At 37.1% G+C, this 559,824-nt stretch overlaps 2 protein-coding genes and 1 long non-coding RNA gene across 11 annotated transcripts; 2 read left to right on the top strand and 1 right to left on the bottom strand.

Annotated features, from left to right (window-relative positions):
- Positions 1-113,380: 113,380 nt before the first annotated feature.
- On the bottom strand, positions 113,381-122,691 carry LOC131572817 (uncharacterized). Its single transcript, XR_009276053.1, has 3 exons — positions 122,595-122,691; positions 116,090-116,374; positions 113,381-113,796 (listed from the first exon to the last, which is right to left on the bottom strand). It is a non-coding gene; the product is annotated as an uncharacterized LOC131572817 (long non-coding RNA).
- Positions 122,692-127,811: 5,120 nt separating this feature from the next.
- Positions 127,812-142,279, top strand: LOC131572875 (zinc finger protein 800-like). 9 transcript variants are annotated; one of them, XM_058826289.1, is made up of 6 exons: positions 128,061-128,206; positions 128,532-128,642; positions 130,849-130,944; positions 134,267-134,410; positions 136,755-138,510; positions 139,908-142,279. In XM_058826289.1, coding segments are annotated over exons 2-6 (2,058 nt in total). In that variant the 5' UTR covers positions 128,061-128,206; positions 128,532-128,581; the 3' UTR covers positions 139,909-142,279. The 9 variants fall into 9 exon arrangements, with proteins under 9 accessions (XP_058682267.1, XP_058682269.1, XP_058682272.1 ...); XM_058826284.1 differs by lacking the exons at positions 128,061-128,206; positions 139,908-142,279 and adding an exon at positions 127,812-127,942 and having other exon boundaries at positions 136,755-138,651; XM_058826286.1 differs by lacking the exons at positions 128,061-128,206; positions 139,908-142,279 and adding an exon at positions 127,849-127,942 and having other exon boundaries at positions 128,535-128,642; positions 136,755-138,651.
- Positions 142,280-180,081: 37,802 nt separating this feature from the next.
- LOC131572874 (metabotropic glutamate receptor 8) lies at positions 180,082-485,124 on the top strand. Its single transcript, XM_058826282.1, has 10 exons — positions 180,082-180,659; positions 236,623-236,839; positions 315,051-315,186; positions 315,660-315,814; positions 316,798-316,935; positions 364,933-365,133; positions 420,897-421,033; positions 443,656-444,591; positions 479,829-480,075; positions 485,021-485,124. The coding sequence occupies exons 1-10, from the start codon at positions 180,150-180,152 to the stop codon at positions 485,068-485,070; spliced, it is 2,727 nt and encodes a 908-aa protein (XP_058682265.1). The 5' UTR covers positions 180,082-180,149; the 3' UTR covers positions 485,071-485,124.
- The last annotated feature ends 74,700 nt before the right edge of the window (positions 485,125-559,824 follow it).

Raw genomic sequence — 559,824 nt, 5'->3', positions numbered from 1 at the left:
TACACCCTTGTCGTTGAGGGGCCCAGAATACGTCACTGGCATCACTTTTACTGAACTTGAAGTAATTCCTGTTAGGTAAATTCTCTGGAATCACAATTCCTGCAGGTTCTTTCTCTGCTCGAGCACTCTAGTAAAAAGCCTGTGCGCAAATTTTTCTTGCCTTCCCCCAGAAGCAGATCAAGTTCTTGCAGAGCCCACTTCCCACCTGTTGTGAACACAGCATCCATTGCCTTGCTATAGCATCGCCATCTCCACGTTCAGACATTAAATTTGTCTCAGTTATAGCTAATATAGGGATAATCTATTAAAAGGAGGGATGTCCTAGAAGAGTGGTTCAGGTAAGCTTTGGTCAGGTTGTTTAGACTTTGTAACTTTCCATGTGGATGTGGACCAGCAATGTTTCAAGGAGTAATTAACTGCGCTTGGCACTGTGAGTGCCGCTTCATTAAGTGCTGTGTGTGCTGTGCTCCCTACTAAAACAGCAGGAGGCAGCTGGTCCAAATACCATGCTTCCCAAACTGGAAGTTGCTGAAAAGTTGTCTTTACATCTCAAAACAGCAAAAAGACCAAATAATTAAAAATCAACTCCAAAAATGTGGGCAAGAATAAAGTTATACTTTTGGAAAACACATTAAAAGTGGCTTTCAGACCCTGGCTGTGCAAAGTGCCACCACGGACTTAGCAGTGGGTTAGGACCATTCAAACATTAGTGTTTTGTGGGGTTTTCCCTTTTGGATTGCACAGGAGAGGCAGATTGTGCTGGCTGGATTTTGCCACTGGCCCAGCTTTTGTGCTAACCTCCACCAGAAGGCCCTTGTCCTTGTTTATTGGCTTCCTTCCTCCTCTTCACCTGACTGGGCTGAGTCACTGCAAGATAAGAAAGAACAGCTCTGGCATAACTCTAGTGTTTTTGAAGGTCTGGATTCCCCTTCTGTATCTCTTCACTTACTGGAGGAGAGAAGGGGAATCTGAAGAGAGAAATGGGACTTTCCTAGGAAAATTAGGTTAGTCACGTCCTGCACTCTTTGTGAGGAATCCAGTAAGGAGAGACTCACAGGCTGCTAATGGACTTGGTAACACCTGACTTTCCAGGCTGCTTTCTCAACATCTGGGCTTCTGGCCAGGTTGTACCCTAAGTTTTGGCAGAATGCCCTGGAATTACAGCCTGGCAGCTCTCTGTGCCCTGGGCTGTGAATCTCTGTCTTCCATCACACTCTGTCCCAGGCCTTTTGCTGGGGTCTCTGTCACTCATCCCCCTACCCTGCCTGCTCCAAACCTAATGATCTGCTCTCCCTGCTCTGGGGAAAAGCTAACATCTGCTCCATCTGACCAGGACTGTACTTGCCACACTTTTGCTATCTCAAGGCGGCTGTGCCCAGGTTAAATACAAGCCTTGTCTCTCTCCCAGCTCATAACGCAGCTCCCTATGGCTGGAATAGTTTCTTCCAGCTCCTGTTTGGCTCCTGTTGCTCTGGCCTCATGACATTTTTTTTTTTTTTTTAAGAAGCCTGCCTATGGACATATACGGAATCAGAGCAATGGCAACAATTTAATGTGAAAGAAGAGCTGGTGAAGTGAAAGCTGTGCTGAATCCTCAACCAATCTGTAACAATCCCTTGCTGTGCACTTGACCTTGCCAAGTGTCACAAGGATTATGAAGCTGATCTGGATCTTGAGGTGGTCACACAGCATCCCACCCCAGGATAGCCATCTTCTCTGCTAAGCCTCCATAAGTTGCTGCTCTGCCAGGCACATGTGGATATGCTAAAGCAGCAGCATGGCATATTGGCCCATGCTTCTGCCAGCTGGGACACAAATGTGCACCACAGCACTCTGGTTACAGAATTCCATGCTGGGTTCGGCACTTGGCCTACTTGCAAAGATGAAAGGTGCTCACAAGATGGTCTTCTGCACTTCCTTGTCTTGTAACCAGCACAACATCCTTCTGACCCATGGAGAAGTGATACAGGGAGATATTCTCCAGTGAACCCAGATAAACAGCTGCTAGTTGTGACTGAAGGATTAATTCCCTTCCTTATCATCATCCACCAAAAAAGAAAAAGAATAAAAGAGGTCACATCAAACCCTAAATACAGAGATGCTTAGAAAAGAGCAACAAGTAAAGGACTGAATGATTAACAGATTCCCAGACTCCTGGGAACCTTCATGCAGTCATGCACATGCACAGGGTGTGGCTCAGGGCAGAAAGCTTTGTTCCCTCCCTCTCCAGCATCAGGACACAGATGACAGGACTGTGTGTGAATAGAACTCTAGTCCAGATTTCAATTTCCTCTTTATTTCCTCCCTCTGCATTCCGTCTTTCTCTCCTTACTTTGTTATCACCCATTTGTTGTTATGTGTATCCTCCTGAATTTTTTCTCTGCCTGTTATTTTTTTTTCTGCACGTTATTTTCTTCTACACTGAAGGTGACACCTGTGTCTCTTCCCTGCCTGCTTCTCTTCCCTGTGCCGTGGTTCTGAATTTTGTCCAAGACGCAGCCATACAGTATCGTTCCTACCGCTGAGACCTCCAAGGCCTGTAGAAAAGAGCCGAGTTTTCAGCTGTTATTATTAAAAACACCTTGTTCCACGACCAGCAGAACTAATGAAGCCAGGTTTCCCGTGGTTCCGCCTCTGACTCACTCGTTGCGGTAACCCCGTGTCCCGTTTCTGTTCCATGTCCGATGTGACATCTCTTGCGGGCGGCGAGAGGCGGCGCTGCCGCAGGAGCGGAGCTCCCCGTGCTGCCCGCACAGCGCGGCCGCCGGGCCCGCGGGATGCCGCCGAGCACAGCCCGCCGCAGCCGCGCTCCTCCTTCATCTCTCTCTGCTGGAAAACTAATTTGAGTCTCTAGTCTCGCTGGTGCTCGCAAATCCCTAGGAACTTAATTATCTTTGAGGTTTCTACCTCTTTTATTCATTTGTTTGCAACTAGCCAATGTGTTCTGACATTTTTATGAGGGGCTGATGGGCGGATAAACAGTCAGATGATTGATTATCGGTCTTTAGGAAGGAAGGTTGTTGCCCCGTGGTCATGGAGATAACCTGTGAGCAACCCAAACAGCTAAAAAAGAACATCGAATCCTTTATAAAGCTTTGAAAATTGCACTTTCTGTGTGCAGACAGTTTTGATTGTCTGCGTGCCCACATGTCGGATCAACCTCCTTACATCCTGCTTGGGGATGTCCCATATCTCAACTCTCTTCTGAAGGGTGGGGAGGAGGAAGAAATGGAAAAAAAATATTCTTAATTAAGCAGCAATTCATCATCTGTACTGGGCAACCACTGAGATTCAGCCTGCCCTACCACTCCTGCTACCACCATCCTTTATAACAAATTTTTATCAGTAATGGGAAAGCAAAAAGCACAAGTAGGATACTACCTGAATGGGTTTAGTCTCATGGCAAAGATATAAACAAACCATCTATAAGGATTTTTCACTCTCTATTTGATGTCTCATAGGGCACTGCATCATCTTCTGCTAGTGACTGAAATGACCCAAATATACATATTTATATTTTTACAGTCCATACATCACCCTGGGATCTACTTTTTCTGTATAAAAAGTGCCAGATAAATCTAAAGTGTTATTATTAAATTTGTGAAATGTCACTGCGCACATCCTGATTTTCATGCCCTTTGCACCAAGCTCACATGGCAGATCAATTTGTAAACATCTGGGGTTGTTTTTTGCTTGATGGATTTCTCAGTGTCCATTTTCCAACAATCCAGAAAAAAAAAAAAAAGTTTAGGGGGGAAATAACCCAAGATTTACTGTACAATTCCCTTCATTTTTTTCCATTGATGCTGGAAAAGATTTGATCCACACAGAGAAAGTGGGTTTTGGCATTTCCTAACCAACCCTCACTTGATACATTTGTTTACCCCTGTGCAAAATACTACCCAGTCAGAATTTTCCATATGTTTAGTTTTGCGTATACTTTTTACAGATATAAATTGCTGCACAAAGGTATGAGATAAAAAAACTCAGCAGTCTCTGGGTAAAATTTCCATGTGGAATTCACAGAAAACCTTATATGGATGTGTGCAATACTTAGACACATATGCATAACTATTACAAGTAGCAGCCCTTGCAGTCAAGACTTGATGTCCTGGCATTGCCCTGGTTTTGTCTGGTTATGTGTGAGCCTGGTTAAAAGAGCCTTGGTTAATGAAGAGGTTCATACAGGCAATGCTTGTTTTTTTTAAGGCTATCTTAGATTTTTTGAGGAATTTAATTAAAAATTGTAAGAACAAAAATTTACAAAAATTTTCATCAGAAAGTTTAGTGGCATTTTAAAATGTAGATAAAATAAAAATTAATATAAAATATTGACAACAAATATCTAGCCCTGCCCTTTTTTTCCCTTCTTTTTTTTTTTTTTTTTGTTGTTTAAATAAGCTCCTCACAAACACGTATACACAAACACACCAGTATAAACCAGCATGTCCAACTTTGATTAAGGAAGCTGCCTAGCAAAAACACTGAAGCCATTGCTCTGCCATTCATTTTAACCACAGCCAATATGCTTACAGTTGGTGGTATTGGTAAATTCTTCAACTGGTTGAAGAATTGACCTTTGGGATCAGCTAACTGCCATGCATGCTTCTATAAATATATCTGTATTATAGAAAAAAAATAATATCATTATCTACTAATACTTTAACTCGTTTATTATGGAGATGTAGGCTATGGGAAGACAATTACAAATAAGAATTCATTATTACAGTGTTCTGTTCAAAAGTGGAAAATCAGAATTACCTCTTCTGTGCTGGAAGTAATGCATCTTTTTACATAACTTCAGACACTGCATGATTACTATTTTCCAAATATATATTGCAGAAATTTTATGCTTATACTATTAAAGCATGTCTGAACTATAATAATTTAGAATGCAGCTTAAATAGTAGGAGTTTAAGATGGTACAACAGCATTAAATAAGCTGTTGTTTTTTGTCATTTTAAAATATTTGGGCCTTTCAGAATTCATCAATGACAATTCTGTTAAGAAGGAAAATTCAAATATTGACTACTACCACAGAGGCTGTATTTTACCTTTTTATTCAAAGGGAAGATTTCCAAGATAATATGTGTATTTTAAATGACTAGCTAAGCTTCCATCATGCAATGGCAACTAATCAATAAATCATGTGCCATTGTTGTAGCTCAGCATGTCAAATAGCTGCATTTCAGTGTCCACACTTGAAGGTGTTGAGCAATTTTTTTGTTCTTGTACATTTCTAGCTCATTAGCCCTGATTCTAAGAGTGGTTATTTTCATGTCAATGAAATTGGTAGAAGAATCACGTCTTACCTGCTTCTGCCAAAGGAAGGAGATGGAATGGGGTAATGAATGGGAAACTTCTGTCCCTTAACACTGCTTGCCACCCCATGTGGGTTTGCTAAAGCAGCTTTTCCTCGTGAGCAACATGGAAAATAAACACATGGCATCCTGTTAGACATGCTGGACATTTTGATGCTCATGGGAGATGGTAAAAGGATGAATGTATTTGAGAGCAGCTTTTGGCATACATAAATCATGAGGTTTGTACTGAGACCTGGGACATCCAACTCGATGGATTTTGGTTAGATAACAGCACGAAGATGGACTAATAAACTTTCAGTTACCCTGCACATGTCTATTATATTTGCCTACCAGAACTCCAGTGCAATCTTCATCTGCCATATGAAAACTGCCCTGCATGAGTAGGTGAAATAGGTGGCCAGTATGCATCCAAATCTCTAGTTTAAGAATGGTGGAAAACAGCTGAAAAAGCATTAACCTTTGGTATGATCCCCCATTGCCATTAATCACATTTGGAGTGCCTTTGACACTCTGTCAGAGTATCTAAAAATGTTCTTGATGAAAACGGTTGGTTCACTTGGACTCTGGCCAGAATAAAGTGGTGTTTGTCCTCAGAGAGATGCAATGAAGAACTAGCCAAAGTGCAGTTGCTGTCTTTTGTCTGCAGTAAACAGCTCTAGCTCATCAGGATATTGCAAAATCTCAGTGTACTCTTTGCATCAGTCTTAAAAATGCCTGGTTTTTTTCATGTTTTAATTTATTAGAAGATTAAGTTATTTTCTTGTGGACAATAACTCAGGATGTAATAAACCTAAAATATAAAATATGTAAAATATCACAGGCACATCACATAGCTGGAACTCATGCAATCTGAAGTGAATTGTGAGGGTTTGTATAGGTTTCTGCAAGTACAGAACACAGATGCTCAGTTTTCCAATGGCTCTGTTTTATGTGTGTGTATGTATATACATGTATATACATCAAGTCTGTGCTTGTACTCCTTCCCTGCATGCAGTATAAGAAAGCCTGGGGTTTCATTTCCAAAATGATTAATAGTTGAGGCTGCAGTTATATTTCATTTTAGTAATTCTTGCATAAACTATGCCCCTCTGAGAAAGCAGATCGCAAAGCCTGGTATAAGAGAGCTGAACAAAATTCACTCACATCAGATCAACTAAGGAATTGTCCTGCACAGTGGCACAGGCAAATCAGGATGTTGGTCACCTTTTTGATAGTTCTGAATGCTTCTTTCCTTCAAGAAAGCTCCTCATCCAGAGTGTTTCTTCCTCCCAAGACTTGTCATACAAAGAACTGCCACTGGATGCAGAAGGCCCTCTGCAACTTGTGTTTTTCTCCTGGGACCACATCTACTGTGTGACCTCACATGTGGAAATTCACAGACCCAGGCAGCTGGAAAGGACCTCTGAAGTATTTATAACATAGCCTTGACTCAGAGCAGTGTCACATGCACCTATAGGTAAAGTTTCATTTGTTTGTCCAGAGGGAGACCATGGAGTTGATCAGAGGGCTGCAGCACCTTTCTTGTGAGGAAAGGCTGAGAGAGTTGGGGTTGTTCAGCCTGGAGAAGGTATGGCTCCAGGGTGACCTTATTGCAGACTTTCAGTACCTGAAGGAGGCCTGTAAGAAAGATAAGGAGAAACATTTTAACTGGGCTTGTTACAATAGGATAAGAGGCGAGAGTTTTAAACTAAAAGAGGGTCAGTTTAGAGTAGATTTAAGAGACTTTTTTACAGTGAGTGTGGTGAAATAGTGGTATAGGTACCCAGAAGGTTATAAAAAATATAAGTTAAATTAACTAGCAAAATAAGCATCCAGGAGGATAAACTTCACTATCATTAGAGAAAAGAGCCAAACACAGAGATCTAATTAGACAAAAAGGTGCACTCCTTTTGCATGCTGGAATTTAGACAAGTCCTGCATGGCTGTCCAGTGCCCAAACTAAAATACCATCAATGCAACCCTAACCCAATAACGCAACTCCTGGGGCAGCCATCTCTCACCTGACAGCCTGGAGCCTGAGTGGGGGCATTGAGTCTGGAGACTGTTCATCTAGAGGCATACTAAAGCAGCAACTGGAGCTTGTAGCTGGGAACTCCTGTCTCCCAAATATCCACTCTAACTTCATTTCTGCTGCTTTTGGCACCTCTCTCAAGCAGTTCTCTTAGCGTGGTGATACATGGAGGTAAGGAAATGAATGTTGAAAGTAGCAAATGATGATTAATGAACACCTAGTCCCTTTGTTTTACTGTCCTTCCCCTTGTAATATGTCCTTGATAATTAATTCCTTCAAGAGGGGTTTCACATTATAACTAAGATGGTTTAAGGTTCTCTTCAATGATTGATAGTTCCCATCCCCTCCCCAGTTCTGGCCATATAATTCCCCAGCCTCTTGGTCTAGTTTGGTACATATCTGACCCCATAAAATGAACTTCTTTTGTGAGCCAACAATCAGAAAATAACAAGAAAAAGAGATCTATATTTTCTGCTTCCAGAATACCTGATGATATTGCTCCCTGAGCTGGTTTACCTCCTTGCCAGGATGGTGCTAACAGTGGCACATTGGAATGGGATTGGAATGGGATGAGAGAATGGAACATGCAGGCAGCAGATCACTAGATCAACCACTGGGTAAGCCTCAACAACCTTTTTGGTGTTAGAGGGGAAAAGAGTCATGGGAAGCAATCACTAGGTTCTTCATTTGTGTTTGCTCTTCTGAAATCTGTGGTTTTAACAATACTTGACTTTTAGCTTTTACATCCCACTGAAGTTGCAGCTGTCTATACTTGAAGTAGGTGGGAGGCTTAAGAATGTGATTGTTACAAAGAGGCAATGCAGTTTCCCTCTTTGATCATCTGTTTTTCTATTTTTCTGTAAGATTCCACTCCCTGGCCCAACCTCAGAGCAGAAGTCAATAAGGCAGTAGGAACATTCACATATTAAGCTTTCTGCACACCAGTTAGCATGGGGCATGAGAGTGGCGGAGGAGTGTGAACTCCTGCTGCCACCAGCCTCTCCTGCCTCCAGCGCTCACAGAAGAACAGAGGCAGCAGGAGGGGCAGCACAAGCCAGAAACCAAGCAACATGAGGAATGGCTGGACAATTGCAACTGACAAGCAAGAGACTTGTAAGAGGCAAAATTTAAAGCCTCATTTTAGTTTTCCTTGTTAGGATGCTGTTAGGCCTCCTACAACAATGACAAGTCTGATATAATCTAAGCAATATTATATAGCTGAGAGCTGAATGAGGCTCTATCAGACATTAGAATCTCTCTCTTATGTTTTGCTTCTGATACTCAGGAAATTTTGTTCTGCACTTGGAACAGAAGAGAAATCATAATTTGAATAAAACAAAGACAAACAACCAAACATTTGGCAAATACATTATTTTAATTGTAAATGTGGTAACTATTTGGAAATGTTGATGTTTTTTGGCAAGCACAGTGCACACATGTATGTTATTAGTCACCCAACACATTAGATTTGTGATAAATATACTTCTTAAAATAGATTTGCTCAGTATTTAGAATTTTTGTCTTCTTTATTCAATGAATCTCCAAAACTGTAGCAGATGGATAGTGGAAAAACATTTTTAACCTCAGAATGGAATAGCTTGATGAATTGCAACAGACAGATGACTTCTGTGTGTTAATAGCATCTTATTCAAAATGGTTACTGCCACGGATCACAGTGCTGTATTACAGACTTATGATAAGTATGCAGTAAAATGCATTTAAATCTAGTTTGGCAAAGAAGGACAGAAAAAAAAACTTCGTTTACTATGTCTGTTCCTCCATCCTTTAGCAGTTTTTGTAGTTTGACAAACATTCTTATTTTTGCTATGTTTTCCTAAGAAAATAGGGCTTATGAACTGATGGTTTGGATTTTTATCTCTTCCCCTACAACAAATTTGGAACCACGTCCTAGTTTGAGTTTTAAAAATATTGATATCCTGGAAATTTTATTTAAAAATATATATAGAGGTAGAAGTAGCCAAATTTGTGTCATAAAGGAAAAATGCGATGTCAGTGAGGTTAGTAACTATGAAGGGATTGAAACAAAAGAGATAGGTATGCTTCAGGTATGGGAAAGGGTTCATATGGTTGCTGTCATGGTTTTAGGCAGTGAAAAAGAGCTTAGGATTAGCTGCAGAGATGACTGATTCTGATAGTTTTGTGTCAAAATACTGTTGCGTGCATCACACAAAGTGAAGGAGAAGTTTTCCTTCATTTTTAGCTGCTTTGAGTATTCACAACAGCAACAGCCTACAACCAAAATCTTCCTTCTCTCTGAATGTTTGAGATATGTGACCCACTGAGAACTTCTGCAGGCTTGGTCCTGTGGGGTGGCTGGAAGAGTAGTCTTGCTCTCAGGTCTTGCTCTCACGACCACGCTTGCAGCCCCAGTGCATATTGATAGCCCAATCAGGAATATTTTCATAGGTTTAAAAAGAAGCTCATGTATAATTGTTGGCAGGGTCAGTTCCCACGAGCTCGGTATTTCTACCACCTAATGGAGCAGCTCTCTTAACCCAGGTGAGCTTGTCACAGGTGCCTTACAGAAAGTTTAATTCTCACTGACAGCTAGTGTTAGAAACTAAGTGTTCATATTGCTTCTTTGTTTTCCTGTGGTGCTTTGCCTGATTCTGAATACCTTTAAAGTGGTGTATGCCTGCAATTTCATGTGAAAGCAATATTCATTGTCTTTTCAAAACGTGTGCTGGAGGAGTCCAAGAGAAAAAAATAAACAAAAGGTCTTTTTAGGTGTGAAAATCATCACATCAATCTGTGTTAACAGCTGATTTCAGCAGCCTCCTCTGTCACACTCGCGTGGATAGGAAAAGTTCTTTCTTTCCTCAAGAAAATTGCCTCCCTTACTCTGAGGCAGGGTGAGGAAAGAGGAAATTAGTGTTTCTTCTGGTTTGGTAATTTTGTTCGACTCAAAGACTCTTAGCAGCCAATTAAAGCAGTTGTGCTCCTGTTGGCTGCTTTCTTTGTGTATTAGGCAGAGGGAAATGGCAGCCTGCTGCAAAGAAAGGGCCGTTTTCACCAGAAATCATGGAAATTCCCTTATCCTTAAGCAAGCAAGGAAACAACAACAACAGGAGATAGCACGGTGTGTTGGCAATGGAACAGCCACAGAACAACTGATGTGAAAGCCTTCAGCTGAAATCAGCATGTGGCCCATGCAGCTGGCCAGCCTACCTGCCTGTAGCTGCAGTAAAGTATTTACACCTTGCACAAAGTAAGAGGAGTGCTAAAAAAATCAGGAGAGAATCATTAGACTGTGTTTATTAACAACACAGTGCTTTATCTTCAAAGTGTTGTGCACAATTAATCAATATATTCAGCAAGCGAAGTAAATGGATAGCATTCATTATCACCCAGTCACTATCTTACAAACAGATTTAAAGTGATGAGAAGAAGATGTGCTTGAAACCTTGTGAAGGAACATTTTTAACCTACCGTTTGAACTGGTGCAAACCCTTTTTAAAACTACTTCGTACCACCTTGTCCTTCCAATCCCAGTTTCATCAGGCAAGCATTGCCCACAGGGCTGAGAGGACATTTCAGGTGTCCTCTCTTATCACTTTGGTATCTGCCTGTTAGGCTAGAATGAAATCTCTTCACTCCATAGAAAGATGTGATTAGTCTCAGGATTGTAATCAATTTCTGTGATTTTAGCAGCAGTAGTCCTGAACCAATATTTTATGTGAGCATCCTCATCCAGTGTGTGCACCTTTCCTCTGGATACAGGAAAGCTGGACTGGAGTTGTGCTTGGTTCGAATGTTGCCTAAAACATGTTGCCTTCTCCAGGTTCTGAGAGAGTGGGTATTCAGTAGCATTTGTACTGGCCTCTAAGTCCTGGACTGAATTCAAGCTACTGGCAGCAGCAAAACAAAACTGCAACCAGTCCTCCGGGGCAGGCAGATTCCAGTTAATATCTGACTAACTACAGAAGTTACATATAAAGTCAGACATTCTTACATGCTTTCACACAGTAATATGTAGTGTGTAGAGCATAAGTCTTGTGAAGAGCAGCTGAGGGAGCTGAGGTTGTTTAACTTGGAGAAAAGAAGGCTCAAGGGAGACATTATTGTGCTCTGCAAATACCTGAAAGGAGGTTGTGCTGAAGAGGGGATCGGTCTCTTCTCCTAAGTAACAAGTGATAGGATGAGGGGAAATGGCCTCAAGTTACACTAGGCGAGATTTAAGTTGGATATTAGAGAAAAATTCTTCACAAAAAGGGTTGTCATGCACTGGAATAAGCTGTCCAGGGAAGTGGTTGGATCACCTTTAAGGTCTTTTTAAGAAGTATAGATGTGGAGCTTAGTGACATGGTTTAGTGGTAGACTTGGAAATGCTGGCTTAAGGGTTGGACTTGATCTTAGTGTATTTTCCAACCTAAATGATTCTCTGATTCTATAGACTAGAAGATGAAACCAAGCCCAGAAAGAGAATTCAGGTCATGGAGAGCTCTTCTAACATAAAACAATACAGCAGTCATGTTAATTTTCTGAGTATTGTCATTTAGTGAATAACAAACCTTTTCAAAGTTATCTTGTCATTCATAGGACAAACTCACTTCAATGTGGATGCACAAGTACCAGTTCCAAGAAACATTGTCAATCTCCTCATTAGTTGTCCCCCCAACCCCCGCCCTTTCTCTCTGCCTCCTGCCATCACTCTTTTTTTCTGAAAAGAAAGCATTGCACAATGACAGCAAGAGGAAAAATCTGTGAAACTCCAGGTCAACAAGAAGGCCTCATTTCTATTAGATTTGTTTGGAACCTTTAGTTTTTTGGGTTTTTTTTTTGAAGAGTAGCTTCTAATGCTGCTTGCTTCTGTAGAGTCTTTGTAATTTTAGACCTTTTGAAATTACTCAGAGCAAACCTTCAGAAGATTTTTAGTGCTTTTAAAAGAAAATATACTCATTGTAAACATCACTAGCTTCAGTAAAAATGGAGCTTGTGCAGTAGTTCCAAGGTATTTCCCTCTATTTCTATTCTGTTTAATGCTTGAGAGATTTCTTGTTCAGATAGGTTTTTATTTGTTTCAGATATGATAGCCTGATAGATAGAAAAACTCTGTGATTAATTTATGTTGTTATTAAACTATCAGGGCTTCAGGTATTCCAGTATAAATATTGTGAATCAAAATGCAAAGAACTGAGGAAATTAAAAAATAAAAATAAAAAAATGTCTTGGATGGTGCACATTTTAGTCCAATTTGTACTGAATAGCAATCTGCCCAAGCAGAGAGCTCAACAGGCTAAATTTCAGGTCCAAGCTGTGGCACAGATTCCCGTTCTGCCTTAGATCACCATTAGCAACTGCATTTTTTAAACAGTTGCTCATGTGCAACGTTTCTGTCTTTGTGTGCCATAATGAGAAAGCAGCAGTCAGTCCACGACTGCTCCGGAGGCCTTGGTGCTTCAACTGCTCGGCTGCCATAGGCCACACCAGGCACCCAGCCTGCTGGAAATGAGATCAAGTCTCTCTTTTTGGCACCCATTCATGATGACAGGAGTCCTATGTGTACAGTGTGGCTGAGTCAACACGATTGTGGTCACTGTTGTATTTTACATTTCTTTCCAAATGTAGTTAACTATCCCAAAGCCTATCATATTCTAATGCCAAAACATTACTTTCAAAGTTAAAAACGTGGATGGGCTACAATAAATTTCTTTTAATTTTAGAGCTGTGATTTTCACCAAAAAAAATCCACCGTAGGTTTAGAAATTAATGGTAACCTACAGTATTTCATGTACCCAGAGTCCCTGTACCCATCTCTTCACAGACCAGGAGAAAAAGTTTAAATAGTTCAATTTGCAGCTATTGATTCTAAAGATCATGAGAGGATAATCACAGCATTTCTGTTATTAAATTGTGATACAGCCCAAACAGATATTAAGGGGCTAACTGCTATGTCTAAAACATGCAAAACTGTCAAACTACCAGTATTCAGCCTCACTTGGTAGCTTGGACACTACTAAAGGTCTTGGCAAAGCAGAATAGATGCAGGGCACTCTATGTCTTTACTCTTGCATAGTGTCATGGCTGCAGGGCTAGCTCAGGTGGCTCCAAGGAGTGAGATCTACTGCAGCCTGCTCAGAAACACCCTGTCAGGAAAGAGGTACAGGCTGCCCAGCTGGGGACTGGAGGAGAATGGCTGTTAATATGAGACAGCCCTTTAGGCAAAGTGCTTCAGACCCAACACAGATTAAAAAAAAACAAGGTGTAAAGGACACATAGTGAGAACTTCGTAGCAGGACTGTTGCCAGACTGCTTTGGCTCTTGCTTGTGGAATCATCTTAGATGTGTTGCTGAAATGTAAAGGTGTTGAACTGAAATGCCACTTCATCTGTATGGGCACATGCTCTCCTGTAGTGCACAGCAATTCTCCTGGATGCTCCTTCTTTCCTGCTGGTGGCAAACTGCCTTTTCACGATGGGGAAGCCAAGATGCTCTGCAAGCAACATGAGCAGTACTATTAAAAATTACAGAAATTATAATTAGCCTTTGTCCTGCCAGGATTCAGTCAAGGCTGTCACAGCAAGGAGGGATGGAAATGCTCTTGGCTCGCTTGTCTTTACTCATTGTTTTGCTCTGCTCTACATGTGCTTAACATGCGTTGCTGGACTTCCCATGACCACAGTGCATTTTCACTGTCTTGCATTCCCACCATTGTTCATTATCATAATTTCTTCTTCCTTAGAAGTCTGGAAGATCCAATACTCCCACCTGACTTCAAATTGGGCTGTGATGGGCAGAAGCTGTATGCAAATAGCAATATCATAGCTGATTGCAAGACAAAAACCTGTGGCTGTAGCTAATGAAGTTAATGGGGCTGAGTTTTCCCATCAGGTGCTGGACTTTACAGCAAAATCAAAATTTGCAGGTGTGACATGGTGCATATTTATGATGAAAGCACTTCCAGTAAATATCCAAGGAGACAAGAGACTGATCCTGAATTTGCATTTAAATTAAACAATAATCAAATGGGGGAAATGGCCTTTTGGTGAAGTGAGAAGGAAGGGACAGAAAAAAATGGGTAAAACGCTTTTGTGCAGCAGTGGGAAAACCAGAGACTGCAGCATAAAAAGATAATATCTGGCTTACAGTATCTACTGGTACAAAGCCACTGTTTTTTCCAAGTTGATATGAGCCAATTGCTGAATAACTTTACTCTAATCCAGACATTTGCATTCTGTGGCTTCAGTGTTTTTGACCTAGCACTTAGGATACCAGAAAATGGGCTTGTGAGTGAACAAGGCTCTCAAACAGGCAGTTAAACAGCACATGATTGCAGCTCCAATTGTTTTGTAGTGTGACTTGCAGTTGCTTTTTCACTTAATATTCCTTCAGGCAAACAGGCTTTTTAATTCCTGTGCATTTCACAGGAAGGTTTGCAGATCTGCCTTTAATGTTTTGCTTCATCTGATTGTTGTTGAGAAATACCAGGGACTTGAACTTGAATTGTCTGCCTGGAGACATTTTTGTTTGCTTAACAGATGAATAACCCATACAGTGAAATTTGGAACAAAACTTTCTGCAACTCCACATGGTACTTCCTATGTCTCTTTAAAGTTAATTTTGTAGTGTAGTTATATGTGCATTATGCAGTAAATTATTTATCCTTCCACAGTGTTCTTCATTAGTGTGGAATTCTTAGAGTAAGACTCTTTTAGGGTTAAATTTTAGATTTGGTTTTTAAAAAGCCACATCAGTCATGATTTAATTGCACAATTTCAGCAGAGCTGACATTTAAAGTATGTGATAATTCTACCACTTCAGACAACCACTATTTCAAGGACTATCTCCTAGAAACTAAATTAAGGATCATCTAGATTGAAGTAAGAAGTGCTGAAGCATTGTTTGTGAAAAAAAAGAATAAAATTATTCTACAGGGAAAATAATTGTGATTTATTTATGCAGATGTTTGAGATAACTGGCACTGAAAATATACAGAGTCCACCAGAAAGTTTTCACTTACCAGAATTTCAAGTCCTCTTTGTTCTGGTGACATAAATGTATTTGTTAGAAGACAACCACACTTGGTTTTGATGCTTAAAAGTGCATATTGGGAAAAATAGACCATGGATTAATATTTATAAATGTCACTCTCAAAAGATAGTCAGCTTAAAAATCAGTCTGTCAATCCCACCCATGTACTTGTGGTTAATACACTCTTTGTATTAAAAGTAACTTTTCCCAGTAAAATGATGGAAGCAGATGTGTTGTGTGGTCTCTGCATGGAAAATATCCTGCAAGGGGATTGTGTGGAACAACTGGGAAAAGAAAGTGGAGCAGGCAGCAACTATTCCCTGCTTTTCCAAATATTAGCATTGATAACAACAAAGTGAAATAAAATAACATAATTGAAAACAGCACATCTCTTGTCTTGGTTTTCAGCCAAGTCATATGTCAGTTAGTGCCAATCTCTGCTTCCCAAAGGCATTGCATTCACTCTGCCTCTGAAAAAAAGCACTTCCCATGTCTGTTTGCTGCCTGATTAGCTAGGAGAAGAAGATGAACCAGTTAGGTGCTAGCGCAAGGTCTTGCCATAAATCTGTTTCTCTTTTATAGGAAACAGTTAAGAACATGTGCTTATTTTGATTGTACAAACAACCTTCTTTTTATATTCCTTTTTCTTAGATGGCTTCATAGAATCATGATGCATTTTACACATCCTGACATTGTCCTTGCTTGTGGAGCTTGAAATGTAAAAAGAAAGTAAGTCAAAGCAAATAAACACAAGGTAAAGTAGAGTACAAGAAGCACAAGAAAGGGAAGAAAAGAGAATTGGTTTTTTGTCAGGGTGAAATTCAGACTGGTTTTGAAGACAACCCACAGAATGAAGACAGGACAATTATTCAATTGCAGGGACCCATATAGGCTGGAAATATAATAAAGCAAAATTATTAGGAAGAGCAGAGAAATCGGGAAAAATGGAATATGAAAACAACTGTAGGCAGTTTCAAACTGTCGTGGTTTTGGTAATTAACAAAAAGGGGAAAAAAAGAATTATTTATTTCTTGCTGTGAGATATGGATTAAAATAAGAGCAAACCAGGCATAAAACTTAAAAGGAATAAAGAAAGTTTATTGACAAACTACAAGAATAAGAACACCAGAATAAACTTTTAGAAAAACCTTTTCATTTCTCACTGCCCATCATTCTTTTGTTCACATGACAACAGAGACAAAAACTTTAGAATTTTGATGGTTTAAACAATCTCAATTCTTTCTACAGTCTTTTCATCAGTTTCTGTAAAGAAACAGAAGTTCCTTTCTGTTAATTTATGGAGTTTCTCACAAGAAAACTATTTTTGTTATAGTTTTCTGTTTCCTTGATATCAGCTGCCCAGAGCTGCTGTTATCAAAGCCCACTCCTCCCATTCCACATCACTCTGAAATGTGTTATGGGTCATGATGTTTAGGGATAGTATTTTTAAGGATAAGTTAGTCAAAGGCAAAAAGTATTCTTCATCTGTTTTTGTGAGCTTCACTAGAAAACAGTTTTCTCATTGCCTCTCAAGGCTTCAAATCTCCCAGCACTTCACTATACCACAATTACTCTACTTTTTACTCAAATTTACACTTTGAACACTCTATTCCTCCCCATACTCCATCATGAATTAAAGGAGTTCTTTCCAGGACTTCATTGTCCATTCCCATAGTTTTAACAGAAAGATATTTCAGCTTAATTAAAGCATCTTCTTAATTCTCTACCTTTCTTGAAGTCTCTTTTCTTTCTTGCCACTAGTAGTTTATAAAGTCTCTTTTCATGTTGATCACTCTCCTTTTCTCTCTCTGGATAAAAAGATTAATCCGCAAGTCTCATCTGGATAAGAAAGAGTTAAAATCTTGCCCAAGCTTTTGTAGATGGTTCGGTGATCTCTGCTGAACAGGAGCTGGAGCTGTCTGCGATGAAAAGTTCTTCATAGCTGCTCTGGAGAGCATAGTTACCGTCTCTGCTTGCAGCAGGCTTAGAGCTCTTCTCTTTCTTTACTTGGCAGTTTCTGGTAAATATCATCACGGCAAAACCTGCAGCCAAGCCAGGAACCGGCCTGGCCCAGCTTGGCTCGGAGCAAGCTCCCACAGGCCCCATCTCCCGGCTGGGAGGCGGGAGACACGGCAGGCCCGGCCCGGCCCCTGCCCGGCCACGTGGCAGGGCAGAGCCCGAGAGGCCGAAGCTCTGCTACTTTTTACAGCCAGAAAACAAAGAGAACTACAGACTTCTGGTTGTACACTTTAAGGTGGGGTTCACAAGTTGATTCTACTTTTCAATGGCTAAAACTGCTGTCAATTCTCAGCAATGACCGATAATTGGTCAGGAGAGAAGACTCCCGGCAGCCCCCAGCAACTTTAACCTTGTTAAAGGTAAAGTAACCCCATGACACAAACGTATTTAATTTTAAGGATCATTTCATACAACAGAACTTAGTATTTAGGCTGTGGAGGAAAGATGTGAACACTGACCTGATGGAGTTAAGGAGTTGGTCATGGCACAAGTAACCTTCAAAACTTAACCACTGGACACAAATAGCAGAATGAAGCAAGTACTGAAACTATGTGGGCCATCTGGGGAAGTTCTGGCTGACTGCACTGTGTGGCCAGACTGCAGTGCCTGCCAATTTGGCCTCAGCCACTGTGGCTTTGGACATACTGCATTTTTCCCTTGTGCCTCAGTTTCTCAGCTGCTTCCTTAACCCAGTGTCACTGTGGAAAACATTACAGTAAAGGAGTACAAATACCATAGAATTATCATAGAATCACCAAGACTGCAAGAGACCTTAAGAGCATCCAGACCAACTATCAACCCAGCACCACCACTCTAACCCCTAAACCACTAAACCATCACCCAGCACCACACACAGGTCAGGTGCCTCTTAAACACTTGCAGGGATGGTGGCTCCACCACCTCACTAGGCACCCTAACAGTGAAAATATTTTTCTGTTATCCGTTCTGAATCTCCCCAGTCTCAGCTTAAAGCCATTTGAGTCCTGTCACTGCAGGCCTGGTGGAAGAGACGGGTCCCCACCTCACCACAGCCTCCTTTCAGAGAGTAGTAGAAAGCGATGAGCTCCTCCCTGCACCTCCTTGGGACTAAACAAACCCAGCTCCCTCAGCTGCTCCTCTTCAGACATGTTTCTAGACCTTTCATGAGCTTTGTTGCCCTTTGCTGGACACACTCCAGCACCTCAATGTGTGCTGTAAAGTGAGGGGCCCAGAACTGGGCACAGCACTTGAGGTGAGGCCTCACCAGTGCCAAGTAAAGGGAGATGATCACTTCTTTAGTCCTGTTGGCTACGCTACTCTTGATAAGGGCCAGGATGTCACTGACCTTCTTGGCTACCTGGGCACATGCTGACTCATATGGAGCTGGCAGTCAACCAGCACCCCCAAGTTCCTTTCTACTGAATAGCTCTCAAGTCCCTCCCCTGCAGCCGGTAGCCCTGCATGCAGTTGCTGAACCTCAAGTGCAGTATCCAGCACTTCACCTTACTGAACCTCATGTCCTTAGCTCATTGATTGAGTCTGTCCAGGTCTCTCTGTAGAGTCTTCCTACCCTTGAGCAGATCAACACGTCCACCCCCTTCCAGTAATCTTCAAATTTACTGAGGCTGCACTCAATATCCCCGTCCAGACCATCAGTGGAGATGTTAAACGGGACTGGCCCCAAATATCCACGTGAACAGATACATTCATGCCTGAGACCCTGAGACTCATGTAATCAGACACTGCACGAGAGCAGTATTCTGATGTATTCTGACGTGTAATCCCATATTCTGTGATGCTGGATTTGCACAGCAGAGCTGCTGGCAGGTAGGTTTATTGGCAGCCTCAAGGTTGCAGCCTAGCTTTGCTGCACCTCTCTCTAATAGTCTGTTTAATTTGATGGGAGTTTCTTACCACTAATTACAACCAGCTTAAAAAACACAATTATATTTTCATAAACATTGAGGAAAGCAAAGGCTCTGAGCACCTGTATTATATGTTCAGTAAGAGGTGGAAGCTATGGGAAGCACTGTCACATAGGGGTCCTCATAGGTCTGGTTGGGATCACTTCAACAACTCTGTCTCATTTTTGGACATTTAGTTTTATGTGTTTCAGCAAATAAACACTGTAGATTTTCATTGTGGAGCAATGTGGAGCAGGATGGAAAAAGTTTCTTTAAAGAGAGAAGCTGTACACTAGCTTGGTTTTATTGTAGCCTTTCGCATAGACTCACATGCCATTCTCATAAGCAAACTCAAGAAATATAGTAAGTTCAGCTGAACTACAAGATGAATACAAAATGGCTGAAAAATTCTGCTTAGAGCAATTTAAAATTTTATAGAGTGCTGGGAAATGCAGAACATTTATCACCCTGGAAAGGCTGTTATGCAGCCACAGCTTTATTAATCAATAACCTTATGTTAGAAGTAAGGGAATGATTAGAGAAGATGCAGTTCCATTATTTATGGGGAACTAAGCAACTAATGGACAAAATAGGGGGAAGACTGAAATATTCAGTGCTTTGCTTTGTCTCCACAGTTAAAAAAAAAATCTAGCTGTGACCACAAATTATTAACTATAAAAAAAAGTTAGGGACAGTGAAGAGAGAAAGTAAGTATTAAAATGTATTTATAAGGTTAAAGATATCAAACCAAATTATTAATACTTTCAGGCCCCTAAATTTGTAAGAAAGAGCTAACACACATTTATCTACACTCACATAATGTCCAATCAATCAGACTTCCTTTCTTGGCAGGCAAACCAGCTTACAGGATAAGAAGAAGGAGTGGAATCAGTATATCTTGATTTTAGAGTAAGTTTTGATAGAGAATTGCATGACTGACAATCCAGGGAAACAAGATTCATATGGATTTACACAGGTTATAAAGCTGCATTCAGAGAATTTGCCAGTGGTTTCTTCACAAAACAGGAGGCAAGAATGGCTCTATTCCTCTGCTGGTTTCAACAGCAGTGAATGGTAGAGTAGAGAGAAAACCTGTATAGATGCAAATATTTCACATAAGCTGTGAAAGACAAGATGAAAATTCAGGATGACTTTGGTAAGCATTAGAAGTGGTTTGAAATGGTAAAACAAAGTGCAGGAATGAGTAGGGCAAACTAGTATGCTTAGGGAGCAAAAATGAGTTCACAAACACATGGCAGAAAGAAGCAACAGAATTGAAAAAGGGGAAATTGCAAAAAGATATTGATGCTATTGTGTTTTATTCTCAGACGTCAGGAAGCCTTGTGTGAGGGAACAGGTTCAGCTTGCATCCTACATTTTAAATAAAAATAACTAAAGAAAGTTCAGAGAGGAGCTAAAAAATGCTTAGTTTAGAAAAAATTGTTAAGGCTGTAGCTCTGAAAGAACTTCTTTCTGGAGCTGACAAAAGATTTAAGTGCTAAGATGTAATTGTATGCTAAGAGTAATGATATATTGATACCAGGAGCTCATTACACAAACAAAAGAGCAATGAGAATTTTTAGATTTTTGCTGAGCACAAGACAAGCACTAGTTCACTTCATTTGTGTCAGAAAGACTCAGTTATATAGCAAGGACTGGCTTTTTTTATTTGCAGTCTTATTTTTTTTTACAGAAGTTACAGAATATTCTGTGTTGGAAGGGACCCCAAAGGATCTTTAAGTCAAATTCATAGTGAATAGCCTGTATGGGGATTGAATCTACAGCCCTGACCTTATTAGCATCATGCTCTCAACAGACCAGAACTGGCTGTGGAGAGGTTGTAGAATTGGTGTTGTTAAGGAATTAGAGAGTCATCTGTCAAGAATGTTCAAATTACTGTTAGTTCTGCATCAGTGTAAGGGACAGACTGGAGACAGGCATGCCTGAAGTGTGATGAACACCTCAATCATCTGGATGTGTCTCTTCACAGAAAGTAGGGGGGCAGTATTATGCAGTGCACAGATTCCAATTTAGCTCTTCCAGAGTGAAGTGGGGAGACATTTTTAGGCATTTGACTCTAGCTTATCATCAAGATCTTTGTGTTGTTATTGCTCTCTTATCCGGTTTACCATATTCCCCATTTCACATTTGTGAGGATCATTTGGCCCAGCCCCATCAGACTTTGTGCAGAGCTGCTATGGGCATGGTGCTGGCTGCCTTTTTCTCTAAAGCAGCTGCAGGAGGGCTTGCTTTTATTCCACTCTGCCTTTATCTGCAATATCTTGCTCTCAGATGTATCACCAGGGAAACTATTCCAGGTCAAAAGTAAGAGGTTTTTATTCTTGGTGTTATTTAGGAATTTTTGCTATTTACTTGTCTTTTGCATGTTCCAACAATCTTCATTTTTGGGCAGCACAGAGAAGGATCCTTGTATGTGTAAATTTCTGGCATAAGCGCACTGCCAAGAGTGTAGCACAAATTCCTACTCTTTAATTGTCAGCTTAAGTAAAGCTAAAGCCTTTACAAGAGCTTTTCTTACCGAAGACTTCATCTGACTCTATAGGAAGATATCAGTACATTTTGAGTATCAGTAGGATGTCATAATGTTCTGTCCTTGCTGGTGCCCAGGGCAGCCTTGGGTTAGCACAGTGTTTTGAGTGTGTGAGAAAGGAAGCAGTGTAACGAAATGCGGTGAAGGATCCTCTGGTTGATCCTCTGAGAGCTGCAGTGCTCCCGGGGAGTCCCGGCTTCCACCTCTAATGCTGACATTCCTCCAGGCTCAGGAGACCTGCAGGATGCCTGAGCAAACCAGTTTTGCACGATATTTCTGGGTATTTTAACTCAGAGTGGGGTCCAGAATGATCCCAGCCCACCTCCAACACCCCGGTAGCCTCCCGCAGCCGGGAGGGCTCATTCACGCCTGGTCACCAGAGGGCAAATGTGGCACCTCTTCAGTCCTCTCCGGTGTGGAGGACCCCTGCCAGGTGACTTCTGACCAAAATCAACTTCTCTTTGCTCTCTGAAGCTGGTTTATTTCAGATGGTGATTACATTTCAGTGGGAGAGCACTTAAGCTAATTGCTCGGCATTGTTAGTTCTGTGCCAACATTCCTCTGAAGCTTTAGTTCAAAGGCCTGTGTTGCAATCAAAATACTTTGCTGTTTGACACAGATATACCCGGAGTTCATCAGCTGAAAGAGAATGACTGCATTGTGTAGACAGTGTGAACTGATATTGTCAAGGGAGAAGGTAACCAAGAGTGAAATCTGAGGGTGAGATTTCCTGTCTAGGTTCCTGAGGATGAGTTACTGAGAAGCCCTTTTCCCTCAGCTGGTGCTGTACCAAAACGACATCCATAATCTGCCTTCTCATCAGCAAAATTTACTTTATTGCTCAATTTCACATCTTGATAAAAGCAATGGAGATACTTATATGCAGTTCACTTATTCAGCTTGATAAGCCATTCAGAAGCAGTGAGGCTGTTTCATTTGATAGAATTCCCACTGTACTATAAAAAGCAAAATATCTGCAAAACCAGGTCATTTTGCTATTTACAACACATGCTGTGGCTTTTTGCTGTGAAATATTTTGACACCTATCAACGAAGGTTAGCACAGACAATTTCTTGGGAAAATGTGTGAGGAGTATGAAATTCACAGACCACATACAGAAGGGAATATGGGTGGAATAGTGACTTTCTGGAGAGCCCATAGTCCTTGAATCTTTTTAGAGAAAACAATGAGAAAATAGTTAAAAGTGCATGTTTTTCTGATTTCCCCTCCTCTAGTAAAACATAATTTACTTATTGTGGTGGACTTTTTTTTCTAGGTTTCTTGTGGACCATGCCTTGTACGTGTATTTGGTCAGTTCTGTACATGTGCATTTAAACACAGATGTTTGAGCATACAGCACATCTTTGGTTAGTGACTTCCTCTTCCACCCAGGTAAAATCTGAAGTGCTTTCCAAACTTTAAAATGGACTGGGGAGCCTTTTTGCTGGCATGTGTAAGTGCTTTGCCCATTTTTACACGGAAGCTGTTTAGAATGCAGCTATGCTGTACAGTAGTTTGGAACACTAGAGCCAAATGAAATTATGGTGGGAGTTTTCAGCAGACAGGCTGTAATTATTCAGTTTGGAATTTGACCAGAGTGAAATAGAAGCTTGCCTACCAATAAACATACTTGAAGTACCATGTTTTTGAAGTTTTTAAACAAAGAAGCTCCCTTGAATGAAGTGCAAGATGGGAGTCAGAAAATCTGTGCTGCTGTGGCACACGCTTAGGACCTATACTGGGAATTATTTAAGCTCAACAGTAGAGTGGGGCCTTACCACCACTTGTTCTCTTCATTTTTACCCTGTATTACCTTGGAAAAGATGATGAGGTTGGCAGGAGTATCTTTTAGCTTTTTTTGTTTGGTGCTTACTGGATTCTCACCGGTGACTCCAGAATGGCCTTGCTTCTACTAATTCATTACTGTGGCAAGGACAATTGTGTGAGTGTTTGTCTGGAGTGACTCCGCCCTGTGGAACTGTCTATAATTTCAGTAATTATTTCATTTTCAAAGTAGGATTGACATTACTTTTTTATTTCAACAGAGTATTTTCCCATGGCAGTTTAGTCTATGGTGCCTGTGAGCTGCTCTGTGTAGACAAGCTCCTGGCTTAGGATTTTCCCATTGTCCCACAGATCTGCTTGTAAACCTCTAGGAAGAATAAACTTTGTAAGGCAGCTAACTGTGGAGCACCAATCCAAAGAAATGTTTCAACTTTGAAAAACACATCTGAAAGTGAGGTTTTTTTTTTCCTGTTGAAGTTTTGCCCATAATTTTTGCACCAGTAAGCTTCACATGATTTTTAAAGCATTCAAATTTTGTTTTTCATTAATTTGTCCATTAGTTTTGGCTTATGCAAGAGAGGGAGAGAACTTTAGCAATGCACAGGATGAACCAACGTACATGCATATACTTGTAGTGAGGCAGGGCACAAGTGACAAAAGATTGATTTGGTCTGAGCTGACCTTAATTATTGGCCTGCTGCAAGGCATATTCTAGGGCTAACTTTGCCATAAGTGTCATGGCATGTGAAAATGGCAATATGGGACAGATGAAGTGACATCATGATATGCAGCTATGGATAACTAATGGGAAGATATGAAAGAGTGAAGAATGTAGAGAGGCAAACCCTGTAGCCACTCAGGCTCAGCTTCTGGATATGCTTCAAAAAACCTCTGGAACTCAGTAAAGGTGAAACACTTGAAACTATACTCAGCATAATTAAAGTTTTGTGACAAAAATCAAATGCTTTTCTAAATTATTGGTATTTATTGCAAATCTTACCATGTTAGAAGGCTTGGATATTCAATGGTACTGTGTTCAGTTGTGAATCTCTCAGAAGACAGGCTCAGGAGGTCTCAGGACACAGGCAACAGATCTCTATCCATGGGTTGTGCTGCAGTCAGGCTTAGCACGGGAGCTCCCTCTGATGCTACCTTCACTGTGGTGGGAGTCTTTTGAATTATCTAAAGAAAAGCATAAATGCTAGCCATGGAGTTTATGTAAATGAGTCAAAACCAATTCTGACAAGATGGAGCAGAGTTATAACTTTTGTGAAGTAGAACAAGCTTGTGATGCTGGAGCCACACAGCTAAAAACACACTTGAATTCTTGTAGTCACCCTGAGAACATACCATACATACTTTCACACAAACAAAAAAACTATACATATAACCTTTTCCCCTCAAATTTCTTCCTTTCTTTGCTACTATTTCACAAACTAGCTCTGTTCTCAATAAGGGCAAAATATGTTATGAATTTATCACTCAGCTCAGCACACGGTCATTCTTGTGTTGCTTTCAACTCAGTACTTCTGCTTTTTTTATTTTAATGGGATATTGTGTAAGGTTGGATTCTGGTCTTTGTTACTGTGGTAGATCTCCAAAGGCTTGCCACTGGCTGCAACTTGCCTTCACAGATAATCAGGCAGCATTGTGCTTCTAAGTTTTAAATTTGACCACCCAGATTCAGATGTCTGATTCTATCACTTAGAGAAACTACATAGTTCACATTTGCTGTCCAAGTGATAATAACAGTAGCTCCCCAAAGTACTGGCTGAGGGAAGACTGGGCTTCACACAGCTGAGCACTGATTTACATTGCCACATATCCCACTATCCTCTGGGACTGCATAACAGAGGCTAGCCATCCTGTCTGGTTTTAAAGCTTTTCAAGATCTGTGTTGCTGGTATTAATTCTGTTTATATTTACAGCACAACTGAGTCTTCTCTTTGGTTAAAGCAGTAAGAAAGCAATAGTCTAATCTTTTAAAAGGAACACACAGTACAAAGAGCTCAGCTGCTGCTTGAAACATTCCAATCATTAGAAGTGCTGCTAATTTAGGTAGGCAATAAATACATTAATTGAGAATATTTATTAAGGCTTGTTTGTGCAGATGGACAAAGACAATAAGAGAATGGTATTTCCTTACTACATAAGGAGCTGGTGTTTATCACATGCTAGTTTGGCAGGTATTTACAATGTTTCCTTTCAGCATCTACATTTAGAGCTCTAAGATCCAAATGTAAGGGCCTAGACCTGACTTAAGCATTTAACTAAGCTGGGTTAAATGCTAAATCAGAGCTGTCTTTGTTCAATTAAGCAATCAAAGTGAGAGTGGGGAATAGAGGTGGAGAGAGGGGGAGGGAAAGAGAAAGGAGAGGAGAGAAAAGGAGAAAGGAAAAAGGAAAGGAAAGGAGTTGTAGGAGAGAGAGAGAAACACTTCCGAGAAAAAGCTTTTGAAACCCTGCAATCCAAGTTGACTTCTAGAGAAGAGATGCCTAATTCTCTACTGCTCAGGGTGATTTAGTTAAGTGCCTAAAGTCATGTGGAACATATTTACATCACCTGTTAGAGTAGCCCTCTCTGTCTACTTACTACACATGTAAAACGGTCTCCTAACTTATTTGTTTAAAATCTGATAATTAAAGTAAGTTGCATGAATAGTCCTCTCCAGACCAGAACTGGTAAGAGGGAAATTGTTTTGAGAGTTATCCTTATCTCTAGGTTCTTTGGCCAGGGAGAAGAAAAATGTAGTAGATTTTGGACCTGGTCCCAATCCTGTTCTTTCATTAAATGGACCTTCATATCACTTAGGAGAGGTATTTATGAGAAAAACACTCTTAAACCACATGTGTGTGAGTCAAGTTTATCTTCTTAGAGATGCTTTCCCACTGACCCAGTACAGCCAGAGGAACGTGCAGAGAGATAGGAAACACATTTTCTTCTACTTCAGTTACCAACATGGGATGCCTTCAGGGACAAGAAGTTTAAGGAAGTTTTGTGTGTCTGATCATCTTGCCATTAATTTATTTCCAAAATAATGTATCTCATTGCAAAATATTACTTGGAACAATAAAAGCTGAATCAGGCCACAGGACCCTCAGCACTATGTTATTCCTAATATATCAAATGCTCTTTTATAGGGGTTGGATGGCAAGGGAACTTTCAGTGCTGGGGGGTTTAAAATCCAACCATGTTTAGATAATTTTGTGATTTCATTATGGCCTTTTGTAGATACATTGAGTGTGACTGTAATGGTTCTATCTATAATAGTTCTATCCTTGCATCACAATATTATTTTTGGGCAAGTCATCCATATTCTGCCTGTCATTTTTCTTTTTCCCTACAGGAAAATCTGGTGTCGTCCAGTATTCCCATTCTTCATTAACCACCCTCATAATAGCTCTATCAAGCAGCTGTACAACATGGTATATCTCCCACTCTGACCTCTGTTTTGGAAGGCTGCAGGCACTCAGAACATGTACACAATATATACACACTGTCCTGCCATTAAATACAATTTTATTCTTTCTTTCTCACATGGGTTTTCTAAATAAAAGCTCACTTTCACTTAACCTGGAGAAAGGTCATGAAGAGATTATTTATAACATGATTTACAAATGTTTATTAAGTTTTACTTTTAGTACTCAGGGAAAGGGTGCTAATTTACTGGACTCTAGTTGATGGTCTACAGATTTGATCTGCAGTGTGCTTCCATCTGAGTAGAGAAGATGGAGATGAGCTCTTTTTTTTTCTTAATGCCAAATTGAAAGTTTTGAGTCCTCTGCCCTTTTTTCTCAGATTTGGAAAAAACCTACCCTATAATGCACAGGTTTCATTCAAGTTATTAATAATATTTTTCCTAAGGATAAAGTAAGCTACAAACCCCTAAACCTTAAAAAGTCTTGGCAAATGATTTTGCTCTCTTCCTCATTACTCATGTGATGGGCTGAAAATTAAGTTGAAGAAAATAGAAATGAAAGGATTATGCAGAAATTGAGTGCAGTGAGTGTTCAAAAGGAAAATGGATTAGGCTCAGATTTTGTTTTGACAGTATTTTCAGTAAAATTTTGGTTTAATGTGGATTGCAAGAACTTTGACTTTCTGTTCCTTGTGCTGTCTTAACACAGTGTCAAAGAAAGCAATCACATACACAGTTTCCTCATGAACAAAGGCTGGTATAAAATGCAGAAGTCATAATTTGTTCAAATGAAAGTTAATTCAGAAATGATTTCTGGCATTTTTACTTCTCTCTTGTCTAGTGGTTAGTAACATGTCAGAAATGGAAGAGGAATCATTGTGCAAGTATGTGCTGAAAAGAGACAAGAACCAGTGCAGTTCAAGGCAAACTACATTCAATGCCATGCAGGCCGATGCGTCTTTAGCCTCCCTTATTGTTCCTGACATTTTTCACAATCATATTAAAACCTGTTAGCATCAAGAGTGTACACTTACCTGCAGCCAAATTTCTCTAAATCACTTTACAAATCTGTTATTAATAGATATATATATATATTTTTTTTTTTCCAGTAGTAATTTTCTGGATATCATTTCAATGCATCCTTTGTCCCAGTTAATAAAAGCCTTGTAAGGGTATGTTGATCTCTATGCATTAATGCTTAGTGAAAGAAACAGGTCTGGTTGTTCTAAAAATTAAGTCTTTTTTTATCTCTGAGGAACAAAAGCAGAAAATGTGAGTGTTTTGACATACCAAACTACACAGACTGACCTAAAAGGAAGTTCAGATTCATTCCCCCATAAGGCTTTTTGGACTGATTTCCAGCTGGCAAATATGGGGAGGGCTTTTTTTAATGTGGACAGCTGTCAAGAGAAAACAAGACTATTCCTTTACTTGCATTATATATATAATATACATGCATTAAATAATGAACATATGAATGAGCTGGAACAGAGTAGATGCCCTAGCATGTATGCAAAACCACATCAGAGATAAAAATGAGGTATCAACAGCAAGCAACTGTCAGGTATGCACCAATTTCACAAAAAAAAAGTTAAGGGAAGGTGTCATACACTGATCCATAGAATAAGAGAATCATAAAATAGAAGGGACCTTTAAGACCATTTAGTTCCAATCCCCCTGCCATAGGACACCTTCCACTAGACCAGGTTGCCCAAAGCTTCATCCAGCCTGGCCTTGAACCTGGTGTTAAACCACACCATCTTTTACACTGTGACTTCTTTTTGAATAATATGAATAATGTTCTTTCTCTTTGACTTTCCTTGCACTAAAGGGATTTGTTGTTACAGTACAGAGGAATCAAAAGTATATCTACTAGACAAGTAGTTGAAGGAATGGATCAGATCTGAACAACCTAAAGATCCTATGTTTTTTTTCCCACTCGGGATCTCATAAAATTTCATACCCTTATCAAGACTCTGCTTATATATTCCTAGGAATAGTGATCTGAAACTGGAATTATGCTTGAACTGAAACACCAACGAGAGAATTGTCATTAAAATTACTTGTCACCATTGGTATTATCTCTTAGGTGAACACTACAGTGCCAATCCACCCCCCAGAGAAGGAGTGCTGCTTATTACAGAAAGACAGGAGGTTAACTGTGCTTTATGACTCTTTCTGTTGAGTGTGTAATGTTTGATGTACTGGTTACTTCTCGTTTGTGTCATACACACAGTACATGCAGCCATCATGCTCTAGGCAGCACTCTGTACAAACACTGAATGGTCATAACCAAGTCATGCCCAGCCTTCTCTTCAATGTCAGTGTGGAGTTTTCCCAGATGGCATATTCTTTGACAAAGAACTCCCCATGCTGATCACCAGCACCAGTGGGAGGAAAACTTTGTAAGAAAGGCTGTGTAAGAAACTTTGTAAGAAAGACCAAGCCAACAGAACTCACAGGCTGGTAATCTGGAGAGGCATGTGGATACCTTGAACCAGCTGGAAATGTGCTGCCTTTCACTGGTTAGTATGGCTACCTGCTCACCTCATCAGTCTCTTTGATTCTCACCTTCCCCAGACCATTCTTCTTTCCCTGCTGCTCAGTCATCCTGTGCTGTACTTCCTTTCCCATTTTCAGCTGCGGGATGATATGTGTATTTTCCATTTATTTCCTGAATCCAAATTTTGTCTGTTTTTGACTGCTCTGCCCAACCTTTCCCTGGACTGTATAATTTCAGATGTTCTTTTTATGTCTCTGATTTGTCATCATGCTTTTTCTAGTTTATGTGCTCTAAGTTTTATCACTTCCTTGCTCAAACTGAAAAAAACAAACCATAGAGATACAAAGAAATTAACAATTATAGCTTCCTATTTTTTATTTCTGTTTGTGTTTCTGTAATCTTTATTTATCTCTTCTATTTTTTAGCCCAAAGGTAGAGCTACATTGAAGATACATAAAATATTTTGGCATTAAATGATTCACAAAAATTATTTATTGCTTTGTAAAGTTTTCTGACATTCACAGCATCTTAAACTAAATTTCTCAGTCCTTTCCATCTTATATTACTTCTGCTTACTTCCCTAGTAAACAAATCACATTTCCAGTTGATGAAGGTCCTAAGTGAATAACATTTTGTCAAGAACAAGGGACAGTTAAAGAAGTACAAAATTACAGTAGATGAGACTATCAGAAGAGGTAATAATTCAGGGAAATAAGGAAAAATAGAAAAAGATGCATAAACAAGGTGGCTGCATACTGTGCAAGAACAAGCTCATCTTAATGTAAAAGTCATTAAAGTCTCAGTTTCTAGAGGTAAGATTTTTGCTTGGTTTTTCCAGCCCCCTAAAATTCCTTCCCAAATCCCCATCCCAAAATGCTGAGTATTTTAGAAAATTTACTTTTCTAATAGACTAAAAAATAAAAGAGCATGCTATATCAGTGATTTTTTTTACTGAGTTATACCTTACACTTGGTGAAGGCTGTTATAGGAAAAAAGGCAAATTGAAGTCTTTTATTCATCCCAGGAAGAATTAATGGTTTAAACTAAAAAGGAAGATTATTTCCTACAAATATTTATGTCATGAAATGTTCAACTTTAATAATGACAGCTTTTCACAAAAGCCAGAGCTTTTAAGACTACATGTTCCTACCATGTATTTGAAGCTGCAATTGTAGTAGGTAAATAAAAAAAAGAACTCTGTAAAATATGGCACAACCTTTGCTTTGCAGTCCTGTGTCATGCTGCTGAGACCTGTGACTTCCACAGCTGCCTCTTCTCACCTCAGCTGTGAGCCTGAGCCTCTTTTTAACTCAAGCAAAACCATGCCAAGAAAGGCAATGAATTTTGAACTTGATGACTTTGCAAGATTTTCCAGTTTGTGTGTTTACAGTAAACTTCCCCCTCTGTAATATGCTGGTAATTTCTATAGGAAATAAGAGAAAAACCACATAACCCCCCCTATGCTTATAAGGGTACAGAGAACCAAGTCTACTTTTATGTCAAGAAGCACCATCTCAAACTGTACAATTTTCTTTTAGTAAACTTAGATGATTAGGAAGGATTTGGCAAGAAATGAAATTAGATTTTCAAACTGATTTCATAAACAGGAAATAAAAGTGCAAATATGTTAAGTGAGGTTATTTTTGCCTGCTTTCAATAATCCACAGAAAAGCAATGTGTTATCAGTGATTTGATTTACTGATCTACTTCGCAAGACGTTATAGGAAGCAGTCTGTAGATGCTGAATCATATTCTTTCAGATGAAATGTTGCTTTTTTTTTTGCTGTGTGCATAAAAATCAAAGTATTGTAATCATGTGTACACACAAAGTCTGAGTCAACTCTAATCTATAGCATAATGCAAGATCTGGGCTTTGGCTGTTGGTAGAAAAGTCTGCAGTGAAGATGTTATAAGCAAAAGGCAGCAAAAGCTTTGGCAGTGTCTAATATAATGGCTGTTCTTATTCTTCTAAATGATTCTATGGATTCCTATCCTGGGATGGAAACTGCTGCCCCTTACCTTACACCTACCTAAGATCTGATAATTTCAACCTTCATGTCCAGCTACTCCTTAGCTTTAGTGATATGATTTCCATAAGATTACTTCTGAGGGAGAAGAACTCATTATTTTACTGAAGTGAACTACAGAGAATCTGAGTAGCTTCTTCATGGGCCCACAGGGAATTTATTTCAGGGCAGGTGTTTGAAGCTAGGCTAGTGCTTTAAATACTAGGTCACTGCTGGACTCCTGCTTCCCACATATCCACAGCTGTGTGGGTTGAAGAAATCACTGTATTTTTCCCCTGGAGCAGTTTATGACAGTAATATTCAGACTTACAAGGAAGCAAAATAAAAATACACCAAAGCCATAGCATAAGGGGCAAAATTAATAATTAAAAAAAGATAATATCTCTTAAATTTGTGTCTATTACAGTAATGTAAGGTACTGCTTAGAGCAAGGATTAGTACTGTATGTGACATGAATGAAAGATAGTATTGGAAATGCAATTTGCAAGTAGATTGTGTATCCCTCATCATGCCAGTACTCTTCCACCTTTCCAATAGTCCTTTCTAGGAACCATCTACACAAACCAGTGCACTCTCTCAGCAGTCTGTTCAGGGAAAATTTCATAGGCTGGCCTTGCTTTCTGTCAAACACCTCAACAGGTCCAATATAAGTACCTTGCAATCTATTTTTAATTTCAAAAGAACAATAAATAAATAAAACTTTCTTTCACACCACTCAACGCTTCAGTAAAGTCTTTATCTTTCTTGGCAAAGCCAGAAATTATCAGACTCCACTTTTTCTGATGAAGAAATCTAGAATTCAGAAGCTTGAACTTGATTATCTGGGCTGTGTCCTGACCCTTGTCTGTATTTTCTTTAAGAAGGACCCTGTGTTCCCCTAGATCTATGTAAAGTTGGTGGACTCTGTCACCTGGGTCATCATACACAGTCTTCTATGTCCCATTTGGAAAGCCCCATAGGATATTTGTATAATCCATCACCACAAAAAGAGTACCAGTGCACTACAACAAATTTGAAAAAAAAAACAACAAAAAAATAAAAGTAAATTGTACAATTGCTGCAACAAGGGATCAGACACAGAGGTTTTCTAAACCAGAAAGGTAAGCTGTGTGTTTCTATTACTTGACTGTTGCCTCTGCTATATTTTTTTGGTGGTTTTTTTGTTTTTTTTTTTTGGGGGGGGGTGGTATTTGGGGTTTTTTTTGGTTTTTTTCCTGTAAATAGAAGGATGCTACTAACATATAACTAATTCTGATTTATGACCTAGCAGGGAAAGTCAGCTCTGATACTTTATAGCTCCAAAGCAGAATATTTTTTGCATGTGGTTCTGTTATGTTGATTATCTGCAGTGTAAGAAACATAAATCAGTATCTAGTAAAGCTTAAAACATTTCAAATTTAACAATTAAATATTATTTCCCTCTTCAAGAAACCAAAATATGTCAGAAACTTCTCTGCATCTGATCTGCAAGGCATTCAAGTTTAACATCAATAAACATTAAGGAATGCCCCTCGTTTAGGCACTCTGATTTATATAGCTTTGTGTGCATGCATGCATATGTGTTTGTGTACCTACATATTTAAAAAAGAAATAGTCTCATTTTGCTTTACTGGTGTCTATAATGCCATGACAATTGCTAGGGAAAAAGGAAAAGGTTGATAACAGTATGAAACAAAATGTAAATGCTATAAGCTTTGAAAATACGTAACTTCTGGTAAGGTCGTTTTAGATTAGAAGAGACAGTCTACCTTCCCAAACTCTCCTGAGGCTCCATGTAAAACAAATAATTTCCATGGATCAACCAGACAATTAACACTTCCACAATGTCATGTTTCCAACATGGTGTGTGAAGTCTGAATGCATTTACAGCACAGTCATGAAGATGGGACAGCATTGTCTGCTGGTGTGGTAGGAGCAGACAGCTACCAGTTCATGTCCTAGGCTACTGAAGCAAGCTCGCAGAGCAGGGCAGATATTACAGAGACACATCTTGCAATATCTTATGGGACATCACTCATTGTTTTGCTTGCCCCAGAGAGCAAAGAGCTTGACATAACACGTAAATGAGAGGTTACATATGATTTAAGCATATACCTAGGCGAGAATGTGAGATAAAAAAATCAAATTGGCAATTGATTTCATGTTTCAAAATATATTTAGCTTTTTTAAGGAGAAAGAAGGTTTCCTGGAAGACAAGCAAATGTGTTATTTTTGTAATAGATTCTGTATTCTTTACCCAGAAAGAATTCAGAGCCTTGCAGAGCTGGCCATAGGTCAGCAATGGCTCTTAATGGACAAGAAGTCTGAAATAATGTGCTTATGAGGAGGGTGGCTGCCACTTCCATCTATTTACCTCTTTGCTAGCCTGGAAAATAACATTTTTCTTTTTCAGGCTTTATTGGCTTTTGCAAATGTTCTAGTAAACACTGAATGACAACTTCAAGCTGTTTACCAAGAATAGCCAAATGGTTGGCATAATGGTGGCTGTCACAACAGTGGGAAATACTGTATTACCGTATTAAGTTATCATTTCTGTTAATAAACTCATGTCCTCTTAGCAGAAAACAGCAGTACAACAAGAGAAATCAGAAGAAAAATATAGAAAATAATACATGTTATTACCTAAAAAGCCTAACACCAAACTGAAAACCATGCAGTTAATCAGGTGATTGAATGTGAATAAAGGTAGAAAACATAAAAGCAAACAAAGAAAAACCCTGAACCAATTAGATCAACATTAGCATTTTGTAGAAACATTTCTGATGACTTGAAGAAATCTTGTCTCTATGGAGTGAGTTGCTACAGACTAGGAATGAAAAAAATGCTGTGTTGGTACTATGGAAATACTCCCATATTACCTGTGCACTCACTATTCTGGAAAAATAAAGAAATTATATTATTTGTAGGATATTCTCCAAAGAAAGAATGCTCCTTTCCAATGTGTGTGTGAGCCATTACCAAAGTTTTGTAAGAGAAATCATAGGTATTGATAGAAAGTTAAACACTTATCACAGGCATGAACTTAATGAAACACATGGAAACATTCCAGTTTTGTGGAGAACTAAGTATGAAACCTGTTAGGACTACCTAGTTTTGCTGCTGAGGCCAGCTAACAAGCCATGTACAACAGCCATGCCAATGTAACTATAAGACACAGAATTTTAGGCATAGTTCTTAATCAGTCTGGAGAGCCAGGATATGAAATTGAGGGGAGAGAGAATAGAGTGCAGCACACTATAGCCTCAGATATTCAAGAAAGAGCAGGAGATTTTGGAAGCCTGCTAATATTAGAAGATAAATGGCATAAATGATAAGGAAGCGGAAATCCTGTAGTGATAGGGCATATTTTTTCCACTACAAAGCTGAGATATGCTCTAATACATTACCACATTTCAGATTCTAACGAATGCTACTGGTTTCTGTGGTTTCAAGTTTCTTGATTCCACTTCCCCATTTCTAATTAATTTTGAACATATTCCGGATTTCCTGAAAAGTAGTATGTGCCTACCACACTAGAGATTGTTAAGAGATAGGAAGAAGAGAGGAAGGCATGCTTACATTAAGCAGTGCTAACAACATTTGAGGCATTGAGGAGAAAACTAGCACTCATTTTCTGGAGAGTGGTGAAGGGGAAGGTCTCAGCATTATTCAGTGCAGGAAGAAACAAGTCTGGTAAAATTCCTTGATAAAGGGAATCATTACAGATTTGGGAACGCTTGGCTCCCCAGGCCTGAGCCACATCCCTGCCTCATGTTGGGGCAATGATGTTGTTGTTGGCCATCAGTGTCTGACAGGGAACTGCAGGGAACTCCTTACCCAGTCCCTGATCTGGACAGCTGGAGAAGCATTATTCAAAAAGACATGAGTGTGTTCCAGCTGGTCATCTAGACACAGTTTGAAATGCCAGGCAACAGTTACAGCAGAATGAGCTCTCTGTCTGGCAATATCAGGAGTGCTCTACTGATATCCCAAAAACATTTCAATCATCCTTCTTGGAAGAGAGATTTTCAGCATTAAAAAATTACATTAAAACACAATTTGACTAGCAAATGTCATCATTCAGCTCAACAGATGCAAACTTCATAAACTGACTATGCCACCAGAAAAAATGTCCTTGTACCCCAAGCCACAGTTTTTGCAGATGGAGATCAAGAGAGACTGCATATATGTGTGTAGGCCTCACCTACGCATTCACAGGCATGTCAATATTATACTGAAACCTCATGTGTAAGAGCAACAAAGAGGGGAAATCCATCTGAGAAACAGCAGCAGATGTATGGCAGAATTTATTTCACCTATCTTTAGACATCCAGGGTGTAGGCGTTTCCATCTGAGCTAACCAGCCTGTGCTCCTTTTATAGGCAGTGTGGAGAAATAGGAACTTTCAGGGTCTGATTTGTCTGCTTTATTTTAGATCACATCTACATTACAATGAGATGACATGAGATGCATCCTAGAAATGCCATTTTTTTTCTATAGACTATGAAAGGACTTTGAGGTGTCTAATTTAAACGTAAATTTGAATGCTGGCTAAACTAAGAACTAAAAATCTCTTTTTTGTTGTTGTTGTTCTTCTGCAGGGATTTTTAATGCTAGCCTTGTTTCCCATTCAGTTATCACATGGTGCCATAAAACAGTGTTTATAAGCAAGTGATGAGGCCTATAAGGCCAGAACTGTTTTAAACCATGTTGCTACAGAACTCTTCTGTTCCTGACACTGAGCAATGATGTTAATCCCACACTGGGACTTAGAAATTGAAGATTGAGTAGATAAGCCAATCAAACAAGGCAGAGGTTTATTTTTAGCTCAATATGAACAGATCCGGTCAATCTGCACCACAGTTACCTGTGATATGGAGTGGCTATCCACTGACCAGCAGATCCCAGGGGCCTAATATCTGGTGTGGTTATTGGGTTTGCATGGCCAGGCTTTGGCAGCAGAGGGTCTACAGCAGTGGTTTCTGTGAGAAGCTGCCAGAAGCTTCCTTCATGTCTGGCAGAGCCAATTCTCTGCAGCTCCAAAGTTGGACGTGCTGCTGGCCAAGGCTGGGCCAACTACAAGTGGTGGCAATGCCTCTTTGGTAACATATTTAAGAATAATTAAAAAAAATGTTATTGCACAGTTATAATTGCAGCCAGTGAAGAGTGGAGTGAGAACATGTGAGATGAACAACTATGCACACACCAAGGTCAGTGGAGAAGGAGGGGGAGGAGGTGCTCCAGGCACCAGAGCTGAGATTCCTCCGCAGGCCATGGCGAGGCCATGGTGAGGACCACGGCTAAGCAGCTGTTCCCTGCAGCCCATGGAGGGCCATGGGGATGCAGAGATTCACCTACAGCCCAGGGAGGAGCCCCAAGCCACCAAGGAGCAGGTGGGTGCCTAGAGGAGGCTAAGGCCCTGTGGGAGACCCATGGAGAGAGAAGCCCATGCTGGAGCAGCATGTCCTTAAAGGACTGCACCCCGTGGAAGGGTGACCCGTGCTGCAGCGGTCTGAGGGTGCTGCTGCCTGTGGGATGGACTCACATTGCAGCAGTTTGTAGGGAGCTGCTTCTCATGAGATGGAGCCATGTCAGAGAAGCTCATGGAGAACTGTCTCCTGTGGATGGGACCCTATGGTGCAGAACGGGAGCGACTGGTTTCCCTGAGCAGCAGGAGAAACAAAGTGTGATGAACTGACCATAACCCCCATTCCCATCTCCCTGTGTCTTTGGGGTAGGCAGTAGAGCTGGGAAAAGGGGGAATGGGTGGGGGAAGTGTTTTTCAGGTCTCATTTTACATCTTATCCTGCTCTGATTTTGTTAGTAATACATTCAATTAACATCTCAATCTCAATCCATGAACCCTTTGTTATACTTTCTCTCCCCTGTACAGCTGCAGAGGGGAGTGAGAAAAGCTTTAGTGGGTGTATGGCATCCAGCCAGTGCCAACTCACTACACCTGCTTTGGAATGGGTATATATCTGGCTATATACATTGGTTCCTAATGACCATATTTCAAATAGTGATAGCTATAAGTGTAAAACAACTGAAAAAAATTGAAAAAAAATTGTTTCCCCCAAAATTCTGATTTTTAAGACAGAACAATGTGATTCTTCCTACATCCATGTATTATGAGAGATTACTATGACTATAAGAAATTTCCTGTAAATTTCAATGTGTCCTTAGAACAGTTTTGCTGTAGGAGGATTAAAGTGTCCATTTAATGACCTTCTGCTTTCCTGTGTGTATTGTTTGTCCTCCCTCAGGAAGAATTTTGATACACTTTCTTGTTCAGACAGGCAAGGTACACCTGCCCACTGAATGCCCTTCCTGCCTTGTTCATCCAGCCCCATCCAGCAGCTGATCTGAGACACCTGCAGCAGTACAAAGTTGGTATGCTGCAGTATGAGCCTCATGGTTATTCACTTACAACCTCTATTGTGAGACAGATACAGGAGCTCATTTCCTTTAGCTTCTTACTTTAGCTGATTTACTGATCTGATTTCTAAATTAAATATATGACAGGGTTCATGCTGTAGCAATCTAATTGCAGAACTAGAGAAACACCAGAAAATTCTCATTATTCAATACTTTGTTTCACATTCTCACACATTAAAGTCTGCTTTTCCATTAATGCTTTTTCTGCCTTTCATTATCAGTAATTCAATGCCCAAGACAATTATTTATAGAATTATGGAAAGTTTTGTGTTTGAAGCAGCCTTTAAAGATCATCTGGTTTCAACCCCTGCGAGAGAAAGACCAGGGTCTGAGTCTAAAGCAGAAAAAGAACAAATTTTGGACTGAGGATATATATTACCTGTTGGTGGCAAGTAATTTTAAGAGGAATATTTTTTTCTGTTTTCTCTCAGTTTTGTCCCTTCTTTCTTGTAGTAAGAGTTAGGCACATTTTTTAACATGACTTCCCTGTAAAACAGACTTCTGAAAAGATTAATCTTAAAAGCATAATTTACCCTGTTCTCCCTCCAGCCTTACCCTGGATCTGCTGTAATAATACTATGTAAGTCCAGCCTGATCTTCCGGGTCCATGATTAGCAAGGCCAAAGTCCTTCTAGTAAACGCACCCAGCCATCATTTTACCTATAAACTGAACACATATTAGAACAGAATGCATAGAAATCAGTAATGGACAGCTCCATTATGCATAATCCATAATGCAGGTTCCTACAACATTGTTTTACAAAATAATTTTACTGTCTACTACATCTGAAATAGTTTTTGTTTTAACAGCATAATTTAAAACTTGCTCGAGATGCATCAAGTGAATAATAGGCTGGCAGCCAAAATATGCCAAAGGTATTAAAATTTACATTTAACAGAGATTTGCAGGAAGCTCTGGACTATAAAATCTTTCAGATTAAAATGAGATTCTGGGCTGAAAAGTGTGTATGAAGAAATGAAATACAGCACCTGTTTGATGTTTACTCTAGAGATTTAGAATTTTCACTGTAGCGTTGTTCTTATTTCTGCTGCAAAGCTTTCTCAGGTACAGAGGAATGATTTAATTTTATTTGCATTCCTTTAGCCTATTATTAATTCAGTGTTAAATGTAGGGATTGTTTTGTCATTTAAATTTTTGGTGGTGTGTGTGAGTACTATTTACAAGTATTATATACTTATTAGCACTTTGGTTAGGTGCTAATAATCAAGGGTCAGGATTAATTGTTCCAGTTCTGTCTGGGAGACATCAGATTTAAACAGACAGTATAGGCATGGGAAATCGGAAACACAAAAAAATGAAACAATTTTCCTAATGTCTGGCAAGTGGTGGCAAAGGGGCCAGAACAGGAATAACAATCAGAACATCTAACTCTATCTCCATGACTCATTCAGTGAAAAATATTATCTTCTGAGGATATTTAACAAGAAATAGTCCCTGACAGAAACAGTTACAATCTAAGCACAGTAGGAAAAAAACTTGTAGCCTGGAAGGAAACACTAAGGCTGCAGTGTTACGCATTGGCCAGCAATTTGCTCAGGGTGGTCTTCCCTCCTGTATCCTATAATTTTTTATTCTTTTCCTTTTTCCATCCTCTTTCCACATCCTGTCTAGCTGGTGGCACAGTCTCTCCCACTCCCTTGGGACCTTCTCACCTTCCAGGGGAGGAACACAGTCTGCCAGGAGGGCAGAGCTCTGTTTTCCATGGGCACCCTCCAGGCAGGAGGGCAAATGAACTGGGGAGCAGAGACGGTGCAAGATGTGGTAAAATACATCTTCAGCAGAAGAGCCTAGAAAGACTGGCAGCTGGAAGCTGTTAGAGCAGCTCTGTCTTCCCTGTCAAACAGCACCCAAATGATGACATTAATTAATTTTTACTTCTCCAGTATTACTATTATTAATGAAGATTGCTATTGCCGCTACTCAGGAGAGCAATGAGAACGCCCAGAAGTCCTTTCCAACATCTATCATCAGTCTTGCAGAAATCCCCTTCTTGCTAAGAATTGTCACTGCTAGTGATGTTGTGAGCAAGAAAAATACCAGACTTTACTTTCCAGTCCCAGGTGAGCTTTGGAGAGATGCAAGATCATTAAATCACATTGTGAATGGAGCCTGTTTGATTCCAAAGTCATTCATATATGCTGTCATTAAACCATGAAGTATGATTGGTATAATTTTTCAAAGTTTAGTATTTCTATAGATATATGCATCTATATTATGAAGGATTCTCTTCAGAGGGAAACTCATGCTCCAAAGAATGGACATTTACTAGTTTGGATAATTATCAGTGTTGCTGTTGTGCTCAGATTTAACTTGCTGCTTAAGAAAACAAGAGTAAAAACTGTCCTGCTTAGAAGGCAACTGAGAAACTTTATTGAAGTGACAAACTGTGACAGCTAAGGAAGTAGGCTTTTATGCACAGGGAAACAAACGTTAAAGTCAAAACCACACAAGGCTTATTAAAATCGTGTCGAGTGTTGGCAGTGAATAAGTGCAGATGGCTTTCTGAAAGCAGCTTCCTGATGGTTTAAAGAATAGGAAATGAAAACAAAACAAAAAACAATTAACAAATTGCCCTCATTGTTGAGGTAGAGGTGGGGGAAGGTGGTCAAAAGGAGTTACTGAGTGTCAGGGCAAATTTGCTAGTTGGCAATGATGTTGCTTAAAAATTAAGTAGGTGAATGCACATTTACAAGTTCTCAGCAGTCGCTGCCAAGAATGAAAATCTCACATCTGGCTAATAAAATGGATTTGTTCTTGATTGCTCAGTTTTCGGTGGTGTTAGTTAAAAATGCAAAATTCTAGAAGAAAGAAAAAGAAGGTCTTGTCCCTAAGGACTCTATTCCGTAGCACAGAAAAACATGACTCTTCCTATGTCAGTGCCAAATCCCTTGGTATTTCCCTGTACATTTCATTGCATCCATAGGAGGATTAGAGTACCTGTTTAGAGGCCTTCAGTTTTCTTGTGTTTTGGTTCTTGTCCCTATCCTCCAGGGAGATTTTTGATACACTCTATTGTCCCAGCCAATGAGGAACATATTGTTCATGTACCTGCTGAAGGTCCTTGCTGCCCTGCCCACCTGGCACCTTCTATCAGCTGATCTGTGATACGTGGAACAGTAGAAAACTGACATGCTCTGGTTACCATGTGGCTTCCAGATAAAGTTGTGGGGTAGGACAGGTCTGGGGGGATAAGGAGCACAGGGTTGAGAAGGTAGGGTAAAGGGTGGAAAAGGAAGAAAAAAAGGGCTGAGATTCTGAGAAGGTTCAGAAAAGTATGAGAAATCAAGATTGTAACATTGGGGTGAAGTTCCTGGCTTAAAACTGAAGGATGTGTGGTAAAGAAATATAGATAGATTACATTGTCTGGCTAGGAGTTTTGATAATTTCTCTTCCAATTTATGATTCCTAGTGATATAATATTTAAAAGCTTATCAGGAGATAAGCTGATAAGCAGGTCATCTGATTCTTCTTTCAGTTACATGAAATTGCCTCCCTCCACCCCCCCAACCCTGGCATATTCTTTATTTTTTTGTGCCCAAACAGTTCACTCTGACAGCCTATTTATCACTCCTGAGACTCTGAAGTCAGGGTATTGCAAGTCCCAGAGTTGTCAATAAACTCACTTATGTATCTATGAACTACTTTTTGTTTCCTCTCACAGGCTCAGGCATTCACTATTGACTTAGTACCGTTTTGACAGTACTTTTTAGTGAGGTTAGAAGTTGAACAGTTTTACTGCTGTTGGGCTGCAGCCAATGATGCTTCCATCTCTGTTGGGAGATAAAAAGCCCAGAAAGTATAATAAATGTGTTTTTTACTTCATTTTTCGATGTCAATCACAGCTGTTACATTTACAGAATAGCACAAGGCCACACAGCCTTCTGGGCCCCATGTGACTCACAAAGAGCTCCAGTATGACTCCCAGGCTGGGGATGCATTTCATAACCAAAGGCTGTACTTGTGTGATCTCGGTTTCAGGCAGGAAGAGAGTTGAGGAACTGCTGAAACTGAGATAGAAGGTTGCCCTGGGACTCACTTCAGTGTCCAACTTAGGTAAATCTTGGAGTGGAAAAGCGGGAACTGTTACTGCTCCATGTATGTGATACATTTTATGCGACTGCTGGTATGTACTTTGATTAAGTTCAAGATGAAACTTTAGTAACATTTTTACTGTGTAGCTCACAAGTTCAGGGAAATTTGAAGTTGCAGCCTGGATGGGTTTAGCAGTTGTGATACAAATGTGCTTTACAGGGAGTCCAGGGCAGCAGCGCAGAGTTTATCTTGATTTTAGGCTGGATTCATCCTTTTTGGCTTAGAGCTTAGTGACTGAACAAGATTTCTTTGTGTCTCACCTACTTTCTGGAGAAAGGTAGGGACAACAAAGGAGGTTGTGGAGTCCATTTATGTACTGAATTACCATCTGAAATATTGCTTAATAAGATGACTATAGATACAGGCCCTATGCCTGAGCAGATATGAAACATGATAGCATTAAGGGGACACTTTTACCTTTAATCATTTGACATCTTTAGTTATGAAGAATGCTGCGATAAAACCCAGTGAAATTGAAGACTTTAGCGTGTCAATGAAACGTTGAGCATACCATGGCCTCTCTCAATACAACACAAATAATAGATGGATTTTTTGTAGTGTGTTGACCATCAAAGATGGAATTATTGAGCATACCAGCCTCAGGGTGATCTTTCACAGTCCCACTTCTAAGCTAGAAACTGTTGATGTGACAGTCAGCCACTTCAGTAAAGCTGGACAAGCCATCAAGACTGGAAGGTTCAGTGTGCATGTAGAAAGAGGAAAGAAATAAGACCCTCACAGACTATTAGGTCTTCATTCTTTTCTCCACATTATAGTACTCTTATACCCAGTTGGTTCATTCACATCAAATCAAATTCTGTACACAATCTGGAAGGTCAGTGATTTGATGTTCTTGAAAAACAAGGGATATCCTGTTAGCAGCTGCAGGTGGGTGGGGAAAAGGACAGCCTGAGAATCTCCAAAAAGTCCTGATGAACGGAGGATATCCTTCTGGTTGCTAAAGAAACTGAAGGAGAAAACTGTTTCAGAGTGCCCAACTGTGTCAAGACACCTTTGCACAAAAGACTGCACTGAGTAAAGGAAAATTGTGAATGAACCTCAGCGTGCTTGCTGTCAAACTCAAGGTAGTGACAAGTCTGGACAGTACCCAGAGAATGCCAGAAAGGGTCAAAGAGCAGGAGGAATGGCAAACAAATGAGACCACACAACAGCAGCCTAAAGCAGAGAGGTAAGTGAGCATATGCTGGCATATGAACTCCTCTGGTGTCAATTTTTTTTAAGGTCTAGTCCCCATTCCGAGATTTCTGAAGCTGCTTTTTAGGGAGGAGTGGGACTGTGACAGCTGCCCACCTGCATTCGGGTGCTGGTGAGAGGCTAGGTCACACTACTGGAAGGATACTTTGGAACTCACCAGCTACAGGCTAACAAGTAGGCCAGGTAAATATTAAGGAGACTGTAGCTCTGTGAGCCTTATACAGCACAGCAGCAGTGAATAATGTGATATAGTTGTATCTACATGACTATGTATACTTGTTTTCCACATTAGACCTTCTAGTCTCATTGATTCTTGATTACCCACTGTTCCCACACTGGTACTTATTACATTTTCCTTTTCCTTGTGATAAAGCTCTGTGGTTTAACACTTAGGACCAAGTGTTTGAGAGATGTCAGATATTGCTCAGGAATCCCTAGACCACAATGCTGTTTTCTAGATTTGTGTGTGAGAATTGAAGCTAGTTTTGACTAAGTTTTGAGAAGCCTTTACTCTCAGTAAGTAATCCTCTCCCCTGCTTAGCTATTTCTTGCAGAAGAATTACATAAGCATGCCTTGAGAATCAAGTGTAATGTCTCTTTTGTTGTGCTTCTTGAGATAACAGAATTAAGCAAGAATATCATAAACTTCTTACTTAATATTCTATTACACTTCATAAAAACCACACCATCTTGGGCATGACAAGAACAACAACTTTTGAATTTTATTAAGTTGTTTGGCAGCTAAGGAGCCAACAAGTCTCCCTAGATTTTAGATGCAGTGTTTGAAGAGAAACTAGATTAAGATGCTTTATGATTTGCCAGAAGGGGCAGAATGGGTGCCATGTAGCAATGATGAAAATGGGTAGCTTAATCATTAGCTACTACAATTCACATCTGGTTTAGGTACATAACCTAAAGTCAATGGCAGTTTAAGTTAATTCACTGGCTGTGAACTGCAGCAGTTAAAACATCTGATTCATGATCCCTGGTGGATTATGCTGTGACAGCTACTGCTCCAGCTATGGGGGAAGGTCACCTCTCTAGCCTGGTGAAGCTAAACGTGACAAAGAAAATGAATCAAAGCTGTAAGGCATTTTCTTCTGATTTGGGGAGAGCTTTTTGTAAGGCTCTCTATTATACAATAAGCCTTGTGCATACCTTGCAGCAATTTGCTCGGCTCCATTATGTATCAGCCACTCAGCATTCAGTGTATCTTTTGTATCCTGCTGATCAAATTTGAGTGTTATAAAAGTTTAATCCAACTCCACAGAGGTGTATATGGCTTGTGCTCCTAGTGGTTGAAAGTGTCTGCGGCTTTCATTCATGCCTTTCTACCTTGTTGTGTTCCATTATTGCTCAAAACATGTGACTTACTTCTGAACACACTGTTTATTCAAAGAAAATTGGCAAAGCTAGTTGAAGTATACTTGCTGTGGTTTTTGGTCTTGGTATGCATTGTTGTATTTTCCACCACTGATATCTGCACTAAATAACATACATTCAAATAGCTAAGACAACAAGCTCTAAGGTGAGTGTATCTCTTAATATCAGACATGCATCTGTGCTGACTGGATCGCCAGACTACAGGTGTTTTCCTCCCAAACACAGCTTCCCCTTCTCTTCCTTCTTTGCAGCATTCTAATTCAGTCTTACCAGTTTTAATGACTGACTTGCTTTTGCAGAATTTTTTATTTTTACATTTACATTTTTACAATTTTTACAGAATTTCCATTTCTAGATAAGTCTTGCAAATGTCACTGGTATCTGTGACCTGAATGTCTGCTTTCTAGTACACATTAGATATCTCCATTATGTCCACATTTCTCAAATACTGATAGTGTATATTCTCTGGCCCCTCTGAAAATAATAATAATAAAAAAAGAGTGTCTACTGGCATTTGTTAATTTTTATTGCATAATTTGCTCTGAGACTTTTTTGCTGAAACTAAAATATCTTTGCCTATTTAGGTCTTCCAGTGTTTTTGTAATGCACAAGAACCTGCCAGGTTGCTTTTATTCATTGCTTCAGGTTAGAGTTCCTGGGAGAGCAGTACAGTTCATCTAACTTATTCCTTGGAGTAATTCATCCAGGTTCTTTTAAAGTCAGTTTTAAGAAAAACACTTCCAATGTATGATTCATTTCATCCTAATATAGATATCCAAAATAGGTCAAGTGTATGCATTCTAGAAATGCCTGAAGTTAGAAAAGCTGAATCTCTTCCCAAGTGTCCCAAGAACTGCAGTCAACTGCAATTCTGCCACAGAGACTTCTATTTATTTCCCTGGTGTTGCTGATCATAACACTTGGTGTCATTGCTATCTGTTGCAAATTGCTCAAAGCTGTCTCCACATTAATACACTGGAATGCTATGCATCCATTTGGATTTCCATGAATTTTAACAGGCCCTATTGCTGGTTAAAGTGATATTCTTCCTTTGTAAAATGATTCCTAGTCACGCTCCCAAGCATCTATAACTACCCAATGCTATGCAATATTGAGCAATGTACCCATTCACTTCTGTTATTCCTGGCTTTGGCAACAATAGTACAGAGCAGGCAGGTCATGTTTGCTTTAGCTAAAAGCACATGAGAACAATGCTTAAGTACATGTAAATATGCAGTGTAACCAAGTGCAGTTTAACCAAGTTTAGCATTAATTCCTCCTTTTCCCACTCCATTATTTCTATATATTTTTCCTCACAATGGAATGACAGGTATGAGACAACAGTGTGGTTGGTGAATTGTTTTTAACTATTTTAAAGCAAATTATCTTCAGGAGATAGGCCAGCCTTCATATGGAACTTGCTACAAGAATGCTGCAGTATATTGCCAGGATTTATTTTCTGTTTTCTTTATGTATCTAGTGTATGAATGACTTGTTCCCTATATAGTTTAAATATGTTCATAATTAGTTTATCTCAGTGGGACTTTCTGTATTATAATATGCATTCTTCTTCTCCTTGGGACTCTGTCTCCCTGGTGTAAGCTGTTTTAAATCAGTGTAGCCATGGCCTGTGATGGTCCAAACAGGGAACTCCCATTGGAAACTGCATCAGAAAACTGACACTTTCCCCTTTCCTGGACTATTCTGGTGAATGTATAGCCACATTCAGACAGTCTGTGGAGGATATTTATACTCTATGAAAAAGCACTGACTCACCTTGCTTACACTGCAATGATTCTTAGGCTGTAACCCAACTTACTACCAACTGAATGCTACACTCTTTCACAGGAGCACAAGAAATGTTCCATGTTTTCCCAGAGAAATGGGAATTTCCCCATTGAATGGCTCAAGAACTTTGGACTGAACTTAAAATTTAAAATTCTGCTCACAGTTTGCAATATCCAAGTAATGGCACATATAATTTTAATTAGCCTTTGCTGTTAATTTGCCTTTCCATTTTGAAATCTGTGATGCTATGGAAGTCTTTGTAACCTGCTGGAATATTCACTGATGTCCCATTACCTATTCATTATTTAGCTTTTCGTTTGTTCTGTGCTTCTGCCTTGTCTTTGCATTTCTGATAGAGCATTCAGGCATTATTTTTTTTCCTCCACTGATAGTGTGCTCTCTCATCAAACCTCTCCCAAAAGTATTTTTCCTACATTTAATCATGCAGCAGCTGCCAGCCTCTCTTTCCCTTTTTGTGTATTTGTAATACGGACAGCAATAACAAAACAATGCTTGCTATTCATGATGCAGTGGTGTGTGGCATTGAGCAAGAGCTGCTTCATGTTTTGTAGGTATATGGTCACAGCTTGATAACTCTGGGCAAATTTAGATTCCTTGTGTAACTCTGACATGGGAAGATGGGGATTTCTTACTTCTCCTTTGTAAAAGAAAAATCTTCTTTACAGTACCTTCAGGTTCTTTCCTTTATTAAGGTAATATATATATATATATATATTCTTTCTTTTTATGTTTATATATTAAAAAAAATGAAGGAGAAAATAAAGGCTAGATTTCTCCATTTAAAATGACATCTTGGTTTGCAGTGGCATGACAGTTCTGAAGTGAAATGTGTGATCACCAACACTTGCTGCACTGGTTTATTTTGCAAAGCCATGCTGATGTGTGTCAGCTAGAACACCTTCAGAGAAAACTAACTGTCGTGGTTTTAAACCAGTAACTAAAAAAAATTACTTATTTCTTGCTGTGAGATATGGATTAGAACAAGAGCAAAACAGGCTTAAAACTTAAAAGGAATAAAGAAAGTTTATTAACAAACTATAATAATAAGAACACCAGAATAAACTTCCAGAAAACCCTTTTTATCTCCTACTATTCACCATTCCCTTGTTCACATGACAACACAGACAAAAAACTTTGGAATTTTGGTGTTTAAAAACAGTCCCAATTCTTGCTAGAGTATTTTCATCAATCTTTGTAGAGAAACAGAAGTCTCTTTCTGCTAATCTATAGAGTTTCTCACAAGAAAACTATTTTTGTTATAGTTTTCTATTTCCCTGATGTCAGCTGCTCAGAAATGCTGGTATCAGAGCTCACTCCTCCCATCTCACATCACTCTGAGGTGTGTATGAACCATAAGTTTAGGGATGTCATTTTAAGGATGAGTTATTCAAAGGCAAGTCTTCTTCATTTGTCTCTGGGCTCTACTAGAAAACAGTTTTCTCATTGCCTCTCAAGGCTTCAAATCTTCCAGCACTTCACTGTATCACAATTATTCTACTTTTCACTCAAAATTTACAATTTGAACACCCTATTCCTCCCCATACTCTGTCATGAATTAAAGGAGTCTTTTTAAACTACTATTGTCCATCTCCATAGCTTTAACACAAAGATATTTCAGCTGTAAAGCATCTCCTTATTCTCTCTTTCCTTACTGTCTCTGACAGTCCATAAAGTCTCTTTATATGCTGATCACTCTCTTTTCTTCTCTCTGGATAAAAGGATTAATCTGCAAGTCTCATCTGGGTAATGAAAAGTTTAAAATCTTGCCCAGGCTTTGTAGATGGTTCTGTGACTTCTGCCGGTGCAGGAGCTGGAGCTGTCTGCGATAGAAAATTCCCCATGGCTGCTCTGGAGAGTGTAGTCGCTGTTTCGGCGCGCTGCAGGTCCAGAGTTTTTTCTCCCTCTTTACTCGGCAGTCCCCGGTGAACTCCGTCACTGCAGCCGAGTCAGGGACCGGCCTGGCCCGGCCAGAGCCCGGGGCAAGCCCCGCAGGCCCCATCTCCCGGCCGGGAGCCGCTGGGCCCAGCCCGGCCCCCGCCCGGCCGCATGGGCTGGGCAGGGAACGGGAGGCCAGCCGGAGCTCTGTTACCTTTCACAGCCAGGAAACAAAGAGCACAAGAGAGCTCTGGCTTTACATCTTAAGGAGGTGTTTACAAGTTGACTTCACTTTTTAATGGTTAAAACTGCTGTCAATTCTCAGTAATGACCGATAATTGGTCAGGAGAAAAGACTCCCATCAGTCCCAAGTAACTTCAACTTCCTTAGCTCCCAAAACCACCTTAAAGGTAAAGTTACCCCATGACACTAACCATAAAAGTCTCCTTGAGATCTGTATCTAATGGACTCAGCACTGCAATGGGAACCCAAAGGTCAAAACTGATGAATAGGTCTTAGGACAGCTCTGCCTCACAGGAGTATTTGGAACATTTGGTTATGAATGTAGTCATCTCTATCCAAAATCTTATAACAGATAGATATGATGGTCACTGCATTAATTGCTTTGATCTACCAGTCTGCCTCTACTTTGGTAATGCAGATAAATCTTGGGCTGTTTAGAAATACAATAAAATAAATATGATCAACATGGCCTCAACTTCACTTGTACTATGTTAGTATTTGTACTTAGAAACAAACAGCTTAAAAAAAAATCCATTAGAAACAGTCTCCTCCAGCTGTGGTCTGAGAATATTGATTTTGAAACTAGAAAGTTTTAAATCAGATGGTTGCGTGTGGACTTCCCACAAAAATATTCTAACTTTTAGGACTGATGTGATCAATTTCACTCGAAATGCTCTTGGTTATTACAGCTAGCAGCACAAATCCTAGCAAAGCTAATCAATAAGCACTAACATGCAGATTGATACCATCCTCTGTCAGGCAGTTAGGAATTTAATGTATTTGCAGAACAGGACTCTGGGAGTGAAAAATAAAAGAAAAAGTACTAGTTTATTGATTGTGCTCCTGTGACCCATTTCCTATACTGTTTTACTCCATTTGTCACAATGCAGCTGGGATAACCATACATATGCCTGCGCGCCATTCCATAGCAAACTAACAGCTCTGCACCTAATAAATTTGACTTTATAAAATATTAACACCAGAAGCTTGTAACTGAATCAGATATAGTACCAATATTTAGAGAGATACAAAAGGATACTTTGTCAACAAGGACTAGCCACAAGCCAGATTGCAATGTTCTGCCTTTAATTGTTGCAATGGCAAATGTGTTCCATTACAGAATTTTTGGAATGGAAAAAGAATTTGTTTTCTTTACTGTTTTCATGGTTCAAGGAGATAAAAACATTTTTACTGAAAATGAAAACAAATGGACCTTTAGACAGGCTATTTTTATTACCACAGGAAGCTCTCTGAAAAAATGAAAGTTTCACCTTAGCTTCCATCTTCATCCACGTGAAATAAATTCCCGTGGTATAGGAAAAATACAAATAGAAAGTAGTCTTTTTCTGACAGTAGATGCCTTTAATGCACTTTATGTCCTTAATGACTCTTAATCAACTCAGGCAAAGGAGATTAATTCTGGCCCTTTACAAAAGTACAGACAATGCTACCCTCCCTATAACACCGAAACACAAGAAATGTGTTTTCAAAGCAAGGGTACAAGAATTAAACTAAATTGGAGAAGAATGTGAATACTGATGTCTTAAGTTTCTGAGAAACCAACAGAATTATTGAGGAATTTAAGAATGCCTGTCATCTATAGCAAACACGTAAACTAGGTCAATCAAATGAACTCTCCTAAGAGCCCAGAAAGAAATGACCTCTCAGGAGAAAGCTATCTGCTTGTATTGTTCAAGGAAGAAGAACATTCTAAATCACATATGCTCCTTCTAAACTGCTATTTTAATTGTGCAAGTGTGGTTTTGCACTAGAAGATATGATAACTGGTTAAAGAGTTATGCTTATTAATGCTCTCTCTCCAAGATACAGTAGATTGCGCATATTAAAGACTGTAAATAGGTATGGCATTTGGATTTCAACCTGTAATTCCTAATCTCTATTATTTTCTGTATGACGGGCAAATGCAGTACAGATTCTGCAATGCAGATTCATAACCCATGAACCACAGTTTGCCTACTGTAGGTATTGTTAATATAAGATTTAGAATTCTTGGAGTTTTGAAGACAATGTAAGAAGTGTTTGGGATTCACAGAAGAAAGATCAGACAGGAAAAGCTGAAGAAATGTACTGTCTCCTTTCACTAAGATTAACTGTTACAATACTGTGAATATGTTGCACGCACATCTCTGATAGAAGTCAGTGGTTGCAGGCAGTCACGTGAGGTTTTTCTGAGGCCATAAAGAACTACATCTGAAATTAAGTCAATACCTTCTCCACCTTCCATAATACGGGAGATAAGGTGCCTAACATTTCTTGTTTGCACCAGAAAGCTTGTTAACTGGCCACAACTGGAACAAATAAAGCTGATTGTGCCCCAAAATGTAGCAGGTGACAGGTCAAATAGACACAGCCAGGTCAGATATTCATGACTTGTGGGGCACCTGGGACAGAGTCAACTGGCAAAAATTAGGCATACAATGCTGCATGTGTATATCCTCCCCTGCCTCCAGTGAAGGTCTCCTTTTAGACCCGTCATGCTGCCAGTATGACAGGATAGAATAGAGCAGAATAGAATAGAATCATTTCAGTTGGAAGGGCCTGCAATGACCATCTGGTTCACTGACGCATCTTGGTTGCCTTAGGGAATCTCAGATGGCATGATGTGAGGGAATCTGCTTAAGTAACAGATTCCTGAGCCTAGTATCCAAACAGCACAAGGCACTCCTGAAGTTAATTAGTTTAGTATGTTAAGCCAGTAAGGTGCCTACAGTTCCAAGCCCAAAATGGTGCTTTGGTTGTTCAGTGTCAATTATGTCTGGGAGTAAAGATGTGATATTTGGAACTTTCACATGCAACAGCTTTACTTTGAAGACAGAAGGATGGATTGAAGAACTTGATGTTCTGTTACATGCTTGTAACTAATGTCTGAATGAAAGCTATCTTTTCTCAGACAGTTGGGCCTACTTGCAATTTTTGTACTAACTGAATTGAAAACAAATGGCAACACTTCATAAAATAATGGGATGGAGAAGAAAAAAAAGGATGAGTAAAGATTCTGCAGGAAAATTGGAGTACAAAGAATGATCATGACTGGCCTTTGTTCAGAAGAAGAACTTCATTAGTTTGTAATAGAAAACTGGAAACTAATTTTAAGGCTTTATTTGGGCTAACTTCTTTCCTATCTTGAAGTATTAGCAGTTATATACAAACATGGGGATTTCTCAGATCAGAGTAGAGTATTGGCAGAAAGCACAAACATGGAGGGTCCTGTGAATAAGGAGGAAATAAGTGATAAATACTGGAATTGTGAAACTAGACTTTAAAGTCTATATCACCATTACCCCATTAAACCCTAGACTATGTGAGTTCTTAGAACACTTTTACTTTTCATGTTGATATATTTGTCTGCAAAACTATTCCTGGCATTACAGAATTCTAGAGTAATTTAGGTTGGAAAAGACTTTTAAAATCACTGAGTTGACCTGTAGAGCTAACACTGCCAAGTCCACCATGAGACTGTGCTCCTAAATACCACATCTACATGGCTTTTAATTATAGCCAGGGATGGTGACTCAACCACTTCACTGGGCAGCCTGTTCCTATGCTCAGTAACTATCTGGTACTGAGATACAGCAATTTTTTGTAATATTCAATCTAAGCTTCTCCTGGTTCAACTTGAGGCCATTTCTTTTTTTCTATTGCTTGTTACTTGGGAAAAGAGATTGACCCCAATCTGGCTTCAACCTCTTTTTGGGTAGTTGTGGAGAGTGAATAAACTCATTTTCACCAGCTGGCTAAACAACCCCAGATCCCTCAGCTTCTTATAGGTCTTGTGCTCCTGACTGTTCTCCAGCTTTGCTGCTCTTTTTTGGATGCATTATAGTCTAAATGGCAATGTATCTGAGTGATATCAAGTATAGGATGTTCTCTAGTGGAAACAAGATATGGATAGATTTTATCTGGTATCTACACTCCTGCTCTTCTCAAGATGAATTAATTTTACACAATTTGGTTTCTTTGCCAGCAGATGTTTTTATCTAGCCACTTATCTGATCTTAAAAACTGTGATGTCCATCACTGTACAAACATGACTCACAGTATGAATTTTTAATTTTGACTTGATGTAGCTATTTAATTTTTTCTTATGCATGCTTCTATGTTTTGAAGTCTGGCTACCACAGAAGAGCTCCACATGACAGAAGTGCTGAATCAACAGACATTACTCCCCCATCCCAATCCTGTTAGAAACTGGCAGTTTCTAGTAATAATTATTTGGAAGCATAGTAATACTTTCCATTTACCCATTTAAATTCTCACTTTCCTAGATAAAAGATTTCCAATCATACTGCATACAATTTTTACAGCTTGCTGTTTTTTATTCAATTTACATTATTTCTTCTTTGTTTGCTGTTATTATACTAGAAAAAGCAAATGCATTCTATTTACTTTAAAAGAAGGTAGGAAGTACAAAATGAGAGCCACATCAGCAAGTACAAAATAAGATTGTGCTGGCAAGACTGGCTTGTGTTTTTGACCTGTCTGTAGGCCAGTCTGCTGAGGACACAGGGAAAACATGACCCTTAAAATCTATCTGCATAAAACACAGGTGACTAATTTTCTAAGCAGGAAGCAGATACCGGATCTGTTGAAATCAGTGGGAGGCTGGGTCCTGAAATATCCTTGTGCATCTGGTGCTTAAGGATATATTTAGACAGCATAAGTTCTACCTATATCCAAATATCTTGTCAGCAGAGGAATGTTTCAAACTCACATAATGTTACAAGAGCTAGACAAGGTACCTATTGATATGGAACGTTAGACACAAGAACTTAGAATTTAGTCTCATAAACTGTGGAGACCCTGCTATTTCCAGGGCAGAGATACCTACAGGGTACTCATTTTCAGGAACTCAATTACCTATCTTTTCATAAAGCAGCAGTCTTTGGATACAGATGATCAGCTGAAGGAGATCTATATTACAACTCTATTGGAGGAAGGCGTGTTTTAGCGTAAAGCTGAGCTGAATCTGCAATCCCAGTAAGAAGGCTCCAGGAATTAAAAACCTGCAGAGACATTTCAGATGCTAGTGCTGGGAGATCTGGTAAGGGAAGCCATGAAATCTCCAAAACTCAAATAACACAAAATGTCTCAATGCAAGTTGAGTCAAGTAAGATAAAGATTGAGAAATAAGATTAAATCAGTAGTTCTAAGGCTGTTCCACATACCCCTGGGGGCCCCCCATCCTCAAAAGCTAAAGCATACATGTGGAACCACTACAGCTTGAGCACAGAAACTAATGCTAAGTATTTTCCAGGTTTTAGCCAACTACCCAAACCCTCATGTATTTGTTCTCTTGCTCACAGTTTATCCTGAGGTAAGGTTTGTAATGACATGGAGTCAAAAGCAGTACTATAGTACATGGGGTTCTCCCTAAATCAGATGTTTAATTAGCTGGTTATGGGCAAAAAAGATATTTATAGGCAAAATTGTATAAATGTGTAAAAAAATGGAGAATTTTCCCACTTTCTGTGAGAGATGAACATTCTGTTTTCAGCTTTGTATGCATGGTCTGTGGGAAATAAATGATGTGTCAGTACTCAAATGTGCCAAGAGAAGGCTGATATATTGTGTACTTCACTCTCAATTATCCATGGACTCTTTATCCATGTTGACAATTAACCACGTCATGGATGTAAGAGAATGGAGCTGGCTCTCTGCACAGCTGGTTGGTTTTGGTTTGGATTACTCAGGTGCAGTTGGAGCATTTAATCAGTTTTCATGTGGTAAAGACCCAATACCAATAGTGTGCATAAACCTGATCTGCTACATGCAGACTTGGTGTGGGTGTCTCTCTTTTTCCTATTGTCTTCTGTGAAGTGCCAATACTCATCTGGATGGCTTTGGTCAAATTTGAATTCTTAGCTTCTGTACCGAGCTGATACTACTGGACACAAGGGTAGTTTTGCAAAACCTAACAGCCTCAGATTTTGAGAAGGTTTGTCAGAGTGAACTCAGAAGCATGACAGGGCTAGTGCAAATCTGATGTTGTGCTGTGTCTGAGTTAAGAAGCCTCCCTGAGTTAGTAGCACTGGAGAGTGGAGTTCACATGTACCAAGTGAATAGTCTGAGTAGGTCTGGTCCTGGGTAGAGGCACCAGAGTACCTCTGTCTAATGCTTCCCAGGTTGCATGATCTGGGGTGACCCCAGACCCTGCTTCTGTGACAGAAAGCTTTTACAAGCTTAATTGGTAACAGAGCGACCAAACAAAGTCCTTATTTAATGGAAAACATTAGAGCCACAGAATACATTAACATGAGTCATTTCAGCTTGTCTTGAGAGAGTCTGCTTGGCTCCTCTTATTTTTCATTGCTCTCTGTTTGTTGTTTGTATAAGCCAAATAAGTTTAATTTTGCTATATCAGCAAAACTGTCAATTCTGTCCATATTCTAGTAACCCAGTCAGCTAAAATAAGCTTCTCACTTCTCAGCCCTCTGTCCTCTCTTCAGCTGGGGAATATGGGACAGATTTCTTTCTGGGGTCATAGACTGCCCACAGGCACTGTGTGTGAGGCATATACTTAGCAGTGTAGATGCTCCTATATCACATGTGATGAGCACATTCTTTCTCTCTCTTTCCCTAGCAGGTGGCTGTTTCAGGCTGTCCATTTTCATGCCTACACAGTAGTGCTTTCTCCCTCATTTGAAATCAAAGAGTCAGTGACAGAAGGGCTGAGTCTTGAAGTTTGTGTATATTAGAATGGACCCTTTCAGTCCTTCCTCTGTGCTGTAACAGGCTGGTGCCACAGTGTGCTATGAGCAGAGCTGCTGAGGTGAATGCATGGAATATATTATTTGGAGGGAAGAATGAGACAACTGCAAGTTTCTGTAGACCCAGAGCAATTGCATAGATCTTTTTAGTTTGGTTTTCAGTCAGCTTAATCTGAGGAAAATTCCATAGAAAAAGGTGCTAAATGCAAGCTCAGGAAATGATCCCATACTCCTTTCCTATTTTGTAGAGAGACTGGAAGCTCCAGTCCTCCATTTTATAACACAAGGTGAAGTTCCCATGAATATTTCTCTTTCAGAGACTGACTAGAGTCCTACCAGCACTTGGATAACTACAAAGAGGGTAACTTGTTCTGGAGGCTAGCTCTTCCTCACTAATTCCTTCCTCTGTCCCCTCCCTCAGCAAGGGTTAGCACGTCCACAGGAAAAATTGATCAGGTCTAGTATGCCTGGACCTGGACTCTTCAGGGAATTTTTATGGCAGCAACCAACTTCTCTGCAATCAGTCAAATGCCTTCTATCCATAGCTGGAATATATTACTTTTGATTGCAGAGTCATTTAGCCAATTTATGTGACTGAAATTATCGATGACTGACAAAGGAAAAAAAGGATGAGTATGACCACATAGGAAACTTCACAACCATAATGATTCTACAGAGAATGTGGGCCAAGACATGACAACATTTGTACTTACACTATTCAGCTCAAATTTCCAAAAACTTCTCTTGACACAGATTTCCTACATAGAAGGAAAACTGACAAATGCATAAAGGCTTAGGACTCAGGCTCCCAGGCAAAATACTGTGTTTCAATAGCTTACTGTGCTGAAGTGAGCTGTGGTAGCTGTGAATGCAGCTTCACACAACACTTTGGCAATGTAGGCTGACCAGTGTCAGTATGCCGGCTGAGCAGAAGTTAGGCCACAGAAACTTGATCAGGAGTAACTTGGTGCGATTATTACTAAGTTTTCAGTTGGCATTATGACTCAGATTCCTTCTATTTTTTAAAGTGAAAATGTGGAATTATCTTGGTACACAACATCTGACATGAGGAAGAGAAGGCAGAAAGGACAGATTGTCTTCTCTGAACTGAGCTGGTCTAAAGTTCAAGTCTGAGGAACTATTTGTGTGGCAGATGCTTTCAGGACTGACTGTTTTTCATCAAAAACTGTTGGAGATTTGGAGAGTTATAAATAGCACTTACTTCATTAGCCCAGACCTCAAAGACTTCAAGCACAGGTGCAGGGATTTCTAAAGGGATGAGAGAGGAAAGATGACTCTCAGTGGAACTGCTGTGTCCTTGACAGTGAAAAATCACAGGTCTTTCCTTTTTTTGCTGCTGAATAGAATATAACACATAAACTCACATAGGCCACAGAGGGAGAATTAAAATAGATCAAATGTTTATTCTAGTATTACATCCTTGGATTACATTTAATTTTTAAATTATTTGAATAGAAGCTACTGTTAAATTGATAACATCTTGTAAAAATGTGTGACCACTGGCTCCCATAAACAGTGAGAAAAATGTATTATTGGAAAGTATGGTAACTGATCAGAATGTTAATAATCGCCATGCCTTGTGCATTAGACCACAAGACAGTTAAAAAAATTATCTCTTTCATGAACATCTGTTACCAGTCAAGCAAATGTTAACAGCAGTAAGCAGGCCTTCTTTCATCCTGTGCAGAGGTTCATCATTATACATCTCCAAGTTCAAAATGAAGGTCAGAATGGAAAGGTGAGAAACACAAGAGTTCTACAGCACTCAAAAAAACCCCCAAGGTTATAGCCCTGAGCTCTCCTCCTGAGTATCATTCTGATCCACAGCTTGCAGAGATGTCATCTTTGTAGTACAAACAGGAACAGACAGCATAGCAACAAAAACATAACTGTGTCTGAGCAATGGTTTTAATGAAGAAAAGGGCAATAAGGAGACTTCAGTTATTGGCAACAGAAGAGGAAAATAGAACAGTCAAAGAACTTAGCTTTGAGAATATGAACTTTCTTTTTTCTGTCTGCACTGAAACTTTTAAACATCTATTGAAGCCTATCAGTATGTCACAAGTTATTAAAAAGTAGTCAGCCATTGAAATCTATAATAAATGAAATGTTTTCACCACATTACATGTGGATTTGTGTCAATGCTTCAATGGGGATTCAGAAGAGTACCAGGTCTCAAAGAGACATGAGCAGTTGTTGGTTGCTGGAAAGATATTTATTGTATAAAAGCATCAGGCTCAAAAGCGAACAGTTCAGATAGTTAAAGACCTTGCTGAAAGCTTTTGGTATGAGGTCCTGATGTCCTGGGCAGCAGCTTCTCGGTGTGGAGTTCTGTTGTCCTGGGTGGCAGAAGCAGATGCAGCAGTTCTTGGTGCTGCTGTTCTTCTTCGTGTGTGTGTGGGTGTGGTTTATGGATGCTAGCTTTAGAGCAAGCTGTAGGCCCATGGCCTGCCAGACCTGCCTGAGAAGCTAGCCTGGGAAATTCATGGGAGGATTCAAAACAATCCTCAAAGACACAAAACAGCCTGCAGGTGCTGTTTTCTGATTCCTGTGTTTTCCTTGCAGGAGAAGGTCAGGGGGTAGTAAACCCCACTGACCAATGATGGTAATGTAGTACTTTACTAACCAATAAGAGTTTCCTTTCTGTACTCTTGAGGAACTAGTCTATATAACATAGCTGTAGCAATAAACTAGAGATTCTCTTCTGTTCTGACTCCTTTGAGAGTCTGTGTCGTTCTTTCCGCCGTTCCCAATTAGAACGACAGTGGTTGTGTGATTGTCTCCCAATACACGGGATTAAATTCATAAATCATCCCACCAGCTAAAAACATGATTCTAAAACAAAACTTTCTACACTAATCCAAACTTAATTCTAACATGCAAAAGCAGCTTTCTCTTTTTCTAAATCTTACGTATAGGGTATTATCTGTTTACGTGAATAATTTTATCTGTTCTAAGAATGCTAGCTATATTTTTATTATGTCTAGAACTAAGGTGAATATGTGAAGAGTATTATTACTGAACTTCAGACTGAATAACAGGACTTTTTCACTAACTAACACAGACTCTTAAGGCATTTAAACTATATTTTTACCTATTTAAAACTAAAATTTACATACTAACTATATCTATGGCTTAATATATTTTAATTCTTTTCTCTCTCTGAGGTACTCAGGATTTTATTTTGGATTCCAACAGATTTGAAGACTGGGACCTATGCAAAAATAGGTCAAGATTCTTATAGTACTAAGTAGGCTGAGATTTTTACAGCACTAAGATGCAATTTAGTACTGTAATTATTTCACATTTGCACAGCTGTATCCAGATGCCCTAAAATTTGTAACACAAGGGCTGTGCTATTTTTATGTTTATATAGTTTTTCCCTCTGTTTGTGGTCAGAAAGCTAAGCAAAAGGAATCTCTTTAACACATAGATCTGAAATTAAGGTTATTTCTTAGAATTCTTCACATTAAGACTCAGACTTTTATTATCAATAAAACCCTCTTCCCTATATAGCCGTTTTCTTAATATCTAGAAATATCAGATAAAACACCTGTCTAAAGATATCAGAAAAGCTCATAATTCTGGAAGTGATGCTGGTAGACTGGATATGTGAATTACAATAAATCTTGAAGGTGTTGTGTGAAACAACTAACTGGACTTGGCAGAAGGGAAATATTGCAGTGATGAATGACAAAGCAGGTAAGTATTTCAGTTGCATCATTTAGTTTATAGTGATAGCACAATAAACGTAGTTTAAAATATTTTGGTGTGGTTTTTTTTTTCTTTTTTTTCTTTTTACCTGCATTGTTGTTTTGTACTCCTTCGGGATTTCCATCATAAGGATCAGAATATTTCAACACTTTGAAAGTTCACTAACTTATAAGAATTGGAAAGCTCCAGGATCAGTTCTGTAAATTCCAATAGAATCCAACTAAAACTAAGTTGCGTTTTGTCAGGAAAAAAATAGGGAAGGGGAAAGGAATTTGAGAGGTTACATTCACTCAGGCACTTTTGGATAGCTACAAAATGTAATGAAATTCAAATGCTATGTAAAACCAAGCATGACATATTTTACCCAACGCTAATCTTCTGAAAGTTAGGTCATCAACACACATACATGCACAAAAATATACTGCCCAATGCAAGTCCCTCTTGTAGCTCTATTTATAGCTCTGTTTCTAAGATCTGCAGCAACTTGGTAGAATTTCTCTCACACTATGAGCTTGTCATTCTGCAACACAGTTGATCAGTACTGTACATAGTACTCAAAGTTACGAAATTTATTTGGTGACCTTAAAATTTTTCTATTTATTCTTCTGGAAGTACTTCCTGTTATGTCTTAGGTTCTTAGCCCTCTCTGTGCTAACAAGTCAGAGCCCTCAGCTGATTAGCTAGGCATCTCAGTGCATTTCCTCCCAACCACAAAATTCTTCCCATTTATAGCAGAAATATTTTGTTATTGCTCTGTAACTGCAGCATTTTGAAACATCAACTGCTATTCAATTACTGTTTTAAGAAAGTCTTCAGCGTTGTCTGATATTGCATGAAAACAGAATCCTTCTCTGTATGGGAGAGACTTCCCAATTTTGCATCACTAATCAAGTTCTTAGAAAAAATCTCCTATGTTTTTCTTTCCTTGAATTTCTATAAGAAATGATACCTTTCATTTTGCATTCTGAACTACTGTCATTAATGAAAACTGATGATACTTCATGTAGTTTTCATAATTTTCTAAGAAACTGAGAAGGTCATGGCTAAATGGTTTTGTTTGTTTGTTTTTTTCCTTGTAATTTGCCAAGACTCTGTATCATTCTCTCTTTACACTTAATGTCCTGTGTTTGAAGACATTCATTTTACTCTAATACTCTTCTCTCTGTCACCACAGTTCTGCACTCCTTGCGGACCCATCTTCCTTCTGATCTTTTCCATAGTACTCACTATCTTACACAATCCTGCTTCCTGATCTTGCCACGCTTTTGCTTTCCTTCATATGGACTTGAAAACATCAGTAATTCAGTAACTACCATGAAATTACTGAATGCATTCTTCAACCAAGAGACCCACCTAATGGGACACTTGTGTCACTTGTTCCAGCATGAAAGATAATTAATTTGTTCTTCTGGCTGTATTAGAAATCTCTATAACCTTACAGTTTCATCTCATTTGTATTCTTACTAAATGCATCCTGACAAGCAACACATTTTCTGCTGGATCTGCTCAAATCACAAATCTAAAATATCTTAGCCAGGACTCTTGAGTAATGAAAACCTTCATCTTCACTATGATTTTAAGAGGCTTCAGTTCTTTATTCTCTCTCTTCTGTCTTAGAGTCACGTTTCCTTCTCCTCCTGAATATCGTGAAAATCATTTATATTTTCCCTGGCCTCTCAGTTTGGGTCCTTTTCCTTTTAGTGAAAATAGTTTTTCTTTTTTCATTGCCATTTTGCCTATTCTATTCATTTTCTAATGGAGCAAGTCTCTGTCTCAAATGTTCTTGCCTCATATCCCTCTGTCCCCATGGTCTCATGTTATGTCCTTCACTTATTTCTGTACTTCAGATTTTACCAAATGCAGTTTGAAAATCTGAGAGTTGTTTGTGCTCCTGGGATTCTTCCTGCAGTCAAACCCACGTATGTGTTGATCACTGCCTACATTGTAGCACTCAGGTCTTCTCTTAGGAGTCCTGAATGTTGATATTTCATGAGTTCACAGACTCTGTGAAGGTTCCTCTAATGGACAAAATAGATGCTCCAAAAAACCTCCACATCCAGTAACCTGATGGTCTCAGCAAAACTTAAATTTTTTGTGGCGAAATGCTTAGCCACTATTACTGTATTTTCCTACAAGTTCACGGCTTCAAAAAACATAAAGAAACATCTTCTGGCTTAGCCTTCATGCTTCCATCTTCATGCCTGTATAAGCTTTTGTCTGGGTCAATGCTGTCAGCTCACTGAAGCTCAGCAGTTAGCTATTTCTCAGCTGTGATCAGTCAAAAGCAGGAAGATCTCAACACCATTAGCTGCAATGCTTAATTCTTACTCACGAAAGAAAGCTGTGATTTGAGAAGCTGGATATATTAAAAAAAATACAACAACAAAACCAAAACAAACCATCAGAAAAGAGACAGAAAAGAGAGCTTTAAGCATATTACCTGAGAGGTACAAAAGCCAGCAATTCAATAAAAAGCAAAATAGTCTAAAATAAATACTAACTAATACTAAAATACTAACTAAATCATAACATTTATAAAACTGTGAATAACAGTGAATAATCTTTCATAAATCAATGAGACCATTAGAGTGTGTTTTTTTGGCACAAGGCTTTTTGTATATTTTTCTTTTGTTTTAGGCTAGTAAATTTAAAGTTCAAGCTCCCATACAATTTTTTTTTGGTGGTAGATCAGTGATTTTTAGGTGGAAGCTGAAGCTTTGGTTGGATTATGATGACTGCTGTTTGCCTTAAGTACCCAAACATGCAAATACATTTTCGTAAAGGCAAAAGTACTTTACATACCAATGTCACTAACCTATTGCTGAATTCCAGAGATTTTATTACTGTATTGTTTTTAAGCTATGATATATATCAAAACAGCTCTGGGTGTTCTCCTACAGAACAACGACATGGATCGTTTTCATTATTTTAATTCCTTTTATGCCCCTAACTCCCTAATCCTCTCTTTTGTAGTGTCTTCACAGTGTGCATCTCCTGTGGCAAGAGAGGAAACAAAGGAATCTCCATATACTTACTTCAGAATCGATTTTTTTCAGAGCTGAACTCTTTGCTTTTCTAAGGACTCTCTCATCCACCCATCTCCTATTTTCCTCTCATATCATTATCATTATAAAGATCTCAGATCATTTATTATCTACAGTTACCTTAAATATTGTGTGTGGTATGTGCTTTCTTATTTTGGTTTTAATCCAAACTGAAAAGCAAGAGGACAGACAAATTCCCTCTTCTATACAGAACCCTCCTGAAATGTTCTGGCATGTTTTCAAATTTTTGTCTTTAGCTAAACCCAAAATGACTATAAATGATATTGCTAGTTTGTCTTTTCATTTTTATCAACTTGTTGACTTTTTGTTTATAGGAATAGAAGCATTCCTTCCTCCTTCCTCCCAAGAGTATTGTTTTTTACAGCTCAAGACAAATACAAATTTAGGATTATGAAATCCCTCAGAGGAGTAATATGAGTGCAACAAATGTCATGAAAGAAGATGAATAACAAAACCAAATTAACAGATTCAACCATTTCAAAAGACACTTTCAACTTGATCTCAGGGAATGGATGGTAAAACATTGTTCTGTCAGGAAAACTACCAGAAGTCATAATAGGCCTAGGGAAGAATTTTTAACTGGGTGTAATTTGAGGGTTCATTACTTAAATGAAATGACACCACTGTATGTAACTGGAAGAATCAGTCCATTAGAGTCTCTTTCAAATAGCAGCTTAACAGAACTGGAAATATTACGTGGAGAGAGGACAGGAGGTATCAAAGCCATGACATCTGATTTATTTCGTTTATTGCTCCTTTTGTTTTGTTTTGCTTTGGGTTTTTGTTTGTTTGCTTGTTTTAATTTTGTTTTGTTTTGTTTGGGTTTTTTTGCATGTGGTAGTCTCAGCAAAACCAGTTAGAGGATTCATGTTATATTGCTGTTTTCAGAGCCCTGTAAATTGTGTGTCCAGCAAGAATTAAGAGGAATTGAATGGCAGAATGACCAGCATTTGCAACCAAGACATGCTACAAAAAGATGCTGCAGATTTTTACTTCCTTTACATGTGAAGAGATGACCTGTTGTCCAACCATGGATGCTGCAAAGGGATGCAATCATTCCTTTGGCTCTAAGCTCAAACGTTCATGCTGGGTTTACTGCATTCCTGTTAGATGCCCTCAGGCACATGGTGTAATTTTTGGGGTTGTCCTGTGCAGGACGAGGAGTTTGATAATCCCTGGGAATCTGTTCCAACTAAGGATATTCTATGATTCTATGCTGAATCTAGGCATATGGCTAGGAAATGGATTTTAGAGTATAACATTCCTTTGGGTATTCTGTGGCTCCAAAGAAGCCCAAGGAATAGGTACTGTTGCAATGCAAAATCATGGGAGAGTTGTAAATTTGCCTTCTTTATTCAGCAGAATGTCCATGAAGCCATGCTCAGCATGTGCAACTGCCTTTAACTGGGATATAACTCCCTGTAATGAGTAAATGCTATAAAAATCCAGTCTTATGTCATTGATACCAGAAGGTACGATTCAACTAGACTGATTATAGCTTAGAAAGCAAAGTCCAGACTCAGTCTGCACAAAGTCAGAGGGGTTACTCTCATCAGAATGAACAGGTATTCAATGAAAGTACTGGATAAAAAAGCTGGTCATATGCTCTCTGTGATGGAGCCTCCAATGCAGACTATGCATATTTCTTTCAGGTACTTTCACACACAAACTGTTGATGCTCAGTTTTTTTTCCACATAACTACTTGGAAATGTCCCATGCTGTTTGATAAAACCCAGATGGTAACCAGATGGCTACATGTGACTCTTTGGAAATGCTGCTACAGACAGGGACTAAGAAACTGAAGCAAGTCTTACCTCCTTCTCTTTTCCATGCCTTCCATTAATAGGGAGAGAAGATACAATACTATATCCCCTCTGGTAAATAATGTCAGACTTTGTGAGTGTTTGCATATCATTTTCCCATTTTAGGAAAAGGAAAATAAAAAAAAAGCTGACCCAGAGTCAAGTTGGACAAGAGTTACAGTGATGACTAGTTTACTTACTTGATCTATCCTATTTTTCCAAACTTGAGACAGTTTTAAAGTTGAAATTATTGTGAAAATCCATAAATACTACATTATCTTCAAGAATACAGCAAAATCTGCTCTACTTCCTAAGCGCTCTCCCTTAGACGAATTTAGCAGCTACCCCTCTGCTTCCCAAAGAGAGATGCACAATCTCACATCACTAACAGATGACATACAGCCTGTATTCTTCTCTAGTCACCTAATGTTGGTCAGTGATTTGCTGTACAGTTTCTGGTTTTCCCTAATTTTACCCTTTCTGTTTTACCCTAGTGCAATCATCCCTTCTATGGGATAAAACACAACATCTCTGCATAATGACACCTAACAAGCACTTTTCAATGTACAGGAGTTTATGGTACCAAATATTCTTGGCATCAAGCACTATATAATATATGAGTAATAAATTAAGTAATTTTCATCTCTATAGGCAAAGCACATGCTATGTTGGTTTGTAGCTAAGCACATTAGATATTTATTGGGACAAAAAAATTAGATAATGCATGTGCATTGATAGAAAAATGTACATGCATAACTCATAATACAGAGAAGTAAAGGGATAGAAGGGATACATCTGTGGTGGGGAACACATTAAAATGCAAGAAAATATAACCACTTAAAATAAGAACAAAGATGTTATTTTAAAATATCATAGTTGTCATTTTCATGGGAGAAGCCACTCATCACAATTGCATTTATTGCAGCTGGAAGATTGGTGGGAATTCAGCAGGATCTAGTTTATGCTAATATTTTTCTCATTTGGTATTTTTAGCTGTTAATGAACTTCTCTCAGAAGGTTCATTATTCCACCATTATTCTATTTTTAATAACACAAATTTTAATGTTTTTTTCCCCCTCATCTTGAATATTTACTCTCTGGGTGTTCATTGCCTTCCATTCTGTGCTTCAAACTGTTCAGTCTTATTGAACAGGACTCAATAAAATGAATAGGGAAGAGCCAATGATGCTCTGGAAGGCCGCCACTGAAGCACTTGTTTCACGTTTTTGTGCTGCCATCTTGAGTACCACTATTAAAACTACACTTGTTATGCACCCAAGAACAAGACCTCTGCTTTCTTCCTTTAACACATCATCTGGGTTTCAAATATGGACAAATTTAATGAACTTTTATGAATATAAAATGAATATAAAGTGCAATTTATATTCAGGGATGTAAATGAGTAAGGGTAACCAGGCCATCTGTGATGACTGTTCAACACTATCAAAAAATCACATAGAACGAACAGTAACTGGTAGCAGACATCAAGAGGTTTATTTGTCATGATTGTTTTCACTAAAACCCAGGAAAGATAACATTTAAGCATTATTTGTTTTCTTTTTCTACATGAAGATATTTTTGTAGGTCTCTGAACTCCAGGAACGTGATAAGAGAATATTGGTTGGTAAGTACTGAACATTTATTCCCCCTTATTTTCATATTCTCACATTTTACATAACTGTATGTTATGTACATGTTCGACCTTTTTCTATTCCTTTCTTCAAGAATTAAGGATTAACCCCACAATATCCAGCTTCCATTGTCCAAATTGGTTCAGGATTTTGAGACTAACATGACCTGATTCTCAGGAAGAGCCACTTGCTCTGCCCTCATGCTACCCTCAGGACAGCCAGACTGCTGGCTGAGGAGGCTGAGATGGTGGCTTAGTTAATTGCTGCTTATCATTTGAATCTTGCTGCTCATAAGGGCTCATTGAAATGGTTGATCCTATGTTTACAAGGACTCTTTCAGTACAGCATGATAATGGCAGTTCATTGACAGATGTATATAAGCATAAAGGCTTACAGTTCTCATTTCTCAAAGCCCTAGCTGATGGTGGATCACCTGACACACATGAATCAAGATCTTCAGAGATTTCCAGCTATAAAAAGGGAATGAAGCCTATATTCAATATGGTTATAGTAATTTAATAAGCTTTTTGTCCTTCAAGAAGCAGTATTCGTAAACAGATAATCCCTTTCAGGAAAAAAACAAAACCCAAACTCAGCTTTATTAAGGGAAAGGCTTGTGTACAAGGAAAAGCCATATTTTAGGACTGCAAGATTAAAAGATTTCACCTGTCAAGTTCCCCATTTTTTTCCCAGTCAAATATAATGACAGCTTTTAGAGAATAATTGTGATTTTTCTGGTCATTCTGACTTTGTAATAAAGAATAGATGAATAGATATATTTTCTTAATCAATCCTTCTTTGCCTAAGTGACACACAGAGCTCAAATTATATTTCTGTCTGCCTATTTTACTTGTGATTGTACTTAATGCAGGCACAAAATTATGATTAGACTTTACACATATAATCAGACAATACTTGACTGAGTGGGCAGATATTATTATATCCTTAAAACCAAAAAGAAAAGAAGAATAGAAAAATAATTTGACTACAGGTACATTAGGGAACACTGAAAAAGCTTCCCAAAAGAAGATAACAGGCACTGTCCTAAAAACATATGGCGTCAGGTACACAGTGGTGGGTGAGATTTAAGCAAATTTCACTGTACCTCAGAATCTTTGGCACACTTTCAAATGCTCTTGTCATTAATCCTTGAATTTCAAAACCATGTTTTTTTTTTTTTATTTGTCTGTGTCGTGGCTTTAAACCAGTAACTAACAAAAAATTGCTTGCTGTGAGATATGAATTAGAACAAGAGCAAAACAGGCATAAAACTTAAAAGGAATAAAGAAAGTTTATTGACAAACTACAATTATAAGAACACCAGAATAAACTTCCAGAAAAACCTTTTCATCCCTTATCTACTCACTATTCCCTTGTTCACATGACAACAGAGACAAAACTTTGGAACTTTGGTGGTTAAACAGTCACAATTCTTGCTACAGTCTTTTCACCAGTCTTTGTAGAGAAACAGAAGTTTCTTTCTGTTAAGTAATGGAGTTTCTCACCAGAAAACTATTTTTGTTATAGTTTTCCTTTTCCCTGATATCAGTTGCCCAGAGCTGCTGTTATCAGAGCTCACTCCTCCCATTCCACATCACTCTGAGGTGTGTATGGGCCATGAGTCTAGGGATGGCATTTTAAGGATGAGTTATTCAAAAGCAAAAGTCTTCTTCATCTGTCTCTGTGACCTTCACCAGAAAACAGTTTTTCTCATTGCCCCCCCAAGGCTTCAAATTTTCGCTTTACTGTTTCCGGCACTTCACTATATCACAATCACTCTACTTTTTACTCAAATTTTACATCTTGAACACTCTATTCCTCCCCATAATTCCTCCTCATGAATTAAAGGAGTTCTTTTCAGGACTTCATTGTCCATCTCCATAGTTTTAACAGAAAAATATTTCACCTTAATTAAAGCATCTCCTTAATTCTCTACCTTTCCTGAAGCTTCTTTTCTTTCTTGTCACTGGTACTTTATAAAGTCTCTTTTCATGTTGATCACTCTCCTTTTCTCTCTCTGGATAAAAAGATTAATCTGCAAGTCTCGTCTGGGTAATGAAAGAGTTAAAATCTTGCCCAGGCTTTTGTAGATGGTTCTGTGTCCTTGGCCGGTGCAGGAGCTGGAGCTGTCTGCGATGGGAAGTTCCTCATGGCTGCTCTGGAGAGTGTAGTCGCCGCCCCAGCCCGCTGCAGGTCCAGAGCCCCTCTCCTTCTTCACTTGGCAGTTTCTAGTGAATTTAGTTACAGCAAAACCTGCAGCCGAGCCAGCAATCGGTCTGGCCCGGCCCGGCCTGAGCCCGGGGAAAACTTTCCGCAGGCCCCATCTCCCAGCCGGGAGACGCAGCAGGCCCGGCTCAGCCCCCGCCCGGCCGCATGGCCTGGGCAGGGAACGGGAGGCCTGGAGCTCCACCACCCTTCACAGCCAGGAAAACAAAGAGAACACAAGTGCCCTGACTTTACATCTTAAGGTAGGGTTCACAAGTTGATCTCCCTTTTCAATGGTTAAAATTGCTGTCAATTCCCAGTAATGGCCAATAATTGGTCAGGAGAAGAGACTCCTTTCAGTCCCCAGCAACTTCAACTTCCTTAAAGATAAAGTAACGCTATGACAGTCTGCTTTTTTTTTTTTTCTGTTGAAAGTTTACCTGAAAGTAAACCAATTCTCTCAAATGCCTGTATTTGAGAGTCCAAAGAAGAATAAGATAAAGATGCTTAGAAACTGAATGTGAAGGAAGTGGTATAGTTAAATCTATGGAAGAAAAATCAAATTGATCAAATGAAGACTATCAAAATAGTCTTCCACTGTGTAAAACAGCTTTTAGTAGGGAAGATGATAACAAAAATAAGAAAATAATTTTTATTCTATTGACACAATGATCTAATTAATATAATAAAACACAGGAGCCCAAGAATGTTGTGAAATCTCCAGCATCTGGATGAAAGAGTCCCCCCTAAACCTTTCTCTTATCTAATTCTGTGATGTCTAGTTGAGGACATGCTGAACCCTCAGTAGTTTTCAGGCCATGTGATTTACTATTCAGCAATTTAAATTTGGACAAAATGAAAAGTTTATATAAATGCATTGCACTTGCATGGCAGGTTTTGGCAGGGGGAACTACAGGTGTGAGAAGCTGCTAGAAGCTTCCCGTGTGTCCAGCAGAAACAATGCCAATGGGCTCCAAGCCAGACCTTCTGCTGGACAAGGCTGAGGCCCTCAGCTCCTCAGGGATAACACAGCTAAGAGAGGGAAAAACCCACCTGCTCAACTACAGCTGGAGAGGGGGGTGAGAATATGTGAAAGAAACAGCCCTGCAGACACCACGGTCAGTGAAGGAAGATGAGGAGGGAGGAGGTGCTCCAGGTACCCGGGATTCCCAGGAGGTGCTCCAGGAGCTGGGATTCCCCTGCAGCCCATGGTGCAGGCCACAGTGAGGCATCTGTGACCCTGCAGCCCATGGAGGATCACAGGGGAGCAGGGATCCACCTGCAGCCCCTGGAGGACCCCACAGCAGAGCAGGTGGATGCCCAAAGGAGGCTGTGACAGGCTCCTGTCAAGATCTCTGGACCAATGGAGAGAGAAGCCCACAGTGGAGCAGGCTGCCAGCAGGATTTGTGATCTCTTGGGGCTCACGCCGGAGCAGTCTGCTGCTGAAGGACTGCACCTTGCAGAAGGGGCCCACACTGGAGCAGACCAGGAAGAAGAGCAGCCCATGGTAAGGACTCACAGTGGAGAAGATCATGGATTCTGTCTCACCCTGGAGCAGGAAAAGAAGGTGAAGCATCCTCCCCTAGAGGAGGAAGGCACAGCAAAGACAGCGTGAGATGAGCTGACCACAGCTCATGATCTTATCCCCCTGTGCTGCTGCAGGGGAGGAGATAGACAACTCAGTAAAGTTAAACCTGGGAAGAAGGGAGGGGGTGGAGAGAGTGTTTTGGTTTTATTTCTAATTATCCTATTCTGATTTGATTGGTAATAGATTAATTTCTTCCAAGTCTGTTTTGCTCATGATAATAATTGATGAGTGATCCCTTCCTGCTCTAACCTCGACCCATAAAACTTTTGCTATGTTTTCTCTCTCAGTCTAGCTCAGGAGGCAAGCGAGAGAGCAGCTTTGACGGACACCTGGCAACCAGCAAGGGCAACCCTTAGCAATAAGGAACCTTAGAATGAAGGGAGGAGGTGCAATTCAAAAAGAAGCTTAGAGGTGTACATTTAAGTGATCTATATATCTGTTTTCAGTATGTGCTGCAGATTCAAACCAGAATATTTGGGACGAATCAGTGAAACGTCAGGAGAAGTGTGTAATTTACACTGAAAATGGTAGCAATTTTGCCTCTGCTAAGAGCTGGTGAGAAACAGAATCCAGCTAACCCCCAAGAAAACTGCCAGGCTATGTAAGATCAAGTCAAGGTCTAGACTTCTACTTACATATATTGACTCTTAAGTGACTCAACAAAGCTGCTGCATAGATTCTTTCATAGTATCTTTCCCTTGTGGAAAGAGAGAGGCTAGGAAGCTTTGGAAAGGAGAGTCACATTAACACATGCTGTCTGAAATGCTCTGAATTACTTGGTTCAGTACTATACGTTTCCAAGAGTAAAAAAGCAGTATCACAAGTTACCAAGCAGAAAGGAAAATGGAGCTAACAAAACCCAAACACTAAGAAGAATCCAAATCCTTGAAATAGAGGGAGCAAGGGAATAATTCTCTACAGGGCACCAGTGGGTAGGCCTCCATAGGAAAAAAATATAGACAAATGTTAAAGCCACAATCCTCTGCAGGACATCATGGAAAGGTCAGTAATGAAAATGTAGGTTATCATGCCTTGAGACCGCATTACCCGCTCTTTATTTAGATGCTCTTAACTTCCATTTTTCATGTGGAAAATTTATATAGATAGTGGGGAAATGAGAAAGAAGAATAATTTTTAAAAGGACCTGTCTAATTAGACTATGTACAACCCAAATATTATGTTTTATATGAAACTAGTTTAATTACAAGTATTTACAAATGTGAGAAATAACTCGGTGGTGTTTTTGATCAAAGAACAATGTTTGTGGAACGTGTCACAGGAGAGGAGCTGTTAAACACGAACGAAGGGAAAATCTCATCTCACGTTTTAGGCATTAGATTCCTGGAAATCCCCGTAACACTATTCCCGTGTCGAAAGGGGTGTAGGGCTCTCCATCCTGCTGTGCTGTGCCACAGAGGCGCTTGATGGTGCTGTTGTACAGCAAGAAGCAGCAGCCCCCGGGAGGCTGCTCCAGCTCACGCTTTGCAGCCAGCGCATCGGCTACAGGTCCCAGGACTTCCACCTCATGGCTAGCGCTGCCGTCTAATTAATTCATTGACCATATGCTACAGACCCAGCTGGAACAAGGAACACTTTGGGCTTAGTTTGATGTCTTTTAAACAAATCCACTACCATGAGTGCAATCCCAGTCTGCCGGACAAGGCTTCAAATTAGGGCATCTCAGGTATCATAGGGCACTGGTAACTGATGCTCAAAAATGTGCAGTTCCTGGGAGCAGCAGGCCCTGTAAAATCTCACTGGAAATTGCTTCATCTCTGTGTCTAGTCTGCCAAATGACAAGATCCATAATTTTTATAAGTCATTGCCTAAGATTCTAAGATTTTTTAAAAATTAGGATTTAAAAAAAATCCCAAGATTTTTTCACATCAGGTGATAAAATAACGTGAGCAAAGATTCAAAGCAGAACACACAGGTACCCAACCAGCCAGCTCTGGTGTTTGGAATGTCTATTAGATGTTCTTGTGCCATTCTTAGATGGCCTTAGTTGACAAAAGTTCCTCTAAAGACCTCTTTCTATCTTTGAGGCTACTTTTGGAGTAAATTATGTTCCATGATATGTTATGATTAAAGCAAACCCAAGAAATACTGTGGGCTGTTTAGTCAGAAAGTCTGTGATTTACTAAGCTGGATCCTTTGTTTGAGGGCATATTTAAATTACTTTAAATATTTTTCCATACCAAAAGCTTCAATTGTGAGGTAGAGCTAGCACCAGATTTGTTTGCAGGTCAGACTTTTAACCTCTTTCTGCCCTAGCCAAACACAGAGTTTATACGCCCCATCAATTTTAATCAGCAATTTCTACAGTTGTGTGTGTTTGTTGTCTAGTAGATCTGTATTGTAAAACACAACTCTTGTGAGTGGTATGGTTTACACTTTCAATCTTAAACTGTAGCCAGTTAAATTTTCACACATTGTCAAAAGAAGCCACCACAATGGAAATAAATTCCCAGCAGCAACACCCTATATAGACACGATTGCCTTTGCTGCTTTAAGCACAAATAAACTTCCATAGTAGGAACTTTAATTTACTGGAGTCCAATATCTAATTCTAGCGGCAGCCACTAGGAGATATTTCAAGGCATTAAGAATCCCTTAGTCTGTGTGAATTACTGCAGAGAAAGAAAGTAAAGTTGCAGTCCAAAGTCTTTTAGAGACTTTCTCTCAGAGAATGCTTTATTGTCCAGAGGGCACTCAGGGAATTGAACAATCAAACTAAAAACCACAGAGCACCCAAGGGGGGCAGAAAGGGAACACACCCCTCCCAGCCCTGCTTCCCCTTTCCTTTATAGTCCATCCCACAACTATTAGGACAGACCTCTGAGTCTTAGTAACCCTCTACTATGCTACTATCCACTATGTTGCCCAGAGAGGACGTTTCTTTCCAATTGTAAAGATTTTTTAGTCATAAACTTTTTCAGCTTTTCTATAATTCTGTTATCTGATTTTGATAAAAATATTTTCTTCATTTAAATCTAATGACCATAAAATGCTCATTCTCCCCAGTTTGCTTTCTTTCTGTTCACATCACTAAACCTTTCTTTCAGGCTTGACTTGATCCCACCTGACCCTCTTCCTACCTTTCCTTTAAACCCCTTCCTGACCAGGGCTTTGTAGTGAAGACAGAAAAAAGTAATGGATAATAAAACCCCTCTGATCAGTTACATAAATGCGGAGTTTTATAAAGAAATTGTTCTGTGTCCTACAAAGTTTGTACAGAAATATTTGAAGCATCAATGACGGTGATTTAGCAGATTGCTGGTGAACAAAACAACCACAGCAAACTTTTTCTTTAATTTGGCATAGCTGTGCACAGAGCCTTTACTTATTGTATACTTGGAAAGAAAAGGAGGTTTTTTTATTAAAATATATAGTAAAGATGCAAAAAATTTAAAGCATTCTCTATTTATTGGCATAGAATTTATTTTCATTACTAGCTAAGTAAATATATCCAAACATAAGTATATAAATAAATACAGGGGTAGGACTTCTGTCCTTAAGTTAAAAAAATTTTCAGTTCTATTGCAATAAAATGGGCAGAAATTCTTCTGAAGATAAACTACAAATGTGTGAATATTAATTAATAATTACAATAAGGGTAGTTTAATATCATAGTAATGAAATGCACAAACCACAGCTATCAAGACTATGTAATAAGAGAAGGGTTCCATTGGCATGTTTTCTCATGCCATTGCCCCTGGTTTAGCCTTGACTTGGGCTCCTAGAGGATTTCTCTATCTCTCCTGTGCTTTCTATTATATTGGATTTTTCCCTTGCCCCCATCTGTGGATGAAAAGCAGTCTCAGAAAGAAGGCTGCTTAGCCCCAGGTTAGAGCTGCAGCTCTCATCTGCAGAAACAGAAATCCCTCAAAAGACACTGCCAGGAAATTGCAGCCGTTATCAGCGCTGACGTTTCCTTCCCCAGATGTACGAGTTGCTGGTGGCTGTTTCCTCCAGCTGCTGACTGGAGGCTGCCCTTGCTGGACAGGGCTCAGGAGGAGTATATAATAAAGAATCATATAAAACACATCATATAACACAGAAGTCTGTGATTCTGTGATTTGCATTTCATCTGACTTTGCTGTTGGGTTTAAATTTGGTCAAGAAACAGCTATGTACACTACCTGAAATGTTTTAATGACTGAAAAAGTTACTTTTGATGTGTTGGCAGCTGTGGTGAGCTAATCAACCAGATGACGTTGTGATACCTTTGCAAGCAACCATTTCCTCAATAAGTTGGTTGCCTGCTTTTGGGTAGTGGGATTCTTGAGTGTCAGCTGCAGTTTCCCTTGTTCCCAGTCTCTGCTAATTTTTAAACAACATTGTGTCAATCAGTTCCTTGGTTTCCTCACTTTTCTTGTGTTCTTTACCTGGGGTGGACACAGCTCCTTACAGCCCCTGTGCAGGGACAGTGAAGCTGCATCCCTCAAGACCCCAGTGGTTCTGTGGTGCCAAACAGAGGCAGCAGCAGCTGGCTTTGCTCACACTGGTCTCTTGGACCAAGAAAAGAGCAAGAAAGACACAAAGAAAGTAAAGAGCAAAACTCTCATGACTTCAGCTCTTCCAGAGGTGCAGGAAGATGGTTGCCCTTTTGTGTAAAGAAGTTTGTGAAAAGGAGGCCAGGACCACGTCACAAGGGCTGTCCACATGCCCTGGCGGTATCAGCCTCAGTGTGAGCTGTAGGCTGTTGCTACCCCATAAATGCTCTATCAGGCAGTTGAATGAATGAGAAGTAAACAGCAGTAGTGACAAGGAAAGCCAAGTTTTCCTTCTTTGTAGACCCCTAGTTAAACAATTTTCAGACAACCCTCTCACAGCAGCTTTACCTTTGTTAAAATATATTGCTTTCTTGGGGGGCAAGGCTGCACCTCCCTTTCCAAAGTCTGTTGAGTTAGTGTTTTAGGTTGGCTTTTGAAAAACAAAAAGTTAGATTTCAAAAAGTGTTTAGGGCTTTGTCGCCCTGAAAACTCAGCTTCTGAGCTTGCTGACATGGTTTTCTAAAAACTTTCCCAGGACAGTAACTGTAAACATAGATATGTGTACATTCTTTCTGTTACACGTCTTGTGATGGACATCTCTCATGGCCAGTGCTGTGAGAAAGTGTTATCCTGACCATCCAATCCCTGGCTGTGGTAAGAAGCCTATAAATCCTGGGGGGAAAAATAAACTCTTTCTCTCACCACACCTCGACCTGCGTCCGTGTGATCTGTTCATCATCAGCGGCAACAGGGCTTCTTTCATTTAATTACCAAAAAAACCCCAAAAACCAAAAAAACACCCACAACCAAAAAACAAAAATCCAGACAAACAAAGACCAACCACAAAACCCCAACACAAGAAACAGCTAATGTTCTCACAAGGAGGGTTTAATCACAGATTTCAGGAGAAAGCAGATGCAGGTCAAGTACAAGTTTTTCTGAAAGTCCTGTATGAATATTTTGGTACTTGCTGCATGTGTCTGCCCTGCACCATTAAGGGGATCTTCACACAGGGCTGCTGTCTCTATAAGAATAATGGAATATAAGTGAAATAATGGGAGCACCTGAAACTATATTGATGCAGTGACAAAGCATGGAGTATCATTTCCATGTGCCTGAAATCTGTCAGCCGGAACTGCAGCTGGGGAAAGATCTGCTGTCCAATCTTATACAATGAAATCCAATTTAATTTTGGAAATTGCTCCATTTTAGCAAGCTTGGCAAAAGGATTTTTGTTATATGCTTGCAACAGCTGTGTGTTTTTTCCCAAATTACCCTGGCCTATAGAAAATAGTACTGAATGTGTGTGAAGGGTTAGTCATATGTATCCAGTGTAGATGCACCAGACCTTCGAGTCTGTATTTGATGTGTGCCTATGGAGATTGAATCAGCACCATAAACACAGACTCTGACTGGAATGGCTCATTCCTGACTCATGTGTCAGGAAGGAATTCTGCATATACTTTGCAACAGACGTGGCTGAGATTTCTTTAAATTTACATAGGGAAACCCAATGGACTCTCCAAATCCTCTGAGTAGGCACCAGCCAGTGTCTTCCTAGTGTTACAGATACTCTTTGCTGCTCTCTGTTTCATCCTGCCTAAATAAATGGCTTTTTCTGTGAGGTTTTTATAGGCTGGCATGCCCTCAACACAGTGAGATGGCAGCTGAACCCTTCCTTGGCCCCACCTTGCCTTTTTGGTAGTTCCCGTGGTCCACAAGAACTTCCTGGGTTAGCAATGATGTAAGGGAAGTAATTCAGGAAATACCCAGACTTCTCACTTCCTTTCATTTTATGTAGAAAACCAGATGTGCCAAGAAGCCAAGTGATGATGGCTGCAGTACAGCAAATAAGATACTGAATCCAGAAAAAAAAAAAAAAAAAAGAAAAAGAAAAGAATGGTTTTCTACTGTTTTAGTTGCTGTAACTGCCTGGCTGTATAGTCAGAAAGGATCTTGGGCTGCCCCACTGGAGCCTCTGGAAAAGTGGGTGGCTAGCTGAAAGCAGCCTCAAATATCACCATACATTGCTGTAGGGGTTTTGAAGTAAGGAGTTAGTACAAAGTAGCAAATATAATGAAATTCATACCAACACTTGAATTCTGCCAACTTTCCTATGTAAAGAGGTCCCAAGATTATTACACATAAAGTTCAAAGAATAGGTAATAAAAAGTAAAGCACCAGAATAAGCAGAATACTGTTTGACTGATTCCCACATCTAGTTAAATCATTAATAGATAAAACTGTGCTGTCTGTAATCTCAGCTACTGAAAGACAAAACCAAATTGGAAAATAAGAAAAACAAAGAATTTTTTTTCTTTTAAAATACTGCCTTATTGTCTGTTCAGTCAATGAGAAGGACATACAAATTTACCACACATCTTGTAAAATGGAAAGGTGAAATTAAGGTAGATACTGGCCCAAATTGGGGAACCAAAATCAAATGCTGTTGTGTGACCAAAGTGCTGGCAAGTGTCCTTTCTGTTTCTCGCTTCCAGAAATAGGAAGTTTTTTCTGAGGAGTGGCTACATAAATTCTCTCAGGTGCTTCGTTCAGTACCAGTATTGTTGTTTTCATAGGTGACATGAAGATCAGAAGTGTGTTACTTCTTTCTAAAGGAAACTTCTCATTTAATTTTTCCATCAACATTAAACTGGTGCTTTAAATTTTTGTGCTGACCTATAAGATCCTGGGTAAGAACCAGCTGTTAAAAGCATGTAGATGTGCCTGAAATTAGATATGCTGTGGGAACTTTGCAAATGTGATCACTTCCTTTGGGCAGAAGAGTCAAAAGCCATCTCTACCTTTGTTAGAGAGGAGTTGAGTCAAGAAATAAGGCTATAATATGTAATGCATTTATGATGTTTCCAAAAACACCCAAAAACTATTGAAAAACACAAGTTCAAAGCTGAAGAAATTATCCTCCAATTCTCAGCAATTATATATGTTTAAGAAATACTTGAAATATTTAAGTGATCAGCACTGCAAAGTAGGTACAATGATCCCATCTGAGGCACTGAGGCAGAAGGACTCAAATTGACTTTATTGGTGCCACCTGTGAATTAAGAGCTGTTCACAGATTAGTTACTACACTACCAGGCCTCATTGTGCTGAGCTGTTTGTACTATCAGGCTGTGGATTTTTTGCAATTTTGCTTCCAAATTTGACATCTTCATGGGAGGATTAAGTAATGGGCAGATAGTGGGGTGGAGAATAATAGGATTAGGATAAGGAAAAGACAATCCTTTTCTCCACTCTGTTATAATGCAAGAGTGCAGCTGTAATCTCTCACCTTATTTTAGTTCTGGTATATTTCCTCATATTCCTTTTTCTACTTAACTGGTGCAGTGGTTTTTTGATTCTGCCAAAGCACTATCCATTCTCTGCTCATCCTCATTTTACCTTTTTAGTTTGCCTTGTGTATTACAGGATATATTTCCAGAAGAACCCCATATGGCATCTTCCAGCTCCCAGGTTGAGAACACATTTGTCTCAGGCCATTTTAACAGAGCAGTCAAGAAAGACAAGGAAGTACCAGAGAGTCCATCAGAGGGCTATAAAGATGATCAGGTGTCTCGGGGTTGGGCTTGGTTAGCATTTTGCATGTAAATCACCCTCTATCTGTACACTTTTTGAGGTAATACTGATGGTCTTACTGTTTTTCTTATCATTTATATTTTCTTACTTTTCTTATCTCATTGCTGTTTCCAGTAAGCTGCTCTTATTCAACCTGTCACCTTTTTCTTTTGTGTTTCCTATTGAAGGTGGGAGGGGAGCAGCCTAAAGTTTTCTTTTCAATGGGAGTACTAAATTGGGGAATTCCATTCCTAAATCATGACATTAGGGGACTGGAGCACCTCTCTTATGAGGAAAGACCTAGGGAGTTGGGCCTGTTTAACCCGGAGAAGAGATGACTGAGAGGGAACCTTATCAATGTATACAAATATCTTCAGGGCAGGTGTCAGGAGGATGGAGCCAGGCTCTTTTCAGTGGTGCTCAGTGACAGTAGGAGGGACATGAGGCACAAACTGAAACACAGGAAATTCCATTGGAATATGAGGAAAAGTTTATTTACTTTGAGAGCAACGAGTACTGGAAGAAGCTGCCCAGAGAGACTGTGAAATCTCTTTCTTTGGAGTTATTCAAAACCCACCTGGATGTGATCCTGTACAAACTGCTCTAGGTGAACCTGCTTCAGCAGGGGGCTTGGACTATGTGTTCTCCACAGGTCCTTCCCAAGCACAAGCATTCTGTAATTCTGTTGTCTTTGGATACTCCTTCCTACAGCTCTGAGTTAGAAGCTTCTCTCTGAAATCTTCTGAATAATATGGTAAACATGCAAATAGTGAAATCAAAACAAGATTTGGAAGTGGATGTGAGTGTTCAGTGATAAAAATATTGTGTCTGTTAATAAGATTACCAACAATTACTAATTTCCTACACATCAAAATGTTTGTGAAACTGAAAGATGCTACCAACTCTTATTTCTGTGCTGTAGGTTTGTCTGAAAAAAATACCTTCTTATGGCTTAATTTCTGCTAGAAGAAGTCTGATTGTTAATACTGAAGGAAAACTATATAATGCTATTACAAACCTTTCACTGACAGGGATTTCATTAACGGGTGACTTATGAAAACCCAGTCTAAGGAAATAACAACACTCAGAAGCCTTGAAATCTAACGTTCTCACACTAACAACAGCAAAGGAAATTAAAAAATAAAGTGCATCTGTAGGACAGATATCAAGTGTCTCAAGCTCAGACTGAATTTAATGCTTAGAGCCTTTGGATCTTGGAAGAATGTGAAACAACTGAAAACTGTTTGGTCTGAACCATTTTTTTCCTGTATGACATTTTAATTCCACAGATTTTTGACAAAGTTCTTCTGGATTTGCATGCATGTGATGTTAGAACATGGTCTATCACTATCCTTTCTTCAGTATTCTGTTATTCAGTTTGAAAATATGGCAGTTTAAACTGGATTGAACAGATTACAAGTGTCTGTAACTCATATGAATGGGAGTGAATTAGGTAGAAACTTGAACCTGCTGACATCTGCAAAGTCCTGGCTGACTTCAGTCTGCTCTAAACACACACAATAGAAACAATTTCGACATGCAAGAAAAGAGTACCTCTGTAGAAGTTGCATTGGTTTGCTAGTAAAAGCTAGCCAAGACTGGATTTCAGCATGGACACACTTGATGCAATGTGAGGATTTTAGAGCTTGTCCAAGGTATCCAACCTCTACAGGTGATCTAACTGGGAGCTGTGTTTTGCTTCCAGATAATGCAGCCTCCTCTGGGAATACTTACAGCCTCATTCAGTTAACGGGACCTAATCACGGGAGTGATTAGGCATTTTCAGGACTAGGCAAAAACCCCATAGCATGTGCTTGAAGATCTTCATGCTTAAAATAGATATTTTTGTAGAAAATTGGACATCTAAAAGTGTTTTTGGATCTAGTCATGGGTACTTGATTCTACAAACCTAGTATAATAATCCATGTCTTATGGTAAAGATATATCTGGGACAAATATTAATTGAAGTTATTTTTTGAGGACAAAGCAGCTTATTTAAAGTACTTTTCTGTATACTACTCTGAACAAAGTCCCAAACCCCTAATTTTGACTGATTTTGACTTCTGGCATTTATTTCCTTTGAAGAGGTGGAATGACATGCAAATGTTTACATCTGTCAGATTTTTAAAAGCTCAAACTATGTCTCTAATTGCATATATATTATTTTGCAGTCTAACTGTGTGCTTTTTAAAAAAATGGGAACCCTTGAAAGACATAACTAATTTTACCTTAACTTTTTCTCTTTTCTTTTTCCTAATATTACAAATAATGGCTTTCATAATTATGAATTAAAAAAAGGTTTGTATGTTAGCAAACTAATAATATTTGCAAATCTACATCTTTTATATAGATTTGTCAAGGCCTTTTGTCTTAGTGGGAGTTATTTTTGTCTCCACAGGAACACTGTCTTGCTACACAGTGTTTATTTCTAACGCTTCACAAACATTCCATAATATATGAGAAGTAAAGAAATACAACAGCTATATTAAAAGGGTACTGTTCAAAAATCTAAATCCCATTGGAAGTGGCAAACAAAAGCATCCAGCCAGCTCTATCCTACAGCAGATGAGTATAATATTAGTTGCAGGTGCTCAGCTTTTCAGTGTCTCTCTCACTCTCTCTGATGTGTCCTTTAAGAGGCAATGGCACATATTGCTGCACGTGTTCAGTTGCTCTACCTTTGTGCTGCAGCTCTTTACTCTGTAAAATGTTCTTCTCAGTACACAAAAGCAGCTGCTGAAGAAACTGCTTCAGACCGAGGGTGAGAGAACTGATGGCAGGATCACTAAGCAAACTCCAGTAGAGACTGAGAGAACGAGAGGGTGCAGAGACACCGAAGGAGCTTCTGTGAAAAACAAAAATACCAGCATTATTGCCTGTCATCAAACCCAGGTGAGACTGGAAAGCCACTAGAACCTTTTTGGCTGTAGATCTATGAACATGAATTGTGCTTGACTTGAAATGATTCACCTTAGATTAAGAAAAAGAATATTTTGCAGAAATGATACCAAAAGCTTTTTCTATTTTATTTGCTTCATCAGTGATGATTTTTTACCCTAGGAAAAAAATAGTCATGGGGAGACTTAGCTGTATCTTTTGAAAGTTTTATTGCTCAATGTTTAATTAATTAATTAAAATTCCAATTGACAGAGACTTCAGGAATGTATATAGTGGCTAAATTATCCAAGCACTACATCAGTGCCTCCTGAAATTGGTGGCAGAAAGCCAAATGGACAAAAATGGATGCTTGGCTACTTAATTTACTTATGTTAAAATATATTTTATTGTAATCATTTGTAGTGAGAGATTTACCCTGGAAGAGCCCCAAAAGCTTCATGTGAAACATGCACAGCTATTTCTGTTAGTGCTTTATTTCAGGCAAGGGTTTTTTGCATTGCTCTAGCCACGCAGCGATCTGTAAAGGGAACCTACTCTGATACAGTTTGAAAAGTGCATTTTGTACTTGGCTCTCCCTTTGATCGAATTAATCTGGTCTTTTTTGTAGTTCTAAATGAGGCCTATGGGCTGACAATGTAGCTGTTTAAAGGGGATTTTAGGGGATAATAGCCAATGCAAATAGTGCCATGAGAATGGCAACTTGCTTTTGCACTTTCAATCACATAATAACAGCAAAGAAAGCTTTTAAAATGAATTGAAATTTTGTGGCTTGCCATCTGGGATTATTTGGGGAAACAGTTCTGAATACTATGGTTGTGTAAAAGAATGGTACTATGGGACACTCTTAAGCTGACATGTTTCAGATGGCACCCTTATGCTAACTGCTGCAAAGTTGGCTAGCATTTTTTTTTTTTATTATTTTCTTTCTTCTGGATTATCTGCAAAAAATTCTCTTTGGTGGTATTTGGGGCTGAAAAACTTTTCTATTGTTAAAGAATTCAATTCAAACCCCTTGCAGCTGCTGATCCCTTTATTGTTCCAAACGTTATGTATACGCGTCTCAGATGAATGTAGCCAAGCCTTTTAGGGCCTTAATAGGTGTCTGTATAAAGGTCATTTATTCTGCAGTACTTGTTTTAACAAAAGTTTATACACAAACAACAACTACAGCTAAAACATTCACATTACTCAATGCTCTTTGCAGTGTAAAATGCAGAGAGAAAGAGCCTAAGTGGCAAAAGTATGTCCAAACATCAAAATTCTTTCCATGTTTAACTCTGAAGCAGCATATATATTAGACTCCTTCATCAAAAACTGAAAGAAAAATCGTTTCAAATCTATTCTGAGCAAGCATTGATAATTCCAGACTTTTCAGGACAAGTATCTATATCTATATCTGTGTATGTATATATGACTTTTCCTTTCCAATTAGTTTTGGAACTGAGCTTTAGGCTAGCCAGCACCTTGACATTTGAGTTGGCACAGTTGCCTTCTTTTCTCTTCCTATTCCTTTTTTCTTAGCTCCAACTGGCTGCCCTTATAAATGGTCCTTGAGGAATTAGGGTGCATATCAGATGTTTCAGATGTGAAGAACTGAGTACACTGGCACACAAGATTTTTCTTTTTATAGAAATATTAAAATACCATCTGTAAGTTTTAGGAATGTAGGTCATGTCCATGGAGAGTTTCAATTTGAGGTTATGACAGATGTTGGATACTAAATTAAATATTTGGCTCCAAGTTTGTAAATCAGCTTGGTTCCATCGACTTCCCTGGAGTTAGTTCTGCTGACACACATGTAATGAGATCAGATTCTGACTATCTAACTACTCAGTTGAGCTCAGCAGAATATAAATCCATCAGTGATATGAGGGATGAGGCTTGTCAGAAAAATAATGTGCAAGCTATGGTGGGGACACATAAAGAGCAGGACCAGAGAAGCCCAACTGCTTGATCTCTGATAGAAGAAAATAGAGAAAATTAAAAATAGAGAAATCTGTACTTCCTTATTTGCTGTTTAGTGTTTTTCATTACTCTTGGGAATAATATATTATGCTCTAATCCCTAAATGTGGGATTTTTAAATGTATAACCATGAACTTATTGGTGTTGCTGCTAGGGGCTTTAGTATACCACTCCACAAGTCTCTGTCAACATTTATACATGGATTGCAGTCACCCTGTACTAAAAACTTAAAAATCAATTGTTACAGCAGAGGTTTGTGAAAAATTGACATGTATTCCACTGCACTGATCATTTGATTTTCTGCTGTGGGCTCTGCCAGGTAGGTGAGGACTGCTCTGTCAAGGACTGCAGTGAGACTGCCCTACGTCTGGAGTCTCAGATTCCAAGGTAGCACAGCTCAGTTGATCTAAAATGCTACCTCTGCTGCAGAAACAGGCTGCCTGCGGCTGCCTCACACGCAGCTCGAGAGAGCGTCACTTCCACTTCACAGCCACATATGAAAGTAGGTGGAAAGTTCGGTGTTGGGAAAGTTATTGTACTGTGTGCCTCAGAGCCAGCACTGTTAATCTCATGGATAACTACATACTGCTCTAGCTGAAGCTTCCAGGTGGTCTTCAAACCAGCCACACGTATAATGCATTGTAATAATCCCATTTGGCAACAGCACAGACACAGCTAACTGTGGCTAGGTCCTCAGCCAAGCAAAATGACTGCAGTTTTGCCAGAGAAGACAAGGTGCCAATGCACTTGACTAGTGTGATGACTGGTCAAAATCCCCTGTCAGAAAATGCAAATCCTTCTTGCTTTGGCAGGTAAATTCTATTGCTATAAATATTCTAAATATTTCATAATAACAGCTAAGTGTGGGAGAGATACAGAGTAGCCATGGTGTGGCATTGCAGAATCCACTACAATAGCAGGAGGGATAAGGAATGCCATTTTTAGAAGTGGAGGGAAAAATGTCCTCCTCACAGTGAATACAGCCTTAATTAGGCTAATAAAATATAAGGAACTGGTAAACAAACCCAAGCAGAATGTGCTGTCAGTCACAGAGGAAAGTTTCCTATACGAGAAACAGAATTTTCTGCTAAGTTCATTCGATCCTGAAAGCAGGATGGAGGACTGAGGAGCAGTAGGCAGTGTCCATTACAGAAGCAGGATCAGCTGCTTGGCTATCAGTGCTCTGTTGCACTGAGAAGTAGCAGGCCCTGGCCAGCAGAGCTGCTGCTGTGTGCAGAAACTCTGGGAAGGCAGCACCTGGCACCAGCTTCTTGAGGCCATTCTGAATGAGGTTCTTTCAAGAACAGGAGGAAATCCAAACTGTGCTTCAGTGTTAGTTAGACATGATCATGCCATTTGGTAAACATTACTCTATTTTAAGTCAGGCAATGGCTCCATCAACACTGTTAACTATATTCATTGCTCTGGATAGCTTAATATAAGAGCATCCACAAAATAATTTGATTTTTCTAAAAAAGGTGAAATGTTTATAGAATTCTATTATGCCCATATAATATAAAATTTAATAAAATGAGGAATCAGTCAAATATCTAAATGGCTTTTGTAATACATCTGCAGTCAAGCCTCTGGTTAATATTCTTTTACCTTGCACTTCAAATTGCAGACCTGATCTCATGACTCTCAGATAATCATTCTTCAGTGTTGGGTTTTTTTCCTGCTTTTTAAGAAATTCAATTGCTTCAATTTCTACCATATTCATGACTGCAAAGTATGTGCAAAAGAGGTGTTTGCATCAAATTAGTGTTTAATATTGCATGATGCAGCAGGTGTAAACATGCAAACATGCACTCAAAATGCGTGTAGGTGTAGCAACACCTACAGTCCTTCAGCTTGCTTCATCACTAAATCAGATGTAAGAGACTTTATAGCAACAACAAACCAATATTGACATTTAATACTATATTCTGAGATAATGATTCTGACTTAAAGGCTGGAGTGACTATTAACAAAAATATGTCATGGATCATGAAGAAAGATGGTCATTTGATCAAAGGTTTAAAATAAGTAAGGTTAGTAACATTACCAAGTCTCAGAAACATGAGTTTACTGATTGGTGACAAGCAACTTTTTAATTTGCTGGACAATCTACAAGAAGAAAGTTGCGTTCTTGTATATCAACTCACACCATATTCTTAATCTTTGACAAGATATCTTAATCTATTCTTCCTGATGCAGCAAAGCTAGTAATTATAATATAAAAATAGCTAAATACCCAGGATATATATAATTACTTTGTCACTCACAACTCAATTATTTTAGTTCAGCATGAACTGTGCATTTTGCCTTTAATACAGTACTTTCATCATTCCTTTACTAAAAACCCACAACCTCAAAAGCCTGTGTCAGTAAATGTGGTGAAAGCTTTTACACAAAAGACTTACACCAATTTATCTGTTGTGTATTGTAGGAGTTGGCAGGCTGTGAAAGAACTGCAGAAGTGCTGGGACTTAATATTTTCACTGGTTTAATCTCCAGATTCTCTGATTAGATTTGTGGATAAATTATGGTTGTAGCTGTTTCACAAACATGTAGGAATACATGGTCCCTGCAGTGATGAGTATAGAATTCTGCTAATGCTGTCAGTGTGTGTGAGGGTGTTTTTTCAGCACAGAGTCCACTAGTACTTTTCATGGGAGATATTACCAGTTAGGTGGAGTTTCTCCAGTCTTTTCTCAGTTTCATTTGAAATGTTTATTCTGCTGTGAATAGAGCTTTTTTGTTTTAATGGGCAAGGTAAGAGAAATAGGTTTAAAGTTACTGACTCCTGTGATCTGGTGCATGTCCCCTTGTGACTCAGAGCATCATGTTGGATCCATATTAACCAGAATATATTTCCAGTGAAGAAATAATAATAAAAAAATAAAATAAAAAAATTTATTTGGTTATGCCATTTCTCTCTCACCCTTCTGTCTTACAAAACTCAGTATTTTCTTTGTCTGGTATCATTCACAGATCCTGTACTCCAGAACTCTGAAACAGACTGAACCACGACAAAGAAAATCTTACTTGAAGTCTTAATCACCTTGAATTCAGGTGAATCTTAGCCATTTTTTCTTCCTTATCTCAGATACAAATGACTAGCACTGACAATTACCTCAGAATAAATCATGTCATAGCTGTGAGTGGAAGAGCCCTGTGAGATAATCAGGCTTAGATCTTACACTGAACACAGTTCAGTTTGGCTAATCATGGTCTGCCAATCTAACTTGCTTTCTGCAGATTTGAATATCTAGGCTGATCCTATCCCTTATTTTCTTTCCTGTAAGTACTGGCATCACAGTAGTGCATAAAGCACATCTAGGAGTTAGTAATGTGTTGAGGAGATGTAGTAATGTTCTTTGATCAAGACACCATTTCTCTGAGCAAAGAAGGGCACACAGGTCGAAGGGAGAGTGCTGAAGCCCATACATGACACAAACTGGGAACTGGAACATTTTTTGAACTCTCATTTATGTTGGAAGAGGAAATGTTCTTTAATGTGCTGAAGGCTGAATTAATTATTTAACTGTTGAAAAGGAGCCTACCAATCACCAGACGAGTAAAGACGAGACTATTGCGACCTTGAATGACTACAGGATTTGCTGCCAATTCAATTTAGTGTTCAATTTGTTGCTGATGTTGCTTCTTTCCAAAAATGCTGGAGCCATAGAGTAGAAAACATAGGGTGCATACTGAAACATTGCTTTTTAGGTCAGCAAGGGTTTAGATGGCTGTTTCTAATGTGTCACTTTGCTTTGCTAAATACACTCTGGAACAGGGTCATGAAAGTTGGCTTTGTCATTAGGTGATGAACTTGGAAAGCTTCAGTTCTCAAATCACACATCTTTGTTCTGGAGTGTAATTATCATAGCCGATTACAGTAGTAAGTAAGTGTTTATTATTTGTGAGGGCAACCAGTAGGGCAGTAGAGAAGCTTGTCGTTATGCTAAAAAGCAAGCAGATCCTGTTGCCTCTTAGTTTGTTTTTCTGTAAAGCTTGCCTCCTCTTCTAGCAATTCCTCATAAAACAGCTCAGCCCACTGCTAGGGTAGGAGGAATGCCGCAGTACAACTTCACTCTTCCCTCATCTCACTTTTTTATAGGAAGGGAGCAGTGGAAAAGATACATTGCTAGTTTGTTCTTAGACAGCTTTCATTTAAGCTGCTGTTGTCCTGAAGACTGGTATTTCATTTCCAGGTTCCATCTTACCCTCAGAGTGATCCAGATGGAAAAGCTTTTGCGTTTAAATTACACTAAGCCTTTCAGTGCTTTGCAGGACGCATTGCTTACTCTAGTTGACATGCGGATCTCAGGAAACAGTCTCTAGACATGCGATAAATGCTGGTGTGTATTTATTTGTTGGAACCATTGTTAGACATCAGCTGCACATGGATGTCAGCAGATATGGGTATCTACTTCCAGAAAGACTGGGCATCAAATCTTTGCATTTTGTCTTGCATTTGGTTTTTCATATCCGAGTGACCCGCATGTGGACATGTAGGTGTATTAATTTAGATTGAACTCTTGGATCTTCTGAAAACGTAGGACTGTAAAGATGCTGTCACAGTTTAGCACACTTGTTACCAACAGGTGTCAGTGTTGTAGTGTGTTTTATTACCCAGGGTCTGCTCCTGCTCTGCTTTGCCAGAGAAGCTTTGCTTCAGATGCTTCAGTAACACCACGCAAACTGATGCACATATGGCTTTGGCACATCCTGTCCTCAAGAACTGCTACAAAAAAAAGTACTTTCTTTCCTGGTCATGCATGGTAATGAAGGCTGTTGGGAGAATGTTTCATATTGAAGATTGCTAAATTAAACAAAGCTCATCTAGTGATAGACTAATAGTTAATGACTGTGTTTGGGAAGTGAAAGGAAGGATATTAAGCACTGTAAGTCTAGCTGATGGCAAAGAAACTTGCAGTACTGACAGCTGCTGCCTTCTTAAATAAATGTTAAAGTTGTCTATAGTATCTTGGTTTGATCCATCAAAGGAAGATGTTTAAGTATGTTGCTTTAAAATGGTTATGGAAAAAACCATTTCCTTATTTTCTGTACAGCAACGAGTAAATACATATATTTTTCTTTTGTTGATAGTGACAACAAGAATCTAGTCATAGAGACTTTTAAGTGAAATTAAGGCTATATATGACAGGACTAACATTTGCTAGATCATTCTCTAACCTCAAAGTCAAAATATTTTAACAGTGGTGTCTAAACTAAACATCTGCAATCACAGTTAAGCCCATAAACAACAGATTTATAAAGAGCCTTCATCTCCTCCTCACAAAAAATTTCTTTACTGAGTTTTCACAAAACTCGTAGAGCCTATGATTTGCAGCAGAAACTTGGTTTGTCTAAAAGACATGAGCTGATAAATGCCTGTATTAGCTAAGTAGAACACCTCAGCATCTATTTCTGTCCAGAGGCCTTCAAAACTCACACACTGGGTGTCTGTATGTCACCCTGTCTGGCAGGGATGTTGTGAGCATATCTAGCCCACAGTGGCAGCACTGAAAGCAAAAGATAAGGACATCTCCATTTCACATATTTTGTATATGCAAGAGCAAAGAGATTTCTGTTTTATCTTTTTTCATTTTCAGGGACAAAAGAATTTTCTCCTTACTTCAGCATCATATTGAGACACCTTTCCTCATTTTTAATCCCATCTTCTGTGACCTATCAAGCATTTAACAATCTTCTGTCAGGATGAGTCAGGGTACTATGCATTTTTCAAGTTTTATTACTTGCTGAGGGTACTGTTCTGAAAAAAAATGTGGGGACTGGATTCTTTAAGATATTAAAGACTGACTTTGGAAAATCCTAGGTGGGGGAAAAAATTGGAAATTTCACTGGGTATTGTGCATAAAGGCTTTTTTTTTTTTGTGCTATAATTTTGTGAACCTGGGAAGTGTGAAAGCTATATTTAAAAAAGTGTCTGACTCAGAAAAAGAAAAAAGGTTTATGTGTAACAGATTATAATCTGAGAAATGATTCATTTGTCACCAAGTCTTCCTCTTTTATGCAGTTGTGTGATGCAGTACTGTCAGTCTCAGTTGTTCAAATATTAGAAGCTGAGCTCCCAAAGCCTTGTCTTAAAATTGTGATTTAAAAGATAATGGATTTGTCGTGGTTTTAAGCCCAGTTGGATATGAAACTCCATGCAGCTGCTCACTCACTCCCCCTTTTCCTCCCACTCTGGTGGAATGGGGAGGAGAATCAAAGTAAAACCTGTATGTTGCGATAAAAACAATTTAATAATTGAAAATAAAGTCAAATACAGTAATAAATATAAATAATAATGATAATAAAAAGGAAAAAAAAAACCGTAAGTGATGCACAGTGCAATTGCTCACAACCCACTGACAGATCCCAGATCCCCTTCCCAAACCCAGAGTAGTTGCCCTTGAGGGTAACAGGGTAACTCCCGTGGTTTATATTTTGGGCATAATGGTCTAGGATGTCGAATATCACTTTAGTCAGAGTCACCTTCCTGCAGTGCCACCTATGCTTCCACCCAGGTTGGTTTTTTTATTTGTATATCTCCTCACCGGCAGAGCATGAGACTAGGGGAAAAAAAAGTGCTTGATTTAGAATAAACATGAATTAGCAAAACCCCAAAACGTCACTGTGTTATCAGCACCATTCCCACTATAAATCCAAAACATAGCACTGTAACAGCTTGTGAAAAGAAATTAACTCTACCCTAGCTGAAGCCAGGACAGGGTTATATATTTGCTAACTTATTAAAGCTGTTCTTTGTCCCTTTGAAAAACTTGATTAAAACAGCAATCAGATTTTTGCACTTTACAGTGCAAAGCAGAAAAGATACCTTATTTCCCTCCAGAAGTAGATAAATGCACAGCAGTAAGATGGTGGACATCTAGTTAAAATTGCCTTTTTCAGGAGAACTGTTGCATTTGGGAACTAAGTAATCACTACTGCCCAAGAGTTACCTGCTGCAATGTGCTGACTAGGTGCTGTATACAATAGTTATAAAGAAGTAAAAAACACCTGATACTTAAATGTAGCAAAATATGTAAGTGCTACATGTGCACAGTGTTCTATTGCATTGGCTCCTTGGAAAGGAAAGGTAGACAGCCTGTTGCATGTTTGTTAAAGTAAATGAATAAATATCTCTGATTCAGTGCTAAAGGACATGTGAAAAAGCTGAACATGAGAAAAGTTTATAACAAAGGATTTTTACTGCATTGTTAAGTGTAGATGTTTGTGAAGAAAGATGTGAAATAAGCAGGTATATATTGCCACTGCTGATGGAGAGCATATTTGCATTGTATGCATTCAACAGAAATTAACTCAAGAGAGCCTAACACTGTTGCTAAGTTTAGCAAGAAATTAGTCACAGAAATGTTGGCTTCCTGACATACCTGCAAGTGTCTTACTGAGCTTATATAATGGCAGCTGTTGCTGCTTTATGTTGTTGATAGAAATAAAGCCAGGGTTGAACTGAAGCCCAGTATCAGAGTTGCTCTGGCTTAGATGAAAATCATAAAGCTTATGCAGTGGGTGGACACTAGCCAGCAACCGAGAACCCACTTACCTGCTCGTTCACTCCCCTTTTCCCCTAGTATCAGGAAAAATTAGACAGTGAAAATACTCATGGATTGAGAGCAAAACAATATAATAGTTGAAGCAAAAGCTGAATATTCAAAAAAGGGGAAAAACAGGCATTAATCCATTACTTTTCAGTACTTTTCTGCTTGGAAAGCAAAATCTCAGCATGTGTAATGCCATAAATACAAACATCACCCCTTAGTCTTTCTTTCCTTGAGATTTTATTGCTGAAAAGAATTTCATGTGCTATGGAATATCGCTTTGGCCAGCTCAGGTTGGCTGTCCTGGCTTAGACCCCTCTCAGTTTCTCACCTACCTGTAGCCTACTCACTGTTCAGGAGAGGTTCAGCTAAAAGTGTGACAGTACTGTGTCATCACTTTAGTCAGAGATCCAAAATGAACCAGCATATAGGCTGCTATGAAGACAGATAACTCTATCATAGCCAGACCAAATATAGATTATCAAGACAGAAAATGTGGGGCATGAAGGATTAATTAGAAATTTGTGCCCTCCTTTCTCCCCCTGCCTGCCCCTCCCTCCCTTACTGTCTGCTGCTTAAAAAAAGTAGTGGTCTGGAGAAAAAGAAGCATGGTCCTCATCAATACCTATCACACTTCTCTGACAGAAAGTGACAGAGGGTTGTATACAGGTTTGTTGTAGCAAGACATCCTGTTTGGTGTAATCTAAATTCTTTCTGCTATATCGTATGTCACACCTCTTCTGAAGAAGAATAGTAATTCCACAGGACATGCTGAAGCAAATTAAGCAGGAGTTTAGGTTCAACTTTAATAAAAAAAATGGCAACAGTGCTTGCAATGTGTCATACTTTATATGGTGTATGAAAGAAAATCAAATACCATCTATAACCCCAGTCTTACTCGTGTCACTAGAAGTTACAGACACGAAATTGCAAATGCTCAGCAAAAGTAAAATGCATCAATTACTTTATTATATTAGTATAAAAGATGATTGGCATGGTATTAATTATTATTACAGATGATTCACATTAATATAAAAGATGATAAAGCATAAGTTTTACAATTTAGCAGTGGGTTTTATTTATTTTAAGGACCCAAATACTAGCTAAATCTTTGCACAATCTATTGGGGCATAATGCACCTCATGTCTGAAGTGACACAGTTGAGTGTAAATATAAGAAAATCATTTATCAAATCAAAGATAAGAACAGCATTTAACATAGGACTATTTTTTAGATGACTCTGCTGTGAAATGGAATATGATGTCATTGCCAATGTAATAGGAGGGACTGAATTTCCCTTCTTAGAGCTTGCTGTGCCACCTAGGGCTTCCCTGATGGCACAGTACTCAGCATAGCCTTGCCCTGTTCCTGGAGTCTACCACTGGACCTTCCAGGTATATGTTCCTCTGAGGTTTCAAAATGCATTGTCCAAACAGAAACAGAGCTGATCCCCCAAAATTTACACTCTAGAAAACATTTTCCTCTTTTTCTCAAATTAGCAATTAAATTAACTAGTTAAAATTCATGTGAAAACACAAGATCACAAGGCAAATTGCTGATTAGTAGTCCCTTGTCTGTTCCTGGCCCCTGATATCATTAAAGTTTCAAACTTGCAGTGAAGTCTTTGAAGTGCTGCTTCTTAAAGCAGGGATCACTTCACTCACAATAACCCTCAAGTGTGTAAACAGTGTCTCCTGAAACCAGAGCTCTCTGAATATGAGTAGCCAGGAGCTTTGTGCTTTCACAGACATCTCCTGCAAGGTGCTACCCATGAGAGTTAGACTGGTTCTGTGGGTATTTGCCTTTGGGATCAGTGCAATACCTTCCTAACTCCTGCTCTGCCATGTCCACAGGCTGGCCTTGAATGATGTCAAGTAGAGAGCCTGATCTATCCGCTTCCTCTAGTTTGTTAAAAAAGCTGCCAGGTGACAACATTGTTTCTGGTCAGCAAACTGTCAATGTGGACTAGTTTCATTATTCTTTCTTGTTTTAGCTACCTTTAAAAGGTTGTAATCAGCTACTTTGACCAGGTAAAAATGAAATGAAACATTGAGGTGAAGATGATAGATTGAAGGCAAAATTAGCTGGTTGCAGAGATATACAAGGGAAAAGGCAAGAAATTAACTTAAAATGTCAAGAGCAATACCCTAAAAGAAGGATTTTGAAGTCTTTCAGGATAACAGTTTAAAAAACCCAGAATCATTGCTAGTGAGGGGCAGAAAGCAGTTGCATAGATAATACCTCTAACTCCAGCACTGGGCACAGAAACCATGGCTTAACCCCAGATCAGTTGCAGAGTCTACCTCCCTTCCAGCCCCCAAAGTCTCCAGCAACAACAACAACTTTTTTCTTCTCTTACCTGCTGGTGTTGAATCTAAATGTTATTAATGGCAAGGCTCCTAAACCTGCAGTGTCAGTAGTGGTTCTCCAAAGGCAATGCCACACATGCAGCTCCCAGAGCAAGCACAGCTCACCTGCTAATTGAGAGAATGCAAAAGGGCATTGGATGTGTGTTACATGAGCAAGAGTGATGTGAAACATGAAGTTGAGGTGCTAGAGAATGAGCTATATTCTGAACAGTCTATACTGAAGTTTGTACTGGCACAAATTCAAGCAAGTAGTTAATGCAAATGGAGAAATAACTGTTCATTCTCCAGTAAGTTACTCCACTTCACAATTCACTGACCATGAGCTCTTAGTCTATTACATGGGCAAGAAAAATGGTTTATTTAAACTTAAATGCAATCTTTATAGATTAAACTGTCACTTGAATAGGTCACAGCCTTAAGAGACTTTCATCAGATGAGATATATTTTAAAGATTCATTTTCTTGCTGAAAGAAGGTAACAGTAGTACTGTTTTTAAAACCGAGTTATAACTGAGATGTTTTCTTTCCTATATATCTTTGTTAATATAATTTTCTTGACAAGTCTTTTTATCTTGACTATTTTTAGAGTGCATAATCCTCTGTAAGTCATGCAATAACTTTTTTTTAATGGCTAATGATTGTGACATGACCAACTTGATACTGTGGTCTATTAAAGTCCATAACCTGATGAAACATATGCTTTGAAACAGAGAGCTGCTAATTAAAAATGCAGAATACAAAAAATAAATTAACCTGAGAACAAAAAAAAAAACTTCTTCACTTATAAAGAAATAAAGTATTTTTTTTTCTACAATAATCAAATATTTTTCAAAAGGAGGAAAACCAGGAGGCAGACATAACAATTTTCCAGATAAAAAGTAGTCAAGCTCACAAGATGTCACCATAGCTTTTCTTGAGACTTTAATTTCTTTTCTTGATGGAACTGGAATACAGGATTCTCCCTTTAATTTTGTTGGGCATATATTTTAGCTTAAAGAATCTGAAGGGAAATCAGTCTTGTACTACATAAAAGATAAATTGTAAAATAGGTGAAGAGGAAAGGAAGGAAGCATTCTCCATATTCGATAAGAAATAGCCATAAATGCTAGCAAGGGAAATTTGGATTTAACATGGAGAAATTTTAACAGTCAGAACAAATAAACTCTCAGAAAGTTGGCCAAAGGCACTTGTGGTGGTAGGAATTTTTAAGCATGGGCTAGATAAAAGGTTCAAAGCAGTTGGACAAAATTTTAATGATGAGATTAAATAACTGTAAGAAATTATTTGGATACAGTTGATTCTGCTGAAAGAACTAGGTTGAGTAGGTGGCCAATTTGAGTCTAAAATTATTGTTGAAAACACTTTCAGACAGGGCTGTTCTGTCTACTGCTGTGTCCTTCCAGGGCAAGACTTAATCAGAGGCTCCTTCTCTCCAGGCTTAGGACTGCCCCTGGAAATCCCTGTCTTCCTAAATGAAAGCAAAATGGGGATATTTCTGTGCTATGTCTTTGACCCAAGAGCTCAGCAAAATATAAACCAGAATATGGGACAGAGTTAAAAAGAAATATGTTTAATCTATAATGCATTATAAGTTAAACCTATCAGAGTGAAATATGTTTAACCTACACTTCCTTATTTCTTTGAGAATTTGCATCGTAGGAAAGAACACAGTCTTTGTCTCACACCTTTCATTCTGCACAACAAACATGCATGTTTGATTATTGAGAAATAGAGTCACCCATAATGTGGAAAATTTCAGCATCAAAATTTTGCTTTACTTTTTTGTTGCTATGATTTTTAGAGAAATTTGAGATCTTGGGGCCTGGTAGCTCGAGAGCTGAACATCTGGGCTTTTTTCTGAACTTTTATCTACTCATGGTGAGGAACAGAAAGTTCAGTGAACTAAAACACCTGTCTACTTCCTCAGAGGATATTTTTTGAGCAAATGAAAAGTTACAGCAGTTTAAACATTCCTTGACTTAAATGACTTCCTTTTCTCTAGGCTGAGATTTGCTGCTTGTGCATTCACTCTTCCTGGGCAGGTGGTATGATTGCATGGAGTAGAGGAAATTATACCACAGGTGTGTTAACCCAAATTTCATCTTTTCAGTGATACTGCCAACAGTTTAATTTTAGCAATGATCTTGCCACTGGTAGATGACTTACGTGAAACACATTTCCAGAATTTTTCTAGAGAATAATAATGGAAGTGAGGTATATTCTACTTTTTTGTATTACTTTTTCTTGATCTTCTAAGGCTAACTCTTCATCAGTTGGTAGCTTGGTGCTTAATTTCTTTTTCTCTTTCTAATGGCATTATTCTAGGTATTAGAATATTCTTACCACACATGGATAATTCTGGAAAAGGAAATGAGAAAACGAAAAGGACAAAGTAGAAAAAAAAAAGTTGTCCTCATAGATAAGTGATTTTTCCTTACCATATAATAATAATTTCTTATCATATAATAATAATATTAAGTCAGGTTCCTTTCTTGGGCTTCATCTACATTTATGATTTTCTTTGATGAAGACCTAAGATCTGACTTGCTTCAAGGAGGAAGGGTTTGCATTTTAAATTCAAATATTAAACTTTGAAAATAATACAACCTTAAACAAAATACACATTTTCCTGCTTTCAGAAATTTTACAAATTTTCCATTCCTAAATGTAGGGTACACCATGTACTCTTGAAGAAAATGGCACCTGAAAGCTTTAAAAAATTGTGTAGGAGGGAAAAACTATATAATTTTAATTGTCAAAGCACTTCATTTGAGTACTTCAGGATTTAACTGTGTCTACAGTGTATAAAAAGTGAGTGCAGGGAAAACAGATAATTGTTCAGATATTTTCACATTATTTATATGCCTTTTTTCAGTTAAAACTTAGCATTTCATGTCAACAAATATCTCACATCTAAACCATGAATATATGGTGAAACTAAAAGGTGGAAAAAATTTAGAAATTTTTGCTGCTATTGCCTTGAGATTATTCTCTATAGTCTTTTGTAAAGGCAGGAATGTTCACAGAAATGTTGATGGAGAACATCTGATCAATCTATATTTTGAATTTGTAAGTAAATCTTCACATCACATTCTGGATTCTACGAGTAATACTCATACTGGTAAGAGTCAGATCCAATCGCACACAGCCTACGTAAGCAATGAAATCCAGTTGAAACTTTTAAAATTGCAGATGTTGGTATGAACTGCTCGTGTGAACCTTCAGAGCAAACCTCCTTCATCTAATTATTCACTGTGTGACTCTGAGCAACAAACATAATTATACAATTAAAGAAACTGTAAGCTACCCTTCAACAACTTTTGAACAGAAACAAGATTGATTTATCCAGTTATTCACAATGTATTTGTTCAGCTGTAATAGAAGGGGTATCTGCAGAGGTTCCCTGCAGCAAATTATATCACCACTAACGGTGGCCCATTGTCTGCTAACTTTACTCATATAAAACTTCTACTAATATTTAGCATGTCCAGAGAAGGGCAACAAAGCCAGTGAAGGGTCTAGAGAGTAAGTCATGTGAGGAGCGGCTGAGGGAGCTGTTGATGTTGAGCCTGGAGAAAAGGAGGCCGAAGGGAGACCTCATTGCTGCCCTAAAGGAGGTTGTGGAAGGGGGGTGTAGGTCTCTTCTCCCAGGCAGTAAGTGACAGGACAAGAGAAAATGGCCTCAAGCTGTGCAAGGCCAGGTTCAGATAAGAGATCAGGAGAACTTTGTTCATTGAAAGGATGGTCTAGCAATGGAATAGGCTGCCCAGAGAGTTGGTGGAGTCACCATCCCTGGTAGTGACGACTGGACATGACATTTATTGCTATGGTTTAGTTGCATGGGTGTTTGGTCAAAGGTTCAATTAAATGATTGAGAATTTTTTCCAACCTAAATGATTCTATGATCTCCTTATGTCTACAGAAATGTTGAAGCCAAGGCTGGGGCCTCAGGTGTTGTGGCTGTGATGGAGATATGCAGACAAGTTTGCAATGTCTATTGCTGCACAGCTTTTTGTGCCCATGAACATGAATGCAATTCATGTTCAAGATTAACATGTGACAGATTAGCAGGTGACATTAAAAGTGACAGATTATCAGGCCTTTCTTCAGTGTGCATTTCACCGTTGCAAAGAATAGGAATGTTCTTCTCTTTGCCATGTTTCCATATATCCTTTTTTGATTCTTTAATTATGTTATATATTTAGCACAGGCATATCAGAAGTTCTTGTTCTTTTCATAGGTGATGTATGAGCAATAAGTTCAGTCTTTGAGATCCTCAAAGGCCCAGATGTCATGCTCAGCACACTTGGGCCATGTGGACCCACTTGTGTACCTGATCTGTAGGGATCTGTGTGTAGGATATTTCATTCTTGGTTCCTGACTGTTCTAGTTCTGTCAGCAGGAGTAAATCTGCTCTAACTCCAAATGATGGAGTTTGGTGTGGGCCCTATCAACTTTCTTCTGTTTTCCATCACATCAGAAATGCACTTCACACTTTCATAGTTCACTCTAACTGTATTCATTCTGGTTGATAAATGTTTAGATCATATAATTTTCTTATAATTTCAAGATAACATACATCAACTTGTTTCCTCATTACTGTGCTTTGTTATCTTGTCTGACATCATGATCTGAAGCATGGTATTTATGCTCATTGTTCCTGCCCTTTAATTCCTAGTTCTTTTCATTGTGCCACTGTTTGAATGAAAGTTGTATCACCCTGAGAAGACAAGAAGCTACTTGTGTTTGCAGCAGAAGACATTACTAATTCTGGAAACTCTAAGTTGTCTTAGGTGCAGGTGCCCAGGCCCTGGCCATAGAGGCCATGGAGTGATGTCTGTGAGGAGAGACTGTGGCTTGCTGTGATGGACACAAAGAGTTCCAGGTGCCTCCAACTGATTCACACATGACATAGCTGAGCCTCTCAGCCATGCTGGCAGTGACTCTGGGAAAATATATTTTAAAAGGGGGAAAACACTTCATGGCAATGAGGAGTGAGAGAAAAAGTTTGATGAACAGCCCTGTGTCATCATGGTCGAAGAAGGAGGATGGAAGGAAGTGCTTCAGATGCTGGAACAGAGACTGTGGAGGACCACTGTGGAGCAGATGGATATTTCCTGAAGGACTGCAACTGGAGTGCCCCCATGGGAGCAGATATTTCTGAAGGAGTGCAGCCCCTCAGAAGGACCCACAATGAAATAGGGGAAAAGTGTGAGGACTAAGGATTGGCAAAGAAGAGCTGCTCTGGATTGACCGTGACCACAGTCCTTAGTTCTCCATCTCTCTGTGCAGTTTGAAGGTTAGGATGGGTAGAAGAAACTGGAATAAAGAAATTAAGATGGACCTAGGAAAAAGGTATGAGTGGGGGAAAGTGCTGTTTGATTTTTTTTTCTATTCAAATCTAATTTAATTGGCAATAAACCAAATTGCTCCCAAGTCAAATGTGTTTGGCCTGTGACAGTACCCCCTGTCCTTATATAGGTTTCTTTTCCGCATTAGGTTTCTTTTTTCCACTTATTTTCTTCCCTTATCCTGCTGAGAAGGAGGAGGGGTAGAGTACCTGGATGAGTGTCTATTAGGCAGCCAAAGTCAACTCACAGTGCATGCAATCTCATGAAGCCAAACTACTTTCAATTACTTATATAATATAAGCATTTTTATATAAGTAACACTGAAAGTAAGATTATGACTGCCATTTTTTAAATATAAAAAAATCTACATACCTTTAGGATCTCCTGTGGATAGGATGGATCTTCCATGTTTTCACTCTCCGCTATATTTTCCCACTTGAGCTATCACACTTCTTCAAGTTTATAATGCTACTTATGAAAGAATTGCAAATTGTTACTGAATGAATCCTTCCTCCCATGGTCCTGTCAATTATTTGAAGATCTGCTTTCAAATAAAAAACAGATGGCAAGCAAGGGCATGTCTTTCCACTATAAAGTCTACATAACTATTCTTCATTGAATATTGCAACATGGGGTTTGCTACATTCTACTGAGAAGAAAATTTGCATGTTAAAAATCTCTCTATGATGTCAATGAAAGCAAGAACTGTGAAGAAAGATTTCCTTTCCTGGTGCATGAAAGAAGAAGAAAGCAGGAAAAAGAGACCACATGCGTTAACTCTGAATACTGAGTCAAGGTATTTTAAGAACAACTGCTGTAGGCCTAATTCATGAGGTAGGTGGTCCATCCAATCCCATACAGATTTTATTTTTTAATGTTTGTAATTCTTGATTTCTATTTCCGTTTCTCTCTTTAGATACCTTTTGTAATAAAGAAGAAAGGAATGGGAAAGGAAGGAGATGCACAACTGCCCTGTGAAAAACACATTTGGGAAGGGAGGAAGAGAAATCCTGAGCCTGCTGATCATATGATTTCTGCCAACTAAGCAACTAAGCAATTAGTAAGATATTCTCTTCATATAGGGAAAAGTTTGATCAACTGGCCAAACTCACCTCTCTGAAACATCATAGACTATTAAAATATGCTACAGGTCTACCACAGAAATATGTAACTTATGTAATATGTTACATATGTAATATGTAACATATTTAATATGCAGTCCTCACAAAGATTGATTTTAACAACAGTTTTACAGATCAGTTATTCCACTGGCATAAGTAGTATAATTGCAGGTATAAATAATACAAGTATTGGCCTTGAGACTTTTATTTCAAAGCCTTATTGTTCGTTTGTGTATGCAATCTTTCATTAAAAAATTAAATCCTACCTGACTGACTTCCTTTTCTTTTGCGCCAAGGCCATTTTATTGACAGAATTAAAAATGGTGCTGGATTCCCTGTCTGGTTTATTAATTAAAGGGCTAGAGGATATTTGACAAAATACTTGCTTTATAAAAAATGAATTGTTTGCATTCAGAAATATAAAATATGTTATAGTATAAGCTTACTGTCAGAAATGCAAAGTACCGCCAAATCTTTCCCTCTGGAGGTTGGAAAATGCTATGGTTTGATAAAAAAGCTCATCAGTTGAGAAGGTGGGATACAGGGTGTTACAAATAATGTAATTCTGCTTTTTCCCTCAGCCTGTGAACTCCTTTAGTGTGACACCAGTATTGGCTTTGTTCATATTGAACTGAAGCCATTTATACATAAAAGAAGAATTCTTACCTCTGGTGAACTGCTGCAGACACCTCATCCTACTGGAGCTAGTGGAACTGATCAGAATTGCGCACATGGTGTACCTAGCTCCAAGTCCAACTTTCCATGACAAAGTACTTAATTTGGTTTTTCTCCTGTGAGTGGTGTTTAAGCTTCTAAACAGTAAAACCAATGAATAATAATAGTAATAAAAAAAAAAAGCCTATCCTTTGGAAGAAAGGTTTTACTCAAAATAAATACATTGTCTGAGGGGAATCTTCAATGAACTCCCAACCCATTTTTCCTGGTAACACCAAATCATCCTTGTCACTTAGGTTTGGGAAACAGGCTGGATGGACTCTGGAGAGATATCACAGTCCTTAGATTTGTAACGACTATCATCAATAGCAGTGAGGTAAAAGTGTTGACAACTTGTGTCAAAATAGTTGAGTGATGCTGCAGCTATGCCTTTGTGCTGCTGTATAAATAGTAAGGATGTCAAGAGATGTGCTTACTGCTTTATATGCTAGAGATGTTGTCTATGCACATTTGAAAAGTACTTATAACAAACAGTGGCATTTAATAGTCCCTGATACTTCACTAGGTGGCCCTTTTTCTGTTTAAATTCAGGAACGTAGTATACCTCTCCATATTGCTAAAGTACACAGGATTCAGAGTATCTTAGCTGTGGTATGTGTAGTTACAGATGTGCTCTCTAAAGCTATCAGATCCTCTTGTATTTTTTCATAAAAGAAGTTCCATAGTGCAAGAGCAAATGGTCCTTAATGGTCGAAATGTCTCACATGTTTAAAAAAAATTAGGGAATTTCTCTTCATATTTAGGATAAGGGATAGCAATTTGGATATTGTGCAGGATGAATTTCTGTAAATCTGTTGCAATAATGGCTTTTCAAAGGATGCTGACATTTTTCAAAAATTAAAGATAATACAGTCTAAGGAGACCTAAAGCTTTATGAAAATTTCTTACCTGGATGTAGGAGCTAAACTAGACTAGGAATCCAGCTGTGAAATCTATATTGTCCACAATACACCACAACAAACATCTTTAGGAGCTGCATGCTTTTCAGAAACACAGCACCAAATCAGAAAATAATCTTAAAAATTTGTGTGATCTTGCAAAAAAAATAAATTATCATTTTATACATATGACTGGCTCAAATTCAGCTGGGAAGTTAAATATGGGAAGCAAACAAACTCTGCCAGGATTCAGTGTAAGAACACATTACATAATTTTGAAGAGCTATAATATCATGTATCTTTCAAAATGTTACTGTTCCATTTGCACAGAATAAAAGAGCAGAGCTTTACAAGATTTATGTATGCTCATTTTATGCAAACAGCTTTTTGAGAATAGCATTTCTATGTTAGACTGATGTTAAAAATTAGACAGGACTATCTACAGACAGACCTGAGCTGTAGTTACTTAGTAACTACATTAATTAATTAGTAATTACATTAATTACTAACTACATTAGTTAATTAGTAACTCAAAATACTGTACTGTTGAGCACAGTAATCTTGGGTTTTTCTCAGGTAAAATCAGTAAAGAGCTTTTCAGTAAAGAACTACTAAGAAAAGCCTTTAAAGATACTAAAGGTATTTCCCTTGATGAGAGCAGCACGCATGTGTGCTGGTTTTGTCTGGGATAAAGCTAATTTTCTTCTAGTAAGTAGTATGAGACTGTGGTTTGGATTTATGCTGGAAACAGTATTGATAACACAGGTTTTTGTTTTTTTCTGTTTTTAACATAAACAGGCTTTATGTTTTTGTTACTGCTGAGCAGAGCTTACACAGTCAAGGCCTTTTCTACTGCACACCCAACCCCACCAGCAAGGAGGCTGGGGATGAAGGAGCTGGGAAGGGGCACAGCCAGGCTAGGTGACCCCAACTGACCCAAGATACTTTCCAGACCATATGGAGTCATGCTCAGCATATAGAGCTGGGGGGAGAACAGAGAAGGAGAGGATGTTTGGAGTGATGTTATTTGTCTTCCCAAGTAACCACTAGGTGTTATGGAGCCATGCTTTCCTGGGAATGGCCCAACACCTGCCTGCCCATGGGACACAGTGAATGAATTCCTTGTATTGCTTTGTGTGCAGCTTTTGCTTCACCTATTAAACTCTCTTTATGCCAACACATGATCTTCCTCACTTTCACCCTTCTGAATCAATCCCCCATCCCACTTGGGGAGTGAGTGAGGGGCTGTGTGGGGCTGAGCTGCCAGCTGGGATTAAACCACAACACCACAGAATACATCAAGACATGGTTCCTGGCAATGCCAAATGTAAGAGTTTATGCTCCATAAATTTCAAATTATGCTTAACTTCTCAATCCTGATTCATGGACTGTTATGGAAGGTGTCCTTTTGGCTTCCACCACAGAATGAGTCTGGCTTCTGCAGTGGATATATACAAAAATGTGGCCAGCTGGCCTGGAGTCATGTTGTGTCTCATATTGTCTGAGCCCTGCACATTGCAGTGGTAGGGGAAAAGAGGCTGCTTGTAGTCAGAAACAATCAGTGGATTGTCTTTGAATTTCAGGCCCTTTCTTGCAGAATGGAAAACATTCTATGATTCTCATTACAATTAGAAACTATTGAAGGAACTCAGTACCTCACACAGTGTATTATGAGAAATTGCAAGAGAATTTTTATAAATGAAAGTAGAAAACCAGTATTTAATGTAGAAATATATTGCCAATATGCAGAATATTTATTGGGTACCTCCTATGGCTACTCTGGTCTCTTTCTGCCTGTCTTTAGGTTTCCCTGGATTCCAGGTTCTTCCCTCTATTGAAGCCACTGGTAGGAGCCATCCAGGCCAATGTATCCTCTCCCCTGAGCATCTTGCTGACACTTTGTTTTCCAAACTGTCCTTGTACAAATCAGGATACCAGATGTGTCTATGGTAATATTCCTCTGACTAAGGAAATCCTAGGGTCTAAACAAATCCCTCAAACTGTGGCTATATATTAAAATCCCAGGTTGCAGCAAAAAATAACAATTTTTATTAGATCAATAAATAAAAATTAGTACAAACTGATTGGAAATACTCAGGTATTTTTTCAAGATCAAAGGATGACACTTCACCCTACACTTTAGATACTCATTTTTATCTTTAGGATGTCACAACTACTTTTTCTGCTTCTTGCTGTGTTTCTTACTACTGTAATGTCTTTTACATTTGAAATAGTCCTAACATGACCTGTTTAAGATCTAGACTGAACTTTTAAAAATTACACATGATTCAAATGGTACATAAATGTTGTGCTAATTCTTGATATTAGGTAAATTTAATTAGATATTCATTAAATTTATTTGAAAACCTCAAGAGACTAAAAACAGCCACAAAGGGGCAGCAGACATTGCATTCAAATGATAGGATGCTTGTATGCTTTCCTCACCAGTTCTCTTTCTGTTCAGTTTGTAACAAAAAAACTCCAACAATCTGGGAAAACTGTGAGTCTAGGCTTTTCTTTGGGAAACACAATCTCCTCTTCACTGTCTTCCTGAAAATATCATAACAAGTTGCATACTTGCAGGCAAAAACCTTTATTTTTCAGTGCTTTTTTTCAGCCATTTTTTTCAAGGAGGTATGGTGCCTAATGTTCAAGTTCAGGCCTATTATATTACCCCCCTATCTTTTGATTTTCAGAGATAAGGTTAAAAGAAGTAACAAGAAGTTACTGATCCTCATTGGAAGAGAACTTGCTAGCTTTTGTTTTTTCTGCACTAAAGGCATCAAACAGGAGCTCTGAAAACTCCTGGAACAAGCAATTTCTTCTATAGTAGATTATTTTTACTACTGGTAAGATGGAATGTCAGTTCTAATATAAGCCTTCTACAATGTAAGAGAAACAAACAAAAAAAAAATCACATTTCTGAAGAACACTGCCTATTTGCTGATTTTCAGGACAGAAAATTGCAGTTATTTTGGTAAACATCTGGCACACAGGTACACATAAAATTTAATTTTTTTATGTGCTTTCTGTAATTTTCATTTTGATTTCTTTGTTCTACTGTAGAAACTACTATTTTCATTAGTGACCATGCAGCTAAGAGGTTATTTAAAAGAATTTCAGAGAATTGCAACTCCATTTAAAAACAGTAGCCTGTGTACACTTGTATATGAAAGCATCAGTAGTCCACTTATTATATGTAGTACTATAATTACCCAGTAGTATTATAAGATAGGATCTTATAATAAACTTCAAGTAGTATAGCAGCTTGCATATCCTCTTCTGAAACATGACTATTTGAAATAGCAGACATGCAAAATTTTTTTAAAATTTTTTTTTGCATGTGATTTATTGCAAAGTTTGTGTTGCAATTACAGACCTCTGAATAAAAGCACCCTGGAATTTTAGTCTTTCATTTTCAGCAATTTAATTTTTCCAAAGTGTGACTATATAAATAAAATTCTCACATTTATTCCCTCAGATATGCATATTTCTCCAACGTTAAAAGGAAATACATTCAGTTTGTTTTTAATGATCTGAATATTGTGAAAACCCTGTGGTTTTCTTATTTACAGAAAATTGTTCAGTTGTTTTTTTCTCCTGGGTAACTCAGAAATGTGTTAAATGTAATTCTTCAAACTTCTAATGAACAAAATTACTGAGCTGAAATATGAGGTTTACTAAATTTAAACTGATATGGCAAACCCCTTCAAACTCTGTGCTTCCAGTGTCTGCATCTAACACATTCTACACACTCAGTATGTAGTTATCTACTAATATCTTCAGATTTTGATTCTGCAGGCACTGATATCCACATATTGATGCATGACAGAGTCGTAACTGTGCACAGAGAGGCGAATAGTAAGCTTATTACTGTGCCTGAGCAGCTTGGCTGGTAGAACTCTTGTAGGAGGTACTGCTCTTCTCTTAGCAACAAAATTACACCATAGGTGTTTCCCCAGTCCAACAGCTTGAACTGTCCTCATTTTCATGCTCCCCATATAGACTCTGTCCAAGCTGGAAGAAAGGAAAGACTTATTAAGAATGACTTTCATCCTGTTTAAATTCTGAGCATGTTGGCAAATATACTGATAAAAGGAAGCAAAGATTCCTTTTCCAATATAAAAACAAGCCAGCTGTGCTGAAGGTACAACTTGTTTCTGACTTTTCCACTCTATTTTTAATACAAAAATCACACTACTCTCTAAATGTGATATTGTACCACAAATTAAAAGACAGGTGAAAAATCAAGTGATGCATTTCCCTGGACCTGCAGAAGGCTTGTTTTAAGGTTTATCTTGCTGAAAGAGTCAGTTCATATAAATTTAACTTCCTCCAGGCAGCTTACCCATTCTGAGTAAGGAGCAATGACCTACACCAGTCTTGCTAAAGTAAGAGTCACCACATTTTGTGATGATACAACTAAAAAGAGACATTTGATTAGCAGCTCAAAATCTTAGCAGATGGATTCAAGTAGCCCCTGCTGGTACAACCCCAGTATGTGCATTCATATGGACTTACTGTGCACCTACTCCTTTGCAGTATATCCATGAAACGATTTCCCATCCTCTGTGGGTTTCTCACTTGTGCTGTGACTAGGGTTTTTTGGTTCTCATGCTAAACCAGACTAGTACATTGAATAGCTGTTCTTCCTGCCAAATTGTATTTCAGTTACATCAAACAGTGATGAACAGTCCAGTTTTCTACACAGCTTTATGAAACTTTGGGTCAGTGCAACGAAGATGGTAAATAAATGTCTAAGGCTGGTGAAGGTGACTCTGAAAGGCCTCATTGCTGCAAGGAAAAGGTGCATGGGGTCACCACACTCTAAAGCATTAAGAACATCAAAAAACTGCCAGTTAAATCCCATCAAGGTTATGGCACTAACAGACACACACATGATGGCTTGATGTATAAAAATTGAGAAAATCACATTTGTGGCAGCTGCTCACAATAAAGCTGTGCATCTGAAAGCATGAAATAAACTGTCTGTGTAGTCAGAGGCATACAATTAAAATGTGACAAAATTACCTCTGATTTATCCAAAGGTAAATTTGTCACTCCTAGAGAAGGGCTGTGTTGCTTCTAGAGGCTGAATCTTGTTTGTGACTTTTAAAATTTGGACAGCTGAAAATACTAGTTAACTTACTCACACGTTCCTGGCTTCTGCTGGATCTGTGGATGCTGTATTCACTGTAGGAATACTAAACTATTGTTAAGGTAGCCTAGCCCAGGTACTTTCAGTTATCAGGGCATTCAAGCAGTGATTCTGTGAAAGCTATCCAATTTAACACATATCCAGCAATTTCAACGATTGTTGTTAATATATGAATAAGCATCAAACAGAAGAAAAAACTCCTTGCAGCTAAAAGTACATGAGGGAGAAGACACCCTCAGAAATGGAGGGATAAAGGAAATATTGCAGAAAACTATGCAGAAAGTACATGTGACTCCATATATTATGACTTGTGAGGGAACATTAATACTCACTTAAAAGATTTCCAATGAAGAAATTCAGTCCAAAGCCCTCAGTTTTTATGCATCAATATTCAGAATTACTAGAACCGGAGGAGAGGTTTGCAGAGGCAGAAAAAAGTGGTAATACAAGATCTCACATGCCTATAAAGTTTTTTAGGTAAGAACAGGAGCATGTTTTCTGCAAATGCATATTGGTCATAAGTAGGGCATGCAAGTGGGTTCACTAGTTTGAGGATCTCTGCTGAATCAGAAATGGTAAAAACAGCACTACTGTAGATGATGTGCATTTCTTCCTGAATTACTTGCCATCCTTTCAATTAATATATACATGTTGTTTACCAAATGGCTTGGATGAAAATATTTTATTGTATCTTGTGAATAACCTATTCAAATGTTTGTTGTTAATTGCTTCACGTTTGTAAAAAACCCAGTTTCTTCATTACTGTGCCACAAGATAATTGTAACTGTTAGCTTTTATGCTAGAATCTTCTAGTTTACTTTTATGCTAGAGTCAATCGCTGAAGAAACTTTTTTGCCTATAACAAGTTCTTACCAGGAACAGCAGTTACTCAAACCTGCCATGAACAAAACTCCCTTTCCATAGATGCTAAGAAACAGTTAATAACAAGGGGCACTAAAAGCAAATCACAAAATCCAAATGTCTGGAATTTAGATGAAGACTTATGAATACTGCTTTACTAAATGCCATTCCGCATTTATGACTTCAGGGCAAAATATATGAGCACCAGACAATGTGGACATATTAATTAATGCTAATTACATCTCTGCACTACAGATGGGTTCTATTCTCTTGACATGAGTATGTAATATGTTTGGCATAAATGTCATTTAAAATATTTATGCATAAAAATAATCTGTAGTTTGCAAATACACAGTCAGATGTCTTTTAATTGTGAAGATATTATGTGCTACAGCCCATACACATTGACCTGCAGCGTGAACAGTGTAGATCTTCACCATCATATGAGCTCTGTTACAATGACCTGCTAAAATTTCTAATGTCCCCTGCCTCTCTGTTACCACTGTCCGCCCCGCAGCAGCCACGGAGACAGGGGAGACAGTTTTAGCTTATCAAAGAAGAACCTAAAAACGAGGCTCTTTCCCTTTGCTGAGATGGCAGTTACAGCTTTATTTCTTGGGATCCTACAGAGTGAGGTAGCAGGAGGGAAAGAGGAAGAGGTATCGATAAGCATCCCTTTTTGAAGACAGGGGGAAAGGGGTGGGGGAATTCACACAACCAATAAGGGGAACTGGGGAGAAAAAGATAACGGAAAGAAACTTACAATTCTACATTTTCGGGGGTACATTCTTTGGGTCATACCATTTTTCCTAACTGCATTACAACAATGGCTCCTGTGAATCCTTAGGGTTTTTGCTGTTCCTGCTATGTGACTACCAGTACAGCATGGATGCACATGCAATATAGGCAAGGGTTGCCTCCTCTGTGTCACATACATAACTGAGAATGGAAGGGAGGAAAGATTTTCTTCTTCAAAATCCACCCTGAAATCCATCCCTGGTACACAAGCTAAGAGTAAATCAGCACTACTTCTATTTATCCCAGTGAATATTCCTATACTGTAGGTACAGCTCTTTGTGCCAGCTGGTTATACTCACTAGTGTGGATAGAAGGTAGGATTTCTGCCTCCGTTCCTCTCTATCCCTCTGGAGTTCTGACCAGTACCATTACTAACCTGCAACAAGTACACTGTTCATTCAGAATCAAAGAAACATAGACTCATAGGATCATACTGTGGTTTGGCTTGGAAGGGTCTAACACCCATGAAGTAACTGGCAGAAGCCAGGGACATATTCAGTTAGGCCAAGTCATTCAGAACTCTGTCCAACCTGACCTTGTATGTTTCTCGGAAAGGGACCTCTACCACCTCTCTCAGCAACCTATTATAGTGCTTCGTCATATAAAATGTCTGAATAGCCCTCTTTTAGTCTAAAACAATTTCTTCCTGCCCAATTGCTAGAGGCCATACTTAGAAGTCTGTCCCTATTTTAAGCCACCTTTTAGTACTAAAAGGCTGCAATAAGATCTTCCCAGAATCTTCTCTTCAGGCAGAATACCCCCATTCCCTCAGCCTTCTTACACTAAAATTCTGCTTCTTACCCTAAAAACTCACATCAAGAGAGTCTCAAAATGACTAGTGAAAATTAGTAAATACCTTTGACCTTAATGTCTCTGTGTGTTTAATAGTTGGCAGTTAATAATAGGAGAGTAGTAATCTATAATCTCATTTGTGAAAATACAGGAGGTGTTCAGCCTATGCCTGATGTCCTTCCTGATGTCCTTCATTACAGCAGAGCTGTTCCCATCTCTCTGTTCAGTTTCATGGTCTCCTCTGGACTCCCTCCAACAAGTCCACATCTTCCTGTGCTGGGGACCCCAGAGCTGGATGCAGCACTGCAGGTGGGGTGTCCCCAGAGCAGAAGGACAGAATCACTTCCCTTGCTCTGCTGCCCACACTGCTTTGGATGCAGCTCAGGTCAGACTTGGCTTTCTGTGCTGCAAGTGCACATTGTTGGTCGTGTCCACTCTCTCATTCACCAGCACCTCCAGGTTCTTCTCAGCAGGGTTGTTCTCAATCCCTCCACCCCCAGCTTGTATTGATACTGGGGCTTTCCTTGACCCACAGGCAAAACCTTCCACGTGCCCTTGTTCAATCTCGTAAGGTTCACATGGACTCATTTCTGGAGCTTGTTGAGATGTCTCTGGATAGCATCCCATCCTTTGGCAGTGTCAACTGCATCATTCAGCTAAATGTCATCTATTCAGTGGATCTGTCTGTTCATTGGCTCAGGGGCAGCAGATTTTTGCAGCAGATACAATCATTTGTATGCAGATACAGTTAAAATGAATTTAAATAAAGGCCAAGCAAAACAAAGGACATTTTTACAGTTTACTCTTATATTTTCCAAGATTTGGGATTAGGTGGCTATTTCCCATGTGACTGAGGGAACTGATCTTCATATTTCTTCCAAGTCCTGCATAAAAGCATATTCTATTTGTCCAAGCTAGTTCATACCAAAGGGAAACACCTTGATTGTGAGGCAGAGGCAAACAGTCTTTGTTCCTCACACCTTCCTCCTCAGTTCCTTGTTAGGTCACTTCAACGTTCTTTCATAGTACTGGAATTTGTATAACATTTTCCACTGGTAAAACACCACTTTCCAGCTCAGTGAAAGAAGAAAAGGAGGCAAACTCTGATGGGATTAAGGAAGTTTCTGCCTCTGTAATGATGGGGTAAAGGCAGTACTTCCTATTGCTCCAATATTATTGCCTGAAGTTTTCCAGCTTGTAACATTCAGGTTTTATTTGTCTATCACATTGAAAGTATTAACTGCTGGGGCTCAGATTCTCAAATTTTGTTGCATAAGACTGACTAGTAAAACTCCCATATTATCAGAGGAAGAAACCTTTTGTTACAGGTGTTTCTTCAAGTCCTTGATGTGGTGAGAAACAAAGTCAGGATAATTATTGCTGTAACCTACTTCAGGCCCATTCTGCAATGACTAATGGGATCCTTAGAAAGCTGTTATTATGTCTTGCCTTTCAGCCATCCTAGAGTTCTACCAGTGTTGTTACTCAACCACTGTTGGCATTCACTTTAAGGAATCCAGAAGTTTGGTTATTCTTGCAGTAAATGGTAGAGAATAAGCAATCAGCAGTGGGAAACAGTACAGGAAAGAGAAAGAAGGAAAAACTGGACTGGTCTGATTGGACAATCTTAGGAAGTTACTTTTACCATCTGTCTCTGTCACATAATTAAATATTATCCAAGCTTCTCTTATCCTACATGATCATCAATTTTGCATTTGTTTTCTGGATATTGGACCTGAAGCACAGCAATTTCATTTGAGAGAGTGCCCATAGCAATCCCTGAAGTTAACAAATGCACTTAAATATTAATGAAGTCAGTATTCTGCTTTTTACACTAAAAACTCACATCAAGAGAGTCTCAAAATGACTAATGAAAATTAATAAATACCTTTGACCTTAATGTCTCTGTGTGTTTAATAGTTGGTAAAAGAAGGAGAGTAGTAATCTCTAACCTCATTTGTGAAAATAAATGTTTGGGAAGTGTTCAACTCCTATACTGATGTTAATATGAAAGGAAGAAAATTATTAATTCAGAGCAGGAGTTGAATTGTGTACAACAAATAGGGCATAAACTACACTGCACAAGGAGCTAAAAACAGCTTATTGGAGAACTGGTTGTTAAAAGAGCTCCATGCATTACAGGCACTGGGTGCACACAAGCTTTGCAACTTCACTTTTCTGCTTATGTAGTTTTTATGTTTAATATCTGCAGCAGTAGTACGTAGTACTTCTAGCAGAATCTAGAAGATCAGGGCTTTAGAAGATGATATTTAGAATCTAATTTTTTTAAGAGAACAATAATTTTAGGTTATAGAAATGATGGAAGATAATTTCATTACCTGTTTTACTGTATGGAAAATGCTATTTTATACTGTAAAACCAATTTCTGAAATCCCTTTTATTGTCTATACATACTTAGAGTTTTGTGATCTGCGCAGAAAACCAAAGGTATTCCTTTCTCTTAAAAATAATTTTCTGAAAATTTTCTTAGTTTCAACTACAGACACTTGTAAGTAGAATTATGATAGTAAATGAGAAAAAGTTAAACAGTCACAAAGCAAAGCAGCATTTTTGTTTCTATTTATTTCTCTTACTCTTTTAATATTGTTATTTAATAATCCCCATTTACATAGCTCCAATAACAAATACAGACTTCAGGGGAAGGTTCGATGCCTTTTTGTATCCTCTCTATTCTACAGCAGAATCAGGCAACACCAGGACTGATACTTATATTACTAGTGTCTCAAAATCACATAAAATCAAACAATAACAAATGTAGTCAAAAACTTTCAGGACTAACAAGGAGAAAACACAATAAAAATCTTTATTATCTTTTAGAGTCAACATGAAGCAGTGTGTTGGAGTATATGTATACAGTTACAATTTTCCTGAGCATATATGAAATGAATCAGAGGCCTGCTTGGGACAGCTCTTTAAGAATATTGTATTTCAGTGATTACAGGGTTGTCTAGTGCAGCCAAGGAAGGAAGTGGCGCCATAAAACCTTACAGAACATCTACAAGAATTCTAAATGAATTTTTAAATTTTTTTAATTAAAAAAATTAAAAAAGGGTTTTTTTTTAAAAAGGGGTGAAAACATTAGGTTAAATAAACCCAGCTCAGAGAATCAAAGAGAAAACAGTCAAAGACCTTGATCATAGCTGTGTGCAACAAAGGAACAAATTACAAAAAACTTTAAACCTCTTCTGGCACAACAATATCTGCACCAATCACCAAAAGGCAGAAACAGCATATATAATCAAGGAACATTAAGCATGTCAAAGGATTATGTACATTGAGAGGGATGACTACAAAAGAAGTCCTTCTGATTATTGAGTTTGGTGATAGTGTTCTTCAAGGTGGAATGATAAAAGGTTTCAAGTTTGATGGCTCATTTCTGATACTGATGCAGTTAACCCAGATTACTCTTGGTCCACTCAATCCCTCACAGCTATTTTCCCCTCATTTTCTGCATGTGGTTTTGTTTTAAGGAGAAGGATGAAGTGACACAGATCTCTGAACAATCCTATTGTAGTTTAACGAACTAGTAGAGTATGTGTTTCCCTACCTTTGTTTCTAGGAGATAAGTTTGTCCCAAACCATTTGAAGGCTTTGTCCAATTATGAAGAAAAAGATATGTGACTTTAGAAACACTTTGGAATATAACAGGTACAGAGCTGTTACTCACCCAATAGTTCTGCACAAAAATATAGCCTTGTTGGTTTAAATGACAGTTTGTAAAAATGACTCACTCAGGCCTTTACTCTGCCGACAGGTCTGCGTGAATGGATACTTGTTCTCTTGAATAATAGTCACGATTAATATATATGTGTGTATATATATATATATAGGTAGGGGTTTTTTTTTGTCTCTCAGAGCTAGATTTTCATAAAGCAGGGATTTGAAAAACTCATCTCCTTCAAGGGCCTTACACCCAAAAGAAATAGCGGATATTGAAGATTCTAAAAGGTTATCTCAGGTTTTCTTCTGTGAAAGCAGGCAGGAGATGCATTTCCTCCTTAGATGATATATGGGGCTTGCTTCTGCTGCTGGACTTCTGTATTCTTATATCTGCTGATACAAGTAATAGGAAGAAGACTCTCATGGAGCATCCTGTGTGCACTGCTCTAGTGGCCCATAATCCACAAAAATTTCTACCTGTTCCAGTGTGCAGATGTGGGCATACAGAACACCATGAATACTAGCTTGCTGTGTTCTCAAGACCCATTAAGTATTTTGTTTGCAAGCAAGCGTTTAGTTAAGTTTGGACACAGGTTTTAGAACTTTCTGGAAGAAGAAATCTGGTGCCTGTTCAGGACCTCCTTGCCTGCCCAGGCTCTGCCTGTACAGGCTGGCTCAGCCCCAGGCAGAGAAGAACGTACCCCTGTGGAAGTAGCACACCAAAAGAGAGCAGGGTCTGCTGTGCTACAGCCACAGGTGGCAGCTGCCAGTGTCAGGGATAAAGAAACACATATAAATCTTTGTCATCTTGGTTCCTTGCCTCATCCTCAACTCTAACCTTAGAGTACAAATGCAGTCAACATATTGCAGTAAATTTAAAGCAAAAGGTATTTCTCCCCCAGGCATGATTAAGAAAAATATCTGGGCCACTTGACTGGAGTTTTTTTACCACAAGAATAAATATTTTCTGAGAGAATGCATTGAATCAAAGGATGGTATTGATCTTAGTATAACATGCTCAATTGTTACATATCAGGCTTTTAAAAATAAATAAGCAAAAAGAAATTTGAAATTGTCCTTATAAAAATGAGAACAAATTACCACAGACTGTTTGAAAAATGATCTAGGGGAATGTGACAAAACATGGGGAATAACACTAAACAGTGAGTGTCAAGCCAATGGAGAGGAATTTGACTGTGAGAAACAGTTGCTGAGCATGTAAATAAAATTATAGATGATTAGAGATGGAGCGAGAAAGAAAATAAATATACACAAAGACAGCATGAATAGCTGCATGCCAGCATGCAGTCAAAATAATATGAATTGATCACACACATTTCAGACAAGCCATTCCTCAAATGTCAGAAAAAAATAGCACTCTAATGAACATAAAACACATATAGCCCACTTACTGCACTCAAACTGTAAAGATATGGGTCTAACCAAGGTCTAAAAACCCAAAGATGATAGATTCTACACTTCCTTAGGCAATCTACATCAGTATCTGGGATCTTCCTGTTAAAAAATCCTCTCTGTGGTCTAGCTCAAATCTTCTTTGCAACAGCTTTCTACATTTCATGCTTTATTTTTATGACCTAGTAAGCAATTTTTCTTCCTTCTTTGATTCTACCTAATACATATTGAAAGTCTTCAGTATACATTAAAGAGCTACAGTGCTTTTCATGTTTCTTATAAGTCATATTCCTTGAGCTATTTTTATACTTATAGATTTTTTTTTTTTTCTGGATAATTTTGCTTGAAACACAATGCCAAAACCTGGCCAGTTTTCCAGCTAGTGATTTACCAGAGTTGAACTGAAGAGAAATATTCTGTCAAATCCATGTCTTTACTTCACCATTTGATACTTTCCATTTTCTCTCTGACATTTCTGACACTTTCTCTGCTTGGCATATACTATATCTGCAAGAACCTGTTCTTCTGTGTAGAATGTCACAAGCATTTCATAAGAACCTGTGGCCTTTTGTGCTTGTCTGAAAGGCAGTGCAACCCAGAACCACATTCAAAGCTGAAGCCAGAATGCAAAACTGCCAAGAAAAGCATAACATTGATCCTACCTGTTATGTCTTCTCAGTCAAAGAGCTTCCTGCACTAAAGGCCATAATATTTTAGAGCTACAAATGGACATTTCTGCATCCATTTATCCATCAATCCATCACTTTTGGAACTCATTTGATCTTTTAATTTCCAAAGTATTTTATGACAATGAGACCCACAATTTACCTGTAAAGTATTAAGATTCTGTAATGTTTACATTTACATTACATTGCTCCCTGATAATTTCCTTAAGGGCTTGATAGTTTTTGTGAGCTTAAAAAAATTAATAAACACTCCTTATTCATCTTATTCAAACCATTTACAATTTTATAGCTCTGTATCACCTCCCTATCTTCTCCAAGCATGGGAAGTCTTTTTCTTGCCCCTTTACAGAAGCTGCTGCTCTTCTCAGTGACTGTCCCTCTTTTGTAGGATTTTAAAAACATTCTCTAACACCTCTTTTCAAAACACCTTATTAGGTATGAAGTGTTCAAAAGGAGGACCAGGATGAGTTGACAGTGATAAATGGGATTTTCTGTTTTGTTCTCCCTATACCTAGTAATTTCTAACATTCTCTTCATTGTTTTTTCCCCACCTCCAGTGGTTTCAGATCTCTATCTGAAAGACAATAGATGCCACACTTTGAGACAGCTGTTATATATTTATAATTATGGTATTTTTACCTCATGTGCATGTTATTATACTTGTCACAATTTTATTTGGTTGTTTTTACTGAACAGACGTCCAGTATTTTAAGATCTCTGTGGATTTCTTTGCAGTCAGTTTTATATTTGTCTAGCATGCATAATATATCACCTGAAAATTTTGTTCTTTCACTATTCTCTCCTTTTCCATATGGTTATGACTATTTTACACATATAGTATTCTACCTCAGATTCTTTGGGGGATCTTCTCTCATAGTTTCTTCTCATTTTAAAATCTGATTATTTAACCTTATTATTATTATTTTTACATCTTATGTATAACATTGTAAGTTATTTTGGCACCTTGGATAAGGATATCTATGAAAAAAATATTAAACAGATGACAGGTATTCTATTTCCTTCTCTAGAAGATCTAGATCTCTAACAGATGGTAAAGCATGACTCCCAAACAGAAGTTCTGCTGGTTGTCTGTCAGTACATTGCATTTATCTATGTATTTACTTGTATAATATTTATTTAAATAGAAAGAAAACTGATTTATGAATCAGCAGTATCTAGAATTTCTCTTGGAGCCTGTTATAAGCTTGGTGTAACATTTTTTAATTGTCCAGACCATTAGTCCTAAGAGGCTGATTTAAACCACAGGTTATATATTTCAATACTACTGCTCAGTAATCTCATGTTTGAATTTCTTTACAACTCTGGGTTGATAACCATCCTATCCTTGTTACTTAGGATGGTTAATTTAAGTGGTTTGTTTTAAACAATTTTTTGTTAATATTTGAATTGAGACAGTTCCTCAAATTAATCACTTCTAAAGAGTGGTGTTGAGAATTGATGTGACCTTCTCTTCAGTGAAAACGGATGCAAATAATTAGTTTAGCTTTTTCTGATATTATTTATGTTTGAGTTGAGTGCTGCTTGTGATCACAGGTCTGTTGCACTAATGGTCTGGTCAGCTGCTTCTTTCCAATGTGGTTAAGTTGTCTATGAACATTTATCTAGGGCTTCATAATAGTATTTTTGGACTTTTCTGTGATTATGCCTTTAGCATTATAGAGATTCTTCATCTTGTTTTTTCCCCCCTCTTTTGGACATGCCTACATTTTTTTAAAAGTTATTCTGTATTCTAGCATCTTTCTTTGTGGTTGAATCACAGCAATGTTATTTTGGTTTTAAATGCTTTTAATACTCTTGATGTCACCCTAGTAGAGGGTATTTATTGACATTTGGTGTATTGCATGATATTTTTGTAGTCTCCAATCCAATGTAAACTTTTTTAAACTTATTCTTTCAATTTTTTTTCCTCTAAAAATTAGAATGTTACTGTTGGAGAAGTCTTGTCTCATTTTCCCTATAGCCTTTACAATCTCAAGATGGGCTATTCACTCCTGAATGCTGGAAATCTTAACAGCATGATAGCACAGAATTGAAAACTGTCATTATTATAATTTTTGACCTCACTAATTTCTCATCAGTTTGTGGTAATTGTTATCATTCTGGTAATATGATAGACTGTGGCACTAATCCTGTACTTCTCTTTGGGAATGTAATTCACAGAGGTTCATGCACACACATACTCTGTAGCATCCTTATCTAATTCCTCAGCATTATTTTTTAATTACTAATGCTGCCCTCCGCCTACACAGTGTCTATTCTTGAGTGAGAGCAGAATTTCATATTTCCAAAGTTGAAATACACCTAGTGTCAAGAGGATAGAGCCAGGTTTTTCTCAACGGTGCTAAGCTATAAAACAGGCAAAAGGCAAAAACTGATGCACAGTAAGTTCCACCAGAACATGAGGAACAACTTACCTACTGTGTGGGTGTTTGACAACTGGAACAGGTTGCCCACAGAGGTTGTGGAGTCTCCCTCATTGGATATATTCAAGAACTGTCTGGACAGAATTCTGTGCCATTCTGGAATGAGCTGCTTGACCAGGGAGGTCGGACCAGATGAACCACTGTATTCCATTCCAACATGACCCATTCTGTTATTCTGTGGTTGCTTTTGTGGACTGCTCTTTCAATTAATCAAAATAATTTTCAGTTCTCATGCTGGCTTTCTGCAAGCTTGCAGATCCTTCAACTTGAAATAATCTATAAATTAAACAAACATACCCAGTTATGAATAAACATATTTAATGGTATTCAACCAGGACAGAGTCTTAAAACAATAAAATAGCAAACTATTGATAAATTCTCTTTGCACATGGTTTTCTAATCACATTAGCTTGCCTGTGAATGAAAATGCCACATAAGGAAATATAAAAAGACTTCCTGAAATCCTGCTAGATTCCACTTCTCTGTTTCTTGAGGCCTATTACTCATTAAGAAGGAAATTAGGTGACCTGTTAAGACTACTTCTTGGCAGGTATAAGTACCTTTTACATATCCCCATTATCGTCTAAATGCTTAATAATAGTGTCTTTCACTACTGGCTTCATTATCTGGGGGGAACCAAAGGTAAACTGTCAGGTTTGTTAAATTCTCCTCTTACCTTTTCCTCTCCTTAAAAATATAAATAGTGAGTTCACCCTATCCAAATGCTTATATCTTATAAAACAGAGTGTGCTAACACCAATAATGAATTAACAGAATCCAACTATTAGTTTGCTGTGCAATGGCCCAGGGCTACCACAATCCTCTATGGGCTGTAGCTAATTCCTTTGCACATAATGCACTGAGCTCACTAGCTCTCCAGGATGAAGTCTGTGCTACATAGTCTATGCAACAGTAAAAACTGTTAGACAAAAAAGTTTACCAGACTAGTGATAAGACCAAATTCACATGGCTTTCAGAACCATTCTATACTGCTTAATACTATGTGATTACTGACTCTGCAGTAGTTTAAGGAGATATGTTATAAGCATAGAAAATGACATAATTAATTCACCTGAGAGGCAGCTGGCATGGTGCTTGGACAATATTTGAGTAGCCAATTAAATATCACATACTAAGTTAGCTTGAAGGAAATAACAGAAAAGCTTGCCAAGCTGATGAATGAAAAATGATAATCTGCTCACCAACTTTTTCTCTAACACATTAAAAAATACAATTAGTAGAAGTTGTGGGATAAGAAGTTTTAACAAGAGCCATGATTGACAAAATATCTTGTGCCAAAATATCCTCTGCCAATCTCAGTTCAGTTCAGTTTCATTAGCAAAAAAATCATTCACTCAAGTACTGTCAAAATGTGGAAGAGAAACCCAGTAGGTCAGCATCAGAGCAGATCAGTCCTGCTCATTACAGGGATTGATTCTCTGTTTGAGGTTTGATTCCTTGGAACTATTTGTCATTGCCATCCATATTCAACTTGAATGGAGGTTGCTGAAATATATTGACACGGATATAACTGCTCTCTTTTATTGCTGAATAGTATTTATGGGAATATACTGAATACTATTTATGTAATCACTTATTAATTTTCTGATTCCTGATCTTTTATTGCATATCTTTCTTACACATTTGTGGATTTTGAACACTGAAATAGGAGCAGCCTTGTGTCACAATCTTGTCTGTCACATTTGCTGCACATTTTCTTTTATCCAGAATCGTGTTGTGCTTTATATCTCCCAATTTGTACCTCTAGTTAATTGTGTTGTGCATTGGACTTCCCATTTGTACCTTTAGGTTATTGTCACTGACTTTATTTTGATGAATGTGTCCTTTATTTTGGACTTACACTCCAAATTAGGCATGCCATGTTCTGCCATTGAAGAAATAAATCTAATTTGCAGTGCAAAAGTAAACTGCATTTAGCTCTAATATAGTGGAAATCAACAGGTTGTCCATCTCTTTTTGCTTTTCTACAGGTTTTGCCTCCCTTCCTAAGGAAGCAAAATTTACTCTGTTGCACATTCTGTCAGTGTAAATCTTGCAATAAGCTTTGGAACCTTCCTGAAAATTTCAACTGATTTTGACAGTGCTCAAGGTCTCAGTGTTACAACATTCCCACAAGCTGAGTAGAGCCAGGCAGAGTGTAGAAACCCAATCAGTCTCCCACTGAGGGCAGAGCTGCACCACAATTCATTTATATGGATATTCTCTGTCTTAGACAATGTAGACTAGCTCATTAGCTGCCTATCACCAGTTTTCTTTAGGCCATGAACCTTTCATTTTTCTTTCATTTCATTCTGTGATTCATTATCTGTAGTCCTTCTTTATATGAAAGAGTAATTTTCTATTGATTGGGTCAATTGTACATTGCATTTCTACAAATACTTGTTCTTGGTACATTTGACAGTATTATTTCTGGAATTCAGCTTCTTTTGTTTGTTTGTTTTTGTTTTTTGTTTTCATGGCATGTCCTCAGACAACTTGAAATATCTGCATATGTTCCTCAATGTTGAGTAGTATCTTGCAAATTTGCTTCTGGAATCATAATATCTCAAAATCTGAAAGGTTCCCATTGTCCTGCAATATACGACTTGATTTACATATAGACACATATATAAAAGAGCTTACAAAAGTAGTGGCATCCTTTTGAATAGAAATGTTGTTATTTCTGGATTTTCTATGCACTTTTGCCCTGTTTACACTCAGGACTCGGATGTTTATGTTTACGCTTCCTTGCTTTTACTACAAAACCAAAGAAAATGGTCAGCAAACAGGAGATAACCTCATTGCAATTCACAGAACCCCAGGAAACCTGGCTTAATGAATTCTACTGCTTGTTCTTTCCTTCTTCCTCCCCTTTTTTGATATACTTCCTCCTGTCAGTCTTGTCTGCATTAATTTTAAGCTACTACACCTTACTGCATCCTTTCATTCTGAATCTTTCCTGTGACTTCTTTCTCCCCTCTTCTCATGAATCTGTCATTCTCCCTTTCCTTGTCTAGGCCTCCCTCCAGACATATTTCTCTCACTCACCTCTCTCACTCTACAGCTTTCCATCCCTCCCCATGCTATATCCACACAACTGTGTGCAGACATACACCACATATGTACACACAGAGAAACAGAAGTGCATGTACACATTTCTGCAGGACTTTCCCCACACCAGCACATTTTGAGATAAGTTTAGGAACATGGTCCTTTTTATTTTCCTCTGAAAGACTTAAACATTCTTATGTCTTCTCTTTACACCTCTCTCTTCTCTCTTCAACAGTCTAGATTCTTTGCTTCCACCTACATAAGAACAGACAGCAGGCAACACTTTATTTTAAACTTCACTAGATTCATAATTAGGAATAGGTTTTAAATACATTATTTGGTAGAGAACATGATCATCTTGTGAATCAGCATGCTAGACCAGGTCTGCATTTGGCCCCAAGTTGCTTATCCAGATGCATTATCCTCCATTTCCTAGTGCACATCACAAAGCCTTAGAATATATATGCCTCAATTAAACGATTTCTGAAAGCATGAAGCTCATTTTGTGGCATATCTGTATGTGTTTTGTATTAATCAGATTAATCAGGGATGAGAACATGAATTAAATTAACTTTATGTTCACTCTACAGGAAGAGTGTACAGGAAAAAATCACTGGACTGGAAGAAAACTGAATGCGGTAAGAAGATGCAAATTCATTATATAATCCTGTAAGCAAATATTTCATTTTTCCTAATATATTTTACTAGATTATTTCTTTTGTTAAGTAAAATATCTGTCCTGTGAGAAGCATATTTGGTTTTGTTTTTTTACCCAGCCAGGCACATAAGCAAAAAGGTGAGAATATTTACACAGAATGATGCCTTTCTTAAGGAAAGGTATGCAAGACAAATTATTTTAAAGTGGCAAGTCATGCAGTACTCGTTAGTGATCTATGAGGAGGAAAGAAGAATACTTGAACTTCTTGGCTAGTTGAAGCTGAGTTCCCAACAGCACGTGTCCAAATCCCACTTAACATACCCAAACTATATTAATTCAATTAGACCTTCTCTTCCCTTGTAGGACAGGGTTACAAACTGCACTGATATGATGATGCAGAATGTCTTCTTGGGACATTACAATGGTCACTTCTTGTCACCTCAGTTGTTTCCAGCTGCACAGACTTTTCTCAAAAAGAGGATTTGCTCCGTATGCTCTCTAACTCTCCTGCCAGAACCTACTGTCAGAAGGTGCAGCACTGAAATGGGTAGGCTGGATTCCAGCCCCCAAGCAGCCTTGCTGATGACTGAACCACCAGCTCATACTTTCCACAGAACTGCTGTAATCACAAGCTAAATACTTTTAGGCCAGAAAATTTTTCCTTCCTCTGTGTGAAGATGTGTCACTGTGCAACCAGGAATCAAAGCTGAAGGGTGTAAAGGGAAAACAACAGAATAGGTTGAATCCATGATCAAATGATGACAAGGACCTCCAGGGGAGAGATGCAATGCAAATTGTTCCCCTTGCTAAACTTTATAGTCATGCACCAGAAAGCCCAGAAGGGAATTATACCTCATGAGAAGTCTAATTAATTATGAGTTTTAATAACTTTATAAACAAATGAATTATGGGTAAGACAATGAACATAGCAGGTTTTTTTTATCCCAAAAGGGTAATGAAGCTTTATGTTAATTGGGGAATAGAGCATGAAGATGCAGCTCTTTGTTAGATTGGAATACACATTGACTAAGATTCAGAATTATTCTAGCCCAGGGATTTTCTGTAAGATACTGTCAAGGCTAAGGTATGAGAATAGTGTAAACATTGCAATTATGCAAATGTGGATTTGATGCAAATATAACTGAATTTAATTTCAAGATTTCACCACAAATATGCGGCATGTAGGTATGTACAGTTTAAATTCTGTAAACAAGTTGCATTGGATTATAAAATCATATCATGATAACCAGCTCACATAATTTCATTTGTAGTACATAGAAAACTTTTAATGTACTTTTTTGATGTGACTGATACAGGAAAAAAACAACATAGAATTGTCTGAGTGATCTCACCTTTACCTGAAAGTTAATGTATCTGTGCTCTAAAGACTAGTTTATTCATTTCCCATTAATGCATCTTAGGATAGAAATAAACAATACTGGGAATTGCAACCAGAATTCAATATGGTTTTTTCCCTTCCTCAAGTTAAGCTCGCTCTCAATAGAATCAGGCTGTCTTTTTTAATTTGTCTACAGTCCCCCAGCTCTTGAATTCCTTGTGTGAATTGAATTTAACTGTGCCTTGTGCTTAAAAGGGGTCTCTAACTCGTAGTTAAGGATTTTGAAATCAAGGTATTCTACTTCCTTGGCAAGTGTTCTATCCATTTGGCCATCAGGATCAGAGACACTAACAAAGGAGTCTTAATGTGCCCAAATCATAGAATATGCTGAGTTGGAAGGGACCTATCAGGTCAATTGAGCCTAAATCCTGTCTCTTCATAGAACATCCCAAGAATCACACCATCTCCCTGAGAGTGTTGGCAACACACTTCAGCTCTGTCAGTCCTGGTGTTGTGACCACTTCCCTAGGGAGCCTGTTCCAGTGTCTGACCACCCTCTTGGTGAAAATCTTTCCTGATATCCAACCTAAATCTTCTCCAACTCAGCTTCATGCCATTCTCTCAAGTCCTGTTCAGTGCTTACAAGAGTGAAGAGATCAATGTCTGTTGCTCCACTTCCCCTCTTGAGGTTGTTGAACACCACAGTGAGGACTCCCCTCAGTCTCCTCCAGGCTGAACAGATCAAGAGATCTCAGCAGCTCCTTATCTGGCTTCCCTCTCAGAACCTTCACCATCCTCGTGGCCCCTCTTTGGATCCTCTCTGATAACTCAGCACCTTTTTTAAAATGTGGTGCCCAAAACTGCACACAGCACTCGAGGTGAGGCTGCTCCAGTGCAGAGCAGAGTGGGACAATCCCTTCCCTTGCCCAGCTGGCAATGCTGTGCCTGATGCTCTGCAGGACACAGCTGGCCCTACTGGCTGCCAGAGCACTGTTGACTCATCCAGCTTGCATCAACCAGGACCCCCAGGGCCTTTTCTTTGGTGGTGCTCTCCAGCCTCCTGGAGGAGGTGAATGCACACAACTAGAATTGCCCTGTCTCAGGTGCAGATTCTAGCACTTGTGCTTGTTAAACTTCATACAGTTGGTGATTGTCTATCTCTCGTTTGTTGAGGTCTCTCTGCAGTTTCTCTGCCCTTGAAGGAGTCTGAATTTCTCTCAGGATTCTATGTCTAAAATTTGTTTAATATGGAGTTTCTGAATATACAGTTTTCATGAGATGCTTTCAGCAAGGACATTATATGAATCTACATCTAAGACTAAGAGCGATATATTAAGGAATGCTGGACTATCTGTATTTGCAGTGAAATGCTTTATGACTATGATTTGTGATACTTCTTGATTAGCACATATTATACGTGAGATCCCTCAGGGTCAATGCAACTTTACCTTCACCTCTGCAAAAATGAACTCTGTTCAATGCAGCATCGCAGCATTAATTCACTCCAGCTCACAATTATTTTCTCTTGGGAAAAATGACTGTGAAGCCAGGTGCTTCATCCAAAATGCATCCCAACTACAGAAAAAAAATGTTAGTGGTCATAGCATGTGAGGAAACATTTAGTAATCAAATCTTACAGCTTTTAGATGTACAAACAGATGGCAAGGCATCTCAGCAGGTGTTACTACCAGCCCTTTGGCAAGACAAAACCTCTCAGTGGATACTAAACCTACTATCAGAACTGTTTGAGATAACGCTTCAATATCCTCTACCAAAAATGTAACTCCCTTGCTAGAATACTTCATATATTTTGGAAGCACAATCCAGTAACTAAGAGAAATTGTCCTGAATTTTGCATATTTCAAAGCCATACTCACAAGCAAGAAACAAAAAATAATTTGATCATCAAGTTGCAACAGAAGCCTTAGTTCAAAGCTTCTCACCAGCTCCTCATAATCTAGATGACAATGAATAAATAAGGATTCTGCTTCAAACTCTGCGATTTATATTGAAAACATTAGCCAGATAATGAAAGCTAAACTCAAATCCCCACCCCAATAATATATTTTTTGCCTAGAATTTACATGAAATGGATCAAAAGTATTTTCATCCTTACCTTTGTTATATGCAAATGCATCCTGTACATTTTACACTGTATCTGGTTTCACTGTGAATTTCCATGTTCCCTGGATACAAGCTAATTGTGGATTGTATGAAGAATTATATATTGTTCTAAAAATCTTTTTAATTTTCACTGAATCATATCTACATAAGACAAAAAGAAAGTTATAATAAATTTCAATTATTGTTCATATTTTACAGAGGAATATTCTATTTTTTGAAGTCAGGCAACATCATATACTTGTTCTTTTTTTACACAATGAAACTCAAATTGGATCCAAGTTCCAGTTTAACCTCTTGGATGAACAACTGCAGCAGTGTGTTGTGAAGTGAGTTTTATCAGAGTCTTTGCTACCCTGATCCAAATTTCTCTTATTCAATGGCCAGTTTCTGGCTGAAAGGACTCCACTCTGCAAGCACCCTCCTGAAGGCACTTCCTGCTAGGTCAGGTGGAACTGCCTGATCTGTGCTGGCAGCATTTATCAGTCCCAGAAACGCTTTGCACATGACTGGCTGACAGGCCAAAATTTGGGTGTGGTTGTTTGCCCATGTTACTAATTAGTTACATTGCAAACTACATGAGGAGTTAAACAGTAATATACAGATTAGGGTCTTCCACTCACACATTACAAGATCAGCTAAATTACCAGGATTTACACATGCATGCAACAATGCCCATTTAAGGACTTCCTTAAGTTTGGAACGCAAAAGTGATGAAAATGCATTTAAAATAGAATAAGATTTCAGTTGCTGTTTGGCCGTCTTCCAAAAATACGCATTTCCACCTCCCAAAAAATACAGCACTAGAGAAGTTAACCTTAGTTGGAATTTCTAAAATTGGAGAGGGGGAAGGCAGAAAGGCACATTTTGTATAGCCCATGTCATGGTCTTTTATGATGAAATGAGTGGCTGAAACCAGGGGGTATCTGACATACTAGAGGACAGGGTTGCTCTGTAAGGACACCTTGAACAAGCTGGAGAATGTCCTGGCAGGACAGAGCCTTGCACCCAGGGCAAAAGCCCCCTAACAGTGGTATAGGTTGAGGATTGACTAATGAGATAGTGGCTTTGCAAAAAAACCAAACCTGTGGGTCCCAATTAAAAAGTGAAACGAGGGTCAACACTGCAACTCTGGGGAAATTAAGACTAACACCTATACTGTGCCACATCAACATCACAGGGGGTGAAGGCAGATGATTATTATTTGCTTTCCATTTGGGAGGCCATGTCTGCAACACTGTGTCCAGTATGGGTTCCTAGGTATGCAGGGAATACTTAGAAGACAGAAAATATCCAGAAGAAGATAACCCACATGGTTCCAGGGGCATGTGACAGAGGGGGAGACTAAGGAACTCAGAAGAGAACATTGAGATGACATAATCCCAATGCTTCACTGAATGGGGGGTTATTAAGAAGGAGGAGCTTCTCACTTTTTTGGAGATGAATAGGAAAAGGACAAGAAAGAATGGCCATTGACATTGTCTGGATGCCAGTTGCCCTCCAGAGCTGCTCTATCCCTTCCCTGCTCAATTGGACAGAGGAGGGAAAATATAATGAAATCTTATGAGTTGAGATAAGGATGGGGAGAGATCTGTCATTGTCATGGGCAAGACAGACCCAGCTTGGAGAAATCAACACAATTCAAAATCTAAGTATGATAATGAGAACTAAAACGAATTTTAAAAACACATTTTCCCCACTTCTCCCTCCTTCCAGGGATTAACTTTATTCCCATACCTTTATCTCCTCCCCAGCAGTGGTGCATGGAGCCAGGTGGTTATCTTTATGGTCACTTCATCACATTATTTCTGCTGCTTCTTGCTTTTCAGGGAGAGGAATCCTTCTCACAGGCCACAGTTCTCCATGAACTGTTTCAGTGTGGGTTCTTTTTTCACAACAGAGGGGAAATCCTTCAGGAACAAATTGTTCCAGCATGTGTCCCCCATGGGATTACAACTCCTGCCAGCAAACCTGATCTAGCATGGGCTCCATGCACCTACAGGTCCTGCCAGGAACCTGCTCTAGGGTGAACTTCCCACAGGGTCATAGCCTCTTTTGGGCATCCACCTGCTCTGCTGTGGGGTCCTCCAGGGGCTGCAGGTGGATCCCTGCTCCCCTGTGATCCTCCATGGGCTGCAGGGTCACAGCTGCCTCACCATGGCCTGCACCATGGGCTGCAGGGGAATCCCAGCTCCAGTACCTGGAGCACCTCCTCCCTCCCCATCTCCCTTTACTGATTTTGATATCTGCACGGCAGTTTCTCTCACTCCTGTCTCTCTGGCCACAATTACTTCTGTGCACTAACTTCTGTCACCCTGAAAACTAAAGCCTTCTGATAATGTCTTTATAGTTTTAGTTACTTTTCCATGAAAGTTCTATAAATGTAAGTTGTTTATCACATTCCTTATACGAAACGTCTTTTGATGGATGTTTCACATGACCAGTGTGCTTGGGAAGGTGGTAACTTAATTATACAATCCCTGGTCATTGTTGAGAATCTATAAATGCTGAAGTCAAAAAATAAAGTTTCTTCCTTCCTGTTCAAACACAGAAGCATTCATGTGAATAATTTTGTGTCCTTTAGTGGCAAACTTTTTTTTCTTAAACATGTTATCACAGAGGTTTTACTACCATCATTGACTGACTCAGCCTTGACCAGTGATGAGCTCATCCTGGAGCTGGCTGGCATTAGCTCTGTGACATGAGGGAAACTTCCAGAAGCTTCTCAGACAAGCCACTCTTACAGGCAAATCACTACCAAAATCTTGTCATGCAAGCACAATATGGGCCATAAGCTGCAAAAAGAGAAACTTTCATTGGATTAGAAGGAGAAAGAAAATTCTGTTGAAAGTGGCTAAACACAGAAGCCCAAATACAATGAAAAGATTCTGAATTTCCAATGCTGGTTTATGATTTGCCAGTTGTCTTTTCCTTTCTTACTTTTTGATCACTGAGTAAAATTATATTGGTGACATGACTACCAATATTCACAGTAAATGTCCAAGGTGCAAAGTTAAATTGCTATAACCCTACTATTTCAATATTTGTAGCACAGTGCCACCAGTGAAAATATAAGATCATCTTTGAGCCTGATTCCCACATCTCCTGGGAGGTGGAGAATGTTAATTCTTTAAATTCGATACTTCTCAGGCAAGTACAACAATCAGTAGGCTGTTGTGCAGAGCTAGAGCTGACAGCTGTGTTCCTTGCACTTTGTTACCCATGAGCTTTACAATTTTACCCAAGTGATCTCTACATGGGCTGAATGCAGCTGCATGGCTGCTGGAGATTATACCTCTTTGACTGTGTGTCTAAAACACAGCAGAGCTCAGGATGTAGCTAAACTCAAGGTGAGAGAACCTCTGGACATACACAATGACCTGTGTTTGGTTGTCTGACACAAAGGTTTCAAGTGACTTCTGCTGTACTTCAGAGTTAAGATGCTATTTGGCACTCAGCTGTTTGAACTGTTCTCTGACATTTAAGGGGCTTCCAGTTTATTAACCAAAATCCAAATGCATCTGATGGAGTTTGAATTTGGTCTGATGTTGCTTTGGAAAAAGACTTATTGATTAAATCAATGTCCATATTTTAAAAGAAGACATTATTGTGTTCAGGTTAATGGCCACAGACCACAGCTCTGTCCACGTCTGATCTGAGAAAGTGTGAGACATCTTAGTCTCACACAGACTGTGACTGGAACTTTGTCTGAAACCATCAGTCCTATCTCCATGAAGTGATGCTATTACAATCCAGAACTTAACAGAATGTTTCTGTGCTGGTACAATCACTTAGCACTTTTCCTGTAATGATGTGCTTATTCCTGACATTACCTTACAGATTTTTCTTCAACGGCAGAAGTTTTCCTTAAGTGTATGAAGACTTAATCTTATCCTTTCCTTTGGCAAAAGCCAAGAATCACCTTCTCAACTACCCGAGGTGCCTACAGAAGAGCACTAAGAGAGCACAGGACTAAGCAGGACCCTGTGGAAACGTATCGAGCCACCGCTGCCCTGCCACTCACTGCACTGCACCGACGTCCTGTAGCCGGTGTTTACCATACACATCACACAGTTCTCTTTCAGAACACGAGTTTTTCCTCCAGGTGTTCAAAACATTAACCCATCCTTTTCCTTGGTAGGTCTACTAGAACAACTGGTGGTTTGGTTCATCTCTTTTTATACTACTGTAATGGCGCAGACCAGGCTGAAAGGGGGCAGAAATGCCAGCTCCAGGGACGTTGGCTGCTCCCACTTGTGTCCGGGCACCGGTGCCCTCAGGGCAGCGCTCCGCATCACGGTCAGCGCGGGCCTTTCTCCCCACCGGGACAAAGACGGAGCCGGTTCCCGCTGCACGCTCCGCCCGGCGGGTCGGTCCTCTGGCCGGCGCCGAGCCTCAGCCCGCTCGGGGCTCCTCCCGTGTGCCGCCACAGCCCCGCGGGCCAGACCGCCCGGCCGTCCCCGCCCCGTCCCGCAGCCGCTGCCCGGCACCTGTGCGGCCGGCCCGGGTAGCGGCGGCCGCGGCGCCTGCGCACTGGGCGGGCGCTCGCCGCCAGGACCGCAGTCACTTCCTGCCCCCGTGCCCATCCGGCTCCGGGGTCAGCGGCCGCCGCTCTGGCGGGACAGGGGCGAATAAAGTTTAATTCGGGGAGGCGGAAGCCGCCCGTCTTCTCCAGGTAGGGCCGGCCCGCGGCACCCGCCCGTCGCGCCCGCCCCGTCCCGGCGCCGGCGCCCGCTGTCACCTGCGGCCGCGCGCCCCTCCCGCCCGGGCTGCGCGTGGCGGGCGGCGGGCGCGCCCCGCTCCGGCCCCGGCGGCGCCGCGGCAGCGCCCGGCCCGGCGGCGGGCGCGCCGCAGCCCCGGGACTGTCGGGGACGCGGCTTGCCCCGCGGGAGCCCAGGGACACCGTCCTATCGGTGGGGCTGCGAGACGAGGCTGCGAGGTGGGGACGGAACGCGGCAGGGCCGCCCACGGAAGGGGCGCGGGGCCGTGCTCGGTGGGGAGGACGTGCGGCCGGGCCGGGCTCGGTGGGGAGGGCGGTGGCCGAGGCGCAGGTGGCGGCGGGGCGGGAGCGGGGCCGTGCTCGCCGCGGCCGTTGCAGAGGGCGTCGTGAGACCTGCCGAAAACAATGGGAACTTTCTCCTGCGCCAGCGGTGCCGCTGCCTCCGGCCTGCCCGGCCGTGCTGCCGTAGGAAGTGGGTGTGCGGGCTTGGCGCGCTCCTGAGCCGCCTGTGCTTCGGCGGTGACAGCCAATTTCCTTATTTTAGCAGAAACGAGCTGCTGGATGTAGAAGGAAAGTAGATCGTGCGCACAGAAAATGCCTCTAAGGGACAAGTGTTGTCAGACTGACCACCATCACCATGGATGCTGTGAACCAGGTATTGTGGTGTGGGATGGATGTTTTTCCGATGGATTCGGATGTTTTGCATATCTCCTTCATTAGAAGCTTGCAGAAACTGTTGTGAGGATTTCAAATGTGTATCATTTGTGTCAATTCTAGGTATAAAAAGTTTCTGAATTTTTTTTTCTTTTTTTTTTCTTTTGGAATCCTTGAGCTGTCACCTTAAAATCGTTTCAGGAAGAGACTATTTTACTTCCTGGATGTGGGATAATCCTCAGGCCAACACATGGGCATTGTATGCAGTGAGCAGAGGAAGGCAAGAAGTTGTATAAAACAACAAACCCTTTTGTTTCCAAAAAGTGCGGTGTTCTCAGTTTTTTTTGTAAAACGGTGTTTTTAGCAATCATTTGCATTTGTTGTTTATATTTTTACCTTGTCTTCTCTGGTGAGCTCTGGTGAAATTTAAGATCTTGATGGGGTTTTTCTCCTCTGAGACTAAGTCCTAGAACAACTCTACATTCCATGCCTGAGTGATGTGAAAGATGCCATCAGTGGAAATGGTAATGAATATTCTGAAGGTTTAGCCAACCTGTTTTGATGCTTTTGAAATTATTCTGCTTGTTGTTATAATTGGTATTTTTGAAGGCAATTTTGGTTTTTTTGCCTTGTTATAGAGTTTATTTGGATGTGTTCACTTACATTTTTGAAAGAAAGGTGCTATTTGGATGCTTCCACTTTTGTTTTGACAAGAAAGGGATCAGTTTGGGGAATTAACAGATGAAAATGTGAGCATAGTGACTTTGATTATGCCTCTTTTGTGATATGTAATTTTAGAGTAGATATTGTTCAGTGAGTAGAAACGTTTCTTTGTGTTGATGATGAAATGGTTTTGAGTTTTCTAATGCTTTCAAAAAAATGAAAATATTTTTCTTTCCTGACAAATTAACAATGATGTGTTAGGTCTGGTTCATCTGTGTTACTCTTCTTTATGTCAGTAGGTGTTGTACACGCGTATTAGAGGCTGTATACAAACCAAAATGTTTTATTTTGAAGTGTAGGGAGTAGGCTAGTAGAATACAATATGTCATTGTGTTAGAGATTCCCAAATGATGAGCTGATTTCTTATGGTTGTTTCATGTTTGTATATATAATAGTATGTTATGGGACCGGGATAGTTGGGTGCAGTGTTCATTCTGTTGTCCTTTTTTACAGTGCTTTGCTTTCTGATTTTCTTTTCAGCTAGAATTCATTTGTAACCTTTTATCTTTTAGCTCAATGTTCCTGTCAAAATTTGTTTATTCTTTTTGCACTTACTATCTCTAACTGGTTTCATACTATGATTCAACTGACCTTTATTAAAAATATATTTCTTAGACATCTCAGTGCTTCATTTAGAAATGAAAACCTTAAAATGGGGTTAAAATCAAACCAAGTGGTTAAGGTGGGAGCCAGTTTGTGAAGTACAAGGCTGGCTGTTTAGTCAATCAAAAGTATGAAAGAAGACTTAACTGAAGTTTTTGCAAACACATGCTTCAAGAAGTGTTCTTATTCTTGTAAATTTGTTTTCTCTATAGGCAAAGCTTAATTGCCATATCTATATACAGCAGTGGAGTGCTGTTAAGTTTTATGTGCATAAATACTGCATATTGGAATGGCTAAAAATTCTGATTAATACATGTTTTTGTTTCAATAGCTTTTGGAAAGAATATAATGTGGAATGAAACATCAGAAATAAAGTATTCCCTCAGCAGTTTATTTGAGCCCGAGTAGTTATATTTAGTATAGTTTTCATGGTTAAAAATACTATGATAGGGTTTTTTTGGTATATGCTATGTAGCTATGCTTGTGCTTTTTTTCTCATCGTTGCTACTTTAAATTTAGCTTCAGTGTTTAGGTGCATACTGGCAACATTGAAGCAATGTAGTGTGCTATGAAGTATTTGGTAATGCTGGTAATACAGTATTTGGTAATTCTCTTTCGTACATGTTTGGTTTTAACAATGGGAGCTTTGAATACACTTTTTTTAAGTGATCAAAAAGACAGCAAGCTGTCTGAAGGTATCATGGCTGGAAAATTTAGTGTTGACTTTTTTTTAACACAATATAAGTGAAAATTTTAGAGCAAGGCTACTTTTACTGTAGTCCTGTCTTTTTAGCTAGTTTACTGTATGTATGGAAAATTCCTAAATTACAGAAATCACCTGAGTGTTCTCTAATGGCTTATTATCTTTTTATGTATTTCAGTGCATCTGTTGGAACCTGGTGATCCGCCATTATTGCAGCAGCCTCTGCAAACATCAAAATCTGGTATACAACAAATCATTGAGTGTTTTCGATCAGGTAGGAAACCATGCCTGACCCATAAGAATTTCATTACCTTGTTAAAAGAGTTATATTCAGTGTATTAAAATAACCAGTACCTGACTTTATGCATATTTGCAAAATATTTGGAGATTTTTGAAATTAGGTGTTTCTTTCAATAAGGGCTTCTATAGAAAGTAATGAAGATACAAATCTTGCTGCATAGGTATCCTTCAAAAACCTTAAAAATTAAGTTTATTTTTCTGCTTTGTGTCATTTCTGGTGCTATTATCAGGGAGTTTATTGTAAAACTCCTGAGGCAAAGAAAAAGCTTTATCTTGAATATCCTAAATTGTTTTATCATATTACTTTTAAGGTGTTCCTTGATTGGTTTTGGGAGTTGCAATACATAGCAATGAACATTTGGGGAGGTATGCCAGGGTTTCCACACTTCTGATCTTTGGCAAACTAAAGATTTTATTTTCACAGCTCTTGGGTCTTTAGTGCCGCTATGTGTTTCTAGATTTTTTCATGTAGAACTTTTACATATATGAGATAAGTTATGTATATAAGCACTGCTGCTGTGCAATGAGATGCATGTCTGGTCTGAGTCTTGTAAAAGGGCACAGTGTTTAAGTTGTCCACTAGCATTTCAATAACCTAATGCAAAAACAGGTTGTGAGATTATTCATTAGTATTCATTAATATTCATTCATTTTTTAGTTTGTTTGAGATTGCTTGAGCCCTCAGATGTGTGACACAGGCTTCTTCTGCTTGAAGCAGATTAATGCTACTGGTAGTAGCACAAACTAGTTGCAGGTACTTTGTCTCTGAGTTGCTTCCAGATCATCCTCACTGGCAGGTGTTAAATTGATACCTTACTTTGCTGTCATCAGTCACCTGCATCAGGGAGATTGGGCAGAAGGCAGAGGTCTTAGAGAAAGATTCTCTGACTTTCTCTGATAGATACTGATTAGTTTTGAACAAGCAGCATTTCGTTATGGAGAGAGAGTATTTGATTCTTGTGATAAAGGAACAGAAATTTAACACAGAGTATTGTACATTACTGTCTAAGTAATTTTATCAAAAGCTTCTGTCATTCAGAGCATTAAGAATAAAAAGTGAATTTGAATCTATTTTTTTCTAAAAAACTGCTTGCAAAAGGCATAAATTTGGGTATCTCATAGAGAGATATTTATGACTGGTGTTCTCTACTGACTTTTTGTGACTTTGATGTTATTCTAGCATCAACATTTACAAATATTAACAGAATTTGGCAAGGTATCGTCTGCATTACCATCACAATTTACAGTTAGATGTAGCTACAAAATAGCGAAGACTTCAGTAAATCTTTCTTCTCCAGTAACCTGGAGGTAGCATCTACTGACACAAGATTGACTTGTTGCCGCTGTCTGCAGTTGGTGAAGAATAGGAGATGATTTGTTTCCCTCTTTCTGCTGTGTCCACAAAACCAGTGGATATTTTACATTTTTTTGCTGTATCCAGAACTTTTTGAATGTCTGTAAAGGACCACTTATTTTTCTTTACTCCCAGCTGTGAAAAATTTCACAATTGCATAAGGATGATTTGAAGCCAGAGTGACTACCGTGTCATATAGTATGAGCTCCAATAGGTCATAAATTCTTTAATCTCATCTGGTAATTCTTAAATCCAGTAATTTGTATTGGAAAAAAAACATTTCAGTCCTGAACAGGATACTGAATACTAGTATAACAGGGGAGACAACGAGTATGTCCCTTGATTGGGTAATAGTGGAGAATATTTTTATTTTTTGAGGCTGAGGTTTGTGGCTAGGGCATGCATGAACAGCGTGGAATTTTATCTACATGGAGCATCTTCAATTTTGTTCAGCTGATTTTTCTTTATATGCAGAAATTCAAATGTTGGTGACATCTGAGTAAACAACCTGCTTTTGGGGGAAACGGTAAAATTTTTATTTGTTGCTGTATCTAAATATTTTTCCAGTAGTCTGTAAAAATGCAGATCAAATGAAGGTGAGGTTAGTAACACTCAAAGAAAGAGCAGTGGATATGGCTTGGGAAGGCATAGGAGGGGACAGGAACTGTGGTGGCCTCAGGTAGTCAAGTTTGGATACCATTTTTAAGGAACTGTGGAAGAAGACACTGCTTTGCTGGAAGCTTTGTAGTACTATTATGGCACCAAAAATAAGTTTTTCTGGGAGGCCCTTTTATATTGAAGAACTATTGCCTATCATGAGATTATTAATATTTGAAAGATTTTAATTTAGAAAATAGTTCTGCAGTGTGACTCTGGTTTTGATCTTTGAAAGGAATTCTTAAGAGAAGTGTAATGAGATGACAGAACACTTGACCTTGTAGCTTGAAGAATGTCTTGCTGCTGCTGTTCCATAGGTGTTTGATATTATTTATTCATGGTCTGGTTTTGTTATATTTTTGCTTGTTTGATTAGTCTTGAGTAATTAAATTCTAAGAAAAATCAAGATAGATAAATTAGCTGAATTTTCTTAGTGCTCCTTTCTAATTTGGGGTGGGTAAGCATCATTTAATAGTTATTGCTAATTTTAGGCCTTACATTCATAATTTTCATGAGATGAGAAATGAAGGAGTAAGTTTGAAGTGTAAAAAAATAACAGGAGCTGGAATACTTCAACAATGCTAGATCTAACTACCTTTGTATACAATGTGTAATAGTCTAGAAAACTGGTATATTTTATCACGTTCTCTGTGTTTTAATGGAGATCTTTCAGATTTAAGTTGTATGTATTTTCCTTTCATCAGGCTGAAAATATGCCTACATTTCTACTGTCTGACCTAAGCGTCATCATCTTGGACTTGGGTCAGATATCTACATGTAGCAACATTTCTTGACCTGTTAGTTATTCTCTTTGTCTATTTTATGCTTGAGTTTTTTGCCATACCAGGTGCCATTTCTATGTGAAATAGCTGTATGTGTCTTGTTCTTTTAGCACTGTAGGGTAACCCTAAAGAAAAATACTACAGGCTTCTTTAAATGCTCTGGGTACTTTTTCTTTCCTTTTGGGCAATTGTATTGCAACAACCAAATACCATAGTAAGAAGTCTTTCCTAATGTTTGGTGTTAGTTTTTATTATAAATCATTGCACTTTCTCTGTAAACTGTAATGTGTGTAATCCTTGAGGGGTTTTCACCCTAGTCTTGTCTGCACAGTGAAATTTGGAGCACGTATCATAAACTTACAGTACAAGTGAAGTAGCATTAACAAAAGATAAAATGCTGTTATCATTATTCATGGTCTAAAATGTTTCCACTTTCATGGGATGATGTGAATTAAGAGATGAACAGAAAGCCTTCCTTAAGTGTAATATTTCTTTTATTACAGGAACAAAACAACTTAAACATATCTTGTTAAAGGATGTGGACACCATTTTTGAGTGTAAATTGTGCCGGAGTCTCTTCAGGGGGTTACCAAATTTAATTACTCATAAAAAGTTCTATTGTCCTCCAAGTCTTCAGATGGATGATAGTAAGTCTTATTAATTTAAATGTTTAATAAAGCTATGTGAAGTTGAAAAACCTCTTTCTTTACCATTTACACAAATATACCTGAAACAAAAATACAAAAAAGAGATGGATCTAAATTTCTGTGGTAATGTGTGTTACCATAGCACTTTCATGTATCATGGAGGAGCTATAGCAATGATTTTATATGAATTAACAGCTAAGAGCCATGCCAATATCATAATTAGATAGCTAGTTTGTACATCTAGCCTTTTAATTAAGTGTCACTCTTAACACTTTCTATTCTTCCTTCCCCTTTTTCTTTCCCATCTGTCCTTTACTGTGAAGGATACCAAAAGCATGTCAAAGACTGGGAAACTAATCTCACAGAAAACAGTGGCTCTAACAGGGTGTTTCAGTTTTAGTTCTGATGGACTTGGGCTGCTCCTGTGAGGTGACCTGGGTCAATATCCTTAATATTCTCCTGTACTGAGGAAGCCCTTACAGTGCTTGTGTCATAGATGCAGTCTTTTGGTTAAGGATCTGTGCTTGAATAATGCTGTCTCTTTTCCCCTGCTTCACTTCACTGTGTGCTGCTTTAATATCTTCTATGTCGTCATGCCTAGCTCTAGATCTTTGTTGTAGAAAATAAACTTTATTATTAAAAGCAGTAACTTAAATGATGAGGAATAAGCCAAGAATGATATTTTTATGGAAAAAGAAATTTATTGCAGTCTCTTTCCAGTGATAACTTTTTGTTGATCTGAGTAAAGCTGATCAATTTGGAAATGTGTCAGCATTAAAAAATATTTTGTAAAGCTAATTACCTTGATCCCTTAACTGGATCAATATAGTTGCAATGAGGCTTTTTCTTTCCTGATTAATGCCTTCCTGCCTTAATATTTCAAAAATTAGAAACGGAGATGCCCTTTAATGATTCTTTTCACACATGGTGTCAGCTGAAAGGAGAAGGTGAAAAGGCTGGTACTGTCACCTTCCTTAAATGAGCTTGCTTGGCCAGTTAGAGTCACAGAGCTGCTCTGTGTGAAGGGGTGACTTGTAGTTTGAAAGCAAGGTTAGAAGTGCATGTGACTTTAGATGCAATAGTTTCTGAGCAAAGTAAGGTTATCCTGAGGAGGGACTTCATGTCCAGCTCCTGGCATTCTAGCCTTCATTTAACTTTCTGATTAACTTTCATATGTTAATATGAAATAATGTACAAATAAAATAACTTGCACTGTTCACTATGAGAGGTGCAAATAAAAGGAATAATACTACACACTCGGAATAATTTTTATATAAAGCACAAGTATTTAGACAGTAAATACTTGTGCTTTATATAAAATTGAGTAGTTATTGAACTAAGTGGGAGTTTTTTCAATAGATAAAAGATAGTGAACAAGAGGCAGGAATAAAAGTTCAGCGCACTATGGTGAAAAATTCATTCACTCGTATAGTCATGAAGTAGTCTTAAAAGATGCTATAAAATAGAAAGGACTTTTTCTTCTTGATAAAAACTATATAGATAGGCTCATTTGAAACTGACTGAAAAAGCTGTTAAAAATTCAATGTTTAAAAATGGGTTTGGAGCAGCAAAACAGCCTATATTTTGTACTGACACTTTCCATGTGTTGCTGGGTGTGTGGAAGGAATAACTTTGACTGTGGGTTTTTAATTAGCTGTTACCAGGACTCACATCTTTAAAATTTTCCACAATGATTTGAGCTGTGTCATCTCAGAGCCTCACCTTTTTGCTGTAGGACCCCAGCTTCCTAGTTTGCCATTGCAGATGCTTTGAGTGTCACACTGGGAACTGGAGCACTAAACTAATTTGGTGTTTAAAAAGAGGATATTACTGAGACCTGTAAAATATTATCTACTTTTATCTTTGTGCAATGCTCAGGTTACACAGATGTTTCATTCTTTGGTAAGGATTGTTCAGAATTCACAGAGAAGAGCTTATTTCCAGAATTAGGTTCCTTTATTGAGAGTGCCTGTATCCCGCAGTAGGAAAATTGGTTTTTAATGATACTTCAGGCTTAGTTGCAAACCTGCAGAGCAAGCTCAGTCAAATGATGTTATTTTTGCAATTGATACAGTTTTTTAAAGACCAGCTTAATTCCAGTCATACAAATTTTTAGTTCAGGTGGCTTTCACATTAGCACACCAGGAGGGTTATTTCCGATGTTGGCTTTTAATAAAAAGGCAACTTATAATGATTACTCAAAGCCTTTGAATGTTCAGAGAGTACAAAAGAGGATTTGTGGAAATTTAGAAACTGAATTCACATAGTGGTTAAAAGCTACTTTGAAATTTAAATAATTGGAAATTGCTAAATCATTAAAAAATACCTTTTCCTCTTTTCACAGACCTCCCAGATACAAAAGATAAGCAGAGTCAAGCCATAAATAACCTTCTTGAAGCAATTTATCCAAGGGTAGATAAGCAGGAATATATCATTACATTGGAACCTATAGAAACTAATCAAAATGCTGTATTTCAATATGTGTCAAGGACTGATAGCCCAGATGAGAACACAGAAAGTAGCCATACCCCCGATCAAGCTCCAGTACAGATACAGGAACCCAGCACTGAGCAACCCAAGACTGTTTCAGCTCCAGCCCCAGTCCCAGCTGGGGAGGCTGTAGAATTACCTCCTGCTGATCCTGTTACAAACAAGGTGATACCTACTCCTGAAGAGCAGCCACCAGCAGTAAATCCTGACTTGGACTCTCTGGATAATTCTGATTATGGCCACCAGTTGATTTGTTGCCTCTGTAGGAAGGAATTTCATTCAAGACGGAGTGTACGCCGGCACATTCGAAAAGTACACAAAAAAAAGATGGAAGAGCTAAAGAAGTACATAGAAACAAAAAAGAAACTAAACCAGTGCTCTGCAAAAGGACGAAATAAGAATGTTCTCGTAACACTAGGTAGAAGTTGTCCCGTGTGTTATAAATCATTTGCCACAAAAGCCAATGTAAGGAGGCATTTTGATGAAGTTCATAGAGGATTAAGAAGGGATTCAATTACTCCTGATATAGCTACAAAGCCTGGGCAACCTTTGTTCTTGGATACAGTTTCTGCTAAAAAATCTTTTAAGACCAGAAAACAAAAGTCGTCTTCAAAGGCTGAATACAATTTAAGTGCATGCAAATGCCTTCTGTGCAAGAGAAAATATAGTTCACAAATAATGCTGAAAAGGCATATGCAAATTGTTCACAAGATAACTCTTTCTGGAAAGAACTCTAAAAGAGAGAAAGGACCCAACAATGCTACCAATGGCACAGAAATAAAAATCGAACCAGCAGATTCTGTAGAACCTTCACCCCCTTCCATTGCGCTTTCTCCACAGAATGAATTAAAGGGAACAAATCATTCAAATGAAAAAAAGAACACACCGTCAGCACAGAAAAATAAGGTTAAACAGGACCCTGAAAACCCTAAATCAACTTCTAAATCAACTACTAAATCAACCTGCAAATCAACCACTAAATCAACCCCTAAATCAGCCAATGCATCTGCTGCAGGTGGCCAGCAAAAAACCAGGAAGCCAAAACTTTCAGCTGGCTTTGACTTCAAGCAGCTTTACTGTAAACTCTGTAAGCGCCAGTTTACTTCTAAACAGAATTTAACAAAACACATTGAATTACACACAGATGGAAATAATATTTATGTTAAATACTACAGGTGTCCACTCTGCTCTTATGAAACGCGTCGCAAGCGTGATGTGATAAGACACATAACTGTGGTTCATAAAAAGTCGCCACGCTACCTTGGGAAAATAACGGCAAGTTTAGAAATAAGAGCAATAAAGAAGCCAATTGATCTTGTTCTAAATAAGGTGACAAAAAGAGGCTCTCAAAGGGATGAAACAAAACAGATTGGTTCAAAACAGGATGTCACCTCTAATTCTCCCAATAAAAAGTATGAAGGAGCTGATGTTGGTATTGAAGTAAAAGTAACAAAAAACTTTTCTCTGCATCGATGCAATAAATGTGGGAAGGCATTTGCCAGAAAAGCTTTTCTAGAACATCATAAGAAAACCCACAAAGCAAATGTATCTCATTCACCTGAGGAAAGTAAAACCAAAGGCAGAAGTACAAGATCTAAAGCTGTTGTCTGGTGAGGAAAAAGAAAAAGTGTTTTGTCCTTGTTTTTATTTTTTTTTTATTTTTTTAAAAAACCCCAACAATACCACTTCATTTTCTTCTGCTTCAGTTGATTTATTGCCGAAAATGTATTTTCTCGTAGACTTTATCATTTAGTGGCTTAAATGCCAAAGTAGATGTCAAATTTGGTGGTTTTTTGGGTTTATTTTAGCATTTTGGAGGAGAGTTAAAATCTAAATACTGTCATTGTAGAAAGATGGAATGTAGTTTATACTAAGTTTAAAATGTTTTAAGTCATCTGTTGTAATCAAGTGAATATGCATACACTTTTAAAATAGTAATTTTCTAAAATTAGCAATAATTTTGTTCGAGTAACTCAACTCAATTAACTTTGCTGTGACCACTTGAAGAAGTACTAAAAGTACTAAAGTAAAAGCTGATAACAGAAAAAATCTCTATGAACTTACTGGAATTAGATTTGTGAATTTAATTTTTTTGTTTTAATATGTATTGCCTACACACTGTCAACAAAAGTGCATGGAACAGTTTTTTTTTTTGATGTAATTTGGTTGCTTAGTTGCTTTGATTTAAAATCATTTTATGGGTTAGGTGCCTGCAAATACCTTTGATGTCATTAAATTTAGAATTTCATTCTTTTAATGCTTATTTATATAAGCCTGGGTTTGGAGACTTGTGGTCATTTAGTTTTTTAAATTGTTCAAATCTTATCAAAGTTTTTGCTTTAAGCATCAATATGTTGAAGTCTGGCCTAGAATTTTCTAAACTTCTGCTTATGTGGTGTTCTGGGAATTTTTTTAGACTTCGAGGGATTGTATTTGTAGTTACTCAGTTTTCCACAGCCTTCATGTTAAAGGTGGCCTATTTTTAGAGGACCTTTTAAAAAAGCAAATATTTGTGTGCAGTCACTTTGTATTCCAGAATGACCAACTGGTGGCTGAAGGTTGGGGATTGTACAAAAGCATGATGAAGAGAGACTGTAATGATACTTGTAGGAGTTTTTAACATCCTTATTCAGAATCATCTTTTTAGCATATTTGGTAAGAAGGAAACTAAGTTATATGTGCCTTGTTCTATATTTCAACTCTGAAATGCTATTTTCCGGGAGGTGATTTGACTTGAGTTCAGCTTTCACAGTGAATAACCACCTCGTTATGTTAAATTGTGATGTGGTGCTTTTGTGACTTTCTAATCAGTCCTGACCAAATTAGGCAGAACTTCAAAAATGAACTGAGTTGAACCCTGAATTACACTGAATTCTAGAGGGGGAGTGACTTCTGCATTTTGAATAAGAATTAAACATTTAACCTTATAAATTATTTATGTTGTGTAGTTTAAAACAGAATTATATGGGTAAACTCAAAGTATTAATTTATTCCCGTTTCTCTTCAGATAGGTTCAAGTGATGTTCGGAAAGTTTGAAGTTCATTTGAATGAAAAAGACTTTAGTTTGTTGTTGGAACTGCTAGTTCTTGATAATGGTACTATAAGGAGAAAATACTTTCATAAGGTTTTTTTTTTTTTTTTTCCTTCTTATATTAATAATCATTCTGACTGCTCGTAGGACAGTACCACTTCCCAAAACACTGAAGTAATTGAAGTGAAATGCACATGCTTCTAAATTAGCAGTTTTCTCTATGCAGTTGTAGTGTGACCCAGTATAGAACAAACTTCCTGAAACTGAAAAAGAGTATACCAGAGAGAAGTTAATGAACAGCAGCTTTGGAAGAAGGTGGTTTTTCCTCATTTAGGAAATCTTCAGAAAACTCATCGTGCATACTGATCCTCCTTGGTAGTGCTAATTGATGGACAGCTCAAACTTTGATGTGATATCCTACTTTGGTAAATGTTGTGTTATATACTGTTTTAAATTTATTACAAATGAATGTATAAAAGCAAACAATGTAGTGTTTATTGGCTGAATTATACTAATTTTTAGTATTTGCCATAAATTCAGTTTGTTCATATTGACTAATTTCCCAGTTCAAGGACATTCTGAATTTCACTGTGCTGAAGTTGCTTCAAAGACCTCCATTTTGTTTCCATATGTGGTTCATAAGAAAACTTTGTAAACATCTAGGAAGTTTACAAGAATATCCACATTCCTCTAGTCTTTAATTTTTAAAAAAAAAATTATACACAAGCACTTTAATGATAGTTGCAGTTTATTTTTTCAGTTTATTTTTGAAAGATCAACACACTAATGTTAATATGAAGGTAGTGAATATTTGCTGATGTATTATAGACAATCTGTGCACAACCACTTATAATGTTAGCTTATTTCATTAAATATTAATAAAAAGGGAGGATAGTTTGGGAGAAACTCAAAATATATTTTCTCTCAAAATCATAAATGACCACTATGGGTAGTACTTGACTTTGTGTAATTGGAAAATATTTTAGATAACTTTTTTTTTTAACCTTTTAATTAAGATTGTAGTAAAACTGTTGCATGCCTACCATGATGAAGTTCTTGGCAGGTTTCATTTGATCATGGGTTCTGTTTTGGGGTTTTTGTGTTGTTTGGGGTTATTTTTTTTTTGTTTGTGTTTTTTGTTTATTTTTTTACCTTTTAGAAAATAATTTGTTTAGTGATTTGTGTCAAATTGCTACAATTTGAAAAGTATTGTACATCAGAAGAAATACCATGTTTTTTATATCGGTTCACTCCCTTACTTAGGGAGGTGCCTCGTGTTCATATATACTTTTTTTGTATAAAATATATCTAAATGTTGATCACAAGATCAGGAGTAAAAATGCTTTTATGGATAGAGAACTATTTGGCCCTGTTAGTGCATTGCACTAAAAATACTGTGAATGGGAATTAAGATTGTAGCTTTGCTCAAAATGTTCTATATTGAATGTACATGCTTTTGTTTGGGTAAATGTACTGTATTTGATGGAAAATAAAGCAGACTGGAAATGATTTTTAAGTGGGTATAAACAAAAAGATGTTGTGTTTGTAAACTTGGGATATCTGTCACTCCACAATTGGAAATTACATTGTTTTGCGTTTTGTAAAGTTTTATTTGTTAATCATTGAAGCTAGTTGTTTGTAATATTCTGTTAAAATAAATGTGTTTTTTTTTTTATTAAAAATTTGGCACTTGTGGAGTGAACACTTCACACTGGTGGTCAACCCTTGCTGTGTTTTTGGCAAACACTGCCCATACTGGCCTTTTGTTCCTTGTAAAGGAATCTCTTCCTTAGCTGAGGAACTCTTGTTAGCCTTTTAGAACAAATACTGAAGAAGATAGGCTATGCTGAGGTTTTTGGTTTTTTTTCAAGAAAATAGGATTACCTAGATTTCCATTGGAAATAACATTGTTGGCTGCTGAAGGTTCCTTCTTTTCATGGTTGGATATAAAAAGGAACTGCCATAACCATTGTTTATTCTTTTATAAAAGAAGACATTAGGCTATTAATGTAAGTGCATTTTAAATCATGTTCCTGAGTACCTGTAGGTTAAGATTGGGAAATTAAAATGCAAACATAGGGATAGAGTAACTGTTTGTTTCTCTATTTATCCTTGTCTGTTCTTTATCTGCTGTCTGTTCTCGATAAGTGTGTAATCTGCATTTTGTAATATGTGAAGATGAAGTTAGTCCTATATTGAAGGTACGCTTTCTACTCACCAGCACACTGGATATGAGTTTTTAACCAAGATGCTGTCTTGCATCATTGATGGGGGTGCATTGGTTTGGCTCGTTTCACTTAGGCTAGCCAAAGACAAATGTGGCTTCTTTAGTAGACCTTCAGATTTAATGTTCAGTCTTTTTAAAAGAGTTTTTATTTGGAGTGAATGTTAGATACTTTACAGAAAACTTTTGGATGATTGAAACATTTTGTATAAAAGTGGTTTTTTTTTGTTTGTTTTTGTTTTTTTGTTTTTTTGTTTTTTTGTTTTTTTTTGAAGTGCTTCTTTAAGTCTTCTAATGCTAAGGCTTGAGGGGCTAGCTTACAGGGACATGAACTCCTATTTACCAACAAGGGAATCTCACTGATAGGGTTGCACCAGGCTTGCTAATGTCTTAATATGCTGGCGTGCGTCTCAGAATCATCTTTTCTTAAATTGTCTCTCAGCTGAGGTTGTTGGTCTTCCTGGTTATATTTATGTTTGTCTTTATTTTTAGGGTGGTTTCTGGTTTTATGTTTTACGTGTCTTTTCTGTCTGAAATGTTAGGCTTGAAGTCCTTGTAGTGATTGATTGCCTCAGTTTCGTAGGAGAATAAAGAAATCTGGCTTAGATAGTTGATGGTCATTACTACCATTTGTTTTTAATTGGATTCTCTTGGGATGCACTTAAATCTGCTGTGAGAAGGATTTGTGTAACTGGTCAGGTACTTGAAGTGCTTAGAAAATGAGGTCAGTTTTGAGTGGTGGCTGAAAGAACTGTGGGTAGGTATTTTACATAATTCCCTTTTGCTGAATAGTGAAATACAACAGTTGGTTAACCAAAGGTAGAGCAGTGTGTTGTTTGGAGTGTGATGGGTAGAAAAGAACGGGCCTTCAGTGATTTTATTAATGGAGAAGCTGTGGTGTTTGTATTAATGAGGAGCATTGCTGGCTGGGTATAAAGGTTCTCTGCTTATCATGGAAAGGGTATCAGAGAGGAAGCTTTAGTTCCCTTTTCAAGGGAGCTTGTTTCACGGTATCCATCAGTTACAGTCTTAAAGTAGTAATTTCATAGACACAAGGTGGAATGTAATTTGAAAAGCTAGTTGTTTGGGTTCATTCATCTCCTTGGGTATTAATCAAGATACTGATAATTGTAATGGAAATGTTGCATACTTGAAGTAATATCTCAAATTAGGAAACAATATCACTGATTTTGGAAGATCTAGTGGGAAATGAAGATCACCTGGGCCTTTGATAGCATATACATCAAACACACTTTTCTGCAAAACAGGTGAAGCTATGTATTGCTTCACTGCATTGCCAGAACAGTATTTTCATGGGTGTTTCAAAGTCTGGATGGGTGATGAGAATATGCTTTTTCAAATTGCTCTAATATTTCTCTTCAGAAGTAGTTTTTATGGTGGTTTTGCCTCAGTTATCGATAGGATTGAGGTTCTCTGTGTCAATAATCTACTTCACTAAATTTGTTAGCATGTGGTAATACTGGTATTTTTTGTTTTGATGCTTTCCTGCTGTTTCAGTCTAAGGCAACTCGGATGTACCTGGTCTGTGTTCTCAGCATAAGCCTTTCCAGTGCTAGCTGCTTAAGCTCTCTTGGCTGAGCTGGATTTACTCTTTCACATTACTTATGTGCTTTGAGCTTGAGAGTCAGCTCCTCCATTAGAGGCAAAACAGGCCGAGTTGATGATCTTCCGCAGCTGTTGATGTTATCTGAAAGAGCTGAGTGGGCTTGGTGGCAGAGCAGAGACCGAAAAGCACAGTCCAGGGTTTGCAGCAGATCTTATGAGTACATGTGCTTACATTTTTTCACTCTCTTGCTCAGATGTTTTCTTCTCCAGGATGTTGTGGTTTTTACAGTTCTCAGCTTGTGACTTTCTGCAGCATACAATGTGATTGTTTGAAGTTACTGTCTTGTGGCAAGGCAGATGGGGTGAGTCTTAGACTGAAATAGATGTGTAAATTGTAATCCGTTTCCTTCATAACATACATCTAAACTTCAGCTGTTCCTCTCTCTTTGAAGAAACAACTACCTAAGAATGAACAGGCCTAAAATGGATGCATCATTCTTTAAATGTGTAAAGCTGCATTTTCCATAAAAAAAATACATTCATTGACAGATAAGATCAATAATTTGTCTCAGGTATAAAAGTGTTAATAGCTTTTCAAGTTCAGTGAGACATTTCTTTGCATGGTGTCAAACTGGTAGTAGATCGGGTGGTGGCTGCGTTGACAAGGCTTAGGGTGGGGTGTCTGTGCTGTTTCAGAATACTTGTTCCCATTAGTGTAAGTGAGGAAAACAAGGTGCATGACTTTGTTGACCTTGCTTAGAACTGAACAGAATGTGACTTTGGTCTTTTTTTATTAAATCTCTACATAAATATTGCCATTTGCTTCCTCAAGGAACACTTGCATATGCAAACAAATTAGCCATTGTAAAAATGGTGTTTGACACTGAAAAGACTGAAGACTGAAGTTTTCTTAAGTGTCAATAAAATCCTGAAGCTTGGGCTGGAATCAGTTCAGTTTGTGCAAGTCATTGTTTTTGCAGTATAACAACATGAAAGCGTCTCATAAATTGTACTTAATCTGGCACTTGCTATTCTGAGTTACTGTTTAATTATAATATTTCATTATTTTAATTACAGAATTTGCTTTTCGCCTATTCAGGGTGATACTGGAGATATTCTGCTTTGAAGAGTTATTTTCAAATTTTTGTTTTTAGTATGCTGTCTTTCAGTTTGCTGTTACCTTATCTGGGTGCAGTGGTAGGATGTTTGCTTTTCTTGTTTTCTCTTTCTGTAAATGTTAAGGTAAGTAACTGATTGCAGCAGTGCAGAGTCAGGTACTCGCTTTTGTTTTGACTGAGACTTTCATAAAGAAATTTTATCTTGGTGAAATGTACTGAGAAGCATAGAGGATACCTTTGAAACTGAGTGCCTGCACAGCTGTGGACTGACCCACAGCAGCTGGAAATGACCAGCAAACTGTTAGCATTGGCTTCAAAACAAGATTGGTAACAGATTCTTCTGCATCTTTGAAGAGCAGAAAAAAACCTGGTTTTGTATCTTAGAGCTAATTTTCTCATCTTAGTAGTTGTTTGCCTACTGCAATATAACGCATGGCAATATAATCTAAAAGTAGATTATATAATATAATATATAAGTAATATATTTGTAAACATTTTTTGAGGGGTAAGGCTTAATATGTGAGTAAGGTTCTGTTAAAGAAGGAAAGGACAAAACTGTCACTTTGATAGCTATATTAGCACAGCTACAAGACAATTTTATTATTCTTTCATAAAAAGCCTCTTCCCTTGTGGAAGGTGTTTGCTGTAATTTTTGTTTCCATTACTAACCCATCTCATTACCAGTAAAAATTTTTAATATTTTCCTTTTTGGCTGTGGTTGATATGCATATCATGTTAGCTTCTTTAAACCCCTAATTTTTAAAGGAGAAATTTTTTTTTGTTTCTGCTTTGAAAGCCACTTGAAAAACACTTGGCATTTGATAGTGTTGGTCAGTGGTTTTGGTTTTTTTCTTTCTGGAGGATGAGGTGATCCAAACTCCACTGAATTGGGTGTTCAGATTTTGGTTATGGAGTCTTCTAGAGAGTGATTTTGAAAAAGACAAGAAGAGATCCAGGCAGGAACGATGTGGATCCTCTTATATTTATGCTTTTAAAAATAGTTTAGAGAAACAACTGCCAGAAGTAATATTTCTCTCCCTGCACTAAGCACCTGATAAATGGCTCCAGAACCTCAGGCCCTGTCCAGCTCTGTTTTCTCACTATTTCTGTGTGCCTGAATTAGAAGTGAAGTATTTATTTTTCTCTGGTGTAGTTTTTGTTTGTTTTTTTGTTGTTGAGGTTTTTTTTCTTTCTTTTTCATTTGCAGTTTGGTGTTCTTGGACTGTTTTCTCCTTAGTTGTTAAATTGTTTTTTGGAGAGGTCGAAGGTAATGTGTAATTAAATTCAAATCATTACCAAACAAATACTGGTTTCTCTGCTCCAAGGGGGCTTGCTGCCTTTGGAGCTACAATTTCTAACTTTGGAACAAAAATTAATGAGTCGATAAATAAAATTAGTAAGAGTAACAAGATAACTATGGCAAGACTTGAGGCTTGTGCTTTTGTTTTGAGCTGCCTTATACTAGGTGCATGTGAGGGGAGCAGGGTAATTTGTACCCCATTCACTGCCTTAATCAATTCTTTGCCTTGGTATAAAGAGTGAAAAGCTTTGGGCAAGTGTTTGATGTGTGGACAGGAAGGGCAGTAGGGCTGTAGCTATTATTAGGCTGTGACTATACACTGCCATAATTCCACATCCTCTTCCCTGGACCAGGTATACTTTGGAAGAGGAGTCAGAAGACCCTGAGCCTGGAAGAAATCTCACTTTTGGAGTGGTGGATGCAAGCAGAGCAGCAAAAAAAAAATCTTTCTGTGGGGGCAGATCATGGTGGGCAGCTCAGAATTGTGAGGAAGAAGATTTTTCAGATTTGCCCTGGCTTTTGAGGAATGGAGCCTGAATCTCAGTGGGGAGTCAGTGCCAAGGAAACCCAGCAATGCCTGGAGCACACCTTGATTCTTTTCTGGGACGGAAGGGGTGAGCTGGGCAGTTGCCCTGCGCTGCCTGAGATGCTGCTCTGACTTTCAGGGAATGGAACACAAACCAGTGATTTCACTTTCAGCTGTTTCCAAAGCAGGCCTTTCCGATGTTGCCGTTGCCCGTGTCCGCCTGCCGAGGCCCGGCGTGCGGGGCTGAGCGGGCGGTGTGCCACGAGAGAGCAGCAACGCAGCCTGGCAGCGGCACAGACATGGGCCAGGGCTGCGGCATGGTCCCCCTGCAAGCAGTACAGCCTCTGCCTGTAAGAACTCTTAAATCCTCTAAATCCTTAGAAAAAGAGGTGGCCATTCAAAAAGCGAGGGCAGGTCACTGTGGAAAGGTTGGCCTTAGGCCTTAGACACAGGAATGAGTCATTAATGTGATACCTGTAAGCAGTTCGTAGGTTGACATTTGAAATTCCTGAAAGATGTTTGTAATGATGAAGACTTGGGGTTTGCTTGATTGCGCTTGCTCTTTGTCCCCAAGGCTGTGGAATAGTTGGGGACAATGTAGTGTAGTGGGGCTAGGTGTCACCTACCAAGATGCTCTTTCAAAATTAACGCGTAAGCACAAACCCTGTGCAGCTCAACAGCACTTAAGCTCCTTTTTCTGTTATTTAGTACCTTACTGAATATCAAGAGAGGAATTGTACTTTCCTAATGTCTTTCACCTCCTCTAAGCTTCATTTAACTTACCTTTATATTTAAAAAGCAAAATGCTGAACACAAAATTACCTCCACCTTTTAAAATGCAGAATGGTGCATTTATCTTGGGAATGGTGGAAGACATATCGTAAATAGAAATTTCTGCACTGTTAGGTTATTTAGCATCTGTTAACATGCTGTTTTCAGACCTTGAACACTATTCTATTCCCAGACTTATTGTTTGGAAAGGAGAAACATGGGTCATGTCTACAGATAGATACCATCTCTTTTATAATTTAGGTATAGACCACCTAATTTCAAGTTAACTCAACTTCTGCCAAAAGAAAGAGAGAGTAATATTAATTGAAAAGCAGTGTGTTTTCCAAATGAGCATTTGTGTGGTTTTAGTGTACTGTTTTGTCTTGAGGTGGTTGTTGTTGTTACTGCTGTTTGTTTGTTTTTACTTCTTCAAAATGGAAAATACCTCTTCTTCTGACCAGTAATTGCAGGGAATACAATGCTATGTTGGTAGCTATAATGAGGTATATACTGGTCAGTATACAGTATAGTGACTGTTGTGTGTCTTGGATGATGGCTAAAATCAGTAGTGCCACATCAGAGCCCCTCTTTTTCATAGTTTCTAATTCTGCCTGTAAGGAAATGTGTATGTATACTAACTAAAACATCTGCAGTGAGCTTGGTTATTCTGGTTGTACACAGTCAAATCAGACCTCTTCAGGACATTCATAATTTAATGTGTAGGTGCCAATCTGTTGTCTGTGCTTACATGTGCAAGCATTCTGTAGCCCTTTGTGTCAGATTTATTGGATTTACACAGTGCATGGTTTAATGTTTATGTGAGATGATGAGCTTGCTGCAAATGAGCTCTCTGCAGTGGTTTTATCTGCAATTGTGAATGTCCAGAAGTCTTGAATGCCTAAACTGCATGCGAAAACTTAGCACTGCATGGTACTGTGAGAGTGCATTGAGTCAGTGAGGAGACTGCCTAGCTCACTGGTGTCATGATCACTCCAGGTCCCAGCTTCTCCTGTGCTGCTTCCTGTGGTGTTCCTGCTGTACCCCAGCTCTTCACCACCTGCAGTTATTGCAATATCTTAGCCAGCTTCCTTGACCCTGTGACCCTTTCTGAGAAAAAGGAAAGATGTGTTATTTGCTATTCCCAGGAATGCCTTTCCTCTTTTGGCCTTTTGTAGATGTCTGCTTGCAGACAGCCCCTTTCAACCAGCTCATATCTATTGCTCTTTATAAGCTTGGAGGCCTGCAAGTAGCTCAAGTTTCAGCTCCATAAAGAGTATGCTCCAGCCCCTGAAGAATTTTAGGTCAATCCATCCTCATATCCATCCCCACTTTGTCCCTGTACAGCTGTTGCAATTACAGCATACACCTGGCAACCAGATACCTCTAACAGACATCTGACAGCATAGGAAGGTGTTTGAGTTGCATCAATGCTAGATTAATGTATTGTTTTCTTACTGCAGTCTGTGTATTCTTAAGGTGAGTGAAATGCTACCAGTACCACCATGAACTTTGAGTCCTTTCTGTTCACTTGGTATTTGCAGATCTTTCTGTTTTAGATGAAAACAGCAGTTGAGTAGACTTACCTATGTTATAGATAAGTGGTACCCTGCAATTTTTAACAAAGATGACCCTATTCCATTAAATTCTCTTTTGTCTGAAAAAAGAATTGATATGAGAATTGGCTCTTCTTTTAGGGCTGTTTTGACTCTGGTGAGATCAGTTGTAATATCAGTGATGGCCAGATAGAGTCATTAGGGAGAACCTGTTCATCCAGCATACAGACTATTCTTGTCTGCAGTGGAGATTAACTAACAGGATGCTGCACCTGCCAGATTGACTGTCCTGTTTTCATTGTCAGCTCATCCACTAGATCAGTCACTATCCTTAGGGAACTCTTAGGTTTTGATGATCCCTGAGAAGCTCTGTGGTGTTAGATTTTCCTCCAGTCCCTCAGAGCATATGAGGCTGGTTTTGGATGTGGTCTGTCATGGAGCTACAGGCAGGTAAATCCATCCAGGGTGTTGTAGGAGTATACTACATGCTTGTTGGTGTGGTTCATATTTGCATCTTTCAGCCAAAATGGACTTTTAAGTAGATCGGTCGTATGATACCAGTGCTCATGACAGGACCTCTGTGAACTCTAGAAATACATGTCAAAGGACCTTGGGACCCCGTGAGACTTACTGACCTTGTAATGGTTCATACCTCCGTTTTTGACCCTTCCTGGTCCTGTAGTAACTTCTTCAAGGGAGGACTTCAGATACATGCCAGCTTTTTTGTGGACAGAAGTAAGCCAGTTAAGATGTATTGCAATTTGTCATAGGGCAAAAGGCCCAGTTGTATCAATAAGTTGAGACTTCCACCTCCATCAGATTGTGCTGGAATATGCAGATAGCTTATTAGATACTCAGACAGAACTGTGCTATTTTTATGGCTTTTAAATAATGTTCTGGTGCTAGAAATCTGTATGAGGAGATTATATGTTACAAGCCCAAAGTTACCCAAAGATAGGAGGGTCAAAGAGGATGATAATTTTGGTAGAGTTGTAGTCTTTTTTCAGAAAGATGCCAAACAGTTACTCCCTATGAGACAACGCACTTCCTGTGAAGGCCGATAGAGGGATAAGATAGATACTTGGCTAGAAATGTCAAGAATAAAGTTAGCTCCTTTTACATACACCTTTTGCGATCATGATAATAATGTAAGGGTTTTAGTTCAACTTAGATTTAAACTTTTCCTTGATTTTGTGCTTGGTATTCACTTTTGTCTTCATACATGTGTAATTTAGATTTATAAGGGTGGAAAGGACCATTATGATCAGGTAACCTGAACAGAATCCACAGACTTTTGCCTAAGCTTGTGCCTACATTAAAGTTACTGGCTGACTTCCAACAGGTTACTGAAAAAGATCTCCAGTTGTGATTTTAATATTAACTTTCTCTTGCTCATTCTGTCCTTCTCCCATCCCCCTTTTGTTATATCCTCTGTTACCTGTCTCCTGCTCCTTTTGGCAATTTCTATCATGCTTCATGCAGATGGAGCCCCTTTATTTAATTGCTTTCCTGTTATTCTAATAAAGCCTGAAGACTTCTTTTTTCCAGTAAGGAAAAAGGATTTTGTGTTAATTAGCCTCTATGCATATGGTTAGAGAAAAAATACTAATGTTTTTGTGTGGTGGGACAGTAGGAGTCTGGAATCTAATCTGTGCTGTATGTCAAGGATTTGTGAAGCTATATACCATAATTAATTTCAACTTTTATTTTTCATAGCAGGAGCTATGCTTTCATTATAACCTGAGAAATGAGAACTACTTTTTTAAAATAGTGACCCAGCTTCAGAAGAAACTGTTTTTTGATTTCTGATCCAATTATCTGTTTGGTACCTAATGTCCCTGCCTGCTGAAATAATAAAAAAATTAAATACTTTTAAATTGTCACTTTTCTTCATGGTAGCTACACATGGAGTCTGAAATCCTGCCTCTTGAACATATTTAAAGTTTTCTGAGCTGTGATGCTTGGGAAATATCTTGACCACTTCTCCCCCCATTTTATATTTCAATGACAAACACATAGAGTGTCAGGACTCCTAAAGCTGGTCCTAAATTCCCTATCTAGTCAGCAAAAATGGGTGGCTTTGACAGCATTTAGAGAAATTATCTTTTTCCTGAGTTTGAGCATTTAAGTCAGGCACCTTTCCAGATAGGCAGCGCAGCTATGCGGAATTGGGACGTAATTTTACCAAGTGAAAATAGATGTTTAATTGGAGAACAAGACTACTTTGTGTAATGCACAGGAGTGGTGATTTGACTTGATATTCTTTATATGTTAGGCAAATAAGAGGCTTATGTTTTCCTTGAAATAATTGTTCAGAGTCTCAGAAAATAACCCCAAGTTTTTGAAGTTATCTTTTCCCATAAGTGGAAACCAGTATGTGTTTCACAGGCAGGCTGGGTTTTTGAAGTATGCTAAAGTTGCTTATAAATGCTAGATCCTTATTTTGTCACTTAATTTACATAACCACCATATGGCAACAGTCCATCTACCACATACTGGCTGTAACTAATTTTAACATTATTATTCATCTTTTTTCCAGCAACAGAAGGAGTGAACTTCTGCCGTTTGGAATTGTATACATTACCTAATGTGTAGTAAAATGGTGTGTTTTTTCTTAGATAAAATGCAGTCTCATCATTGCAGAGCTGAAAACTGGAAAACAGAACACGCAGAACTGTAAAATAGGATTAATTCCTGAATTGTTTCTGAGTCTTTAGAGATAGTTTGTTTTGATTAAGGTTTAGGGTTTCTCTGCTTCCCCATTGTTAATGTGATGGAGATGATCTGTTGAGTAAAGTGGTGCAACTTGGGAATAGTTGTCTGAATAGGTGGTTGATAATGGAGAAAAATGACTGAAAGCAGGAGCTTTCATGTTGAGCTGAATATTCTGTCTACCTCTTGGAAAGAGCAGAAGAGAGCTGGCCAAGGTCTAGATTAGCTGACTGATCTATAGGATGTAGTTTCTTAGCCAAATCATTAAGCCTTGAAAGGTAGCTATTAATCATCCATGAAGGCTTTTGTGTCCTCTCTAGAGCGCTGCTCAGGGGAAGCAGACAGCCAGGCACACGCACAGGGTACCAGCGAGGAGAGGCAGCCGCTGCGGACCAGCTGCAGCCTGTGTGCTGCTCTGGGGAAGGTGGGAAACAAGAACACTGCAAGGCATGGTTATTTAACATGTGAAAGAGGCCTGCTGGTCATGAAGAAGAGATTGCTTTTAAGGATGCAGGATTACATCCTCTTTTTCTGAGAAAATTTAGGCAAGCTGAGAGTGATGGGGGTACAAGGAAGATGTAGAGTCTGTCTTTACTCTCTGGCAAGGTCAGTTGACTTTTTCAAGGAAGGTTTGTCTGACCTCTTCAGGCAGTTCATACATTTCATTATTCTTACTAACAGAAAATTCTCTTGGCTTGGGTGGAAACCTTGCTGTTAAAATCTAAGCCTGTTACTTTTTTCCTTTTCCTGGATGAATGTAGGAAACTAACTGTTCAGTCTCTGCCTGCATCAGTGTTTTATGTGCTTGAGTGCTGTTAGAATGTCATGTTCTAGCCTTAAATTGTTTGGACTCAAAAACTCACTGTTCTGTGTTTCCTCCAGGGTCAGGTTTCCTGGAAGTGTTCTTGCAACTCTCCTATGCATTCCTTCCAGTTGGCCCACTTGAATTTTTACTTATTTATTTTTGTATTGTGAGAACAAGGCAGTATCACAGCTGTGCCTTGCAGGGCAGAGAGCTTTTACAGATTTTGCATTCTGTATTCTGGCTCATGCATAATTCTGTTGGTACCTTAAGAAACCTGTTATAGCTTGATGTTGACTTCTGTTTGACTTCTCTTTTATATCACTCAGGGTCCTTTTCTACACAACTGATTTCTGATTGGCTGTCTCCTGTTCTGTATTTGTGTGGTTCCTTTGCTCTTACAGTATCTTCAACTTTATCCCTGTTGGGGTGCATTCTGGTTTTTTTTCCCCAGACATTATTTCCCTTTTTTGTCCACAGTATTTTTCCCTTTGCAATAGGTTCATTTCCTTCGAGGTTCTTGCCATCTGTAAATTTAATATGCACTCTCTGAATCATGGAGTAAATGCTGGAGTGTATTGCAGCCAGGACAGATCCCTGGTGAACCCCATGTGACGCATCCTTCTGTTCTGATGCTTACTCATGTGTGGCAATGCTCTGGGAGAAAATGCAAACCTAGATTCCCAATTTGAGAATTTTTTGGCCACATGACTGTAATTCTTACTTTCTTCTGGCTTTATGTATTACATTAATGACATTCTCTCTACTTAATTTTGGGAAATATGTGTACAGTAAGAACATCTAAAAGAATGGAGGAGTTGAAAACTGTGACTTGCTATTGCCTCTTGTTCAGGTCTGTTTGCAGAGGAACTATTCGCTGATATACTGGAAGAAAAGGAAAAAGGACTGTGATGCTGTACTACCCCCCAACCATAATGTCCTTTTTGAGGCACAGATGATCTCAACTAGCAGCAGGCCCTGCAAACTTAAATGAAGACAAGCTTTTTGATTAAAGAAAGGCAGTTGTGACTTTTTTTGGTATAAATTAATTGTTTTAAAGTTAAAATTGGAGTTGTACCAACCACAACCGTGTTTATCTTACAGCATTGGCCCATTCTAACTTTTGTTTTTCATGGGGAGATCAGAGGCATTAGAAACTACTTTTTAAGAAGCACTTCTCATTTCCAGGTGCTGAGGGTTAAGAAGGAGTTGAGCATTTATGCCATCTTCTTTTTTTTTTTTTTAATACAATTTTTCAAGAAAGACTACTTCTTTTGATGTGTGATGTCTATTTTTTACTATTTCCAATTGGAGTGGAACATTTTTCTCCAACTTTTGTCACTTGTCTTGGGTGTTCTCACGTCATCTCATGAGAGCAATAGCTGTCTCATTGCTCTGGGACTCAGCATCACAAGAATTGACTCAGTTTAGGATGATCGAGTTGCCTGGATGATGGGAAGGAAAGACCTTGTTGTAGTTCTGTTACTCTATTTTTTAATTTTGCTACCAGCAATGTCATGATTCCCAGCTTACCTTTACCCTTCATTTCACTTTTGACTGCTCTTTGCTTTTGCTCTTCATTCTCTTTTGTTTGTTCTGTTTTGCACCTGTCTTCTCTGCAGGAGGACATTTGGTGTGTGGGGAGGTGAGGAGGCCGGTTACCAGTCAAAATATCTTGTATTTTTCCACTCCTTTCCTTCTTTCACACTTCCTGATCCACTTCTGACAGCAGTGAAGTTTCCCAGTGTGAAAGCCTCCCTTCTTGCTCTCATGGTGGGGACAGCACTAAGGGCAGTTATCTTTCCATCCCTGATGGGACTCTGCATCAGGCAGTCTTTTTTTATATTATGTTGTATTCTAACTAAAGTTAGGCTGAAGTTGATTTTATTTTTTTTTTTAAAATTTCAAACAAGACAAACTTTATTTGAATAAAAACTAGAAAATTAAGTTTTTAAATTGAGCAAACTTAGAACTCTTAAGAAAGGCAAACAGGAAGTTAAAAAATCTCCACAATTTCTGAGCTTTTGGGAGAATCCTTGCTTTAGCCAATTAAGTAACTTTCTCAGTTATAGCAAACTCTATCTAGGCTCCTCATGCCTGGGAAGTTCTTTTTGTTCTTCCCTGAGCTGGCAGGCTCCTTGGTGCTCCTTGGCATGTTCTCTGTCCATGCAATGATTTCATTGCTTCATCTGTTGCCTTAAGCATCTTGTAATCACAATAAACTACTCTACAAAGATGTTCTTTCCTCTTAATTTCTGGCTGATACTGTGTTTTCAAAAGAAAGTAACAAAAGCATAGGAACAGTAAATAGAAAATAACCTGTCCCACAGCATTTGAGCAAGAGGGATTGTCTTGAGCATTGGTAAGTGCATGGGGAAAGAGTCGATGAGCAGGACATGGATGGTTACAGTTGTTTTGTTAGAAGGAAGCTCCTGATAAAATAAATGTAAAGCAGGATTCTGAGTATCATTATTCCTCTGGGATTTTGGAAGAGGAACTTCACAGTTGAATCAGAGTATAATTTTATTTAAGTGTCCCTGGTGACTATGATGTCATTATTTCTTTATGCCAGTGCCCACACTTAGCTGACCACTTTCCATACATTCAGGAAAAGACAGTCCCTGGCTTGAGAAATTGCAGTCTAAGGCTGGAGAGAGGTGCATATATACAGGTTAGCTGTATTTATTGAATTCCTAGTAAATCAGGAAGATGATTGCTTATCTGATACTAATGGAAAAAATTTGCTTATGATTGATGGTCTAAGAAGAGGGGTTTTTACCTAGATTAAGAAAGATTTCTTATACTGTAATAAAGTTTCACAATTTGATCTGTATTTACTAATAGGTCTGCTTTCCTGAAACATGAGTTATGTAAAGATTAGCAATGTACAAAAATGTATATCTTAATCTGAAGCTCTGAGGTAAAACCATTGTTTTAAAACCATATGGATTTAAGAGGAACAATTTATCAGGCAGGTGTGATATTTAAAAAAAGATAAGATTGCAGTTACACTTGCAGAAAGACTGACTGGTGGGGAGGAAAAGCAATGTGCTGGTGATCTGTATAGGAAGGAGTCTTTTTTGTGATGTCAAGTGTTCAGTGTGTTGAGAGCAAGGTGTGTGTTGATTCTCTTTCCCTTTTAGTTCTCTGTACTTCAGGTTTTGGCTTGTCTTCTGCTCCTTCAGAGACATTACTGAGTTGTGAGCTGGAATAATTTCGCCCATTGGGTCCTGTTCAGACAAGTTTCCCTATAACATGATTCATTACTGTGAAAAAATTCTGCTAATCTTTTTTTCTTTTTTAGCACTTTCATAGAAAGGTTAGGTGGTCCATGGTATGGTAGGTGGTGTGGCTGTGCTTGTTTCACACTATCTCCTGTGCGCATCATCTCTTGTCTCCAGTGAGGGCTTCACTCTTCAGACCATGGCCCTTTTCCTCCCTGTCAGACCCTTTGGTAAGTGATGCTCATTCTTGCATCATGTGACAAGCATTGGTTGTGAACAGCAGTGACTTGAGTGCTGCTTTTTTTCTTTTCCCGTGCTCATAGGCTTAAACCCAGGAGCTGTGAGAACCTCCCACACAGTACAAGCTGCAGGACATCCCTGCAGAAGATCAGAATTGAGTTGTGTTTGTAACTGAGCTGCAAGCTTGCCTTCTAGGAAAGTACATCATCTGAGAGGCTGCAAAAAATTACTGATTTACAGTAATCCCAGTTTAGTTGTTCCAATGGGTAATAAATGTTCCCTTTATTTTAATTGGAATTCCTTTGGCTAGTGAGTTTCATGTTAGTTTTGTTGTGCTTCTGTTGATCTAATAAGCTAAGAAAACATCCACGCCCTTGCTTTCAAACTGTGCTTTTAAGAAATGCAACTCTGGAACCTTCTTGTGGTTTGTTTATAACATTTCTTGGCTTTCTATAAAATACTGACATTTGGACTCAGGTTCCAATATCTGAATTACAATCTCAGCTGACAGAATGTATGGATTTTCAGAAATTCTCTCTCCCAAAACAGAATAGAAAGAGAAGACATTGACAATTTCTATAACTGTAGGCTCAAAAGTAATCTTACAGAAAACTTGAGACATTTCATTACAGTTTGACTTTTAATGGGTTTTAATTTTTAAATTTTTAATATGATGTGATGCCACCAAAGATGTGAAAAAGTATATTAAATTTAAAACAAATCATGTATATTTAAAAACACAAGAAAAGTGTCATGAAAATCAAAACATCTTCTAAAATTCTTTTCTTACTTAAACTTCACCTTCCTCTGAGAATGTTGAATTTTTTGATGAAGAATATCAGGGAAAAAAAACCCCAATTAGCTCATATCAGTTGGGCAGTGTACAATTCTTTTCTTTTCTTTCTTAAACTTCACCTTCCTCTGAGAATGTTGAATTTTCTGATGAAGAATATCAGGGAAAAAAAAAACCCAATTAGCTCATATCAGTTGGGCAGTGTACAATTGTCCTACCTGTAACAGATTCATTTTTACTTACACATCTGAAGATCGTACTATCCCTCATAATCACACAGTTACGAGCTTTTTTTCCATTGGCTATTTCCCTTAGACCAGAGCTCTTCTCTAAGTCATTGAATTACAGGATACTGCTTTTCTAGATCTGGATGTTTGACATATATTCTTTTTTTGAATGAAACTAGCACTTCAAGCACCAAAGCCTCTGTGTGGAACTGACCCATTCTTATCGCTTCTGGCATGCTGCTGGAGTTTGTACACTAGTTACAGTGATCCTTTTGTATTCAGTTCAATAATAAAGGTATTTCTTATAGTTGAGCTGTGAGTAGAAACTGTGTGCAACACCATTTGAAATACTTCTGTTTAGAAATGTATAAACCAAATTTTCAGTTGAAATCCATTTTATATTCAAGAATCTGCAAGTGGGGGATGAGCTAGATACTCTCACGGAGTTTTTTCATCTTATTTTTCTTACAACTCTTATAACTTGTTTTAAAACAGAAGGTACTTCACCATGATGTAAAATAGTTTGTCAAAGCATGTTATGTTGGTATAATTTACTTTATTGCCTAAACTTCTAATCTCTTGCAGTAATGGTATTTGTGTGACAAAGCCTGTTTTGTATAATTCTTACTGAATGACCTTAATTATGCTACCATACTCAAGGCAAATGGCATCCCTATCAGCCTTCCATCATTTTGTGAGCAATCAATACCAGTCTATCCCTTTAGGTCATCCCTTTTAACCTTCTTAATATCTAATTAGCTTTTTGCTATTTTTTTCTTTCTTCCACATTATACCAATATTTCTTAAAAATCAATGTTAATCTTCTCCCAAATTTTCTTGTGTTTTGAAGAAACTCAAGGACAAGGCTCTTCTAGCTCCTGAGAAATGCTAAGGCTGTCTGAACTACTCACACATCCTATTCTCAGATGCTGGGAGGCTGTTTGAGCTAAAGTTGTGTTACACCTGGACATACACAATGGGAAAAGGTGTTCCACGTGAAACTTTATACTTGTTTAACTGTATTTTGGAGAAACAGGTTAGACTGTAACCTCTGTAAAATCTGAGTGGTCTTGGTGAGACCTTCCACGTTTTCCTCTCATCTTTGATGGCACGTGATCAGCTAGACAGAAGGGTAAAGCAGCATGAAAGGCAGCGTGTGGTAAGTTCCTGAGCATGGCCCCAAGATGGGAAACAAGAACTGTCCTGTGTCCCAGCCCACCCTGACCCCATGCCTGTGCTGAGGGACTCTGTGTACCTTGCAGGTAACAAACTCGCTGCTTCTGTTTCTGAAAAACAAAGGATCGCATCTGTGCTTGTTTATTATATTCCAAACAGCTGAAAATGTTATAAATAATTTTACAATTTTGCAAAGAGTTTTACAGTTTAAAAATTGTAAAATTATATGTCTACCTCTTCAGTCTGGTTCAGCTTCTGAGCCACAGCCCACTGCCTCAGCCATGGTAGGAAAATAGGGAAAACATGCGATCACTAAATGTGTGCACATACTTGGAGAACCTGGCTGAAGATTGTCTTTCACAACAAAGGCATGAAGATAGTAGGGGAGAGTAATTTGCTTTACTTCCAGTTTTAATAAACCTTTTCATACTTTGCAGCCTTGAATTTGGTTTGACGTGCTGCAGCAAGGACCTTCGCTGTGTTAAGTCAGGGTATACTCACTATCACCTGCAGTTTGAGACTGGTAAGAAGATGACACTAAAAAGACAACAGGTAGCTGATGGCCCTGTTAGATTCAAGTACCAGAATGGGTATGTTAATATGTAAAAGCCAAACATGTACAGCACAAAGTCAGCACATGGCAGAAATGTGCAATAATTTTCCAGTTTTTCTTTCACTGTTTTTGTGAGCCATATATAATACAGCCTTCTTAATCTCCTCTGGCCTAAGGAAATGGACTTGTGACTTGTTAAAGCCACAAGCAAGAATGTCTGTTAAGTAAAACAAATGCATTTTAGTCATAAGTATCTGAATTGATCATAGCACAATTTATTGCACATGACAGAAAGTATGATTGACCAGATAAAGATTGCATGCTGTGCTTTGGACTTCAGAATGTGCATAAAATGTTGGTTTTACAGTGCCCAGGATTTAAATGATTAGATCTTCAAGTGACCAGTATTCCTGAAGCACATGGGATTAAATTATTATTTTAGTAAACTGATCCCCTTGAAGACAACAGAAAAAAAAAACCCTTTAGGCTAGTAGGCCAAGTTCCTATTGATTTCCAGCTGGCAAGTTGATATCATCTCCTTCTTCCTGCTTACATAATGCAGTCACTAAAAAATAATGTCTTGCTTTCTGTTTTGTGATTGAATTTGATTTCTCTGAGAGTCTGTTGTAGCAAATGTGTGCAATATCAGCATTTGTGACATAAAAAAAAAAATCCAATTTTCTATGTATGATTTTGGATATAATTTCATCTTTGACTTCACTACATCAGTAATACATATCTTTGAAAGAAATGAGAGATCCTTTTGATACTTGAGGGCAATAGTATGCAAAGCTATCATTGTCACACCCTATTTCAACTTGTTTTATTATACTCTAGTCTTCCACAGCCCGTTTTGTATCAGCTCTGGAATTGTGTGTGTCATCTGGCTTGGGAATATATTTGCTGTGACTACACTTGCCATGGGGTTTGCCAAGCTAAACAGAAATTGGCAAAAGCCTTCTCCCTCCTGTGTCCAAAACAAACAGCCTGCTGTGGTAAGCACTTAGTCATGTCAATGTTTAGATGTTTATTTTGCTTACAAATCTCATTGGGTGGGCTTTCACTCTAAAACTAGTGGATTTTCTCAGAAAGACCCATGAACAGATTGCACTGTCCTTACAGCTGTAAACTAGTATATGGTCTGACTGACCTTAAAAAGAGAGTGAAATTGGAGGCAGCCACATCTAACTTTATTCTGTTCCCACTTCCCACAGACTTCACAATGTGCAGCTTCAGAACTAGGTCTGTGCTTTGGCATGGAATATTTTCCATAACATTTTATTAATGTATCAGAATATATAGGTGGGCTTGTGTTTTCAGTTGGTTGTCACTTCTAACTAATTGGTATTTACTGCTGCTGATAGTATCTTCTCAGTGTACCAAAATCCAAAAGCATGGTAAAAGTTTGCTCTTCCTAATACGGGATTTGGTTATTATATAGTCTCATTTCAGTTGCTAAAACTTTGTCACCTGTTTCCATTTAAGATGCTACAGTGTACCTGCTGGTCTCTTGCTGCCACTCTGGAGAGAATGTCTCCTGTGTGGCTGGTGGTGATCTCCCACCTGCACCTCCCTTGGACAGGACAAACATTCCTAAACGCCTTTTACAGTTGGATAACTGGACTGAGCTCTTGGTGCCTTTCATGCAAACATCCTGCCCAATGGCTGCTTAACCTTGAAGGTTTCTAAATGTCTTTGGAGATCTTCTTCAGCTCAGTCTGCAATGCTGCCTCCCTACCAAAGCTTCAGTGCATCCCAAAAGTAGGCAGAAGAGCAAGCAAAATCCCTTGGAATGAGACTGCCTGGCTCACTGCCAAAACTGTCTCCCATAGTAATTATGTGTAAAATGTGGACTTATACCTGTAGCACTCACCCAGGAGGCAGAGACATGTACGGGATGCTCTCTTCCAACTGAGGGACTTCAGGTTCACAGCCCCTCTGCTGTAGCAAAGCACTGTAGTCATGGGGCAGCTGGAAGTCTCCTGGTGAAGCCAAGAGGGTGTGGCTCAGCAGCCTCCAAAGGATTTATCTGTGAAGAGGCAGGATGCAATGGAACGGGGAGAGTCTTCTCAGTAAAAGTGACCTATCTCAAGTTATGGAAGGAACTTGGGTATCTGGCTCTGAATTTCATTCTGGAAGTCAGCCTAAAAGTTAGGTGTTGGCACCTTTAAATCTTTCACTGGATCTAACCCAAAAAGGTAGGAAAAATATCAGAACCGTTCTTCTATACTTCTAATGATTTCATATGTATCTTTGCAGTTGTTCACCCTGTAATGTTGATGGGTAAATATCAGTGCTGACAGCTCTTGTGATTTGGGCCATAACTCTTGTGAAATATGTGACCACTTGTAAAGACCTGGAAGGTGGATGAAAACCAGGATGCACTAAGTTTCCATTAAAAACATAAAATAAAAATAATTTTTTCTTTAGTTGGTATAAAAACCTGGAGAATTTGTCTTCAGTGGAAAGCTGAAGTTCAGAAGATAAATATGACCCCAAGTGTAATAAATGACCAACATTCCTAATTTCAGCTAATACAACTTTGAGCCCTGACATGACTTTTTGATTGAATTGTAGCTGCAGAACTGAACCTGGCAGAGTTATAGAACAGTCTGCTGAACATTAGAAGCAGTAAATGGATGGTGTGGGTATCAGGCTGATCAGGCTTGAAAACAAGAAATCTCTCAGGTCATTCCAGAATAGATCAATTATTCATTCACCTGGCATTACAGATCACTTAATCATATATAAACTACTGTCTAGAAAACTTTTAAATGAGGCTTTATTGCCAACCTAAAAAGCCTGTTAACGTTTTTCAACTCTAAGAGAATATTTCAGGGTGATTTTTGCAAGGAGTCAACATCCACAGAAAAGTTTTCTGCTTTCCCTACACTATTTCACATCATTTTCATTTCATGCTTTTTTCTACTGAGTTATATATATTGTGTTACATGGCACATGCAGGCACTGTGATATCAAATACAATGCATCAGGATGTAATAGTCTTGTTAGTACCAAGTATGTCCTCAGTAGCTACCAATGACTGCATAACTTTTAAATTAAAAAAATTGTTTAACCCCTCTAGTCTTTATGCAAGCAAGTAGTACCAGCCGATTAAAACATGTTATTTTAGCAAAGCCATTTCTCAAAGCAAGGTTGTAATGGATGCAAATGTAATAACCTGGGGCTTAAGTTTTTAATAAGTTGCATGTGTTCTAAATACTCATTGAAGGCAGTGCTATTTTGAAGGGATGATTGTTAAGAAAAAAATCTTTAAGCAAACATCAAATGTATGAGGGGAAAAATCTGAATGTCTCTATTAACTGTTCATTTAATCACAAAATTAAAATTTGCTCCACTGAGAATGAGCTTTAAAAATTACCTACATTAACCAAATTAACCTCTCTAGAGAATTTAAATTTAATTGTAAAAGCATATTTTTAACTGGAAAATACCAGATTACTTTTTTTTGTTTTAGCAAATGTGTATATGTTTTAGTCTTAAATTCCTTTCAGTCAATTAAACTCTTTTCATGGCTGATGTGACAACTTTATATTTCAGTTCAAAAGCAGAAACATTTCAGAATCCCAGTGATGTGTGCTTGAGTCAAATGTTCTTCAACAAGGCTGCAGTTATGAGTGTTAAGCATTAAAATCCTTTTTATCCAATACGTAGTTCATGGGATACAGCTATATTGCACTGAGAAACCTGGACCCAAATGGACCCTCTTCTGGAAATCTGCTAAAGAATATCGATGTGTTGTACACCAGCACAAGCTTGCTTCAATTTCAGATTCATCTCTGGAAGGTGTTGTGCAAGATTTTCATGGCCCCTGTGGGCTTGCAGGAAGAAAATCTCATGTGCTGAATCAGCGTAGAACCCTGCTTCCAATTAAGTTTTGTGCTGCTATTTCCTTTCCCCAGAGTATGTGAGGCTGCAGAGCTCCTCTGTTTCAGCTGTGTGAGTACCAATATATCTGTGCTGACAGTGATCCAGATGGGACAGAGGCTGGGTTTAGGTGGAAGCGGTCAGATAAGATGCCCAGTCTGACACTGACACTTAGGGCTGTGTAGTCAGAGCACACACACAGCCCAGCTGTGCAATGGCAGCCTTGGTACCACTGAGACCGTGCTCCCTGCACTGAGAGGACAGGTGTGCCCCATGCCTGGTCCTGGGTGGTGTGAGACTGTGCTTTCCTCTTTGTTCCCAAGCTCCTGGAGGAGAGGCAGCCCTTTGGCATGAAGAGGCAGAGAAACCAAGGCTCAGAGCAGGAGCATCTGAGCTGTCTGTTCTGAGGTTATGGAGGGGGACATTGAGGGCAGTGAGGTCTAGACTAAAGCTAATTTCCTGAGACTCCCTCTGTAGTGAATGGAGAGAGACTGTGACATCTATCAGTCATTTACCACCTTTTTTAAGTTATCTGTTTCAGGATGAAGTGGTTGCTCTGGAGAGGACTATTTCTCATCCTGGTTTGAAAAAAAAGCTTAGGGTTGCTGTTATATGCCTAATCCAGTGGGGCATGTGAATTGTGGCTCCTGGACTTCCTGGAGGATCACTGTCAAACTCCAAAACTTGTCACAGATCATGGTGCACTATTCAGTTTAGTGATAAATACATTTAGCATCTCGTCACCTGTGACCTGCAAACGCTAGCCTGAAAACCACTGGTGTAACCAACACATGCTAGTTAGATGTTGTAAAACCAGTTATTTTTAAATATGGACAAGCTCATTCAATGTGTGCTAAAGCTAATGAAGTTTATTTTTGCTAATTGCTTCATGAGTCTAAAATTTCAAACAAGAGTCTGTGCTAAGGTTTTAAAAGCTCAGAAGCAATAAAGATACATTAACATGCTTAACATATTTTAATCCAGTCTTTCTGCATTTCAAAATGAGCATGAAGCATTGCATGTTTTGCAGTGCTATATCTGAAGTATAACTTAAGATTTTAGTGGTTACAGTTTACACTTATACTGGAATACAGTGCAACTGCAGGAAAGAAAAGTAATTTTAAGTCTTTTACTCATAAATCCATTGAAATAATATGATTAATAGTGTTTCTGTTGATCAACAAACTAGTGTTTCTATAAACCACTATGTACTGTTTTTATGACTTTCCCCCTGATATTAGGAAATAGAAGTGGCAGAAGTAGTTTGCAGCCATTTTTTCTATGGGCTTTCATCCAAAACTTAGCAATAGTGCTTATGTGGATCTATCCTCACAAAAAATTATTGATATTTTAAAACATTTTTTTTTCTCTGATTTAGAATGAGTACAAGATTTTAAATTTTTCTGTGAAGCAAAAATAATGAAAAGAGATGTTAGGGACACCTCAATACATAATCATTATAGGATAAAATATCCCTCCTGGCCTGAAACGGATTTAAATCTTTATTATTTTCTCAATGTTTATGCAGCATTTCTGCAACTGAAGAGAACTGGGGCATTCTCTACAGCCTCCTTGAGGTGCTTGAGCAAAAGAAGGAATATTGCCCCCAGTCAGCACATCTGTTTGGGCTCTTTCTTGAACACACTCTGCCCTAGTGGGTGTTTTCTGACCTGAAGCAGGAAACTGCACAAGAGAGGGTGAGAAGATGAGTAGAGCAAGTCATTTAGCACAGCAGGAGCAGATCCTTGGTGTGGGGACTAGGGCCCTTTGTCCACACTTTCCTTGCTCCAGGGCTGTCACCTGGGGTTAGGACCAGTGTGGTGATGAGGTCTGGCTGCCCAGTGGAGCTGGGACATGGCTTGTGCTTTGGCTTCATCCCAGGGTGATCCTGTTGGTTTGGTCCAAGACAACTCTGTGGTCCAATCTGAGTGGTGTGAGCAGTGGTGAAGAAGAGGCTTGCATCAGAATAACAGGCCTAAGCAAAGATGCAAATATAGACATGTGCAATGAAACCCATCCTGGAGCATGTTTGAAATTAGGGCAGGGTCTTGATTTCAGGGCGTGCTGGTTTCAATCACTGGGTGCAAGGAGTCAGGAAAAGGATGCCTTCATGTGCTTCTGTCATGGCAAATGACATGGCTATGACATAGCATAGATACAGGATTGGAGCTTCCATCAGTTTATCTTCTTACATAACTCCAGCCCTTTTTTTGCAAATTTCCTTTTTTAAAGGTGTTTAATACAAACTAAAAAAACAAAATAACAACCAACCCAAAGCAACAAAACCAATAACAAAGCAAGGTAATAGCACTTAGGGTAAAACAAATAATGAAGAAGAAATATATTTTGTCTGATCCTCAGTTATTTATTTGATGTTTATGTCATTCATTGCTTATTTCATCTTCCTTCTAATGTTCAAGCATTTCTAATTTAGTCTGCCAAATAAGATTTAGACTATGGACTTTGCACCTAAATTGTCCTCAGTCTAAGTACACAGATACTATGTTCCCAGAGGAATGTTTTATTTCTTGAAAGCTCTTGGCTGGATTCTTGAATTAATTCTTCTACTGAGGGAAACAGCTTCAGTTTGAGTTCAGAAGGTTTTTCCTCAATTTTACCTGTTTTATTGGGCGATAGGCACACATATTTTTGTAGTAACACCTTTGTGGGCGTTGAGAGTTAATATTGAGGGGAAACACAAGGCAATATAGGAGAAACAGCTAGAGACATTAATAAATACACAAAATCTTAGTTAAGTTTTACAAGTATAGTTGTATTTACAAGTGGTAGTTGTATTTCACACTGAAACAGGTCTGTGCCATTCCCGAGCTGCCCAACAAGACCAATGAGTTAGCATTTAAGAACTAGAGATGCTTCTGCTGCAGAAGCATCATCAGTGTCTGGTACAATACTCACCTAATTATACCATTACCTGTTGGTTACCTGTCTTCAGGTCAGAGTTAAGCAATGGAGCACAGGAAAATAAATCATTAACCTTAATAGATATCCTAGGTTATTTTTTAATGCAAGAAAATGTCATTATCATGAGAATACATTACAAATGGTCATTCTTGACTGAGCATATAAACCATTCATTGTTTTGTACTTTACTGACAGTTTAAACAATGAAGGGCTTTATTAAGATGACCTGATCATTGACAAATTAATGAAATTCCCAAACTAGAAACGCAGAGCACAACAATGGATGAATATTGTGTCCACTGTACAGTTAATCTGTTTCCCAACAACATTGATAGGGAGTTTGTTGTTTCAGTCGCACAGAACCTACAGCAAATACAGTTACACACAAGTTTTCTGATCCTCCAGAGTATTAAAAAAGTTCTACCTTCACTTTATAAACACAAGATAGAATTGTGTACATTATTTACAGCTGGTAACTATTAAATGAAGTGTGAAACTTCCCTGTGAAACATGTCATGCATCATGCTAGCCTTTAATTAGTTACAAAATCTAGCTCTCTTAAAGCTTCAGTGCAGTCTTTCAGCTGGCCCTCGGGGCAATACTGAGAGAGTTTTCAAGACTGTAACCTCAATCTGGCATGGGCTATATTTATCTTAACAAGTCACATCTGCCAGCACAGGTCTATAGAGCAAAATATTTGGTGCTGATGAGTTAATGTCCACATCACATGTGGATCACCTGACAGTCATTGTAAGGCCTTGGGTGCAGTCCTGGAGTGCAACTTCAGCTTCTGTTTTTCCTTGAGAGGAATCCAGTCCATGAGCCCTTAGACTGCTCTGTTACATTAAACAAAGCACATCATAAGAAGGGAAAACTGGAAGGCTTACTTCAAAAGCTCATGATGAAGAGTTCATGTTAACATGACCTCCCCCACAAAGTACCATATGGATGTAAAAAGTCATCATGTGTGAATCTTAGCAGCAGCTTAACTACATCTTGTTCATGTAAAGGTCAGCAAATCACTGAATCCTGGCTTTTTTTCACAGGCAGTTAATTGAAATGATTGCTTGATTTTGCACCAATTAAGTTTTAGAAAAACAAATGCAGAACTGTTTCCTTCTAAATATGTAGCTTCTTAATAAATACAGTTTTTTGCTTTTAATATACTTGGCACAGAGTTGATTGAGTTCTTAAGACCATTTTGAATAGCAGCTCACTGTGGGAACGGTAGAGGAAGGGCTCATTAATGCTGGAGCATTAGCTACCACCAGAACAGGTACAGGAAACTGGTCATGAACATAGTGTGTGCTCTCAGAGCCTGAGCCTGACCTGCTGTCTGACTGCACCTTCCCATGCTCCAGTGGTGGATGTACCTCACCTCACTTTGATCATCTGCAGATATTTACATCTGAGCCAGTTGTTTAGACTCTTTTTATAGTTCATGCAGAGAAAAAGACACTTCTGAGGCACGACTTACATGGTCTATTTAGACGTCTATGCTAATATCAGGTGACTCACTGCCTGGAAAGGAGCTCTTTCTTTCCATTTCTATATTCTTCTTTTACACAGGGAGCTTAGAGGAATGCTTTAAATACAGGAGTTTACATCTTAGATGTTTGAGAATCTCTCTGAAGACCTGTGTATTTTGCTCAAGAAGTCACTTCTGAGAACCCAAAAATATATTTACATGATTCTTACAGAATAGTTTCAAGAGGAACTGGCTAATAGGGCACACTTGTGCTTATTCTGATGGATCTGGGCACGTGAAGTGACACCATAATGTACCTCACATCAACCTTGTGGATTTACATATCCACTTAGAGAATAACTTCAGGCCAAATGCTGGGCTGGGTATGTATGTGCTGCCTGTATGGACACTGTATGGAAGCCGTGGTTGTAGGGGAATCCTCAGAGCCTCATCAAAAATGCTCTCCCTGCTGCATGAGGGTGGGTCTTGCAATGTTTAAACTTACACTTAAAAAAAGGATTTTTTTTTTGCTTCAAGTGAGTCTTCATTCATGATTTTAATGATTCCTAGAGCTACAATTCTGTTGCTTCTGCAACAAGCCATGAAAAGAAATGGCTGTGCAAAATAACGTCTTGAAGTCTAGACAATGGATTAATGGTTTGTTTTCTGGTTGTCTAATAGGTAGTATTAAAAGTAGAATCAATGTTTACTTTATGTCAAGCCTTGAGTTGTTTTTGTTTTTTTTTTTTTATCTAGGGAGTACACAAAGATTTTGCACACTTTGTTTAGAAAAGTCTTCTGCCAGATTCTGCTGTCCATAAAAATGATAGGAATACCAGAGTTGAAAATTAGCTATTTCCATGCATTGCTAACTGAGGAGATTTTGACAAAAGTCAGCAAGGTATCTGGAACAAGGCAGAGCCTGATCAACTCCACTTGCTTTTTGGCAAATGACATTGTATGCAAAGAAGGGTATATAAATACAATTTTTTAAAATTTTTTTTACAGCTGTGTAAAATAGCTGTATCCATCTGCTGTCATTTAAGAGGAAAGTTTATGGCTTACATTTTGAAAAGGTGATGTGGCTTGTCTTTCTGATTTATAAACCTTTTTTGTACCTCACCTCAAAGATGTCAGCATTTCAAAGGCTGGTGAACTAATCACTATATATAGCTTTTTATCAGTTTTTGTAAAGTGGCTTAGAGTGAAAGGCATTCTTAAACATTATTACATTTTTCCTTTACTGAAGGACAAAACAAAAGACTAGGGGTTTAGAGGCAGCTGAACTTAGTACCTCTATAGACACTTTATCAATATAAAACCGTATAGACATTATAATAGAGGACATTCCAGTGGAGACTGTCCTCATTATAATGGTGTAAGAATAGATAACTTCATTTGGGGGTGTTGTAATTTGTAGTAAATTAGCATCAGGTCTCTTCTCCTTAGCAAATGTTTTGCTTCACAACCCTCACTACTGACTTCAGTGTTCTAGCTGGTGTGGGAGAGTATTTTGCAGGCTCGTCATCCACTTGTGTTTTGGAAACACTGTATTTGATTCATAAATATACTATATCCTTCACTTAAATGCGGTATGTGTCCAGCATTTTTGGCTTCCAGATGTGTCTCCTTCACATTTCAATCACATTGAGAGGCAAATTCTTATACTGTGCATTAAGAAAATCTGTCAAGTCTTATGACATGTTTGGGAGAGATGTGTCACTGTCATCCTCTAGCTCTGTGCAGAAAAAGGAGACATAAGAGAATATGACACAAGACTTTGACCAGTATATAAATGAGGGCCAAGACTCTGCTCCCATGGCTTTGGCAAGCGGTCAAGGCAACTCAGACACGATGCAATGGTGTGACCCTGGGTGAGGCTGCTGAGGAGACAGCTTCGTGAGAAAGCTGTAAGAAATCTCCTTTGGGCTCCCCAGAGCTTTATTAAGCTCTGATATTCCTTCTTTGCCCTTTCCAGAGCTGTTTCAGCCATGCTTGTGCCTTGCCATGTGCCCCTCTAATGAAGATTCTGGTCTTCCAGCTTGACTTCCTGGCTTGACCTCAGACTTGCCTCAGCATTGTGACTTGTCTAGCAATCTCTGGGATGTGCTGACTTTGGTTGCTGCCACCAGACCTGCTCTGCTGTGGTAAATGGGTTTCAAAAACCCGTTTGTCAAACAGTGTTCCTGTGCTGCTCCTTCCAGCAGAACATTGGTTTCCAGCTGCTAAAATCTTCTAGCATACTGGAGTTTGTTAGACAGATTTGGAAATTAGAAACTGAAAATATTCTGATTCTGAAAACATTTTGCCTGGAAACCAGGTTGCCTTTCCTACATGATGGCTATCTTTTTAAAGTTTAAGCTTTTACATCTCCTGTTCACTGCTAAAACTTTTATTTGAAATAAGCCACAGTTAGGACCATATAAAGGTATATTCTATTTAGCAGATGGTTGCACACTTTCTTTGGCCTCCAGATTATGCTTTCTGAAATAGTTACTGATGTGAAGTGCCTTTTATCCACCTTTTCTTTTTTCTCCACTATAATAAAATTTGTAAAAAAAATAGTAGTCTTTAAGTAGTACACACAAAGCACCCAAGTTTCAAGTTCTTTTCTTTAATGATTATGGTTCTTGAAAAATTCAAACACACTTTTTCTGTAGCACCTTGTAACTCAGAACCCAGCAGTATCCACTATCACTTTAATGAAAGTCAATGACTTTGTGGTTCTGTATTCTTTAATGGCTATTAATCAGCAAGCTTTTGCTGAACAGTGATTATTCAAGAGGTTTTATTGCCTTTGTGGGTTTAATTCCCATGTTTGAATAACTCAGAAAGTCACGTTTCTCATCTAAGTAGCAACAAAAACCTCATCCAGAATTCAGAGTGTCTTCACACCATTTCAAAGTTTTAAAAAAATCAGCTCCATTTAAATGCCATTAAGAACTGTGCTGTTGATTGTGGTTATGGAAGAGGGCCATTGGAACATGAGTTACTTTGCTGAAATCCCTGCTTGGCTATCCAGAGGTTCAACATCTTCTGTGGAAGACAAAAAGAGACACAGAGATTGACTGATGCATTGGTTTTGCTTGGCATTAAAGAGATATTTACAGTAAGCACTTATTACAGACGGTAGTTAAATCTGCAGCCTCTCAGGTCGTGCCCCTGTGATCCATTTTTGCAGGCTCTGCCAGTCTTGTAACATGTCAGATGCTGCCTGTGACAGCCAGGAGTTCACAAATTAAAAAAGGTAATTTAAGATCTCCTTTATGACAGCTTGGTCTCCAGAACTGGATTTCTGGCTTTCCAAGTTACTTGTGCAGGTAGTAGTTGTCACCAGTCCTGACATTAGTTTTCTGTACAAACTGGCATTAGCTACTGTTTGGTTTCGTTCACAATGAATCCTGCTCAGAGAATTATGGATGCTGAATTATGCTGCTGTGTCATCTATCCTCATGGAATGGCCATTTTCATGTGAAGCTTCTTAATATCTTCCCCCCCATCCCCCTGCCAATTAATTTTCTCTGCTTGAATTTAGTTAAAACACAGCAAACTTCAGTTATGCATTTATTTATCATATTCCCACAAAAAAGCCATTGTGGTACTCACTGTAAATATGTGTAAAAGATATATCCTTAAGGCCCTCAAAATGGTACTACAGGAAAGATGTGGCTAGACGAAATAGGGGGACACATCAGGTTACATTCAGGTTGGTGGCCAAGTTGGAAGCACATTGGACGTTTCTGTATCCTAGTCTTTTCACCTCAGCCTTCTTCTCCAGCTGCAAGATTCACATAAGAGTGCTGGCATCACCTGTGCCCTCAGGATATCACTTGGTTTCGCTTTGCTACACTTTCTGTTAAGCTGCTGGAGTGGCAAAATATAAATGCAGTTGGAAATTGGTCTATTCAACACTGATGATAACTCATGCATGCCTAATTTTCCTGATGGGAATAAAGGAGGATATCTGCTATTGAATGGAATTTTGCTCATGGTTGAACATCAGGACATAGAGTCACTTATATGACTGTATTCCTGATTTCTGAGATAGATCATTGAAACAACATCTCCTGCATCTTCTGTCATGGAAGGTTTTGAGAAAAAACGAATGCAAACATGAGATAATATATCCTGCCTGAGACCTGGCTGTTTTCCCAGTGCCATTTTGCAATTGCAAAAGACCTTTTCCATAAGAGAAGTTATGGGCTTGAATGACTCATCGAGCATTGTCTGAATCCTGTGGTTTGCTTGAGGCAGGCCTTTAACATAAACACGAGCAGTAACACACAACAAAGATGATCATGGAAGCACTGGTTGGACATATTTGGGCACTCTTGGAATTCCTTGATGAGACAGCCCTAGGCAAAGCAAAGCAAAATGTTATTCCTTTTAAGGAAAGTAGTCCAGACTAGCATGAAATGGGAAGCTGGAAAAGATCTGGTTGATGTCAGGAGCCTGACGAACCGGCCGTCCTGCCCGCGGGGTTTGGAGCCCGGTGGCACGGCCGGGGCAGAGCCGGGCCGAGCCGAGCCGTGCGGGGCCGGCGCCGCGGGTGCAGTTGCGGGCAGCGCCCTCGAGGTGGAACCTTCTCACCGAGGCTGAGCGGGCGCTCCCGGGCGGGCGGAGCGGCCCCGCCGGGGCTGCGCTCCCGCGGCTCCGCGGGGCCGGCCCGGGCGCTCCCGCCTGGCGTGGGGCGTCCCTGTGCAGCGCTCGTGTGGTGGGCAGAGCCTTTGGGAGCGGAGCAAACTTCCCGAGCCTTGCGGCGAGCTGCTCCCGGCTGTGTCCCTTACCCTCCGGGATGGCCCTGGCTCCGCGCTGCCGAAACCTCCCCGGTGTCGGGGGAGAAACGGGAGCTCCGCCACCCGGCATCAGAGCCGCGAGCCAAAACCGGGGACGGGACAGAGAGCGTCGGGAATCTTATCCTGTGTCATCGATCCTGTGGCGGGGGACCCCGCCGCCCGCGGAAGGCGGGACGGGCACGGAGGTTCCGCACCCTGGGGGAGACCGCATTAAACAGACCCGGCCCGCGCCGGTGCCCCTCTCTTTGACCCGCTCCTCGCTCCCGCTCCCCACTGCCACAGCCTCAGCCTTTACCCACAGCGCTTCCTCCGCCCCGAAATCCCGCGGCACCGCGCCCCGGGCGGAGCGGCTGTGCCGGGGAGGGCGGAGCCGCAGCCCGCGACCAGCGGGGGATTCACATGGAACCGAGCGGAGCCGAGCGGAGCCGAGCGGAGCCGAGCCGTGCTAAGCCGAGCCGAGCCGAGCCGAGCCGAGCCGAGCCGAGCCGAGCCGAGCCGAGCCGAGCCGAGCCGAGCCGAGCCGAGGAGCGTCACCTCCTTCAGCACCAAGAACAGCTACAAGTGTGGCTACGAGCCCGCCCCCTGTGCTGAGCCGTGCCCAGCCGCGCCCCGCCGTGCTGAGCCGTTCCGTGGTGTGCCCCGCGGTTCCGTGCCGTGCCCGTCCCGCCAGAGCCGCGGTAAGCGCAGGCAGCCTCGTGCCGCTCCCGCCGGCGCCCGGGGGCCCCGAGCCGTGGGCTCCTGGCGAGGACCGCTCCGCCGGCGCGGGGGGCCGGGCCGGGGGCGGGGGCTGGGGTGTTTTCTTGCTTGGCTGTGAACAGCTCGGCCGGACCGGTGCGTGTGTCCGCCGCTGCGACTGAGCGGCAAGGCAGCGGAGGGTTGGTATAGTCACGGGGGCTGAGCCACTGACCCCAAAAAGTTACCTTGTGGATTTTTTTTTTTTTTTTTTAGGCGAGGGGAGGAGAAGTGAGGAAGGAGTCAGTGGAGCAGCTTCGGCTTGGCTCTTCGCGAGTGTTAAACAGCACGACAGAAACCGCTCTCCTGGATACCTGTCCCAGGCTAAGCTCTCGCATATTAAGCTGCTGAGGGAAGCTGTCTGAGACGAGGCTTGTACAGAAATTACCTCATGCTATTCCCGATTGTCACCGAGTACAATTCCAGGCACCTCCACAGTAATATGGATATGCAACTCTTTTCGATCAAGGTATTTGTGTATCTATGTGTGTCGTCTTTAGTTCTTATTTTAAGCTGACAGGAGAAAGCAAATAATGAGCGTTTTGCCTCAATTAAGATTTTCGGGCTGGGAATCCCGGGCAGTCCTCTCCGCCTGCTTCGTGGCGCCGGGAGCTTTTATTTTTTTGCGTTAATTATTTATCATTTTTGTTGTCGATATCCTCCCCCAATCAGAACTAACGAAAGAGATCCCGGACACGGTGCCGTCACAGCAGCGAGCAAAGAGTGAGAATCTCGGAGCTCCCGAGCAGTGAGGTCTCCCCCTGGCCGTCTTACCCGGGTGTTCTCCCAGCCCCAGGGGGAGGGAGACACAGGGGTTCCCCCGCGCTGTCCGCCACCTTGTTCACGTTTCTCTGGCCAGGAGGGAAGAGAGGGCTGCCCCGCTCCGGGGGCACGGGCCAGCCCTGCCCGCCGCCGCCAAGTTCTCCGGGGCCAGGGTCGGGCGAGGTGCCGCCCGCCCATACCTTGCCGGGTGGGCTCAGCTTCCTTGGCTCCGCCGGAGACATCGCCGCGCCCCTGGGGAGGGAAGCGGCAGGAGGATTCCCGCCGAGCTCCGGGGGCTTCTTCCCCCGAGGAAGAAGGCGAGAGGCTGCGCCGGCACGAGGCAAAGGCTTAACTGTCCTCGCCGTGGAGCAGCATCCCCAGCGCTGGCATGTGCTGGTTGCAGGAATGCGAAGTGTTGGCAGGTGAATGTATGACACGGTAGAAAAACCCAAACCAGACAAGCCAACCAACAGCAGCAGCAACGAAAACCAGAGAAATAAGAAAACCAAACACAAAAACCGTACAACACAACTCAAGTAATAAAAATCAGTCAGTGACAAAAAGTGCATTGAAACCCGGTGTTGGCATTTTGCAGTTTGCAAGCTTCTGACCTCTGGGACCAGGGATTCATTAAAAGAGACTTAGGTTTGCATCGAGGGGGGAGCAGAAGCGCATTAAAGCTGACCAGTGTATGCAAGGAGATGAAGGAATCACCGGCGGCTGGAAATAAAAGGCGACGCTTGTTTTTGCATCGCCGCTGACGGAGGTGCAGCGCTCCCGGCCGGGCAGGGTTCGGAGGGGACCGGCGGAGCCCTGGCTCCAGCCGGGAGATCCGCATGTGCCCTCCGTTCCCCGCCCACGGGCCGCCTCGGCTGCAAGGCCGCGGCGGGAGGCAGCTCAAACCCGTCCTACGGCCGCTCGTTGAAGGAGCGAGGCTGCGGGGAGAGCCGCGACGAGGCTGTGCCGGAATCCCTTCACAGCACACGCCAGCTGGGGTACGGATGAGCCTGGGAAGAGACAAAAATAATAAATCGCTCGGCTAAGTAAAGTGGAGAACAATAGGGGGCTCCCTTCAAGGGAGAAGCGCAGCGGTGATGGGCGATGGTCGCGGAGTTGCGCGGGGAGAGCCGGCTCGCCCAGCCCGGGGGCGCTCCCCGGGCCCCTCCGCTGGGCGGGGCCGGCCTGGCTGCGGTAGCCCTTCCACGGGCCGGGAAAGGTGCCGAGCACGCGATGAGCCGGGAAAGCACGGAGGAGCCGCTCGGAAAGCCGGTGCGTGGCCGGCTGTCGGCTCCCGGCGGTGCGAGCCGGGGGCAGGCGGAGAGGGGTGGAGAGGCAGAGACCGGAGTGCGGTGCGGAACGCGGTGCGGAACGCGGTGCGGGATGCTGTGCGGAGTGCTGTGCGGAGTGCTGTGTGGGATGCTGTGCGGGATGCTGTGCGGAGTGCTGTGCGGGATGCTGTGCGGAGTGCTGTGTGGGATGCTGTGCGGGATGCTGTGCGGGATGCTGTGCGGGGTGCTGTGTGGGATGCTGTTCGGAGTGCTGTGCGGGGTGCTGTGCGGGATGCTGTGCAGGGTCCGCGGAGTTGGCCGCGCTGTGCTGTGCGGAGGGCGCGGGTGCGGTTCGCGGAGCGCTGTTCCGAGTGCTGTGCGGAACGCACGGGCGCGCCATGCGCCGGGTACGGAGAGCGGGACATGGAGAGCGGGATGCGGAGCGGTGCTCGCCCGGGGGATCGCCCGCTCGCCGGGGCCGTCGCCGGAGTCGGGCGTGGACACAGCGAGGGACCTTCCTGCAGGGTGCCCCGGGACGATTTCGGCGGGCGGCCGCGTTTCTGGGGGCAGAGCCGTTCTTGCAGAGCACCGGACTGCACAGGCAGCGCTTGCTCTGAACACAGCTGTGAGGACTGGGGAGAGGGAATCTAGTGGGAAGAGGGTCAAATGAAGGCGGAATCAACAGAGAAAGCTCCCCTAGGGTGCCTGGGAAAATCTTGATCATCATTTGCTAGACCAGAGGTGAAACCTTTTCTGAAGGTGTTAATACTGATGGTGTTCATTAAGTTTTAAGTCCAACCAAGGGCAGAGGAAAATATTCAATGTAGTTTCCTTTTTAAAAATTGTAGGCTCCTCTTACTCTCACTCCAGCAGAAGGACCTGTGCTGGATTTTCACAGGGTAGCTTGTTTGGTAAGTGGATATTTGCATGGTAGGAAGTGAAGGCAGATGTCCTGGGGTATTTGAAAAGGGGCTGATCAGGCTGATGGTAGACATCAGACTGCACAGGGAAGAAATAGCTCCTGTAAACGAGATGTGAGAGTGATTCGCCTTGATGTCCTGATTATTGTGTAAAGGTTACCTCTGTGGCAGGGGCACAGCAAACCATTACAGACCAGGCGAGGTAGATAAGACTAATTACATCAGTGAAGAATTCTCTTGCAAGTTAGGAGTTGTGATGTCAAGGCCAAAGGTTTTCCAAATTCCCTTTTGTTGTCAGCAAAACCCATTAGTCTTCTATATGGGTCGGGTTACTGCGTGCAGGTGGTAAACTCTTTACCTGTTCTGTGTGGAAATTAATCTATTTGCTCGTGGAATGCTGTACAGGAGAAAGGAGCAACTTCTGTGAACATTGAAATGAACATTAGAAAGAGAATTCTTTCATAGTTCAGAGGTAAAACGTCAAAATAATCAAATTTGTGCCTTTTTTTTTTTTCCTCCTCAGAACTTAATAATGGACACTGCCATTATTTTGTTTTCATTCAGTAAAACCAGATCAGTTTTGTATTGACTGGACAATCTGATATTTTGTGAATGGGTTTTCACTCAAGAACTTCTCATATCCTAATTAACTAAATATTTGCTTTCTTTTATCTTAGTGCAGTTCCAACCATGGCTCAAACAAAATTTTAAACATTTTTTCTGAGGTATTTTTCATCCTCACTTGATAGCTTATTTTGTCCCTCAGTAAAGGGTTCATGTATGTCTGTCTAGCAGTGTCAGCTGTAAAATGTCCATCCTGACTATGCTGCAGAGACATCCTGCTGCTGTCTGTAATTGTAAAATTGTTTAAAACTGTATTTCCTGGTGAATATATTGAATCTTTTTACATGTTTTCAGTGAAAACTTCAGTGCCAGCTGAAGATGGCTCTTTCAGGAACCTCGTTAACAAAATAGAAACATTTCCTATATTTATTTAAGTATTTATCTGTCACTCAACTCATTATTTAGACCTTTTCATTAACATAAAGAGGTTCCATAATAAGCCTGTCTTTTATTGCAATGAGTCTGTGGTTGGAGTAACAACTGGTCTGGGTTTATTCTGACGAACTGGTTCTGGCAGTGTGGTACAAAAATACACAACCTTGAGTACCAAATATGTGATAAAGCTGAATGATTTTATGAAGGAAGTAATTTCAGAACCAGACACTACATGCAGAAGTTTCCATCTCCACCGTCTTGCAGTACTCCGCCTCCTTAGGTTTAAAAATAAATATATATTCTAGCAGAACAAGTGGAGGTTTGTGCTGAAATACTGACTTTAAAAATAGCAATATGTTCTGATAATGCCAGATATTTTTAATGAAATAAACCCAAGAGAAGCACGTATTACAAGGTGACTGGAAGAGATGCTTTGTGGTGCACTTACTCTCGGGCTGTGCTGGGGAAATATATGAATTTCTTCTCTGAACTCAGGTTTCTAGTGAACACCAAATACTACAGTGGGGAACCTGGTAAATCAAGAATATATTTGCATTAATTCAAACTTTTATGGTCACTTGGAAAAGGACAGCATTTTACTTAAAATGAAATCTCTGCACATGAGAAAAGTTCATTCAGGCTTTACAGCCCAGAGGCCTGTGCTTTTTCACTAAAATTCATTGATAAAAATGGAATTAATTTAGATCATATGCTTTCTGCTTAGCTACACAGACTTGAAATGTTCTGTAAAAGGTAATGTTAATCAATATATAAAAAGCAGTGTGCCATGAATAAATTAAGCAGTATAATAGAAGCTTTTATTTCTTAGGTAACATTAAAAAAAGACTAAAAGGTCTTAAATTTTTAAAAAGAACACTTTAAAATTTTATTTCTTTTTTATAGACAAGCAGTGGACACTTGCAGCTAAGAAACATACTTCTTCAGGAAACCATGCAAACTGAGGCAAAGCAGTTAATGCTTATGAAGACTATAATGTTGAAAAATGCTAATTGCCAATTCATTTGATTTTCAGTCAGTTGCAGATAAAGTATTAGACTGATGATCTTGGGCTCACTGTAGCTTCTGTATTGTTGTTAGAATTTGGGTTGCAGTAGTTGAATTCATCCTTATTTGTTTGTATGAAGACTAACGCTTCAATTTCTGGGCATTCTTTGGCTGTAAGGAATTAGCCTGTGGCTGAAAAAGAGAAAAAGCAGTGTTTTTTTCTTTCAGGAATATTTTCCCTTTTTCAGTGGTACTTTCTTGTTCTCCATATAGTTTTAAATAAGAGTAGTCTTACCTTTTATTCCCTTAGTGAATTTATCCCTGCCTGGTCTGTACATCCATGCATGGACTAATGAGTTCATTGTGGAACCATAAAGAAATTGCCTCCATACCTATTTTAGGTCTACTCTTTGCTATTTTGAAGCCATAACTGTGTTTTTTCTACAAAGGCAATCAAAAGAACAGATAATTGTTGCTAGTTAGTAGTCCAGTCTTTTCTCTACAGTGTGGACCATATGAGAAGCATCCCATAGGCCTTGATCAAATCGCACTGTAGTGTGAGTCAAGTTGTTGAGTTTGTGGATGACTCTGAGTTTGGCTCACAGGGCTGAAGCCTAGGCAGCTTTATAACCTGTGTGCCTAAAAAGAGCCAAGGGAGAACGATGGGATTATCACATAAAACAACACAGATTTTGTATCACTTGGATTGAACCCTGAGCCAAATTCAAGCAAAACGAAATGGGGCATGGAAAGTCCTGTGTGCTGTTTTCAATTGCAGTGATTTTATTCATACCCATCAAACATTTCATTTTCAACTGGTCCTAATACCAGATCACAGTGAGATTCACATTCAGTAAAAGACTTTCCATTGTGAATCTTTTACTCAGGTCTTTAAATAGCCATCATTTGAAGACTCTACTTCAACTTTTGTGAGCTTAGTGTTATCATGTAAGAAAAACACGTAACAAAAACAATGTAAAAAAAGCATTATCAAAGTGCATTTTGAGTTTTGTTACTACATGATCTATAAAAGTTTTGTGGTTTTGTCTGTAGCTGTCTTCCAGTGTGACCATATTTTTGGTAGGAGCAAGTCAGATCACTAAGGACAAAGTAGATATTTACAGATGAGCCTGATGCTTGGATTTTCTGTACAGGCACTTGTTCAATGTGATCAATTTCATAGTAAGTAAAACTTCTGTAAAGAAAAGGATAAGGTAAATTGTACCCTTGGATGTCCACTGCTCTCTGTAGACTGTAACAGATGTATTGAGAGACTGGTTCAAATGCAATTGCCCACAGTGTGCCTATCTAGTATCAGGTAAAATTACTTCCCCTTCCTTTCTTCTCCTCAGAGGTTTAAAAATTTATTCAGGCATGTATAATTTTGTTAAGAATTGAAATAAATAAATGCCTTCACTTGAGAATTAAAGTGTGGGCAATTTGGAGATATTTATAACAGTCAGTCAGGTGTTTAGATATGTAGGCTGAAATCCTCATCTCGTTAAAATCAGTGGGATCTCTCCAAATGTCAGTGCAGGCACAACATTGTTCCTATTTAATGTGGTCCAAATGCAAGCAGAAAATAGAGACCTTGTTAATGTTAAACCTCAGCTCAAGTCAAATGCTGGAATGTTGGATGTTCAGCTGGTTTCCTAACATAATATGTTGTGCTCTTTGTATTTGAGAAATCAACTACCTTTTCATGAAAATAATTTTGTGTTAGACATTATCTTGAAGGAGATTTAGATATATGTAGTTAGGCCCCCCCAAGTGAATTGTATGGGAGAAAATAATCAGTCTAACATCCAAATGAGTTGAATGTGCTTGTACTGCATTGGCTGAAGGGTGTACTTAAATTCAGGTACCCTGATTACTCCATTGTCATAAATGAGACCTCTCCAGGGGTGACAGTGTAAGTGGTTATTGCACTTCTGTAGGCTGGAGCAGAATAATAAAGTTGAACAGAATAATGAAGGAAAACAGAAAATACAATGTGTTATGGATCAGGTCTGTTTCTGGGTGTCATGCAACATGAAGGTAAATATGAATTACTGTTCAGAATCTGAACACCAAGCTAAGTTTAGTTCCCCTGATTCGGCTGTTGCTCTGCTGGCATCATCAATTTCCTGGCTTACAGCACAGTGCAGCCAGGTGTTCAAATTCACTGAAGGCCAAGATTTGCTAACTTAAAGAACATTGAAAGGAAAACCTAGGTAATGTAACCTATTCAACCGCTATTCAAAAGTAAATACACTGTGTGGCAGGTATAAAACTGCTGAAGTAAATGGTATTTCTCACAGTTTTTAAAAATTATTTTTTATTTGTTTTTCAGAAGTACCTCAGCTGTAGGGCAAAATACAAGGACATACGTTACTGACCTCCTTTTAGCATCAGGACCAGACATACTACCCTACTCCTCAGCATTGATTAGGAGCAACTGAAAAACCGCCTCAGAAAAGCTGATCAACCCGTTCCATTGGTGGACATCTTTTATAAAACACACTTCATGTACTTCTGTTGAGATCTTTTTTTCTACCTACCTACCGCATGGTTCTATATTAATTACTGGGCACTGATGGTAGCCTCCAGAAAGTGCAGCTTCAAATGGTCAGCCTCATCCTTTAGCAAGAAGAAAACCTGGGTACTGGATAGCAACAACGTCTTCAGAGAAAATGGTATACGAAGGCAAACGATTGGTTTCCTGCCATTGTTTCTTCCTGTTAACAGCCAAATTCTACTGGATACTCACTCTGATGCAAAGAACTCACGGCCAGGAATATGCCCACTCCATTCGATTGGATGGGGACATCATCTTGGGAGGACTGTTCCCCGTTCATGCAAAAGGGGATAGAGGGGTGCCTTGTGGGGAGCTCAAGAAGGAGAAGGGGATCCACAGACTAGAGGCAATGCTGTATGCAGTTGATCAGATCAATAAAGACCCTGATCTTCTTGCCAATATCACCTTAGGTGTCCGTATTCTTGATACGTGTTCCAGGGACACTTATGCATTGGAGCAGTCCTTAACATTTGTGCAAGCATTGATAGAAAAAGATGGTTCAGACGTGAAGTGTGCAAACGGTGACCCACCAATTTTCACTAAGCCAGACAAGATATCAGGTGTGATAGGTGCTGCAGCAAGTTCTGTGTCCATTATGGTCGCAAATATTTTAAGACTCTTTAAGGTAAGTAACATTTTCTATTTTTTTTTAAATTTCAAGAAAAATGAAATAACTGAAGTGATTGTGTTGTCATACTTTCAAAAAAAGAAAGGACACTTTTCACATTCAAAAATCTGAAATGGCTGGTTTGCTCTTTCAAAGTGAAGGGGGGGAAAATACCTAAAAGCAGTGTTTGCAGACCCTATTTTAAGGTGCCAACTGCTTCTCTTAAAGTTCTGAGCAATCTGTGCACATATTTACTCTTTAGGGATTTGTATGCTTATTCTTCTACTACTCAAATTTTCTGCATGTTGAGCATTTATGCTCATCAAGATTGGGTTGGGATTCATTTCCCAAATTTCCAGGAGAATGAAAAATAAGATTTTAACACAAATACATTATTTGGAGGACCAGATAATTTCCTTACATAGAAAGATATGCTAATAATAATCTAATGCTACTGATGTGCATGTCTAGCCAAATGAAATGTACTGTAATATCTTTGATTTTCATGAAATTTTACCCCCTCCATATTTTCTGCAAGGTGATATTTTTTCCAGACTTTGTTATCACTTTGCGAGAGATTATTTTTCGGCAACAGTTCTAGTGGCATATGTTTCCAAATACTTTATGAAGCTCAGACATTCTAGATAATGGAAAAGTAAACCTGCCACTTTTAAATTTACTAAGTCAGATGGGAAGATGAACACATTCTTATCAATCAATTTGTATGGAAATGATCAGGCAGCAGGTACTTAATTTTTAATCCTTTGCAATGGCAAACAGATGATGGTAAATTGAGAACTTTTTCCTATGTGCGGAACAATTGTAACTTATGTTTGAATCTGTTACTGTCCTACCACCCACTGTTCTTTTCATCCATTCGGAAATCTTGCCTTATTTCATACGATTTTACAATCACCAAAACCCACTTAAAGACCATTTCTTTGACTTTGGTGCAGAAGATTTTGGTAATGTTGAATATTGCTGTTACGTATTTTGAAAAGTGTTGCACTTGTTTTTTAATTGTTGTAACTGAGATTGATTAGTAGTAGAGAAAGTTTGGCCTTTTCTGATGGTTTCTCAGCATAGTGCAGTTCAGTCATTTGATTGGAGATTTTAGTCCTTCCCTTTGGTTCTCCCTCAAAGGAAATAATGAAGGATTTCCAGGTCAGTGGAGGAGCAAAGTGATTGCTGGGTTGTGGTCAGGTGTTCCTTTCAGTCTCAAAACTGATGCTAGCTGCAGTTACTGCAGAGGTTTGAGAGTAGTGGACTAGTTCTAGCCATATGTTTTACTTGGAAAATCAAGTACACAAAACTCAGCTAAGACTTGAAAAATGTTCTATATGGAGAGCACCTCTGGAGTTGTGCCTGGTGGAGCGGCGCACTGTCCTGGGAACCATCAGGCATATTGCAGGAGGCGTCTATTTTTCAGTTCACATCCTTTTTTGAAGCTGTGTTATCCTATTAAATAATGCATATTTCTGAAATAATGATAGATGGAATGGTCACTTTAATACCCATTTTAATGCAGGGCCACGTAGATGATGACTTACACCCAGTTTTGAGTTGAATAGGATTCTGTAGACTGATTTAAGAAACTAAGCCTGGTAAGACACGCATTAACTGTGAATTAAGAGCAGCAAGAAGGAAAGAGGCCTATGAATTGTCTAAGATAGCGGCAATTTGTCTTCTGAAACCTTGACAGCTACCTCCTGATTTACATTATGCAATAAGATTGCAAATAACATTCTACTGCAGTCTTAATCAATAGAGGGTCATGTGATATCCCCTCTGGGGAAAGATCTTATTTACCCATTTAATTGATGTAACACAGCTGCTGGTAAAAGGAGAAGACATCTCTTTTAGTTTTAAATATAGATTGTGTAGAAATATTCCTAATAATGTAAAAAAATGGCAAATTATATCCTTTAATGTCTGATGATGGACCAGCCTGTGAAATCTGTTTTCACACTTTCCTCTCAGAAGTGAATCTCTTCATGAGTAGAGGCTTCTGGATAAGGTTTTGGGTTAGAAGCACGACAAAAACCACTCACAATGGTTATAGTAAAGAGGATTAAAAAATAAAGGGTAATTTTCCAGAAACGTAGATGTATAATCCAGTTTGTGTTGTACTCAGACCAAAGACGTAGGCTGAAATTCTCAGCAGATGCATCCCCACAGCTTTGTATCTGAGGACTTGGACCTTGACCTGTGCTCATAGAGGCTCCAGGCATGGAATTGTATTTACTGTATCTTGGTCAAGGTGGGACACTCAGCTGGGGTAAATGTCTATACTTTCACTGAAGTCAGCAATCACTGTCATGCAAATGCCTTTCAATTTTATCCAGGATGAGTGTGATTCATCCATATTTCTGTTTAACAGTACTATTTAAAAAGTTGAACCTGTAATTTGAAGTTCAGTATTGCCTTAGTACCTGTTCTGAAGTTCCTAAATGCCAGGACTACATATTTTTGAGAACTTTATTATCTGGCAAAATTTTAATTTGTAATGGAATTGTGAGAAGTATATTATATCTCTCAATGTGAATACACAAAGATAGCCTAAGAAGTGCTACTATTAGCAGCCTGAAATTTTATGCTGCTATTTTTCTTTTTCTTGCATTTTTTTTCTTTATTTTATTGATTTTACAACAGAAAACATAGAGGTCAATAGTTCTATCTGAAGATCTGGTGGATACCATAAACTTCTAGTAAATGTATTTTTTTATCTAAGTGTTTCCATGAGAAGAGGGGAGGGAGGCCACCACAGAAAATTACCTCTATCTATAGCCTTTCTCCTAATTGAATGGCTTGCCTTGAATTCTTCTCTCTCCTTTCTCCTTCTGTGAATTTTGAGGTGCATTGGTGCTTAACAGGTGATTTTCTATTGGTCTTACCCGTGTAGGTCCAAAACATTGAGGTACAAATTTGGACAGACTAAATTTCATCGATTGATGGTTTTAGACTTTCCGGAGGGACTTTTCATACAGGAAACATTGGAGCATGGAATTAATTGTGTGAAAGTGGACCTGTTATTCCTTGATTATCATCAGGTTGTTGGTTTTTGCCATAATTTTAAGTGTTTTTTTTCAGGAAACATCAGGAGTGGGGTGCTTCACAAAGAAAACAGAGACAAGGGACCATAGAATGGTAGGATCTATTGAGGAGCTGGCTATCTCAGTTGAGCAGCTCTCATTATCACAATGAAAACCTTTCTACTGACTCAATCTGTCAAAATATTACTCTTACATCCTTCCTTATATTTGTTTTACAGAAATTCTGTTTTCCTATAGGGTGATTAGGCATGACTAGATGGAAACTTTTACCTGTTTTGTGTGACACTTAGGAGCATCTGGGTTGTTTCCCAGGCCCCCCAAACTTGGCCTGGAGGAAATGAGAGACTATGTAGCTTAGCTTACTTCTTGTGTTATGTTCCCTGTATTCAAAGCTTTTACTTGTTTAATGTCTGAATAACTTATGTCAATGGTTAAAATCTTCTGGGAAATGAGAGGCGTTTGTTTATGCTTGTGTCCTCACATCTAAAACCCACATACTATTTCTGAACTCCTTGGTACACTCCATCTGTCACCTTCACACATCTTCTACCTGGTGTCACACTAGGAGCAGCCTAGGGAGGATGGTTTGCATGCAAATTGAGATGGGTGGACAGTATGCTTGGTGGATTGTGATCTCAAGCTTTTTATGTATATATTTATGTACATGTATATAAGGCCAAATATTCATCAACAGCTTTGTTCCTTCCTTGCCTTACTTTGCCTTGCCTGGCCTTTCCTTGTCTCGCCTTCTGTTTTCACCAGTTTCCCAAGGCTAAATGACTTATTTCCTCTTTTTGGTCAAATTTCCTTTTTGCTGCGGAGCTGTAATCCACTTTAATAGGTGCTGTCTGAAGGGACTGGTATTCACTTCATGCACATTTGCCTTATACATTTCATACACATTTACCCCTATAAAAGTACACGTGCAGATGACATTTGCACTTTCAACTTTATGGTAGCCATCCAAAATGCAAGGGGTAGTTTCTTTCAGTATGTCTAGAAGTGAATATATTAGTTCCACTAGCATTTTGCTTATTCATTTGATTGTTTCATTGCCTCATTTTGGATTTTAGCGTATATCTTTGCCTGATAGCTTTGCACAGCTACTAGGGCTATACTTGTATGATGCTTTTTTTACTTAGTTGCAGGTCTTTTTATGTTTGGCTTCCATTTGGCACTTTTGCTGCCTTGTGTTCTAGACCTGCACAGAGCAGCAGACAGGCCTCCCAGAAATGAGGGCATTACCATAGTACAGAGGCTTATCTCACTGAACTTCATAAATGCTAGGCTTTGAATTTAAATTGTGGCAATGGAGTGCATCTCATGAAAGGAATATGATGTAAATAAAATGTGATAACATTTTACCACCTAATTTCAGAGAGCAGAAATGTATTTTTGTGAGGCAACCTGAGGCATACACAGATCCTGATCTAGACTCTATATCTACAGAAATATTTGCACTTCATGAGCATTACAGACTTCAAAGGCTCTAGGAAGATGCAGGAGTCAGTCTGTTCCATGTGTGACTGCGGGCCCTTTCCATAATGGAAACACTGTATTAAAGAAGCAAAGAAGAGGCTCAAGAATTTTACCTAACATATTAGTATTCATTAATAAAAAAAATGTGCTGCACTCATTAAAATATAACTATTTTCTGTTCACTGTGTCCTGCTGCATATGTCAATATTTTCCACTGTATACCATTTGAAATGTGTAATAAGATTTTTTTTCCTGGTGGTTAAAACGTGGAAAATTTTGTGTGAAGTGTGAAGAAAAATTATTGTATGTAGGTAGAAGATGACTAAAACATTTTGAAATAGGTCTTGAGATGAACATATTTATTTTACTTTTGTTCTAGATAATATTTGCACTTTCTGAATAATTTTTAACTATAAAGGAAACCAATACATCCCATTTAATTTTACAATGCTTTTTTTGTAGCTTAGTACATGCATATATCTGTTTAGTGCCTGAGCATCTTGTTATTGGCTGGAAAATACCTTTATTATGATTATATATTCTTTTCATATTTGAACTTTTTTTACATCTCGTTGTATTTCCATGGCAGTAGACACTTGATTATGCAGAAAACCCCTTTTAATTCAACCATGATTCTTCTGTCAGTACCAGGTTAAATGTGTGTGGTCAAGAGAGACAAATACCAGGTCAACACCAATATAAAATTATAGGTACAAGAAGTACTTTGCTAGCATCAATAATGAAACAGTTGCCAAATTTTTTTAGTTGCAGCCAGAAGAAATAATAGGTTTTCAGATTCTGTGAAAACTGCTAGCACTGATTAGTGTCAAATTTTATTTGTGCTAAGCTGCTTGAGGCAAGAGAGTACAGAACCAACTTGATGCATTCATTCATTATTTTACAGTATATTAGTTCCATAAATACTCCTCTGAAAGTTTAAGAATTTTGGTTTCTCACATTCCTCGATGGAACTATAACCTGTGGTTAGAGCAAAAGGGTAATCTGTTTTTCTTTGTTATTTTCATTTGTTTGTCATTGGTTTGCTACAAGGCTTGAGAAGCATCTTCTCATCTTTTTGTTTTTCTCTTTTGTGATTTTGATTTGCTTGTGTTGGAGCATTTCACAGGAACAATCAGAAGCTTGATTAATATTAGTTAAATGTTTGAGATGTCTCCCCTGCTTTTGTAGGCATGTTGAAACTGTCTGAAATGTTGAGGGTTTTATGTCATTCCATAAGTACAAGACATGAACACCTTTCAAAGAGAGTGTAGCTGTTAAAGACCAACAATCAGATTTTCTTTCTACTTCTCTAAGGGCAGGGAATTTATAGCTATATATATATATATATATATATATATATATATACACACACATTTCCCTCACATGAAGGAAACTGCATAGGCAGAGAAAATAATTTCATCCTTTCATGGCTGAGGCCAGGTGACACAGACAATCCACACCCATATCACACACTCCTTTCTCTCCCCAAATCATGGGGCTGCATGCAGATTACCAGGAAGGAATGATTCCTGACCCATGATGACTTCTGAAGCCTGTCAGAAAATTGGGAGACTTGGCTGGCACAGGTCATGGCCTAGTTATGGACTGTCCTGACAGCCTGACAGTGGAGACAGCTGAGCTGTTGCTGAGAGAAGTGCTCTGAAATAATGTGATTTACCAGCATAGACATTGCTGCTGATTTCTCAGGACAGAGCTCCTCTGCTCCTACGTCACGCTGAAGGGAAGCCAAGACACTGCAACGGTCATTGACGCGTTTTCAGTGCTTTACTACAGCAATGTTAGTTTTATTAGCTACAATGAGAACCAAATTAAGATGACTTTTCCCCCCTGGTGTTTAATTGTTTCAGTACAGTAGCAGTTGGGCAATGTGAATAGTCCTGCATTCTGACTGTCATCAGAAACCAGGCACTACTGTGTTACAGCCAAGTGGTAGATTTTGTGTGTTTACTTATTTCCATTCTCATTATTTTCCCTAAAGCATATTGTGCTTTTAGGATTAAACTGGTTTAGAGTGCTTAAATGTATATCCTTCTGCTTCCTAGCATTTATCAAAGTAGTCATCAGAACAAAAGTCTTACTGGAGGACACTAATTCCACAGGAATGAATTAAATAGCCAAGAGCAAAACACTCCTCTGGGCTGGAATCTATATGTACTCCCAGCAAGATATTATGTCCCCTATCCCTCTGACAGGACAATTAAGCATTTAAGTGAGGCCTTAAAATTAGGAGGCTGTTGGCCCTTGGCTGTCTGTGTCCTCAATAGAAAGAATAAAATGCTTTCAGAAGGGGACTGGATCAGGTCTGTGAGTGTGCATGCATCTTTCTTGTTTACAGAAAGGTTATGGGTTGATACATGCTTGTACTTGCATCAGATAGAACCTCTTCTCACTGGAAGGCTTTGGAATCCTTTGATGGAATTGATAGGAGGTTTTATATGAAGATTTCAAGCACCTGCATGTGTAATGCCAGTTTCCTCACTTTCCTTTGGAAGGAATTTTAGTCCTCTCCTTTTCTCTTTCTTTCTCCACACATTTATTTCCTTCCCTAGGTTAATTAGAAGTGCTACTTTTTGACCACTGTTGCCAGTATTTTTCAGTGGCTATTTCATTCTATAGTCTTCAAAGAAAACATTTTTCAGACATGCTGAATAGGCAAGACTCTGACTGAGTCTCGGTTTCTGCAGGTTGTGAGGATGAGTGTGTCAGCAGGAGGAAGCGCTGTAAATTAGAAAACTTATGTGAGGGATCTATCTGTGGGAATAACAGGAAAAAAGGGAAATGCTTGAAAAGATTGAACTTTAAAGGGACAAGGATCTCTGTCTTTTTTTACCTCCCTGTAGGATTTCTTGTGTGGCATTTCAGATAGATACTGGGCTCTAACTCTTCTCTGAAGAAAACTATTTGTGATAGCAATGCTGAGATATTCCATGGTATTGTGAGATCTCGCTTCATATTGTATTTCTTTTTCAGCTTGAGACTGTGGGACATGAACAAAAGTGATGTTTCTGAGCTGGAATAATTAATCTTTTGAGTTTTGGCTTATGTTTTTTCACTAAAGGTGCCTCCAGCATTTAGTTATGTAGCAATGGTATTTGTAGAGGCAGAATCTCTATTCCTTCTTCACTAGTGCATTTTCCACATAGCTCTTCCAGAAATTGGAAAGTAGGAAAAGTATGATAGCCCATTTTGGGTATCATTCTATGAAAAGTGCCTAACAATTTCCATAAGATTTTTACTTTGAGAGTGGCTCTGTTGCATTTAAAATGCCATTGCAATTGTCTTCCAGGCAGGGCACAATTTTGTTGAGCGACTACATTGCATTATAGGAACACTGATCCCCTGAAGTGATGGGTACTCTTCAGATAAATTTTCTTTGTTTTTTTTTTTGTTTTGTTTGCAAAGTGCTGTGGAATATTAAGGTCTTAGTGAAAACTTATGACCACAGTTTTACTTAGGCAATTCATTGTAGAAGCTATTGATCCTACAATGATTCTCTAGGCCTGATGCTTCGGAAACAAAGCCCAGGAAGTCAGCTGAAGAAAGGGCTGGTTTTTTTGCCTTTGTGGTTTCTTCTCTGGGTATCATGCTTATGCTTTGGTTTTATGAGTAGTGCTGAAACACAGAGTGTCCCAGAAGAGCTGACTTCCTTGAGAGCTAGACAAGAACATACCAGTCTAGAAGGTGTGTGGTATGAATGTAGGTGAGGTTGCAGGAGGTCTCCAGACTGATCTGCCTATTTGGATGATGTGTAAATGAACTATTAAATAAAGTGGAGCATGTTGAAATTCAGTGCTATATTAAGACAATACCTATTGGCTGATAATAGAAAGGAGAGACTATTTAGCATATATATGTGTGCTTTTGTAAAGGATGTTTGTTCTGTCGTTATATTACTGTAATCTATTGGCTGTGGACCACATAGTCCATACAACCTTTCAAGACAGTGCTGTGGGAGAAGAGAATATATCTTGGCAATCTGAGACAGGAACAAATTTATCATTAGGAGCAGCATAAAAAAACCTGGGGAATTCAGTCTGTGCTTACTGCTATGGTGTCTGGGACCAAACCAAAACCACAGAAAGAGACAAATAGGCTGTCAGGGCTGGGATCATACACTGAATGGAAAGTGCAAAGGCCTTGGAATCCCAAGACTGTGGATGTCTTGCTGCAGGGGCATGACTTGTTTTAGTATTTGAATTTCTGTGTTCTTCTGTGTTCATGAGGCGCAGACAAGTAGTGTAAGTAGTTTAATTTTTCTATATCCAGCTGGATAGGACCTACTTGTTGAATTCTGCTCAAAAGGGAAACAGAGCCTGATTTTTGTGTGACTTACATGAGGAAGAATCCCTGAGAGAACAATGAATTCCAGGGAAGCCAGTGAATCATATCACTCTTAAACTGGATTTATCCAGAGGCAAATAATGTCCTATGTCCATTAAAATATTGTGTCATCACTGTTAGTAGGCTTTGTATTTGAGTAGGGTTTGTCCAGCAGGCACATAGAAAAAGTGAACATGGGTCCTCTGTTGCTTTATGTAATTTTCAGACGTGATCATGTTGATGCAGTATTGGTAGCAGTCTCAAAATAGATAGGGATATGTTCAATTAGAAGAGATTTTTATTTTTTTTTTCCAATATGGGACAATAATGATCTTGGGGGGGAGATGGCAAGTTGATCTCCACAGACATGCCTCTCCAAATAATAATTTTATAATATGGATAAACTACAAACCTAAAACTCCAAATTCCACCCATGAAGAGGATTTAGTAGAACACAGACATATCTATCTATATCTATCTATATCTATATCTATATCTATATCTATATCTATATCTATATCTATATCTATATCATCTATATCTATATCTATATCTATATCTATATCTATATCTATATCTATATCTATATCTATATCTATATCTATATCTATATCTATATCTATATCTATATCTATATCTATATCTAATCTATATCTATATCTATATCTATATCTATATCTATATCTATATCTATATCTATATCTATCTATATCTATATCTATATCATCTATATCTATATCTATATCTATATCTATATCTATATCTATATCTATATCTATATCTATATCTATATCTATATCTATATCTATCTATATCTATATCTATATCTATATCTATATCTATATCTATATCTATATCTATATCTATATCTATATCTATATCTATATATATCTATATCTATATCTATATCTATCTATATCTATATCTATATCTATATCTATATCTATATCTATATCTATATCTATATCTATATCTATATCTATATCTATATCTATATCTATATCTATCTCTATATCTATATCTATATCTATATCTATATCTATATCTATATCTATACCTATACCTATATCTATATCTATCTCTATCTCTATCTCTATCTCTATCTCTATCTCTATCTCTATCTCTATCTATATCTATATCTATATCTATATCTATATCTATATCTATATCTATATCTATATCTATATCTATATATCTATATATCTATATCTATATCTATATATCTAGAGCTAGGATATTGTTTCTGGAATGAAAATATGAGCTGATTATTAGGAAAAAAAATATTGCCAAGAAGTACTCTCTTATATGTTGTCTAAAGTTTGAAACAGTTGTGTATGATAAGAAAAGTGCCAAATTTTCTACTTCCTTTCTGAAAATTAGGCTGGATAGAAGTATAAAAATATACATTTTTTTATACCAGCAGGAAAACGATCTAGTTAAAGTAGCCAGTGTTCCACTCCTAAATTTGATGGTTCTGCTTGCCATGTTTTGCACAACAAAGCGCAGGATTTAAAAGTTACCAGCTGCTATATTCGCTTTCCAAAGTGTGAAGAAAACATGTATTGTCCTGAGGATTAAAGGGCTGATTCTCTTTGTGCTCAGTTCAGGCAGAACTGAAGTGTTTGTAATGAAAGTAAAAGCTATTAAAAAGCATGAAACATGAGAGAAAAATAATGTGTTTATGTCTTCTTTGTTGGATAGGATTTGATGATGCCCTTAGAAAGTTTTAAGTGTAAACATTTGTCTTATTAACTAGCATTTCTTTTGTGCATGTTGCAAACACTTCCACTTTCAAATCCTAAGTGCAGTCAGAGCTGTTGTTTCAACCCACTGGGAACTCTTTTGCCAAATATCATCTGAACAACAAGAACTCATCATCTGTGAGCTAGTTCACATCTCCAGTACTAACTTAACAGCATTTTCCAAACTGAATCTGTAGGATATTAGAGACTGCAAAGACAAATAATATTTCTAGTTCTAGTGTTGGTGACTGGAATAGGACAGGAGGGTAGCTGTGCTGTATATGGAAGCATCAAAAGCTTGCAGTTGGAACAGATGCTGAGAGTGCCCTGTGACTCAAGGTATGATTTCCTGCCATTCCTGCCAAGTTTCAAAGCTTGTGAGGTTTTTTTTCTCTCCTTATTTCTATTTTTGGGCTGCATAGGAAAGAACTTGTGCTTTGGGAATGAAGATTCACCATTCTAGTTATACTTATTTTGTTGTGTCTTTGCATACACATCAAATAATTATTCTGGCCTGCAGGAAAGAATGAGAGTAAAGATGTAAAAAGCTGATGAGAATGCAGGGTATTTTTGGTATGGGTCACATAATCGCTTGGCTCAATGGCAAGCTGCAGAGCTTTGTGTGAGCGTGACAGTTTCCCCTTGCTGTGTGGTAGTGCTCGTTGAAGCCTTACGTCCTTTGTCTTGCTTCAGTACAGATTTTCTCTGTGACCTTGGGCAAGTCACACAGCAGCGAATCCTCAGCCTGGCGGCTGATGCCTGTAGAGCTGAGTGCCCAGGGGCTCTGGAGGACTGATGGCCGAGGCTCACTGCCCCTGCTTCCCTGGTTAGAGCACTTCTGTGGCTGAAGGGATTTGTGAATATAAAGGCTCCTTGATAATCAGATATAAGAGTAAGGGGTAGGGGCATATAAGTACTTCAGATAGCTAGTCCTTAACTAGGGATTCCTTGTATCCTCTTACATAGCTCTCTCCCCTGGGTTTTGCTATGAAAGGAGATTATCCAACTCACAGTATGATTTAAATATGCAAGTCATTGGTCTCAGGAGCAAGTGGTGAAGCCTGCCTGACCTGTAATCAGAGGCTGTACATCCCCCTTAGGAAACCATGACAGTCAAAGAAAGAGAGCTCCAGTCAGGAGAAGGTATCTGGATTATTGCCCAATGATATTAAAATTGTTAAAATTCATATCTGCCACCTATATTAGAGCGATTGGGAAGAAATGAATATTTATCATTCTTTTGACAAAGCATGAAATTAAGTAGTATGGGATTAAAGAAAATTAAGATAGGTGTGTGCAAATGTGTGTTCTACTAAGCTAAGAGGACTTCTTGTGGTCTTAAATGTTTGAGGTAAGAAGCAATCAAAACAGTTTTGTAGAAGACTTGCTAGCTGAACATTACGCTAGTGTGCTTCTTGGTGTCTCAGGAACCTTTTCTTGATTTTATTTTTTTTAATTTTTCATGATAATTTCATTAGAAGTTTGTTTACTTATCTCTAAATTGAGTAAAAATCCATAAGAATAGGCAACTTCTGGCAGCTCTGTAGTGAATAACTGCCTCATCTGTTTACCAGGAGCTAAGAGGAGATTCTATACCTTTTAGAAAAGGTGATTCATAATTTTAAATTTCCTCCTTTCCGTTGTTTTTAATCTACCCCAAGCATGAAAGCAATATTGTGAGAAAGGCTCGGCAAATAATTAGTTAATTTGACAGCTGAACTGAAAGTAAACATTCATTTTATTCTGAACCAAAATGATCATGTTAAATGAAACTTGGGGGCTTCTTTTTTGGGTTGGGTTTTCATTTATTTTTTTGTTTGTTTGCTTTCTTTCTGTTTTGGAGATTTTATAATGTAAAATGAAGGTGCTAGGTTTGAAATGTCAGTCTTGGGTACCATTTGTTAAGTGCTGGTGCCCCTCTTACCCCACTATTTACTCATGACTTAAACAAAGCCCTTGGGAAAATTCTTTTGGACTAAGAGAAGGAAATCAAATATAGCTTAGGAGATGGGATAGCTCAATTCCAGACCCCACAGACAGAGACAAAACTATTTTATAGTAAAATTCTGAGTTCTGGTCACAGACTGTGAGAACTCTGCAGTAACAGGGCTGCCTGGGCATGCTGTATGCAATGAACTTCCACCCTGTGACTTTTCTTTCTGCCAGAACAGGTCTTATCTCACCAGTCTGCTGTGTGCAGGACTTTCCCTGGAGGGTTCTACTCTCAGAGCTGTTTGTTCAAACAGATCTCTAATGGTGCATCTTCTTGAAAACTCTTGCCTGCTCTTCTACCTCTAGACAGCTGGATGCATGTGAATGTTGCTGTTGCCAGATGCTGTCTATTCACTGATGATAAGCTTTCACAATGGGAAAATTTTACTTCATCCATGCTAAAATTCATTAAATGTTCATTAGAGTAATGATTTGAACTTAGCTATTCCCATTCCTCACTGAGTACTGGACTATACAGTGAATTACTCTCAGGCGGGTCCAATGGAAGTTTAATTGTTTGTGAAAACATGAACAGCTTCAGCAGGAGAGACTTTCATGTCCAAAACCCCTATAACTCAATGGTTAGTTGTTCCCAGCTGAGTACTTTAACCACCAGGCTATCAAGTATAATTCAGGCAGCTACTGCAGCCTCATTTTTCCTTTTGGAACATACTTGTACATTGAGAGGATAAAGTACCAAAAAAAAATGACAGATTCATGATGACAGAGACCAGAACTAAAGGAAAACCTTTTAAGAAGTCCTGATAAATGCCATGGGGGGGACCTAAGAGTAATGCACATTTGAATATGAAACAGTCCTTTATGTGCTTTAGCCATGGATTGCCAAGATTTCTCTTAAATACTAAGCTTGAAGGTCTTGGCCAGAGCAGTAATACAAAATTCATTTCACTCCCATCTTCAGTTGCCTAGCTGAACATAGATCTCAAGGACAGACCCTTGGATTTGTATGAATGACTGAATCATCCCATGTGAGTCTGAAGTGCAGTGGGCTTTTGGAGGGGCCTGTGTATATTCGTGTACATAGATGAAGACACAGTGATTTTCAAAGACTGCAAGTTTCTAACCACCTCCTGTTGTACAGCACTGACAATCTCAGTTCTGAACTGTCTAAATGCCAAGCAGCTCCTTCAGTATTTAGGGCTGATATCTCTGCAGTGCAAAACCCTTGCCATGAACTGTCTTATTTACTTACTCTCATAAAATGCAGTTGGCTTTTATTCTTGACATATAGGCTTTGATTTGTTTTACATGTAGGACTTTATAGAAGGAGTGTAGAAATTTTTTGTTTTGAATAGAGAACATTGGAGGATACTTCCACAGTAGCTATTGACAGTGATTTGTTGTGAATATTGTAGTTACTACAGTTATTTAGGCAGACTGATTCATAACAATTAATAATGTATTTAATTTCACAGTTCCTATTTGCAGCAGTGCTCCAGATTCCTCCCTATAATACACTACAGACCATTAAAATATTAAAACACACAAAAAATTAATCATAGCAATAATGCAAAATGGAAAAATAAAACAAATAACTGGACTATGATGGAAGCTTTTTTTTTCCCCCCAAATCTAACATACTAGTCTTTCTAAACAGTGGTTGGCATTCCTTAACTGAAGGCTCAGGATGTGGAGAGATCAGGAGGAGGCAAGGGCAGCATACAGCCAATATTTCTGCAAGTCTTGATTAAATCATACATCAGTAGAATTTATTTGGGACACTTTTCAGATCCACTGACTGAAAAATAATGAAGATATGGAGTTGGATGTCTATATGAATATTCCTGATTTTATTAAAAGATTCTATTCTAAACACTAAGGGGGAAAAACTTGAAAAAAACATTATACACATACTTATTCCCACTTTGTAAGAGCTGAATTCTGCTCTACCTGCACCACGTCTTGTGCCAAGGAGAACAAAAAGTGACGGCAGAAGCCTGAGAACTGTGTGCAGGCAGTGCTCTGCAGTGCCAGCTGCCACCCCTGGGCACTGCACCGGGGCACCTGAGGACGTGGGAAATGCAATATCACTAGATCGAAGTGGCTATACATTTGGACAAGTAGAGCTGCCCTATGCCTCAAACCACCTTATGCACGTGCTAATATTAACACCAAATATTACCTGGCAGTCTATCAAATAGGGTCCTTGCTTTGGTTTACAAAAACCTGCCACGTGTGATCTTTGATGTGCTGGAGAAGCCTATCCTTAGCCAATGAGTTGAAAGTCATCCACCCTGCCAACAGTGGTAGGTTGTCCTTTGTGCCAGCAGAGCCTGTGGCTGAGCACTGCCTTTGCAGGACACACATCTCAGTACTCTGAGCCAAGGGTTCTCTTGTGTGTACAGCCTCAATTTCCATCCACTGCAATGAGAATGTCTGAAGCTGGTGTAAGGGCATTAAGTGACTCACTGAAATTCAGTGCAAAATGATATGTGAAGTTACCTCTGCCTTTGATTACTGCTGGAAAGCATTACAGAATGGTGTAAATTAAGAAGCATTTATTGTTACCTTAGGAAAAAGTGAAGGGAATACTTAGGTCTTTTCATCACACGAGCCACTGTAGCACTTCTGAGTGGATGATGATCATAGGAATAACTTAAAATTCTCTCTAACAAACCTTGATAGTAATACTGCAAAATGCAAAATGCAGCTACAGACCTGTCCTAGAAAATCTTAAGAGCATTTAATATATTCTTAAGCAAAGGATTATCAAGTAAGCACCAGCAGAAAAGTGAAGTTAGTAAAATTCTGCTGCTGATAAAACCAAAAGTAACATTACTTCTATGTATGCTTGATCATTTTACAGTGCTACATGTGGGTTTTTTTTTGGAAATGATTTAACTTGCCACAAATGATGTCTGAACTGGCCATCTATCACTGCACAGTTTGTCTGCAGTGCTTAGGAATTTAACACACAGAATGACAAGTCTAATTACATGCTTGTGAAACATATGCCATAATTTATGGATATTAAGCAAGTATAAACAAGAGATCAAATCCTAGTGTAAGCAGTCATCCAAGAAATCATCTTGACATTTATTTCATTAAAATCTTTCTTTCAGTACGACAGTCAGAATGTACCTGAGTTGCACTCACAGCACATCTGCAGATACTTGCCAATTACTGCATTTTGCAAAGCAAAGGACCAGATACATGCATGCAGCATTTATTTTTCAATTACATTTTGTGCATGTAGTTATGTAGGTGTTTATCATTCTTATTATTATCTCTTATTATTATCATCGTCATAACTATTATTACTATTTTTATTATTAATCTCCCACAGGTGATTATTATACAGGACCTAAATAGCGACAGCCCTTTTCACCTGTTTACACTGTGTGTCAACATTCACTATAATTTAAATTAGAAAACTGAGTAAAAAAGGCCCAAGCCCTAGAGATCTGGTGGCTTGTTCACTTGAAATCCTGCTAGGAGGAGAAGCAGAAAAAGAGGAGTGAGATGTGCTGGGTGAGAGGTCCCCAAAAGATTGGTGCTGTATATGTTAGGCGTACTCCCAGGTGTGAGCATGGGAGCAGGCTGGGCACTCAGACTCCCAGCTGGGTTCTTCCACACCCTCTGGCTTACTGCAGTGCTTAGAAGGCAGTGGGGTTGCTAATATTGTATAGATTGTAAAATTTATTTTTATTTACTGTTGTCAGGAAATACCTTTGTCTGCCTTATCCCTCCTGCTAAGTGGTGCTTTATTCCATGAGCACTGCCAGGGAACTAGAATAAGGCAATATTTTTAAAAGGAGGGAAAAAGAGGGCGAATCTGGCAACCAGTCCCTACCAGGGGCAAAATAACATAACTGATATAAAACAGTATCAATGTACAATGAAATATATTAAATGCCAGCTTTCCACGGAGGGGTGGGAAATAGGTCTTGCCAAAGGTAACAGCACTGACTTCTGTGATTCTCAGAATCATGTACTCTGTGAAGTACCTTTAGCATACTTTATTTAACAAGACCATCATAATTATATATATATATATATATATATATATATTCAGTGTTATTTCTTTACATTGATAGTAAGTTAGGCAGATCTTTTTAGGGGTTTGTCTGGATAAGTTTATGCTCAGGGATGGGAAAGAAGGTCCATAGGGAAAAGTCCTTCTTTGATAGCTGCTGCTGATCCTGCTCTTATGCAAATGCCTGTTTCTGTTAAGGAAATATTTTCTTGCCAGGTTGCCAGTGCTCCTCTACAGCCACTCTGGGCACTCCTTTCCTGATTATAAGCCAGAAACTAAAGGGTTGTTGCAGCCAGTTTTCCTTGAACCTTTTTACTTATCTAGTTTGTTTCTAAGGTTTTCAAGGAATATCTGTGAGACATTAGCAGAGCATGCTGGTGGGAGCTGAAATCTCTGTATTAGCTAGAAGGTCTCTGAGGGTCTTCAAGTGAGATGAGCAGTTGGGAGGAAGAAGGAGAAAACGTGTTGAAGGCAAGAAAACAAGACTGTGTCAAGGAGGAAACCTATAGAGGAAATTACAGCAAATATACCTGGTCTCTCTTGGTTGTGCTATCTTACGTTCCTGCCATCAGCTTAGCAAGATGATACCAGTTGTATCATTTGAATATATTGTTTTCCTCTTAGTTTGGAAGCTATTTCAAGGTATGCACACTGAGAAAAAACAAATAGAATTTGTGGGTCAAGATTATTCATGTTATGTATCATGCAATATAAAATTCTGTCTCTATAACTAAAACCAAAAGTGATTAAGCAAATACTGACTTGATCCAGAAGTTGTTGCTAAAATTGTCCTGTAGTGAGTCTTATCAAAATCATGGTGATTTATCATGAGATTAGGAGAACAGCTACTGCTTAGTTTGTGCTTCAATCCTAATGATTGGTAGTATGTGCAAAGTTGCAAAAGAGTAGTCTGGAAGAATATTTGAAAATTAGTCATAGAATCAAAGAATATATTCTTGAAATTCAGTGGATAGAAGGCAAAATTATCAGGGCATGGTACTGTCAGGGCACTGCGATTGCAGCAGGAAGCTGAGGACAGAAGACACATCTGTTTCAGCCTGCAACCACCATGTGAGCAATACTAACTTACTACTGCAATATTGTGGCCTGCAGGGTCCCGAGCCAGAGGACTATTTAAAAGATTAATTGGCTGGAAAGCATTCGGCACCTGAAATCTATCTCTGCTGCTTGACTTTCAGATAGATAAAGTGTCAAGATTCTTTGCACTTGAAATGTCTTTTTGGGCTGGAAACACTCCATTTCCCCAAACAGACAGAAAGTATACTTGTTTATAATGAAACATAATATTATAAAGGAGGTAATGGAATATCAAAGTACAAACTCGCATGCTTAATGTTTTCTTCACTACACCTACAGTCTTGAACAGATGCACTAGGTATCAGAAAGTTATTTGCCTTGAAATTTTCTACATTTATTGGATGTTTTCAAGAATACAGTTATTCCTGAAAAGGGTATTGACATCTCATTTGATTATTCATTTCACCTGGGAGGCTTCTGGTACATGCAGGGAAGATTGTTTGGAAAATCCCCCCACAACTTTCTTTTGCGAGGGAACGAGTACTACTAATGTGTCTGTCTTAATCCATTCCCTGTAAGATGATAATATCAGCCCTTTTCCAGTACCATGAACTTTGTTGTAACAAACAAAATTTGATTTGGGAATCCCTAGCTTTAACAGGGCCTACTCACTATTCTTTAGGTGCTCTCCTAAAAGCTGCTGGGTTTTAAAGCACTTTGCACCACTCTGGAATTGGCTGCAGAGCAATCAAGCATGGTGTAATTTGCCACCAGGCTCATTACTTTTTCAGCTCTTCAAGATCTTTCTCAGCTGCACCTGAGGTATGCCTCAGTATTACTTTTAAGAAATCCATGATGTGAGTCCTGGATTCATCTGTATGTGCCACAGTTTGGGTCTCACTGCAACCAACAGCATGACAATGATCCAGTGATTGTGCTCAGGACATCATCCTGTGTTTCAGAAGACTCAGAGGCACTGGTATATGATAGGCTTTTAAATCTCTTTTGTTCAGCTAAAACAATGTTTAGACTTCATGGTAATAAACATTGAGGCTGTTTGGTAAAGGGATTGGTCACAGACAAGCATTCCTGTATGCTGGGGGACCTGCTTTTGCTCTTGTGCAAATCTTGGCAGTTAAAAGTTTTCTGACTCCCTGTTTCAGACATGCAGTTGATTCTTCTTCCTTTTCAGTTCAAAAAAGTAAAGAAGCTAGGAATTAAATTTGAATTATAAAACCAAAACTATATACTGTAGTATCCATTCAAATTCGCTCTAGCACTGTTTACTAAGAAAGTACAAAAAACTATTCTGTTTAATTTTCTCATTAGCCAAGGAAACACTTAAGTCTTTATTACCTCTGTACCAATCTTTCCTGTCTCTCATTTTCTGTATGGATTTTAATGTTTGCTTGCTTCCTAAGACCCATTTGAATAGCTTGAGTAGTAGAACCCCACATGTGATTTCTTTTTTTAAGTTTTAAAAATGAACCAAACCAAATACTGTCTGTTTAGTTTGCTCTTAGAAATTTATACATGAATGATAAAGAGATTTCAATGTACGTGACTAATAAATTAGCACTTTGTGGTCCAGAGAGAAATGGAAAATTGCAGCATTAAATCAATTTTATGTGATAACATAACAAAACAACAGATTGTTTGGGGTACTTGAGGTAACCACCTTTCCCTGATAATATATGATTTTCAGTAGCACTGAGCAACACATTCTTCATCAAGTTTATAGTGAAAATTTCTGACAGTGGCAGGTGAGGAATTAGTTTTGAGGATGATGTCCTTCTGGTGGCTCATGCTGAGAATGATATTATTTATATTAACTGGCAAAATAGCCTGGCAGCACACAGGCAATTACCTCAATTTTATGTTTAGTGCTCTTCTCATAAATCTGTGTAATGATGACATCTCTGTTATGAGCTTACATTAACTTACTGTTTACAGTAATTCTATTGAAGCAAGTAAATGTCCACTCTGTGATGAAGGTAGTACAATTATGGTATTCCAAATAAATAATTGTTGGAGCGATATATACAAGAAGAACAGATCAGGGCTTTATGAAAGTAAACATTAATTGCACAATTAGGTAGAGCTTTGGTAGTGATTTTTCTTGTATATGTGTGAATTTTGTTCTCTGTAAGGATTTTTTTCTGAAGAAGGCAAAGTGTTAATTGCTAATTTTTTTTTTTTGGCAGCATTCTGTCCTCCAAAGTGGTGTTTAAAGTCATTAATGGAGGTGAAGCAAAATGCAGTATATGTCCCTTTGCTATTACCAAAACCCCTTTATTCCCTATAACAGCTTGATCTGAGATGATCTGTTGAGATGTAAAGGCAGAAGATGTGCTGATTATCTTGCTCTTTCATGAGGTGTTTGTTACTGACCATGGCCAAAGAAAGACCTCAAGTTAGTCCCAATATGCTACTGTAAGATGAACTGCAGATATTTTGTGGGTGATTTGTGTTTCATATGAAGATGGAATTTATGAGAGTTGGTATCCAAAGTGTTAGACCAAATAGTTACTGGAGTCACACTCCAAGTAAAATTAACTTTGTACTTTGTCAGCTAATACATGTGTTCTTTTCTTACAATATATTGAAATAGTTCCTTGGGCATCATGGCAAGATGGGAGATGGGTATCCTTGTATCCTTTCAAATATTCCTGTATTAGTTAATAGAGAGGAACTTTAGTTTCAGTTGTCTTAGGGGAAAGGTTAAGTTCCAAAAATATTTTCTTCTTCCATGAACATGAGAAATTTATCTTAATGTGCTGACCTTGGCTATGCACACTTAAAGCAGATCCATTAAGGTAAAATTAGCTTATGAATTACCCAATCTGATAGACTACCTGACCTGCTAATTACCTGCAAAAAAATCATTCAGGTATTTTTTATCCAGAGTGCTTTATTATCTGGTGGTGAGTGCTTCATTATCTGATGATAACTGCTTGGGCAGAGCTGTCAAAAGATTTTAACAGAAAAAATTAGAAAAATTCAGAAATTATTAATTGCAGGCATTTGACCTACAATTCAAATTAGCAAATTGCAAAATGAAGCAATGAAGTCAGATTTGCCACAGGCAGGGAGTGAGACAGACTATTGAGGACCCTCTGCCTAGACTTAAAAGTAGTGGTGATCATTTACTTGTGAGTATTTCTGAACAGGTTGTGTCTGTGCTCTTGAGACAAATTTTTAAGAGTAGCATTTGAGCATTACTGCAGTTCATGGGTTACTATCAAGAGGAATGGATTGGAGTCACACACTTGTAATAAGCAAACCCATTTTTTCTTTGCCAGTATCCTCAGGTACCTTTCTGGTTTCACTGCTCAGAAACAGCCCTATTAGGATGAACTTCTGGCTTGATGCTGTAAGGGCATTTGGTGTGGCTGGGAATGATCTTGCCATCACCAAGGGTTATGCTAAAGGGGTTGGTAGCTCTGAAAGTAGTGTGGGAGCTTCAGGCATTCAAAGATGTGAAAGGAGTTTGAAGGTTTTTACTTTCATCTTCTCTCAGTCTTATATTTCACATGATGGCTTTGGAAAAGGTACAGACCCAAGATGCTGCTCTCTTTTAGAGGAATGGGTATCAGTAGGGATTTTGGTTGCCACATGGACTGAAATTCTAGATATTATCATTCACTTTCTGGGTGGCAGCTAGCAGATGGGTGAATATCACAGGACCATGCTGAAGGATATGGTTTGTATTTTCTGGGCAAGGTAGCCTCAAACACAGAGAGGGGTAAGAGAAGAAAATGGTGACATTGATGTAGCACTAAAGAAGAGGGAACAAATTTAAATCCATACATCTTAGAAAACAGGATAATTTTTGTTTTACTGTCTGATAATAATAATAGAAATGATAATATTATGGCTGCAATTTCAATGGGACAAGTGTCATTGTGTCAAATGACATAACTTAGAAATTAAAGTTACTGTGTCTTTGACATGAGTAAAGTTTTTTCCTTAAAGGGTATCCTTTTGAAAATAGATTTATCTCTGCAAAAGCAGAAAAGCAGATTTAATATCCTACAGCATTCAGAGATGCTGTGGGGTTATTACAGTAACTTGTTTATCATTTCATCGAGAAATGTTATTCACTGAACTGTCTGGGCCTCTTCTTGTCAAAGGAAGTTGTCTCTGAAATAGAAGCACAATGGGACTCTGCAAGCTCTGCTTTATGCAATGTCTGGTTTTTCTCTGGTTTTATTTCTGTTATGCTTTTCTCCCTAATCAAATGAAAAAGTCTTCCTACCCTAGGAGATCCTTCCCCATAAAATATCACTTGATAGCTTTAAGCCTTCCATATTAATCAAATGGCTGGTTTGCACTTGCATTGCTGCACATGATTTGAAAAGGTACTGCATTTTCTACTGCTGATGTGCATAGTCTGCCAGTCTCACAAATGAAGTTGTTTTTAAACTTCTTTTCTTTTTTTGACAATCATATTTTCTGGGAAACACCAATACAAGGACAAAATTAAGGGAAAGGTAGGTCATAGGCAAGTGTTCTTTGACTTAAGATATTATACAAATAAGACAGGGATAATAGTATGTGTTACTAAATTCCTGTAAATCACTCACATCTATTTTGGAGCTATGTTAAATTGTATTAGCATCATTATTACCTTCACCCTTGCCAACATGTCTGTAATTGCTGCTGCACAAAAGCCCAGACTGGAGACAGACAGTACTAAGAAACAATAAGTAAAAGGTGAAATAAAGAGAGAGAATTGTCTGGAGTAGTGGTTGCCAAGCTGGAGAAAGGAATGCTATTGAACTGAGGATGGCATTGAAAGATAAGCAGGTGAAGCTTCACACATGAAAAGTAGAGCAAGAAATGTATTCCTTCCAAATAGCATAATTGCTTCCAATTTTCAAATCTGTGAGATCCTAAAAAATGATCTGAAATGGAAAAAGTAGAGAATTGGAAGGGGTGGGTATGCAGTTTGACTCTCAGAAATGACTCAGAGTTATACAAGGCTTTCCAGAAGAAGCTAAGATAACTTGAAAAAGAAATTGGAGACAAAGGGAGCTAAAAAATAAATAAGACACATATAAAATTAAATGTGACCTAAAAAGACTCTGGGGATTGAAGTCCTTTCCTTAATATTGCCTTTAGCAAGAAATGGAAAGAAAAAGAAGGCTTCACAATTAGAAGACATTTGAGATCATGTAACAACAGATACTGATAAAAAAACAGATTTGGGAATACTTGGAAAATGCAGAGACAAATCAATCATTACAGATGATGATTAATCACTGAGACTCTCTAAATGTCTGACAACTTACAAAGACCATGAGCAACGGGAATGGCTCTGGAGACTCAGGAAAAGAAAAGGTATTTCCCAGTACCAGGACAGCAAAAAAAAAAGATGAATGACAGTAGAAACAACTATCCCATAAGGACAGCAAATAGGTAAAGTGTGCTATGTGATAAAGCTATAGAAAACTACAGGGTGCTTTCATTGTGCTCTCAAGAAAGGATCGCAACATGTAGGATAGAGACAGCAGTTTGTGTCAAAATTTTGTATGATATTTCACCTATATTTTTCTTACTACATGAACAAATTAGAGAAAATTTCTAAGGTGAACAACAGAAATTATTGTGGTCTGGAGAAATCATTGTTAGGAAAGATTTAAAGAACTAAAGTAGTACAGCAGTTATACAGTGACTGAGAGAAAAAAAGGGAGCAAAAAATGACTACTTGGAAAATTTGAACACTGAAAGAATAACAGAGGTATATCACCTTATAGGAGCTTATAAGGTCATAGAACATTACCATAAGTCTTTGTCCTGGCTGAGAAACAGATAAGGAAATTCCATAAATGTCATCAGTCTGTACTTTTAGCAGGTCAGATCTGTCAACATTTAGTTTAGTTTAACCAGCAAATAATATTATAGACCTCTGGAAATCAGGATTAAGCATAAATCCTGATGGTGAATGAAACTGGATGATCTTGTAGCTTGTAAAATATATGCAAAATTCATTTGGACTATTTTGTGTCTATTTTTCAACCTTTATATTTTTGTCTTTGTCCTCTGTGCCAGTAGCTCACACCTATACAGCAAAGCATGGTGCTCTGGATGGCCAGTACCCAGTCCTGGTTATTCCCAAGACTGAATACAGCTGGTAGCTGTTGAATGGAGCCAAGACTGTGCCACAGGACTTGCTGTGGTTTCCACATACATGATTTTATGCCAGGATGAATCTATCCTTAGCCTTGCTGTGTTTATTCCAAAAGCTGCAAAGAGACTTTTAAGTAAGAGGAACTGTCATAATAGAATCCAGACTTTGAATGGTGTTAAGCACCTTTGTGTCATGTAACTGCTCTTGGGGAACAAAAAGAAGGAATTTGTGGGCGTTTCTGAGTGAAAGAAAAGAAATTATATGTGTGATTGGGTCAGAGAGATGCACATACAGATAGGGTTAATGATCCCAGCTTCTAGAAAGCTGCTGGGAAATCCATATACACTCCCAAAAGGGAGACACTTTCTATCTCATCCTTACTGAGTCTGTCAGTGAAGGCTGTTGTATTTCTGCTGTGCAGCAGATCTGCAATTTCCAACTTAAATGACTAAAAACTATTTAATGGTCTGTAAAGTTTAAGAGATCTTGTAATGACAGCTTCACAAAGGCAATTGTTGATCTTGGCACAACTACAGCCTGATACAATGAAGCTAGGTATTAGTAGGCTTTTTTACAATGTCTCATGAAATCCTGATTTTCATGCTAATTGGAATAGTCTTTTGATATGAGTAATAGATATTGGTAAATCATAACAACAACAACAATATAATTAAGTGGTAATAAATATATAAAATAATTATACATAAATCACAAATGTATTTGAAAACTAATAAAATATATAAAAATAACACATATATTTATTATAATTATACATAATAAATTAGGGGTAATTGTCTAGCAGAAGGCCAGAGATATTACGAAAATGAGCATGAAAATGAGAATAATTAGGCTTCTTTCCCTACTTTTCAAAATTTAATGGATTGTAGTTCAGAGAAATATACTGATATTCTTTGTGATGCAAAACAAAATAAATACAAGATTAAATACCTTGCAAGACACAGGGATGGAACAGAAAGCAAATCTGATGAGTGATTGCAGTGTTGGAAAAGTGCAAAAGCAGTCTGTACAACATGAGACTGAACAGCATCAAATAACTCAGGGGAGTATGATGTCTCCTTTTCTGGTCCTGTTTCAGCAGTGTGGCTGGCAGCCTCTCCAGGACTGTTGTCTTCACAAGAGACTTGCACACATGGAAGCCCCAGTTAGAAAACGGGAGGAATCATAGAAACACAAGGCTGATCAAATTTAAACTTAATTTTAAAAGAGTTTATAGGCCTAAATAGTGTGTGTCAAAAAAGTCAGTCATTGTAGGCTATGTTGAAATTGGTTGGATGCAGCAGTAATTCCAAGGCCTGTGACTTAATCCATGTGATGGGATGAGATTTTGGCCCTTTTTCTTTATCAACAGGGAAGACAAGATTCCATGAACTATATATTTGCAGAAAAATAATTCTGAACGATTTAGGGTTGTCTTAGAGTTTATAAAAAGTAATTAAATGAAATAAAGTAAATAATCATTGACCTTGACTAATTTTTTATGTCTGCAATATTTTCTGAGACCAACTGGCCTTCTGAGGAAGGAATATGTCACATCTCATGTGACATCTAACCTGGACTGAGCAAAGTGGCAGAAAATGCCCTTTAAAATCCTGTCATGACAGATGGATGGACTAGATAGATAGTAATACTTTTACTGATATATGATCTTCTTATAACAGATAATAGCTCTTTTTGTTTTTAATTTATCCAAGTCTTACAGTTCAGTATAATTCAGCTCTTGAAGTAGCAGAGGATTGCCCAGGCCATCCTGAGGACAGAATTAGGCCCTCTTGTTCTATCCTGCTTCTTTAGTTCAGTTTAGTCACCTGTCTTCAGTGTTTATAGTGCTTAATTTCAATCATATTCAGGCATGTACTTCTCAACATGGATGTAAGAATTGTCTGAAAGCACTAGATCCAGAAATGATCAATTTTAAGAAATAAAAATGCATTCAAAATTTTGGCCGTGGCCTAAAATATCAGTGTTTCAATAAAACCCAAATTTCTTTTAAAATGTTTCAGTATTTGAAAACAGCATGACATGGGCTAATTTATTTGTGATTTTTAAGCCTTTAAACTGGACCAGATATTTGTTCATTGTCAGTCTCCCAGAAGAGTTATGACTATTTCTCATGGAAGGTATGTACATGTAAATAGTAGATCAGAGAAAACAATTGTGAGTCCTGATGTGAGGGAAAGGAACCATTGGCTCTGTATTTCTTTCAGTTTAACGATCCAGCAAACAGAGATGTGGCTGAAACCTGAAATCTGGAAGACTCTTAGAGTTGATCAGCTTTGCTCTGAGGTTGTTCACCTTACTAGTAAGGCTTTTATTGGAAATAAATGTGTATTATATACTTGAGATTAAAGAAAGAAAATAGAAAGTACAGTTCTGACTATTTGCAGATGCATAATTACATGAATTGCATTAATTTCTTCTTTTTTTTTTAAAATCAAAATTCATTTGATTGAATTGTTGGACAAATGTCACAGCAGAGAGGATCTAAATTTATATGGTCTTAAGAAGTTAAATCTTAAGAAGTTAATTCTTAAGCAGCTAATGTCTAAGCTTTTTAAGTTTCCTAATCAGAGTGGCTGTAGACTCTGTATATAAGGAAAAAAAAGCTGAAGGAAAATGTGAATAGAAACCTTTTTATTGATCACAACAAATTCCAGTAAAGGAGGGAAGAAATCCTAACTCTCAATTGTTTGAGGAGTCTTACCCAGCAGTTTACATAGGTTTTGGCTCATAAGCAGTAATACTTTTAAAGGAAATATTCAGATGACATTTGAGCCTTGAATTCTAAAATCTCACTCTATCATCCCCTCAGAGTGTTCTTTCCATAAACTTTCCAAATTGAGTATTTTGTCTTGTGTTTCTATGGTGTTGCCATTGTAGACAAACCACCTGGAAGCAGCTGGATTGTCAACAGAGACTTCATCTGTCCAGCTAAATAGGGTGGCTCATTTTGAAGTGCCTGTGAGGGAACTTGGAAATGTAAAGAGAAGCGATGCCATCTATAAGCAGCTAACCTAAACCAGGGACCTCAGCTAACCTCTTCTACGCTAAGTAACGTAACAGCTCCTTGTAAGAGTGTGTGGGTGATGTAACCAGAGTCTCCACATCCACATGATGTGGAATGGACTCAGAACTGCTGCAAGAGGGGTATTGCCAGTTAAAAGGTGCCAGACTGCTCTGAAAATTGGCTCATCTTTTGAAATTTTAAAATAATCTTATGAGAACTCCTTTGGAGTCTGTATGAGTTATATTTAGAATAAAACAAAATATCTTTGGGTGTAACAGCATTTGTTTGTGATGTACAGTATTTAAGAAAATCCATTTAAACCGAGGGGCAAACCGTCTGGCCTGGTGAACCTGCTAAACCCTGTCTTTGCTACAATATGTTCAGAAAGAGAATGTTACCTGAGATAAACTCTGCCAGCCGGTACTGGAGCAGCTGTGAGGGCTCTGTCTGTGCCACCCTCATGTCCCTCAGCCATTGCCCATCTCAGCCACACCAGCACACATCCCCTTATTAAAGCCCCATCTTGCCTTTGCTGTTCCAGATGAAATTCTTGTTTCCCTGGGAGATTTTCCTGATGAAATGCTCAGGGTCCTGCTGATGTGTGCAGTTCTGTTCTGCTGAGTCTTCCCTAGCACAAGCATCTCACACAGGTTTAAAGCAGAAGGCACTCATTTTACCGTAAGGCAAAGATTTAACAGTACATTGCAAAGAAATTCCCAGAGCAAAACTTACATGATGTGCATGGGATCATAGAGATAATTTTATGAGTATTTTAAGCTTCTGTTAATATTTACTATAAGAAATACGCCCATACAGGATCAGATGACAAAAAAAAAAATTTTTTTTCAATTACTTACAAGAAAATTTCAGAAAATATTTAAAAAATAGCTGTATTTAGATTTAAAAATTAACTGTATTTGGGAACAAAGATAAAAGATAGTGTTTCCAAAAATGATCTCTGTATATATCTGCTGTGGGTAACATTTTAAAAAGAGACACTGCTTTTTTGGAAGATACATGCTTATATTTTTGCATAACCCCCATAAATTTGAAATAGTTGATCATTCACATCCTAATTTCATGACAATTAGGGGAAATAATAGCAATTTAAAAAACTGCATTGATGTTTATAAAAATGCTGGTGGTTTCACAACCTTTCCATAACATCTACTCCAATATCAATATTCCAGAAACCTCAGATATTGGATCACATCCTAAAGTGCTTGATTACTATTTTTATGCACTGCAATCAATAGGAATGTTGCTTGCACTTATGACTTTGTTGGCATAGCCAGAATAAAGCATATTTGATTGCTGAGACTGAGAGAACTAAACAATCTAAGTTGTTTATCTGTAAAATTAAAAAGTGCTTTCCAAAGTGCAATAAGCTTATAATTCTCTAATGAAATGAATAGCACTACGAGATGACAGTTTTTATTGTTTTTTGAAAAAAGATTATTCATTGTTGTAGGGAATATAATATTCATAATTTTTATCTGATTCTGTCATTCTGTGTTTGTTGATAGCCTTTGTAATTGTTCTTTCAAAAGGTAATTACATTCACAGAAATTGAGATTCAATTTAAGTATGTCACATTTTGGAACAATTGGACAAAAACAAACCACAGGCCGATACCTCACATCTCTGCTTGGTGCAGTATATGAAGTTTAATGCTTTAATGGGCTTAGATGAAATGAACAGGTTTTAGTACAAGAATGATTTAGTTAATAACACCATATTTAAATAGGTAGTAAGAACAGCTTACAAGTGGTGTGAACACAGAAGTCAGTTGTGCAACACAAAAAGCATCTTCTGATATAAATAAGTAACTGCTTATGTGAATAAGCATTAAGACTGGAGGATAAAGATCTTACCCTTCCTTTAAGGAAGGAGTTTTCCATCATGTTTCTATCTCCTTTAAGAACTCAATAAAGCCACCCAATGGATTGGAAAGACTATAACGTTTACTCTGTCTTGCTTAATTTGTCTCCTTTCTAACATAGGCAGCTTCCTAGATGATCTGATGCTAGATGATTTCTGTATTTGCTTTGTTTTGGCTAGGATTCTCATTTTTTTCTTTTATCCCCTCTTGTAAAATGTTTTTGCTCAGCTGTCATTTCTATTCTTTGCTTAAAATAGTGATAAAAATCTGCAATTCAGTGATGGAATGAAGTTAAAAAGCAATTAAATGAAAGCATTGATTCTAAGAAAATTGGTGGGCTAAACCAGGAGCCTTTTAATTCCCCATGGATAAAATGAACCTATGTTGCTAAACTCACTCTTGGATACAGATTTCCTGGGAGTTTTCTAGGTGCAGGAGTGCTGCTTAGAACAACTGGCACATAAAAGGGTGGTTGGGGGCCTCACTTTCAGCACTGAACCCTCAAGATGCACTCAGCTGCAGTGGGACCTGTTCAGGTGGGCTGTGAGAGAAGTGAGAGCTCAGATCATTCCTCTCTTTTGCTGTGTCTACAGAACTGTTGTGACTTTTAAGAAGGAACCAACCTAAGGGGTGTCTCTTATTAAAGTGTCTGTCAAATGAGCAGCCATGACATCAACAGATGCTTGGTGAAGATCACAGAACTCATATTAAAGATTGTGTGATTGATTGATTGATTGATTGATTGGTTGATTCTGCTATATGTGGTGGTGGTCAGTAGTGTGCTGTGCTATGTGTTTGTACCAGTCTTTGCTAGCACAAAGGCAGAGCATGCATGTGGGCAGTCTGTGCGACAGAAGGCAGTGTCCTTTCTGAACCCACTCATATGGCACATGGACAGAGTGTGCATATGCCCTCAGCAGAGTGAAGGAGTTATAGTTCTCTCTTCCTGGAGTACAACAAATCCCTCTTCTCATCCCAGCATCCCAGGCAGCAGCAAAGTAATTGCTCCTGGCCTGTGGGTGGGCTGTGGGAAGCCTGTCTGGTTGTTCCCTGTACAAGAACCATTGTTAGATTGGCTGTGTTGCTTGAGTTTGTACTTCACATCCATCTGTAGGGCTGTCTAGAAAAATCAGCATTCTCAGACACAGATATAACAGTGCATTACTATGTTTAAATGCTGTGTTTAAACTACTGTTGATGGAGGTGATGAGGCGCTGAAAATGAGCTTTGCTCCTGACACTGAATGAAGGTAGGTAGTACATTTCATGGGTGTATGTTCATACAAGTTGAATTTGAACTAGAGGAAACTCTTTTCTGGAGAAAAGCTGCATCTAGATTAAGGATTTGGTAAGAGCCTCTATCTTGAAACTATGAAAGACAGGACCATACTATTCTCCAATTATCTATAAAATTAGTGTCCTTTAAGATTTTTCATTGTGTGAACGGGATAGTAGATTATTGTCCCTATTTACCCTGCTTTAATTTTGATGCTCTAAAAATGCCATTTTGACCACCAGAGGGCAATGATTTCTGCTATTCCTCAACACCAGAAGTAATATTTTTCAATTGAGAGTCAGATGTTAATATAACTCCCTGACATTTTTGAGCTTTGTAGTATGTGCACTTTCACCTCCAAGTTCAAAACTGGTTGCTGTTTGTAGTGACTCAGAATTCTTCATTTGTGATAGTTAATTAGTGTATGTGAAGTAACTATGGTCTTTTCAGTTCATTTTTTTAGATATCTACAACACAGAAGTGATACTTTGCCCCTGTTCTGGCAGGTCATTTAAGATCAAATGAAAACATTGATGGGAAAAGTAGGCAAAATATAACATTAAAAATAGCCTCTCAACACTCAAGGATTGAAAGTGTGTGTGTTCCTTGGGTCTCATTTATCCCCAGGACTTAAAACTTACATTTATTTGTCCATCTGTCTGCCTGTCTATCTATCTATCTATCTATCTATCTATCTATCTATCTATCTATCTATCTATCTATCTATCTATCAATCTATCATCTATCTACCTACCTACCTATCTACATAAAAACATCTAAGTTCTTTGTCTTTAGACTGAATAGATATAATTTTTACTAAAAACTGTAGTAAAATTATTTTCATTTGTGATGTCTTATTCTGAATTAGTTTAAATAAGATTTATCCCTATTATGCTGCCCATTGAGTTGTTTTTTCTAACTGGATTTTGAGACATGATCATATTTTAAGGTTAAAATTTCAGCAGAGTAAGTTAGAAGTTAATCAGAAAAAAATATTGAAGAATGTTGTCTCTGTCTTATAAACAAATTTCGTGTCAAAATGAAGATTTAGTAGACAAGCTGCCAGAAGGTTTCTGAATTTTTTGCCAGAAAGCTCACAGAGATACCACTGAATAACTGGGGTCAGCAGACTTGCAGCTTTTTCAGGTTTTTAAATTTGGGTGAAGGCACTCTTAAAGCATGCACGACTGATGGAGTCATCTTGACCAATGTTTATTCTTCTTGGTCTGCAGCATTTCTGAGTGGTCAGATGTCCCTTTGTGGTGACCAGGCTTCCACAAATCAGACCACTTGTCTGAAGTGGAACACATAGATGGATGTCCTTTGATACAGATCCTTAGTATTTTGATGGAATTATGAACTTGAGATATATGGAATAGATATAAATAGGACCAGTTCCCCCACTGTTTCTATTTGCACCATCTACTAGGACCTCTAGACAGAGAAGTGTGTCTAGCTTTAGAAAGCTTTAGCATCTGTTTCAGAGCAGATGCTCAGCATCATGTGCTACCCAAATTAGCTGGCCAGCAGCCTCAACCTTGCTGGAGTCAGGTCCTGTCCTAATATATGAAAGAACAATCCTTTGCTGTAGGAACTCTTGCTGAGTGACCTGTGGATTTATTAATTACAAATCAAGCTGAGCTGTCACATGAACCTTCTGTTCTGGAGTTCAAAGCCATAAAAGTTTTCACTTAGGAAGTACTGACTGCAGCTAACATACTTTGTGAAGTCCTTCATGGGTACTATTCCTAAAAAACATCAGTGATACCAAAAGAGGTTTGGAAGAGTATTTGTTGTATAGAAGCATAACAGATGATAAAAAAAAGAGAAGAGATTAAGCATTTATACTGTTACTGACTTTGAGACTTACCAAACAGAGTAGTTAGTAGCTGACATGTTAGGTTTGTAGGTTTTAGCCTTTGTTACTCTTTTGTTACCTTGAGACAGGCCAGACTGTGTGCCCAGTCTCAGGGCACATTGATTTAATTTTATGCAGTGGGATTCATAAATTTTCCCCTTAGCACGAGCCTTGCACGTGCAGCAGAAAGCTAACAAAGGAGCAATGAACACTTTGCAAGTATTTTGAAGGGAAATCTCTTCCAGGAATGTGTCTTGTTTTCCTGCTTTCATGTCCATCCCATGATGCTGGGAGTACTAAACATCAGTGCCCTGCTAAGAGTCTGCTGCAAAGGAGGCCAGCAGACAGGACTGGAGACAGCAGAGATTAGGACAAATTAACTTCCAAAATATCCCAGTTTGTTTCACTCTTTCCTGGGGATGGGACCTGGTGGGATTACAAGTATGAAAAATGGGGAACCACAAGTCTGTTTTAACCTGGTAAGAACTGTCCACACATTTTTTTCATCGTTAGTGTTTGCCAAACCTCTGGCATAGTTGTCAAACCTCTGGCATGGTTGCCAAGTGTTGGAACAGACTGCCCAAGGAAGTGGTTGAGTCGCCATCCCTGGAGTTCTTGACAAGATGTGTAAATGTTGTGCTTAGGGCTTTGGTTTTAGTGCTGGACTTGGCAGTGCTGGAACTTGGCAGTTGGAACTGGTGATCTTATAGGTCTTTTCCAACATAAATAATTCTATGAGTCTATGGGGCAAAGCCATTTCAACACAGTAGAATGTGGTCCTTTGGTCAATGAGGCAATAAGGTACAAAAAATGTACCTTAATGTACAAGCTGTGTTTAAACCTAGTCACGCTGATTAAACTTGGGTTCAGCAGCTCTTAGAAATGTATGTACACCAGTGCCTAAATTAGTCATTCTGGGTGTGGGCTTACATTCTACAACAGAAAAGGAGCAGATTAAAATAAATCAGTGTAAAGAAGTAGATTCAGAATATTAACTATGCATTAGTATTCTAGATGCTTAATTTTAAAAGCTTAAAGCTTTTCTCTATAAAGAAAAACATAGAAACCCTCATGAATTCCTGGAATTTTTTCTATCATTAAAAATGATAGGAAAAAAGAACTAAAATCTGAACTAAAATCTGTTTTCAGGAATTGGTGATGCCAAGAACCTATGGGATATTGGTGTTATCCCCACTATTTTTTTGGTGTATTGGCATGAGAATTGTAACTTTTTCAGTCTTGTGAGAAAAGTGCCCAAAGCAAGGCTTTGCTGTGTCTACAAGTGAGCCTTTGTCAAGGATAAAATGACTGTTTTTATTTATTTTGAATGTAACAAATAAATGAAAGAGCAATTCTGTAAGTGATTTTTTAAATGTTTTTCCAGTATTATACAAGAACTCACAATTTCCTAATAGGATATTATGTGGCAAGTTTATACAATACATATTGAGTAGACCCTTTTAATAACTTACTTTTGATCTCATGAGTACTATGGTCTAACGTTCAAAGTGGGAAAAAGGTTTCTCAAGTGAGTTAATCCCTATTCCTTTCTGAAAGAATCAAAAGGGGATATCTCATTAGTTTATGAGTCATAACTTTCACTACATCTAATTAGATACCTGGTTTGAATGAGTCTGACATTGACTGTAATTTTAATTTGATTGACAAATGATTCACTAGTTACAAAATAATTATTAAAAACCCCACAAAGATAAAATGGGATAAAATGAGTACTACATCAATATTCGGATACTAGCAACTACTCCTTGCCTGGAATTTTGTGATCAACATTTCCTTTTTTCTTTGAAAATTATAACTAGTCGAATCAAAATTTTTAATGCAATTGTATAGTTTCACTAAAACTCTAATATGGTAAGTTTTCCAGATCTATTAAGCAGTTTCTGGGCTTGTAAACACATATAACTCCCAAATAGCCCCCGGTCCCAACTGAACAGTTTTTGGTTCCTACACAGAGATTTAAATTTTGATTTTACACCTTTTAGAAATATCTCCTATGTTAAAATACAGATTTGTTTTATTTTTGGTGGAAAAATTGGGCATGTTGTGTTTCCATCCTGATGCAGAGCAGAAAATATTTTGAAATCTTGAAATTGTTGCCAGGGTAGAGAAACCTTTTCCTACCCATCTCTGATAGCACCTAGTTCTAAACTGTTTGAATAAGAATTGTATCTGAAAATGCTTTATTCATTGTCTTTAGTATTGAAAAGTGCCTTCCTTAGGGTTTTTTTTGTTATTACCTTCAAGTGTGATCAATGATACTTCTATTTGCAAAGATCTCTGTGCATATAATTTCTTGTATTTATGCACTGACAACAGAAAAGAATGGCACAATATATACAGAAAAGCAGATAGATAGTGACCATGTAAGAATAACATATTTTGGAGTGGCATTAGGAAATATGTGTGTTGTAAAAGCTGATGTTACAAATCAAATTTCCTTGCATTATGAGAATAAATGCTGTTTTCCTAAACAAGGTCATTAGAGATAATAACAAAGTATTTCATGATAGATATGTTCTTATGGAAGACATACTTCAAATTCCAAAGAAAATTTTAGACAAGCAGAAAAATACTTAAAGGATTATGCATTCAGATTGGAAGGTTGGGTCACTGTTGGAAATATAAGGGGAACTGGTACACTTGCATTCTGGCAGGATTTGGCAAACAGGATCTGGCCTCAGGTCTAAACTATGATGTGATCAGATATTCCAGGCTGTCAGCATATATTAACATTTTCAATATTATGTGCAGAAAATTCCATGTACCAAATATATTCAGATGGATCATTAAACAGATATATGAGCACTTTAGGTAGAAAAGTTGTGAAAAAGCCGAATCTTTTGTAAAGTTGTACTCCTTTCCCCACCCTGCCTTTTACTGCAGTGTTGAAAAGCTAGTGTTGCAAAGCTCTTTATATCATAGTGAAGTAACCATTGTGAAGAGATAAGGAATCTGAAATAGAAGAAAGTGATAGAAATAGCTAGAGAGATGTCAGTTTTCTAGCCCTGAGGTGTTTAATACAAAAAGCAGGGCTCCTAATTTTAGTTATGGCAGAATGCTTGGAACATGATCAATCTATTTAAAAAAAATGACATTTTCTGAATATCTCTACAGCATGTTTATCTGTCTTTTTGCTCTGGTCTCCTTATTCTATGCTCTAGTAAATATGGACATTTCCTACTTTTTGCTTTTTCACTGTTAGGTAGCACTCAGGGACTTAAAAGGCTGTCCTCAAGAGATGTAGCCACAAGAGGATAGTGAGAGTTTAAATAGATTAGTGAGGAAGAGGGGAACTCCAGTAGTCTTGTTTGTTGTGAGTATGTGATTTAAGATTTCTGTGGCACAAGAACTTCTTAAGAGATATGCTTGTACCAGATAACACAATGAATGTGAAAAACAAGACCAAATTTCAGTGCTAGTGTAATGTCAGGATTTTTCAGATAACTGTATACTCCTCAGAAGAAGCTTTCTCTCAGGCAGCAGATCTCAGAGTTACATGCAAATTACTCCACATTTGTAATCACACATGCAAATCCTTACAGTAAGATTGGTTGATGAGGAGTAATTTGCATAACTCCAGTATGATTATGTCTCAGTAACTCTATCACACATAAATCCCTTAGTTCTGACAGTTATTTGTCACTATTACCTAATCAGAGTATAAATATTTGTAATAACTGTGATTATGTAAATCTCTGGCTTTATAATCATTGGGATACAGGCAGTAATTGGTTCCAGTTTTTATTTATATTGGTTAGAGACAGTGAGCTCATCCCACTTCTGGGCTGCACCTTGCTTGCTGTGATGAAAGCCTGGCTTTGGGCACTCTGAGAGAGCACAGGTTTTGTCAAGAGAGTCATCACATTTCAGAAACATTTTACCAAAAGCATTTTGCCAGAGGCGTTCTGCTTAGCAGGAGATTTGTCTAGGGAGGCATTCCCTGGAAGCATTTCCCTTGCAGGGACTTGCCTGTAGAACTGTTCCCCTGAGGCTTTTTCCCAAGCAGAAAGAGATATTTATGTCATAATTCAAATGTTTTAACAAATTATTTTTGTATTTTTTAATATATATTTTTATATGTATCAATATAAAACTGACTTGCTATAGTCTTTAACTGGTGGATGTAATATATGTCACGAACAGGTTTTTCCAACTACCTTTTCAACAGTGATATGCTGGCTATGAAAATGGCCACTTCAGCTTCCCACTTCCTTCATTTAGAACAAATTTACTGCTACCTTCTCACACTCCAGACGGCATATACAGAGCCAGACTTGTTCTACCCCAATTCACATACACTGAACTCATTTCTGCTGATGGGAATCACAGTCCAAGCAGGAAGATACCATACTACATACAGCTCTTTCAGGCAACAGAAAAAATATTAAATTCATGGTATCATTTTGGGCTTCTGATTTTTCTTGAAAGTGGTCTGGGTGAAATGTTCTGTTGCATTTTGCAGTTTCTAGAAACTCTTTCACCTTTTAGTGAATATGAAACATCTTTGCTGTGTTTTTACCATTTGATGCTTTGCAGAACTGTGTATACATGTGATGACAATTGTTAAAGAAAGCTTGCAAGTGAAATGTGCACCTGCTGTATTTCCTTGCTGACCGTCTTTACGGAGCCTTAATCCACTGGTTCCTACAGACTCACTCTTTACTTGCACCATTGCAGATGGAGAATTACAGAACACTTTCAGAGTAGGAAATAGGCCATTTCTTTTGTGGCTTCTGGATCACCTGAAATAGCTCAGAGGGGCAAATCTTTCCTGTATTGAAATATGTGAAATCCAGGAGAGGACTCGTGTATTTAAAATCAATGCCTACTCTTTCAAAAACTGGACTCCTAAGAGTTTTTTACTCCAGTTTTTGAAGCAGTTAACTGTAGATAATGCTTTGATTTGGGAGACAAAGTACAGCCAAAAGTAAGGTAATTCTGTTTTCAGTGTGCTGTAAGGGAGTTATGTTTTAGACAGCTGCATCTTTTCATTGCTGCACAGTATTTACTGCTTTCCCAAGATGCTCTTGCCCTATTTTCTGAAGTTTTCCTTGAAGTACTACTGATTTTCTTTGGCCTTTAATATTATGCATTATAAATATGATTTGCTTAGAAGTTTGTAATGCCTTTTTATCAGTGGTTGGTATGACTTATGCAGCTGTTCTGCAATTACATACTATGGAGCTGAGCAGAAACTTTAAGACATGAAGAGTTTCTACGGAAGTTTGGTAATTGAAAAAGCCTGTCTTAAAAGTGAAACCTCAAATACTGGAAAATGGAAATAGACTTGTCTCTGAAAATGTTATGATGATTTTGAATGTCACTGCATTTGAAGGAATATCCACAAGGAGAGTGCTAGGCTCAGCACTGATTTAAATCATGTTCTCTCCTGTAGAGAAAATTAGTTTTAAATGTCATCTGATTAATTGTTTGTTTTGCCTAATTAAAAATGGTAATTTATTTGATTTATTTGTGGCATAGTTAGTATGTTGCTTTATTAAAGAAATTACAGAAGTTTGATTTCTAATTACAAAGACTGAGGATTTATTAAAGTGTGCATTTTGAAATATTTTCCTTTTAAAAAATTGAGACCATTTTGTTAATACGGAATTCTATCATTATTGAAAAATTGATAATGGGCAAAGGGAACATTATACCTTAATGAGATTATTCTTGCTTTATAGATGGTATGCATGATGACAAGTAAATACTCTTTCTTACCTGCAGAAATATTTAACAATTAGACCCCTGACTTAGTTTCACAGTAGCTCAGCCAAAGAGCTTTTGTTGTGGTCTAGGACACACAGCACAAAGGAAGGCTCATCATGCTGAAGAGGCTAGATCTGAAGTGGCACCTGTGCTGGAATGGTAGCTGTATATGATGTCATTGGAAAACAAATCTCACAATATGTATACTGAAGGAAAAGGTAAATGCTCATGAAAAGTAATATATTTTTTCAAGAGCTTTTTAATGTAGTAGTGTTTAAGAAAAAAAAATATGATTATATGAGATGGACATTTTTTATAAATATCATCTTCAAAATGATGAGGAAAGGGCAGAAATAAAGAGTTTTTCATCCCTTTGCTGCAGTGAAATTGACCTTTTTAGCTAGTTGGTGGAATTTTATTTTTTTTTATTTTTTTTTTTTTTTGCAAATAAATAAAGAGCATGTTGCTAAAATACATTGAGTTTTTTGAATGGTGGAGACTGTCAGACACTGCTTCTGTATATGAAAAAGAGAAGGAAGATGTAGAAGTCATCTTTCACATTCCTAGTGGTCTTTAGGGCTTCTGGTGCCCCTCACTCATGGGAGAACACCATGGACCTCTGGGAACTGGATCTTAGCAGAGAGAAGTGCACACCTGCCTAATGATATTTTAACTGCCCATGTTATAAAATCAAAATCAGGATGCATGAGAGGCCAAGAAGTTCCTTGGCATTTTGCTAGTGAAGAATGCCACTGGGGCTGCTGCAGAGACCATTCTTACCAACAGGAACTGGACCTCACTTTTTGCTCTGGTCTATTCCTACACTATGTGCATATATGGATATTTTAGATAATCATGGATGTATATTTCTTGGTTCAATGCAAATTTCCCCCTTTGTGCTGTCATAGCATGCTCTTCTTGCCCAGACAGTTGGAAGCCTCTTAATTTACTAAGAAATCTTCTATGTGTGTTTGATTTTTAAGGTTCAGCAATATTTTGTAAATTTCCTTTACAATTTCATGAGTTACTACATGAAATTTTATATACTTTCTTTTCTACACAGGAAGTCTTAGAGAAAGTAACCCCAAAATCTGACTGTGCAGCTGCCATTCCTAAGGCAGCAACAAAATCTGCATAGGTTTAGGTTCTTGCATGTTTTCAGTGACTGTGTTATATTTACTTTCCTCTGTCAGGACATATCAAAGGACTAAAATTAGGTCAGATGATGCCTACTTCCATTTAACTTCTATATTTAAATGAGAAGGCAAATATTTGCTGCTTCTTTCGTACACAGAAATATATTTGAATATTATTGAAGCTGTGACTTTAATCTAACCTTTGCAGTTACTGGAGACAAATAGGTCTCCAATAGAGGTTGCTTAGTCCATTTAGAGGTGAGTTGCACAACAGAGGTTCTTGTCTCTCTTCATGAACTATAGGAAGCACTTAACTCAAATCTCAGTCCAGTCACTAGTAAGGAAGGATAACCCTGGCTCCTGCTCAAAGTAAAGTCAGAGATTAGACCACGTGCTCAGGTCTTTATCTGGTTGCATCTTGAAAATCCTCAGGAATGGAGCGATACTCTCTGGGCAGTGTGTTGCACTGTCTTATTGTGTAAAAGTTTCTGCTAATGTTAGTCTGAACATTTATTGTTTCAGCTTTTTGTCTTTCACACTGCCGCCTCATGGCTGGGAAGTCTGGCTGTATCTTCTGATGCTGAAGGACTGGTGTTTACTTCCTCTTAAGACAGCTCTGCTTCAAGCTGGATAATCCCAGCTCCCTCAACCTCTCCTCACAGGACAAGGACTTCAGCTCCCAAACATTTCAGCACCCTTTTGCTGAGCTTGGTCGGGTTTATCAATTTCTGTCTTGTACCCGGGGACCCAACACTTGGCACAGTATTCCAGTGTGCATCATCATCCACCATGATGAATGGAGAGTGACAATCCATTCTGTGTCCTGCTCCTGTTACTACGGCCCAGGATATTTCTCGTCCTCTTTGCTGCTGTCTCATGCTGCTATCTTCAGGGTTCTTTTTCACAGAGCCTTTCCCCACGTATCAGTTTCCAGCCTGCATCATTGCAAGGACCATTTCCTTCCTAAATGCAGGGATTTGCTTTTTGCCCTGTTAAACTTCATAAGGATCCTTTTGGCCAGTTCCTCAAACTGTATAGGTCCTTTTATATGACAGCCCTGTCCTGTTTCCCCCAGTTTGGTGTGAAAGTGCATTCCATTGTCTCAGAAACCTGCAGATCACTGGTGAACATGTTAAGCAGGATGAGTTCCAGAACAGATCCCTGTGGTAGTCAAATTTTAACCAGCCTCCAGGCAGGAGTATGTCCCCTTAGTCGTGACCCTTCCCAGACTGGATTTTTACCTGTCCATTTGTTCACCAGCAGATTGTAAATTTGTAACTTGGACACAAGAATACTGTGTAAGACAGAGTCAAAAGCTAAAGCCAATGTAAATTACATCTCCTGCTCTATCCTTGACTGCAGAGCCCATCACTATACTCTAGAGAGATAGCAGGGTGGTCTGGCATGATTTATTTTTAAACTCCTGTTCCCTCCATTCTCCTCCTGAGTATTGCCTTTTAATCTTTCAATGCCCTAAGTTCCCTCTTCAGTCATGCAGATTCTCTGATAAATTTGGTGATCTTCCTGAATATTCTCGAGGGCTGCTCTTGCACTTGTAGGAAGCTGTCTGACAGACCTGCCAACTTCCTGAACTCCTCTACTTTTCAGACCTGCCATAAGATCACACCTGACAATTTCCTGAGTAAGTTAAAGTCTTCTGACCTGAAGTCTGGACTCTGTACTATGCTGTTTTACCCTAGATATCAAGTACAATCTAGCAAAATCTTGCCATTATTTGTGACATTCAACATTAAATATCTGCATCTTATTTCTAGTCCTAATGTTTTTTTCTTTCTTCATTTTAGCTATTGGATCATGTAATGATTTTATTTTCATAAGGAAATAAGTTTTCTGTTCAGTGGAAGAAAGTGACGTACTAGACTCTCAAATCACCTCTTGATCTTTAGTCGTTGAATTCATTCTTATCTCAGCTGCAAGGCCCTATCATTAAGAAGCAGCTGTATTAACAGGTGACTCATACAAGCAGGTGCAAATTATCTCAGATATAGGAATCTTTCCCTCAAGCAGATAGAATGAAGTATTACAGCAGGGATAGTTTTAGAGAGCTGTTGTGGCTGTAGTTGTGGGGGAAAGCTTAGATTTCTTTTTCCTTACTGTTTGAGTTAACAGTACAAATCAAAACTCAGGGAGTCAGTAAGTTTGGACTCCGTAGAACATCTGTTGACTAATCAAAGCAGGTATTGCAGGCTCTACCTTCCAACTGTTCTTTAGATTTAATATTTGCAGTCAATAAAAAGGAGAATATATTTTTTCACATTCTGAGAGAGAGCTCAATATTTAACATGCTGCTTTTTGCATTCTAAACAGATAAAACAAATTAATCCGTTCTGACTATACATCAAGAATTTATTATTAACTGGAAAGTTTGAACATGTTATTTTTTTTTAGATTTGATTTCTACAGCAGGTATGAGTTGAAGTAAGATAAGATGTGGAAATTGATGTAGTGTGAGAGGAATCTCAAGTGCTTCCTATTTCTCTACAATATATAGGTGTGGATATAGAAGTTTTTAAGAAAAAGATGTGTGAGAAGATCACATCTCTGATAATTTGTTTTATTTTGATTTTTTAACTGCTGCTTTCAGGTGAAGTTCCACATCTGTGAAAAGCTTCCTTGACCTTCATAAACACTTAAATAATGAAATTAAATATTTGAGACTTGAGCTTCTTATTCTCTGTAGAATATAGGAAAATTGCATTGTTTTGTTTTACATCTTCAAAAATTATAGTAAGGAGAAGTTAATGCTTACATCATATTCAGCCTGATTCTTAATTTTCTTTCTTGAAGTTTATTCTGTAGAGATGAGACTTCCACAGTCTATGATGAAATGGTAGCATGAGGAAAACCCAGTAATTCCCATGCAGAAAGGCTTCTTCTGCTATTTTTATTGTGTTAGCCAGATGCATCCAAACAGAAACAGAGGTCTGAAGAGGGCATTTCTGTTTGTTTCTTTTCTTTCAGGAAAAGATGTGAAAATAACACTAGTAATAGCAATGATTTGTGGTTTGAAGTGAGCAGTCCTCTTGTGGGAGGGGAAAAATAAAAATCACTATGTGTGAAAGTGGTGGTATAATATGCTTGGTCTAGCTCCTGTGCAAAGATTCAAATAATCTCCTGTCTAGCCAGCTACCAGTAGCTGCAGAGGTTTTTTGTGCCCCTATAACTTATTCTATAAGCCTTAAAAGGGATGATACTAGCTGTGCACTTAGTGACTCATTTTCAGTGCTCTGTCCCAGAAGTGCTGTCTTCTTTCTGTCACTGCAGATGTGAGGAGCTCCGTGTGTCCCACAGAGCGTCTCTCTCCTCCGTGAGGCTCCTGGCTGCAGTCCCACAGCACTGGATGGAGGGGCAGCAGCTCAGAGGGAGGTTTCATTCTCAGGGTACTAAGAAAAATGCAAAGCCTTTGCCTGCACTCTAGGGTGAGCCGTGCGGCTCCAGCCTGCTGTGGCACTGCGGTTGTGCTGTGCCTGCAGCCAGGCTCTGCTGGGATGGGGGACCATGTGCTGTTCCCTACTCTGGTTCTCCAGTTGTTGGCTAGCAGGGCAGAGCACAGGGCACCAGGGCCTGGGTTTCTGCAGCCAGCTGCCTGTCTGACAATCAGGTTTTGTAGTTGGCTACAGAACAGAGCAGTTTCTGGAAACTCCAGGTCCTCCACACAGCTCTGAGACTTGTGTCCACCAGGCTGTGCAGAGGGTCAGATCTGAAGGTGCCCTTGGCTTTGACACTAGGGTGGTAGAGGGGATTGGAGCTAATGGCTTCCAGCAAAAGCATTGGAAGTATCTCTGCTTTTTCTCTTGCCTATTTTGCACAAAACTCTCCTCTGTGCACGCAGAAGTACATTTGAAACAATTCATTCTTTGTTAGAGTCTGATTGTTGTGACACCTGTGTATATAAAGCTAAAATTTTTCTCAAGTGAAATTCTGTTAATTATTGGCTCAGCTGTCTTAAGTGAGTGGAAAGGGTATGTGCTATAAAATATAAAAAATAGAAAAGGAAAAATGCTCAGAGATAAGAAACTGATTGTTGTACAAACATAGAGAAAATAACTTATTCCCCTGTACAAGGAGTTCTGTCAGACAAAAATTCTTATTCTAATAGGGAATGAAATTGCCATTCTTTAGAAATCTGACACAAGACTTGGAGGTTCATTTTGAAATGACATAATGCAACTGTATTCCTTAATTGTTTTCATACATCCGAAGAGTTATATTTGGACTATCAAGCTCAGATAGAAAAAGTCAGACCTCACAGAACCCTCTTACGTGCCTAAAGGGGCTCTTGGCCATCTCATCTCTGTGAAGGTGTTCTTGGATCTGTGAAACTTCTGCTGTTGGATTTTGGCCAGTGAAATTTTCTTACTCGGTGGCTGTATTTCCCCGTGGGGCCTGTCACCTTGTGAGTTACCTTATTTCCTACATATCTGGCAAATATTTTATTCAGTGTCAGACATTCCTCAAGAAGTCAAGGCCAGATCCTGGTACCTGCACCAGGTCAGATACACTGTGGAGCTCTGCAATTCTGGACTTGTGTTCCAGTTTTATGTAACCAATCCATGCAGGGCCTTGCTACCATGGGAGAGTCAGAGAGTCCTTCCTATCTCAGTGTCAGTGTTAGAGCAATCCTTTGGGAGATCTGGTTCTGGCTGTGTGCATGCTAAAGGTGACATAAGAGCCGTGTTTCACACTTTGGCTTTTGCTAAAACCCTGTGTATATTGGTTTCTAACCTAGAGGAAAGGGTCTTAATGATCTCCCATTAGCCCTACACAGAAGAAATGCATCTCAAGTGAAGATGCAAGTGCATAAATGTGGGCTTAGTGGAACTAACATTTCTTAATATGGCTGTCAACATTATACTCATCTCCAGACTTGTTTTTACAGAAGATACTTGAACCACACTGATATGTTGAAGATGACTTTGGGCTAAAAAAGAAACATGATCTTGGACACATCTCTTGCATGGTATTTCAATTGGCTACTAAATATCATATGGATCCCATTCCGAGGTAATGAACTTCTGCCATGTAGGCAACCCACATGTTGCTAGAACCCACACATTCTGTTTCAATAAACCTCAGTGCTTTGTAGCCTTTGTGATTAAAAACTAAGGTCTACAAACTGTGAAAGAGAAGACAGACTAAAAACATCAAAAACAAATGCTTCAAAGTTGCGTGGGTTGTTTTCTTTTTTTTTTTCCTCTTTGAAAGAGATGTAGATGACATTGATATTCCATGGAAAAAAAAAATGAGTTGATATCTTTCAGTTGGCAATTTTAAACCAATTCTTCCAGTGCCTGGAACTGGATAGGTGACACTGATATGCAGAAATATATTTGTGAAGCAATTTCAGTAAGTAGACAGAAATGGAATTGTATCAGGCTCAGCACAGGCTGGCATTCCCACACCACTTGTTGTCAGGAGCATCCACTCAGGCTTTTGATGTCTCCAATGTTTATTCAATGCACTTGACACTTTTAAATCTAGTTTAGTGTAATTTTGCTTTTGATGGGGTCTTTTAACATATGCAGCAACAGACTGAGGGAGGACAATTTCAAAATAAAAGATGTTCACTCATCAAAAGCTGCTGTAGTATTCAGAAGTGATACAGTGGCACTCTAGTCCCTAATACAAATAATTTGTGCACGGTATACAAGAGATTTCCAAAAACTGCACTGATGTGTAGCTGCAGACAGAACACAGTCAGGAAAGCATGGGGTTATCTTCAGAAGATCTGTACTAAAGCTGGGTTTAAATAGTGGTGTTTTGCATCAGTCATAGCAAAAATCTGCAACAGCTGATGAGTACTGAGGTTTCCAGTATTTGGACAGAACAGAACCAATTCGTTCCTTATTCTGCTAAAGAAAGACACAGTTCTGTGAAATACATTCTGGGCTGACATGGATATTTCAACTGTTTTAGGTGGGAAAAAACGGGGTTTATATGCAGCCCCGGGGCCAAGATTTACTTGGCTGCCAACTGAAGCATTGCCTGGCCATGCTGAATGGGAAAGGTGAGCTGATCCCTGCGGGTGGGAAAGAAGTCAGGAGAGCTGCTTCTCAGGGCGCTGGAAAGTGGTTATCAGCAAGCTCTGCCTCTGACTACTGACATGCTGTCAGAAATCTGAGTTGTTACTGGGATTGCTGACATGGGAAAAAATTTGAGTGGGAGAGCTTTTGAACTTATTGAAAGCTCCTCAGGCCCTCTTCTTTCATCATCCTGCTGAGCTGCTGAAGTAGGATGTTGATGGTGTGGCCAGACTTACAGGATCAAGCTAACTGAGGAGGACTTTTAAGAACCTTCAAAAAGACTTATATATCATTCTCTATTTGGATTTAAAGATATTGGAGAGCCATAGCTAGGGAGGAAATCTCCATTGCACTAGCCAGGAAGGCTAAGGCTAACACACTCAAACAAGGCTGTATGGTGGTGATAACAGTAAACTGATTTGTAGTTAAATTGCAATGAATAAAAATAGGGAAAAGGAGAATTTGCAGAAATTGTGAAATACTCATCCAATATAGGCTTTTTTTTTTGTACATCAAATACAGTTTTTGCTGACTTTGTGGACATATTCCCAATGCAGTCAGAGAGGAAAAATGTGTACTGTGGGAAAGGAAGCCCTACTCAGTAGATGAGAGTCAAGAGTGACCCGGTCCAGCCATATTTCACAGAAGATGAGTTTCCCTTTGCCCTTTCTGCTGAGTATTTCTGAACATGAGCTGCCAAAGGAGAGAAGCAGAGCTCAAACTGAGTATTCTAAATCACTCTTTAGGAGCTAACTACTGTCTACTTTTCCCTCTAAGTTCAGTCAAGTTGTGGTTGAGGAAGAGAGGGTGAGAAGAGGTAGGGAGAACAGGTGTGAAGGAAAAGTGATATCTGGGAAGAAGGTGTTCATATAGAGAAAAGAGAAAGACTATCCTGAAGGGAGCAGGAGGGAGCTAGAGGCTGTTGAAATGCCTCAAGAAAATAAGTAAGAATGAGATATAAGAAAAAAAGGAGAAAATGTCAGGTATATGCAACTATATATGGAAATAGGTTCAATAAGAAATAGCACTATTAGAAAAAAATATTTCCTCCATATTATAAGTATCTTATTTAAATGGAGAATATATTGGTGTACAGGTAAGAAACCTCTGCAAGGTTTCTGTTTCTTCAAGTGATCTTATTCCTCTTAGGCTGTGCTTTTCTTAAAGCTCATCTTGTTCAATTTGAGTCAGTAACAATGTCAACTTAGAAATAAAATTTGGGTAGCCTCCTCAGTGGGGAAGTATGAACCACTAATTACACTAAAAGAACAGAAAGAAAAAGGGCCCAATGTATGGAATGTGTGTGCATGTATGTATATGTATATTATACATACATAAAGTACTTTTATAAAAAAATATAATAATTTCTTCTGAATTCTGACGTTTATGACAATCATTACTTTTTTGGAAATTTTACTCATGGCTGCTGACAGGATCAAAATGTGGTTTAGACTTTAAAGGTATCTCTTATTGCTCTGTCCATGTGCACAGCTTCCTTGAGTTGTGATCTGTCTTTATGTGTTGAATATGATTTATAAGGCTGTACCTACCCTATCAGAGTGGCAAAATGTATGGAATACAGGTATTTGTGACAGTTGATTGTTTTGGTAATCTTAGCACTGTTTGTGCTATGCCTCTTTGGCTATGGAGCAGTCTCCAGAAAACCATGTCCACCATCATAACCCCAAAGTCTGTCTGCAGGATACCTTGGTGGAAATGGTGGGCACCAAGTCTGTCTATGTGAAACATGGAGGTTTCAATATAGCTCTTTGGTGGGGGTAGAGGACAAGGCATGTTTTTGTTTCTGCAGTGTACTTCTGACCCTCAACTACAAGTCTTCTTTTTTCTAGTCTAAGATTGGATAGTTATTCTTTTGAACAATCCTCAGATGGTGGATAATGCAATTACATTTGCTTTTCTGTGTTTCAAACCTGAGATTTTCAAAAGGGACAAGTAAGATTGTACTTTGACAGCCAGTTTGTACTTTGTCAAGACACTGACAATTAGGTACAAGGAAACAGAACACTAGGTTATTTCTTCCATCTGAATAATTTTTATCACATAATTAAAGTAATCATTATTGTTGCTTTGTTTCCCTCCACCTCATTCTCCTCCATAAATGTTTTGCTTTTTTCTTCAACTTTTCTGCTGGTAGCAACTGGACTTAGCATTTTGCTGTGGTAATACAGGAAATATTGAACTTTTTGGAAATCGCTTGACCCTAGCTAATGTTTTATAACTTTTAAGGTTAAAAGCTCAAGGTAAAACTGTTTATCAGCCAAGTCTGATTGTTTTAAGAATGAAAGAAAATTCATCTGGGCACAAACAAAACAGGGATACTTTTAATTTTCCTTTTTCTAAGTCTGTAGTATATGGGTTTAAGATGATGCTTTATAATCCCATATGAATTGTGTGTGCTGCAAAAGGAATCAATAGCTATGGTGATTCATAGGGATTTTCTTAATGCATTCTGATATGTGGTATCCAAGTCTTTAGCATGGGACAGAGAGATTACAGGAAAGCTGGGCTTTCTGAGCCATAGCTGAAGGGTAGGCAATGCACTGTAGAACATGTGGAAGCACCCACTAAAGCAATGCACATACCTGTCTGGCCAGCTGAGCCCCTGCTCACACATCATCATGTTGTCCACAAGGGTGGAGACAGCTGTCAAGAATACAAAATTTACTTTTCCTCCTCATGATATTTTTTGATTGCTTGTATCTCATGATAAGGTGGCAGCATGGGTAGCAAAAGAGTGGCACTACTGCTCAGGTGGTGGTGTAAGCTGGAGTGGCCTTGCAGTAAAAAGTGAATGCAAAGATTAGAGTTCCTTTAGCAGAGCATCCCGTCTTGCATCCTGCTGAGAGCACTGTCCCCTTCACAGAATCATTAAGGTTGGAAAAGACCACTGAGGTCACCTTTGATCACCACCCTGTCAACCAGAGCTATCACTAAGTGCCACGTTGTTGTGTCTTGAACATCCCAGGGACAGTGACTCCACCTTCCTGGGCAGTCTGTTCCAATGCTTTTCCCTTTCTTCCTGTATCTCATACTTCCTTCCATAGTGATGGTCTCCTAATCAGAAAAATTTCCATGTATGAATGTATGTCCCCCTGGGCAAGTCGCTGAAATTGCTTGCTGTGCTCTCTCTGATACAAATTATCAAATGAATGTAAAGAAAACCTGATTTTGGCTGAGGGATACTCTGACCTACTAAGAAAATTTGTTACTGCTGAATAATAATAAAAACTCAGCTTTCTTAGTTCAGACTAAAAGGAATGCACATTTTTTTGTAAATTTTTCTCAACCTCATCAAAAGAGATTAGAGTTCCAGTCACTGACGTGACAAGCTCTAATGAGGAAAGTGGAGCTAGAAAAAGTGAAATATCAGAGTTCACACTGTGCTCAGCAGAGTCTGACACAAGTCTAATATATTGATACACATAATTAAGTGTGGGTTTCACTGACAAGTAGAAAGGGAATTTTAATAGTTAAGAAGTCCCTAAAGCTGTCTGACCATCCTTGGCTTTCTGTTTGATCCGATGATTGGAGAACAGAAGGTTCTGTAAAGGAAGAGCTACCAGCAATTCCCAAGCTCAAGGTTCCCTCCATCCCCCCTCCTTGTGATTTGATCTCAGTATGAATATTTCTCATTTGATCTGCTGCTTCTTCGGTTTATCATTCAGTGCCTGGGCCTCAGTTGGGCTTAAAATATTTAGAAAGAGCCTGCCTAAAGATGGTGGATAAGTAATGTGCAACTGCTTAACCCGAGGAAAACCCCAGTATTTAAAATGGTGTGGAAATACTGATCTAGAACTCCCATACTGAGAAAATGCCATTGTTTAATATTTATCAATAGAATCCCTTGCACAGAATATTGATGACACTTTGAGCTGTCCTTAGATGGATTCTCATCCATTCTGGAGTTACACAGCATTGCACAGTGTGTGACAAGATGTACTTTGGTTGTAAAAATATTCCTAATGCATAAATATTCTTTTAATGTTTTGCCCTAAGGTGCACCCCATACTTTCTGTAGTGGTGAATATATTTTGTAGATGCTGCATCTATTGTGGGATTTGAGATTGGGATATCATATTATTATTTTCTATAGTATCCCTTGTGTATAATTAAAAGCAATGGCTTCTAATGAGTCCCTTACCTACTTCAACCCACTGGTATGAACCTAATCAAATTCAAACACTTTTTATTTGGTGCTTTATATTATACACATTCTTCCTTTGTCATATCCTGTTCTACCAGGGCAGAACAGCAGGTCATAAACTGAAATACACTTGCTGTAGCATGTCTTGTTAGACTTTGTGAAAGATACTTTCTGGCAGGTGGTGATGCAATGGAGCTTCAATAGTTTGTCACCCCATTATCTGACACTATGCAATTACACGTATTAACCATAAAAAAATACATGTACTAGGGTAATTCAATTTATTCAGACTACTGTAGATGCTAGTCCATTTGACCACCAGCAATATCCTCAGAAATAAGTGTGATGGATAATTACTGTGTTTGTAGTGGAGAGGAAAAAAAAGAGAAAATCACTAATGAAAGAGAAGATTTGCATGTTTGATTTTAACCCCCATATTTCCACTGGGCTAGCAATTGCATCTGTCTCTGCAATTTTTCACATACCAGACCAGCTTATGATGGTTTCATAAATAATTTTGTTGGCAACAAATGGAGCATTGATCCTCATTTATGTGCTTTCATGAAAATATCAGTGCTGATCATTGAAGTCATATTCTGTACAGGAATATGTCTTCAGAAGGTAACTGGCAAGAGAAGCAAACACAGTGAAGGACAAATAGAAAGAAAAAAGTAAAATAATCTATCTATTCCTGCTTAGAAGCATTTAAGTATGATATATCCCTTTTCTTTCTGTATTTGGGGCAAAAAATAGCTGTGTTTCATTTCATCACAAAACCCCATATCTTTGCATAAAACATGTACAAGTATATGTGGAACTTCCAAAACATTTCAAACACCCTATCCATTACCTCCTTATCATTAGGTGTACGAATTGCAAGCACCCTTGACAGAAACTGCTATGATATTTACTGCAAATAGAATGAATTGGAATAATTCAAATGGCTTTAAAGAAATCCTGCCTACAAAGTGAAAGCAGTTTATGACAGCTGATTATACTTTTCTTTTTTCTGTTTCCAAAGCTTTTTAAATTCTACTAAACCTTTTATAACTAGATGCATTTTAAATTGTCTTCATTTGGGTGTAAAACATGTGTTTTCTTGCTTTTGCTCAAGTTAATATCAACCTATTTTTTGTGGGGTGAGGTAGATATCAGTGGTAATTTCTGAACAACATGCATTGCTTGACACATAATAAATATTGTCATCGAGGGTCCTTAACTTCCAGGGAGAATGTATTAATCTAAATGAATATAGATTAGAATTGCCTGAGTTAATAAATATAAACAAATACATGAATTTATCTACTGGGAAAATTTATTGTTGTAGATCACTCCTACTCACAGTAAAATCCATGGAATGAGGCTGATTCAAAAAACTTCATATGTTGAAACTTTTCCATAAAATCAGCTCTGAGCGGAGTTGATTTGTAGTTGGTGGAGTTGTCAAGATGTCATCCTTGCTGCTCTGAGCATTGAATGGGCCTTCTCACATCTTCAAAGGCATTACTGAGTCTTACTGTGTTAGGTCTTCACAGGGTGATTTAATATTGGTTTATTCTGAAATGAATGAAATGAGGTATGTAATGATGGCATGGGTGGCCTCCCGAGTGTTTGTCATCGAGGGAAGGATGAGGACGTCAGAGGAGGACACTGAACATAAGGCATCTTAATAATCATGTGTAGCCAAAGTGAGTGGGATTGTGAGATTCAATGGAGGACATGTAGTTGTCTACATTATTGTTCTTCATAGTGTGCAGAACAGTTGAATTAATCTCCCAGGCTCCCTTTATAGCCAGTGGAGAGAAATGTTCCAGGGTGCATTTCACCTTCTCCTATAGTTAGTAATAATAAAAGACATTTTCAGTATTGTTTGGTATACAGCAGGATGTTATTAAGCTTTATCAAACTCTTTTGAATCTTGAAAGCCCTTCCTGAATGACTGGCATTACTGTGTTGCAGGCTGATGTTTTCCACCAAACTAAGGTGGTACTCTGGCTGATGGCAATTAAAAAATGTCACTAATAGCCTAAGTATTGTGACCTCGGCTCTCCTCCTGCAACTGTTCAATCTAGGCCCTGAGGATTCATTTCACTGCTGTGAATTTTTTGTACTCACAAAGAACTCTTTCTTGCCATACAGAAGAGGGAATAAAAATCTTGAAAAGACAGGGCCATTAATGATTAATGATAGACATTTAAAATTCAAAAATTCATCAAGTTGAAAACATGTTTCCACAGTCAAATTTTATTCTGAGTACTTTAACAGCTTTGCAAGCTGTATTAGTTGGTGGTAAAATGCCAGTTGATATTGAGTAGTCATTAACTTAAAGTTTATTGACCTCAATTTTTTTAGTTGCAATTATTACTATTTTTAATGTGCTATTGCTAATATTCCTCAAAAGAAACAAAAAAAAAAAAAAGACGGCTCAGTGATGAGAGAATGGAAAAGAGAAATAAAGTGCTAGTTGATATGTTAAAATTAGTAGTGCTAGGACTGAGTGGGTAGTGAAACTGAAGATGAGTGATTTAAGCCCATTACTCTGTGTGACAGTACAACATAGTTACTGCTGTGAGTGGAACTCGTGTCTAATTTTAAAAATTGATAGTAATTCCTTTCTCAAGTCTTTTTCCTTATGGGCTTTGCTCATTTCACTGCTATTTTGTTCCCAAATCATGCTTTCAGCTGGAAGACTGTGTAAAGGAAGATGGCATATGAAATGGCCAGCTGATGCTTTACATTGTCAAATGTAGCATGCAAATGGATTTGAAAGCTCAGTAAAAGGGTTCTAGTGAACTTTTGCCTTAAACTTGGAGAGCATGTAATTCAAAAGAAAGCATGCTAAAAATTGCCTGCTTTGGTGAAGACACTCTGCTGGAAGGGCACAACTAGGTCATGTTTCCTCTGTTATCCTCAGTGCAACTCTTCTGTGTTTTAGGGTTTGGACCCCAGCACTGGACCCCCCAGACAGATCCATAGGAATGTTCCTCTACGAATAGTCCTGGATTCAGGATGAATCCAGAAGAGTGGGTGGCTCTTGTTTTCAGTGTATGAGGAGCTGAAAGTGGTTTACCACTTGGCTGAAATAGATGGAAAATTACATTAGCTACCTTTGACACTTCTGAAGTTGTCCACACTTCCTCTGTAAGGGAGTACAATTCTGTTTTGTAGTAATGCTCGTTGCTTGTGCTGTACTGATGTCATTCCTCATTTGGAGAGCTGCTACAGTCGTGCTTGTGGATGGTCACTTCTGAAAGTACCTGCTCCATCTTCTCTAATCTTCTGGGAAGGGGAGATCTTTAGAGACCGATTTTAAGTCAGCTAGGAGATGCATACAGATAGATGCATGAAAAAACAGACTTCTGGGCTGCTGATTTTGGCTTGAATGTATCTTCAAGGATTAGGTGATCTGCTTAGTTATCAGCAATGTTGGGGATTTTTTTTGTGTGTGTATTTGGGTTTAGTTTTGGGTTTGTTTTGGTTTGTTTTTCTCCAAATTGTTTTATTTTTTTAAGCATACTGAATAGTTTTCTGATGCCAGTGACTGAACAATAGAAATGAAATGAAGCCATCACTGACTTAGGTTAAAGGACTGAGGGATCACGAGTAGTTTGAGCAGTAGCTCAGTAAGTATCAGACCATTTAAGACCAATACAAAACTAAAATTGGATTTTAAAACATCACACAAAGATTTTTTTGGTTTTCAGCATTTAATAGAAAGCTTAAGGTGTAAAATTAATAAAAATAACACTTCTGTGAATTAATCTATATAATAATTTCAAAAACTTCAAGTCTGTCACCTACTAGAAGTTGAGTTTATGGGCAAGTTATAGGTTAATGGGAGACAGTGGCCAAACCACAGGTTAGGAAAGAAAAGGAAAATCATATCAATGAATAGTCAAACACAAATGCTTTTAGCAACTGTCAGTGAATGTGACAGATGTTGTGCAAGAACCAATTCAAATGTGGTTATATAATCAATTTTTCCCCCCCAAAGACAGGGAAATACACCGTTAACACTGATATATACCACTTAAATACAATGTAAATGTTACAGGTATTGTATTTAATTTTAAAAAATTATATTGAGAAATCTAGAATAAAAAATAAAACTCCTTCTTTACAGGTTTCTTTCAAAATGCAAATTTATATCTCAAGAGACCAGTGGAACTTAAAGTAGCAATACAGTCTGTACTTAGGGAATTTTAAAAACACACATTACTGAATTGATAGAGCATAACAGTTCCCTTGCTTAGGCAGCATTATGCTCCATCTTGTAAAATGTACTTGGGGAAATGTAAAATGCTTTATTAAACCTACAGTCCATAACTAGAGTTGTTACGTTTTAATGTATATATTTTTCATTCATGGATTATTGAATCACTAAATCCAAAGAATTGACCTCATGCCAAAAAAATTTCTTTGAATCTCATTCTCAGTCTATTTACTTCCTATGTAACTGGGGTATAAACCAAATTCTCAAATTTTAAAGATATTTTTCAAAGCTACCCTATATAAAATAATACATTTAAAAGCAGGCAAGGGAGGAAGTTACTATTTACTTTTGCATAAACTGCTTTCAAAAAAAGAAGTCCATGAAGCATTTCTGGGTGGGAGTTCTGCAATTCTGGGGAGAAAACTCTTGAACATGGTGTTGCTTATAATCATGAGGAATATATACAAAAAGAAATGAGGAAAATAATTATATATTTCATTGCAAAAACCATTTTTTTTCCTCCAAACTTATGGTTGGTTTGCTGTTTAGAGAGTGTCTTTCTCCTTACTTTCACATGATGTGTTGTTCTTTCCTGCTAGTGAAAAGCTGGCAGATGTTATAAAACAGTGGTGATTTAAGCTTTCTAGTGTGCACAGTGATTTCAGAGTATTGTGTTTGTGTAGTGCTTGCCTTCTGTTTTCTTCCACTATTATTAGAAATAACTCTAGGGAAGAAGTTGAACTGCAAAGAGCTGAAAAGTAGGAAAGGAACATCTCTTTTCTGCGTTTTTCAAGGCTCCAAAAAAAAGTGGTATTCGTAGTACATAAAATATCTCTGTTGATCTGAAACATCTCATTGCTGTGGCTGAAGCAACAATTCTACAAACACACGTCTAGGATTTGTAATTCGTCTCATGCCTGAACAAAAATGAACTGGGAGAGTTAATGGATATAAGTCTGTGGTCTAGGCTTCAAGATTTTCACTGTAAAAGTAACAGACGAAAAGATTTCTTACTGGCATTGTGTTGATGTTATTGATGAAATAACTTTCAGCAAAGGAACAACGGCATAATATTTGTGAAATGGAGCACCAAGGAGCAAAATGAGTTAAGTCACAAAGATTGTCTTTATTATTTTCACATCTGTAAAAAAAAAGACTGTTTTAGAGAGTCAGAATAGAACAAGTTTAGAAAGGCAATGATCTGTACTCTAAATATGCATAATTGCATTATTACAGGCCAGAAAAAATTTGTCTGTAAAGAGGTAAAGATGTTTCAAAAACTTTCTGAAAGAAAGGGAATATACAAGGCAAGTTCTGTAAGAAAAAAATATCCTTTAGTTTTACTTGGAGTATTTTTTCTTTGTTAGTAATTGATTTCCATGAAATATAAGCTCTAACTTTTTCTGTTATCCTTCTTTCTGTTCTCTTCGGTTGTTATTATAACAACATTTCTGATTTTTATTCTGAGGCATTTCCATGTGTAGAAACTTTGTTAAAGAAGAATACAGCCAAGAAACATAAGAGTTTATTTTGTTAGTTTCTGACTGAGAAATGATTGTGCCAACCCTTGGGCAATTAACTGTTTATTCAGGCTGTATGAATATATCTGCACTGTCTGTGCAGCTTTGGTTCATTATCAGACTCCTTGAATTCCTTGCATTTGCCCCAGGTCCCTGTTCTGTTTTGTACTGATGAGGAAGCACTGAACAGGACATAACAGTTGCACTGAAACCTTCTACTCTAACATCTAATATCACAGAGAGCATTTACCAGAGCACCTGTTGCCTGGCACTGCTCAGTTATGCTCTTGACAGAATCAACTTAGGAGCTCCGTTCAGATTGCTTTCCTGAAGACTATTATATGTTTTGTGACATGAATTAAGCACCTCTTAGTAATACAGATCACAATGCAATGCAAATTTGGAGTATCTTTTATTTCAAGCTAAGGACTGTTTAATCAGTTTTCCCATTTTAAATAAGAAAACAATTCTCCTTTTAAGTTAGAATAAATGTTAATTAAATTTTCTTGCACCAAAAATATTCTTCAAAGTAAGTGAGTGTTGCTTACAATATCTCTTCTGGGCATTGATGAACCATCTCTATAAGACAAGAGTTAACAGAAAACCACTCTTGTTTTTTTTTTCCTAGGAGAATAAAATCATATTTTAAAATGTATTGCAGTTATTTAGGTTCATTTCCACCAAGAATGTTGAGGTGTCTTCTACAAAATTTACCATCCTTGTAACTTTTCTCATTCTGTATATGAATGTCATGTACAGGTAATTTTTTTAGGTGTGTGGTTTTTTTTCATCAGATAACTTTTACTATTTAATACACAGCCTTCATGTTCTTAAATCATACACAATGAACTATTAAAACTGGAAAATGAAAAACCTGTGGCAGAGAAGGCTTGAAAAATAGTTATAAAATGGGAACACACATTTTCCTGAACACAAATAAAGAAATGGAAATAATCTACATTTTACTTGTCAAATTTAAAGAATCGCAGTCTTCATAACTGACCTTTTCATTTTCTGTATAAATAGGAAGAAATTTTTCTTTTCTCCCATTTATTTTTACTCCACTTGTTTCTATTAAGGCCAGAATAAAAAAAGAAGTTGTTATGTTTACATGTCAAGAATCGTGACATCTGGACCAAAGCTGAATGCATTATTTCTTGGTGAGAGCGTTACACAATAAGGCTAGACTGACATTATACGAAATCCGAGACGCTTTCTGATCAGCTGATTTAATTAAACCGAGATATTTGGTTCCGCACAATGCCTGTGTATAATCTATTACAAGCCTTTCAAACGTACAAGTGTGTACTGTAAAATGTTATTAGATTGGCTTGCATGACTTGTCATTCTGTTTGCAGATACCTCAAATCAGCTATGCATCTACAGCTCCAGAACTGAGCGATAACACCAGGTACGACTACTTCTCTCGAGTGGTCCCTCCAGACTCCTACCAAGCACAGGCCATGGTTGACATCGTGACAGCCCTTGGGTGGAACTATGTCTCAACGCTGGCTTCCGAAGGCAACTATGGAGAGAGTGGTGTGGAGGCGTTCACCCAGATCTCCAGAGAAATCGGTGAGTGTGTGTTCATCAGGTTTGGTATTTATAGCTGCAGAGTTGCAGAACATCACTGAGATCTGATTAGGTGATCAGAACACCCGTGGGTGTGTTACCTGGACTCAAGTGGGTGATTTTGCTTCTTGCATGTCTGCCAAGGTGGCAATTCTGGCACCAATTTAAGAAGAGAGGCAAAAAATATTTATCTCTTGACCCTTTTGGAAAGGGGCAGCTCCTGGATGACTTAGGGGCAAAAAGGAACCACATGCTGGACTACAGCCAGATTTGAGGAAATGCAATTTTTGATTAATCTTAAGAATTATGGTCCAGTGAGAGCTTTTTCCGTGTTCCAGCATGGATAAACCTAGAGGTTTTAATTTTGATGAATTTTCAAAACAGCAAAACCCCTCCCCTCTGAAGTAAAAGACATAAGCTTGCCATTCTTCCATCATAATAAAATGTGCTGTACAAATACAGGCACTATGACAAGTATATTTAAGTCCCTGTGATGCTTTTAATTTTTTTTTTTTTCACACTTTCATATTTTTTTCTGGCCTGAAAAAAAATGGCTGTTTCTCAGGAACAGTAGGTTTTGGACACCAAGGAAAAAGATGGTGAGTAGCAGGTGGTTTGAAAGAGGGTGGAATTGGTCTTTCACTAAGTACAGCATTAAATGACAAGTAGCCTTCCCCTCCCCCCACAAACAATTTTCCTGACCTTTCTGGGACAGGAAGTCTGGGTTAATCTACTAGATTAGACTTTCAGGGCATGTACATATAAACTCCAGTTCTTTAGAATCAACTTGGATGAGAAAATATGATACTATCTTCCACTTTCACTAACTGCATGTGAATATAGAGAGCATCTCTTTCTTACAGGAAGGCACATGTGTGTTTCAGGTGCTTATGCTTGAACCATAAAGGTAAGTGATTACTTGCAAGAACTTGGTTGTAGAGCAAAATTACAGCCATTCTTGAAATCAGGGAACCAGTGTATGTAATATGCTCACTCGTTTAACTGATAAATGTTTTTTCCTAGCTTCTGATCATGGCTGTCAGCTTCTAGGTGTCTTCATGGGAGAGCCAAAGCTATCTACTGTACATTGCTTTGTTCTGGGGTTAGCAAAGGCATGGATAATTCTTTCACAGTTCATATTTAAAATAAATGGTTCATCTATGGCAAGTAGAGTGGCTTCTCCAGACACTCACTGAATTCATTGGCTGAAAAATCATCTTTTCTTGAAACCATCTGCAACACAGCTAGTTCTGAGTTCTGAAAGCTGGCAAATCAAATAGGGGACTTTTTATTGTTTTGCATTTCCAGGACTATGAGAGAACTTCAGATGGGTGCAAGCAAAAACTGTAATTACATTATAACCACAATGACTTGAGTTTGTGTTAGCTGTATCTTCATTGATCCTGTAATAAAGTAGACCATTGTAGTTTGATAAATAATTAACATGAATAAGATAAATAAATATTAACAGGGTTGTGTATATAAAGCAGTTAAAATTATGAGTAGGTGTCCTAAACATTACAAGATCATTGTAACACCAAGAAGCATAGTAAGTTGTGATTAGTGGTTTGCTTTTTTTTTCCCCTTGAGATTTAAGTTTTCTATTAGAAAACTTGATTTTTTGGCAACCTTTGTGCTCCCAGCAATTTACCAACTATTGTGGTTATCAGGGACTCTAATAGTTATGAAGAAAGAAAGCAGAGGGAGGCAGGACAGACAAGTAATTTTTATTTCCTAGAAAAATACTCAGGTAAACAATCAGGGAAATCATATGTAACCACAGGGAAATGATTGATAACCAGTGCAGAATTGTTAAGAACAAATAGTATCAAATCCATCTAATAATTTTCTTTGACAGGATAACAGCTTATAGCTGGAGAAAAAGCACTTGATGTGTCACATCTCTCAAATTTTGTAGTGTTATCTCAATTGTCACATACAGTATTCTCCTGAGCAAATCTGGCAATTGTGATCTAGGTGTAAATAGGCTGGATGCAGACCTATTTAGAAAACTTTTCTCAGAGAGCAATTAGCAATGATTTCTGTTTAACTGAAAGAATGTGTTGTGTGTTATTGGGCAGTTGTTTAAGCTGGATCAGGTACGAGCCAATATTTTCATGTTAAACCCAGATGGACTTGGAATGAAAATTACTGTAATATCTGGAGGTGACTTTAAGGTCACAAGGACTAAAGCTAGGACTATGAGAGTATCTAGAAGAAATCCTTAGAGTCCAAATCTGAAAACACTGTCTGGAAAAGGACAAATTTAAGACACCAACAAGGCATTTGGCTTCTGCAAGAAGGATCTATACAATGAGGAATTCAGACAGACTGGTCAGAAAATACTATTTTAAAAAATGATGCAGGGATGATAGTAAATTATAACATATATTCCTCATGTTTTAATGGAACATGCAGGTGGACATACCATCTGTAAAATAATTTGAGTCATCCTCCAAGTTGTCTGTCAGTTGTGGAACATCATTTTGATTCAGTACAGGTTTTGTCCCTCACTTCAGAAAAGGTGAAACTCCTCAAGCAGTCAAGAACAAGGACAAAATCTCAAAAATGTGGTCTGTGAGGAACTGCTGAGCAGGGGGGCTTAGTTCACCTGACGAAGAGCTGACTAAGAAGAGGTGATAGAAAATAATGTTTTCAAACAGTCTTTTGCAGAAATGTAGAGGACCACTTGTTCATCTAAATACAGTGTATGTACAGAGAAAGAATGGAATTAATCTCTAGCATGATTCTGTCTAGGTTTGAAGAAAGCCCCTTTTAATATTTAAGACATTAAATATTCTACCAGCTTGCCTGGGGACATTTTGGAGCTTCCATTGATAAGGATCTGCAAGAATGCATTAGACAAACACCTGCCCATTGGTTATGTAAGTGTACTTAGCTCTTGCTTGGGGCTGGGAGGTGGAATGGAGATTTCTTAATGTCCCTTCCAGCTTGATCCTATTATCCACTGTCTACAGACTTTTCATCTGAGCCATAGGGCCGGAAATGCTTTTAAAATGGAAACTGAATAGTATCTAACTATGAGGTCTGAGTCTATGTAGGTTTACAAAAATCATAGTTTAAGACTGCACACAACAGAAAAACTTGGCAGGTCTGTGTTAATAAACTGTGAGTTAAGAGAACTTAATTGGGACACTGTGCCTCTTGTGCAGCTGGCATACAAATGTACAGGACAGCTCAACTCCTTGCTGAGTGCTTCACGTCCTGCTTAAGATAAGTAGCCAACTACTGGAAACAAAATGAATGTGAAGATCAGCATAATGAAAAGGAAAACAATTGAGAAAATGATGTAAAAAGTATTGATATATTAATTTCTGAAAAAAAATGTAGTGTATGAGAGGACATGTAAGATAGCAGATTTAAAAATATAAATAGGAAAGCTCATTTCTCTGGTTTATTATTTTTATTGTGTTTTAAAGGGGAGTGGAAAAAGGCCTAGGGTTTTGCCTAATTTTAATAGACAGATTAATTTAATATACTTATTTAATATAATTTTTGACCCTTCATCTTTAATTTCCAGTTTGATTGGCCCTCTGTTCAAGTTCTATTTCTTGATCAGTAATAAAAGCAAAAAGGAAGAAACAGGCTTTAAATGAAATGTAGAAAACTGAAAAGGTCAAAGTGGTGCCACCCTGACATGTCACCAAATATATTACATATCAAAATCTGCTCTCATTTTAATGACAAAGATCCTGTCTGGGACAAAGCAGAACTGGAAATTAAATATTTTACATGACAACGATTGGAAGGAGATTATTCCAACTCATTCTTCCACACATTGTTTGAAGACAATGATTAAATTTATAGAATTTTCTATTCCCATTAAAAAGTTAATGATACAACTGTAATCATTTTGACATCATGATCTAATCATTTTGGTACATTGACCAAAGGAATGAATTCATACTAATTGCTTAAGAGTTTAAGCATTAAACTGAAACTTGACTCACTGATACAAATTAAAATGGGGAAAAAAGGAAGCACATTTTACCAAGTCTTCATTAAACTGTCATGCTAAATATTAGTCTTCTATTTACTTTCTGTTCATTATCTTGACCAAATAAATGTTGGAAAGTTTCTGATCCAACTTTATTTTAATGGTTCATTTCGCCTGTTGTTACAATCCAAATGAATTTACCATTAGAGAGAAAATCATGGGATGGTTTTCCTTTTTTTTTTTTTTTTTCCCAAAATACAAAACCACTTGATTCAGACAAATTTCTTTATCTATTTGAGTTCAGAATACTAGAATACTTGCTCAGTGTGATGTTTGTACTGGAAAATGTAACAAATCTACAAATAATATATGAAATGCTACATGACAAATCTTATTTGCCACTATTGGTCAACTGCTGATAGGTCCTGGCAGTGAAACACATATGAAACTCTTAGTAAAAGAGGTAGAAATGATAAAGGCAGGTAGTGAAGCTGATCATTAAGAATAGGTGAGAAACTTCACCACCGCTTGCTCCTTTTTGCTTGTAAGTTGATTTTGCATGACTTGACAGAAGTATAAAGAAGACAGCAAAGAGCATTTAATCAAAGAGCATTTTTTCATCTTTGACTTGTCAAATTAACAGCTTCATAGCAACTTTGTTCCAGAGGAGAATGATGGACTTAATATCAGCGTGTGACCTTGAATGCATGTTTTTAGGAGCAAGGTTCTGTGGTTTCACCTACTCCTTTTATATTGGTACATTGCAGTTAACAGCATTTTTCTGAGTTGGGATTACAATTCCTTTATGATCTTTCATAATATTGTATCCTTACAGTGACAGTGAAAACTATATATTAATGATAATGAATACATGTGTTGAGTGAATGCTACAGTGGCTTTGATTGTTTCAGACTTCAACACAGGTAGCTGTATTTTGTTTACATAGGGAATGGTCTCTGACATTTCTTTGACATGGTTCTTAAATCATGTTTATCTCTTGTCAGTTCTTTCAGGGTGTTTACAGTTGTGCACTGTACCTCTGCTTTTATCCAAGTTATTGGATTAGTTCTTCATAGAAGAATCACAGAATAGTTAGGGTTAGAAGTAATTCTGAGGATCATCTAATCCAACCCCCTTCCAAGGCAGGGTTGTCTAGAGCAGGTTACAGAGGAATATGTCCAGGTAGGTTTTGAATGTCTCCAGAGAGTCAGAATTACCTTTCACAATATTTGGACTTCAAATTTTCATTGGAGAAAGTGGAAGTCTATTGGGAAGTGTCAAGGAAGCTTTGAGCAGGAAAATAAAATTTAAGGACTGTAACATTTCCTTTCCACTCAGATTTTGGTTGATAATTTAGAAATAAGATGGGTTGCTGTTAAGCTTAGTTCACATTTCCTGAAGCAGTCTCTGCATATGTTTCATATAAAGCTAAAGCTATTTGCATTTTGTTAAGTAAGATAAATGGACTTCTCCCACACCCCCAAGATAGTGTTTAATAGAAGATTAAAAAATCTTGCAACATGAAGATGAAAGAAATACAATACATGAAATATAACCTATTCCCCAGAGAAATTTCTGCTTTAAAGTCTGTTTTCAGGCATAAAAAATTAATTTTCACAACTAATAATATTCTAACATACCCTCACTAAGGGTAAACAGTTTAATTCAATTTTAAGTTTTATTTTCATATTTATGCAGATAAAACTCTATTGATAGCACTGTATTTCAAGCTGCAAGCTGTAATTAATAATAACACTATATAATTGGCTACAGGAACTTCAAAGTAATGTTGAAAAATTACAAAATCAGATGGTAGGTATTAATATTGCAAAAGCTTGAAAATTACTCCAGCAGTTTTTAATATTTGTACCAATTAGTACCTGATAAAGAACAGTATAATTTCTAGGGATTTAAAATGAAGGACTATTTTAATTTCTCTCAGTGGTGCTAATCAATGTTATATTCTTTAGCTATAATTATTTTTTTTCTCTATAGTTTTAGAGAGATATCTCGGAGCAGTAAGCATACTTTCTGTGTATGCTCTCTGACCCTCCAGTAACTGTGGGAAGAGAGACTTTAATACTCTTGAGGTGTTTCTTCTTCAGTCAATTACTTAAGGAACTTTTAAGATGTCCTATAGGATGTACATTAGCTATAGTACCATAAGTACTACAGAGGTCTCTGTAGCAGGACTTTTTTCTTCCTTTTGCTTCATGTGAACACCAGATGTTTGCATTGGTTGTGAACACAAATTCAAAGAATAATAAAGATGTACAGGAAAGTTTATTTCATCAGTGCTTTTAGTGCTGTGGCTTGTTTGTAGCCATTTCAGACCTCTTAGTCATGATATCTAATTAAATTTTTAAAATGTATAAATAAAAAAAAGTGATACTAATTTTCAGCAAATAGTATTATTAGATTAAAAATTAGATTCAACAAAAATATTTTTGTTGAAATAATAGTGTGTGATGCCCATAATGAACATACTTTTTCATGAAGAGAACTGTTTTTATCAAATGAGGAACACTTTCCTCCTTGCAGACTGGAAAGCCTTACTGTCTATAATCTGAAGTCAGTAGTTTCAGGGAAACCATTTAAAATAAGATGTAAGGTGTGCTTTTTTAATACTAGATATGGAAAGACATCTTAAAAGTATTAAGGGATAGTGGTATATTTATTGAGGTTTAAATCATTAGGTAAGATCTTTCTAAAAGAAAAGGCCAAATTTAGAAATCATTGCTTAAACTGTAGTCTATACTATGCTCGAGACGTCTATGATTATGAAGGATCTTTTCTGGCCATATAAACAGTTATTAAAATTTCTGAAATAAAAAGGAAGATAAATATATAGGTTTTAATGTGTCATTTGATCACTGAGATGACAGGAATAAAATATCTCAAGTGCTGCTATTCTGTGTATTGGTATGTGTTGCCACTGAGTTAGTAGCTCCTCACAGACTTTGTGCCTTTTTTTTTTGCTAGGAGTCCAAAAGCAAACAATTCCCACATCATTAAAAAACCCCTGTGAAAACAAAGTTAGGAAATGTCTTAATCAAAATGCAGTTATTCTAGTTGTTTATGACTGAATTTCACACAGTCCCATTAACAGGATGGAGATTTTAACTCAATACCAGTAGACTTTTTTGTGTTAAGGAAAAGTATTTGTAAAGTGGACACCGGAAGGATAATCATCAAGGATGCCCAGTAAGATTTGTGATCTGAATAAAGCTATCCATACTTTGCTTTTGTATTATGAATTCTGTGGTGAATGACAGAGGAGAACTATTGGAAAAAAAATGGACAGCTTATCTTCCATGGTGGAAGAATTGTTTAAAAATTAATTTAAAAAAATCTCTTAATAATAAGTCTCAGAAGCTTTACAGATTTTGCCATAAGTGAGATTTTTCCCCTCTATCAAGAACTGAGTTCCTCTGTCCTTTATTTTTTTTACATAAACTTCTGTTATTGTCACTTCTGCAGAAAGCTTGTTTTAACACACGATTCAGCCAAGCACTTCTGTATTGCAGTGCTGTGAATGACCAGGGGTCAAACAGGCAGACTGTGGCATAACCTTGACCAGAGCCTGTGTGAGTGAACTTTGATAACATTTAATGGTTTTGCTTTGCCAGCATGAACACACTTTTGTAAGGAAAGCCTGTATTTATGGGCACCATCTGAGTAAAACTGACAGGAAGGCCCACGGTGACATGGACTTGGGCTGTATTTACATGATTCTTTTGTTAACATGCCAAAGGGTTCACTGCATTTGAATTATAGTCTTGGTTATGCTCCTATCAGGAAGAACTTTTTCTGATATCATAGAATATTCTGAGTTGGAAGAGACCCACAAGGACCATCAAATCAATTTCTTAAGTGAATGGCCTGTGCAGGGATTGGGCCTTCAAAGCCTTGGTGTTATTAGAATCATGCTCTCACCAGCTGAGCCAATCTCAGGGTCTTCTGTAGTCTAGAATCAGTCTCATTCATGTTAAGAAGGTACACCTGATAAAGAAAAATTGATGAGGCTCTTGATTTTTCTAAGATTTCTTTTGTCTCTGTATGCTTTTGATCTTGAAATGGTTTCTATTAGTTTTAAATATTTAGCATTTTTTTAGAAGGCTTTGCTTTCTGCCTGGAGAGCTGTAAGTTTTAAAAATTGTGTGAGCAATGCATCGTGATTGATATTAGCAATATACACTTAGTATCAGGTCTTTTGTGATCTGTGGCTGCCGTTAAAACAATGAAGCACTGGAACTGTCAGACAGAGCCAGACACTGCGGGTCAATATCTTGTCTCCAGTGGTGGCCTCGATACAAGGGACAGAAAGACACCAAAATCTTACTTAGTCACTGGCAGAAATACCCAAGGAGTGTTCTGTAACCCCAGGTATTTAGTGGTTGATTCTTAGATTTCCTGAAGCATGAAAATTTATATCCATTATAATTTCTTTCTGTTACCATCTTAACCTCACTTGTTAAATATTCTTTTGTTTGGCTGCTACAAATGGTATACAGGAGAATCCAGTTAACCTCCTCCATAGTGTGCCCTCTTACTTAACTCTGGGTTATAAGATATGAAGTAACTCAAGTTTAATGATTTCTATTGTCCCTTCCTGGATCCTTTATTTCATTTATATCTCTGTTAAACTGTGTAGTAGCCATGACTGAACACTCCAAGTAAAGCTTTACTGTTGATTTATGTAGTGTCATTGTAATCTCATTTTTATTCCCAGCCCCAATCTTTATGTAACCTGACAAATTGTAAGCTTTTTCTTTTGGCTCCTGGGTATCAAGCAAATTATTTCCAAAAGCAATCTGTTCTGACACTCAAAGTTATTAACAAATGGCAACAGCTGATTTAGAACCCAATGATGTGTGTGAACAATTTCAGGTATTTCTGCCAGCCTGTTCTCCACTGTATTTGTCAGTAGTCAATATTTTTCTATGTCATACTTGTTTATCTATCTTTGTGAATACTTTGCCTCTTCTCTCTGCTCTTGTTTATTTTAAATAAGTGTATACCATTTTCAAACTTTCCAATCTTTCTGTTCAATACACTCCCTCTTCTTTTGAAGTGAATTGTGTTAGACAAATCAAACCCTAGTAGGCATTTCTAGAGCACATGTTTATTAGCCTTTTCTAGTGATGAGTTTTCACTGTTTCTTTCTATTCCTTCTGCTCATTGTTTTTAATCCTCAGGAGTCCCTTTCTGTCTCCCCACTTCCCAATTTCTGTTTGTCCAAAAATCTTCCAAAAACTTTATTATGAATGTTAATATTCTTTATGTAAAGCTGATTTATCAGTTTTGGTAGTAACTAGTGCTGCATACTATCTAAGAGCGGAATGCAGAGAAATTTGAATTTACATTATAAATGTATCTTTTACAACTGTATGCCTCTCCTAAATGCATTTATTCTTCAAGGTGCTTTAAACTGTATAGGATCATATCTGCTCCTGAGCCTCTGGTACTGGTAGTTTGAGGCTGAAGGCTAGAAACTTTGCTAAGTTGAATTTTTGTTATCGTCCAGCTGCACATAAAGCCACTGACTCAGTCACATAGCCCATGGTCTTTCAAATATTAGATTAGTCCTAAATGAAACTTGGAATTTCTCTTTCTTCAGAACTCTTGACAACTGATAGTTTATGAATTGAGACAGAGGGAAATTGCATTATGATTTTTGTACAAACTGCTGTATTACAGCTGAAGCATATATTGTTCAGTTTTCATTATAATTTTATTTTTGAAAGCTATAAAATGAAACAGAAAATGAATATTTAATCTGATGGCCTTGCAATTATGCCCTCTGATATTAAAAAGAAAAAATGAACAAGTGCAACTGTGATTTTTTTTTCAGGATTTTTCTATAGTTTTGTCTGAATAGTAATATCTATCAGGAAAAAAAAAGTCATAAACACTAATGATACTCAATAATTATCTTTTCTTCCTTCCATAGGCTAAATGTTGTTAATAAATGGTGTATGTACATGATATATAGTCTACTTTCCTGGGCAGTCCTATGGATATCTGGGCAACTGTTGAAGCAGACAGTGCTGGGTGTTTTTGTTTGTTTGTTTGTTTTTTTCTCTGAAGATAAAGCAAAGCAAGAAAACTGCTATTCATCATTCAATGTTTATGTAATAGATATGTGGCTTTATGCCCATTGTTATTTACTGTACTGTGATTTATCTACCTCAATAGTAGGTAGATGATAATAGGAGATGCCCACTATCTTTCTTCCTTTGTGTTTTGGTAAATTTCAACATATTCTGGGCTTTACCAGTGGTATTTTCACTTCTCATTTTATTCCTTTATGACTTTCCCTACTTGTTCTACTGTTTGTGTTGTCACTGGCTGCTATTTTTAATATGCCATGCTAACACGAGATTCTTGAGCTTTGCTCTTCTGAATGATGCAGAGGGGTAGACTGAGTTGAATGTTACAATGCTGACAGAATTCTTGCAAGATTAAATGCAAAGAATGTCTGATTGTAAATGTCATAGAGATATTTTTGTCTTCATTTTACTTATTTTCTTTCTGTTGTTGAAGGGCAGGGGTCCATATTGTGCCCTGAGTCACAGTAAGGACGTGTTTGCTATTAAACATGCAGTAGGGTAGCTTAGCAGTAACAGCTCTCTCTTGGATGTTCAGACTGGGGTAACCCTTCAGGTACAAGTCATTCCCTCAATTCTATTACCTAATGAACTTTCCACAGAGTTCCAGAGAATTCTATTCAAAGAATAGTATTTCAAAGAATTGCTCTTATTTTTTTTCAGAAAAAACAGGTGTACTCATCTCTAATATTTGGAAGGACTCCTGCATTGTTTTTTTTTCTGTTATAAATGCATGATTTTTATGCAAATTGCAAGCTGTGATACCACCACTTTAAGCTGGGATGACAGAAATACGCATACTGTGAAAACTTACAACTTATGAAAAAAGGTAATTTTTTTTTCTCTTGCCAGAAAACAAAGTGTTTCTTAGGTCCTCTCAAGGACAGAGTTTTGTATGATGAAAACAGAGTCATTTATTCATCTACTTTCTTAAATACATAATGATTAAAGACTTTTCATCACTTTCTAGACGAAACTGAAAGAGAACTAATTATTTAAAATGCTGACATTCTAACAAAAATGCCAGTCTGTCTTTAATATTCTTTATAAAAGCAGGATATTTTGACTAGACAATTAATCAAGAGAATGGGTTACAAAACAATACCCTTGAGTAGCACAGGTGTCATGTAGATAAATCCCTGTGTTGCTGTGTCTGTACGCATCCCAAAATTTTCCTGCCGCATCCATCCGAAGCATACTCTACAGGAGCATACAGGAATGCAGATTGCCCTTCACGTGCCTTCCTAAGTCACCTTGTCCTTGGGATGCTTGCTGAAGTGCTGTGATTGGGTTGTCACAGAGAGAAGAACAAAATTTCAACCCCCTTGCAAACACAGGAGCAAGGGGGTTGTAGATTTCAAAACTGAGGACTGAGTCCATTGAAATGCATGCATCTGTGTAATTTGTAGGTGTTAGGGGAGCGATGGAGGGCTAAGAAAAACAAAAATATCTCAACACCTTGAGGATTCCTACAAACACTTATGCTGGGAATGTTTAACTATCATTAAGTGATCCATGAGAATTATATGATGTAATTAATCCCAAGGATGTTAATGCTCTCTAAGGTAAGATCAACCACACCTGTTTGCAGGAGTACCAAATTGTGATCTAATTTTTTTTATAAATGGGAACAAAAAGTCTGAACTAAAGTTGTGGCTAAGTTCTTTATTTTTTATAGTGATTCCTATTTTCCTGTTAACCTATTTCCCTTTATTTTGAGGTTGGGTGGATGGGTGGGTGTCTATGTACCTTCTGTATGGATCCCTTCGATACAGCATACAAATCCTGGAACATCTTAGGCCCCAAAACAATGAGAGGGAATGGTATTTTGTAGCCCCAGGAAATAAGCAACCTTCTTTTTATAGAAGTTTAAGCTGAAGTTTGGTATGAGTACCATGAAACCCCGCTTTCATGGTAGAATGGGAGGCTGTAGAACTCGTCAGAGCTTGCCCATGTCTTTGGTGACTTGGCAGAGTTCCCATGGATAAGGGGAATAAAGCAGAAACTGAGCCCCCTTTTTCTGCTGTGTGCAGACAGGAGCCAGATGAAGGCAGTATGTCTGCATGCCATGTGCATTGTCATTCATTCTGCTGGCATATTGGATTTGCTGTGAGGCACATTACAACATTTGCTAGGGCCAGTAAATTGAGTTATATGACTAATTATTTTACCTAATATGGTAATGCACTTAACGAAGTGCAGATAATCATGCTGCTCAATTTATAAGAATTATCAAAACTCATAATTAATTCCATTATATTGTGGTATTTTATGGATTAAATAATTTCAAAGCTTTTTTAATTTTTTTTACAGGATCATTAGCTTTGTAAGCTATAATGCCCCTTTCACAGAAGTGAAATGTTAAAGCCAATCTGAAGATGTTCTTTCTATTGTTAAAATGCATGCAAAATATGTGGTTTTTTAAAAATTGTTTTCCTCCAGTTAAGTGCAAAGAAATTGGTTTAATAATTAAAAAATAACTTAGAGTGGTATTCATGGCATAAACTTTTACAGACTTAGTTATGAACTTTTTATTGTAGTTAACATGCATTTCACTGTTAAATCCCTTAATTGTTTTGATATTTTAATTAATCAGATGTACATGAGTTGGCAGTGATGACTGGCAGAGGCTTTTAAAGCCAGGGGGCCTTGAGGATGCTTTTCCTCCTGTGTGGACCTTGATAGCATCAAAACTCTTGGTTGGCTGGGGAAAGAAGGATTTCATGTGACAGCAAATGTTCAGTTCAGATGTAGAATGACTTTTCAAAGCGATAGCAATGTTAATGTCCAGTTTTTCACAATAATATCCATGAAATTGTAAGTTTCATTAACAAGGGTCAATTTAACTGGGGTTGTCTTATCTTTCTTTGTCTTTCTGTGATAAACAATTTTGAAGGAGACAGCTTTTTGGAGGAGGACATTTGGATGTGTTCAGGAAATGCGTTAGTGATGGAGGAGCATCAGTTCCCATATGTACACTTGCCACAGGCACTGGAAGCTAGTGACAAGCCCCTCTGGGCTACCTACACATCAGGTGTCTCTCAGGAGGAATGGTGAAAGGCATTCAAGGACTACTGTGCTTGCTAGAGAATCACTTTCTCTTTCCTTCTAAATAACTCTTTTTGCTCATTTTTTATTTCTGTTGTTATACAGGCATGGAATACCTTGTGTAAGAAAAATATTATGTACAGGCTTAAATGGTAGAATACATAGTGTTCAAATGCTTTTTTCCCAATTACATAGTTTACACAGAAGAAAACAGGGCAAATGAAAAGTGAAAGAAGGGAAAGAAAGAACATAAAGAAAAAGAATGCTTAGTGTATCTCCTCTGTTATCTGTTATCAGCTTTGAGTTTATATTATGTTCAGTCTAATAAAGTGCTTAACAAAATGCAGCTATGTTTTATTAGGAAGTGATACTCTAGGCAGTGTAATATATTGCTGAACAGGGAAGTAAGCCCCTGAATTCTGTCCAGTTTGGTTTAATTTATGCACAGGAAGAGAAGGAAAAGAAAGCAAGATTCAAGAGTGGACCTGAGCAGTTTATAAAAGGGACTGTTCAATGCATTTGCTTGAGACAGAGTGGAATCATACTCAGAAACCCAGATAATCCTTTTGCACATTCTCTTGGTCTTAGGATTTTCTCAGGCTCAGGGACAGAACAGCTGTGCAGGCTCAAAGGTTGTAAGTTGAGTTTGGGTTCTCTCTGCCCCCTCAAATCATCCTTTCTTGCTCAAGCAATTTATCTCTTCTTTAGGATGGTGTTTTGGGTGATAACTGTAATTCTATTCCATTTTAAATGGGTTTATTCAAATGAAACACAAGTCTTGAGTAAATTTTTCTTGGTGCACAAAATCTGTATGCTCTACCTCACTGTCTTAAATAACAGAAATTAAATACATCCACAAATATTTTTTTTACTCCAGTTTTGAGGTATGATTTTTCCAATCCAATTAAAAATGTGCACCTTTTAGCTTGGAGAGTGTGTTTTATACTAAATCATGGTTTCAATTGGAAAAGGTTGCTGTTGAATCAGTTGTAGCTTTATGGATTATTGGGCCTATCAGATGTGACTGCTTTTTTTGAATTCTGGTTAATTAATTAAAAAAAACCCTATGAAACAATAAAAAGGTTAATGCAATACCAAACATTCACCTGTGCAACTGAGCTCGAATCTTAGTTATTTGTGCAAAAACTCCTGTGCTATCTCCAAAGGACAGAAATCCCAGTGTTACGAGACCTTCATGATTCATCATTTAGCAGACTGTGCCATGTGCAGTTGACAGCATGATGAGAGAGTTTACATAGTGCTCTTGCTTTTGATTACCCAACATTAATTCTTTGTTTCTACAATCAGTGAATTTCCCACCATCCTAATTAATTCATTTCCATACATGTGAGTAAATAGATTTGAGACAATTAAGCAATTGAAATAAGACTGACACCACTAAAATATAGCATGATGAGACACTGAGATTAGCTTCAGCCCTTCTCCAATTTGGTCCATCAACATTTTATTCTTACTGAAATCATCATTTGCTGCTGACCGGATAAAAAATAAAGCAATCCTCCAATCAGAGAAGCAGTGTGAGGGGATGGAGGGCAAGCACCTGTAATTTTTGTATTAAAGTAATCCCAATACCACTGTATCTGTAAGAATAAGATAATGGATATAATAACACTAAAATGGCACGTATTCATCTTATCTTTTGCATTTATTATAAGTTCATTATAAAACTTAATATTAGGTTTAATCTCTTGATTATTGATTGATGTTATGCATCAAGAGGAACAAAATTATTGAAATAAAACAACTTTTGGAAGGCAGAAACAAACTTGGTATTTGTCCATTTCAGACTTATGGAAAGAAAGGAAGCAAAGGTATCTTGTGGACTTGCACTATTTTAATACTTTAAACTAGTTACCAGAAAATAGTTACTTTTGATTTAATTTTAGATGCAACATCCTGCGCTGTGTTTTCCAATAACCGAGTGGTTCCTGCTTTTTAAGGTTTTGTTATTGATTGTGTTAAGTTGCAGAATTTAGGGTATGTATAAATACACATATTTGTGGTGGCAGTGGGGAGTAGAATGAGGTCCTTGTATAAAAGTAGAGACAGAGATCAAAGTCCCAAATCTGATGGCAGAATACTAGGTGAAATGAAAGCATTAAAGATGCTATATGCTACCACAGGATCTTTGTGGGGGGAAAAGCTTTAACTTCTCATAACTTGCTCATGACAGCCTTTCAGATTAAGAAAGAGGGTTAAAGAAAAGACAAGAAATGCAGCTGCTTGATGATAAAGAAGAATTAAGGATGAATAATAGATAATTAATTCTGTAGTACGACATGAGGTCAGAGCCCTGGATGGCCTTCCAGCTGTCGTTTTTTTCCTACTTAACTCTTAGATATCCAAATTAATTGTGTTGAAATTTCCTGCTTGAGGCTTCTGGTTGCAAGCATGCCATGTCCTCAACACTTAAAAAATCCTCAGAGAAGTCAAACAGTGGCTGTGATCAGGAGTTTGATTTACATGATTTGATGCTGTGATCCTCTGTGAGGTTACTCTAGCACCAATGGATGCTGGTTTTTGGAGATGTGTGAATGACCTTCCCAGGCTGACTGCAGCCAGAGCCTACGTGTCCAGGAGATTGCCTTTACCTGTAGGGTTGCACACATGCACACTCACAGAAGGCTCAAAGCCTAAAAATTAATTGAGGAAATTCAAGTGGTGCCTTTTAATCTGGAATCTCTAAGATTGAGAGTAGCAGGTGTGCAGGTTTAGGCCCACAGTCTCAGATATGCAAACAGAAAAACAATACTGGTATGTTCAGAACCTTATTTGGCAGAAAATAAAATTCAAGGATATGTACCTACAATTTATTTTATTTTTCCAACCTTATTTATTTTCTCATAGCATGCCTTAAAAATAGTTGCTGTTTAAAAAGGATTTCCACTATGAATAATGTATCACATCTGTATTCACTCCTTTGATAATTTAGCAGCCCTTAGTTTCATCAAACAGGACTTTTACAGGATTACCTTGTGGCAAAGGACTTAACCAATATGTGGAAGATCATCCAATTACAGTTTAAAGAAACTTACAACAAAGATAAGTAACTAAAGATAGAAGTCTCTGAGAGTATCAGTAAAAGAGACTGAAAAAGTGTGACAGAGGTTGTGAGAGAGCTAGAGCTTCTCTTATGTCTGTGATTAAAACAAGGGGAATTGTACCTCTTGTTTATTTTTGTAGTCATGAAAAACTGACATTTGACTCAAATGAAGTGGTTTTAGATTTATATATGTTAAAAAAAAAGGGATCAGTGATCTGCTACAGAAGGAGGGAGGTGTAGTAGGATAATGAAATCTTCCTCTGCATTTTTCTAATGACTTTTTTGAGTCAATTTAAGTGTACTGTGAAGTCCCCATTTGGGTCCAGAGACTTAAAATTTCAGTCAGACAGTGCCTAACTTGATCATCCATTAACAGGATTTCATCCCATGTGTATTCTGTGACAATAGAAGAACTATTAAAGAAAGGAAATGAGGGAGTTTTGAGCAATCCTTTATTTAATATTATGAAATGTGGACACCATTTCATTTAAGGGATGTGGTAGCAAATACCTGAATTTTCCTTGTAAAAGCAGTAAGTGAAATTTAATTATGATTAAAATAATTATCTAGAATTCACAAAACATAAGAGCTTTAATGCACCTGAATGGGTCCTAATAAAAGGACCAGAAATCTGAGGTCTCTGTCTGTGGCAAAGGCATTTTGCAGAAAAAAAACTCTAAGGTCTTATATATGTGGGTATATGTAGAAACTGATTCACCAGAATTTCCTAGACCGTGAAGTGTAGTTGGGCCATTTTATTTAATAGCCATTTGATCAATCTATACTTCCCGAATTTATTCGTTTTTTGTAGGAGACTGAGGATATAAAAGGCTTTGGGATTTTCTAGGCTTCAAACATCTCTGGTTCTAAAATTAAAGTACAAAGAGTTCCAAAGAACAGGGGCATAATGTAGTCTTGTTAACTATGGCTTAATATGTTATGGTTGAACTGGGTGAGAACTCTAATCAAAGTTTTATCTGTTGTTGGAGCATTTGAAGTGACTGTGTCCTGTGAGGATGCTACAGTGTCTACCAAAAACTGAGATTAGCCTTTCCCCAAGGGAGACCACCTAACTGAATCTCATCTCTAATCAGCCTTGTGCTTTCACAAAAGATGAATGTACTTAATAAGCTTTTGGACCTCTACCTCTCTGTCAAATTTGGCAAAACTGTGAAAAAAGCTGGTAGACATCTTGCAATTTGCTAGAAGAAAGGTGCATTGATCCACACAGAATACCATAGCCTTACTGTATAGGTTTTGTTTCTTTAGGAAACAAACAAAGAAAATACCTGGAATGTACTAAGCATGCCAGTACCACGGTCAGAGCTCAGTCTGGGGTTTTAAATGAATGGCCCATTATTTACCTCTGAAATTAGGGTTCTTACAGTAAATACTGGGTTTTTTTTACTCTTAGTAACTATATGAAATAAAAAGAGGAAAAAAATGTCTTTCCAAAATTATCCCCCTCCTTGCTCTCCTCCTCCTGCCCAACAGAAAAATAAAGGTATCAAGTCAAGGCTTTTATTTTTGATGATTTATACATTGTTTATACGACACCATCAGTGCCTACAACTTTCACGCATGACAATATTTACCTTCATATAGTATTTGTAACATTCAGAACTCAATGTAGCATACTGCAAAGATCCTAGTAGCTCTAAGTGCTGTGTGTGGTGAATGCCAAGATTTTAATCGCACCTAAGCCATAGGCTTCTTATTGCTTGTTTGGAGGAAGCCTGTAATGAGCATCTCCCCAGGACGTTACGTGATGAAGGGATTCATCAACATAGTTTACCTGCTGCTGCTCTAGGAGTGGTTAGTGTGTAGCTGTAGGCTGTAAAAAACAGACCCTGAAAAAGGAAAAATGTGTTTATTTGATAGTGTCTGTCCTACATACACAGCAATTTAATATCACCACAGTTAAATAAATTGTCAGTACCATAATGTGGTTTTTGCCTAGGTGCTGCCTAACCTTTGCAGGATATAAATAAAGAGGCCATTGTCAGACTGCAGATGGAAACAAATAGTGAAGGAATTTAACTCTCTGCACTATTTTCAGCTGGTTTAAGAGTGTTTTCTTCAACCGTGAACAGAAATTAGTTCTTAGTATGCAAGTCTGACTCTGTCCCTCAAAGATATGACATTTGTGGGCATTTTTTACAAAGAGGTAGACAGTCCAAGACCTGCCTGAGGAGCTGGCTAATTTAGACTAGGGCAGGTAAAAGGTCTCAGTGATGTGCTAAGCACAAGCTTCCACATCAGTTCATCTGCTGTAGTTAGCAATGCCCAAGATGCGTTCATCGTAGCGGGGTGCTTGAGGTGGAGTTGCAGCAGGTTCAGTGTGATCTCCTTCCTCTGGCACCACAGATTAGAAAACACTCTTATCTGAGTCATTTTTACGGCAACTTTCTCTGACTTAATTTTCTAGCACCAGAGAGTATGATGGTTGGTTTTCCTCTGGACTGATCTTGTCTTGTGCATGTATTTGTTGAGGGGCTAAACTGCTTAACCCTCTTCTCCTTCACATTTGCCCAGGATGTGCTGTCCAGTGTTCCTGTAGTAGCAGTTCATATATGTGGCCTCAGCTCCTCCAGAGCAAGAGTCTCAAGTGTTGAACTGTGGAGCACCAGTGTGTTATATTGTGTTTGCTCCTTGCTGGGACAAAACCTAGGGAGAAGGAGCTGGGTCTTCTCCCTCAAGGGTATTTATTTTCCTGCATATATCTCCCAGTTATGTTAATAGAGAGCTGTGGGTTAGCTCTGGATGTAAAAAAAACCCAGACCTGAACCTCAGCAAAAAGATGCCCTAAGAAGCAAATTTGCTACTGCTGTTGAAAAAATTTTCCCTGTAAGCTCTCAAGCTCTGTCAGTGGGTTTTGGGTATTAATTCCAGAAGCAAGATTGCTCTGTAAGCATTTTATATTCTGTTGTATTGTGTGAATTGCTGTAATGCTTGGCTGTTGTTTCTTCCGTTTCCTGGTTTTTTGAAAGTGTTAGGAGACAGGCCTTAAACTTTTGGTTGTTATTGAATGAGGGCCCAAAGTGATGTTCAGTGAATCTGTTGCCAGACAGTTTGCTGTCACTAGAAATGGGCTGGAGGACCCATCCAATTCCATCTAATATCATGTTCCTGTGCACTCGAGCATAGTGTCCTCTGAATGACAGAGAGATGTAGCAAAGCTGTTCTTTTCTAGGCAAGCAGAGATTTTCCAGCTTTATTACGATTTCTGAAGAGAATTAGTCTGTTACAGGTGACTAAAGTAATACTTATGTTGGTCATATTTTCAAGTTAGCATTTTGTGAGATTTTTCATAATAATTTAAGTGATAGTATTACTCCTTTTCCAGAGCTCTTAATCATCTGACTGCATAGAAAAAGATATGCTGAAATCTGGAAATGGATGAAATGAATGCTTGAATTAGTCCCATACCAAAATGTTTTGTTCTAGAAAGAAAAGAACGTCTTTGATTCTTTACACCATAGGAGAAGTGGAAGAGCTGGTTTGAATTTACATCCATTATATTTCTGCCCTAGTGACTTCAGCACATTGCTGTGTTAGGCCCTCATATTCAATTATGGAAATGATACTTTAGAAGAAGCTCTTTTTAATAAAATGCATGGAAGTTATCAAGGAAACAGGCTGATGATCACTATAAGGTGACAGATGGAGGGAGAATAAACAATTCAGAAGTAATGTTATGGTATTCTGTGGGTTACAGTTGGAATCTGGGTCATAAGCAGACTGTCTAGTATACATATTTGAATAGGCTTTGCAAATACTTCTTGCTGCATTAGGATCCCAAGACATGACAGCACTGAAGAAATTGGCCAGACAACATGGGTATGTCTGTCTCAGTTTTTGTAGACCAGCAAGTATATCCTGCTTTTCAGAAGCTAGTAGAAAACAGAGCTGCAGTAGAAAAGTAGGTAGTGCTTAGTTTCATTAAGAATAGTTTTGATGCTTAGCTGTCTGGGTGATTTTTTTTTTTAGACTAATTATTCTGGTAGTGTAAAGAACAAGAGACACAATGCACTCTTGTGCTGCTCCAAACTAGATCCAAGCACCTCTAATAGTCACTCTTTAGAAAGCAACGTATGATCAAAAGGGCCTTCTGAGCCTTATTGAAATGAGAGGAGAAAATTGATAGCTAAAAGCCTTTCTCAGCTTGTCATGATGGGATCCAAGCATGGCATTGAGTTAAAAGGCACATCCTGTAACTGCTTCTTGAAGGCAGCATGGCAAATGTTAATAATGATATCCCCTGACTTGATAACTGCAGAAGAGCAGGCACATGACATTCATTTGCCTTCCTGCAGAGGCACATAATATTATGTGCACAATCACCTGTTGCTTTCTTGGGGATTGCGACCTCTTGATGACAGCAAGAATGACCTAACTCAACACTTTAGAGTTTAGGATGTCTGACATAATGAAATGGGCCATACTGGAAACATTTTCCCTCAAAGCTTTTTGAAAATAATCTGTTCCCTTTGCCTGTTGAAACTCTGATGCTCTGATATTTTCAGTAAGAACAAATAGTTTTCAATCTGCCTATCAAGAAATATTCATGAAAAATAATTGGATACACCAGTTTTGAAACATGAATCTAAGAACTGCACACTAATTGTGTCAGTATTCAAGCACAAGAAGAGATAAAATTCAATGAATAAATGATTAATCATTAATTACTGCCATTTCATGGGCACTCAGAGTATGATAGGGATGTACAAACCTTTGCCCAAAAATCATCTGATAAAAAAGAATGTGTTCTGATGAATACATGAATATTAGGTGTAGGCTTCATCAGTAATGAGGTAGTAACATTTATTTTTGTGAGAAGTTTGTTATTAGCCTTTTTTCAATCTAAATCTCACAGTTATTCTCTGAAGTCAATGGTCTCTTTTGCCTCACCCAACCTAATTTGGTTTCTTCTAATGTGCCCACCTGGTCTTTCAAATTCCCTCCTGAGACATTTCTGGAATTCTGTGAGGAGTTCATGCCTTCAGAACCAGGGCAATGTAGCTGAATGTACAATCTTTTTTGTGGATGTGGGAAAAGAAATGGGTTTTTCAGAATTATGGGATACTAGTGTTGTGTGTCCAACATTACAAAATGATTCATACAGTTATCTTTTTAAAATAACATTATTGGAACATTATCTGTGTCTTTTTAGAGATTAATTATATACTTAGCTGAAAAGGTTCGTGCCATTAATGAAGCTTCTGCTCTTGAAATCTCTGCATTTGTGTAAAGCTGCCTCAAAGCCCTTCCCTGATAGCAGGTACAAGGTTACAGAGCAGAAATGTCACAAATTGCAATATTTCACTGTCTTTAATGGTACTGTCATTTGAAAAAAAATGAACAGCTACATGCACTTCAAATGTGTACCACTCTGTAGCATTAAATTTTGTTGTTAGTGATTACAACAGACAGTGCATGCAGTGATGCCATGTGTAGCAGCTGTCACATAATATCATTGGGAACAAATTTTCCTTTGACTGTAGAACATGAACTGCAGCTAAAGAAAATGTGGAGCTGAGTATCTGGAAAAATACAAACTGGGATGCATTTGGACAGTCCTTTCTGGCAGTCAGAGGAATTGTGCACCTGTTGGTACCTTTTAATTCAAACTAAAATTGCTTTCTGGATATACTAGACACAGATGATTTACAGCTTTATAATCTGTTACGGCAGTCCCTGGAACAATTCAGTAAAGAAGTAGAACTGGTTGGGTTATGGACTATGATGAAAAAAGGTACAATTTCTACATTTTTAAATCCTGGCCTTTCAGTTTAATTATGCAATTAAGATATAAAAACGAATGGAGACAATGTATTAAATCTGTGTTGAGACAGTTAAACTGAACTATAAAAATAGACTATGGAAGAAGATGTCGTGGTTAAAGAACTACAAGTCTTTATGGGAGTGCATTTTAAGAGATATTAAAGACTGCTGGACTGTATAAAACTGGGGTCATATCTGCTACTGCAGAAATCAGCCAAGGTGCCCATCTGTCAGGCCCACTGGGATGACCATAGAGCACAGTAATAACCCAAAGGCTTATCTGAGCTGCAGCTCAGTTTGTTGGTCACCGTGCCAAGCTCTCCACTACTACATTTGAGGAATAACTTTTTAATAGAGGAATCAGTTTGTAGAGCATATTAATGTTTTCTCTTCTGAATAACTGGGAGGTCCCATTCATCCATTGCTTGCATAAATCAGTTATAAGGGTAATAAGCAACTTTGTACATCTTTTTCTGAATTCAGAAAATCTTAGATCTTTTGATGATTATTGGGCTGTATCAAGGTAATAAATGTCCTTACCACAAAGCCCACCTCCCCTTTTTTTTTTTTCTTTTTTTCCTTAACTTCTGGATTACAGAACCCCTGCCTGGTGTGATGATATTTTGATTCTAGAGGCAATCCACCTGAGTTTTGAGTAGGACTGTGAGAAGGCACTTGACCATCTTGCCTTTGCATCTCTGTCTCCTCTACTGGCTTATAAAAAAATGCAGCTTCCAGCCCTTTGGTCTACTGAGAACATGAGAATATTTATGTTCCCACTGTCTACTCAGAGGAAAAAGTGGCAACCCCCTGTGTGTAGGGAATAGTGGTGGTTTGTTGTTTGTGGTTGTATAAGGCCTTTAGAAACTGCAATTAATCACAGATAAGTTGTGTCTGTTCTAGTTACTTCATGTTTTCCCAGAATGCAAAGCAAATGCCAGGGATGTATTTTAAATATGGTGAAGTTTTGATAATATTGAACAAATAATCTTCTTTTGAGGTGAGAAAATTTGTAAATGGAAACAAAGCACTCTTACAATTAGTAAAATGAAAGTGATAAAATTTAAATGCTGATGAAAGCCCTAATATTTGCAAGAAAATACCTTAAATTCTCTGAAGAACAGACCATATATGTATTCTTACAGTATGATACATAAGAACACATACATGTGTTCTTATCTGTTGATAGGGTAACTGTTCTTTTGAAGATAGTCTCTCCAAAACCAAATTGCTAGAAGATGGAGATTAAAATGTCTGCAGGTGAGAAGGTAAAATATGTACTGAAGGCTTCACTAAATACAAAATCTTTATACAGTGGTCTTTGTGGAAGCCTAAAATTACTTCTGTAATTTGTTAAATTCATTAGTCCTTTTTTTAATTTGCTTGATTTCTTAAAAAATATTTGAGAAAACAAGCCCTGTAATGTATGTTAATTTTATAATTTTATTTTTTTATTATTGTTAAGACTATTTTAAACAAGAGTGCTATTAAAGCAGGCAGATGAACAATGAACAAAGGATACAAAAATTCTGTCTGACAGAAAAATATAGCCTGAAACCTAAGGGATTTGTTATTTCGGTTTTACTTGTAGTATGTTACAGGAAGCTACAAGGTATGAATTACTGACAAACATGAAAAGTTAGTTATAAATGGTTTCAACAAGCAAAAATTTGAGGCTGTTAAAGCATCAGGTCACCCGTATAGTTCAAGTGGAAGTTTTTCCATTTGGAGTGCCTTCAGTTACTCCTGGCTGTAGATCTTGAAAGTGACCCATGAAAATTAAACACAGACAATGCTTTTAAGTTCCCTGAAGCAAAACCAACTGATAATCTATTTCAGGACTATCTTCTCTTGAAAAAGGGACCTTTAAATATTTTCTGAAATATTGCGATTTATTACGTGTTTCATGATCATATGGGTCCTCTTCTGGAAAGTTTTAATCTTTTTGAGTGGTAGAAATTTGCCTGTGTGAGAGCTAATTTTTACATTTCCAGAATGCAGATACTTCAGGAGTGGAACCTGCCATATTTTAATAATTACAACACCCAAAGCAACGATTTAGGAGCAAAAGATAACATGTACTCTTGGGATGGGAAAACAATTCCTGAATCAATGGGAATGGTGCTATAGCAAAACTTGGCCAAACTACTTGTTAAATAGGTAACCTAATATCACATATTCAAGTATAAATCAGAATTATAAAATAAGATCTACCTGTTGAAAGAGGATAGACAGTGTTATTTCTGACACTGAGAGAGATTTTTGATAAAAAAAAAAAAGTGATAAGATGAAGCTTTTTTTTAAAGGTCTAAGGTAAAACAACACTATGACCTTTTAGGCATACTACTACTGCAGTTAATACAAGTTATGTGGCAGAGAACTGGTAGCAGAAGAATAGATCTATTAAGATCTATTAAGAGCTGAGAAAGGAAAGAAGGACAAAATGCTTCTGTCTTCCTTAATATTTGGGTACTTTGTTAATCTTCAGCTTCACCTTGTTAATAGTACTAAATATTGCCAGAAACTGAAAAGAACTTTCAGCACTGAAATGAGAAATGAGTTGCTGTGGGTATTGAGAATGTCTATATCAGATAAAGGCATTTTTTACATTGCAAAAAGAGGAAAAGATGCTTTAGATAATACGAGTAGTGAACAGGTCTGTTTCCCAAGGGACATATTTTGTCTTTTCCAACAGTGTATACCATGCCCATGGTCATCCTGATGTTTAGAGAGTACTTGAGAGTAGTAGGAACAGCAGTAGACCAAGCTGACAGTAGACAAAGACCTGTCTGTGTTTATATCCTTTTTCTCTGTACTCACATCACAGGCATATTAACAGAAAGGTCTTCTGCACATCTTTCTGGAGCAGACCTGATATCTGGAAGTGCCAAAGCTTGTCTCGCCTGTAGATAAAAGTCTTTGTTGTGTGCTAGAGAAACCCACTATCTCAGCCCACTGACTGTTCATTTCATTTCTGGTAAGAGGCTGCTCTGGATGCACTGAACAGTGAAAACTGCTGTTTTCATTTGACAGACCGTATATTTATTCCTATGGGCTGTCTTGTCCTGTTATTCTCACTGCCTGTCCTTGTTCTTTTCCTTCCCTCATTGTCCTCCTTCCCTACTCTTCAGCTTTTTTCTTCTAACTTTTTTTTTTCCTCCTGATTGGCATACCAAAGTCTGTTGATACGCTACTAGCTCTTTTGTATGATGTATAAATTCTTAATGTTTTTGATTTTTTTTTTTGGCTCAGGGGTTGACAAGGCAGATAGCTTGTCCAAAGCATAGAGTAATATGGTACAATCATGTAGATGTTACCAAAATGTAAATGATAATTTGAATAATAATTCCTCTATTTCTTGTCTAAACATCAGAAAGCTGTGATCATTGAGAAAGCACAAGACATCTGTCTGGGTACTGATACTGTTAGTGTACAATGTATTCTAAATGCCAATATTAAATAAGATCTATAATAGAGAACAGTATGAAAACAGGGTGCCAGTGACAAAATTGTAGTGGTAGCCTTTTTTTTGTGTGTCATTGGTGTTCCTATCAGGAGAATGTAGGGTGTTGTAGTTTAACCCCACCTGCAGTAAAGCCCTATGCAGCTCCTTGCTTACTCCCCTGCCCTGCAACAGGTTGAGGGAGAGAATTGGAAGAATGACAGTGAAAAGTCTCATGGGTTGAGATAAAGACAGTTTAATAGGTAAAGCGAAAGCAGTGCACACAAGCAGAGCAAAACAATGAATTAATTCACCACTTCTTATGAGTGGGCAGGTGTTCAGCCATAGCCAGGAAAGCAGGGCACCATCACATGTAACAGTGACTTGGGAAGGTAAATGTCAACAGTCCAAATCCTTCCTTTTCTTCTTCTTCACCCAGCTCTAAATGCTAGGAATGACTCCATATGGTAGGGAATATGTTTTGGGTAAATTTGGGTCAGCTTCCTGCCTGTGTTTCCTCCCATGTCCTTATGCATCCTCAGGCTATTCAATGGTGAGCTGGGGTGAGAGGCAGAAAAGGTCTTGACTGTGTAAGCACTGCTCAGGAATAACAAAAGCATCCCTGTGTTACCAGTACTGTTCTCAGCACAAATCCAAAGCATAGTCTCATGCTATGGAAAAAAAAAATACCATAACCTAGACAAAACCAGCACATAGGCTAAGAAATGAAACTGCTTATATATATAGTAAAGGAAACTTTATCTCAAGCATTTTCAAGTGTAAGTCTATGTGGCATGTGCAGTAGAACAGGTAGACAGGCAGGGTGGTGTTCACCTGTCCTAATTTAAGGTTTCAAGCACTGTATTTGTGATGGTTCTTGTTGTTATGACCTGCCTCACATTCAGCTCAGAAAGATGAGGGCAGCTTCAGAAACCAATTTATTTGACTTAGTTTAAGGATTTGAAGGGGGATGAGATTAGCACCACTCTGGTAGGGGCTGGTTTCTGCCCAATGATGATAAACAGAGCCTGAATGGCTACTTTGTATTCTATTATCTAACTTTTAGACACTGAAATTTCAGTGATGCTGCTGTCATTTGTGATTACCTGATTTATATATACTTTTTAGAGAAGAGACAAAATATTCAGGCCTAAGGCTAGTGGAACATTTTGACAGTTTGTTTTTTGCTCCCTATACAGTCTCGTTCCACTCATACTGCTTCACAGCACAATGAAAATAAGGGCAATGAGGTCTACATGGAAAAATCACATGAGTGCCTCTTGGCACTAACAGATGTTCAGTAGTGATTCTGATTTTGATTTGCTTAGGATGCACTCTCCTGCTTTCTACAGCTGTCTGCCCAACCCTACTGCTGTACAGCAGGGTACCCATAATAAAGGCAATAGAAAAGGTTGTGTTTCTGGGTCTCAGTAATCTCTAGGGTACCATATCAATAAATTTCTGATTAATATGCATTGTATTTTTATTTTATTTCTGTAGTGACATGCATAGCACAAACACATGTTATCTGGCAGAGAAGAAGGATGGTCTAAAGAAGTGGGATGAAGTGATCTCCAAAGTGGGGTTTGTACACCACAAAGGGTGTGCAAACACATCTGTTGGGGAGAAAAAAGATTATTCTTTTTTTAGTATTAAAATAAAAAAAAAACAATGACAAACACCAAATGTAACAGTAGTGTTATATTTTATCTTTAACTTACCCTTTTAAAATAGTTGTTTCTGGGTATTTTTAATATACATGTACATGTACATGTACAGTAGTACATGTATATAGCTTATAAATAAATATATATTGGGATGTGCACTGAAAATTTTTTACTGGTAAAGGTGCATGATCAAAAAATCTTGGAGGTTGCTGATGTAGTAGATATGAAAATATTTAAAATTTGACAGCAAGATTTGCTAGAGGATGTTTGTCAGAGTACTTCATGGTATTTTTGATGTTTTCATGAAACTAAAGACTTCTGTTCTGCTGATCTCATCAGATGCAGAAATTGTGTCCTGTTTATTTGAGGTGAACACTATCTTGAGCAATGTATTCTCAAGGTGATAGACCTGTCACCAGTTAGTGAAAAACACAGTATGGCCTTTAATGGACTCCAGAGAGAGCAAAAGGTAGGCACATCAAAGCAGGAGTTTTAAAATATATTTAAACTGTGAATCATGAAGAAACAGACCCTGCTAAGAAGCCCTGTGATGAGGTTTTAGAAGTAACAACACAGGCAGGGTTGTATTGTATTGACAGTATTGACAGGGTTGCCTATGGGACAGATGAAATCGATTGGGAGGCTACCTATGCCTCTGTCATTTCAGACAGACTGGCTTGCATCCAGATGACACCAATGGTTTTTATCTCCTTTGTTGATTTAACCTGAGGATAAAACCCGATATTTCACCTTTTTTATCACATTATGGGTTATAATAAATTATTTGTGTTTCCAGTTTGGGAACTAGGATGGTGCTGGGATCTAATAGGCTAGAAAAGGATGATAGGAAGTGGTGTGTGTAGTTCTTATCAAGTGCCAGAAATTGTCAAGAAAGATCAGTGAAGCATCTTGGAGAAAGAATAAGAAGGGTATGTACAGTGGTGCTGTAAAGTGTGGTAAGTTGTCACTGAGCTATTTGTGAGTTTGCCTGTGTAGGAGGAGTTGTCCTGTTTAGCCAGCAGCAGAGCCTATCAGTCCCAGTTTCCTACCAGGATAACTGTCAACCATGTTGTGTAACTTTCCAATCTTCTAGTGTAGGAAGAGACTGAACTTCTTGTAACAAAAAAGAATGAACCTTCATACTGTTTTTTTCAATGTAATCATAACATTTTTAGAGCAGTTTGGGATCTTTGAATGGGATTTGCAAGACTGATTTTCAGTTCTGAGAACCTGAATTTTCAAGTGAAGCCTTTAATAGTGATAGAACTTAACATATCTGAAAATCCTCAGAGATCTGAAATTCTCAGAGTTCCTTTATGTGTCAGTCATTAGTTTTGTTTACTCCTTTAGAGTTTATTTTTTTGAAGAATAGTTATAAAAGGACTGCTTTCCTCATGTGGGACAGTGTCTGCATTTTATCAAAAATCTACTGTTTAAAGTTACGGGATGTTGATGTGACTCAGGAGCCATTTTCTTAGAATGATGGACATTACTCTTGGGTTGTGCTTGGAAACTGAAAACATCTGACAACCTTTCCTTAGGTTACTTCTGCAAATTTCCCAGCTCTGTCTTTCAAATCTGTCCAAATTTCTTAACTGTGCTTTTCAAGATTTGAATGATGAAGTTCCTCCTGGGAGAGTTGCGAGCTTTCCAGCAAGAGTCTCCATTTTTGTAATTTCATCATTTACGAGATGTCACTTTAGGTAAATGCACATTAACAAATTATGAGGGAACATAAATTTAATGCATCACTTATAATACTTCAGTATCAGCCTGGATATGTGCTTCTCTCCTAATGTGATGTAACTTGCCTCCAGAGCATGTATGTATCTTTTTTTACATTAATGTACCAACATATCTGATTGTAATTTGTTATGTAGCAGTTCCACAGAAAGCCAAATGACCTGTACAGTCCAAGCCTGAACTTTTTGTATGAAACTGGTTTTTCACACTGCTCTAATTCCTATGGTTTTAGTGTCATGATGGCTTTGTTTGCATTCTAATTTTTTTGCCTGGCACAGTTCTCCAAGTGAGAAACACTCATTCTCCTTCTGCTTCTGTACTGGGGAGCACTGATAGCATCTGTGTGAGAATCTGTAGATAGATAGCACCACAAATAATGGGGATCAAACACTGTGAAGTTAAAAAGAATCTTAGAAATGCATAAAATTCACATTGAAACAACAGCTAACAAACTTTATTGCTGTTCTGAGTTCTGTTGGAGGGTATTTAGGACATACACTTGGTTGAAGTGTTTATGGTTTCTATTTGCAATTGTGCTCAGGGATCTCACATTTTGTATTAACACATTTAACCCAGGTATGAAATGTACTGTGTAGAAGGAAGTGATGGAAGGTATGATTAATGTCGTCTGGGAAGCAAAGTGCATCATAACTTGCTTGTTGTGTTCCCTCAGTCTGTTCTGAATCTCTTCCAAATCATCCAAACCCAAGAAAGTTTTTATGACCTTTATGCATAATCAAACTGCTGGTTTTCTTCTTTTACTTAATAAGAATGCAGCCTTGCTTTTTTTTCATCTTAATTCTATGAGCTAGTTTTAGTTCCTTTTTAACTCCTAATAACTCACAAAGGTTTCATTGAAAGTTAGGTTCCTCACATATTGCTCACTGTATTGATGAACAGAGAATGTCCCTCTCAAAAGACCTCATAGTATATGGAAACAGGATGTGAATTATTATAAATTGTGGCAGGATAAATTATGATAATGAATATTGACAAATATAATCACTGTTACTGAATTTCAGCTCTTTTCATTTTAGTTAAATATAGCTAGGTAATCCTGTCTACTTAGGTTTGCATTGATAGTCAACAGATGATTTTACAGGAGTTATAGCAAAAGTATATGTTGAGAAGGTCCTCCACAGGGAAGAGGGAGAAAGTTTTCTGTTTTCTTGCCTTATGGAGAAGTAAAAAATAGAATAAAATTTGACTGAAACATTTCTTTTTAGAGGGTGCTTTTTGAAATGAACAGCAAAATTTGGATGTCTTGTTGGAGTTGAGAAATTGAAAAATTTCTGAAATGCCCTTTTTTCAGAAGGTGCAGACTGTCACTGTTTTATTTTGAACCTGCCCAGCAAAAATGCTGCCATTTTCTGTGCTCGTTATTGAAGCCTCAGGATGACCTGAATCACAAGAATCTTGCAGTGGAAATCTGTAAGGAAACTCTAGTTCAGATTGATTTTTATGCTTCATTATCAGACAAAAATTGATATATGATTTTCTGTAGAAAATTTTAAAACTTTAATACTGAAAAATAATTTCTTTTCACCAAGTTCAGAAAGGAAATCACAAGTAAATAAAGGAGAAAGAATTATCTTGTTTGTTCAAGATGCAGAGAAGTTAGAAAAGTAAAGCTTGAAATCAAAATTGCTTTGCCATAGAGATTTGTCAAGGTAATACATTTGATGATAATATCCTCGCATCAAGAAACAACTTATAAAACCCCAACCTGTTAAATCTGTTTCTTAGAGTAGGTTGATTTTGGTTATTGTATAAGAATGCATGTGTCCAAAAATACAAGGTTTTCACAGTCTAAAAGTAAAAAAAATACTCAGAATTTGTTTTACAACAGCAAAAATTTGATTTTACATTGCAGCTCCAGCTGGTCTTTATGGAAATGAGCATGCAAAAACTAATGTGTTCTGTATTTCATGGTGTTAAATAGGATTCTGTATAACTTCTGAATTTACAAGTAGGAGGGTTCCAGAGATGAAGGGACTGTCTGGCCTCAGCAGTTGCTCCCCTAATTCCCCACTTTTGCTTCAGAAACCTGTGGCTTTCTGGTGTGGCTTTCTCAGCTTCGTGCCTACTCCGTACTGTGCCTGCCATGACCTGGTGAGAGGGACAATGCCGTCGTGCAAACTCGGTGTGGGCTGAGCTCTGCTACCGCAGAGCCTGACCTCGTCTGGGTGTGTCAGCTACTGGAGCAGTCCCACTGGTTTTTGTGCAATTCAAAAAGGTGACGTTGGTGGCAAGTGACTTTGTAATCCTTCTCTATGCCTTTGAATCATGGTTTTTTGTTCCTCACTAAAGCAATCATCTTTATTTTACCAGTAAAGGATGAGGAAATGGTAATTATGCATACACATACTCTGTGGACTTTTTCATGTAAAACCACTGAAGAAGTGTTTCACAGAACTGTACTGGCAGGATCCTAAACAAGATTTAAAGAATCTGCAGGAAATAGGATTGATTATATCTGGGGGAAAAAAAAAATCCCAAACAACAGGAAGAAGATTGATGAAAATCAATAATGTTGAAAAGCAGACCCATGGGCAATAATAGACAATTAGATATAAGTTTGTTGTGAAATATGGCAGCAAAAAGTCAAAGCCATTTAGATTTAGAGGTATCTCAGCTAGAAGAGGAGGTGACAATGCCCCTTTCTGGGAGATGCTAACACTACAGTTAGAAAAATGTTACAGTTCTGGGTACTTTGGAACTAGAAAGACACTAAAATTATCACAGGGGTCATGTGGATAGCCAGGAAGATCTTTAGGAACCCAACACTATTATGCTAAAGACTGAAATTTGTTTTTTGATTAATGCAACTGGAAAATTTGGACTTTCTTTGTGGTGGTTATGGTGGCTGTTGGTGTTGTTTCCCTGCCCCCCCCAAAATAGCTTTATATATACTGGAAAAAAAGTTGATATAACAAAATCTTTATTTTTATCAAAATGGGAGTTTTTTATTTTCCTCCGTTGATTGCTTCTTTATACTTTAATTTTGTTAAAGTAGTATATATTATTACTACATTAACAGAAATTGCATTGGTATGTGGTATTTTTATTTGTTATGTTGCCATTTATTATTCTGTGCAATGATTTCTTATTATCAGAAAAAGGCCAGAATTCAGTGGCTGAAAGAAAGGTACTGGGTGATATTTAGGTATTTTTGGGCAGGTCATTTTGCCTCCTGCTGTCACTACAAAAAGACACTGGCTGCCTGTTGCTCCTGTGCCAAAGGCAGAGTCGGTACCTCAGGTGCTGCTGTGCCCACAGGAGAGGAGGCATTTGCAACCCCTAAAACAGTTCTGGATGTCCGTTTTTGTTGACTGAATTCTACGTAAAGAATTCAATAAAATACTTTCAATTTATTCCTATTCTTTTTTTTAAATTTCCTTTCTTAGAGAAGATGGTCAAAAGAACCCTCTCCAAAGAGCAGAATTTCTCTCTGTTTCTGATAGAAATATAACAAAATGTATAAAGATACAGAAAGTATGAAAGATTAAGACTGTAACATAGAATCAAAGAAGGTTGTTTAAGATGTCTAAGAGTTGAGAAGGATTTTGATGACTGTTAGGGTAGCCTTAGAGAGTGACTACCTTCCTAGAGTATCACCTGAGCTAGCTGCTCAGCCATCACATGGAAGAAATACTGGAATTAAATGACTGTTTTATGTTTCACTTGATAATTCTCTGATAAGCTTAGAGCATGCCAGCCAAAGCAGACTTCAAAGGTGGATTTACTACTGCTTTAAGATGACCATGGGAGCCATGAGTAGGTCTGGAGTAGGTATGTCCCACTGCTGAGCATACACATGCTCAAAAGGGATGAAATTTCAGAAATGGAAGGAGTTTTGACCTCTCTGTACACTTACAGGACTTGGTGTAAGAGTCCAAGCAAACTGGTTTTCTTGGCTGTTCTTGAGGTATTTGTACTTGAGATATTAAGTGCCTAAAATCTCTGTATTTCAAATTAGGAAGATGTAGGATAGTCTGGATCTTGCTCAAGGTGAGAGGTAGAATGGGGATGGACACCCCTATCAGGTGCCCTTGTTTTTCATCTGTGAGAAATCGGCAATTTTGTTCAGTGATTCTTTGACAAGGGTTTCTGGGTGACTGGAAGTGGCCACCCTACTGCTATATCTGTAATACTCCAATGTATTAGAAGGGAAGAGATCGTAACGGTGTTACCAGGAATTTAGTGATAAAGGAATTAAATGATTTTATGTGCACAGAGACAATGTGACACCTTTTTCCTTTTCCTCCAAACCCATCTATCATATACGATGTCAATTGAAGAACATAGGTTTTATGGAAAACCCTTCAAAAAAAGCAGGATAGCATCAACAAAGAAAATTATTCTGAGATATTAATGAATTACTGAGAAAAAAATTGTTTCCCTTCTCTGTATGTAAGTTATGTCCACTTGAATTCTCTATGTGAGTGAAACCTCAAATGTTTTGTCCTCTTTTCTTTAAAGGGAATTAAGGTTGATCCTGATTTATTTTTATAATTTTTTTTTGTGCCTGAAGGAGAGGTTGTAAATTAATATCAGCAGCATATAAACTTGTTTTCTTGAAAATCTTGAGGCAAATCATTATAACAGAAGTTATTTAGACTAAATAGCAGTCAAATGTGTGCTTTGGATAAAAGCAGTCATATTTACTAAATTTCTTTAACAGAAAAATATTTCTTTAGCCAAAGAATCTTTCCATGGATGAGGACTGGGGAAGAGGATTAAACTATGATGAAAATAGAAATGTCTTTACCAGTTTTGCTACATGAAATGCTATTAATGCAAGGAAGAAGTACATTGATTTAAAAAATGTAAAAAAAAATCAAGATATATGATCAGTTGTGACAAAGTGCCCAACTGACCTGTGAAACTGCATTATAACAAATGGAATGTTACTCTAATTAAAAAGTTTTCATGTATATGACAGGAACTGGAAAAGCAATTGTTTTGTTATATGTTTTGTAATGTGCAACATGAGCTGTTTATATAATCAGACTACAATTGTTGTGGTTTAATCCCAGCCAAGAATGAGCTGCACCAATGAGCTGCTCACTCCTCTCCCCACAGTGGGATGTGGAACAGAATCAGGGGGTTAAGAATGAGAAAACACATGGGTTGAGAAAATACAGTTTAATAAATAAAGCACAGTCAACATATACAAAAGAAAGAATTTATTCACCAGTTCCCATGGGCAGGCAGCTGTTCCAAATGTCCCCCTCACTTCCTGCTTCTTCCCCCAACTTTATCTGAGCTGAGCATGATGCCATATGCTCTGAAATATCCCTTAATTCAGGTGGAGTCAGCTGTGCTGGCTCTCTCCCCTCCCAACTTCTTGTGCACCCCCAGCCTCCCCACTGGTGTGGTGAGGCCAGAAAAGGCCTTGGCTCTGTGTAAGATCTGTTCAGCAATAATGAAAGCATCTCTGCATTATCAGTGTTTAAATCACAAATCCAAAACAGAGCTCCATACTAGCTACTCTGAAGCTCATTAACTCTATCCCAGCCAAACCCAGCACAGCAATATCAAAAGATGAATATGATTTTACTTACAATTTTTCACAATCTGTTGTATTACTTACCATTTATTCACAATCTGTTCATATAATTTTATGTAACTACACCAGACTTAAGATCTGCAATACATCATACAATTATTTAAGCTGCTGGTAAGATCATTCAGCATCATCAACTCCCACTGACATCTTCTCAGTTTCAGGAAGCTTCTCAGCTTCAGGAAAAACTGTAAAATGCTATATGTCACCAGTCAGAATCACTGTGATGAGCAAGGCTTGGGAGATGTTGAGAAACGTAGCTTTTTGGAAGTTTTAGCCTTACTTTTTGTCTTCTTTGGATAAAATCCAACAAAAGTGTATTTGCTTAATAAATTCTCCATTTATATGTCTTTCCAATTTTTTTGTGGTTGAACAAATGCTCTTGGATGGAGGACATGTTTGTAGAACCTGTGAAAATCCATGTCTTCATGTGCACATGTAGTAACTCTTAGCTCAAGCTCAAGGTCTTGGCTTGAACAGCATTTAAGCAATGCTTTAGGCTCCTCAAAATGAGTAGACTTGTATTTAAGAGTTAAAATAGGAATCCAGAATTGGGAAAACTTGTAAGGCAACCTGTTTTCCTAAATCTAATTCAACTGTTTTCACCTGATGAAATGATCAAAGATGTTTCCTGCAGTGCTGACATTGTTTTGATCAGGTTAAGAATCTGATATATAAAAGGTGGTTAATAATCTGGTATATAAAAGGTTTATAGTTGTAAATCTCAGACCTCCCAGTGTGATTGCTGAAGCTTAATTGTCAAATTCTACAGAAATGTTACCATTCTGTGTGTGTGTTTGTGCACATAAGCACATACACATAACACAGGCATTTGGAGACATTTTGAGTGTGTGGATATTGCAAGAATATTCTTCAAAAATACTAATCAAGGCTTGAACTTGGAATTTTCATTCCAGTATGATGAATTTAAAGACTTTTTCAAGTCAGAAAAAGTACCTAAAAGATCTGTCTTATTATTAAATTGTTCAAAATTGAGTAAGGGTCTGGCGAGACAGTTCAGTGTTCTAGTCGTTTTTATGCTTGATGTTGCCTTTTGCACCTCACAGTGAGTCTCCTTCAGACAAGCCATAATTCCTTTCTCATCTAGCTCTGCAGAAACAGGAGTGCAGACAGTGCCACAGAACTGTGATGCTACTCTGTGGATGTCTTGTCACATGAAACAGACTGCACGTGGAGCTAGGATGGAGAAAGGTGAATTATGTGGTCTGGCTTTCCTCATCTTAGTCAAGGTGCAAGGCTAATCTGTTCAGGTGGCCTGTGAAGTCTGGAAAACATCTGGTGTCTTCTGGAAGGCCTTCTGTCTCATTCTGGAGAGTTTAGCCTCCTGGACAGAAGCCTTACATTGGTGTGTAAACTCAGGCATTATGGAAGGTGTACAGTGTATAACTGAAAGGGCTCTAGCCTAGTTAATTAAGTCAGTGAATAAGCTATTGAAAACTTGTTATGAAGACCCTATGCATAATTTGGACAGAAGCAGAGATGTACTTCCAATGTATAAGTATAAAAGATTAAGACTGAGGTGGGCAGGACTTGTTGGCTGGAGAGCTGTTCATGTTTATAGGTAATGCAAAGGATAATGAAATGGTAAAAAATATAAATTTCAGAATGTTCAGAATGAGTTATACCAATGAACAATATCGATCAAACAGAAAATATATATGCAACTAAACCACATGATTCTGAGACATTTAAATGCAGGATAGTACAAGAATTGAAATATCCAATAAGGAGCTTTGGCTATCTGGGTTAAAGGCATCATTAGGTGTATATATATATATATATATATATATATATAAATGAAGTATTAGAATAGCAAAGAGATATTTCCTCTGTATGTGCTAGTGAGACTAATATTGAAATAGAGTATTCAGCTTTGAGTCCTGCAGTTAAAATAGATGATTCAGAGAAAGAAAATGTTTAAGACATTGGAAAGTGTATCTTATGATGGGAAACATAAGGAACTCACTGAAGAGAAGGTCAAGAGGTGTTTTGAACTAGTCTGTGTGTTTCTTTTCAGGAAGTGAAGATATCCTTTGTAGAACAAAAAGCATTGCATTATTTAATAGCTAAAACAGTGCTGCAGAAATTCAGGAAGGCTTTTTAAAATCAGTGTTATTATCTAAGATATGAAAAGTACAGCAGATATAAGATAATTCCACTGCTGAATACTATCAGCCATATCTGGAAATTTTTTTACTGAATACCGTAGACTGCTAGTGGTGTGGAAATTGTTATGCAAAAATATGATTTCTGCATCTGGGAATTCAAAAACTAAGCAGAAAACAAAAGAAAATAGAATTCACCTTTTCGACCTCAAGTTATGGGTTTAAATTGGAAACTTTTAGGTGATGTAGAGTATACCGTGCAAGAGATAATACCAGGTGTTAATAATAAGGTCTAGATTTTCTTTAAAATTAAAAATTGCATCTCAGAATAGGAACTGAATGAAAAAGGCCATATAAACCTTTTCATTTTACAAAACATTCAACACTGACTGCTGAAAGAGGAGAGAGATCAGACATGAAAGACTTTCTGATCAAGTAGGTTCCGTAAATAAACTGCCACCCACTCTCCAGTTACCAGAGGCCAGATGCTGTTTCCATCCAGAACTTCCTCGAGTACCCTGCCAGATAGGGGCATAACATGGGGAACCTCCATACAAAATATCAATGTGACTTGACAAGAGATTTGTAATGTAATTTATTTCTATTTCAAATATCAGGAATATTTGAATCAAGAAGTGGTGCTTTAATATGCTGCCAGGTATTAACTGTCCAGGCATGAAGTATGTGTTTGGTCACAAAGTGTAGCATCATCAGAACCTATCCTGGACATAGTTAAATGCAAGGAAAAAAACCCTCAAGAGGTGGGAAAGGATATAATTGGGCACTAGATAAGTCGATAGAATTAGTATATTTTGAACGTGCTGTAAGCTAGGTTTTCATTGCTTTAATACCTGTGCTCATGGGAGCAATTTCATGTCATTACTTCCTATATGGATACTAGGGAAGGGAGAATTGGATTCATTGTGTACAGCCCATGGAGTTCCTGTCCTAGCTCCTTGAATGGAGATCTGCAGTGACATGCAGACCATGTTTACATGTACAGGTTTGGACAGTTGTGCTCCCATTCCATCTGTGTTCTCAGACAGCTGAGTGCAAGCCAGCAGCATGTGTTACCATAGTGCTAATCCTAAAATAATAGCCAGGTAACATGGTTCTGTAAGTTTTGGACTGGAGCTGGCCTATATCCAGCCAGCTCATACCTCAAGTGAGCAAGCAACTGCATCTGCTTCTGTGGATATGCTTGCACGATCACACAGGATTTTCTGCATTCCCAGGATGTTCATATTTGCTGCTTTCTTTCCATCTGTTGTTGAATTTAGGGAGCAAAGGTAGGGCAGGAAAAAAAAGAGAAAAAAGGAGAAGTCATTCACTGATGTTGTGCTGACAGTTACTCAGCTATTCTTAAACTTTTAATTTTTGTGCATTATATTTGATGTTAAGTATGGTGCATTTTATCTCAACAGCAGCTCTTTATCATTATTTCCTTCTCTTAGTGGAGGAGGAGAGATCAATAAGCTCCTGGTTATCTTAGATTGTCAATGAGCAGCAAATTTCTAGCTTAAAATATTTCAATAGATGTTCTTGGAGATGGAACTTGAATATATGCACATAAAGGCTGCAGATTTTGTTTCTTTTTCTTTTTAAAATTGCCTGTTGGTAAGGTTTCTTCAACTGAGGCTGATAGAATTGGTGATGAATAAAGAGGCAGTTTAATCAAGGCACATAACACAGCTGCTTGCTTTTTTCTTCTCTAATGTGTGGATACAGAGTAGTTTTCCTCTAGCCAGCTCTAAACTCTGACTTCCTGTGAGAAATTATGGCTTTTGGCCTTCAGTCTGTTCTGATCATCAGCTGTCACAACTAAGCCCTATTGATGACCCTAAAGTGGCTCTCAAGATAGGAAAAGAGGGTTTTCGAAAGGCGTGGAAGAGAAAAGCGGGAAACCAAATAACTGCGCGTTATGTGAGCTGGCTTAAAATCTTCTCTCAATACCCATCCATGAAGGTAAAAAGGGTCATCCCAGGAAGCAACAAGGTAGAAGGAAAACCATCTGAGTATTAACTGCTTGACCTCCTGTTCCAGAAAGGAGAGACTGGACTAGAGCATGGGAAACTGAAAAGTCCTTGACTTTGGGTCAGCACTGCTTAGCAACAGCTAAAATATCAGCCTGTCCTCAACATTTATTGTTACATTAAAACCAAAATGCAGCACTACCTGCTACTAGGAAGAAGTTGACTCTCATGTCTGAATCCAGGGCAATACATATTTCATGTGTTTTCTGTCACAGCATGAGAAAATCTGAAAGCACTTCTCAGAGAAGACAGAAGTACTACAAGACTTAGGTTATCACACTAACTCACACTAAGGTATCCCAATTAAGGGAAGTTACTATTCCCATTATGAAAGTCATTGCCAATGAATGTTGCTGGACTTAAATGTGTTCACTGGGAGACATCCTGATTAAGCAGATCTCCTGAGTGCATATCCTAATTAAATAGTGCATCTAATAATAGATATTGCAACAGGTCACTGGCGGGGTGACAGGATATTCCTTCTGAGCAGGAATCTTGAAGGTTTATTCATTTATTATGATCCACTGAGAATAGGAAAAAAATATCATACTATATAATGAATGCTGAATATCTCAGAAAATGTTCCAATTTCTTTATTGGATTCAATGCGTTCATAGGACTTCATAATGAAAATAGAGATAAATTTCTAAATTAGTGATTGATTATGTAATGACAGTAATAGCAATTTTGGCCAAAAAGATTGACACAAATTGGTGAATCAGCAATAACAGATGTGGTTGTCAATAAGTGGGTGGAAAATATTGATTTTACTGATACTACATGTTGGGGAAATATTGAATAGGTGACACATGTCAGTTAGTAAAATATTGATTTAATATATTTATAGAATTTAAAGTAAAATTTCATGCAATGAAGTTCAGAGCAAGATATAAGGAAATCTGTGTTTTGCAGCTTTCACTGGATGTCTCTCTGTTACTGCTGACTCCTGGGTGCTGAGGGAGACAATGATCCAGATGTTACCAGGAGGCTGAGTGCCACCAGGAGCAGCATCAGCCCCAGTGGGCTGGGAGAGGTTTCTGAGAGTTCATCAGGGATTTGGCAGAATGCCCTGTCCCTTCCTATGCTCCTGAGCAAACTGAAGTAAAACCTAACATCAAAGACCTGCTGGTGGAAGAGTTGTTTAAAAACTCCCTTTTTTTATATGCTGTGATACCTGTTTGCTTTGAGTTTTCTCTGTATAAAGAGTTAATTATAATAGATGAAATTTTAATGATCCTGGCCTTTTTGAGTCTGAAAGATGTGAATTCTCTTTTTATAACCCTGTAATACAGAGAAATTCTTGATAGATCCACCCAAGGCTCTGTCGCATGAGGAAGGAACAGCAGATGTCTCTTCACATTTTTAGAGTTCACACTTAGAACAGCTGTCTAGAAAACAAGCAAGTGGAAAGAGGAGGAAATAGGGAAGATAATAGTTGTAAAAGTGTTTCAAGGATGGAGTAGTAATGGAAAAAAAATTTGAAAAAAGAAATCAAATATTGAAATATAGACATATTTTGAAGTAAAACATCTCCAGAATTGTAACAAAGTGAATGATGAACACTTCATAAAAAAAAAAAAACCAGAACCCTCCCAACACTAGTCATACTCCTGTGAGTGTTTGAAATTACTTAAAAATGAAGGACTCCCAGGACTCCTAAGTAAAGTGCATGTTTGCAAACGAAAGCAGCTACCTTTTGCTAGTGGTGCTTGCCATAGTTTGCAGAACTTGAAAGAGCAGTACAGTTTCTTTTCCCCATCTGGATAAAATTTTTTTATTTTATTTTTCTTCAAGATTCTTGTGCTTTTGATATTTTCTGCTTGTCCAGAAAACTCTAAAATTGTTTGAGTCTATCTTTTCCACAATACTGTCTTTAGGTTTTAAGTATTATACCTAGCTATCTTAAGTCTTCTTTTTGTTGTAAAAAAGCCTTTTTAATGCATTCAGGAACAAAGTTTTAGAGTGATACTTGCTTCATTCTTGTCCATTAGCTGAGCTTTACACCTTCAGCATTTTTATGAACAATTTTTTTCATACCATTGACGTTTCTTCTTTCCTAGGTGTCTGGAATACAACCTATTGTATTGTTGTTTTACTAAAGCTGTTGTGTTCTAGTTATTTCTTATAATTTACTCTTTTTCACAGTAAGATGAAGTAAGCTGCTTATGATATCTCCTTTTAGCTGACATAAAAAGGAAATGTCCTTGTTGTCCCGATAGGCCTATGCATCAATACTACACGTGGTGGGAAACAAGGTGAAGTTTGGATTGTTGAGTCAGGTTTGATCCTTTGCTGAGAAATACGTTCAACATGAACATGAATAAAATGTGCAGTTGAAGAGGTGTGGGTTAAAGTCTATTAAAATACCATTTTCTAGGAAAGTGAGTTTGTGGGTGTAGTGCGCAATTAAGCTGAGAAAATTCAAAAGATAGAGTATAAGTTTTCTTACACTTTTAGCCTGCAGAGATCAGCAGAAAATATTTGTGTGCTTTTCTTTTTTCCCCCTAAAAGAGCAGAATTTTAAGCTTAGTACAGAAGAACATACAGTAGTTCACAATGTGAAGAGGCATTCCCTGAAATACTCTTAATGTAAGTGCAAGTAGTTTGAGAATCAACAGAACATCTTTATTAGAGTATTTAAAGTAGCCAAATTAATTTGAGTCTTTGATCAACTCATCTTTAATCTGATCATTTCTGTAGTAGAAAATCAAACATTTAATTATAGAGGCTTACATTTAAGTATTAAATACCAGAGCGTTTTACTGATCTTTTCCGTGCGGCTTTGAAGAAACCTTGCTTCTTTTGTAACTGTCATCAGAGAACGTTTCTTAGCTTCTTTGTCCCCATAAAGCAGGCAGTTTGTCCATTAATCTTTTTTTAAGCACAGAGGTTAGATGTCTTTTCTTTACTTTTTAATCTTATGTACTACTTTGTAACCTGAAAATAGAGTTAGAATTTGATTATAGCAGCTTTTAAGTGACAGGGGCCAGGAGAGACTAAAAGAAGTTATTCTTTGCCAAATAATTCTCAGTAAAATATTCTAAAGTGATGAAAGAATGAAGAAAAAGGGGGGTGTGTGAAAGGGAAGGTTTCCATCACCCTTTGTGTGGGGAGATTTACCTCATCCTTAGTGTTTAACTTGTCTGTCATGGCGTTTCAGCACCCCAGGAAAGCTGGAAAAGATCCTTGTGTCTGACCAGTGTGTGAAGGGGACCCTTCACTGTGCAGTCCTGCTGGATTGGAGGGTGGCTTGACAGAGGGAAAAACACCAACAACACAAAGGAGACACCTAGGCAGGTATTTTATTTGGGTATATTTCCTGCTGTGGGTGACTTCCAGCACCTGTGAGGGACTCACACCAATGGTTTATGGAACAGCACTCTTTATTAACATAAAATTGTGACAGATTAAGGTTCAAGGATTGTTGGTGATAGTACTGAGTGCAAAAAAAAAAAAAAAAAAAAGTATTCAAAACAATACACAGCAAGCTCTAATCCCCAAAAAGTATTGGGCACACACAGTGTGGTTCTTACCCAAGGGACATCCCTAGGGGGGATAACACAGGTTCAGCCCATCAACTGATCCCAGCAGCTACTATGGAGTTTTTCCTGACCTTTCCCCCATTCTTGACTTACTTTTATACTATTTCTTTATGTTTAGGTGGAGCTTGAGTGACTAGATATGTAGATATAAGGGTGCATGTGGGGATGACTGCACATGGAGATCCTCTTTGCTGGAGTGGAGCAAGCCGTGTCATTGCTCCCAGCAACATGGATCCAGATTTCTTTGGGTTATGTCTCCTCCTGGACATGTGTGTGCTTTTAAGGTTCTTCTTGTCTTACTACATTTCAGATGCTTCTGATATCAAAATATGTAGCTAATGGTATGAACATAATCCCTGGAGAAATTGAAGCTGTGAATATAGGAGATATGTCTAAGACTCTTTGCTATATGTCAGTGGCATTTTCATTACTATTCTAATGAGATCTTGCTATTATGAATGAAAATAATATTAAGAAATTTGGCACTATGTGGCTTTTCTTTATAATTCTTTTCACCTAAGCCATGTGACTCATAACTTTTATGAGTTTTTAAATCCCAACTAGGCAAGAATAATAAAAATGAATGTCTTATCAGTTGTACTACTTGTTATACTGGATGTTTTTGCTTTCCCCTGCATTGTCCCACTCTACTTAAGAAGTATCTGTTCCAGAGGGGTTTGCTTTTTGTTAACAGGTGTTTAAAGAATGAAGTAAATTCTAGAGATAAGTTCAAATAGTAATTTAGATGGTAGTATAATCTTTTTTTAGCCCAAATTTTGAACTTCATATTTTCCATGCTTCTTGCACATTCTAGAATGTCTGGGGTAGAAAGGACTACAAGAAATTACTTAGTCTATCTTACTCACAGCAAGATTGATGAGACCTGTAACACTTCAAGGGAGATTTTTGTTTATGCTCTTAAATATTTCCAATGACAGGTGTGTCACAGCAGCCCTAAGCACCCTGTATAAGTGTTTCAGGTGCCCTGGTTCATTGGATGATTTTCCTGTTTGTAACCTGAATTGTTCTTGCTGCAATTTAATCCCATTACTTTGTGTCCTTTGTACCATGGGTGTAGAGAATATACTGTCTTTTGTGTAAGATATTTCATATAACATTGCATTTTATCTGTCATTTAGCATTGTGAATTAGCAGATAGGTGTAAGCTTTTTAAGTATGACTAATTTGATTGGAGGATTATTGATTTAAATGTCAGAAGGGAAAAACAGTAGGCAAGATAGCTGCGAAAACCAGGAGACTTACATGGACATTTAATGATAAGAAATGGCAGTGGAAATGTAAGATAGTGCTGTTTGACAGAAGTCTGCATGATAGCAAATGCTATTAAGGGTATCTTGTACTTGACCCAAGTAATTTGCTGGGAACAGGAGAGAGTCAATACAAAAATCCAGTCATGAAGAGAAAGAGAATTTGGATTTTTTTGTTTTTGTTTTTTTGTTTTTTTTTTTTTTTTGTTTGTTTGTTATTTTTTATTATTATTACAACCACTAAATATGTCTTCAATAAGTAGCCAATGTTAATAAAACAAATTAATATACCCAAATTTGGTTATTTTTGAGATGTTCAGACATAAACTGTTCTACTATAACCCACAACAAGTTGTATTTCATTGTGTATTTCCAAAGTAAATGTACTTTTACCCAAGTTGTAATGAAATTTGTCATTTCTGATCTGAGCATGGTTGAGCTTTTTGGCACTGGTGATATACAAACTCCTTTGTAGTGACTTCAAAAATCCCAGTAAGATGATTTCCCTGCACTGCTTGTTAGCTGTGCAAGGGCTGTAGAATACGTTGTAGGCAGACAGTGAACCCTGCCAATCTCTGGAACAGATTTTAAAGAAACAGCAGTTGATAGCACAGAGCAGATTAAATATGTGTTCCAAGAGTTGCCTTCCCTTGCAGTCATGGTGCTAAAACATGCTTCAACTTGGCTTGCACAGTGGAGCTTCTGTTACCTGTAAGGAATAAAATGAACTAGTTTATTTTGAAGTTTGCTGAAGGAATGGTTTCTGGCACTTTTGCTCTTAATGCGAGATTTTCAGGAGGTATTGTGGATCTCACAGTTGTGTTCAAAGATAAGAGATCTATTATGGGGTTGTATCATTAGCAAAATTTTTCTCTTTTTTTTTATTTTTATTTTTTTTTAATAAAGAATTCTACAACACTTCTGTTCTGCAGAGCTGTTACTAAACTGAAAGGTTATTCATTAAGAAACATTGGTCCATTTCTGCAAACTGTTGTAATTTTTTTAGCTCTACCATGCAGCCTCACAGTAGTTTTCCTGAGAAAGCTGAAAATAGTTTGTGGAGATATTTCTTGTGCTATTTCTGTTTTTTCTGCTGATGTGACATAGTGCTTTGATGTCCCCTGCTACACAACAACATAATGTCATCTGCAATGACTTCACAGTGCAGAGAAAATATGGAAGTTTGCAATTGTTTACCTGCTGTGCATATTTGATGGAAAGTTTGCACTGGGTTAACTCATTCTGTTTGTCATGGCTTCCATTAATCTGAGATGCACTCTGCAGCTGTGCTGGCAGCACTTCAAAAAAGGGAGATTCAGACCCCTGTAGTACAAAATGAAATACTGAATTTCTGCTAATAATATAAAATTAAAAAGTAGTGTAACCTTCATTAGCACATTTCCAGCATGCATTTTATGGAGAAAAAAATAAAATATCCTGAAGAACTTTGCAAAAATGTCACTGATTATGATACCTGTGTGGGTGCTCTCACCTTGGAAAGGTGATAAAGCCAGTATATATTAACAATGAGGGAATCTTTCTGCTATGCAGCTCTGTTTTAATACAGTGCTGACAAATGTATTCAACATATTTTCATGCTGTCCTATATTTAGCGATCCTCTGTAGTATTTGCAGCCAGGAGCTGAATGCCTTTAGATATGCCATGCAGAAAAGAAAGGAAAATATGAAAGTATGGAAGAAGACATTTGTTTTAAATAGAATTTCTTAATGGAACCAAAAGAATTCTGTGCTGGTAAGTGGAGCAAATAAAAGTGATGTGATACAGGAAGATTCTTCTCATCTCTCTTGTGCATTTGCCTTTTTAATTAAAATAAGTTAACAACTCTGTACTATTTAAAGCTTTTCTGTACATGCCACAGGGCTTTCAGTGTCCTGTCACGATGAATCATCATGTATTAAAACATTGTTATGTCAGACAGACCTCACTGTTTTGTGATAGTGTTGATTCGGCAAATGTAAGATTTGGGGTCAAGCAGTAGGGTACCATTAAAATATAAACAAACTTGTTTCAGAGGTGCAATGTCACCTTAGTGACATGAGCAGCTGGCAGAATGGCCTTGCATTCAAAGTATGAGGGGTAGTCACTCAGTCCTCCTGTCAATCCTGACTCACACCTTCATAGGCCTCATGACATTCAACTGTTGGTGAAGAGTGTGTTCTCAAAAAAAAGAACAAAACTAATTATTTCAAGAATCAATATGTTTTGTTCATGTATTAGGAATAAAAATGTGTTGAGTCTTCAAAACATGATGCTGACATTACCTCCCTCCTTTTTATGTATAACTCTGTGGCATCAACAAGAACAAATGAGTGAAACCTTGAGATGTGACTAGATGCTTCTCTAGCAGTCATACTTAATGCTACCCCACTGCAATGAATTTGATTGTAAATCAGTGGATAAACTGTGGCCTAATAATTCATAAATGTAAGAGTATGTGCATGTTGAAATATTAACTCTGTGCTCAGTTTTGGCCGCTGTAATTGATATCCCCATATATGACACATGTACAGCAGAACCTGGGTTTATGTGTCTTTGGCAGCATGCTCACAGAATGATTTAGTGTAATTACCATCATCTGTGTAATCAGTGGCAGTTTTATATAAATAAGAGAGAGATTGAGATGGACACGTAGCAGAGTGTGAAAAAAACAATTTTAAAAATGAATTATATGATTAAGGTTGAATTGCTCTGTTTGCATGTCTTCTGCATTTGCTTTCAAAAGTGCTGCAATGGACACCATAAGTACCCCTACAGAGACTTCAAACTAACCACCAAAATCAATGCTGTGATCAAAGCAGAGGCATGTCTTGTATGATAACCTATAATGAGGCCAACAAATTACAAGGCAGAGTATGCTGAAAAAAACCAAACAAACCCAGACCAAAAACAACTAGAGATGACTTTATATCTTTTTTGCATGAATAGTATCATGGCTTCCTATTTTCCCTGACTTTGACTTTGCTGGTTAAGCAAAGCAGAAACATTGCTGTTCTTTATGCAGCACAGCTGCTAAAAGGACCACACAATTTTCTGTTAAAGATCACACATGCTTCCAGAGCTCTTAAAAAATTAAATAAACTGATAAATAAACATGGCCATTCACAGTCACTCACTTTTAGAGCAGAAAGAAGCAGATGTATACAGCTGCTGTGTTTACCAAGTGTGATTAAAAATGCAGGAAAAAGCAGTCCTTCCTGGAAATTTCCTCAAAACTGTTACATCATAAAATGTCTGTTTGTTTAGCTCACACGCTTCATTAAGAACAATTTTAGCTTAAAAATGTTTGGGTGAATGTTACAGATTTGTGCCTAGCTTCTTGTTGGACTTCACCATTGTAAATTTTTGGGGTTTATAATCTCTGATTTTGGGACCGATTCAGTAGCTGGACTTCCTCCCTCTTAGAAATTACTGGTTCCTGAAAAAATGGGCCCCATGAAAATGCTGTTTCACTACTGATATTAGGAATAAAAATTATGGGAACATAAGTTTCACTGAGCAGATGCACTATCTTCTCACAGTAAGCAAATATCAGCTTCAACCCCAAATTTAGATAAGAAATTTAAATTTCTTGATAACCAGACATATTGTGTTTATCTGTCTAGTCTCAGCTCCTGTCATTACTATAAGTATTTCAGATAAAAAGAAGCATGTGCTTTCCATGTAAATAAGAGATTAATGGCAGGTTTTCAGTTTTGAAGATCTTCTTCGGTTTGTAATAGCAGTCAAAGGGCTCCTGCAATTTGACTTCTTAATATAGCTTTTCCTCTCCCTCTTGTTCTTCCATTTCCTCCCCTTACAAATAGAGTACAAGTGTCTGTGGTTTGTACCCAGCTAAGAGCTCTTCTCCAGATAACACTTGTATTGAATGCAGTTTTTCTAGAAGAGATTAGTCTCAGCATATGGCTGGAATGTACAAGTTCCTTCCCATCATATTTAGCAATCCTGTTTTTTTTGGCATTAATCTAAGTGTTGTTTTCCTGTAAGGAATGTTTCTTTCTTTCCTTCTTCCGTTTCCATCACAAATGTTTTTATATTCCTACACATTTTACTGAATTCTTGATGTACAAGATAATGTGGTTTGTGCAGAGGTTGAATACTACTTATAAAAGTTTTTCATTGATAAATGCCCAATTTTCATTGAAGCTCAGATGAATAATCAAATCCCAAATTCAAGAGCTATTCCATTGATAGCACTTGCTATTAGTTCTGTTAGGGATGATTTTGTATTTGGAATAATAAAGTCAGGAGTTTTGCTCCCAAATTAAAGCATGTTGGCAGATTTTCTGGGTGCAAGCTGCAGTTTTACTGAATTGCTTATGATATTTTGAATTCTCCTTCTGCATGAGGTCGATTCTGCAACACAATCTGTTCTCAGAGAGATGCATTAAAAGCTGCCTCTCTTTTCTCAAAATGTGAAGACATTAACAGGTATAGAAGGCTGCATACTTTATTGACAGTTCACATGGCAACCAGTTAAAGCAAAACAAAAGAAAAATCCCAAACCTGAACATAACATAAACTGAAGGAATGAAAAAGGAATTTAGTGTCTATCTTGAGGGATAGTCGATCCTCCTTTGCCACTTTATTCTGCTACTGTATAGCATGGAAATATTTCTGAATATGAAAATATTTTTTTAATTGACAGGAGTAATATTCAATATAACCTATCCTTGTAGTAACAATGGAAATACTCAGTTTTGGAAAATTAGGAAAATAATGAAGCTTAAACAAATCTTGCAAGGCTGCTTTGTATTTCTCAAAGGGATTATTAGTAGTGAAAGGAAAGAGTCTATACTGCAGTCACAGCAGAGAGCTTCTCATCATGTACAGTGGGGCAGAACAGTCAGGAGAAATGTAGAAAATCAACTAAGCTGTAATTGAACATATCTGAGATTTTAAATATATGCTGAAAACACTAACAGAAAAATAAATCCCTTGCATTCTATTCATGTGTGAGTATGGTTGGTGGCACATTAAGTAAGAATAAATTGTTTAGAAAAAATTCAAACTTTGTATTTTAGCTGCAAACATTTTCCCCTGCTGGCAGGAGCTAAAATTAGAGTGTATACATTTATATTGTTATATAAATTGCAACAACTGTGGATGCTGCCTGTCCTTGCAGCAGCTCAAAGAGACATCAGTAGGTACATAGGATGGTTAGGGGAGCTTGCATACGTTAGATGAATTCCAATCAATATTACAGAATTATTCTGTAGTTAGGAAAATTGCTGTATTGTGAATATTTATTAGCAAATATTTATCTACATTTACTGACAAGTTTTCCAACATGCACACTTCAGCCTCAGGACAATACTTAAATTTTAGTGGCTGTCCTTTGTCCAAAAATGAATGCACTTTATCAATCTGCTGGAAGAGGGTGGAATATGACTAAACACAGAATAGAGAGGCCAAGATTTTTATATATAAAGAAACTCCCAGGATCGCCTGGAAAACCTGTCAAAAAACACTGCAGGAAAGAAGAGAGGATCTCTGTGTACATGTTGGTCTTGCTAAGGTGAGCTGGACTGAAAAGGCTCCAGGGTTCAGAAGTAACTCAAGATGCACTGAAATCTTGTGAAGATACTTAAGGTGCAGCTTAAAAGGATGAGAAGCTCTGCATGTTTGCAAGATTTACCCATCTCCAGAATCAGGTATTTTTCATACTTACATAGCGAACAGTTTTGATTTTAACTCTAGGTGTTGAATACCTCCAGTGACATGGTTAGGTTGGTGGAAATCATATGAAGCAGAGCTTGATGAGACCAGCGATGGAGCTGATGGAGCTGGCTAGTGAATGCTGCAAGCTTGAATGGCTCTAATGTTTGCTAATATTTATTTAGCAGCCAAAAGGGTCAGAAATAATCAGTAACTTGTATTTTCTCTGTGAACATTTGTGTTACCTCCACACCTCAACAACCCATTTTCTGTAGAGAGCAGAGGGACAACAAGTGCATGTTTGCAGCATTTTTCAAGGTATTCACTCATAGCTTTACCAGCAGCATTTTCCAAGGTATTCACTCATAGCTTTACCCTGCTTGAGTACTATTTTCTGGTAGGACTAACTTCCTGTGTCTCATGAATAAGCTTGGTGGGGTGGGAGGGCGAGTCTGTAGCTCTGTGATTCACCTGGGAGAGAAGAGGCTTTGATCTTGGCATTTCCTCTGCTTACCTCAATACATGGAAACGTGCACACATCTGGGCCAAAATGCATAAGCCTTGTTTGACTGTGCACTGGGGAATGCAGGGGCTAAAGCAGGTTTGGCTTATTATACTGTGTTGTTATGGTGTTTGCACACAAGAATTCGCTGAGAAAAGGCATTGTGAGAACAATAAGCAAACCTCTGTAAACACTGGTTGTCTTTGCAAACTGCGGCAAGTGGGAATGTCAAATTGCTCTCGTTCCGCTTTGAGTTCAGCTCATTTCCAAAACAGTGAATTCTCATCTGAATTACCTTGATCTCCATGAGAGACAGACTGATGTCTCACGTCTCACAGTCTCATTGGACTCTCTGTGTTTGAAATCCCAGTTGTCCTCTTTTCTGAGACTTGTAGCTCATATTCTAGGAATTGGAAAATACGTTCTGAGCAAAAAGTGGTTGGGATTTTTCTGTTTGTCTGTTTTCAGTTGTTGTTGGGTGTTTTTTTGAGTGAGAGTAGGGCAGAGAGGAGGTGTGGTGTGGGTTGTTTTGGTTCGGTTTGATTTTACTGATTTTTGTTTGGGCTTGATAGGAGAAATGCCCTAAGCCTTTGAGTTTCTAAAGTTTTGTCTTTGATTTAAAACGGATGGATTATCAGTAGACATAGGTTTCAGCTTTAATTCTTTTCCTGACCAATATTCAGATGCTATTCACTCACAGTTACAGACTTCAGCATGATTAGCACACAACCCTAACACCATTCAGGATGCTCTGTGCTTGCCTGCAGTTCTGTTTAAATGGAAAAATGGCCTTTTACAAGGTCACAAACAGTTTTTCACCTTTCTTATGTAAACTTTAATATGCAGAGAAGGTCATTCTTCTCAATACCACCCTCACTCAACAGAACTAAGTCTTAAGTGAATGCTTATTTAGTCTAGTACCTGAAGCTGAGCCAATACAGGAGTACATGAAAAACCCCTGTGATTTATGTCTCTGAAGATGAAGAAAATAGACTGCAAAGCTTTTCTTTTAAAATTACACTGTATATCTGATGTTACATTGACTTATTTAAATAGTATTTCTTTTTTTAATAAAACTGTCTAATGGTGATACAAGGCATATGAGCTGAAAGTGCTTACAGAAATTAGCTATTCCTGTTGAATCACATTTTTGCATTTCCTTCAAAAATGTATAGAAAAATTTTTCTAAAGTAACTGGGCATTATTTTTTGTTATGCTACGTGAGTATAGGATCTATAAGATTATTTGATTGCTGCCCTTCTCACACACTGTAATCCTTAAATAATGTTGTATTTGTATGATGGACTGTACTTTAGACTGCTTATTAATTACTACAATTGCATTTACTCTGTTGTGGTTTGACCCCAGCCAGCAACTAAGCTCCACAGAGCTGCTCACTCAATCCCTGCCCTAGCAGGACTGGTGAAAGTGAATTGGAAAGGTAAAAGTGAGAAAAAATTTGGGTTGTGATAAGAACAGTTTAATTATTTTTCTTTTAATAATAATGGTAATAGTAATAAAAAGAAAAATAATATAGAGACAGGAATAAAACCCCAAAAAGACAAATGATGCAAAAGGAAGCAATTGCTCAGCACCAGCTGACTGATGGCCGGCCAGTCTCTGAGCAGTGGCCCTTCGGCCAGCTCCTAGATTTTCCCCCCTGGTTTTACTGCTGAGCACAGTGCCATACGGTCTGGAATATCCCTTGGGTCAGTGGGGGTCAGCTCTCCCAGTTGTGTTGCTTTCCACCTTCTTATGCAACTCTGGCCTCCTCACTGGCAGGACAGTATGAAAATGCCAAGACTCTATGTAGGAACTGCTCTGCAATAGCTAAAATAATTCTGTATTATCAATCCTGTTTTCAGCAGAAACCGAAAACGCAGCCCCAGGTAGCTACTATGAAAGAAATTAACTCCATCTGAGCCAAAACCAGCACACTCAAACATGTTTTAATTATGTTTCCCTGTAGGCCACACTACAGTATCAAACTATAGAAGCCTTTCATGGTTTTTTTTGTTTAATTAGCAGAGGCAAAATCTTTAGCACAAATGGATTACAGTTCCCAGTACTGGATGAGACTGCTTTAGAACCACAGCATGCTTTTCTTTTGTTTGACATCCCCTTCTTCTCAATGTTTTCCTAATCCTATTATTTCCTTTCTTCAGAACTACAGACTACAGTAGTTGCATCCCTGAGAGGAAAGGACAGACTGAACAAGATGACTTGCTGCTTATGCTGAGTTGTTAGGTTGTTTAAATCCTATGTTTGTAAAGCAGATGGAAATAAACAGTTTCCGAGCAAAAGCTGATTAAAGAATTTAGTCAGAATTTTTTTATTCAAAAGAAAATACTCACTTAAGCAAAATGAAAACATTGATGGGGCCCAAGTGATTAACCAAAAATCCTCACCAACCCCCTCAAAAACTAAAAGGAAACCACAAAAAAATCATAAAAACATTGCCAGATACATGACCCCCAAATGACCAGTTTCATGATGGAGACACTAAACTTTCTAATTTAACATGAGAGTAAAGGATTTTAAAATACTGATGCCATGGAATCACATAGCATTTAAGAGACTTGAACTTCAATTCTGTAAAGGCGAGGAGGCCCTGTGATGAGAATTACTCAAACAAGCCCTGAAGCAGGATGTGTTCCAAGGTAAACAATCCAGTGAGTTGGTGTGCAAAAAAATTTTCTTCCTTTTTTTCTATTGTTATGCACACGCAGAAACTGTGGATGTAAATGAGATCCTCAATGATGCTAGTTAGAGCTAAGCCCTTCTATACTCTTGACCTTTTGGCAACTTTGGGCTTAGAATCCAAATCCTACAGTGATATTTTGATTGTTTGAGTTAGACCTGATTTCTGTATAGGGATAAGAGAAGATATGGGCGTAAACTCTTATTAGCCCAGACAGTGATTTGTCTTCTAAGCTGCTGTTTCTGCAGTACTGTCTACTCTCCACTAACTCATCAATAAAGCATATTTATTGAATTTAGTGTATTTTCTTGAATTTTCTATGGCTTTCCTTTCTTGCCAGTTACTGCGAATTTATAAGTCTTTGTAATAAAGATCAGTTCTTTAATATATTGCCTTTGGCTTATTTAGTCATCCTCTGAAATGCCCCACGGGGAGCTGTAATTTAACTTCACTTTCTAGAAACAGAAATCTGAGTATCCTGTTTAAAGTGAAAGTTTAACACTGGAGGCAATCTGTGAATTTTAGGCTAACAAGCTGGATGTATGACTTCAACTGCAAAATACATATTAAAAAGTCTTAACTGAATAATATACCATAGAATCAGTGTTCATGGGAAAAACACAGAAGAGTATGGACTCCTTTGGGTAGCAAAAGAGATACAATTTTATACATAGCTTTTTGATATCTTGGCTGACTGTTAAATACAGATAAGCTGCATACTAATCCCAGTGCTTTCTTCTGGGGATGCAATCATCAGACAGCATCCACCAGGCAGTAACAAAGCAGCAGACGTGCAGTGTGCCAGCACCTGAACTAAAAAGCAGCTGTGACGGTGTCAGTGACAGAGCCATTGTTTGATGTAGCAGCCAGCAGCAGCTCAGTGCCTCCCAGGAGAGCAGGTGAAACAGATTTTGTTCCACCAGAGATGGCAGAACAGCCCTGGCCAAAGCCATGCTTCTCTTGGCATGGGCAGGAGTGGAGGAGGATGCAAGTGAATCAGGAGGCAGAGGAGAAAGACCCAGAGAAGTAGCTGTGTTTCTCATGCTGGGGGCTGTGGGAGGCAGGGGGCAGCAATCCCGTGTGCTCAGAGGGGTCCAGTTCTGCCCTCCCGCCTGGCCCCGCTAACACCCCCACACACGCTGCATTTCCCCTCGGTGCAGCAGCCGCAGTGTGGTCCAGGCTCCGGGCTGGTCTCAGTAGGCAGCAGGACCGCAGGCAGTGCGTCATCCCTGGCTGCCTCCTGCTCTCTGCTGTGAGCTTCCTCACTTGCTGGTCTCTGCCCTCTCAACAGTGCTTCTGTCACCTGGCCTGAAATGCAAATGCCTGATAGGTGTGCTAACAGAGCTGAGGAGACCGTGCCCATAAAAATTCAGATTTTGGAATTAAAAGCACCCTGTAAGGTAGTTGAATGTTTGCTGTTACTCTGGTATCTTAAATCCATACAGTATTGATCCTTGAACCTACCTCTGATGATGATAAGTATTTATTTCTGTCACAGATGAAAAGCTTCTGGGATGGTGATGTGCCTGAGGAAACATGAGAAATGAATAGCAGAGCAGTGAACTGAATCCAGGTCACAGCTCAGCTCCCTAGCCACGAGCATGGCCTTTGTTTGCTTGCAGCATCACAAGTCCTCCCAGGTCTGCAGTGAAGGACTATGGCTCTCACTGCTTATAATGCTGACTTGAGCTCTGGGAACAACTCTCAACACCATGAAAATACCCAACTGAAGAGACAGTGGGCACTGATTAGGGTGATCGGGGTGTATGATCCCATGCAAAAAGTGTCTTGGATTTCTGTTAAAACCTCTGGGCTTTATTGCTCTCTCTAAATCTACTGAAATAATATTCTCTCTTTCACAGCTAATTAAGAAGCTTCTAATTTCTAGCCTAACTATGGTCATAGCTCATTTTCTTCATGTCTTAACATTAAAATTTATGTAAATAGCTCTTTTGTTTTGCAATATTTTTTCTGTCACTTCTGAGAGAACCAGATCACCATGGTAGGACTGAATGCACGTAGTTTAATTCAGTGCAGAACTTCATCCTAAGTACTTTTTGCAACTGTTACACAGAATTTGTGTAGACAGAGATCTGAGGTACATCAAAAATATTAATTATGATATCCTGTCAGCTTTACCCTTTGATAGGTAAGTATTTTTTCATTTCATAGAGTGTGGTCAAATGCAGCATTCTTGTGTCTCACCCTTGAAAGGCCTTCCATATTTGACTTTAATGTGCTAGGTTTTTAAATATGTAACCTAGAAGCATAACAGAGTACAAGATCTGAATATCATATTGTACCTGATTTTATGTTTAGTCCTGCAATATATGACCTTCTACGGTCACTGACTGGGAGTTTGGGTAGTTTTTTTTGGCTGCCTACACCTTCAGCATCCAGAAAGATGTCTTAAAATAAGAAGAACCTGACATTAGAAAACTCTTTAAAAGCTTTGTTCACTTTTGCAGATGAACTACCATCTGTCTTGTCTTCCCATCTCCTAATTTAAAAACATCCTGATGAATATAATAAAATCCTTTCTGGCTATTATTTGATTCTAAGATGACATACAGTGAGACTGCATTATTTCCAACTTCAACCAGTCTAAAAAAGTTATATTCACAGTTGTGTTATCGAACATATCTGTATTGACAATCAAGGAACTATGTTGATTGACACCATCCAGGGTTTATTCCAGTTTTGCCTAAACAATATCAGTGCAGGACTTTTCTAGAAACTGAAAGAACTTTTCCCCTACTTAGATTGTGATTGGTAAAGTACAGCCCTCCATGACTGCAGCTGTCATGCAGTAATCATGCATTTGAAGAATTATTAGACCACTGAAAACATCTTCAACCTGTGTTATTTGGCTGTTTTGACAATGTCAGAACCCTGGAATTGTTTAGATTTCTTTTTAATGAATGTAGACCAGACTAGAATGACTGTAAAGCATAGGCTGTATTCTGCACCTAGATAGTTGATCATCATAAAATTAAACTCTGGTAGTGAGAAGGGAGTATAATACATTGAATACATAAATATCTAAAATTTTTGTGGCTATTGTTGTTGGTGTTGAGGTCTTACAAGTTTAACCTTCTGATACCAGCAGGACTTACTTTAAATTTAAGACTATTGTAGGGGAAAAAATGTTAAAACATTCCTTATGGCAGCAGATGTAGTATTATTGTAATAAGAATTTTCAATATAAACTATATTATGCATTACAGAAATGTATATTGTCAGTATAGTTTGTAAGGCATTTTGAAAGAAAAATATTTGATTTATTCTGAATTAATAGTTTAACCCTCCGGTTGTTGGTATTCAAAAAATAGTAATATAATGTAAGCACACTTGGATCCCGGTTTGGCTTCTATATGTGCCTGTAGGTAAAAAAGAATTTCAAACAATTGAAATGAAGAAGCAGTGTAATGAGGAGGCACTCCTAAATTATGCAGTGCTAATATTCTCGCTCCCAAGATTTTGCGTTGTAAGAATTTTGCCAACTGTGCTAAACCAAAATGGGATGATTGAGGGAGATATGAGTGGGGGTGAAACTTTCCTGGAAGAAACCCAAAAAAAGAGGATGGGGTGAAGAAAATAAAGTGAAACACAAAAGTTTTGGAAGTACAATTAAACTGTCCCAGAGCTGTTTTTCATGGTGTACAATGACCACTTTCACTTGTCTAAATCCTGATGCAGACTCATCTGAAATGTGTGAGAGTTTAGCAAGCATAAGAGAGACAAGATTTAGCCCCATATGGCTTTTCACTTTGATCTTCAAAGGTCAATTTGGTATTGCTGAGCCAGTATTGAATAAGTCCCCAATTAATTAGGAAGAGAAAACACTTCTGTTCAGAAAAAAGGTGCATCTGCTCAGTGTTACTTTTTTTGCAGCAGAGAAATTAATGACCGCAAACAGAACAATGTTTTCTGTTCCATTCCCTCTGTCATTACAGAACAGCAATAATGCAGGATACACCCTCACTAGCTATTCTGACAGTTTCATCTACCCTCCCTGAATAACAATAATAGATATAAGCCTTGCATGAGGTGGACTTTGTTTTCTTTGGTAAAAAGAAATTAGATTATCCTTTGCTTTTTGTATAACATCTTTCATGTAAACTACATTCCAAAAGATGTTCTAGAGCAAGAGCAGCAACAGAAAAAGAAAGCAAAAACCAAAATGGTGAATACTAGCTATAGACAAGAAAGAAAATGCAATCTAAAAAGAAATTGTATGTTAATGAGATTGGATTTCAATTTCACATGACAGAAAAGACATTCACACCTAGAAATAATAACACTAAGTGAAGAAGTAGAGAGACCTGTGTTAAATGAACTGAGGAAAAACAGAACTAATAATACCTTTCGCTGAATTTGCTGCATGAATAATTAAGCAAAACTGCTTTTAAATCCCCAAACCCAACTCACCAGTATCTTTCTGCTATTTTGCAATGCTCTGATGGTTTCTGTGGTGGGATGGAATAAGCCTGGGAAAACTGAGCGTTTGTTTTTGTTGCTTTTCTTAAAAAAAATAATCAGATGAAGAAGCTATTTTACTAATATTTTTATTTTTGATACTCTATTTCACTTCTATGTCATCAGAAATCAAGAAAACTTTAGCCTGTTTGGTCTACAAGTGAAATAGGAAATATCTTTTTTTCTACAGACTGAGGAAGAAGAGGAAGAATGATTCTTGAGAGTTGCTTAGGGGTCAGCTAGAAACACACCCTCAGAGTTTTGACTGGAATGACATGACAAAACAATTTCTTCCACCACAGATCACCCTCCCAATTGGTTTTGCATGTCATATGAATGAGAGTTGTTAGCAGATACATTTTGCTTTTAAAAAGCTGAGAATTTGCATTTTGTTTATGTCAGACTGCAGAATTTGGACTTTAATAAAGCCTCTGCAGGAATCCTCTTGCACTGCAAGTCAACTTGAAGCAATGGCCTGAACAATATAAGCTGTAGATTTAAGACCCATTCAGCAGGAGACTGATGTGCACATTACTTCAGATGTATTCAGAATCCCACAGATGCTTCCAGTGCCTGACTGTTTGCATGCTGGGAAAAGATCAAATAAGGAAGTCAGTTTCAGATTTATGATAATATCAGTATTGCAGACCTCAGAAGGAGCGGTGCAATGTGTCCTTAATATTATGCTTAAATTCTCTGGAAGAAAATACTGTGGGCATTCTGTGTAATCAAGGCCTTTGGTTTTCCTTGCTCACAAAATGTATAGGGAGGAGTAGAGGAGATCCAGGTGGACTAAAAGAGAGCATTCACAGCTGAGCTGAGCTGAGCTGGCTGCCATAGCTAATGTGATTTACTCTAACTGTAGGTATTTCAAAGAAAGGGATTCTAAGTCCTTTAGGAGGCATTTACCAAAAATATTTGACTGCAAAAAGATTTTAATTAATTATTATTATACAAATTGTTGCTGAAGAGTAATAAAAAGACCAATGTGGAGTAAATGCAGAGTTAAACTGAATTTTGAATCAGTGGAGTCCTTGGGTTTTTGTCTTTTCTTTTGTATACTGTATACTTGCCAGGAATGCATGGATAAAAAATGAGTTCCTAAGCACAAATCATTTTGTATGAATGTTATAATGATGAATCAAAGATAATTTGATTCATATGGCATTTTTCCACACACCTACTCATCTCGAGGAAGAAGGAGAAACGAATCTGCCTCTCCACCTACATAACAACACAAGGCGCCTGAACTTAGGTAAAATAAGCTCCTAGTGTTGATATAGTTGCTTGGATAGATATATTTATTGTGTTCTAAGTAAATGTGAAAGAAATGCCAAAGAAAGAATTTGCTGTCCCAGGAATGGGTTCAGAAATACAAGATGTCAATACCTCTCCTTGTGCTTTCATTTACCATTGGCAGGCTGATATTGGATTTTCAGTAAAAAAAGTAACCAAATGACTTTTGTTTGTAATTTGTCATCATACTGGGAACTCTTTTTTGCTCTTATCATTAATTGTTCTAAACCACAGTGAACGTAAAGAAGGTTTTTTGAACCTTCTTTCCTTAAAATACAGTTCTGTGACAACTGCTTTCCCTTATTATTTAGCAGATTTTTTTGATTGAAGTTCAGATGGTAAGATTTTGCCCTAATTTCAGAGAGCTATAGTTGCATACTGTATACCAGTGAGTAGAGTAGCTGCTTTTAAAGTAAGTACAAGAAATAAAAGGGTATTTCAGAAATCAAATCATGTTGCTTCATTCTGAAAGCACAGTTTTATTAAACATCATTCAAGAATCACAATTAATCAAACATACATTCTGTGTCTGTGCAGCATTTATTTAATTTTGTTTCTCTTATTGAGCAGAATCTTCTGATTTAAGTTATCAAGCAGTTTATGCTGATGGACTTGTTAAAGCAAACTTTTCTTATTCCTTCTCTCAGAGGAATCTCAGCTTTGGGGGAAGGGGAAGTAGAGGTAAGTAGAAGGTGCAGACACAGTCTCTGACCTTGGCCCACCTGGACAAGGTGGATTTTCTGGCTCTGGACAGGATTGGGATGGCTGGTCCCCTGTCACTGTGGTATGTGCCTTCTGAGGAGGCAGGGAGGAGGCCAGGGTATGGTTGTCACTCCTGACAACTCAGGCTGCCCCTGTGCTCTATCTTACTAGAAGTTCATGCTTGTTTCTTCATGAGAAGCTGACACCAGCTCATTTTGATACAGATGAAATGGTCCACAGGGCCTGCTTCCAGCCCTCTCACTGCGTCCCTGTGGTCACTGTGTGGTTACTGGATGGAAGGGAGTGATGAGAACAAATTACATACTCATTTATTGCATTTTAAATTGGACAAACTAATTTCTTTTCTCCAAGAAATGAGGAGAAACAAGAAGAGTGGATGTTTCTACTTCTAATGGCCAAGCCTTCACAGTTTATTGTGCTGCACTCTGGGTCTGGATTGTGGTTTTGCAGTATATTGAGTTAAAGGCCCTTATGTTACTGCCTGCATTCACTTTGGAGTCTCATGGAAACTGTAAAGCACTTTCTCCTTTCCTTTATTTTTATTCCTTTCCCACTCTATGAAGTGGAACCTATTTAACAGAAGTATGATACAACCCAAAGGGGAAGGAAGTTATAGATGAGGAGTTTTGTGAGATACATTCACTGAAAAATTGTTGCAAAAATGTAATGATGTTAAATGATAAGGTACTTGGACAGTAAATTGTGCTTAAGTAAATGCAATGCACCTTTGAATTAAAAACACAATCAGAATAACGATCACTTTAGAGACAGTTAAATCTGGGGACTTGTAATAAGTCTTTTATCAGTGGTTGTGGTTAGCAAAAGGTTTTGCTTATTCCAATATTTTTTCAGAAGAGTATTAATAACAAAGTAGATAATTGTATGTATTTTATATATTAACCCTTTCTGAATTTGGAGTTTCCTTTATCTTCATTTATTGCAAGCCTTGGATAAATTTGATCAATACAGTTTTAGATATTGCACATAAGAGTCCATGTGAAAATGAGGGAAGAAGATAATTTATGCTTTCAAATGTAGGTGTATTCAGGGTGTAAAGTATGAAAGCAATACACGGAGGCTTTGCCTTGCTAATTTGAAATAAAACAGTCATTTCATAACTTAAAAATGGTGTAGGAAATAGGATAAAATAAAACAAAGGAGTAAATAGGCTAGAAAACACATTTTAAATCCTAAAAATATATATAATTCAATTGATGTCTGACTATGTGAACTGTACTGAGGGCAGTCTGGACTGAGAAAGATTTCTGTGGATGTCACTTGAGCAAGGGTGGTAGTCAGGGAGCTGGTTTCACAAAGATACAGGCAAAGAAATTGTGATACTGTATTTTTTCCAGTTTACAACTGAATGGATGGTTTGATGGAAGATACTTAACATTTAATTGTATTCTCTTCAAAATAATCTATCTGTGAGCAAAGCTTCTGCCTAACCCTATAAATTACTAGTTGGGTTATGCCCTGGAGTATGAGAGTTTACTGCCCTATGAAATTGTTTTTGTTCTATCTACTGTAGCATAGTTTGTTCTCATTTTTCATATAAATATCTAATGAACATTCCAAACTATGAAAAATGAAACCCTTTCGGTGACTTCAGAGGGAGCTATGCAGTATGAAATAGGACTTCTAGAAGCAAACTTAATGAAATTGGTGAACTCGAATCAGTAACCAATTTTGTCTTGTTAAATTTATGGTTACAAACACAATTATTTCAGATGCATGGGAAAAGATTTTTTCAGCATCTAATATGAGAACTTTACTTTAAAACACTGCAGTTACTGGATAGGTACAAACTGAAATAGATGTAAGAAATCACCATATTTGAATATATAGCAAGAAGGGGCTCAGTATGTACCAGATAACTGCTAGTCTATAGTAAAAAGTCACTAAGAAAATATATCTGGGATTATTCTGTAATTACTGTTTTGAGTCATTCATAAAAAAAATAAAGTTCTCTTGATTCCAGAGCACTGAATTGCTTGTCAAATATATCTGGTCCTTGATTTCAGTTGTCCTAGAAACTAAAGAACTTGTTACTTCAAAAATACTTTCATGCAGCCTTTAGAGATGTGCGTATATGCCTGTACATCCAGATTCTTGCATATGCTGTTTTCCTTGCCCAGTTTTCTGGGGTCCATGAAAAAAAAAATCTGCAGACGCACATATGGGGATATAAAAATATATCTACAGTTTTAGATACTAGAATATTCTGGGATGCTGCATAGAAATGTATCTAAATATACTTGGCAGATCTGTTCCTAAAAGAGGGGGAAAAGTGCTGGATATATATGATGAATAAGACCACCAGCATAACAAGAAGGCAAAGCTGCAAAGTACATGCAATGTTGGGAAGACTTTGCCATGACATTAGGATCAAACTATGTTTTTTTTTGAGCTTAAGACTGTAATCACAAAAAAAGTAAAAGAAAAATTGATCTTTAGGCGCTGTAAAGTTTAGGCTTATTGATGTTGAGGGAACCCCTGGACCATCTATTATAGCTTTTACCTGTGTGCAGGGGGGCTAAGTGTACTAATGAAGAAAAATTCTAGCAAGAACTTTTGATGAGCATAAGGGCACCTTCTCTCAAAGAGCCCTTGAGCTGGAGATTATTGGAGGCTAGAACAATATGTCAGCACATATGTTTATTCTTCCACTCTTCCACTATGAGTCATAGCCAGAAAAGGACTATGAGGGAAGATGAACCTTCGGTCAGACCCATAATGGCTGTTCTCCAGTAGAGATTCCCTTGCAAATGGAAATCCAGTGAGCTCAGTTAGCAAAATTTAATTAAATGACAGCTGGCAGGGAACTTCCAGCAACAACTGTGGGAAAAAAAAAGAAAGACTATTCCAAATATGAATATGGAACTAAATTCTTCAGCAGAGATGCAAAAAAGTATCCTTTCCTGTCATATATACAATTTTATTAGAAGGAAAGAATTTTGTCCATTCTAGACTTCAATCATAATAATATGATTATAATAATAGGCCTTTTTCCTAGTCCCTTCAGTGACAAAATGCAACAAATCATTTATTCTTTGAATTTCTCATTTTTCATTATTAATTATCAACAAAGTTTGTAGAGGTGATTGCCCTGCCTATATGTGGTCTGAGAATGATGGTGAGAGTTTTCATCTCTTTGTGAAGATTCTGTGAAATCAGCCGAGGAATGAATTTGTTCTCAAATTCCACTGTAACTGCCCAGGGACATGCTGTTTTCCTGTAATGAACAGGGCTTATTTCTGACAGTGTATTGGTATCCATCTCTTAGTGGGGTGGAACTCTGCATACCCAAACTTACATTACAGTATTTTTTTTCCAGTTGCATCTTGTCTGGGAAAACTGATTTTTTGTGTCATTTAAGTCTCACTGTACTGGTTCATGCTTGGAAAGGATGACCCTGGCTTTTCAGACAGAAGTATCTGAGGACAATTGAAGAGAGAATTTGACAAATATTCTGAAAATAGTTTAAAGGGGCTCAGTAGGAAAATACCAGGAGTCTGGGGTATAATTAGAATATTTTGTTATACCCTCCATTGTTAGTCACCAGAGTTAGCACTTGAGAGAAGCTGGGCTTCTTCCTAGCTAGCTCTGAGAATAAAATCTAAGTTATCTATTAAGACATAATCTTGATAATTTCTCAGAATTTACAGCTTCAAAAGGCAACTCTATGTGCATGTCCTTGTGTTAGTTTTTGATAGGTCCTTGGCTGTTTAATTTCACTGCTTCTGTCTCAGGGACCTAGACTGATTGTAAATTCTCCAATGCCACAGGCATCATTTCACTGTGTTTTGTTAAAAAAAATAAAAATTGTCTGTTGGCTTTGATTTTAAATCAGGCTCTCGCTGTGCCCTAGTCGAGCTTGGATTCAATGCCAGTCTGAGGCATGCACTTGGACGAAAGCATAGCAACACTGGGAGAGCAGGAATTCAATTTAGGAAGTCCCATGTGGGATTGCCTCTGGACTTTTGTCATCTGCAGTATTGCCCTTCAGCTTCTAAAGGACTAACCTGAATCTAACAGCCACACAGATGGTTAAAGGTGATTTCTAGGATATTAATATATTATTTTCCAATAAAAAATTCAGCATTAAAAGAAGCCTATCAATAGTTAATTCCATTGCACATAGTCTGTGCTCTTAATGTCCTTTTTCCAGATAGGATTTTGCAACAGACTTGTTGCTGGAATCTCTTTAGGTTCATGACAGATGCATTTCCTTCCTTAAGTAGTTTTGGTCTTGACTGCAGTTCTGGTGGTGTGGTGTAATCTCATGCTTCATGTTTTTCTTCCTATGCAAGAGATGAATTGTAAGTCAAGTGAGGAGAAGTTTCACAGGAGAGGAAAAACTGAAAATCTGAGTGGAAAATGGCTACTTTGGTTACTAGGATAGCAAAGCACTTCATATGGAAAACCTGCCAGTGATTAGTTTATGCATCAAGAAGTAAAACTGTCATTGTGAAAAGGCCTAGCTCAGGCTAAATATTTTGCAGTTTTACAAAAACTCAGATGAGTTATATTTGGACACTGAGATCCTTATGCATTCACCAAAGGACCCCAAATCTGAAGCCTGAAGCTGGAGCATGTCTTGGAGATTATACACAAATGTCTGGTATGGGTTCCAGTAGACCTTTTGTGCACCTGCCACTGTGTGGAAATGCACAAGCAGAGCAAAGTCATTGTCCCTGACTTGTCTTGTAAACAGATGTTCTACAGCATGGCTTGGGTCTTTTAAACTGATATATGTATGTAATGTTGCTTTCTTCATTGGAATTAAATTTATTTTCAGACAAGATATTAGGAGTGGTATTCTGCAGTTAATATCTTCTAATTTTCCTCCCATATTACTTTTATTTTCATTTTTTGGCTACTCTGTTCTAAAATAAGTTAGTCCCTCTGCAAGAAACAAACACAAGGAAAAAGAGGGCAGAATTTATTTGTGCTCTTTGGAGTTGTCTTTTGCTTTTTACTATTTGTTGTGGTTTAACCTCAGCTGGCAGCTAAGCCCTGCTCAGCCCTTTTCTCATTCAGTCTCACAGCAGGATGGGGGAGAGAATCAGAAGGGTAAAAGTGAGAAAACTCATGGGTTGAGATAAAAACAGTTTAAAAGGTAAAGCAAAGAGCCATGCACACAAGCAAAGCAAGGCAAGGAATTAATTTACTACTTCCCATGGGCAGGCAGGTGTTTGGGCATCTCCAGGAGGGCAGGGCCCCATCATGGGTAACAGTGCCAGGGGAGACAAACACCATCGCTCCAGATGACCTCCCCTTCTTTCTCCCTCTCAGCTCTATGTGCTGAGCATGACACACCACAGTCTAAAATTCCCTTTTGGTCACTTGGGTTCAGCTGTTCCTGCTGCGTCCCTTCCCACCTCCTTGTGCACCCCCAGCCTTCTCACTGGTGGGGTTGGGGTGTGAGGCAGAAGTCTTTGGCTCTGAGTAAGCACTGCTCAGCAATAAGGAAAGTATCCCTGTGTTATCAACATTATTCTTGTCCTAAATCCAAAACCTGCACAGTACAGTCTACTACAAAGAAATTTAACTCTATTCCAGCCAAAACCTGCAAACAATTGATTTCCTTCTTTTCCATTTTTCCATCACTGAAAACTTTCTAAATGGTGGGAAAGGGATATTGTCTCTTCAAACAATGAATCCAGTGGAACTTTGTACATCTTTGGCTGATTGTAATCTTTCTAATACAGAGAAAAGTATACTCAAAATTGTAGTATTTTGGCTGCTAACAGAAATCAGAATATGAAAAAGTAGAAATTTTAATACTTAAATTTCTAGTAACTTACATTGAATTCTTCTGGGATTTGAAAATATGAATTTGAATTGAAAATTTCAATGCAAACTCTCATTGTAAGTTTATTATGAAGGGTTTGGAAGACCCTTGTTCCTTTACTTTTTCTTGAAGCAGAAATATGTATTTCACTGGGGAAACTTTAAATAAGCAGAGCAAGAAAGTTCTTTGGAAGTCTGGAGAATAAAGGATTTGTTCCTATTGCTTTTTTTCCCCACTTCAAAACTTGACAGTGATTAATCATAAAGCATTGCAAACAAAGGTGTATTATTATTTTAGCAGTAGGCATTTGCCAGAGATTTTGTTTTAGGATCAGCACTATTATTTGTGCATTACACTGAACAATGAGTGATTGCAGCGCATCTCTCCAGTCCTTACTTGTTTTCTTATCTTCTCTTTGTCTTCTATGTTGTCTCCATTTTTTTTATCCTCACTTGCTATTTTTGTCAAAAAATATAGAATGGATTTTTTGTTACTGCAAGGTGGAGTTTCTTTCTCATGAGTCCATGGGACTAATCGCATATCTTTATTCAAGATATAACCCAGAGTAAATTTAAGTACCTTCATTTTTCCCATTACATCTTTTTGACAGATTTGATGGGCATTGCATTTCAGAATTATTAATTTTGAAAACATGTATTTCTGTATTTTACTTTTATAATATGTGAGATATAAGTGCTCTGTGAATAATAGATTTTTGTCTGGTATAATTTTTGGTAGCTTTTGGGAAAAAGAAGAACATAATGAATGATGCTTAAAATGTTACATGTGATGAATTGTCTCAAATTACTGAAACCATGTGACCAGATGAGTAGTCTGGATAGAGAAAAATCCTTCAGGCCATTGATGAGATAGTTTGTTGATCAAAGGTTTGTGTGGAGGAGACTATATTCACACTGAAATAGGCTTTTATTTAATCTTATATTAACACCATAATAGTGTCCACTATTGTGCAATGCTCATAAAAGCAGTTTTGTACCTGGTGGATGTATTTTTTGTGTCATTGTAGGCATGTTTTTTCATCTCATTCTCTAAAAAATGTGGTAGATCTATCAAACCTTGTATTAGAAGGGGTAAAATGCAGACATCTTTTGTCAGTTACTGTATACCATGAATACATAATCTATGACAAAGCAACCACTTCCTTCCATTTCTTTTACAGCTAATGACAATTTACTGTAGTACAGGTATTATTTGCATGAAAATAGTTAGATCTGGAATATTCTAATATTAAATCAGATGGAAATAAACCCATAGAGTACTTGCAAGCTTTCACCTCTGGTAAAATGAAGAAGAGTTCTGCTCTGTGGCAAAGATTAAACTGTGGTCCAACCACCTTCCTGGTGTTTTATCTGTTTTCCATGTCTTAAGCCTTTCTTTCATTTGATAGCCATATTAGTAGAAGTATCTTGATTTCCCTTTTACTGTAGTGTTAATTCTGAGCTGAGTTACATCCATTCATCTGATGTCACTGAGCAGCTTGGCTGGGGTTGAGTGAGGTCCATATCGTCTAGCTGAGACTTTCCAAGTTTGGACTAGGAGAGCAAAACCTCTTCTTCCCACTGGCTACTATTTTTTTTCCAGGGGATTTTACATTAGCTGTGCACTTGCATGGAAAGAGCAGGATTTTCTCTTTCTCCCTGCATAGAAGGCAGCTTTCTTGCCATGTTTTTCTGACCTTGATGTTATGTAGAGCCTTTGTTCCTTTCACGATAGTGAAAATAAAGCCATGTTTCTAGCATATGAAAAAAAGGATAGGTAGGGTTAAATCCTGTCCTAACACAACTATTCCGAGACTACATAACATTTGATTCTGTTTGCTGGTCCTTTCCCAATAAGGCAAGTGCATCCCCACTGTTACAGAAATAGTGATCTGTGTCAGATAACTCATCAGGCCTTCTATCCAGAATCCTTAGTATATGTCTGCTGTATCATTTACAAGGTGGGATTAATTCAGAAGATTAATTTGTGTCCTCAAACAAAAATCAGATGTGAGCAATTAGATATTCAATAAAAATAAACACTGCTGTATTTCTGGAAGTTATTTTATATGTTGAGGAAACTTCCCTGTCTGGCCATCCTGGAGCCTGTCTGGCAATCACTGTCAGACCACCTGAGCTATGTTTGAAATGCCTTTGCAGCAGGCAGCTCCAGGATGCCTTGCTTCACTCTCTATGCTCACTCCACAGTCAGACAAGGATTCCTTACCTTTTATATTTTCAGTGCCCAGTCACCTGACAGTGACACAGGTCCCCATGCCCTTTGTTGTGCTGAAGGTTGGCACCAGCTCACAGCCTCTTGCCTCGAGTTCCTACCCCCCAGAGCTAGCCTGAAGCTCTCTGTGCAGCTGCTCACCGAGCCACCTGCACTGATGCATGTACATTTTGTCCAAGAACAGGCAAGTACCTTTTCAGCATTTATTATACTCCAGAATTAAAATCGTTCCAGTGCTTTTACTCTTGTCCCAATGTTTCTTTGTTGTTGTTTAATGCCTGTGTTCAGCTTACAGTCTCTCTTTGATTGCATGCATAGGTCTTCTGAACACTTTCCAGTGGCTTCCTTCAGTTATAAATTCTCAGGCCTGTTGCAGCTGCCTGAGGATGTCTCCTGGTTAGTAATTTATGTCCCAATGCTTTTTTTTCTCTAGACATTTATGAATTCAGTTAGGCCTTTATGAATTCAGTTAATTTTTATCCCAACATGCTTCAGGAAATGACCAATTAGCTGATCTGCTCAATCCTGAACTTCTCAAGAGACCGAGTTTTACCACTTGTTATTAAATGCATAGATGCAGAAGGCTCTTGGTAATAAATGCATAGAGACAGTGCACCAAACTTTCTTAAATATACAGGATCTGTGTAGCTAACTTGAATTCAGTTATATTTTTAAGATTAAGGTAGACTTCTGTAAATTTATATATATGGACAGCTGCAGAGTCACTAACTCCTTTATTTTACTGCTATGTTGCAGAAGAAGTATTGCTGATTCTTAATATCACTGTATTTTCAACTGTAGTAAAGAAAAATAAAGACCTGAAGCAATGTATAAAATTTAGGTTTATTCTCTCATTTTTTTATTACCCACAATGGTGAGAAGTCAGCAGATAAACCTCCTTAATATTTTTAGATCCTAATTGTGTTTTTACCCAAGTGTCCAACTCTCAAAGATCTTTGAAGTCAGATAAATAGGTATTAACATCAAAATAGATATATATAGATATAAGAATTTTGTAAATGTAACTTGCAGCCTAGATGCTTAACAAAATAAAGCCAGCCTTCCTAATTTTTAATGTAACTTGATAACAAAACTTAATGACATTCAAGTTATTGTGTTTGGAAGAATGAGGGAGATGTTTCATCTGTTTTTGATGAAAAAGGTGTAACCAGACTGAGTTGTTTACAAACTGAAGTTAGAACCATTAAAACTTAAATTGATTATCTAGGGTTTTTTTTCCCAAGGAAAGATGATTATAAATAATTTCAGAAACTTCTACAGCTGTGTGGGACACCCTTCACACCTTAAAATGCTTATTTTTTTTAACTATGTACACTTCAGCTCACATGGAAACCATTTGATCTAGACATTACAGGGCAGCATTCTTTGACTCACTATATATGCAACCACTCAGAAATTGTATTTCCATTGTATTGAAAACTCTGACACGAAAATAAATTAAAACAAATATTGACATTTGTTTTTTTTTTAAATTTCAGAAATATACAGAGAAAATAAAACATTTATTTCTCAAGTATTTAATTGCTTTGTCTCAGTAGTGCTGACATGTTATGTTGTATTGAGTTAAAAAACAAACAAGTAACAAACCCTCAAAACTATCCATAAAAAAAATCCAATTTTATCTTAATGTTTTAATATTGCTAAGAAATCCAACCACAAAGTAATTTCATACTTCAAAATATTTTTAAATAAGTGCAAAATATTTAATTTTTAATCAAACTGCCCTTCAAAAAGCTAAGTTAGGCCTTTAAAAATTACTCTGATCAGCTTTAAGTGAAAGAGACCAAGGCAGATGGTGACAGCTGAGCTCCTCATATATGATGTTATCTCTGTAAGATAATTGTGACCTAGAAGGAAACTTCAGCTTGTTCCTGCAAGGCTGAAGTCATTGTGGCTCCTGATGAAAATTTCCATGAAAGTAAACAAGGCCTCTTGAGCACTAGCTTGCAATGGGGCACTTGAATAATTATGTTATTATTGAGTAATGTTAGCAAAGGCTTAACTTTGGTGTAGGCTATGTAGAGAATTTATGCAGTAAACCCCATTTTATCTCTGTGCATCTCCATGTAGTTGTAAGACACTGTGAATCAATACCATTTTTACTTTCTTGGCATTAGATTTATGTACAAGATTCCCTGTCAGAAGTGATCCCTTCTTGATTTTCCTTACAATTTTTTGCTTATAATTTCATGTTGAGAAAAGCACAGAATTATCTTTTTCTAGTTTCAGAAAAAGAATTAGCTGACAGTTACTTTTTGAGGCAATTTTTTTTTAATTTCCAAGTTGAGGCTTTTTTGAATGTCACACTCAAGCTCAAACAGCACTAGTCAAACTCAGACTTATCTTCATTAAAGTTAAGTAATTCTTTATATGTAAACCATTTCGATAGTTGAAATTATGAAAAAATAAATATTGGATGAATAAAGGTAACCTAATCTAAATAACATACACCTAATTTTAAGAATAATTTCCTGATATTGAATTTTAGGGTTACAGAAATACATGAAGAAATATAAAAATTGATTTTGCTACATATCTTGAAGAAGGCAAAATGCAGAGGCTTTTTTTTTTTTTTAATACAAGAAAACTGGGATTTTTTTTTATGACCACAAAGAAGAAGAATGTCTTCACTTTGCAAAGCAGACCAAGAAGTTTCAGGAGGAGAATATTAATTACAGCTGTTACTTTTCTTCGAAGGCATGATTAAAAGTTGGGTTCCCCTGCCTGTGCTCAGAATTTCAGTTCAGAGGTAACTGAATGTAATCCCTGAACACCATTATAGCATTAAGAAGCATGCAAGGGAGAAGTAGGATAGCAGCCTACTATTAAAATCAGGCAGCCCAGGACAGCTGAACTGAAAACAGTCTTTTATACCACCAAATATTTAAAATAAACATGGTGGTGAATGGAATAAAAGCTGATAAACTAAAGAGGCCTGCAGGGAGCAAATATCCTAAAAGAAGAAAGATTCTATTTATTTAGAAATAAATCTTTTAACAAAATTCAGTCCTACTTGTGGTGGGCTTTCTTTTTCTGCCTAAACATATTTATTAGGAATGCTATAAAGTCGTGTGCCATCTTCCTGATCTTCTCAGAGCTGTTGTGGATTGTGACTTGGGACCTATGCTTAGAAGTGAACTGATGATTTTTATGCCTGAAGCTTCTCTAGAATTTCTTTGAATTGGCTATTAGCATCTCAACTACCCAGAATATCAAATCCAAATCTTTGCAACCAGTCAGGCCCATTAATATGGGGAATTGTAGAGAGATGGAGGAAAGAATTAGGTTCATATTTAAGCAAGTTTGCTTTTAGAGGAAAATATTTTAGGAAACCACATGCCAGGCTTGGAGTTCATGCTATTACTTTTATATTAATCAGAACTGATGTTGCTTTAAAAGGAAAATTCAAAAATCTTTTAGAATTTATGAAATTTCTTTTCATAACCTAGGTTCCCCAGATTTTTAAAAAAGAAAAAAAACTCAAATTATAGAGGGTTTCCTTTCCTCATTAAGGATGTACCTGGCATGCAGCCAGATAGCAGAAAAATCACAGTGTATTTATTTTTTCATATTATGCCTCTATGAGTTCTAAATCTGTAAGCAGCAAGAGCAATTCTTCCCCAGAAGGAAATATTTATTTCCAGTGTGATGGTAAAAAGACATAGCTATGAAAGCATTGCAACAGCTGGCCAGTAAATGTAAGCAGAGGCCTATTTCAATTACATAGTTTTGGTGTTTGACCGGGCATCCCATATCCTTTATGAAGCAATTATGCAGGGAATCACTGAGGATGGGAAACATTTTCTCTCACAACCTCCAAGGATTCATTCTTTTCAGGATTTTTTTTGAGTGGCCGGTGATTTTTACCCATTCATAAACTACTCCACTACAGATTTTTCTTTTAGCCTTTCACTTTCAAGACTGTGAAAGTTGGCTTTCATTTGCATAAATAGCACTGAAAATCAAAGGATAAAAATTGTGGTGTTTGTAGGTTGGGTATTTTTTCAAATCTGAAAAAATAAAAAAATCTGTAGGTCTGGATATGGTGGGAAATATTCTTTGCAGTTATTTTTCCATCAAATGCTGGTGTTAACAGAATCTGTAGCACTACATTTGGAACTGTTTTTTCTGGGAGAAAAAAAAAAGGGGAAAAACAGAAAGAGAATGTTTTACTTTTCAGAATAGAAATTCAAAATAGCCAATTTCTCCTGTTTCATGTCTCTTAGAAAATGACTCTGATTACTGAAGACAGTAGCCAGTGGTCTTGTGTAGTGGTAGAGCCAGATTATTCTCTCTTCCTTTTCTATTTTAGAATTAGCATCTGCTTCAACCACAGTGTAAAGATCTGTGTGAGCACACGTGCTTGTGAAATATGCGTGGCTGTATGACTGTGAGTACATGTAGGAATGTGAAAAAATGGTTGAAAAGGAATGGGTGAGTTGTATTTATCAGAATGTTGTGTGTTCATTCATGGTCTTGCTTAATGCTTTCTAATTTCTATTTTTTACAAAAGAATTAATAAATGTAAAAACCAACAATAAATCCTTTGCTAAAAAGCCGTTTCTAAAACATTGTAATAAACAAGAGAGACTTTGATCTCCTACCAGCTGTTAGTTTTGAGTAGTAAAGCTCATAATTGTACCTGACATGTCAGTGAAAAAGCATCACCAACCTGCTTGTGCAATAAAAAAAATCTTTGTCATAAATATTAAGGGATTTTGAGGAGATGCAGTTTTACTTAAGTGAAGGAAATAAGACACCAATATATGGGTTTGAAATGCAGAATGTTTTGTCTGTTCAAAGGTTATAGCAAAATCTCTCATCTTCCATTATATTTAAGTGTACTGGATATTAAGTGCCACATTTATCAATTCTGAGTAAATTCCTGTTTATATTACTTATTTTTAAAAACTATTTTCTTTCTATTACCTTACATGAAAAAGTACTGCCACTGCTGGCTGAAGAATTAACTGCCTTTGCAGAAGTAAGTCTGTGAATTTTTTTCTGAGGTATTTGGTGATCTTCTGAGGAAATGAAAAGCCACAAGAGTTTGGTTTATTTCTGTAGTGTTGTAGTTTGTGACTACAACAAAAGAGATGCACTGGAATGGGATTTTATTAAACCAGATTTGGACATGAATAGCAGGCATGATGCTGTGGCATTGGCTTTGGTGGAAGCACAGAGCATGCTGAATTCTCAGGTTCTTGTTAAGCTAAGCTACCCTGAAGTCCACACAGCAGCGTCAGTGAGAGTATCATTTTTTGGGGGAGTTACACAAAGGTAGCCCTGGGCAAAATGCATGGCTGCATTCACACCTCCCAGCAACAGCACTTTGGCAGTAAGGAAACATTTAATTTTGAATTATTGCTTGAGAAATTTTATCTTCAGCTTGTAATTATATCTTCCTAGGTGTCATTCCCTGTTGGCTCATACTCTAGAAAATTATTCCTAAGGGAATCTAGGGACACACAAGAGGACGGCAGGTTGGTTTTAATTTAAATAATAATTTCTAGAAGAGTCTGATTATTAACAACAGTAAAAGTCACATGCAGAACTGTCACCTTATTTTTCTTTAACAATCTGATATCTTACCATCCACATTCAAGAAATAATGAACTCTCTGCTTAAAAAGAATGTCTTGATGGATTCACTAAATTACAAAACTCTTCTGATTTTTGTCAACAGAACCAGAGTTTGGAGCATCTTGTAGTTTTTAAAATCCTCAATAATCTTCATATTGATCTAGGTTCCTGACATTTGGAACGGTCTTTCAATATAACTCAGTCTAGATTTTCTAGACTTTTAATATAACCAGTGGAAGGACTGGAAGAAGAGGAGAAATGCACTTGTGTATTTTTCCTTATGTTCTTCTGTGTCATGTCATATTGTCAGAAGTGTGCAGTCTGCTGTCAGACAGAGGCTCTGTCTGCCTGCAGCAGCACCTTGTGGGTCTCACAGGAGTTTCTTGCTGAGGCTTCTTCTGAGTCTCTGACATCTGTTCCCCTGCTTGGAATAGGATCTGCCTTCACATATTTCTGTAACGTCTTTTGGAAACTTTCCACAGACCTACATTAAAATTTTGTTGGCCTAATGACCGGTGACCTATACTCATAGTAAAAAAGGACATGTGTACTTGAAGGCAGCTGAGAAATTCCTGCCAGGTAGAACTGTGTACTCAGTCAGGTGAGGTACACCTCCTTATGCTAACAAATCATTGTTAGATTGTTAGACATAGATTGTCAAAGTGCACAGCTTGATCCCTTCCCTATTACAACAGTAAGGCTATCTACAGTCATGTGGGGAAATAGTTTAGTGGGTAAAATTGTTCTGAGTAGTACGATTGAGGGCCCAACAGAGATCACTTGAACTGAAAACTGTCTTCAACTTTCTCGACACAAAACCAGGGACCATTCTTCTATATCCTACTTAGCTGATCTGTAATACAGTGCTGAATCCTAGCTGGCGTGGGAGACAATTCAGCCTTTGTATTTGTATTGAGATTCACCATTCGGTCTTTTTTTAAGGAAATTAATTTGTTTGTACAAGTTTTCTACCAAGTCTGCTTGCTATTTTCCAAATACACTTTCAATATCCTCTGACACACAAGTTCATATTGTCGAGTATTTAATGGTTTAATCAGCATGGCATCCTGTGACTTCAAAACCCACACAGGCAAAAATCAAAGTATTATTATGTTTATCTACTAAGATTATGTGGGTAGTTCCTATTCATTTTTTTTTTCCATTTGTCTCACTGTTGAGAGACCACCAAAAAAGGGTTATTTATCCACTGTACTGACAATATCTTTAAATATGTCACTGGGTTGGTGTTTTTTTTTTTTGTTGTTGTTTTTTGTTGTTGTTTTTTTTTGTTTTTGTTTTGTTTTTTAGTTTGGTTTAGTTTGATTTGTATGTTTACTGATAACCTGTGCTCCCACAAGCTGTATTATACAGAGTAGCTGTAAGACAAGCAAGCCTAGCCTGGGAGAATTTTTTTAATATATGATTTTTATCTCAACACAGATACAAACGTGTTGTTGTAGACCAGATCTGGTTATGTCTCTGTTTTTAAAAGCACATGAATTTCCAGCTGTAACCATGGTGCAAAGTGGCTACACTGAGCCTCTTATCAGGAATAGGGCAGCTCCTGCCATGAGCCTGATTTCCAGCTCCCACCTCTGCTCTCCTTCCCTTTATCATCCCCTTGCCCCAGGCACTGGGTATGGCACTTCATAGCTGCTGGACAGAAGACAAATGGATAGTTGTCATCACTGACACAAGGTAGTTCATATTGACTGTTTTATTCCTCCATTCAAGCTCTGGGCTGACTGAGGACAACCTTGGCTTTACAAATCTGAAAGCAGGTGAAAGAAGCTTAGCAAAATTTGGTGTAAGACTTTCTCTTCCTCCACAGTAGCCAAAGAGCTACTTTCCTTTAGTGCCCTCTTAATGTCTTTGAAATGTGTGATAGATACACACTCTTAATTTCGTCTCCTGTGTCATATGTGGATTAGGGAATAGATACCATAGCAGTGGGTACAATTACTGGTGTCTGTTTGTAGTAGCTACCTGAAACGAGTGTCTGGCTTATTCCTTCTTTACTTCAAAAACTTTTTGTGCAGCCCTCTCTGAAGCCTCATTATAGGTTCTTTTAATTGATGGGGCTTAAATGTATAATTTTCTTCTCAGTAAGAGGAAAGTTAGCTCTGATTTCCTTGTACAGGTGTTAGATTTATCATCATTGTAGCCAAGGGAAATTTAGACTAATGTGAGTTTTTTAAAGTACAATCAAGGATCTCAGAAACCAGCATCAGAGAAAAGCAGTCATCACGCAAAATCACTCAGAAATGCTGACAGAGTGAAACACAATGTTTTCTTATAATTCAGAGCCATAAATTCTCTTGAGACCTTAGATGTCTGAACCATCTGCCCTATGGCACCTCTGCAGCAAATGGTAAAGCCATTGGTATCACGTAAGAGACATCTGTTCTCAAGCCCTGTTTATTCTTGATTTGGGAAAATCTCTCTTTTGTTTGCACTTCATAAGATTAATCCTAACTACTGGCCTTAAACTTGTCCTTTCAGTACCTCTGCAACCTATTTTGGAGGAATAATTATTCCTTATTTAGTTTGTTGGCTCATAGGATTCCTTTTCCTAGGCACTTATCTCTCTCTGTGTCTGGGCACTTAGCCCAGGCTGTAGATTTCAAAGGCAGCAGGGTGCCAAGAGGTTAGACACTGTAATGTTGTGAATACCTTTGTGGATCCAGCAATTCATCATTAGCTGAAAATTGATACCCTGTTATATGTTTGAGCAACAGTTGTATATGCAATATATAGGTAAGGATGTATACAAAGTGTTCTGTGAGTTGGAGATTGCCTACACATTTAATTATAAATGTAGCAACAAGGCTGAAATGCATTTTGTTTTGTTCCTGGTAGTACTTAACACATTCTTCAGTACAGAGGTGCCAAGATACACAGTACAGTCATGACTGAGCTTGCTGCTGCAATGATGGAATGATGTTTCTTCTACACTATTTTCACTGAAAATAGCCTTTTTAGATACTGCAGTTCTTCATTGCTTGATATCCATTTCACACAAATTGTAGATAGATGTATGTAGTTTATTATATATATGCATTTTGTAATATTTACATTTGATTTTTATGTGGATAGAATGATTTTTTTTTCCTTAAGGGCCATTGCATGAGTAGAACTAGTTGAAAAATGCACTTACAAAATGTATGAGGTAACAAATTATTCCTTTATGTCATTTTTAGGATCTGTTTTTGTGCTGAATGACTTTGGGGACATCTGAGAACTTGGCATTTTTTTCGAGCATTTCTTTAACAGTGAATTGCAGATTGTTAAATTTACAGGATGTCTGCTAAATATTTCTCTTACATTTCAGCCCTGGTACTTAAGAAAGAAAGTAAAGGACTTTGAAATGTCTATCACTATAGCCTAATATCAGCTTAGATAATTGGTTAAAGCTTTTCACAGTAAAGTGTCCATCTTTTCATTACAGGATTTTCAAAATTACCTGATGAATAGAAGGATTATCTTCTATAAAGGCTTATTTGTTGTTATTGGCAAATTAGTTGTTCATCATGGGGAGACAGGATATTTGTAAAAATGTGAAGAAATTTTTTTGCCATAAAAAGGTTCTATATTCCGTTTTATAGCAGATAAGAGTAAATTATTTATGTTATTTTGTTGCTCTATTTATGGATGGTAAAGACCTATATACAAACAATTTTTGTTAGAAATGGCAGGTATTCTGACTTGCAAATATTATCTCTTTCATGTAAAGCAGAGAAGAATTCAGGACAAGCCTGCACTATAGGATGAATTTCTCAGTCGAATAAAATAACGACGTAACATCCAAAGTAATTGATGCATAACTGAGAAAGGTGATATGCTTGCCTGTGACTAAAACTGGCTGATGTAATTTGAAAGTTGTTGTTTTTACACTGGCTGTTGATAACTCCATGCTTCATTTATGCCATGTCTAAACTTGATTCAAACTTAGGATTTTCCTGTTCAGAGAGCTATTGAAGTCAACAAGATTCTGCAAAGGCAGATCAAAATCTGATAATGAATTTCCAGCATTTTTAAAATATTACATAGAATAGACTAGACTAGACTAGACTAGACTAGACTAGAATAGAATATTTCAGTGGAAAGGAACCTATGATCATCATGTAGTCCAACTGCCTGACCAAATCAAAGCTGACCAAGAAGTTAAAGCAGGTCATAAAGTGCATTGTCTGAGTGCCTCTTAATCACTGACAGATTTGGGGCAGCTTTGAACCTTTCTCACCTATTTTTTGAATAGAATAAAGAAAAATACCTTCAGATATACCTTTATTTTGTTCCTTTTGCTTAAAGATTAAATACATTAAGCTTAAGAAGGCTTACCCAAGAGACCTTGGTAACACCTTTATGTAGATCTACATACCAAGCTTCACCTGGCTGGACCCCTGTTCTGGTTCAAATCCTATCACTGAAGGTGTGCATCAACCTAATTTGTGAAGTATTTTGGAAAAACAGGATTCTAACATTTTGATAGGAGGGACAAGACAGATGAGAAAGTTGGAAAGCCTCCCCATACACTACACAGCTGTCTAACTGTGACTTTACTTGACTAACTGTATTTAATGCAAAGAAACATACATGTCTCAAATAATCTTATACATCAGTAGATAAGTACCAGCATTCATTAAAAATAGAATACCTCTTTTAAAACTCATTAAAAATGAACCATCTGTTTTAAAACACATTCTTATTCCCATTGAAAACAATATTCAGTGTAGAAGTATTTATATACAGGGATGTAAAATGTAGAATTTGCTTGCATTTGTCTAGTAACCTGTCAATTTTGATCAGAGCTAAATATTTTCTCATTTTCTTAATTTTGTGGGTTTATTAGTGATTAGATTCCCCACAATAGACTCTTATGGTTGGAATAACAACTTTGAAGAACAAACATTGGTGGGCACTATATGGAGTAATGACAATCAGGCAGTAGTTCTTAGAGAAAAAAATAATTAAAATAAGGAAATCAGCAATCAGAAAGATCACCTATGGTATTGGAAACTGGTGGCAATATGGACTGAGTGATTCATGAAGCAGGCTCAAGGAATTTTTCTCTTACATGCTCAAATACAGATAACAGTGTTGTAATTGGAGAGCAGAGATTCCCCTGAACTGTCTCTGAAAGCTATTAGAAATCACTAAGTTTCTGTAGAATTCAACCCTTTTTTCTTGACAGGTAAAATATAAAGATTTCAATCAGAATCCTCTGTCAGGGAGAAATATAAATATCATCTCTGAGCTTATTTTCTTTATTTTCTTAGCTTTCATTTGCTGATTAGTAATTTAGAATACTCAATGACAGCTTCTTAAATAAGACAACTAATTTAAGAATGTGAGAATAGCAATTAAAAGTGATCTGTATGTATTCTCTGCTACATACTCTCAAATAGATAAAGCAGAGGTGTGACAGAGGTGTGTGACACCAAAAAGCTCATCATGAGCATGAGGTAACTGTACACCTGTGGATCCATGGTTCAATGCAGTACTGTGGCAAGGTTGGGCTCTCAGTTGCCGTAGGTTTGGTAGGTCTGGGGAACTTGGTCCAGTTGATCCAGAGTGTGGTGCTTGACAACAGGCCTCAGAATGTTGTTTAAAAATGTACCTAAAATATAAAGTAGCAGGTAATTGTGTTATACTCTTTAATGCAGCATGAAGTGTGTAAGCCTGTACAAAGCAAGTTTCAAAACACATAGATAATGTTACTTTTAACTGTGCTGCTGTATCTCAGATTAGCACCTTGCTTTCTCTGCTTGCCTGGTTAGCTAAGAATTATTTGAAATGTGGATATTTACTGTGTTAAAATTCTTTTTTTATCCTTTTAATTTTTCCTAGGAGGTGTTTGCATTGCTCAGTCACTCAAAATCCCTCGGGAACCAAGACCAGGAGAATTTGAAAAGATCATTAAGCGCTTGTTGGAAACTCCGAATGCTCGAGCAGTGATCATGTTTGCAAACGAAGATGATATTAGGTGCCTGTTTCCTAATTTTGTATTTTGAAGATGTTCCTCTTCACAAAGATGTTTGGTTGGCTGGTAGAAAATAAACTAACAAAAAAGCTTCAGATAAAATCCTGTGTAAAAATTCTTGGATATCTGATAATAAGAAATTGAGTTGTAATTATAGAGTGTGCTGGTCCTTTTTTCTGTGTAGTTCCAAACTTCTCCCAGCTCCTAGGAGTACAGTGCCAATAGATAATTATTTGGTGACTGAAAAGGAAGAAACCAATAATAATGCTAGAAAAATATGGCTAAAGATGAAACAAATTAATTTGTATGTTACTATTTCTTGAGTTCATTACAGCTGTTTTTAGTATACCTTAGACTGTGAAAGCTGTAGATTAATTAGTTATTGTAGGCCTATGCATCAACAAAATAAATGCTGGGTATATCAGGTTCTATGTAAATGGAATTAGTTTAATTGGTCATTTGTTGTTTGCTTGCAGGAGAGTACTGGAAGCAGCCAAAAAAGCTAATCAGTCTGGACATTTCCTCTGGATTGGCTCAGACAGCTGGGGGTCAAAAATTTCACCAGTCCAGCAGCAGGAGGAGATTGCAGAAGGAGCAGTAACCATTCTACCCAAAAGAACATCCATAGATGGTAAGGACACATGTGGCATTTCATTTTCTGTCAAAGTTCAAGTACTTTAGTTATATTAATATAATAATATAATATTTAAAATAATTCATATATATATATATATATATAATGAAAAATAATTTAAAAAACATGCAATCCTTCATTACAGGGAATTCAGGAAAAGCTTTCCAACCAAGTTACCTGAGTTGGCCTGATCCAGCAATAATTTAATATATCTATTGAGATGAGGAGATGCTGAACCTGCAATTAGGCAATCTTGTAATTGTCTAATAATGATGACACTTGGAGTTGATAGCTTCTTAACCATAGCCTGGTCATTCTTTGGGACAAATAAGGAGAGTATTGGATGAATGATTATGAATCAGCTTATTCTCTGGGGAGGAGCATGATCTGTGCCCTGCTTTCTACCCCTAAACTTATTTTAAGAAGCTACTGTATTAAGAAAGATTCTTACTTGGAGAATGATGTGGACATTGGTTTGCAGTGCCTTATTCCTATGAGGGTACTGGATATAGTAACATCTCTTAGTGTCTGGGTAAGTGTGCTAAACTGGTAATTGATTAGGAAAAATGAACATGATTAATATTACATAGAGAGCTGAGCCACAGGGAAATACTTATAAGGAGCTAATCCAGATGGGATGTGTTAATCACTATTTCATTATGGCAGCTAGATTGCAGGGGTAAGGCTGGTGATCATCGGGTTTAAGTAGAAATCTTAATTTACCAACTGGTGTCATAAGCTATATAAATAGAAGCAGAATTAAAGGTGTCCTGGATGTCTTGTTCAACAAAGAGGTACCCCATGATTTTATGTGGCTTTGAAATGTAATCTGATCCTTAGATGTTACTGTGCTCATAAAATAGTTTGTGCCTAAAGCTTTTACTTTTTCTTATATTTATAAAAAATCTGATATTGTCTTTAAATTACTATTTTTATACCATATCACATTTTAATGCTTGTTTCATTTCTCTTCAATGCAGGATTTGATAGATATTTTCGGAGCAGAACACTTGCTAACAATCGAAGAAATGTCTGGTTTGCAGAATTTTGGGAGGAGAATTTTGGATGCAAGTTAGGATCACATGGAAAAAGAAATAGCAATATCAAGAAATGCACAGGTAACTGTGAAAGTAAAACATTATCTGTAAAATTTTTATAGGAGTGCAGGAAATGAGCTACCTATTTTTCATCACTTTTCTGTCTCCCTTCGGTTCTCAGTGCATATTGCTGAGTGGTAAGAAAAGTGTGACATTTTTTCTTAAACTGGAAGAAAAAATTCATGGACAGTGTATGAGAAATTTAGTAGTTAATTTGCACAAATACAATGATGGTACAGATTTTATTAAAGACCAGTGACAGTGGTTCAATTCCATTTATGTTTTCAATGACCTCGTCTCTCACCCCATCTGTAGTTGTCAATATGATATTTTTTAGCAAGTGTGTGCATCATGGTAATTTTCATATTGTTAACCCTGAAGTACACACAGTGAAAATTAAATTTCTGTTTAAACTATTGAGGTCTAGATGATAGGTCAAGTCTTGAACTCCTTATTTAGTTTACAATCTGTGTTTGAAGATGAAGGAAAAAGCAAATCAATACGTTCTTATTACTTGTCCCCATGTATAAAAGAAGGATCCTATATCATAAAACTGAAAGCCTCTATAAAGTTTGAGCAAAAACTTGTAGTAATTGTCACTAGTTTTTGCAAACCTGTTTGCTCAGGCATCATACCCTGATGCAATTGTCATGACACCTAATACAGCAGACACATCAGCAGCTGGCTTTGATCTTCTCTATGAGATGCTGGTTTTTTTTCTGTTACTTGAAAAGTTTATTACAAGAGTTTTACTTTCTGTGGCTACAGCAGATTGCCTATGTTACTTTTTGTGTCGACATTTTTACCTATGTCAGGGCTCCTTGTGTCATTTCCTTAGTTACTGCCACCACTCCCAGCATTGCTGGTTGTGACCACCATCTCTGTGAGTAGTGCCAACAGCAGTACACAGTTTTGCTGTACTGCATACATCAATTGTCTGGGATATGCCTTGATTTTCCTGGTGGTCTCTGTCACCAAATCATATTTTCCCCATGGAACATGAACTTTTTTTTTCACTTGCTGTCCCAAGATTTCTGCCTGCTTGCTGACACTTTAATGTAGCCTTTGTTATACGGGTGCCCTTCCAAACTTTCTGCACACCAGCACCCCACAGCACCTGGGCTTGTCAGACAGAAGCACTGTGAAGTCTCCAAGAACATGCATTCATGCCCTTTCTGGACCATCAGATTTATTGTATGTGTATTGTGCCATCTATTCAAACACTTACTGCATTGGGCTTCACAAGTCACAGATACAACTCACACAGAAATATCAGAGCCATGCATTCACTCTGTCATTTCAGCAATGCCTTGTCTTCTACCATGTATTTCACAAAAAAAGGTAACATTCAGTTTCTCACTGAGCTAAATGATAGCTCATTACTCTAATCCTTTACTCCTTGGCCTTGATTCATATTGCAGTAAATCATGGCTGGATAGTTACCCAAGTCTGGAAAGGGATTATTTTGTGATTAGTATTTTAAGTGGAAAATAGATGGGTATTTTTTAAGTTCTTCAGGTGGAATGACTGGTGTATGTGTTTTACTTTGGGAAGCTCTAAATGTTACCACAGATGGTTGTATGACTTATCTCAGCCTCATCACATCTGTCAAACTGAATTACCGAGTGAAAAGTAGTGTATGAAATGCATAGTTGGTATCTTGATCCAAAATAATTTCTAATTTGAATCAGTTATCTGCATGTTTCATGAAAAGAAAAATTATGGTATGTTCTCTGAAACTTAAAATAGAAATAAAGCATATTTTCTGTGACCAGAAAGTTAAATGGTTCCAAGTGATGGAACAAAGACATGAGAGGTCTCATATGACAGTTGGACATGCATTTTAATTGGCAGGGGAAAAAAATTTAATTCTTCTGTGAAGCATCTATAGGACTCTTGACTAAAACCACTTGAAAGTGGTTTTAAGGGCCACAATAGGAGTCCCCATTTGAACAGAAGCAGACCTGACACAAACTGGCAATTCATCACGATCCCTATGCTTATCTAACTCAAATTTAAAGGATTGGGTAACAAAACTACCCAAAATATGTTCATTCTAAGTAAACTAAATCAAGAATGGTGGTGGTGGTAGTAAATTCAAAATAAACCTCCTGTGATTTAAGTAAAATTATAGGTGGAGAATGGGGGGAATGACCCCTAGCCAAATTTTGACTCAGAGAATTGCAGATGATACTGTGACACACCCCAGTTCATTTGTCAGGGCCTCTTGTGCACAAAAGAGAAAAAGCAATGAAATCCTGTCTGGTTCTTCATACCAGAGCCCACAAAACAGTTGAATGTGTACTATGATCTAATTCTGCTAAAAATTAAAGAATATCCCACCCATGACTTTGTCTTTTCCTTGGGAAGCAAAAGGCATTACCTCATGGCCAAATCTGGTCTGAAACAATGGTGGTAAGTGAAAAAATTAATGAATCCTCAAGTTTCAATAAGAATATAAGAACTGTTACATTTAGTTGTTAATTACTTAATATTGAAAGCCTTGGACCTCAGCCTTTCCCCATTGCCATTTTTGCTTGCAATGGGTTTTCTATGATATTTTATGTGTAGTTTCTCAGTTCTGATTTTCAGCTCAATCCTTAAAGGGCATGTGCAGGTGGCCAAGCACAGGAACAGGTTGTCCAGAAAGGCTGTGGAGTCTCCCTCACTAGTGATATCCAAGAGCTGTCTGGATGCAATCTTGTGCCTGTGCTCTGGGATCACCCTGCCTGAGCAGGGAGGTTGGACCAGGTGACCCACTGGGGTCCCTTCCAACCTTGCCCATTCTGTGATTCTGTCCTTCTGTATTCCCATCCCTAGTTCAGAACTTGAAGACTGAACATAAAAATACCATTTATTCTAATTTTCCTGTATTTTTAGCTGGGCACTGCAGAAAAAAGATTCTCTTTGTGTTTTGCCCACGAGTTCAATTTGTAAATCATGTCACTGTCTGTGTAACTGCTCAAGATGTGTCTGGATGTGGCGGCACTGTGGGATATGGTTTAGAGGTGATTATGGTGGTGCCAGGTTGACAGCTGGTCTAGATGATCCTGAAGGTCTCTTCCAACCTTGATGATTCTGTGATTCTGTGATGTTGTGATGTCAGTAGGCAGAAGGAACACTGAAAGAAATCCAAAAGCTCGAGATATAGCCACAATCTGAAAATCTCTCTCTGCAATGATATTAAAAGGCAAATTGATATGTATAAAGTTTTCTCAGGCTTGAGATGTATTTTATTATGCCTTCTTGTTTATCTTAGGTTCTTGAATCTTTTCCTCATATAACATTTGTAATTCCCAACAACAAACCTGATATCTGTGTTCTCTATTTAGTCAAGTTATTCACAGCTTTAAACTTTTGCTACCTGCAGTGAGGATGCTACTGATCTAATCAAATCTCAAGCATTTTTTTTCCCTATGAAGATACTAGAAAATGCTTAATAGTGAAAAACCTTTCTCTCTTTTCTTTTGTTAAAGACTGTAAAATCAACAGTCTTTTAAGCACTGGAAGTCTGAAAGGAATTTATCTTCCTTTAAGATTAAGAATTACAAGGGCATAAGCCTTTTTACTTTCTTCTGTTCTTATACATTACTGACTATCAGTCTACCGTTGTAATAACTTGAACAGTTTATTTGAATTTTAAAATCCTGTTTATTTGTGGTTGCTGTTGCTTCTTATTCCTAAAAGAATTTAGCTCTGGAGATACATAAAGTAATGTTTCTTTTGAATTTGCCTGTTTGTTTCTTTTCTGATTTTTGCCATTTTACAGAAAGCAATGATTCACCTAAACTTTGAAAAAGTAATTTTTTTGCCACTATTGATTTGAAGCTAGCTCTGTGTGTTTCTGAATGTGAGTGTACATTGATCAAATCCTCAATATTAGAATAGTTCATTGAAAAATATTAGAGATTTCTTGTTTTGACTTTTCTGGAATTAAAAAAAATCAAATTGGGCCATTAACTTAGTAAGCATGAACCAATAATTCAATGACTACCCTTAAACTATTTTACTTGGGGAAGAAGAAAGGAATTTGCAGAGAAAACTCTTTTGTCTTACTACAATAAAATGGAAAAGGAGCACTACCAAGATTAAATCATATGTAGAGGTTATAAGAAGCCTTACGTTACATATTTATTCACAGTGTAGGTTTTCTACATTCAATATAAACATCTTTAGTGACACATGATTGTTTCAGGGATCTTCAGTAGTATTTCTCTAGCATTGGGTCCTCTGTGGGGAGGAGAAGTGAGGAGATGGAAAGGTTTTCACTCATCCCTGTGCCCCAGCAGAAAACTGTAAAGAGAGACAGTATTCATTCATCCTTTGATTCCTGATGATTCTTCAAGAGGAAGGGCTTGCATGGTTATTGCAGGAGATGGCAGAGACTCTGTGACTTTTGTTCTACTTCAAATTTCATGTCCTCACATGAAATTTTTCCATACCCTCAGCCTCCCAGTTGACTCTACCAGTGGGCCAGTTTTTGGTAGTTGAAGATTTATCATTACTTAGAAATACTAACCAGACTTGTTCTTAGCTCCAGCTCTTGGTTGTTGAGCTGTTACTTGTCAGTGCCATCTTATTGTAGATTTCTAGGTCTTGTCTTTCTTAAGAAAGCTACAAAAGTATGAATACAAGTATTTGAAAATCAAACAAAGATATTGCAGAATACTCTTTTAATAATTGCATTGAATAGAGACAATATGCAACATCACTCTTTCAGAAAAAGCAAAACAGTGATAGTAAAAGAAAGCAGCATTAATAATGAAGGGTAAAGAGAGGGTAAGAATTAAATGAAATCTACTTAGGCTTGCTTCCATTGACCTCACAGACTGCTAATATTTGATTTCAAGCTAACAAAAGTTTCTGAAGTCCTCTTTTTGTATTTGTGTCTGTGTGTTTTTGTGTGCTTATATAAATATACTTATATAAATAAGTACATATGTGTTTGTGTTTGTATGCTTAAACAGAAATGGAACATGAAATGAAGTTCCTTACAATATCATTTTAATGGGAAATATCATAGCCTCAGCTTCAAATTTGACAAAAGAATCACAATTCCATTGAGATTTGTTCTGGATTTTGCCCACAGAATCCCTTAAAGGCATCCATTATGGTCTTTGAACAGCAAAATGGGCTCCTTTAATAAAACATCAATGTAATGTGGTGCTTTCATAAAACCTTAACAAAAATGTTAATTATAAATTTTCTTCATGTACATCCCCACAGAAGGAGTCTTCCCCCTGTTTTGTATAGTTAGAATTCTAACTACTCTGCAAACTTAATCAGCCTTTAACTGTCTATAATGTCTGACTGCGCTGCTAAAAATAAAGATGGAAGAGTTTTCAAAAGTAGAGAGACCTGTGTCAATTAGCCTAATTTCAATTTGCTCTACCAAAATGAGCTGTTTGTTTCACTGGAAAAAAGTCAAGGTGCAGTATAATAAAAACCATGCATACCTAGGAACTTTGCAGAGATACAATTTATTTTCTTAACTAACCTCTTCAAAATAAAAATTGACCCTAAAAATATTAATAGAAAGAAGTAAATTTACTCATGTGTATGCAGTCACATTCTGTAAAATTTATAGGACAAACTGAAAAACAGAATGTGAATCTTTTAGAGGTACAATGACTTGCTATTTTGTTTGAGTAATGGTTCCATTACCATCAAATCACTCCTAAAGTCTTTTCTTTTCTTGATGAGACCTACAGAAAATTAAGAAAACCAGCAGAGATGCAGTTGAGATACATGAATTTAGTACAATTCTCAAGAGACACCAAGTCTCAGGAGGGACTCTTTTGGAGTACACAGAAATAGATGTTGCTCTCCCTCTTTGTGATTTGTGAGTTGTAACTGGGATGCCTAGGCATAAGTGTTATAAAGGGCAATTCTTATTCTTTCTATTCTTTTGTTGTTGCTTGCCATTTTCTTGATTCCCATTTGAAAAGTGTCTTCTGCATAAACAAAAAGTAGTTTTTGACATTTTATTTATATTTCTGAAATGTCTATTGCTCTTTTGTGTGAGAACAGTAATCTCATAAAAATCACAGAAGTCGAATTTGCAGCATAAGGCAGGAGCCAAGCTGGCTGTTGGATCTTTGCTACCAATCACATCAGTTGGACACAAAAGACTTTGAGGGAATATGGAGTGACTTGCAAAATAAACTGTTGCAAAAGTTCCCACAAAACATTTTTTTCTGTCTTAGTACTTGATTTACAGGATATAAGCAATTGAAAAATAAAATTATAAAAAGGGCAAAGCAGATGGTAAAACAAAGGAAATAGTTTGTCTTCCTGTTGTGATCTCTTTACTGTTTAATTATGTTTGATATTAAAATGCATTTCAACTTATTTGATCTTAGATGACACCAATACCAGAAGTAGAACTATATGTTTTAATAATTATATTAATTTTATAATATAATTCGTAAGGGGAAACAAGTTATTTCATCATTTCATCAAGTAGCAACGGAAATACCTAGGATTGCTTTTATATCTTGAGTATTTTCAATACATTGAGTAATTATTCACCTATGAAATGTCCCTGATTTATAAGTGATTGCTCATCTTCTGTGGAAGGGAGTTCAGACTGGTCACCTGTAAACAAATGTAGATGTTTTTAAGTCTACGAAATAAAATTTTATTGCAAAAGTAGTCCCTGCAAAATCGATGGGACATACACAATGAACTTTAGTATATTTCAGTGTAGGAAAGGAGGTCAGAATTTGGCTTTCAATGGTCAAGTGTAGCCATTAAATGACCAATTATAGTTCAGTATTTCCAGAATATTATTTGTATCTGATATTTGAGTTAGGTGCTCTTGTATGAAGGGCTCTTATGAAAGGTCAGGTAGAAGCACAGGTGTCCTTAATTTGTGTTAAAATCAGGGTACAGGGGAAAAAGGGTATATTTATTATATGGAGCTTATATTGCTTTAACTGCATGACTGGGCATAATGATTTGGATTGTGCACTAACACCTGTTTAGGGCTTGAACTTGGAAGGAGCTCATGACAAAGGATTTACTTAATTCCCCAACTTCTGGCAGGCCACCTCCATATGCTTCAGTAAACTGCTTAGACTGGTATGACTTACCCTGTGAGGATGCCCATCTCTCTTTACAGATTGCAAATAGTCCTAGATGACTAAATTGGATCAGGTGTCCCACTTTTAGATTGCTCAAAGCAACCATTCCATGGTTGCACTGATCATCACTTTCTCAACAAAGCTATCTTCTTTCCCAGTTCCTGTAAGAGCCCAGTGATAATGTTAATATTTGTTTATATTAATTATGACTCCATTAATTAAATGTTTAGAAATAATATTGCATTCTTACAGGTACTTTCACACATAGAAACAGAAGGGCAGTCAATACATGACAGTCCTCTGTACACAGATTATCAGAAAATATTCAGATCTGAATATTTGATCATTTTCTTATTGATAATACCACAGATTTTAAGGATGCAATATCCTGTGGACTTATGCAAAAATATTTTAAAATTACTTTTGAAAAAAGATTGACATTTACATTTCTATTTTATACTTAGGTTTTGCTGAAAAATTAAATATTTAATTATTCTGGCTGAAATCCTTTTATGCTGTGAAGAGATGATACCAGGAGACAGAGAAATTAAGGATTTAAAATATTTGATAAATCTACATAATGCATGTGATCTGTCACTCAGACAATACAGCTGGTATTGTGATCTAGCATACCCTGTGGAAAATAAATTACTTTCAGTTCATTAACGCAGTACTGTGGAATGAGGTGTGCTTCCTTTAGTGGTACCTTTGGTTGTATCAATAGATAACTGGTGTTTAATGCTCTGGGGTTTTTCTACTCTCACTTCAGCATTTACTGAAGTTTTAGCAGCCAAAAGTGGTCTTGGTTGATTTTTTACTTTGTTAAAATGTAAAGCAGTGAAAGGGAAAGTCTGTGCACTACGTACATTCCACCTGACCCCACAGAATTAGAAGATCCAAATGCCCTCAAAGCTCTGCATTGATGAGGCAGGTGGTGTGCTGAGGTCATGCTCTTCAGGGTTCCCTTGCATCCAATCTGTTCTTTACTTTCCCATGTGCTTGAATATAATATATTTGGGGCAGAGATTGAATTTTTCAGATTTTGTTGTTGAACAGTCTTTCCTGTTCTATTATTTCAAATAAGGAAGAAAAAGAGAGATGCATTTGTACATCATCAACTTGTTTGTAGGCATCCACTGGAATTTAAGGACCCCGTAAGCATTGTTTGGCTCAGAAAATATGGGTGCTTTTTCACTTTTTGTGCTAGATTCTGACTATTGGTAGACCTTTTCCTGAGCCATACTTCAGAAAGAACAGTTCTTCAAAGACTCTCAGGTAGATCAACAATTTCTCTCTCTCATATTGAAATGAACAAATAATTTCCAGCACCAGAAGCACTTCAAGGTAACTTTTTAAATTGACTGTGGCTTTTGAAACTACAGCAAACAAGAAACAAATTCATTTTATTCCTTCTAGATTTTGAAAAGTTGATCAGGTCTCTGAAAGTGGAAGTTTTAGGAGCATTCTAAGTGCTGGTTTGAAGAATGATAGTATAATCTCTGCAATTCACAGAATCACTGTGAAGAATATATTAGAATCACAGAATCATTAAGGTTGGAAAATACCACCACCATCATTGAGTCCAGCCTTTGACCAAACACCACCATGTCCAGTCGTTTCAGTTTCAGAAATGACTTTTTGTATTGCATATAGAAATCTGAAATTTTTTAAGGTCACTTTCCATTTTATCTAAAATGTTTTTACCTGTTCCTCTGAGAAAGCTTACATGTAATTTATGATGATAATAGAGGAAACACCAGACCAGAAGGTTTGAAACACCAGACCAAAGATTTTGCAACTTAGTTTCATAGAGATAAAATACAAAGGATGTATAGCGGCCAGATCTTCAATGCTGTACATGAGTGTTGCTTTATTGATATGAAGAGTTATGAGATTTGAGAGGATATGGCCCCCCAAATGAGAGTAATAACTTCATTCTTTGTGGAAATCACAGAGCGGTCAGTAATCAAAGGCTGAGTAGGATAAGAAAAGCTTTAAAGGAATGATCAGAAGGAAAGCTACATTGCTTTTCACTTCAGAAGACAAGAGTTAGATCTTATGAGCAGGGTGAAAATAAGTGGAGCTTTGTAGTCAAGTTGAACAGAACCTTGAAATAGAGACAAGAAATTTCAACATCCTATGAAAAGGGTAGCCAACCAAAAATTTGATCTCAGCAATATTATATTCTGAAATTTTCTAGTATCAATGAAAGCAAAATTGTTTGTGAGAGTGGACTACAATGCATATTACTCTTTTGGTCTGCTGTTTGAGGGTCCGTTTTCCACAGTGTACGTATATATAAATACAGATACATTTATTTATTTTTTCCTCATTTGACATGAATGTCTCTTCTGAAAAAAAGAATTAAAACTTCTTGTAACCTCCTTCACTACAGTATTGAATCAGGTTGGCTTTTGCTTTTGGAGTCGTTAACATAAGTAAACATAATGCCTTATGTTTACTTCCAGTAATATATGTGACATTATAAAAAAGTGTGTTTTTAGAATATGAATGAAGGTTTTATGAAGGTTTTATCACCTTCCTCACCTTTTTACAGTACTCCTTAAATAATAATTTATAAAAATCCTATATTAATATTTTCCTTAGTTTATATATTTAATTGTTTTTTCAAATTTAGAAAGGTGTATCTGATCTGAGCATATATTGTTGGTTATTACAAAGGTGCTCATCTTTAGTCATATTTCAAATTGTGTCTGGAGCATTCACTCACAAAAAGACCAGCATCCTTTCTCTTCTTGGTATTCTCTGCTCTTGTTGGTCATTTACACTATCTCTGGCTGATGCTTCATTATTATACTTACTTTCCTGAAATGTGGCTATGTGAAATATCAAGCAATCATATTTTAATGATGCTCAAGTCCTTAGTAACTCTTTTGTAAGATTATATACGTTTTTCTACAGCTCAGTTTATTGATTCATTTATCAACAAGTTTATGATTATTTTTGTTTTTTTCCTCAAAGTTCTCACTTCTAAAAGAAAAAAGCTTTTTAATGCTAGTTTAAAAAAATTCTTATTTCAGTGTGAGGAATTAATTACATTATGATCATGAATTTCAGGTGTAATTATGCATTCAAATAAATCGCTGTGCAATATTTAGAAATACAGCTCCAGTCAGGCAAGGTGGGCTGTATGGGGGCCTCTTGCATCTGTGCAGGACTGCACTGAACTCAGGAGCATTTCACAGCTCAAGGATCTTATGAATGATTATAACTATGTGAAGAATGTCTTAAATATATTTTCTACCCATGGAGAAATGTTCCATAGCTAGTTCCACAAGAGAATAGCCATACTAAGTGTTTGCACTTTGTGTTCTTATTATACCTCTCTAGAGAGCCGTGAATTATTGAAAAAAGATGCGTTATTAAAACCTTTCATTGGTTTTTTGCTCTTCAGCTTTGTATGTGATTGACTTTCTGATCAAATGATGATGATATAACCCTATTCTTTGGGTTTTGACATTCATACAGACCTAAATGTTAGCATGGTTTGCAGCATGCATGTGTATGTGTCTCAGCACGCATTAATCTCCCGTATAAAATCTCCTTTCCCTTAATCCCTATGCAGGTCTACAGAGGATACTTTTGGAGCCAAATCTTTTGCCTTTCCCAATGCCCTGTCCTGTCTGTAATCTTTGTGTAGCTCATTGTAGTGGATTTGGGCCTTAGGGCTGGGCCTCTTTGTGCTGGCAAGCACTGGCAGGCCACGGGAGAGCCATTCTCAGTCCCTTCTCCCTCGTTCCTAGTCTTAGGTGAAGGAAAGTATTCTAAATGACTGGTGTTACATATTAAGAGCCTATTTTGGAAAGCAGGAAAAATGTAATTAGGGTCAAAACCTTTATTCTTAATTTATTATTCAGGAAATCCTCTTGAGAAGCAGGGCTGCAAAGAAGATCAATCTCCTATTTTAAAAAGGATTTTGGCATTTGGAATTGAAATTAAACCAGTCCATTTTGCAATTCAAAGAAAATAAAAATAAACCATATTACAATGAAAATGTTATAGTGTGTTATCTTACATAAAAAACATATGCATGTAACCAAAAGTTTCAAACTTTGGTTCCATTCTAAAATGCAACAGTCCCATTTTCAATATAGTCCTGGTTTTCTCTACCATTTCTACCATAGGAAGTATATTTACTGTAATGGAACTACATTCTATAGTGAAGTGTAACTCTGTTACAAGCCCTCTCCATAAGTGTACAGCTTAAGAGAAGGAGAAAAATGTATGATTTGGGACCTAGAAAAAAATATTTTTCATCAGAGCAGTATATAATATTTTACTGGGTACAGTACATGCATGAACAGTAAATATATATCTAGCATACAGTTGACGGAGACAATAATGATCGTATGAATGACACACTGATTGTGATGAATCACACAGATAAAAACATTGACATTGATGTCCAGTAGTTTTCAAAGTCTCTGGAAAATGGATTTATCCTTCTATAGGGCTATTTTTCAGGAGAAACTATCTAAATTGGGCATTTGACCTCTTCCTCAAAATCAAAGATATTATTGTAGAAGTAGAATGTCAGGCGGGAGCTGCGTAAACTCATTACATAACAGTTATGCATTTCCTGAAACCCAGATATATTATTTCCTAAAAGAGAATGAAACACTGTGAAGAATACAAATTTAATGCTCCTGTAGAATTTTTTATTTTAAACATTTCCAAAAATTGGAACATTTCTGCCACTTCTTTTATACTGGCCTGTTATCCCTTGGGGGGGAAAAAAAAAAAGGCAGAAAACTTTAACGAGTTACTGCACATGTATCACAGGGATGGGTTATTCAGCTTTTTTGAAAGACTGATTTTTGGCAGTATGATGACATCTGAAATGGAGCATATGTCCCTGTTTCTGATCAACAAACTTTCCTCGGACGGGTGTTAAATCAGCTCTTTTTTTAACTTCGCAGTATGCATGCCATACAACAGAAAAATTCTTGCTTATTGGGGTAAGAATGCATTCAGCTGTGTGGACACAGATACCATTCCAGCTGTGAAATTATGTGAGCTGGAAGGCTTTGGTGGAGGGGAAGCATCTAGTGACTGTGGAGGCTGAATGGTTTTCAGGGCTCAAAACAAAGCAAAGTCTTCAGTCAATCAGAGGATATTTTACTTTTTTTTAGGTGATGTACAAACTGTGAGGTTTTTTATTTCTGAAATGTGCATTGTATTCATGCTGTGAATTTTCACTGCCACTTGGAATTAATAATTTAGGTCCAGAAATGTTCCCACACTTAACAACTGGCAATTCAAATACAGACAGATTAGTAATATAGCCTGTGAGAAGTATGCTATGCAAACTTAGATCCATTGCCCATTCATACCTTCCAAAAAGGAGAGAGAGAAAAAGGAGATGAAATGTTCTGTCCCAAATCATGTGTTGCCTACCCGCTTGATTGTTCATCTCTAGCATGCTGTGGTTTGTTATTTGTACTACCCCACAAAAAGCTTTTAGACCTGTAGATGCTGCCTGCCCTATCTTCTTCCACTTCTCTTGGGTTATGTCACTTACATAAATTGACCTTAATGAGGTGATTCTGAAATGAATTTCCTTTTTAAAAAGTTACGTATTTTCAATAGAACTCGGTTGTGATGAAGCTTAAAGGACTTGAATAGAGACAGAAGCCTGAGCCTTGTGTGGTTGTGTATGATACCTCATACTTCCTAGCATTTTGCTAGTAGGCTTTTAGCTTTAGGAAGTGGATCTATCCCTGGTTTTACCTTATTTGCAGCATAAAGCTACAAATCATTGTAATTGCACAGGGAAGGCATTAATTTTCAAACTTGCCTTTTGCAGTTTGTTAGAAAAGCCCATTCAGAGAACAGAGGATGTGCAGTTCATAACTCAGGTGCTGAACTTTTCCTTGGAGATGTGAGTGTTGGGGTAAAACTCCAAAATAAACTGAAATTCTGACACCATAGCACTCAAAGATGTGTACAAGACATAAATACAGACAATTCTAACAAAGGAGGAGGAACACCAAACAACATCAGAATTTGACTCCTGAAGCAGAAATTGCTAAATTACCTCAGCTGTGAAATTTAGAGTTGTTGGGCCTTAGAACAGATGGAGAGAATTATATGCATTTCACTGTGAGAAAGGGAGAAAGAATTTTATTTTTATATTGTCTCTTATTTAATGGTTTAATTTCTTTGGTGTTTTTTGATCTTTTCTTCACCTTCTGCTTGCACCATAATGCGTTCTTCCTCCTTTTCATTTTATTTCATCTGTTGAGTTTATTGAGCTGTGTCTAATCACTCTGTAGAAGTAACTTTTGGATGAGCCCATTTGTTAGGTCCTGGAGTGTAATAATTAGGTACATTCAGGTAGGCTTGAAAAGGAACAAATAGCATGAGTTTTCACAGCAACTATTCAGTGTGACACTCCTATGTGTAAGAATTGTTTTGACTTTTCTCACAGATGCCAGTAGTCTTTTGTGGCAGCTGATCCCCAGTTGAGACATACTCTCCTTTACAGCTTGAATGCATGACTTGTTTCCATTAGCACTGTCAAGGTGTTTAAAATTGACTTGCAATTTTGTTTCACCTACATGGTGACTCAGTGGTAGAATGTATTAATAAAAGTTTAGAAATAATAATGGTGTTTACCCTTGAATTTAGAAGCCTTTGAGGATGTACCTTAATAGTGTCACAGAACTGGTGCAGGTTCACACAGGAATAGATTTATTTCTTATGCTCTGCTAAATTTCCTGTGCAATGCCGAGTGCATTAGGATCCATGGTAACCAAGCCTGCTGCAGTGCTGTATTTCTGTGCTGTTGATAATGCAAGTCCATCTAATTAGCACCAAATGTCAGGGTACTAAGAGGAGCAGGTGGCACCATTTGTATCTGAAGTAAATACAAACACAGTATTTATGTGCAAAACCAGGCAAAATAAAGCCTTTTATAAAGTCTGTTATAGATGGTTTGTGTGATTAATAAGGTCTGAGAGAGAAAAGATAATTATAAACTGTGACCCATGAATGGAACTGATAATTTCAAGTCCAGGTTGAACCAAATGCTGGACTTTTCCTATCCAATGATAAGAAATATTTTAGTCTTGAGCCTTTGAAGATATAAGATCTATTACTTTAGGAATACAGACTGTAATATTTGGCATTTTTAAAGTCCATGGTTCATTCTCAGTTCATGTTATGTTTTAAAATTTGTTAGGAATAATGACAGTTGTGAATAAGAAGAAGGTGGAGAATTTCAATAATCTTGATTTTCATGAAAGATTAGAGACTGCAAGCAAAGCCTATGAAGTGTCGTTAGGTGACTTTACACACCTAACCCTCTGTGTGACTCGTAATATACATAAAGACAGTCTAAGTGAAAGGAAACTGCTATTGATCTGTTTAGATACTTTCATAGACATAAAGAAAGACAAATGCCTCCAGAAATCTAACAAAACTCATTGTTTGGAGGTGCTTTACACTGTTGTCAAACAAGGAATACATGTTCAGGAGAGATGCAACTTATGGGCTCCAGTAAAAACTTATCTGTAATCCATAAAACTTAAGTGTAACCTATGTTTATACCACAAAGTACTGCAAAGCCAGGAACAGGAATGGGACTGAAGATGCATTTCTAACTCAGAAATACTGTTTCTCCCTTGTCAAGTATCAGTTTTTGCCTGGAACAAAAACAGTCCAGGATGCTGCGATCTCTTGTGTATTATACCTGATCCTATCATAGACAACTTGATTTCCAGGGTGGGATCCCACAATGTCAGATTCCAGCACAGAGCTAAACTGGTGCTTGGGCAACACTTTTACAGCTCCATGGAAATTTAGAAGGTAAATAACTGAAAGGTATGGGAGACTTTATGTGGCTGATTCACACTTTGCAAATTTTGCCTATGATGACTACATTGTGAGCCTAACTGCAAACACTAAACTTAATTTTTATGCTATATTAGTCTAATTAATCATCTCATACACAAATATTCACTGAAATGAAATGAAAGATAACATCTATATTAAAATTTTAAGCTTTTTCTGAAATAGCTCAGTAAATCTGGCAACTGATACATAAATAAAATTTGCAATTCCATACGTACTATGAAAATACTGTGCTTTTTCCCATATTACAATTTAATTAAAAATGTGTGCTATCTATTAACACATTATTAAATGTATTTTATTCCTTTCCATTTACAATTTAGATATTAAGTCTTCCTTTAATTTTACTTTTTTTTTCCATTAAAGGGAATTTGATGTTGAGACAGAAAAGAAAGTGAAAATGTGATGAATGCTTTAACATATTTTGTGAAAACCCCAGAAACTGAAACATAATAATTGTAAGAGGGTGAACATTTAAGGAGAGATAATTAAGTAAAATTAGTGTCTAGTGGGTTTGGAAGTACAACATATTGTACAGAGAAAAAAAATAAATAAACTTCCAGATGAAAACAACACCCAAACATATCCAGAAAAGATTAACAGACTAGGTGAAGTAATAAAGAAAAAATATAAAAGGCAATGATTCCAAAATTAATAATGTACTCCTCCTTCCTTGCAACTATAAAGGAGAGCAAAAGAGCCAAACAGCTTAAGGGAAAAAATTAACTGGGCTTAAAAAAGCAAGTAAAGCAATTTTTTTTTTAATGTTAAAAGTTCTCATCATAAAACAAATATTTCAATTCAAAGCAATTGCAGAAAGCCACCAGATCCTTAAAAATAATATCCAGAAAGATAATCTTCAGGACAAAATATCTATTGGTTATAAGGGAAAATAAATATAGCCATTTTTTTTACATCAGCATAGCACATTCCAATCATATTGTCTTACTCATCTCCTTTGCAGGGTAGCTGGCAGTAATGTATGACTTGTTCTGCTCTGGAGCAGTTGGGGGAGAGCAGTGTTGTAGGTCACAGTCTTTGTTCTCTTTTTGTTACTTTGGAAAAACCTATAAAACCTGCTGCTGGTTGAAATTTCTCATGGCATGTCCAGTTTGTTGATAAAACCCAGTACTTCAAGTGATAGCCCCCATCTCCCCCAGTACCTTGATATGTTTCTGAGTCCACAGAAACCCTCCTTTAACAGTGAAGATACTGGTGACTGACAGCACCTTGCCGCTTTGTGAGGGAGTATTTCCTGCTGCTTGCAATATGAGGCACTTCTATTTGCATAAAGTAAATGAGGTTCCTATGTCCTTCCAAAGAAAAGCTTCTGTTCCTACTGGAGTCCAACTCTGAGGCTGTCCAAAGTCATTCTCTTGCTACAGAGAAGTGTTAAAAGACAATGAACAGTAGCCTTCTTGCCTCAGAGAAACGGTGATTTCCAGCATGATTTGCCCTACAGCACCCTTGGAAACTTACAGAGAACAGATGATTGCTCTTTGGACAAGATGTGACTGTGTTCCTGCAGTCAGTCTTTATGTAAATGCCCATCCCTCCAGCCCTGAAGAAGTCAATGATATGTTGATTTTCGAAATAGTAAGTATGATAAATTGTCATGCAACTGTGTGCTAATTTCACACAGGCCAGATCAGTCACTGGAAATAACTGTGATAAATACCCTCTCCCACTCACTTTATTGTATGTGTACATCAAGGAATGTAGCTGAACAGCAAGCAGGAGGGCTGCCTGATATCAGTGCTCACACTGCTACAGCACCAGTATCATGGTACCAGCAACAGGTGGGGAAACTCCTTCTTTTCTGGGGACAATTGAACATGGTATGGGGGAGAGTGAGATAGGACAGATGGGGAATGATAAATGTCATGAGTGGGGACAGGCTGAGAAACTGGAGCTGCCAGAAATCTACAGGAGGGCTTGCAGAAGCTTCCCCGAAGAAAGGGGGAACTTGATGAAGGCCACAGAAAATTTGCTGCAGTCCAGGAGGCTGATAAAAAATGAATGGAATGGAAGTACCTACTCTGTGAGGTACAGTGAATAAGGGAAAGATTTGTTTGCAAAACCTTTTATTTTACTCTGTCTCACCATATTATCCTTAGTTGGACATGCAAAAGTCACTTGTTATAGTGTGTGTTTTAATAAATCATTGATGCCGCAAGCTATTTTAGTGTCTTTAGTCTGGTCACTTTTAACAGAAGAGTACAGTGGTTCCAATTTCAGAGTTATGGCCAGCTGAGAGCCTGTCACAATAATTTTTCAGTCACTCTCTCTCCTGTCCTGCTCACTTGCACAAGGGCAAAAAGCAATGGCTTTGCAGAACCTATTAGCCTCTTCTGCACTGCTTTAGTACACTGCCTAAAGAAATAAAAGGAACTCTTTATGACTCTCAGTATTTATTTGGGTTTTACTGTGCAGAAATATAACCATCAGCCTTTTATATGGATAAGAATAAACTTAACTGCATGCAAAGTAACATAAAGAGGTCTTAGCAGGAATGTAGAAATGTTTAGATATTCTCATTGATATGCGTCTGTTCTTTGAATTAGATGAATGCAGACTCTGAGTATTGAAAATGACTAAACTGTAAAAGATAATGGCCACTTTTTAGTGTCAGCGGAAATCACTGATCTGTCATCCCTGAAAAAAATATACAAATGTGTTTTAGATCACAGATCCATCAAATTATTCAAAAGTAAATTACTTTATATAAAAAAAAAATCTTAGCAACTCCTGAAATCTATGTTGAAGACCTACAATGTTCACAAAATTTGAGGAAAAGAAGAAAATGTTGGGTCCCAAATCTGTCATTTTTGCTACTAGCATTTCATGTGCAGACTCTTTGAAGATTTCACAGTGAATTCAAATGTATGAATCTAATAACAGGCATGTCATTTGGTCCTACTATGCTGAAAGCGATCCTTTCTGCAAAGAAGTCTGAAACAGGCAGTATGTTCACACTTATGTTGTAGATAGAAAACCTCAAAGTTGTTTAGAAAGAGGGAGCAGAAGCCTCATTAATAGTGCAAGTGAGAGAATTTGTGTCAGGGGAGTTTTAGGTTGAATGTTAGAAGAAGGTTCTTCCCGCAGAGGTGGTTGGGCACTGGAACTGCTGCCTGGGGAAGTGGTCACAGCGCCAGCCTGACAGCGTTCAATGCTCTCCTGCACATGGTGTTGAGTCCTGGGGATGGTCCTGTGCAGGTCCAGGATCTGGGCTCCATGATCCCTGTGGGTCCCCTTCAACTCAGCATATTCTGTGATTCTGTGAAATCAGGGTTTTTATAATCAATCTCCAAAGGGAAGCAGGAGAGAAATTGAGACTGGAGCTCTCTCTGTTCAGTACAGTTAACTCCACTGGAACACTAAATGGCTAGCAAATTAGTCCCTAAAAAAATGCCACAGTTCTTTAATGGCAATGGTGTTTGCATTTGAAGATCCTGTGACTGTAATTTTGATGCCTGTAATTCCCAAGCAGTTCTTCACCAAAGATCCTGGAATCACACAGCCGTTTTCCCTTGCAAGGAATGTAAGTAGCTAAGATGGTACTTGTAGAAACGTTGGTTCATATAAGCTGAGGGTAGCAGTTGGGTACTCAGTGTAGACTGAGATTTCGCCAAGCCTTGTTCCTTACAAATTTTTAATATAAATCTTGACTGCTTGTCCTGCTGATAAAAACCCAAATATGTCAAAAAACAAAGAAGGGAGAGTATCTTTGGTGAAAGACGACTTTTTAGAAGAAGGGTCTGATCTGAGCAGACCTGGGCTGAAGGCAGCAGTTTTGCAGGCTTAGCTTCCTCAATAAGTCACTAAAGTTGTACAGTGGTCAAAGAAGGAGGGTCAAGGGAAGCAGAATTTCAGTAGTGGTAGAATTGTTCAAAAGTCTCATCACTGATATAGATGCACCAGTTAATAACTAGGAGCGAAACAGTCAACTGACTGTTAAGTCCTGAGAATGTTTTATGTATTTTGTATTTATCAATTTCAAAGCTTCCTATTATTATTGAAGTATCCAATGTTTTCCTTTGTTAAATGAAAGCCTAACCGTAACTAATTGTAGAAGCTGTCTAACCCTGAGACCTCGTCTGCTCAAGGAGCAACACAAATTTAACATTGCCACAGTGTGTACGCTTGCTCTGCTAGTGATTTCTGAAGGGTCTCAGGAGTTGGCAATTATATTCTTAGAAAGCTGTGGGAGTCAGTTTGAAATCTAATAATACCAATGGATTGGAATTCCCTGAGTGGATCAGTATAAACAGTGCACATAGGAACACAATTTCTGATCCAGGGATTAAATCACAGGCATCAAACATTTCTTTCAATACATTGATCTCTGTGTCATCCTTGTCATGTCATGTACACAGGGTGACAATACAAAAGAAGTGAAGTAGGTAGGGTGACTGGAAGCAATAGATGAATTTAACACTTAAGCAGGTACTGGCAAACACTACATATCTGTCTTTTAGGAGAAAACTGGAAAAGTTTTAACGAGGGTGAAGATTTTAAAGCATTTTAGAGAAGATTTTGTTTTTTAACTAGACCAAGAAAGTATTGATTTTAAAATCTACAGCAAAGAGAAATTTCAAAATAAAACTAGGAAATGTAAACTTTTTTTTTAATATATATTTAACTAGTTCAACTAAAAGTACAGGAAAAAAATAGAACACTTTCTTCAGTTTTTACAGAGGGTACTTAAGGTAGGAATCCAGTTGATAAACTCTTGCAGAAGATGATTCAAATATCTTAGATGGTTTAAAGATTAAAGTAGGTAATGTAAACAGTAATTAAAGAAGAATTGTAACATAACATATAGAATATATTGTAGAATAGTGATTTTATCCTTCGCCTAAGAATTTTGTCCTAATTGGATTCAGTTAACAAGCACTCATTTATTCACCTATTTACTTCACCTATAAATAGTAACTGTCACATGGATACAGAGTACAGTATTTACATAGGATGACTTTTAAAATGCCACAGCATAAGATCAGTCATTTGTGCCAAGATTATTTTTCTTATTCTTTGTCCAGAATGTTACATTCTTATTTTATTCTTAAGTTCTGTTATTATGGTCTTATTCTGTTTAATTAATGTTAGTTCTGTAACTGTCTAAAGGGCTCATGAAGGATTAATTTTGAAGCACTTTTTATCTGCCTAGGGGTTACTGTAATCTTCCACATCCCATTAGCAGTAGCCTTCATAGTCTTCTTTTCTTGAAGACAGTATGGCTACCTCTGCAGCTTTTGAAGCACAGTCTTGTGTATCTTTGATTTTCTGCAATGCTGCTTGAAAGATGGAAATGTCAAGCTGGATGACAGCTAATGAACTGAGTGTTCAGTAGTTCATCACACTGGTTTTACCAGAAGTCATTTAGCAACAAATTTGAAATAATTATCTTTGGTAGCATGAAATCACTTGCCTTCTCTGACAGAAGAATTGACACTAGTCAGAATGGCAACTGGCACTGGAAGGGGCAAACGCTTTGTGTGGAGTCACAAAGTGTTCTGTGAAAAAAACCCCTAGCGTCATTGTGGATGAATTTGTGATGAATCTGATCTCTGCAGCTTTGGCCCCAGTAAAGACTCAAAGACATCTGCTCTTCAGCTTTTGTGAGTTACTCCTGTTGACTGAAGTTTTTGTTTGGTAAGCATTTAAACATGCTTGTGTCATTTTAAGACATGGGGAACTCTTCACAGCTTATCAGTGCTTGTGTGGGAGACCTGTTGTGCACCTTGGGCCAGAAGGAAAATAGGATTTAGTTCAATGCTAAGCACCTGTGTTTGAAGAGGTAAACACAACACCTTGAGTACTGTGAGGTACTAGTTAGTTTTCTCAGGAGAGAGGAGACTGATTTTTCTAGATAAGAGGTTTACCAAACCATTCTCTGCGTGTTTCCTGGACCACACAAATCATTTCTGTGTGTCCATCAGCAAACAGGGATTGCAGCTGGGAGTGTTCTCCTCACTCTGGGCACCAGAGCAACTGCTGCCAGCTCCCCATCATGCTTGTGAGCAGTGTCTCAGCTCGTGCTGGATCCTGCCTAGAATGAGGGAAAGAGGTGATCTGGTGCTGTGCATTCATGTTCCAATCATGAAACTATCCAGAGTGGCTGCAAGCAGGAGTGTGTGAGGGAAGGATGAGACTGTACTGATCTCAGGAATATTTTGCTTTGAGATTTCTGTTACACTTCTCTAGAGCAATGCATTTCTAGTCACCTGTTGCTCACATCCTTTTCTGCTGACAGAACAATGTATCATACTCAATACCAACACTGATATGATTCCTAATGGGACAATATCATTATCTTCCTAAATGAGTAAGCAGATTCTGCCTGTCATGTCAGTTTTATGGCCACAGCACATCATGGGGGAGGCTAAAGAATCCATCTTATACATGATTACAAGAAAATGAGGAATTGAACTGAAATTTTGTTTGAGGTACCTTAATCAAAATAGAAAAATATGATTGTCTTATTATGTTTACCTGACATTTTTCATAATTTTATTTGGAAAACAGAGACTGATTTCACACAGTGAAAAAATGTTTTTGTTAGAAAGGCTTGGCAAGCCTCGCTAAAAGAAAGCACATTAAGAGAAAATTACACTTTAAAAGAGGCTGTTCCATGCACTTTCTCATGCACTGAGGTCTGATGTTGAACATTTTCTCATTTTATAAGTTGGAAGCTTTATGGATAATTATCAAAAGGTGTTTTTCATTTAAATTTCATTCTTCACAAGACCTACAATGTTTTTACTGTGTGGAAATATAAAAATATACATCAAAGGAAATGACCTTACATTATACTGGTTCCTGTTCTGTGGTATGGCAGAAATCCTCAATTACTCATAACAATCAGAAAAAATATGTGTAAGATAAAAGCTCAGAAGAGATCTCATGGGTCACTGATTTAAATTCCTGGTAAATGCAGACTCTTAGATCACAGAATCTAATTTATGAATTTGATGGTTTTTTTCCAACTATAAAGTTTCCTCCATCTCTCTGTTTTGCCTGATCTGGGGAAGCGGGATATTGGAATGCTCCAAAAGCAGCTCCCATGGACAAAGAACACTCTTTTTTCAATTTTCTATATTCTATTTTATGACTCATGACTCATGCACTCCCTGCTTCATGGGAGTGGTCTTCTCCAGGTGCAAGACTTTGCACTTCAAATGGATCAAATCACAAGAATCATAAACTTTATTAATGGAAAATACTAATTTCTATTTTTTTTATTTATATAAAATTCTGGATCAAATTTACAGTGAGTTTTTTGCATTAAAAATGTTATGTTTATTTTGCTAATGAATGAGAAAATGCTTGGAAAGGGTGTCAGTGACTATAAAATTTCTATTTCCTTACTCTTTTTTAGGCACTTTATTTAGGCGATGAAAAAAAAATCATGACATTATAGTGCAAATTATGCAACTACACTACAAAAGAAGGGATGTATAACCCCAGTTCCCTTTAGGAAGGAATTGCCCTGACATAGACATATAGTCACAGGCCAGAAGAAATGTTTCTTTTTTTTCATGTTTGATGTTCAGAACAAGGAGGGATACTACTACACAAGCATGGATTTGAGTGTGACTAATACAGAGGGATGCATCTCCTTTCTTCAAATTAACACTGGCACACTCAGAGCTTGAATTTTTCTCAGGTGATACAGACACAATTTTGCAGGTACAGATCCATTCCATTCACATCATGCCTATTCCTGTTCATGATGCTACTGTCACATTTATTGCTTTGTCTTTTCTCTCAACATTGAATGTTTTGAAAAATATGATCACTACAGTCATTTCCTCTTACAAGTCATTATTCTTCTGTTTTTATTTCCTTTAGCTACATGGGCATTTTTATGCCCCTATCCCTCCAATTTTTATATTTCCTTCATCCTGCCTGAACTTTCTGTTTTCCTGATTTTATTAGAGCTTCAGGGCTGTCTAGGTTGTGTAGATAGGAAATGTGCATCGGTAAAGAAATAGAGTGGGCTGTGTGCGTGTGTGTGTGTGTGTGTGTGTGTGTGTGTGTGTCTATGAGGAAAAAATGTGCTTCAAAGTGAAGATCACTCAGTATAGTATTTCTAACTGCATTTGTTATTGAGAAATAGAAAGAAGGAAGATGTGATGTAAGTCAGCGACAGTTGAAGAACAGAATTTAGGGTGTTAGATAATACAGAACACCAAAGCTCGTCTTTGCTTTTTTTCCCTTTCCTTGAGCATGACTCTGCTCTTTCCATGATGATTGATTTCAGTGCTACAGCTTGAATTCATTGGAGTTATCTGCATATATGGACATTAATTAAGTCTCATTTCTGGTTTTAAGCTCTTACCAATGGAAGTCCATTTTTAAATGAAAGTTGAGATTCTCAGCTCATAATTTTATTCCCAAAGTTGGTGACCTAATCCCAAACCTATAGTCCATAAAAACTCATCTGGTCCTGCATGACACAGTCATGTTTTTATTATTTGTGTTTGCGTTTTTCTTCAATAAGATAGTTCTATTTTGACATGTAGATGATTTGCAAAGCATGAAAAAGCCATTGCTACAATTTCATTTGTATTTGTTTATACATATTAATTATGTAGCCCTTAGCTCATAAATATGAGAAGTTTTAAATGGGATTTATCTTAGCAGAACTTTGTTGTTGGATTTTTATTTTTTTTAAAAAAGGTTAAATCATTAGCAGGATTTTGCAAATTTACATAACTGCTTCTTTTTTCATTTTATATTTTCTTGTTGCTATGGCTTAACATTCTGCAATGTTTATTTTACATTTGAAGCAAGCTTTTCATCTATTGTGGTGTATACCTGATACTCATAATAAACAATAAGTCAAAGGAATAAATTTTTCCCTTAGAATTCAGTTGTCTTATAAAATGCTGGAAATTCTGATCTGTAAATTTATGCAGGAATTATACTGTGTTTATCACTGGCAAGAGTCTTTCAGACATAGCAGCCACTTGTCTTCTTAATGATAATTCCTGCTTATAAGCACACTCACAGCAGGTTGGGGGATATTTGCAGCTCTCCATTTTTGTGATCTCTATAATCATCTAAACGAGCAAGTTTAATTTTCTGAACTAAATAGGACTAGTTACTTGAATGAAATTCTTCTATGGGAAAGTGCCTGAGTGATTAGATATGATACTGCCCCAAATACAGTAAGCTTACCTTCTTTTTCTAACTCAAACACTTTTGAACACTTCATGTTATTTCTGCTCTCATCCTACTGTCTAATTTTCCTTCTTCAAGCTGGCTTTTTTTGTTTGTTTGTTTTGTTTTTGTTTTGTTTGTTTGTTTATTTAATTTCGAAAGAAGGTAGTTTTCCAGGAGATTTTTCAAATGTTTAACATATACCTATGGAAGTGCAGGGATGCCTGAGTTAACAGGCCACCAGGAATAGGGGCAATATACCAATATTACTCCAGCACTGTGTGCTAGATAACAAACTAATATATTCGAGGTCACATCCCAGGTGAAAACCTGGGGATGAAACTACTGCACAGCAAGGAGCAACAGCACCACCAGCAGGTGCTGAAAGAAAAAAGCAGTTTTAGAATATTCAACCTTGAAGATGAAGCAAAATGGAAGAAGATGCCAATGGACAGTTCTGGCTCATTCCTGCACTCAGCGTTGTAATTGGCTGCTGCTGCTTTTGGCAGCTGATAGTGTTTATAGCTATTGCAGATTTCTAAGTGAGCTGTTTTTAATCATTAAGATCATGTATATTCCTCTTTCTGGGCATGGATGTGGTTATATTAGGAGGCTGAGCATTTTGCTGGGCATATGAGGATTTTCAAAGGGATGTACCACTTTCTGAGATTCCTTCTTTAAAACTATTTTTTTGTGACTTTAAGTATTTTGTACTGGTATTAAGTTCTAATGTTGTCTGGAACTTCACAGCAAAAATGTAATCTGAAAAAAAAAACAAAAACCAAACACTTTAACAGTAGAAACAGGTTCTAAAATATAAAGCATCCCTTTTAGTGTAGGACATGGTATTTTTTTCCTCAGTTCTAACAAGCTGTGAATCAGATTGGCAGCATTCATATAATTTAAACTCAGATGCAGATTTACAACCAATAATTTGAAATGCTTAAGTAGCACAGAAATCCATAACAACATCTTGAACTACAGTACTTAAGAGTTCCTCCCACTGTCAGCTGTATCCTTGCTGCTATTCTGTTTGCTCTTCAGCCTCGCAGCACAGTTCTATTTCTTCTTCCTTCTTCCACTACATCTGCTACAATCCATCTCTCATTAACTTATTTTCTCCTTTTCTCTTCTCCTCTTTAGCATCCTGCTAATGCCTGTCTTCATTCCAGCAGTCTCTCTACAGATGAACTGACTGGCAGATTTCTTTCCCTGAATGCTCCAGACTAATCTGATCTGCACAGCCAGCTATCATCAGTATGCTCTCAAGTACTGCATGCTGGGTGCCAATGTGTAATCTGTGCAAAAAATACCATTTTGTTTTATGTTTAATATAGACTAGAGAGTAGACAAAGGCAAAGGATTCTCAGAGATCTGCCAATTTCACTGAAACAGTCTTAATAACTGAATGCCTTCTGGACTTGATTTCATTTGACTTACTCTTTTTTCAGAAGTCTCTGTAACTGTCACATTTTGGGGGGCACAAAGCTTCCCAAAACACTGAAAGTTGCAGAAAGAGCCGATTTCTGCCCTTCCTCTCTTGAAGTTTGAGTCTTTGCATTTTGCTTTCCTAAATATAAAATACTTTGATAACAGTGCTACTGTTATCCATCACCAACAATATCTGTGCAGCACTACTTGTTTGACCTTCAGATACTGCAACTTTCAGGATTTAACTGAAACCATTTTTTCATTTTTTAATTTTTTTCTGCAAAGTACCATAATTTCCTGGACCTCGGATTTTATTTTTTGTATTTATATTTTCTTCTTTTTACTTTGATGATTGAACTTATGTTATTACATGCTAATATAAAAGTGACACAATGAATGTCTTACAGGGCCTCTATCACTGAAATGACACATAAAGAGGAACAGGATAGATTAATGAAGTTATCGAGATTACTTTTCTTTTGTCCTATTTATTAAAAAAATACACCTGATAATTCAACTTCTCCATTGTGACTCAGTCTTTTCAACATTTATTTCCATCCATTTGTTCCAGAAACTACAATTTCCATTCTCCATGAAGGCAGACCAGACACATTTAAAATCATACTTGATAGCTCTGTATTTTGTGTCTGAATTTCTTGGAGCTACATTTGAGACCTGAATATGCAATTTCCAGGAGAAAGACTGGTCATGAGGCTTCTCTAAAACTACCTGTAGTTTTACAGATGCCAGTCTATATGTGAGAAGACTAAACAATCACTCTGAATTTTCAGATAAAGTTTATGGTTCTTGAAAGGAAAGACACCCCTGTGGGGTTGATTTCACATTTTTCCTGTAGTCCATATCTTTGGAAAGATTAGTGAGGTGATTGATGGAGAAGGGCTATATGTCAATTTGGTTTATGAAGTATCTTCATTAATGTGTAATTTCTCTGATAAAAAAAGGAGACAAAATATTAGAGAGGGTAGGGTTTGTTAACTTAGGGCTGCTCAAAAGGTGCCTAGAATTACACTAATGTATTGCCAAAGTATTTTTGTTATACAGCATTTTGTGCCCAAAATAACTCCAGCTTTTGGATCAGAACAATGCCGTGTTACAGCTTTGTATCACAATAGTGACAATATGATTGAAATAGAATTCTCCCTTAAGGAGAGGTGCTCACTTAAAAATCCAGTCTTGCATTAGATCAAGAGAAGATAAACAGTAAAAGTGCAAAGAGCCTCCACTTCAGACACTAGTCTCAGGTGCAGTCATGATCTGGCAGAGATGTGAAAAAGCTGCCAAGTTCTGTCTTTTCCTATTCAAATAGGAAATAAGTGTTTTAGCTGAACTCCATAGAGCCTCACCAAGTTATGCATATGCTGAAGATATTTAAAATAAAAAAAAATAAAAGACTTGGCATCCAAATGAGTCTATAATTTACAAAACTTGATTGCTGCATGTTTATTAAGAATTTGAAACTCCATACAGAACTTTAATAAATTAGTAATTGATGATAAACAGTGCCATTTGGTAAAAACAGGGTCCTCTAACTGATCTTAGAGTGAGTCAGGACAAGAGGCACCACATTAATTTTTGCTGTCTACTAATCAAAGACAGAATATTAGTGAGGAAAGTACTCTGTTTAACATTTAAGTGGAGTGGAAATTGAACTATTTTATGTTGAAAAGAACTAATTCTTGACCTCCTCTGCAGCTCACCCTCATGAACAGTGTAAGGCTGACACATTTGGTACCAACTTGTCTACTCTTGATAATTCCTTTACTATTAGCTCTCCTACACACTCATCAGAGATGGTTCCAGAATCATTACAATTTTCAATTGCCACACTCACTGCATTTCCTTCTTCCATAATCATAAAAAAATTAGAAATTCTTTTGAGATGAGTAATAAACAATACTAGTCAGTATGTTTGGTGTGGTTAATAGCTTAGTTAATTGTTTTGATTAGCTCTAGGTCTTTGCAAAGAAAGTGAATATTATCTCTGCATAACACTTCATTTAACTTTGACAGCATATTCACATATCAGTGTTCAGTGCAATTTAGTTAAGTGTGGCTGAACTTCTTTCTCCCTCTATCAAAGCTAAATAGATGGGACTAGAATTTTTGCAAGAGCTTTTGTCTGCCTCAGGTACTATCACTGCTCTGCAGTAGAAAGCAGCCATAAACTCAACTCAGCTGCCTGCTTATGGATTCAGCCTACAGAATCCTTAGGATGCTACTGAGACAACAGTATTTTACTTGGGATGAAGACTTGGGGAAGGCGAAGTGTTCATGGGTTACTTCTCATTCTGTGTTCCCTAAACACAGGGAAAACAACAGCAACTTCTTAGTTGTGCCAGACCAACACTTTTGGGAGACCAGGGAAGCTGTAGAGGTTATGGGAGTACCTCAGCTACTGGGGATCTGAGCCTTGTTTTTTTAATTGTCTTCTTTTTGCCATACTTGTGCCAGTCTGAATAAGCCATGCAGGATGGGAATAGGGAGGAAAGGAATGAAAAAATTCAGCACTTCAATACACTAAAAAGCTATGTGCTTATCACTCACCTTGTTTCTATATGTAGTACGACTACATTGACTTTTACAGGGCTGGAATCTTTACACAGAATCCTGTTATAAAAAGGCAGGTTAATGACACTGTCCTTCTGCTAGAAGTCCTTATTCCTCTGGGAGAGTACACAGGGAAAAAGAATGCAAATGTGTGTATATATATGTATACATATTTTTACTACAGCATTCAGAGTACTGTGGCTGAATTATCTAGACCACTGAATCTGAAAGAAACCTGTTAGTGAGGAAGGTGGGTATTTTAAGGATATGTCAGATACTATAGAGGGAATAGTCTCTTTTTCTCTGCTCTTTACTGATTTTCTGTATTCCCTGTAAGTCTAAGTCTGTGGAAGTAATGAAATGGGGATGGTGTAATTGCTTTCCTTAAGTGTCTCATCTTGACTGTGAACTTGAGATGAATCCAAACCAGTAACAAATGTAATAGCCTTGTGGAGTAAAGACAGGTGAAGTGAAATCCTTCCCACCTGAAGAACACACTGTGTATGTCTCCTGATTGGATAGAGTGGATACACCCAGCCCTGTATCATTGACGTCTGTAATGCATTCTTGGCTCATTCTGGTCTTGTGAAGGCAAACTCTGGTTTATTTATGTCGTAACTTTGATTCATTATGAAGTCAGAAGGAAATACAGAGACATTTATATGGCTGTGTAAAATTTGTGGTTTTTCCAATTTTTAATTTTTCCTTCCTAATCTTTTTGCTTGCCTTTACCCATCACAATCTCTGACATATGTGCCTCATTAAAAACCACAAAGAAAGATAATATTGTGATATAGATGAGAAAGAACCATGATACTTACTTTTTGACAGTCATATTTTCCAAATCTCAAGTGAAAGTGAAGCATAGCATGCTTCACATAAAACTCCATCATTAAATAAGGAAGTTCTAATGAAAATAATTGAGCAATGGCTGCCCTTTCTGTGTCACTTTTGTATGGCCCATTAATTCTGGCAAGTCTGTGTAGGAGTCACTATTATCAGCTTCACAAAGATAATCAAGCATTAATCTTAAATCAGTAATTCATTATTTTAAAACTCATTTTATGACTAGTCAGTTGACTTATATGATCTAATAGGGTACTTCTTGATTTTAATGAGTGAGAAATTTTATTTTAGAATTGAGTGAAATGAGAGACATGTCAATATATTTTAATAATGTTTCTCTTATCACTTAATAATTAGAAATTATTCTAAGAGAAAAAAATCATCTTTCCCTGGTTCATTTAGGAATGGAGAAATAGTATGCCTCCAAAATATTATAAAAATATTTGTGGGAATTTAAGCTGAAGACATTTCAGTAATAATTTCAGTAAAAGCTGAACTACCTGCTTGTTTGCAATATGTCATATAAATGGCTGGACTTGCTGTTTATTTTACTGAATTTGTCAGAAATGTGTCATATAAAGGCTAGCTAAAGTAGAGCTATTAAATCACCTAAACTCAGGAATAAGACTACTGAAGCGTCCTTGATAGAGTTTATTTTAAGTCACCATAAGTGTCATGCAGTACTTAGATATGACTCAGCCTTGCATAATTTTGTTTTCAAAAATTCTTCCTAGTAAAGACCAAATTTTGCTCATTCTGAAGCTAGACAACTTTGGGATCAATTTTTCAGGCAGCCTTATGAGAATTTTGGGCCTCTTATGGCTATTTATAACTAAATGTTTCACGGGGAAAATTGAAAAACTTAAACTTCAACGAGACATGATACTAGTTTAGTGTATTTCTCTGAAACTGTATGACAGATATGTGCTGAGAGAGCTTGGAAGCAAAATTTCTAAAATTTGCAAAGTCGCTTTTATTAGGGCTGAATGTAAACCACTGTCCATATTTGAAGTAGTCTATCACTTTCTTCTTTTGAGGTATAAGGTCAGATGTCTTGATAAAATTTTTCTGACAGGTTGATAAAAGTTGTAGGCTTCAGATGAAGGACACTATTCAGAAGACTGCATAGGGACTCACCAGCAATCAGTGATTTCCCCACTTGTACCAACAAGCAGGCTCTTAGATTAAAAAAAAATGAGGACTCTGAAATGAAGCTAAATGCAAGCTCTCTCTGTTCTGCTGGAATATACTTATATTAGTAATACATTATATCTGTCATACAAAACTTACTAACTAGAGTGTTATTGTGACTTCACTAACAAGAATATAATCAGAAAATATTTATTAAAAGACAAACCCAAGTAATCCTTTGGAATTAAAAGAACTAAAAGATTTCCTGTTTTCTGTGATGCTCCCAAGAAATATTTCCATAGTTAAATGAATCAATGTCTCCTCAATAGTGTAGTATTTACAGTAAGAACCAAAGTGTAAATTAGTTTAATCCATTTCCATTGTCCAAAGTAGCTGAGAAAGTGAAAAGTGAAAGCTTAAATGAAAACATATAGTCAGATCCAGGAAATTATATACATATATTTTAATCTTTGTGTTGTGCTAAAAATATTCTGATAAATATTTACTGCATTTGCATTTGATTCAGCTTGGAAAATCACTATTCTACAAGAAGGATAATTATATAATGCATTGCAAAGAAATTATAAATACAGGCAACTTACAGTGGATGAAGGTTCACCCCTTGTTTTGTATATAAATGTATTGTATCTATACAGAAACAAGCATTAACATTTAATGGAGTTGGAAAACCATAAAGCACATTTTTGAAAAGTTCCAGTCCTTCTCATTGAATAGGTATTTTTGATACACATCTAGAATAGGTATGAATATATATTTTAGTGAAGAAAAGATCTTGTTTGCTGATAGTGTTCCATTTTTATGAGAACAAACAGTTGATTAGATTCATGTAGTTTTTCCTCTTTCTAGAATATGTTCCATCACTTAATTCAAGTGTTTGTATGCTTAAGCTTATTCTGTCCCTAAGAGGGAAATTAATCTTCCAGGCAATGAGTAGTGACCTGGTAACCCCAGAGAGCAGGGAAGTTGACACTAACCAGTTGAGACTAGTAGTAATCTCATGCTGTGCAGAAGGTCTAAGTGAACAGTCTGCAAGGTTAATGTGTTAGTACTTCAAGACAGTGTCCTAGGGAAAAAAAGTAGATAATTAACTCACCCAGAGCCAAAGGCTATTTTGTGTTCCTACTGTCATCATGATGATAGAGATAGACTAAACACTTTCTGTTTTGAGAGTCTGTGCTCTGATGAATTATAAAGGCTCAAATCAGAACTATGCTTGCCTGTGAACTTAATGCAGTTAAACAGCAGTGGAGCAGAGAGGCATCCTGGAACTCCCACCTGTTTTTGTCTCTTGGTAGCAAGCCTGGTAACTTTTCCTAAAGTGCTACTTGCCTAACATCAGTGGGACAATGCACAACAAGTCTACAATTTATATTATCATCAATGTTAATAATTATACCTACAGTCATATTGGGGTGCTGGGGTGAATATGTTAGGATAAATTAGATTCAAATTTTTGGTAAAAGAATAAATGGTTATGCAGTTTAAAGAAAGACTACAGTTGTCCTTTAAGAAGAGTCTAGAACCAAGTGAAATAAAATAGTAAAGATGCTTAGATTGTACTAACAAGGATGCTAAAATGAAACAAAAAGTCCGCAGGCCCCATTGTATTCTCTCTCTTAAATACTGAGTTGTATCAGGAATAGCTATCAACAGTGAAGACTTAAAAAAAAAGGTGACTCTTGTGAATCATTTTATTCAGTGTGTGTGTGATTTTTCCCAAAGGGGATTCTGAATGGTGTAGAAATTAAAAGCTATCAATATTCTTGTTACATCAGGATCATCAGGTCGATTAGACATAATTATTTTTGAGTTAGCAATTGAGAACAGTGGCTTGAAAAAAAATTAGCCTTATCTCAATCCCATGAAGCCACAAGTTATGTCAATGAGTCCACTAAACCAGTTATATTCTAATAGCATGGAGAGACTGATGGGACTGTTAAGAAGTCATCAATCTTTTTGCCACAGTTCTCATTTATACACCAAGTCTGTGTTCCAAAGAAGGCCTCCTCAGCCATAGCTCTCCTTTGCTGGCATATTCACATGTAGTCTTTGTTGCTGGATACAGGATTAACTAATACAGTGTACTTTCTGCAGACTGGTTGTTCAGAAAACAATTTTGAAGATCAAATCTTGAAAAAGGATTAGCTAGGTATTTTTATTGATAACACTCAGGGAGAGTTTTACCTAAACCCAAATCCTTGCATTATATTAATTTTGTGCATTGAATAATAAGATCTTTGTTACTGTTTCACTGAAACCGTACCACTGAAACAAGACCAATTTTACAAGTCCATCTGAAGTTATTTTCAGATATTGTGGGAATTCATTTTAAATAAATGGATTTAAACTATAGTGCTCCCATTGTCCCTGTTTAGCTGCCTTCCTTATGTAGCCTTTCCAAATGATTTTATGCATTTCTGCCTGCAAACTTCCTAAAGGAAGCAAGGGCAAGATAGCAGCAAATATGAGCTAGGCAAAGTCAAGTGTTGTTTGGAGACTCGTCCATGCCTCCAGAGCCCAGCAGCCTGGAGAGCCAAGCTGAGAGTTGTAGGAAACAGTGGCTTCAGCTGACAAATGTGTGAAGCCATTTGTGTTTATGGCAAATGCTGCTTTCATCCTTTTCATCTGTTGGAGAGTGTTAGGAGCAAGGAGTTAGTGTTTCAGAGCCCTACAAGGTTTCTATCCTTCTCTTTCTGATTTTCTGTTGTAAAAGTGGCTCGTCTTGGGGCAGAAAAAATTGGTTGTTGCCTACACAGTAGTCAAGAGTATTTTCGTTTCGCTTGGTTGTCTTGAGCTAGCTTTTCACACTGGCACGCCACATGTCACAGCTATTCAAATATTTCTCTTCAAAAGCAGCAAGCATTCCGTCACTGATGTCTGGTCTCCTGCTCTGATTAAATGCAAACACCTTGTTCAGTACAGTGCCAGGCCTGTTCAGTCATTTTGTACTGGCAATTGTATAGTTTATGCACAGCCTGACACTCACATACATTTTCCATGTCATGCTGGCACACATATTTTGAGTATGAGCTGATTCTTCCTTACTCATAGTTCTTGTCATCATTCTTATCACAACTAGTTGTACTTTCATTTTTTATGAGCAAATAACATCTCAACAATTATTCCAGAAACCTCGAATAATGTAAAATAAATACAAGTCAGATTCTGCCACTACATATGCAAAGCTGATTTTTTGATTTGTGAGACATTTATTGTTGGATAATCTGTTTTATAAAATAATTTTCACCATAAAATGCATAATAAAGATATTGTTCAAAGACTCTGAAGCTTTTAAAAAAAAGCTTAATAGCATCTACTCCTCCCAGGCAAGAAAAAGAGCAATAAACAAATAATCAGTATATATGATTCACTCAATTTGTGTGCATATATATTATGTACATTTATTTTTCATCTTTTTGAGAAGGGGTTAGTCTATCATGAATGATAGTGCCATTTTTATCCTTATGTCTTTGACTTTCTAAGAATGATATTTTTTTACAGCGATGGAAAAATGTGTAAGAAAACTGACTACATCCTCTTTTACCAATTGCCAGAATAATTAGTTTTAATGCTCTCTATGTAGAGTACATTTCGTTTGCTTTTATTTTTACATCAAATACTGATGATAACTGATAAATATATCAAAAATAAAAAATCAATAGGTTTATTAACTTGAAAGAAGCAAATAACCATTCAACTATCACTGTTTTCTGCAAATATTATTGGCCAAGTCTTCCACTGATAGATCTAGAATGGCATCACTGGGATTACAGTAAGATTTCATTTGTTTTCCTTTAATGTCCTAGAAAATAATATGCATAAATCAACAGAGAAAATAGATTTCTGAAAATGTTCCCTTCATCAGAAGGACCTACTTTTAAAATTCCTGTCCCTTTTTGCTTGACATAGTTTTCTCAAAGTCAAGGCATTAAGAAGTTGAAATCATAATAGAAGATAAATGGATGCCTTTTTCACCTTAAGAACCTGTGATGTATCTTTATTATTGAATTTTGTAAAAAAACCCCACAAATCTTTTGTTTTTGGTTTTCTGTTGAATTAGTTCTCATGAACAGTATGGAATCACTTTGTCCCCATGCCTTGCCTTATTTAAAAAAAAAAAAAAGTAATTTTGTCATTCTCCAAGATGCTTTTTTTAGTAAACTGGCTTCACCACAGCAGTACCTCTGGCTTGTGTCACTGGTGAAGAGAGCTGCAGCCTAAGAAATACAGATTTACAATTCTATATTCTATAAAGGCAATGAAGATAAAAAAGCCTGAAGAGACCACAAATTTATAGCATAGAGCAGGGCACTACTTTCTGTCTGTTTCTTTATGTGTTGCCTTGTTTGTGGGGCCATAATTGCATACTGATTACTGCCAGAAAAAAAAAGATTCTCTTCATCCTGAATGGTAATTACTGCATTACTGTGTTTCACTCCCATCCCTTTCTTTTGCTCTTTCTGACCATTATCAGCTCTAATTTAGGTTTTAACATGGCTTTTGGGAAACATAAATTTCAAATTATTGTTTACATTCCTTAAAATGATGGTCATCTTGTGAATTATGTATCAGCTAGTATATATTACTAACTAATTAACTTACTGTAACTGTGCATGTACCCATGGGACTGGAGAATGTTAAAATGAAAAGCTGACTACAGCTTCCTTGAGCTACATGATCGAAGTTGTGTTTGAATTTCTATTCCTTTGGGTGACTTGTCTTTGATTAAATTAAGAGAACATCAGAATCGTTCTCCTGTAAGATAGCGATAAATGTACCCTAACAGAAAATAGTGCAATTTGTCTTAATAATTATTTTCTTTACCTCTCTGACATTCTTCCATTACTCCAGATTTTGAAAAAAAATTGGAGAGACTGTAGATCACCCTTACTCAATTGACTTCTGTTGGAACTGTGCTGATTTAGGCCAGTAGAAGAGGTCAGTGCCAAGAGCTTTGAATGCTTTAAGTCATGAAACAAGTCACTTGCAGATCATTAGGATGGCTTAAAAAGGATCTTACCAAAGTACATTCTGGCTTTTTTTCTTTCTGTTCTTTGAAACTCTGGTATCCACTGAGGTGACAGTGAGTAAGCTCTCTACTGATGAAAATGTTTGAAATGTATTTAAAAAGAGACCAGAGTTCTCACCACCACTTTCCATCAGTAAACTTTTTTTTCCTCTGTCACAGAATTCTAGGCTCATGGGAGTGAATGTAAAAGTCAGTCATACAATTCTTGCACTGATTGATATGGTAGTCAAAATAAAAGGCATCCAAACTAGCAAAATGAAATGTAGTGTGCCCCTATCTATGTAACACATCCTTAAAGATGCAAATACCTTACCTGGTGAGGTCAAATATAACAATATTTTAAAAATGTTAATTCACCTGGTTTTCTCTTTGCTATGAACTATTCTTATTCACCTAAGGACTGAGAGAGTGATCAACAAAAGTCCCCAGAACTCCATTTGTTGTGGATTTCCACATGCTTGTCTGCAAGAGCATGTGCACCTGTACCTATGCAAATTCACACCAGCACTTGAGATTGCTCAGTAGCATTGGCTAAGACATTTCTGGTTCAGTGGCATCTTAATAGTGGATCATAGGATATTTCAGGTTGGAAAGAACTTCAGGAGGTCTGTAGTCCAACCTCATGCTCAAAACAGGATGTCAGTTTCCATCCGGGCTTAAGCCACAACACAGGGTCAGCAGGTCAACACAGGTGAGGTTGGATCTGGGTGAGTTAGGACTTAATCAGTCAGATTTTGAAAACCTCTGAGGATTAGCAGAAACTGAATATCTTCTATGGGAAGCCCATTCTGTAGTCTGAGCAACCTTACCGGAAAATACTTTTACCAGTCTAAAACTCTTGAGTATCAAGTTATGTCCATAATGTCCTGCATTGTTCACCATTGCAGAGAGTATTTGGTTCATCTCTCTGTTTGGATCTGCTCTTTGAAGGACTTGACCTACCATTTTTTCTCTGGGTTGGCCAAACCCTTATCCTTCATCCTTTCCTTACTGGGCATGTGATTCATCCCTGTGAACATCTTGATGGCTGTCTGCTGAACTTGCTCCAGTTTATTGATGTATTTCTTATATAGAAGGGCTCAAAACACATTTACACATCTAATGTACTGGTGAATTTTCCCATCAGTCTGCATATTAAAGGTTATGATACAAATGATAAGAATAAGGAGAAATTAAATAGCCTGGGTAAAATGAGTTCAAATTGCACAAGGTAGATTGGAACATGAACTGCACAAGATTCTGGCATTCTGCAGAGGAGTTTGGATTTATTCAAACATAAATCCATAACTGTAAAATTTGTTGTACAAAAGTAGATGGAAACATTTCAGTTTTGTTCAAGATCAAGACTTGACCAGCCTTAGGTTCCTAAAGTAAGCTTATGACAATAAAAAAATTATCATGGGTGTTATTTTTTTAAATTATAGTAGCAGAATACCTAAAAATTCCTGTCTTTCTCAATAGATTTTTGAGTGCATGAAAACAACCAAGCAGCTCCTCACTGTCTCAGTGTTACAGTAACATGCACACTTGATTGAAATTCTGCTTTTCTGGGGTACATATTGCCAGCAGGTTTAGAATGCTGCTAAAAGATGGTACACTGAATTGCAAGACTGACACCTTACTATGCTGATAGCTGTTCATACTAGGGGACTTGCTGATTTAGGGATGTAAAATACAGCAATGTGTGTGCTTCCAATCAAGAGAAAGACTTTAACAGTACTTTGCATATTATTATTATTATTATTATTATTATTATTATTATTATTATTGTTGTTGTTATTGTTGTTGTTGTTGTTGTTGTTGATGTTGTTGTTGTTGTTGTTGCTGTTACTATTATTGCTATTAATATTAGCATACCAGCACCTAAAAAGGAGAGATTTGGTTCATGAAAAAGTGCTTAATCACAAACATTTTTAAGCAGAAGTTGAGTATCAATCAGGTGCTAAACCAAGTGTGCATTTGGTGGACTCAGATTTATTTGTTGGATTCTTCCCCTGTGAAGAATTAAACTTGTTTGTATCATGAATTCTTGATGGCCCTTGGTAGAGGGTAAAGTCCCCCAGATTCTCAAGATGGTTTTGGTTTTTGTTTTGTGAAATATATACTTCAGATATTTTGGTAGAGTATTGGGTTTTAAAGGCGTTTACGTGGCTAAACACTTTTTTGACTACTTTTTAAATTAGATGCCTAAAGTATACTGTGGGGACCTTTTCTGGGTGTTTGTTGCTTAGTCACAGGCATCTTGTTCAGCACCACCTCATTTAGCATGTCTCAGCCAAGATAATGCTCAGTTTTGCTGCAAAAGCCCTGACAGCATATCTATTTCCCTCCAACTCGAAAACACCGTCTCCAGACAGGCCTCTTTTCTCTCTCTTCAGCTGTTTGTAGATAACTGTCCTGATTCTCACAGGGGGAGCAAGTAGAGCAAATTGATTCTTTCTATCTGAAGGGGACAGGACTGCCCATAAGGGAACTTTTCTTCATGTTGCTTACTGTCACTGTTTTGCCCTGGTGAGGATGGGATATGTGCAGCTGTAGGAGTGCTGCCAATGGAGTGTGTACAGCCAACCTGCTCCAGGAGCAAGCATCTATAATGTCCCTAATTTAGCAATTTTAGCAATGAAGCCAATCAGTTCTAATTAGTTTGTGATTAAAGAACTAGCTATCTTCTAGGCTGTGTGAAGAGTACTGGGTAAACTGTCTTCCAGTTTTAGACTGAAATCCCCTTCCAGAAGGCAATCGTCTGTGTCCTGTTCATGCCATCAAGCAGTCCATTAAGTAGCTGTTTAGTTCTAATTGATGGTGCTTTTATTTTTATCAGGTCCTGAAAAAGCACCTTTAATTAGACTAGTGGGAAAATTACAGAATTTTACCTGTGGAAAATCATGTGTTTTAGCAGTTGTCTACACATCTGGTAGAAGAAAATCGTATTTCACCATCTCCAGTAAATCACATAGGTTTACTTTGACAGTAATACATGATAAAATTATACCCTATAGCAATACAAAGTTCTTGAACCCTGTTTTCCATTTTGACTGTCAAAAATTACCTCTTGTCATACAGAAAGATATGAAACAAAAAGAGTATTTAATTTTCTATAACCATGTAGCATCTTTCATACTGGCTACACAAAGTGAAATCTATTTCTTTTCCTCATCATGCCCTACTTCTTGCAGTGCAATGGTTTCATTAAAATGGGACAGGGAAGATGGAGACAGTGGATAGGGCAAATGCAAAAGTTAATGCAACATTTTCTTCAGCTCTTAATATTGAAAAATGTTACTACTGGATCTTTTATATGCTTAAATTCATAGTTGTTCCTCTGCTGTAAAAAGTATGCTTTAATTGCGTTCCTTTTTTGGTTGCAGTTGAAAAAATTCTCCCACTGCTCCTTCCTGAAAAATACTCTTTTTTCACATAAAAATTCTGTCATGAATACTTCTATCTTGTCTAGCTCTAAAAATTTCCTCTTGGAAGTTTGATACTTTGAAACCAACCAGCAACTTATAGTGAAATTATTTGAAGATTCATTATTAAATTGTCGTGGTTTTAAACCAGTAACTAAAAAAAATTACTTATTTTTTGCTGTGAGATATGGATTAGAACAAGAGCAAAACAGGCTTAAAACTTAAAAGGAATAAAGACAGTTTATTAACAAACTACAAGAATAAGAACACCAGAATAAACTTTCAGAAAACCCTTTTACTTCTCACTACTTGACTATTTCTTTGTACACATAACAACATAGAGACAAAAAACTTTAGAACCTTGGTGGTTAAAAACAGTCTCAGTTCTTGCTAGAGTCTTTTCATCAGTCTTTGTAGAGAAACAGAAGTCTCTTTCTGCCAATCTATGGAGTTTTTAGAGTTCATTTTTCTCATTCCACATCACTCCGAGGTGTGCATGGGTCAATGAGTCTAGGGATGCCATTTTAAGGATGAGTTATTCAAAGGCAGAAGTTCTGTTCATCTGTCTCTGTGAGCCTTCCTGGAAAACAGCTTTCTCCTTGCCCCTCCAAGGGTTCAAAATCTTCACTCTACCCATTTCCAGCAACCCACAGTATCACAACCACTCTCTCTTTTTCTCGAAAGTCCACACTTTGAACACTCTATTCTTCCCATACTCTAGTCATGAATTAAAGGAGTCTTTTAAACTACTATTGTCTATCTCCACAGCTTTAACAGAAAGATATTTCAGCTGTAAGCATCTCTTTATTCCCTCTTTCTTATTTAACCTTAACTCTTTTCCTCACTGTTTTTGGTGGTTCTATGATGTCTTCTGCATGCTGATTGTCTCTCTTTCTTTGTCTTTTTGGGAAGAAAGAATAATTTGTATGTTTATCCAAGTAGTAAAAGAATTAAAAGCTTTAGAAAAGCTGCAAGAGTTCATGGTGTCAGGTTTCAGTCCAGCAGCAGCAGTAACTGAGCAGCTCTGCTTTCTTTTTTCCGCCCCCCCCTCTTTGCGGCCTCGTTCCGGCCTGGAGGGGGGGAGGGAAGGCCAAGACAGAGCCTTGTTACCTTGTCAGAAGCCGGAAACCAAAGAAGGCGAGAGAGCTCTGAGTGTACTTTTTAAGGGGGTGTTTACAAGTTGAATTCACTTTTTAATGGTCAGAACTGCTGTCAATTCTTGGAAATGACTGATAATTAGTCAGGAGGAAAAACTCTCATCAGCCACCAACAGCTTCAACTTCTTTAACTCTCCAAGCTGTCTTAAAGGTAAAGCTACTCCATGACATTCCACCCCTTCAACTTGTAAACACCTACTCAAAAATTCTCAATTATATTCAATATACAACTTAAAACAGTAAAACTAATCAATTGACAGAAAAGAAGAAACAAATATTTACTACTTTTCACCCCTAGATTTTTACTATCACTGCTATATAAAGTTAAGACAATCATGCTTTGCTCTTAATTAATCTTTTATTTTCATTTTTCATTGGTTTTTATTGAATTGGTCCTGATTTTTTTTGCATATTTGTCTCCTTAGCAGTAGCATGGAGTCGTGTAAATGAATTCAAATGTGACATATAGCTATAGTCAGTCCTTGCAACAATTGTAGGAAAACAGAACAACTTCATTTTTTCTTATTCTCATAGCATCAGACTAAACAGCAGATAGTATGTGAGATACTGTTTTTAACTAGCACAACCCTAGTTCTCTACCAGTTAACTATGTAGTTTAAACTAGTTACACAAGAAAGTCTGTTAGGGAAGCACTTCAACTTGTTTTCCTAAATGCTTATATTTGGAGAGGGTGTTTTCGCTGGAACAAAAAAGCTTTTCTTTAGGTTAGACTGTTAAAAGTGAGATTGCTAAAGCTGCACAAGATGCATCCTTCGTCAGCGACTAACTGCAAATACACAGAGCTGATGAAAGCCCCCATTCAGGAGTGACCAAAATTATTCATTACTTCATGTGAATCATGACATCAAAACACAGTTGGTGTGGGAATCCACAGTATATTCCAAAACTATATTTAAATTCTCTTCATCAAAAAGCTATCAAATGTTCATTGCAGAAATGACTCTGTTAGGATGTTGCTGCCCCTTAGCTTGCAGACTTCAGGCCAAGCCAGAAGAGACATCCAGCCCACATTACCTTCATGATAATTCACACCAGCACTCTGAATCAGAAAAGGGACTCTTACATAAAGCTCCTTCCATTGAAGGACCTCCAGCTGAAGATGCCTTAAATTTCTTCAGTATCTACAGGTGATGAAAAGGGCACAAAAAACATCTCAATCTGCTACTTTGATAAATAGCTGACCACAAAGAGTTTGCAACCTCCACTGTTCTGCTCTTTTGGAGCTTCTCATCAAACTAAAGAAAGTTGCTTAAACCTCTGTTTAGTAGTATTTAATATTATTAGTTTAGATGTTGCAATAGTTTTGGTGAAGACTTGGTGCAGCTTTCCTCCTTAGTCTCCAATTAAACTCATAACAAATATTGGCCACAAATGCTTCAGGAAGTGATGTGTTTGGATACCTCTTTTTCTAGATATGCCTACAAAAATTGCTTTCTAATTGCAAGAAAGTCCTTTCTTAAGCATGATGTCAATAGAGTTTGCAACTAAAAATACTCCTGAAGACAGAAGTTCCCAGAGTTGCTTGTCTGAACCTTTCATTTGAAAGCTCTCAGGGTAAAAAAGCAGAAAAAAGGATTTTTATACATATTGCTGTATGTGCTGAAGGTCCTCTGAGTTTAAATACTAGCAGAAAATGATTAAATTCAGTTGCTTTTACTGAATCTTTACTCTTTCTGATAGCCTTTGCTGTAGGCTTTGGAGTGATTCACTGAAGTCTGCATAGAATTGCTTGCAGCCTGTGGGGTTTTAAAATGGTTATTTTAACCTATGTGCCTGGTCTAGCTACACTGGCAGTTTCTTCCACAGCTGGAAATTCCCATGGGTAATTTATGTTAGAAAAATGTAGATCCTATCTACATACTTACCTCGAGATATTATGAGTCTCAAACTTGAGAAATTCATCAAAAATATTTGGTTGCCTCTTCATGCTAACACTAATACTGACATTATTCTGAGGGAGAAATAAAGCACCTAAAGTTTGAACAACATTTAAACTGTTTTCGCTAAGGTAATCCTTAGATCTTTGTGTTAGCGAACACTAAGCAAGTTTTTTCCTTTATCTTAATGTTATTTTGTTCAGAAATAACAAAACTAAAACTTTTGACATGGTTTCATTATGAAAAATGCATCTCTTTTTATATTTAAAGCATTTTTTCTAAACTCCTTCGATTTGGAGAAAAATCAGTGAAGTAACATTTCATATTCACAAATCAAGCTGAAAAATTTTGAGGTTGAAATTCCCTATTTTTACTTAGAATTTAAAGAATGTTAATGGTAAACCCAAACATTTTAGATTTGAAACCTAATTTAATGTGTTACTATATACTGATATATGTACAGTAAAGTCTTATATGTGATGACTATATATGTTGACCTTGTGCATTCAATTTTTACTTTTACAAGTAAAGAAAAATAGATATAGAAAGAGGATTTTAAAAAGTGTTACATTTCTATCTTAACTATAATAAGATAGAAACAATTGTCTAACGTTAATAGAAACTGTCTAATGTTACTAAAAATAGAAGTATAGAGGAATGAAAGAGATAATGGATCCCAAATACTTCTAACTGATATATGGTATGAAATTTGCAGAAGTGTAAGAGTCGAGCAAAACGAATAAATCTCTGATTTCGGTGTCTTTCCTACCATAAAAACAGAAGAAGCAAGAGGGGAATGAGTGTTATTTAAATGACCATGTAAATAGTTAGGGAACCTTCAGAATACATGCAAATATTATACAGAATTTGTGAAAGTTGGCTGTGGTTTGTTCTGTGGCTTAAAAGCTGGACAAAACTAATGAAACCTACTGTGATGTCAGATTTATGAATTACTCTGCATCCTTGCTTAGTAATGATAGTCTCTCTCCCTTTTATTTAAACTTCCAAAGTGTCTTTCTCCTTTTCTGCAGGTATTTTCTGCTCTCAGGTTGTCAGACACATTTTAGTCAGAAAGTGAACCAGTATAGGTGAACAGATCTCTGTTTATGTAGTTTCAAAGTCACAAAATTTTTATAACTAGAAATATAACTTTTGAAAATGTTATACCCAGTATTCTATTCTATTCACACTAAATATTATGTTCCAACATGGGCAATTACATAGATACCGACTAGTCATGTGCCTTAAAGAAATATTGCTTATTCCACTGTATTATTTTAAATGCATGGTTCTTAGTGTGGCTGGCTAAGGAGACAATATATCCTATGGTGTCTCCTTATTTTAGTGCAGGCATTAGTGTTTAGCTTATCATATTCATCATAACAAATCTTGGCTCAGCAAGATAATTTACACAAAATTCTCACTGTTGGATGTAGCAGACTTGTTTTTTAAATGTATGAGAATTCTAAGTGCCTGTGTTTTCCAACTCTGTACACTGTTTGAAGGAGCTATAATTAAGCAATATTAAGGCATTAATTAGGAAAAGGAAAATTTTTCACTCCGATTAACAACATTCAAACTGTTGTTAGGGTCTCTCTCAAAGTAAATAAATGAGAAAATAGAGAATCTTCTTTTAGCAATGCAACCTTAGTTTGCTTTTCTAAGAGAAAACATCAGTAAATGTCACATGTAGAAACAGGAGCAAAACACTATAATATAACTATGGAAATGGTTTAATTCCACTTTGGTACATATTACTGTGCCTTTGTTAGAAGTGTTTTGCTGAAACAAGTGTCCTATTTTCTGTGAAAGTCAGCAAAAAGATTATGATATGTCCAATGAAAAATGTTGTGGGCCAAGAATTTTTTTGATGCTTCAGTTACAGGATGAAGCAAAAAGAAAAGTTAGTTTTTCATTTATGGTGGTGTTGAAATTATTGGAGCATATTTATGTAATGTGAAATATTTTTTTTGTTATTTTTTTTTATTTTAAAAGTGTTTGAAATATGTTAAAATATGTGAAGTTTCAGTTGAGTTTTGAATAGGAAATTTTTAAAAATATCTGTTTACTTCTAGGAATTGAAAAACTTTTCTTCTCAGACTTTTTCTAATTGGTCTTGCTGTCCTGTAGGTTTTTTTTATTTTTTATTTTGTTTTGCTGGGGTTTTTGTGAATCATTGTAAAGAGGCATAACCCCCAAAAAATTGCATCAAGGGACAATTCACTAAATCACAAATCCACATCCATCAGTTGCTGGAGAACAGCAGATAGTTAAACTGCTTCATTTCACTGTCTCTGCTTCTACATTCTCAATTTTCTTTTTTGAAATGGCAGAGAAAATTGATCTAATCCTTGGCTTCCTCTTTGAATTGCTTCCTAAACTGATATCACACTATTACAGAGAAGCCGCAGGTTTTGTGATGCTCTCTGCAAACTAACTCATGCATCACTGCTACCATACAGCTATTAGAAAACTCAGCTCCCCCACCATAAACATATATCATGCCCTTAAGTTTCAGTAACAGAAGATGATGATCTGCATTATTTGTTCAGAGAGATCAAACTCTATAATGTGTGAGGAAAACAGCTGAATAATCGGGAAGACTTCAATAGGAGCAACATATGCTCCTGGTGCTTCCTGCTGAGCCTGCTGAAATGGCTTAGTTACAAATGCTGGCTTTCTGTGGAAAAAACTTGCTGCAAAGGTGGGGAGTTCTAACCAGTTCTGACAAACAGAGGATCATCATGCCTGAGCTGAAGAGTGAGGGACCAAATTACTGTGTTTGAGTTGTGATTGGGATTGGCCCACAGGAACAATCAATTGAACGTAATATTTATCTTCGACTTTGTTTGCTTCCAAGTGCATCTTAAGTAAAACTATCTTGAGAGCCAAGTAATGGGGATAAATAATTTAGCAGTAAGTAAAAAATGTGAATTGCAACTATGAAATAAAAATATTTTACTAGACATCCAAAATCTCATGATTCCAAATTCATGGAATTGACAATACCACCTGCTTCACCTTCTTCCCCCTCAAACTAGTAGCCCCAGTCACATTCCTATCCACTTAGATCCATCTCACCTTCCTACCACAATGCTCCTTATCTTTCCCTGTCATAGCTGAGTTACACCATCCTGAACAGGATACACATTTTTTCCTGCAGCATAAGAAATACAGGATGAAAAGGGGAAGTGATGTGCAGGCATGGAGGCAATACCTCCAGCAACAGTCCAGCTTGTCACTCTTTCTCAGGAGTTGCAAGACTACCTGTAGCAGCTCTTTCACTTTTACAGGCTTTATGGGATCATTCCTGTGGATTGTTTCAATGTTCCCAAAAGAGGTTTCCAATGGATTGATCCAGGAACAGCTGACATTTCCTGGGCTAGTGTCATTGCTCTCCTAGAGCTTCTCAAGCCCAAGATGAAAGCTTTAGTACTTATGTCTACACATTTCTTCATTGGTTGGACAAAGTCTTGACATCCTGGTGATGTCAGGTTTGCACTTTTCAACAGTTGGATTGGGAGACCTGCTGGAAAACACCATGGCACATTTCCCTGGATTTCCATTGTTTTGGAGATCAGGAAGAGATAGTCAGGAACTGGTGAACCCGATTCTCGTCTCAGTTCTTGACACATGGTCAGACCATGGCTCTGACAGCTGCAGGTTTGAGAACTGGGAATATCTTCTCATTTTTTTTTTAAAATGACAGATTTTAAGCAATTTGTCCAAAGGAAAAACTGTATGATAAGAAATTGAAGTAGTCATTAAGGAAGCATTAAAACATTTATTTCATGAGGCACAAATTTTTATGTTCCTTCAAGTCACCAGTGTGTGTAGAAACATGCCTTGTAGAGATGAGAGTCAAGCTATAAATGAAACAATTATTACTTGGCATACAAGTCTGAAGAAAAATTATAATCATGTCTTTCATTCAAGTAATATTATATCTGTAGGAGCTGACCATACTTACGGCTTAGACAATATGCATCATTTTGTTGCTATACATTAACATCTACTTAGATGAGTGCAGTGTAATTTAAGTTGATGAGTTCTTGCCATCCTTATAAATTGTTAGTTTAGATGTTTGAGAATTCCAGAAAAAGAAAATGAAAAGTTAAGAGAGCACATAATTCCATTTGCTGTGTTTTTTAGTTAAGCATAGTGCAGATTCCTCTTGCCTATTGCCTTCTGGGTTTGACTAGTTTAAATATGATAATTCTGTGATTGCCCTTACCCATTTGTATGTATAAAAACACATTCAGTCCCCAAAAAATGAGTTTTTTCCTCCATAATTTATATGATAAATTAGTTTATAGTAAGGTATCTGTGAAGAGTAAATGTAAAATCTTATGCCATGGAAGAAATTTATGCAAAAACGTTTTTATGCATTTAAACTATAGTATAACATAGGGAAGAATAAAACTCTTTTGTTTTCCGTTTAAAATCTGTGTCATTTAGTAGAATATACTTTCTTAAGTGTTTGCAACATTTAGTGTCTTATGACTTAGAATTTATCACATAAAATATTTCCACTCTGTTTTTCCACCAACTCCCCACCCCTCAACATACACATATATCCATTTATGTGATGGGAATTACATTTATCTTGTCAATAAAAGTGGATCTCCTTATAACTCCTCCTGTCCTGACCATCCTGTTTAGAGAATGTGGAAGCTCTGAGGGTGCATCCAGGTTACTGGCAGCTCTGTGTCTGCAGCAGTTCTGTAAACTCTGTCCTTCACTTGTCCCACAGTCAGGAACAATTAAAGTGGAAAGCATGAACTCTACCCATCATTTGCTGTTGGAAGGTAGTTCTCAAATGAAAAAGTCAGTAAATTTGTAAACTAATTAAGCTTCATGTTTTCCATCCTTCATGTCTTCTTTTATGTCTGAGCAATACACTGCAACTAATTGTGTAATTTTCAGCATGTTCAAGGAGACTTTTCCTGTTTATTTATTTGCGGTACAGTTGTGTTATTCACTCACTATTTGTAATTAATTAGTGAGCATGTCTTAAAAAGTGTCTGTAAAGCTACTTGTACAAATCACAAAAATGATCTCTGCCTTCCTTTTCAAATGGGTTTTATCTTTTCAAGAAGTAGTGATTTTATTTTTCTGTAACTAATGCTTGAGGAGAAATAACAGCACACCATGATTTTTCAAGGCTATCTATCGCTTCCAGTGCTCAGGGGGTGTTTAAAGCACAAACCACTACTGCTTGTCAGATTAAAGATTCGTTCATATATTATTACTGTAGCGCAAGATGGAGGTACTGAAATGCAGCAGACAAACAGAAGAAAGACTTCTGAGCATGCTCCCTGGATAGAGAGTTAATTTTTTTTTAAAAAAAATATGCATAAACTTTTTTTCCCATTTCTAAATAACCTTAAATAATATTATTGGATTATTTTCAAATTGAATGAGTTGGTAACCTGGTAGATAACCTAGGTGTCTATTGTTCTGTTTACTGAGGCAAGAGGAATTGTGCAGTTGATTTCACCAGGGCAAATTTCATATTAAGATTTACCGATCATATTTTCCCTGAAAAATGAAGATTTGAGCCTTTGAAATCAGCATCTGAATTTCTATATAGGACATGGGATTTCATGTTGGTTCTTTACTTTAAATATATTTTTTCTGAGCTTTATTTTTAACAATTCCACTAAGTAATATCACCTATTAATGCAAAACTTCCCTTGTACTTGGACATAGATGATTAATTTGGACAATTCCTGCACAATAAAAATTATATGATGTATTGATTTGCTCTGTGTTCCCTCTAAAGGATAAATGTCCTGTAGGAAGAGTACATGGCTCTCAATGTGAAGCATAATTCACTAGTAAATACAGGAAAATGTCTTAGAATAAGCACTTTTCACTATGGAAACAGATGGTCACATCACTTGGCAAGCATTCAGCTTTTTTCCCTGAGATGTTTAAATAATGTTTATCAAACAATAGACAGGGATAAAAATCAAGATAGCCTTAAATTTATCTAAAACAGAATGTCAGGCTGCTCTAGAACTGTCCTATAAATAACAATAAACAAGTCTTGAATGAAAATCAATAAGGTGAGAAGAGAATTTTTCTCCTGGATTATAGAAAAACATATATCTACATATCTTTTTCTTGTAATGAAATGTTCTCTCCTCTTTCCTAGCCCAGAAATCAACATACTGTTTACATACCTGGCAGAGTGTGCAATGATTAGAGGCAAAACCAGATGGCCATATTTTTCCTTGTCTTATTTATTTAGGTGATGGATAGATGAATCCCAACTTTACCTGTCAATCCAGCTGTAATTACTTACTTTCCAGCGTGAATTTTTGCATGCAAGTGCTCATGCAGGTACACACTCATGCACACACAAATAGAAGTAAACTCTTTCTCTTTCTTCTGCAGGCTTAGAAAGAATTGCAAGAGATTCAGCCTACGAACAAGAGGGAAAAGTTCAGTTTGTCATTGATGCAGTATATTCCATGGCCTATGCCCTGCACAACATGCATAAAGATCTCTGTCCTGGATATATTGGGCTGTGCCCAAGGATGAGCACAACTGACGGTAAAGAGCTACTCAGCTATATCCGGGCAGTAAATTTTAATGGTAAGTTACATGTACTCTTTTTTTGCCCCACTCTGCTTTAAATGTTCCATAAGTGACAAGTTGGGTTTTATTCTTAATATAGGATACTTTAAGGCACAGTGGAAAACGGGATTAGAAGCAGTTCTCATTTAATCAGAACTGTGAGTTTTTCTACCTGCTCTGAAACCTCCAGTGTATTTTTCATCTTAACATTTTTCATCTTAACATTAAGCTTCTCCCAAAAGAGGCAGATGTTAAAAATATAAATCTGTCGATCAAAATATTCCAGTGAAGAGCTGCTATTATGGAAACAAATTGAGGACTCATACAATCTTATTGACAGAGTAAAATAATTTGACAGTGGTTGCTTATGTGTTTGCAAGAGAAAGAATTTAAAAAATACCCTTTGAAAATCTCCTTCTGAAATTAATTAATAATTTCCTTACATAAGCAAATACTGAAATTACTTTACATATTTAAATTTCAATTAAAACACTCACTAGCAGTTCCAATTTATTTTCTATTTCATTTTTTTTTACTCAGAAATTTAATGAGCTTTAAATCAACTAAAAAATATATTTTTAAACAACACTGCATAATGGTCTATGGAGCTGGGATCTGCCTGCTGGGGAAATGTAGTTACAGGTGCTTATGCTGTTAACAATAGAAGCCAATAACAAACAGGATTAATTGATAAATATATATTTGAAATGTGTAGCTCATATTTGATGGTGAAATAAATTTGCCAGAACCCTAAATTATTTAATTAGAAGTCATAATTATTATAGAAAATATTTGCTATTATTTTACATAGAAATAGAGTGATGCACTTTCCTCTGTCCTGGTTGGGTTTTTTTTCCTTACTTGGTGATAATTCATGTAAAACATGTGCCTTTAACTATGCAGAGAGAATCACTCTTTATCACAATTTATTTCAATGACCTCAGCTGCAAGCACTTTTGAAAAAAAGCACAAGGTCATTTTGAATTTAACTTTTGAGTGGAAGCTTTTTTGCTTTAAGTAATAACACCAGACCATTTGGTTGATACAAATGTTGGTTATAGTTCACAGTTTTCCCTTCCTATGAAATTTTCATGAAAAGGGAATCCCTGCCTCCAAGAATATAAAGTTAAAAGTCTAAATGATTCTTTAGTGATTTTAAAGAACACCTGGAAAATAGTATGTTGCTGGAAAATGGGAAATATTGTGATGGTGGCAAAAGTAGGCAGTATATTGTAAGGTTTGCAGTGATAATTAGCTACACTTCCAGTTGATGTTTTTCTGGGTCTGTGTTGTTAAAGCACAAAGTGATCTATTTTCATTTGGTGAGCATGAAAGTTTAGCATAATAAGATAAGCTGTACGTTTTTTATATGAAAGCTTCCACTCCCTAGATAATTATATTTCATCAATACCTGTCATAATTTCTGTTGCTGGTTCTAAGTATGGCAATAAATGGAGATGAAAGCACTCTGGACACTAATGAAAATGTATTTGATTTTGAAAAAGTGATTTACTGAGAAAGAGGGGAAAAAAAGAAGGAAGGAAAAAGAAACATTTATTTGAGGTTAGCTTCCTTTCCCATGGGATATGTTAAATATTCCTTGTACTAGGCTATTCCCCATTATGCACCAGTGTACCAATTTTTTGGGTGTGCTATATGCCCAAATGTTTTATTTTCTTAGTTATGCATTCAGAGGCATAAGAAGATTGTCTTAAACACTTTGCCTTTACCCATTAATCCAAAATTCCTGTTCTTCAGGGCAGCACTACTGCTGTGTCTGAGATAGGTGAATATTTTACATAGATTACAATCACATAGATTGTGCTGGGAGTAAACAGTAATGCTGTGTTTCACTTTTGATGTGCATCCTAGCCTCGATCAGTAATAATGTCATGTATTAAAAATAAACTGATAAATGAAAGGAAAACCCTGCCTTTCTTAATCATTCAAGATACCATTTTTCTACCCTAGCAGTCACAGGATCACAGCCCATCTGAAGCTGTCAAGGACCTCCACCTACTCCAACCCTCTGCCTAGTTCAGGATCAGCATAATCAGGTTGTTTAGGACCATGCCCAACCAGGTTTTACATATCTACAGGGGTGGAAAATCCTCAAGAATTCTCTCTCAGTAGTCAATTAAAATATATAATCATATTTACAGTAAAAGAAAAAAAAGAAAAAAATCAAGAAGTAAATGGCATCTTTGAGAAAGGCAGTTTTTCCTTTTTTTCAGTATTAATTTCCCCACATGATCCTACCCTTATGCATATTAAAGTAACTTCTCACCTCACTTAATTCAGTATATCTCTTTTCACTCATGTAGTAGTAAGTAGGTTCAAGTCCAGTTAATATGCTTACACATTCAACTTAGTGGTTTTCGTGTCACAAAGTGTGATTTGTATTGTGAAGGACCTCTGGATGTCTTATGGAGGGTTTTCACAAGGGTAAGAAAACACACATACTTTTGTTTATTGGAATAACTGATTTTCTTTTAATTGCAAGAATCACTTTGAAGAGTATTTATTTTTGTTTACTTTTTTATTTTAATTTACAAATCATGAAGATTTGCTTCCCTGAAGGATTCATCTGTGTAATATTCCATGACACCTTCATGACTGAAGGGTGATCATGACCACCAGCACACGTTGAACTGACATGATTGATAAGACATTTGTTTCTGATTAGATATTCTTTCACTTGTATGCTAAATTCAGAAAATCTCACAGTTCATCATGATTTTAAATGGAATAGAACTTGATTGGTAATAGAAATAAATTTATTTGTACACAAGATATGAGTTACTGCTTACTATAGATTTATGTTTTACCGTTGCCTGTGCTTTTCATAGGAGAGCTAGGAAAGAATGGTCTCTAGACTCAATTAGTTTTCATTTATAATGGGCATTTTAAAATTAATTTAATAGGAAAAGAACCTTTTAACATGTAACTAATACAGTTTATTACTGTGTACATATAAAGAGTTTTTAAATGAAAACAGAAAAGCAGTGTTCTGAGATATGGCACACTTAGTACCTTGGGTTCTAGATGATTACTTCTAGTAGACCATAACCAGCCCATCTGTTTCTTTGATCAATGAATATTTAGACCTTTTGAAAGTTTCATGGTTCTATTTATCTTTCTTTTTCCCAGGCAAAAAGTGAATATTGTCATTTAAGATGCTCTTATTTTAATAAGTTGCCGCATTTGAAAGATTTTTCCTATCACTCTTTGTATCCAAATGAGATATTTATGCAAAACTGTTGTTTTGTATTTAAAGTTTTGTAAAGAGAACAGTTTTTCTGTTAATTAGGTTTATAGATGGTGATATGCACAATAGTGTAATTGTGTCATGATTCAATATGTTCTCCCATCACATTACTCTAGTATTCTCATTCTATTTAACTTCATTATTCTGTCTACAAAACAAGTAGGTGTTCTATAAGAGTTTTTACCCCAGCATGTGCTGAGTGCTTTGTGAGAAGTGTTCTGTTGAATTCAACATAAGTGCTCATCACTTAACAGGAACAGGACTTGAGCATGCATTTGCAGTGGATGGAAGTGTTTCAAAGGTGGTTTTGTTTTGATTTTAAGAAAAAGATTTATCTTTGTGCTTCCTTCCAGGCAAAGAATTGCAGTGTGCATACAGTGCTATTTCTTGGATGGGAAAAAACTCTTCCTGCTCTCTTGTGTGTGTCTCTCTCTCCTCCCAAACTCTCTTTATAGGTAGTGTAGGGTAGCTGTTTTTGCCTACCTTTAGTCATACATTTGTATTTATATTTAAGTTTGCACATTTTAGAACTTTAGGGATGAATGTTAACTCTGTAACAAAATGTATTTACAGATATTACAATATGAGTTTTACACTTATGAAGGTAAGGGCAGCATTTGACCTCTACTCACATACTTGAAAACAGATACCTTATTTGCTTTGGTGAGCTATTTATCCTGGGGAGTAATAGGGATACTTGGTAATTTGACTTTTTTTTTAATGCAAGCAGGGATTATTGAGAATGGAGCAGAAAATAGGTGGAAGCACTGACTCCCCTCTGCCATCAATGCTTAGATAAATGCTGTCTGCTTATTCAGGAGGTCACTGTAACATCACTTAACTCTTCTGATGAATACTTGAAATATATTCTAAGTGTGCAACCTTTTCTTTAGTCTTCCCTGGACAAAGTATAGCAACTATGTTGCTTTCTTGGATTTTGTCACAATTCTACAATAACACTGGAACAGGCTACTTAAAATATCATGGAATCTCCATCCTTGGAGACACTCAAAACCTGCCTGGACACAGGCAGCCTACTCTAGCTGAGCATGCTCTTAGAGGGGTTGAACTTAGGTGATTTCCAGAGTTCCCTGCCCACCTCAATCTTGCTGTGATTCTATAACATCATCTGGACTCAAAAGAAAGAAAAATATTATTGCCTAAAACTGCTTTACAATGTTTTACTTTATCCTTCTGGAACTAATTTCATAGTCTGAGTGGATGAGAAAGCCTTGCTGTTATTTGTTTTTTAGATATGTTAATTTAATGCCTTTGAGAAAAGATTAGTTTTGGCTGAGCACACAGAGACACACTGCAGCATTAACCCCATTTAAAAAGGGAACATCAAAAAATTTCATCCTGAAAGGGCAGAATAATACCAGAGAATGAGAATAAAAGAACAGAAGCTAGCAGGCTAACTCAAAATAAGGTGTCGACTAAAATAAAAATTAATGATCACTCTACATTGTAATATTTTTTTTTTTTTCTGAGAAAATAGCATCTATACAGAACATTTAAAGAAACTCCAGAAGAATGAGATTTCTCATAAAGAATTTTGAACCCTCTAGAGAATCATTATCGTGGAATCAGCCGTTTACAAAATTAATCTTCTGCTATCTTTTGAAGTTGCTAAGACATCAATCTATGCAAAACTCTCCTGACTTAATATTCAGCTCAGACTGTTTTAAATGTTTTCTTCAAGAAGGCTGACACCTCTCTATTCTTTCACTGAGTACAAAATTTGCATTCTCAAATCATTATTTATCATTAAAACAGAAGCTTTAAAATGGTGCACTTTCAGGCTGATAAGTTTTGACATTTTTTGAGGAATCAAGCACAATAAAATGAAACGTCCCGCTTAAAATGTACTGGTGCTATGCACCTCACTCAGGTTTTTAAAATTACTCCTCTCAAGTCTACAACTACCCATAGAGAAAAAAAAAAACAACTTTTAAAAATGGTTTAAATTTAGCATGTCTTGCATTTATTTTGCAAGTTATGAGTTCTTACAGGCAGCTCATGAATTAGAAGTTTTTACTGTCAGAAATACTTAGGATCATAGGATGCCACTGGTACCATATTCTGATAGGGTCAAAAAACTGTCTAAGTATAATGTGAGATAATAGCAGATGAGTAGATCAGATATGGACAAATAAGATTAACAATGAGATGGGAAGGGTTGAACTCTGCTGACCTGGCTAGGACTCACTGTGGTAGCAAATCTAGTTTCACTAATCTGTACTGTGCTAAAAAAAAAATAGATACAGCTTTCAGCTGCAGGAGTGGGAGTGGCAGGGGGAATGTCTGTTGGAATTTTATGAAGAGCTGTGATGTTTTTTCTGTCACACCTACATCACATGTCATAATTCTGATTTTAGAAATCTTGGTGGTACAGAGAAATGTCTGAAAACATGGCTAAAGTTTAAACAAACATAGACCTGAATTCATAAAATTCAATTCAAAATTATTTTCATGTACTTTTGTCATAGTTTTGCAGGAGTCTGATTTGTTTGCAAATGTGTGGGGGACTATGGCACACCACTTGTAACAAAAAATCCTGATGTCTAGTTTCCCGAGCCTTTATGTTAAATGAATTAAAGAGTTGTTACCAGTGTTAATTTATTATTGGGAATTAGCAGGGAATGATTTCAAATAAATTCTGCTTCAGCATGCTAATTATTTTAATGGAATGAATCCAGGTGGCTGTACAAGAAACTAAAATTGCAGAGTGATCTGAATAATTCTTAATGGATTTAAGTAATGCACGGCCATAATGTAAGCAGGCACAGCAAGCAGAGCTTGGAGCTGCTGAGATCCTGAGGTACCTCACGAATCCATGTGATTAAAATCAGAGATTATGAAAATTCTCTGTGTGAAATTAGAATGTAGAACCTAAAAGCAACTGCAATTTGTAGCTGTGCTTTTGCTTATGGATGGATCTTAAGTACTGATTAATTGAGCAATATATATGCTCCACATACAAAATTCATGATGCAGAACTTGACTGAGGTCAATTGGGTTTTGAGAAACAAGGTCTAATTCATAAGGTACTTAAATAATTAATATGTAAGGATGGTGATAAAGGATTTACTCTCATTACTCAATGAAAATTGATTTGCATCTCCTGATAGATAAGGATATCCAGAGATACCCTTTCTAATATGATCAAGTGAAAATTGCAAGCTGTAGCAAAGAGGTATAAAAAATTAACCCTTGCCATTCCAAGCAAAAAAGTACCTGAGTACAAAGAAATTGTGTTTTTTTGCCTTTTAGTCTGTGTAAGAAATGTCACAGTTTCAGTTCTGCAGCATTTTTCAGCTCTTCAGATATCCTTACCTTTATTAATAAGAAGAAAGCCTAACACACGTTTTGAGGAAAACAATACATTGGAAAACTTCCTAACTTGAATGTTTAAATTTAAAATCTCCTCTGAAATCTATCAAATGAAATGAGAATATTAGTACAAATTTATAATTTTCCCACTTGTTGATTTATGACCTGTTTGGTAACATAACTGTTCTGCAAGCCATCAGGGCAGATGTGAGGGGAAATGGATTGGTTTTAATAGTTCTGTAACTGAATAATAGAAGCCTTTTTTGTTTTCCTACAACATTTACTTAAAAGTGAAATATGACACATTAGAGAGAATATGGAAGAAAAAAGGAAAAAAAGGATTTTGTAAATGACATTTTATAGTATAAATAAGCTTCATTTCTAATTAATTTATGTAAAAAGTGATCTATCTAATAATTTCCTATAAGTGATAAACTCAATAAATAGAATTATTGTTTAGGAGGCTCACTGTCAGTGAAATTATCTTGACAAATCTTACATTCTAATATAAAGAGAAAAATAAAAAATTCTTTATATTAAAAGGAATGGCAGTGAAATAATGTAGGCTAAATACTGTAGCATAGTAATTAGAGTGAGGAGAGAATAATTTTAAAATTACTGACATCATCAGATGGCACTGTTTAGTTTTTGTGCTCTAGGGAGATGTACTTAGCAGTAATCAACCAAGTTCTGGTGTGTAATCAAAGGATTGCTGGATTCAAGAACAAGTTAGATGTGTTAGACCCAGTTACCAGATGTGGCCTTCAGCAAAAATAGGAAGAATCTGAGGAAACCAAGCAAGGTATTCAAGGGGAAAGAGACAGGATTCAGTTCATCCCTTACAGGCCAGTTGGTTTCCCTGTTTCAGTAGTTGGTGAATTCCAATACAAGTGTCTTGTTATTCATAAAACTGGGGAAGGCTGGTACCTCTCAAGGCTACCAGAGAGATCCTGTTCATTTGCATTTAGGTACCATAGACCCTCATATACTTCTATATGTTTTCTGCATTCAGCTGCAAGAGGTTTTCTCAGTGGCTGGTTAGAGCATATCTAATCGTATGAAATATTAAGTATGTGGAAGATAGTGTATATTAGAAGCTTCTCTAACCCAGCAAAGGAAGTATTTCTTATTATTTATGATGATTAAGGCATCCAATAATGTGCCGCATAGCACATTATGTTTTGTGTTGAAGAGATTGGACCCAAAATGTTATATCTGTTCCTGTACTTTTTTGTACTTGCAATTCTAGGTATATGCTAACTACATATCTTCTTGTAACGTTCTCCCACATGTTTTAACTTAAAGCAAATAAGGATTCAGGGTTGCTAAAGACATTCGTAATTAGAATTTACCAATATAACAAATAATAAAGAATTAGAAAATGGGTCTATTCAAGTTAAATTAATTAAGGAAAAATGTTCTTAGAGGATGATTGCAATAATTTTATTTTTAATCTGTGATCTTGTCCTACAAGCACAATCACATTCAAATATCACAGCAGAGAGAAATTGAGTCTAGTTACTGCTGCTTAGAAGTTTTCAGTGCTTGGAGGAATGAACCCAATGAGCCAATGTGAATACTCTGAAATCATGAGTATTTAAGTGAATTGAATTGACTCACCCTTTTTATTTCACATTCTGAAATGGAGCACCATCATCAGTTTGCACAAATATTCCTTGAAAAGTAGATATTGAATTTTACCTGTTGTTTGTTTAGTTGGAAAAAGGAAAAATCTATATTCTATACAGAAAATCTCAGAAATATTATGTTTATCAAAACTAGATTTATAAAGTTTCAACCATATCATATTCAACAAAAAATTTATTGTTTATTTTATTTGGTCTGGAATACCAGTGTTCATCTACCATACTGGACACCAGCTATAAAAAAGTCATTACTTTAAAAGCTTTAAAGGATTCTTAAAAAGATAGGAAAACCCAAAATCCAGGTCAACTGGCAAGCAAACAGATAGAAAAAAGTTTGCATTTAAAATTACTTATTTTTATTATGTGTATCATCTAGTCACTTAGATGTGGCTTTTAGTTTGGGTCTTGCACTTGCTGTATAAAGGAAGATAGTTCCTAAGAGCTTGGAAAGCACCCTAATAACATAGTGGTTACCTGAGCTGTCTGAGGAGCACAAAATATCCTGATTATAGATGTGCTCTGTGCCACATATGTTTATTTCCAAGAATAGAAGAGGGGCACAGTGTATTTGTTCTGGTTTAAGGAAAATTTAAGGAGGGAACTTTCAAGGGGTTCCTCTAGACAGCAAATTAAAGTGGCCCTTCCCCCAATCACTTCAGGAGGTCAACCTTTGAGAGAAGTGGAAAATTTTTTTTATTTTTTCAAGCAAAGTGTTCACAAATGTGAGAAGATGAATAATATTCAACAATTGAACTTGTCATTGTTCTGAAGAGATAGCAGATTCAGAAAGTTCTTTTCATGGGGTGTAGCTTGGCTCATTCAATCTCTTATCAGTCCCTCCAGTGCTGGAAGATTCCATGTCCCAGGCCCCAGTGGGTCCCAGGTGTGAGCTCCTGGTGTTTGTCTGGCTTTTCAGCCCAGAGCAGGGCTGAACAGTTCCAAGAAGAAGAAAAGCCACAGCCTGGGGAACTTCTCTGCCTCAGCTAGCTAAAAACTAACTAAAAGCAAAGGAGAGCTCTGTCCTGCTGTCTGTGCTGGAGAGACACACACTGAGAGAGAGAGAGCTGAAGCTCTTGTCTCTATGGTTTTGAATACAACTGGGAAAAAATTCCACTGCTTTTCCTTCTCACCCCTTTCACTCTCAAATATAATCTTAAAAACATGAAACTCAATATCTAGCATAAGCAAAATAGACAGTTGGTGATACAAGCATCATAAAATCACCCTAAAACTCACAGTAAGAGATAGTCCTTGACATTCACTAAATTAATATTTCCCTGTATGTTTTCAGTGGAAAGACAAAGGAGTTTGTGCTTACTTGTTGCAGGCAGAGGATAGAGTTTGTACAGACTTGGTGGAAAGGAAGTAGCTATATATCACACATGTACTGCACTCTGCAGCCTGCTCAGAATTTCTTTTTTTTTTCAAGGTTTTCCATACATATACTCATCAAACTCTTTAAGATGAAAAAAAACCTGCAAAATTCTTTATCTTATGAAGACCTAAGTAATAGATTTCTTTCTTTAGACTGTAAGGCCAAGGAAACAGATCCAATCACAGAAGACGCGTTATTGTTCACCCTGAGCTCCAGCTGGATCAATGTTTGGTTTTCCTGTGTAATTCTTCAGCTACCCAAGGGCTACCCTGGACTTGCTCCAATATAGCTTGATCCTGATTTGAGAGACAAAAATGTATTGGCAGTGTTCCTGTGTCACACATAATCACATTTTATAAATATATCCCTAGGTAGCATCAAGTCACAACTCATAATATGGCCAGTTATGGTAGCTGTGTCCCACTTTTTAGAGATGATTATTATGCACTTTAAGGGAAGGCAAAAATGATATATGGAACCTCAAGTCATCATCTGCATGCAGGATATGCAGCTACAGGGCAGTTAGACTCCTCAAAACATGCCAGACTGTGCAAACTTGAAAGGCTTATTTAGTGCAGTCTCTGGTGTGGTTCTTCCAAGTCCTACCCAGAGATCTGAAGAGAAAGCCTCAGGATATTAGAGTCCACCGCTTATCATGTTAGAGAAAAACAACTAAAGGTGCTTGAAAATAATCCATATATTGACATACAGCCACTATGGGAAGGTTTCTGCCAAGCCAGCTGGCTTTTAAAGGCTCCAGCTTTTGATAGTTACAAATTGTTGTATTGATCCTCTTTTATGCATGGACTAATTACAGCTCAAACACTGATAATTTTTTTCTGCTTGTCACTTTCACCATTTCTTACCAGCAAGGGATATTGTTTAAGCACAATATGCTTAGGCAAGGTTTCTTTCTTACCCGGGCATAAAACCCAGATGATTTTAATAAAGTTTCTTGTTTTAATAAGTGAGTTCTTCTAAGCCTTGTATAGTGAAACAGAAAATTCTGAATAATGTTTAAAATAAAGAAAATAATGTTCAAGCAGACGTTCCTAAACCCAAGTAGCTGATTCAAGTTCCTAATGCATACATCAGTTTGCACAGCAAATATGAAGGGATAAGGTGTGGTTTAGTTATAGTGCTTCAGTGAATTATTGTGTGGTACATAGACAAAACTGGCTGTTGTGTTTGGGCAGGGCTCTCTTGTGCCAGGGCACTGCCATGGCAGCAGAGCTGAGAGTTGCCTCCCTCAGCATCCAGGATCCCTGTCAGTTTGTAGCTGCTTTTCGCTTGATTTCTGTCCAGAGGGGGCAACTCAGATCAGGGAAATAGGCAAAACATAAGTGTGCCTCTCCCTCTTGGATCCAAGCTGCAGTGTGGGTGAAGAAGAAGCTCTGTGCCTCACTGGTTGGGCTAAGGATCCCCTGAAAAGGGGAGTGTAAGTGCTGGTGCTTCTGTAACTTAGAGATGCAAATTGGTGCCACATGGACAGTTCTTAGATAATTAAATTCAACTCACTAAATGGTCACTAAACAGTAATCAGGAGTCCAGCCCTTGCTGTTGTTCCTTGTCTTGTAAAAATGTCATCCTATTTTATGTAAATGATTTTCAGATTGTGAAGCCCTTGGAGTCTCTGACATCACAGACCTTATAAATGTCGATGTACAGTGGCTAGATGGGAGGTGATCAAAAAAGGGAATAATTCTCATGGGGTTCAGTGTCTTCAGAGATCACATATAGATCTTTTATTAAGGATCATATATGAAAAATTAATACATTCTATCTGCCTTTATTTTCTTGATTTTTTATGTCCTTCTGCCACTTCTAAAGTTGTAAAGATGGCTATAAATTCTCTTAGATTTTCTTCCTTGCTAGTGCTACAATTGCTTCTTTGTCCTCCCTCAGAGATCCCTCCGTCAGAATCAATAACAACCAGATAAATTAAAAAAAAATTCTGAAAATGTAAATCTTTTATCTTCATGGTCCTGACTTGATAATGGTTTCTAATGGAGTATTAAATAGGTATGAGCACACATCTTGGTATGAATTGCTGGACAGATATGTAACAAGAGGGTTTCTGTGTAAGGAAATGTTGAAGGAAGATGAAACCTGACAATAATAGAAGACTGGGGAAAAAGCACTGAGGGTGAAAACAAATGAACATGACTCCTATAGAAGAGGGTCACAAGCCTGTGCCTGAACCATATGATTTGCTGCTAGGAAATGGAAAGTAATAAGGTTAGGCACAGAAAAACAGAAGGGCTTATAACTTCAGCAGATTGACACACTACAAATATTGAACAGGACATAGATTAGAGACAAGAAATACTTATATGGTATTGCTTTTTTTTTTTTTTTCCCATGAGAAATAACAGAAACAGGACAGACACATGATGATGTAGGTGATAAAAGGTGCAGCTTGCAGCTTTTCTTAGCATTGTAAAAGGTCATAGCAAAACTACCATGATGTATTGGGTTTGCCTTATTTTGCGTGTGTCATGCAATAGATAGTGAAGAAGAGGGGACAAGTAAAGAACTGGAATAATACAGGAACATAGAGACTTTAGATATTCAAATAGCCAAACAATGTAGGAATAGAATTCAGTTAGTTTCACAATAAATGTGATGAGTGCAGCTGCTTACACATGAACTAGTTGATTACAGAGCTGTTAGAGTGAATGGTGAGAAAGTCATTTAGTGGAGCATTGTTTGCCTCATCATTTAATTCTCTAAAATATGCCAGATGAATTGCTCTGTATAGATGCCTCCAAAGACAAGAGAAAATCTATAAAACTCTGTGAGTTTTAGTTATCTATTTCCAAAAACAGGTCAGAGATCTGAAATATTATTCTGGTTTTTTTTGAGAAAATATAAGCTGGAGAATAGAAGCTAGGAATAAAGTGATAAGTCTATTATAAATCACCTGAAAGGTGGCTACCAAATAAAAAGAAAAAATTGCAGAATATGTGCAAATGTCATATAATAACACTACTTTGCAGAGAGGTATTAATCTAATTATCAGTAACAAATGCTGTAATAATAACCATAACTTATTTATTAAAAAAAAATTAGACTATTATTTTGTGTCTGCTTTAAAAGCAATCAAAGGAAAAACAATCCACATTCTTCCTTGCATGCACAGGGATTGTATAGACTAATTAAGACATAACCAAATAGTAAAATCTCCTTACAGCAAAACTGTTAATCTTAAAGAAGATTGTTTAAATGCATCTTGTGAAACAGGATTTTCAAATATACCAGTATGAAAACACCTTTAAAACTGAAAATAATCTGCCATTTGCAAAGTTTACAAAGGGAAAGGAAGATAAAAAAACAATTTAGGAAAAATAAAAATAAAATTGATCATAAAAAGCCTACCAATATGGTAGGAAGAACTGGTGGATAAAAGGATGTAAATGTAGACATTTGTGTGTCTGCAATACATTTAGGAAGGTAATTCCGATTGTGACAGGGGTTGAAGAGGCTGAGGAATTAAATGTTAAACAAAACAAAGCAAAAAATTTGCTTGGGAGCAAGCAACAGTACTTACAAAGCTGTTTATTATTTGGAACTTAAGCAAACTGGAGAAGTTACCTGGGGAAAAGGACTGAGTGTGGTAGAAGCCTTCTATTTAATTCTGGAGGCTCTGGGGACCCCAATGAGATAATGTTATTTTTCAGTTGTCATTGTCAACAGTCTGCTAAGAAAGGGAGGGACTTTGATAATCATGGCTTGAGAAATGAGATGGGGAAAAGAATGATATAATTTGTTCTGTAGCATTCACCCTTTCCATCTTTACAGCATCTGTCCAAAAGGTACAAAATGACTGAGCATTTCCAAGAAAGAATGCATCATATTCTAAGAAATATATGTAAAATCATTTGATACATGGGTGAAAAAGAAATAAGAATGAAGATACATACAGAAAGCTGGATGCTAGATTTAGGAGATAGTAATTAAAATGTTTAATGACAGGTTGTCTTTCATGGTTTCATATGATGGCCTATTCAGGGATCTGAGGACATCTATATAAAATCATTGCAAGATTTAGTACTCCGACATTGTAATAAGGAAGGTCTACACAATAACACTGAAGGAAAGTTTCCATAATATAGTGTATCCCAATGTAATTATATGTGAGATAAAAACAATTTTATGGCATTGCAAAGGTGGATTATAAATCCTTAATTTGCCTGAAGAAAGAGACTGAAGAGAAAGGCAAGACTCCAGTGTAAGACTTATCTGAATTTACACCTTTTCTCTCGTTTCTAGAAACACTGGCACTCTGTACTCGGTTGGCCTGAAAATTAAACCTTCTGATCTTGTTTTCATAGTTTCTAGCCACTTTTCCAGGAAAGTAACTATAAACATAGATGTTTATACATTCTTTTAAAGAAACGTCTTTTGATGGACGTTTCTCATGACCAGTGTGATTGGGAAAGTGGTAACCCAACTATCTAATCCCTGGTCATTGTCAAGAATCTATAAATACTGGAGTCACAGAAATAAAATCATCCTTTTCCCTATTGTACATTGAACTGTGTCCGTGCGAATCATTCCGCGTCCTACAGTGACAGTACTAGCAAAGTTCTTGTTATTAGCCTGAAAATGCCTCAGAATACGCATATAATCTTATTTTTACTGACTTAGTCCATAAGATCACCCAAATTCTGCCATGTTGTCGTGGTTTTGAACCAGTAATTAACAAAAAGGGGAAAAAAAAAGAATTATTTATTTCTTGCTGTGAGATATGGATTAAAATAAGAGCAAACCAGGCATAAAACTTAAAAGGAGTAAAGAAAGTTTATTGACAAACTACAAGAATAAGAACACCAGAATAAACTTTTAGAAAAACCTTTTCATTTCTCACTGCCCGCCATTCTTTTGTTCACATGACAACAGAGACAAAAACTTTAGAATTTTGATGGTTTAAATAATCTCGATTCTTTCTACAGTCTTTCTATCAGTTTCTGTAAAGAAACAGAAGTTCCTTTCTGTTAATTTATGGAGTTTTTCACAAGAAAACTATTTTTGTTATAGTTTCTTGTTTTTCTGATATCAGCTGCCCAGAGCTGCTGTTATCAAAGCTCACTCCTCTTATTCCACATCACTCTGAAATGTGTTATAGGTCATTAGTTTGGGGATAGCATTTTAAGGATAAGTTATTCAAAGGCAAAAGGTATTCTTCATCTGTTTTTGTGAGCTTCACTAGAAAACAGTTTTCTCATTGCCTCTCAAGGCTTCAAATCTCTCAGCACTTCACTATACCATAATTACTCTACTTTTTCTCAAATTTACACTTTGAACACTGTTCCTCCCCATACTCTATCATGAATTAAAGGAGTTCTTTTCAGGACTTCATTGTCCATTCCCATAGTTTTAACAGAAAGATATTTCAGCTTAATTAAAGCATCTTCTTAATTCTCTACCTTTCTTGAAGTTTCTTTTCTTTCTTGCCACTAGTAGTTTATAAAGTCTCTTTTCATGTTGATCACTCTCCTTTTCTCTCTCTGGATAAAAAGATTAATCCGCAAGTCTCATCTGGATAAGAAAGAGTTAAAATCCTGCCCAAGCTTTTGTAGATGGTTCGGTGATCTCTGCTGAACAGGAGCTGGAGCCGTCTGCGATGGAAAGTTCCTCATAGCTGCTTTGGAGAGCGTGGTCTCTGTCTCTGCTTGCAGCAGGCTCAGAGCTTCTCTCTTTCTTCACTCGGCAGTTTTCTGGTAAATTCCATTACGGTAAAACTTGCAGCTAAGCCAGGAACCGGCCTGGCCCGGCTTGGCTCGGAGCAAGCTCCCGCAGGCCCCATCTCCCGGCCGGGAGACGGGAGACGCGGCAGGCCCGGCCCGGCCCCCGCCCAGCCACACGTGGCCGGGCAGAGCCCGAGAGGCCGAAGCTCTGCTACCTTTCACAGTCAGAAAACAAAAAGAGCCACAGACTTCTGGTTGTACACTTTAAGGTGGGGTTCACAAGTTGATTCTACTTTTCAATGGCTAAAACTGCTGTCAATTCTCAGCAATGACCAATAATTGGTCAGGAGAAAAGACTCCCAGCAGTCCCCAACAACTTTAACTTTCTTAAAGGTAAAGTAACCCCATGACACATGTAGTGTTTGATCTCCTTCCATGTTACTGGTGTATCCCATGCTGTTACATTTCTTTAGTGCCTATATGTCCCAAAAGGACATTTTTTTGCCCCTTGAGGGCACAGATACTAGTGAAAACACTAAAACTTTCCAAAATAGGCTCTGAAGAACTGCACAAGAAACCTACCAATACCAGGACACTTCCAGCACAAACCATTTGATCTCCTTTTTGATCCACTTTACAGTCTGGCTTCTGATCCCCACCTTTTCAATTTTAATCAGTTATCTCCTATGGAATACATTTCTGAAATCCAGAGAGATTGTATCTGTCAAGATTTCCTTGTAAATAAGTAAATAACGCCTGTCAAAGGAAGATGCCAGGATTTTTGGCATTATCCATTTCTGAAAAATTTATGTAGCTTTTATCCTTATTTGCATTTCTGTCTGTTTTGTCTATGGAGATTTCTAAATGGGTAGAATAACTATTGATCATGAAAATGTAGCCTGAAAAAACACATCAAGAAACTATAAAAAGAGGAATTAAGGATCTGTTTGAAGAAATAAGAGATTTACTTGCAGATAAGTGATTTTGGCACAAACCTCATTCTAGGTTTTGTGTGTTCAGAGTTGCCTCTTGAGAATATCATGGAATTGTTTTGGGAATCCAGTCAAACAATATGTCAGGAAACCTGACCTCAGTGATTTTTTTTTCAGAGGACAGCAGGCAATAAAGAAGGTTTTCTGAAGCACTAATTTCAGAGCTGACTCTGCCTGTTGGCAAACTGGATTTAACTAGTGGTATCTGGAGACATGTTAATGAATTTCAGATTAACACAAGTGCTAAACCTACTGCCATAATTAAGAAAGGCCTGCCAATCACTGCCTCGTTTGCACTGGCACAATTTATTCTGTAGATTTCTGTTGCAATATTAACGTCTAGTGAGGACAGCAATTAATTACTAAATGGATCCTAAAAGAGGAGTTCACAGGAATGAGAAAAATGACTAACAGAAGGTTTTTGCAGCCCATTCCACTGTGTATATCCTAAAGTTATATAATTTCTGTGCAAGTTTCCACATTTACCTGCCCAATCTCATTCTGGGAAGCATGTCTTTTAAAAAGTAGTACTTCTGAAAAAATTTCTCTCTGTTAATTAAAATTACTTATGTTAATTTCTGAGAATATTTTATGCAATATCATAGAATCCTTAAGGCTAGAAAAGACCTCCATCTGTAACATACAAGATCTGTGAAATTGTAACAAAGGTTTTCACTCTCTCTGTGTTTTGTTCTTAATTTCACTGGACCTTTTACATGTATTGTATTTTCTGCTTCTTCCTCTATTGCCTTAACTGAGACTGAAAGAGTCATTGTAAACTTCATTTGGATGTATTATTATTTATGTTTTGTACACTTTCAAAATTAGAAGAAAATTACTTATTAGTTTCTAATTATAATCTAGAGCTGAATTTTTACAGAGACATGATTTGTTTCCATTTACACATATCTGCAACTATTTAGTTTATAATTCAATCTTACTTATTTCTAAAGATAAAGTATTATAAATTTCCATGCCAGAATAAGAACATAAGAATCATGCATATCATGAGTGCCTTGACTACAGGTGCAATTTTTTAAATGCCTGACCCTTTATTAGTTCCTCCAACATACAGCTACTGAGGGCTGAGCTCCTGAAGCCTTTTCACCAGACTGACAATTAATAATGCAAGTGTTTCATGTTTCATCTTCCATTCCCATTCAGGATTGTGTAGTCTGCATTGTACAGGTTCACACATAAGAAAATATACACATGGAATCACACACATAGAATATCCCTTTGTTTTTAAGGATAAGGCTCATGAAACATATTAGGTTGATGTTTCAGATACTCCATTTTGGTATCTACTGGCAGGAAATGGGTCATCAGAAAGCATTGCCTCTGGCTCTTTTACACCTCTTCTTGCTTGGTAGTGCAGCCAAATGGTTGCAAATATCATGTCATTGTGATTGGTCATTTGCAACTCTGAAAGTCTGGGATAACTAGATCTCAGAAACAGCTACTGGTCACAAAACCAGGCTCTGGAGATGTCCAGTACAACCCTCTCTGCTCAAAGTAGGTTGAGCTACAGCAGCAGCTTGCTCAGGTATGCATCCAGTTGAATGTGGAGTATCTCCAGGGATGGAGACTACTCAACCTCTCGGAGCAACCTATTCCACTGTTTGGCTTCTTGCACACTGAAAAGGGTTTTTTTTTTATTGCTTAATCATAATTTGCTCTAGTTTGGTATGCACTCATTACCTCGTGTCCTGTCTGTGAGCATGACCAAGAAGAGTCTGCCTCCACCCAATAAGATATTTTTATGCACTGATATAAGATTCCCTTCTCAAGCATTCCCTTCTCCAAGCTGAAAAGTTCTCAGCTTCTTGCATAAAAGATGCTCCTTTACCGTCTTTGTCTCAGGAGACACGAAGGATCACTTCCTCAACATGCTGCTCAGCCTCAGCACCTCATCTGCTACCACCACACTGACCTTTTTGCATCAAAGAAAAGACTTTTCTTCCTACATTTATTAGGTCTCTGGCTTGGACATGCTGCAAGGCTCCATTTCTGCACCAAATAAGCAGAGACCTTTCTTGTCCCTGCTTTGTCACAGCTCCCCTCTACTTGGTGGCTGTCCCCTCAGTGAAGGGCCTGCAGAGATGCTTCATCATCCCTTGGGAGCTTGGTATCTGATGTGCTGGGGTGGCTGCTCTGGTGTGTGCTGGGGACATGCTGTGTCACTCCCCACCACTGCTGCCACACAAACACTCTCCTCAGCAGCAGGGTTTCCAGAAGGATTTTGCACAGCATCTGCAGAAAATGCTTGTCTGGGAACTTCATGCTGGGCTGGCCTGTAAACTCACCTCTCCCAGCATCTGCTGAATGGATACTTGTCTCTCCTTGATAGAAGCTCAAAGCACCCTTTGACTTCCTTCTCATTGCAAGCTGCTGGAAGTCACAGGCTGCTTTTTTCCTGATGAAGCAGGTGCCCTGACATTCCTCCAGGAGTTCCCAGAAATCCCTGGCTATCCCAGAAGGAATTCACAGGCTATATACAAACAGAACCCTAAAAACACTGAGCAACCTGCTGTGTCTGATGCCTGCTTCTGTCAGCTCTGTTTCCCTTGTCATCCCTGTTCCCTTGTCCTCTGAAAATAGATGAAAAAAGAAAGTAGTATCATTTTTTGTATCTGGTTTAAGACTTCTGTGTTACTGAAGCATTTGGGTTTTGCATGTATATGAAGAGGACATGGTAGTTCTTGCCTCTAGAATTTACAGGACATTGCTAAATGGACTTTCATTTACATGAAAAACACTAGCTCATTCTTATTTACTACTAATAGCACTCTTATTGACAAGAAGAGTGCTATTAGTAGTTACAACCAGGTAATGTACATAAAGATATGATTTTTACTTGTTATATATTCCAGATGAAATGTTGAGACATGAGTGCTGTGTATAATACAGTATTATTGTTGTGCAGTCTTTGAGTGTTACAGTGGTATCATGATAATTTATTTCACCTGGTAAGTCTCTTAACTGTCTTGAAGAAAAATGAATTTCAAGCATTTCTTGAGGAATACCAAATAACATATAGTCAGATTTAAAAATCCAGGTTATAACCTTTCATTTTGGCAAGCACTTAAGAATCTTAAGGCAAAAAATTGTAGTTAACAAGCAGTCATCTATTGATTCACTGAATTTAGTGGCATTATCCCTGTAAATTTACACAAGTGTCTTTACTGTATTGTTAGTGGCCACCTTAATGGAATTGTAAGTAGCACTCAGCTGGCAGAGATGTGATTAAGATGCATTATAAGGATGATAATAACTACTTTGACACCAAATAGAAATAAATTTGACAATGTACGAGGTTTTCTGGAGGCAATGATCTGAACATCTTTTCTTTCAGGAAGTTTTAAAGAACAAAAGAAATATGTATAAATAGTAGAGATGACACATAAGTTGTAGAGATCATTACATGATTTCAGTTGACAAATATATAACCTTTTTAAAAAAATGTGTCATCTGCTTGATATTTACAACTAAAGAACTTTAATCGGAATTAAAATTACGCCCTTTTATTAACTTGCTTGGGGTTCTGAAATGACAGGCGCTGATCACTGGACAGAATTATACTCATTTGCTGTTAAAATAAGGTTTCCAGAGTCAGAACTATCAAAAGCAGGAAGAGTAGAGAGCCCAGTGAAGGAGGGGAGGACGAAAAGCAGCAGCTGTAAATCACAGTTGCTGCTTTGAACTGCCTGTCTTATGGCTCCTTACCCACTGTAAATCTGGCACTGGCCGTGCAGTGAAGACTTGACAGTTTCAGATGTTCTTGGATATTTTGTCAGTCACTGTTATCTGCAGGCTTGAGGAGTTCATCTTCTGAAAGAGGACACGGACTCTGTTGTTGAAAGAGAGAATATCAAACTGGTATCTTCATAATGCTCAATATTTGTTCTGGTTATATAAATACTTAATAACAATGTTTATGGAAGAGTCACTTAAACCCATTAAAAAACCAGAAAGATGACCAAAAAAAGTGACATAAATAAATTTAAAATTCCTATTGATTTCAGATGTATGATTTTCAGCCTTGAGTTCTAATGCAAAACTAAATCACTTCTTGTGCAGACTTACATATTTCCCCTGGGCTCACCTCAGACAGAAGTGTTTGAGTTAGCAGTCTGGTTATGACTGAAATCTCATTCAGAATCACTTTTAAAACTTGTCAGAAACCTGAAGGTTTCTTCAGGTTATGATGTGAGAACTAAAATATTTCTGTTTCCCTTCCAGCCACATAATATTGTGAGTTTCTGAATATTTAAAACTGAAAGTAAAAAGAGTTTGGGTTGTGGTTGGTGTTTCGTCTTTTCTTATATTGGTTGGTTGGTTTGGGAATTTGATTTTACTTGTTTGATTTTTCTTGTTTGTTTCTCTCATTTTAATGGAGTCAGTATTACAGTACATTAAGCAGTAATGTGTAAATGTAAGTCTAAGGAAGAATGATATTTTTAACTGCTTTACTAGAAGCCTGTTATATGTAATTTTAAATTCACATCATTACTCCTCACATGTATATTTTAAATTCAGACACTCATTTCATGATATTTATAGTTTCAAACCTTGAGTAATGCTCTGGTTTCACCCCAAGCCAAGCCTAATTTATCAGTTTATTTCAAACTCAAATCTACAGGGGACAAAAATAACAACTTTTGCTTTTTTATTATTCCTACCTTTTAATATTTTTGATGTATCATATTGCCCCTCAGTCTCTTCTTTTCTGGACCTAACCAGCCTGCTTCCTTTAACCACTTACTGAAGGTTTTCTTTCCTTAATGTCTCCTCTAGAGATTCTCTTGTTTCATGTCTTTCCTGAAATGCTGTTCTCAAAATTGGATATATTATTCCACTGAAGGTCTTGCTAGTATTGGATAGGATGGAAAAGCGTTTAAAAGTAATCTTTATACATTTCAAAATTCCATTTTTACATAAAATGTCGTGTTCAGCTTGTGACAGAGCCTCTGGTACTAATGGGATACTATTGGTCTCTGCCAGTTGTTTCCCTTCTGCAATGAGCTGGTTAATTTTTCTACCATGAAATGCAGATCTTGCCCTTATTTGTACCTAATTTTCTTCAGACTTCGATCTGTTGAGATTATTTTGAAACAACGCATCTGCAGTACTCTCAGCTTGGTGTCTGTCATCTTCTAGGTGTAATAACCCTACTTTTGATTTCTTTATCTAAACTATTAAGGAATGAAATGAATGCATTCAGACCCCAGTGGAACAGTACTGCAAACACTTGTCCAGCCTGACAGTGAACTGTTAAAAACAGCACTCCTGATTCCATCCAGGCAGAGTTTCCCTAGTTTGCTTATCAAAAGGTCATATGAGAGGGCATCAGGCAGCTTTCTAAAGGGAAGCACAAGGACAATGTGACTGCTTTTCCTGTATCCAAAAGGCCTATTATGCCATCACGAGGAAAAAAAAAATTATTTTGACATGACTTGTTCTTGATTAATCCACTGTCACTGTTACTCATCTTCACAACTTTCTTATCTTGTAAGTGCTCAAACAGTGTTTGATTATTTGTTCTACCACTTTTCAGGAACTGAAATTGAACTAACTGGCCTTGAATTTTGTGGCTTTTCTCTCTTTCTCTCACTTTAAAAAAAGAACTGTGTTTATCTAATTACTAATAATGTCCTTATTTCAAATTGTCTCTTAATGAGGTAAAGAGTCATTTATTAAAATTTGCTAAGGTTATTAAACTATGTAAGAACTGAAATTATTTTTTAAAATTAAATTAAAACTCATCATTCTTTTATAGTTGTATAAAGTGTGCCCTTATGAAATGTGGGTAAAACTTGGAGGTGTGAAGTAATGTCTCTGGTCTATAGAGCACATTGCTATACATGATCAATTATTTGGAAAATTTGGAATTGTATTAGAACAATAAAATATTTAGGAGAAATCTAAGAATCATGGAAGATGCAATAAAAGGGCCAAAACCAAAATGCTGAAAACTTGCAATATTAAGAATGACATTTAAGGTGTGATCTTTAAAAAGGCAGAAACATCTGCTGTTCTCATAAAACTATCATCAATTTGCTTTTTGGGACCAACAGTTTTGAAATGGTTCCATGAGAAAACTTTTTTCTCAGTCCTTTCCAGAAAATTTCAATGTTAATTTAAAAAAAAAAATTCTTTTTGGATTCCTTACAGAGAACTTCCAGAATATTCATATTTAAGGCTGATAAGTGGATAATGCAGGATAATCAAAAGCTCAGCAATGGCCAGCTGGTCCCTATGAACTCGTACTTTTATATGCCATCTAATAAAAAGAAATAATATTTCTTGAATAAACTGTCTTTTTTATGGAGGAAGTAGGCTAAAAAATAATAATTTGTTAACATTAAGAGAATAAAATTAAAATAGTAAATTTATTAATCAGTAATTAAAATAGAAAAACAAGGCAGGGTTGGTAACAGACATCCTGAGAGTACACTGAGTTAGCAAACAAATTAAATGATTGACACCTGGCCAGTGCTGTCCTACTGCATCTCTACAGTGTTCTCAGGTACTGTTTAGACAAATATTCATTGGAATATTTCAAGTGGAATTTGGGAGGAATGAAAAATAAGGTTTCAACCACCATTTTCTTTCCTTGCTGTGGAACATTACTCCTTTTCAACAGTGATGCTCAATAATATTTTGAGGCAAATTAATAATGCTAAATGATCTTATGACTTCATTCCATTACAAATCTGTCTAGTTTAAAAAATCAACCAATCAACCAACTAAACACCAGCCAACCAACCAACCAGCCAACCAGACCTGCATAATGAACATCTGTTTATTCTAAATCTCATTTTATTCTAAATTTCCTTATTACTTGCCCTTCACTATTGCAAGTCCTGTGCTGGTGATTTTTTTTACGTTTCTTGTTGTTGAAAAAGAGAAAATTAAATAGGAAAAGAAAAAAAATATTATTAATATATTATTATAGATGATGATGATGATGGTGATTATTATTATTATTAACAGTTATAACCAATTTGTGAGAATAAAATCATTAAAATTAATACCTTTGTCAGAAACACTTTACATTACATATTCAGGACCTTTCTGGCTTGGGAATTTTAATATGGATGTCAGACCCAAATTATGCATGTACCTGTATGAGAAGGGGTGGAAGGGTGAGGTTGGGTGGGGTGGGGTGAGGGAAATGAAGTAGCATTAATTCATCATATTAACAGTATTCAAGATAACTGAAAATTTCTATTTATCTATATCATGTTTGACTAGAATTTCATGTAAATGTATAAGATCTGAGCTTTTAGAGAGTTTTCAATGTGAATTAGTATGACTATTTTTTTTGTCAAACTTTCCATGTGAAATGTTTGCTAGGCTGTCACCCTGATAAAAGTGATGTACTAGGAATTGAAACTGAGGACCATTGAAATGTACAGTAGATTGTCTTTAAATACATTTTTATTTCTGTATCACATTTTCATCTTGTTAGTTTTCTCTAAAGTCATCGACCTTCTATCTCCGCAAAGGGAGAATTAAAAGGGAACTGAAAGGAATGAAACCTGGTTTAACTGTAGGGCTGAAAATTGCTTCAGGTAGATTTTAGAGCTGCAAATTATTCTTAGATGGATGTTTTAGGGGAACTTGCTTGTGTATTGTCTGATTTTTGGACAGAATTATTAAAATAAAGTAACATCTTGGATTTCCGTAGGAAGCACTTTATAATAGGTAGACTTTTATTGTTGAGTTGATATCACCATTAATAATTTCTTAACTGCCTTCTATGCTGTGAATTTTCACAGGATTTACTACATTTGTACTCCTAAAAATGCTAATTTATTGGAGATGTACATAGATAAGATTTTTAATGCTCTTTTCTCAAGCAAAAATTAATATGTAAGTTTTTGCATATACTTGTACTCATCACCAAAATCACAGATTTGAGGTACATGCTAGATTTTCACATGTAGTAAAGTAATTTTAATTCAAAGTAATAAAACTCAATCCTTTAATGATTTAACTTTTACTTGTTCCTTTCCTATTTAGCACATATAAAACTGGTGCAAAACCAAAAATGCTTTGGAGGGATTAGGAGCATGTGGTCAGTATGCATGCCAGGGTTTAATCTCCCTAAAGGTTTAAAGAATAGTGATAAAAGCCAAATCCACTTTTTGCTAAAGCTCACAAATAAACAAGAAGGAATATATCCCGAGGAGGAATAACCCTATTTTTTCCAGTAATAAATGGCTTTGCATACTAATAAGAAGACCTGCTAGCCTGCTGGAGGTGAGGAGGGATTAGCATCAATTTGTGTTTTAGCACTGCAGGAGGCTCCTAATTCTAGGGCAGCTCCTGTCAGACTCGACCTAGCAAGCCAAGGACTGAAGCATTTTTTCCTACCTAATTCATACCAAGTGTCAGACTCTTGTAAATATAAGCAGGGGAAAAGAGTACCTTCAACACTGATTCAGCATCAGACCTGTTTTTAAAAGTCAATTTCATCCTGCTCACATTGATGCATTTTTTATTCTTTCATTGCCATGAAAAATATTTTTCAATGTATTTTGTATTCTATGCATGCATCTTCACCAAAACAGTATTTCTCTTGTTTCTCTGTTTTTGGCTAGTCAAAACAGGCTTCTCCTTTGAGTCATTTATTACCTATCTGATACAGCTGTATCTTTTGAGAGGAAAAAAAGAAATTATAAACTCAAATACCAATTACGTGCCACAAAAAAAAAGTGCTGTATTGATACTCCAACACTTCTGCTGATCTCCCTTCTTTGGCTTCTGGGTAGTGTTTTATCTGAAAAATAAACAACCTACAAACTTTCAGTCTATGTTAGCTTTTCCATTATCCTGAGAATAATGAGACAAGGTGGGTTTATAGAAGCCAAAGCTGTTAGGATATTAAGGTAGAATTTTAGTTTACATATTTTAAAAATAACCCATTAATTAGATGTGTCAGGTTCAATACAGAGTGTCAAACAGACAGAGATTAATAAGAACACTCAGACTTCTCTTTTAGAACAGTGTTTCTTCCTTTTACAAGACCTTCCAGTTTTTAGCAATATAACATCAATCCTTGCCTAACCTTACTATGAAAAATGTAAGTTACATTTCCCCAGGATGTTTTACTATACTCACTTCACAGTAAATGCAGATGGATAAAAGTAATAGAAGGGGGTGGGATGAGAAAAAATCATGATGTACAGATAAAGAAGTAACTCTTTGACTGGAATGTGTGAGATCTTGGTTCAGAAAGAGAGAACTGGTGAGGTATTGTGATCCCATAAAAATTAACCTCTCTGTCTTGCTCTTCCTAAAGAATCCACAAACCTAAAACATTCTGTTTTGTGGTAGATGTGAATGCTGGAATCTGAAATATTTTCATAAAATTAATGAAGTTTTAGCCAAGCGTACTGTCAGAGGTTTAACTCCTCAATGCTATAGCAGAGACTATGCTCAGGTCAGTACAGGTCCAGGAGAACCTTGATTTAATTAGCCGTTTACTCGGGATTTGGCAGAAGGGTGTTTTTTGTAAGACTAACACTTTTTACTCTTCAAAATACTGTGGCACTGCATTAGTGCTATATTAGATGTCCTAGTACAATTCTGAAGGTGATCAAATGTGTTCAGTTTGAGCAGTGCTATTGTCATATTGGTGGAGTATTCCTTACCCCCTCATCCCTCACCCAATCTAAATTTGTAAATACAAAATGCAGTTGTTTATCTTCTGAGTTTTACAGAAAATCAAGTTCTAATGAAATATTAATTGCTAAAGATGTGCAACACTTAATTGTGTTTATGTAACAATAATGTAGTTCATTTTCATTATAGAAAAACTTTGAAAGAAGACACAAAATATATTTTGTTTTAAGGAGCTGAAACTGAGTTCATGTGAAGCCCCTGGTAAAGTTTTCTGGTGTTCAGCTGTATGTTGTTGAGATGCCTCATATCATTTATGTCACACTGAATAAAAGAACAACAATAATATAACTGGATATCATCATTGTCTTAAATTCAGAAATTCAACATGACAGAAAATGTCTGAAACAATCTTGTGGTGGGGGGAATCAATTATCTTGCTCCAATTTAGAAAGCAGCTTTTCTGATCTTGGATGAGGGATGTGAATGGCCCAAGCTCTCCTTTAATGTTTTAATGGTTATGTGTGACTGATGTTATGCTATCACAATTCTGTACTTCTCATCAGATACTTTACTTTTTGCTGTTGTCTGTTTGAACATTTAGATCCACAATCTCATCCATCTGCACAGAGCTGTGCATTGTGCATGATTTGTGTACTAGAAATCTTCATTTATGCAATGATGCTAATACTTGGAAGACACAATTTGCTTCTCAGGCTGCAAATGGTATTTGCAGATCAAACAGAACACAGTTTTTGTAGTAATTTATAAAATTATTACTTGTGGTTTTTTTTGGCTTGACTTTCATAGTCTGTCTCCTCTCTGTTTTTCTAAAGCTGGGTCTTGTTGCTTAAAAATGCCTGTCTGTTTGTGGGGTTTTTTGCATTTGCTGAATTCACACTTGAAATTGATGTGTGTGGCTCAGAGGGCACACACTCAAGCTTGCACATGCTTGTAAATACCTTCTGTTTGTGTATGTGCATCCCACAAAACCTGTCCTTTTAAACATAGAAACCGATTTTTGATCTTCCATTTTCTTTAGAGGCTTTAGGAACAGGTGTGTAACTGCACTTCCAATGTAGGAAATCCTGAGATTTTCCCCATCATCATTATGGATTATCGGGGCTAATAGATTTGGTAGTGAAATAAAAAAAAAAAAATAAATTTGCCATTCATTTAGCTGATCTATTGCCAAACTAAATATATACATTTCACCCATTTCTTTCCCCTTAGCCTATAAACATATGCCTGGCCTAATTTTGATCATGAAAATCTAAACTTGAAGTGATATTATTCAAGAGTGTGATCTAGATTTTCAAGATGTCATATGTATTGTATCTGACCATTTATCTTCAAGAGACAATTAAATTAATTGCATTTACTTTAATCAATCTTCTTCTCCTTTATGTTTGAAGAAGCCCTTGGGCAGAATTTTGTGTTGTCAAGGCACAGAGCTAATTGCTTTCATCAATTCACCACACAGAAAGTAAAAAGCCTGGTGTCACAGATAGGAAAAGGGATGTCAGCAGTGTCATTGATAAGCATTTTAAAAAACAAACTGAAATATGTAATAGTCATTGACTGAATAGATAGCAGAAGTAATGAAGAAACAGATATTAGAAACTGATTCTAAGGATGCCAGTGAAGATAATTTTATGAATGATTCCTAATCTGGGATTGAGGTTTAAATTCTCCAAATTAGAAATCTCTGAAGAAAATTCAGCTATCTCACAATTTCCTTTAATTTTTTTTAGGCATGAGACTGTCTTTTACCTCAGCATCTTCTTGCTGAAAAGTTTCACCCATTTTTTATGGACATACTGTAGGTATTGATAGTATGTTAGTACAAAGCTTTACTGGTGCCATGGCAGGGGGTAACTCTTGCAATTAGCAGTCCACAGTGAAGATGTGAAATAGCTGCTGGTGCCAAAAACTCTGTCAATGGACTTTGTTTAAGCTGAGGCAGACATGAAAATGTGTATAGACTTGCTTGTGTGCTGACACCAGCATAAAAGAAAAATATAATCAATATGGTTATACCAACATTTGTCAGTGTTGCTTGTTAAAGGATTGTAAGGCCTGACCTTGTCCTATTTCTGCCTGTGATTTCAATAAGAACAATGCCTGCACAAAGCTAATTTACTTGTTTGCTGTATGATCTATTTATATACTGTGTATATGGCTACAATTAATTAAATACTGCCGATGTCTCCAAGACACAGAGTTCCATGGAGAAAGGTATGATAAGTTATCATAATTTGCTTTCTTCATCTATGTGATGTCAGCAAAGCTTAGAAAAGAGATGGATAAATATTTTTTTCATAGCAATGGACAGATTGGATTCAGAAACAGTTGTGCAATCACTGTACATTGAGTATGGTCTCTTAAAGGGAAATTAAAGACTGTTTTGATATATGCATTTTTTTACTCATAGTGAAAGCAATTTTAATGACCTAAGATCCTACTTTGATGCCAAATCAAAGAACTTCTAGTGACATAAATTCTGGAAGTCCTTTGCAGAAAATAGAAGACAGGTGATTAACTTGTTTCACTGTTTTAGACCCTTTGACAATGAGGAATGTTACTTACCAACCATAGTTAATTCTTCTGAAGTTACGACAGTTTACCTGAAAATGTAAGGTTTGATACACTCCTTTGGGCATCACAGTGAGTTAAAACAATGTCAATATAAGCCCCCTTTTTCTATTTTCCTGTTTCTTCCTGACTCCTAGTAAGAATCCTCGTGTTTTCTGAAAGCTGCTTCCTTGTCCAAATAATACCTTAAACAACGTTAAAATCAGGATCAACTGCTGCAGTTGTGTTTTCTTTCTGTCTTCTTATGTAATGATCTCTTTATCTGAATTTTATCTCCCAGTAATAAACTAACATGTATGCTGGGCTACTCTGCTTAAATGCTTAAAATTATATAAAATATCTTGGGAAATTTTAAAGAATGCGGGATTAATGAAGATGGTATTTGCACTGGCAATTATGATATACTTTCTTTATGGGTAGATATTCTGCTATGGCTCTTTCATCTACTGATATCCAAGGCAGTATTGAACACAGATGAATGAAATTTTGAGTGTTATGAAAATAAATAAGTATGTGGATAGTGTATCTAATCAGTGGATATTTGCCTCTATGGTCTAAATGTGAAATTAAATAGTAATTGTAAACTTATGGATAGTGTTTATGCTACCATCATTGTATTTTTCCTTTATCATGTTCTAAATGTGTGAGGTGATTCCTCAAAAGGTTGTTTACTCTATTCTTCTAGTACTGTCAGGAAAAAAATGTGTTTAAAAGTCTGGCAATCCCAGAATCTTTTCCAAGCAGTTATTTTTATATTTTTTTAAATGAAAAAATACCACAACATGTAAGTCATCCTTCTCTTTTCTCTCAGCCTGCTTGGACAACCTTTTACTACTCTAGTGAGAAGAACTAATATCTGAAACACAGGTTTTACTCTAGACAGGCAGTACATGTTTTGGGTTTTTAAATACACATATTTAAGTTGCTTCCCCTGAAAAATATGGTAATATTCTGTTATTGAATAATTAACTCCTTAAACTTGTTTCACAAGCCCACTGTCCCATTGCTGTCATTTGGAAGTCAAAACTTTCATTATTACCAGCCAGAAGGAGCATGTTAAAGGCCTGCTTAAGACAGGGCCTTGAAAATTTGCTTTTTCATGGGAAATTTTGTTTCAGTCAGAATTAGTTTTACTTTTATCCTAAGCAGAGAAACTGTGAGAGATGTTTATTAATCAGGATGAGCAAAAAGGGGAAGAAAAAATTAAAAAAATTATCAAGACCTGATAAATGAAATAAAGTTTTAACTTTGGACACTCTAGATTTATTTTCTTGTATAACTCTGTTCAACATGTCATTGAAATTAACAGAAATTTTTATTTCAGACTGAAATTTAACCTTTTCTGTAGTTAAGTGAGGTCAGGAGGTGAAACTGCAGCACTCTGTGGGATTCAGGTTACATTGTACTGTCCTTATCATTAATAATTCAGTTGAATATTCCAGATGAATGTGAGAACAATTTTCTTACATGCCACTAGTTTTAAAAAACTAAATAACAAAAATAAATTCTGGAGGAAAAAAAAAAGATCAAGCAGAAGTAAATATATGTTCTGACAGACAAATGAGGTATCAAAATTATTGCTCTTTCTTAAGGCTGTCCTGGCTCCCTTCTGGGAAGCTCATGTCAAAGCTAATGGAATTTGTCCTAAGAGCCTCCTGTGCTGAGGCTCTCAGTCTCTCTGCTGCTTCAGCCAGGGCCCTCATGAGTTTTTACAGAATTGGATGATGCAGAAAAACAGTGAGAGGAGCCTCCAGTGGGAGCAACAGCATAGAGCTCAGTTGACATTATTTCATTGCTTGCTTAAACACTTGGGGTTTTTATAGATATAAATTTGATAGCAGATCTTGTTTAAAAAAAAATATATATTAATATGTCATGCTTGTATTTTTTCCAGGTCTGCTAAATGGCTGATATAAAATATGTGTTCATATGTGCTGTAATGATTTAAGACCTGATTATGTTGTTATCCTCCTACAATCAGAGTTCAATGAAGTGCTCAATTTCATAGCTCCTTTTTGTAAAAATTACTTGCAATGTGGAAAAATCTCATAAAAATCTTTGGCAATCACACTTTCCAGTTAAATCGATATCAATAATGCATGGTTGGTATAATATTTCTTACAGCAATTAATGGAGCATACTTCTCTTACTCACTGGTGCTTAGCTTATGATCAGACTGATTTTCTTGTGTCTGCACACACCCACTCACCATACTTCATAAACAAGCACAACAATTTCTTATACATACATATACACACAAACACACACACATATATATATATATATAAATTTATTATATACATGTAGCATTATAGTTCACCAGTCTCTAATTTCAGAGCTTTATCAAACAATATTTTTCAGTTTCCTGCACAGATTGGGAATCTGGTTCCCATTAACTAGCCTTGCAACTCTTACCTTTAGATTATTTTTTAAAGTTTGGAGATTCTATGAGAATATTACTCCAAACTTTTTTCTTAAACACACAGCAAGGAAAAGTATCCTGTCATTCTGCTGACTGGCAGCTTTGAGGTTGGGATAGTTACTGGCTGTTAAAATAGTTCAGAAAATATACACTCCTGAAATACTGTAATCTAGGCTTTCTTTTTAAAAGCAGCCTGGGAGCTAACCTTTGCTTGTATCCTAAAGGAATTAGGATGCTGTGTCTTCTTAATAAGTTTTTACAAATATTTAAGCTATTGCCTTCTTAGGGAAGGCATTTTCAATGCATCTGGAGAAAACAGATAAAGTGAGATCTATTAGAGCAGTACACCAGTCCTGAATTTCATGTTCAGTGGATCTGACTTTTATATTTATTACTACATTTTATCCAGGAAAGTCATAATCCTTAAAACAATAAGAATCACCATAAGAAAAAAAAAAAAAAAGGAGCAGAGTGCAACTTGGCATTTTAATAAATGATGGGGTAAACCAGATCTTGCTTGCTTTTATATAGTCTCAAAGTGAAATCTAATTTTAATTTACAGATGTGTACAGTAGAGACAAGTAGAAATATGTAGGCACTGAAAAATAGACCTATGACTGCTAGTCAAGTTGAATGCAACAAAACTAGGAGTGTGTCAACTCTGGATTCCAGGCTCCCAGCAAAGCCTCTCACCTGTTCCTCTCTGCAGCTGGACAGGGAAGACAAAAAGGGTTCATGGGTTGAGATAAGGACTGGAAGAAATCACTCATCAAATGTCATTTTGTTTTGGGCAAAACAAGCTCAAATTGGAGATATTAGCTGAATTTTTGCTAACAAAATCAAAACATAATAAGAAGTCAGACCTTAAAAACACTTTCCTCCCGTGTCTCCCTCCTTCCCAGCTCTACCTCCTCCCTGCCAATGACACAGGGAGACGGGAATGGGGATTATGGTCAGCTCATCCAGCTCATCTCACTTTGTCTCTCCTGCTGCTCAGGGAGAGGAGTCATCATTCACCTGCTGCACCGTGGGGTCCCTCCCATGGGAGACAATTCTCCATGAACTTCTCCAGCGTGGTTCCATCTCACGTGCAATACCTCTCTGCAAACTGCTGCAATGTGAGTCCATCCCACAGGCAGCAGCACCCTCAGACTGCTGCAGCACGGGTCACCCTTCCACGGGGTGCAGTCCTTTAAGGACAGGCTGCTCTAGGATGGGCTTCTCTTTCCATGTTCCTTCCACAGGTTCATAGCCTCCTCTCAGGCATCCACCTGTTCCTGCATGAATCTCCACCATAGGCTGCAGGTGGATCTCTGCATCCCCATGAATCTCATTGGGCTGCAGGGACACAGCTGCTTCTCTCTGTCTGCACCATGGGTGATTAAAGAATCTTGGCTCTGAGGCCTGGGTCATCTCCTCCCCTTCCTTCTGCACTGACCTTGGTGTGTGCAGAGTTGTTCCTCTCACATGTTCTCACTCTGCTCTTCTCTGGCTGCAATTACAATATTAACATTTTTTTCTTCTTCTTGAATCTGTTATCACGGAGGTTTTACCACCGTTTCTAATTGGCCCAGCCTTTGGCCAACAGCATATCCATCTTTGGAGCCACCAGGGAATGGCTCTGCTGGATATGAAGGAAGCTTCTGGAAGCTTCTCGCAGAGACCACCCCTGTATCTCCCCCACTACCAAAGCTTGGCCGTGCAAGTCCAATACAGAGAGTTGATGAAGCAGCTGTTGTTGGACAGAACTTCCCATGAAAATCATCTTGGCAATAACAACTGGCTGGTGATTTGCTGGTATGGTTGCATTGACCAGACAATAAATTTCCTGTACAAAATTAAATTACATAAGAAAGTCTGGAGATGCAGCATTACATTCGATTGCCTGTTCCTTTTAGCATCTGCAGCTTTTTGCAATGTATAGTGAGAAAATGTATATGTATACTGCAGCACCAATTTCCTTTTAATTACTGTTAGCTTTTTTATTAGGAATGTTTCCCTTTTGACTCAAAAAAATGCCTCAAATGTCTCTTCTTACACTGAAAAATAACTTTGGTTTTCAGAAAGCAAAGTAAATATCTGGGGGGAATCTGCTAAATTAGAAAAGTAAAATGGATAGAACCATGAAATTGGGATTTGTCATTAATGATTACCAAGACTTGAATTTTTCACATTGTGATAACTACTGCTATATATAATGAAGCAAAGTCTTTAACTGATAAGGGATTTGCTCAGTTCAAAATACTATCTTGAAATTAAATCCTATAAAAAGAAATCAGAAAATATAATATGCTTGAACTTTATCTTCCTGAATGGAAGATCTCTTTTTCATCTGCAGAAAAGAAAATTAATTTGAATAATTCAAATTATCTTTTTATTTCAAAAGTAGATTAAGGTTAATTTTCATCATTTTCGGGTTGGGTTTTTTTTTGCCTAGAGAAAATTAGCCATGATGTAGGTCTAACGAGCTTTTAAAAAAAATATTTACCATATCTTAAATATTTAAGGCACCAGTTGTATTTCACCTAACTACAGCAAAACCAGGCATTCAGTTTACTTAGGCATTTAGAATCTTTCAACAACTTATCAAAAATGTAGGAAATTTCAGAGTGGTATTCGCCCACTTGTATTAAAACCAATTTTAGAATAACATGAATCACAGTGGCTATCTCTTTCCACTTTATATATAACAATTAAAAATAGCTAAGTGAAGTGATGAATCCTGCCTCTACTGATTGAGTCCATACTCCCTTAACTAATTCATCATTTGCTGTACAGATGAAAATGCCTCTTCTGCCCAGCATATGTGAGGCAGGTTTTTTCAAAGGCTTTCCTTTCATAATTTCTTACCTAGGCTGTAATGTATATGACATTTTTAATCATTTTATAATTAATGCTGTTTGCTTTTCTGAAAAACTTTCAAATTAATCACTAGATTGCATTTGATGTTTCCTATTAATTTAATTTTCTTTACACTTTATATTATCTGGTTAAGGAAGATGTTATTCTATTACACTCCCTTACTGCAAGTACAGATAAAACATGCAAAGCAAAGCTAGTTTATATTTCACAGGAAAATGCAAAAGTGAAGGCAAATCTAATCATGCTTGAAGGAATTTTTGGTTATGCTCTAACAGAATCAAAAGTATCTAAGCAGTCACCCTGGGCATTGAGCAGGTGTATCTGTATTTACCCCCTTTCAGTATTTGCTCTTCCAGTATGCATCAGTGGAATCATTACACTGCATTTTGCCATGGTTAACAGCACTTTTTAAGCAAGCAAGCTAATGAGTTCATCAACATTTTTGCAATACGCTTATGCAGTTTTTGTTATAAAAAGACCCAATTCTCTCACTTTACCAGGGCCCTAATCAATTAGTAACTTTACTTAATTGCTAACATTGCTTAATAATTTATTAACTTCTGTATACTTAAGAAAAAAGTTACAAAAAATAAGCCAATTACCCCAACCTCTTTGATGATTTTGTCTGTGAATTTTTTTCATTCTGGAACATTTATTTATTTATTTCTAATAAAAAATTGCACAAAAATATTATTAATGAATATAAAGTTTTGTCCTAGTGAGTCAGGAACCAGAAAACAATTTAGGACACGAGGCAGACAATCATCTTAATCTCAGTTCACTGGAGAGAATTCTGGTAAGGAAACAAATGTGATTCTGAGTGTATAAATAACAGAATGAAAAGTGTAATTTAAATTACTCGTCTTGGCATTCTAGTGTTATCAATGAAAGTCATTATCCATTTCTAGTCTTCATTGTTTAAAAATGGTGCTTGCATATTGCAGACGTTAAAAAAAGCGCTACAAGATTTGCAAGATTACAAGTAGCAAGCACTTAGTACAATGAGAAAGTTAAGAACTTTTATCTAATGAAAAGTTAAGAGGTCTTTTGTATTCTTTCTTGTCTCATGAAGAAATAAATCCTGATAAGAACTTAATTTTATTGTAATCTTGCAATCATGCAAGAGTTTGAATACTGAAGCTACACAAGCTGAAACTAGAAATGCTGTTATATTTTTAGAGTTTGAAATTACTTATAAGCCACTAATTGCAAAAAAACAGCTAACCTGGGAAGCAATCAAGTAAAAGCTGAAAATGGGGGGCAGCAAAAGAAAAGAGAACGTCTCCACAGGTGAAGAGGAGGGAAGCTGATCTTGAAGAGACATCAGCAGAGTTTGCCAGGAACTCAGATAAGGAGACAGAATGAGTAGGCTGCAAAGGCTTTCCCTGCTTGGTAGGAGAGAAGGGGCATCTTGCTCTGCTCCATTGGACAAGGCTGGGAGAACAGAGGCATTTTCCCACTACTTGAATTCCTTAACCAAATTCAGGCTTCTGCCTAAGGAGCATGCTCCAGTCAATAATTGTTGATTTGAGGCAGGAATCACATGTTTAAGTATTCTGGTACCTGTCAGGCAGGATGTCACCCCTCCTTTTGTACTTGTTAGTCAGGGCCACTTCCTAAATATCTTTCTTCTGGTGCATTGTGTTCATCTGGTGAGTGGATGTTTCTAGCTCTTCTAGCTCTCTGTGGTGTGCAGTTCTAAAGGAATTTTTGTTACAGACACCTACAGAATGTTCCCCAGTGGCATACATTTTCAGTGGAAAGTTGCTCAAGTAGAAGACAATGATAATGAAAATAGGTATGATTTCACTGCTTTTGTTTTTAGACAACATGTTCTAAGCAGAATATCTTCAGCTAAAAGAGAAGAATGGAGTACATCCTATGACATTGCATCTCAAGCTTGGTAAATCACTTCAATAACATTATTCCAGCTAGGAAATAGATTTCCATTGCTATAAATTAAAGGTGAATTCACTTAATTAGATTAACTCCATTATGAGCAGATTAAGAATGGCTTAGGCATCCATTTATTCATTTCCATTCATCAGCAGTTGAATTAAGTTTGTAGGAAGTTTGTTGTGTATAAGATAAATGCATTACCATTTTATTAATTTATTCTTCAGTTCAATTTGTTGTTTTTCTTAAGGCAAACAAAGGTAAATTAAAGTTTGACCTTGGAAGTTACTTTCATGTAGTAAAAATCTGAACCAAACAAAGTACTTTCCTGCATCTTGACTTAAGACACCTGACTGTAACCTAAAGGGGTCTTTTGTGTTTTAAATAAGTTAGGCAAACCAAATCCCTTCTTTCAGTGGGCTTATATTTTGCCACTTGAATCCTTTCTGAAAGTGGTATTTCAGACTTATGAATATTTAGCCTGAGCTGATAGGTATTTAAGTGTTAAAATGTCCCTTATGTCATAGATTGTGTACTTTGCAGAATGGCCAGAGAGATGACAGAAATGTGGGAAGTTTTCAATTGCTGAACTTTCTTGGGTAGAAGTCTAATTGTGTAAAAAATGTGCCAATTTTCATGGTAATACTTTTAATCTTAACTTCTTAAAATTTCTTGATAAAAATGATAAATTCTGCATATTTTTTGTAGTAGTGAAACAGCAACTTCCTGATTTCTGTAAAAAAACCCAAAAACTCAATTGAAAACAAAAATGAAAACAAAAAGACTTTAAAAGACTCTTAGAATAATTTTATTGGCAATATTCTTTGCTACAGCCTACTCTCTTCCCTTTCACTCAAAAACTTTTGGCTTCAGTTAAATGATTTGTCTTTTAGAACATTAATTGTACAAAGGCATTAAGGATGGAAGTAGATATTGTGTCATTCTGTCCTCATTTATACAATTTTCCATTTAAGAATGAAAACAATTGGTTTCTCTGGGATAAAATAAAAAAATGACTACAAAAATCTGGAGATATCTAGTATAATTTGAAATATTTGTCTTTAAGCAATTAATATTATCTTAAGTGCATAGTGAAATTTTCTACCCTTCTTCTCCTTCCTTTTATAGTTACTTCAAACTTTATTGTAAAACAGGCAGTGTTTCTTTACTTGTTTTTCAATTTGTAGCAAATTGTAGCCTTTCCCTGGAATAATGCACAAAATGTTCATCAAAAATTACGGCTTTCATTTTTAAATAGCAGACAAATGTCTGTTCTTAGGAAAGAAAAGGAGGTAGAAAAAAGGGATAACCAATTTGCCTAGATAAACTTCTGGTAACACATTTGAGCTGGAGACCTAAATGTGAAAAAAGTAACTGGATTTGATTTTCTGTTTCAGTGAACTTGGCATTGTCCACAGACTGGAGCTGGTTATGAAATCATGTTTTTCTACCATGAGATGATAGAGTCTGTGCTGCCAAATGAGAAACAGCTCCTTATTAGAAACTGCTTTATCACAAATTCTGTATTCAGACAAACTTCTGATAGAAGCTTTATCAGTTTCATTTATCCATTTTAACAATTTTGGGGAAAATATACCTATTCCAATGCATGTGTTGTATCACAGTTCATTTTTTTGATAGTTTGTCTAGCCTTTCTGTTTCTGTTCACAGTGTATTTGGTTCAGCTATGGTTTAAAGCCATCTTTCATCTATATACAGATCAATGCACAGGGATGTTAGTCGGCATAGCATAGGCTGCACATGAATATCAGTCATTTCCATGTGTATATGGATTCATTTTCCTCCTCTCTGCACTGAACATAAAGTGGATTCTAGTCTTAGTATAAAGCTTCACGAAAACATGTTTATTCTTTTCCCTTCTATTGACATTACCAGAAAAAAAAGTAAAAAAAAAATCATTAGCTTATTCCAGCAGTCCCTGGAAAGCACAGTCTAAGGAGTGCTGCTTTGTCCCTTATTATACCCACAGATAAATTCCACAGGATGTCTTTGAAACTGCTCAGTAACCAATAGATTGTCTTTGTAGCACTATGCTGGCAGTGTCCTTTTGCAAAGAGGAAATATGCAGTAAATTCTAACAAACCATCATGTTGAATTTTGAAGCCTGTCTAACTAGGATATATTTTATTGGCCTTTCTGTGAGATTTTTATGTGCCTGTTTCTGCAATTTGTTATTAAATATGCTGATATTAAAATCAGGGAAAGGTTTTTTTTATTTGCACTTGAAAAAATTGTACCTGGAAATGATAACACTTTATGTATCTTTTTATATTGATTGTTATTAACACCAGGAAAACCACACCCTTGAATTTCTCAACTAAGATAAAATTATGAATTTATCATGGAATCATAGAATGGCCTGTCCTGGAAAGGACTATAAAGATTACTCAGTTCCATCTCCCCTTCCATGGGCAGGGACACTTCTCACTAGAACAGGTTACTCAGAACCCCGTTCAACCTGCCCATGAACACTTCCAGGGATGAGGCATTTACCGTTTCTCCAGAAAACCTCTTTCAGTGCCTCACTAGCATCACAGGGAATAGATTCTTTCTAATCTCTAATCTAAACCTAACCATTTTCAGTTTAAAGCCATTCCTCTTGTGTTGTCACGTGCCCTCGTTAAATGTTCTCCAGCTCTCTTGTTGGCCCCCTTAAGTACTGGGAGGTTCCGCATGGCTCTCCCTGGAGCCTTTTCTTCTCCAGGCTGAGCAGCTCCCTCGGTCTGTTTCAAATAGGAGAGGTGCTCTGTCCCTCTGAGCACCTTCATGGGCTGCTCTGGACTTGCGCCCCTCCAACAGGCCCATGTCATTCCTGTGTTTTCTTAGGGTGAAAAGGGATTTGTTTGAGTAACTTCCATTATATTGCACAACACCAGAGGACTGAAAATTTATTCATTCCTTTTTAGTTTTTGCAGAATATGGTACACGTGACATTAATATGAAGTGGGTTAATGCATAGGTCCAAACAAGCAGCTTTCGCAGTTTGACAATACATTCCTTGGGCGCTATAAGAAGGCCGGAAAAATGGCCTCTGTGGTGTTACATGTCTCTAAACACCAATTTCTGTGCACTAATTCCTGATAAAATTTCACACAAATTGCCTAATGATTTTAAAATTGGTAATAAGTAAATAGCTAGAGGGTTAGATGATGTGTGTAGTTCAAGAAAGTTTCCAAATTTTATTCTGCTTACTCCAAGATTAGCTCAGCCTTTTGCACTTTCGTTTGGTCTAGAAATCTCAAACATGTAAGGATGAGGTTTGTTTGCTTGCTTTCTGAGGCGCATCCAGTCTTGAATAGATTTATTTTTCTTTAAATATACACAGTTTTATATTAATTGATGTTATCTTAATAAAACCTTTTTTTTTTCAAATTCATAAAACTTTTAGGTTTTCACTGAAAAAAAAATTGAAAATTTTCAATGAAAAGCCACAAAATACTTTCATTAAAGAAGAGTTTTGGTTGATAGGTTTTCAGTAAAAAATATTTTTCTTTAAATCTATTTTTAAATTCTGGTATGAAGAGTCATTTGATGAGTATTCCTTTGTCTTTAACAATATTTACTATGGGATATGGGACTATTGAAAAATAATCAAGAAATATTAGAAAATATTAATTGAACAATAACATCCTAAGTACAAATCTGGTTATTGTTTGAATTGTTCTAGTAAACTTAGAGACCTTTAAACTTAGAATATATTGCTAAAGAGTGTTTTTTCTCATCATGATATAAAGCAATTCTGAAGAAAAATATTTTTTTTGTGCTTTAACATGTAAATTATATGACAATTCACAGAAAAAAGAACTGAAATTTGTTCAGCAGAAGTAAATGGCAAAAATTCCTTATTTCACCAGCAAAATTTTTGATTTTGGAAGAAATAAACAGTTTATATGAACACTGAGGGAATATTTAGATAAGCAGAATGTGATTAATTAAATAGGACTTGGAGTCTTGTACCTGCATCGTATCACAGGTGAGATGTATTGCTGCAGATGTTAAAGACTGTGTTTTCATATATTACCATGCATCACTGATTAGATTTAGGTCACTGTATTAGGAAATGATCATTATAGACTTAGATGGATACTGTGATGCTCTCTTCATGGTGTTTTGAATCATTATCCTGCTCTTCTAAATGTTCTTCATTACTTCACATTCTCAGTCCTGGAACAGATGGTGTACAGGTGGATTTTAGCTCCCATGCATAGCTTGACTGGAGCAAATAAGGATCTTCTTTTATAGAGCTTACAGTAACTGTGGGGAGTCTGTATAAAAAAGTTTGAAGCCTTTTTAATATGTTGGATTATGTCTGTAAAGAAAATCTTTTCAATGAGCAGACTTTTGTAAGTGGACTTTTTACAAAGTAGGTTTGGGGTTTGTTCGGCTTTGTTTTGTCTTGGTTTTGGATTTTGTTTGCTTTTGTTATTGTTTTAATTTGGCTTGTTTGGGGTTTTTTATTTTTAACTTTAATAGTTTAACCTCTGGACACAATTTATAAATACGATACTGTGAATAAATTGTTTCCTGGACAGACTTTTCAAAGGGTTATGAGTCATCTATCAGAAAATATTGTCTTTGCTTTTCAAAATAAACATGATTCTTTTCATTCAAATGAGCCCATCAGATTATCACATAGTAGAAATCAATTTAGATGGATGAATTTCAAGAGAATATTTCTCAAGGAACCAGCTCACCATGATTTTGGTGATTACCTGTATTTATACTTGTATTTATTCAAGAACTCTTTATGAAGCTGTGCTGTATCCCATGATGTGATTTTGTTCATCCTAAATAAACAAGGAACAAGAAATTAAAACAAAGCAAGAAATCAATGCAATGACCAGAACAGAATTTTATATTAGAACAAAAATTGTCATGGTGAGAAAGAGGATGGAAAAGGAGTGATAGAAGGCAAAGTGTGAAATATCATCAGTCAGATATGAGATACGATCTTGCATAAACATCAGGTGAGACCACTCCATCTGAAGCTTGGCATGTGAATGCATATACTCTCCCTGCAAGAAGAAAGGTGAAGAAAGGTGAAGAGAGGTGAAAATTCACAGTCTGGCACCTGTATACCTGGAGGATTCACACTGGTTGCAAAGAAATAAACATGTAAACTCTGCAGAACTGCATATAATGATTTCAGAGATCAGGGTCCAGGTGAGAATGCAGTACTGTGACATGTGGGTGCCTCACCCTGACCCCGCATGGTGCTGGAAAGCTCTGCTGCTAGTGGAGGTTGTGCTGCCAAGGTGCAATGCACTATACTGAGTGGGTGTGTTGGCACCTCTGAAGCAGCTCAGGGATACCTTCCTCCAGGCTTTCCTGCCTAGATGAGTTGGGACAATCAGCTACAAAATGACCTAATACTTCTTTGGACTGTAGAAATAGCAAAAAATACGATGAGTTTCAAGGAAACAGGATTTTATGTGCAGTACTTTTTAAATTTAACTAGTGTTTGCAACTATTTCTTTCATATGTCAACTTATCCTCAAAAGAAACAAACCTGAAAAGGCTCAGATAACTGCAGAGATAGAATTAAGACTCTGAAAAGGCTTTGTAATATTTTCCTAAGTTAAAAATCATACTATTGTTATTCAAATTTTATTGGAATTTTGATGGATGATAAAGCCATTGTTTTAATGGGAGTATTATATGTGGATAGAAAGCAGCAATATTTGAGTAGGATGAAGTGTTGGAATTTTTACTTTAAGAGAAAGAAGCAGAAATCTGTCAGGCTGTGGTAATGGCAAAGTATTCTTTCTCTTGAATAGTATCCTTCCTTGAAGCAATTTTTGTAACTCTTAGGTAGTTTCTGTAAGATCAGCATTTAGAATCTTGTCTAAGTATTTGGGAGGAAATTAGCCTGTAAATCATCTTTTCATGAAATCATTCAATGGGATTAAAAATCTCAAATACAGCTTATGTACAGTGGTAGCTGTAATTTACACAAGGGGATCATCAAATCCTAAATCTTCTTCTCTTAGGACTTAACACTACCTTATAAATACACAGTTATAACTGTGAAGGAAGCTTGTTCAAGCTGTAGTAATTAACACGGGCTGTGTCTCATTGCAGTTGCTCAGGGTATAGTAAGCAGAGATTCCCACTATCACACCTTACTTTTACTGTGGTTTTAATCACACCAAGATTTGGACAATTTAATTTTTTTTCCTTTTTTTTTAATTTAATTTTTTTTTTTTTTTTTGCAAGGGGATTTGCTCTTCTCTGAAGACTGCAGAGACAATATTGATTTTTACTGTTATGGGCTACAGAAGTCCAGCTTTCTTATAGAGAAACAGCAAAAGGGAACGAGAATCTATACAAGGCCATTTCCAGTTTATGTCTGCCAGGTACCTAGTGCAATAACAAATTAGTACAGCATATCTAACCACCTGCAAGAATGATTAAATTATTTTAAGCAGGTAGAGCTACAATTCAAAAATTAGGGGGTTTATGTGGTCTTTGGAATAATGGTAGCAGTTAGATCTTCATATTGCATCACAGTTACCAGTGAGAACACTAGGTTTACTGACATTTAAAAAATCTGACTTGTGCTGTGATGGTAAGTAAGCACACAGTGCTGTTTTCTGTGGATATTATTAGAGACTTCACAAGCTGGCAAAATTCTGGTTATATTAAATACCTGAGAAACTATGGCTATGTGAGTTCCAACTGCATTGAGTTGATCATTGAACCTGGGCACTAAATTTTAGATTATGAATTTTTAAATGCCGTGATCTTAGATTTTGGATACCCAGGCATAATCAAATAAGTTTGATAACCCAATTAAAACTACTTTCAAGACAGTCCTAGAATCTGATTTTTTGATATTCTGAATAGTGCCAAAAGCAAGATGCTCTTTTTCTTTCCTTCATTTTTGACTTCTGTTCATGTAGGAGTTTTTTTCTCTGCCTAGTGTTGCTGGGTTCAGACTGCTTGCCAGGCATGTCTTTTGCCAGCTCAAGGTGTGTGATTTCATCACTTGGCAATTCAACAGGTCCCTGCACTCCATGAGCTTCCGATAGGCTGACATTTAAATCAGATAAAAACAACCCCTTTGTGGCAAGCAGGTAATCAGGACAGTGTCATACTATGGTTGAGTATGTGTTCAAGGAATAGTGTCTGGTTTGCCCAACTGTGAAAATAATATCTTTTTAAGGACTTCAAACCAAACCAGCATATTAAATATTAAAAACCTTGATAATTGTTGCAAAAGAGAAAAAAAAAAAAGGATGTATGTTTTTATGTTACTCTCATTGTACAGTGATAAACTAGAAAGATTTATTTTGGAAATTTTAAGCCAAACAACACATCCATAAAAGATGTCTCTTGGGTTTCAGGTTATTTTTAAGTTTTGAGCTTTTTCTCCATAATGAAAATCAGTTGCAAATAGCTAATTAAACAGAATTTAACTGTCTTCCTTATGATACTGAAGGAAGAAATTCATATTGTTTGATGTACATGACTTTTAGTCATTACATATTTAAGTTATATAGGGAAGATAATGCCAAGATTTGAAGGATGTCTAATGTTATCATTTTTCATCATATAGATTACTATAACTAAGTACTCCAATACCATGAGCTCAGATGTCTTGAGCAAGGCCCCCAAAGAAGCCTTTAAAATTTAAGATTAAAAATACTCTTGGAGAATTTATTTTGCACCATCTGGGTCTTTTTGACTAGGAGTTTGGCTGCAAAAGAAAGCTTTTCTCCATGGTCCTGAGGATTCAGAAACTTTTAAAGCAAGCTAAAAAGATTCTCTCACATTACGTGAATTTAGTATCTGAATCCAAAATGAAGGGTTTTGACATTAGCTGTAGAATTTCAGTAATACTAAAAATGTTAGTATTTATTATTTCTACTGACAGTTTTTGGAATGTGAATTTCTCATAACAGTAGATAAGATTGAGATGTGCAGCCTCAAGCCTTACTGCATTAACAATATGGCCTGTGTTCTCTAATCTTAATACAGAACAGTACCTGTAAATAATATCTCACTGAAGAACACTCATCACCAGTCTCCTTGGAGAATGGAGAGATCAGCTGTTCAGAGAATATATTATTCTTCTAATAAAGACTTGTTTTCCTGTTAAAAAGTGGTCTTAATTTGTCTTCAGTAAAAGTAAATTACTGCCCCAGATATCAATAGCTTCAAATATGGTCCATTTAAACAGGTGAATGACCTTTTATCCTAGACAAGAATCAATGAAAAAGTCCAGTTATGCTCCTTCACAACAACCATAAAGATATAAAAGTAGTATATATACATTGGTATATAAGTTTCTGAAAATTTAATACTGAAAGATTCAACAGACTAACCTCCCAGATAGTCAGTATGATCTCTAAAGTAAGGTCTTTAAAAAGTGGGAAGCATGGGAGTGAGTATATAAGTTATAGGTGTTTTAAATTACTTCCAAATTTAAGTCAGTTTTTCTCCAAAACTGTGATCTATTAACAGATTGTAAAACATTGTAAGCTAATATTACTTCTTAAATGTTTTATTGCATTAATATAATTTTATGTCTTTGGAGATTAGTAGCTTTACAATTGCCTTAAAATAACCATGGCAACAGAGTATATTTTCAGTGGACATCAGTTGCTCACTAATGGTTGTTGTAATTACAAAGAAAGAAGATAGCAAAAACCTATAAATTACTTATCCTTTGATTGCAGTATATTAATTATTGCTGTGCAGACTTGAAGGACTCAGGAATTTCAAGCATTTTTTCCTTGTACATCAAGCTTCTCAGTAACTGCTTTGTAATCTGTCCCTCCTTCTGGCACAAGGTAATACTTTAATGAGCAACGTAGCATTTGTTGTGAATTGTATTAGATGGTTTTGCATTCTAGAAACATCAGAAAATAAGACATGACAAGGTCATAAGGCTGAAATAACATTACCTTGGATACTTTGGAAAATTTAAAACTGTGATTCAGTGATGTTTCTGCTTGATGCCTCTCCAAATTTTTTGTGGTAATTGAAGCATGGCCTGCAGCACCGTGTGTGCGTATGTGTGTACAGTTGTGTGACTTAGTTAATTTTTGATGTAGACTGCACAAAAGAAATCAAGCTACAAAATGGTTTATGGATTTTTAATAGTTCCTCTTTGGAGCTTTGTCCTCTCTACATGTCAGAGTTTAAGCCTGAGCTGAACCACTGGAAGGAAGGTTGGTTTTCATCCCTGAGAACTGATAGAAATCAATATTAGGAAGTGCCCTGACATACTTTTAACCTGTTTAATTATTTTAATTAATACACAGCTGATTGCAATCTAGGAAAAACAGAAAATAGCTCAGTGTCAAATAGGATCTTGTTCAGCAAGATGAACTATCCTCATGGGTGACTGAGAGTACATTGGTCATAATAAGCTGCATGTGAAGCTTGGTTAGACAGAGAAGAAAATGACATTTATGTTTCAGGTGTCTGTTAACTAAATGGTAATGGACTAATGTCTGTTACATAATGACAATCCCAATGAGAGACTGTTAAGAACACAGATGTGTCCTGTTTGAGAAATCTTAAATTATTTATGTTCTTTCAGAACATTTTTTAGGGCTAATTGCTTTTGGCTGTGGGTTTGTACTTTGGGTGTTGGATTTTTTTGGTAAACTAACTACACTTCATATCAGCCTTAAATAGGAAATTGTTTAGTTCCTTCATTCTCTCTGCAATCCATTATTTCAACTATGATAATGTGACACTGATTTTGTTTGCCTGTTTTCTGTTCATTTTTATTCTAGCAATATATCATATCTAGAAAAATAATGAAGGCTTAGAAAAGAACTAATGGAATCTGAAAATGTCAGTAATGATATCTGAGAACTATGGCCATGGTCTAGGACTTTCAAGAGCCTGGAGAAAGAGGGGAAAAATCAGAAATAAAAGCTGTTGGAGTTGGCAGAGCAATCCTTGTATTGGGGATGAAGCCTGTTAGCTGGACTGTTTCCCATTTTGATGACATTTTTACAATTACTCTAACGATGGTTATCTTTACTCACCAGGATGCTGCCTCGCTCCCCAGGCAGCTGTTACCTCAGGCAAAGAACTTTTATTTGCTTTTCACTGGCCTCAGTAACCTGTTAATACAGAGGTGTTGCTTGAGGGGCTGGACCAACTCTAAAAACATTTGTCCAAAACCACCTAGAAATATAGATGGCTCTTCAGATGCTCACTTTTTCTGCAGACAGCCCTTGCAGCTTAACTAGTTCCTGCACATCACAGTGTGCACTGATTCCTATAGTAAAGTGTGTGGCTTTCTTTGATCATCTTCCTTCTAGGAGCCCCACTACCTTTTGGGCACAACTTTCACTGAGCTCCACATTTCCTTTCTCTCATGTGGTTCCATAGCAGGGAGATTCTTCTGGAGTGGAAAGGGAAGAAGTCCTTCTTTCTGAGACTGTACAGGCACTTGTGAATTACTAATATTAATTGAGTTTTTTCTTTATCTGAAACAGTGTCTTTTGACTTCTGAAATTCACAGATAATTTCACAGAGGTACGTATCCACTTGGGAAGTTTTCATCCTGGCGTGAAGAAAATGCTCAGACTGTAGTCTGAGGTGGGACAGCTGTAACTCATCTCTGCCTTCTCACATTCAGTATGTGCAAGCTGATGAGAAAAGTCTGGTATCATCTGAAAGACACTCTGTCAATTGTCAGCTCGATAGGCTCTTACCTGAAACGTGACAAAAATGTGTGCTGAGGCCAGCAGTGCTGAAATAAGTACATCTTTCAGGGACTAGTAAAACAAAACCAACCAAAAGAATAAAACCAAATCAACAACCTTCCCCTGCCACCCCCAAAAAAATAAAAGGAAGGAGGGTTGAAGCACAACAAAACCCTTACCAAACAGTGCCATGCAGCAGGAAAAATGGAACAAGTAGGATAAGGAGGAGCCTCAGTATCTCACGATAGTTAATGGGGAAGACAGATACAGGCAGGGTGCACCCAAGCCCTTCATGCTATATAGTTCTCAAATATGTCTTGGTGAGTCCTTGTACACACTGAGATAAACTGAAGGTTTATGATCAGAAGACAATTATTCTGTGCTTCCTAGGAGTATACTAATTAGAGTCTTAGTTAAAAAAGTTCTAGAATATCTTGGACACTCCTGAATGTCCTCAATATCTTCTCATCACTTTGAATGTCTTTATATAGCTACAGCTTCTTGAAAAAAGTTTTTTTTGCCAGAAGAATCACGATAACATAAATAAATGGTATGAAAACTCTTTTGATCTGGGAATATATTGTTCCCACAACATGGTTGTGTTGCTGGGGTCTGCAGGTGATCCTTATTTAATATAGAAATTTATGTCTACTTAAAGTGTATTCATTTTGGTAATACTAAAAAAAAATTACTTGTGGTTGTATTTGTGGAAAAGATTCCACATACTTTCACCCACTTATGTCCTAGCGTATGTGTCAGCTACTTTTTTTTTTTGTTTTTTTTTGTGGAGATTATAACCATGAGCTCTCAGGACTACAAGCAACGTGCTTGTTACTATGTGTGCTGCAAAATATATTTAAAAAGAAAGAATGCCCAAACACAACATTTAAAACCAAATTATGCACATGTAATTGATAACACTAAAATGACCATTTTCCACCAAAGAGTATTTGATACTATCCAGTCTATAATACAGTGCAAACAAAACTTTATGCATCTATTCACACATTTTTATATGAGAAACCTAACCACCCTCTTATAACATCCTCTTTTGGTACAAGCTGTTAGCTTGTACTAGATAATGTCATATCACCCTGCTGCTATTTTAGTATGTTACTAGAGTAACATTTATCTCTCAGTTGAATTTTATACCATGTGTTGATCTTTAGGGGATTGAGTGATCTGTTCCCATTCCTTACAATATCCGTTCCCTGAGCCTGTCGGCTTTTTTGACTTGCTGGATTCTTCAGCTGTAGAACTGAATCAATCTTCTCTGGCAGACAATGTATGCTGTAGATTTTAAGATGAAACCTGTCTCTATGGATTTTTGAGTAGAGAATAAAAAGGCTGTATTCTTTCAAATATGCTGGTAGCACTGAGCTTTTTTGGCTACATGTAGGGAGCAGCAAGCTTTTTGTCTCTCTCCCTCCTCTCCTCCTCAAAACCCCCTCCCACATGTGGACAGAGCTGTCTCTTTTCCAGAGGTGAAAGGAACAAAGCTAAGGTGGCAGGGGAGGTTCAAAGGGGCTCGTTTTCTGTTCTTCAGTAGCTCCTTCCCCATCAGAACCTCATTCATCACCTTCTTTTCCTAGGACTGATGGAGGCTTCTGACAATGCCACAGTGATAATTCCTGCCTTGCTGTAGCACCTACCTGTGAAGTAGCTCATCTACATCTCCTACCTCTCCCTGTTAGCAGTGGAGGAGGGAAGGTCATTCACATAGCATTGCCCCACCACTGGGAGGAGAGGTCAAGGCATAGCTCTGTTGAGCAGACACAGAGCTGAGTCCAGACTGGGAGACACAAAACTGCCCTCCCAATTCTATGCCAAAATTCAAAGTTTAATCTGTGATACATTCATATTACAGGCATACATATTTTCTGGTAGCAGACTCGAGGTGCTGTAAGGAGAGGAGCTAGAGTTCTGTGTTCTTGTATTCTGGGTTATTTCTTAGAGGGTAAGAACAAAAATTTCAACACTGTAGTATATTTGCTGAGAATGTCAAATAGCAGATGCTGGGGGAAAGAAGTAGGGAACAAGGAAAATGTAGAGGAATTTTTCTCCTGTAAATTCTTTAAGTTGTAGCTGAAGGACTGCATAGACCAGAGTCTGCATTTAGATCACTGCTTTTAATAACCACTGTTACACTAACTAATTAATGATGGGGCAAATTGCTTTTTACTGCTCCTATACTGTTGACGGCTAGAGTTCAGTCTCATCTCTGAATTTTATTCATTTCAGGGTAAGTTTTATGATGCATGTCTCTGTGCTTGATGTGGGAAGAAGCTCTAATAGATTCTGTAAGGAAAAAGCTCTACTTGTTATTTGTTATTTTTAATACCATGCGCTTATGCTACTTACTCTGGCTGATGTTATACAAGAGTGGAATGAACTGTTCCTTTCACAGAAATACACAATTTTAATTTTTTCACTATGCTGAGGACCAAGATATCGAATAAATTATACACTTCTGTGCAAAATCACAGCTTAAGGTGTTGTCCATCAGCTTCAAAAATGTAAAGTTGTACTGCCTGACCTGGAATGGATTCATATCAGTTTATTTCAATACCAATTTTTTTACTTTCTCTATAAATCTTGTAAAAGGCAACACCATAATTTGTATTACATATGCCCCAAATCTCTATATAATTCATTTCTTGTAGCACTTCTAGTTTTTCTTTCATTCTATTTTATGCATTCATACGTGAACAGCCAGAATTTACCCTGTGGTAAGTAAGATAAATTGCCTAAACATGGGCATCAAATACCATTTAAGATACCCCAGGGTATCCATCTGGCCTCCAGCTGCTGCCTCAGAAAGGCACAGATTCTCTGTCATATGCATATTCTGCATATCTGCGTGGATGTATCCAATATCTTAGGATATTTAAAATGTCAGTAAAGGTCTGTGTTAACTCCAACTGGATGAAATCCTGTTTTATTGTCCTAATCCTGAACTGAGACATGTAGGGTAAGCATGAAAAGAAGTCTTTTCAGATTTTGAATAGTTGGAAGATAGTCATTGTTTTTTATTTTAGTAACCATGTTGTTCATTGTTTGAAAATATCTGCTGTGTGGAGATTGAGCAGATAATGGCTAAATAATTTCATTTATCACAAGCCTCACATAGCTCGGTACGCTGTATATTCTTTCTCTGACAACCTGACAATCACAAATTAACTGTTGCTTGTTCTGATTAGTTGTTTATAATTTTCTGTGGGCTTTTATTTTTTTTTTTGTATTAAATAAAAGCCTGTATTTTCTCTTTCCATTTATTCCATTTCAACCTATTTAATTTGACATTGACAAACATCATGCTTAATTTTACAAATCCATTTTTCTTTTATGGGAACTTGTGGTACTTAAAGTTCAAAAAGTTATTCTCCCTCTTTATACTTTCCTGAGAACAATTTAATTCATGTACACCAATGTAGTACTTTTTCCCTTTTAAAAGCTGATTAGGATGAGATGAACATAAAGAAAAAACAAAACTGAACCCTTAACTCTAGTACTTGAAACTACTTGCATGAATTAATGAAATAAGAGTTGATTCTATAAATCTGAAGATTCTTTCCATAAAGGTGAATGCTAAGAGTTGATGTATTCTGATGTTTTAATACACAATAGTTCATTGTGTTACAGTGCACTATATAACTGCTTGACTTCAATTCTCCTAAGCCTATCCTTGAATCCAGGCTTACTTCTTTAGATTCATAGCAGATAAAGTAGTTTATGTGGAACAGCTCAAAAGATGAAGGCTCATTTTAAGTAATTTTAATTTCAGATTAAAAAAAAAATAGTATCAATCCATAGACATATGATTTCAGAAATAAAAGATTTGTATCTGGTATCAAGCTTTATAATGAAATCTGCTCCATTAGAGTTGGAATATGCTGTAAATGGCAGTTGTGAGACTTACTAGCACAACTACTTTTCTACAGTTTTGTCAAGGTTCTGAAGTAACAGGGCTTCATAATAAAGAAATATTTTAAAAGATTTTAAAGGTATAGTAAGAATCCGAGTGTGTTGATTTGATTGAATTTATTTTTTTTTTAAATAAAGCTCAGTGCTGTTCTTAATTTAAGAACTTTTATATATTAATAACTTTTATATGCACTTGGCCAGTACTACATATGAATTTGTGGTTTACAAGTCAATCCACTTCTTTTTCACATCCTGAAATGTAAAGAGAATTTCTCTAGAAGGCATTGGCCAAGTGCACACTGGAACCTCACAGGGATCTAATACTACAGTCTGCAGTACAAGAGGAGATATTTTAGAATCATGTGAAATGTAGCTTTACAAAGTAGGCACATGAAGGATTAGGTAGTTGCCAAGCAGCATCTCCAGAATATCAAGATACGTGTTTAAAGATTTCTTCAGAAGAATGTGGATTTTCAAGTCCAGTGCTCAAAGGACCTGTACTGCAACAGTTGCTTATCAGAAAGGGTCCGCCTTGTTATCTGTGTAAGGAAGTAAAAATTCAAAAGGGTCCATCACAGCCTTGAATCTGATTTAAAAACCTCATACATTTTACCATTTTTTCTTCTCTAAATAACTTTTCTGGCTAGCTTAACCTGCATTTTGAAAGGCTCATAAACAGCTGAGGTCACAAAAACATTCTGAAGTGTATAGCTGAGGTGCTAGTTTAACACCCAGGGTTGTTTAACACTGATTGCTGCCAAGTGGGAAGGAGGAGGGAGAATTTCTTTCAGTATCAGAGCATTCATTACTTTATACCTAAAAATTGTAAGTATGTCTTTTTCTCAGCAAAGAGATACTTCTGAAATAGATCTCAAAATCAGTAGGTAACTATGTCTTTATATTTAAAAACCCAACCCAACCCAAACCAAAAAAGATTGGCGTGGAGGAGAGATGAAGAATGTAGAAGCTCACATGTGATTTTCCATAGTTAGCCAAGATTGAATTATAGAGTGGAAATTCTACCAGGTCCTTCTGTTTTAAACATCCAGAGTAAATAAAATTTAGTTATAATGGTGACAGATTGAATACAATTACCTGAGTCATTCATGAGTTAAAATTACACATGACAACATAACCACATGTAGAATAAAATATGAAAAGGCTCAAAGACATAGTTCCCTCACTTCTCTTTAGCTATTTTATTAAATGATTGCTTTAAAAATATATTAAACATTTTAATCAGTGAAATTGATTTTTAAAAAGTAGCCTGCTTTCTATTCTTAATGGTGATCTACACTAGCATTACAGGAACATTTATGCTCAGCAAAAGTAACATTTTTCCTATGATGGTTTCCAATGAATGTGGTTCCCAAATGAAGCTAGCCAAGTTCAATCTCTAGTATAAATACCTGAGTCAAGAGCTGCTTGTTGTGGTTTCCCAAAGTACTTTTTATCTAAGCTGGAATTTATGTAGTCCTGGCTCACTACCACAGGTTTGTTGCATTTTGTGTTACTTTCTGCAGTGTGTTAAATTTAAGTTCAGCAGGCAATAAGTTCAATAAGAGGAGCATTTAAATATTCTCTATCTTAAGCTTAAACTATGATGCAATTCCCTGCAATGACAATGATAGAGTATATGGGGCAGTACCACATATCAAGAGTGCTCAGTTCTGCATATCTGGTTATCAGAAAAAGACACATCTGTATACTTCCATGGCACTTGTTAGAGTACTATATACTGAATCCAGGTTTGCTCCTCACATGAGGAGTTGTTATGGTCAGCTACAGTGTTTCTCCACCTTTATTATCTGATCTCTGTACAGTGCTAATCAGTTTTGCCACAGAAGTATGCACTTTAATTTTATGGACTATCCAGCAAAGTATATTTTCTTAGAAAACCATTTCAGTTTGAGGACTGTCCATTCTCATATGCACTGCTCATTCAGATCATCTACCAGGGCATGTTTTCCTTCAGATGAGATTAACATTTTTCAAGAATACCATTTAACCCTTGGTGGTTTGCTTATAGCCTTGAGACATCTAGTTTGTCTTACACTTTCATTCTGTCCTTACACTTTCAAGACTCCTGCTACCATCTTGCATTCATTATTTTGGAAACCCCTGGTCAAATCCACAGGTTTTCTTCATGGTTTATTAGCACAGTCATGCATACCTCCTAATTATAGTTCATTAAATGTTTCATTCCACAATGGAACACAAATATAATAAGACATGGATTAAAGTAATAGTCTCCTTGTTAACAGAATATACAAGTTACAGCAGCATTGCTAAAACACAATCACATATAACACATAACTTCACATAACTTCAGAGCAGTTATTGTGACTGTTACTGTACTTTCTAAAATCTGCTGTTTAACAAAGGAATAGTAGTTTTTTTTCTCAATGTTAGGGGATGTAAATCTTCTAGCACCTATTCCAGCATTTATCAAGCCTAATTTTATTAACTTGACAAAGGTTGTTTGACTTTTTCCACATGAGAAAAATCTTGCTGGACTCAGTTGGAGAGGGTGCTGAATTTAGCAAGTTGTTATGTCCCTGTTTACTGTGGTGCACTGGATGAGATGCTGTTGTGCACTAACTGAAAACATCACTACACCAAAAAAGAAAGATGGTTCTGATCTGGACTGGTCAGTCTCTTTGTACATGTGTTGTGGTTTAACCCCTGCAGCTGAGCATCACACAGAATTGCTCTCTCCCCCACCAGCTGGACTGGGGAGAGAACTGGAAGGGTAAAATTGAGAAAACAGGTGGGTTGAGATAAAGACAGTTTAATAGGTGAATCAAAAGCTGCCCACATAAGCAAAGGAAAAGGACTTCATTCACCACATGCTGTGGGCAGGCAGGTGTTCAGTCATCCTCAGGAACACGGAGCTCCATCATGCATAAGAGTGACTTAATGTCATTTCCTTAAATGTCCCCTTCTTCCTCTCCAGCTTTATATGCTGAACATGAATATGGTAGAGACTATCCCTTGGGTCTGCTGGGGTCAGCTGTCTTGGTTGTGTCCTGTGGGTGCTAACTGTGAAACAGAGAGCACGGTACCTGTAGAAATTGCAGGCCACATAGCTTTCTCAGTCTTGCCTGAGAAAGTGGCCTGGGAAATCATGGGGAGGAATTAAAACAATCCTCAGAGACAGAAAACAACCTTGCAGGTGCTGTTTGTCTGTTCCTTGTTTTCTTGCAAGAGAAGGTCGAGGGGTGGTGTACCCCACTTACCAATGATAGTGATGAGTTAGTTTACTAACCAATAAGAGTTTCTTTTCTGTACTTTTCACGTATCAGTCTATAAAAAAGAGCTGAGGCAATAAACCGAGAGAAATTCTCCTGATTGACCCCCAAGAGAGTCTGTGTCGTTCTTCTCGCCGTTCCTAATAGAGCGACAGTGTCCCCTCCCAACTCCTTCTGCATCCCCAGCCTCCTGAATGGTGGAGTGGGACAAAAAGGTGAAAATGCCTTGATTTTGTGCTCAGAAATAGCTGAAACATCCCTGTGTTATCAACAGTTTTCATCACAAATCCAAATCAGAGCCCCATACCATCTACCATGAAGAAAATTAACTTTATCCCACCCATAACCACCACAAGATATTTGTAATGCCAGCCATATATTAAAAGCTCACACTCCTATTGCTGAGCATAATAATGTTTTAAGTTCCCATTGGTCTTCAGGGATACCAAGGACATTTCCTATCTCTTCATAAAGATGCAGTTTTTCCAAGAGGTCTTCAAATGCTGTTGAGTGGAAGGATGAATTCTATTGTAACTACAGAGTAATGTTTTGAAGGTTACCTCCATGACTATGTACCAACCACAGCTGAGTATGTGTTTGTTGGATGGAAGAAATGTATTGCATCAGCGTGCTGTGTGAGCAGTGAGGAATAATTTCATTGCTTGAAAAATTGTAGATCGGGATTTTTCTTGCCCTTCATTCTGTCAAAGGAATTGGGAGCAAAGCATGAAGAGCCTTCCAAAAATTTCTGTTGAGTCTCTTCTATCTTCATGGGGTCTTAAGACTTTGCCACACATAATTTTTGATACTCTTCTTCCATGGTTGCTTGCGTTCAATTTTTGCAGCCAGAATTTTTCTGGCAGAACTGTGAAATTGGCACAGTATTTAATGTGCCACTTGTCACTCTCAAAACACTGTTTATTTCACTGGATATCATTTTTATACGAAAGCTGTTATACAAAGAAAAATGTTTTAGAGAACAAAATACTTTATGGGATAGACAGACAGACACACAAGAAGAATTTATATTGAAATCCTGGAGTGTGCAGATGGTTCTACTTCTGCTGGCTTACTTCTTGATAGGTACCCAGATATTCAAGCTTTTTTTTCATTCTCTGTAAACCGCTCACAGTGGACTCAGTGCCTCTAGGTGATACATTAACATGTGTTATAGTGAAGGAATTTACTATGAGCTGGCTAATTTTTTCTTGGATGTTCACATGGAGAAACATGGAAACATTGTGGGGGCATTTTGTGGTGGTTTAGGTTTTTTCCCCCAGTAAAGATAAAGTTCATCTCCAGTCACTGAAATAGAACATTAGCATACTTGAATTTCTCTTCAATGGACATCAACTATAAATATGATTCACCTATATATAAAAAAAATCTGGGGAAGAGGTGCAGGTTTTGAAAAGTCTCTGCAGGAGTGCAGGTCCTTGATGTCACCTTGAGGGAATCCATCAAAATGTGTTCTAATTTGGCTGGTCTGTTGCCAAGGTAGATGTGTAGTTTTCAATCTTTGAACATTTTGTTGATCAAAGTAAGAACAGTGTCAATTTATAACTTTTGACAGCTTCAGCAATGGCCTTTTTTGTCAGGCAGTGTCATGTATAGAGGAGAGAGCTACAGGCACAGCTGATGTACTTAATTTATTTTGATAAAATACTTTTGCATAGGTGGTCAGTGCTAGAAACCATATTAACTGTGACACAATTTAAACATTTGCACCTCAAGGTCTTTTATGAGTATTGGCTCCCAAGTTGATCATATTAATAATATTTTTGTACGTAATGAGGAAATTTTTAATGTAGTTCATTACAAGATTGCTATATTTTGCCTACTGCCAAGTATACACATCCTAAAGTGAAATTATATCTTTCTTCATATCAAAAGTAATTTCTTCATTTCTGTTTTATCCTAGAATTTCCTAATGTTCTGTAATACACACAAAAATCACCCCCAACCAAACAACCAGAGAAAAAGACTGCAAAGGATTATATTTTAAAATTATTTTCATAGAATCATAGGATAGGTTTTGTGATGACGATAATAGCATACATTTTGTCTCTGGGAGGTTTTTGAATTTATTGTCATGCTATACTTGCATTATGAAGAACCTGTTCAATTTCTAATTAGTATTTTTTTAAACATATGTTTTAAAAATTGCTTTAAAGTTGGTTATTGCTTTTTAATATTTTTTCAGGGAGTGCTGGAACACCTGTTGTTTTCAATGAAAATGGAGATGCTCCTGGACGCTATGATATTTTTCAGTATCAAATCACCAACAAGAGTACAGAATACAAAGTAATTGGTCAGTGGAGTAATCAACTTCATCTAAACGTAAGTACACCATTTCCCTTAGTATTGTCCTGCTGAAACTGGCTGCTCATGGCTTGGATGGGCACACTGTTCACTGGGTAAAAAACTGGCTGGAGGGCCAAGCCATCCAGAGATGACAATGAATGGAGTTAGGTCCAGTTAGCAGCTGGTCATCAGTGGTGTTCTCCTGGGGTCAGCAATGAGGCCAGTCCTGTTTAAGGTTTTTAGCAATGATCTGGACAAGGTGATCAAGTGCACCCTCAGTAAGTTTACAGATGAGACCTAAGTTGAGCAGGAGTGTTGATCTGCTGGAGAGTAAGAAGGTCCTGCACAGAGCTCTGGATTGCTTGCCACAGCCAATTGCATGAGGCTCAACGAGGTGGAGTCCTGCACTTGGGTCACAACAACCACAGGCTTCGCTACAGTCTGGGGGAAAAGTGGCTGGTAAGCTGTCTGGCAGAAAAGGTCCTGTGAGTGTTGGTTGACACAGCTGATTAGGAGACACAGAGTGCCCAGGCAGCCAAGAAGGCCAATGGCATCTTGTCTGTATCAGAAATAGTGAGGCCAGCAGGACCAGGTTGTCCCGTGGTACTTGACGCTGGAGAAGCTGCAGCTGATAGCATCGTTAAGGTTGGCATACACCTCTAAGGTCATTGATCCAACCGTCAATCAAACACTTCTAGGACCACTACTAAACCATGTCCCAAAGGCCACATCTACAAGTCTTTTAAATATCTTCAGGGATGGTGATCCATCACTTCCCTGGGAAGCTTGACTTCCATCGCTTGACTACCCTTACAGTGGAAGAATGTTTTTCCTATTATGAAAGCTAAACCTGTCCTGGCACAACTTGAAACCATTTCCTCCTCTTCTATCACTCATTACCTGTGAGAGAAGACTGACCTCCACCTGCCTACAACCTTCTTTCAGGTACTTGTAGAGTGCAATAATGTTCCCCTGGAATACTACAAGACATTGACGTGCTGGGGCATGTCCAGAAAAGGCAATGAAGCTAGTGAAGGGTCTGGAGCACAGGTCTTGTGAGGAGCAGCTGAGGGAGCTGGGCTTCATTATTCTATTAGGTAGGAAAGGAGACTCAGGGGAGAATGTACTGCTCTCTAAAACTACCTGAAATAAAGAAGTGATGGGACAGGGGAAACTGGAAGTTGCAGCAGGAGAGGTTTAGATCAGACATTAGAAAAACTTTCTTCACTGAAAGGGGGATCAAGCATTGGAACAGTTTGCCCAGGGAAGTGGTTGTCATCCCTGGGGGTATTAAAAAGATATGTTGATGTGGCCTTTAGGGACATGGTGGACTTGGCCATGTTAAGCCAGTTGGAATTGATGATTTTGCATGTCTTTTCAACCTAAATGATTCTATGGTTCTACCAATTTGGTTGTGCTACTGATATTGGAAAATGCTCATTTGAGTAGTAAATTAATTTAAACTCTTAAAAAATATAATTTTATTTCTCTGTCATTTGGCAGAACAAAGCACTTCCCCTCTGTTCTTGAGAAGACAATAAAAGATAGCACAATAATCTGAACCAAATTCTTCATATTTTCAAGTCAGATGGGTTGTCAGCTCCTTCAGAATATATTTTAGAATCATTTTACATCTGTTTTTCCTCAGAGTGATTAATAAGTTAGGTGAGAAAATAATAACTCTTCCTTTAAAAAAAGGTATCAGACAAAATGATAGGGACAGGTAAATTGCCCAGGTATTTCAAATAATATAAGAGGATGGAAATATATTTCATAGAAGATAAGTTTGGATTCTAACCACTTCTGATTTAGTTAAAACATTGGGATGATGAACTACTGCAATAAAAGTCTTCCTTGAATATAAAGGGAGACTTCTGTGTTTTTCTATATAAATAACTAGGATTTGTATTGTCCCTTATTTCTTCATAGCAGAAGGAATAAAAAGACATAATTTACCCATCCTTAGATGGTGTTTTAAATTGCTGTCTTAATGTGTTTTACAAGTTTTGGGGTAGTTAAGTTTTAAGTTAAGTGCATGCATTTATATTGCATGCATATATTATATGCATATATTATATGAAAATTGCCATCCCAACAAAATTCAGGGGATATATTACATAGTATTTGTATGACAGATAGGCATCAAAGTTTAATTTGATAATTTTTTGGGTCAAAGGCACTTCTTTCTGGAAGATGTCTTTATGCAAAGAGAGAAAAAGAAAAATGAAGATAATCTCTTTCCTTATTACATATGCAATATATGTGAGTTGTCTTAGCCATTTGGTTACCTCCATAAATGTGAAATACCAATGCTGTTTTGCTAAAGGCTGATGGGAAGGGCAACAGAGTGAATTGATGACTAGATCCACCGAAGTGAGTTTATGCAGTGAATTCAATCAAACCACAAAAAGGTTTCAAATATCTCTGGTTTTCCATGTGAGTGGTTCCTGATGAAGAGTAACAAAGACAGCGTCGGAAATATTTACAAATTATTCTCCTGTTCAGACTATTTTGCAATAATTATCTGAGTGCTATCCACAATAGCACATATGATAGCTCCCCCTTTTCATCCACAGCTGTTAAACCACTTTAACATATCTACGATTTAATATCTGTAACTACTTGTCAGGGACTCATTTATTTAGTTATTATGCCCAAACAGAAAAAAATCCTACCAACAGAAGCTGTGTGTTGCAGATTGTGTGGCAGTGTTATTTCTCTTCACTAACGTGATATCTGTCTGTTGAAAGGCATGAAAGGAAACAAAACTGGCTGGAAAAGTTTAATATTAAACATTAATTTCTGAAAAACAGTTAGATCCCTATCATAATAGTTATGGAACACATTCCAGATTTGGATAATTGCTACATTTTTCTGAAAAGTTAGTGTTTATTAAATGAACTCAAAAACTGATACACACATTTTGGACAAATGCTAGTACTAACATAACATTTATATAGTAATATCTAAAAGCTACCAAAAAATTTCCTTCAGTTTTACTTCCATTATGATCTGCCTTTTTCTCTCTCCCCCCGGACTTCTAAATCTTTCATTAAGTCTGTAGTTTTTCAGTCCCATTATTTCTGCTTCATGTATATGTACTCGAGGGAACTCTGAAATGATTGGATTGATGGCTTCTCATACTACTGAAACCACACCATGCTAACCACATTGACCACAAATCCAATCAAAAGGATTTATCTTAGAATGCTCCTCATTAACTCTCATTATTTAAGGATGTGTTAGAATGTTTTTGGGCTCTCTTTTTTCACCTCCATGAGCTCATATGCTGGATCCAACGGGTTGTTCAAACTCTCAGGCAAGCCTGTCTGCTGTGTGGAGTTGTGAACATGTGAGTGGGCTGGCACAGTGCCCTGCAGTGCGGGCTTCTGCTCCCAGCCTTGTGCCAGGGTCCTGCTCTTGTTCCCCAGCCCTGCTCTGCTGCACACACGGGCCAGGATGCAAGCAGGCACCCAGGGCTCGCTCCCCCTGCTTCTATATTCACTAAACCCTTAGCAGGTGTTGATGGCAGCTATGACAGATGATGATCTGCTGCGGCAAAGCTGTTGCCTCCTCTCACTAGACAAAATGTATTAAAACCAAGTAATCTTTTTGAATGATTGTCAATACTCCAGATCATCATATTGCAAATTAGGAAGTGCTTTTGATTGCCAATGAATCATAGGGAGCACAGTGGATGTTTTCATTAGTTTCTGTGAAAACATCTATATTTATTGAAAGTGAAGCAGTATTAAGATGGTAGAGCAATTTTTACCCTGCTGTTCCTTAAAGAAGATGCTTTTAAAATATAACACTTTCCCTTCTGTATCCTTTCTCCTCTAGTTTCCTTTTAATGAAGATACAGGTAACTATTATTTGTAGTGAATATTTGTAAGCTAGGCATCCTCTGTAGATACCTCTACTCTGTTTTTTACAGATATTTCTTCCTCAAATTGTGTGGTAACATATTGTAGCTGTGATGTGTTTATGATTATGTTCATCTATACAGCTGGTATTGTGCTTCAGAAAATTTGTAGTTTTTATTCATCTGTTAATTTTCCCAGTCAGAGAAATAGATCATGAAAGTATTGGGTTTTTAGTACAGTTCAACCCTTGGAACAATTAATGTAAAACAAGCTAGAACATATCTTCCCTCTAAATAACTTAATCAAAAGGTTTCCCTTTTATATTCCTGATCTCATTCCCCTATTTTTGCATTTTCCTTTTCCTTAATATGCTCTTTGCTACTTTATATCAAGTTTTGGTTGCAGCTTTGTTGTCTGGGCTGTGGCTTTTCACCGGATAGCCAGCCCTGGTCTGTCTCTGGCCACCATCCCCCAGGATTCAGGGTTGCTCTGCTGATGTCTCTGGCTCCTCAAAGTTTCACTGACTCTGCAGGGTCCTTGTCAAGCTTCAGACTTGTTCCTTTCTCGATGCAGTGCTGGTTTTCCCTGTGGGCAGCAAGTGCTGGGTTTATGTGGATAAAGGCTCAGTATCACACTCCCCAAGGGGCTCAGTCTCAGCAGGCTTCACCAGCTGCAGAGACCCTTCCAGCTCTCATGCTGGTTTCTTCAGTAGCATTAATGCTTTCCTTTAGGCTAACTGACCTTTTATATTTCCTCTGAAGCAACTATAGCTCCCAGATACAGGCACTTCATGACTACTGATCAGTCCTACTCTTGTAATTCTTGCAAAACAAACATGCATGACAATGCTGATACAGTACATAAATTAAATAAACAATAATGATCTTCCAAATTTAATTTTTTGTGTGATTTTTGAGTTCTAATAAGGTATCTCAGTCTTTGACAGACACAAGGAAACTCTGAAAGCAAATATTTAGAAATGTCGAACAATAATCTCAAATAACTTGATTATCTGATGATTCTGACCATTTAAATTTATGCCTCTTTTAGTAAAGCACTTTTACTCTCCCAGGTTTCCTGACTAAGTGATCATAAGGTACTGGAAACAACTAGACCTTTAAAACTTTAAGTAGGATTTTGAAGGAAGAAATACTTGCCTTATAACTTCTGCTTATTGATGATACATTAACTGCCAGTGTTTTCTGTTGTTTACTTTCATAATTTTCTTTTCTTTATCATCTTTATCTTAATTTTCAGGGAATTCTGATAGTTAAAATGCTTTTTTCCAAAATAAAATATTCTCTTTCTTATGATGAATAAAAATGCAGGCGAAGGTAGCTGTTCCTGCAAAAATTATGTTTTATTCATATTGTAACAGGATTTTGCATACCAGGTCACACGTAAAAGTTCTCTACAAATGTGTGTGTTTAGAAAATTTGAGCTCTCAACCATGTAATATCTGTACAAGGAAAGTTGTTAGAAACAAGCTTGCTTTTCCTTGCTTTTATGATTTGAATTAGAGTTCTTTTTATGATAAATAATGAATTCACCCTTAGAAACTGTATTCTGCATTGCATGTGTTGTTATAAGGGCTAGACTGAGATGTCAACTGGTGACTTTTGTCAGTGGCAGTAGATGGAAATTGTCTCAGTACTAAAGTTTTAACAGTGAGTTCCTGAGTTGCTTTCCCTAGAAACCCATTCAGTTTGTCCTGGTTCATTTCTGAGTCGTTTTTTTCTGCTCTTAAAAATGCTCAATTTTTAAAGATAAATACCAGCTGGAAAAAGAAAAGCTGATAGGTTAAAGAATTTTTAAATCTAATATTTGACTTTAAAAAAAAAAAAAAACACATATTTTTAAATAGTTTGAAACAATCTCAGATGACATTTCAATCTTATACATTTTTTTTTCTACCAAAATCTGTGTTTAAAGACCCCCATATGAAGAAATATGTAGATATAAATCCATATTCTTCCATGTTAGTGATTTTGATTGATGTGTCTTCACAATTATTGGTGATTTCAAAATCACACATTTAGCTGATGCAGTTAAAATGTTCAAGTAGATATCAACTTATATGATACTATTCCTTAAAAATCCAAAGCACATAAAAACCCTGCATGTTTCCTTGGAGCTGTTCAAAGCTAAGTTGGATGGGGCTCTGAGCAACCTCAGAGTTTCAACACAGTGAAAGCGTATCCTTGCCCACTGCAGAGGAGCTGGAACTAGATGATCTTTCAGGTTAATTTCAACCCAGGACTGTTTCAGGTGAAAACAGTGAATTTTAAAGACAGTTTTGTTGTTTGGTTTGGGATTTTTGCATGTTCTGTTTTGTTTTGTTTTGCACCAGAGCACAAGAATTCTGTTAAAATAAAAAAGAGATACTACAATAGCAGATTTCTAATGTTCTCTTAGAAATAATAATATGCATAAGCTTTCAGATTTATGGAGTATATGCACTGAGGATATAAATGACTCAGGGGCATGAATTTTTCCATAATGATCTTGATTTATGATGAAAACTATAAATTAAAATTACACTGATGTGATGAACTATCAGAGAGACAGCCATAACCATCATCAGCCTTAAGCACAGTGATTGGTGAACTAGTAAAAATTGGGAACCTCACACAGACAGTGAGCTTCCCTTCAGGCAGCCAGATATTGAAGAGATTTGAATCAGTATTTGATTTCTCTTTTTTTCTAAGCCTCTTGTCTTGTATCTAATACTGAAGGAAGCCATCAACACTGAAATTAGTTAATTATTTTTGGAAGTTACAGATTCAAAATGCATTAGTTCCCTTTCTTGTGACATGGTAAAAGAAAATGACTCAAAAAACTTCTGATGTTTTCCATAACTGTATTAAATAAGTTTCAAGCTTTGCTGTAGGCCACTATTTTTCATTAAAAAAAGTCAGAAAGCCTCTTTTTTTTCCTGTGGTAGCTATTATATAACTGATAGATGTTTTTGAAATGCTGAACCTAAGCCCTGTGTTTAACAAAAGAACACAGAACAGTGAAATACACAAGGCACTTAGTGTTGTATATGATTATATCTATAAACAAAATATGACAATCATACAGTCTGCAGGGTGTTATGCCTGCATGTAATAGGGCATTAGAGTTCAAATTTTCACTCTAACAAACCCATGTTATCTGACTGAAGATTGTTGATGCTGGGTTAAAACTCAATGAGACAAGCAAAAATTCTTTTATTCTTCTCAAAATTACACTGCTCCTTTATTCCTTTATTTCTTGTGTAGAATAAAATAGAACAGTCTATTAATGTTTTTAGACTAGTTAGGTTTCACAAAACTAGTCCTCATCTTAGCACTGATCAAGTAGTATGACTCAGGATTTGTTCTTCCCTACTATTAGAGTCTTAGGTCAATATGAAAATTGTATCTGCTAAGGATCAATTCTAGGTTAAAAAAGTAAGTCAACAGGCTACAGTAGATGAGAAGTGGAGACAAGACAATAAATACAAGAACCATTGAATAAAATTGGGATTTTATGATATTGAAAGGTTACAGGTTGTATTGATATAAAAAGCTTTGTAATGGAGAGGAAATAGGCTGAATACAGATGTTGAAAGAACATTAAATGATTTTAAGAAGTGGCCAGATTATACAGAAGCTATTTTAGACATGACTGAAAATCAAAACAGAACCTGGATTCCAGAACCAATGACCTTAATAGAACCCAAGTAGAATGACAACTTGTCTTCCTCCTGAAGTTTTTCACTTCTTTGGTCCTAATAGTCTTTTTTCCTCGTCAATGAAACAGACTTCCTGATTGATTCTCTGGAGAAAAACAAACAAAAAAACAAAAAATAAAATGGATAAAAGATAGCTGCTGAGAAAATATCCTGAAATGGAATAACCATTTTTTCTTCATTAGAATGATAGTAAATTGCCAGTGAAACAGTCTCCGCTTGAGAGTTAGGATGAATAGTGACTTTTTTCTTACCTTGTCACGGTGAGTGAAAGTCAGGTTCCTCAGATGAAGCATGAAGTTGCAGTTGTATGTTTGGCTGTGAATTTGTCACAGGATTCTTGAGTGGGTGGTAGATACTTTAGAGCTTTTTGTGTTCATCCTTTGTAAAAGTGGTATGATTAGAATGAATTGTTCTTTGAATAGGCATAACCAACAGGACCAAGAGTACTCCTGTTTTTTCAACAAATGAGAAAGGAATGACATAGTACTTATGTTTTAAAATATTCTTTTCTCTTTCACAGTAAAAAAAAGTGTGAAGTGATAGAACAATAAAAATTCCGGAGCTTTTAAAGGAACTCCTGGAGAGTTTTGCATTCATGTATGGGACTTCAGAGCAGGGTTAGCTACTCCCCTGGTACAAGCTAATGTGAATTTTAGCACTGACAAACAGCCACTTGGTAGAGCAGGTAGTTTCAGCAAGTCTGCAGGGAATTGTTTTTGTGAAGTTCCAGGGTGAAACCAGAGTATGAGCATGTTTCTTCCCCAGTCCCTTCCCCCCTTCTCCTTCCCCTCCACCCTGAAATTCATATATGTCTTGTAATTTGAAAATTGAGCTGCCGTTTAAAAGTCCTTAAAAAAAAATTATAGATTAAATTAATTATTGTTCATTTGTGTTATATAATTGAAGTCTACCACTAAATTAAAAAACATGAAATGGAAAATGAAAAAAGCCTTCATTGGTTAATATAATGAAAGAGAATAACCAGCAGTTAGCAGAACATTATGATTATTTTTTTCTGTTCGCTTTGCTGCAATTCTCTTCATCTTGCACTAATATTATTTTAATTACTTTAGGATAGTCATCTGATATTCATTCAGGTCTTTTTATCCTGATAAATTCCCAAATATTTAAAAAAAAAATTATTTAAAGATAGGGAATTAATTATTTTCTGAATATCCAAAATGGTATCACTAGATCTAGTGGTGATGTTAATACATCTTAAGGCAGGGAATGAAGAATGCATACTTAATTTAATTGTAACTTAGCTTGCAGTAAACAGATTTAGTGTTGGATATGTCAATAAAATATACTTAAATGACTAGGTCAAAAAAGGAGGGTTGCAGTGCTCTTTCTGGTAACTGCAGGAATTTAAGTGAACTCCCCTTTAATGGAAAACTTAGGCATAAAGCTAAGCAATAGCTTTGGAATGGTTAACTGATTTGCATCACCAGAGGCCATTGCAGCAAGGAGCTCCTAGACTTGTGATGTAATTCATCTGTTCTCCTTAGTGCTGTGAGCTCCTTAGCAGAACTGTGACTTCACTTGGAAACGTAAAGTAGCTGGAGAGAGTCCAGCTCCAAGCAATTATAATGATCAGCCATCTAAAAGTATGCCTTTAGGGAAAGATTGAGCAAACTAGGGTTGTTTAGTCTGAAGAAATCTGCACTGAGGGCTGTTATGTTAATCTCTTCCAATACAGAAAGGATTATTCAGGAAAAGAACAAACTGTTAGACATAGTTAATTTGGCTGTTAGGAGAAGTAAAGGTTTTGAATTACAGTGGGAGATATCTAATGGAGACATGCTGGAAGGTTCTAAGGATGAGGATAATTAAATACTGGGTTGCCCTGGGAGGATGGACAATCTCCAGCACTGTGGGCTTATTGGAGCAGGTAAGCTGTAAATATTGATTTTGCATAAGTGATTCAGACTTGGGGCATCACTTCTAAAATTTTCTGATTTTCATTTGTTTGGTGGGTTTGATCTGCTAATAATCCCCTCAGAGGCAATGTCCTGTATCCCTTGAGCAAGTGCTAGGAGGCACACAATCAACTAGACTCCTATACTTGGTCTTGCGAGTGAAACAAGACTATGTCTTTACAAGGGCTCTAGAAGGAATCCATGAAAGATTTATTGAGTTATAAACCCAGTTATTTATTTAGGATCTTTTGCTTCAGGTTGTGCATCACTTTACTAGGTAAGGACAACTTCTCTACCTGTTTTCCATTCACATATAGGACTCCAATTTGAAATTCTTTTTTTCATGCTAGATGCTTAATATATCCCAAACTGATTTAAGTTCCCTTATGTGGGAAACAGTTTATTATTGCAGCAGTGGTGATTTCTTTTACTGAGACCTTCTTCCCCTAAAACTTAGAGAAGCATTTTCCTGTAAACAAAAGCAATTTACTGCACAATATTTAAAATGCATCATTAATTATGCAAGACATAGGAAAAGTAGGAGCATTACAATTTCTTGTTTACTTTATTCTTGTAAATAGTTTTTTCCTAAACAGGTATTCTGTAAAATCACAAAAGACAGCCTAAAGAATTTAGCTGCTAAGAGAGTAAATTCTTTTATTTTCCTATTTATTTAGCCTAGTTACAATATTTTTATTTGCTCTCAAAATATTTAGTATTTGATATCTTCCTTTGTGTTACAGAAGACAGCTAAAGGGATCTGAAGAGACTTTCTAGTCCTTGGATAAAGTTAACATCTTCTACACTTACGTCGTTTTAAGGGTGAAGATTTTTGCAGCTTCTGAAGGCATTGTCTTTCACTTTTTAGCTACTCTTATCTCACTGAAGTGTCTTTTAAATACCTAACTTTACTCCTTATTGCTGTAATTTAAGCCTATAGCTTATTTTATTCAGTGTACGTCGTGCACATCCTCATTCTTTTCATGTACTTGAAGACTGTTGTTTTACCTCCTAGGCTATGTTATTTCTTCAGGCTATACAAGAGGAATTTGTTCAATTTAGTCACACAGATCGTGTTTTCTAGACGTGCTTCTGATCTTTGCAGATTTCGTCTGGACTCCCCATTTGATTCTCCTTTAAAGGGAAACACAATGACCTAACCTTCAGAAGGTGTTCTGACTGCAGTCTCACTAGTGCAGAGTATAGGAGAAACATAATTTCATGTAGTCATCAGTGGTGAGCAGAGGGGGAAGACTGTTGTATCTATCTGCATTTATCTGGCATTTGCCCCTTTTGCAAGAGCATGACATTGGTTCAATGTATCACAATTTACTGGAGCCCTGAGATCTCTTTTTCTTCTGAAGAGCTGCCACCTCTGTCCTTCCCGACCCATAATGTACTGCTAGTTGTCCCTGTTAAACTGTATGCTTCATTTTTTCAGACTGCAGTATCGTTTGAATAAGTATTCTGACCTTCAGCATAGCTTCAGCCTTTTCCAGTGTTACTGCCCAGATCTGATCACCATATACTCTATTTTATGATCCAGACAGAATGAGTGGTTATTACAAATATTGAATAGTAGCAGACAAGCAATAAACCTTTCTAGACCACACCCAGTGCCATCCCCTTCCCTTCTGACAGTAAATCAACTACAACTTTTATCTTTCCTCAGCTTTCTGATACAATTTGCACCTAGCCCTTAGGGGCTAAATCTGTTTCACTAGGTTGCTTATGACTGAGAGTGTAATTTGAGATGTTGTCAAAAATCTTTCTAATGTTAAGATAAATGACACCTGGCTGCTTGTCTCTCATCCACATTGCCTGTTACCCTCTCACTGAAGGAAATGTGACAGCTCATTGATGACAGATCCCTTTTGGCTGTTACTTGTCTTGTTTGTTTTCTTTGTGTTTTTGAAATGTGTTTGTTTATTTCTTTCAGGATTTTTCTTGGAACCCAAGTCAAAATGAATGATTGATAATTCCCTGGCTTCTTCATTCCCTCCCTTTTCAGCATGTAAGCACTAGGTTTCCCATTTGCAAATTCTCCATACTTCCCCATAAAATCTCAAGAGTTTTCTATGTACTCAGTTCTTCTATATATATTATAAAATAAATCCCAATATTTTCAGTCCATATGAAACCCTCTCACTTTCTCTCATTTTGAAAATCTTCACCATTATTTCCTTAGTAAGAAGTATTTTTGGGTTTGGCTTGGATTTTTCCCCCTGACTAAACATGTTGTGTGGCATTTTCTCTAGCTTAAACTTCTTCCTCATGCTTGTTCTTCTTCCTGCCAGATCACTAGGTCTCTCTGCAGAATTTTAAATTTAATTATTGACTCTTCATTCTAAACAACAGCACAAACTTGGCAGTGAAAGCTCTTCCCCTGCTGCTGGAAATCTCAGTGTAAAATACAGTCTGTTTTCTGCCTGTTCTGAGTTAGTTCAGACTTTCATGCTTTTTGTGTATGTGATTTTGCTACCTGTATGAAACTGTGTTAAAAGGGCTAGTGTGATTTCTTTTGTTTATATAGTAATGAAAATTCAAAAACTTTAGCATGGAAAAATCTGACTCTTCATGAAGAAGAGGTGGAAAATAAGATATGTGCCATTAAACTGGGAAAACTTTGAGTCCTGGTGTAGGAGTTTGATGTGTTTCAGTACATTATACTACAGCTTTTCTTTCCTAAAAACAGGTTGGACAAATGTGTCAGGAACTGTTTAGGTATAGTGACTCTTATTTTTGAGACAAGTAAATAAATTTGATCCCTTTATTTCAGCTGAGTTTGTTCCCCTGTCAGAGCCAATGAAGGTTGCTGAGGTGAGGGCAACTTTTCCCAAAATTTCAAGTGCTTCACTTTGCTGAATCATTTTTTAGAAGCTAAGATGCACAGGATATTTCAGCTCTGTTTTATGTTGCTCTTTGCATGGTCACTGATGAAGTCAATGCCTTTGTGCTCTTAGTGTTACATATGATTGGATGGAAAGCTCAGTAAATACACAAAATTGCCCTGATTTCTTCTTTCAGTTACATAGTTAAAAATCCTTTTAGGCAAAATTTCTTCAGAAAGCCCCTGTTTGACAGTTTGAGATGGCTGCTGACTCTCATGCTGACCTGTTTTTCTTGATTAGTCTTAGGAAGGTCTGTTCTGTATTCTGCCAATACTCTGCTCTTCTTTACCTTACAGTTTGACTATGAATTCTTTGGGATTGAAACCATATTTTTTTCTTGTAGATTTGTATAGCCCTTAGTGCAATTGACATCTTGGTTTGTGAGCAGTGTGGGAATAAAAATAATGTATTATCGTATTATCTATGTGTTGGTATTAATTTTGATAGAATTCAGAAGCATTCACTTTTCATTGCATGTACATAGCATCTTTTGCTCTGAACAAGAAATAGGAAGAAGATTAAACCATTCAAAAATAGTGGGGGAGGATTAAAACTTAAACTTACCAGCATTTTTTTCTTCATATTGAACTGAGGCTTTGTGTGATTGGCTAATTTCTAATTTCAAAATAATTAAAGATAACAAAAACTGACAGGTCATCCCCTTAAGAAATAATAACTTGTTAGCATAATTGTACTAAACTTATTGGGCTGAACTAAATCAGCTGAAGAACTAGCCCAGTGCATTTGTTTAACTGCCCATCATGAAGGAATTTGTGTACAACAGCTCATGTTTTGATAGACTCACCTCTAACCAATTCAATAATTAAAAGCATGCCATGGTGAATATTTTTCATGAAAAAAATGGGATTTTTGAACTGATATCATCTTAAAATTAAAAAAAAAAAAATCTGTATAAAATTCCTTTAAATTCAAATGGCAACTGTGCTGAACCCCTTGTGTCACACAACTGTGTGAAGTTGGGAAGAATCTTTTCTGTACACTGAGCTGTGAAGTGGGGAAGAATCTGGGGACTATTGGGGTTGAAAGGCACCTGTCACAGATTGGAGGGAAATACAGTAGCTATGGAGCACTGGGCTTGGGACAAGCCAGCTCTAACTTAGGTAACTGTAGCTAAAGGAACTGGATTTCGGAGGGAGCATGTTTGTTATGGGTATTAAAACTCTCATCAAGAAATGCAGCTAAGCTATTAAACTAGTGATGGGCCTTGGGCAGAAGCAAGGAGATTCTCCAGGCACAAAGAAAGTGATAAAAATCTCTTTGCCTGAACTATGCTCCTTTTCTTTTCTCAAAGCACTGTTTTTTAAGGTATGCTTGCAGGCTATTTCTGCAGGATCAACTGCAGGAAGAAAAAAAGTATTTCAAGCATTATGGTTCACATGGCCTTGGTACTAGGGCTGATCAAAACCAATCAGTTGACAAAAAAGTGTGATGGCAGAAGATTTCCTCTCAAAAGCCCATTTATTTCAAATCTAAATCTGACAAGTTTTGGGGGACTTTAGTTAGTTCGTTTGTTTTAAATTTGAGTATTTGTGAACATAGAATCACAAAATCATCTAAGTCAGAAAAGACCTTTGAGATCATGAAGTCCAGCCTATGACATAACACCATCTTGTCAGCTAGACCATGTCACTTAGTGCCACATCCAGTTTTTTCTTAAACATCTGTTTAATTATATATGCAAAATTATGGTACAGTCTGCTCTTGGTACCACATAATGACTTCAATCCCTCTGTGTACATCATGAGTTTTATTTATAAATGCTCATAAAATTCTCTTCAAGTGCACGTTGGGGACATGTAAGGGCATCAAGGACCTCTAGGTAAGGATATGCAATGAGATTGTCTATGTGAAAGTAGCCTGCATAAAGAATAACTTTGGAAACATGATTTTCAGTTTGATACACTGGTACTAATTATATGTTTTTAAAATATGGAAAGTAGACCACTGAAAGAGCTTTCAAAAAATCTAAAGCCTGCCAGTGTTATCTAGAATAAGATATTTTTGTGGTGGTGTGTTTTGGTTTGGATTCTTTGGTTGGGGGTGATTTTTTGTCTCCTTTGTAAATAAAGAGTCTATCTTCAGACGCAAGTGCTTGAAAATTAATTGTGGTTCATGCTTCCAGTAAAGAAAAAATAAATTGCCTATATTGAATAGAAGTGCCTACTAAATTTCTGTAAAATTCCATTTGATGGTTACACAGCTAAGTAGCAGTAGCTGTTTACTTGATGACCTGCTAATCATTGCACTTTGTGCTGTCTACTCCCCAAGGCATTTGAGAATAAAATGATGTTTCCCAAGCATTCCATTCACATTAATATTTCTTGTTTGGCAAATTGAAGCAATTTGCAGCTCCTCCTACGTTTGTACCAAGTACCTGCTAGGGCCAGCAATTCTGCAAGAAGAAACCAAACCATATGAGGAGAAGAATAAAAGTAAAAAAAACCCCAAACAACAACAACCAAAACCAACCAAACAAACAAAACAGCAAAAACCACAAAGCAACAACAACAAAAAAACCCAAAACAAAAAAACCCACCAAACAAAAAACAGAAAAGCCAAAGCCAACTAAAAAGAAAAAAGGAAGATAGATCCCAAGTCATATAAATGCTAGCATTTTAAAACTGTATAGCACTAATAAACACTCTCTGTATATTGTGATACCATGGTATAATTATTCCCCGTTTTAGATTAACACAGTATGTTCCTCTTTTTAGTATTCAGCACTCATGAATTATATGACTTAATTAGTAGGGTTGGTTTCTTTGAGGTAAAATTACAGTATCAGCCCACTAAATAACATATTTGCATTAATAAAGCAAGGCAAGTATTTAAACTTTTCTATTTATGAACATAAGAGTCTTTATATCTTTATAGCATTCTTTCTAATTTTTATGTATTACCTTGGAACATCCTTCCCTATAATTATTTTTCCCTATCTATGAATGACTTGTTAATAAGTTTAGAACAATAAAATGCAATTATTTTAGTAATTCCAGAGATTGGTGATATTGAAGTTCTAAAATCTGGAGATGACAAGAAGGATTATGACATGCTGAGAAAGCACAGAATTATGATGATGTTTTTGGTATTGATTCTTTGAGAACATATTTCTCAGTTCTAAAAGTAAAAGTTGTTTTAGTCAAATTTTCTAAACTATAAGTAATTGTTGGGCGAAACCCCTTCTGAACCTGAGAGATGGACATCAGTTATAGTCTCATTTGAACTTTTTACTCACATTTTCAACGAAAGTGTCTCCACACCTGTATATATGACAGCTTCTCTCCACTTCAAGAAAGTTAAAAAATTTGCCCAAGGTCATGGACTCAGACTGTATCAGGGTCATATGGGCTGTGTCTTGGCTTGGAGAACAAAGCTGCACCACTACTACTATCTCCTTTCTTCCTTCCTTTCTTCCTTTCTTCCTTTCTCCCTTTCTTCCTTTCTTCCTTTCTTCCTTCCTTCCTGAACATTTTATATCATACTTGCATAAAAAGAATTATATATACATACACATTCAAATAAAATGTAAATGTTCAAATGTAAATATTCAAATAAAAATGATGCTAAGTTTAATTGTTTTTCCTTTAAGAAACCTGTGAGAGCGGTAAATGGTTTGCCTAGGAGGAAATTTGAACAGGTGGATTTACAATTAGGAGAAATCAGCTTCCGTCTGGATTCTTACAACAACCTGTATTTCTGATCTTAAAAAAAAAAAAAAGAAAAAATGATTTGTCTCATAATCAGACTGATCCTTTAATACTCATCAATTTTCTCAGACTCCTTCTCAAACTGATATTAGACTGCATTATTTTTCAACCAGTACATGTTAAAACTAGAGATATAATTCCATGCTCTTTGCAGAACTCTTAGAATATCTATGCCTAAAATTCCAGAAAGTTGTTCGGGAAAACAGTTGTTTCTCAGTTGTTCGGGAAAACATCTGTATAGGGCGAATGATGTAAACAATTTATAGCTATTATGGTAAATTTGGTAATGATAGTGATCTTATACTGGCATGGCAATCTGGAGTAATTATCAGTTTTGTTTTATTTTATTTTATTTTAATATAGATTGTATTTTTTGTCATTGACTTATTTCCCTTCTGCACATGCCTGCTTAAATAGTTGTAAGCTTAGTCTGTAAGTATACCCAGCTTTTCTCTAGTGGGATAAGTCTGTCTGGCTGATGGAATGCAATGATCATTATATTTAGACTCATAATGAAGTCCTTCAGTTGAACCAGTTTCAGTTTAATTTTGGACTTTAATGGTTCAGATGACTTGATTGGACAAGGTACATTAAAGACTTTAACTGTGAGAATAGATATATAAAATAATTAAGAAACCTAAATACTAGATTAAATTCCCTTCATTCACTCACTTGCTATGCTCCTATGATGGACCTTTTTTCAGAACGTAAATACTTCCAGAAGCTTGAGACAAAAATAAGAAAAACTCATAGTGATAGTTGGAGGTGATATTTCAGTTCTTTGTCATTATTATAGCTAAGAATCTGAATATCTACTAAAAGTCATATGAATTTATGTGTAAGACTCCTGATGCTTCTGAAACTGACTACAAAATAAAATGTCTGTCGGCTCCCACAACTGTTATAATTACCACTTGGATTTCTCTATCCAGAAATCACATAATTTCATTTGTTACAATAAGACAATTAAACATTTTTTATTTTTTAAATGAGTATCTGGCTCTAAGATTTGAAAGAGAAATGAAAAGTCTTGCAAGTGATAATATAGCATAATCAGAAACATTTGAATATTACCCAAGCGATGTACTCTGAAAAACGCCCTGAAGGTTTTCCAGGTGTCTTTGTACTGTTCATGGGTTGCTGAATTAAGTAAGTGAAAAGTTTCTCCATGGTAATTAGGAATGGGAAACAGAGTGGTTTTGTATATATATATTGGACACATAATTCAGAAATTATATTTGACCCATTAATAGCATTTTTGATCAGTCTCCTCCAGTTGCTGAGGGCATTGCTAAATGAATGAGTTGCCTGATTATTGGAAGAATGTGGGTTCCAGGAATGTGAATGTGTTATTTATATTGCATCATGTCAATCTTGTATTCTTTTAGCCAGGTTCTCACATCATTAATTTTTTAGCTCTATTATTAGATATTAGAGTGAATTATGTTTGTAACGTTCATGAAGGACAGAGGTGTTTATTTGGTTTTGATATAAAATGGCATTTTGTCTGTATTTTAATGGTTTAGTGAACTGTGAATCTTAATGCTGCACATTAAAGCAAATTGCTGCCCCATCAGGCAGATATCTCATGTAGAGATCATTTTTATGTCCATTGAAAATATCAATGAAGCCATTCTCTTTTTGTATCATGATGCATTTCATAGAAAAATGAATACGTGTCCCACAGACATGTTGTCAAAGTGTTTCTGATGTTTTCACTCTGGTAAGTATTGGAATAGTAGGAAATGGAACTGCATCTTAGGGAAATGTGAGGTATTTCATGATAGCACGTCGACCTATCAGACACTTTCCAAATTCAGAGAAGGTACTCAAATAAAATTGTGATGATGTATAAACCATTGCTAATAATAGATACAGAGCTAGGCTATCCCAGTCCAGCTGAGTTAGATGATGTCAGATACATTTAGCAATGAACTTGGCTTCATAATATACTGTAGTGAACTGGATCTAGAGGACGTATGGTTTGCACCTCATGAAAATGAGGTGACAAAATAGTCTTCCAGAAACCATGTTTACCCAAAGCTACTAAACAATCTGAGACCTGCTCAGCCTTGGTCGGGTCTGAGCAGTATAAAGAATGCTGCAGACTCAGACATTTTAATCAGTAAGAGCTGAAGAGATGCAGAACTTAATCCTTTTTCAATGCCAAAAAGCACCTTGTCTTCTGTGTTTCTTTTGTCTGACTTTGGCCTCTTTGACAGTTTCTTTCCCACATGAGAATCTTCTTTAGAAATGTGTGCCCAAAGTTAAGATCCCTTGAAGTTAGTTTTGTAACATTTGAACTTCTGGATCACTTTAGGGCAAGTCTTCCGAAGTGTTTATATTGTGAAAACTGCAGATGGAAGCATAGTGGGATTTTCAAAAGCAGTTAAACAGACAAGGCACTTAACTCTCGTTTAAATTAATTAGCTATATTGAGCAAGTTCCCCTTGGCACTTTTGAATGTTCCACTCCTAAGTGTTTATGTCTACATAAAAAATTACGATTTTCAGAAGAGGATGAGCATCCAGCAACTCCCTTTAAAGCTTGACTATTGCAGGTTTTCTGTAGTTTTGGAAATTATAATTGGCCCTTGTTCTGTGTTCTCAAATGATCCTCCTTTGTTTTGTAGCTTCTCAACAGTTCCTGCTCTGATTAATTGTATATGGTTAATCTCAGAGAAGAAGTGGGATGAACAGTACTAGCTCATAAAGAGAGAAAAGTAATGACATCTTCTGCACAAGTTCAAGAAACTAGAAAACTGTGATACATACAATCAGTGAAAAAACTGATAGAGATTTAAGACTATTGTAATTATGTTTTGTACTGCATTTGCTTATTAGTTTTATACTATGCGAAATAATAGCTCAAAAATACATTACAGGCAAAGACTGCTGCAGGTTGTCGACAACTGGGAGTGAACCAGAAGACCAGAATTAGCATGGCTTTTCAGTTATTAAGGTCTGCATATACAGAAACCCTTAACAGACCTGTTCAAGTGTAATAAAAGCACAATGCTCACTCTGAGGTAGAGTTTCCCCTGCCCTATCCTCTGCCTCTACTCCAGTATTGTCTAAGTAGCAGCCTGAGGATATACACACATGAACATTTTGGTTTCAGTCAAGAGTCAGCTTGTGAAATGAATCTACTAATTATTCACATTTAGCACACTTGCTCATTGTGGAGTGGGTCTTGGGCTAAGTGAACTGGGTTGCTTTCGGCTGAAATGAAAAGATAATATGCTTTCCAGAAGCACAGTTAATCTTCATTAATGATTACCACTGTTCAGTCCATTGAGCTATGTCAAAATTAGGTCAATAAAACCTCCTTCTGCAGACTCTCATTTCAAGTTCAGACCAATGTGAACATCAAGTCCTCAGAATGAACAGCTTTGCTCTGCTGATTGGTTCTTACTGCTGCATATTGCTTGTTAAAGTAGCTATAAACTGACAGATGGTTGTGTTCATGGGAGAATCCCATCTTTCCACAAACTTCCAGAGTTATCATACAACAATGCCAGAATTTTCTCAGATATACAAGTATTTTGAAGGGATTTTCAATTTCAATCACTGGCCAATGTGTCTTGGGACTATATCTTCTTTTTCTTCTTAAATAAAAAATGAAATAAAAAACTAATGAGCAAGAAGAGCTCATAACATTTTTTTAAACCTTTTTATAAATCTAGGTCACCCTAAATGTGTTTTTTTTTGCCTAGAAAATTAATCCAGACAATCCAGATTTTAAAACATAGGATTTATACCTTGTAAAATCCACCTGCCCCAGCCATTCATTCCGGTTATTTTCTACATTGATTTAAAATGTTTTATGTTTTAAGATTCTATTTGTATTTGACTTTTTCTATTGCTAACCAGTTAGTAGTGCTTATATTCATTATAAATTCATTAGGGAAAAAAATCTTTATCCAGTGAGTTTTTCAACATTCATAATTTTATATAACTTTATATGCTGGAAATTATATATTTTTTAGTTTGTGTAACATGTATCAGAGTGAAAAATATATATGAATCTTTACCAGTTAGCTTCAGAAGTAGGAACTTATTAGTTTTTGCCAATGTGAAGGGTAACCTGAGCCACTTTAATGTTTTGCAAACCACAAAGAGATTTTAAACATGTTTTTAGTCACTTAAAATACTGTCAAGACAGGAGTATGTGAAATTATAAAAAGCTGTAAAATTAAAGGGTATTTTTTGTTGGGTTTTTTTTTGTTTTCTTTTGTGTTTTTTTTTTTTTTAATTTTAGATATTTTTTTAGTAAGGTAGAAGCTCTAAAAGACAAAAAAGTATTATACTTATCTAAGCCATTGATTCACAATCTAGTAAATGTGACCTTAGGATGTTTAATGACAGATAAGAATCACTGTAGCCTCATGGTATTAAATACTGATCTGGTATAAACTCACCTTGCTAATTCAAATATGTTTAAAAATTGGACACCTAAGCTTTATCCTGTCAGATTTTCTGCTGGATGAGACATTGCCTGCCCATACTATTCTTAGTTTATGTTGGATATGGTGTTTGGTGTTGTCTCCTGGTGATGCAGTATTGTGTGCTATAATCTAGCCAATATGTAATACTGTCATTTTCTCAGTCATCCCAAATTTATCCACAGATATGGATTAATGACCACAGCCTACTCATGCCCTCGTTGTAGTTTGTGACTAAATCACAACTTGTATTTGTTCTCCTAGCAGCAATGTGAAGGCAAATTGTCTTTACTATCATGTTGACTTCATCATAGCATGTTTTTTCTCTTGTCTAGTAGATTAAACAATAAGAGGTTATGTGAATTTTTAGGATTTTAGTGATTAAAACAAGGAGATTGTAATAGTGGTGAATTTTTTCCTATTAAATCAAGTGCTCTGCTGAAGCTCTATCAAAGCTGTTTCATAAAAATTGGGTTATTGTGCTTTTAAAGAAGCTAATTGCTTAAATTATTTGTTTTTCCATAATCATCAGATGATGTACTTTGCGTAGTCATCACTGTCCTTGATATAAAATCTGGCTGACTTCTGGGGATCCAGGATCCTCTCCCACTGAAATCCTCGGGTGACTGAGGGTTCACAGAGCTGGTTTTATGAGCAATTCTTGTCTCCTTGTTACTCTGTGATCCCTTGGAGTGGAGAACATCAAAGTCCTACACCGAAGGGGCACAGAAGAGAGGAGGAGTCTGGCTGCTTGTTGCTGCTTTATTCACCCTACACACTGCTGTAACTGGTGCCTTGGCTCTCTGAGGAAGGCAAATAAGGCCAGCAATGCTACATTGTGATTTCCTCTCAAGTCTATTGAAAAATTGCTGAAAAAAATAAACTTTACAGGCCAAAATTACCCCCTTTTATAAGCTGTCCTCATTCTGTCCTCCTCCAGAAGGAACTGAAAACATTCCTGACGCCTGAAGTTTTGTTACTGCTGTTCTGCTTATGAATAAAGTCTCCAAATGAAACAAAAGTGCTAAGTACTTAATAGGCAAGATCAAGGAAAGTGCTTTGTCATGGAGTGCACACCGCCTCACAGAGGAATGAAAGGTGGGGTCTGGAGACACAAGGATTGGTTCTGGTGCCCACCAGGGTCTCTGCTCTACCCAGAGCCCTGGTTCACTCACAGTTATCTCTGCAGAACAGGGCTTCAATAAGGACAGTTCAATAACTAAGGATAGTTGCCACCAAACTGAGTGATAATTTTAAGTAGGAAATTCTTTAAATCCAAGAGTTCCCTATTCAGATTTCATTTACAGGGCATGCAGAAAGAATATATAAGTGGATGAAAAAAAGCATATTTTGCTAATGTGCTGCTGTGGAGAAAGCTAGGATTTCTAAAACAAGATTGCATTGTTCTGCGCTACAAAAGGATATCTGGATTTATTATATCAGAAGAACTAAAGCAATAGTCATGACATCTTTTTCCATTATTATTCAGAAAGCAGTATAGACTTATTCTAAACTTCTAGAAATGTAAACACAACACTTATGCGTTTCAAGGCTTTGAGGGTGGAAAAGTATAAAATATCCACATTCGTGGAAGGGGTGGCATCGCAGATCTTTCTTTTCTGGCACTCTTTGCTCTGCTAGGGCTGATGCATGGAGATTTTCATCTATTTCTTACTGTACCAGAAATTGCTCTGAAGCTCACTCTGAAAATAGACTCATTTTGTAATTAAATGTTTGAGAACTACTGATTTATATTTGCATGCGATTAACTTTTTACAGCACTGAGCATGGGACTTTTTGCTTTTAAACTAGCCTGGAGTCAATAAATATCTTTACAGATGTCAATTTGGTCAGCAATAAAGAGGTAAATAGAAACTAATGACACTCATCAAGCCTGTGGCATGAATGATTTATTGGACACAATCGTTTAACACTTTTTTAAAGTCAGTGCAAGGGAAAGAAACAGGTTTCTTATTATGGCAAACTGTATTTGTGCTGTCAGCATGCAGTGATTTATGACAAACCTGTGGCCAGGATTAGGATATTATAAATGAAGGAAAATAGAAGTCTCATTAATTTTTTATACCCACAGGTAGAAGACATGCAGTGGGCTAACAGAGAGCACACTCATCCAGCATCTGTCTGCAGCCTGCCCTGCAAAGCTGGGGAAAGAAAGAAAACCGTGAAGGGAGTGCCCTGCTGCTGGCACTGTGAGCGCTGTGAGGGGTACCATTACCAGGTGGATGAATTCAACTGTGAACTCTGTCCCATTAATAAAAGACCAAATGCCAACCGTACGGATTGCCAGCTTATCCCTATAATCAAACTGGAGTGGCATTCTCCTTGGGCCATCGTGCCTGTCTTCATAGCTATTCTCGGTATAATTGCCACCACCTTTGTGATTGTGACATTTGTCCGGTACAATGACACACCGATCGTCAGGGCCTCTGGGCGGGAGCTCAGTTACGTGCTCCTGACTGGGATTTTTCTCTGTTACTCCATTACTTTTTTAATGATTGCAGCTCCTGATACGGTGGTCTGCTCATTTCGAAGGATCTTTTTAGGACTTGGCATGTGTTTCAGCTATGCTGCCTTGCTTACCAAAACAAACAGGATTCACAGAATATTTGAACAAGGTAAAAAATCTGTCACAGCTCCCAAATTTATTAGTCCAGCTTCTCAGCTGGTGATCACTTTCAGCCTCATATCCTTGCAGCTTATTGGAGTCTTCATCTGGTTCGCTATCGATCCACCACACACCATTGTAGACTATGGAGAGCAGAGGACACTTGAACCAGAAAATGCCAGAGGAGTTCTCAAATGTGACATTTCAGATCTTTCTCTCATTTGTTCCCTTGGATATAGTATTCTCTTGATGGTCACATGCACTGTTTATGCTATTAAAACAAGAGGGGTTCCAGAGACCTTCAATGAAGCAAAACCCATTGGATTTACTATGTACACAACCTGCATAATTTGGTTAGCTTTTATTCCAATCTTTTTTGGTACGGCCCAATCAGCAGAGAAGGTAAGTGATGATGTTTTTACATATCAAAACACTACTCTTTTTCTGTTTTTCTCTCTTGATAATTACAGCATTAAAATTTTTTTCACTCTTACAAATGAGTAATTCTGAATGGTGAACAAACGGTCAGAATTCACAGACTATAAAGTATCTATGTCAAAAGGTAGGTTTCCTATATATTAACACAAGAAACTGATTGTGACTGTTGTGTGACTGGCATAAAAATGTTGACAATTTCTCAATATAACCTTAAATGACTGTTTCTTCTAACGTTTGTTATTGCCCTTCAGTGATGCTGTGGCCTATTACATGGAGCACTATCAATCTTTGTTATCATCCACAGATCTGATAGAACTGGTTGCATTCCACAAGTCTAAGAAGATCAGCTTACATTTGTCAAAAATAATGAAGAAAAATGCCAGGGCAGAATGAAAAGAATTACTTTTGTCTCTGGCTGACACACAAAACTTTTAAAAAAATTTAAAAGAACCTAAAGTAGAATAGGAGGAAATTAATGGTGAATGAAGTGTGTGTAAATTAATATAAGGCACAATTCACTAATTATTATATCAATTCAAAAGGAAAACACTTTCCTGATAATTTAATAAGAAATAAAATGATTCATACTTGGATGCAAAACACGTAATTCTCCTTCTCTCAGTTTTAATGGAAGGCAGAGGCAAATGTTGACTGTGAGTATTTATTCAGGTGACAGTGGTGAAAATGACAAGTTAGGCTGGGAAACGCAATAATACTAGCATCAATCTTCAAAACTGCAAATATTTGATATATGGAAAATCTTAAAAATAAGAAATTAAGTTCAACAGCCTTTCACATAAATTCTTGACTTTCCTTCTAGCAGGTGTTTTGTACAATGTTTTCAATTATTCATTTTAATTTAATTGGAAAACTCAGCATGTGTTCACTTATAATTGTGCAAAAGTTTGACATGTCTCTAGTTTAGAGGGCATCCTTGTCTGTGGAATTAAAGAACAGTTCTGTACACCTAGATGAAACACTTTCTAATTCAAGTAGAAGACGTGTATGGGGCAGAGAGTGTGGCAGAAAAATACATTTTCCTCACTAAAAATTGAAGCAGGCTTACTGAATTGGATCAGGCTTATTTTCATGGCTTTTTGGATTAAGTTGAGGAAGTGAGTACGAAGGTAATGGCTTAGCACAGACAGAGTAAGTTAAAAAATCCCATTTGACACAGGAAAAACACGTTTAGGTAAACTGTACTTAAATTCTGACTTTTTTGTATTGGTAGGTTTAAGTCACAAAAATGCTGTGTTCTATAAATGTGTGGTACTTTTAACAGCTTGGTCTGATCAGGTTTATGGCATGTACTTGAAGAAAAGAATTGAGTCTTAAAATAGGAAATATTTCTCTGCTGGCAACCATGCAGTGACTTCGATTTACACCATTGGTTCACCTTGGCTTGTAGTAAGGATGATTTGGTTTCAGCCTTAAAAGACAAGATTAATGAACAGTTCTTTTGCATTTCTTTTTTGAAACCCAAGATTGAACACACAAATGATGCTAAATCACACAGCTTCTAACACTAAATTTCACTTGTTAATTGCCATTTTTTCTTTCTAAATGACTTGTTTTTCTTCCCTCTTCTTTGTGGAGGGAAAAAATGCTAATACTGTAGCTCTGTAATTCAAATAATTATTTTCAAAGTACTTCTTTTTTCTGCAAATAAAAACATGCTTCCACACAGAGACTTACAGATGTCTTCTACATTAGTTTACATATTTCATACAATTAAAATACTTCTCTGAATGGGATAAAAATTCAGTATCTTACTGCACACATGTGCATGGGCTGAATAAACTTATAGTTTCTCAGTTAATGCATAACACCATAAGAAGCATTTTAAAAAGAAGCTTATGTATTCTAGAATATTTTTATTGGAAATTTGATGTTATTATCTTTTTGGAGGATGAAACAATGGGAAAACTTACACGGACTTTTTTTGGTGCTTACTCACATTCCAGTTATTTTAGAGTCCTTTAATTTTTTTTTTTTTTTTTTTTTTTTTTTTTTATGGCTTGATCTTACTCAAAGAGAACAGAGCAATAAGAGCTGGGGATTTTAAAGTGCTATTTTAAAGCAATGTTTCCCTTATGAAATGTTGAAAGCAATAAATTTATCATGACATTCATTGCTTGCCAGGGGTACTTCTAGTTACTAACGTTAGATACACTTCTGTTTGAAAAGTGAGTAGTTAAAACTTTTCCAAAATATTTTGAGGAATTTCAGTTTTCCTAGACTTTAGCAGTGCTTACAATAATAGCAGAAGTTACTAAGCATTTCTTGAAAAAGAGGTTGTAGTTACTTAAGCATTCAATTAACACTAATTAAATAACAAACCTACTTAGCAGCTTTTATTTCACTGTCAATACCACTGATGAACAAAAAAAAGTACCATCAATGCTGAAAACAGATATCTAGATCCAAAACTCAAAGTTCACCCTAGAAAAGTTAGCCTTGCATTTAGTGGCCTTGGGGATCAGCTCCCAAAAGTATAAGTTTCCTAAGAGATTCTGTATAAAGTTTAGAAGAGTGTAAACCTTTAGAGTCAGCACAAGTCCATAAATTGAGTGTTGGCATCAATCAAATTTCAAATATGCATGATGAAGGTAATTTAAATAAGCATAAGTACTTATCTGCAGACAGACTAGGAATCTTGATGATATGTTCTTGCTTTGAAGCACAGAATGAGAAACTGCTCTCCTTCTTCTGTGCTCATGAAAAATCTTGGGTCTCTAGCTGCTGAATGCAGCTGCGTTAAATGCCTGAATTTGCATGCAGTGACATATCTGTAAGAAAAAACGTGGTAAAAGTTAAGGTAACTTGACAAGATGGAATGCGAATATGTTGATTTATAGTCTTGACATTTGTAACATTTTTAACATTTTCCTTTATGACAAATGCTGTTTCTTTTAATTTGTATTATCTCAGTTTACATGTAAGTTTGAAACTAGTATAAAATTGAGAAAACTACTGTATATTATTGAAGAAATTATATATGGATATGGATAATTTAAAAAGTATTAAAGTACCAATTCAAAATAGCCTGGCATTGATCTCCACGTTTTCTAATTTGTCCTTATTTTCAAGCAGCAGAATATAAATGCCCTATGGTATTAACCATGCTATTTTGAGATTGTAATTCTTACAGATGTCCTGCAGAGAAAATATGAACCTTGACTTCAGGTCTTGTGTGAATTTTTTTTTTTTTTTCTAGTTCATGATTTTGGCCATTCATGTTCATGCCTGTTTTGACAGTCCCTTCTTTATGAAAGGAACCTACTACAAAAATTTACATTATTCCAGGGTGTCATTAAACTGAATGAAAAATGGCCCCCTAAGAGATAAACCACTAATTTTCTAGCACTTTAATGTCAGTAAGGTGCTTCAGAGGCAAAGGAGAGAAATTCTGTGAGAAAGCATTCTGTAAATATAGCTTTCCTTTAGGTTATGCACATGCATATGGAACAAAACCGTAAGTACTGGAATCATCTAGGATAGAGATGTCTGAAATGTCATGATGACCAGAATGCCACCAAAAAAATATATTGAATAGCTGAGGGATTACAACAGGTGTTTGAATTCCTGTGTAAAATTAAGTTAAAATGGCAGACTGCACTGCCATTCTGAGGATAGATGGCTGTTTGAAGTACAACCCTATTTAATAAACAAAACTTCATAAATTCCCTTCCTTTTAGCATTTTTCACAGGTGGATAAATCATGTTTATTCACAGATTATTATCACATATCATTATTATCAGACATAATTTATTATATTAATCTGGAAATACTTTGCTTGAATGAGAAGATGAATATGTTTCCCATACTGTGAAAGAAGAGATGTTTCACTTCATGGCTAAGGCAAGACCATAAAAACAATGAATAATTTCTCTCCTCTCCTCCAAACGGAAGCAATTACAAGGTGTAATCTAACAAGGCAGATAAATTTTAATGTATTTCCAATTATTCTGAAAAGTCTGACCTCTCTTTTCATAACTGCAGTATAGACAAATTCTAACTTTATAATAGAAATTTTCCCATAAATTATTATCCTTATGATCTTGCTATCCCAGCTGTTTTCATGCTGGATTTATTGTTCAGTGGATCTTATGCTTTTATCCATCTGTTTGTTAGTAACACTAAAAGAAATAAGAAACAATACTAAAAGTATTACCTTATTAATTTGACTTGTAAATTACTGCTGTAATTGTCAAAATAAAGAAATTAAATTCTCAGTGGGAGGAAGAGGTAGTTCCAGCAGAATAGTAATATATGTTCATTAGCTTAAAGAAAACAACTACTAATGATAGTTCAAGTATAGACTTCTTACTTCTCCCATATTTCTAAAAAAATTATATAAATCATCTTTTGTATGTGTGTTTACATTATGAATTCTTGACTGAATGTATTCCTGTGACTGCAAGAAAACAGCATCTTAACAATTCCTTAGACTGTGTTAATGAAGGGCACAGCACGGAGCTCATTCTTCACCTCAAAGCATTCTCTTCTAATCCCAATCATATTTGGAGATCTAGCTCTGCAGGTAGCCCATGCAATACACATCATAGGAAAAAGTCCAGAAAGGCAACTTATAAATTTAGCATTTCTTTCATCTTATGAATAATGTTTGGCTTGATTAAACTAGAATCTCTGCTGCCAACACTGTGCATAGCATGAGAATTAATCTGAGGGTTATTTGAAACAGTTTCTCATTTTCCTTATTACAGGAGCTGGAGTTAGGAGACTGCTGAAGTAATATATTCCACATTCAGCAATTTGTCATTGTTCAAAACTCCATTTCTGTGCTCCTAATGGTGTTTTATTCAGAATCTTTAGACTATGGGAGTGCTTGCAAGATTATTAAAAAAACTATCAGTATTTGAATTTCTGCATGTCTAAAGTACAAGATTCATAAGGAGCAGCTCAGAAAACCTAACCTGTTTAGCTTGTTTCTAAAACTTTCTGTAGCAAGGAGGGTGTTGTTTTTTCTCCCAGGTAGCAAGTGATAGGACAAGGATAAACTGCCTCATGTTGTGGCTGGGCAGGTTTAGGCTGGATGCTAGTAAAAATTTCTTCTCTGAAAGGGTGGTCAAGCATTGAACAGGCAAGTGGTGGAGTCACTGTCCCTGGAGGTGGTTTTAAAAGACATAGATGTGGCACTTAGGGACATAGTTTAGTGGGTGGTCTTGACAGTGTTAAGTCAACAATTTGATTTGATGATGTTAGAGGTCTTTTCCAACCTAAATGACTCTATTATTCTATGTCTTGGAACAGAAAATTAGTTAAAATTCACCAGGTTGTCTGATAGAAATATCCCTCCCTATTACTAGAAATCACATTATGAATGCAGAAACTTTTTGCCTTTTGTTATTCAGCATAGCATGTACTTGAGTTTCAGCAAGTGTACTTGCTGAATGACTGACTGTGCAAAGTTAATGCACATGTAATTTTAAAGACTAGACTTTATTGTCTTAAGATATGCCTATTGCCTTTAGAGCAAGATTTCATTTCCCTGTTTACTTTTATATTAATGAAGCTACAAGGATTTTGAGTATGTACGCTGAGCACTGATTTTAATTACAGAATCACAGAATAAACTAGGTTGGAAAGGACCTTTAAGATCACCTAGTCCAACCTATGATAAGTTTTCTAGGACATATCACAAAGAGAGACAACACCAGCTCCTCCAAGAAGGAAGTGGAGTATTTATTATATATATATATATATATATATATATATATATCTATCATATTTTTAGCCCAATGATGTGCTCATGTGTGCACCTGTGGGTTGAAAACCCTTTTCAGTTCTACATATCTGTGTGTCTGTTCCAGCATGAGCATTGAGCTGGCGTACCTAGTTGCATACATCGAAAAGATGTGCACCTGCCACATAATGGAAAATACTGGCATTTTGCTTGTCTGACATGTTTGCTTCTGGCCCCATCATGAATGATGGCTTTTCTCCCAAAGTCAGGAATGAGCTGCCAGAAAAATTAAATTTGTCTGTGATCATCTTCCTACCCCATCCTGGGGAATGTCAGAGAGTTGCTAACATGTAGATGAAGACGGAATTGCATGCTAAAGAACTTTAAATAGATCTTTCTGGCTACTTTCTGGCTTCTGTGATAAGTAATTAATCCTAACTGAGAAGCAGAAACAATTTTGAGAAGCACAGATAGCTAAATAACTCATCATCTTTTTTTGTGTAAAAATGATCAATAATCACAAAAGACAGTTGGTGACAGACAAGAAATGTTACATAAAGATAATATTGAAAAAATTATAACTTAGCTACTGTATTTTTAGGAATCAGATTCACCTTACAAAAATATTGATCTTTTGGCTCTGATTTCTTCAGTGCCAAAAATCTGGTTGTCTTCAACAAGTGCAGTTTAAGATAAATCCTTCCAGCATTTAAAAAATATTAGGTTTTTTGGGCACAGTAAGGGCTGGTTTAATTTGCATAAAGTAAAACCAGTGATAACACAAACCATACGGAAAACATCTTTAAGCAAATTTATTACTTACTGAAAAATGTTTGTAACTAGACAGGAAGAGGGATTTTTTTTCAGCTAAGAATGGTTTGATAAACCCACATCCTCGGGAAAAAAGCTATGGGTGAGAGAAAGTTAATTGGAAATATCTTTAACATGTCTACTCTTATAAGACAAATAGAAAATCTTTAAATAGAACACTGTCTAAAAATTGTGTTGATACTATTTCTGGGATGCTCTTGGGAAACTTCATGTTCTTGCTATCTCTTGCCAAGCTGGAAGCAGTACATCAATAGCCTTTGTTGCAGCTTTGACAAGGCTTTTACCTTTCTGAAAGCAAGTAAACACGTCTGAAAGACAGAAGAAGCAAGACAGCTTTTAGCTTGGCTTTGTGTAGATATTCAGCTTCTTGCCTTTATCTCCTCCTAAAAGAATTCCAGTTTTGCATAGGATTCATACAAGTATCAATATTTTGATCTTACAGACAGGATAAAATGCTGTGGACTGGTAAGTTGTCGTGGATAGGCTTAGCCTAAATAGCAATGCTCATACAAGCTCAGCATAACACATCTTGAACTTGACACCAGTTCCCCACCACACTGGTAAACTTGATCCCCGTGAAGTGATCAGCACCTAATGAAAGCCATATTACCTTGCATTTCCTTTAGACAAATAACATTTTGAAACACAATTATGGTGACTCAACTGAAGTTTTTTCTAAGCACAGTAGATTGATGTATGCTTCAGGCCCTTGTGACCATTCTGGTAAAGAATTGTGATAATTTGTAGAGCTGGGAAGATGACAGTAAATTGGAAATCCTATCAAAATACAAGATCCAGACAAAAAATCTAATGAGATAAAAGCCAAATAAAATTTGTAACAGATTTGATAAATTCAATAAAATTCTAAAATTTCATGTAAGGAACAGTGAATATTTAATTAATGTGTCATATAGATAGAAGTACCAGGAACAAGAAATTATGGAAGCCTGATTTCACCATGACTAGTGAGCTTTATGCTTACTCTTAGAACACGAAACTAAGTCTATTATGGGATAACTATTTCATTAGATTGTTAATACTGAATATGCATGTGGCTATGTGTGTCCAGGTATTTCTTTTCACATAACTATAAGCTGTTTCTTGCATGAAATGAGAATAATTAGTATAGAAATCCCAGCAAAAACAATAATTTGAAATTTTCTATTTAAAAAAAAGTCTTAAATTGATCATATAGACTTTTTTTTAAAGTTTATCTTTCAGTTTATGGTGAATCTTCCCAACAGGGAATGGAATGACAATAGAGAGATCCATGTAAGCTCATCCAAGAGTGAAAATTTAACCATATCAGAACATGATATTTTTTTTAGTAATCCAGGTAAAAATAGATTAATTATGAAATATCTTCTTAAGTTTAGGCATTCACTTTTGGTGTGTACATAGATTTTGAATTTTTCTTTTCCTAAAACAGTGCTTTCCAGGCTTGTGAGTGACTTCATAATCAGTCAATTTACCAGAAACGTAACCCTAGTAGAATGGTCAAATGATTGTTTTCATGGTGATTATTCAGGTCATGTTCATTTGATATTGTGAAGCATACGGACGTGATTGAAGTACTGTTATCAGGCTCATTGATAGAACTGATGACATGGAACCTGCGTAAATGCATTTTCTACAGAAAACATCCCTTTTTTCTACAAATGTACAGTAAGAATAGCTCAACAATGAAGTACTTTTGAAGGCAAAGTACTTGATTTTCTAACTCCACTGAACTCAGATGGAATAGATTAAGAGCAGGTATTCACAGGTATTGTGAATGCCATTCATTCAGGTACAGCAAAACACTTCCCAATTACAAAACAAAGTCAGAAGGAGATTAGAAGAGAAGAGGGGAACTACTTACAAGACAGTGTTCAATGGAAAATAAAGGAAAATATTTTTAGCTCTGATGCTGAGGAATACACTACATTTTGCAAATGTCTTTTCTGGAAAGAAGTCATAACTGAACGAGGAATAGCAGAAGAGCTCACAGCAGGCAAAGCATCTATCTCTAAATCTAGTCATCAAAAACACACAGACAAACCAATGTGGCATGATGCTGAAATTGGTCCCAAAGCCCAAAACTGCTTTACAGTCTCTGTAAGGGAATTGTTTGCAGCATATGTTTTCCTTAAGAACTTGTCTACTGAAAGGGTGCTTTAGATTATGGTACAAACTGAAACAGCTTCCTCCAGAAAATATCTCCTCCTATCCTTTTGAGCCATCACACTGCATAAAATTTTATTGATCTACAAAGATCACGTACCTCCATCAGTCCTTCCAGATTCCAAGTTGGAAATTTCTCTGCTATTTCTCCAAACTATTTGCCTTGTCAATGAGGCTTGTAAGTTCTTTGTTTCCAACCAGCACCAACTTTTCAACCTTCAATATTTTGCTGTTTAAATCCTCTCTTGATTCCCTGTTTTCTTACTTGATAATTTGTCCAAGATACAGAAGTCACTGCAGCCGTTGCTGCTTTTCTTTCTATATCCCAATATCTTATATCCTTAGTGTCTTATAACAAAATTCCTAGTCCTTTTCTGTGTGACTTAGGACTTAAAACTCTCAACTTATCTCTATGTCTCTTCCTCCTCTCCCTCACTGACACTGATGATATCATTTTGGTTATTGGTGTTTGCTACTTCCACTCTTAAATTTAGCTGTTTTACAAACATTTCCTTCTTCCCCTCCTCTCCCCAACATTCTGAATGTTTTCCAAGTTCTAGTTAATTTGTTTAGTGCTCTACTTCTGAAAGGTTCTGTTAAAGCCACAATCAAGTGAGTGAGAGTTTTGCCGGTGGTATCAAGAAACATTGATGCCTGCGCTGTTCCTTTAATACTTCGTCTGTAGGCGCCCTATCTATGTTTCATGCTACTAAAAGTTTTTCTGAATAGACCTGTTGGAATTTTGTGCATCTGTGTTATATAAGAATATAACCGTGGAATTTGACATTGTATTTTTCATTTTTTATCTAAAATATAGGTCATATTTCATTTGGCTTAAAATTGAGCTGGCTATCCTGTACTTTTGTGTAGTTTTCAGAAACAGCCCATGTGTGTTTGAATTCTCCTGCACAAAAGAAGAAGGCATAAATAATACATTACAGACAGTTCTGGTTTTCTAAGCACCCAAAACAGGGAAAGTGTTAAGTATGTTATGTCCTTAAACATTGCTTTAGCGGAGAAGCTTTTAAGCACAAGGGAGGCATAAAAGGAGGAGAGAGAAATATGTGGTGTGCTTCCTCCAATCTCCTAGGCAGGGATGTAACAAGCAGATCTCTTTGACTGACTTAATTTTGGTTTTGGGGTTTTTGGTTTTTTTTTTGGCTTTTCTCTTTCTCTTTGTACCCATGTCTCTCTGTATGGTGGTTTGGCAGGTAATTTGGTTCAGTGGTTCAGAGCCAGACATTTTAGGATTTGGCTATATTCATTTCCTCTCAAGGTCACCAAAATATACAAGGAAATGTCAAAACTGCAGTTGAGCAAGCCTCTTCTGTATGACATAAGTTAATGTAGTTTCTGTGCTGGAAAAAGTTATTTGTGTTTCAAAACAGCGACAGTGGGCTGAAGATCTATTTGACAGATTTCTTTTAATTGCAATGAAGCGATTTTTAATTGCAATGAAGAGATTTTTAAGTTTCATCTTAGAAAGTGCACTAATACCTTGCAGAACACTGTTTGACTATAAGCCTAATTAGTAATTTCTGCCTCCTCTACATGAGTGAAATAAAGGCTTTTGTAAAATTATACTAGACTTTTACGTATTGAAGGAAAGGATTAAGCCTGATTTTAATTGTCTCCTGAACATTAACACAAGCTCTTTGGGCCTCTTTGCCTGTGTGTGAACACAAGCATTCCTCTTAAAGTTGTGCACACATGTTGACAGAAGACCAGACCCCTACAGTTGTGAAATGAAGCCATCAGTACCTCTCCAATACATGCAATGCCTGAGAGCCAGTGCCAAGACCCATCTTTTACTGCAGTTAACACTACCATGCTGTTTAAAATGACAGAGTATAAGCAAGTAACTTAGATCTAACCTGTCAGGTTAGCCAGCAGTGATATGATTCTGAGTAACAGAGTGATTATTTTCTCAGTGATTTTTCCTTTTTTATTCTAGTTTTTCCAGTGCTGGTAAACAATACACTCTTCCTCCTACAAAGCCACCCACTCAGGCGAAGTGTATTTCACAGAGGCCCCAAACTCTATGCGTTATGGACTTCTTGTTGAAATCACTTTTTCAATATATTCAAAGCTCATGTCTCTTTTCTTCTTTTTGTAACCAAGGCCTATTTCACTTATTTTGAAGGATCACACTCTCTTTCCTTAGGAAGTGTACATGTTTTCTTATTCAGGTGATGACTGTATTTTGCTCACAATCTAATTAAGTGTGTGAGTAATACCTATGTTAAAAAAGGAAGAGAAGAAGAAAAGAAAGCCTGCTGTTACTTTCTAGAAGTTTCAAGTACTTAGATTTGTCAAAGAACATTAAGGAAACTAGAGCTCATGTAATTTCTAAAGATGGGCCCTTGTTGTCTTCTTTCTTCACTTACACAAGTGTCCCCGACATAGTCTATTAAAGGTATACATGTCTGCAGTTTTAGGTATCATGTCTGCTTATTTCAGATGAAAAAACAGCTATCTAACAGGAAATGTAGCTATTTCACAGATACAGAACAGTTGTTGAGGAAATATTTTAACAAGCAGGTTGTGTTTAGGAAGCCTTATGGCTGGAGAAAACCTTAACAAAAGGAGCTAGTTTTCTTGGGAAGGCTAGAGGTCTAATATTTTAATATGCCCAAGATAGTCTGCTATAAATTCAGCCATCTAGAACTTGATTTCCTAATTCCAAAAATTTTTTATCTATTAGATATATAGAGTTTGTGCAAAGTCCAGCTCCTTTATATTGTTTGTTTCCCTCAATATATGCAAAAATGACATTTTTCCTTGTCTTTGTTTTGAGATATTCAGTTGTCTTCTAAGATCACTTTGAGAAGAAACAAAGTATTCAGTAGCTGCTCTGGAAAGTTTATGGAGGCAGCAGATTTCTGTTTTCACTGAAAAACCTTCCTGGACATTTTTCAAATGAGTGACTAGCTAAAGATTGTTATAAGAGGTCTCCTAGGACTGCACAGGGAGAATGTTTTAGTAATGGCTTTCTTTTTTATTCCTGTGTTCTGATTTGCTTATGCAAATGAGGAGAAAGTAGCTGTCAGTAGATGGAAAATTACGTGTGGGAATATTGAATTAATTCTCAGCAAATGGTGTTTGGATCACTTATAACGGTAATTAAGGTGGGCAAGACATTTGGTGGAGTCATTGTCCTGAAACTCATTTGGACAGACCTTAACATGATCACTGTACAGAAAATGTTGCTGCTTTGAACATAGATCCCAATTTTTTTTCACAGCATAAAAATGCCAGGTCAGTGGTCTTCACCTCTGTTGCCAGTGTTCCTACAAGTCCAGGCATGAAGCTCTACTTTTAAATTTCAGTTTAATTAACAATTTTCCGTGTTGGTTTAAGGTATGTTAAGTCGCTTTTTTGAGTCTCTATGGAAAAATATAATTCCACACTGCTCTGTAACAAGTTTATGAAGCTACTATTCTGTGAAGTATGAGACCAAGTCCCTCCATTCTGAAGAACGGTTATGAGGCAAAACAACAAAATCTTAACAACATTTGTGATGTAAAAGGATGCCACCACCTCTTCTGTCTCTTGTAGCTCTATATGATTTAATTTGTTTTTCTTTTAAGGGCCTGAAAAGAAAATATATTATGCAGTGATAAATAGAATAATTATTAATTGAAAATGGTTAACATTACTGAGTTTGTTTTTAATGTGAGCAAAACCAGAATCAATTAATCTTATTCAATCCCAAACAATTTTAAAATGATAGCTTATTTGCCAAATTAGAGGTAAAAAAATTGCCAGTGACTTAAGTTCATTATCTTGCATCCTTCCAACATGGAGTGCGGTATACAACATTCTACACCAGCCTGGGGTGAGCACAGGGAGAAACACAGCCTTCAGCTATAGCTGGTTCTAAATGGGAATTGAGGACTAACATAGAAAAATTACACAGCTCCTTTCCCAGGAGACAAAGGGTATCTCAGGATATCTCCACTGAAATGATTGCTGCCCTTGAATCTGTTAGTGCCATTAAGTGGACAATAGTCTTTTTTACTGGTGATTCCACACAGAATTCAGTGCAGCCCTGTCTGAATCTGCTGGCACCCCAGGCCGTACTTGTTCACCTGCAGCTCTGCCTGGCGTTGCCAAGCAGTTCCATGTCTATGCTCCTCAACAATTTGATATAGCTTCATGATCAAAAGTCCAGATGTACCTGAATATAAAAATACAGAATGGGTCCTTGTCACCCTGAAAACTCAGCTTCTGAGCTTGCTGACATGGTTTTCTAAGGACTTTCCCAGGACAGTAACTATAAACATAGATATGTGTACATTCTTTCTGTTACACGTCTTGTGATGGGCATCTCTCATGGCCAGTGCAGTGAGAAAGTGTTATCCTGACCATCCAATCCCTGGCCATGGTCAGGAGCCTATAAATCCTGGGAGGAAAAATAAACTCTCTCTTCTCTTCACCACACCTCGACCTGTGTCCGTGTGATCTATTCATCTTCAGCGGCAACAGGTCCTCAGCTGTAGCGAACTCTGGAGGAATTCTGCTGTGGTAGGAGTTTTGTCTATTGGATGGATGAGTGTTTTACTTTTATAGTGAGTACAGGAACTGAATGCAGAGGACTAACTCTTGAGTGCCAATGCACACCACCATAGTATGTTATGCACTCATAAAAGTGTGGCAGTAGAATCCAAAACAGCTATTAATTCTGCAGATACAAAGATAAACCTTCACACATCTGTCAGAAACCAAGAATCTAAGGATATTAAAAAAAAATTATAATGATAAATATATGATATAGTGCATAGACTCATTTTTTAGTGCTAGAAGAAAATTTTAAGAGAAAAAAATCATATTGAGGGCTTAGTGTAGCCTCTAGTTATTAATAATTAAGATTATTCATCTTAATAGAGAGTAAAAGAGAGTACCTTTTTCTATGACTAGGTCTCTTTTATACCTTCCTCTAAAGCACCTTGCTTTGGCCACTCTTTGAGTCATGGTATTTGACCACATGGATCACACTTCTAATCTACTCTGGTAACTTCTAAATACTATAACATTAAAAAAAAAAAAAAAAGTTTCATTTTATAGTATATATTTCTAAAGATAAAATAGCTATTTGTAGTAGAATAGAACTCTGGAGGTTTTTCATGTCACCATTTTCTCCTTATTGGTTTCCCATTACATGGCATTGTTAGTTTTTATGAGCTCCTGAAAAGCTTTTGAATTTTTTGTTCCCCATCTGATTTTTTGCAGCCCTGTTTTCTGTGAGAGACCTGATCAATCATTCCATACAAAAGTAATATAGGAAAACTAAACACCACCACCTCACCCACAATCATTAAGTAGCTGAGGTTATAAAAAATATTTCTTCACAGAGAATCATGTCTTCATTCCTTCATGTCTTCATCCTGGAGTTTGAAATTTGTATTCTCTGCAGCTAAAAAATATGTATCTGTAAACATGCTGTGATTTTCCACTTCCATGGCAACAGTATACTTTTTAAGTGGAGACAACAAATGCTCAATTATTTGTGATTACTCCAAGATGCTTTCATCTGATAATGCAAACCACTGGGTTTAATACCTTTCAAATGTATAATGTATGACTTTTCATCCTAGTGGAAGCTTTTAGGTTTTATGCAGTTCAAGAAATTTCCTAATCTGACATAATTGTTGTGGCACCAACAGTTTAAAAAGTACTTCTTCATTTAGAGGAGTCTCCTACCGGGGGCCTGTTCTGACAGAAAAGTGCTGTGTGGCTTGTGGACAGACTGCTTAGTTACTGCCTTGGAAGTAAAATGGGGACAGCTAGCCTCCCTCATTTGGCCTTTCTTCTGGCTGTGTCTGTCTCACAGAGTTTTTTTTGTTAAAGGGCTTGTGTCCTGATTTCACCTAGGGTACAGTTAATTTCTGCTCAGTAGCTGTTACAGGGCTGTGGTTTTTTAAAAATATTAAAAATGTATAATTACTGTAGGAAAACCAGTTTTCAGTGTATTTCAGCAGAAAAGGTAGATGAGATAACCCCCACCCTTCTTAATGGTCTCATGGTTTGTGTGGAGAGTTGGTGGATAGAGCTCCAAAAATAAAGGAACACAAGATGACAGTGAGCTCCTTGTAAAGGAGGTGGATAATGCAGTTTCGTTATGGCAATATTTGTTCTCCAGACAGATAAGCTGGGATTTATTTGATGGTATGCAGACACATAGGGTATGTGAACACAGTCACCCTAGGCTTCTAGTCAATATGCTGAATTCCAAGTCCAGGTTCTTGCTAGAAATTGCATTTAGAATGACCACAGAAATGTCAATGTCCACCTGCCAATGGCTTGTCTGTCATCTTTTTACATTTACAAGTGCAGTATTTACATTGTGTGATATGTGAACATGCAGTGTATGGAAGCTTTCAAATATAAAATGAACTGTCCAATAGCACAGGAGCTACCCTTTCATATCTGCTAAAATGTTTACTATATAGTAATTACCTGGGGTTAAAAAAAAAAAAAGAAAATATAATAATTGGAGTCTTTACACTCATAGGACTTCAGTGGTCTGAAACTGACTTTTAGGCAAGCAAACACTTACTAAATTGTACAATAATGTTACTAAGTATCTTACGTATGTCAATTTTTCATGTTTTTCATTTCAATCATGTCATAAGCCATAAGTATCAACCCTGTAGCTTCTGTTTTTTATAGAGAACATTTCTGTGGTTGTTGGATTCTTTCACAGGAAAAAAAAATTAGCTTTAAGGAATATTATAATTTTTTTATATGTCTCTGATATTCTGCATTACTTTGCTAAGTTTTTTGGTAGTTTATTCCACACGCAGTTTCAGTCAATCATATTTGCACACATATAATCTGTCCATTTAAAATCCTGTTTTTATTGCAAGATCCTTTAACAACCTGTAACCTCTGATAGTTTGTAGTTCCAAGTTATCTAACTTCTTTAGCATTGCAAAGAAAGAAAAATAAAAATTAAAAAGAAAATGAAACAATGGAAGAAATCTGGTGGCAGAAATATGAGTAAGCTTTGGCAGAACACTGGGAAGATATTTTGCTGTCATAGGGTGATGGTGGAAGTAAACTCCCAGTTTTGTTACCTGTGTATTCAGAAAGGCCTGACTGCTGCAGAATCACAGGGTTTTGAAAGAATGAAAATTAGGGTACTTTTCACTCCCCAAAGGCATTGTCAGAAAATCCTCACAGTGTGGTACTCATAGGAAAATAAAAACTTCAAATGATGGCTAAATTGAAAGGTTTTCACTGAGAAGAAAGGAGGCAGCTGTGATTTTAAAGTACACTGAGAGTCACAATTGAGAGTTTAGAGAGTTTTATGATAACATAGCATCACTATTCTGTGGAAACTTTGAGATTCAGAATGTTCTGACATAAACTTTTTCTTTATTGCTTTATTTAAATTGATTTCAATGCTCAATTAATTAATGCAAATAAAACCTTTCTTCAGTCATGTAATCAGTGCCATCAAAATCTTTAGTATTTTCCAGAATTACAAATAATAAATTTTGGAAACTTCATATATAGCTTTAGAATCCCTAATTAAAGGGGTATATGTAGTTAGCTTAGCAGTTATGTAGGCATAGGTAGCTAGATAAGCCTTATTTTGTACTTCTGTTTGTCTGAATTTTAGTTTACCTTTCTGAATAGATGTGAAAATATGAATAGGCATAGATAGATTATTTATTTGAGGGAGGAGGTATTGTTTGTGGGATCATTTATAAGACATTAGTAGCCTTAAGCATAAACCCACAAATATAATGTGTAAATTCCTTTACTCTGCACAGAACTGTACTTCATTTTCTGTTTCATGGACTTGTTTATAAGTGATAAAGATAATTATATGTAATATGATCTAAATTTTGGAAGAAAATACCTAAGAATATTATAAATAAATTAAATGTCTTTATCAACTTCACCCACAGATTAGGAACAAAGACTTTTTCAAATATTTGATTGCTTTATAAATTGTGTTAATAAAATATGAAAGAAAGCTCTTTTGATCCACTTAAAAAATACATTTTGCTTTTTTAAGAATGAAGTGGTACAGAGATATATTAATGTAAAAATACCTATAGACGACATTTTAAACTATGGGTTCCCTTAGATCTCTTCTGTCTTCAGAAAAATTCTTTGCACACTCCTGAAAATGGTAGCAGGCAGTTTAATGTTTCCTCAGAAATCAGAGGTAAGGTTTACAGGCTTCAGCATCTGCTGTTGAAGGTTGATTTGTACTGAATCAGGATACAAAGGTAAAAATGCATCACATTATCTGACTAGTGCTCCAGTTTTTGTTTTCTGGAAGGCAAGTGCACATCATGTAGTCTTAAGGGCATTGGTTGAGTTGCACTGACTTCACAACTGGCAGCAAAACTATAACCACTTCCTCATCTCATCCCTTTTGGTATCAATACTAGATATACCCTTGTAATGGGGATCATCAGTAGTCAATGTGATGAAGTCAGGAAAGAATTATGACAATGACTTGATTTGTGCTTCATTTGAAGCTGTCCATCATGCAATGTGGTGTAAACAGTGTAGACATGAACATCCAGCATTTAAATAAACAACTTTAAATGCTGCATCTGAAATGTTGAAATTAGGACAAGTGACATTACAACATGATAGTCTACCATTAAAAAAAAATAAATCAGGAGTGTCTGGTTCATGTGTTGCAAACTTTCACAGACAGAATGCTTCTTTAAGAATCCACTGATTGGCTGAAACGTTGCAGAGGCGGATGCTCATGTGGAGATGCAGTGTTTCAAACTGAATGGTCTGTCACTGACTAGGTCCTTGCAATGGGAATGCAAGTATTTCCTTGCAATGGCATTGTCAGCTGGTTTGGATAACGCTCCCCGAACTATTTTTTTTCTGGATTTACCTCTTCAGCAAGTTAATGAAATTCTCACATTTTGCAAGGCTTATTTTGGACTCTTTGGAACTGATGACTAAGTATACTTCATGTCTAGAAAAACAGAGCCCTGCTTACTGAGCTGCATCATGATTATATGTAAACCTGAATTTCACCCTCATGTAACATATTAATTTGAATTCCATAGATCTTGCCACACTTGAACCTTTTCCAAATTTTGAGCTTAGTCTCTCTGAAATGCATGTGAGTAAGGCACTGAAAGCAGAAATGGAGCAAAGCACTGCAGCTAAAACTTACATAACGTGTTGTGTTTAAAATACTCAGATTCATTTTCCTGCCCTGTTGGGCCAAGATGAGGAAGCACATATGGTGAGGAAAGCCACTTGCTGTTGGGAGATCTCTGCATTCCCTCTGCACAGGGAGGAACAATTTAGCCTCATCCCTCACTCTCTTCTGTTAATCTGGCACAAATCAAATGCAAGAGACAGAGCGTGAATGTGGATAAGTGAGAAGATTCAATTTCCTGTCTCATGTGGCTAAACGTTTCTTGTTAAGTGCCAGGTTTAGAGCCGGGTAAACAGTGGAATAATATATTTATGGTTCCGTTTATACAATTCGACTTGTGATTCAGTAAGCATTCTGCCTATTTTCTTTCATTTATGTTACAGCTACAAAAACTGCAATTTTGCTTGGAGTATATACATGGCAACTAATCAGGTTCTCAACCCCTCTTTAGCATTCCTGCTTTTTTCTAGATTTTGTATTTTCAGATGAGTGCAGGAAAATTATGAGTAATATTGATAAAACAGTGGATTAATCCCACAATACAACATCAAATAAAAGGACGTTTCTGTATGTACAAGCAAAAGAAAAATTACTTGTGAAGAGAAAAATTGTATTCCAAGCCTTTCCGCAGTATTATGGTGCAAGAGCTCATCACTTGAGGGCAAATGCCCCATGAACACTTTTGATTAGCCTTTAAACATGCCTTGGAAATATTCAAGGAGTAAAAGCCAGGGGCTGCCAGTGCTTAGGGTGAAAAACACTGGCAAAGGAAGGCTGAGAATGGTGGCAGAAATAGCAACTGATTGGTAAGAAAATGACAAGAGAAAGGGTCTGCAAAATTTGCTAAATATGGTATCTGACTTAGATTTCACTCTCCTTTTTTGCCCTTTAAAGGTAGGAATACAGCTAATGTAAACTCTAGAGTTCCTATTTACAGCCCAAAAGAAGTAAAAAAGGTGTTTTTGCAGGGGTGGGGGGAGAGGCTGTGGGGAAGGACAAGAAATTATTTTTAATCTTCTAAGTGTTCCCATACTTCCTGTCTCCTATTATATCTTCCATTCTAAAGTTCTCTTAGCCTTCACCTGAACAGTCTCAGGGCATTAATAATGACTTCATTCAGCGCTCCTGTTGGCAAAAATTAGGCCACCCAGTCAGGGAAGGCAGTGAAGGCAGGATACTATGTCAGTGATGCAGGCAACCCGTCAGATAATAACAATCTAAAAATGCCTTCAGAGATAAAAGCAGAAGAGGTTACAAGGTAGGACATGGGGAAATAAAGTGTCCTGAGCTAAGGGTTCTTTCTGAAAGGCTCACCAGGGAGACAGTGGCTAGGATCACTTGTGGCTATTAGAGGATTTGTGTAGCTGGTAAATAACAGATTTCTTTTTCATAGATATTTTATCATGCATTTTATATTATTTTACCTCTTAGTGAAGCTCAATAGATGGAATATGATGGGCTTATTAGCTATGTAACACCAGCAAAAAATATATTTTAGTTAGAGTGGTCATGGGTCATCTGTTACTTCCATACAAAATATTGCCTAGTACTATAATAGTCTGTCACAAACACAATTTACACAAACTACTACTGCATAAAAACAATGGTGTGCTAAATTTGACTGGACTGCTCCTACTCCAGGCCAGATTATTTATATAGTTATAAAGCTAAATAATGAATAAAATAACTTCATACATCTTACTACACCATGCTTATTCTTTGTTTGCTATTCATGTTGATTTCCAAAGCATGAAAAAACAACTCCATTCCTTTTGGAAAATTAATATTGTAGATGCCTGAAGTACAGGCTAGATTTACTAATCATTGATAAAATAACAGAGACAACTAGTTGGTTCTCCAGATTTATATCAATGATTGAAGGAAATACAATAAAATCAGTGAGTCTAAATAGGAGTTGGTGAAGTTCTGCTGGACAGAACAAAGTACAGAAAGTACATGCAGTAGTATATCAAAAATATTTAGAGTTTACATATGACCAGCCCTAGTTATTTCTAGTTATTTTATTTCAACTACAATAAAAAAAAAATTAAAAAAAAAGAAAAAAATTGGTTCAGCCAATGTTTATGTAGAAGTGGAATTCCAAAACTGACGGCTAAAGAGGATACAAACAAGCTGTGTTGCGAGCTACACCTGACAAGATGTTATAGGATCCTTTCACTACAAAAAAACCCCAAAACTATGAATAGTCTAATATAGGAAAATCTTCAGATAAAAAGACATGGCATTTCTCATCAAACATCTAGAAGGAACATTTCCAGTGAGCTGTTTGTTTTTGACCAAATCAAACAGAAATCTGTGGTTCTTAAGCATACATTTTTTAATCTTCCAGGACATTTTAGTAAGTTAAATACCTTATAGATGGAAGTTGTTGTTAGCTGCCATTTTGACCATTAATAGTAATATTCTTAGGCCATGTCTACAAAGAATTGCCGACATATCTGGAGAGCAGAAAATAAAGTTAACCAACCCACACAAACATACCAAACCTGACTAATATAGTTACACTGGCAAAATCCCAATGTGTGGTTATGCCAAAAGAGGAAAGCTAATGTTAGTTTTGCATCTGTTGTTCAGTGAGGTGATGTAACTGTGCTGGCAGGAGAGTATCTCTTTTTGGCATACACTGAGGGGATTTGACAGCACAGCCCCAGCAGACTGGCTAGTGGCGGAGGCTTTTTAGTTTAGACAAGCATTAAATTTTGCATTGAAAGATGGGTGATCTGGTGAGATAAAGTATTTAAGTCAGAATAGTCCAAGAAAGCAGTTAAAGGAACCAACAAGGTTGGCTCTTTTGCCTGGCCACCATTTTGCAGGCTGCAGGCTGTATTCTAGCCCATTGAATCAGGTTCACTGAAAGCAAAGCATATTGATCATGTCATTACTTTAAAAGAAAAAAGAGTGTTGATCCCTGTATTTAGATGCATTGGAACCATAACTAACAAACCTAGTGATGGCTCTTTTTTTTATTTAATGACAGAAAATCACTGTCTAGTGACTGGCAATTACATGGTCATGTTCCATTTGGCATGCAACTGCTCTTTGTAATTTTGTTATACAATGGCAGATATTAATTATAGTTTAAGAGTAGAAAAAACAAGAACTGCCTTTTAAAATTTATTTTAAGGAAGAGGAAGGAAAACTACCTTTTAGTTCTTTCACTTAACTGAATTGGTTTTCCTCCAGAGATGGAATGTCCTATTTAATCATTACAGCAGCTGGGCAACAACAATCTGAATATATAGGAATATAAACCAAAGGGATTTTCTGTTTAAAACGTTGGCAACACCTTAAAACATACAATCTGTTGAATTCTGAGTTGGCTTTGAGCAATGGATATGTGGTACTGAACAAAAGACATAATTTTAATAAGTAACGTTTATAAAATTCTTTGAGGAATGAAACCCTTAATTTATGTAAAGTATCCAATTAAGAAATACCATAAAAATAAAGATAATTAATCAAATTTATAAGAATCTGTGTACTTTACATAGGTTTCACCATATTCCATTGTCTTTCTTTGAATACTAATTTACAATACAAATTATTGAGATAATTGTAATTTAGGTTACTTAAATATCCATAATTAGCAAATTGAATACAATTAAAGCAAATTAAAATATGGTCCTTATCTCAGCCTTCTTTATTTGTTCAAGAAGACAGAAAGAAGGTCAAAATGTCAAGCATATCCCACAGAGACAAAGAAAGAAAAGTATTAATAGAATCATTAGATCTTTCAGTAACACTACTCATTTTTTTTTAAATTTCAGATAGTTCAGCAACATCTTAATTACTACTATTACTACTACTACAGGACCTGTGAAATAACATCTAATTATAACTACTACTATTATCTAGTTTGTGGTGACATCTTTTCTTTTCACATTTTCAGATAAGTAACTATGTAGCACTTAATTTTAAGAACACTTTTGAAAGCTAAAAACATTTAGCTATATAAGCGAGTCAATTTGTCTCACTTTGGTCCCTGGAAAAGTCATTGAGCAACCCTCTCAGAACAAATTTCTGGTCTCATGAAGGAGAAGAAATTTACTGGAAATAGTCAACATACCTAACCAACCTGATTTCCTTCTTCAATGGGACATGGGTGTTTGTGGATGAGGGGAAAGCTGGTGATGTCATTTACCTCGATTTTAGCAAGACTTTTGACACTGCAATATTTTGTCCTGCAATATTTTGGTACCTAGGTTTAGGTTGTTGTAGTCTTGGTGGGTGTACATCAGATAGATAAGAGTCAGTTTGGATAAAACGGATCAGAGGGTCATGGATCTATGTCACGCTTTATTTGAAGGCCACAGGAGATCTATTCTGGGACCTGCTCAACAACTTTACCAATGGCCAAATAGTAGATGCAACAAAGTGGGGTATAATTGCTGATTTGCTAAAAGAAAGGGTTGTCATACAAAGACAGATGGAGGAATACAAAGTTTCATACAAAGACTGGATGGAGGAATGAACCAACAGGAAACCACGTAAAATTAACAAGGCATGATGCAAAGACGCACATGGAAAGCTAGAGACCTTGCAGCGGTACAGGGTGAAAACTGACTGAAATTCTGCAGAAAAGGCCACGAAAGCCTCACAGACATCAAACTGAGCATGAGTTAACAGACTTGTGGTCACAAACAAGGCCATCAGCCTCCTGGGCTCTGTTAACAGAAGCAAATAGGTAAATTGAGGGAAAGAATTACCTCTCTCCACCTGGGTCTCATTAGGAGGCATCTGAAATACTGACCTCCCATTGCCTCCTAAGGTACATAGCAGTAGACTGGAGCAAGTTCAGTGTAAGGACCATCACAATTGTTGGGGGCTGGAGCCCTTGCTCTGTGAGGAGAGACTGATGAAGCTGGGCTTGTTCAGCCTGAAGCAGATCTCTCTGCTTTGGACAGACTGAACAGCAGCCCCTTCTGCCTTTATCTTGGTCACTGAGTGAATGGAGCTAGTCCCTTCACAATGGCGGTGGTAGGAGAGCAGGAATCCATGAACATAAATTGAAACAAAAGTATTTTAGTATGGCTAAAAGGAAAAATGTTTTTCCCTCTGAAGGCAGTGAAGTTCAAGAAGTTGCCCAGAGAGGCTGTACAGCTTTTCTTCATCCTTGGGGGTTTGAGAGACCTGACTGGATGAAGGCCTGAGACACCAGGTCTGACTGCACCAGCTGACTCTGCTTTGAGGGGAATGTTGGACTAGAAACCCAGGGCCCCTTCCACCCTGAACTAACTATACTTATAAGTGAAACAAAGTCTTTTTGGAAGGAATGCAATCAAATTTTTCAGTTGAACTGATTTGGATTCTTGTAAGGTTTTATGGATTTTCAGCTCAAGGGAAAAAACAGGTCTTGATTTGGTACAAAGACTCTTTTTAGCACTTTTGAGAAATGAATAAGGGATAAGCCATTTCCCTCCCAGCAGTAATGCTGACACCATGATATAACACAGTAGATCAGAGTATTGAAGATGTTAAAAAGATAAGAGATGATTTTACACCAAGTTCTCATGGCTCAGGCCAACATATTCCCATGTCTAGAGTTCAAATTTAACAGCTGGAAACTGATTTCAGGAAACTGAAATCTCTTGGGAGCTATACTTCACATTCTGCTTGAATCTAGGTCTGCTCTGACCTTGTAGACAACATCTTTAAAGGCTCTCCTGAAACAAATCTCTCCTAGTCTTGTGGCAGATGATAACAGTGACTGTACAGGAAGTATTCCAGCTCTCTAAAGGGAAATACACTGGCTTATCTTCTCTGTACAGTGTTACCATAGCAAGATCAGATGGATGTCTGAACATTCCAGTGTGGAAGATTCACCTTGCATGATTAACTGCATTTGTGAGAGTAACATAAATGTTTGGGTCACTTATATTTCCCCTGAGTATTATACTACAGCCAAGGCAATTCTAGTGTCAGCTCTGAATCAGTCACAAGCCCACCTTTTTGTTGGCTCTGCAGTGAAATTTATACACATTTACTTCTGCATACCTTATAGATATGTTTCTATCTTCTGACATTACTCCCAGAAAAGGTAAAATGTTAGGGGTTTTATTTCAGGGTTAATATTCTTGACAGGTAGGAATGACACAGGAAAAGCAAATGTTGGATGCTGATATCAGAGATATTCTAATGCTGAATCTAGTATGCACCATTACATATTTTAATTACCTACCGTACCTATTATGCAGTATTACCTATTGTAATAGATAACTGAGATTATAGCTTCTGAGGGTTCAAATATATAAATAATAATAACATATAAGAATTTTGGAAGGACTACACTGTATTTACTCCTTTATTATCTGGGATAAACTAATTGAAACTTCACCAGAGAAGGTTGCACTTAAATTTAAAAAACAACAAAAAAAAAACCAAAACAGACAAATATGCAAAAAAAACCTCACCAAAAAAAATAAAAAAAATCAACGCAGAAAACCTATATTCAATTTATCCTGAACATACTAATAGCAAAAAGAAGGTGAAAGTTCGAAGGATAGTTTTCATGGGCAGGGCAGAGGGCTGGAGTGGGGAGGTATATATGTCATCACTGCTCTACCTTGTTGCTCTCCTGATATCCCCTCCTGAGATAGCACAGAAATGGTACTCTAAGATAATATTGCACATTTCTGTGGGAGTCAGCAGAATCCTGCTTTGTGCTTAAGAATCCTCCAGATAGACAAAGAAGAAATTTAAAACCTATCAGAGTAGCACAGAACAATCATGTTTAGCATACGACACAGGTTCATTCAAAAGTCTTATTTGAAGACAACTTCAAACACTTACTTTGAAAGTCTTTTACAGTGGGCTTTGAAAGGGCTGTGGGTTAGTTGTAGCACAGAACATACCGTGTTTAGCATGCAACATACCTACCCTCTGCTTCTAAAATCCTGTTCAGCTTAGTGGATGTTTCTTCCTGCTCCAGAGTGTGCTAGGGAATTCACACGGGTCTTCTGCAGTGAATAAATCTAACAGAAAATCTGTACTGGAGTAATGTCACAATCAATTACAGAACAAAATAAATCAGAATGACATCAAGCCAAGTAAACACTCAAGTGAGACCGTTAGAAATTAGTAGCAACAGAGAGGAAATAGTTTTCTAATAAGAAGATTTTTAAGTTTATAAGGCAATTTAGTTAACTTATTTCTTCTAAAATATCAGAGAGAAAATTAATGAAAAATATTTTTATTAGTTTATAAGTTTTGATCAATTCATCACTTCGAATGATACTGTGTAAATTCACTGAAGCCAAGTAAGCAGCCATCAGTGGATTCCTCTGGTTGCCATTAAATTTATTCTGACATAAGGAATGAGCACAGCAAACATTTCTAGATAAGACTAGTATTTGAGTACAGCCGTTGTAAGATTTCTTTTCACAAATTGCAATTGAAATGCTTGCTAAGGGCTGCAGGGACATGTATGATTGTTTGTTTTTCTTTTTGTCATTCCGTTTTAGCTGCTTCCTTGCTCATTACATTGTTCCCATTAGCATAATGTATTGATTGTGTTTGCACAGCTTTTCCTGCCAAAGGCTGCCCTTCAGTTGTACAGCCATTGGGGTAACCAGCTGTTACTTATTTAAGCCTCCATCATTTTGTATGACAGAGTAACTTAATTATGTCCTGCTTGAAGATGCTAAATAAAATTATCTTCTGAGCAAGTGTACTTCACTTAATATTTGTCTCTATCAGGTACTTAAACTCTGACACTTAAGCTATGTGCACTAAATAAGCAAACATATTTAAAAAAAACAAAACAACTGGTTGTAAGTTAATTATTACAGATTCAGAGGCTGGTTTACAGTATTTCTAGACACAGTCACCTCTTTAGTTCAAATATTATGCATATTTAAGGGACTTCAGAAGAAAAAGAAACTAAATATAGTTAATAGTGTAATAAACCAGCACTTAGGATTAACCTTTTTCTATGCTTCATGAACATAGGTAATAAATCTTCAGTAAGCAGTAGGAATTTTAAAAAGACAGAAATGTAATACTCTACGTATTTCAAACCTGGACAAGAAAAAAATTCTACTCAGTGATATATCCTAGTTATAAGAATGTGTCAGTCAATATCAATGACCTTTGTGTTATACAGAACATTTAGTTCTTATTTTAATCCTGGAATTTGAATTAAATTCAGACAATATATTTTTATTTTTATTTGCAACATCTTTCCTTAGATCACTACAAGGCAGTTTTCTTTCTTTTCCTTTTTCATCATTATATAATAGTGCATATGAAAGTGATGATTTTGGGGTTGTCCTTGAATGTTAAGTGTTCTGAGATGTGGCTCCCAGGTTTTCAAAGGGATTATAATTGAAAATGTTTCAATCAACATTTATTTTAAATAGTATACCTGCCACATTTGCTACTTTATTTAGATTTAGGGTAAATTCAATCTGCATTCGAAGTAGATACCTGAAGACCTAATTAATAATAAACCACTTATACAAAATAAATTATTGTAAAACTGATAAAAATTCAAAAGTAAAATTATTCTCTAAATTCTAGATAAAATAAATATCAAATAAATATCTTACCTAGATAGGTTATGCAAGTTAGAATGTATTTGAAAAAAGAGAATTTTAATATTGATGTATTTGAAAGTAATATGAAAGTAATCTGAAGGCCCTTTGGAAATCTTATAATAAAGGAGTATTTTTTATCCAGTAAAGTTGGAAATAAGGTTTTACAGAGAACCCAGCTATTGCTCAATAAATATGTATGGGGGGGTGTGTTGTTACTAGAAAAAGGCTGCACACTTTATATTGTGGTGTCAATGTGGGCTTTTGGAATACATTTTTTAATATCTGGAGCTTATGATGTCTGTGGTAACAACTGTCCAGCAGCAGGGAGAGTACTGCCCAACTTGTTTCAGCTTAGGTCTCTGAGCACTGTACATGGTAAAAATCTAACAAACCTGTAAAAGCACTCAGTAACAACGCAACTGGGACTTAATTTCAATCAATAAGCTGTTAATGGGTGCAGATAGACTGATTTTAGAAGAGAATTCATTTTAAAAAACAGGAAATAAGTACACGGTATTAGAAAATGTGTGAATACAACCTCAGCCGGATCCAAGACTAAGGGAGAAGGAATACCAGACATCAACGTCAAGGACTTGGAATACTGTCTCTTTAACATAATTTCCCTTTCTTTCTGTTTATCTTGTGGTGGGCTAAATCTGTTGGCCTTAGAAACCAGAGGAGCAGAGACCAGGTGTGTGTCGCTGGAGAAAAGGGATTGATATTCAAAAGTTTACGTGTATACAGATTTAGATGTATTATTAATGAGATTTTAATTAAATAATTAAATGATATGAAGAGAAAAGCTAGTATAATTGTAACTGGATTAATAATAAGATTTGCTATGGTTTTCAATAGGCTGTTAAGATTTTAATTAGTCAAACAATAAATTCTTTGTTGAGCATTTTTTCAATAAGATCCTAAGTGTAACACAATATACCATAAAATCCTACTTGTACATTATGTTGAAGATTCAATTAATGTGTAAATAAGAATTCATTTAATTAATCTCATTTCTCAGTTTTTCCATGAGCACAGTTTTATGCCATTATTTTTACAGGTTTTTATTTTTACTTGTATTTGGAAGTTCGTTTAGCTTAGTTTTACAAAACATCAGTACTAAATTTCTATTTGATCTTTTGGAGCTCAGCATTCGTGAATATCAGGACTGACGTACACATTACAACAGACATAACATAGATTAGTCTTTGGTCAATTACTGAAAACTGTGACTCTATTTGCAATAATGTTGATGAAAGATACAGTTCACATGGACCTTAAAAACATAAAACTGCAATAAATTGTGTGCTGTGATATATGCAAACTATATGATAGTGTGATTTATTAGAAGAAAAATTAGTTATATTATGAGAAATTAAGAGAAGAAAAAAAATTAATCAACTTACATACTGATATTTTAAATTAATTTGAAAGTCTGCAAGGCAGTACTTAGGATTTTCCCTGACATGTATATCCTGAGGATGGACCACAGTGGAGAATCAGACTTTGGTTTATTACTAGTTTAATATTTAAATTATTGTAATAAATGTTGCAGATGAAGTAAAGCTGAAACATTTCTTTCCCTTCAAAAATGTTGCTTATTTCCAGTGAGCAGAATGTTTGATAATACAACACTGGTTTGTCTAATCTTCTCCAACTTCTGGCAAAAAACATCATAATTTCTGATGCCAGTGTTCTGTGATGCTATCTGTAAAACTGTCTACAGGGGTTACACCCCAACAGAAAGCTTTTTGAAATTAGCAATTTTGGAGGAACTAAAGCATCTGAAACTGGCATATTGAAAAAAGCAAAGAGAAGAAAAGAAAAAACAAGGAATTAAACCAATCAAAAAATCTGATTTTCTAGAATGTTATGATAAGAGATTATGTTTGCTAATAGAAATGACAATGGGCATTATTGTCTGCTATGTTAAGAAGGTACCATGTTGCTATGACTCGTGGAATCACAGAAAATTTGGGGTTAGAATGCACCTTTAAGTACGCATCTCGTTCCAGCCCCCCTGCTGTGGACAGGGACACATTTCACTGGGCCAGGTTGCTCAGGGGCACATCCAGCCTGGTCTTGAACACTTCCAGGGATGGCACAGTTACAACTTCTCTGGGCAACCTGTGCCAGTGTCTCACCGTCACTGCAAAAAATTTCTTCCTTATGTTCCATCAAAATCTATTGTCTTCCAGGATAAGACACTTTCCCTTGTGCTGTCACTATGGGCCTTGGTAAAAAGTCTCTCTGTCTCTCTTGTAACCACCCCCCACCCAGCTCCCCTTTTACACATTGAAAAGCCACAAAAATATCTCCTTGGGCCCTCTCCCTGCCCTTATAAATATTGCAGGTAAGGTCAAAATTAGACTTGAGTGGAAAATCTGAAATAGTTACCATAATTCAGTTTCTGAAATGCAAATATATGCACGTTCCACCAAGACTCCTCCAAGCTTTTACAGCTCCTCTCACATCCAAGCTTTAATGGAAGTTCATACTTTTTAAATGTGGCACATATTTAATAGAAAACAGTTATAAGAGCTTTCCTTTCTCATAATTTTCTGAAAGCAGCAGAAACTTAAAACTAAAAATAAAGATCATATTTTTCTCAAGATTTGTTTTCTTCTACTGTGTGAAGAATCTTAGCCTACATTTTCTTCGAGATAATCATCTTATGGATGTTGTACTTTCATGTTTCTGAGAAGACTTTCACTTTCCTTCTTTAAGCCTCATTTTAATTGCTAGTTTGGTAAGGAATGTTTTTAAAAGGCTAAAAGATATATAACTACCATAGCTTCCCATGTTTTCTAACTGAACAAATATTTGAAGAAGACTCATTCAGTTAAGTTTATCTTATGCCTGGGAAATAATCTTGTTATATGAGCAAAACAATGACTGACTTTTACCTGTTATTTTCCTTCAAAAAAATTTTCTTGCCACAGGTCAAGACAGAAAAGTATGTTTTGCAGTGAAAGCAATAAAATCCTGTAGGTGTCTGTTTATGGGGTTCTGCAGAGAAGCATGAATCCTTTGGTTAGTTTTTGGCACCTTGCCAGTATTGTTACCTTTTGTTTACATTCTCCTGGCTTCAAATGAATTTCATATATATTTGTCTGTGTCCAGTCTTTTCCTCACTGCTCTTTGGTGTGGAATCCATTGCATGGCATTTCTTTCTAATTTGTGAACTGGACTGTGAAACATAATTTTTGTCAGCCAGTCAACTCTTCAGCAAGCAGCAACATACATGAAAGCAATTGTAGTGCATGGCATGTGCGTTACTTTAAAAGAAGAAAAGGACTGTCTTTTTTCTAAGCCTACTATGTTCTGCAGCACAGGGAAGATGGCTATGAATGCTTTCAGTGTTTCCCTAGAAAAAAAAAGACTCATACTGTCTCTACCACAAAGAAAGAAGGCCCATTTTGCTGTCTTTCCCAATAGGAGGGAAGCCTGTAGAGGGATGATATGTGTCTTCATTTTATGATGTATCATTTATCTCCTGGATAGAAATGATCTGGTAGAGGTTTCTAGCAGCTGAGAATGAAGGGAAGAGTGGAAGGAGGGAATGAGATCAAAATAACCTATTGGGAAAAAAATCTTGCTGCAGTTCAGACCTTATAATATGAAACAGGCTGAAGCAGCTGAGAAGACTCACTTAAGAGACATATAGAATTTGATAACAAAAATAAAAGAAAAATTAAATCATAATTCAGTCTTATGCTCTATTACTAGCAATGTGGGACATGCTCAAGAGTGCCTGTGTTTATTTGTCTCAGCAGGATGGTTCAAACTCCGGTGTTTGATACCAAGGCTATTGCTCGATCCTGAAAGAGGCTTCTAAAGGGCAAATTGTATAGAATTAGCCAGAGAGAGTCATTAGACCAGCTGTGGCTTTTCAAACATCCACTTCTCTTTGGACTGCAAGTAGCTGAGTGGAGTCTGTGCTAGGCACACTCACAGTCTGTGATGTACTAGGCCTTCCCTCAGTGGTTTAGCACTTCAGTCACTGCTGGACTTTTTAATCTGTGTTACAACTAGCAGGAGTTAGAGAACTTGTGCCAAAGTGGAAAACAGATTAAATTTACTCAAGACATCACAATAGCCATATGTCCCGCCTTTCCAGGATGTAATATTAAAACCAGATTAGGGAACAGACTGAGTAACAGTCTGTTCTCTGTTTGACTTATTAATACTGAGTAGAAGAAAAAAAGAAATAAATTTCATGAGAAAATCAACAATTCTGGAGAGACTCTGATTATCTTATAAAATAAAGATAAAAATAGGGGAGGACTCAAAACAAGGACGCAGTCTGGACAAGGTTGTGGCATTGCTTTTTTTTTTCCTTAGTGAAGGAAGTTGCTTTGTGTTGAACTTTGCCTCAGCAAGCACCAAACTGATCCACACTACTGGAGATTTGGGGTATATTTGATTTCCAAGCAGTGAAGCCTAGCTGAGAGGCAGTCATTCAGCTACCTTCACTGGGACAATTCAGTGCACACACCTGCTTTGATGCACAGGAATTATTTCAGGTTATCAAGGAGGCAATTCAGTTTCAAGTACTTTCAAACTGAGAACTCATTAGAGTATCTGTGTTTTATTAGAATAGCATTTTTCATTGGCCCAGTGTTTCCTATGTAACATTTTAGGTTTCAAAGTAGAAAGAGATACATAGTCCTGCATCAATGGCCATTGTCTATTTTAGCTGCTGAGTTAGGATAATCTGAAGGCTATACTACCAAGCTTGTAGGACCTTTCTGATGAGGAAAGGGCCCAGGCCACTTGTGGGATAGAGAAATCATGTGTCTGAGCACGGATCTAAATCTTTTACACAAGAGCCTGTCTATTGTGATGAATCCTTTGTCAATTGAGGTTAAAATTGTACATAAGAAGTCTTGTATCAGTTCTGGTGCAGGGTTGGGGTGGAAGACAGACACAGGAAGTTATTTAGGCCTCAAGTATTTCCCATAGTTTAAAGGGTGTTTCTCCTTGCACTACTGTGATTTTCATATTCTGACATATCCTCTGACTGTCAAGAATAAGGAGAATAGATATAGCAGTCTTTGTTACATTTGTGAAAGGCATTATTGGACAAAAAGTTTGTAGTTCAGAAGGGATTTAGGTGTGAGGAGTGCTGAAATTCATTTCTGTGTAACTATGAATCATTGTAAAAAAGGGACCTTTATTCTCTTGTAACTTCGAGTGAGCTACCACTGTGAGACACATGAAAAATTATTCAGACCTCATATCTTATTAAACTGAACTACTTTTGTTGCTCCTTGATTTTTAGAGCATCTAATTCTGTAAAAGTTACAGGTAGTTACCAGAATAATAAAACTACCCAGAATGCACATGAAACATCATTGTCCTCTTGTCAGGAATAAAACAAGGTAAAAGTCAGTCAAAAGTCAAACCAAGTGTGTGTGGTATCCTGTTTACTAGACTTGGGCTTCATCAGACTGCAAGAATGGGGATTCCAAAGACAGGAAGGATTAAAAGCAAGAGATATTACTTTCCTATAAGCAGAGTCTCAGTTTGCAAGCAACCACTTAAAAAAGTAGTAAGGCTTGTTGAGCTAGGACAAGGGGTAATGGTTTTAAAATAAGAGGGTTGATTCAGACTAGTTCTAAGGATTTTTTTATGATGAGGGTGGTGAAGCACTGGAACAGTTTATCCAGAGAGGTGGTAAATGCCCCATGGCTGGAAACATTCAAGGTCAGGTGCTCTGAGCAGCCTGATCTAGTTGAAGATATCCCTGCTCACTGCAGGGTGTCTGAACTAGAGGACCTTTAAAAGTCACTTCCAACACAAACTATTCTATGATTACAGTTGGAAAAGGAATCAGAATCAGACTGTCATGGATAACTCTGCCACCAGCTGAGTATACAATTGCATTAGCCTATGAAGTCAGATAGATGTACATACACACACACAGTGTGTGCATGTCAGGATATGTTCAAAGCCTTTCCCTCAGGCCTAGCAAGTGTCTTGAAACCCTTCTTTATCACTGGCTTTATTAAAGAGTAAGTAGTAAGGGGGATCCATGAAAAACAGGATCCCTGGGTCTGAAGCTCCTTAAAGACTATATTCACTATTTGAAAACTGTCCCATCTGAAAACTCCCAGTTCACCCTAAAGTTGAAATTTCAGTAATTATAGTGGCAGGTTCAAAACCACAGCAATCATTAGAAATAAACCCCATTGCATATGAACTGTAATTGTCAATATGAAACTAACTGTGATTAGGATTTTTTAAAATAGGCTGTTTTACTGGTCATCAGTTAAGTCAACAGAAAATAGATGTAATGACATATGTCATAAAAATACCTGTGTTGAAGCCCATGGGATCTTAATTTTTCAGTGTACAATGAGATTCAGAGTTGTTTCACTTACACAGCTTAGTTGAATGTAAACCTTCAAGCTGACATTGACTTCAGATCAGAAGATCTTGGCACTGTGATACCTCTTAGTGCTAGAAAGATCATTAAGATCTAATATAATGTATAGATTTGTTAATGTTACTAATAAAGTAATGCATGTATTTTATCCTGTAACCTTTGGAGCCTTATCTTTTTTACCATGTCACTCTTTCACTGAACCACGAGAGAAAGACAAGTCTTAGAATTTGAGTACTTTGGTAAGAACTAAAAATCTGAAAATATTTAAATGCAGGCATTGTTACAGAATGCATGGTAGCTTAGGCTTAGGTAGCACTTAACTGCCATGACTTGGGTTTTAAAAAAAGATAAGGGTTCAATAAGAATTTTTATGTTAAATGGACCTTTCATACACAATACAATTTTTAAAATGTATTGCTTACAATGATTGCAGATTTGAAAATCCCATTAGGAAATGTATTCATATGTAGGAACCAAAATACTTTTGCTTTTGGATGCCACTTAATTCAATGCTTAACCCTAAAAGCCACTGCTGTACCAGTTTGTTTGGAGATCAGTCATTTTGATTTAGGGAGAAACAGAAATATGTTGGTGCTGTCTGGATGTGAACATGCGTCTGCACAGAGGTCATTCCACAGAAGACTGAAAAAACCTCTGTATTAATGTGACCAGGCAATGTTTTCATTAGAAATGTTCATGCACAATATAGCTCTGCTTTCAGGCACACCACTGTCATTTTGGAGATTGAAAGGAATGGAATTATATCACTTGTGTGAGAAAAGAGTATATTATTTCCTCAAGTACTGAAGTGATGTATGATTGAAATGAAGGAAGGTGTTGCTCCTGTAACTTTCCTCAGCACAACAAAATGACAGTCCTGATTTTCTTTTCAGGCTGGTGCTGCGCCTGAAAGCAGGTTGAGCTTTTTACAGATTATGAAGGATTTTTAGTGTTTTCTTGAAGAGTAGATTGGGCTATCATTCTTTTTATTGTAGTATTTGGCATAGTATTTGTATTTCTGTACAATTATGCAGTTACTTTAAAAGGTGATTTAGAACCCATGTTTTTTTCTTACCTAAGATTCCTTTAAGTGAGAGAGCAGAGTTTATTTGTGATCTCTAAGGAGAAAGTATCTAATGGAAAAACTTTGTAGGCTGAAAGACATTAAAAATGTTCGACTATAATAGTGCACAACAGTTTATTATATCTCTATTTTTCTGCCAGGGGCCAAGTCACCCAAGGGCACTTCATAAAAAATGATGATCTGAAGCTGACATTGCAGACAGACTTACCACCTTATCTTCAGGTTAATGTGATAGTGTTGGCCAGTGCTTAAAATCGTGCCTGACAATGTCATTGAGTCATCTGCCAAGGCACTGAGCATATTTTACTTCAGTACCTTTTTCAGTATAACAAGGATTACTGAGAGATTTTCTCCTTAACACAGAAATCTAAAGGAATTTTTTGTTCATAATATGGCTAATAAAAAATAATTTCCTAAGAAAAGATAAATTTTGAGCAGAGCTACAATTAGTATTGCTTATATACTAGCTGAATAATATTTCTTCAAATAGAAATTTTTTGTCTGCTGTTTTTATGGAGTGATCATTGTAATTTTCTTTTATGGTATTATGGAAGACCGGAATTACCTTCTTTTTGTAGATGATAACAAAAAATAGACAGACTTGCTCCGAAATGCCAGATTTTTCCTTTGTATCTATAGGGAACTGAGGTCTTCTGTGAGGTAATTTCATGGTTCCTCAGTTTCCTGATTTCTTACTTAGGACCATGACACATTAATAACTTTATTGTGTGCCAACAGAGCACTGTGATCAGAATTCAAAAGTAGGATGGAAAACAAACAAACAAACAAAAAAACCCAACCCCCAACACACTCAGGAATATTCAAGCATCACTATGGAGAACTAATTTTTTTTCCAGCTTGAAACTCACAGACTATATAAAAGATTCCATTAGATTCTGCATTATGCTGCTGTCAGTCGAGCCATGCTGCACATACTGTTGAATCACCATGTGGCATATTGGTGTAGAGGCTTCTGTCTGTTAAAATAGATGACACAAGGCTAGCTCTATTGTCATTCGTGTTTTCTTGTCCAGACATACTGGATTGTTTTTTCTAAAAATGTGTTTGCTACAGCATCTTTGTTACTTTTATGAGAATGAAGTTTCATGAATATTATGTTGTTTCTACCACCTACTCTTAAGGTTATAAACACAACAGGAAACAGCCATACTCAGCTATAATTAAAAAAAACTGAAGCCAAGGGTCCTTTTGATGTTCCCTTTCCACGTAGCACTTTTAAGATAACTACTTTGTTTTCCTTCTTATATTAAATCGATATAACAATGATTTTTATCTTGTTGTTTCTTTCCTTCCCCAGATGTACATCCAGACAACAACACTTACTATCTCCATGAGTTTAAGTGCTTCTGTGTCTCTGGGCATGCTCTACATGCCCAAGGTTTATATTATCATTTTTCATCCAGAGCAGAATGTTCAAAAACGGAAGCGGAGCTTCAAGGCTGTAGTGACAGCTGCTACAATGCAAAGCAAACTGACACAAAAAGGAAACGACAGACCAAACGGCGAGGTCAAGACTGAACTGTGTGAAAGTCTTGAAACCAACAGTAAGTCCTCTGTAGACTTGGTCAAGAGTGGCAGCACATCTTAATAGACGTACGTTCACAAGAATGCACTTTCTTTTAATAATAAACTTAATTATTTTTGTTGCTTGTTCTGCATGAATCCAGAGATGTGTCAGAATTCATGTACTGCTGAATGCAGGAATGTCTAGAGTTGTTTCAAAGAAATTGATTTTCACAGGAGGCTAGTAGAAAAAAAAATAATAAAAAAATAAGCACAAGCAGATTTTGAAACGCCACATCTTTTAAAAATTGTTTGTTTTAGCTAGTGCTATTTTGATGTGTTGTACATTGCTGTGCCAGTGGTATGTCCTGACAGTTCATGAGGTGTATTTATGGTCATCATTGTATATTCAAAACTCAAAGGCTGTTGAAAAAATCTATAATGAAAACAGCTAACATTGTTTTTATTTTGCAGTCAGATATGGAAGTGAAAATTATGCTTTTTTTACCTTTCTACCTTAATATTTGTTGAATTGTTCATTTATCACAACTCATGAGTAACACTTCCCAGCATAATGTTTCCCATCTGGGTTTTTGTTCTGGTCTTTCTCATTTTGGTACAAAATCATGATAATTTATATGAAGCTTAATCATTACATGTCCTGATGTATTGTAGGTTTTTAATGGGAAAAAAATTGTTTCCCATGTCAGGAAAGTTCTTGAACCTTGCTACATCTCTAAGTTGCTCTGATATAGAAGAAAACAGAGGTTACAGCTCCCATTCCACCACATGATATATCATTTTATAAACTGGACTTCATAATAATAATAATGATCAAATATGAGCAAAGACATTAACCTTATCCCTAGTTCTTAGAAATGGAGAATTGTTTTCTGTTGGGAAGTTATATGTTACATTAGATGGGCAGCAGCCGTGACAGCTAAGCTTTTCAGTCATTTTACTGCAAACAATATGGTTTATTTTTAATTTTTATTGCTTTTGGATGATATTGATGTTTAAATAGTACTGTTTTGGTTAAGCACATTGAAACAAGGCAGTACCAAGTTTCCACTAAAATATTGTACTTATTGCTGGAAAATGAACCCCACACTGAAATCTATCAGTTTGCCAGATTGAACACTATATAAAAGTAGTCCATAACTCTACCATACTGCAGTTGCTGGTGCATGGAGGATAGTAAGAACAAACTGTTTCACTGGAAAAACTCACGACCCTTCAAAATCTGTAAAACTGTTAGTGGAAGCTGTGGGTTTATACGGCTTCAGATTGTGACATGTAACAAAGGACAAACAAGAAAGGCATAGAAATTCTTTGTGGATCAAATTATAGAATAAGAATATAAAAGACTCAGTAATTCTGCAGCTCTTCAGACATTACCAAAAGAAAACTCATAAGGAAAAGAGACGTGGATTTTGCTGAGTGTGCAAAATGATAAACTTCCAAGGAAAGGGTAAAGCAGGGTTTTCACTGTAGGGTGAGAAAGACTGTTAATACGGAAGTCTGATGTTTATCTACTGAACCTAATTAAGAAATGCTGTGACTGGTATTCCTTAAACTATGCTTATGCATAATTCATAGAAACAGATGCTACTGGAAGCAAGTCTGCTTCTCCTGTAGTGTGTGTATGCAGGGTAATGCTTATTTACTGTGCTCTAAACAGGACTTTAACAGTAATATGTCTATATAATTCTGAGCTCAATAGGAGCATATCCTCACTAGGTTTTCATCCATCATAACGCTTCATACGCAAAAATTCAGTCAAGTCATTTGCACTCCAGATAGCTCTCCTTATGTAATTTAGTTCTAGGCCTCAAGATGGGTTTCTCTCTTTCCTGAAAAGGTTATTGTCAAAGCTTTTGAAGGTTCCTCTGAAATTTAAGTGCACAATGCAGCAGAAGTCCTTTTCACTGTGTCACTTGTAACAAACTTCTCGACACCACAAAATTTGTTCTTGCACTGACGCCATGTGATATAGATCTTTCTTTTCACTACCCGCATTGGGCAGTGAGTGTTTCCCCTCATTTACCAAGCACAAACACTAGTCATGGTAGCAATGCTCATAACTAGGTGAAAAACAGGATGAGATAGTCACATTATCCCTTTTGCTTCCCATCCAGAGACAATTGGTCTATCTAGTTTGTCCTGTTCCATATAATACACATTGTTCTATGTTGTCTTCCACATGACGTGTTTATTTGTGGAAACAGGTCCGTATTCAATGGAAAACAAATTTTTCAGGGAAACAGGACAAAAAAACCCATTCAGGTGTGGTTACAGAAGTCAATGACAAATACATTAAATGAATATAGGTCAGATCATAATAATCATTCTACATTGCTTTAGATGCTCTTTTATTTTCTTCTTTTTTTTGTTTCATTCCAACAGCAAAGTAGCAACTGCAGCTGTAAAAGAGTGTTTATTCTCAGAAATTTTTTGAGCCAAGTCCGTTACTTTTTCTTACCATCTAGATATGCCAAATGTTGTTCATGTTATTATTGTGAAATCCTAGCAGTCTTAAAGAGCAGGACACCAGCTGCTGAAGCTTTCAGGTCCCCAAACATGAACTGTAGACTTATTCCACAGAACTATAAAGACACATGCAATATTTATAAAGTAAAAAAAACCACAAATATTGTTCGGAGATGAGATTAGTGTTTTAATATATTTCAAACTATTGTCTACATTAAGTTCCTGTGCCATAATTTTTTAAAGTAACAGCACTCAGAACTCCACTGGATAATTTTTGTTTCTTGAGCAACTCTAGATTAAATCAAAATTGTTTAATTCTCAGATGCAGAACAAAGTTACAGCAATTTAGCAAATTACTGTATATCAGCTGAGGTGTGGTAACTACTATTTTTGTATTTTGTATATGATTCTTGCAAATGTCCTCACATAATTCATCTTACTGAGTTGGAAAAAATCTGAATATTTTGCACTGCTATGAGCTAAAAACATGGACATGTAAAGTGATCACGGAACTCAGCTCAGCTCATGCAGGATAATGTGGTAATCTAACTTAACCTGATCATCTCTGTGACCCTACTTTCAGGGAAAAGTAATCTTTCTGCCCTTTTGTTCCCAAGTTTTCAGATGTGCATTTATCTGTTATTTATTAGCTGGGAAAACATTCTTCTATGCTTGAAGTTCTTGGTGCCGTTTCATCAGTCCCACATTATTTTGAGTAGGAACTTAGCAGGCCAAAAGAAAAAATAGAATCCTCTCAGAAATCCAGCTGTGGGAGCATGAGAGAGTTCAGACAGGAGCAGTACATCCCATCTGAAAGATCTGAAAGATGTAGATGAGGCTATATTTGCTTCAAGTGTCCCAATACATGCAAATAAAGCTATTTCATGTTGGTGCTTGAATATTGTGATCAACTATGAGAAAGACTTGCTTTGTGTACCAAAAGCAGTCCTTTCATGCATTAGCTTTTTCTAGACAACAAAGTCTACCTATGCAAGTGAAAGTAAGAAAGATTACATTTTGCAGCTTGCACTTGAATATTCATTCTTATATATACATTCTTAGGGAAAAATATTATAGTAATATGAATTAAATGGTCTGGTTCTGTTGTGTCTTAAAAAAGTGGCAAATGCAGTATTAGATTCAAATTGCTCAGAAAATCTAAGAAAACATGACAAAAATCCAGAAGTAAATTTATTTACACTAACCATTATTAATTTACATCAATTTTAGTGATCCTTTATTTAGTTTAATCTATGAGACAGAAGAAACTGTAATTTCTCAGTTTCTGTAGTCTGTTCTTCACAAATAATCAGATTTTTGGGCTGAATTTAAGAGTTAGCATGAAGAATATTTTTCTCTCTCAGCTGTTCTCACCAGACTCTCTACAGAAGAAATAAAAAAATTGAAGAAAGGTATGGGAATAGAAAATTTGAATCTATAGACCAGGCAACATTTTTGCCATCCCCTTATTTTCATCTTGCCAGCTGCAATCTTCACTATCATAAGCAGAACATGTCTATAGCAGACGGAATATAAAACATATTTAGAAAATCAAATTCCTCTTTATGCAGTGCAACATAGACCTTATTATAGAGAAATAAAGAGACTCAGTCCCCCAGCAATCTGTTTCTACATGTACCCAATTGATTTAAAATTAGAGAACTATGAGACCTTATGTAACCACTTTCCTCCTCCAACCATTATATTAACCTTGCGTGATATGACTTGAGTCATATTTTTATAGCATATTTTTTATATTTCTTAATAGCAAAGATGTATGAGCTAGAACCTGAAAAAAACTTTCATAAAAGTTTCCTAGTTGCTCAGTTTTGCAACAGTAGAGCTGTTTAATTCCCTCAACATACTGCCTCATTCTGAACAAGGAGTATCAGCTTTGATCAAAAGAAGGCACGATAAGTTGACCATCAATATAAAGAGTCCTTCATTTTCTCCAAATAATATGTTCTGTAGGGACTGTCTTCTCAGTTTCTCTAATTTGGAGGGGGTTAGGCTTTGTTCCTTTCAAGGACCATAAGTCTCCTTCTAGATGGACAAACCACCAGTAGCTGCAAAGTTGTCTTCAAATGGTAGAAGAGAAAGAAAAATCCAGTCTCTAAATTAAGAAATGTCTATATGGAATTCAGAAAAAAAAATACCAGGTGTTGAAATTCTGTCGTGGGTATGCTGAAATCACTCATCATTTTTCTCTTTTCTTGACCTCTACTTTCCCATTTAATAAACATTATAAACATTTCATAAACAAAATAAGTGGGCATGAACACAGAAATTGAGAACCAGTTTATACACTGCTTATATACATCCTTAAACATTCTTTATTCCATGAACATGGACCATATTGTTTGGAAATATAATAGGACACTGTCTGAGATAAAATGCTAAATATGGAAATTTTTTTTCCTCCTCTCTTGATTCTAAAAATCCTGAACTTTTTTTTTTTTGTTGTTGTTGTTTGTTTTTGGTTTTTTTGATTTACAGCCTCCTCTACCAAGACAACTTATGTCAGTTACAGCAATCAGGCAAACTGAGCAGGGATGAAATTCACTGGAAGATCTGCAGGACTGGATCTTGCAAACATAGACTTTACCACCACCAGAATTCAGTCTTGAAAATATCAGTAGACTACATTGAAATCAATAGTCAGTCTCCTAAAGAACAAGGATTAAACAAAAGCAAAAGGCAAAAAGAGACAGGGGAAGGAAAAGTCCAGTTTTATAACACAGAGACACAGTGTCAAGCTTCTGAACTGTTCACTCACAAAAGGAAGCAAATCACAAAAGGAAAACAAATGTTAGCTTGTGAAAAAAAAATGCTGTTGAAATAAATCATGTCTGATGTTATATTTGTAAGTACTTTTTTGTGATTGTGACAATTTCCTTTCCTGTCCTACATTGTTCAACTCGTAAAAGAAGATGAGTTTGTTTCTTGTGATGGCTGACTGAATTAAGTCCTGGGTTATGCTAAAATAAATGCAATGGTCAATGCATGCTAATTTTTATACAAAATAATTTATTTCTAATAATAAAGGAATGTTTTGCAAATGTTGAGACTTGTTTTGTTGCAGTTTTAAGGAAAAAGAGTCCTTATACTGTTGTCTATTGTTTGTTTAGAATGTGCAGTAAAGGTGGGTGTACAAATAAAATAATAATCATGGCATCAGAAGAATGCAGTGTAAACTCTAAGCATGTGTGTATGCATGCGTGTATGTGTGCACCTGTGTGTGTACATACGTGCATGCCTGCCTGCATGCGTGTGTGTGTGTGTACTTGGCAGTGTGTGAATTTATTTGTTCAAAGCTTTGTGACTATATTTTCTAATGGAAGGATTTCTTTCCCTCTTCTCACCCTCAAAGTAAGTTCATTTTATATGTTTGTAAAGTAAAGGAGTCCTGATAGTATTTATTTTGTATGATTGTATTATATTTTTGAGTATCCACTAATAATTTTGATCCTTTACATTTCTGGAACTTACAGTTTGTAAAACTTTATGACAGCTAGACTGGATTAAGCTGAAAGTCTATTCAGCCTAGTACCCTGTCTCTGACAGGAGAATGTAGCAGATGCATATCTAAATAAAGGTGACTTTGAAATAACAGAAGAGAAATCAATGGAGAATTTGGAAAGCAGTAGCCCAGTGAATATATGTACTATTGCCTTATAAACATTTACGAATCAAAGAAATAAATGCCAATCTACAATCTAATCTTCTTCACATCTTCTAATTTCCATCATTGTGTGAGGTTAGAAACAACTATGCAAAGAGAAAATCACATTTATATCTATGGTGTTAATGAACCCCTCCAAATGATTAAAAAAACACAGATAGGGACTGTCCCCTTTGTTACTATACCTGTGATGGAAGGTCTGTAAGACTTTTCCACTCTGTACAGTACTTACCATTCATCAAATCAATGGGTCTTCACATGCAGCTGATTATTAAATATTATGTCTCCTGACTTAGCTTGGATGGCTCCTTCTGATTTTATCCTCACAGCAGATGTATTTTTATAACATATCTTAAGGGAACTGTGATGGGTCCTAAATTACATGAATGAAAGCTGGAGTATCTGAAACTGAATCTCTTTCTATTACAATGCTGATATTTAAACTTCAGTGTACCTGCCAACTGTATGACAGTGAGTTTCGGTTTTCAAAGTATTTGATAAAACATGTTGTTTCCCAGAAATCACATGTCTGAACTATTATCTGCTGATTGCTTTGGTATATTATCAAAGTATGGTGATATACCAAAATAGAGTATGGTATTGTGGGCTTGGTATGAGTGATATTTTGTGTGAAATTTCCTTTTTTGACTAGGCCACAAGCACATCAAAGCCAAAACTATAAACTAACATATGCTTACTTTTAAGCATATAGATGATGCAGGTAATGCAGTGAAACCTGCAAAAAATAATAAATAAAACAGTTTTAGTTCTATTTTTTTAGCCAAAATCTCATAAAATTGAAGTTTTCTTGTGAAAATTGATTAGATCAATTTTTAACAAGACAGACTTTCATGTCTAGGATGGATTTTCTAAAAGAGAATGAAAATCTGTTTTATCTGAAAAGCAATATTTTGACAGAGTTTCTTTTCAAGAAGCCTTTGAAAAGTTTAATTTTCAATACACAACAAAAAGTTTCAAATGCTTTGAAATTTCTGTACCTATTAACTTAAGCATAACCCTATGCATTTGAGAAAGCAGTACATGAGAACAGTCTTTAAAGCACATTGCATATCCACATAAACATATGTTACACATACATAAAGACTAGTATATGATATATAAATATCTTCCAGTTTCACAGTAGTCTGAAGAAAATGTTACTGTGAACAGATTTGCCAGGATCAATATACATTTTATTTTGGTTGAACAGTAGGTTAAAAATGGAATGTAAATTAGTTTGTGTATTTTCCATGTATTTCTGTCTGAAACGTGGAGTAGATTAAGGCTATAAGTCCCATAGGTATTAATGCACCTAATCAGATAAATGAGCACACAGTTATAGAATAGCACTGATCTACAGGTTTTACTTCAGTAGGGTGCTTATGTGCAGTTTGTGAAAATGCACAGAACAGTCCACTCACATTTCACAGTCATTCAGTAGCTGAGATCTTGAAGTTTTGAAGTAACTAAACTTTAGTGTAGGTACAGTAGTGTTTTTTCTATCTAAAATTATAAAAAGTCTTTATTCTACAAAGTTAGGGTTTAGTTCTGGTCATGGAGAAGTAAGCTATTCAATTGCTATTAATGATAATTTGTGTGCGATTATGCTGAAACAACTCCATCAGGGCACACAACTGTGTTTTACTGACAGCAGAAACAAATCCTTAATGTTGTTTTGTGACTGCAAGATAGACACAATGAGATCTGAATGACTCTATATATCAGGTCAATGAGCCAGGAATCAAACAGAACAAATAGAGGATACTTTAACTCTTCTATAGAAGGAGTAATGAGCCACTGCATCTAAAATCCCCTCTTCCAGAAATGCCCAGATAACTATTTCCACAGAAGGGTTTTTAACTAATAATGTTGCCTGTCTTCCAATCAATATATATTTTATTATTACTAAATAAGGAAACAAAGTAAAGCATTGTTAAGAGATACAGTTTGTAAATCTATTTTATTGGAAGACAACTTATTCATTTATTCATCTTTCAAGGCAGAATGGGAAGGCAGAAGACATAAAATGGTGGAGGGAGCACTAGGCTTTTGTTTGAAAATATATATAAATGTTCCAGTATATTTCACCATCACATCAGCCATTAAATAAAATGATAGCTTATTACGCTTTCAATTAACTTATATGCCATGTGGCATAATTATGAAATTACATATTCTGGTTGAATTTTGAAGAGCAAAATTCAATGTCAGAAGAAGAAAGCATTACTTTTCCCATTTTTGGTGGTATCTAATTTAATGGCAACTTTAGCAGTTGTGAAAGTGCAATTATTTGCATTCAGTAAACACTATTTTACATGTGTGTTTCATTTGCTGTGGATATTACCTCTTGCAGTCTAAATGTGAAAAGGTCTTTTTCTCAGTAAGAAGTCATTTCTTTCAAACTTTCTCCTGAGATTTCAGTAGCTAATAGGAGAGCAAGGCATGTATATCACTAATTCTTATTCTGCTCCCTGGGAAAGTAAATTATTGTTATTAGTGGGTTACAGCAAATACAAGAAAGAACAGATCTTATCTGTGAACTGCATCCTATACTTCTGAATATATGTAAATTGTATTTTCTCCTACTTAGCTTAAAATTTAGCTTCTTTCTTGGCTTAAATTTACTAGAAAGATCATGAGAAATGAAAAATATTTTGGTGGAAATAATCTGTTGCATCTGTGAAATAAAAATGAACTGGCTGACGTGAAAGACAAATTATTCTGGAATAATAACTTTGGTTATAATAACTTAAAAGAAAATTGGAAACCTTGCTAATGAGTATATTGAAAGTTTTATCAGGAAATTAACTACAAATTAGGAGTGTGCTTAGCTTGCTTCAGCAGAATCTTATGAAGATTTTCAAAGTGTCTTTAAAGGTTACTCTAGAAGTCTTTTCACATTTCATATATTTTGATAACTCTAAATTCCTCCATCACATTGAAACACTAAAATAGTGGAGAACAATACTTTTTCTCATTTGACATTTAGGTGTGACAGCAGGTCACTAGCTGCCAGGAACTTAATGTTTTAAGTGGTACAGCAGCAGGGAAGAGAAAATAATATTGTCCCCAAAGCTGAAACAATACTGGAAGTACAGTAAGATGCACACTATCCTTAATGACAAACCAAGCTCCTGTTCATATTAAACATATACCTTGTCTCCTAGTGAGGGGTATTTGTCATATTACTCCACTAGATTTGGAATAATGTGACAGGCAGAGGAGTATGGACATGAAAGAAAAAAGCAGTGGCAGAGTCACAGTGTCTAAAACCCTTCCCTAAGCAGTGCAAAATACTGAAAAGTGCCACTGTGGAAGGACTGTGTCAACTCCAGACAGTGACCTCTGTAAAGGGCACACTCCATCCCCAGAGTGGGTGATCATCTTACATACTCTAGAGAACTGCAGTGAGAAATCATGATAAAATAATCAATGGAAGCCATCAGAGTTAATGTTGGATGAGGTACCAAATGACAAAATAGACCCATTTTTCTTTAAAATTCAAACAAATATTATGATGGTGCCCAAGGAATATGCATAACTTCTGCAAAGACCTGCAAATAAAAGTATGTTAACATTTTTTTTCACAAGGTGTAAGCTGTGATCAAAGGTTGCAACATAACAAATAAGACAGCACCTGTCTTTCCTCCAACGAATTAGCTCATTCCCTTTTGTCAATCACTAATTCAGTGCCAGGATTTCAGAAAAACTCTGGAGATTTACTGGTCCATCATAACCTAGTCAGAGAAGGAACCGGATGATATTTTCCAAACTAAAGGGAAACTTTGTCTGTGAAACTGAAATTATTTTACTTAACTTTCAATTTCCAGGTCACCAATATATTGAACAACACTGCAAGTGTACTCATCCTCATCTCAGAGGAAGGAAAATATAAATTGCATGGCTGGTATTACTTCCTGCTTCATGCACAGGTGTCTTTGATGTTCTTTGAATAATTGACAAGCCAAAGTTAAGCATTATTCTGCAAAATTTTTCAGCAAGATTGGTGTCATTAAGAAGTGCTATATACAGTGCTAGCTTGAAAACCTTTTTTTGCTTCCTGTTTACCTGATACAGCATTTGCTCTGTTTCTGGAAGCCTACTGTACTCCCCAAATTAGCTGCAGTATCTTTACTGTCTTTGTCATCACTATCACATCAATATCAAATAAGGATGACCTTTAATAAAATAAACTATATTTATTTAACTTACAAGGTTTTTTTCCTAATCTTGCTTGAAAGTTGATGAACTTTTCAACAGATATGGTTTGACTTATGACTAGTCACAATCTTCCTTCAATACAGCTCCTAGTAGTTCTGTCTTACTCCATTTAGAGCTTTTTATTCAAGTACTGGCTTTGGTATCATGGAAGAAAACACATCAATAAATACATATCAAGAAAAGGACAAAAATGAGGGGTAAGAGAGTGAAAACTGCTTAAAGAAGGTAACACAACTCTAGACAATTGATTTCTTTCTTTTGAGGAACAGAATAACCGTCCATATCTAAAGACAGTTTTCATAGGCTGCAGCTGGAATCTTCCTCAGTGGCTGTTTTCTTAGAAAATCTTATCAAGTTGATTAGACTTTGAATGGTATTTCTTTTGATGGAATTTTAATAAAACAAAATAAAAAAGAGTGAAAAAGTGAAAATGAATGTTGGAGATGCATAAGATATATTGAACTGCCAAATTTTTGAGGACTTGCCTGTTAAAAGAAGAGTAAAAATTAAATAATTAAAAACAGTAAATCAGAGATGAACCTATCAATACTTCTATTTATCTATCCATTTCTCTACATCTCTCACATATTGCAGCTGTAAAGAGTACCTCAATATTGTCTACTCTTTTTAAATCACAAGTTCAGTTCTTACTGTGTGCATAATTCTGGGAGGATACAGAATTATCCTCCCAGTAGTAAATATAACTGTATCCATATATTCTGTCCTAGCTCTACATAGTTTTTCATCACAATAGCTAAACATTTCTGAAAAAATACATTATTTATTTCTTCATTTCTATGGTTCATACACTTACCTGAAAATACAGAAGGAGTTGCAATCATTTTGATATAGAGGTTATCATTTCTGGTGAGAGCTTCCATCCTCTGTCATTGTTTGCAGCATAACACTGAACAAGGAATGACAGAAAGATTAGTTTTATACAAAATTCAGGATATTCTTCACCAAATGACAGCTATGGAGCACATAGTTTGAAAGATAAAATAACAATAATGTGATTATTTCAAATGCCAGACTGAGGACACTTTATAAATTACTGTCTAAGGCACTGGAAGTTTAGGATAGATTCCTGAAAGTGTGTTCTAGAGATAGTTTCAAATGCCTGTGTTTCAGAACCTGTTGTTTCACTTAAGAAAAATGAGCCATTACTCCAAGAGACAGACCACACGTAAGACCAGAAAATGGAGAAGCAACAGCACTGGCAACACTGAACATTACAGGTGAAAGGAAGGAACCACTCATTTTTTTAAAAAGACTGATTAATTCATCGAATTTTATACTTATGTATATTGCTTTGCCATGAGACCAGGGATGAGATAGTATAGATAACATGCTCATGAGAAATAATCACACCATGGTTTCTGCTTGTTCTACACACAGAGCAGAGCTACATATACTCAAAGTCCTACAAATTCCTCCATGGTTTTTATTCTTGAAAGAATGATGCTCATGATCCCCTTGTATTAAGTTCTGTTACAATACATCATATTTTCCTTTAAAGGACAAGGAGAGACAGCTGCTTGCATGCAGACAACCCTGTGTGTCCATTTGAGGGAAATAATATTGTTGAGGCAGGTGCTTGCACTTTTTCCATCACTGCATCCTGCTGTATCCTATCTGTTAGCACCAAGACACCTGACACAGCTCACGACCTATGTTTGATGAAGCTTTGCTGGAAAGCCAGTTTTTCCCTATGCAGCACTAATGACAGCAGAATGTTTTTTGTGGTAGGAAAACATCACCAAAACTATTTCCCATGTGGGTGAATTTCCCATAGATATGGAGTCAGGGATCAAAGCAAGATTTTTTCTGGAGAGCAAAAGTGTAATGTCAGCCTCCCTGCCTGGCACAGTGGACTTGAACTACCAGCTGCCAGGGCCAAAGGGCTGGTGTGCTACTGATGCAAATGAGATTCTCAGCTCTCTGCTGTGGGGAAACCACACAAGTTTGAAAAAGATTTGCATAACGTGGGACTTGCAGCACATCCTGACCCAGGATGTAGACGTTACTCTTTATCAGACAAAGTGATGGTAACAGGTAGATCATGGGTTCTCTTTCAGTGGGATAATGAAATTTCCAGTAAGTCCCTCGAACCTCACAGGGGAGTTTATGAAGTTAATTTTACAATAAATGAACTCACAATTACATGTAGACACTAAACTGAAGAGACTGGTATTCAAGGTCATTATCAAGGTTCAGCAATGTCTTCACTCATATCTGTTTTCCACTGAAAGCTGCATTTGGGCACAGTCACATCTGTAATACACAGCCAGGATTTCAAATTTTACATTAGGTAGACTGAGTCAGACTTTCCTAAAGGAAGTAAAAAATATAAAAATGTAGGTTGTCTGGCATATCAGGTATCCCTGGTTTCTATTCTGATATAAAAGGCAACTAGCAATGTGCTGACATGCAAAGACATCAAAGTATTCAGTAAGCCAGGTATTCGCTTGAAAATTATATGAATCTACAGAAGTACTATCCTGAAAAAAAAAAAAAAAAAAAAGTCTCCTGCATAAAGTCTCCTGCAGTAAGGTAAAACAAATTATCTAAGATTCTGGGAAATAATTAGAATATCGTACAAAGAATTGCTGGCTGTTGGCATTTTGTACATGGTAATTTCCATATTTTATTTAAAATACTGCTGAACCTGATGAATATTTTAATCACAATAAAGCAGCAACTTTTTCCTGTTATAGTTCTACTCCTTGCTTAAAAAAGTTTTAGATTATATAAGTGAGTGGCAGTACTGACTCTAACAGATGCCTAGGACATAGGCAGAAGTGGATCCATACTTCTTCATATCATACAATAAAAATTTCAAGCAGGTACTACCCTGTATGTAAGGATCAAGATAAATCAGCATGTGAAAGTCAGCCCTCAGAGACCTCCAAGAGCGAATAAGTTTAGAGATATCAGAAGCTGGTTCTTGCTTCTATATAATAGACTCCATCACCACTTCAAAATGTCTTGTTCTGGCAACAAGTCCCCAGTCTGCATGCTCAGAAGCTGACCAAAGCACATAAAAACACAGAATCTGTTCTAGAAAATACAGTCTATAAGAAATTGAAGAGGGGCTTCAAATGAGGTAGGCACTGTTCATAGCAGTGAAATACATCTTCTAACCTTCTGATGTAGGTGCTCATAGTTAGAGTACTTTGGCAGGATTATATATTCTAATAATTATTATTATTATTATTGACATTAATCTGTATTTCATCAGCACTTTTCATACATTAATCTCTTTCATACATTAATCTATTTCGTCAGCAGTATCTGAAGAAGCTTGGGCTTACAGAAAGTGCATCCAGAGAAGCACAACTGGTGAGTTATTCTTGAAGATAACTGTAGCAATACTGAGACTCTCAGATCATATCCCATTATTCATCACTGCTGTAATGTGTTGATTTAAATTCACTTTCTGAGGCTAATCTGTGATTTTACTTGATTTTGGAAGCATTCTAGCCTGCAACTGAAACACAACGGATTTGCAAAACTCCCTGTGTGTGATTCATAAAAAACAGGAAAGAGGTGATTGGCAAACATCAGCTCCATTCTGTATCAGTGCTGTCTGCTTAGCTTGTCTGAGATCAGAAACTTCAAGACAACCCAGGACTGAAGAATTTCTCCAAAGAAATACTGTATGGCTGGGCTAGATGTGTCTGTCTGTCTGCCTGCCTGTTTCTTTAGAAAAGCCTAGGCTTTTCAGGGCACAGTGATCTATCTGCAGTAGACTTTTATTAACTGACCTTGTCAGAGTAGCCTGGATTTTGATAATGTAAACCACTAACTTTTAACTATAATATGCGACAAGAAGCTTAAGGACTGAAGACTTTTCATCCTTCAGGAACTTATTCCTATTCAGAGCTCCAGTCTCCCCCAGGGAGCCATTCAATGTAATTGTTTCTTGGATGGCTTCAGTGATTTTGCTTTAATAGAAATGCCCGCTAGGATGCTCCATGTACTTATAATTTTTTCCATGAAAAATCCTTTGTAGTTTCTGCTTGGAGTTTTCTTCTTTTTAAAAGCTAAGAAAAGCTTAGAAAGCATAGAACTTAGAAGGTAAGAAAAATTTAAATTTTTGATTCTATGTATATGTCACTTTTTTGATTATGATTTCTTATTATGATTATAGAATGTCTTATTCTTCTATAGAATTCTGCTATAGATGGGAATATGTTTTCCAGAATACAGCTAGTTTTATTGTTTATAACAACTGAATTCTTCTCTCTGTGGAGTTAATCCAAGGCTTTCTGTATGATCCCAGGGTATCCTGAGAGAGGGGGGCATCTAGTCCATCCTGAAATGTCCAGGATACAAATTTAATAGGAAAGATATCATTTCCAAGTCACTCAATTATCAGCATCTAAAAAAATAAACCTGGCTGTTACAATAGCTTGCCTGCCACATCCAGATCCTGAAGTAATATTTTCTGAAGAGTTGGGAAATAGAAAGGGAATGAATATCTGGGAGCTGTGATGGAGGTTATGACTTGGGCAGAGTGCCCGGTACCTGTAGCAGTGCCACAGAGTTGTTGCTGCTTCGAGGTAAATACACAAAGCAATTTAGGTGTTACACTCAAAGGATCACATTGAAAATTAAAACCCACTAAGGCCCAGTTCAAACCAGTCTAAAAATTGTTTCTAAATGGCTCTGAACTGAAGGTCCTCATTGAACACAAACTGAAGCTAAACCTGCAGTAATCCTCTAATATTCTAGTTCAGTTGAAAACATGATGATTCCAAGGGCAGATGGCTTGGATGCTTTCTCTGTGTGTATATGCACTTCTGTTCCATAAGTAAAACCTTTCTCACAAGCAAAAATTTGCAAAGATGTTCCTTTATCAGAACTGTGGTTTTAATATGTAATAAATGAACTAATTCAGCAATTCAAATATTACCAAGAAACTGTAAAATAGTGTTCAGCTCTCAAACAGTTGCATTTTTTTCAGTTGCACTGGCAAAATTGAAATATCTTTTGTTCATAAAAATAGATACTTGCAGACTGAGAGGCATCCAGAGAGAAAATCTGGTGCAGACAGATATTTCCATTGTGAATACAGTTATCTTTAATTTATACAGAACTTGTCTGAGAAAAAAACCAAAAACATTCTCTTTGGAACAGTATAAGATATTCTTTCAGTAAGTGGAGCAGCTTAAGGATAAGAAAATTATATTACAATTAAGCTGAATGATAAAATGATGGCTAAGAATATAAAGCTTGTGAAACATAGATAAGAAAGCCTTAAATTTGACAAGAATTTTTATTATAGAACAAAAATCAAAAAATTGTTTCAATTTGAAGGCCTACAATGTGTGTTAATGTATCACAACTGTGTTTATAATGACAAACTGAAAGTACCATTGCACATAAAAATTATACAAAATATACGAATTACAAAAGTGCATAATGAACTAAAAAAACTCCCAACTTACCCACTCTGTATAGAGCTTTTCTTTATGAAGGTGATTATCTGCAATTAGATCTGAACTCTCACAGCTGCTACACAATGAATTACCCACATTCTAAACAACCTCTTTGTTATAATTTTGCTTAAAATGTTGATAAAAAAATCTGTCTAAATGTTTCTTTAACAATAAAGATGAAAGCAATCATATAAAACAATAATAATAATAATAGCACAACCACAAACTTGTTAATAATCTACATTTACTTAGAGATATTTGCTGCTTTAAAAGCTTAGTTTTAATATTTTTTCTGTTAAGTTATATTAAAATTCATGGTAAAATGACTATTTGCTTTCCAACATCATGCAATCCACTTTTCTGTGTTATCTCAGAAAACTGGGGACCTAGAAGTTCTAGAAAGCATCAATTTGAAGGCAAAGAGGACAGAACCAATCTTTTCAGTGGTGACCGGTGAAAGAGGCAGAAGTGATGAGCACAAACTGAAACACAGCAGGTTCCCTCTGACCACCGGGAAACACTTTTTTAGTGGGAGGGTGATGAAGCACCGGTGCAAGTTGCCCAGGGAGGTTGTGAAGCTTCCCTCCTTAGAGATCTTCAAGCACCGTGTTCCTGGCCAGATAGCCAAGAGTGGCCTTCCGTAAGCAAAGGCGTGAATCAGATCCTCTCCAGAGATGCCTGCTAACCTCAGCTATTCTGTGATTCTGTGAAAAATTACCCATTAAATTTTTACAGACCTATTTCAACACAAAAACAACCTTTTAAAAGCCAAGCTACTACCGACATAGGCAGCTACTTGGAAAAATCAATGTAGTTTCACATGTGCAAATCTGATGGGCTTATTCCTGGGAACCAAATCTTGTAAATATCTTTAAACTTAGAAAATGTTTGTAAAATCTTGGCAAGTTTTCTGTTAAAGCTTCATTTCTTTCTCTAACTGATATAAACAGAAAAACAGACATCTGGCAGCTTGAGACTGGTTCAAGTCTCTGGACTTCAGTTTTTACTTCAAGGTTTTGCTAGGGAATGTCCTGATGAGAGAATAAATTGAAGTATGGAAGAGAATTTTTCTTAAATAGTTGGAAAGTAGCATATGAACTATTTCTTTCTATAGTCTGCAGGAATTAATATTTAAAACCAATATTAAAATCTCCCCAGTAAAAATGCATATCAGCAATATTTCTGGCTGTTGATGAGCATAGAAGCACATGGTTATATGCACCTAATATCAGTAACACACTGACTTCAAATTGTTCAGGTTAAAAGCTGGGATGGTAATAGACCTTGATCCTGTGGGATTTTACCAAAATAAAGAGGAGTACCCAATGAAACTTTCCTTAATCTTGTTCACATGATTTTATTTATTTATTTATTTATTTATTTATTTATTTATTTATTTATTTATTTATTCACTTATTCATCTGAAAAAGCAATGAAATCTTTAGAAACCTTGAAGGATCATAATCTGAATAGCTTTCATATGTGGAAGGAAAGCCTTTAGGAATTAAATCAACTAACTGTCTGATAGTGGATAAAAGTGACCATGAAAAGCAGTAAGTGTGTTCAGGAAAATAAATGGTGTCAGCTAGTTATATCTATATGTACATAACTTCAAGAAGGCAAGCAGTTCCACTGAAGGCATTAGGAGTTGCACACTTACGTGTAGGCTTGTACATTTTACTGTACGACACAAACAGATGACTCATCAAGAACCTGCCCATATATTCGAGATGTCCACAATGCCAAAGGGAAGAAGGGCAGGGTGCAACTGGATCTTGGACATATCACAGAGTACTACCTTGGGTCTTTAAAGACTTGTACTAACTTTGCTTTATTGAAGGTACCGTCGGTTGTAAAGACCTAGAAACCCTTCTGGAACTATCTGATGAATTTTTGCCATAGAATGGACAGAGTCATGTTTCTTCATGGATGTAACCAAGGCAAAAACATAGAAGCTGTAAGACATTCTAATACTATAGCACGTGGGGCCATATTAATATGTTTCTGACTGCTCAAGGAAGCTTACTTAAAAGAGGCAGAAGAATTATTTCTCTCTTGGTCAAAACAGCTGAAGTCACAAGCTTGCCCAAAGCAGGAGAAATTGCATTATGGTTTCCAGTACCATAGAAGATATGCTTGAGTACTCATTAAATGTGAAAGCTTGAACGTGACAGAAATGAAATTATTTATTGCACATTCTTTATTATGTTGGTTGCACTGATAATACTTTTTTTATTTCTCTACTGAATAGCAATCCCTCACTCCTTTCTCCTCTGGGAAGGTAGGTATTTGTGATTTCCCTTTGGTGATAGGAAGTGGGTCATGTTTATTACCAAGCCTTTTGACACGTGTTCTGTGAACATTTAGGAAGGTGTTCTCTATTATAGCTGATATTTTGAAACTAAGAAACATTAATATTTTTATTAAAAAACCCAAACATCTAATTGCCTGTCTAGCTGGCATACAATATAAAGTTGAATTTGTACATTTTAATGTCTCAAACACTTAATACTTAAGAATATTAAAGATATCATAAATTTAAATGAGAAATCGTAATAAGTGTGCCATCTGTTTTAAAATTATTAGATTAAAATCCTGTGCAAAATGTTAAAGGAGCCAGTCCTTTCCTATGATTTCAAGACTATTGAGTTGATATAACTTTAACTTGCTTGTTCTATAATATATCACCTTTTAATTACTCTATTCCTAATTAAATTCTTATTTTGGCAGAAGAGCTGAACATCTGGGAATGCAAGAGGTTTCTTTTTCTTGCAAACCTAAGTAGCTGTTGACGAGAGTATGATACTAAAAGGGTATAGGAGATAAATTATCCAAATCAAACACCAACAAAAATTCCACATAAAATCTTTTTTTACAAGGGCAAGGCATTACACAATCTTGATAATAATCACAGCTAGGGAATAAAGGTAAAAAACCCCACATTATAATTTGCAACAAACAGTATTCATGCAACTCTGTAAGCATTGATTAACCATGCAATGAAGTGGTATATAATAGGAGTCACTTTAGGCTTTTGTCTCTGCAGAAGAATCTAGAAACCTAAATCAGATGCACATATTCCTCAAGAACAGAACTGGGAGAGTGCCACTGAATGGTCCTTTCAAAAAACAGGGTCCCATGGGGTAACACGAAAACATTAATTAGTAGGGAATTCTAGAGAGTAGAGGAAATAAAACAAGAGGGTCGCCAAAATCCTTATCATGGCAGCATAGGATCTTTCAGCTGCCAGGGATTTACAGCTCTGGCCTCTCATAAGACACATTTTTAGGAATCTAAGATATGGAAATCTAGTTAAATTTCATCTTTCTGAGAGACACGAGAGGAAGATGTCAGTGCTGAGGCACGTATTGGTGAAGTAAGAATCCTGTCTTTTGAAGCACCACTCCATTCTTCAATGCTTCTTCCCACTGTGACAACTCCCAGGCTATGGAGAACTATGGACATGAGGGCAGGGAGGAGACATAAAGAAGCTTATCAAGTGCTTCACTGTGAAGAAAATAATGATAGATTTTTTGGGTTTCAGAGAGGAAATACTCTACAGAATGCTTCAGGTCAAACAAAAGCAGCCACAGATGTAACCAAAGGACAGCTCTATGGAGCATCCCTTTGCACACCTACTGGGATACTGAGACAGAAAAATGCTTCTATGAAGTGCCTGTACTTGTGTGCAGTATGGGGAACAAAGAGCAGGAGCTAGAGATCTGTGTGCAATCACAGGGCTTGGATCCCACAGACACATGGTGGAATAGCTCCCGTACCTGGAATGTTGTCATGAAGGACTTCAGCCTGTTTAGGAGAACATAGTGGTTGACTTGCCCTCTGTGTGAAATATCAAGCTCTGTCTAGGGATGTCTGATAAATGATCTGAGATCTGAGAGGTTAGGATAAAAGGGAAGACTAGTAAGGGTGATTTTGTCATGGTTATGCTCTACAGGCTGCCTGAGCAGGAGGAGGAAATGGATGAGGCCTTCTGCAGGAAGCTTCAGGCAGCCTCACAGTAACAGTTCTTGTGGGGGACTTTAACTACCCCGGCATCTGCTAGAGAATGTACACAGGAAAGCAGGGGGATCCTGGAAAGCGTTGATGACAGCTTTCTGACACAGGTGGTGGAGGATCCCACAAGTAATGGTGTACTGCTCAGCCTCGTCTATCAGGGAAGGCCCTGTTTGAGATGTAAAGGTTGGGGGAATTCTAGGTTGTAATGACCATGAGATTGTGGACTTCAGTACTGGGCAAGCTGGAAGCAAGGTAGCAAATAAGATTGTAGCCATGAACTTCAGGACAGTTAACTCTGGTGTTGTCAGGGATCTTCTTGAAAGAATCCTATGGGAAGAGGCAGTGTAGGGAAGCTACATCCAAGAGGATGGGTTGATATTGATTGATAAGTTGGTTGGTAAGGGTCACTTTCTCCAAGATCAAGAATAATACATTCTGATAAGCAAAAAGCCAAGCTAAGGAGTCAGAGTAGTAATGTAGTAATGACTAACCCAGCCTAATCTTTGGGCACATGGTGTGACTCTTGGGGGTGGTCCTGTGCAGGGACAGGAGTTGGACACAATGATCCTTGTGAAACCCTTCCAAATCAGTATGTTCTGTAATCTGGTATGTGTAGTAGGGAGTAAATTTTTTATACTAATGAATTGTTTTATACAATGAAAAACAGTGATTTCCTGCAGAGGAATCTTGAAAGTGCAAATTTTTGTCTAAAAACTATTTTCTCAATATATCCTCTATTGTCTTTTGCTTCATATTCAGCTGGTTAACTGTTTTGGGATAGAAAATCTTTCCTCCACACTTGCCTAGTATCAACCATACTTAACACTTTAGCTCTCAGGTTCAGTCCCTCAGTACTATATCCATCCCAAAAAGAAATGGATACTACTAGGTCATAAATCCCTACAAGCTCTTTGTCTCCTTCTTACAGAGCTAGTATTGGAACACAGATTAAGGATGAGCCAGAGCCATTTGAATTGACATCAATCCAGAACTAATATCAATATGGATAATATTCTTTGGTGAAATACAATACAAAGTCTCTGGAAATGAACCTCACACATCTATTCAAGATGTGCATCTGAGGGAAAAAAAAATGTTTTATTCTAATGTGAAAAGAGTAGTTAGGTCATGGAATATGTAATATCTGTATCCTGTAAATTATTCTTAGTCAGAATTACAGAGACCTATATTAATAAAAAAAAAAGACATAATTTTAATCAGCATCTTAGATAATGCTCATCTCAATGTACTAGACTGATACTGAAAAATCTGAGTGGTGTGGACCCTTTGCATATGTTTAGAGAAAAAAAGAGAAGTTATATTAAAAAAATCAAAATAATTTCAAATTATATTTCTTTTTCATAATGAAAAAATGGACAAAACTAATTTCACTGAAAACTAATCACAGCACTGCACTCAATCACTAATAACTAATAACTAATCAATGCACTGAATCTCTGCTACAGAAATGGACTATTCCTGCAACAATTTAGATCCCTCTTTCTAGGATTATTTGAATAGAACATTGTGAAACAAGAAAAACAAATATCAGAATCCAGTCATTACATCCCAATTTCTGAAGCATCAAGTCTGATTGCTGTATTTATAAAAGAAACTGAAGGGGGTTTTCAAGTTAGCCAGACAAAACTTTTTTCTATTTTCCCTGATACCTGTAAATGGCAAAGCTAATATATTTTGCTGAGAAAATAGCAAATCCATGTGCAGAAGAGTAATTCATATATAATGTCCTTTATATAGAGGGTTATGAGAAATGGCAGATGAAAACAAAGAGCTGTGTAAAGAGATTTCTGAAACTGATTTGTTGTAGTTACAACATGTCATGAAATGAAAGGAAATTGGAGGATAAAAACAGTTATCAGTTATCTGTATCAGTTCAACACAAGCCTTTCTAAATCATGCACACTAAACTTTCCATGCTTTAATTTTATCCTGCTGCAAACTCAGACATGCTTCTTTAACTTCTCCCTGAGAGAGAGATAAATTATGAATAAAGACATATATACAAATGGAAATCTTGCTTTCATGTGCCAGATTAATTAGTAATCTGATATTAACATCAATTCTTCTGTTATCAGAAGATATGTCATCTTCTGCATGATTTTCAATCATGCAGGAACAATCTGAAATTAGCAAGATGGGAGGAAAATGTGAAAGGAAGAGAAAATATGTATTCTATGTGTGGTATATTAGATATACACAGAAGTGATTAAAAGGGAGCTGTGGAATGGAAAACATAACTATTACAACAGAGTAGGCCGGAAACCTGAATTGAAAAAGGGAAGTATGTTGAAGGTGATAAGTAGAGTCAATTGAGCTAAAAATAACAAAGTAGAAAAGTATTAAAAACAGATTTAATATTTTAATTATACAAGTCTCAGTAACAGTATAGAAATAAATATGGATTATGTGTAGGAATGACAGAACTAAGATGCTATGTTATTTTGTGGGTTGTACAATGAAAAGAGATGGTTGGTCAGCCCAATAAGAAGCATTTTAGTGATTAAAATTAAATGTTGTTCTATCATCATAAGTCTAAATGTTATAGAGGATAGATCCTATCAACAGGACAAATGGCTGGTTGAGTTCTATTGTCAGCATTATTTGCTGTTATATTATTAGATTAATGGATTACCCATCAAGAAAGGGTCATGTAGTCTGACCTTCTGTGAAGGAAAGAACTTTCCTAAATTAATTCCAGTTTAAACTAGGACAAGTCCTTTGGAAAAATGAAATAAAATCTTATCTCAGTTTAAAAAATCTGAGTGATGATAAATCTAGAACTCTTCTTAGTAATATGTTCTAAAAGTTAATATCATCACTGTTAAAAAAAAAAAAAAATGTGTTGTTTTTTTTTTTTTTCTCCTAACCTGAATATATCTATATTCTACTTTCTGCTTAGATGTGTTAACACACTGACATGTCTGGTCTCTTTGTGACTACTTATAGGCTGTAATGAGGTTGCCTTTTAGCCTCCTTCTTGTAAAGCTAAAGAGATAGAATTTCTGGAGTCTTTCACAATGTGACTTTTAGTTACTCTTTTAATAATTTCTGCAATTCTGCCATGAACAAAGTGTCATCTTGACTGTTCTTGAATGGAGGCATCAGATACCGACAGAAGCTGTGGAAGTCATTGTCTCAGTGACAAACAGACTAAAACTGCTAAAGATGTGCTGTCCAAGAGTGATCCCAGGCCTCCAAGCCAAGAGCTGCAGATCTCCTGTGTCTGTGTGAGTGACGAACCCTTCATCACAGAGTGCTGTTACACTGCACTGTATCAGACAAAAGTATCTTCTGGATTTCCTGTGATACACCCTTGGCCTCAGCATGAAGATGCTGTGCTTGAAAATTAGTATTGTTTCATTGGCTTTCAGAAGTGATATTTTTGTTTTTGAGGTATAACATTAAGAATATGTAAAATTTTAGTACCTATCTTCCTTTCATGAAGGAAATGTGAAGAATCAGAGTAGGCCTTATAGGCTAAGACAGGGTGAAGTAGGCAGAACTTTGTGCAGCTCCATTCCTTCTCTAACCAGCATCTCACACACTGCCAGTAGACCCTAGAGAACAGGTTACAATCTTCTATTAAATAAACTAATTTTCTGTGTTACAGCCTATAGCTATTTGTCCAATGGAAAAATTGGTCTAGAACATTTTAAATGGATGGGTCCAGAGTGTTACCCTCTGTTTTGAAGTAAGATAGATAGAAGAGTAGCTGCATTATATTTTTTCTCATTTATTCCATAATGAGTACAAGTGTTATTTCTGAGCTGAAAACTATCTACCTCATTCAGAATTAATATTCTTAAGCCTTCCTGTTTAAAAGTAGAACATGCTAAAAGCAGAGTCAAATCCTTGAGCTCTGTATATTTTAAGAATATATAATAAGAACATTTATTTATATTTTATCACAGAATGTTTATATTTATTTTATTGTAATTTAGCAGAACATTTTCAATCTTCTAAGCAGTTCTAAGCAGTCATGTTACCAGGTCTTCTGGTAAATTGTCTTGATGCTCAAGGCCGTAAGAGTATACTACAGTTCATTGAGGAATCAAATGAAGAAACCAAACACAGAAAATACTGGTTTATGACAGTAAAATACTGTAGCCGCTTGAAAACTGAAGCACATGGGGTTTTATGTCAACTTATGTGACAAGAGCTGATTTATATGCCACAATCCAGCGGTACTGATGAGAAGTCAGAAAGTTGCTTTTCCTTCAGCTTCATCAAAGGCTAAAATAATTTTGTGATGAACCTTCTATCTGCTCCCTATCTGATGAGCTCAGAAGAGAAGCATTCAGAGGAGGTCTCGTCTCTCAAAGAAAAAAATTAACAGCAACATGTCCCTACCATAGCTGCAGGATTTTGGGTTGCAGGAGATCCATTAACTATGCACATCAAATAAAGAACATCATAATTTCGCACATCTAGAATGAAATTACCTCTAGCACAATTGTCTGTCTCCAGAGCAAGGATTTTTTCCTTCTGTGGGAGGTTTTGTGTATTCCCTCACCTGTACAGAAATGAAAGTAGAGGTTTAAATTTGAATTTAGACCACTCACAGATGTCTGCCTATTTGCTTTTAAACCTGATGTTCATCACTTCAGCTTAAATTGCCTTATCTGCTTGTTTACTACCGCTTTTTAATTTTGCTTACTAAAAAAACTAGGCTCTTAGTTTTAAGGACTTCTGCATTATCAGCAGGTCTGATTTGTTTCCTCTAGTACTGCTCTGTAGGTCTTTTGTGTTATTTGAAATTAACAGGCCCAAATACACCTGGTAAATTCAATTACCACTAAACCAAGTTAGAATTTCTGGTTTTTTCCCTGTTTGCATTTTCTAACACATAGTTTCAAGCCCTCTTTCCATATGTAGTCGGTCCATGCTTTGCCAGAAATGAACAGAAGAGCTGTGATAGTGTTAAATTCTCAGAAAATGGTGCATCAGATACAGCCTACTGAAGGAGTGAAACCTTTCACCCATATATTTCAGATTATTGGGTAATTAATGATGATAAAAGACAGAAATATACTTTTATGTGATTAATTTAGTAAGTTTTTTTCCCTTAGTTACTAGTGATCATTTCTTCTGATTTCATAGTGGGGATTTTTTCCTCAAGGCTTGAAAAATCAATGTTTTGCAGTATTTTCCCCCTTCTGGTATTAAGCTCTGAATTTTTAGCAATTTTATGTGTTTTTAGCATTTGATTTGAATACATTAAAAGCATTTTCTTGTTTTGAACCCTTGGCTAGAAAGTATTGATATTTCAAAGCATTAAGTGTTCACTATCATACTCTGATTAAAATATGTCAAAAGGCAGATCCTGTGCTCACGTAGTAAGAATGGGTTATTTCCACGCAATTTTTTATTCTTTATTTTTCTCTTCTTCACCACTTATGTTACATAATGTTATGTTACATACATGTTACATAAATTATGTCCTTCTATGTGACTGAATAAAAGCTCCTTCTCTTAAATGTACATTCTTCTCTTAAAGTATACATTCACCCATAGATAAGGGTCACATACAATTTTTTAATGGATGCTTTATTCCTCACTTGACCTCCTGGGGGGCTGATTAGGAGATTTATAGAAGAAAAATGCAGATTTTTGTATCCAAATGTCTCACATGGACACTAGATACACATAAAATTCTGTATCAAAGGGTATGTTTCTTCCTCTACCTTAGTCCTCTGTTAAAACACTGCTTTTCACTAAAATCATCTATTCCTCCATTACTTTTTTCTTCCTTTTAAGGAAAAAAACCCTGAACCCTGCTTAGCAAGAATATTTAAATAAAAGGTTTTATGACAAATCCACTCACTGTGATTTGGCAGAGGGCTTCCCTGCAAAATAAATTCGCCAGTCATATATAGGTTTCTAAAATAAATTTATTCCTTTTAGTTCAAAGACTGTCCAAAGTGTTGGTACCTACCTAAAGGTTTGGGTTCTGGGGGTGGGGGGGTGGGGGTGGGGGGTGGTAATTTTTTTATTTTCTATATGTTTTTTTTGGGGGGTGGGGCTATATACATCCTAGTGAAGTTTTTTTTTTTTTTTGGTTTTACTTTCCTTCTTTCTCTACCTGATGACTTTTTCACACCATTTTCCCTTTACAGAGCACATCACTTTGTGTTGAAGAATGATATAATTGTGTCTGCCCTCTATAGATTTCTGCTTGTCAGTTGGTGCAAATACTGATCAATGCTCCATGATACCAGCTATACATTTCTTTCTCAGGATGCACAAAATACAACAAAATCCATTCCATGAAGGAATCCAGAGTGGTGTATGAGGCACTATGCCCTGTTCAGACCATCCTCTTGTACCTCCTGGTCTGAGCTCTGATCCTCGAGCCCAGCCAGTTCCAGAGGCTGTCACAGTGCCTTGCACGAAGAAGATCACTCCCTCATCCTCCCTCATGGTGCCAAGTGCCTGCACAGGGCAATTTATGGCTTTTGCATGCATATCAGTGAGCTGCTGAGACCCAGTCAAAGGGAAACAACTTCCACAGGATGAGGTCTGGGCAAAAGCTTCCTCTGCTTCAGCAGCTTAGACCCATTCCATCCCCATCAGTATGCAAAATCCTTTCTTGGGGCAAGCACAGCTCTTGGTGAGTTAGAGGTGGAGTTTATACAATAGCATAAGTGTTAGTCCACATTCTAGTCTTAAGTGGTTTAAATACAAAGCAATAAGGCAACACAAGAGGGAGCAAGTCTCCATTCCACCTGTTGAAATGAGGATACTGATGATTCAGAGCCCAGGGAGAGAGCCTGCAGAAGGAACCTACTGTAAAGACACCAGCTATAGGCTATATACTGTTACCTACTGCTTGCCCAAACTCTATATTCCAGATGAAGTATACCAATGATGTTTACATGTGAACTGAAAATTCTTTGTCTGCTTTTCCACATGCTCTGTATGAGAGGTCTCTGTTCTCTATAGAATGCAACTCTCATGCTTATTAAGAAGAAACCCAGTATATTCATCTGGCAGAACAAATACCTTCTTCATTATCTACCAGTGTTCTTCCTACAATATCTTAGAGTGTTTGTAATTTTGCTTTTGTTCATATAACACAATAAATAAAATTTTTAAGAGGCATTTTATTTTTTAGCATCTGTAATTTACAAGATTTCTGTGACAAATTAGTCGCTTAAATTGACCTGTCTTGCATACAATACAGCTGAGGCTGGTAGTTAGCTCTATGAAGATACTAATGGTGCAAAGATGGAAGAAAATCTCATAAACCTTATTATGATATATCTAGCACTGTGGAAGTAGGCTTCCTGTTGCACATTCCCATTGTTGCATTTAATCTCATCTTCTGTCAAAAAGACATACTGGCAAAAATATCTTGTCCTAAAACCTATCCTAATCAAACAGGAAGGCAAGAGACCCATGTCAGTGGGCCAGTCTACAGAAGCTGGAAGCCTTGTCAGAAGTCTCCCCGTTCCTGAGCACCAGTGAGAGAGCTCATGGGTCAGAGCAGCCAGCTGAGGGAAGGGGTGCTGTCAGCTCACCAGGCAGTTCCTACAGACCATCAGTGGCAAGGGAGCCCTGTGGTGGCAACTAAAGCTTCCCTTGGCACTTCAATGAACAGAGAATGGAACAAGAGGTAGTACTGTCAGTCACTCATGGTGTGACTGACGTGTGGCTGTGACACATCAGCAACCACAGGACATATCATATTAATTCTATGTCTGCCCAGGTGAACTTACAATTATGTGTGACTTGATTTTACAGACAAATCTATGGGAATACACTTATGTGATTATTTGCATCCTAGCCCATATCAGAAATAGTGTGGCCAGGGAAGGGATTCTCTCACTCTCCGTGGCACTGATGAGGTCACACTCCGAGTATGCAGCCAGTTCCAGGCCCCTCACTGCAAGAAGGACATTGAGGTGCTGGAGGAAGTCCAGAGAAGGGCAATGAAGCTGGTGAAAAGTTTGGACACTTTCAAGTCCTATGAGGAGTGGCTGAGGGAGGTGGAGCTGTTCAGCCTGGAGAAGGCTCTTGCTGCTCTCCACAGCTCTCCGAAAGGAGGTTGTAGCCAGGTGGCCTCTTCTCCCAGGCAGCCATCAATAATACAAAAGGATGTAGTCTTAAAACTCCACCAGAGGAGGTTTAGGTTGGGCATTAGGAAGAATTTTTTCCCAGACAGGGTAATTACACATTGGAATGGAATGCCCAGGGTGGTGGTGGAGTCACTTTCCTTACAGGTGTTTAAGTAAAAACTTGTGGCGTTTAGTGCCACTGTTTAATTGACATGGTGGTGTGAGATCATAGATTGGACTCAATGACCTCAGAGCTTTTTCCAACCAAATTGATTCTGTGAATCTTTGGTTTGAGGTTCACGTGTCAGAGTCATCTTCTGTCTTCCTCTCTACTCCTGAACTCCCCTCCATCACTCAAGATGACATGTAAAACTTATTCTTCTATGGTTTGGAAGATTTATCCCATTCCAGCTGGGCCAGCCAACTTTCCCTTCCATTTTTCCTGCTTCTTGAAGCCTTCCCACCCCCCCCATGTAGTTTATATAATAGTGGGTCAAATGAAATTGAGGTATTTTTGCAAGTTTATAAGCTTTCTCTCTTCTGTACCTTGCTGGTCTGTGGCTTGTCATTTCAGATCCTACAACACAGTCTGAATAACACAATTTCCTAGTGATTAGGTGGGATTGTGATGTGTTGCAAAGACTCTTAGGGAATGTAAGTCTACAAGCAGAATATTAGGAAAACTGATAAACAGCATGGTCATGTTGGACTGAGCAGAAGTTAACATGTTTAGAGGAACTTATAGTTGCAGAATCAGTATCCCACACAAAACATTCAGCAGGAGTAGCCAACAGGACGTATAAACCCCTTTAGTCTTCATAGTCATCATACTGTGTTAGGCAAGTATAGCCTAATTCCTTCCCCTGCTCCCTGCAAGTGGGAAAATTGAATTTTCTGACTGAATATCTCTTTCCCTGCAGATTGTTATAAAAGCCAACATGCCATATGAAAAGAAGAATGCAGACAGAGAGCTATAGAGTTATTTTTTTCTGCAGGTGAGAATATCTTGCCTTGAGGTGAATAATAGAGTTTCTATCGCTACCTGTTTGCCCTCCTGAAGCAGCTTTAGAACTGCCACAGTTAAGTGAAGTGGAATTTAGTTCATGGATTTAGCAATTAGGAGAAGTGGAGTTTCTGAGGCCAGATTGGGGCAGCACACCTGTTTTGGTTGATTTTAAAATGTTTGGCTATAAACTTCTTGGCACCTGTTTCATAGGCAGCTCTATCAACAAACAGGGCCAAAGAAATCCAATAGCAATTTGATGCAAATAAGCAGATACTTCTTTATTGGGGGCACTGGGGACGTGGGGGATAGATCTTCTGAAATGTGTCCCACTCAACAAACAAACCCCACCTCTTTTATGTACTTCTTCTGTTAAATCATTGTTGCATAAGTTGTTTTACATACTATGTCTATTCTTTAACCTTTACTTTTACCTTATCAGTTCCAATAGTTAATAACTTCATCAATATTCTTATTCTAAAACAATCATGGGCTATTTCTTCTGAGGTCTACAGATTGGAATCCTTGATATAAAAATCAAGATGGGAAGGATAGTGGGTTTCCAAGCAGCATGTTAGAAATAACATGGGGAGCATGATAATCTTCACAGTTTCTTAACTGAAACATAAAGGTCCAGTAACTTCTTGGCAAGGCTTCTACAGTTACACATTCCAAACACAGCACTCCTGATATTTCTATGCTTGACACTTCAGAGTTTTCTACTTATGATCAGAGCACATAATCATAAGCCATTTGTATTATTTGATTGATTATTTTCTCAAAATATTCATAACAGCTCTGTCAGCAGACAGACAAATGGAGATAAGTTGCAGTCCAGTCAGTCTTCAGAAATCAAACTTTCAGTCTCTGAGGTGAAGCTTTAGCTTCCCTCACAGGTTCTTCTGGAATGCAGGAGGTCCCATTGTACTCCAGGGCCAGTTTGGCTTTGAAGCATATAACATTTAACTTGTTTTTTGGTGTCTCTGACCTTGGCAATGCTGCAATTTCTAATTACATATGATTTCTTTTCAGATACCGTTGTCCTCTTTTATATACTGAAAATTGCTCTGATGTGAGTGACTGCATGAAACTGTAGTACGCAGTTTTGATCAGGGTCCCAACCCACATTAATACACATAAAATAATAAAAATTATTACCTTTTTAATTTTGACCACCTCTAATTACATTTTGGCTTTCTCTATTTTATGAAAGAAAATGCAAACTGTTTTTATTTTCTTAACAAATTTTATGAATTGTATACATTTTAGGAGAAGAATATATAAAGAAACAACTTCTTATGCTTCCTCATTGTTCTGAATGCTAGCTTTTAGACAATTTCATATTGATGAATGATTAGGTCTTGTAAGAAGGTTCAGAACACAATCAATCCCATGTTTTTTCATTTTTTTTCCCAGTTCACATTTTGAAGGGTAGTGATAATGATATTTTTACTTAGAAAATAAATAGTTCCTAAACAAGCACAATAGCTAAAAGCTACAAACAAGCAATAAATGGGAGAGGATAAGCAGAGTTGGTTTGAAAACAAGCACAAAAATGTTTGTGACTGTTTCAATAAAAATTTTGAATCTTTTAAATTATACAGGGATATGAGATTGTAACATTGTTTGAGATTGCTGAAAGTATTTGGAATTTGTGTTCCTAACTGTGCTTTTTATTTCATCACAGTAGCTACCTATTGCACTCCAGCAGATATTTAGTTCATGCAAGATGATAAAAGTCACTGTTAATTTCATCGTAGTAACTGATCAAACATTTATTATAATCACACATATTTTTCAAGTTTGTTTCTTCCCATTGGATGAGAAAGTGTGGTAGCATATAAAAATATGCATTTTAGTTGAACATTCATAATTTTTAATTTTAGTGAAATGGAAATTTTTAACCTGAAAAAAAGTATCAGAGTTCACAGGAGAGAGTTTAAAAAAATCAAATTTTGGTCACTGACCTCAATTTTTGTACCCAAAAAAAAAAAGACTTGTGTGTTTTTCATTGCATGTTTTTTATGAGGAAATGGACTATGCAATCAGCTGAGAAGATGATTGCTTGTGAGCTGTATCTGGAAATGCCAGGGTCAATGTTCACTGTCTCAAGTGACCAGATATAGCCCCAGACCAGGGAAAATATGTGATGGGAGAAAAAGCTGAAGGCTCTACCCCAAGGGCTCTGCTCTTCCCTGTGTATCAGCAGCAAACACAGTATCCAGCATCAAAGGTCATTGTTTTCAAAGGAAGAACCAGACAACTCTGAAAAGGTGAGCAGATTATGGAAGTCAACTATTTATGAAACTAGAGCTCTCCTAATGGCAAAAAGGGGCTGAAGCTTTCTTTGCCCCCTTTACTTCCCAGGATAATTACTTGTGCCTGGAACTCAGTGATCCCATATCTGTTGCACTGCTAACTGTGGAACCAAGTGTGAAATGTCAAAGGATGGGAGGTTGGAGAAGTTCATTAAATTACCTCCCAGTTTATCATCTGCTCTACAGCTCTGTAAGGCAGTTTAGTTTCTTTGACAGTCTGACCTTTCTGTTTAAATAGGTTGGCCTGTCATGGAGATGGTCTTCTGGGGCTTTTTGGGGCCAGAAACATTTTGTGCTTAGTAAGACACTTTAAGATCCTTGAAGTTAAAACTTCCATTTGTAGTCATTCAGATTACTTTTAGCTGTCATTCACCTCTTGCACTTATCCTTGCTTGTCCAGCCTTGCTGATTTCCTTCTAGATCTTTTTTTAATGTGTTTCTTGTCCAGATAACTTCCCGAAGAACAATCAGGATCAGACATGGGAAAGTGCAATGCCTTTAGGCAGTTTCTCTTTTTTACTTCTATTCCCAGTTACCTGAGAATCAATCAAGATGTGTACTCCCTTCCTACCCTTTCAATAGAACGCTCAGTAACACCTCCAGTACCTTCCCCAAGAAGTTAATTCACCACTTTCAAACTCAGGAGTAAGACCTTACATGTGTAATTTATATCTTGCTTCTGAGATAAATAGATCTATACACATATACATACACAATTTTTTAAGGCTCCGTTTCTTTGCTTGCTTTTTAAAAATAGGCTTGACAAATGCTTTTGTTCTATGCTGCATCTTTACAACAAGCTACTTCACCAGGAAAGGCAGAAAAGAAAACCCAGGAAAACCCACAAAAACTTGCAAAATAGGCACACCGTGCTGCACATAAAAAGTAAGAGCAACATTCATTAAAATGTGGATCATGCCATTCCTAACTGCATCAAGTATCAGAAATAGAAAGCAGCCCAATCACATTTAGAAATAATTAATGGGAACTCTGTAGTAAATTAACATAATAAATAACATTATAATTACAGGAATTATACATACAATTACTAAGAAACAATCAACATTAGCAAGAGACATTTGTTACTACATTTGTGTTTACATAATTCACAGTTGCATCACTCACTAAAAGTTATCCCAAGACAAATGGCAGCTACCCAGTATTAGAAAATATCAAATCAGTATTCTTGGATACTAGGCAGGCACAGTGGTATGGAATGATTGGTTTTTCCTTAGTGAATGGTTAATTCACCAAAAGACACCCTATCAAACAAAGAGTTTGACTTGTCTCAAAGTTGCTGGGATTGAAGCTATAGTACTTCATACATCTCATACAGCATTTCAGAAGGCAGCACCTTTGTTCAATTTAGGATTAATAAAAAGTTACATTTTTAATCAGTACTTCAAACAACCCCACCTACCTCAGCCAAATGCGTCCCACCTTGTCTTGCTCCTCTTTTTCTGTGCAGGGGTTGAGTTAGTGGCTCCAGCCTCTCTTGGATCTATGAAGGCATTGCTTTTCTGCTTTCTGTAAATAATCTGAATGTATAAAAATTTGAACTCAGTTTTTCTACTTGTGTGTTCTAATCTCCAGGATAATTCACTTCTCCATATGAGACATCTCACTCATACCTAATTTAATATTTTCTGAATGGAAAGACTGTTAAGATGTTCATCTGAAGCAAAGGATCTAAGTTCAAATTTGTTCTTCCTCTGATGCAAGAGAACGAGCAGAATATATTTTTTCTTACATTCTCTATATTCTACTAAATTGAGTTGAGTATTATGAGACATAATACCCTTAATAATCCCTTCATGGAGTTTTATCTGTTCTGGGAAATACTTAAATAGTCATTCTGATACCTGTAGGAAGCTGGCTGGACCCTTGTATATATTGCTGGCATTTAAATAAAATTCTCATTTCTCCTCTCTCAGCAATATATTTTATTTACTCAGGGCTTATGTATCTTCAATTTTCATTCATTTCTCTAGTTATGTTGAAATTGTTGTGCTTTCAAGACACTGAATCTAAAAGAATATACTGGAATTCAGCAGAGGCAAACACAGGGTCACTTGTAGTCTGTTTACTTCTGTCTGTAATGAAATTCTAGAGATGTATAGGACTCCATGCCAAAAGCTGTAGAAGTAAGATTAGTTTTTCAGTTCATTATGCATTTCAACTCATAATTAAAATGTTGTCTATGTTTTAATTTGTAATAAAAGAATTGGGATTAAGAAGAAATAAAATTTTACATCCATGGAAAGACAACAGGCTTTTGTGTAATTTATATAAAACACAGTAACCCTATTGTCAACTCTGAATTTTCATGCAGGGGAATTTATATTAAATTTAAAATATATTAAATGTAAACAGAGAATACAAAGTTATTCTTGATGGAATCGAAAGTGAATTTTCTCACTTTGAGAGGAAGTAAAAATATGTTTTCAATTATAGTAATCGGTAATATAATGCTGGTGTTCCTTAATAATTAAATCATGCACCAAAAATTACCATGCTGTGCTGAATTGCTTTGCCCACAATTGGAAATTCTGAAATGGTTTCTATTGTTACAATAGCAGTCTTGTCTTGTAACCAAATAGTCAAAAATATGTATTTTAGGGTCTATTGACTTAGTGGAACTTTGACTACCTGCTTTAGTGACGTGAGGTAGCCAGCCAGGATCCCAGTAGTGAAAACAAACCACCTCAGGATCCCTTGAATCTGCAGGAACTTGCACTGGCTCTATAAACAACAAATGTCAAGTAACCTTTGGAAAAAGCCTTGAGCTCCTGGTGTCTGTTTCTTCCTTGTTTCCCACTTCCTTTTCCTTGCAGTTTACTAGAGGTGTTGGCCAAGAATTTAAAATAAATTAAATGCCTGAAATGTCAAACTGGTATCTAAAGGGATTTTCAAAAGTGTTTAACTGCAGTTGGAGTTAAAAGATGTATCTTCAAAGGAACTTGTGAAGAGAATTTTCCTTTAAGTCAGTGAAAATCAGAAAATTCTTGGAAATCCCATGTATCATCCAAGCTTTCTAGGTATCTAAACACTTTCCATGTACCTGAACACTTCTACAAGTCTAACAGTCCTTTGCAAAGGTTCTTCTTTTATACTGCCATTTTGATGTTTTCCACAGATTTTGCCAGAACCCAACTCCAAAGGTATGTAAACTCCGCAAGATTATTTTTAATTTCAAAGATGTGTTTTCTGTGACAGCGTGAAGTATTTCATGATATTTTTGAGCAGTGGGATTAGAGAAAGATCAGAAAGGGGACATCAACAGTTTGAAAGGGGTTATTTCAGGCTCAGCATGATAATAGGTGTGCACACATAACCAATGTAGATCAAAAAGCCCATTGAAAGAAAACAAAGTTTTTGACTTTTCTTGGACTTTACATCATATTTTGCATTTAAATAGAAAACAGTCTGGTTTTATTCAGAAACAAATCAGTACAGCAAATCAAATACCTCCTTTCATGTGCTGCAATCCTACATTTGACATTTCTGCTAGAATTTGTTACCATAAGGAGTTCCGTGAGGGATTCCTCTTAAGCAATGTGGTAAATTATAAGATGCTAGGCAGCAGAAGAACATCTACACAGCAAAGCCTATCAGTTCTCATGGTTTTAACCATAGCTAGTTAGCTTTGACTGTGAAGTGACAGGAAAGTCCACAACATCGTTTCTGAAGAGAAACCTTTCCAGTCTCTGGAAAGAACTTTGGTAAATATGGGGCAATTCACTCATTCACCCTACTTTGTTTCTGACATTGCTAATCCTGCTGCTGTAGCTATGTAGCATTTTTTCAATTAGTTTTGCAAAGAATAATCTGTCATCTCTTCTGTGGAGCATGCTCGAGAGTTTGGACCTAGTTTCTGCCTAGGAAAATTAATTACTGTGATAAACACCCAGATATCAATTGTCTTTCCTGGGAGATCTTAAGCCTTCATTATCTCTAAAAGGGGGTTGCACCATTTTTTTCTTGCCAACTGCTTACTGTTTCTTGTCTGTGCTCCAAAACATTGGTGGCAGAACAACACATTTTATTTATGTTCTTAGGGGAAGAGCCAGTTTTGATACTTTAACAGACACATGCATCTTCTGGTTATGTATCACTAGACAGACTTGTCCCCAAGAGAAAATGAAAGTGTGTTTTAATAGTGGATGTAACAGAAAGCTACTGACTTGCCCAGTTCCCTGAGTACAGCATCTTGTGGTTAACTTTCAGAGCTTAGCTGGCACCCAGACACGAAGGAAGGCAGTCACTCAGGTCGGGGGACAATCTCAACAGTGGCAGGGCAGGTACTGCAAAAAGCAAGAAAAACATTCAAGAATGGCATATACTAGGTTTGCTTTGTCCAAATTTAATTCAGAATTGCTGCTGTGTAAAAATAATAGGAGAAGGACCAGGATTTAGAAGGATTTGCAGAACGATTTAAAATTAGTAAACAACATTTTATTTTCATTAAATTGAAGGCGATTTGTATGTTGCTGCTTAAGGATGGCTATTTGCACTGTTAATCTATCACTGCAAAAATTCCCAGCTGTCTGCTTTTCTGTATTATATTGAACATAAGGGTGGGAAATTGACACTCCTTCCATTTACCCACTCACTCCAAATTCTTTTATTGGGAGGCTTTAAATGCATCAAATTCTTATGTGTCTTGAACTCAGAAGAATAACCAACTGATCTAGACAGTATGAAGAAACAACATTAACTAGTTCAGTTACAAGAACTAGGTTGTGGGTAGATGATGCAGATGAAAAGGGATAGGTGTATTTTTCTGCCTAGCTCACCTGTAAGTTCCAGAAGCAGCAAATTGTTCCTCATTAATGAATTGAAAAATAGAGGGAGAGGGGAGAAAGAAGTACTGATTAAATTAATACTGCAAGAATTAATAAATGAAAAAAGTTCACATTGCTGGAATTCAGAAAGAAGATGAAATTGAGATTCCCAATAAGTCAGTATCCAGTAGCTGTTGGAGAATTTACTAGACTGAGAAAATAGGCTTCAGGAGGCAACCTCATTGTTTTCTGTAACTTGCTCAGACAGAACACACGGAAACCAACTGCTGGAAGAATTGTTCCAGAGGACTTGTGCTGCTGCCATCACCTTAAAGTGCTGGGGGCTCCAATTAAGAGCACAGAAAAAACAAGTTTATTTTTTAAGGATGGACTAGTGAATATGTGTCCTTGCAACTGGGAAGCTTGAGATGTAACAAGGCCTAGGATTCCTCTGCTTTTAGTGCAGAGTTTACTTCTATATAACTGACACATTGTTTGGGGAAAACACATAAGAATACTGAGTGTCTGAATTCTGTAATCAACTAACATCACTCAGATTTCTGGGTTTTCTCCTTTCTTTTTCTTCTTTTCTCTCTTAAGTTATTACTTGTCTTATTAGCTAAAGTCAGCTCTTCACTGCAATTACTCCAGTAAGAAAACCCACTTTTTTTTTTTTTTTTCATTCTTTCTGCCTTTTTATCTGTACAGAAGTGATTAGTCCTATCATTGAAAATATTTTTATTTCTCCATATAATCATAAAAGATAAACAATTCTGTTTTACCTTTTCTAACATACAAAGCTTTTTCTTGGGCTGGAAAGTAATTATCAGTGATGGATTTTTTTAAAAAGTAGTCTATTCTGCTAGCGCTATTAAAAGATTTGTTAATTAAATTCTTGCATTCTTGTGTTCCTCCTAAACTCATCCTGAAGTTATTACTGTTTAGAGCAGGTTTGCAGAATTCTGTAGACCTCTATTATCCTATTAAGCCGTCTACCAATAAATCATTTAGAGGAAATGGGGGTGGAGGCAGGGAGTAAAGATCAAAAATAATAATGAGGGAGTAGGGAATTTAAGATTAATATGTCTCTGGATTTCTGCATCAGACTAGGTGTGGAAATGTCTACTCTGGTGTATTATTATTTCAGCAAAAGCTAGTGTGGAAGTCCTTGTTTTGGAGCAGGTATTTTGATCGATTTCCAGCACACAATTGAATTAAGAGTGAGAGAATGGTCAGTTTCGTTTTAGGAGCATTGTATCTGTTCTCATTTTCACCACAATGAGGGGACTATGTACTATGTAGATACTAAAAATGGCCTGCTATATCTACGTAGTTCAAAAATGAGATCAAGCACATGTGGCACAGAAATACCACAGAGGAGACACACAAATGGTTCAAGATTCAAAATAATATTATTATTCCACTGAATATACATTCTTACTACAAGAATCTTGCATACTCCTCTGTAATCATAATATGAAACACCACTTTGTTAAAGTAATATTTTTTTCATGCCTTTGGGTCAGCTAGAGCTCACCCAATATGCCTGGTAAGGAAATAAAATGGGCTGCACATTTGTGTTTCAATGTGTAGGTATTATGCCTCTTTTTATAAAAAGTTAATTCACAAAAGTGCATTATTATATAAAAATAGAGACAGGGGTTACAAAAAGCTCAAATCATTCTTAAAAATGGGGAATTGAACACAGTTCATTCTCCAAAAAGTGCTTTTATCACTGGGTCAGAGAATCAATTGTCCTTATGAGTGTTCATTCTTCCTCTGATTCCAGTTCATCCTCTAATATGCCAAGCAAAGATTAACAACTGCCTTATCTCTTTTTAAAAATATATTATAGCTTAATGGTTTTAGACTGACCTTACTGAGTCAAAAAATGTGAATTTAATTCCTGTCAAAACATAAAAAATTTGGATGCAGGTATACAGCTGCCTATCTAAATCTCATAACTGTTGAACTGTTGCCTAAAATCGCTTGGCCTTGATTTGAAGGGAACATTGACCTCTGCTTTTGCAGAGGAGACTTGGGCTATGCCCTTTGTGGGATGCCTGAGTAACGTAAGGGCTGCGTGAAGTGCAGAGTCTTTACAGCTCAGAGATGCCCAGAGAGGGGGAGGATTTGTGCAGTTCCATTAGCCAAAAAGGCTAACTTGGACCTCCCTTGGGCCACCTCAGCTTCTCCTGTCAAATGGATGCAACAGGAGATGGTAGGATTCTGACCACACAGCAAAGCAGGTGGGGAAGATAAGACATTTTCTGCTGGGGACCAGGTGCAGTATTCCTTGGCTCCTCTGCAGGAAGGCAGAGTGGAGCCATTCTGGCACAAACATTATCAGCCTCCAGCTCAAGCCACGAGATGGACCATATTAGAGCACATTCTTCAGCTCTTGCTCACCATGTTGATTCTGCAGGATTTTTTTTTTTTTCTGAAATACACAATTCTTCCTCTGCATTGTATAAACTGTGTAGCTCAGGGCTCTGGATTTTTCTTTTGTTCCCCTATCTCATTTCCTTTCTAAATTTCAATTTTAGTTTTCTTCAGAAGCTATGGGATTCGGGCTTTTAAGTGCAATTGTTCCATCAGGTGTGAAAGTGTGTTGTTACCCATGAAAAGAGTAAAGCTGCCATGAGCACCTTTAAAGAGCAAGTATCACTCATGGAATCATAGAATGCTTTGAGTTAGAAAAGACCTTAAACATCATCTAGTTCCAACTTTCTGCCATGGGAAGGGATGCCTTCTATGAGACCAGGTTGCTCAAAGCTCCACACAGCCTGGCCTTGAACACCTCCAGGGCTGGGGCATCCACCTCTGGAACCTGCCCAGCTTCTCTGGTCAATGTCATTTCAGTGTGATTCCTTCTGTAGTATATAAGGAACAAACAGATGGTCATTCTGCATAATTCACGAGTCTAATGGCAGCTATTATGATATTACAGCTTGACATGATGTTACAACTCCGTACTCTACTGATATGATTTTTCATTTAAACTATATTAGCACTTTCTATATTTTGATATGCTAGACAGAGGTCTAAAAGTCTAGACAAGTAAGAAAAAATCCCCATATAATTTCTTCCTTTGTCTCAGATTCTTACACAGCTTCAGATGATTCATATTTTTTTAAAATTTCTTATTGTTGATGAAGTCAGCTTTTGTCTCATTTTCTTGGAAATTTCTGTTTAAACATAACATTTTCCTTATCCCTCTTTAAGCTCTGAGTGGGTTTTGATGTTCAAGAAATTGTATTTTCTCACTTCATAATGTGTAAAAGTGAGCACATCATTGTCTGCACAATTATCTTGTATCAAAATGCATATGATAAAGAAAAAAATTAGTAGCAGACAATAACAGAAATACTCTACGTTAATATCTTCTAAAACACAGAGAAGTCTTGACACTTTTTTGCTACTGTTTTTTTTTTCTGCCTATAGAATAGACACAAAAAAAAAAAAAAAAAAAAAAAAGAAAAAGAGTGAAGAGACCATTCTTAAATCTCTACATTCATGTCATGTGTCTCCAGCCATTTCCAAATCAGTGGGAGTCTTGAATATGGAAAGTCTACAGCTCCTACTGAATTTTAAAATGTTAAATCAGTGCTATTTCCATATTGGTCTTGCCTGAAACATTTACGGTAACATGTTATTTTCTCTGCCAGAAATCAAATGTGTTCCATACAGCATAATGAAGGACTAAGTGTGTTGATTTCAAACTTAAAAGAAATTGTTCCATTTGACACTTTGAAATATTATTTTGAATGTATGTACGAACAGAATATGGTATGCATAAACACAACACTATCTTTGCCAAAAGATAATCACAAGCTTTGAAACACCACAGCAATAACTCTTTCCAGGATGCTGTGATTAGAGACCTCCTAAGTATTTATGGAAAAGAAAAAAGATATTACAGTTTAGATGAGAAATAATAATAGGTTCAATCTAGAATTGTCAAAAAGAAATAACCTTTTTATTTCTCAATATATATTTTAAATATTATGAAGTTGATGTTTATTCACCTGTACCTGAAATAACAAATACTGCTATTGCACCTCTGCAGCTAACAATATGCCTTTAATAAAGACCAAGCTATTTTGTTTTTGGTTTAGATTTGTGTAGGGAGATACAGATCCAATCTCTGTTGCAAAGCTACAGTCCCACAGGCACTCACCAGGTTGCTATTATGTGTGGGAGGATAATTTCTTTCTGTGTATTAAAAAAGCTTTATGGACTGGGGACTTTGACAAGTTACTCTTGTTTCTGTCCTTTCCTTTTTTAAATGAACTTTTGGGAATATTCAATTCACATATAAGAAGGACATGGAGAAGATATGGGGCAGGGGTCTAAAGCAGCCCTTCACAAAATCAGCATCAAGATTTTCACTTATGGATATTTTATCGATTTTTAGAGCTTATATGTTGATGGAAGACATAAACACAAGTGCATTTAAAATACTGCTGATACTGATAGAAAAAAACAGCAACATAGATAAATATTGATTAATTTCTGTTTACTATCCAGCTATAGTTAAGGAAACTTCCACAGCTTCAAAATTAAATGATAGTATAAATTATAGTCATAATTCTACAGAAATGACTACACTGTATGCATTTTGTAACGAATATTGTTGCCATGAAATGTACAATATTCACTAAAATGTTTTTATGCTGAGTACTGGATGATTCTTTTAAGAATTCCTAATTATATGTTAAACTACTTATTGTAAAATGGTTTCCTATGAGAAATTAGTTTCTTTCTAGTACTATCAAGGTTTTTCATGCTTCAAGCTTGTCCTGTCATAAATGAAGTCCTGAAAATAGACAAACATTAAATCTATGATATATATTATATTATTGAATACTCAGAAACAACTTACTGTTGTTATAGGTGTATAAAATGACCCCATCCTTTATTATTAAGAAAAAAAGTGCCACCATAATCTGCAGGGCTACAATATATCAAAGCAAATAGGTTTTGTGTAATTCAAACTGCAAATAAAAATTGATGGTTGCTATGATTGCACTTCCACTTCTCAGCGTCAGGTGACCACGCAACAATTGTAGGGATAGTCCCCACCTGAGAAAACTGAGAAAATGTTTATGTAAGGATGTGTGGTCTGTGAGGCTATATGCTTCATTAAGATTGGCTGATCAAGGAACTTTTCCTATCAGTGGGTTAATCAGTGAAAGGGAAAGTAATAAACAAAATCGCAGAGTCACAAACCATAATGGAAACTGTTCAGCTGCCATTTGATGGGACACAGGCTTGGGGAAGGCCTGCCTGAACTTTATAACTGATAAGAACCTGGGCTTTATGACATAAGAACCTGGGCTTTATTTCTGATAAGAAGGCAGAAATAAGATGAATACGAGGATTTGGATATTTGAGGGAGCCTGTGGCACTAGACAAAACTTACTGAGAAATGTTTAAGTAACTAATGAGGAACAAAAGATAGAAGAAAATATTTAAGGGATGATAATGTAAAGAGTTACCAGTCTGCTCAATAGCTGCAGCCATCGAATCTTCTTTCTGAACCAATTCTTAATGGTCTTTCTATGGTGGCTTTTCCACCTGTGTGTGGGTACTGCAGGGTCTAAGAGGTTGATACACATAGTACCAGCAACAGGAGTAAGACCCTGAAGAAAGCCTATGCATTCAAGGTGCCAGCACTGGAAGGAGTGAGGAGCTCAGAGTCAGCAGCTGGGAGGCACCTGGATCATACATTTCCTCATGTTTGCTGTGGAGCAGCTGAAGTTCTGCAGTGACTGGTGCAAGTGCCAGAAACCAGAGTCAAACCTGTGGCCACAGGGCCCTCGTGCCCAGAGTGCTGGGCAGCTGGAGCAAGTGAGGATCCCAGGACCAGGAGGAGTACGGGTAGGACTCATGTACCTGCAGCCACAGGCACCACTGCCTACACAGCTGCCTCTGAGCTGGTGGGTGTGGAGAGAGGGTGGTCTCAGGACCATGCAGAGGATCCATGCTAGTACTGGGGGGGGAAATGAGGGTGGAGACTAAGAAAAGTGGGAGAGTTCACGTCTGTTTGCTGGACATCACCAGGCTGGACCAGCCAGTGGGCGGAACATCAGTGTAGCAGGTTAGAGTGCCTGGAAAGCAATAAGGGCAGCAATCAGACAGAGGACAGTGATGCTCAAATGCTGGCATGTGTGAGCATGTGAGTGTGTAAATCCAGAGCACAGGGGCACTTGTGTGAGCTTCAGGCCTGAATAACAGGAGTGTGTAAGGTTCTGTGTTACATCAGTGGTGGTAACTGACATACACCCAGTACCCGTGGATGTTGTTAAATGCCACTGTTACCTGGCAATGAGGCAGACAGCTCTGTCAGTGTCCTCTGCTCATGGCTGGGAGGGACACTCAGCCTTGCTGCTGGCTGGACTTGTAAATGGGAATGCAGCACCTGTGTTCATCGTCAGCTCTGGATAACCCTGAGCTGCAGGGCACCCAGGCTGGGCCCCAGCACCTGGGCAGGAGGAATCCCTTGTTCCTCTGCTGCTCCTTACAGCATCTCTCGGCAGCTTTAATACCCATCAAAATGCAAATGATCTCGAAGCATAATAACAATTTTCTCATCAAAGTACCTTGTCTGTCAATTTTGCAAGAAATTCCAGTGTTTAGAGGAGCAGAAGCTAATCTCAAACCATCATTTGCAAAAGCACTTACCAAATAAAATACTGACAAGTATGCACTCAATGGATTATTGCAGACTTGAAGGTGTCAGATTGGTTATACCAGATTCTGAAAATGCCGACTGTTTTTTTACACATATCTATAGCAATAGCCAGGAAAGTTTCTGTATCTGTCCAAATCGACATCAAAGTGACTATATTGTCTTGGCTCTTGTTGCATATGTGCACAATTGAAATTTAGTCTGACATTAATGAAAGCAGGTTTTTTTGCTTTATGAAGGAAACCAGTTATAACAAATTTCAGAATTGCAGAATTACATTTGGTTTCTTTGTCACTGAGAAAATAGAAGAGGTTGACACTTAAAACTAGCTAAGAGTGAATTTTTTAAAGGCAGAAGGTGTAGACAGACAAATAATTTGTGTTTAAAATATAAATGATGGTCGTTAAATATATGTACTCATATTGCAAGAATGGATGTGAAAATTAATGTACACCATGAAGAGGAAATTGTTACATTTTTAAAGTAAACATACATGTGGGGAAACGATGGATATACTCACTCTCATGACACAAGGCACCCTAGTGCTTTATGAAAAGCACAATGCTTCACTCTTGAAGTACTGTTTTAAAATGGTTGAATGTTGTACTGTATTGGAAATTTGATTAAACATAGAAGATGGATGCCAATTTATAGATCTCTAGTCTACTGTACTAAGATCAATAAAATAGTATTTATATGTCAATAAATGATTTAAACACCCTGAGAGGAGGGGAGTTTTGTGGCTTGAGACAAGCAATATAAGATTCACACTAACACAGAAATATGAGTAATGATCTCATTTGAGATATTAAAAGCATAGCTCTCTGTATTTCTGTATCAAGACACCCAGGCGTGGACTTTATTAAAATGCTAGCAATAGCCTGCAGTAGGTCCACAATAAAATGTAGTGTTAGATTTCTTCTGTGTGTGGAACCAGAAGACAGAGAGAAAGACTTAAAATGCATTTGTATAAAAGTACTTTTTTTTTAATACCCCAGAATTAAGGTGTAGTACTGTGGACCTTCTCTGCACACCATTTAAAAAAGAAAAAAAAAAAGAAAAAAAAAAAAAGAACTGGATTGAGCAAAATCCACTATGCCTTTTTAAAAATTCAAATATATTAAATCTATAAAGAAGAAATGCTATAAACAGTTTTAATGCTCTTTGGAGATGGGCATACTTGTAGCAAACAGCCTAGGTAACATGATGCATGTATATGGTGCATAGCAATGACACTGTAACCAGCTGCAATATCTAAAATTTCTCATAAATGCTTTGCATCTGTAACTCTGCATCAGAAAATGAAAAATGAAACATAGAGTACTACTTCCACTGAGAAACCAAGCATTTAAAATAGAATAGGGAGCCTTGTGGCTCTTTGATATTGCTAGTGTTTGAGGATTTTTCACTGTTTATGAAATTTCTTTTCTTCAAGTAAATACATTTTCCTCCAATTGTTGAGTCTTCATGTGATTTAGTCATACTGTAATAAACATACCTGATGTGCAATTATATTTTTACGTGCCTTCATGATGTTAGTCAAAATAACAGATGCTGTGTCATAGATGCTTCTGATATAGGTGAAAGAGGAGAAAAGAAAAACCTTGGATACAACAAAATCAATAAATGATTTGCACTACTGGCAGCTAGGTGACTCATGAGGGTCAAGAACAAAAAAAAAGGTTTCACTGCAGGCATTCTAGTTTGTAATCACTTAGTGACACTTTTTCTTTTAAGCTGTCCTTTTGCCTAAGGTATAGCTAGAGCACAGACACTTGTCATCACACAGTCTATTTTTTTCTGACAATTAGAACAGTATATATGAAGTAGAAAAGGAAAATTCACCGTACCACACTTTGAGGTCATTGGAGGAGATAAACAGGTCTTCACTCTTTGATGATCAGTTTGGAGAGAACCCAATCAGATAAAACAAAGAAAAACCCAACCAAAGAGAAAATACTCTTTGCTTTAATTTATGACATGCAATAGATAATTATACATTACAAACTTTTAATTAAGTCTTCTTGCTGTTACCAAAAAAAAAGTAGAAAATTATGTTCTAGTAATTTTTAGTGCTATCTAGAAGTGAGTAGAACTTGAAGTTTAAGGCATATTCAGAAGAATTCTCAGTTGTCACCACATCACTGTGTTAATGATACTGTGCTTCCTGATTTTCCACCCAATCCATTCTGTGGGAGTTGTGTTACTACTTCAAACACAAAACAGACAGGTCAGGAGTTCATGTTTCTGAATATATTTCAGGCACATATATAATACTGACTTTTGTGATTTTTAAGGTGGAACTAGGCAGAGGAGAAGAAAAAATACAGCCAAATTAGGCCGTGTTTAATATAATGAACTGACCTCTGTCCTGTCCAAGGAAAACAGTTATAAAATCAATATTATATAAATATTTAAAATCACAGTATAAAGGATCATAATATTAAAAAGTAATAGGCATAGCTGGTTTCTAAAGCAGAGTCCTCCTGTTCAGAACTGTAGTTGTGACTACATTACACAGCATATCCCAAATGCTTAGTGAGAAGAGACTGCCCTGAGCATCACATCATGATGTCCCTGAATTTTCTTCCAAAGGAAACAGAGAATGGCAGTAGAGAGGCAATGATGGTTTGTTAATGTGCTTTACATTCTTTTAAAAGTAGGTTATTGTTGCCGCCCATATTGCTTGGTTTTATTAAGTTCAGAGGTAGTTTACCCCAGTTGCTCCCCGGTCATAAAGAATGGTTTGTCCCCAGGTGCCCATCATGGTAAACCCTTCCCATTTTTCCAGATTGTTCCCCATCCATCACCCTAATCCTGCCCCTAAGCCCTGTCAATCTATGTGAACCCCCACCTTTTGTTCCAGTTCTTTCCCTGCCTATCATCCCTTCCTCGACGCCCTATTGATTGTACAGTTGCTTCCCCCCCCCCCGGGTCCCTACCATTGGTCCTGCATATTGTAATCCCCACCCTTAACCCCTCCGTTGCTGTTGTCCCATTGGTCACCATACGAGCCGCCCACGGTCCTTAAAACCTGGCGCATGGGGGTGCCCAGAGTCTCGGCTCAGACCTCTCCCCTGTGATCCCAGCCCTGCACCTGTTGGAATAAACTTGTTCCTGGGAAATCGGAGGAGTTTGAGCACTCTTTCTCCCTTCGTCACAACCCGTGTCGCCCTGTAAGCCCCAACGCCAGAGCGCAGAGGAGCTCTGGAGGTTCCAGGTTGAGCCTCGCAGTGCTAGCCTGGTTCCCCACTCCTGCCGCTGACATCGGCCACAGCTAGCCGAGGCAAAAGAGGCCGATTCGGGCAGCGACAGGTTATGTTTATGTTTTCTTTGCATTTTCAGACTTCTGTATCAATGCTAAATAATGAAAGGGCTACAGGGCTGGACATTATGTTGCTACCTATGCTGTTATTATAAGATCAGAAGAGAGGGAGTTAACCCTTTTTGCAAAGAACCCAGATATGTAGGAAACCTTACACAGAGCTTTGATTTCACCTTGAACCCAAGGCTCTTATTCAGACAAGCAGATGATAGATAGATAGATAGATAGATAGATAGATAGATAGATAGATAGATACATACATACATACATACATACATACATAATTATGTCCTTATGATTCAGCTCCTTCTGATGCTCCCAGAATTTAAATATATTGTTAGGTTGTCTAATGTGGGTTTAGGATTCTCTATCCATTAACATTGACATCCATTTTATGACTCATACTGAATTAAATTTTAAGAGCTACTTCCATGTATGTTCCAAAAGATTTTAACTTGGAATTTCTGATTTGGTTCTAATTTGCTGATTAGTTATTGGTCTGTAGATGGTGAGTACAGGTATCCTTTATGTTCATAAAGCTTCTGAAAATAAATACCACTGCTTTTGTACTCCATTTATAGAGGTAAAGTTGATGTCAGTTTCATGATTTTCTAAAGAGGCCAAGGTCATTGAACAGGTGGGGCAGTAGAAATCAGATTTCATATGCTATTCAGAAAGTGGCTTCTAGCTTAAATATGCCAAGAAAAGAGCGTAATTCTCTTCCCAATGATTGTATGGAAAACTTTAATATTCTGAAGAACCAAAATGACTCATATAATTTTTAGAAATTATTTAGAATTAACTGTTCTCGAACCCTTTTTTACATATCATTCTTTGGAACAATTTAACTTCCATGAAACACAAGACTGGTAATTTACATGATCTAGGCACTAAGAAAGATTTTAACTATTTCATAGAGTTAAAAGCATAGGACACCTGGATATTTTAATCATAATTTCTGGTATGATGCTAGCTAGAAAGTAATAAAACTTTTACCTTGATTAAAGCCTGTCAGCTTGAGCTTAAGGTTCAAGCTTTAGATTGCACCATAGAGAAAGAAAATCAAGGACCATGAAAGCATGGTTTAGAATACAATACAGCAAAAAATTTTAAGAAAATTATCCAAATTTTGTCACTGAAATGGTGATTTCTCTGCCAATCTTAAAGAAAAATTGTTTTCATTCCAAGATTAGGATTTCATAACTTGCTGAGTCAGTCAAGGGAATAAAATTCTTGAGACACTGTTGTTTACTCTCTCTGTAAACTTTAGGATAGTCTATTTAGTCTAAAATCTGTAATGTTTCATAGGGATAAGAAAAGAAAGAAAGAAAGAAAAGCTAATTATTTCAAGTCATTTCTGCACGAAAAGCAAGAAAAAATAATCCTGATTCCTACAAGAGCCAAGCTGTAACCGTGAGACACAAACCACAATTATACCCATTTGCATGTTATGTTTACTGACAGCCCAGGTGATGATATCCTCCCTGGGAGCCATGTAGAGAAACAGGAAGGGGGACACGAATCCATTCACAGTGGTGAATGATAGAAAGGAATTGGGAATACAAAAAACTATTCCAACCCCAATATTGCACAAATATTCTAACTCAAAATTTGAATCCTCTCTTTTTTGGGTGGGAAAAAGAAGTATAAATACAATCTTAAATAATTCACAGTGCCTTTCCATGCACTTCATTAAGAGGCAGTACAATTATACATTAAGAATAGTTATGACTTTAGGAGGGATATGAGTATGGCAGTGAATCCAATGACCACATAGTATGCATGAATAACATTTCCTTCTTAATATTTTATAACCTCTAGTGTGTAATTTTCAAACTTTTTCAATTAACATTTTCTATATTTATTTAGATCATAACAGGAAGTATTAGAGTAAACCAAAATCTGTCACTTAAGGTTCCCCAGCAGAACTGTCCCTGCTCATTATTACCTCATCTGTTAAAATTATATTTTGAGATATATCAGTGATACAATTTTCAGTCCTTCTGATGTGTTATTGACTATTCCCTAATGTAATCTTATTAATAAAAATGTTATGTGGAATTAAAATGCCTTGGAGGAGAAGGTGTGCCAAAGCAATAGAATTACTTTTATGAATTTTGCAAAACAAAAATCCTACCAAAATAGCTGAGACCTCCCTTTCATGAAACCATGCTGGCTTTAAATCTTTATTAGTACAGTGCAAAAATAACCATTTGGCTATTTTACAGAGGAGTAACACCAAACTGCTGTCCTCTGGTTTATCCTCTTTTATCTTTTTATAGGATTAAGCATATGTTACTAGGCTTTTATTCCTTATCATTGTTCTGGTTTGCTAAGACTTGTTAAAACCGATCTGTGCAAAGAGCTCCCAAATTTCCTTATGATTCTTTAATAAATATCAGGGATTTCTGACTTAATGGGATGAAATCTTAATACTCTATAACTTCTTCCTTATTTACATAAGCATATTGTATAAATACATCATTTTATTTTGTCTGAAAAAAGAAATCAACATTCAACTTGTGGGCTTTTCCGATACTGTTTTTTCAATGACTAAAAATTTTTATTCTGTCATGAAAAACTTTCAGTGCTGTATTTGCCATTTCATTGCTAACAGACACAGAAGGCAGAAAAAGGGTAAAAGGGCAAATCAGGAGAACTACCGTTTTGAATTTTAATGTAACTAATATCACTTCTAAGTCTTGAGAACAATTTAGGGTTTGTAATAATAAGTTAGAGAATTAAAATGTAGTTCAATAATCTCAGCCATCATGACTTTTAGAAAGATAGGTTTGGTCTTTTCTGGTTTCCTAGAACAGATATCGACACTGAGGAAGCTTTATAGCAAAAATTAGAACTAGGTAAACCTATTTCACCGAAGGTATCCCATTTATACTGCTAATAAGAACTCCTTTATAAGACTTCAGTCTTTTTAAGACTCTAGGTACCCTGAGGAGTATAACTAGTAAATGGAAAGAGAAAGGGATCTATAGAGAATGAATCACAGGACCTGAACCTGTTTCTGGTGGTGTCAACCTTATTCTGTATAGTACTGAATGATTCTAACACAGGTGACCCAGGTACCAAAAACTATGGGGGAAAACATATAAGAAACACATAAAAAGATATCTATGCCAAATGGATATTGTGTAACATATGCTAGTGCAGACCTTTTAAATATCACAAATAAACATAATTGAAGAAAAAAAAATGATTTGGTATATTGTAAATTTAATTATTTAAAAGAAATTTGTATTGATAGATCAAAAAATATAGTTATATAATACTGAGAGCTTGATATGATGCCTTAAATCAGTGAGGCTTGTGTTGTGCAGCATGAAGTTGCTCAGTCATTCAGGCACATTTTCAAGCAGATTTGGTAGTATAATTTTCTGTTCCTGAAGGACTTTAGGCCCTTCAAGAGGTTTTATGCCATCTGTTGCATATGCTATGGTTTTTCTGCCTAGATCCTTCTTGATATTTATTTATTGTTTCCAATCACTTTTTATGGATGTATTGGTTTTATTCTCTAAAACCAAAATTATTCTATAAAATATGTGAAAAACTAAATAAAAATTAAATGATCAGACATACATCTTTGTACCAGAGAAAAGATTAAATGGAGAATAGATATAGAAGTCTTATACATATGAATTTTCTTACCTAACAGTGATTGGATAGATCACCAGGTCAATATGGTAGACAGGTACCAGATAATAATTCAAACTGTCTATCTGGTTTATGGTTTATACCATAATTACTAACTACCATATATATATATATATATATATATATATAAAATATCTAACTGACTTCACCTCCACAATTTGGAAAACAAGACAGAGTCAGACTGCTTAGTGTGTTTTAGGATATTGAAATGTCAAAATCAAATCTGTGAAATTCCCAGCCTGGCCTCTGTGCAGTGATGATCAGACTGTAGTGTCCAGTAGTGCTGCACTGAACTCTAGACCCATCTGAAAGCTTGCTGGCCACTTTCTGCATTAGAAAACAACACTGGGGTGCATATATTTGGCAGTAGAGTCAAATATTTTGTGCATCTCAAGAACATGGAGTAGAAAGAGATGAAAACCCCACTAGCAGATCCATAACAGTGAATATTCAAGTGAGGAAAGCCTGAATGAAATCACAAAAGGATTTTGAGATCAGTGATTGTACATAAAGATGCACTTCATCAATAAATGGGAAGAAAAAGAATTTAAAAAAAATTAAATAAGTTTCATGACTTAAATATAATTAGTTTTGCAGTGTAATAGGGCTTAGATCAGTTTATATAGAAAGCCAGTGTCATTCATTCTTCATATGATGAAAATCATAATTTCTGCCATGAGGATAAATAGATTTTTAGAGCTATTTCACAGCAGCTGTGTATAACTTGCAAGGAAATTTTACTGAGTATCTTTATAGATAGTTACTCTTTTAATCTTAGAAAAGATTAATATTCCATTTTCTGAATCACATTTAAAAATTAAAAGCCTCATACCATTCTGTGAGGCTGCGAGTTTCAACTGTTAGGTGCTTTATCAAAAATAAACACCCTACTTTATTTTATTTTAAATGCAATATGGCACATTCAATAGATATTTGTTTTAGTGCCATCAGACGGAAGAATAAAAGTGACTACAGGACTTATGAGATCAGTTCTGCTTTCCTTACTCAGACAAAATCTGCATTGCTTTTCAAAGGACTGGGAAGGACAGAAAGTAGGTTTAGGCTAAGGAGCAATGTGTTACATAGTCTGACATGCCAGGAAAGTTAGATCAATTTTTTTCAGTCATTCCCAGGAGGAGGAGGTCATATGCACATTTACCTGGAGTGACGAAAAACCCTTATGGAGTTAGCTTTCTGTGATGGCACTGATGAACATTTGGTCTGCATCTTTCCCTCTTTGGAGTTCCCACCTAGATGCTACTCCAATTTGTATACAAATCCCAGCTGAAATACCTATTATTATTCTTATAAAGACATACAGCAATTTTTAAAACCCTTAATAAATAAATATATACTTGAAGAGCTTTTTCTATTGGTTCTTTCACATAATGTCATTAATCCTTTAATATACACTGAATTTCATGCAAATAGTTCCAGTAGGTAGAGAGATATCCATGAAAACCAATCCTAATATATCTTCTCAAGCTGGATTTTCCAGTACCTTACTTAAAACTTTATCCTAAGTGAATCTAATTCAATTAGTGCATATAAAATTTTCTGCTTAGAGAACATTAGGTAATTCTGATGGTTGAGCAATCAATGAGAAAGCCAGAGGAAAGAAAGTGGGTTTGTGTTGGTTCCTTTATCATTATGCTTCAAAATATGTATCTCCAAGTTTCTGCAGGATTTCACTTATTATATTCCAAGGATATCTGTGTTGCTGGTGAGAGCTAATGAAAGGGCCTAATATTCGTGTGTAGAAACCAGGCTAGTACTTGCTAATGTTTGAACTAGAAAAACTGAAGGCATATGCACATTATAAGGAGCTTATGCAGAATGATTGCTGAAGTCAAAATAAATTTTTTTATTTCAATTATACACCTAGAAATCAGAGACAACCCATCACCAATTTCCAAGGTGGAAATTATTGATATTTAAATACATTAAAAGATTAAACCTATTGGACTAAAAAAACTCTTACACTACTAAATTACTTCGAGTTTCTCATTTCAAATCAGAAGATGCAAGCAGGACATATGTTGTGATTTTTTCCAATAAGATTTCAAAGACATTTTTGGCATGAGACCTGTGGAACCTACACCAGATCTTTTCCTGCAGTATCAGCAACATATCTGAACTTCAAAAAGGGAATTTTGTTTATCCTCATTCTGTGGCAACAGTATATCTTTACTGATGTTTAGAAATGGGATTATATAATCTCTATTCATTTTGCAAAACCCCCACAGTTCAGTATATATTTTAGAATTGTATGTATATGTACCAAAATGGCATCATATAGTCACAAATTTATGACTTTTTCCAGAAGTTATGCAAATCTAAAGCACTCCAGTTTCTGTATGCTTAGTGTCATAGAAACATGTTTGTCATAAAATGTTTTGTAATGTAAGTTCTTCATCCCTCACCTGGTCTATCTCATAAAATAATATGCAAAAGGTTTCAAGCTTGAACATGAAAAACTTAGTTGGAAGAATTGTAATTAGTACCCTGTATTAATTAATGAACAGCACTTCAAATTGGTATCCAGAGTGGTCTGAGGACACATAGCTAAAATATACATATTAGAACAGACAGAACATGGGGAATACATTAACTTTAGAGCAGCAATTAATGCTTTGTTGCTGAAGGTAAAATAAAAAATTAACCTGTTAATATTATACATATGAAATCAAAAGTTATAATGTTATTCACATTTAAATTTAAGAGATTCATCCCCCTTGGGATTAGAAGATGCAAAGCAAAAAAAACCAAGAAAAAAGAAAAAAAATTAAAGACAGGTCAAAAGAGTTATTTCAGTCTTTCAAAGATTCTCAGACTTCAAAAAGAGACATAGAAAAGTGAAGAAGCCATTATACATGACAAGGAGGAATTAAATTCAGTACTAAAAGTATTTTGACCCTGCCTAAATAGTAGTAAAAGTATTTTCCCCCTAAAACAATAGGTGGTTAACCTGAAAATTCAGTAGGAAAACCAAAAATATTTTTAGATGGCAAAAAAGAGCAAAGGTGATGAACAGAAAGTAGAAATATCCAGGTATGTTGAAAACAGAAATCAAATCTCCTTGAAAATAATGTCCATTCCTTTGTATGTCTTTTTATTTTTAATAGCTGCAACATTTCAGAGTTATAAATTCTCTTTTCCTATTCATGGGATCTCTGGTCTGTTTAAAAGAATTCACTTGATGTGATGAAATTCATTGTTGCACAGGTAGTATTTTACGGCTTTGTAATTGTGGAATGTGTGGAATGAAGTTCTAGTTCCTCTAAGGAGAGTGGAAGAACTCTCTTCTGATGAGTTTAATTGGTGCAGACCTCAACTTTCTCACTTCAGACCCTTCATTTAATTCCCTCTCTTTCTGCTGATATTTTTTGAAAAGGGATAAATACAAAATTGTCATTATCATAGGAACAAGGAGTGGTTGGTTCTAGAAACAGATGCCAAAGACAGAGTGTCACAGCTATTCTCATGCAGAATGAAGTCTTTCCTTCTTTCCCTTTGCCTTCAAAAAGAAAAAATAAAGTTCCCTATGCAGAAGAGACTTGCCGTTCTTGCTTTGCAGATACGTTCTATCCTCCTCAATACTTTCCAAGCCTTTTGTAGAAGACATACCTGAAGGATATAGAACAATCTCATTAGAACTTCAAAAGTTTATCAGTGAGTTAGGGCTTATTATCTTGTCTCAGAGGTACAAATGCAGAATTAATTTTAAAAGAGTTTTAAAATGTTTCTTGTTTGTATGACTTTGAGAGACTGGAATTTAAAAATGGAACACTCGTGTATAGCTGGGTTTGCACAGAATTCCATGATAGGGTTATTCTGTATAAAAACAATTATCAGAATTAAGCTCCGATATAGAGAAAATTTTCTGAATCAGACCCCACTGTTGTTGATTATTTGGATTAATTTGCTGTGTTAGGTAATGAAATGTATAGCAGAATTTTACAGATAGCTCATCATTAGGGTTAATTGAATACAAAATGCATTTTGTCAAGTCTGGAGTCAAGTATTTGCAATGTGGCAAACCTAAAAACATTACACCTTTATTATATGATGTGACCTTAAGAGATGGGTGTTTGTAATGTTGTTGTAAATATATGATGTTATAATAAGCATAATTACCAGGAAAATAAATGCAAATGGAAGGTTGTTATAGAGCCATCAAAAGAACATAGCACGAATGTTAAATTAATTAGTATAATTATTTCTAGAGTAGGAGGAGTAATAAACTCGTGCATCTTTTTCCATCCTCCAGTCTCAAATAACAAGTTCAAAACAGCTACTTGAGATTTCTGCACATTACCATTTTAAAAGGTTTTCTTTATTTTTTATTAATGGGTTTACATAGAAAATGGAAAAAATAATTTCTGGCACTTTTCAAAACATATTAGTACTGTATACTAATAATATACTCTATATATATATTGAAATGTATTCTAGACATATTCTATATTTTATTTGTATGCTTTATATATGTGTAAATAATATCTGGAAAACACTTTCATATCTCACAAGCACCACCTACTCATAAGGGCAATAGGCAGCTACATTAAAAAAAGTCATAGAATGGTTTAGTTTGGGAGGGACCTTAAAGAACATTTAGTTCCAACCCCTGCTGCCTTGGGCAGCAACACCTTTCACTGGACCAGGCTGCTACACAACCTCTTAAAAAGTCCCTCTCCAGCTCTCTTGTAGCCCCTCTTAGGTACTAGCAGGCTCCTTTAAGCTCCAACTGGACCTGTTGCTATGTTTTAAACAACTTTCACACCAAAGTGAAAATTGTTATTTAACTCTGGTGCTCCTAGGAAATCCATGGTATGAAGTTTTGTGGATCATATTTTTCCAGTCAGAAATTAATGGTGTCCACATTTACTTTTTTACACCCTAGCAGATGTTTTAAACATGCCTCTCATTATTTTTGTGACACGTATTCCCAAATCCTGTTTTCTTGGACAAGCAGAGGAGGAATAAGCTACCCCAAAGTCTGCACATGAGACAACCATTCACTTCCTCTATAGTCAGATCCAATGGATTTCAATTAACCTAACCCTTACCCTGAGGTCCTCAGGTATCTGCCCTCAATGCACTCAAGCCCTTATGTCTGCTCAAACTCCTTATTTCCTCATTTAACCACTGAAGACCTTTCTTGTCATTGTTGCTGTTATTAATTAGACACCCATCTGTGATTTCTTAAATCTTTTACTAAACTTATTTTATTTGAACCAATGAAGCACGATTCTCCTTCTATTCAATTAGTTGTTTTTAATTGATCTAACTGAAGCAAGTTCCTAACCAGTTAGCTAATTTCTTCAATTAATGAAACCAGCTGTCTCACAGTCATGTTATTGATCATTTTCAGGCCTCAGCATCTGTTATTCCAGGCATTTTAATGGTCATTTCCAATTGCCTCAGATATCACTATACACAATCATTGCACTGTCTTTTAACTAATTTAATTAATCCCAGGCATTTTCACTTCTCTTATTACTCTAACACTTCAGCCTCTCACTAATCACTCCTGCATTCTTTAAAAAGGAGTACCCTTGCGTGGCTAGGAAATATAAAAGTACTGATTCTCATTTCTCATGTATTTTTTTCAGAACACATTGCTGACTTAATGCCTAGAAAATCCTTTTCTTGGTAGGGAGCTACTGCACTTCAGTGTTAAACCAATGCTTCACTCTTTCTGCCTTCCAACCTTTATAGCATTACTTATTAAACTATGATATTTTCAGGATACATGGTCTCCTGGTAATAAATTTTAAAAACAACAATTGTTCTTTGATTACCACTAGTGTCCAAAATATTCTGATGAATAATGTTCTACTAGCTGGCGCATCCATGAATTTAGGAGACAAGAATACAGACACCTTCTGCTCATGAAGCTCAATTATTCTGATCACTGGTCCATAAAAGAGGATAGAAAAGTAAGTTTATATTTAATAACTTTCAGCAGTTTGAGACCAAGACTACCTAACTGTAAATCTCCTTTAGTCAGTGTTCGCTTATCCAAAGAATGAAAAAAAAGAGAAGGAACTGCAAGAGCAGATTAAGTTATTATGAATGCTTAACCTCACCTGCAAAGTCAAAAGGATCAAACAGAGGAATAGACTGCTGTGTGAATCTGGTATCTTGCACAGAGGTATTTTTCAGGATAGTTATATCAAGAGAAGCATGGGCCTTTGGTTTTTCTTTTTTGTTTTTTGAATTAGGATTCAGAATTAATCAAGGATTAAAGTTGCCACTACTTTCTTAATAATGTAAACCCAAAATCTTCTTTCAGCAGCCACTTGAGTATTGAAAACAAAGATTAAACTCAGACTCTACATGTTACTTAAGAGCACATAGCATTTTAATTACTTGAATAATCCTTGTAAGCTGCATAGGACTGCAAAGGTAGTAGAGATAAACACATTTACTGACTGCCATTTAAATCAGAACTTGAGAACAGTGTCCCGAGAACATAGTGGAGTACTCAATAACCTTAGTTAACCAGCCACTGGTTATCCAGAGTTTGCCATATAGATTGCTTGATCTTTTGAATGGTAGCCAAATATATAATTATCTGTTTTTGATGTTTATCAAATAATTTAGGTGACAGAGGATAGAAGATTAAACTCAATTTTTCTTTTATTAAAAAATATGAAACAAAGGCATTTGTCGTAATGCTACTAGTGCTAGAAGAATTAGACTGCTAATGACTTATTTCTGTCAAAGAAACACAGCAGATAGTTCAAAGAATCAAAATAAAATATATTTTCTTCCAAAAAAAAGAGCAAAATTCTCTATGTAATAGCAACTGGGTAGTACTTAGTGCTGCAGACATTGTATATGCTAAATTATGCCTTTTATCATCCTATTTAATTTTCTGACCATTGGGAAAATCCAGCAAGGTGCTGAGTACTCTTTGGCATGTGCTGAGTGCTCCAAGCGTTATTACAGCACAAATGGTCCTTTCTTCCACAGCACTTTGCAGATTTGAGCTTTTGTACTTATGGACATCCCAAGGAACATCACTGATATTGTACTGTTCATTGCAGCCTTTGTGAGGGACATTGCAGACACTGCTCTCCTGCAAGACAATAGAACGACCAATGAACTCAACCTCAGGAACAACATCAAAGTACAGTCCCTTTACAGTAACTTTTCCACAAAACCAAGGACACAAAAAACATTTGCTAATGCATTCTTTCTCATAAGATAAAAGGGAGAAGAGGAAAAATAAGCAAAAATAGTAATTGAGCTTAGTTCTTGAAATTTCCCTTTTCCTTCCTTTCATTCTTCCTTTTATGACTTCCCATTTTCATCAATTTGAATATAAATTTTAACTCTGAAAGAAAAGTTAAGTGTTAAACACTTTAAAAAAAATCCTTCCATTTTTTGAGCATATGCTAAAAAGCATGCTCCTGTGTATGAAAGCCAGCACTGTGATACTGGATCTCAAAGGTTAAACTAATACAACTTCAACTGAAATCAAAAATGGAAAGTGATAAAAAAAAAATGTTTAGTATTCTTCTTATAAACTGCAATTCCAAGTGAGAAGTGTCAAGGGTCAAACTGATCTAAGGAGTTGTCAGAAAGCCTCTGCATAGAAGAAATTGTGGACACTTCAGCAAAATTCTCTTGTTCAATCACTTTTGCAAATGCCTCTTGCTGATGCTCTAATATGTGGCTGATTGCAATGTGATATCCCCTAAGTATAAGCTAATAGTCTCCTTCCCATTGCATAGTTGCAGTTAACCCTATTAAAAAGCTGTAAATGATTAATTCTAACATTTCTTGCTGTTAAAGAGGACTAGCATGATTGTTTGAACCGAATATGTCAGTAGCATGCAGGCTTCCATCTCACAGTTCATGAGGTGAGACATTAAAATACAGACAAAGATTAAGCCAGACTGATTTTATGCATAAATTAATATAGAATTATGCAATAATTTTTAATGTAAATATGCAATAGTATGGAGTATTTATACTTTAAATTTCACAGATATGTGAAATATAATAAACAATAAAGGGAATAGACATCTGAACTTTTTTTCAGGTAAGAGTTTCATACCAATGTAGTTAAAAAATATGAAAATGTTTTAGAATTTTGTGTCACTATTTGCCACATGGATCTATATCTGTTTCCCCTGATAGCCTCTACATTGTGTCCTCCATTGTATCCAAAGCCTAGTGAAGCAAAAGACTTTTGTCTTACAAATTCTAAATTTCTGGTGTATAGGTCACTCATATTGAGTGATGTTATTTTTTTACTCTTTAAGTCACTTTTCTGCCATTCCAAATGAGCTGACAGCATTGCCTTGGGTTGAAAGTTCTTCAATATACAATGATGTACAGCAGCAAACACAATGGTAGATAGCAAACTTGTGAAAACCTTGTGGTTAACCTTTCCTGTTAACTGTGATACTGCAAAGCCTTTATGGCCACAGGAATTGCACAGCCTTTGCTGACACTGAAGCAGGCAATGGTTATTGCTGAAGGCGTCTGACCTTACAAAGCCTCTTTGGGAATAACAGAACAACTAGGATCCTGAACAAAAAAATGTGTTTTCATATTGCTTTATGGAGGATATTTTATCCAATAGTCTCAGCAGCCTGTGGGAATATTATGTATATCCATTCTTTTTGCCTTGCACTAGGTTCTATATTGTCAAATACAAATAATTTCATGCTTCAGTATTTGAAAAAAATTTGCATTGGATCCTATTCAATAAATCTTAACTAGAAAACTAACAAATGCTAAATTTGTCCCCAAAACAGGCAAAAAAATCAAAACACTGGTATTCTTTTCAATTAAGTGGTCTTATTACAGTGTAGAAAAATAATATATTTTTTGTGTACTAGTACTTGAAGTTTCTGAGTATTCAGAAAAGAACCATATATGCCAAAATTACGCAAAGACTTTTTTCTTCACAAGAAAGTGTCTAAAATTTACAATTAAACAACTGAAAAATAGAAAAGTTAATAAATGTTGACTCATAACTGCTGTGCAGTTCTCAAAATGAATTGTGCAAACAATATAACAAAGCAATTGCATACTTACAAAACATCAAATTTTAATTTATATTTTTAAATAAATTCCATTATGCCATTTGTAAACTGCTTTGCATTTCTGCTCACAAATTTTCCAATGACTTGTTTTCTGGATTATGTTCAGAGAATGAACTTAAAACTGTTGCAATTGTTTTTAGGATCGAAATTCTGAATATCAAAACAATAGAATAAGTGGTATGTGATGTTATAATGGAAGAGGAAAAAGGTATGTTGTTTATGTAGTCTGTGATACTATATGAAAGTGATGTTTATTGTTTCACAAAATAAAATGTTATGACAGAAGAGAAGAGAGTCAAGTAATTTGTCCTGATTTCAGACCTATTTCCCGGATGAACATGACGTTGATAAATTTTTAAATAATTAATAAAAAAAGTGAAAGTTTGTATATAATTTAAAAAAAATCCAAACTATTAGTGGTTAGTCTAGTGACTAATTGCTTCACTTTATTCACCCAAACACACAGGAAAGCTCTTCATAGCAAGACAGTCCCTAGTTTCTTACATCAACAGAGAACAAGAACACTTTTACAAGCTTCTGAGTTTTTGTTCTTTCTTGCTTCTCCTTTTTCTTATTTCTATCATTTATTCTAGAAGTCAATAAATTATGTTGTCCTAGAAAACATATGTTTTTTTCTTTATACCTCACCTCTTGTCTGCCTGACTGTAAGATAAGCACATTTATACTCTGTTCTGGCAAAGCTTGTTGAAATACTGCAAGCAGCTCTCATTCATTTTAGGGAAAAAGCCCATGGACACTAGTGTGAAAACACAATTGTAAGACTTCCAAACCTGTTTCTTTTTGCCTGTTTTGATCTTGGATAACTTTGCATTCATCACTAAGATCACAGAAGATTATGGCAAAGGATTTCAGAACATTTTCAAGAAAAAAAGGAAGTTTTGAAGAGTGCTTGTTTTCTTAATCAGAAAATTGACACACAAAACTATTTTTTTTCTTATTTGATGTAAATTCCAATTAATCTTCTTCTGAACAGCACAATGGGAAGCGCATTAATGGATAAATGCCATTGTTCATCTAAGTATCTTAGTTATTCATCTCATGGTGTAAACAATTTCATGTTGTTTTAAGCTACTAATATGAAGACTAATGTTAAATATGTGATTTTTCTGAATAATTTATTCTTCCTACAACACATATGAGGTGTTTTGATGAATTCTAGGAAGGGAATTTCCATAAGTTTTTGTCTTTTCAAAATGTTACAACTATATATGCTTATCCAGATTACCATTTCCACATGCAAATTCTGATGGACGTGGGATCTCTGCTATCAGTGTGATTAATGGGTTTTAACCTTGTAAAGCTGTCACTGGATCTAGTAATGGAATACTTTGAATGTCTGGCACTAAATGTATTGCAGGCTGGAATTTTGGTCGATTATCTTCACTTTTCAATGGCCGGTTGAAGCTTTGTTGAATAAATCTAAATACAACATAATGAAAATTATATAGGGACGATTTTTTAATTAAGTAGAAAACCTGTAAACTAAACTACATGCACGTGTTGAAAGTTAAAATTCAAGTTATATATCTTAACCTGTTTCCTTAGGAAATTCAGTAATTAACTCTTCAAGTATTAGGACTGACTAAAGAAGTAGAGGGACCTCAGGGACATAGTGCTAATCCTGTAATCTTGACAGCGTCTACTACCTTAAAATATGACTGTGTAAGTGTGTAAACTGCACAACATTGGCTATATTTTAAATACTCAAGGTGCTAAAAGATTCTACTCCTGTATTTGTGCAGCACTGATTTCACACTGGCAATAATAGGAAACTCCTATTTGTCTAAAACCAAATTGTGTTCTCTGTGTAGAAAGACATCCCATCAGGACAAAAGTTCAAGAATCCATTTTCTGAAATTGCTTGATACAGGCTTTTTAGATAGACACACAAGGTAAGCATGATCACTTGTTTTCTTGAAATGAGTAGTTAATAGCATCAAAGATGTACAAGATATTCAAATATTAGTTTCTCATATTCCTGTTACTGTCCAAAGCAGAGAAAAATAGGAAAAAAACACAACTAAAGCTCAAATAAATCTATTTCCTTTGTTTCAAAAGTCAATGCTCGTGATCCACTATTTCTATTAAGGAATTCTATGTGTGGTCTGGAATTGGTTTCATGAAGATCTCCTACACTGACATGCTCTATCAGGTATTGTTCTGACACTTGAACTACACGTGAAACAAACACAGCAGAACTTCTCTTCAGAACTCTGACTTTCTTTGGAAATATATTTCTCATTTCTTTGGGGTTTATCCCCAACAATCTTTCTTCTATTTCAAAGTTTCTCTCTCTCTTTTCTATTGAAACAAAATATACAGAAATAGAATTAGCTTTGCAATCTCCACTTTTTTGTTTGAGGTCAATAATATACTGAAGCTTATTAAATTGTAGAATAGTCTTAAACATGTTTTGCATTACTGCTTGAAACTTTGCTCCATTTAAGATTTATTAGTGCTTTGATTTAATTTACCATTAGAGTAATCTAGGTAATGTCTGTCCATATTCTCAAGCTAGGATTAAGTTCTGCCAGGGAATACATAAAACTTTGAACGCATTAAGAATTTTAACCTTTATTTGCTTTGGAATTTCCATTTTCTGGAAATTTCAGTGTTTTCTTCAAATTAAATAATAAACAAAATTTGTTTTTTTCTTGACAGCATTAACTTCTGAAATTACTATTGAGATTCTGTAATACAACAGAATATTTTCATACAGATCCTACACCAGTAAGCAGCTTTGCTCTCTTGTTATATCTTTATACTCATTTGCCCTTGCCTTGTTGCTTGTTTGAAGTAAATATATAAGGCAAGAACTAAAATAGTGAGCTGGGATAGATCTCTCTATATTTTGTGACAGCTCAGGATTCAGCATTTCTTGTGTAGCTTGTCTGATCAGTTGTGCCTCACTGAGACCCAGACTGCTCATGATGTTTTTCTAATATCTGAGTTAGCAATATAATCTCATATGTCTGCATTATGGAATTGTTTGTGGTAGAGTACAAAAATATCCTCAATACTGGCTGGTGTCCGGAATAAAAATGCTAAATCTTAAGTAGTAGCCATGTTAATGGCAATAGAATGGAAGGCAAGGACACTCTTATTTTAACAATTAATATAGGATCAGAATAATTCTGTTTAAAAAACAAAAAGGGTTACTGTTTCTTTTTTTAGTTGGCAAAAAGGGTTTCCAAACCTTTCTGAATTCAATTAAAATAATATTTTGCACTACACATATCTACATGTAATTTGAGAATGCAAATGTGCTATATAGAAGAGAAAGGTAAATAAAGGAAGATAGGTTGTCTTCCAGTTCATTATAAAGTCTGTAGTTAAAAATCAATATTCACTAAATGGAGACCAGGAAAGGTAAAAAAATCTGTCTCAAAGCATCTCACTTAAAAATACTGAGTATTTTTCATTAGCAGCAGAAAACACAGTGTTGTATAAGTCAGCTGGTATAGTAAAGTCATATGAAATTTATTAAAAGCCGATGTTCTCCTGCAGAATTTTAAAAGCCAATAATAATTTTCATGATGTAATAACATTTCAGTGATTATGATGGTACTACAGAAGAATTATCAGTATATCTTTGGTATATAAATTGGAAGGAAGTAGAAAGCAGCTCTTTGAACCAATTCGATTCTACCATAAAAGTTTCATTGTTTGATTTCCAGACTTGGGACATGGTTTTATGCATGTCAAAATCTTCTCTGTAGATATACTAATCTGAAAGGCATCAGTGGCAAAAGTCCAGTTCATTCCACTGAATTAATGATTTTATCCTTAAAGTTCAGTCTAAAGTTAAATATCTTTGGGGATTTGCTTTGTTTTGTTTTGTTGTAAGTCAGACCACATTAAATCCAAGCTGGATGTCATAAAGCTGTGCCCTAAAGCTAAGCAGAAGATAGTGGTTGAATGATGGAATTTCTTTGTGAGATTTTATTGTCTTGATACAGTAGATCAGAATAGAACCAGAAAACTCTTTTATTGACTTAGTAAAACTGCAAACTGTTTGTGCTCAGTTTTATGAAGTTTTTACAGCATAATCTTCTAATGGATTTCTTGAAATGTTTTGATTTATTGTCGTAAATAAAAACCTAGATTTATCTTTCAGAAATAAAGTAAGAAATCAGTTTTCATTCAATTACTGCTAGCAAACTATCACTTGCCATATTAATAGTATTATCTTCTTCAAATAATGCCAGGTAATGTGATTTAAATTATTACTATTTTTAAAAACAGCAGCAGGTGCCATAGAACATAACGCAAGTCATAAGCAAATGAAAGAAAACTATACCTTGAAGCATAAATCTAGGACAAAATTGCATCATTGACAACTGCACATGAATGATCAGCACATACATTTTTGAATCTGAGAAAGGAGAAATCTATATATTGAAAAGTCAGTAGCTGCAAGCATTAACATTAAATGTTAAATTAAATTTAAATTAACTAATGATCCATCCACAGTGGAGTTAAAATCAAGACAGATCAATTCCATGGGTTGGCCCACGTATGTGTATATTGTCTAAAGTACTAGACATTTCAAATTTTGATTTTCATGGGAAGGTAGAACAGGCACTTGAAGTAGCACTCATGCCACGTCTTTAGCCATTGCATTGTTGTGTCAATCTGTCTTCCTTCCAAAGCAGACAAAACAACACAGGTACTTCTAGATCTTAATTTATACTTTCCTAACCTATGTGTCTTTGGTAGGATGAATGATATTTTGGAGGTAGCTTCTTGAGGGACTGGAATAACCTACACTGTGGAATTAAGAATAAAAAATGTGTGAATTTAACAGAAAAGTCTAGGTGAGATGAATAATACCTCGAGAGTAGTCATATTTTAAAAGGTGCTTATTTTTATTTTTATAAAATGAGTGAAAACAAGATTTGATAATAACTGACAGCATATTCCCAGTATGTAAAAAATAACTTTTTTTGTGATTTCAGATTTCCACTGGGAATAGAGGTCTACCCTGTATTTAAGCAGAAGCATTTTGTGGTGATTATTAAGGTCTCAAAAACATTTAGTGGACAAATTTGATTAATTTTTGAGTTGTCAAGGATGTAATGGTTTAACACCAGCTGACAACTAAGAATGACCCAGTCATTCACTCATTCCCCTGGCAGATCAAAGTAGCTGTTACAAGGAGAATTAACTCCATCCCGGCCAAAGAACAGCACAAGGGACATAACCCTTAAGGTTTTTAGAGAAAAAAAAAATCATGATTAATTCATGTTTTGGACCTATTTTTCTTCTCGAATGAACCACTGAGATCCGTCTAGCAGGTCTTTAGATATGGATCATAAATCCTAGGTAGTGACATTTTCCTGTCATTGCAAGAATGATTGCATTTCTAGAGTAATTAAAGGAAGATGTCCTATTTCTCCAGGAATATTAGTTCGCAGTGCACTTTTTCTCCTTATATATATTTGAGGAACAGGTGACATATTTCAAATGTTGTTTATGTCTTAATTTTTGTCATCACAGATTGTCATTTAAAATAAGGAAAGAAAAATAAGAGCACAGTAATAACAAAAAGGTACTAGAGTAATTCTATAGCAGCTGGTAGATTATAAAAGTACATGATTCAATTGTTTGCCTTTTCTACTGATCTTTGACAGCCCTAAAATTATAAGCCAAACAAAAGCAAAATTGCAGATTTCTCTGTGGATGTTAGCACCCAAAGTAACTGAAGAACTGCTAAATGAGATGTTTGGAAGAATATGCTCAGTTTAGGAGACAAAGAAAACATTTTTTTTTCTTGATTGCAATCATAAAAAGGTTTAGAAAGATAAGACAGACAAAATTTAAAAATGGAATAGAGAAATGGAAATTAACAAAATTATTTCTGAGCTGAACTTTTTTTTTTTTTAACTGCAAAATACAAAACAAACCCATAAAATCTACATGTTTGCTTAGTTATTCACTTTGGGGTTTGGGTTTTTTGGTTTATTTGGAAATTTTTTTGAGGGGGTATCTGTAACACATGGAAAAAATAACTTTTAACGTGGAAAAAGAAGAGAGGCAGTAGAAGATTCCACAACAGGAGTCAATGTTGCATGTAGAGCAACTTTAGAAAGGGTTCATATCTTCTCTTTCTTTACTGTGTCAGCATTGGGAGTTTATCCTTTAAGATAGGTAGCCAAATGAAGATAAACAGTGCTACTTCATTATTTATCCTTAGTACGAGCAATCTTCTTTTGTCAAGTCTTTCTGCTCCTTTTTTCCATCCATTTTCATTAGTTACTGGTCAATTGTTATTGGTTTCCTTTGCTCCTGACAGCGTTTCTTATTGCAAGTTTTCTGTTTCCTGCTGATTTTGATTCAGTTCTCACACTGAGAGATAACACTTATACTGGACACATGAGACATGCCAAAAGCCTTCATTTGACACAGAAAACACACTTACAAAAATGTATTTTTATAGTCCACTATCCCTCTTCACAGTGTGGGACAAGAAAATAGGCCACAGAAATTTCTCTTATATAGAGCTATATGATATCATTAAAACAAAATGTTACTGATACATGAGATGAATTATCAAATGAAACAGAAATGCATAGTTTCAATCTCATCTCATCTGAAATGCTAAACAATTTTCCATTCAATATTCAGTTAGTAAATATAAATATACAAACGGCCAAACTAGTACTACATTTTGCTACTGCATCAAAGAAGACCTTAAAACCTCTATGACAGGGATCATGAAACAGCTTTATCTTCTGAATACTGAGTATCCCATCTAATCTAGCTGTGGAAACTTCCTCTATGGTTGCTGGAGAGCAAAGACGCTTTACAAGGTAGTTTATACCCTAAATCAAATGCATGAAGTAGATGGGATTACTTATTCTCTTTGTCTTCACTGATTCTTCAAGGAGTTTTAAGTTGGTGTCTTTCAGTACATGTATTCAGCAATATAAAATGCTGTGTGATACATTGTCTAGTCCTAACCCTGTTAGACACTGGTTTAGCTCTTCACACTGTAGCCATCTGCAAGGTAGATGCACTATGATCGTGTCTCATTTGCAAAGCTGTCTCAGGAGATCATTTGGGGGAATTCTGCCAGTCTTATTTACAAGTAATTACCCTCACACCTAAAAAAATGCCCAACTTCTACTTTTTCAAAGTACATGATCCTCTTGTGAAGCAATTAACTGTTAAGCACTTACATAACTGTGGTTGGCATTCACTTATCAATCTGCAATGTTTACATGGGTTCAACATTTGGTCTTTTGAAGCATAGTGAAGGAAATCAGCTAAGATTTTCAGGAAAACATAAAGGGTTGTAGCAGCTGTGATGATCATACTTCTCTCCAGACACAAGGAATGATATTTTGTGTGCCGATCTCTACATAGAGAGATTGCATAATAGAAACAGTTAAAAATTCATATAATGAGAAGAATTTCAGAATCTTTCTGAAATTATGATTGAAAATACTTTTCAATATGTCCTCGTGTAGGCTTTCCTGGAACAAAGATGTCTCCTTACCCTTCATGCCAGTCAATAAATAATTAATTGAAGTTAAAAGCCACTAACTTTAATATTCTCCTGTCCATTTCAACTTCCTGTATAAATTCATAATAAAATGAATCATAGAGCTTAAGATTCTTCATTGAAATATTTTTGTGGCTTTCAGTCTGTGTGTATATACCATGGTATGAATATGCTGTGCAAACTCTAGAATTTTTAGAGGAATTATTTAGGACAGTAATTTAGAAAACATTTAAAACAGGAAAGAGTTTTGCTAGATTCTCTGCAAGTTCTCTATTTTTAAAATCTTATTCCCATTTCCCCCTCTCATTTTCTTTTTAAATTGATGATTTCACCAATTTACTGATGGAAAAAAAGTTCTCCCAAGTAAAAAATCAAAATCTCAAACTCAAGTTCAAACTGCTCTTTGAACTGTGCATTGGACATCAATTCTTATTGAATAATAGCTTCCCATATACTTTACTTTAAGATGTTAAGTACATTTTCTATTGGATGGCTTAAAGAATTAACACGATAGGGATTGTTAAACACGATTAGTAGCCTGTCTCTGCCAAAACACAGAGATAAGCAAGTTTTTCTTGATGAAGATCTGCCCTTTCCTTAACCTAGGAAAGTAAAGGACCGGTTTTCTCCCATGCTTTACATCATTAGCCACAAAATGAGAAAAACACCCTTATTTCCAAGTGATGCTCATTTTCCAAACTGTGTTTCATATAAACTACCTGCCCAATGCCAAAATATTCAATCCAGAATATTCTGTCACAAGAAAAATCAATATTATTGATTTTCATATTTTTGATAGAAAAGCTCTGCTTATGTTTCCAGGTTTGTTATTAGGTCTTACTCTTTACTTGTCTATGTTGCCTGATAGGATTGCAGAGGCAATACTCAGCACAATTAACCCAACTGAGCATAAGGATTTTATAACCTGCTTTTGCCAAAAAAAAGACACCTGGCTATGCTTATCTTTCAACAGCTGTTTAATAGTACTCCCCAAGCAAAGTAAGCCATAGCCATAGCTTTACTGAGGAGCTCTGGAGGAAATCTGTCATGCACAGTGAGCTCTCGTATCTCAGAGAGTTTCAAGACTTTCATGGAAACAGGTGACCAAGTAGGTAGAAACATATTAAAAAGAATTTTGTCATTGAAGAATGATGTGGGATTGTAGCTAGGCTGGAAGAAGGAACAAAGGAAGATCAATGTTTGTGGCAATTTTTAATTTCAAACTCTGGTATTTAGTATTCGAACTATTGATCTAGTGTAGTCTCTCTTTTTAAAGCCAGAAATCACTTAATGAACACCTTCTTCCCTATAAAGTAATAATTGACATCAGTCTTGAGCTGTACAAAAGACATCACAAAGATCTTGCCTTGTTAGGTCTATTTGTGAAACTTTGAAGGGTGGTAAAAAGTGATTTGACTGAGTACATTCTGGTATTAGATAATTAAGAATTATTTGATAGAAACCTCCCTTCAAGTTTTGTATAAGATTAAGGGTTTTTGTAAGGGTAGTATAAACTACTGACCATATTTTAACTCTATTCAAACTGTATTCAAAAATTTAAAAGAAATATTGACACACTTCTGGGGGATTTTTTCACATCTCTAAGAATGCAGAAAGCAATGGACTTGGCTGCCTTGATTTGCTAATAAAATGCCATAATATGTCAATATTTACCCTCATCTTCATCAACTAGTTCTAGGCAGTTTCACACTGAATATGTTCAGTTCACACAACCCTTTGCTGGCTGTTCTGGACACATATTGGTCAGATGTATAAGCAGGTGTTTTAGGTACTTCTATTGCTGTTTGCCTGGCAAGTGACAAAAAAATTAACAGCTCCTGGGTGGTGAGGAGGTCACACAGTAAAGCTTTAAATAAGAGCATTCTAAATATGTGCTGACACAGCCTTCTTTGAAAATTGATGTGATGATAGTGAGCATTGGGATCACATCCACCTCTAATTATTTGTGTACTCCAGTTACATTTTTTACCTTTATGTTGATCAAAGCCTATAGATATAAAAGCCTGAGATATAAATGCAGTTTGAAAATGATGTGACAGACCAATTGGAAAGAAAATGAGCTATACACTTTCTATGACATAACACAGTAGGCATGTAGAAAGGAAAAAATCTGTTAAATGAAAGCACTTTTTTCCTTATAAGCAAGTGTTACAGATTTTTTTGGTGGCTGTAAGGGGAAGATACATTTTATGGATGGCAACATTATTACTACTATTACTATTATTATTACTACAATTTTTTCTCTTCACAGTGTAGATTATGCATTTTGTTTCATGGTGATAAATTTCAAATTTTTTTTGTTGTTGAGTAAATAATTTAATTTCTCAGGGGAGGTATTAAAATTGGCAGCTTCTTCTAAGCAGTTTCACTTAGGAGTTTCAGATGCACCTACTAGAAATAAAAAACAAAATATGATGTAGATTTTATATTTATTGTTTCTTTTATTATTTACAATGATATTGATAGAAATCATTTTGAATAATAGTTTGCTGTGCAATTCCATTTTTTCTGTAACAGTGATGTAAAGTAAAATCCAAGATCTTCTCTATGAAATTGTAGACATTTTTTCATGCTGATAGTGCTCAAAGTTTCCATTTTTCCTGTTTTACTCTGAGTGCTTATTGAATAGCTCAATTTAGATAAAAAAAAATTATAGACCTTATGTATATTTAAGTAATATAAGTATTCAAGGGGAATAAGCATATTTATGGACTATACAATTACCTGGCTCCTATTGACTCATGAATACTATGAATTTGACACTCAGAACTTAATATTCTCTAGAGAAAAAAATGTATTTCACCTTTAGTCAAGAAGGCTTTTCTTTTTTCTTTTCTTTGTTTTGTTTTCCAGTCTTTAACAAGGTTATTGGTGCTTTAATTTACCTTATACGTTAATTAATAGGTGTAAATGCATATGTAAGTATACAAATAATATATAAATAAATCCACATTATGAAGGCTATAAGGATTATGTGAGCCATAATAGATCAGAAAAAGCATAGCTTTTCCATAACCTATTTTTATTTTTATACAATCTTTAAAGAAATTTTAGTTGCTAAACATTTCCATATCATTACACAGAGAATAGATTTAAGTAAAATGCTCTTTTGGGGGCCATCTGGAATTTGTCTCTGCTGCTACACATTTTGAAGTAGCCTCGTTTCTTCTGCAATATAGAGGTACCAGCAATTCGGATACAAATGAATATTTTCTCTTCTCTGTGCATAGCAATGAAGCAGATTCATTTTGGATTTTAGCATTTCTAACCTTTAGGCACACTGCAATCTGCTATAACCTTGGCTCCCAAATTTAAGACTTCTTATGCATAGTATAGAAAACAAGGTGTCTACAAGTAAGACTCACAAAAAGCTAGCAGCTGCTCACAAAATGAGAATGCCAAGATATGTGAGCACTCTGACAGGTATCAAGAATACTTGGTGTTATATATTCACAATAAAGTATCCTCTTCAGGAAAAAAATACCCAGTTCCAGTTCAGCTGTCTCATAAATCCTCTGCTCCACAAAAACTCTTTATTTTACTCTGCAGTCCAGAGTTCAAAGCATTAGGAGAGAGGAATCCCTTTCCAAACATTTGTGCTTCCTCATTTTGGGGTCCTGATTTGATGAAAGGGTTGAAATCAGGTCTGTTTTAATTGCCAATAAGTATTCTAATCTTTGTGGTACTGGATCATCTTTTGAGAGTTTGTCTTGAAGAAATTTTATTGTGTATAAATTATTAACTGGCATAGGAATGGAAGGAGAGGTTTCCAGTGTCCCATGGGAGTACCCTAATCATCAAGATATTGGATATCCTAGTGTGAACTCCTCTCAGTATACAATTGAATCTATTTCTCTTTGTATAAATAATTAAACCAGATTTTGAAGCAGAAACTTGTAACCTGACTTTTTTATATCCCAAAGGAGAACACTAAACAACAAGCTGTACATTCAGGTTTGCAGTTTCTCCTTCTCTTTCTCAGTCCCATTGAACATTCAATTATTTAATAGGGTGGGAAAGTGTCTCAGCTGGAAAAATTGCTAGTCATATTAGTTAATAGTCTAGATGTAAAGATATTGCTTTGGAACTTTAATTTTTTTTAAATTCAGCTGTCTTTATAAATTTGACAAAATATGAATTTTATGATCCTAAATGACAGAATCTAATTATTTCTGTTTCCTCTAAATAAAATCTCATATAGCTTAGGACTGAAATAGTAGGAGGGAGGAAACAGTGGAAAAGACCTTGAACTCTCCCATAGGAATGTCCAAACCCATAGTGGTTCTGAACTTGTAGAATAGAACCTTCAGGGCCCACAAATCAAATTTAAGTAGCAGAAAGGAAGAAAGGAAACTTAAGCAGAGACTCATTTTAAAATACTATTTTTTTAAGATCAGGTGTTGTAATAAATACCACTAAATATATGTATTGAAAGTTTGCTTCAATAATCTCAGATTCTTCATTAATTTGTGTCTATAAATTGTAAATGAGCATATGTGTGTCTCAATAAGAATGCCTAAAATAAAACAGGATGTTTGTACAGAAAAACATAAACTCTGTACATGAATGTAGACAAAAAAAAGAAGGCATTAGCAAGCCTGAATACAGAAAAGGAAGTACTCAAAACTCTAGGTTTAAACAATTGAGACTGATATGTGATTTTCCAAGGCAGGACAAGCTGGCTGGCAGCTTTATATGTATCACACTCATGTTTAATTGTTTAAGGAGCAAAAATTTACCAATCCACTCATTGTAAAATGTAAAATATGAAAGATAAAATTTTATACCTATGTAAAAATAGAAATTATAGCTCTAGCAGGCTGAATTACTGTTCCTAACTGTTCTTTGGTCAGAAAAATACCAGTACTATAAATTGCCTAAATAAAAAGGAATTTGATATCAAAGTGAGTTAGGGTCTACTGAAGTCAATATCCTTGTGATAAAGTGACTTTATTGTCCTCTGTCAAAAGAAGGAAAAACATAAACGACATTTCTTTAGTAAGTACAGAGGAATCAAGTTCCGTATCTGGTGTTCTGATGGAACCCAGCCAGCAAAAGACTTTGATTTTACCTGAATGAAGCAGACAGAGTTTCCAGAGGAGATTGTACAAGTAGATTTCAGATACTTCCAACAACTCTGGAAAACAAAGAGAAGTCTGGAATTAACTAGTTATTATAATTAATAATAATTCAAATATTTAATAATAAGTGTGCATCCTAGTTAGTGTTAGTGTTAGCAGTTAGTGTTTCCTGAATTAACTTTAGACAGTTACAATAGAACCATAGAATAAGATGCTTAATCACTGAGCTTTCCTTAGAAAGGAATGCTGCTCTGGCACCTTGCACTACATCAGAACTTTGGCTGTTTCAGGCACAACAGCAACAGGTTCTGACCAGATTCCCAATGAGTTCTCTGAATGTTTTGTTGTAGAGATCTTGTTACAAACTTTAACAGGATAAAACATCAATGGAAAAATAAAAATTACTTTGAAAGAAACATGGTTCTCTATCTAAATTAATAAAAATACCAAATGCAAAATTAATAAAAATGCCAAATATTAGGATGTAGGAGGAGGTTCCCCAGAAGCTGCAGTCTGTGATGAAAACCATGGTGAGGCCTGTGGAGGTCCATGATGGACCAGATATCCACCTGCAGGCCATGGAGGTCCCCAGTGGAGCAGAGATCCAGCATGTAGGACACCTCACACAAGAGCAGATGGATGCCCAAAGGAGACTGTGACCCTGTGGGAAAGTCACACAGGAGCAGGTTCCTGCAGGACCTGTGGGTGCATGGAGAGAGGAGACCACAGTGAGCAGGTTTTCTGGCTGGACTTGTGAGCCTGCACGAGACCCACACTGGAACAGTTCATGAGGAGCTGGAGCTAGAGGAAGGGGCCTGCACTGAGGAGATGTCCATGGAGGATGGTCTCCTGTGAGAGGTGTCCATGACAGTAACTGGTGAATGACCTCCATGTCCTCATCTTGACCAATGAACCTTTTGTTATATTTTCTCTCCCCTGTCCAGCTGTGAAGGGAGTGATAGAGAGGCTTTGGTGAGCACCTGGCATGTAGTCAATGTCGACATCCAGTAAGAGCATAGGATCTGTGATCCATAGCACAATAGGATTCACTAAAGAAATCATGGGCCTTTTCATGACTGTTCATAGTTTTTAAAATCGAATTTTTGGAGCTATAAACCCAAAACAAAAAGAATTCTATTTTCTTTTTAGAGGTAATCCAAATATTTAATGGTTTAATCTGTAGGACACATGAGTTTATTTCCATATTGAGATGAAATTTCTCTAGCTCTTTTTGTTGCAATTTTTGACTTTTAATGACCGATCTGGGCTATTAAGACAACTTTTGGAAAACATGAACCATCTGACTGCAACACCATCAAATTCATAAATCATATTACCTTGTCACTGCAAAGTCTGCTCTGCTGCTGCTGTAGCCAGAGAGTATTTCCAGTAAGTTGCAAGGAAATAGGCTTATGTAAAAGAAGCAAACTGTTGTTTTACTTGAAGAACTTATGTTTCAGCCTGCCTGCCTTTCTTTCTGGCCTCACATAATGAGACCTACTGAAGTCAGAGAATAATATGCCAATATTAAATATTTTGTTATATTTCTATATTTTAGATGCTTCCAGAAGTAAATGGTATGATTTTATCAGAATGTATTTGCATCTCAACTGTGCAATTTTCAATTCACATTAAAGGAGTACTTTGGAATTGTGCATGTGAATTCACTGCAAAGGTTGCATAATCTAAAAATAATGAATAGTTGGGTGAAAGGTTACTTGTAGTATCTTGTGAGGACTGAATGTTCAGTAAAGTACTGAAGTACTGTAGAGTTGCTTTTTTACCAGTGGGAGATTCTGTCATTCAGCTTGTATTTCTAACAGGACACATAACTTTACAGCAAAAATATGACTTCATTCTCGAAATACGATGGAAATGCTTATTCAAGCATGCTGTATAGGTACTCTCAGACAGTGCAAAGTCAGAGCTAACTATCCTTCAGACTGAAGAAGCCGTGTCTAAAAGGAGCTTGAAAAAAATGCAGCATAAATTGCTTTTGAAATATATTTTGAGGTAAATTTGAAAGAAGAGTCCAACATGGATAGAGATACTAACATATAGTTAGTTCCAGGGAGGCTCACTAATGGTTGAAATGCTGAAGGTAGCCAAGAAATTAATTATTAAATACATTAGGAAAGACATCATCACAGACCAGTGCGGAGTTTAGAACAGCCTGGCCTAGCTCTAAACTACTTAGTTTGGCTGTTGACTAATGCTGTGGTAGTATTCCCATGGGGATCAATCAGAAATGGGGTAAAATAACTTTAGAAATCTCCATGAAGAACAGATACTCTTCAACACTCAGACTACTTTCTTTAGAAGTACATAGAGTACTTCTGAACAACCTTGGATTTGAAAAAAACTAATTTAAAAATAAACCAAATTGTCTGATTTGCTTATTCAGTTAATTTATGGTGTTTTTTTCTTTACTAGAATATTTTTCAGCTGTTTAAGATCAGACAATGTTGCTACTTTTCTTCTCATTTTTCCATATTTACTTTGAGACTGGGTATTATCTATATGTCTTCCTCACTTAACTGGTGATACAATCTGCTACATACATTTTTTGGCGGGGAGAATATCACAGTGAGAATATCACATCTTTGAAGAGTCAGACTGAAGTATTTAAAAGCCAAAGTCTAAGCACAGATAACACATAGAAAAGAGTCACTATTAGAAGAGATTCTGTGGTAATGGTACCCCCTAGATTATGTCTGTATACATGCTTGTGTTTGCACATTGTATAAAGTAAGCCTAAAAACTTTTAGAAGTGCAAGAATCAGCAGACACCAGAATAAAGATTTTCATCTGTTTGGGCTCATCTTTGGATATGGGCACTGCCTTCAGTTATCTGTGCTTGTCACACTTGCTCTATAAGTTTCTGATGTTCTCTGCAAATACGTCACAGTGTACATATTCAAAATATGCAGAAGGCCCACCATGAATGCTATCTACCTAAACCACATTTCTAGATGAGGACAGGCTATGGCTGAACTACCCGGGTTTCCTGCCCATTTTTTTGGAAAGTTTAGATGGAAGAGATATAACTGTAAAAGTTCTAAATATTTGGAAGCCTTATCTACAGATAAGATTGATAAGTTTTTAGTCTTTTGCTGTAACCGCTGTCATCTTCCAAGGAAATTAGGCTAAGTTTGTGTTTTGAATGTGAATATATAAACAATACTAACAGGTAAGTGGGCTTATAATAAACCTAATAATCCCTTGTTAAAAGGCAGATTTGTATATCATGTCACCTAGTTTAAGACACATTCCAGCTGTCCAAACTGAGCTTCTATTTATAGTCAATGGCAAAAAACCTGACAAACTCGTGTCATCAAAAACCAGATGTACTTCAAGAATATGAAAACTCTTGATGTGGCCAACTCAAGAAAGTCTTTAAAGTAAGAATTATATCACATGCCTATATATATCTATATATATATATATATATATTTCTGCAGTGGTCCTGTGGACTGGTTGGCAACCCAAGTTCTTGTCTATGGGAGGTAATTAACCATGAAAGTTGCTGTCTGCAGAAATGAAAAAAGAAATTGCTAATTCTTAGAGTCAGCAGATGCATGAACTAATCCTAGATCTCTCCTGCATCTTGATTGATAGAACAGATGGTGACTATTTCATGGGCCAAGGAATTAAGTTTTACAGTCAGGAAAACTGACCTGCTTGCATCCTGAAATGATTTTCCTTTTGTTGTTGCAACAAATATTTTTTCCCTATTACATGATAAATTTAGGAGTGAAGACGATTCCAACATTATATTGATGGTCTGTTAAATGGTGTATTTAGGTAGATAAGATCGTTATATCTCTATATCCTTATGTCTCTTTCATAGCATCATGGGATCATAGAACTCTGGTTTGAGAGGGACCATAAAGTTCATTTAGTTCCAACCCACCTGCCATTAACAGGGACAACTTCCACTAGGCCAGGTTGCTCAGAGTACTGTCAAACCTCATATGAAACAATTTCAAAGATGAACAACTTCTCTGGGCAACCTGTTCCAGAGTATCACCATTGTTATTGTAAAAAAATGTCTCCCTTATATTTAATCTACCCACCTTCAGAACAAATCCATCGTACCCTGTTCTATCACTATAGGTCCTTGTAAAAAGTCTTCCTCTGTCTTTTTTATAATTCCCTTTATATATTGAAAGCCCCAGAATTCTGTCTGGAGCCTTCTCTTCTCCAAGATGAACAATGTCAACTCTCTCAACCTTTCTTCACAAGAGAGATGCTCTAGCCCGCTGATAATGTTCCGGCTCTCCCCTGAACCTGTTCCAACAGGTCTGTGTATTTTTTTGGACTGGGGACCTCAGCTGGAAGCACTATTCCATCTGGGGTTTTATAAAAGGGAGGTAGAAAGGTAGAAAAGCACAAAGAGGGAGAGACTAAAGTCATGTTTATAGTCTGGTTTTTATAGGGAAACAGGATATTTTTGGCTGACGTCTCAGCTTATTCTGGCTCATAGGTGCTACTGAAATACAAGTAAATAACAACTGAGTTAACAACATTTTTATATTTTGTTCAAGATATTTCATCAACCCAGCTAGTGACACATGAAGCAGAGTGATAGTTTTAAGGCATATATATGCAAGAATTAGTGACCTCATTACATAATCACTGCAGCCACCTTTTTCTGCAGCAGCTGTGTCATCAGAGTCTCTTTAGTTATATGGATTGTAGCAGCAATAATAGGTTACTGCTGACAAAGAGAAAAAGACTCATAAAGAATGATGAACCTCTGAGGTTATGTGAAAGTGGTTAAATGCTTAACAGGAAATATGAATGCCAAATGGGAAGTGAAGTTACATTTCTGCCTCTTATCTCGTAAAACATCACAGGCAAATGTTTGATTTATAGCTTGAACTTCTCTGACTTTTTTTTTAAACTTTTCTCTTGACTTTGGTATTTTTTCCCCTCTCCTACCACTAATGTGGATGTTATCTATATAAACAAATATGTATGTTTGAAGCCTGTAATTAGAAAATATATTTGCAAAAATACTTCAAAACACATCAACAAAAATAAATACATTTTATATGGAACCTTTGACTTTAAGTTAGTGTCATTTCCTGGCAGCCAAGTTTCTTTTTTTAAGCTGAAGATGTTTCAGCCTTCCCCGCTTGAGCTTTTAGTTCTGGCTGTTGTCAGAAGGCATGCTCAGGACAGGTACAGGGACATGACTTCTGCATTAAGGAAGGTTGTTTTAAAGTATAGCCACCTTTTTACAAGGTCCAGCTGCTCCTCATTATAGGAGGACATTGTTTAGGTTAGATTATTGAGTCCTTCCCTATGAGCATTAGGCAGAAGAAAACTCTCTATTGGCTGCTTCCCAAGATAATATTTTACAGTGCCCAAGAGTTGACACAGACTTTATGTGGTGGGATGAAGTGGAATTATGACTATCATCAGAGTTAATAGGAGTTTTACCATTTTCTTGACTAGACATAAAATTTCATCAAGAGATTTCAGGGCAATTTTTTTCCCTGATACCTTGTTATTTTAAGCAACAATCTGTCTTTTTTCTGCACTTCTTCCTGTGAGGCACACACTTCATTACACTAAACAGAACAATAATCACAGAAAATGTAAATGGCTACTTTAAATACTATCTTAGGGTTTTGAAGGTGAAATTTTGTGTGTATGTGTAGATGCTTTGTGTGATTTGACTTTGGCAAAACAAGGAATAAAGATGAAAAGATTAGATAACAATAATAATAGTTATAAATAATAGTATAATAGTCATATATAATTATAATAGTAATAAATAGCATATAGTCATAATGGTAATAAAAATAATTTTCTAAATTCTGAAATCACAGTGGTGCTAATAACCTACAGGGCCCAGTCCCCATCAGTGACTGGAGAATGTACCCCAGGGAAACTGGCAGCCACAGCCTTCTCAGCAGTCTGCACTGCAGATGTGGTGCTCTGAGCAGTGGCCCTGGCTGGGGCAGGCTGGCTGAGCCACTGCGGCCAAAAGGACCTGGGTGTGCATGTGGGAGACAGGAGTGCCTTGGCAACAAAGGTGGCCAACAGCTCCTGAGCTAGCAGGACTTCTCAATAGGTCAAATTAAGAAATGTTATTCTGCTTTTCTGGGAATTGATCAGAGTTTTGGTTTCTTTTGTCTGAAAAAGTAAAAAAATGTAGGGGGACATTAAACAGCAGCCTTCTAATACCTACAAGTAGGTAGCCAAAGAAATAGAGCCAAACTTTCTTCTAAGGGACCCAATGAAAAAACAAGAGACAGGGGACATGAATTGAAACAGAAGAGGTTTGAGAGCCTAGCTACGAAAGAACAAACCAAACCAACAAAACTGAAACAATACAGAATCACTATCAAATTTAATAAGCTTCTGTATAGGTTGCCAAGAAAGTCTGAGTTCTTTGAGCAAGTCAAGGCTCTTCTGAAAAAAGTTCTAAATCTCATCTGAATTTAAAGTTATCTCTGGAGAAGGAAGGTGGATTGGGTGACTTGTCAGGGTTCCTTTCAGTATGAATGATTCAGTGATTCTACAGTTTTTATGACTGTTCAGTAAGACCAATTTGACTCAGTAGCATGAAATGTCACGTTGTACTGGTACTCTGAATGATTATCAAAATATAAGCTGAAGGAAATCAATGAAAGTTGTATGCGTTTATCTTCAGGAATAGCTGAGTCTAATAAAGCAGCATTTATCAATAAGCTCCAGGCAACATGGCATTTTTTTAATATAAATGTTTTATCTATTCTGTCACCTTTGCCTGGGATGTTTCAATTGAACTAGAACTGAGAATTTGATTTTCATTTCCTCTTCCCTAAAAGATTACCTATGGCTTCCCTCAAGTTTAAGATGATTTCTTATGGTCTAAATAGATGTAAGGCAACTCATTCTTGACATTATAGAAACTAAATTAAATTTTAGCTGTCAGTAGTCTTTGAAGTGTCAGTTTTACTAATACCTCCATGTGTTTGCAGAATAAGGTTTTTGATTAACTTTTAAATTCAGAGTAAACTTATATCAATGCCAAATGCTACTGTGATTTCGTGCTTCTATATGCTTATGGTGTTCAGATAAATACTTAGCATATGTACATTGCAAGACTGAAATCCAGCCTTTTGTTCTTTTATCGATTCTGTATAAAGCTGAGTGAGACACAAGTTTGCAAGCACAAAGGGCTGAGCTAATATCTAGACCCAGTACCTGAGGCTATGCTAGAGTTGTCACCTATCACATCTGAACTGGGAAATAAATTGACATTGCTTGGAGTTCTTCCCCTAAGGTATATTGAGTCACATTACCTCACTTTTATGTCCCAGCCCTCATCTAGTTTGCTCTGAACTTGGGTCTCTGGATGTCCTCTGGACCTGGGTCATTTCTTGACATATTAGCATCGGTTGATGGAGCTGTTACCAACATCTGGCACTGCCTGTTGTGCCAATACCCCATGGGATTGTGCTCCTTGGTGGAGGCACAGGACAAGCTGCGTTTGACCTGTCCTCCTGGAGCTGCTGGTTCTTGCTTACTTAAGCAACAGGTAAGTTTATATCCTGAGTGTGTCTAAAAGAGCCCATGAGGCCAGTTCTCAACAGTTATCACAGGGCAGATGACTCACAGCTAAACAAATAAAAATAGAACATATTTCTGGTATCAAGAGGTTTCTTCATTTTTTTTGTGTCCGGTATTTCTGACACTGAGTCATAAGTGAATGTCTAGGAAAAAGTGTGGGACAAGGGATGCAGACAGTTTTCTGACACAACCTTTTAAGATTTGAGTCAGAAGTCTTGAAACAAACGTTTATCAGAATCTCCCCAATGAATTTGTACAATCAGTTTTTGAACCCATGTAAACTTTTCATGCTTTTCTTGTTACAATGAACTCCAGCTTTCACCTTTTGTTTTTAACCTGCAACATAAAATATGGTTTGGTACTTGCTTACTTTTAGAGAAACTGGGAATAAGTAATTTCTCTCTTTCTCTGTGCAAACCAGACTTTGATATATCCCTTTTTTGACAAACAAGGCCAAAGAATCTGTGTGACTTCTATTTGCATGGAACTCACAGTACAGATGAAGTTATCCCATTTCCTTCCAGTAAAAGCCCTCCACAGATATACCTTTCCAATAATATTATTTACTTTCAGAGATTAACTGTCAAATATTTATATCTGTTATTAATTTATGTACCTGCATAATGATGTTTCAAATTTTATTCTCTGTCTTGCTATATTAACTGTACAATATTTGGGGATTTTTGCTTACTTTTTTTTTGTTTTTCTTTATCAATATTGAACAGTCTTCAAAGAATTATTATAACTTTTCTCTTTTGGTTTTCCTAAAGGAGTAATACCTAGTTCAGAATACTCACT

The sequence above is a fragment of the Poecile atricapillus genome, chromosome Z (genome assembly GCF_030490865.1).
Source record: "Poecile atricapillus isolate bPoeAtr1 chromosome Z, bPoeAtr1.hap1, whole genome shotgun sequence".
Taxonomy (NCBI): domain Eukaryota; kingdom Metazoa; phylum Chordata; class Aves; order Passeriformes; family Paridae; genus Poecile; species Poecile atricapillus.
Note: the sequence above shows the minus strand (reverse complement) of the source record. Positions and strands in the feature narration are given on the sequence as shown.

What these genes read in the sequence shown, in the direction of transcription:
- LOC131572874 (XM_058826282.1), top strand. Translation starts at nt 180,150, where the DNA reads ATGGTATACGAAGGCAAACGATTGGTTTCCTGCCATTGTTTCTTCCTG. An exon ending in CCGGGCAGTAAATTTTAATG is followed by an intron (nt 365,134 to 420,896) that starts GTAAGTTACATG and finishes ATATTTTTTCAG; the next exon opens with GGAGTGCTGGAACACCTGTT. An exon ending in TGAAAGTCTTGAAACCAACA is followed by an intron (nt 480,076 to 485,020) that starts GTAAGTCCTCTG and finishes TTTGATTTACAG; the next exon opens with CCTCCTCTACCAAGACAACT.
- LOC131572875 (XM_058826284.1), top strand. Translation starts at nt 128,582, where the DNA reads ATGCCTCTAAGGGACAAGTGTTGTCAGACTGACCACCATCACCATGGA. An exon ending in CCATGGATGCTGTGAACCAG is followed by an intron (nt 128,643 to 130,848) that starts GTATTGTGGTGT and finishes TATGTATTTCAG; the next exon opens with TGCATCTGTTGGAACCTGGT. An exon ending in CATTGAGTGTTTTCGATCAG is followed by an intron (nt 130,945 to 134,266) that starts GTAGGAAACCAT and finishes CTTTTATTACAG; the next exon opens with GAACAAAACAACTTAAACAT.